This window comes from Nipponia nippon, unplaced genomic scaffold (assembly GCF_047370975.1).
Source record: "Nipponia nippon isolate SJK-2023a ecotype South Korea unplaced genomic scaffold, ASM4737097v1 scaffold_3, whole genome shotgun sequence".
NCBI lineage: Eukaryota > Metazoa > Chordata > Aves > Pelecaniformes > Threskiornithidae > Nipponia > Nipponia nippon.
Genome location: NW_028262347.1, coordinates 8,008,985 through 8,556,311, shown reverse-complemented (window position 1 = coordinate 8,556,311; position 547,327 = coordinate 8,008,985). Strand labels below are relative to the sequence as shown.

General features: G+C 45.2%; 3 protein-coding genes across 19 annotated transcripts; 2 read left to right on the top strand and 1 right to left on the bottom strand.

Moving 5' to 3' along the window:
- Window positions 1-77,737: 77,737 nt before the first annotated feature.
- On the top strand, window positions 77,738-464,217 carry FRMD4A (FERM domain containing 4A). Of its 5 annotated transcripts, XM_087764138.1 has the most exons (25): window positions 77,751-77,840; window positions 77,922-77,993; window positions 78,464-78,598; window positions 329,070-329,135; window positions 360,976-361,070; window positions 369,012-369,104; window positions 382,884-382,968; window positions 387,598-387,654; window positions 390,173-390,195; window positions 397,949-398,032; window positions 405,355-405,420; window positions 405,635-405,692; window positions 407,478-407,564; window positions 422,817-422,893; window positions 426,981-427,119; window positions 433,964-434,105; window positions 441,733-441,866; window positions 445,265-445,387; window positions 448,563-448,791; window positions 449,991-450,047; window positions 450,543-450,780; window positions 451,207-451,371; window positions 453,205-454,064; window positions 456,606-456,702; window positions 460,472-464,217. In XM_087764138.1, the coding sequence occupies exons 3-25, from the start codon at window positions 78,554-78,556 to the stop codon at window positions 460,572-460,574; spliced, it is 3,123 nt and encodes a 1,040-aa protein (XP_087620264.1). In that variant the 5' UTR covers window positions 77,751-77,840; window positions 77,922-77,993; window positions 78,464-78,553; the 3' UTR covers window positions 460,575-464,217. The 5 variants fall into 5 exon arrangements, with proteins under 5 accessions (XP_087620265.1, XP_087620264.1, XP_009465547.2 ...); XM_087764139.1 differs by lacking the exon at window positions 77,922-77,993 and having other exon boundaries at window positions 77,738-77,840; XM_009467272.2 differs by lacking the exons at window positions 77,751-77,840; window positions 77,922-77,993; window positions 78,464-78,598 and adding exons at window positions 240,275-240,500; window positions 458,477-458,548.
- A 4,165-nt stretch (window positions 464,218-468,382) lies between these two features.
- Window positions 468,383-485,724, bottom strand: PRPF18 (pre-mRNA processing factor 18). Of its 8 annotated transcripts, none has more exons than XM_087764141.1 (11): window positions 485,601-485,724; window positions 484,325-484,402; window positions 484,173-484,199; window positions 481,257-481,361; window positions 479,424-479,537; window positions 477,571-477,717; window positions 475,805-475,873; window positions 474,562-474,702; window positions 474,001-474,072; window positions 471,438-471,593; window positions 468,383-469,063 (listed from the first exon to the last, which is right to left on the bottom strand). In XM_087764141.1, the coding sequence occupies exons 1-11, from the start codon at window positions 485,664-485,666 to the stop codon at window positions 468,983-468,985; spliced, it is 1,056 nt and encodes a 351-aa protein (XP_087620267.1). In that variant the 5' UTR covers window positions 485,667-485,724; the 3' UTR covers window positions 468,383-468,982. The 8 variants fall into 8 exon arrangements, with proteins under 8 accessions (XP_087620267.1, XP_087620274.1, XP_087620269.1 ...); XM_087764148.1 differs by having other exon boundaries at window positions 484,325-484,418; window positions 485,601-485,672; XM_087764143.1 differs by lacking the exon at window positions 474,562-474,702.
- Window positions 485,725-497,792: 12,068 nt separating this feature from the next.
- On the top strand, window positions 497,793-546,107 carry BEND7 (BEN domain containing 7). Of its 6 annotated transcripts, none has more exons than XM_087766911.1 (9): window positions 497,796-498,171; window positions 502,026-502,109; window positions 512,152-512,451; window positions 518,395-518,517; window positions 520,890-521,155; window positions 525,997-526,222; window positions 531,287-531,406; window positions 539,328-539,378; window positions 544,133-546,107. In XM_087766911.1, the coding sequence occupies exons 1-9, from the start codon at window positions 498,111-498,113 to the stop codon at window positions 544,219-544,221; spliced, it is 1,320 nt and encodes a 439-aa protein (XP_087623037.1). In that variant the 5' UTR covers window positions 497,796-498,110; the 3' UTR covers window positions 544,222-546,107. The 6 variants fall into 6 exon arrangements, with proteins under 6 accessions (XP_087623041.1, XP_087623036.1, XP_087623037.1 ...); XM_087766912.1 differs by having other exon boundaries at window positions 497,797-498,171; window positions 544,160-546,107; XM_087766910.1 differs by lacking the exons at window positions 539,328-539,378; window positions 544,133-546,107 and adding an exon at window positions 534,220-534,453 and having other exon boundaries at window positions 497,795-498,171.
- The last annotated feature ends 1,220 nt before the right edge of the window (window positions 546,108-547,327 follow it).

Below are 547,327 nucleotides of genomic sequence, written 5' to 3'. Positions count from 1 at the left end.
GGTGGAAATCATTCCCTATCCTGCTAACTTCATCAAAGGGCACCAGGCAAAATTCAGCCTTGGAATAGTTGGCATTGCAACAGCTCCATCCTACAAAGGGAGTGAGGAAAGAGTAATGAGCCTGGTCGTGGGTTCAGTCCTGCAGAGGTCCTTCTAATTCAGCCACCGCTCACGCCTGTGGTTCTAGTAGGAAAAACTTGGACATGTGAAAGAAAGCGCATGGACAAACGATTTGCTGGGCTAGGGTCAGATTGCTCACTGCCATTGCTAAGAGCAAAATCCTGTGTCAACAGCAGACAGAGAAAATGAGCAGGGGGAGGAAGAGGGCTGGAAGAGGTGTGGGTCATCGATTCTCCACGAAGATCCTCAGCTCTTACCGGTGAGCCCTGGTCAGCCGGGGACAGGTGGTGATGGAGGGGGAGCTGGAGAGGAGCGCGGGGTGGAACGAGGTGGGGGAGGAGGAGAAGAGCGGTGAATTCAGAACAGATGTCAGGAAATGCTTTTTCCTTCAGAAACTGCTCAGCATGTGGAATGGGTCCTGGCAGTACTGCTGATGCAACGGCGCTGGACCCGCTCCAGGAGCTGTCAAATGTGGGGGAGGTGAGAAAGAACAGAGTTAATAGGGGTGGGTTTCTGTGGCCTGTGGGAGATACTGCCCTGTGCTCTCCTACCTCAAGCATATCCAAATGTGTTTTGAATTATCCTTTGATATTTTGCTTCAGCTCCAGAAAGAAAACAGTGAGGGCATGTGATCTGCTTTTGTAGCGTGTCCAGCGGAAAAGATGATCTTCCTTTTGTGTGCTTTTTTGGATTGCATTGAGCTAATACGTTTTGTTATGTGGCTTTGCCAGCGCTGGTCTGCTGGGGGCTTTGCTCGTGCTCCAGTGGCCATATGCAGATGGGTTGTGTCATGCCATAGCTGTGTGGAAAGAAGTACTTTGAGGTCCCTTGGCTGCTGTTACAGGGTCCATGGATGGCATTCGTAACCTGAAATGGCCGATGGCACTCGTGGTGACCAGTTGCACTTAAGAAAATAACTGGGCAGGACGGCTGGAGATACAACAGCTTCAGCAGCGCGGTGTCCGCAGGATCAGAACTGACATCTTTAGGGTGAAGAACGGGAGGGCAAGTTGGGTTCTCGAGACATCGCAATAGGAAGAGCGCAGGCACTCAGTGAGATCTGGAGGAGTGGAAATACAAGGTATCTTTCCCCCCACCCTGCCCCTTTAAACTGTGCTCTACTTGAAATCTTTCATCTGTCAGAGTAAAGGTTTGTGGTGCCCTTGTCAAAATTAAGGATGACTCTCCTCGATGGAGGCGGCAGAAACCACGGCCCGGGGAAATATTTAGTGGTGGTAATAGCGTGCAGGCATCCTGACTGCCACTCCAGTGCTTGTCTTCCACAGCCCGTCTTTTGGCATTGCTTTAGACCTGGTTAAAGGCCGCGTTGGCTCCATCGCACTGCCTGCGTTGCCTTTCCGTGGTTAGGCAGGGACTACTGTTCTTCTTTGGGTACCCAGGGCTCCATTTTGCTGAACCTCAGATAGGTGCATTTGAGCTAATCATCTGCTTTTCATTTATATCAGTGCAGAGAAATCAGCCCTGTGGAGCGCAGTCCCTTCCTTTCTTCAACTGTAAAGGAGCCTGCAACGCCTGACTGGGAGGGAGCATCACCTACGTTGCAAGGACTCCGAAGCTGGGCAATTCAAATGCCGCCTCTAAGCCACCCGTCCTTTTCATGGCGTTTTGCTCCCCAGGAAAGATGAGGCACCGGGATACCTTTAGTAAATTTGGCCCTTAATCTCTGTGTGGTTCATAAGCTGATAAAGAGCCCATCTCTCGGCTGTGCTGGCCAGCTCTGGTGCTTGGTGTCACAGAGTCTTCAGCTGAGCCCCCGAGGTGGTGGGGGGACGTGTGGGCTCTGCAGGGGGCTGGGGAGAAGGGACCTGGCCAGCGGGAGGGGAGCTGGCCCCTCCTCGGGGGTGACGAGGGAAGGAGGAGGACGTAAAGCACGTGAGAGGGGGCTCCAAGAGCCAGAATCACCCACTACCGCTGTAGTACTTAATTACTTGTGTAATCATTTTCAGAATTAACTTCTATTATGTACCCAAGTCTGATCTCTCCGGTGGATGGTATGAGCAATTTAACACAGATTGAGGCTGGCACGGGGAAACTTCAGCCTGATTAGGTGCGAAGAAGAAACGTACTTCTTTCCCCCTCTTCAGCTGTTCAGAAACAAATCTTTCATAATGCAATTGAAATACCAAGTCTGCTTCATTGTGCTTGAAAATTAAAGAGCACCCACCAAGCCTAAGCCCCTTAGCGGGGTTCATTTGAAGCGTGCGTTGCTCGGTATAGAAAGGCAAAGGGAGCTGCCCGCGGAGCGCTGAATCCCACCCGCTCTGGCGTCGAAGCCTGGCAGCCCAGCCCATCCGAAACGGTCTCCCTGCAAAAGGGGTGATATCCAACAGGATATCTGTCTTTGAACTCTCCTTCGGGAAAGGAAGCCTAAAAGATTCTCCGATGAAAAGCTGATCAGGAATTTGCTTTCATCACTAGCAGCAGGAAAAGAGACCCTTTAAATTTATGCTGTCAAACCTGGAAGGCCCTTCATCACTGCAGTCATGGACTATAAGGAGTGATAGTCCCTGGTGTACAATTTCAGCACTTGGCTTCAGCCAGCTTTATTTCTGTGCTAATCGTTCAGGTGAATTCTCTGTACGATTTCAGGGAACCACCTTCACGAGCTGAGCTCAGCAAAAAAGTGGCTTTTGGAAATTTGCGAAGCACAGCGGGCCCTGTACTTCACAACTGGTTTGTTAGGGAAATTTTCCTCTCATTTCTCATACAAATTGAATTAACTCATTAAATACCAAGGAGTAAATGCTCTTCAAAACACAGATCTTGCATTTTTTTGGACATTTCCTTATTGCAAGGGAGTTGCTTCTGTTTTGCAGCAAGAACTCTGTTCCCTGCGTATTAGGAAACGGTGCTGATAACCAGACCAGAGGTGAACTGCAAACTCCCTGCAGCTTTGCAAGGCCCCGCTGCGGGCAGACCCGCTCCATCCCGATGCTGAAGAGCAGGGATCGCTGTCAGGGGAGGAAAAAGAAGGTGCTAAAAAGGAGGAAGAAACAGTGGGAAGGTGAGTCCCTGACTGAGAAAGATTTCTAGCCCGTACCCAGGGTTAAACAGCAAGTCGGAGGGTGATGCACAGCCTGCGCACGGCAGAGTGTTCACATCTGATGTACCGTGTGTCTTCCCCCCCCCCCCCGAAGCCTCATTGTGCTTTTGATTCCTCTCCTATTGTCTCCTTTCACCCCAAGCTCTTGCTGCCTAATTCAGGCCTCCCTGCCCTTGGATTGTTTCCCAGGGCTGGTTTGTAATGAAAGGCATTTAATTAGCGAGGAATCCTTGGGATGGATCCTGAAATGGGCGTTTGAGGCTGACGACTGTGCGGAGTGAAGGGAAACCCAGCCCGAACCCTCGACGTGTGGGGAGTGGAAATGAGAAATACTCTGTATGCAGGGGGAAAGAGCGGATAGGAATAAAAATTCAGAGTGGATGTCTGACAGAGCATAAATGAGCAACCGATATAGCTGTATCGAAGTTTTTATCTCAGAGCCCCACTCAAACAGAAGGGCCATGATGATAAAAGCCCGACGGGGGTGAGGAGGAGGATGGAAGAGGTCCGTTCCGTGATTAGCAAGAAGCCTAAAATAAATGAGCGAGAAGCCGAAAACCCGGGGCCGGGTCCCGCAGCCCCACGCTGAACCCGCACACGCTGCTGCCATCTCCTGGGCACAGCGGTGCGGAGCGGGGCCCTCCGCCCCGCTGCAGGGCTTTACCCCGCGGCATGGCCCTGTGAAAGCTTCTCCTCCTTCCCACTCCAAAGCTTTCCTGGGAAAACACAGCGGTGCTGAGCTCTGGAGGTTTGCTGTGGTGTACACTGGTGCTTTCTTGGGGAAAATGCAAGATTATGTAGTGATTTTTGTTATGGAAATGTTGTTAAAACGGTTGTATTTCGCTGAGGCATCGTGCTAAAAAGCCTTGAGTGTGTTTCAAGATCTCAGTAATTCAGGAGCTGGATTCACACAGGGCTTTTTGGTGTCTCAGTTTCTGTGAAAACGCTCAGTCTGGTTTGCCGTGGAGAGGTCTCTGATGGCTGCCGTGGAGTCTCCAGGGCCGTTTTGCACTGGCAGATCATTGCAGAGATCCAAGGCATGATCAGGATGTTTTGGAGGTGCGATAAGCCCAAATGTGCCAGGGCTGTGGCTGGGACAGCCTTCTCCAGCTTCTGATCCTTTACCCTAAGTGACAATCGCAGCTGTTGCACTCTGTGGTTGTTGCGGCGGTTTTACGTACCGCCGCGCTTCCAGCAGCGAGCACAACGTCTCTGTGCTCCCTCCCCTCTGCCCCCTTCCCACTGGCGACCCCACCAGCAGCGGTGTTTGTCCTGCTGCCGCTGCCGAGAGCATTGCTGTGCTCTTCATGGCCTGGCAGACCTTCCCTTCCCGGCAGGACAGGGCCCTGGCCAGACCCTCGCTCTGCCCCGGGGAAGGGGCGCGATGGGACACCGTCTGAATGCAGGTGTGGAGGATCCTCCGCTCCTACGTATCCTGCCCATCCCTCTGCAGTTTCCATCCTGGTCTCTGGACTTTCAACTTCTCCCTCTCTTCACTGGTTCAAAATCCCCCCTTTGCTTTCTCAAAACTATTTCCCCGTTCCCCATCCTCCCGCTCCATCCTCTCGGCTGCCAGCAGAATCCTCCTGTTGCTATAACAACGAGCGGCAGCCCGGCCAAATCGGCCAGACCCTGCCGCACTTCCCTGCCTGCATCCAAATCACCTCCTTATGTGCGAACACACTCGCTTCCTCCTCAAGTCTTCGCCATCTGCCTACAAGGGGATGCTCCGTTCAGGGGCTGCCGGCCCTCTGCACCCCCATGTGCCTCCTACCCGCTCTGTGCACGCTCTTCAGCCCTCCAGGCAGGCCCATGTGCATGATGTGGACCACATTTACTGTCCCGCACACCCTCCAAGCCAAAAACCCACTGTTTCGGCCCATAGAACCCATGCAGATTAAATTATGAATACATGAAAATGGGAGAATTGCTTGAAATAAATACGGTGAAAAAGATGTGTTCAGGGCTGTATCCTGGCCTGCTCTGAAAGCTGGAAAGCATGTCTAGCACAAAAGTGTAGGGGAAAAAAAATAAAATTATAAAGCAAAGTCACTGGGTGTCCCTGCCCTGTGGTCTGAGCCTCAAGTCCAGCCCATGGAGTATCTGCTGGTGCTGGGTAAAGCCTCTCTGTTACTGCAGGCTGGGTGTAGGGTGCTGTGGGCTGAGCTTGCTGCTCCTGCAGAGAGTGCAAAAACCAGCCCTGCCACCCTTGAGCTGCTGGGGGCCCTGCTAAACCCAGCGGCAAGCAGGTATTTGTGGTGGCTTTTCCACCCTGTGAGCTCCACTTAAAAGTCCTTTCTCCAAGCCTTTCTGGGGGCTGACAGCAGCAGACTGGAAGCTGCAGGTGGGAAACGGCAAGTTCCCCTCCGGCAGGGAAAGCGTGGGACCAAGCTCTGCTTCCCTGCTGAGCTCCAGCTCTGCTGCCCTTTCCTTGGGCAGGCTGCTGCCCCGGGGGTTCATCACGAGGACTTCTGACCACCGTGCTGAAGAAGACCTAGGACAGCCTCCTGGGCTAATGCCAGACCGGCGGGACATCAGGAACCACACCATGTCCTCTGCCAACCTCATCACCTCAGGATATCAAAGTGTTCCAGCTGTCATTTTACCTGTAGCATTTTCCATGCCAGGCCTCCAGGTCAGGGGAAATCTGGGGGTTGCACAAAACAAACATTAAATCACGTATTTTCCTCTGGTGGGCTAGCGAGCCTCAGGAGCTGCTCTCCTCCAGCGCTGTCTGTGTTTGTAGGATGAGCAAGGTGCCTAGACACGTCCAAAGAGACCTGCTGAGAGTTTGTTCCCAAAAAGTACTCGTGTACATTTTTAAATTCTCCAGCCCCCTGACGTTTGTGTCTCATCTTCACTAAGTGGAGTGAAATCACTTCAAAACCAGCAAATTAAAAAGGAAGCTAGAATACTTACGGCAGTTTCTGCTCCTTGTAGCAAGGAATTGTTTTTGCAGTCCTGCCTGCAGCTGGAACTGCATTTCAGCTACTGACATTTTTGGTGGTTTTGTGGCCTCAACCACGATATGAATTTACTTCTTTATATACGTAGTTTTGGATTAAAGAACTGTTCCTTCAGTTCATCTTGGATTGCTGATTTCAAGAACTCCCTTATTCCAAAGGTACAGATCTTTTTTAAAACAACTTTTAGGTGCAAAATGCTTTTGCCTTAGCGTACAGACGGGCTTTTCACACAGCCTGGTTTTGATAATTGGGAAAAGGTTTGAGGCAAATTTGAGATGCTACTGCCACTCTTCCATCAGGAGGAAACATATGTTCTTCCCATGACCACAGTGCTGGGTTTTCAATCCTCCAAGGCTGAAGTGAGGATATCTTTAATGAAGCTGGTAAGTGCTATGGGTTCTCTTGCCAGACAGAGGTTTGCTCCCATAAATGGAGAACCTCAGCTGCTCTTTTTTGCTGCAGGCTCAGAGGTGTGCTCTGTGCCTCTCAGCAGGCTCAGCTGAAATCCTTGGCAGGTCCAGGCTGTGCCATCCTGACAGCAGCAAGCTGGCCCAGATGTTCTTGTCCTTACTTTGGCTGATCATCCAACCTGCTGCTTCCCAGTCGAATCTCCAGCTCCAGTTGTGCTGGCCTGCCTTCCCCAGCATTGGAATGCCCCAAGACAGGGGCAAGAGCAGCCGGCCAAGGATTGACTGGTCTGCTACGCAGAAGATATCCCTTGACCCAGGTTGACTTACCCAGTGAAATGGAAGAAAATCCAGCAGCAGATCACCTTGACACCAGCAATCCTGCATCACCTATTTTCTCTGGAGAAAGCATCGTTCTTTCTTTGAGCCCATCCAAATAGGTATGTAAATGGATCCTGGCTTTCCATCTGCCATTTCAAGGGCTTTTGGAGGAAGATGTCAAAATTTCATAAGAGCATCCTTGTTTTCCAGTAGCCTGAGTCTCTTTGTTCCTCACTAGTCTAAGGAGTGCCCATCTGATCTCACAACAAAGCATTTGAGAATCACCTGTCCATGTAGATGAAGCATTTGGACCCATTTTGTCCCATGCACTGTTTCCCATACAATCCCTCATAGACCCACACTACTGTTCTTGATTAGGGCAGTCTTGGGCTTCCTCTCCTACCAATCCATGATTTATTCCTCTGTCAGTCAATGATTCATTCCTCTATCAATCCATGATTTCTTCTGAAGCTTTCATTCCAACTCCAGTCAGATTAAACTGAAAAAACTACCGGTGCAGTATTTTACAATTTGGACATTAGCAGAGACTTCCAAATTTGAAAGAATCGAACAGAATCTGCCTCCATCCAGCGACTACTCAAATGAGTTTTATACTGTTTAATACCACAAATGACAAAACAAGGACCCTTCTGGTAATGCCGGGCTACATTAAGTTGTGGCTTTCTGAGGCCATGTATTTTTTCTGTTCCCAGTTTATAATTCGTCACGATACGTAGGGTTGCTACTAGGAACATGAGAGGGGGTTAAGCCTCAATAGCTCATAGCCTTTTCGTCCTTTTGCTGCAAGCTTTCAGACCTGAGAAATGTTTCAGAAGAGCCTTTTTATAGGCCCTTGACAACTAGCATGTGTCAGAGAAGTTCTCCCAAATCTGCTTGTTCTCACCTTGAGTTGGATTTGTGCAATCGTGCATTCAGGAAAAGATAAGGGTTTTTTATCAGCAGTTATTCTAATTCCTAAAGATTTTAGCAAACTCTACTGCGTTTCATTCTGGATTCTGGGCTGAGTTTGTAGTTGAATTTTGTTACCATTGAGTTCATATGCAGCAACGATGGCACCCCTATACTTGGGCTAATTTAAAATTGAAGATATTTGGAATATCTAAGCTTCCAAATAAGAGGAAAGCATCTAAGAAAATGCCTGCATAGTTAAGTGATGCTATTCAATGAAGGTGTTTTGTACATACAACTCCTTCAAAGCAGCTGTTTTCATAAAGGCCAGTATTCAGCCAAGGAACTTTTAAAAATCATTATTGTGTTGAAAATGTCAATAATTGTGTAGAATATTGTGTAGAAGACATGCATGATCCTTCTTCCAGCCATGACTGACTGATTATTGTGTTTCACCTCATGTGAGACAGGGGTTAGCTCACGGAAAAAGCACTGAATTCAGTTTAGAAATATCTCACCTGATATTAAAGTTCAGAAATATTTTCAATGCAGGCAGTGCAAACGTCAATGTTTTTCAGAAGTTGCTAGGAGCGGTGCTGGAGATGTTTGCCGATGGTGCCCTGCACCCATGTAGCTCCAGCGCTCTCCATTGTGTTTAAATGTGGCTTGAGTCCACAGTAGTACAAGCACGGCTGTGCAGCGTGAGGTTTTGTGTGTGCGCCAGGGGAAAACTGCCTCAAGATAATTCCTTAAGAAAAGCAAAGTAGAGGCCGGTTTGGATCATTTCGTATATGTAGTTTGTTCTTTTCCTTTGTGCTAAAATAATGCTTTAAGGAGTGGCTTTGTGTCATGAACGGCCACTTTGACAGTTTCTTCTGTTAAAAATTCAGTTTTCCTTTTTATGTATTTTAACATTTCTGTTTTGTAAGGAGGGTTGAGGAAACACGGCGTTAAGTCTCATAGAAAGTTGTTAATACTCCTGCAAATGTACAAATGTCACATTCCCAGAAGTTCATTGTTTTAATTGCATATTGCTGTACCAAATAATATTGTGACCTATGTATTTTATTATTTTTAGATCTTAGCTTTCAACCTAGTTCTTTGTGCAGCTCTGTTTTATTTCCTCTCAGTTAGATGTGTTCAGATTTGGTTACATCCCTCTCTTCAAATATTTTCTCCTGGAGCATCAGTCACTGTGAATGCAAAGATGCAAAATCCAACTCCAAATCATGTATGTAGCCTCCTAGTGTCATCCCTTATTGCTCTTACGTGAAATCAGTGGAGAGAGGAGCCTGCTCCCATGTCCTGAATGGGAAACAAGGAGCCAAGAAGCTCCTGGGTTTTGTTCTTGATGCTCTTTGTAGCTCACTGTGTGGTCCTGGCCCCCTCCTTGAGGCTCCAATTCAGCCAACCATTGCAGCTCTTTGCTCCTGTGGAGACTCTGAATAGCCCATTGAGTTCAGTGGGAAGCCAACAGACTAAATGCTTTTGCGTTTGGGTCTTAAGCTTCTGGTATCAAGTGTTCTGGTGCCTGTATGTTTTGCATATCACGTACCCAGAATGAAAAAAATATGAAGGTGCATGAAAAATGGAGGTGGATATACTTGCATCTGGGCTTCTCATTGCCATTTAGTAATAGTTGAGAAGGCAAAAATTAATGAGGCGTAATTAGAACAAAAACGCAATGTGAGAACGCAAGTCCAGAACACCAATTAAGCTGACATCTTGTCTGCAGCAACGAGTAGATAGATGCCATTTCGGCTGATGTATTGTTTATATAGGCGCGGACCTGCAGAGTTAACATCTGTTCTTTCACCCTACATTAGAAAACCCAAGAGACTCTGATGTTGTGTGGAGTGGGTACTTCAGGGAATGGGTAGCAAAAAACAGGTTACACAGGGGTCCTGCAGGACCCAGGTCCCAGCTGCTCCTGGGGTCCTTCCTAGACACGTGCAAAGAAAGTGGGTACCTCAAGAAAGAAAGCTTCAAATTTGTTCCTGCACCCGGAGCTTTTCCCTCGGCCTTGCTCTTTGCCTAGACAGAAAAATGAGCCACCTCCAGGTATGATTTAAAGCTGGTCATGGTGATTTAGGGATGGAAATCCCCTTACTTTTTAATGTGATTTGTCTGCCTCTGAATGCCACTTTGAAAATATATTCCCTGGTGATTAAAATTGATGATATAGTCTAGAGGAAGGAAAATTATGTTCAATATTCTCTGCTTTCTGAGTTTTGGAAGGTTGCCTGGGAATATTTCTGGATTTCAGAAGCTTTCTGAGAAAAATCTGTAAAACTGAAAAGCAAGAGGAGAGTTCAAGTGACATGGGTTATTTCTGTGCCTAGCTAATGAAAATCAAATAAATACACTTGGTTTTAAGCTGTGGCTTCTCTCTGGAAAATCAAACCATAACATGACACTAGGTGAGATGAATATCATTCCCTCCCCATCTTTTGGAGGGGCCAGAGCAAGACCTATCAGCAGCAGCTCCAATCTCATGGTCCTTCCTGTGGGCCTCATCTTGACTTATCCCATCTGTGATCATGGGTTTGTGGCCTAATTCAGATTGGAAGGGACCTCTGGGTGTCTCTGATGCACCCTAAAAGCAGGGCCAGCTTAGGGGAGGTCACTCACAGCCTCATCCAGCTGAATTTTTAATATCCCCAAGAGTGGAGATTTCACAACCGCTTGGAGCAGCCTGCTTCAGTGCCTCATCATGTTCCTTGCCCTTCAGTTTGGTGCCTGTCTTGCTTTTATGGATTCCCCTTTTGGGCTTGTTTAGGTAGGGACATTGGCAGATTTGAGTTGCCTAAACATTGGTATCTCATCCCATTTTAAGTGCCAGTGGGGAGTGTCACCTCAGGTAATACCTGCTCACAGGGTTGTGTGGGGGCTAGGGGTGGGGATGGCTGGAGGTTATACGGCAGCCCAGGTCAAGAAAATATTCCTGGCGGAGACCTCCATGCTGTTGGGCTGCACCTATGGAAAGCACCAGCAGTGCTCAGCACCGCTGCCGTCCTTGTAGTGCCATCCTTCTGCAACACTGCTGCCGCGGCAGGGCACCCCAGGCTCACCAGCGGAGGTACGGCTTGGGATACCATGGGGCTTTCTCTGGGGCAAGGCCTGAGGAGCAACAGCGGGAGGCTGCCCCTCTTCTCTGCTCTGGTGAGACCCCACCTGGAGCCCTGCGTCCAGCTCTGGGGTCCTCAGTACAAGAAGGACATGGACCTGTTGGAGCGGGGCCAGATAAGGGCCACAAAAATGGTCAGAGGGATGGAGCACCTCTGCTGTGAGGAAAGGCTGAGAGAGCTGGGGTTGTTCAGCCTGGGGAAGAGGAGGCTCCAGGGAGACCTTATTGCGGCCTTTCAGTACTTAAAGGGGGCCTACAAGAAAGATGGGGACAGACTTTTTAGCAGGGGCTGTTGCAATAGGACAAGGGGCAATGGTTTTAAACTAAAAGAGGGTAGATTCAGACTGGATATAAGGAAGAAATTTTTTACAATGAGGGTAGTGAAATACTGGAACAGGTTGCCCAGAGAGGTGGTAGATGCCCCATCCTTGGACACATCCAAGGCCAGGCTGGAGGGGGCTCTGAGCAACCTGATCTGGTTGTAGATGTCCCTGCCCATTGCAGGGGGGATGGACTAGATGGCCTTTAAAGGTCCCTTCCATCCCAAAGCATTCTGTGATTCTATGATTCTACGAGGTGGCACGATCTTCAAAGGAGAAAGCAACTCAAAAGTCTTGGCAGGTAGTGGATACTGGTGTCTTGGCATTGCACAGGTGCTTAAGGCACACAACAGGAGAGCACGGACACCCACTCCGGAGCACAGCTGTGGAGTCAGTGATATGGCATGTTCTCTGTCTGCAGTCAGGCCAAAGTATCTGTGGCCTCGCAGCTTCCTGGCCTCTCTGTGGCCAGCCAGGATCAAACTTCCTTCCCCTGGCTGATGAGCTGTGCCGTCTGAGGCACGCAGGTAATGCTGAGCTTGGGTTCAGCCTCTGGAGAGCTGGAGTAAGCTCGCAGTGCTGCTCGTATGGGATGAAGGGGAGGAAGATGCTGCCAGTCCATCACGCTGTGCATCGGCAGAGCTGCAGGAGTGGCGTTGCATTGATTTTGGCTTTTCAACCAGTTGAGGCTCTGCTCCGTTATGACAGGAATATCGTGTAATTACTGGAGCTACAACCTGAGCAGGATGTGACAGTCAGAATCTCTTTGCAAGGAGTTCTAGAGATTTAATATATATAAAATACCTTATGTCAGTATTATAATAATACAGATATTTAATGCATCATGTTAAATTTATAACATGACCAAGGGTTTATCCTCCGATAGGTGACATCCTTAGCCGTATGGAGGGCTGACAGTGTGGAGCATGATGAATAGTCAAATGAGCTGCAGGGGAAAACTACAGTCAGCCAAGCCATAAATTTAAGCTCTTTATTCTCTGCTGAGACCAACCTACAGTGATAAAAATGTGATATAGGTGCATATTCTACCTGAAAAGGAGGGGCTGACAACACTAAGATTTCCTTGCACAGAGCTTCTGTTTTTTCTGCCGGAGGTGCATTGCAACAGACACAAACATCAGCATTTTCTGCTTCACAAGGCAACTGCTGGATGGGGAATTTTTCACCCAATAATGTGGAAATAAAAAATGTTCGACAGAGGCAGAGTCTGAATGGCATGTATCAGTAATCAAAGGCACCAGCCTGCATCTGGGGTTTACAAAATGCTGTAGCACACTGAAGTTTTTCTAAATAACCTCCTTGAAGTTTGAATTCTTGAGCTTCCAGATTTCTCAAGGCCCAAAGGTACTAAAGAAAAAAAAAAGATGTACAAACAGAATTTTAAATAAAGCTCTCTCCAGAGAGGAAACTAAAAAAGAATATGACTTTGCTCCTGTAAGGGAGAAAAAGAGCTGTACACACAGGTCCTTTGTTGCATTAGACCCTTGAACTCATCTACATAGTGCTATCATTTCCAGTAGCTTTGACTCAGGGTGGCTAACACCAGGAAAAAACAATGCACAACTTTATCAGTCAGCTTTATTTTGAGGGAGGCTTCCAGAAACTAAAAATCCCACCTGAACTATAAACAGTTTTATTTTTGTGAAGCAACAAAACAAAGTCTGGAGGAAGGACCCCCTGTGGCGTTACTCAATGGAGCAGTTCCTTCCACACTAGCACAGCCTACGCATTTGGCACCGGGCAGAAGACCCAGCCCAAAGAGCTGGCAGTCTGTCTGAATTCAGAAACAATTAGAGAATTTGAAATGCTCTGTACAGTGGACACCAAAGCTCTTGCTTAGTTATGTAAATCTCGGTCCTGATGTGAATGACCAAATTGCAATCTGTTAGTGACCCAGGTCTGGGCCTTTAATTCCTATCGAAATACCTGGAACATGAGCGTGCATCTAACATCACCATCTAGAAGGACATTTAACCTTGGAAGAGACCGCCTGTGTCTGCCTCCAGAGAGATGCAGTCAAGTAAGGGTCCTCAGCTGGGTTTGATCCCTGGAAATCTTCCAAGACACCTTTCCCTTTCTGTTGACTACACAAGGGGTTTGGATACTTTAAGAGGACTTTTCATTAGAACCAAATCTGTAGTACCTAGTTTCATACATCTGGCACGGGCTGCTCGTTTCTGGATGGAGACTTAAAGGACATGTTTATGGCCAAGAGACTTCAACAGAAATGTAGCAGACATCTGAGGATAATCCTGCACCACTGAACCCAGGTGGGATGGAGCTCACTGCAAGAGATACTCTTGACTATATGCAAACTTTCAGTAGGGAAAATAAAAGTCCAAGGAGTCTATAATGGAAAAACTTGTCCACAACAAGAAGTTACAGGTAATCAGCTCGTGCTTAAGTGAATTTTTCAGAGAAACTGGCTTGTTTCAGCACACTGAGACATTGAACAACCATTTATAGATTTTTTTCTGAGTTTCTGGTTCAGTGGAGGTCTTGTGAATGGGTAAAAAGAATGAGAAAAAATTAAGGGAAGAGGAGAAAAAGCTGCTGCCATCTCAAAGTACTCTAGGTTTAAATAGCTTGTTATGCACCATCACCACATAAGCATTTTGATCCCCGACAAATAAAACAGCACATACCCTTGGGAAAAAATGTAAGGAATTGTTTTCCAGGAAAACCCTTTTAGGGGTGATTTGCATGCTAGAGGGAGGAAGTAATCTCAGCTGTGCAATTCCTGTGGTATTTCAAAAATGACTCGAGATGTACCTGTGCTCTAATGACTCCCAGGACTATCAAGCAGAATGAAAGGAATAAGGGATGAGCCTGAGAACATTCCTCATGGAAATTCATTGTCCTGTGTTGAGCAAGAAGCCTTTAACCCTTGGAAAATGCCTCCTACAGACTGCAGATGTGAAAAGTGTTCCTTGCACAGTAGTTCTCATGTGAAAGCTGACAATAAATGGGGTCATATTGCACCCCACATCATTACAGAAGACTGGTCTAATTGTTCCTGAATATAATTTTCTTCCAGTCTGGGATTAAAAAATCACTTAAATCTGAGCAGAGGATCCCACTGGGGATCCCCCGTTGTTGATAGGCAGGTGCCGGTGATTGTTCATACCTCTCTTCCTGCATCTAATGTCCAAGGGAGAAGAAAAGAACCGGCCACTGCCTTTCAGCTGCCCTTACCTGGGATTTGGTCCTGCCAGGTTGTTGCACGCTGTCTTGGGGTATTGCAGGCACCAGCAGCCAGCTCTTCTTAATTCTCCTGCCAGAAACGGCAAAATCAAGAACCTAAAGTTATTGGTCCCAAACATTTAAAAAATCAAATGAGAATTACAAAACTCATTAAACAAGCCTTAAAAAAAACAGCTTGAAAAACATTCAGTGGGATTGTTTTATTTTCTACCTACAATTTGTCTACAGCTTTGAGGGCCAGAAGCTTATGTTGTAAAGTTTTATGTTGTATGTTTGAGTACTGCGTCCAGCTCTGGGGTCCCCAACACAAGAGAGACATGGGCCTGTTGGAGCGGGTCCAGAGGAGGCCAGAAAAATGATCGGAGGGATGGAGCACCTCTGCTGTGAGAAAAGACTGAGAAGAGCTGGGGTTGTTCAGCCTGGAGAAGAGGAGGCTCCAGGGAGACCTTATTGCGGCCTTTCAGTACTTAAAGGGGGCCTACAAGAAAGATGGAGAGAGACTTTTTATCAGGGCCTGTTGCGATAGGACAAGGGGTAATGGTTTTAAACTAAAAGAGGGTGGATTTAAACTAGATATAAGGAAGAAATTTTTTACAATGAGGGTAGTGAAACACTGGAACGGGTTGCCCAGAGAGGTGGTAGATGCCCCATCCCTGGAAACATTCAAGGTCAGGTTGGACGGGGCTCTGAACAACCTGGTCTAGTGCAAGATGTCCCTGCCCATTGCAGGGGGGATGGACCAGATGGCCTTTAAAGGTCCCTTCCAACCCAAACCCTTCTGTGATTCTATGATTCTATGAAAGTGACAGATAAGCTGTCCACGCAGTCATGTAAGGTTAGGAGGCAGGACTATTAACAAATATGCCAAATCTTTCTAAATAGCAAAGTATTTACTGGTTATTTACCGACGGCCCTCAGTTTTGTAGTGCTGCTGCTGAAGAATAGGGAGAAGCATCTCTGGAGAGCCTTTCTCCATAGTGCTGCGTTTCTGGGGAGCTCCTGATATTTCATTCCTTTCTGCTTCACTATGGTGGTATCTGAACAACTTCTCATTGAGCCTAAAGCACATGAGTAAGATCTGTCAAAACTGATTACAGCTTTACTGCTGCCGAGACCCTGTAATGTCAATTCTTCTTACATTTAACTTCTCAATAGCCCCACTCTGAATTCAGATGTTTGCTGTAATTTAATAAAATACTCTAACAAATATATTTGTGTCAAACAGAAGTGTCCTCAGTGGTAAGTAATAAAACACTTAATCCAGCTGCAGAAGCATGAAGTGTCATATTTCCTGTAATCATTTCCTTTTCTGTGGAGCAAGATGACCTTAAAATCTCACCGAACGTGTCGAGCTCCAGTGCGGGAACAGTTCTGATTTACTCTTCATCACCTAATGAGCATTTTTTTCCTTCTCTGGTCTCCAGTCTGAAAGGAGAAGATATAAAAGAATAAGTACCCTGTCTATCACAGCACCGAATGATCTCAGCTACACATTGCTCAGTTTGTTTTAAGTAATTTAACACTTTCTTTTTCCTTGTGTTGATTTTTTTTAAATGCCAAAAATCTGGAAAGACAGTTTAAAAAATTGTTCTCATTTGAAGAGAATATATTTTGCTTTGATTTTTAATTCAGTTGGGAAACAAATACAATCTTGTGGAATAGAGCAAGAATCTCTTCCCTCCTACTGCTTTTTTCCCTGCTTCTTTTTCTTTTATCCCAAATTATTGCAGAATATCTATTAACTCCTGGGACGTCAGATCCTGGAGGAGCACTTTATGTTTCACCCTACAGCTTTTTTGAAAAACTGGAAGGGTTTTGGGTGGCTTCCCCCTGAACTTTGGATTGGTAGCAAGCAGGAGAGCTTTCCTTTCTTGGCGTTTCCTCCCTGGGGCTTTTAAGCATGAGAAAAATTTCAGTTAGGAGCTGCAAACAGTAAGTACACCAGGGTGCAGCGAAGTGCAGTGTGGAAAGGTGTGAACATCCAAACACCGCTGCTCCAGCTTCGTATTATTAATGACTGCTACCAAGAGAGGGGGCTGTGCAATGTACTCTCATGGCTTATTTCTTTGTCTGGTGCATAGAAATGTCTTTTTTTTCTATGCTGTGGCAGATCCTCTCCCAGGTCCTCATTTATTTACACAACCATTTAAAATATATATATTTAAAAAGAGAAAAATGAGTGTAAGAAAAAAAAAACAACAAAACAACAGAGGGACGCATTGACTAGCTAAACTTCAAAGCCATTCTTTCCCCGCTGCCTCCTGTGTCTACACATTTCTCAGTTATGAAACGCCAGTGTTTCATTTAACTTGCTGCCACGAGCACAGCATGACCTTCCTGTGTTTATTCTGGATGGAAAGAAGAAACTGCATCTCAAGGGAGCGCAACGGGCACCGCGGCTGCTAGGAGAGGAGGCTGAGGAGTCAAAGCTTGGCCACGGGTTTGCGGTGCACACTCCTGTCCCAGGCAATGCCCAGCACTTGGCTTTTCTCAGACTCCCTGCTTGCCCCTTCCAGGCACCCAGGTTCACCATCCACCATGGACAGGACTCACCAGCAGGCAGCAGAGACTTGGGAGGCCCACACTGAGTGGGAGGGTTTGCCGTGAGGAAGGTATCAGTCATTTCTCAATGGGCCCCTTCTCTTGCCACTGAGATGCTGGAGCTGTGAAGACGTAGTGAAGCTGATCAGAGGATTTCAGGCAAGCTGGAAAGAAGATAAAAATGGAAGTATAGTGGGAAATCAACCTCTCTACTGTTTTTATGGCTATTGCACATTGAATCGTATTCAGCAAGAGTTGGTACAGGGTGAAGGAGATGGCAGAGCCTTTGGTTTCTGCGAAAGCTGCATGTTGTGTGTTTTTGATATCCCCCGTCTCACTGAAGTTGGTTCCTATGGGGTCAGAATTTGGTTAGGGTCAGCACTTGGACAAGTGAGATCGAGGGAGCTCCTTGAGACTGGCAAGAAATTAAGGGGATGTGACCTGGGAATCTGGGGGCACTTCTTAGGAAGGCATCATGGCCTTGGAAAGCAGGAATCTAACTGTGAAACAGATGTTTGCAGTTCATGGAGCAGCAGTAACGCCTCTTCTGGATAACCGATCTAATTGCCAAAGCAGAATTTGATGTGCCCGAGGACTGGGACACAAAACCCTGGGGCTGTTGTGCCCAAACAAACGTAAGCTGGGTAGCTGTGCTTCAGGCATGCAACCGATATATGAGATAAAGGACAGAGTCAGATTTCCTCCCCTGACTATTGCTTACAGCCAGATATACAGCACCATTTAAGCATCTAATTCCAATTTCCAATGATTAGGTCCTGGGTTTAGATTTGGTAAGAGAAAAAGGCACTGGGCACAGCCAGATTTTTGAGTCATATAGAGAACGAACAGCCAGCAATTAGATCATTCTCTCGAGTGTGAAAGAGCCAGGTGCTGGTCCCTCCTCTGTTTTGCTTGAAATTTGCATTGACCTCGAGGCTCCTGCCTCCCCAGGGACTGACTTACCTCTTGGGCATTTAGAGATGTCGTAAGCTGTGTCTGTCTTTGCTGGCGTTTGTCCACTTTCTATGATAATTGAGATGATGGAGGAAGAGAAAATAAATAAGAAAGCTTGGGAGGGGCAGCAAATGTAAAGCATTATAAAATTATTATATATATTTTAAAAGGTGTAAATGATCTAAAGACCCAATACTTCCAGCTAATAATATGCCTTCATTTATTCTTAAAGAAATTTCAGGGTTAGATTTTCAACTTATATAGTCTATTTCATTACCAAATTTCTAAAAATTAATTATGTGGATCATCACTTTGTGAAGAACGGGTTGGCAGCATGACACCAGCTAGAGCTTTAAGACTGAGCTTATTGTTCAAGCCACTGTCTTCTGATAGCTGTAGAGGTTCAGCTTAAAACCTGATTTTGTGGCTCTTGCTTTGGGTTCCTGGTGGCTGGGTAGAGTGGCCAGCAAGAACAGCTGGTTTACCTTCAAGTAACTTCAGAGATTTTCTCTTAGCTGTACTGTTGTGTATCAGCAGAAGATCTCAGCTGTGGTATTCAGTTTTCTCTCATTTTCACCCGCTCCCATAAGATTTGGAGAGGTGTCAGTCCCCTGCACGTAGGGCACTTTTTCTTAAAATATTAGAATAATTCCTCAAGATTCAACAGAGTCTGGCATAATTTCAGTCGCAGCATCCAAGTAGAATTTGATCTATACAGACTCTGTGGATCTGTTCATGTCTCTGCCCTGATTAAACCGACACATCGGCGCGTCTCTGTTCTCAGTCACAGACTCCTTGGAGTTCATTCTTCAGAAACATTAATTACTCTGGTTCTCATTGCTGGGAAGCCCCTTTTTCACGTTCTCCAAATCACGCTTCCTCTTCGCGGTGCCCATCGATGGCTGGCAAGCCAGCACATCTCTGCCAGTGTGCTCAGGGCAAAGGTCTGGGGAGGGAGCCGTGTTCTTCTGCTGGTTCATTGCCCTTACTGCTTCTGGTGAGGAGCAGAGTGGGGGGAAAATCACGTATACAGACAAGGCGGCAGCCAGCAATATGCCCTTCACTCTTTGTACTGCAATATATTCTTTGAAAATGAAACACGCGTTTAATTGGTGTTGAGGCTTGTGAAATAATTTGCCTTTCCTGAATCTGACCACATTTTTTTATCAGCCAGGCTGACATATAACTACCCCCAGACATCTGATGCTGACAGCTGCTCCGATAAACCTATTTAGTTGTGCAAAGATGAGTATTATATGAAATACGATAGTACTTGGTCATTTCAGCATTTTTCCAGGTGAAAAATTGGTGAAGTATAAAGAGCGTGTGTGCTGCCTCCTTTCCTGCACACACAGCCGTGCACAGCCACCCGCCCTTGTGTGCCCCTTCTGGGCACAGCCCGGCAGTGAAATTCATGCAGATTTTCTTTATATAACATACAAAGCAACCTTTTAAGTCTAGTTTGTGACTCCACTGTATTTGGTTAAGAGAGGAGAGCTTTAGCTACAATAACTGTAATATAGCCCAGTTCTCTGGAAAATCAGTATCCTTTCATTTGGACAGTTGTGGAGGGTTTGGACCCTGCTGGATCCATAACTGCAAACACCTGGGTGTTAAGATGCATGGTCTGGAAGGGTCCTTGAGCAGCCGCTCTCTGGCTGCTCACGTCTGTCCCAAGTCACAAAAAATCAAAAGTTTTCAGCAGACTTCTGAACACCAGATCAAAAAGTACAAGCGGAGAGCAAGAGGAAGGAAGGGGTTTGTCAGCTTTCTGCAGCTGTATTTGTAACTGAAATTTTTGGATACACTGATGCTTAAGTAGCCCTTTTTGAAATTTGTTTTGCAGTTGCCAAGAAAAATGAAAAATACAAAAAAATTTTTTTTCAAATAACCTTTCCAATAAAAAAGAGGGGAAAAAAAAGATCATGTTAAGCAATGTGAAATTTGAAGTACTCTTCCAAGTTAATAGCTTTTACCTCGTTTTGGTTTAGGGGACAAAAATATCTTCAAATCCACTTCATGGAAAAAATTCTCCATGTTTTCCAGTTGTAACAGCGCGTGCAGAAGGGTGACTGAGCTGGTGACCGTGGTGGTGACTGCTGCAGCCAACACAGTGTCACCACCTCCAGCCTGGCAGCTGAGGTCCCCTGCCCTGAATTCCTCTTTGAAATGAGCTGCTGTTTGCGATGGGAGGTGAAAGCAATGAGCTTTTGTCCTGTTCAATGGGATGAGCTGTTCAAATTATTTGGCAGAATTTAAAATGTAGCCCTCACCTTTCTCACTGACTCTTGAACTGTTGAGTTTGACGTTTTCCCGCTAGGAGACACGTTCATGGAAAGAAGTCAGTGATTTTTAATAGGCTTGAGAAACATAAATAATAGCAAGAAATATGTTTTCTACCTGGCTTGTCTTTATAAGCCACTGGGTGGGTGGTTCCTACCTCCAGGCTGAATTACGGCAGGCTTCCCCTGGCTCTGGCAGGCAGGCTTGCCTGCTGCCTGCGGCCCCATGGCCCTGGGCATCGAGAGCTGGGGCCAGGGCTAGAGAAAATGTGCAGGGTCAAATCTAGGGGAGGTAACAAGTCATCCTCTGCAGAGACTTCTCTCTCAAAAGATGCTACCTATTTTAACCCCCTCTTTGACCACCAACGCAGGAGCAGGGGGCTTTGCTGTACCTAAGAGTAATCCCCCGTAAGCACACTGCTGGGAATAAACTTCATGTCTGGAAGTGGAAGTAGGAAAAAAACCTTGCCTTGTCTTTAAATATGTCATCACGTAGCACCCAGGCTGTTCTGGAGACAAGAAGAGAAAATAAGACCTCCACTTCCACGTACCCAGAGCTGTCATCTCTCTCTGGCAGAAATAGTTCTCCCTCTCCTGTCAAAGTAACTGTAGGATTTTCCAGTGGGCTCCCGTGATCTCATTCAAACCTACCTCTGCGCATTGCCCCGGTGCCAGCTACCCCAGGGCCACCCTTGTGATCAGCCGTTCAGACACTCACACTGTGCTCTGCGAAAGGAGGCACGCTGGGGCAGAAGAAAGAGAAAAAAAGCCCTAATTGACAGGAGTGGAAAAACCCAATTACAGAGATGAAAGAGGCAGGCCAGGCATATGTTTCTCGGCTTTGGATCATCAGACCTGCCAGTTCTCATTATTTTCTAGCAAGCCTCACTCTTTCCCAAGAAGGGGCTCTGGCAGTATATGGCCTTTTGGAGAAACGTCGTGCCTGCCTGACTCACCTGAGCCCATGTTAGCAAAGCACCTGGTGGGAGAAGCAGCAACGTAGGTGCATCGTTACTGCAAGAAAAAAAAAATGTATTAAAGGTAGACCAGAGAAAGGAGGGGGAAACAAGAAGACGAGGGGGGAAAATTGTCCCAGGAGAATAAACTAATCAAAACCATGGCATTAAATAAAACAAAGCATCTCCCATTAATAATTGAGGAAGCACGCCAGCGCGCTGCGTGCACCGTGGGTACCTCATTTGTCTGAAGAATGGAAGGAGCAAAAGGGAGCGAAGCAGGTATGAAAGGCATCATTTCCTTGCGTCTCTAATGAGCACTGCTGCTTTCTTTTTTTCCCAACAGCTCCTCCCCCATTACGCTCCCTTTTTCCCTCTCCTATTTGTCATCTGCAAACATCTTACTCTTAAGAGGACACTGGCGTGGTGTCAGGTCTGAAGCAGGCAGCAGAGTTGCTTTGTCCTTGGGTGCTATTCAGGACTCGTCCCTTGATTAGGAGATTTCTCTGAAAGGAGAGGAGGGCTCGGTGTGCTGCAGCTTTGTAATCCTGGACAGTGGTCCAAGCACGTGATACGCATGGAGACTGTATTTTCTTTAGGTGGAGAGACACAGGGATGGGTATGTATATACCTAGCTCCCGCACGCAGCATATAAAATGCAGCTTTGAAACATTAATTGGGAGAAATCGGGCATTTTAAATTAGGAGAGGGCAGGGTCAGCATTATAACCCAACCTGATCCCTGTCGTGAGTGCTGATATAATGCTTTCTTGTGTGATTGACTATCATTTTGATGCAGAGCAATGAGTGAGGCTGGGTTGGTAGCTCATGGTACCCTGCCTTGCTTGCTGCAGCCGTGGGTGATTGCAAAAACAGCAAATGGGGTTTAATCCTGTGGCTAAAGGGACCAAATAGAGCCCTTCAGAGCTGTATCCCACATCTCCCTAGGACAACTCCCCACATGAAGGGTTTCATGATGGATGGTAGCACACATGTCCCTCGTTCCCAGCATGCCCTCTTAGGAAACTGCTCCCTGCAGCTCTATTTAGTCTGTCTTGTTTGATACATCTGTGTTTTATTCATCATAGGAACTGCCAGAGCTTACACGAAGGAAAGGTTAATCTTCTTAGAGCTTGGCCTTTCAGTGCTGTCCTTTGCTTTGGCTCATCCCCAAATAGCAGCACCAGGCAGGGGCATGCAGAGGCAGCGGTGGGACCCCCACGTGGGAACACCATCCCTCTGGACAAGAGCACCTCTGCCAGAGGGGCAACCACGGGCTCTCCTCCCTGGGAGGAAAGCAGAGGACAAGACAGGATTCACCCAGGTCACCAAATATTTCCTCACAGCAACAGGCTTATCTTTTAGCTATGCACTATTACGTTTTTGGGAAAAGAGCCTTTTCATTCCTGGGAATAAGTGCTACACAGAGCAATCCTTTATTTGGCCAAAGCAAGCTCAGCCCAAGAAACATGTCTAAAGCTCTCTTCTCCATCAATATAGCAGCAAATGGTCTGCACTTCTGAACCAAGCCTGAATTTGAATGGCCTGATGATCTCTTATTGTTTTCTGAATGTCCCTGTGATGCTGTATGATCACTGTGACAACCTCTTCTCCCTGCTGTGCAAATCTCTGGATTTTGGTGGTGTCATTCTTGCAGGCAGATGTGTTGCTGTCTGCTACCCTTATGGCCATGCCATTCTGACACAACGTATATGTGCAGTGGTATCACCCCAGCTCAGCAAGTCCCTGGGATGCAAATCATGGCAGGCTGGGCGAGGTCAGGGAAGCACCTCTGTATGTCAGCCCCATCCTTACACTTACTGCCTTTGAAGAGGATGATTATTTCTGCTTCATAGTCTTACCTGAAAAATACCTTGTGAAGGATCTTAGGCTATGCAACAAAAGTGGTTTCTCCTCATACAGTAACAAGGAATAAGCTGCGAATGTATTTTAACTGAGCTTAGTGTGTTTTAGAGAGAGTTGCAGTAGACCTGACCCTAAACTCATTGAAGTCAGTGCAGATGCTCCTTGTCCTCCTCCTTCTGCAGAGTTTTGGCCAGACTCAGTACTCCCAAACTGTCCTTCCACTGATGCAGGTCAGGCGCACCCCAAAGGAAACTGCTGAGCAGGTACCGGTTTGCAGGAGCAGTCGGAGAATCAGCATCACTTGCTAGCTCAGTCACTCAGCTGATCTGCCCTATGACAGGGCTCTGGGGGAATTTATCCCTGCATCACTCCGTGTCCTCTCTGCTCGGGTCGATCTAGAGAGCCTAACCAAGAAGGGGAACTCAGCGCTGTCTATAAACATCCCCATCTGAAGGGATGAAAAAGATCCAAAAAAAGCCCATCTCCGTTCAGGCTCCTGTTTGGGTTTCCAGAGTCTGAAAGCTGATCTGTTGCCCCAGGCCTCCTGCCTGGTCAACAGAGAGGAATGGGAGTCTCCTGACATCTACCACCCAGGAGGACTCAGCCTGCCCCGTGGGGCGAGCCCACCTCTCCCGCCACAGCGCAGGAAGCCCAGGGCCACCCAAGATGCCTACAGCTGGCTGCAGAAACACAGATGGTGGTGAAGAACAAAGCTGAGAACGAAGCTGGGGCTTTTGACTCCTCCCAGTGCTGTTGACCAGGCTGTGCTGCTGCCCAGGAAGGCAGGACTGTGCCCTGTTTTCTCTCTGGCTTCCTTTCCGAAGCCATTTACAAAGGCGGTGACCATCGCCTTTCCCAACCAACAAGGAGCAGCCACACACCAGGATCAGCTTTCGGGTGGGGAGGACATGGGTAGATACAGGAATCCTGTGGACCCATACTGCTCTGGGCAAGATAAAGAAGCTATTGTGCAATGGCATGTTGAACAAGGGTGGGAGTCTTGGGAATGTTTCTACAAGCAGCTTAGAAATCCCCTAAACTTCCAGCCACACAGATGGGGATCTGATAGCCCTTTTTGGGCCCTAGAAATGGAGCTCTTCCTATTTCAGTTCACATAAATAGAAGCAAACCTATATCTGTACATTGCTCCCAAAGGACAGAGTGGCATTTTCAAGACGGTCATGTGTACCAAAGTAGCATGCAGAGACCCCAGCAAGGATCAAAGCCTTGCTTTGGTAAGATGCAGACTCTTCTTCAAAAAACCGTGTAGTCTAAAGCTGCATCCACATTAGCCATTACCTTCAGAGCCTTGGTGAGATTTTGGCGAGTAGTCCCCATGCCGGATTTGGTTTGGTTTTCAGATTGGGTTTGGTGTGCCTGGATTGGATTCCTTCTGGAGGACACACAAGCTCTGCTACCACGGCTAATGCTCTCCATCTCCTCATGAGGACATACAGGCCCAATGAGACCAATGATTGCCCTCCAGATATCCTGCAAACACCTGTGTGGTGGGGACATTCAGTGCAAGGCACCGGACTAAACTGAATCCCCCTGAACTGCTCATAGTAGAGTTGCAGGGGTTTCATCACCGACAGCTTCCATCTCCTAATATCCCACCACACCAAATTACTTGACAGTGAAGATGAAGCCTTCAGTGAAAAAGAATAGTAATTAGGACCTAAATGCCTGAATTGCTTCTGATAAGGGAATATAGGTGTTTTCTGATTACACCCTTCTGTACTGATCAGCAGCTGCCTAGGACCAGAGAGGACCCCGTGCTTAGCACGAGGGAAAAGAGCCCAAACTCTTCAGTGAGTCCCAAATTCTTGGTTTACAGTCCTTCTGAAGGGTATGTGGATGGAAGTGAGCCAAAGGAGGTTTTCAGTTCAAAGGAACTCTGATAGGAAATTGCTAAACTACCTGCAGCGGTGTGTAACCTATCACTGGAATCAATTGCACTAGCAGAGAAATTCTGTTAAAAATCAGTTCTGCATTAAAAAGGACTCTAGGTAGTCCAGGGAACTATTGCTTGGACTGCAATAGGTATTTACTATACCTGTGCAAGTATGTCTGTTTACTAGTGTATCTGATGAGTGTATTTGACTTCCACACCAGGAAAATCAGCTGAAACTGTAATATAAAATAATCAGTGGATACATGAATAAATATATTAGGGGAAGAGGCGTGACGTTTGTAGAGAGAAATCATGCATCACAGAGGTGCCAGAGCTCTTCAGGGGTCTCAGGGAGGGCGTGTTTAAGGTTCAGAGTAACTGAGCAGTCTTAGCTGGAACAGAGGTGTCTGGGGGCCAGGGGCTGAGCAAAACTGTGGCATCTTGGAGAGCAGAAGGTGTCTGAGGCCCAGCTGCTTTCTCATTCACTATGAAGAATTGCACAAAACCAGACCTACAGGTGCCAGGCTTTTGAAAACAAGCTAAAGGACATACAAACAGCCCTACAGTTAACAGTGCACAGCAGCAAGGGTGTACTGTAGGCACTAAGCTGTTTTTTCACACAACATAGACTTAAATTATGGCACTCCTCACCACAGGATGATCTGGAAAATTTACAAGGGTCCAAAGAGAAATTAGACAAGTAAATGGAAGAAAACCTGTTAAAAACTGATAAATACAAAGAAACTGATTTTGAGTCAGGAAGCCCTGGAGCCACAGATTTCTGCATCTGGGGAAAGTATTCAGGGATAGCTGAATACCCTTTTCCTCTTCCGTGGAAAACTCTTGGTCACTGTCAGGGATGGCACCAGGTTGGGCTCTCCTTTGGTCTTCACACGTGTATCCACCCTTATGCTTTTATTGCACAGTGCTGAGAGGTCATCTTCAAAATGACTGAGCAGTATGTTTTAAATAAGCAATGGAAATATGTATTCTCAAAACCCCAGTGAAACTGTGGCAGTCATAACAAGTTATCAAGAAATCCAAAGTTAAAATGGATTTGGAGGTGGGCTGGACAGGTTCATGGCAAATGCATCCATCCTGGACTATCAAACATGATGGCCCAGAAGCAGCATGAGACTTGGAAGTGCCTGTGCCGCTGGTGGTTAGAAGCTCTGTAGAGGTGCCAAAGGTAAGGATCACACAGTTTCTTATCTCCTCTCTTAATATCCAGTATTAGCTGTTGTAAAAAAACTACGTCAGCTGAACTTTGGTCCAAACTATTAGGGCCATTCAAATGCCTCGTGTCCCTTTCAGCAGACTACATTAGAGAATGTTATCTTAGCCCTCACTGCTGCAGGAGCCCATGAAGATAGTTGCTGTGATGGCCATCCCATGAAACACTACTTTTAGCAACTGCAAGCTTTTATCATGCAGGGGAATGACTCCAGCCCAAATATGCAGGCGGGGGAATGATGCGTTGACATAGGTGCAGCTATGCTAGTGGCTATTGACTCCCTGAACGCGGTAAGTCTGGGGTAAGTAGAAGCCTGAGTCTTCAGTTTAAGCTAAACTGCTAATCTATCAGCTTTCTAGCTACTACAGAGCCAGCCTCCTCCAGCCAGCTCGCCTCTGAAGCGCTCACTTAGTGCACAGCCTTCTCTAGGAAGGAAGGACCACACCACAAAGGAAATTTTGTTCCAACTGAGCCTGAAACACAGAAAAATTTTTCCCTTAGCAAACCATAGGCATTCCTGCAAGCTGCACAAAAATCTGTAATCACTAGACAGCAAGATCAAAACCAGATCTTGTTGCAAAGGAAGCCTATTTTAAAAATGCCGTGGCATTATGAAGATACTACTGTATTATAAAGCCAGAATATTCAGCATTTCTCTAAAGACATTTTTCCCCAGGCAATCACCTTTAAATCCAGCTTCCACCCCTGCATCGCCAGCCTCCCTAATCTGTGAGGGGGTGTTGATAGGGTATAGGTTTTTCAGTAGGAAATCTTTGATCCACAAAGTTGTAAGAAAAAGTCCTTTTATTTCCATGAAAAGCAGATAGCAAATTTGCTTTAAAATCTTTATTTCCCTAGGAAATGGATAGGAGGGAAGTCCATGGTCTGCCCAGAGGCTGGTTCTGGAGAAAGCGGTGGTATGAAAATGGAACGGAATGGAAACAAAAGATTTTATTATTTTAATATTTTCAGCACTGTAAACCTCATTACTATAGTAAACTAATACATTTTTCCAATCAAAAGGAGCATTATATGAGCTACTGGAACTGAGAGGAAATTAAATGTGTATTTAAGTGTTATTTTTAATATTTAGAAAGCTTGCTAGGTAATATATGGGGTTCTCTTTTCTTATGACTGACATTTCTAAAAAGGATGCTGGGATTCCTGTGAGAGTAAAATACCTTCAGTCTGTATAGCAAGTGTCAGAAGTGTATGCCTCAGTCCTGATATATTTTTGATTCCACAACCATGTATTCATAATATGTCAGACATGCTAAGAAGGTGTTGAAAAATGTGTTGACGGAAGAAATATGAGTTGAACTCCTGTAGAGCCCCTCCAGAATACCAATGAGTAGACTGATCCATCAGAAATATCCACAAAGACCTGATGTATTAAAAAAAACCCCTGTTGCTGCAAGTTGTATGATTAACATAGCTGTCAGATTCTTTTCTTTATCTCTCTCCCTTTCTAAAATCACAGTTTAAAACATAGATTTTCGCAGTCATCTGCCCCCAAAAGGCAATCCAATAATATTAGGCACTCCAGAAGTAGTTTCAGTCAGAGGAGCTCAAAGCACCTTACAAATAATCCCCAGATGTTGGATGAAATCAATAGACCTACTCTGAAACGGATGAGAACGATTTAGGATTGAAGTCCAAAGACACCCAGCAATTTCACTGCAAGGCTGTTGACTGCTGGGCTCTTGTCGTCTCCTACCTTCCCTGTTAACAGGGGAGCAGTAAGAAAACATTAACAGCAGCAAAGAGGACAAGATGTGATGCAGTTGTCACCTACGGCTCAGTGGTGACACTGCAGTAGTTAAAGGTAATTCACAAAGGAAGAAAGTAACTGGGATTTTTCCCCGTGGTTTGCTTCTCTCCATGCATAAAAAGAAATCTGGAAGTTCTTTTGCCTTGCTTGTCCTCAAAAACATGCCCTTTTTTTGGCACCTTAATACATTAAGAAAGTACTTCTGTTCTTTGATTTTGGAGAGTGTCTCAGCAATCTCTGATGCATATTATAAATTTTTTTCAACCTTTATTAAAAAGGTAGGGACATGATGACAGCCTATCAAAGGCTTTTTTTGAGCAATTTTTTCTCCAGGTGTATGAAAGACAATTAATGGAATCACACAGAAAAATAAGACAGAAATCCTGAGCCTGGTGGCAATATTTGTGTTCAGTATATTGGATTTCAGTAGTGGTTTAAAAAGCTAAAAATCATCTCTCCTCTTAGGCATTTCATTTGCTTGTTCTTTGATGTCAATTTTCCATTCTTTTAAAGACTTTTTAATAAAATGCAAGTTTTAAGAGTCTATAATTTCTAGCTAAAAAGACAAGACTTTGTTCTAAACTCTTCAGCTGTGGTTGGAAAAGGGCTCCTTGGCATCTTTTTAATTAATTCGCCTGGGAATGTCTATGGGCTTCTCTGGTTTCAGCACTGACCAAGAACATCCAATGCACCATTGTTTCTGTGCAGTCTCCAACTCAACACAAGTCATGACAAATCCCAGGTTTTTTTATAGTCCTTTTTGATTCCCAGACCAAGAATCTGAACTTCCATGCTGTCAGATCTGTGCCCTTACAAAAACATCAAAGAGGCCCAAGAATTAAGAGGATTTAAAAAAATAATTCATAAATAAGAAGGTAATATGTTTTTACTGTATATCTCCTGGATTTTACTTCTGTGCATTAACTCACTTCTCTGAGCTCTCCTCTTTGATCTGGAGAACTATGGAAACTCTTCCTTCTTTCTTTACATCAGGTGAAGTTCTCATCCAGGGCAAACTGTCTTAAACCTAACTGAAAAAATAATGCAAATTCCCAGGACTCCTACTTATTCATTCAAAGCAAACTGTTGGAACAAGAAGCAATGGTTCTTATCAGCACTTCTGGTCAATATTATCTCAATTCTTATTTGTGGAGCAAGCAAATTCTTGTCCAGGTAAAGTTATGATGCCAAGACCGATACCAGCCATCATGAACTGTTCCTGGGTTGATGCTCAGCATCAACCCAAATTTAAGATCTTAGCCATGGTGCTTCTGTCAGCATGAAGTCTTCCTTTCGTGAGGTGGCAATGAGGAGCTTCACAAAGAGCTGTGCTTTAAGCTAAGGTTTGAATTCAGCCAATACAGATCTTGTATACCAACAATGGGCAGACATCCCATCCATACAAGGTATGACAAGATGAATAAAAGAGAGAAACGAGGGATTAAAGCAGGTTACAACAGACAATAGGAAATGTTCTCGTGTTGTATATGTTTGACTGCTTCTGTCTTACCTGTAATTAGGTCATAAACTCTTCAGTATGGAGTGTTGGCAACAGAACAAAAAGGTCCCATTTTTTTACAATGAAGCCTTAAACTGCTGCAACCTCTGGAGATGTTGCAATATAACCAATAATATTAAAAGAAAGATTAATATGAGGGAATTTGAACAGTAATGGAGGTAAGAAAAAGCCATGCAGAATTTCAAAGGTGAGGTCTGAAAGCTGAGAAGGAAATTAATCATTATTACTGTTGTTATTATTCATTTATATTGGGCCATAAGTGCACGTGTCAAATCTGTGAAGCGGAAGTCAGAAGAATCAATATTTTCTTATTGCGTTTATGTATTTTTGTCAAAGCCTCATAAATTGCTATCATTTTTGGAATTAGATTTTGAACTTCATGCCAAATCCAGCTGTTGTGCATTTCTAATAGAAAGCATCGCTGCCATTTATTGTTACGCATAAAATTGAGAAACTAACCATAAAAGGATGCTCAGCACTGTAACTCTGACAAATCCATCTCAATGAAGGCTGTTATCTAGGGATACGTAAATATTGAATGGGGAGATACTTGTTTCCTTTCAACACGTTCTCCTGGATAATCCGTTTGGCATCACAATATCAAAAGCTTTATTTTATATATTGAATAGATTTGTTTCTTTAGTCCCTACTCACTCTGCCTGTGGTTTGCCTTCCCGTTAAACTAGTTGTGTTTCAATTGCAGGCGCCATGGGTAGGAGAGTTATTAATATACACCAGACCTGGAGCAGATCTCTCCCAGGCTGCCACTTGCTTGTACGAGCTGCCACTGTTTAAAACAGCTTTTCTAATTACTGCTGGGCTCCTCGTACGAGGGGGGAGGACAGTTAGTCACCAAGGCCCTCAGAGGATGTCCAGCGATTGCGATGGGTGGGACCCGTGTAAGGAGAACAAACGTCAGGAGACGTAGGGAAATCATTAACTCACATGCCTGAAACACCGGCAGACAATATGCATCCCAGTAGCCACCTGTATTTGAAGCCCTCCTCTGTATGGAAAAGCATGTACTTAGATTAAATATGTCAGACTTTCTCAGGGGATGAAGAGATTATATGAAGTGGGATGGGGGGACTACTGTGCTATAAATAGCAGACTCCTTGAATATGTCAAGGGATAACTAACTGATTTACCATGTAGACAGGCACAGGAGAAAGCTGCACAGAGAGTCCTGTTATTCACACCCAGTGATCCTGCACAAGGCTCTGGCGTAGGCAGTCGTCTTTCCTTCACCTAATTTGAATGACAAATACAGAGCTGAAAAAGGAAGAGGGAGAAAAATTTCAAACTTTTGAATGAGATTATATGACACCATTGCCCATCAGAACAAAGTCTGTCTTCAGCTGAAGAGTCAAGGGGTCCCTGCTGTCCTGTGTTCCTACAAGTAGTGCCAAACATCCATCTGATGGCTTTTGGTGCTAACACTTCCCTGCTGAATTCTCAAATCCCTTTCAGGCTCACAGTCTGCTTTGCCGAGAGGAAAGTTTCATTTTGAAGGTCATGGTGTTTAGCATCAGCCCTTGCACAAACACAGTGCCAGGAAGGAATGCACAACAGAAACATATATGATGCTGAGATGAAAAATAAGGGGTTTAATGGTTTAAGCCAGAAATGGCACTTCATGTTTCATAATTCTTGCAAAATCTGAAGACTTCAGAAGACTTTTGTAAGTACAGATGTCCCAGTAAACCCTAGAAGGTGGGCAAAAAGTAAAGAAGAGGCATATAGAAGAATGATCTGTGAGTCTGAAGACTCGAGTCTTATTTCTGGCTCCTCAGTTGAAAATTTCTGTGAATAAGATATTCCATTTCCCTTTTCTGTGTCTCTCCTTCCCCTCCTGCACTTTGTGTAGTCTGGTTTGCAAACTCCTTGGGCTGAGCTCTTTGAGACAACTTGGTTTGCTCCGGCAGGGAAGTGCAGCACCCAGAAAGCATCACCTCTGACTGTGTGGTGCCTTTGGAAGCTATTATAAATTAGGAATATTAGCAATAGGCTGCATATGCTATAAGTTTTAAGGAGACACTATTTTGCAAATGTTTAAACAGATGTACCAGGAATATTTTTATATTTTTACTGTCTGACCATCTGTAAAGCCAGGTGTCCAAATTACATGACTTAAGAAGATTAAAATAGAGACGTATATAGCTAATACATTTGGAAGCTGATGAACTCACTTAAACTCTCAAGCACACAATTGTATGGCAGTTCTGAAGTGTGATGTCTTGGATGGGTCTAGAAACCTTGTATTTCTATACCAAGGTAAGCATTTATTAGTAAATTGGAGAGAGCCAAATAGAGGGCCACTAAGATGGTTAGGGGGCTGGAGCACATGGTATAGAGAAGCAAAGGGAACTGGGCTTGGTTAGCTTAGAAGAGATAAACAAGGGTCTAACAGCAGATTTCTGATAGTTGGAGGGGCTTATACAGAAGACGAAGCCAGACTCTTCTCAGAGATGCAATTGTCACATGCTGGATGGAAGAAAGTTCTCGGAGACTTTCAAAACTCAACTGTCCACAGCCCTGAGCAACGTGATCTAATTAGGAAGTTACCCCACCTTTGTATAGGGGACCTAGAGACCTCTGAAGATCCATGCAACCTAAATTGTCCTGTAGGTCTGTGCTTATGTCATATGAAGCTCCTCTTTCTATTTCTGAAGGGGTATGTATGATGCTTATCTCTCACACACAAATGGCTCTGGCTGCCAGAATAACTAACTACCTTAAATGCTTATTATGCCTCACAGCTCCTGATGGGATGTGACAGTGTTATTATTTCATCAGGAAAATGAGGAACTCATGTCAACCTCTTTTCAAAAGGGGAATTCATTTCAACCACCTTTCGCCTTTAGTTAGGAGTCTGATTGAATTGCAGCTTCAGCAGTGACTCCACGCAAGCCTTCCCTACACAAAATCACCCCTTCACCCAGAATTGAGAGCAGAAGGTACTTTAGGGCTGGGAGAGGTACCTGAGTTATCTTTGCATCCCTTTGATGCAGGACAAAAATTTCTGAATGGGGAATAATGGACTTATTAATGGACTTGTCTCATTAACTGCTACCAGTTATCAGAAGATGGCTGGGGCTACTGCTTCTGCCCTGTAGCATTGGGGCGTGAATTCCACCTTATGTTATTGATGTATTTATGAAAGCATCTTCCAAGGTTATGCCAAATTCTGCACATTTTCCCACTTTTTGTAAAATTCTTGTGGTATTAAAACATTGGTATTGGTACTTGTTAGTGGGCAATTATCCATCCTCCGGAGCTCCTATGTGCTGGACATAGCGTCCCCATTTTAGAAGTAGGGTGTTAGTGGAGGGATTTTTTTTGTTGTTTTTTTCAGCCTGGCAGAAGCATCAGGAGATGATTACTTCCAGGCACATCTTTTGAGAACTGGCTCTTTAAATTTGGCAGACTTAAATTGCTGCAGCCCTAGATCTACCATAGTGTAATTAACTCTAGCTTCGCTGCATTTATCCGTCTTCGTTCTGGGAAGCAGCTGTTTCTCCTGTGCTAGTGTCAGGGAAATTGTAATTGTGTGAGAATGAGAACATGGTTAGACATCCTGCTTGTGTGTGTTGATAAAACACTTTAGCTCATGTCATGTAAAACTATGAAAAATATTTGTGGATTTTCTCTTTTCTTGAATGACGTTAAGAAAATTCCCTGGGAAGCTCTTGCTTACAATGAAATGTGGACAGTGTAGGGAAGGCACTGATGTGAGTCAGTCCTTACATGTGGCTCTAAGCAACTCATGTAGAGATGACTTTCAAAGGCATTTTATATATATTTATAGGAAGCAGACCATTCTCAGGAAGATATGAGATGAAAACAAAAGAGGAACAACAGATAGTGACTCAGGCGAGTGGAGACCCCAAATTTCCTCCTTCCACAGCAGAACCTCCGTAACTTGCTGTCCTATCTGTTCAGCCAACACCCACAGAAATTGCACAGGCTACATGATGCTCTGTGGTTGGTGAGAGATGACCCATCACTGTGAGGGCAGTACTTGGTAACCTCATGTGAGAGCTCACTGTAGCCTCACATATTTGTTGTGTGTGTTTTTCTTTCATACGCATTCTTTAAGCTTGCACTTGCTGATAATAATGAGGATGATAATTCCACCAGGGAAATTTACTGAACTGATAGAAATACAACTAGATTAAGACTGAATTTTATAAGAGATCTGTTAGAACAAAATAATGCAGGAAGAAAAGGACTGATGGAAAAATAACATTTTAATTTATTCTAGTGCCGTTAAAATCCTAGACAGTCTAATTTCCATTTCTCTTTGCATGCCCCCCGTATGCCAATAGGTGTATTTCTGTGCTAATTATGTCTATGGGCTGACATGGGGATGATAGAGTCAAGTACCTTCAGAGCAAAACAGCTGAGCTCTTTGAACTTGCGTGAAGGTTTCACAATGGGCAAGCCATCCATTTGGCCAAATATGAAGATGCTGTCGTACGCCTCTGCTCCAAGGAAGCTAGTTCGTGTGCTCTCATGGTGTAGGGGGAATGGCCAACAGCAAAATCCAGTTGGCCAGTGAAGTGGTGGTGTTTGTATCCAGCTGATGTTACTCTGAACAATTGTCCCTTTCTTGTGCAGACTTGGAAAATTTAGCTTCTGTTGTCCAGCAGATCAGATAAGTTTGGAGTAAGTCCGTCACTTGGGGCTATTTTCCCTTTCTGCTCTTGCTGCTCTCCTCTAATCCATGTGGTGGGCTGAGAGGGAGATTCAGCCAGCTGTAGAGGAAGAAAGGACAACCAGCTGGTCATATATACATAAATACATGAGCCCTTCTGATCAGATAGCAGGTGAAACCTATCTGGAAGGCTTTGCCAGAGAAGGCAGTTTGGCTTTTGCTGGAGTAACTTAATGGGAGATTCCTAACTTAACCCAGCTAAGGATCATACTTCTAATCAGGATGAAAAATATGCATAAGCAAGAGATATTTGTGCTGCCTGTGCATTGTGTTGTCTAGGGAGATAAGTCTATGCCATGGGTGTTTAGGCAATACCTCAAGGTACGGGAAAAGGGTCACTTTGGCCTCCATCGGCATTTGAGACTTACAAGTTCCCTGGTGATTCAGAGACCTTGGAGGGGTGAGATTTTCATTACTTTCAGGCAAAATCCAGCTTTCAATTAACAGTTTAGGTACAGAATTGGAGGAGACATATAGGACAAATGCCTGGGGTAGGAATTTGGCCAAGTGACTTAACGACCTCATTTAAACTAGCTCATTCTTTTTCCTGAACAGTGGAACTGTTTGGCAGCGAGTCCTTTCAGTTGCAGAGCAAGCCTCTCCGTCAGCAGAGAGCCCTTTAGCTGGAGCAGTAATTTGTACATCACAATTAATTGTGTACACCATGTGGTGATGTTTGGACAGTACCCTCAGAAACAGCCTTCCTGCATCCGCTTCCAGCCGAAGGACGCTTTACTGTCACACACACAAGCAAAAGGACAAGCACAGAGTTAGTCTATGCTCAGGCTCACCCAAACCTCCCAAGTGTACCTAATAGAAAAAAAATAACATCAAATCCCAAACCAGATTTTGAAGGAAAAAGCTCCAAAAGCAGACTCCTGGAGGTGCCTGCAGCTTTGGTGTAACACAGCTCCCAATCTGCTGATCCTTCCAAAACTGTGGTGTGCAACATGGTCTGAAGTGACATCTGCGTGCCAAACTATAGGTGCTCTTAGATACTAGAAAGTGCAGTTCCGCTCTGTAGATACAGGGCATGACTCATTCGCTAATTAGAAAGGACACCGAGAGTGTGTGAGATTTTATTGCACTGCATACTTCCATTTGTGGGTCAGGCATGATCAGCAGACCATGAGACTTAACAGCTTTGGAACATGTTACAATTAATAATGAAATACAGCTGCATTCATTTGTAATTTGTAATCTGTTATTATCTAGCAGGGGCAGAGGTTTTGTAAATACATGATAGGAATTTCATACAAAAGGCATTTTCAGCAATATGAACTTTAAACTGCTTGCAGTATTTTGCTTATGAATGTTTTTCAGGGCTGAACTCTTCTTCAGGGGAAATATCATCCTGGAGATGTGAATCCTGCTCTTAATCCTAAGAGCTTTGCTTCTGTTTCTCATCTTCTCTAGCAGATGACTCCTATGAAATGAGCATAAAACATCTTAGGAGAATGGCAATGTTTCCGTGGTTGTGCAGGGAGTGTACCAGCTGAAAGGCAAGGGAAAATCAGGGGCGCCAGGCTCTGTTTGCGCCAAGGGCAGTGTTTAAACACAGTTCAGTGGTTAAATTCCATGATGGAAAGTTAATATCTGAATACCAAAATTCCTTCCCCTTCTCTTTCCTTTTCCCTTACCCTTGCCCCTTCCCCTTCCTCTTCCCCTTCCCCTTCCCCTTCCCCTTCCCCTTCCTCATTTTTTTCCTGTATTTATTTAACTGAGTCCCATTAACATTGATAGGAGTTGCACATAAATAAAGAGGAAATAAACTGTGTTTCTTATTAATATTCCTGGCGAAACTCTTCCCCTTACCAGGGCAGACAAGCTTAACACTGAGCTCAGGAGTTAGTTAATCAATGATAAAATGAGGATAACTTTGTTAATCCTAACTCTGCCCCTTTTCACATATGCACTCTATCTTTTAAAAAATGTGCTCTCAGTGTGCAGTGTAGCTGTTTTGCATTTCTTCACATCTTTTTAATTCAGTGTATGAAGGTCAGTGTATTTATGTCTCAACTAAAAATAAAATCAACAATTTCCCTTCACTGAAAAGAGGGATCTTTCAATATAACCTTTGTGGAGCTTCTCAGCATGATATTTGAACATCCCACAAATATTACTTCTTCTGTCCTAAAACAATCCTCTGAGTTTGAGAAATATAATTCCTACTGTACTAGCAGGGAATTGAGGCACAGAAGGAATAAAAAAGACTTGCTGGAAGTCACACAATAAATGTGTTGGACAGATAAGAATTAAACATGCTTTGCCTTCGTGATGAATCTGGCTTCAGTCATCAGTGCAACAGAGCTCAGACCACTCATCACACAGCTTGATCCTGTTGGCCTAAGGAAAAACCTGCATGGGCTCAGAATCCTAAAAAAGAGGAGAGGCAGAGATCAAAGAGCCAAACAGGATTTTCTTTTGCATGCCTCTAGAGATCTTGATTTCCCTTCATCAACTGTATATGGACACTTAATTTAGAAGAACAGCTTCACTGACACCTGAAATCCGGATGCAACATAGATGCCTCCATTAGATAACATGGATTCCACCCTTTGCTGTCAAACCATAAACAGAAAACTCCTGTTCTTAGTCATTATTTACACCCCATGCTCCATGTTTGACTTTGAGGAAAGTGGCTCGGAGTCATCTCGCTTGATTAATGACATTTGCTTAACACCCTTGAGGTCTGCTGCCTCTTGAGACAATTCCAGGAGGAAATTAATCTTCCCTTACATCTGGATTGCCCTCTGGATATGTCTGTCCAGTGACTACAAAGTGAGCAAAGTTGCTGATTTAGGATCATGATGGGGCTCTCATCTCAGCTAAGAAGAGAAACTCTGAAGACTACCAGGATAGAAATAACATACACAATGTCTGCTCAACATGGGTTCAAACACAACTCCTTGCCCTCTTCCTGCATTGCAATCCCACTCTGGCCAGAATGGTTTTGCTCCACAAAATCATGTCAGACAAAAACGATCTCCTTGTAATAAGGGGCTGTCCACTATCACACACATTTTATGTGTGACTCACCTTTCCTTACCCAGTGCACGACGTTACTCAATGCACAGAGCAGCCTGCTGCAGAAATCAAGTTTGGTCACACCTTTACTCAATGCCAAGGAAATTGTGCCTCTTCTTGGCCATCACATCCAAGCCTGTGTTGCGGACTTGGTGACAGCAGTTCAGCACTTCATTGCACCTATTTTAACTGGTGTGACCTTGGTGGTGGTGTAACAATCTAAAACTGGGACAAGGTGATGGAAAACAAAGGGCTGCGATTTGAAAGGGTGTCCATGAGCCAATTAATTAGTCTTCTTAGAAAAGTTGTGCTAAGAAAATAGGTCAGTCGCTTCTCTCATTTATACCATTGTAGGCTCTTGACTCCAATGGACCAGAATTGATTTTTCAGCAGCAAAGTCTCAGGACTCCTGTCTGTCTGAAGTGCTGCTCCCACTATCAATGTGAAGTCTGCCTTTGCAATGGTTTACATCCCTTGAAATGATTTGAAAAAGGCTGTGTGAAGTCAATAAAGAACAGACCATTTTTTCTCTGCACATTTCCTGTTTTAGTACGAAAAGAAAAAAAATTACTCTGCAGACAATAGGAACATATATGGCCATTGAAAAGATAAAGTCTCGCCTTAAAGCAGGTATTATTGTTTCTTTCAGGGTAATGAGACCTCTCTGTGCACACTAATAAAAGCTGCAATATGTGAACCTAACTCTTTTTGTACCTGTAACAAAAACCATGTATATCTTAAAAGGTTATGTGGACATAAAAAACAATCTAGTATAGAAGCTACATGAAAGACAAGGTAACCTCATGAGAAATGTAACATAAAGTAGCAGAGGGCAACATTTTGTGATAGAATATATAGATCATATGGAGCACATAATGAAACACATAGATTTTACGGTGAAATTGCATTCTTTACTGATACATGTGTTATGTGTATGGGGTATTAAAGAAAATGGATGTGCTTTCCCAGCAATCGAGCGCAACACTCCACGGCACGTAGAGTTGAAAAACATGACATCGGTGAACTAAAACTACAGGGTCATGGAACTGGGAGAAAAACCAATTTCGGCTCATATGGTGGATGCGGGGTAACTACAGCTTCCCCAAGCAATTCCCCTGCCTGTGAGAGGTAGAAGCCTCTCACATTTTTGCTGCAAAAGATGTAGCTGGGAAACCTGAGACAAAATTACAGGTGGAAGCCTAGGGAATGATTTGAGCTGGGATATTTGGAGACACAGGCAGGACTTGGCAATTACACCTCATGCTCTGGATTCACTTTTCAACAGCTGATCCCCACTGTTGGGTTAACATATGTGCATTAGCATTGTTTAACGTTAATATGTTTTGCACTCTTGTAATAGCCCCTGGTGAATTCAGGGCAGGATGTGGGTTTGATGTAGGACTTCTCTTCCAGCAGAAGGTGTGAGGTCAGGGCACTCTTTCTAGGGTAATTTAGTCTGTCATGTGATGCTGAAAAACTAGGTCAATTAGTCCGTGCTGAGCAATGTGCTGCCATTTAAACAGTGACTAACACCCTCAGCCTTTTCATTTACTAATGTTTGTAGCATCCCCACCTTTTCTCTCTTTTATTGACTAGACATGCAATGTAGTTCCAGCTTTTGCTTGAGAGATAAGTCACATCCTCTAAATTAAAGAGTAATCAAAAGATAGGTTTGGGGACTAAACTGGGTTTAGTTGTGCCTAACCCAGTATGACCTCCAATTATTTTATTATCACTATGACTTGCTTTAAATGAGAAGCAGCAATAAACAGCGCAGGGTAATTCCTTGTTTGTATCTGGATTAAGTGCTGTTGTGTATTCACATCTCGGTATGAACTATCATGCATAGAAAAGGTTTGCACTGAGTTATTTACATCACTTCCTAAGAGAATGAGGGTGAGTCCTTAACAGGATTTTGTGAAGTCTGTAGGATCTAATCTGCCCAAAGGAGGACGGGCATTTCCTAAGTGAGGACAACCACAAACTTGGAGTGGGGAGTGCTGAACCTGCCTGCTGAGGAGGTTGAGGACTAAGATGGAAAAGTCTAAACTGAAACCCTAGGAAACTCCAAGAAAATGACTGAATATGAAGATCTACTGCCAATACATGATTCCTCACCTGTGATTGTACCCTGATATACTGTATGCATGGAGGCTGGGGTACCATACTCTCTCTGAGTTAGATCTTCATCTTCCTAGACAGACATGGAGAAGGAATGAATGAATTTAATCTTTGAATGAGAAGATAGTTTGGTTTTCCTTGTTTATTTTGAGTTTTAGATTTATGATTAAGCTTCATCTATCTGAAGTTTAGGGTTTTAAGAGACTAGGCTAACATCAAGATGTTCCATAATTCTGAACGTGTTGATACTGGTAGCCCAGTTTCTGAACCACCCATGGAGTCATAGGCTCGTCAAATAATATAGGTTGAAGGGACCTCAGAAGTCCATAGTCCAATCTCTTGCACAAAGCAGGTCTAACTTCCGAATTAGGTCAAGTTGTTTGGGGCTTTTTGTCCAACTGAATTCTGAAAATCTCCAGGGATGAAGATTACACAGCCTCTTTGGGCATCCTCCTCCAGTGCTTACCCACTCTTACGGTGAAGAATTTTCTTCTTGTGACTAGCTGGACCTTTCTTTGTTCCAGCTTTTGTTCAGTAACTTTTGTCCACCTTTCATCGTGCAACCCTGAGAACAGACTCTTTCTGTCTTATCTATATCCTCAGCATTACAAAGAACACTGAGCCCCAACCTCTCAACATCTTCCTCAAAGCATCTATGGAGGAATAGGATACAACCTCTTGTGGAGGTAGTCTGAGAGGTACCAACAAAGAGACCTGAGACAAAGGAGTGTCTTCACTGGCCCAGTGTTAGCCACACAGCCCTGAGGGATCCTGCAGCAGATGTGTTCTCCTGGGGCCTTAGTGCAGGTTTTGGCAGCTGGAGCCTGAAAATATTTCTGTTTCCTAATGCCAGAAAATACTGGTGTCTCTTCCAGTGGAAGGCTCTTAAAGAACACAGAAAACAGCCACAGGCACAACAGCAGCTAGATATGATGTCGGTGAAAAATTTCCAGCTATTTGTGACCCGCAGGGAATAGGGAGCAAATTTTCAAGGGAGACCTACTCAAGAGCCCAGTCCATTCTCTCTCTCTCGAGCCTCTGCATATAGCAGCCACTCAGTGTGATTTAAAAAGAGACCTTTTTCCTCCCATTGTGCCTCCTGGCATTGCCTGTCTGCTCCTAATGAGATGCTGGACATCACATTGTATACGATTTTCATATGCATCTGGAGTAGTATTGAAGCAAATAATAGAAATACTGCATGGACCTGGTCATGGAAAGATTTTAATTCTCCTCCCACCCATCTTTACTAAAAGCTTTGATGGCTGGAACCCTCTGCTTAGTTAAACTGTGGAAGGGAATTGAGTTCTTCATCTGCAGTCCTTCCTGATGTCAGGATAATCATACCTATGGGCAGAGGGACATGGGAAGGGGGAAAGGTGGAGCAGGACCACTCTTTCTGCAGGGCAGCAACGAGAAGTGGAATTAGGTCTCTGTCCATAAGTCAGGCACTAAATCCCCATTAGTGAAATGATGACAACTTATTAGGGCCATTCAGATGTGTCCCTTTGGAGCCATAGAGAGCTGTTTAGAAAAGATTAAAGCTTGCTACAAAAGCTGTAAATGAGAATTATCTGCACATGATGACTCCAGTCTGACTCCCCTGTCTGTAGCACTTCATGAAGCCACAGGCTGCACTGTGAAGCAGGTTGCCTGCTCCAAAAAAGCCAAATCCTGACAGCTCATATTTCCTATCTCCACCACGTGTGTGATCACCCAAGGGTTGGACAGGCTATAGGACAAGCACACGTCTGTGGAGAGCCACTACAGGCTTGAGACTTGTCAGGGCTGTGAAAGCAGATAAAGGGGCTCATGATTCCTGCCTTTTGGCAGCAGGGAGACTGCAAGGAGCAGTAACTGTGCCCTTTGTTACTGCTGGCTTTGCTAATGCCATCTCCACTGCTGTAAGCATTAGCAAGCGAACGCCAAGCACTGGTACAACCACTTGGTTTTGTGGGTTCAGTTTGGGTGTGTGTACGCTGATTCTCTACAGATTGTGTGATACTAGCCAGAAATTGCAAGCTAGCGGACTGAGAGATTGGAAGAAGAATTTTCTTGCATCTAAATTACTTGCCAAAGAACTCCAGAAATCTATGCAGAGCTAGGATTTTTCTGCTCGGTGGTTTTCCAAAGTGTCTTCCTTCATTTGATGCAGCAAAACTGGTAGTAATTCCTGGAGAGATGGAGCAAAGCAGAGTAGCAAGACCACATGCTCATCAAGGCACTTGATTGTTTTTACTGCTTTCATCCAACCGTGCAACTCCATTTCTCACTATGACTCAAATATCATTCTGTCGATCTGCTAGGACTGGAAAATTCATAATGCACTGTGGTTCAGGGGAAATTTCTTCCTTTGAAAAACAAACTACTTCCACCTGATTAAGTTTTGTGGGTTTTTCCCTGACATAGCTAGTGATGGATTACTGGAGGAATGGACCAAAGTGTAAAACCAGCAAGGAACTTTATTATAATATCTGTAACATTTTTAATAAAAGCACACTGAGCAAAGTAAGGGAAGTACCTTGCAAACCTTATGCCCCCAGCTGACTTTGGTATCTATAGATCTGCTTATGAATAAAAATACTCATCTATATGAGACTTACTAGGAGTAGAATACTGCCATGACTTACAATTATGAGCAGTGTAAATATGAATTAATGAACTTAGGGCATTCTGCATCTACTTAGGCCTCCAGTGCAGCATAGTTGCAGTTAGCCTTAAACTACTTTGAGATGCCTAGCTTGTGTGCTGGAAGCAGCCCAGTTGCAACAGCACTTTCTTCCAGAGAGCACTTGAGAGCCACACTGCAAAGCCTACAGAAATGAAAACACATGGGCTGATCTTACTATGTGACTGATGTAAGCAGTAACAGAGGGAGAGTTTCCTTCCATCCATCTAAATGTCTTGACTGCAGGGGACGACCTGCTGCTTCATGAGCAGGTCAGAAGAGTCAGCCTGGGGCTTGGGAATGAAAAGCCCTTGGCGAGAGAGCTGGTGCTACTCCACCTGCTTTGCCATATACCGCTTCTTGGTAGTGCAGGGCATGAGGTTGTTACCCTCCTGGGTGACAGTCCTGGGGATGGCTTATTTAAGAGTGCCATGGAGAGGACCATAACAGGGAGCAATTTCCTCTTACTGACCTCCAAAGAAAGGGTGAAGACCTGAAAAGAAGCGGATGATACTCTCAAATCATGTGGACCTAGGTCTCTCTGTAGGTATTTTGAAGCAGAGCTCATATGGACAGATAGGGTAGGTTGTTGGACGGAGCACTTCTTACTGTGCTTATTCCAACTCTGATTAATATGCCACGTTGATCAAAAAAGATCCTGTAAGTCACTTCCCAGATACCTCTCTCAACATTTTGATTACTACTCTGAAGTTTCTTAAAGGTCACCACTGATTTTTATTACTTATCCATATTTTGGATAGCTGCATCCCATCCAACTCAAACAAGCACAAACAGCTCGAGGCTGTCAGGTGATGATGTGCAGACATACCTATCATACTGCAAAAACAAACCATGTCTGCATTAATTTCCTTTTCCAGCATGATCAATAGCTATGAAGTTTATTGACTTCACACAGCACCCAGCTTGACAATAAAGTATATATCACTGTGTACAGACCAGTCATTGCATCTGTCCTTATCTTTGTAGTCAGACAGCTCCTGTCTGAATCACCCTAGCAATAGGGTTAGAAATTAAAGGACAGAGTTTTAAGGTAAGAAACAATAACATTCTTCTTCTATTTCAGTTGCAAACATGCTTTTCTTTAACCCTTCTTTTCTCTTGGTACAAAGTGTTGTGCAGGGGACTCATTTCCTTTCGCCTGCACTTGAACTCCTGAAATTTTATCTTTAGGCTGGGTACAGGATTTCATACACAGCGTCACCTCAACTGAACACTTGCTGAAGTTCATCAGCTGTGATCCAAAGGAAAGTAATTCAGCGTCTCTATTTGCTTAGGCTCTGAAAAAGCAATGTATCAAAATGCATTCATAAAAATTGAGCTTGGCGGTTAGCATATCTGTCTGAAAAAGGAAAGTTCTGGGATGACTGTCAGTGCTCAGCACCTTTTATATATTTTACATGAAACAAAACCCAGGAATACCCTTGACTTGTCAGTCCCAGGCCAATGCCCTGCTGCTGGGTCATGCTTGCTCCTTGTTAACCTTGAGTGCTTCTCTCTGCCCTTGAGACTGGTGTCCTTTGCTTGCACCAACTCTGCAGGAGGGTGGAGCACACATTGCTCTGCCCCTGTCTTTGGGGTCATTTCATGAAAGGCATGGGTTTGCCCTGGTTCATACATTGACTGCAAGGCTCCTACAGCCTAGGTTAGCTGGGGAGTGAAAGACAGGAGGATGGACTACCTCACAAGATGTGTTTTAAAAAGAGAAAATTGGGATGTGCTCAGTTCTTGCAAGAATAGAGACCTCCTAGGCTAAAAAAATGGTGCTAAACTGGTTCCAAAGATGGAGATTTCTGTTTGCAGGCCTGGAAACACTCACATGCTCACCACTTGCATTGTCTACCCATAAGGAGCTTTTTGCTCCAAATGCCATCTCCTTTTGAAATAGGTCTTCTGAGGAGCCTGACCCACCTAACACACTGCAGAGGGAACTACAGTGCCCAACAACTGTATCTGCAATGCAGCCCCTACAGTATCTAACTCCAGAATCAGAATCCAAATTAGCCCAAAATTAATATTCTCTTAACAAGTACATTACTTGCATCTATTTATTTTAAGAATTTCTAGAGAATCCATGATCACAACATCAAAGAGGCTGGGTCATTTCTGAACCGACATAAATGAGAAACGGGTCTGCATTCAGTCTCTAGAGAGTTGTGGAGTGAGAAGGCCAAGGAGTTCCATGCTGAAGGACAGCCAGAGCCCAGAAAAGCTTCATTTAGAGCTCAGTTTTGCAAAGCGTTGAGCCATCTGGCCTCTGTCCAGGAAAGCACTTTAGCTCATGTTTAACACTAAGCATGCAAGTAATGCTATTGACTGCAATGGGCATTTGGCAAAAAACAGCCTCCTTTGATAGAGGTCCCTTTATTGCCTCCCTTCAGGTGTTTCCTGGTCGTATTTCTGGGGGTATGACAAATGCTCAGCAATCTTCGCAAAGGGCATGGACAAAGTTGACCGCTAAATACACCTTCTAAAATGCAGCCAATACCTTTGCCACGCTCAAGGGACTGAGATGCTTCCACATGAGATACAGCTCTTTCCTCTACTCACAGTCCTTGTAATATTCTTGTTTTCCTACTGTTTCTGAGGCCAAGGTCTAAGTTCAGTGAATGTGCATAAAACAGCTTGAAACCCAGAGATCGGCCCCTTTTCCATGAGATTTTCCATTCTGCTCCATCAAATGCCTTCCCTCTGTACAGGAGAAACTAAATGAGGAAACTTAATTTTAACAACGATAATTTTAGAATGACTTCTCTCTTCTCATTAGCAAAATGCAGGAGAGAGATGCATCTTCTGGTGCCAACTGTAGTGGAGTTTAATTGGCTTCAGCTGAGCTACATCAATGTATATTCCAGCACAGTAGTTCCAGCCTTCATTTAGTAGCCATACACATTAGTGCATGCTTATAGAGCTAATGTTTCTTGAGGGGCTCATGTGCCGATTTGTTCATCCCTTTTTTATATCACAGGAGCAGAGATGTGTGATCATAGTTATACTGATATAATGAGAATAGTAAAAAATTACCACTGACTTCTAAATGTTTTATTGACATTGGTCATTTTACAGATGAACATTTTTTCTCGTGATATTTCATAGATCCTCCTCATTCAGACATTTCTCTCAGTACTGATAAAGAGCCTTATAAAATTCTTTTAGGTGTTTCCATTTCAGGTTAAATCTGGCAGTGCAGCTAAGTAATTACACTTCATCGAAGTATGTGTAATTTATCTGAAAAAGATTGCCTTCTGCCTCGTTATATTCCAGAAATTTGCAACACAATGTTAAAATGTAAACCATGAAAAAGGTTTTGTTTGATTAGCTCTGCAAAAATTTGTATTCTCAGAAGCTATGATTCCCTGTGTGTGTGCGCACACCTTGAGCAAGCCACCTCGCTCCTGAATTGCGAGAATGCCCAGATCAAAATCTCTCTGTTCAATTTCAGTTGATTTAGGAAAAACAACCAAACAGAAGGCTATGGGTTGTGAATGGGTAATTCTTCCCATTGATCTTTGCAAATAATTACTGATTCAAATTACCACGGAGAAGTGTATTTTCAGTTCCTCACCTCCTGCTTAGAAAAAAGGAAACCTAATCGTATTCAATTATTGTGTAGCATTGCTACATGTTACAAAGACTTGACTCTATTTTAGAGGCAGGAATAATTACATTAGCAATATTGTTACCATGGTGTCACCACTGCTTAGGAAATTTATTATATTGTAGTAAATAAAATTCAGGCTCCACAATAGCTTCCACAGACAAGTTTAATAAAAATTCCACCTCATTATGAATATATGTATAAAACATCTGTAACTCTCGTGGCTTAGAGGAAAGTGTCATGTGCTATTAGTAGAGGAGCAACAGATAGGTATGAGTGAAAAAAGGATAAGGAAAAAGCAGTGATTTTCCATGGTCCAAATCTTCTGCTCTTCCTTTTGGGATTGAGACATTTTTTGTTCTTTCCCACTCATCTGCCTTCATCTGCTGTGGAAGTCTGATCCAGCAGCATTAGGAGGCTTTTTCTATGTCACTTTGTCACCTTTAATTGTAAGTCTCAACCCTTGTCTCAAATCCTCAGCCCTTCCAGGAGCTAAGGCTGCAAGAGGTGAGGGATTTTAATGACAGAGGTGTGACTTCGTGGATGAGGAATGCTTGGGCTTCTTTCTGCAGAAAAGATTTCTGCAGTGGTTTCTTTGTGATGCAAAGTTGCATAACTGTTAATATTTTTGCAGTTTTTTTCCCCATTAGAGCAGTTGTTTCATATCAGTAAAACAGCACCTGCTACAAATTACTTCATGCTTTTGAAATAATTTAGCTGTTTTTTCTGCCCTTCAGTAAACAAGGAAACTGTTACGATAGAAAGGTTTTCTATCTTATAAAAATGCAAGCATAAATCAATGCCAAGATGCAGTCACTGCAGGATTATTGCTGAAATGGGACCCTGCAGGCCATCTAGGCAATGGTATTGTGTTAAGCAACAAAGAACAACGATGTTATTAAAAAAAATAAAAACAGGCAATGAAATTCGTGAAAATGACGGTTTTGAACAGGGGGATTCGCCTTTTACAACAGGTCTGTAAGCAGATTCACATCCCTGACCACGATGCTGTTAATTTCTGTGTGTGTTAATGTTGTGAACAGATTTCTAAAGAAATGGAAATAGTTATATTTGTATAAATTATTTTGGTAATGGAAGTGATTCATTTAGATGCAGGTTCAAAGGTAATTAACATTCTTGGTACAAAGATTTCTTGAGAAAGAGTCAAGGGGGGAAGAACTTCCCCTGTGTTTTTCTCATTTGGTGCCTTAAAATGAACTTTAAGAAATGGAGGTTGGAGTTTTCATTTCCAGTGTTTCTGCTACGCTCTCTGCGTCTTTGTGGATGCATTTTCAAATACTTGCTTATAAGCCTGTATTCCTGTAACTGGGAAAGATGTCAGAGAAAGTTAGGTCAGGATAAGTTAATACTCCTAGTAAATAAGCAAACTTAAACAAAACAAGACCAAACTCCTCAATTCCCAAATGCCAAAGATATTTAATTAATGTGGGCCTTGCTTGCGTGCTGATAACCGCTAATGAATATGAATGACGCTGAGTAATCCAGGAAAGGATTTCTGAGAATTTTGTTTGCACCTAAGGCATTTTTCAAGGCAGCCCGGCACAGCAGCAGTGAGCTGAGATACAACACACAGGACTGCTGAGAAAAGACTGATTTTGATTTCTCCCCTTCGGCCGCGTAAGGCAAGGGTCCCTCGCAGGGAAGTCTTGCACGGCCATGTCCCACCAGACCCTCGATGCTGCCAGTGGGTCCCTCAGGGTCCTCACAGCTCATCCCATGGGATGAAGCCTGGAGGAACCGTTCGTCAGGGATGCTCTGCCAGAAGGAGTGTGAACCAGCTTAGCAAATGTAAAGTAACGATACAGCTGTGAGTGGGGTGGTTGGGTGTTCCCCCTCAGTTCCTAGAGCGAGAGGACTCTTTTCAGTGTGCTTTGGCAAAATGAGTGGGACCACTCATTGCTTTCTCTTAAACATCCACTCCCCTGGTAGTAGAACTTGAGGAATGAGAGAGGATGAAAACAAGCCTCAAGTGGGGCTTGCTTTGTCTGACATTTGAGTATGGATTTACTTTTGTTGATTTTCCTCTTTCTCATGCTCTATCATCTTTCGGTTTTATAGTCTCAGGAGGGAGATTTCCAAAGCCAGACTGTGGACCCTGATTAACCCCCCCAATTTTTTTTTTAATTTCATCCTTCAGTAAATGTGGGAATAAATGTCTTTATTTCTTCTAGAGATGGATATCTCTAGAAGCCACTCTTATATGTCTCTCTCTTACTTTCAGTGGGCATTTGGTCAAAGGAAATCTCCCAATATCTCCTTGCAACCTCAGGATAAGGGGTGCTTTGATTAGGATTGCTTTCTTTAAGAGAATTCCTTTTATATTCCCCATAGAATTGAAAGGGTGTCCAATCAGTAAGAATTTCATTCTACAAATCTCCATCACTTACGAGAGAACATATTTTCAGTAGAAAATTTTCAATATCCTCTACCAGAGGATAGATTTTCAATAGAATTTTTAAAATCAGTTTGCAACCTTTTAGCAATTGTGACTATTTCTCAAAGGACATGCAAGATATGAAGCTATTATGGGATGACATGCAAGATTTGAAGCTAGCAGCAATTGCAAGAATAACTTGTTGGTGCTTATTTTCTCCTCCTCCTGGAACAGATGGGCACAGCACAGAGCCGACATTTAACTTGGGCTGTTCGGATACGCTCTCACATACCTGTCTGCAGGGGTTTGCTTTCTGCCTGCAGTACCTAAGCAATTCAGTACATCTATATCCTGCCATGGAAGGTATATAGACACCTGGGTCAGTTGTCACAGCTGTCAATCTGACTATGAAAGCTGGTCCTTGCATGCTTCCAACTCCAGCCCATGGCTCTCAGCTTTTGGCAAACTTGCATCTTCATCACATCTCCTTTTACCTCCTGCTTTTCAGCTCATACTAATGGCCCTGAGTATTTCACATGTTCTTCACCCAACATTTCCTTTTTGAGGTGTTTTCTCACTTGAAAGCATAACTTACGTGGGGGGATTCCTGTCACCTAACCTCAGATGTCTGCAGAATAGACGACTAAACCTGAGCCAGCTGGCTAGGCTGTTGGTAGTCTTTTCTATTCCAGTCCTCCCTTCCTACCACTGTTTGGCAGCTTGGAAAAATATGGAGTGATACAGCTTATAAGACCTACTTACCGGCTGGGTAAGAAAGACTTCAGAAAGACTGGATGAATTCCTTTCAAATTCCTGCAACTCTTCATTGACTATCAAGGAGACCAACCCACAGAGAGATGACTACATTTTTGAATTAAGATGCACAAACCCCACCCCAAATGCCTATCAATGGACTGGAAACATGCTCCAGCAGTAGGACTGAATAGAGCTATGTATCTGTGTATGAAATTGCAGCTGTATGGGAGCCACTGCTGCAAAAGAAAGAGAAAGAAACCCCAGTGACAGTGGAAGAAGGTGGCATAATTCAAGGCTATCGAACCCAAAGCTTGTAAAGAAATTTCCTTCCCTCTGAAAGGAATACACTCCACTTACAAGTAAAATCTGTCTTTATTAATGTTATTGCTTCTCCTATCAGCTTAAATAAGTGTGTCTTATCAGCTCAAGCACTCAGTGTTTTTCCTCAGTTGTCAGACAGTAGCAGAAGGGAAGGACAGTTTTGCAAAGAGATCATGGGCCACAAGGCAAAAGTGATGGGGGCTGAGGGTAAGCAGGGACTGCCTCGTCCAGAGTTTGCCCACTGTAAGGAGCCCTCAGCAGGTTTTTTAACTCAAACATTGTTACAATGGAAAATAAACAGAAGTGTTTGTCCACGTTGATAGCAGGCATTTGGCCATAGCAAATGCATCTATATGCAAAGGGCTTTCTTGGTGGATGTGTTCAGTGTAAGTCCAGTAATGAGATGCATATTGCTTCCTTGGCAATTCTCCACCAGGCAGCAGTTTAAATCTTTGCCCCCTATTTGTGCTGTATTTGGTCCATAATGTACTTATTTTTAAGTGTCATTTTTAATTTAATGCATGAGAGAACTTATTACCCTGGCAGAGTTAAATAGTTAAACTGCGATCTGTCAGTTCCTCCTGAACTGTTGACAAGTGGGATAATATTGCACTGTGATTAGTTTATATGAAGACTTGTGGACTAGTTGAAGCCCTGGGAGTCATGCAGTGATTTCTGCTCTGCATGCATCAAACAAAATAGGCATCTGGGTGTTTTCATTGTAACCTCCTATGGCAGAAAGAGATAACTTGGACTTAGCCAGGTCTGGGCCTCTGAGCATCCCAAAGTTTGAGGCTGTTTAGTTAGTGAGTTTTGCAACGTTTGGAAGATGTTCCCACCTTAACACCAACATTAACCACAGAAGCAACCCTGAAGATGGCAGATATGGATTTAGGTGTGGATAATGCTATTGAAAGACACTTCCATAGAGATTGTTACAACTTCAAGAGGTTTCTTGTTTGCATCTTTCATTATCTGAATGAGACCCCGTGAAACAATTTTTTGGGGACCTCTCCCCCCTTTGCTTTTCTTGCATGAGGGGTGTTGTGTGCTGCACCTTCTTTTCCTGGGAGGCAGCTGGTGAGTTGGAGGCAGCTGCCAGTTTTGCTCAGCTGCTGAGAGCTGCGACACACACTGTCCTGCTTGGTAGAGACTCCTCACTGGGTTTTATTTTGTTCTTCCTCTTATTAAATGAAAGGTCACTCTGGCTGAAGTAGCTGGTAGGTCATTATAGGGGAAAACATAACACCTTCTGCTGTGGTGAAGAACCCTTAAGCAGGAAATTAATGAGAAGGAAAACCACGTTCCTCAAAAAGACTCCAGTGCTTTGGATCACTCTGAAGAAAAGCTGTCGTGAACTGCTTTCATACAGATCTACACTCAGTGAACAAGATCATATTTTTTTTATTGCTAAGGATATTTGAAAAAAGCATCACAGCTTGTGTTTGGGTGGGCAATAATAATAGTACAAGTTCTTATGTAAGGTTTTTCACCAGATCTTACCTCAAATCAGTACCACTGGCCCCATTTCACAGGAGGAGAAATTGAGGCACAGAGCAGGAAAACAACCTGTTCCAGGTCACTCAGAGACCAGTGGCTCTGCCAGAAATCAAGGCCAGGTCTTCTGAAGCCTAATTCAGCTCAGCCTAACAGCTGAGACTTCTGATCTCTGTATGTACTCCAACTTAGTGTTTTCATTGATTTTTTTTTTTGTTTGAAGTGAGCAAATGTTTATTTCCCAAGAGCGAAGCTCTTCTGCTTCCCGCATAGCAATCACGATGGCAGATAATCCTACCACGCTGCTGGCTGAGAGCATAGTATCCTCTTGAGGTGATTTTCCAGTCTTCTGGTTTGCCTCATCCTTGCCACATTTACTGGCCTTGCCATCATAGTTAACTGCAGTGGTTGTTCCTGGAATGGAGATGTGGAGAAGTGGGAAATGGTCAAGTCCTTCAGGCATGTCCTGGGAGAAACCAGCCCTTCAGCTCTCTTTCACATCAATGCAATGCTCATGGCAAAGGTCTCCTTCCTGGGAAAGTGGCCTTGAGCAGAGGGCTTCTACATGTAGGTGTCTCTGCGTCGTGGGGAGATGCGACCCTGTAAGGCTTTCCCTCTAGCCATGCAGGATGGAGATGTAGCACTGTGTGCTCATCAGTAGCATGCCTGGCAGGCAGTTTGTATTCAGTCAGCTCACAAAACCTCTGCCCTTGTGATGAGCAGCATCAGGGAGGGATGAGGGAGCAAGGGAACAATGATTCTCCATAAACACCACCACCCTTGGGTATTTCTGCAGGCAAGGACCTTGCTTCGGTGGCTTCACTCTGCCTGGCAGTGAACCCATAGCTATAAAGAACAAAATGGCATCGGTAATAGCCTTGCATTACTGAGAATAGCTTTCCAACAGGCAGCCTGTGAGGAAGAATTCCCACATCAGGTGAGACTCTTGTTGGGTTCCTATTATTAAGGTGGAATATTTTTAGTAGGAGACTGGTTTGAAAAGAGGAATTATTTTGAGCTTTCCTGGTTTAGTTTTACCCATTTTAAATACAGCAGATTTCAAAGGTCTCTGTAATAGAAAGTGTGACACAGAAAGAGTGACTGCATAGTGAAAGCAGTAATTGATGATGGCTGAAACTGTCACATTTGCTAGGAGCACTGATCATCTAGTCAAGGGAAGCAAAATAAATTTCACTGAGACCATCATGTTTCATTGGATGTTACTGGAGTGAGCAAGCTTGCAGCAATGCAGCCACCATGGGCTGGCACAGGAGGCCCTGAGTTGCATTAGAGTGTGGTGCAGTGACAGATGAACGTTCTTGCACCCACATCTGTAAAATTTCAGGCTGAGGGTGTGGGGATGCAGTTGCATGCAGCAATATTTCAGCCTTGCTCCTCAGGTGGGTTTCCTGCCTGCTGTTTATGCTCTGCTTGCAACTTCAGGCGATCACCTTCCTCTAGGGATGAGATCAGAGCCTGGGTTCTTCTGGAGTAAGATTTGCAAACACAGCATCTGTTGAACTCCATGACGTTTGCTCACCTTGCCAGACGAAGTCAAAGCCCCCTCCTCATTTCCACTTTCCATGTTGTAATGCAGGGATTGTTGACCGCTCACCCAGTCCTAGAAGGATGTTTGTAGTCAGTCACCTTTGTCACTGCATTTAAATGTTGATACTCTGTTTGCTATTGTGCAGATGAATATAAAAAATAAGGTTTGGGCTGTGGATACACTTCATACTGAGAGGAGGAGGGGAAATTTTCCCCCTCAGTGACTCAAGGACTGTTAAGGATGCGACATTTGCACTAGCAAGGCTGTGCTTGCATCTGCAAGGAAGTGGAACAATGCTTGTTGTTATTAAAGCCACATCAGGGTTTTTTTTCTGAAGATGTTAGAAAGAAATATCTTTCAATAGGAAAGATTCAATCTGGCCAGACACTCCTGAGGGCTCCAAAAAGGAAATTATCTATAAAATCTAGTTCCATCCACCATGAACAGGTTGTCTGAAGGATGCAGCCCAGACTGGACCCCTGACAAAGGGTGTGTCAGGATGGCGTGTGCAGCAAGTCGTCGGGATGCTGTGAGAGAGAGAGAGACAGAGAGACTGGGCAGAATCAACCTCCCTATAACCAGATTGTTCAAGAGTGTTCTTTCATTTCTTCAAGCTATGTCTTTTATGATCATTGATAACAACAATGGGGTTTTTTTTAGGTGTGTAAATAAAGATATTTATTTTCACTTTACCTTAATGTAAGTTAAAGGAGATTTCTGGTTGTATGGGTAGTGACAAGACATCCCCCATACATGACCCCACCGGGGCCAGGAAGAGAAATAAGTGTCTTCTGATAACCAGGGCTGTCTAGAAGAGCATTTGGGATGGGGAAGAAGCCTGGACCCAGAGTGTCCCCAAGGTGTCTGCTATAACAAACTTTCCAGAATAGTGTGCTGGTCTGTATTTTTACAAACAAATTAGCAGCTAAACCTGCCAGTGGAAGCTCTGCAGGACTTGTAGGATGCTGTCGCTCAAAGACATTACTTTTGAGGATGCTGTTGAACGTGTATCTAGCTGAAGGTGTGACCCCAGGTTCAGACTGTAGAGGACCAGGACCAGGCATCTTTCTCTGTCACACACTTGTCAAGAGGCCGCATCTCACAGCCCCCAGCCCTGTGCTGTAAGTCACCAAAATCTGAGTCTGTGTCACCTTTGCTGAATCCTCTACATGCAGAGAAATGGGGAAAATGAGTGGCAATCCCAGGTACATCCCTGCTTTCTCCACAGACCTCTGTGGCGGCCACAGTGTTTCGGGGTGCCCCAAGTAGTGGCCAGGGGATTGTGCCTTCACTGCTCATCTGCAGGAACAGGGCGTTTTGAGCTCAGCAGGAGGGAAGGAAGAGAGTGCATCTATGTCCTCTTCAAGAACTGCTTTATTCTCCTTTTGTACTGCATTTTGCTCATAACCGGCGCTGCTGAGTGTCCCTGTGGAGCAAATAAGAGATTCAGCCTGTAGATACTACATATTTGATGTACAAGACTGATTTATAGGATTGGAAGTTAATCAGATTGCAACGATGGGGTGTAAGTGCCGTGTCACTCTTAATAATTGGGTGATTAATGTCAGTTAAAAATAAAGCTACCATGATAAAATACTGAAGACGGTTGCTTCTCATTAGCTATCAAGGATGGAGAACCTGATTTTGCAGAAGAGGATGTGTAGTCACATAGTAGAAAACTGTGGACATGATCCAGGGGAGAAGATGAGTCCTGGACGATGCATGCCCATCCCATCTGAACGTGAGGGGCCATTGCACTTCATACAGCATGCAGGAGATGGACGTAAATGGCAAAAGCTGTGCTCATTAGCTCCTTCTGTACAGGAGGTTGGCACTAGACATATTTACTCACAGAGGTCATCACATCAGCCTGAACAGTGCATTTCTCATGATTAAGGGTTTGCGAGATTTGATGTATACAGCCAGACATTATTTAACAGACTTTGGATCATCCCTGAACACCCGTACCAGCTGTATCTACCTGCTTTTCACCCTTCATTTGTCCTAAAGGAGTACAAACTGCTGATGTTGTGTGGCTTGTTTCTTGTTGTGGGATGCAGCCACTGCATGTTTTTGGCCCTTCTCCATACCACATCCATAAGCACACATGGTATACACATAAGCTCAGATCTATACTTCTTGTTTTTCCATTTCTATTTGCTGGTTGAGGAGCCCTGCCCCAAATGTAAAGACATTTGGCCCTGTGCTGTTGCGTAAATGTCAGTCTGTTAGAGAGGAGCCAGGACAGCGTCAGGGACACGTAAGAAGCAAGTGAGCCTGGAGAAATGTGAACCTGTTGTTTTCGAAGCCTGGTGAGTAGGAGTCTGATCCTCCGACTCCAACATTGGTTAATGGGATCTGAATGCTCGACTCCCACACACAGCTTTGAAAATTTACTCCATCTGCTCTGTTTCTTGCCTTATCTTGCCTTTTTTTTTTCTCCCAGCAGAGAAGCTAGGAGAGAAGCAGAAAAGCCCTCTCTTTTCCCGAGATAAGCATTGAGAACTGTTGAGTACAAATGTTTATTTTATCAAAGCCAGTTTTAATACCAATTGGGAATTTGGTTTCTTCTCTAGAGGCGCTATACCTACATTTAAAAATAGATCTGTGTGGCAAATGAATCCACAAGTTCACAGATGCAAGGTAGCAGTAATGGCCAGATTAAAACCTTATACTGTACTGATTTTATCACCTAACTCTGAAAAACAGATAGGGATCGTCTACAAGGTCAAAGGGTTACGTTTTATTGATCTCCTAGAGTTCATTTTATTTTTCTTCATGTCCCTCTTATTACGTCTCTGGCACACACAAACACATAAGTTGTTATAATTCCTTCAAAACCTTCTGACTAGTGTCAGCTGAGTCTAGAGCCGCTTACTGGTGCTGCTGATTTAAAAGGAAGCTTGTGGATGAAACAACAGCCAAAATCTATATTTTTTTTGCTAAAATATTTTTTCACCCTTTGTTCTTTCAATGCCTTTTTTCACTCTTTTGAAAAAGGGTTGTCAAACTTTTCCTTTATCTGTTTTTTATCTGATTTTTCTTTGTCTTTTCCCTTCTGCTTTTTTGGTTTTCTTTTGTTCTTGTGGGTTTTTTGTTGGCCTTATTAAATGGCTCTAGTAGCAATAGCAATGACATGACTCCCCATTTCACTTTTAGCATTTCACAGTCTGATAAAACAGAGCAGAAAATTTTAGCCTAGCTATTGATTTCCACAGAGTATCCTAGAAATGCCGTAGAAATTACATGCCGCTCTTTACAACTCAATAAGGGAAACTCAGGCACTCTTGTGCTAAGGAAATACATGACATCTCATGCTAAGTTAGAGCCCTGAACTAAACTTTGTATTAATTAGCAAAGCAATAAAGACATTCTGGCTCATTATTTGTTAAAAGGCGCAAGGCACTTACACTTGTGCAGCAATCACTCAGCCATTGGTAATATCGAGGCTACAAATTGCTTTCTAGATGTATTCCCAGAACAAAACAAATACATCACATTTTTGTTTAACAAACATCACTACCTAATATGAGCTATAAAGGCTTCTATTTATGCCATTTGCAGTAAACATAGCATTAAATATGTTGTCTGGATAAGAACTTGCCTAGGAACACTTGAGTCATAATGCAAGCTGGGAGCACTAAATTGATTTTAAGTTAATCTGACATTTTAAAGGGAATTGTCATTACCTAATTCACAAGGAGCTATTCGGAATGACTGTAAAGAAAACTGTTTTCATTTTGCTTAGATCCGGCACTGTAAAAGGTCACACGCTTCTAAGCAGACCTCCTCAAATTACAAAAAATACTTGGAAAGATTTGCATTAGTAGAGTTGGAGTATTTAACTCTATTTTAATGAAAACAGTCAGCGTTCTTTGTCTCTGAAGAAAGGGAGGATAGAAAGATAAATCTGAGAGGCTGAAGTTCAATTACCTGTTTCTCTGTATGTGTGTCACTCACAGGGCTTAGCATATAATTGACTTGCTTGATTTTCTGTTTGTTTGATTGAATTCAGAAGTAGAATGAACATTTTAGGTTGACCTCAAACAAAAGTAATCTTTTTCATTTTCGTTAATTTTTTTCAAATCAAATTAAACATTTATTTTTTCCCAAGCAAAACACATACATCTTTATTATGGGGGTATAATATTAGTTACATCTCTAAATATAACCTCATTATAAAGTATAGAAATTACTGAAATTAAACATTTTGTTTCAATTTTATTCTCTTCTCATTAATTTTCCCCTGGACACTGTGTGCCAAATGTGACTACAGTTTGTGAACAGCTTCAGTCACTCTGATTCTGTGGGGAGTTTGGTGTCTTTTGTTGATGTGGCTGCATTCCTCAATGCTTTCATTGGAACCCATCTAAATATTTTCAGAATTGTCCCTTGTTTTAAGCTCACTAGCTACAGAGCAGGGATATGGGAATTTTCTTGCCTCAAATAAAGTGTTCAGTGACTAAATGCATTCAGGAGTAGGTGTTGAGATGCTTTCACCATGGGAGGAAGGAGGCATGTGTGACCCCCACCGACTCGGTGCCATCCTTACTGAGGAGAGGTTAGAAGAGGCTTTGCAGAACACTGATTTTGGTGGTCTCCCAGCAGCCTTCACATGCAAAGACCCAGCCAGTGTAGACTGGCCATCAATTAATAAATAAGTGCACGGGTGCAGCACTCCACCAGGGTGCTGCATCCACCCAGCAGGTCGGGGCTGCTCTATGTACAGTCAGCCCAGAAGACGAGACCTTCTGCACCCATCTGTGTGCAAGGACCCTACCTGATGTTTGCACATGCTATAGGAAAATGCCTTAACATCGCCTAAAACCTCAAGGGAAAAAAGCATCTTGCCATCTATTTCTCACTCCCAGGAGATGTCTGGTGCCTTGGTAGTGTTTGGGCATAACTGCACCTGTGCTTGTTCAGGTGCCTCCCAGGTGAGACTGATCCAATGATTACAAAAGCCTTTGAAGATTTTACATGAAGGAATAAGGGGGTGGGGAGAGAGGTAATTGGGCTGGTTTCTGGGAAAGAAGGAAGAGTCATTATCAGAGATAACAGTAAGGTTTCTATCATCTCTTTAGCCTTGAAAATAGCTGCTCTTTTTTTTTTTTTTTTTTTTTAGTATAAGGTTGCAATGTTATATTTGCATAGAAAATCTAATGTCCTGAAGCAAGAACTTGAATGGTTTGCAGAATATCAGCATTTCCCTGGCCAGGAGAAGGGACATGTAGGTTTCATGGCTGAACTTCAGCTGCTTGATTCCCAGTTTCCAGATGCTGAGCTTGGCTCTTCCTTCCCAAGGACACCCAATTTACCAAAGGCAAGTAAAACTCACTAGCACAGGAAAGTGTAGTTGAGCCAGCTGAACTTGGTGTGTTGGGTTTTGGTTGTTTATTTGCTTGTTTTTTAAACAGGTTATGAAAAGCTGTTTGTTATACCCAAATGGGTCTCCCATGATGTCTTGTCTCTGTGGTGGTGGAGCCATAAGGAGTTCAAATAGGGGAAGACCAAATGTAGCTGTACATGGCTTGTGCACTGTCTACTCAGATTAATAAGCAATATTGGCCAAGAGAGTGACTCTCTCACTAAACCCAAGTGGGGTAATCAAGGTGCATCTGCCTTGAGGAGTTGGAGATGCACTCTGCTTAGGAGAGCGCTGGGTGAATCGGGCTGTTGCCCATGACCCTGGATTCTCACTGATGGTCTCTTGCATTATGTGAACCAGGAGGGGAGTGGAGCCTTCGGGGCCATGTTGAGCATGAGGACGGTGGTACAGACCCCCACTGAGAAGGGAGAGCACTCCCACCTCTGAGCACAGAGTCCAGCTGGGATCTCCTGAGCCATGTGCTGAGGTCCTTGTAGAGACTGTTGAAGCACTACATCTTGGGTTCTCAAAGAAATGCAAAGGCAAATATTCCTGTTCTCTTCTAAAAATCTCATGTATTAGTCATGCAAATGGAGTGTCATTCCCTAGTGGCACAGACCCAAGCTAACACCATATTTTTTTTAAGCTTTGACTATGTATTTTGTTAACGGCCACTCTAAAAGCACTGCTCTTCTGCACTCCTACCTGTGCCACTTCATGTTCTGCTGAGGACGCTGGGGAAATGAGAGCTGTCAAGTTGTGATAATGGTGCAAAATTCACGGTCTGAATATTGCATTTCAGCATGGCCTTTGCATATCTGAACACTTAGGCGTTGTAGCACTGGGACTGTGCGATGTCACGGAGATAACACTGCCCTCAGCTCAAGCATGTACTTCCCTGAGTGGCAACATCTTGCGGAAATTAACAGGCATTTGCTTATCCAAGGGAAGACACTCCAAATAAAATGCACATCTCTGAGCTACCAGCTGTTTGTGCGCGTGTGTAGAAGAGCTGAAATGTATTTTCTCAGTGAGAAGTTGATCTAAATCCTCCTTAATTTCAGTAGGACAATCTATTGAGTTCAGCAGACTCTAATTTAGACACCCAGTGTAGCTGAAGATACAGAATAAAATATTATTTTACATTTATTTGCTTTGAAAGGAACGAAGCATGGTTTTTCAGCTGCCTGTGTAACCAAAGTGGCATGCTTAAACTGCTGGTGCAAGGTTTACAATAGTTTGCAAATCAAATGGCTGTGTCTGAGGTGGGGAGAACTTGGTGTATTAATGTCATGTTTGAATCTGGAAAATTAAGGGAAGAAAAATACAACAGAATAGCACTACAAAGCATCAAGGTTAGATGTGTGGGGGGGGTGAAGTGGTGTGCCATCAGCATCCATTGAAGTGTGTGTTTTGCCATACTTGCTTTAGGATGGTGAAGTGCAGGTCTCCTATCTCCACCCTGTTGCTGCTGTTAAATGTTTGCTAGAAACTCAGTGGGAGATACCACCCAGAACATACTATAATAATGTACAAGATGTCATTTCCTAAAGGAGTCCCACACTGTTTTGGGGTGTCCCAGCCTCCTGATGGTTGACTAAGGCAATTGCCCTTTGAGTATCTCTCATCTGTACCTTCCTGCATTTTTTGGGTTTCTGAAAGAGCAGCTGGGATGCCTGAGCCCAGCAGGGGCTTTTGGGTTGCAGACTCCTCTGATACCACATCAGCTTGGTTGGATGCCAAAATCTCTGAGGACAGGGAAATGGAAGAGCTTTCTGTCTCCTCACTGCTCAGCACTGTAGGGCGTGCTGGACCTCCATTCGACAGTCGCAGGCTCTTGGGGGAGAGCTTAAACTCATCCTGATGTCCCTTGTGCTTATGTGATTTGAGACGTCGAGCCCTCTGTCATCCCTGAGCTACACTAGCACCCAAGAGCTATCACCTCTCTGGCCTGCATCTGAGGTAGGAGCCAGTAGCTAGTGGTTGAGAGATGGTGAGGAAGAGGAGCTTGATAAGCTGCTTCGTTGGTCTTTGCCATTATGGGGATGGAGAAAAGCCAGTATTTTTTCTGTAATAAGCTATAACTGCAGGAAGCAGCCTTCCCAGTTGCAGCCAGACACCAGTAACAGTTTCTCCAATAGTTTGAACTTGATCTATTTGGCTCTCTCCTAAAATGGACGTTAATTTCTTCACGTGTGTGTCAGGTACCACACTCATGGCTGCAGTAAAGATAAGGGCTGGTGACCAGAAGATCACGTGCTGTACGGAAAGACTTAAGGGTCGACCCTCCCTTGTCTCCGCCCTTATAACATGACACGCCTACTGCTGGGAGTATAAAGCCCGGGTCGGCTGGAGATCTGGTGGGATAACCTTGATGTGTAGTGTTTGCTACACAGTGGTGACCCCGACGTGATTAGGCAACAGCGATGGAGCTCGCGGAACTCATAAAGGTACTAAAGTCGGTAATGACAAGGGTGCTCAAGAGGGGGTTTGCAGCAAGGCGGCGCCGGCCTGCCGCACGTGGTGCACTGATGGGCATGAATCTCCTGGGAACGAAAAGCCAACAAGTTTAGTCTCGGAGGGGACACAGGCTGGCGGGAAGGAGTGGCCTGTGGGATACAGACGGAACCGTTGTTACTGGGGGCTGAGCCAACGGAGGAAGGGGAGGTGCAGGGAGACTATGGCGCAGCGGGAACAAAGGAGTCGGGAAAGGTGTTCCCGATACAAGTGGGGAGTTTAGAGCGGCCGCCCACGGAACCTTCGGCACCTCCTGCACCGGCGGATCTGCCACTTCCTCAATACCCCTGGGGCGAGTTGCAACAATGTGTGGAAAGGGAGCTGACTGATAGGTTGCTGGATTGGGTCCCGGGGGCCGATGTGGGATCCCAGCGGTATCGTGAACTACGTGAAGGAAGATGGCGGGAAGGAGAAAAGGAAGGCAAAACACCTGAGGACGCCCCGTTGTATCCCAGTGATTGACGAGTGCTGGACACAGAGAGCGGAGCGCAGGACATCGGGGGGGGGGGGTGGTGGTGGTAGGGCTCCCTCAGCGCTGCCAGTGATACCTGAGCCACCAGAGGGAACCCCTATCCCTGGGGCAATGGGAAATCAAACTGGTATTCCCTCACAGTGGAGGGAGCCTGTACACGATTACCTCATGAGCTCTGATAGCAGTGAGGGCGAAGGGGGTGACGAGGGATCCTCGATTATTGCTCATCCGCCCTGCTTCCGAGATGGACTAACGAGGTTTCAAGGGAACTCGAGGCATTGATCAGCTGATTGACAGGGGTGGTGGCACATGCAGAAAGTCTTATGCCAGCGGGAATGCCGAAAGACAGGGCAAACAGGACGGATTGGCGGATGATTGCAAAAAATTGTGTCTTGGAAGGAGTGCAATTCCAGGCCCCTCCGATTCAAGCATTTCCTATCCGAGCAGCCCCAGGTGGAGGATATGAGTGGCAACCGTTAGATGCGAAGTTGGTGAAAGAATTGGTCACAACGGTGAAAAGTCATGGATTAAATTCCCCAGAAACCCAAGTCCTACTAGACTGTGTTTTTGCAACGCCGCTTGCACCTTTTGATATCATTCAGTTGATGCGGGCCGTATTTACCCCCTCGATGATGGTATTGTTTAGGGAGGAGTGGAGGAATCGGTGCACCCAAGTTGTTATCGAGGCGCGACAGGCCAACCATCCCATGGCAGGAGTGACTTTAGAGCAGTTGATGGGTGAAGGGCAGTTCACAACTCCTCAGGCACAGGCTCAGCGAATGCGGGGGCGCGATTTTGCTGCATCTTCGAAAGCTGCCCAGGAAGTGATACACATCATCGTGGCTCTTGATAAAAGGGAGCCTCCATGGGTCCAAATATGGCAATCGTTAAGTGAACCCTTCACAAAGTATTTAGACCGGCTGCAATCGGCGCTCCAGGTTGCTCGACTTCCTGAGCAGGTTAAGGAGGCGATACTGCTTGACTGTGCACGTACACAAGCAAACCCACAAACTGCAGTGTTGCTAAGACAGTTACCCATAGGGACCACGCTTTCACAGATGATTCGTTACGTGCTGGAACAGGAACAGGTGCAAAGTATGCAACCGGTAGTGGCTGCGGTCCATGCGGCCTGCCGCGGTGCACGACTTACGTGCCATAAGTGTGGGGGGCAAGGACACATGGCACAACAATGCCCTTCAAAAATAAACACCCCTGGAACAGGGGAAGGAGAGAGAGACCTACGATGCTGGCGCTGCGGCCGACTAGGCCACAGAGCTCGACAGTGCAAAGCGGGGAATCAGCCAAGGAGACCGGGCTGGGGAAACGAGAGGAGGGGATGGCTGAGGGCTGTGCCATCCCCACCTGCCCCAGCAATCAGCTCAACAGGCCCGACAACAGCAGCGTAATGTATGGCACAGGGAGTCTCTCCTTCCCCGGGACCAGCACAGTCGCCTGCGGTTCCAATGATGCAATATCCAACTCAGCTGCCTTGGGGAGATGGGAGCGCGCAATAGAGGAGGCTGGGGATAGAGCCTCGCCGTATTGTGGCACTCACCCTAAACATGACCATGCGACCAGAAGTAGATATTATAGTTACCCCATGGCTCCCAGAGTTGGGGGGAACACGACGCCTCGTATTGAGAGCCATTTTCGATACAGGAGCGGACGTTGCAGTAATCCCATCACATCTATGGCCAGATGATTGGCCACTCGAACCGAGAGGTTCACTGCAAGGCGTGGGAGGCATGCAGACCTCGCATCAAAGCAGGAACCCAATGCAAATTATGTTGAAGGATCCGGAATCCGGACAAGCTAGGGTAGCATGGTGTAACCCCGTCATTGCTGAGTTACCCATTGTCATCTTGGGACAATGTTGCTTGCAGAAGATGAATATAGTGCTGCATACAAATTTATCATAGTGGCCACTGCCTGTGTCCGCCCATTAAAACTCACCTGGTTGACAGATAAACCAGTGTGGGTAGAGCAGTGGCCATTGACAGAGGAAAAGAGGGCAGCTGTTCGACAATTGGTACAACAAGAACTTGACGCAGGACACATCAAACCCTCTACAAGTCCCTGGAACACCCCCATTTTCATGATAAAGAAAAAATTGGGAGCATGGCGACTGCTACATGATCTACGCACAGTTAATGCATGTATACAAGACATGGGCCCGCTACAAGCGGGCCTCCCTTCTCCGGCCATGATTCTACCTATCAAATAGTGGTTATAGATATTAGAGATTGCTTTTTTAGTGTTCCCTTGCATGAAGAAGATAGAGTACGCTTTGCCTTTACTGTTCCTGAGCCTAACAATCAACACCCGTGCGCCAGATATCAATGGAAGGTGTTACCCCAGGGCATGAAAAACTCACCAGTCTTGTGTCAAATTGCTGTAGCCGCTGCGATACGCCCTATTCGAGAAAATTTCCCTACAGTCATCATTTTCCATTACACGGATGACGTGTTATTGGCGTCCAACCAAGAGGAGTTACTGGAAAAGGCACGCGTGCAGCTGATAGTCAGTTTGGAGCGACATGGGTTACACATTGAGCCTCGGAAAACGCAGGTAGGACGTGCAGTAAAGTATTTAGGTACTCAACTGAGACCACGAAGTGTGACTGCACAATCATTTGAAATTCGGACTACAGTGACAACACTCCATGAGGCGCAAAAATTAATTGGACAACTATTGTGGCTTAGAAACTTTATTCCAATATCTGAGGCAGAAATGACTACCTTATATCAACTCCTGAAAGGAGGAGATTCCCCCCTAGCTTCAAGGACTCTTTCAAGAAACCATCAGGAGATTCTTAGGACAATTATGGAGCGGGCCCAGCATTGGGGTCTTGCTCGATTTGCACCCGAACAACCAGTCACTGCCCTGATTTACATGACCGATACCACTGGCCATGGTTTACTAATTCAAAATAATGGTGAAAAAGGCTGGCCTTTTGCTTGGTTGTATCAAGGCAAACCAAAGACAGCTTTAATTTCTTGGCCAACATTATTATCCCAGCTTATTCTCCGCTGTCGGAGGCAAACGCAACACTTAACAGGGAAGGACCCGGAGGTCATCGCATTGCCCTGTTCTTTGGCACAGTGGGAGTTGGTACTTCCACAAGTGGGGCTCCTGCAAGCGGCAATAGCTGAATTTACGGATTGTATTGAGGGTCTAAGACCACACCCCTGTGGGGAGATAATCCAGGTACTCCATTTTTTGCCAGGTAGTGCCATAGTTAACAACCCACCGGAGGCCGCATGGTTTTTGCCGACGCGTCATCGATTACTGGGAAAGCTGTCGTTACGTGGCAGGAGGATGGTCAGTGGACCCACATTAGTTATCAAGATCAAGGGCAATCCGTGCAGTATCTTGAGGCCAAGGCGGTATGGATGGCTCTCACTTAATGGCCCAAAGAGGCCTTGGATCTAATCACAGACTCTTGCTATGTATATAAGTTACTGAAGAAGTGCCGATGGGCACTTGGGGCAACGTTGGAGATTGCCGGAATGTTGCTCACCACACTGCAAATGAGAACCGCTCCTGTCTGTCCTATCCATGTTAATAGTCATAGTTCCATACCGAGTTTTCTTTCTGCCGGGAATGAAGTAGCGGACAGCTTAGCAAAGAGCGTACTGGTGGTTGAAGAAACTTCTAACCTAAGGCGAGCTTTCCACCTGCATGAGCTGCTCCACTGTGGAGCTCGCGGTTTAGCTAGGCTCGCTGGCATTACGTTGCAAGATGCTCGCTCTGTGATTGCTGCTTGTCCTGTGTGTTCCAAAGGTCCCCTCTGGGAGGCAGGGGTAAACCCTCGAGGGTTGCAGCCCAACCAAATATGGCAGTCTGATGTTACGATTTATGAACCCTTTAATCCACGTAAGTATCTGCATGTCACAGTTGATACCTGCAGTGGAGTTATTTTAGCAACTATGCATGCTAAATAAAATGCTCTCGCAGTTATTTTACATTGGCAAGACTGTATGGCGCAACTTGGCATCCCACAAAAAATTAAAACAGATAATGGAGCGGCATATGTCAGCAAGAAGACAAAGGACTTTTGCGCGCGCTGGGATATTCAGTTGAGTCATGGCATTCCCTATAACAGTACGGGCCAAAGCATTGTAGAACGCACGCACCGCACATTAAAAGAGTTACTCGACCGACTTAGGGAGGCGGAAAAGATAAGCCCAGGAACAGGGGTTCCCCCTCCTCTTGACCCTCCCTTATTTCGGGCACAGCGTCTGTTGACGACGGCACTAATTACCTTAAATCATACCATTCGAGGGAACACCTATAAAACCCAGACTGCAACCCAGGCACATTTCCGGCTCGATGAGAACGAAGGGCCTTACCCTTTGGTTCAAGTACGGGACCTGCAAACCCGTGAATGGGGGGGCCCTTATTCCCTCCGTTGCCTGGGACGTGGGTATGCGTGTGTGCAAACCGAGAAAGGGATGCTAGAATGGGTACCAAGTCAAAATATTCAACCGTATAGACATTAATCAGTCTATTGAGTCTTATCTTGACAGGTTACCATTTCCCTATGCATCCTGATGGTGTGGGGGAGTAATGAGGGAGCCGCGACGAACTACTGGCTGGATTGGGCAAAATCCATGAACGTAACGGATACGTGTCTGTATAAGTCTCACCATATATCGATTATTTTACGCGCAGCTTCCCCAGCAAGATCCAGAACTACTGGAGCTAAGGGAGGGGGAAATGTAGTAAAGATAAGGGCTGGTGACCGGAAGATCACGTGCTGTACGGAAAGAGTTAAGGGTCGACCCTCCCTTGTCTCCGCCCCTTATAACATGACACGCCTACTGCTGGGAGTATAAAGCCCGGGGTGGGCTGGAGATCTGGCGGGATAACCATGACGTGTAGTGTTTGCTACAATGGCCAACAAATGAGAAGCAGTGAGGAACAGCTCTGTACGCAGGCCTGTGTCACTGCCTTTGCACCCGCAGCAGATCTGAAGGGGTGGTCACTCTATGGACCTAGTTGCTAATTGCTGTGGTCTAGAAAGGCATTTCAATACTTTTAACTCTTCCTTTCCCCAGAATGTGAAAGTTACTGTGAGTAATGTGCACTATGTCACCCCTGATTTCTAGGTCTAGACCATCCCAGCCAGAGCTATTATCTGTCTACATCACTTGTCAGACACCAGATGTCCAGAAATCCCTGGCTGATGTGGTAGCTTCTCAATATTCCACCAGTTTATGTTCCTGACAAGGAGAAAAAAGTATATCTTGGGAAAACTGGACATATGATGTCCCTACACAGGCCTGGAGCCCCAGATCCTGGCTGCCCAGAGGTGTTGTAGGGAGGACTTCATTAGATAAAGTGGAGACCAGAAGTATCTTTCAAAATTGAGTTATACGGGCAACCATAAACATGTAACGACTAGACTTAGGATTCATAAAAACAATATTCATTATGAAGCTGCTTTACTGTGAAATCGCTGTTGGCTCTTTAATACTGTTAAGCATAAAATACAGTAACTGTTTCGCAAACTAATTGCTGCGAAAGCAGAGGCAATCTATCATAGCATTTGTTTATATGTAATGAGGTTTTATAATCTAATTTGCAGATTACCAGCCATGATATTTAGGGCAATTAATGGACTGAGCTGAATTGCTCACTCCCTTATGTGAGGTTTTCACAGAACATATTTCTGGACTAAGGAAGGGTACTTAAAATTCTGCACTCACTTCTGTTTATTAATGGCCATGCTCTTCCAGAACTGTAGATGTTACCTAGTGAACACAGTTCTGGTTTTATTACTATTCCTATAAATTAGTTACTTGTAACAGTAATTCATAAGTGAATAAAACTAATTTTCCTTTTTATTTTAAAATTGACTTCTGTTAAATATGACACTGTTACTCTGACTACATTATAAAATAGCAGCTGAATGATAAACTCTTAACGCTTTGGTAACTTGCTCTGGCAAGCATCAATATACGGATTGCTGTAAATATTCTAAATGCAGAAAGCCTTTACATCTTACTGCTGCGAGAGCAATTTTTTTCCCCTTCTTAAACCACTGTTAGTCTCTCCATCTCACTGTGGATTGTCAACTCTTCAGTGTGAGCAATGCATCTTACTTAGGTCATGTCACAGCAATCACTGCTGAAATAGCCATGATAGTGTAAGAGGTTACAGTACCGTGCTGGAAGCCAGGTGTATAGATTGTGAAAGTATTCATCACTTTCCTCTTATTTAAGCCCAGACTTTGCTCTGAAGTGGATGAGCACTCATGATTTGATCTGCTCTGAGAGTGGTAACAAATAGTTGATAACAACATCCCTGGTCTAGTAAGGTATACATACCATGCCTAACACCAAAAGGTCATCTAAGTCTCTGATGCATATCCAAAATGCAACTGCGGTATAAACAAATAATTTTTACAAAGAGAGCAAGAGTGGATGCTCATGCTGACTTTCATATGTGGGCCTGTGCTGGTTTTATTCCTCAGCCCAAGGCAGATGACCTACCTCTTTGGGTACACAGCTCTCGATATGGTTTTCTTGTTTTCCTAAGGGAACCTTCCTAAGAATCACTTTTGTCTCTTTCTGGGCTTACCTCAAGTTGTGGCAGAAGGAGAGGGTAAACCTAAGGGAGGGCAGGTGACCTCTGGAAGATAAGACTGATGTTGGGAGCATCCTGAGTGGTCAGCAGCCTCCAGGACCTGGAACGCACCCTCAGCCTGTGGATTTCGTGCATCCTCGAATACACACCCAGCACTGGAGTGGTGCTTCCTGGCTCAGGCTGGAAGAACTCATCTGAGATGCTCTCAGCACACACAGCCAGCAACACTGGTAGTTGAGGGTAGCGCCCAAGGCTGATGGTCAAGCTGAGATTTGCTGACAATGTTAAAATAGTCATTTAGGATTCTGTAGTAGCCAATGGAGAGAGTCCAGGCTCTCCAGAGAGCACTCATCCCATTTGAAGATTAATGGGGTGTGTAACCTACCCTCTGGAGCTGCATGTATTAGTCCAATGATTGGTGAAGGAGCCTTAATTGGCTATCTTTGGCTAGACATCTTACTCATAAATTGTTTTTACTAGGTTAGGTGACTCCTGGTCTAAGGACAGAAGCTGAGAACAGACTGCTCTCAGTAACACTTGCATTCAGGTAGGTATTATTTGCTTTGACTTGTCTGACTATCTGCCCTAAGGCATTATCTAACAGAAGTCACTTGACTTAATATCCAGCCAAACAACATCTGTATGGAGTCTACACTGTGCAGAAGCTGTTCTGGGGCTGAAAGGCAGAAGCTCAGTGAGGAGAAGAAAGGTATTTCACAGGGGGGGCATAGATGGGACTGAAGAAATGGGCATCCAGTCCCTGGTTGCATTACAGACTCTCTTTGAGAAAATAGGCAACTCTTATACTGCTGCCCTAAAAGGACCCGTGGGGCTTGAGTTCAAAGTATAGAGCCTTCAAACCTTCGCTTTCCAGGCATTGAAAATTGGTCTACTTGATGTGCTAAGGTTTTTGTTAGAGAAGTTTCAAAAGGTCGAATGCACCTTTCAGACCCAAGGACAGTGCATGGGGCAAAGATTGGAAGTTCCAGGCCCTCCATAACCCCTAGCCACTTACATGTAGTCTTGTACACATATACTTATTGCTGTTTGTGTTGCGATTTTTTTTAATGGGACTTGGGTGGGCCTAAAGATGGATGCAATGCATTAACCTGAACATATTTATGAGGTGAATGAGTGCATAATGAGATGCACTGAGAAGAAAAGGATTCAAACGTTCAAGCCTTGCCCAGAGGAAAAGGCAATTGCATGATATGCACAAATATGTGGCATAGTGTAACAAAGGTGTCAGGTCTCATCTGAAATAATGTAGATGGTGTGGTCAATGCTGTTCAGGGAAGATAAATCCTAGCTGGTGTGGGCAGCAAAAGGTTTCTCATGGAAAGAGACAGTCTTTTCCTTGTCAGACTGCTAGAAAACCCATACAGGGCAAAACAAAAGCTCAGAAGAAATTTGATTATCTCAAATACATCTAGAGATAAATTGTTAGGAGCTAGAGCTGCTTCAGTTGAAATATAGTGTCAGCACAAAGATTAAGAACTAGTTATGAATAAATGTAAATGGGAAGTTAAAGTGTGCAGTAAAACAAAACCTGATAAGTTTTTCAGCACAACTATGCAGAGGTTTACTACAGAAGAGGAACTAGCCTTGTTGATGAGAGATCACTCCCCCCCCCCCCCACAGGCTCTTTTAAATGAATACTAGAAAAAAAAAAAGTTTTTTAAAAATTGAAAATTGAATCAGTTGAAAAGTGCTGCTTTATTTCACTAAGATTGCCCTTGCACAGGTGCAAATTAGGTCAAGTAGCACAAGTATAGCCCGAAAGATCATCCAACAGCACTGGGGAATGCTTTTTCAGAAAAAAAACCAATGTAACTGCAGCAGCGATGCACATTTGCAGACTCCACACCCTGTACTGGGCCTCTGTTCAGCTGGACTCATGACATCTGGGTCTGCTGAGGCCAGTGACTTATAAATGTCAAATTAATATTAAACAATCATAATATGAAACCCAGGGCTTTCAAATTGAGTAAGATGGTTATTGAATGTTAATTATTATGCCACTATTAAGTCATACTTTGAGTTATGACATATTTATTTTCTAGTTATTAACCTTTAGGTTTTTTAAATTAGGGTTTTCCCAGTGCACCATTAGTGTTATATTCTCACATGCTAAATTAAACAGAACATAAGCTGGAAGAACATGGGCGGTCAGCTTTTGGAATACTTTTATGTTAGGCATTTCTTTTTTATGTCAGGTATTTCTTTTAATCTACATCTTTTCTTGCAACAGGTTTAAATGCCACAGGCTGTTTCATGAAGTAGAAGTTGTTCAGAGTTTTGCTAGGAACTGGGCTCTTCTTCTGGGTTGCTTGGTGTGGGCTATGACAACTGAGTGGGGATATACTGGGGAATGGGAGCTCAGACAAAAGTTGTAGATAGCTCTGAGATGTATGAGTGTCAAGCAGTTACAGAGGTCAGCCCAGCTGTGGGCTGAAACAGCCACTCATGGAAGACGGGAGATACTATGTCTGGTTAAACCTGCCCTGTTCAGGACAGCAGTAATTCATGTCCAAGGCTGCCCAGCACCTCCTGAGTTCAGAACAGAAAGGTGGTACTGACAGATGGGAGATGCAGGAGGTCCAGAGCTCAGCAGGAGATGCTTTGTCTCCCAGATATTATGTGCAGACTACCGGGATTCCCGAAGTCTTGCACAGCACAGACTGAAGGGGGACCTGGAAGACAGAATTCTTTCTCACATTGAGAGGAAGAAAAAAGTGGACCAACCTCATCTCAAAATTGGGAGAGGCAGTAGCACCTGAGGCAGCTGGCCTTGTGCAAGAGCAGTAGGTCTGGTCATATGTCAGAGTCCATTCACTGCTTCTGATGGGAAGCTACTCCACTTCCAACACATATTTCTTGTATGTGACTATGGCATACTTCTGTAAGCCTGTTACTTTGAACTCTTACTACTGGCATAACTCTTTCTAAACACTCCAGCTCTCATACTTACATACAAGAGATTTTTTCTGGCCTGCTTAGGTCTCTTGAAACTGGTCTAAGGCAGGGCACTGCCTCGTGGTTGGCACAGAGGCCACAAGAAGCCTCAGTTCTCTTCCTGGCCCAGGCAGCTGTCTGCTAGGGGACTCTGGACTAGTCTTCTTGCTTTGCCAGGTCTCACCCTCACACTTGTGCAAGAGGTGTGCAAAGACCTTTTCTTGCAAGGATCTTTGTTCTCCAGTGATAGTCACTGTCATGAAGAAGTGTCTTCAGAGGGTCCAAGAAATATCTCTGCCTTTAGATATGGTGGTATATCAGGAAAGTTCTGTGCTATCTTGCCCTTGTCCTTACAATAAGAAGATATTTTTAGGACTCTTATTATTCCAAAGCAGTGCCTATCAAAGCTAATTAGTGTTCAGACATAAGTCATCTTGGGAGTCAGACTGCTTAACAATGAGCAGCCTGTGGGTTGCTTGCACAGTTCTGAAGACAAATGATCCAGAGATGTTCAATCAGGGAAGCACTTGGACGGAGGCAGAGCCTCTGGTTTATACCACTCATGAACAGCACTATTTTCTTAGTGAACAGTTGCCAAAAAAAGCAAGGCAAGGGAAATGTGCCAATCAACAGCTGAAGTGGAAATGAGAGAAGAGTTTGATATTAATCCTTCTCTCAGCCTGTGTCATAATCTAGGTGTCCACCTAACCTGGATAATTTCCTAGCAATATTTATTGTAATACCTCGTCAATAAGGAAGGCAAGGAAATATTTTCCCAAAGACTTGGTAGGCAACCCTTCACTAACTTTCCCTTCCAGAGAGAGTGGTAGTGGAGGAAGAGGCTGACCAAAGACCCTTTCCCTCATATATCCACATGCGGTGGCTTCATTTGACAGTCTGCTGGCTCCAGGAACAATGTTTCTCTTCCTGTACAGTATTTCTTTGGCAGCTTGGAGAATCATCCTTATGACCATCTACAAGAAGGGTCGGAAGGAGGATTCAGGGAACTACAGGCCTGTCAGCCTGACCTTGGTGCCAGGGAAGGTCATGGAGCAGGTCATCTTAAGTGCCATTACGCGGCACGTGCGGGAGAACCAGGGGATCAGGCTCAGCCAGCATGGGTTTATGAAAGGGAGGTCCTGTTTCACTAACCTGGTCTCCTTCTATGACAAGGTGACCCACTTAGTGGATGAGGGGAAGGCTGGACTTGGACTTTAGTGAGGCGTTAGACACTGTCTCCCACAGCATTCTCCCAGAGAAACTGGCTGCTCATGACTTGTATAAGTGCACTCTGCACTGGGTTAAAAACTGGCTAGACGGCTGAGCCCAGAGAGTGGTGGTGAATGGAGTCAAATCCAGTTGGCAGCCGGTCACAAGTGGTGTTCCCCAGGGCTCAGTACTGGGGCCGGTCCTGTTCAATATCTTCATTGATGATCTGGATGAGGGGATTGAGTGCAGCCTTAGTAAGTTTGCAGATGACACCAAGTTGGGTGGAAGTGTTGATCTGCTGGAGGGTAGGAAGGCCCTACAGAGGGACCTGGACAGGCTGGATCGTTGGGCTGGGGCCAACTGTATGAGATTCAACAAGGCTCAAGTGCCGGGTCCTGCACTTGTGTCACAACAACCCCATGCAACGCTATAGGCTAGGGGAGGAGTGGCTGGAGAGCTGCCTGGCAGAAAAGGACCTGGGGGTGTTGGTCAACAGCCGCCTGAACATGAGCCAGCAGTGTGCTGAGGTGGCCAAGAGGGCCAATGGCATCCTGGCCTGTGTCAGGAATAGTGTGGCCAGCAGGACCAGGGAGGTGATAGTGCCCCTGTATTTGGCATTGGTGAGGCCGCACCTCGAGTACTGTGTTCAGTTTTGGGCCCCTCACTACAAGAAGGACATGGAGGTGCTGGAGCGTGTCCAGAGAAGGGCAATGAAGCTGGTGAAGGGTCTGGAGCACAAGTCTTATGAGGGGCAGCTGAGGGAGCTGGGGTTGTTTAGTCTGGAGAAGAGGAGGCTGAGGGGAGGCCTGATTGCTCTCTACAACTCCCTGACAGGAGGCTGTAGCGAGGTGGGGGTTGGTCTCTTCTCCCAAGTAACAAGTGATAGAACGAGAGGAAAAGGCCTCAAGCTGCACCAGGGGAGGTTTAGGTTGGATATTAGAAAAAACTTCACTGAAAGGGTAGTCAGGCACTGGCACAGGCTGCCCAGGGAAGTGGTTGAGTCTCCATCCCTGGAGGTATTTAAAAGCCGGGCAGACGTGGTGCTTGAAGACGTGGTTTAGTGGTGGACTTGGCAGTGCTGGGTTAATGGTTGGCATCGATGATCTTAAGGGTCTTTTCCAACCTTAATGATTCTATGATTCTATGACTGCAATTATAATTATCAAAAGCTTCTAAGAAAGTTTTCAAAAGAAACAGTCCAAGCCCTGCTGGGATCTTTGTGGGAAATGACAAGTGATTTTTAGAGTAATTGGGTTGATGGAAGGGGGCACAGGAAGGTAAGGGGAAGAGCTAATGCAATAAGTTTCTTCCAGGTCTTTTTTAAAGCTAAGTGAATGATTCACAATGAATAATTTACTTGTTGGCATCAGGCTTTTATGTTCTTTGGGGATGTGCTACAAGCAAAATGTAGGTCCTCGTATTTGTCTGTTTGAATTATGTGAATATTTATTTTTGTGTAATTCTCTATAGCTTGGTTAGGCATCTTAGGCATCCCAGCTGTGTTGCTCTGTTGCAGTTTGTTGTATGAAGTGGTTCCTCCTTTGTGGATTAAAGCAGAAGCACTTCTGCCATGGCCATTCATAATGCAAATTTGATTCCTGTGAATAACACGTACTTGAAACTAATCACCTAAGTTCCAGCAAACAATTGAGATGCATGAGGAACACGTGAATGGCTGAAGGAAATTCAATAAACTCAGACAGCTTTTCATACTCTCACATCATCTATTCTTTTCACACCATTGAAAGCTCATAGTCCTTTAAATTTAAGGTTAAACATTTACAAGCGTGGCGTAAACTTTGTTATATCCCAAGTTCCAAAGATGCTTGTTGAGTTCTCCATTGGTTTCTTGGATGGCTCTTGTAAATGGGTGTGATTCTGGTCACATCATTGCTTATGGTAGTACCATCAACTTTAATTGACTATTTTCCTGCCAAAACAATAGTAGGACTTGTTTTATTGCATCCTTTTAAATTGAGGTAGAGGCTTGTGATGGGTTGACCTTGGCTGGATGCCAGGGTCCCACCAGATGCTCTATCACTCCCCTTCCTCAGCTGGACAGGGGAGAGAAAAAATACAGTGAAAATCTCATGGGTTGAGATAAGGACAGGGAGAGGTCATTCACCAATTACCATCACAGGCAAAACAGACTTGACTTGGGGAAAAAAAAAAAAAATTATTACCAATCAAATCAGAGTAGGATAAAGAGAAAGAAAACCAAATCCTAAAAACTCCTTCCCCCCCCCCCTCCCCCCCCCCCCCCAGCTTTCTTCCTGGGCTTAACTTCACTCACAAGTTCTCTACCTTGTTCCTCCCAGCGGCACAAGGGGATGGGGAATGGGGGTTGTGGTCAGTTCATCACACGTTTCTGCTGCTCCTTCCTCCTCAGGGAGAGGTCTCCTCACACTCTTCCTCTGCTCCAGCGTGGGGTCCCTTCCACGGCAGACAGTCCTCCACGAACTTCACCATCATGAGTCCTTCCCATGGGCTGCAGTTCTTCATGAACTACTCCAGCGTGGGTCCCTCCCACGGGGTGCAGTCCTTCAGGATCAGACTGCTCCAGCATGGGTCCCCTGTGGGGTCATAAGTCCTGAGCAAACCTGCTCCAGTGTGGGCTCCTCTCCATGGGTCCACAGGTCCTGCCAGGAGCCTGCTCCAGCCTGGGCTTCCCACAAGGTCACAGCCTCCTTCAGGCACCCACCTGCTCTGGCATGGGGTCCTCCACAGGCTGCAGGTGGATATCTGCTCCACTGTGAACCTCCATGGGCTGCAGGGGGACAGCCTGCCTCACCATGGTCTTCACCAGAGGCTGCAGGGGAATCTCTGCTCCGGCAACTGAAGCACCTCCTCTCTCTCCTTCTTCACTGCCCTTGGTGTCTGCAGAGTTGTTCGTCTCACATATCCTCACTCCTCTCTCCAGCTGCAGTTGCACAGGTTTCTTTTCTCCCTTCTTAAATACATTATTCCAGAGGCGCTACCACCGTCACTGATGGGCTCAGCCTTGGCCAGCAGCGGGTCCGTCTTGGAGCCATCTGGCATCGGCTCTGTCAGACACAGTGGAAGCTTCTAGCACCTTCTCACAGAAGCCACCCTCGCAGCCCCCCCACTACCAAAACCTTGCCATGCAAACCCAATACAAGGCTTTAACTCCTCTTCATGAAACAATTTTCTTTATACACACCTTCGCTTAAATAAGTGACCTCCTGGCAGTCATCATATCACTTCACAACATTTCACTCAAACACACATCTGTGATGCCAGAAGGCAAATCAAAATTCATATCAGGATTTTGATCTTTCATAAATGTCACAGGTGACTGGAGGAAGGGCTTTCATTTTTAGTGGTTAAAATATATATGGTAGCAATACATGGGAAATCTACTTTCACTTCACTGAAAACTAGAGCTCCTGTTTGCTCATTGAGGAAAAAACCAGGAAATAAATTTAATAAGAAATATAAGCTCTGTAGCAGCTGAAATCAAGTCTTGCAATGAACCCTGAGCTCTGTATTGCCTTTGTTCATACCATTAACGATGCCGCCTTCTTCTCAGCCTCCAAAGCCTATCAGGTAGGTGCTATCAGGTTCTGTATGTCTGTGAACAGATAACATGATGTGCTTTTAGCAGAGGGTTTTCCTACCACATTGCATTACCAGAACCTCAAATCATGGCCCCACCAACCACCAGCCCTAAGGATGGTGACCCACCAAGGCATGGCATATCTATGCTTATATTATTCCTGTCAAAGTAATGCCAGTGATAACACTGGAATTGGAGGATCCCCCTATATGTACCAGACTGCAAGTGCTTTATGTCTTCTTACTGGTATCAGTTTTTCTATTAATCCAGAGTTTGTCGTAATAGGTTTTCTTTGAATGATTGTAAGCAGTTATTTTATTAATCAATTATAGCACCTATTTCTCATAAAGAGGAGGAGGGGAAAGACAGCTAATAAAGTCTTTTCCTTTGCTAATATCATAGCTTTAAGCCTTAAAACAAAACCACAAGTCTGTAGTTTTAACTGTCTATCCAATAAGTTCCTTTTTAAAATTGTTCTTCTTATCTCTTGATGACCTGCAGTGAATAATGATCTAATTTTTTGCATCTTGCACTTTGAAATTTATTCACTTAAATAGTAGAAAGTGGCAAACCTGTAGGTGAGTTTGCAAGTGTACCTTGAAGCCATAGATCATATGCTTGTGCACAGATGGCTCCCTACATATGATCATTACCCTGAGACTTGCAGAGCTCAGGAAAAAACTAGATTTTTTTTCAAGGACACCACAAATCATAACTAGCTCCTAGTGTTTGACTGGGATTTTCACCCTGCTCAATTGTAGAGTGAATTCAGGAGCTAGAGGTGGAAGAGAGATCCACACTTCCAGATTCTTCATTTTAGCCACATCCAAAAATGTAGGGATAGCCTGGTTCCTTAAAAGCACTTGGCAAAGGAGAAACCTTGCTTGTCAGACTTGAGAGTTACCGAATGTATTGTTTCTGTAGCCACCTCATTATGGTACTTCAGATTGGGTTAGTGTAGGGAAAAGTGTAATAGCCTTGGGATATTTGTCATGGTACTGTTGAAAAAGATTTAGTTACATATTTTATAATTTGGTGCCTTAAGATGTTTTTTTAAAACTTACCTTCATCTTTTATTCTGCATATTTTCCCCTTTCAAGAGACATTTAAGTAGCCTGCTTCTCCACTCCTTATAGCAGCCAACAACCTGTTCATATTCAGGGATGAAGACAAATCTCTTTGGAGGGAAGGGAGCCGATCACATTGTATGATAGCTCATAGCTTCAGATGACTGTGAGGTGAAGAATAACCCACTGCAGACAGACAAGATGGGCCCTAAGGTTAGAAAACACTGTGAAACTCTGCCTCAGCTCTCTGGTCTGACTGAAGCAAATCATAGAATCATTTAGGTTGGAAAAGACCTTTAAGATCATCAAGTCCAATCGTTAACCTAGTACTGCCAAGTCCACCACTAAACCATGTCCCTAAGCACCACATCTACACATCTTTTAAATACCTCCAGGGATGGAGGGCTGAAGCCCAGAGCTCTTTGGTGCTCGGGTACTTTAATGCATTTGAGAAGCTGGGCCCCCATTCTCCATCCATGGAGATGACTTATGTCCAAGGGTGGAGATAAACGCGGCTGCTGGCGTAAGCGTGCTTTCACAGGAGCTACGCTTGCTGCAGTGAAGGAGGTCAGGTCTCAGAAACAATGCAGTAAATGCCACCCCCAGATGTGACACAAGGGACTCTCCTTGGGTGTTGATCTCTGTAACCCAAAACCAAGGAGGGGGGACCCCAGAAAATGCCTTCCTGTGTGCCCATGAGTGAGTCTACACTTTGTCTTGAATGGTGTCCCCTCTGTGTGCAAGTGGCTTCCCTCTCCCACACCTCTTGGTGGAGCACCTCCTGGGGGAATGAAGGCCCTGCCATCACCACGCAACACCCGGGCTTGGTGCTGCAGCCTGAGAGGGATTTCACTGGTCTATGTATTTACATGAAAAAAACAGGTTTCTCTATATGCCACATGCTGTACACCCCTTACAAGAAGGGCTGTCCCCTGGCTCAAGAGTAGTATGATGGGAGGTATGGGTCTGCCACAGATGTCCTGAATGACCTTCCCAGGGCAATGTCTGCAGTCTCCCATGTCTTTGTGCCCCCTTTGCTAAAATATGATGATAGCTGAGGAACAAGATGTGGGGCAAATAAGTGCTCCAGTGTGGTACGTGCCATAGCTGGCCTGCCAGATGTACCTTGCAGAGCACAAGGGCTGGATTATTGCTGCCCGCCTTCGTGGAGACAGTAATTTGATTCTCTTTTTTCTATCTTGGTGCCAATTTCTATAAAAGTTGTAGGAATAACATGTGTCAGAGAATTCAACTCTGGTTGAATTTTTCTGAAACTTTTAATTGGGTTCCAAAATCATGGCGGGGGTGGGGGTGGGGAATGTGCAGGTGGGAGCTTGAAGATGAACAGATATTGTCATTACATGAAGCCTATCATTTTAGGAAATGAAGCCAAAATGCTGCTTGTTCAGAGGGGAGATGCGAGAGTTGATATACTGAAGTTCAGGAGGTTTTTGAGCCCTACAAAATAGGGGTCCTACAGGTCTGGCAGGTCATATCGGCATGAGAGTACTGGCCTTCCTACCAGGATGCTCTGTTTATTTTTAAAGGCTTTCAGAAAGCCATCTTCCATTTACAGCTAATATTTAAACAAGGGGCTTATTTTCAAGGCTAATTTGTCTTTGTGTCTTAACCGGCTACATTTTCACAATTAGCCATCTCCGGCCCCCCAAGCCGCAGGAGCTCGGCGGGGGATTGCAGCATGTCGCCTTACGAAGGGAGGGAGGGGGGGCTGCCTGGCTGCCGTTTCCATGCGGTACAGGCAGCGTGATCAGAGCGCTAACACAACAGCCTGTGTAATTACATATTTCTAGGAAGTGTGTTAGCTCCACAGGGAGCTGAGTCCATTTGGAGAGGAGGAGGAGGAGGAAGAGACTTTCTTTTGGGGGGGCGTAAGGTGAAAAGGGTCAGTGCGTAACCCAGCTCTCGCTCGAATACAATAAAGGTAATTGTTGCTCTCAAGTGAACACCAGGTGCTTCCTGGTTCTGGCTCCTCTCACTCGTTGCTCATGTCTGTATTATGCAGGCGTCTGCTTTCCAAACCAGGCAAAGCAGGGCTTTGCAAGAAGAGAGAAGAGATTTGACCTTGTTGGAAGCGGTATGTTGCGATATTTGACATTGTTTCTGTGCTAGCATCGCCAGGGCAGGGAGGAAGATGCAAAGTCAGGGGCATGGCAGTTTTACACTACCCAGGCATTTATTTAGGTGGAGGAAGGAGAGTGGCAATTAAAAGCAATTAATTATAGTCCGTGTGCTGGGGCAGGGGGAGGATGGCTTGGACCTAACCTGTCATGTAGGTGTTTGATGCATGTCCTGTGCTGCTGCTGCTTGCTGTGGCGGCGTGCGCCTGAGCTTTAAATATCCTGCAGTTCCCGATATCTTCTTTCTCCAGCAGGCTCTCCATTTCATTTTCCTCCTCTCTCTAGTGTAAAATTTGGCCTAGCTTAAGCTTCTTTCCCTGGCTGAGAAGGTTATTTCCTTCCCTCCTCTCCTCCCCACCCCCTCATCCATCCTCTCCTCCTCTTGCAAATGCTCTCTGACCCTGATTTGGGGTTTCTCTCCCTGCAGTTAGCTGTGGGCTCTGTGGATGCTTTGCCGTGACAGAGGGCCGAGGGCTGACCGAGTCGTGGGGAGGATTTGTATGTAAGAAGAGAGGAGATGGCTGTGCAGCGTGCTCCCGAATCTGCTCTGAGCTTGCTGATGGTAAGTGCTTGCTGAAATCCGTTTGGGAAGGGGGGGGGTGGGCGAGGGGAGCCACACCGCACGGATTCAGGGCACCAAATCCACGGGAGGATTTTGCGTGAGCCGCCGCTTGGCTTTTACAGGTCCTGGGGAACTTTGCAGAGGGCTCATCTGGTGCTCGCACGGAGACGGTCCTCCCGAAATGGGGTTTAATGCATCCAGACGAATGTTCAAAGCAGGATTTTGAAGTCACCTTTCTGGCAGAGCTGACGCTTGCATGCAGGGTTTATCCTCAGCTGTAGTTTTTCATTTTATTCATTATATCAGTGTCTTGAATTCTCACGTCCTTCTGCTTTCTCCTGCTTTTGCCCTTGCTGATTGTGAGACAACTTAAGTGATGAGAGGGAGAGCTTGATTTCTCTGTTGGTTGAGAGGCATGTTGTTAGCTGTGACCAGGTACTCAGATGTTGTATCATTTGGGGAATGGTCCTCTAATGCAGTGAATCGCCATTCGACTAGCTGCAGAGTGTGGCAGACCTGCTACTGACTGCAGACCACAGGGTAATGACCAGCATTTATCTGAGCTATTTGCTACAACATGTTGAGCCACTGACCTACTTCTCAAAGTTCTGCATATTTATAATATTTTTAAAGAAGATTATTTAACAAAGCACGTGGCTGAGTCCAGAAACATGCCGCTGTCCTGCTGCAATTAAAGTAAACCCTTTTGGTGGGGTATTAGAGAATTGTTTAGCTTTACTGATTTTTTTTTTTTTTTCCTCTCTTCTACTCTTATTGCCATTTTCTATGCAGCAGCATCAAGGATGGTTTTAGTGTAAAATCTCTGCTGGATGTTTTTCTGACTAAATGTCAGTGTAATGTTTTCACTGGAGAGTTGTTACAAGCAAAGAGCATGTGTGTGTGCACGTGTGTGTGTGTGGAAATGCACAGATACGTATGCATTATATATATATATTTATATAATTACCGTTACAGATCTCTCTTCTGATTGTATTAGGAAATGGTCCCTAGCACTCAGAGACATGATGCGTTTAGTGAAGGGAATGCTGCAGGGTAATAGCCCTGTAGTGCCTAAGGTTGTTAACAAAGGTCAAGTTGAGAAAAGCAAATCTTATGTCCATTACTCAAAATGCTAAACATGTTATTAAGCGTCTGCATGGTTTGTTTTATATTTGCCAGTGACTGACTTGCTGTGTAAGCTCATTTTATTTCCTCTTGCTTACCTCCGGCCTTCCTGGCTTTTTAAATGGCCTCTTTCTATTTCTGTTTTAAAGATAAATTGATGGGTGCCTGTCACCCCTGTGTCATTGGTTGGGCTGTATATGCTTTTAGTTTCACTACCCTCTTAATTCTCAAGTTAAACCTCTCCTTCCCCCACCTCTGTACTCCTTGAACAGACCTTGTCAAACTCTGGTACGGTGCCAAGCTGCCCACAAATTTCCTCTCTTAAAACATGGCTTAACTGTGGCTACATGGCCTTGCCCCAGTTGTCATTTTGAGGTGGGTCGGGTGTTTCTACAGCTCTGGCCTGTAACCTGGACCCCTCAGGCCTCCTCACACTGGGCACAGCCCTGGGCAGGGCTGTTGTGGTCTCCCAGCCCCATGTGGATGGGCTGGGTTGGGTTGGGGGTCCTCAGCCAAAGAGGTTCCTGCCTTTGACCCTGTGGATGGCTGCAGGGGTGGTGGCGGGGATGTATTTCTGGGTTGCAAGCGGATTCATGCAACTCTTTGGGCTCTGCTCCATGATGGTCTGGTACTAGGGGCTGGTTGTGGGTGTGGAAAATGTGATTTGGTATGTAAAATGCTCCACTTTTTGCAAACTGCTTCTTTTGCCTTAGATTTTTCTTGGGTCGTGAAACAGCTTAGTTAACTATAGAAACCTCATCCTTTCCCCTCTGCTCTGCCTTGGCTTTGATTGCATGCTTGAGCAGGCTCCCCTTGAATCAATAATAAATTCTTGCATAATTCATCCTACAATGAGCAGCTATAATGGCATTTCTTCTAAAACTGCTACCCTCCAGAGATTAAAGGATTAGATGTCTTCGGGAAGTCCACAGAAGTAGCTTTTAATACTTTGATGGGCTTTCTCCATTGAGAGAGTTTTCTTTTAGCAATGAGGCGTATTTCAGTACTGCATTTCCTCTGCAATAGGATGCAGAATGTGCATCCAGCCATTCACTTTTTATGAGACCTAGTCGGCAGCAGCATTTGGCAGTGCTGCATCACGCTCAGTCTGAAAAGAACTTCTCAGTGGGGTACCTCAAAGCACAAAATGTTGCAGGTAAAGGAACCAAGGTACAGGGGCATTAATTGACTTGCCTGGAATTTGGTGCACTGAATTGAGTGACCCAAATTAGGAGTTGTCTCATCCCAAACTCCTTTCTGGTAAATTAAGAAAGATGGGCATCTCCAGGGTACAGGTTTTCCTTCCTATAGAAGGACCATCTATAGGACATGGGTATCTAGCATCAGTATGCCGCAGCAGAGAGAGCTGTACATGGGACTGCGTGGCATTTCTGGGTGCCAGCCATGATGATAGCTTACAATAACTTGCCTGTGCCTGGTAAATGCTACCCAGGACATGGAGTTGACATGGCCCAAAGCAGCTCCCAGACAGCAGGTCAGCAGGCAGTTGCACGTTGCTTGTGCAGCCATTAGAACACCGAAGAATCTCACTAAACTTGCAGCCTTAGGTGGACAGGTCCTACTTCAGTTTAGTGAAATAAATATTGACCACACAATGAATTAATCTAAGTTGAATCTGTTCTTATTTTGATCTTGTTTTCTAGCCAGTTTAGTACTTGCGTGGCTTTTTTTCTATTTTTAGTGACATTTTTTTTTTTTTTTTTTCTGCCAGGCAGAGGAAAGGCTCAATGAAGGAGAATTTCAATCTTAAATGTGTGTTTTCCTAACATAGAGATATTGGATGGTGCCTCGTCTTGTAGGGCTCCTGCCTCTACCTTGCTCCAGAGATCACAGCAGATGAGGGACATTGCCTGGTTCAGCGTGGAGGAAAGTGGGCTGAACTGTACCCAAAGTGGCTCTGCCTGTAGCATTATCAAATCATTAAAACAGAGCTTCCTCAGCCCCTGTGAACCAAAAGGAGGGAGCATTTAAGCATGAAATAGCAAATACCATGTCTTGTTAGGAATGATAACACCTGCTGTGTTAAGATCATTAATGCTGATGGGAGTAAGTGCAATATCAGTAGGATTTAATGTCTATCTTATTAGTATATTGTAAAATTTTAAAGCTGCAGACATATTGATTGTACAGATTTTAACAGCACAATAAGTTATGATACCTGGTCTCTCTTGAGACAGCATTACTGCATCTCATGAAAATAGATCTTAGGGACTTGACCTTCAAACTACTGTAGGTCATAACACTAGCACTAATTAATCTGCGTTAAATGGCAATGGAGGTTCAGATGAACAAGGTATACAGCTCAGTGTATACCAATTAATCCAAAATGATCTTAAAATGGTAGGGAATAGAAGCACAGTTTTCTGTTTCCAGAAAAGCTAGCTCCAGCTACCTACTCTCACACCCTCCATCAAATTGAAAATTTACTGTATTTATAATCCAGCTTTGCTCTCTCTGGTCTGTATATATAAATGCTTTCCTTGAAGAAAGAACAATGTACCATTTAGAAAACAAGTACACTTGTAAATTAATGGTAACTGCTTGTGTTTGTAGGAGCATCTTTCACACTCCAAAATTCATTATTTTGTGTCTGAGTTGCATTCAAAGCTGAGCCTGGAACAGAGGCAGATATGACATATCCTAGGTGACCCTCACCACATTGGACTCAGTTACCTCTATAGTTCAAGGGGAAAAAGGCTGCCGGCAGGGAATTTGGAGCATTAACTCGGGCAGTGGTGTTCACAATGCCCAGGAAGAAGAGTGAGAAATTGGCTGGCCAGCCCACCATCGGGGCTGCCGGCCTCGGTGTTTCCTTGTCCTACTGGGTTGAAGGCGTTGCAATGGAAGTCTAAGGCAGACACCTGCAACAGGAGAACATGTGAAAACTGCTCCATTTCTAAACCTTAGCATAAATAATTGACATCTGAGTGTCATTCTCCACTGAAAATCCCAGTTTGATGTTGTGCTTCCAGTCCTCCTTTAAAGAGCGTTCTCCTGAATCATCCTTTCATCCCTCAAACAAAGCTATACTAGAGTCCTGAAAACAATGTGAATTTCCTTGATCTCATCATTCTGAAATGTAACACTGAACTCTGTAGGATCACCCTTAAAACACACTCAGAGATTTAACTATCCTTACTAAATGCTCTGAGGGCCATGCACTGCTTGGTTGGTTTCTGAGGTGTTGGACTTGACGATGTTCTGGATATTTCGTAAATTATTTCATGTTTGCTAAGTTTTTATGGCTGAAGTCTGCTCTTGTAAAGGAAAATTCGGTAGCTAACTAAAAAGATATAGGGCTTCTAAGCCCCATTTAGACCAAGGACTGACCCCCCACCACCATAAAGCTATGTTCTGTCCCACTCAAACCTCTAGACAGATTGCAGCAGCACAGCTCAGCTTGGAGGATCATATTAAAGCCTTTGGGAGCAGCAAGGTTACAGTGGAAGGATGAGGCCATTTTCTGCCTCTCTCATCTCAGCCTTAAATTATCTCTCTGTTGACAATATGCAAAAACCCTTGGCATTCAAATCTCCTTGCTGTGACCTCATCTACAGACCATGTTGACTTGGAAGGCAAGCTATGCTTGGCACGCTCCTTCCGTAGAAACAAAACCCACCCATTTCTTGCCGTTGCACGGCGTAGGGGTTAATGCAGCTCCCATCTGATATTGAAGCAGTGTGACGTGTCAGCAGTGCGTGACCCATACATGGGTCTGGGTGTAAGCAGTATTGCTTGGGAATGAATAACACTTTCCCCCAGGAATCGGCTGCACCGCTGACATCTGGCCCTCTTCAGCTTCATGCCCAAAATGAGGTCTGTGGGGATACTTGAACAGCAAGGGGAGGTGATTATGCAGCCCTCTCCATGCTCCTTTTGCAGATATTTCCACCATGCAGGTGTGTGGGCTTCATCCGCAGCCTTCACAGAAGGTCTGGGTGGGAGACGATAATGCGCCACGGCACCTGGAGGTCACTGGGGAGGAGTCATGCTGGCAGGAATCTCCCTTCCTCCCCAGCTCCTTCCTTGCTCCAGCCAGGCAGTAATTCGCTAATGGGCTTCACGAGCAGCAAATAGCTGAGCTGTGCTGGTTGCTCTTTTGGAGGATGGGATGAGAGCAGCAAATTCCTGCTTGGTGCTTTGTGGCTGCTTGCTACCATGGACTGAGAATTTAGCTATTTCTTGTTGGTAAGTTCCCCTGTAGCACTGAATTGTATCTGAACTTTACTATATACTTCCTTAAACTTGCAGTAATACTTCAAACACGGTGATTTAATTCAGCTGAATGAGATTAAACACTCCCTGGGATTATTCTTGGCTTCCCTGTGGTGGATGCCACCTTCTACCCATCTGAGCTGCAGGACTACAAAATCATTATGCCTTCGATTCCACTGTAATGCATGCCATCAATTTTCTGTTCCTTGTCCCTCTGCATGAACATACTGTAGAAGAAGCAGACCATAATGTTTGCACATCTGAATTCTCCCATTTATTACTGTGCTTTAAAACAGGAGTAAGTGGGATTACTGGTTTATTATCTTTTTTTATTATGAATATGGCTTGTGCCTTTTATTCCAGCTGCTCATTCTGAATGACTGATAAAATTATCTCATCAGAGATGTGGCCATTGATTTTTTTTTTTTTTTTTTATGGTGCTATAGAGCATCGCTATTTGTAGAAGAGAATTAGTGGGCACTTGAGTAAATGATCATTATGATTAATTGGAGTCTTTCTACAATTAGGAGGAAAGTAACATATTAACAGATTGAAAAGATCACTAAATATGACAACTCCTTTTGACAATATATAAAAGAATAATGTCACTCTGACTTTTTAAAAATAAAATGTATTGGAAAACTTGACTGATATCCCTAAACCAAAATAAAATGTTAAAAATGCTGTAATTGCCACAATTAAAAGGCAAGGCTATGAATAGCTACTAATACATAGGCAGGACTTGTAACATTGGATGATTGCAATTTTTCAATTCTTTGCCTTCTGGTTACAAATGTCATACTTCATAATTATTGTACTTGTAATTTCTCAGCATGGCAATGATCCAGCCCTCTGACAGGCTAATGTGGTTAGCACATCAGGGCTTGGAGATGTACAAAAGTCCTGCGTGGATCCTTCCTCAGTATGTCCCATGAAAATGCAGTTTTTTGTGATTTGGCACCTACAGCTGTTGTGCTTAGGTAGCTGGTCCGGTGGGCGCTCCTGGAGTCTGCCAGCACCAGTGACAGCCACTTCGTTTCATGTGTCTCGCCGAAAACAGAAGGCACCAGCTGGATGTGGGGTCAGTCAGAGGGAATGCACTGAGTTTTGGGGTCTCCCCAGCTGGCATGCTGTCCCCGGCTCTCCACGGTCACCGTAAATGCTGCCGAGGAATGGGTGTTTCCACCCCTGTCATCACTGGCAAACCTTGGGTAAACGTCTTCCCTGTGCCCCTCCAGGCAGATGCATCCATTTTGCCCCCACGTGTCTTAATTCTCTCTGCTTTTAAATATCAACAAGCACAGAAACTTGCAAAAGTGAGTTGAAATCAGTCATTTCACAAACATGTTTTAATGGCGCTGAGTATCACACTAACCTGAGCCTATCATCACCTTCAACTGATATGAATTTTCTTGTTTAAATGAATTCTTGCGTTGGCCTGAAGCTGAAACTCTCAAAGCATGTGAAGCGAGGCTCCTGCTTACCTTTTTGAAGGGTCATATTGTATCAGGTAGTCCTACTGAGAGCTCTGTTAGCACACGTTCGTGCAGCAGCAATGCCTGAGACCAAGTGGCATTTCCAAAGCCTTGCTGGAAGGCAGCGCAATACCAGATCTTTCTCAAGAAGCCTCCCAGACTTGAAGAGACCCACAGAAGTGTCTGTCTGTATTTCATGGAAACAAAAGCCATAGTGAATGCCAGAAACCTATTTAAAGGAATAGATCTACCCACAAAATCTTGTCAGCTTTTTACATCCTTCATGAGATTAAAGCTGGTAATCCCCAAATTAAAGCCAGCACCTACTAGTGCTAGTTCTAGTGCCTGGCCTTAGCTTTTCAGGTCTCCAAAAAGCTAGTGATCATGCTGAAATACCAACAACTGACCAGGAATGATGAGACTTGAGCCCAAGGTGCTTTGTTTTCAGGGCAAGTTGCAAAAGCCTGGCTGAGATAATAAAATGTAATGAATGGAAGTAAACTGGGAGAGCATAAAGCTGGGTGCAAAAGTTATCTACCCTAATATTCTTTGTAAATCAGTTACAGAGTTACTGGGGTACCACACAATTTGGTAAAAACAGAATATCCCTTCCCCTTCCTGTCCTTACCCCAGCACACACTGCCCACTCCTTGCCAATGAACGGTTGCTCTCTGCAGCGCGTCCTTCACTGTCCTCCCTTCTCTCAATCCATTTGCAGCCACCAGAGAGCTGAAAATTATTTTTAGGGAGGTTTTGCTAGTGCAGAAACAGAATTCACACAGAGCCTTGCTCCACAATATTTTTCTATCTGTGGGCAGACTGTGATGATCCTCATATTGCAAGGCACTCGGCTTTGGCTCCCTATAATTTGTGTGAAATTAATGAAGGAGTGTTGTAGAACATATGTTTGGTTTAATATAGGTTCAAGCTTTTTTTTAGTCTAATATACTAAAGTAAAATCCTGGACAGCTTCACAGTAAATAAGATTGAAATGTTTTTCATTTTTTAATAATATGAGGCCAATTGAGCCATAGTGGTCAAAGCACATTGTATTTCCTGGTAATTAATTGCTGGCTGTGATAGTTGACTGCATAAAACTATGCCTTGGGCCATTAACACCAGGTCATTAGTACTCAAGGAAATGTCTAGTGAAGGTCATTATCACTGCTGTTATAAAAGCTATTGTAATGGAAAGAAGTTGGCATGAGCTTTTCAAAAACCCATTTTCCCTGTTCCGGTCTCATTTCAGAGGTCTGGAAGCAAGGACTGTTCTCAGTTATTCCGCATTGACATTGATTTTCAGGGGATTAGAGTTTGCCTGCTTCCTTGAAAACAGAGACCAATTCATTGAAGTGTTTGAGAGGATGATTATCTAGCTTTACATGGCCAAAAATTTTGGCCTTCCCAAAGGATTGGCACAGGTTGTGTTCTTACTGGCAATCTCAGGGGACTGGACAACGAACAGTCTTTAATAGTCAAGCTAGTCATCCTCGGGTTTTTCAGGCCCCTGAGCTGGGAGATGGAGATAGGATGCAGAGTGAAGTCCCAGTTGTTGAAGAGGTGGCAGTCACTGACCTGCTCCTCCACCTGGATGCGCACAAGTCCATGGGGCCAGATGGGATCCACCCGAGGATACTGAGGGAGCTGGCAGAGGAGCTGGGCAAGCCACTCTCCATCATTTATCAGCAGTCCTGGTCAACCGGGGAGGTCCCAGATGACTGGAAGCTGGCAAATGTGACGCCCTTCTACAAGAAGGGTCCGAAAGAGGTTCCGGGGAACTACAAGCCTGTCAGCATGACCCTGGTGCCAGGGAAGGTCATGGAACAAATCATCTTAAGTGCCATTATGCAGCAAGCGAGGGAGAACCAGGGGATCAGGCTCAGCCAGCATGGGTTTATGAAAGGGAGGTCCTGTTTCACTAACCTGGTCTCCTTCTATGACAAGGTGACCCACTTAGTGGATGAGGGGAAGGCTGTGGATGTTGTCTACTTGGACTTTAGTAAGGCCTTTGACACTGTCTCCCACAGCATTCTCCCAGAGAAACTGGCTGCTCATGACTTGTATAAGTGCACTCTGCACTGGGTTAAAAACTGGCTGGATGGCCAGGCCCAGAGAGTGGTGGTGAATGGAGTCAAATCCAGTTGGCAGCCGGTCACAAGTGGTGTTCCCCAGGGCTCAGTACTGGGGCCGGTCCTGTTCAATATCTTCATTGATGATCTGGATGAGGGGATTGAGTGCAGCCTTAGTAAGTTTGCAGACAACACCAGGTTGGGTGGGAGTGTTGATCTGCTGGAGGGTAGGAAGGCCCTACAGAGGGACCTGGACAGGCTGGATCGTTGGGCTGGGGCCAACTGTATGAGATTCAACAAGGCTCAAGTGCCGGGTCCTGCACTTGTGTCACAACAACCCCATGCAACGCTACAGGCTAGGGGAGGAGTGGCTGGAGAGCTGCCTGGCAGAAAAGGACCTGGGGGTGTTGGCTAACAGCCGGCTGAACATGAGCCAGCAGTGTGCTGAGGTGGCCAAGAGGGCCAATGGCATCCTGGCCTGTGTCAGGAATAGTGTGGCCAGCAGGACCAGGGAGGTGATAGTGCCCCTGTACTCGGCACTGGTGAGGCCGCACCTCGAGTACTGGGTTCAGTTTTGGGCCCCTCACTACAAGAAGGACATGGAGGTGCTGGAGCGTGTCCAGAGAAGTGCAATGAAGCTGGTGAAGGGTCTGGAGCACAAGTCATACGAGGAGCGGCTGAGGGAGCTGGGGTTGTTTAGTCTGGAGAAGAGGAGGCTGAGGGGAGGCCTGATTGCTCTCTACAACTCCCTGACAGGAGGCTGTAGCGAGGTGGGGGTTGGTCTCTTCTCCCAAGTAACAAGTGATAGGACGAGAGGAAAAGGCCTCAAGCTGCACCAGGGGAGGTTTAGGTTAGACATTAGGAAAAACTTCTTCACCAAAAGGGTAGTCAGGCACTGGCACAGGCTGCCCAGGGAAGTGGTTGAGTCTCCATCCCTGGAGGTATTTAAAGAACAGATAGATGTGGTGCTCGAGGATATGGTATAGTGAAGACTTGGCAGTGCTGGGTTAACAGTTGGACTCAACGATCTTAAGGGTCTTTTCCAACCTTAACGATTCTATGATTCTATGAATGAGCAAAAACCCAACAGATCCCTTGTGTTGGCTTCTTTAGCAGCAAGGCATGGACACTGGGTAGGTGGCTGCGGGGCAAATGGGGTGGTTGTTGCTACATATTGGACCCATGGTGTTTGTGTCCTGGTATTTCAGGCTTGGATTGAGTTTCCAAGATTTTGGTGATGTACCAAAATCAGCCTTCTCATGAAAACCAGCCTTTCTTCTGGCTATCCTACTGCCTCCAGAGGGACTTCTAACTTCCAGCTGAAGCAGGAGCTGTACGGAGATTTGCTTTTGTGCTGTCCCTCAAACTACTCTGTAGGTCACAGTCCCCAGAGCAGCAGGGTGATACTTCTACTGAAATCTAAATTAAAAAATGACACTTCTAAGAAGTGTCCCCTGGCAGACTGGTGTGGTTAAGAATTCCTTGTTTTCTAGTTAAAGAAAGTGCTAATGAAACCAAAAGAATAATGAAAAACATTTTTTAGTACCTTCCTTTAACAAGATATTAATAATAGCACTTATTTCCAATATTAAATACAGCTTTACGTTGAATGCAGTTTTCTCTAATCATGTGTTTAAAATAGGGTGAGTATTTCACATGGACAAAAGTCCTTGAATCAGTATTCTGAGTATGCTGCCTTTAATGAGATTATGAGGAAGCATTTCAGCTCTAAATAGATAAAATTACAGACAGGAGAAGATACAGTGATGGCACAAGAAAAATGATGGGGATGTTCTGTAACTTACTGAAGTTCCTAGCAGTGGGTTTTTTTCCCCACTTTGAAATTTTGTTTTGGAGTCAGGAGTCAAATAATTCCATATGAAGAGACCTGTATTGCCCTCTTGATCAATATAAAAACTCATTTTGTTGCCATCCTTACTGCAGTATATAAGGAAAGGCTTATTTGTTCAGTCCTCTCCTGAAGGATTGCTCCTCTTGAATTCTCTTCCTCCTCTGTGTGGAATACCAGATGCAGTCTCTGCTGTCCACTGCCTTGCAAGAATTAAAAAACTAAACATGCTTTTTACATTGATTCCAACACAAGTGTTTTTGTATTGTGGGAATATTTTGACCCATTCTTTCATCAAAGCTTTACTACTAGACTTCTTTGGTCAGGTAGTGTTTAGGTCATTTTAGGGAGTTTCTCATTTTTGGATGCACCATTTAAATTTGAAGAGCTAAAGGAAGGATCATCCATGTGAAATTTCCCTGAGCACTTTGGTTCACCAGTAGGAATTAAACCTTAGCTGCAAAGTCCAGAGGTGCCTGGTGTCTTGGTCATGGATCCCGTTTTGAATGTTCCTCTTTGGTTTGTCTCTGTTTAGTGATTTACCTGAGGTACCACTTCCAAATAGAGGTTTCAGTCATTAACTTCCTACATTTCTCCCAAGAAAATGCATCTGTGATCACATTGCAAATAAAATGTGCCTGTTGTGGCTAGTCCCAAATATCTTTGAGGAGGAAATGAGTGCTATCCATTTGCATGATGACATGTAAACTGATGTCAGAGAGTTAGTGGACACTTTAAGACTGTATGACCATGCGGACAAATGAAAAACTCAGCAGTTTGGTACATAATGTGAGTAACGAACAAATCCTGTTTGAAATCTGCATTATTGGCCATGTATAATAAAGCAGGGGTGGCTTAATTGCCAAAGCCTATGCAAACAGAATAATATATAGTTGTCTCTGAATAAGAGAGTAGTCAGTTTTAGTTTTTAATAATGTTTAATTAAGTAAACATTCACGACAGTTCTGGTATTTGTGTATTAACACAACTGTCTCTGGGTAGCCAGAGTCATTCTTTCATGCATAGGCTCGTGTCAATTGATTTGTCCGTGGTCAGTAGCTGTTGTTTAGTCTGCTTAAGTTCCATAAAACCATTCCTGTCCAAGGGAGAAGGATTTGATCTTTCTTCTCTTAGGATCAAGCTGGGAGAAGAGTGTAAATCCATATTATTCTACTTATCTCCATGACATTTCCAGTTTCTACAGATGCAATCAAAAGAATTTGGCTCATTGATCTTCAAACTCTTTGAAAATTTCACACTCTGAGCTGAGTGGTGTGAGCCGTATCGCCGCCCTATTGCTTTTCATCAATAAAAGTTTTTACCTAGGTCAAGATAGCGTGGTTGCTGCATATGAGCTATGAATCCTGGAGATTATTATTGGTTTACTGGTAGAATATTTTTTTTCAAACCAAAATGAATTCTTAGATGAGTCATTGCACACATACCCTGCCTTGATATTTTTAGGTGCTAAAGCCACTATTTCAATGAGGCTGGGGTGGAGAAAATTGTCCATAATGTTTCAGATGTACAATTAAAGTGCCATCTGCCTCTGCGATGCAGCAGATGTATAATTGATATTCACTGCTGATTTGCCACTTGATTTTCTGCAGACATTGAATGCTGTAATTGTTTATACAGTATGATCCTAAATACCCATGTGAGAATTTTTCTCCTCACGTGTTCCCTACCAGAAGTATCACTACCATCCCCAATACTCAGAAGGTGGATTCATTAAAAGGTAATTTACAGTTAGCTAAGACAGAATCTTACAGGAATCCAGTGAGTAAGTAAGAAACAAGTTTTCAAAAAAAGTGGCTTATTCCTGTAGAATCATGGTTTAATATAGGAAAGGTTGTTGGGAAAACTTAAAATGCTGATCCCAAATCTGGTTACTTTTGTGCACTGATTTAAATGTAGGATGTAGTTAGGATTAAAGGAAAACAGTTGGATTTATTTTTCCCTCCTTTTTTGTAGAGATGGGAACCTTCTTCAGCAGAAAATTTTTACGTAGAGTAAACCCAAAAGGTCAGCTGTAACATCAAAAGAACTGTTTTCTCTAGGGTAAAGACTATTTAAATAAAAAACAGAGACAGAAACCACAGCAGTGAATTCTGAACATATGGGGAAAAAAAAAGAGGTGTGCTACTTTTTTTTTTTTTTTTTTTCACTGTCATTACTTTTAGGAAATCCAATCACTAAAATCTTGATCAGTCAGCAGATGTTAATATTACCCTATCACTGACTTCTAAGATTCTCCTTCTGAGAATACTCTAGACCTGAAACTGCTCATGCTGAAATAAAAGCAAATGTGACCAGTAACTTCAATGGCGGAAGGTTAGTGGCTCTATTTTATATTGCTGCCCTTCTTTTTGACAGCAGTGGCTTTTTAGCACATTAGTTAAACTCACAATGAAGCGGCAATGATTGTCCAGGGTTTTGCATTCGGCTGCAAAGGAAAGAAAAATTGGTGATACAGAATCTGAGTATGGCTTCGTTGCAAGTGACATTTTGAGTAATCATTTCTTAGGCCAGCACCTGGCTCGCAGGAAAAGTCAGCTCTCTGGGCGCTCAGAGAAACCAAGGTCCATTTTGTTGCAACTTGTTCCTTTTTCGCAAGTCATTGCCTGTATGTGGCACCCAGCGTAATCTAAAAGGATCCTCTCTGTCTTCCCGAGGCTGAACACTTGCTCTCATATTTCAGGGTATCTAATGGTAATAGTCTAATCATACCTGAAGGACATTTATGGCTGAAGGTTATGGCATGTAACTCAGCCGGTAGCATAAGCAAAGACCAAGTGAGGGGCTAAGGATGGTGGAGAAGGAAAGCACAGGGGATGTAGGGGATGATTTGGGGAGGGCTGATGGAGTCAGATCTAAGGAAATGGGGCTGCATTGATCAGTCTGGTTCTGTCTAGGTTTTCTTTCGGATTTCTATCGCTGTCTGAAGAAACCCACCAAGTTAAAGAGAAACAGAGAGACAACCCAGGAGAAACCATAAATCTGACTATGTTAATGCTGTTAAACATTTGAAGTAGGGAGAGGAACTGTTTTTCTCCATGAGACATTTAGTCACAGCCACGCTGGGTGCTCTGTGATAAATGCAAACAGAAATCAAGCTACAGCACAATGTATGGTTAATTTTACCCATGTAACTTCTTGTTGAGGTCTCGTTGGGCTCTTTAACATGGAGAGACGACAACATCTGAAGGAAAGAAACACTGTTGCTTGTGTGTTCTTGTGTTTTTTGTTTTTATTGTATTTTATTTTATTTTTGTTATTTCTAGTATCTTTGATTCATGTAACAAATGTTTAGATATGTTTTTTGCATAAAGATTCATCTTCAGGTTTAATTTATACTTACTGAGAAGTTGACCCGCAGAGGGGAAGGTTGCAGTCTCACAGCACGTGTAATGCAGTGCTCAAGCTGAGCCTGGCTCATGTTGGGAAGCACACAAGAAATTAGGAGACTGCCTGATAGAGAGGGATATGCAGAGGGGACTGAACTGTGATTAAAGGGAGCTGGAAACTTGCACGGATATGGAGGCAGCATAAAGGTGGGATCCCAGATCTTGTGAGGAGCTGGTTGAGCACCTCCCTGTGACGTACATCTGCTAACTCAGCACCATCACTGTCTTGCTGCTACCCCCTTGGCTGAAATGTGGCTTGTTCTCTTAATTGCACTGTCCTACAGATAAATAAATCAGTCAGAGAGAAAATTGTCTTGGATATTAGTCACTGCCTGTCTGAAGTGTTCAGTTCCTGTTAACACAAAGTGTCAACAAAATGAGATTTCTACCACTGTTTAACTCACACGCTTAAAAATGAAACTCCAATGACAAATTTAAACTTTTATTCAAATAAAAAGGGTCAAAATTAATCTTCATTGGATACTTACTACCTCTGCAGTTCCTAAAAATTACTTGAATATGTGGAACTGCTTTCCTTCCAGTAGCACATAGTATTAAGAGACCATAGAAGTGGAAGCGAGAGGCTGCAGTACCTGTGTGGGAGTGGGAATGCAGCAGGATTCTGGTCACAGCTCCTGCAGTCCAATTCAGTTTATATAAAAAAGATGCTAGGAAAAGTGGAGAACCCATTCAGTGGGCAGGGACATGGACCACAGGACTCCTGTCACCCAGCCGACAGCTTCCCAAACTGGGAGACTTAGGGACAAGTTCAGTGGATAGATTTGCCTTCTGGTTCATTCCTTTCCTTGTGGTCTTGGCAGGAGAGGGGAATGTGCTCCAGGACACTTGGACACGGACCCCTCCTGAGAGCTCGTGTCTCCACAGGCTTAGGAGAGCCAGTGATGGAGATTTCCTACTTCAGGGCCAAAATCTCACCATGGGAAACAAAGTAATATGTTTGGGAATGTTTGGCTGGTTAATAGCACCTACTAGCCATTCAGATGGCAGCTGCCTAGTAGCGGCTCTGGTGACACCTCATTCCTCTGAAGACATCACCTGCAGGTGACAATATACATTCGTCAGAAGCCTTTAAAGTTGTTTTGGCCCTCTGCAGCACTGCTCTGTTTATTTTGTGTGTTAACAAACTGCAGCTTGTGATTCCCATTGGATCTCCAAAAATATGTGAGCAATCCTAGGGGACTAGTCCCTCGTTCCTCCAGGCCTGGAAGGACCTCCTTGTGGGAAGAAACAAGTTTTCTCTCCTCCATGTCTCTTCCACTACAGCTTTATTAGATTCAATTCTGGTTCTGCCAGTCTAAATAAGAAGGCAGCTTCCCCTCAGAGAAGCATTTGAAGCTTCACATAAAGTGTCTTAATTTTTATCATGTAGTGCTGTAAGTGGCAGCTATGAGCTGCAGCCTTTACAAAGGCACCACAGCGTGAGAAACCACAGCGAGGGCTTCCAGAGCACAACATCTGGTGGGGGAGTCTGCCGTGATTGGAAAAAGTGTTATGTTATTGCCAGAATCAAATTATCTGAAGGTGTCCTGCTGGTAAGCAGCAAGTACGAGCTGTACTGAGTCCTAAATTGGTGCGTACAAGAGAGGTAGTATTAGATCTTTAAATCCCTCTTTGGGTTAAGCTGGGTTTTGTCAATATTCTCATCTAAAACCTAACACAAAGTGTCTCAAGATAGAGGTCACTGCTGAAACAAATTTTATTTTTGCTGCTACACATTAATATTATGTTTCCCAGTTTGGGGGAATGTTTCCCATCAGAGGTTTCCCTTAGGAGCATGAAGGGCTTTGCTGGGAAGCAGAAATTGATGGCCCTCTTGTCCTAGGAGGTCTCTGTCTTTCTTAAAAATAATCTCTTCTAGCTGTGGGGAAAGAAGCCTGCACAAGAAAGAAGTTGAGGTAACTGCAGCTGAAAATTAAGCTTGCAGGGAATGTGGCATGGCATCCTGTGGGGCGATCTTTGCCATCCAGGGGATCAGGCCAGTGTAGGTGGTACCTGCATCCCAGCTGAGATGCAGTAGCTGGCCATGTGGATGCTCCCCTTCTGCTCTTTGTACTCTTCCTTGACAGTGTGGGTGAATTGATTTTCCTTTGCTTTGCAGCAGATAAAATTTAACTCCTAGGTATCAGCTGAGGAACAGTAACCTCAGCTGCTTCAACTCTAACGGCTAAGGTGGTCTTTTCATTCCCTATTGCTCTATTCATGCAGCCATCTAAGAAAACAGAAATGTCATGTTTTGAATGTGTGCCGAAGTTTTTAGCACAGGATGGGATATCACTGGCAGTGGTAGATGGATTTGCTTTCTTTTCCCCTTATAAACAGGAGTCAGCCTCCTGCTAGGAATTCACTGCTATCTCTCTTCCCACATCCCAAAAATCAGCTGGGATCATCTAAAACTGATTCCCTAGCTCACAGTCATACATCAGCAGGAGCTTTATTGCAACAGAAACTTTGCAAACGTGGTGAAAAAATTAATATTTCCTTTTCATCCTGGAGTCCAAATCTTTCAGATCATTGTAAATTGGACATTTGTCTCCCTTGGCTGGTAAGGATGACTGCATCCTTTACAGGTTTTCCTCCAGGGAAATTAATAGTAAGATTTAAATATGAAGTGAATGGTCCCCTTTAAAGTTACACATGCTAAAGGAATGTGACTTATAAATCCTGTTAGCAGCAATGGCTGCATGAGACTATCAAACACTTAGTCAAATCAAGATTTTGCTGTGATGCATCTTGCACTAAAAGGGTTGCTATAAATTTTGTACTGTGCCAAACGTTTTTATGTACCTCAAGTATGTGGGCTGTGTTTGATGCTTATAGAAGTTGAGCCTTTTTTGCTCTTGTTGCTGACTACTGGAGGAACATGTGCATGTTTGTGTAGCTGAACAGGATTAAAACTCATCTGGATTGCAGTGTCAACCACAGAGAATGCTGCTGCCTGCAGTAAAAACAGGAGATAATATTAAACTGCAAATAAGCCACCCACCTTGTGTTGGGAAGACCAGTGTTATTTTCATAATTTCTAGTGGCCAACACAGGTGGCAGATTCAGTGGAGAGTAGCAATTTACTTAAAAATTGCCTGTATGAAATATTCATGTAAAAATTTGCTTCATGCAGTGAATATTTGAACAATTAAGAGTCTGTTCGCTGTCACTTTCTGGCCTCGGGCTAAGCTAGGGGGCTGGCTTGAGGATGGTGGTGTTCGTAGCCTGCCAGCTGACTGGTATCTATGGGATCATACTGGAACAGATGGGAAGACCAGCAAGCCTAGAGGACAAAGTAGCAGCTGAGTAGTCCCCTGCATCCAGGCACTGAGGAGTTTCTAGCATTTCGGTGTAGCTTACACAATGGACTGCCCAAGTCTGAGCTCCACCAGGAATCCTGGCTCTTCTCTGCTGTCCTGCTCCACGATGGCAAGGGAGGGTTATGGGGACCAAAGAGCCACCAATGCCTGAGCAATGGCCAGGAAAGGTGATCTGTGTGCCTAAAGTGATCTGAATAGCAGGGCTCAAACATGGGCATGGGTCCAAACATCATAGCAATATTCAGAGCCTCTTGCATGAGGATGGGTTGTCACAGCTTCCCAAGTCCCTCTTGAGAGGGGACATGATACTTCCATGTCTGGGGGCAGGCATGTCTTCAGAACTCATATTTGATCACATTGTCTTGTTTTTAAGCAATATGGGCAATTTTAAATGAAAAAACAAACAAACAAACAAAAAACAAAAAAAAGGTTTGGGGATTCCTTGGGGGCAGTCCCTCAAAATACCCACCCACTCTTTCTCCTGAAATGAAAATAAAGGAAAACCAATACAATTTCAACTTTGCCTGCTTCACCAGCAAAATTCTGCCTGTGCAAATTCCTGGAGCTCTTAGTTCTTTTGTGAGTTTATTCTCCTTGAAGAAATGTCTTTTTCTTGATGTCATAATAATTGCTTGACCACAGCAGGGATTTTAGGGCTTCTGCAAGGTGTGGGAGCACCAGAGTGATCAGGCTCAGCCTGTCCCTGGACACCTTTCTGAGCTGGGGCATAAGTGTGCGCGGAAGTTGTCCACTGGCAGGTTTTTTTGGATGTTGTCTCAACCTGCCTCTCTAACGATGAGGCTATTTCACAGTGAATCACTGAGGTGGCTACTCTTGTAGCTAGATCTGAAAGAGGTTTTAAAACCAACTCTCCAACACGACATTAAAAAATTATGAGGGGAAGCAGGGGGCTGTGATTTCACCTTTTTATTCATTTTTCTAGGCAGGGCTAAAGAGTTTCGTTTCTTTTGGGTTGCCCGCTTGAATCCTGCTGAATCAGGACAGAAAATTACTGAACGCATGAGAGGAGTGCAGTAACCATTTGGGGTCAGTGAACTATAGATTGCAATATTCGGCAGAGTTATTGCGCTTGCCTGAGAGCCGCAGCCGTGTCCCCGCTCCGCCCGCCGGCAGCCGCGGGAGAGGAGGGGAAGGCTGCTCTGTGTTTCGCTCACTTGGCCTTTTCCATTGTGTCCCCTGAGTCATCAGCCCTTCCTACCTGCTGAAGCCTTTCACGCTGCATTATTGATTATTTTTAATCAAAGGGGTCAGAGTTATTTTCCCCAGTTGTCGGTTTGGTTCATGTCACTTTGCTGATTGTTGCGACTCACTGAGGTGATGAAAATAACTATCCAGATCATGAAGTTTAGAGGTAGAAAATAGGGAAAACCTGACTAGTCAAGGCAACTAGTTTTGTTTAACTTGATGTTTGATGGTTTTGCCTCTCTGGCTCTGTCTCTATTGTACAAGGTATTTTACTTTTGTTTCCCCAAGGCAATCTACCAATAATTCAGTGTCAGCTGCCTGTTCTTACTCCTTGGTTTCTAAGCCTCCGGATACTAGACTTGAATTTTGAGGATCTGTTTCCAAGCACTGGCATACATTTTCTGCATGCCCTTGGGCAGTCTCCTTCACCTCTTGGTATCTTATGGTTTTGTAAACGGGCTCAAAGTCCTTTTTGCAGGACGGCTTTGCGCATCTCCAGTGCACTAGGTATTTTGGCAGTCCACTAATCCAATAATGAGAGAGAGGAGAAATTAAATGGGTAGCTGACCTATGCACAAAGACGAACATATAGCGAAAAAGGGAGATATTGCTGGAGTGGATTCAAACTAGATTCAGACTAGATATAAGGAAGAAATTTTTTACAACGAGGGTAGTGAAACACTGGAACGGGTTGCCCAGAGAGGTGGTAGATGCCCCATCCTTGGAAACATTCAAGGCCAGGCTGGATGGGGCTCTGAGCAACCTGATCTGGTTGTAGATGTCCATGCCTATTGCAGGAGGAATGGACTAGATGGCCTTTAAAGGTCCCTTCCATCCCAAACCACTCTATGATTCTATTCTATGAAACTCTGCCTCCTCACCAAGGGACACTTGTGTGAGCAGGGGTTCATGCTGCAATGGGCCAGCTCCAGGCTGCCGTTCACCATGCTAGACTATTCATTAGTTGAAATCGAGAATCTCACCGTTGCTACCATGACTCAAGCTGTAACAGCAATGGGAACTTTCAAAGTAAACTTTATGACTGAACTCTGCCAGCCTGCTTACTAATGACATGCAAATTATAGAAGTTCAAACATTTGCATTCAATGCTCATAGCTGTTTCTTTGATTGCTAATGATGTTGACTGGCAAAGAAAAAGCTTTCTAAAATAAAGAGACTATTTCATGTACCACACCAAAAGCAAATGAAAGGATGTTGCGTATAGCTCTTTTTTTGCTCATGTTAAGCCCTGTCCAAACACCTCAGGACTCATAAATTAGGTGGAAATAAAATATGATTTACCAGCTAATGAGCTAGTCTTTAAATTTTAAACAGAATTATAACTTAGAGTAAACAATAAACACGTACATTTAGTCATGAACTTCTGTCCTGAATTTTACTACATAGTTGTCACAGATCTTTATTATTTATTTATGTGACAAGATCAGCACAATCGTTGTACACCTCCTAAAATACTCATACCCAGAGCAAGTTGTCCACCTGTAAACTTATGGTATGAACTACTTTTGCTACCCATCCTTGCAACCAGAGATAGTTTGGGGTGAAAGACAAGATGCCAAGCCCCTAACATAGAAAAAGGTCCTCGTAGCCTGTTACAGAAAAAAAGTGAATTTTTTTCTGTTGAATTGCATTTTCAAACAGGCTTACATCAAATCTTGCAGCAGCCATTTTCTGTTTGTTTTTCTGCTCAGTGTGAAGGTGCTGAGTACTGTTTAAAAGAAACATATAAATAAATTCCTTTTTGCTGTGTGCTTAAGTAGGAGCCTAATTCTTTGGAAAAATCTAATCTTCAGTGCCCCAGCTGGTCTACAACTGTGAATGAAATTGCCTGGCTGGTTCAGAGTTTGGGCTGTGAACATCACTTGACATGTGTAGGGAAATTGTACACAGGGTTGAATGCAGCTGATCTGATCATCTGCTTTCCCGTGAAAGCCAAAGAAGGAAAATGGATATGTGTAAGGCACCGACCTGTTTTGGAGAAAGTAGATGTCTGAAACTGGACAGATTGTGACTTGGAAGTATTCATTTTCCTTTCATTTACCATAAAGGGAATGTAAGGGACTGAGTTAAAGCTAAAGGAGATGACTCCATCCTTGGTGATTTCTAGGTGCATTCCCTGGCCTCTTCCTGACATACTTTTGTAGAGGTATTATCCTATAAAAGCAGCAAACTGCATCACTTGTAGCACTATCTCGGTTCTAACATTTATTCCTGGCGTACAAGGCTCAACATCAGTATAGCAATGCAGTTTGACCTTATGAATAATTTAGGCAATAGAGTTTTAACTGGTAATTCCAGTATTTACTGGTCATAAAGACGTTATCTGTCCAAAATATGTCCTCAGCCTTCAGCATGTCTCTGGTTTACAAGGAACCTGGCTAGCCTGGTGTATAGGTACATGCATACAAAGGTGATGGCCCAATGAATAATTAGGAAGAGAAGAAAATTCATTGAGATAAATATTTTAAATTTTAAAATGTGAATTTTAAAAACTAGGGAAAAATACCTGATCTCGAAGCCTAATAAGAAGACTGATCAGCAAATCTTGATGATTCAGCTAGGTCTTGTTTGCCAACCTATTTGAAGTTTATATTATCAGAAAAACAGAAGAAAGGTTTATCCCCAGAGGTGATTCTTTAGAGTCTCTACAAACAATATTCTACAGCTGAAATAAAATGATGACACTTGGGACTGATGCTATTACTTGAGAAATGCAACTGCATCAGTTTTTTGCTATGTACCATATAGAATTTTGCTTGGAAATTTAAAGCCATTTTGCTCTTCATAATGTTGCCTTTGTCTCTTATGACACTTTCAATCTCTTTATAACACTATATTTTGCTGTGAAGAGGCTAAAAAACTGCAACAATAAATATTAATAAACAGAAACTGGACCAGGAAAGTTGTCATGGCAGACGGCCAAGTTATAAAAGATTGTCTGCTTTGACTCTTAGACAAAGCTACTGAGAAAGGTACTGTATAAACTATTTTCTGGCTAAAATTAAACAGTAATCTGGGTGTCTGCTGATAGAAAATACCTTCAGGATTGACTTGATTCTTGGCAGCTTTTTTTTTTTTTTTTAAATCTACCTTAACAAATATGAAACAGAGTAATAATACCAGAAATATAAACAAGAAATGCAGAATAACATTTTTTTTCAGTGGTTTTAAGCAAGATTCTCATATATAAACTCCCAAAGGAGGCAAGATTCACAGGCACCCTCAGTAAGATGCATATTCTAGTGAGAGTCAGCAAGAGGCTCCATGTGCCATAGGAAAGTTGCTGCTGTTGTGGCAAATTGCAGCTTTTCTGTAGTGGAATAAAAGGTTTACCCCATTTTGGAGCAATTGGCTTGACATGCTGAGATACTGAGGACTTCACCCTTCTGTTCCTCCTGAGATCTCCTTGGCAGAAGGGCCTGGTTCAGATTTGTAAGTTGACATGCCCGTGGCTCTCAATGTGCATGGTGAGGTTAGCTGCCAGCCTACTAAGGATGCACTTGAGATGCAGCAACTATAAAGCATGGATTGATTTAAACACTTTGGTTCTGTATGCAAAAACTTCTTGGGCCACCTGGACGCTCCTCTGGTTTGCACTGAATTTAATGTTGTTTAAAGAGAGTGTAAACAACTGGGGAAAAATAAATGACTGCATGTTAGGCCAACCTTAAAAAATCTGTATCTGCAGAATACTAAAATCTAAAGAAAACTGAAAAATCAGTTGTCAGAGATCATTTTAAGTCACTGAGGCTGGGATCCGTGTCCCCTAAGATGCAGTTTGTAGATTCAGACACTCTGTTAGGATACCTATATATGCAGTACAACTTCATGTTACTACCATTAGTGGATATCTACACAGTGGAGCTGAGAGATGGTCCAAACAGGAGGCATCTGCTTTAGGAAGAACTGAATCCCCTCTGATGGTATTGACTAATGTGCAGTGGGTGAGATTCGGTGACCTAGTCATAGGCATCCAGCTCCACTTGAGATGCCTTAAGATATCCAAGGTATCCATCCACTTGTGTCTCGTGGATGTGGCTCAGGACCAGAAGGACACCTCAAGACTTCTGGAGTAGCCCTGGTGGCAGGACAAAATCCCAAAGGTCAGCTCAAATGGACCTACACTCCTGTGTGTGGGCACCTGGGCTGTGTTCAGAGGGTTATTGTGTGGTGAAAGGGGAGTCAAGAAACCTCAGGCTTGCTCTTAACCATAAAACCATAGGCTGTGAGGACATCTTCTGAGGTGTGAGTTTGCTGACTCTAATTTGCATCTGCCTAGGCACTGATGGTTCTGCAGGTGCATTTCTGTGTCAGCCTTTCCTTTCAGTTTGGGCTGAGGCTCAGGTCTGCATCCTGGGGACCAGCACAAGATACTAAAGCCGTTCTGCCAGATCAATGTTGATGCACATCTCTGAATCCCTATAATAACTCAGGGCAAGATTGCATCCTGCTTCTCTGCAACTGCATAGGGCAGATCTGCCACAGGTTAGACTTAGGGAATAAAAAGACAGCTTTGCTGATATTTTCTCATTCTACTATATATAGGAGTGAGCAGAATGGGGAAATTATGGACTGTGGGGACAAAGGATGCAGTTTACACCTAAGGGAAAAAACAGTGGATAAAGTGATGTTTCTAAGGCTTAGTCCCCCACTGGAGCAGGGCAGCTGAATGCTAATCCTTCCTTGGGGAGGATGGAAAGAGATTGTACCCAACAACACAACCCAGCCTTTGTGAACAAGTACAAGTGACCCTCACTGCTCTCTTTCCTGGCATTACTAACATTTTTGTATGTGCGTGTTTATTAGCTTTGAAAACAGAGACTATTAGTAACAAGAAAATATGTGGCAGGAAAATGGTAGCACCAGACACATGCTTTAAAAATTGTGCTGAGATGTTCCAACTTCATTGTACTTTTTAATTCATTTTTTCCTGCCATCTCTACCAACGCTACAAGTAGGACGTAGCCGCAACATTGCACCTCCAAGACACAGAATTTGTATTGCGTTGGTGTTAGCCACTAATAGGATTCCAGCACAAAGCACTTTAATCCATTGCTAAGTAAGTGACAGTGTAGTAATATGGTCTGGGGAAAGGAGATGGCTAACATGCTACTTCTGCTCTTCAAAGACTTAGTTTTATAATCCTCTGCAAAAGTCTTTGTTCAGGTTTCTGGAAGTATTTTGTAACTGCCCACACATGCCTTTAATATTGTCTCAAGCCCTACCAATGTATTTGCTGCAAAATTCAGTCTGTAATTAGTTATGCTTTCAGTCTCTGAATCACCATATAATGGTATGTTGTGTTGGAGCTGTAACTATTGTCTTTAATATTTCAGTAGGCTAATTGCTAATGCAGTTTTAAGAACCAGTAGAGTTGTCACCAGCAGATCAGTAATTTTATCATCACCGTTAGATAAAGCTTCTGAGCTTGAATGTGACATCTGGTCAAGTATAGTGTGTCAGCCTCGTATCTGAGTTAGGGGTAATGGATACTTCCAGTCTCATTTTAACCTCACAGGTTTCAGTGCTTGTGTGGGGATATATTGGCATGCTGTCTGCTGATCATGCTGGTGCTTGTCTGCTGGTGAATTTTTCTAGGTTTAAAGCCATATGTGTTTCTGTCGTTGAGGTCTATTGTGGTTGAGGACTTAACACTTTCCTCACCTTGATCTTATAATGGGTCATTCAAGCTGGATAAGTTTAATCCTTTTCTGTACACAATAAATCAGACTTTAGTTGTTTGGAACACTTAGTCGGGATTAATCTGAAATATTGCAGTGCCTATAGGATATAAATCTAAGTGAGCCTAGGATCCCTTTATAATAGAAATAGAGCTATTCAAATACAGACTCTTGTCAGTGCAGCCTAGGTTTGGCTAGATGAGTTGCACCCTAAGCTCTGTTGACTAGACTTCAAATGCTATGATGGGAGTCAGACAATTTGCTCAGATGCTCAGACCTACACTGTGGACATGTAATCTTAGGTGACATAGATCCTATCATTGATAAGATTACCAGACTGGAAGCTCTTTCTCCACCATTAACTCATTAAAACTACACATTGTTACAGCACTGCTTAATATAGTAGTCCTTGTGGTCTGTTGAAAGAGGTCCTGCGCCTTTCTGTCTTTCCATAATGGTGTCCATATGACCTGTCTGGTTGCCAAAGTCTCAGCCTAAAGAAGACTGAATTCTGCCCAAAAGCATATTAAAAACTGAGGTCTTACACAGTGCTGCTGAAAGGGATGATGCTCAGCATCCTTACTGCAGCCAGGTGAGACTTACCCAAGGGTCTCACACATGTTGAATCAAAGCTGGGAAATGAAGATCTGGAGAAGCCACTTTGCTGAGGTGTTGCCTTCATTTTCTGATCTGTATGAACTGTTAAGCTGCGGGAAAGGTGTGTATGGCAAATAGGCAAAGAATCTGATATTGTTGTATGAAAAATGCATGTGCTAAGGCAGGCTGGAATTGCACCTGTTTTATTACTCTGCCTCCAACACAATGGGAAATGGGGATACACTGCATTGAGTAAAACACAGCTTCATCTTGTCCCTTGTTCAGATACCCTGGCAGAGCCACTGAGGGCATGATGACGAACATCTCTTCTAATGCTCACAGCTGTGTCTTTTCATGGCCAGATCATGGACTGCCAACTCTTGCTTCTTTTCTGCAGTATAAATAATGAACTAAAAAGGCTGATGCTTTCACAAATGATTTAGAAACCTTATTCCCTTGACACTCAAAGAAAATCAGGCTATTAAATTGCTGTATAGCTCATGAAAGTGTTGTCCCTTTAATATTAGTGGGTTGTATTAAGTAAATATCCTGGAGGTGTTAGCCTTACAGTCAATGGGACTTTGGCTTTTAAATGTCTTTGCGAGTCCATTGAGACAGGCTTTGCAGGAAGAGTTAGTATCTTCTATTAAAGCAAATGATATCTGAGGAAAAGAGAAGAAGCTTTGGGGCATATAAGCCATTCTTCAGGTCATCTGTATTGTGAGTCTAGACCTTAGCTTCAAAGTGATGTACGAGACCTTCAAAATGTCACTCAGTGAAAAGATTTACGATGTCTGACTTCTTTCTCCCCCTCCCCTTTCTAGTGCTGGTGTAAATCAGCAGTGGTTCAGTGGAGCTAGACAGTGTCAAACTGTCCAACAGACACAGGCGGTACAGTGTATTACTGGTACTTGCTGGGAGAGAAAAAGTAACTCTTACCTTTTCAGCACATCTTGAAAGATGTTGGACAACTCTTAGCTCCCTGTCATTTTCTTTTCTCCAGTGGTCTCAAAATAGAGAAAAGTCAATAACTTTGGCAGAAAAAAAATGCGCCCTTTGACTGGAAGACAGAAAATAAAACATTTCTTTAAAAATACTATACGCTCCTAAATAAGGCCATGGTTATTTTTGCCAAATACTGGCTTTTTGGAAGCTTAATTGTATTCGTTCTGTTCATACAAACCAAAATGATACTTGTTGGCAGGATGGACCTAAAATAAAATCTACTTGCTGTACTGAGAGCTGTGAAAGTTTTAGATGAACCAACTTTTTTCTTTTTCTCCCCCCCTGCCCCCAAAGCAATTATAGATATGTTACGTGACCTGCCCTTATCTTGTCTGCATACTGTAAGGCTTGCCACAGGCTGCGTGGGTCTCTCTGCTAGCCGTCCATGCAAAGGCTGCAAGGCTAAATGCGAGCTCTGAAGCTGTGTCCTATCTTGTTGCCAGGGAACGGTGACAAAGAAGCGCTTGAGCTAAACTCGATTTAGGAACCGTCTTTGCAATGAGCTGCTTATGTGACCTTGGGCAAGCAATTTGTGTGGGGTGGGATTCCTCTCTTCCAGTGTCAGGCTCTCAGTAGTTAAGACTCCGACTTCAGTTTGATGAAGGACTCTGCCTATCAGAGGGGAGAGCAAGAGAGGGAGACTGGTTCCCTGTTTTAGACATTTGTCTAAAAATAGGACAAACCTCCACTGGGGATATCTGCTTCTCTCCAACTATAGTGTGAGCCCAGACGGCTACCTTAGACCGATACCTAACACCTGGACTTCTGTAGGACTGCAAAAGTGTTTGAACCCTGTGTTAATCCCCATATGACCCAGCTACAATCTCTGAAGTCTCCACAGTTGTCACAAAGGTTTTGGTTTGTGTCTGGTGCTATGTGACATGTAGCTGCAACATCAACAAGATGTTTTTTGCACATCCTTAGATTTCTGAGAGTTGCTGGAGGTTAACTTTGAAGGGATGAAGAATTCCTCTCTCTTCCTCACTGTATATCTGAAGTTTGAGTTATGCTGTTCAAAGTGCTTCATGGTCATGGTCAGTCCTTATCTCCAAGACTTACTGACCTGACCCACTCTCTGAGGATCCTTTTCTTTGAAGGTGTCAAGAAGGGAACTTTATCCAGCAGCAGTGATAGGGTGTTAGCAGATGGCTCATGGCGCCCATCACCCAACAGTGTCAGGAGTCGAATAAATCAAGATGAGTAACAATGAGTACACGACCAGTCTGTGGCAGAAAGTTTATTCTGGAATAAACATGGTGAAAAACTACCTTGAGGAGCCTGGAAGGTGGGACCTGCAGCAGAATAACTTCTTTCCAAAATCATTTGATCCTGGTGGGATAATTCTGCAGCTGTAAGTGCATGTTCTTCATGTAAGTGTGTGCATCTTGGTCTAAAGGATTTCACATGTCCTCTTTCTTCAGTGGTGAAGGCAATTGGATACGTTTTGGGTGAGAAAGTGAATGATCAGTTCACAACTTTTGATTTCAGATCAAGCAAGTTTTCCCCAGTAGGAGAAGAATTAAGAGACTTCTTTCCTTATAGACATTTCATTTCAAATTCTCTTCTATTCGATTTAAACCCATCTCATTCCACCAAAGGGGAAATGCTTTTCTGGTCTCTTCTTATGAACTAAAGCTGAACGATTTCTTCTGTCGATGCTTTGACAGTTTGCTGAAACATCTACCTTAGCTTTGATCTCCTTCTCCCCTCTCCCTATTAATTTTTAACACTCGTTAAAAGATTTGTTCTATTTGTGAGTCATGAGAAGGTGTCTTAATTTATAGACAGCTCAAGTATATCTTGCTGTAATTTCAAAGTGTAATTTTTTTCCCATTCAAGAATTTAATTCATGTCCTCAGCTACCATACAGTAGCATAACTACTTCGAATCTTATGAAACTTTCTTTATATGCACCTGACAAGAGTTCTGACCTTGTTAGTTATAAAATTTAGAGCTGATTTCTCACCAAGAACTTAGCACCTGAAAGAGTCCTCTGTCAACCACAGCAAAAACTCTTGGGTTTCATTAGAGAAGAAGAATCCACTTTTGTTTATCAGGAATGGCGATTGCAGGAAATACCAAAAGTATCAATATTCAAACAGGCAAATGAGTAATTTTTATGAAAAAAATATATGAAAATCCAATTTTCCTTTTGGAAAACAGCGAAGTTTTCTGCCAGCCTCTCATACTATACTTTTGAAACCTTTTTGTAAGTGTTTTACTCTCCTTTACTTACCTATTTTTCCATACTGAGAGTGTACAAGCTTGCCTAGGATACCAGTAGTAAACATGAAAATGAAATGAATCCACAATCCAGTCTTGATTCTGACCTATGGGAAAGATTAATAGCATTAGTAATATCATTTCTTGGGAGAGTCCTGATTTTGTTTTTATCTTTCTGTACATAAAATGACCAGATTTTTGTCTCATGTCCATATCCTTCAGTAAAGATGAGAAATTTGGGGTTTTTTCATGTTTTTTTGGCTGAAAAACACAGGACAACACGCAGCCACTTTTGACCATGTTAACTGTGATAAAGCCAGGACAGGGATAAAGGGATAAATGGGATGCAGTTTCAGGCTGTTGTCTGAAGGGTAGTGTACTGCAGTTTTAGTGCCAAATCAGTCTATTTTTTCTAGAGAAAATATTTTTTTGATCTGTGCAATGGACAAAATGTATCTAAGGTTCATCAGCTCAATGAAGGGCTGTGCTGCTGCTGTGATATCTTCTTGTGAAGCAGCGAGGATGAAATAGACGGGCCATGGTACAAGAGACTGTGCGTCAGATCCCGTGGGAGGAGGATCACAGTCCCTCTGAGAGGGTCTGGACTGGGTCTGTGCTGCCGATATTCTCTTGAAACCCACTGGCCTCTCTCAAAGGGGAATTTAGCATTTACGGGTAACCTTTGACATGAGGTGCATTCCCCGGGCAGTGGGTGTAGGTTAAAACAGCAGGAGCAGACTCTGTCGTCCTGCCACGTGCTCTCTAATAAATGGCAGATCAGAGAGATTCTTTAAAGATGCTTTTCAGCTGTAGAATTCACATCAAGACTCCACCTGTTCCCCTGCTTTCTTCTGCCCTCCCTCCCATTTTCTTTTCTCTCTCTCTCTTCCCCCCTCTGGTCTGTGATATTTGATATCAAAGAGCTTTGGTTGAAATGAAGCTTTCATTCACACCCTCAGCCTTTGCTTTTTTCCTCTCCAAAATCAGAACATTGAATTCCCAAGCCCTGCTCTGCAGCCAAGGCACTTGCTGGTGTTTTGTTACTGGAGCATCACAAACACACAATTCACCCATCCAGGGCTCTGCTTTCTTTGGTCCATCTCCAGAGACGGACCTGTCTGGCAGCCCATTAACCCTCTCCATTGACTCCAAGACTCTGATGGGCGCTGCGTGGGTGAAAAGAAAGAGCTTTAACTACCCCAACATAGTGCCTCAACTGTTTCCCTCGTTTGGGATGCTAAGACCTTCTTTTTTGCGGCAGAAATCCTCTATCAGCATCTGTTCATAAAAGGTGGCATTAAGAACTAGTTGTGTTGCGCTCTGTGTTAATCTGGGTTGCAAATTAATTCCTCCAGAACATGCTACAAGTGTTCATGCAAATACCCATGTAATACACTTGTCATTGCTTCCGCAGGACTCTGCAACCACCTCTCTTTTCTACTCAAACAGATAGAGGTGCTGGAGAGTCTGGATCTAGAGAAAGAAGCCTTCCACACATTTCATTGACTTCCTCTCCTTCCTTCCTCAGGCATATTTTGGCAGTTTGTGTTGGATCCTCTTTTTTTTTGTGCACCTCTTAGTTTGTCCTCTTGAACCCCCAAGTCCATTCAGCTTAGTTCTGCCCCTCCAATCTACCATTTAGCTACAAAACCATACGGTTTCTTCCTTCTTCTGCTCAAAGCTTTGTGTGTCTCTGCTTTTCCTTTCTTCTTTTAGGAGTCCTTTCTAAATCTTCTGCCTTCTCTATTCTTTTGCTCTGTGTAATGAATTTCTACTCCCCGAATTTCTTCATAGGGCAAGGGAGAAAGGAGGGAAGACAACAACTACTTCCACATCCAGATCCTTCCAAAAATGCTTGTTGTTGGTCTGTTCTCAGCACAGCTATGGAAGTTAAGTGCTCTGCTAATTTGAGTTTAGAAGTACACAAGATCTTGTCAATAGAAGTGTGTAAAGGCTGAAACAGAGGCATTTCATAAAACTTCAGTTTTCCTAGAAACAAGATTTTCATGTTTCCTTGAATTTATCCATTTTTAATTGATCCATTTTCCAAATCCTCACATTTAAGAACATAAAACTTTTGTTCTTCTCATCCCAAGCACATTAATGCTCCAAGGAAATCACAATGATTAGACACTGTTGCAGTGAGCACATGTATACTTATTGACATTTGCTAATTAAATTTGTTCAAACAATTGAGGTATACCCTGAAGAAGGTGCAGAGTAAATGTGGGCTTGAGAGGGAAGAAGTGTTGGGAGGAAAAATAGTCAGAAATATGATAATTATTTGCTTCTTGTGATCTATTTAAAAGGCAACAAAAAAAAACTTTACAGAAGGCTTTGAAATGCAAAATGTCTCTGTATCATTGGCCTAAGCTCTGCCCTAAACAAACAGGAGAATCCCAGCTTTGTGTATCATGAAAAGTTAAAACCACGGGATGTCTAAATTTCAGCCTGGGTGCAGATGTAAGGTATATATTGACAAAAGCAAGCTGAATCAGTTTATAACGTCTTTCACAGTGAGCACCAGTAGGAAAGATCCTGTTTCCTATGATGTTATTATTGATCAGGGATTTCATATCAAAGCAGTTTACAGTAAAGCTGTAAAAATCAAAACTTGGTTTTCTTCCTTGTTCAGGAAAGGGGCAGTTTTGTTTGCATTTGTTGCTTTTTTATATATATATTGTTTTAAAAGCACTGAAACATCCCTTTTCAGTGTTTCCATAAGGGATGAAAAATTCTTTCTCCGGTATGACACTCAACTGGGGGGTATGCAATAGCACTTGCAGATGCACAATCCTTCTCCAGCTTACTTTCAAGTACCGTATCTTTTCCTTCTTTTCTCTCCTTTTGCTCTTCACATTTAGATATGAGCCTCTGAGTCACCGTCAGACTCAACTCGAAATCCGTGTTCTTTTTTCCCCATGTCTAAGGACTGTAGGTTGTAGTCCTGTGGCATCACCTCAGCATGTCTGAGTTCAATTCATTACCTTCATCTCTGGTTTTTGAGGGGCAGCAGGTGGTCTGTCATCTGTCCCAAAGCAAAGTGCCATTCATTAGCAAAGAAATTTCATAGAAAGTGTATTTTAAAATGATAATGCCGTTATCTAAATTGCTGTCTTAACAAGGTGTCAGTCATGCTGCACCAGAGCCATTGTGTGTTTAACAGTTCTTGGAGAAGTCTCAGCCTTTCTATTCTGTCCAGTCTTAGTTTTTTCCAGTGTAAGTCTCCACCTGAGCTAGCTGCTCTGGCCTCCCTTTACAGACAGCACAGAGAAAGAGGTAGCTTTGGAGCATGGTTCAGCCACTTTATGTGCCTTTTTAGAATGAAATTAATTTGAGGTCATATTTCTAACTAAAAGGGAAGCTAGGTAACAGCCATTTACATGTGGGGGTGTGTGAGTGGTCTGATGGATATCATGCAAGTTGTCTTTATCTCCCTACCATCTAGGACATGTCCAATATAGTTCAATATGTAATTTCTCTTGAACTAGGCACTGCTGGTTGGTGCTTTCTCAAGTCTCTTGTTACCTCCTGTCAATATGGAGAGGCAATATTATTTATGTCCCAGAGCAATATTTCCCATGTGAAACAATCTGTATCTGACTTAGTCTATGAAGACTGCTCTCTCTAAACTAGGACAAAAGACACGTCAGTTTTAACACTGACCTATTGTTAGAACATTCCCTACATCTCTAGTGTTTGTCACATTTTACTAGCATAATCTGAGTACTTCAGGTTCATGAAATTGCTGCCACATGCTGTTTAAATTGGCCTTGCCCACTTTAAAGATGCAAAATACATCAGATAGATAGACATCTCTGCTTCCTACTTTGGGGCTAGTGAGGTTTCAAAGTGATGTTCAAAATGAGACGATACAAAACTGGGAGGAGTGGTTGATACCCGAGGTGGGTTGTCCTGCCATTGGGAAGGAGCTCAACAGCCTGGAGAGATGGGCTGACAGGAACCTCATGACACTCAGCCAGGTGAAATGTAAAGTCCTGCACATGGGGAGGAATAACCCCATGTGCCAGTACAGGTTAGGGCCGACTGGCTGGAAAGCAGCTTTGCAGAAAAGGACCCACCCAGGGCAGGTCCTGGTGGACACCAAGATGACCATGCACCAGCAGTGTGCCCCTGTGGCAAAGCAGGCCAGCAGCCTCCTGGGCTGCATTAGGCAGAGCTTTATCAGCAGGTTGAGGGAGATGATCCTTCCCCCTCTGCTCGGCAGTGGTGAGGCCACACCTGGAGTACTGTGTCCCATTCTGGGCTCCCCAGTACAAGAGAGACATGGACATACTGGAAAGACCATGAGTATGATAAAGGGACTGGAGCACCCGTCCTACAAGGAGAGGCTGAGAGAGATGGGAATGTTCAGCCTGGAGAAGAGAAGGCTCAGAGGAGTCTTATCAGTGTGTATAAATAATTGAAGGGAGAGACTAAAGAAAAGCAAGCCAGGCTCTTCTCAATGATTCTCAGTGACAGAACAAGGCAATGGGCACAAACTGAAACACAGGGAATTCCGTTTAGGTATAAGAAAAGATGTTTTTGCTGTGGGGGTGACTGAGCACTGGCACAGGTTGCCCAGAGAAGTTGTAGAGTCTCCATTCTTGGAGATATTCAAAACCCAACAGGATATGGCCCTGAACAACTTGCTGTGGGTAACCCTGCTTTGAGCAGGAGGTTGGACGAGATCATCTTCAGAGGTACCTTCCCACCTCAAGCATCCTGTGATGTGATGAGCAAAGCTCAAGGTGACATGCTGAGGCCAACCAAGCTTGTGCTTCAAATGCAGAGTGCAAGTCCTGCCTTTGGCAGCCTGCTGAGAGCATATGCTGATCCTGTGGTTCCCTTCCGATGGCATCCTTCTGGGGCTTGCACTGGCAGTTCTGCCACTCTGAGATGTAGGACATGAAGTCAGGTGATCTGATTCCTTCTGGGCTTCCAGCTATGGGTGAAACTCTCAGTGCATGTCAAATGTGACATATCTGTGTTCAGGATCAAGTTTTGCAGACTGCAGATGCCTTTGCTGCATCAAAAGACTGAATGGAATACTCTTTCCATTAGCCTAAAAATAACAATTTTTGAGAATCCCTTTGGAAATATGTTTAATGCAACTATTGCCTAGAAAAAACAGAATTTCATCATGTGGCACAGGCTGATTTATACATTCCACAAAGCGCTGTACTACCTGTAACTTACTTCATTGTTTAACTCCTCTGCAACATGCCTTCAGCCGGTCCTGCTGAATGTGCACTGCATAGCAAATCAGTCTATACAAAGCTTTACATTTCCATAGGGACAGAGGCTGTAGACATTCCAATGCATAAAAGAATACAAACTTAAACTTTTCCCTCCACATATTAGATACTCTCCATTTACTCACTAGAGTCCAGAGTGCAGCAGGTAGTACAGGGAGAACTCCAGCAATTCTCATTGCCATATTATTTTATGAAGATTAATGAACAGAGAAGTGAACAGGAGAGCTCAGCAATCTGTTAAATCAGGGTGTTCAGGCCTGTTTGTAACAAGCAAATAGGTCCAGGGACAAAGTGATACAGATGAGAGGTGTTCACTGATTTCAGAGATCTGCAAACAAAAATCCTGCTGTGTGATCTGTCATTCATTTTGATTATGGATTACAACCAGCAGTGGAAGACATCTTTGGGGGGGTACTGCAAGGAACTGTTTTCTTTTACTGACAGAGTGAAATGTGGACTCTGTGGACTGAAATAAACTGTTTTTAAATGTGGAGTGAGCAAAGGAGAGAAATCTGTTGGAAGCTTCAAGGTTTTGGGTTATTTTTTTTTATTTTATTTTTGCAGGCATCTTTAATTTTAAAAGATTGAAACTATGTGAAAAGTAAGCCCTTTTTTAAAAAAGACCTGTTCATGTAAAATATCTAAACTGTTTCTTCATGCTGCAAACCAAACTGCTTGCTGTAACATTTGCAAGACCAATACCTGACATTTTTGGAGAGTTCAAAAGGTTGCAATTAAAATAATGTATTTAGTGTCTCTGACACTAAGTATTTCTTGCTTAGCTGTTTGCAAGATTTATGCTTAATAGTTAACTGAACCAAGTTATAGCTATATATGCTGGAATAATGCCATGCCTGCTTAAATGTGAAGTCCATGGGGTTTTGCAGATCAGTGACTAGCATTGCAGGATGCAGTGCTGGAGCTGGGCAGACAGCCCTTCTCCCTCCCCTCCATCTCACTAGCTTCCAGCCCTGATAGAGACCCACGGTGACACTGTCCATATATGAACCCCCATTCAGCTCTCTCAGGTACCAGGGCAGGGCGTTTTCACTAGCTCAAAGCTCTCCATGTCTGACGAACGCCTCAGTTGATGCAGTGAAGTCACACTGTGATGTGGACAGCGAGAAGTCCCATTAGAATCAATGGCCAGTAAAGGGCCATTCCCTGATTGCACCATATGAATGGAAGGGGTCTGTTTCTTCACTCCAGGTGTAGGCTAGGAAGGGGTAGGACAGTCTGTTCTTTAAAGACTATTCCATAGCAGAAGGAATAAGACTCCTACCACGTGCATGTGCACAAGGCAATTTGTTCCTTTCATGACATCATAATCTTATTTTGGGTAGAATCACATTCTGAATTCCAAATGATTTAATTCATTAGTTCAGAGAGGGAAGGTGTATTAACTGACGCCTGGGAATGTGAAGGTTTCTTGTTCGTTAACATCATCCTATAAACAATTTCAAAGGACACACAGCAGTATCTGTATCTCCTTTCACTGGTGAATAGATGCCCCTTTCTTGTGAATTTATCAGACTGGTTTTGTTCTCCATCTTTCAGATGAGGACATGGTACTAGGGCTGCTGTGGGCCAGTGTTAGCTCACATGCTGCTTTTCAGCAATGTGGTACAGATATAACTGACTATTTTCTGCTTCCCTTTTTCTGCACAGTGAGCAGAGTTATTTTGACAGCCATCTGATTTTTTTATCATTCAGCATTTATAATGTTCATAGTAGAACTTGTAGACAAATTCAGACATACATGGCTTATGACTGTTATAGATACTTGCTTTCAAAAACCACCTCTTGAAATAAAATCATTTATATGGTCAAAGAAACATTAATTTCATGAGGTGGATGATGGAAATCTTCCTTTATGGCACTTTAGTTCAATGGTGCAAATATATAGACTAATATATTTGTGTATGTGCAGATGCTTATTTCAAAATGAAGAATTTTTACCGTCAGCTGTACCAAAGTGATAAGTTAAGGTTGTAAAATATGGAATTATTCCCATGTAATTAATTTTTCATTGTCTGTATGTGCATATATGTGCTTTATTGCCTCTTCAGTAGGCAGAACGAAAAATATATACAGTTTTACCTATGAGCAATTCAACACAGTAATGAGACTCTTCAGGTATGAAAATGCATCTCTCTTCTTTCTCACTCCCTGTCACACAAATGGGAACTGACTTCTGCTGAGGTATTGACCCAAAGTTGGTTCTTCATGAGGGGAGAATGAAAACCAGGGTATTTGTCTGCAATTAGTTCTGTATTGTTACGTGTGTTGAATGAGACAGTTGTGGCAGACAAAAATCAAAGCACCCCTTTACACCTGCTTGAACCCTGGGCTCCTCTAGATTCAAGCATCTCTATATTTGTTGACATATATGCTATATAAATATGATGCTACATAAATATGATAAATTTTTTCTTCCTTTGAGTTCACATCTAATGATATCTTTCTGGTTTTTTACTTGTAGCAAGTAATGAAAGGAGGGAACTGTGAATACCTGAGTTACTTGCTGAAGAGAAGCATTGTTCCAACCCATTTTATAAGAGATGTATTGAAATATGGTCATAGCAGGCTTGAGTGACCCGTGGGAGTCCCTGTAGATTGGGCTGTCTTTGCTGGCTGCTTTGAACTCATACTTTATTGATTTGAATGCCATCTTCAGATTTAACATAATCTTCAGGAGATAATTTAACTTCTTCAATAATATTTTTGTGCTGGGAGCAATGCTTAGTTTCACAGAGGAATCATCTTGCAGAGAGATATGGCAAATGTTAACCTTTAAAAGGATGATGATTTATTCTCCTAATTCATTGCAGACTTCTACTGATTAGCATCAAGGGCTGATGGAGCTGTTTTATTCATAAGTTATTGCTGTTACTGTATACACTGATGTTTCTAGGCATATACTCTCGGGAATTGGGCACGAATATAAGTTTGGCAGAGGCATATTATAGAACTGCCCGTGCACGGTCATTCCTACCTTTCTCTGATGTGTCTGGTACTGTGTACGCTGAACACAGTAGGTTTGCAGTATGATCGATGATTGATTTTACCGAGCAAAGCGCTTCCTGTTTCCTTTGTTATTCATTTCTTTTGCTGAAGAAAGGAAATAATGCTGTATCTACTCTAAAATAGATCAACATGGTTTTCAGGAATAGCTTCCCAGAGAAATTATATAAATTTCTTGGTGTATCTAGTTGTTGCTTATAGGAAATCTTTAAAGTAGGTCTAACACTGCTTTAGCATCTTCCTCCCCCTGAAATTCTCCATCCCTTGCTGCAGACCTCAGATGCGTGTTCCCCAGGTGAACGGGGCTGATTCCAAACCCTGGTCATGTTTGCATTTGCACTTATAAGGGGTGGCAGTTCATCTATCAGTCACCCCCTGCCACCTTGTCTCTCTTCAGAAGTCAAGCCTTTGATAGTTCTTTCCAAGTAAGCCCAAGGGAACTCTGAAAACCCTTCTTTGAGTATACCCAAAGGATACTTGAGGTTTTTTTTTTTATTGCGCTTCATAGCCCAAATGAAAAAACTCTCTAACAGATGATCATACAGCTTAGACAGATTACTGACTCTGATCTGCCATTCTCCATTTTTCTATGACCTTTTCAAGAAAAATCAGAATGTCAGGAACTGTAATGGTAATAGCTAGGGGTCTTCCAGCAATTGGGCTCAACGTAATAAGCTATTAGGTAAAGTACTTATTGCAATAACTTTTAGCTGGTCAGTGACAATGATTTAAATGGCTGCTTCTCTCCTCATCATATTCCTCCCATTTGGATGTCCTAAATCAAGAGAACAAGTTCATTAGAGAAAAAAGAGGCAGAAATCCAGGCTCCATCGACTATGAACAAAGTCTGCATAGTAAATTGGAGCGTCAGGAGGAAGAGAATTCCAATTTGATTTGCAAATTGACTCTCTTCCACTCCCATTTGCAGAAATAAGGCCCATATGCCCAGTAAGCAATTGCTGCTCAAGGTAAAGCTCTGCACCACAGAGGGTTTCTTGGCAGCAAATGAAAGGAGCATTGCCACTCTGTTACGTATGCCAGCTCTAATAAATCTGCAGATTAGTTTCCTGGCTGCCATAATCGAGCCAACTCAAAACCATATGGTTCTCCTTTCTTAAACATTGCCATTCAAAAGAAGCACGGCCGCCTCCCTTCCAGACTCATTTTTGTTCTGAGGAGAGCTCCGCAACAATAAGGAATCATAAATATAGGAGAACTCTGTGACTTTATTTATCCCTGTTGCCTAGTCCAGCTGATGGTATGAGATCAGAATTGCATTTTATTGTCCTTCTTGCAATTTCCTTCTGTTTACAGCCTGCCCTCTGGTTCTCTTTATGAATTGGAGTGTGGCACAGCATGTTCATCTGGCTTGCTTATTCACAAGGAAGAGTCCCTGGGACGTATTCTGAATCATACTTGTTATAATCCTAGAGAGTCTTATGAAACAGTTTAGCGGTTCTTGGGCTGAAAAAGAGATTTTAGTTCAGGGATATATTATTTATTCTATTTTTCCCAAGGCTCAAAGATACACTCCTAACCATTAAGCACTAATCTCCTTCTGTAAATATGCTGGGGCCTGACCCAGCTGCTGTTCTCTTACAGATAGCTCTCACTTCTGCAAATAGTCTTCATCTGCTGATGGGACAACCCCTTGTGTGAGTGAGAGATACACGACAAAGCCAGAGGAAAAGACTGATTTACAATGTGGGATGCTTAATCTGTTCATCTGCAAGGCAAGGTATATCCTTCCTCTTGAAATCAATCTTTTCATTCTCTTCTAAATTACTATGCTAAAATGAAGGGTCCCATTCTCACGTGCAAGTGGATGCAGCTCGGATGGTTGGTGGGTGGTGGCTGCATCAGCAGAGCCTTTTGTCAGGAGTTGTGAACCTCCCACTGGGACACCTAAACAGAAGATATATTCACTCCTGAACTACCATAGCTGAAAACCTTTTCTGTTAACATTAGTAGAATTGACATTTCAAGAAAGAGAAAAAAAGTCTGTATTTAGTCCTAGTTCTGTAGCGGTTTAACTTTTTTGGGTAGTGTTTTAACCACTTTAGTTCTTTAGTTCAGGCTTTTTTTTTTTTTTTTAAGTAAGAAAAGCTTAACCTAAATCTTGATGCCAAGATAATCTCCAGACTGGATATAGCTATACAGGAAAGTTACTACTCTCCTTTCCAGATTCCTGCATTTGAAATAAAGCCTCTTTATGGCAACATAAGTGTCTCCACATTGGAGGGCTTGTACACTTTGACCTAAATCAATACCGTTAAAGTACTTCAATGCTTTTATGGAGACAAAGGCATTCTTTAGAGGGGCAGTGACAGATTTCATTAAACTTCCCGTGTTTTCACCAGGTAGGCACTGTAAGAACTATTTTCTGTTTTGCCTGGGTTGCATGTCTCCTTTCACCTCTCATTTTGTTGTTGTTGATTCCTCTTTTCAGGGCAATAGAGGTGCATCACTCTAAAAAAAGTTTTTTCTCCTTAATACAGTAGGGACATACAGTAGAGTAATTTTTTTCCCTTCTCTCACCTGTGGTTTTGTATATGAGATAAGTAACGAGTTACCCTCTTTCCAAGCACTGTAATAGAGCCTGAGGAGTCTTAGAAGGTGAAGTGGAAAAAGACACCCTGTCCTTGAGTGTTGTGGCAGCTAATTTTACTCATCCAGAGCCTAGGCTTGGTACCCAAATCCTCCTTCTGATGTACAGTAGATTTGTATTTGTCGAAAGCACTTGGTCTAAATTTTTTTTTTTTTTCAGCAAGAAACAGCTTTTTCCTTCTTTTGTCTGGTATCATCTAATGAACCTGAGACCAAGACTCACCAGAAGATTACCTTCTACTGTACAGTTGTTTCCATTTCTGCGGTTCGTCACCGGACTCGCAGTTTTGGACTGCTACAAAATCACTGATGCGCTATCTAAGGATGCCGCTGGCAAAGGGATGATGTGCTAAGGATGCTGGTATGGGGCATGAATTCCCATTTCTACCACTGGATGTTTGTATGGTCTTTGTCAAATTTACATCAGCTATTTCCTTTTTCTTAGCATTTGTTAGTATTAATTGACCTTTTTCTGCTTATATTGTAAGTCTATTGGAGAAACAGTTGCTTACTCCTCTGTGAGTACCTTGTACACACAAGTCTCAGCTGTGGCTTCTGTATGCTACAAAATACAGGCAATAGATTCAGATTTGCCTTTACTATTTCCCCTAAAATACCTTGGTCACTTATAGCTAAAGCTCCCAGAAAATCATTAAACTGCAAGGACTGAAACTGAAGGCCAAGATGACCTGAACTTCTGTGTCTTGGACACCTCAAAAGGGAAAAAAGAAACACAAATAAGGGGAGCTTTGATAAACTGAAATAACAGCAGAAAAAGCTGAGCATGTGAAAGATGGGAGACAACACAGAGAAAGTGGGAGAGATTGGTCAAATTGCTCTGGAAAAAGACTGGAAATTTGGCTTTGCTGGGTGCCCTTGCCAGCCCCATGGTCCCACTGGGGTCTCACCCTCCCACCAGGACCAGCCCTGGGGCACATGTAGGAATCACTTGAGCTCCAAACTCAGTTTTGCAGACTGTTCAACTTTAGTTGTCTGCGTCATCTCCAGGTGCAGGGGGAATAGCGAGACAGGCAACATGTGTAGCTCGTGGCTGCTGTTGAATGCAAATTGCTCCTATAATATGGACCATCCCTCTGCAAACCTGCCTCCTCCGGAGTCCTCTCCTGCACCACTAATGCATCATGTTACTTGGTTAATTCAGACAGCAAGGTACCAGCCCTCCCCCATATCAGAGCTGTTTTCGCTTCCTCAGGGACAGCCTATTGCTTTGGAGCAGATAAACTCTTTAAGGCAAATATATGGGACCGAATCCATCCCTGGTGCAATTCCACTGAAGTCACCAGGGTTTTACACCTGAGAGAGATGTGAAGGTTATTGCATAAAGGCAGATTTTTTTTCCTTCTTCCTTTCATTTGCCTCTCTATGAATTTGAAATGAGCTCCTCTGCTCATGACTTATTTATGTTAAGCCATATATTTAAACTCTGGGGCTTCTTTTTTTACACGATGTCCTTTTACACTATCATTCCTAGTGGAAGCGCTCAAATGATTAGTCAGCAAAAAGAAAATGTTGTAGGACAGCATCAGCTGACACCCTCTTTTCTCCCACTGAAGTACAAAGAAGGGACTGCACAGTTTGGATTTCTTTTTATTCCTTTGCTCTCCAAGGAGGAAACTTTCATCGTTAATGGGGAGGCTGTTGTACGTTAAAGGGGAACAGTATCCTGCAAAGCTATCCTCAAAACTCTAAACACAGATTCGTCCCAGCATCATTGAAATGCTCTCAGCTGATCTCAGAATATATTTTTCTTACTATAGTGGATTTTGCAGGTAAAGGCACAGTTGCGGAGACACAGATACAGGTTCAAAAGCAACCTTTAGGCTCCTTTTATCTATGGACTTGGAAAGTGGGAGTCTTTCATCCCCTTTTCCTTCCATCTGATCTCATATAGATATTGGCTTACAGAGGAATATTTCTCTTCAACAGAAGGAGCCAAATAAATATCGAACAGGAGTGAAGATTGGGGGATATGTATGAATATAAAGAAAGGCTCTTGGATACAAGTGCATGGCTTTGCATGGATGTGATCTGCTTGATCTGCATGCAAAGTCCATTTTCAGTGCACTTCTCCAGCCAAGCAGAATCCTATAATCCATCCTGCCAACACTCCTCTCTCAGGAGCCAGTTCATTTTGAAGTAATATTTTTACTCCATTTTTACAATTTGGGCAGAGCTATTTCAGAAGATGAAAAGAAACCTCAGCATTTAACTATGCTTCAGAGCCATAAGAAATGTAGTGTCTTTGCTTCTCTGGGAGTGCCCCAAAAGTACCATTTGACTTAATGTCTTCTTCTGAAGAGGTATGTCCCAAAAAGCGTAAGAGCAAAACTCTCAGGCCAGGTGTCTGTACTACCTTCTATGATCCGGCCCAGATTCGTCAGCCTTACAGTAAACCTTGGTCTGGTTGTTAACATATGTTACTTGTGCGTTATAGGGATGTTGAAGTCTTCCAGGTGTCTCTTAAAGGGTAGCGTGTGCCCTAGGAATTTCGTACCATAGGACCACAACTTACCTGCTGCTTGGCAGTTGTCAAGAAATAGAAACAACAACAAAAAAGGTTTTTTTCTGAACAAATCAACAAGCGTTACTATGGACAGCATGGTGGGAATGTGTTCTCAAGAGGTATAAATCAGGATGAAGGCTTACCAAATAGATTGAGGCGTTTAGCATGGAGGTGATGCTTTTTAGCAGAAAGGTGGGATAGACAAGAACAGAAACTTAGACGAGTAGGTGGAATGAGACTTGGGAAATAAGTCAGGTATGAAGATTTGTATAGAACTTCAGTATTTTGATCAAAGCTGGAGGCTTGATAACTTCTCTGTTAAGTTTTTATTACCAGTGCTTAGCGAGGCTCATTTGGATGCTGAGCAGGGAAATCTTCTGACCTAATGTAGTTTCTACTGTATATATCCTTACTTGTGTGTTATTTCTCTCAACACCTTGTATTATCAGAGGAGAGAAACAGATGTTTCGAGGACCTGACTCATCTCCTCCCAATTTAGCGAAAATAGGACGAGTTGGTTCATGACCTAAACATGCCTGTTTCCATTAAGAGAACAGGGAGCCCGGGCAGCCGGCTCAGATCAGGTGTCTCAGCTGGGAACATCCCTTTCCAGACTTGTGTTACAAAATTTTCTTTTCTTTATGCAATGAAATTTGCAGAGAAAATTGGGTTATGAGTATCCTGGCTTATGCCATTGGCCACAGTGGTGAGTTTAAATGTGTGCAATGCGTACTTTAAATAATGACGTTTGTATTTACACATGGCACTGGGAAATAGCTTTATCTCATCCTTTAAACATCTCTCTCTATAAGAAGCTGCATCTTTGCTGACAAAGGGAAGATTTAGTGGGTGTTTAGTGTAACTGATTATCTGCTGATTCAATCAATTATGTGAACCTGGAGCTGAAGAGAACATTATGTGGCTTTATGCTGGTATTGCAGCTGCTCTGTTGCTCGACCCCATGACATGTTTGCTATCTGGTGTAAATATTTGCATCTGTCAGAGAAACCTGGCCTGTCCCCTACTGCCAAATTGCTCTGCTACAGAGACTGAAATCTTCCTTATTAGTTTGCATAAAGGCAAGCACAGCCTGTTCACAATTCAGGTGGACTAAATTGACTGGACGGGAAAAGAAATATTTGAAAAAATAAACGCCGGGTCAGCCTGCAATACAGCTGAAAATGTTTCCAAGGTGGAGCCTATTCAAAGCCTGTTCTTGGCTTTAGTGGCCTTTCTGTTCTGTCTTCACACAGCTACCTTTTGTACTGAAGTTGCTTTCCCAGTTGCATGGATGTAAAAGCAAAGAAAATGAGGCTGACAGTGATCCTGTGTGGAGTAAATTGCAAAGGCAGATATCGATGAGGAAAACGCTGAGCAATTCTGCATCAGCAAGGCCTTGGAAAGTGAAATTCCTTCTCTGCGGCAGATAATTCTCTCCATGCAGAATGAACAGCACAACCACGCAGGGGATCCAACCAACTGCTTCAGTTACGGAGACCTTTTGCAAGCGATGACTGACACCGAGACTTTAGCACAGCAATTCTTAGTGTGTTTTGCTTCAGCTGCCTGGAGAGCAGGGGACAAATATTCATATATAAGCTACTGGATATGCTTGCTTCAGGCTCACTATCACCCACCAAACAAGAGCACGACCAAATGCACTTCCTTCTGGAGACTTGCTAATGTCTGAAAGCTGGTTTGGAAGGACCACATCTTGGCTGTCCCTTCCAGCTTAACCTAGGTAGTTGAGGTTAAGGATGAGCCTGACCTCATCCTCCCTGCCTGACCTCATCCTCCCCACTGTCTGAAGAGCAAGGCAGATCACAGGAGTCGCTGCTCTGTCCCTGATGTCCTTTCCAGCACTGCTGGGCCTCTCTGATGCTCAGGTGGTTGCTCCATAGCCCTTGCTCCTGACAGCAGAGAGGAGGTGGCACTGGCACAGTCCATGGCAGGAGGTGAAGAGCAGCCCTCACATCATCCAGCCTCAGGAGGACCTCTTCATGCCCGCAGTCACACTGGAGGCACAGCCCTTAGGAAGCAATGTCCCTGCTTTTCCTAATCAGAAACAACTGCCTCCAGGGCTGACATTTTCAAAGCTCTGATTTCACTGGCAAAAATCACAGCAGTTCATCAAACTAGTTTGGAAGACGTGGCTGTGCCTGATAGAGATGTAATGCATGGACTCGACGTACCTTAGGGTCTGACCAGGCAGTGCTGGGTGAAACAGGACTTGGGCTGTGGGCTGACATGGGACAGCTGGTGTTTTTGGCAGCTCGCTGCTGGAAAATGGCTTATCTGTTTGTCTCTCGGTTCCTCCATTTTATCTGTCTGTCTGCCCTCGTAGCATCTCAGGCTGTAAATCCTTTAAGTGAGGAAGCGCTTTAAAAAAAAAAACACTTTCTAGTGCTGTAGCAGCATGGCAGCTGCTCCATGCCAGCTGCTCCTAAATACTGCAATAACACAGATAAATAATTGAAGCATGGGGTCACTCTGATATAAATGAGGGCCAAAATCAGCATCTATCTTAGCCCTGTGTCTTAACTGGCTTCCCTTCTCAATTACCCTGAGGAGACTGAGAGAGAGAAAAAGACAAAACCACAATACAATTGTTATAATAAAGCTGTTTTACTGTAAGGACATAATGTATTTGTTGTCCTAGACTGGGAAGAAGGGGTCACTCTGTGTTTAGAATTGAACTTTTAATGCTTACAAGCTGACAAGCATAGGTAAACGCTGAAGAAAGTCACATGCAGCACAGCCTGGAAACAGACTCCTTTTGGGGGATGTGAGAAAGCATCGGAAAAAACTTAGCACATTGGTTTTGAATTTCTAAGTACTAGGGGGTACAAAATAGGAAAATACAGACAAAAGAGACATCTTGGGCTACAATACTTTGAAAGCTCCCTTGAAATAGTCCTTTGTTTTCTTTTTTTTTTTTTTTTTTGAAAGGCCTTTTCTATGGGGCCAAATTATTGCTCCAAAAATTTTTTCCTGGGGACAAATTGTTCTAAGAGAGTTTGAGCTCTTTGGGTGAAGAGAGGTGACATTCTTGAAGGCTTTGGGTTGAGAGCCTGCGATATTTGCCTGGAGCCCCATGTCATCAGGAGGACCCTGTAGAGGCTAATAATGCAAATTATTAATTCTGTCAGTTGAAAGAAGGGGCCTAAGGTCCACCCAAGAAGCAAACTCAGCGGTCTTACAAACGTGATGTTGTTTCTGGTTTCTCAGCAGCCACTGCTGGACTGCAGAGACTGCTGGGATCACACAGAACATAACAGCTGGGTGATACATGCCATGGGCTAAAAACAGAGCAGCATGTCTGGAAATATGGCTGAGATAGACGTGTGCTTTCAGCACTTGGAAGAAAGGCTTGGTCATTTTTTCTCAGAAGCTCTCGATCGAGAAGGGATGATGCCTTCTCTCCTTTCTGTCATGAGATCTGGCTGGATGATCAAGCTTGCTCCTTTCTGGCCTTAAAATCCTCAAATGTACATGGACCCCTGATGGGACAGATGTTTCTCTATTCTTCCACAGATGCGAGGAGGCTCTGAGTGCAGCCTCTCATTTGCATTGCTAAGCCATTGCTTGTGAGACTAGCATGCAATTAATTTAAAAGTGTCCATTGAAATTCTCCGCCACAGCCAGACTTGGAATCCGGGTGGTCCTGATCTAACCTGATGGAAAATGAAAGGGAAGGTTTTTAGATATGACTCCCTTTTAACCAATGAACCCATGCTGATATGTCGATTAGTTGGAATTGTCTTAAATATCTGAGTGCATAAATAGATAAACTCAGGTTTACCTGTGAAGTCAGGTCTGTCTGTAGGTTTTTCTACAAAGCTGCCAGTTCTAGTTTAATTATGTAGCCATTGACCCTCTCTGAGGTCTTTTTGCCTCCAGGTTGGTCTAACAGTCCTGTAATCTGTCTGAAAGGGGTTTTGCTGGGATGTCCAAAGGGGTCACTGACCCAGTTGCCCTCCCTGCTCCTCTCCAAGCAGCCGTGGTCTCTGTAGCTGGTTTGGTTGGATGGGAGAGGCAAGGAAAGCTGAAACTGCTGCCACAGAGCAAACACCCACCATGGGAAGCTAAACAAGTGGAAACAACATGAAAGAGCCCGGGCGAGCAATTAAAGTCCATCTGCAGATGTTTGGCACTCGATTTCTTAAGTGCAGAAGTAATGACAGAGGATCACTTAAGGAAATGTAATGTTCCTATATGATAAGAGCTCTCTTGTTGTCCAGTTTTTCAGGGAAAATGTTGCCTTGACAACATAATCCACTCGGCACGGGTCTGCTGTCTTTTAATGGAGGTTGATCTGGAAGCACCTGAGTGAAATGTTTTACCATAACATCAGCTGCAGCACATGCCCCTGTAAAACCCTTCAGGACTGCCAAGAGAAGGATGGCAGAGAAAAGGGATGGGAATGGGAGGGAACAAGACTGTGGGATCCCTCTCATAGGAGATGGGTGCTGTATGCAGGACCTGGTACAGACCACAGCTCCAGGCTGGGGATGCATGATGCTGGTTTCAACTCCCCTGACTCAAAAAACCCAAGGGTGTAATCTCATGTTCCCCTGCTATCAACATGGTGCAGATGGTGAACCTCATGCTGCTGTGTGAGGCTATTTTCTATTGCTTTTAACCTGGCAGTATGAAAGCATGCTAAGTACAGATGCATTCATCTGTCTCCCATTTCAGATTTTGCTTGTTTCCCATGCATCTTAAACTCTGATTGCATCCCTTCACTTGTGTTTCAAGGGTCTTCACAGAATAAATTCTGGTATTTAAATATTTTTACAACTTCCATATCAGGGCAGTGCAGCCTTTGCAGAAAAACCTATATTGTAGTGAGGAGATAAACAGTGAGTTACAAGCTGCCCAGAGAGGAGGGAGTATGTGGCATTTATTTGGCTGTAATGCACTATCTGACTAATTACCTCATATCCTAGGACATTCTTAATGTTTTACAAGAGAAGCACAAAGACATGACGGTATAAAGCATGCTCCTACAGCTTATGTTTTCTTGCTAATAAACACCTAATCTTCTCTTTGAGTTGATTTATGCAGCTGTGAATATTTTGTATGAAGTGTTTCTCCAAGTTTCCCTTTAATTTAAGACACGATAAATGCAGCTTTGTTTGCAAAGTTAAGAGAATGACATACAGAGTCTGGTAAATGGGGCTATAAAAACTACAAAAACCATGGGGAAAATCCCGTCTTCAGTGAAAAGACTCGTAGGTCATAGGAAATTACTCCAGCATAACCCATACACATTAGCTCTTAGCTCCTGTCTTCACTCCAAACATTGGACATTGAAGTGTTCAATCCTTCAGAAAAATCTAGTATTATTTAAAGGCCATAGCTGATGGAGAAGCCACTGCATCCTTGGGTAAATTGTTCCAATAATTAATTATTCCTGCTAAAAATATGCATCTCAGTTTATAGTTCAAGCCTCAGCTTTCAGCCACTGGATATTGTTACAGCATTTTCTGCTAAATTAAAAAGGCTCTTGAATAAAATGATTTATGTTAAGTGAATTCTTCAGGATGATCAAAGAGATAAATCATGTTCTGTTGGTGATTAAAAGTCTACAAAGAGCAGAAAAGAGCAAATAACATGTTTGAAGTTCAGTTTGGTTGAAGTTTTCTGAGCTACTTTACACAGGGCTGTATACTCCATGCAGTTCCTATTGGATGTATGTTCATGACATTATATACCCTAAGCCTCAGCAACAGACTTCTCTAAAGAAGAATTTTAGATTAAGTAAATTCAGGATCAATTTCAGCCCTGCCCTTTGCAATTCTGTTCATTAAGCAGAGGTTACTCATCATCTGAAATCGGAACAGTGGCTTTCATTTGTTTTGGCAAAGGACCCCTGTTGCTTTGCTATGTAACAAAATGATTAAGTCACCAGTATTTGCCAATGGCTACAACAGTCTTGGAGAGATGCTGCAATTCCCTCCTCCTTGTAATGGATATTACCTGTGCCACCTCTGTCCCAGAGAGCAGTGATGGCAAATGCTGACGCTGCAAAAGCAGACTGTGATCCCATCATGAGTCACAGTCCACAGGTAGAAGATAAACCAACATGGATGTAAAAATGTCATATTGCAGACCATTCTTTGGTTTATTTAATTTTTTTTTCTTTTGTGAGGTTAGCAGTCAGAATGAAATTGCTTTTTATAGCTGCAGTTAATCACATTTATTACTGTAATAGCTGGAGACCAACATGACCCTACAACCCAACAGGGTTTTGCTATGACTGATGCTATGTATATGGAGAAGACACATTCAGTAAAGGTCATCTGTATTTCATGACAGAATTTACAACCTAAGCCAAGGAGCCAGATGTGGCTGTGAGCTGGGGGCTCCTCTGACACCAGGAGCTGCCTGCATCCCCATCCAGGTTCCCACCGTACAATAAGGCAACCCGCTGAAGTGACCGACGGCATGAAGCGCTTCAGCACAGCCCCGGTGCTCGGTCAGTGCTGTTGGCATGGAGACTACAGCTGTATGTGAAAGAGAAAAGGTTTTGTTTCTTTCCTTGGGTATGAAGACTTCCAGTTCGGCAACTGGAACCCAAATCAGTAGCTGCCACCATCTTCAGTCTGCAGTTTTAGCTTTGTAAATGGATTTACTTAAAATATTGTTACTGTGGCTGTGGCCACTAAAGGACATCTATATCGGCTTGCTCCCATATCTGTTTGCCTATTGAGCTTGAGGTTTTGATCTGCTTTAGTGCACCTGCTTGTCTTCCTCATGGGTAAGAACTAAAATCAGTTCTTTTTACATTTCATATAAAACCAGGTGCTGCTGGTTGGAGGTTATGGCCTCTCTGCTGCGGAAGGTGTAACTATAGATCAAGTTCACAGCTTGGCTGGCTTGATGCTAACCAGTTTTGTAGTGATAATAATGAAACTGTGGGATGTCATGGGAGCCATAAATCCCTCCCAGTAGAGACCTGGTAGATATTTACGCAACCTGCCTTGCTGATATCATCTTTCATCTGTATCTAGTTTAAAGTTTTGTCAGATAATTCTGTGAGAGTAAATTTATCCTGTTTGGGATTCAAATCAGACTCTGGCATTTCTGCACTCCCAAGTAAATCTGTACTGCTTAGCTGATGCTCCCAAAATTGAAATCTATATCCAGCAATGAATAATCTTTGCCTAGGTTTCAAATCCTTTTTGAGGCGCTAGCATGCCCTCGACATGTCACTATTGGTCATGCTTGCTGCCCAAACCCAGAAAGACTCCAGAAGGTATCTGCATGCAGACTGCTCACCTGCACTTGTACCAAGCCTGAGCGGGTGCTGAGCTGATAGTGAACCTGCTCTGTAGTGTCTATAAACCATATATCCTGGAGCAGGCTGCCCAGGTGAGGTCTGATGGACCTCAGTTCTTCTCCTATTTTACCTTAGAAATTGCTTATTCAACTGCTATTTCCAACTGGAGAAAAAAAATACTTTTTTTTTTTTTAGTGTGCTATTACAGTGTTCAAAGTCAGCTTCATCTTCACTGTGTTTCTTGGAACTGCTGTGGGGAATCGATCAGCCTGTCACGTTCTGCTCTTATGGGATAAGGGCTCCTCTGCTCAGCACCTTGGTAGCAGGCACCACAGAGGATAAGGGGGATCGGGTTTCTGGGATAGCCTTCTCTTGTGCTTTGTACAAATCTTAGCAAATATTTCTCCACTTGCACTGTTGAAGAAACTTCCCATGCCTTGTGTTTCCAAGAAATCCAACCAGACCCATCACTCTGTGCTATAGGGACTTGACTGTTGAGGACCTGGTGTGGGATCCCTTTTGAACAGCCTGTGTTATTGTGGCTTTGTCTCACCAAGCAAACGAGCTTTGGGTTTGGTGGATACTGTGATACATCCACATTTCCAAAAATCTGCTTATGAGTCTGCTGTCATTAGCTGTCCTAGATACGAAACGTGCTGCACTGGCATATGGTAGCAAGCCCTCCATGCCATACCCCATGTGCGCTGATTCTTGCCCTGCTGTTGACCCATCATCTCACATCAGTAATCACAGTATTAAAAACAGCTTCCTGCAACAAATCCTGGGAGATTTCTGTGAGAGATTTTGCTGTTGCCTCAAGAAACTCTCTTGTTCTTCAGCTTTTAATACAGTAATTAGGAAAAAATGGAATGAGTAATATTAAGTGGCACGGTCATGCACTTGAAAGTTAGGAAATGCTTCGAGCTTCCTTGGGCAACTGCAGCAGCTACGCTATGCAGTTGTGTCCTGCTGTCACCCTGCCCTGCCAGTGTATGCTGCTGCTCCCGCTCCTCCTGTCTCTCCTGCCCTCATTTTCAGCCATGTCCCACTGATGGTCATTCCCCATTCCCCCTAACTCTCCCTCAGCAATTGTCTTAGCAGATCTCAGGTTTCTTCTCTTGTTTGGGTCCTTTTTTGAAATTCTTTGTCCAGCTAGACACATTTCTGTCCTCTATACTTTTTCCTTGGTGGCTCCAGGCTTTCCCCAAATCCTCAGCTAAGCCCAATTCCCCATGCCTTCTCCCAGTCCCCATGCATCTCTTCTTCCCACCACCTCCAAGTTGTCCTCTCCCCCTAGGCTTTGTTTCCTTCTCCGTTTCTTGCCCTGGCCTTTGCTATCATTAAATCCCAGTTACTAGTAGCACATGAGAGCAATCACTACAAGAAGAACCTTTCCAAGAAGGAAGAAACATGGTCTCTTGCTCAAAGATGACAATATGTGTTCAATCTGGTGAACTTTAAGAGATATTACAAGTTCAAGCATGCTATTTGGGGCCAAAGAATTAGATAATCATACCTTGTCTTTACCAAACAAATGCAAACTTTCATGTTTTTGCAAAGATTCACAGTTTAACTGAGTGGGCAGATTTCCATGGAACAGCAAAACTCTGCAGAGGAATTATGGTGCATAGACCATGTTTAACAACTTTCAAGTGGTTGCTGCATGGCCTGAGGTTGCTACAACTTTGCAGATTACTGAGAATATTGAAAAGTGCCTTCACTACACCCCCTTCACTGCCCTCCCATCTTACTCTCATAGACAACTCTAACTTTTGCCTGACTTCAGGAGGAGGAGGGAATAATCAGCCTGAAGCAGACATCCAGAATGAAAATTTCCGCCTGAATTAATAAACCTGAGAAAATCATTAGCAAGTTGGAAAGGGTTTTCCAGCTCAGGAGGGGTACACATCCTTAATAATGTATATCTCCATGGCGGTCCAAGGTAAAAATTATTTCTGACCTGCAAATATCTATTTATACCAAATGTTTGCTGTGGCTTCTTCATTCACCAAATATAGCAGCAGACTTTTACATGTTGTGTTTTACAGACTAGCGCAGATATAAACATTTTGATATAAGCAGTGATGTATTTTCTGCTTCTGGGCTTTTCACACCAACAGTCATGTGGCCCCATAGGCGAAGGGAATCCATTTGTGTCAGCTATACTCTTTTTTCCTGAATACTATCAAGCTTCCTCTCTGTGCATTGCTCTTTTTTTTTTTTCATCTTTCCAGCACTATGTTTGGCTCTGCATGAATTGCACCATTTGTTTTCATGTTCTTTTTATCCTCTTCTGGGACATGGGCATTTCTTCCAGCATTGCCCTGATGATTTAGGACCAGCTACTTTTTCCTCCTTCCATACAAATTTGGCATCGTAAGGGGTGATTACTTTAGAGCCTTTTTAAACTAAAAAAAAACCCAACCCAATATTGCATTTGAAATGAGCATAAAAAGAAGCTCTAGGACTCACACACAAATGCCAAGCCTGAAAGAAGTTCTGATTTGCAGATAGGAAGAGATGCTTTAATGCATCTTTGAACAGAGGTGTGGAGTAATTAGAGCCAGCACCTTTGTAAAAGAGAAAAAAGAAAACCAGCTTAAAATAATTAGTCTCTAGTCCTGCCAGTATGTTTTTCACATTGATAATCCAAGTGAAGGGGGAGAATACTCACTTCTGGATCCAGCACTGAATAATCAGATCAGTCTTCATAATGCAAACACCAGAGCAGACAGTAAAAATGAGTGCAAGGTTGATATGTTTGGAAGCTGTGTGATGCACTCCTGATAGTCTGGAAGGCTTGACTGTAATATGAAGGAAGCAAGATCAAAAGCATGGCTATTGAGCATTTTTCAGTGTTAGCAGACCATGTCTCTGTTAGACTGCAGTGCGCTCTCAGAACTGTCTGGTTATTTCCCTGTGAACCTGCATTGATTTTCTTGCAGATTGCATTAGTTCCAGTCACAAAAGAAATTGTATCTGTTCTACAGCTAATGCAAACCTACAGCTAGCGTTTTCCTGAAGGCTGCTTTTTCATGTCAAATGCAAGAAGTCAAATACATCTGGGAGCGTGCATGGCCTTATAGAAAGAACTTCCACATCAAAGGTACCAGAGAGGTGGTACCAGTTAGCACTGAGAGTACTAGTAAGTCTAAGGTGTACTATATTAATTATTGTTGTCTCAAACTTATTTGTATCTAGAAACTTCAGAAAAAGCATCCTTAAAGTCTAATTCAATCTGTAGGTGAGTTTAATTACCAAGTGTAATTAATTAATAAATAAATAAATGAAAACCCCAAACTCCTGTGGATCCTGTTGACACCTAGAGACAAGGTTCTGCAGCTGCTACACTGGGATGAAGCAGCCTCATCCAGCTGAGACAGGGCATCTCTTTGCAAAGCTGGTCAAATAATTTTTTCAGCCCTGGGCTCCTTTGCCATATCTGGTTTCCACCATGTGTCCTGGTTTCAGCTGGGATAGAGTTAATTTTCTTCTTAGTAGCTGGTATAGTGCTGTGTTTTGGATTTAGTATGAGAATAATGTTGATAACACACTGATGTTTTAGTTGTTGCTAAGTAGTGGTTACACCAGTCAAGGACTTTTCAGCTTCCCATGCTCTGCATGGCGTACAAGAAGTTGGGAGGGGGCACAGCCAGGGGGCCTGACCCACATTGGCCACAGGGCTATTCCACACCATATGACGTCATGCTCAGTATATAACTGGGGCGAGTTGGCTGGGGGGAAGGGATTGCTGCTCAGGAACAGGCTGGGCATCAGTCAGGGGGTGGTGAGCAATTGTGTCGTATATCACTTGCTTGGTACATTATTATTGTATTATATTATTATTATTATTATTACTACCACTACTACTATCATTCTATTTTATTTTACTTCAATTATTAAACTGTTCTTATCTCAACCCAGGAGTTGTCTGACTTTCACCCTTCCAATTCTCTCCCCCACCCCACTGGGGGGGAGTGAGTGAGGGGCTGTGTGGTTCATAGTTGCTGGCTGGGGTTAAACCACGACACCATGTCATTGTGTTTCATAGTTTTTCTTCCTACTACTTTTTAGTTTTTGGTTTTGTCCCTCCTTTTTCTCTTCTTGATCTTTTTTTTTCTTTTTCTTCTTCTTTCCATTCCATTCTTTCCCCAATACTTGAATTGCTTTGAAATTAAGGCTGAACAAATCTGTGATCGTCCTATAAATAACCAGGCAACTCTGATCTCTCAGAAGTGAAGACCATGCCTTACTCTGTTCCCTTCAGTTGCTCATGATGTTCAGGGGAAAAGGGGTTAATACGCTGCCTCTGCTGTTCCCATCACCTCCACACTTTGATGTTTTTTAGTATCCTGCTGAAGCAAGATGTTGTTTGTTCTCAGATAATTCCTCACCCTGCTTTGCAGAGGGATCAACATTATTGAGAGGGGCTGAGCTCGGCCCGAGGGTCTGTCGGAGCAGCATGCAGAAATCCTTCCCAGGGGAAGCCTGTACAGGGCTGGGGGCTGTACAAACACACCCAAGGCATGGTCCCCTCCCAAAGAGCCGGGATTCTTAAAGGCAAGACAAACACTGGGAGAAAAGAAGGACTTTCCCATTTTCCAGATGGGAAGGGCTGTGGCTAACCCTAAATTGCTTGTGTCACAGTACAGCTGAGATTTAAAGTTTTCTTCTGCTTCATAGTCCTGCTCTCCCTCTCAGCAGTAAAGGTGGATAGTTGCATCTAAATGTTGACACCTGAATGTCAAAAGGCCTCCTCATCTCCCTTTACATCCAACTCATCCCAAGGGTGAGTTGCTGAGTCTCATTCCTTCCATCAACTCTGAGAAGGGCTCAAGTGGCTGGCTCAGGGTTAGGTTATAATATCTATGTTACAGGGGTCTAAAATTAGTTGAGAAAATTCCTTGCCTAAAAGTCTCTGAAAGCTGTGAAGAGGGGATTTTAGGCTCATTGCGGTATCCTGGAGGTCTGAGAAAGACTGAAAGCTGAGAGATACAGAAGGATATTTAATCAACTGAGGTTTAAAAAGTGATGCTAATTCCAAGCAGAGCAGAATAATTCCTTGTCCGGCAAATATAAGCTTGAAATATCTGACTATCTCTCGTGGGAGGGAGCAACAAGACAATCGTGATTCAACTTTAGGGTAAACAAGGAAATTCAAATCTAGGTCTGACATAAGATCCATAAATCAACCAGCGAAGCCAAAGTATTATGGCGAATAATATTTCATCTCCTGTACTGATCTGACAGCTGTGCAACTGCTTACAATGAAGAGAGTGTCACCCACAATTTTGACACGTCTTGCTCTTTTTTGTTTGAATCTAAATACTGCTTCAACATGGAGCTTGGGTTAAACTTGCAAAATTTGCAAGTTTAAAAGAGAGAGGGAAGAAATTGTTCCTAGAAGACAAATACAACACAAGGAAAATGGCATACCACCTAATGAAGTAATTTAAATGCAAATGAGGAAAAAGGTATGGAAAATTTTCAGGGATTTTTTTAAAGAAGAAAAGTTTGCCATTCATCAAAACATTGTGGTGTGATTTCAGGGTAAGGCCTTTTGATGCCAAATTTCAGATCAGAGAAGGGTTTGTGTGTTTGGTTTTGGAGGTTTTCTTAAAGGTTGAGACGCCAACTGCCTCAGAACAGGGGTTTTAGAGTGAGTTGGCTGACAGCCTTAAGGACAGCAGTGGGAATAACAGCTCAGTAATTGATTTGAGATGAAATATTCATATATTCCCCAGGGAACAGGCAGCCCAATACCCTTCTCAGCCCATATCACAGATGTCATCATTAACGCTGGCATTGCTCAATACACATTTTGGTTTGATTGGCAGAGTATGCCCATCACTTTTTTTGGTTGGATTTTACCAAATTTTATTTTTTCTCCTTTAATCCAGAAGACCCTTCAGTATTGTGGTATGATCTGGAGAGTCCTGGTTCAGAAGGACTGACTGTGCTCCCACTGAAAAAAAATGGCATCCTGTAAAAACAGATTAATTGTAGTAACTCCTATTCTGGGTGATGGTCAGCAATTAGGAGATGGTATTGGCTACAGTCATGTTGTGGGTTAACCTGGCAGGCAGCTAAACACCACAGAGCCATTCGCACACTCCCTCCCAGTGGGATGGGGTAGGGAATCAGAAAAAAGGTAAAACTTGTGGGTTGAGATAAAGACAATTTAATACGACAGAAGACGAAGGGAGAATAATAATAATGATAAAAGAATATACAAAAAAAAGTGATGCACAATGCAATTGCTCACCACCCGCTGACTGTGCCCTGCCAGTTCCCGAGCAGTGGCCATGACCCCTGGCCAACTCCCCCCAGTTTTTTGTTCAGTGTGATGTCATATGTAATGGAATATCCCTTTGGCCAGTTTGGGTCAGCTGTCCTGGCTGTGTTGCCTCCCAGCTTCTTGTGCACCTCCAGCCTCCTCGCTGGCAGGGCAGTATGAGAAGCTGAAAAGTCCTTGACTTAGCTAAGCACTGCTCAGCAACAACTAAAACATCAGTGTGTTATCAACATTATTCTCATCCTAAATCCAAAACACAGTACTATACCAGCTACTAGGAAGAAAATTAACTCTATTCCAGCCAAAACCAGGACAATATCCACCCCTTATTCTATACCATCTGCATCGTGCCCAGGTCCTACACTTTCCAACACATCCCAGTTAATCACCACCACCTTTCCTGTCCTTTGATACATACACACAGATATCATTCCCTAAGTCTATGGGCCATCCCTCTAAAATGTTCGTTGAGTTCATTTAGTCCATGACTTTGGGCTCCATCTGTCTTAACAGTCCTTCAGGGCAGGAGAGGTGGTGTGTGGTATTGGATTGTTGTATGCTGAAGCCAGTTCTGGTTCCATCGCCGCTGTGCTTGTCTGGTTCTATCATCACTGCATTTTGCTTGGTTTCATCAAAGTTCATTCTTCATTAATTTGGGTGATTCTTACTGTAATACCATTGATACGGCATATAGTGACCATAGTAGTGATGACATACAGTATTATATAGCAATTAACATCATATAATTCAAATTATTGGCAATTCTCACCCAAAATCCAATCTCCTTGAGGTATACATTGGGCTTCCCCATTCTTCCGCATTATCCACCAAGTGCACCCAGGTCCTTGAGCAAAAGCAATCCCACGGATGGGTTTGCCTTTGCCTGTGGCAGGAATAACCCAGACTGTCTTCCTGAGCATTTTGTATGTGCTGCAGGGACTTTATCCCCTTCTACAGTATGTAAAAGTTTTGATTGGGCAGGGCTGGCTCGACTGGCAGATCCTCTAGTGTTGACTAACCAGGTGGCCTTTGCTAAATGTGTATCCCAATGTTTGAATGTCCCACCACCCATTGGTCTCAGTGTAGTCTTTAACAGTCCATTGTATCGTTTGATTTTCCCAGAGGCTGGTGCATGATAGGGGATGTGGTGTACCCACTCAATGCCATGCTCTTTGGCCCAGGTATCTATGAGATTGTTTCAGAAGTGAGTCCTGTTATCTGTCTCAGTTCTTTCTGGGGTGCCATGTCACCATAAGACTTGCTTTTCAAGGCCCAGGATAGTGTTCCGGGCAGTGGCATGGGGCATGGGATGTTTCCAGCCATCCGGTGGTTGCTTCCACCATGGTGATTACATAGTACTTGCCTTGGTTGGGTTTGTGGGAGTGTAATATAATCAATCTGCCAGGCCTCCCCATATTTATATTTCAGCCCTCGCCCTCCATACCAGAGATGCTTTAATCACTTGGCTTGCTTGATTGCAGCCCATGTTTCACATTCATGGATAACCTGTGCAATAGTGTCCATGGTCAAGTCCACCCCTTGATCATGAGCCCATCTATATGTTGCATCTCTTCCTTGATGGCCTGAGGTGTCATGGGCCCACCAAGCTATAAATAATTCACCCTTATGTTGCCAGTCCAGATCCACCTGCGCCACTTCGATCTTAGCAGCCTGGTCCACCTGCTCGTTGTTTTGATGTTCTTCAGTGGCCCGACTATTGGGTACATGAACATCTACGTGATGTACTTTTACAACCGGGTTCTCTACCTGGACAGCAATATCTTGCCACAATGCAGCAGCCGAGATGGGTTTGCCTCTGCACTGCCAGTTGCTCTGCTTCCATTGCTGCAACCACCCCCACGGGACATTTGTCACCATCCATGAGTCAGTATAGAGATAGAGCACTGGCTACTTTTCCCGGTCAGCAATGTCTAAAGCCACCTGGATGGCCTTCACTTCTGCAAACTGACTCGATTCACCTTCCCCTTCAGCAGTTTCTGCAACTCGTCGTATAGGACTCTATACAGCAGCCTTCCACCTCCAGTGCTTTCCCAAAAGACAGCAGGACCCATCAGTGAACAGGGCATATTGCTTCTCATTTCCTGGCAGTTTATTATACAGTGGGGTCTCTTCAGCACGCACGACCTCCTCCTCCGGCAATATTCCAAAATCTTTGCCTTCTGGCCAGTCCATGATCACTTCCAAGATCCCTGGGAGACTGGGATTTCCTGCTTGAGCCCGTTGTGTGATCAGTGCAACCCATTTACTCCACGTAGCATCCATTGCATGATGTGTAGAGGGGACCCTCCCTTTGAACATCCAGCCCAGCACTGGCAGTCGGGGTGCCAGGAGGAGCTGTGCTTCAGTACTAACCACTTCCAACATGGCTCGAACACCTTCATATGCTGCCAATATCTCTTTTTCAGCTGGAGTATAGCAGGCCTCAGATCTTCTGTATCCCCCGATTCCAAAACCCTAAATGTCGACATCAGGTCTCCTCTGGTGCTTTCTGCCAGAGGCTCCAGGTAGGGCCATTCTCCCTGGTTGTGGTGTAGACCATATTTTTTACATCTTGCCCTGCCCAGACTGGCCCAAGGGCTACTGCATGAACTATTTCCCATTTAATTTGTTCAAAGGCTTGTCGTTGCTCAGGCCCCCATTTGAAATCATTCTTCTTCCAGGTCACTTGATAGAGAAGGCTTACAATCAGACTGTAATTTGGAATATGCATTCTCCAAAAACCTGCAATGCCTAAGAAAGGTTGTGTTTCCTTTTTGCTAGTTGGTGGAGACATGCCTGTTATTTTGTTGATCATATCCATTGAGACCTGACGACATCCATCTTGCCATTATATTCCTAAAAACTGGATCTCCTGTGCAGGTCCCTTGACCTTACTTTGTTTTATGGCAAAACCAGCCTCCAGAAGGATTTGGACTATTTTCTTCCCTTTCTCAAAAACTTCTACTGCTGTGTTGTCCCATACGATGAGGTCATCAATGTATTCCAGGTGTTCCGGAGTTTCACCCTGTTCCAGTGCAGTCTGGATCAGTCCATGGCAAATGGTGGGGCTGTGTTTCCACCCCTGGGGCAATCGATTCCAGGTGTACTGGATGCCCCTCCACGTGAAAGCAAACTGTGGCCTGCATTCTGCTGCCAAAGGGATTGAGAAAAATGCATTAGTGAAATCAGTTGTGGCATACCACTTGGCTGCCTTTGACTCCATATTAAAGTTCTGGCATGTCTACCAGAGCAGCACTCAACAGCGGTATGACTTCATTCAGGCTGTGATAGCCTATTGTTAGTCTCCACTCTCCATTAGACTTTCACACTGGCCATATGGGACTGTTAAAGGGTGAGTGAGTCTTGCTGATCACTCCTTGGCTCTCCAGTCAACAAATCAGCTTATGGATGGGAATCAGGGAGCCTCTGTTGGTGCAATATTGTCACCCATGCACCATTGTGGTGGTGATCAGCACCTATTGTTCTTTGACCCTTAGCAATCCCACAACAGAAGGGTCCTTCGAGAGACCAGGCAAGGTGGACAACTGTTTAATTTCCTCTGTCTCCAAGGCAGCTATACCAAAAGCCCACCGGTACCCTTTTGGGTCCTTGAAATACCCTCTCCTGAGGTAGTCTATACCAAGGATGCATGGAGCCTCTGGGCCAGTCACAATGGGGTGCTTCTGCCACTCATTCTCGGTTAAGCTCACTTCAGCCTCCAAAACAGTTAGTTGTTGGGATCCCCTTGTTACTCCAGAAATACAGATGGGTTCTGCCCCTTCATAGCTTGATGGCATTAGGGTACACTGTGCCCCAGTGTCCACTAGAGCCTTGTACTCCTGTGGGTCTGATGTGCCAGGCCATTGAATCCACACAGTCCAGTAAACTCGGTTGTCCCTTTCCTCCACCTGGCTGGAGGCAGGGCCCCTCTAGTCCTGGTCATAGTATTCGTTACTCACTTCTTGTAAATACGAATCAGAAGTCCCTTTATTAAGATTGGAAGTAGGATCAGCCCTTCTACTCTGTCTGAGGAATTGCCCACTGTCCTAGGTACTTGCCCATGCTCTCCCACACACCCTGCCACTCATAACTATCCAGCCTCAGGGCAGATCTCTGGGTGGTATTCTTAAATAGCTGTTTAACCTTAAACAAAACCTGAAATGCATTCAGGAGACATAGCAATAGGAACATGCTGGTTTGAACATCTCAAGGATATTCAAAATTCTCAAGAGCTATTGTAACTAGCCTGGAGGAGAAAGGGAAGGTGAAGGAGCAGGGGAAAGTGTCCCGCCTTGTCTCCCCCATAAATTGGCTGTCCAAGGAGAAAAGGTAAAGAGTGTAATTATTAATAGTTTCTAAGGGAGGGTTCCCAAAGTACGGAGATGATGGCAATGCTGAGTACCAATACCAGATCAGTCTCACGATCAGTAATTTTATCATATCATAAACCAGTGTTACCCAGTTCACTCCCCCGCAGTGGGCTCTATCCCAGCTGAAACCAGGACAAGTCAGAATAAAAAATTAAAGGAGCATTAAGATCATGGCTGTACTGTACAGGCACACACATTGTGCCATGGCTCTGGAAGTGCATTGTTGACACATCTCAACAGGGGACTACTAAAGGGATTTCTTTGTACCACGTTTCAGAGGTTCCCTATCCCAGTTTAAAGACAGTGTCATGAATTTTAAGCAGGTTGGGGAGAGGATAAGGCTGTTGTGATCTTGCAAAACAAGCTAATAGCCTTCTAGTGCGATAGGAGACGGGATACGTGTCATGCCCAGAATGGCCGCTTGGATCGTGCAAAATTGATAATTTTTAATAATTGCTGAGCCTTACGCACTGTGTAGTGAGTCTCTCTCAGTAGCGTGGATTTGTGGAAGGGGGAAGGGAGGCTCTGTTTTCTCTGAGGTATAGCTGGAGCCTCCATCGTAAGCTGGTGGAAGCTCGGTGGCCGCTGACTTCTACAAAAGATGCTGGATGCTGGTGTTGCCCCTAACAACCGTTGCTAAGAGACTTCTGCTGGCATACAGAAGGATTGAAATCGCTGCAGATTATGGCCCTATTTATCATAGCTGTATGAATAGTCTTGTTAAGAGAATGCATGACATATAAATTTAGCGTGCGCATGATAGAAATGTAATGCACACGTCGCAAGAGGAGACTGTGTTATAGTAGGATATTTGCGGCTTATAAATAGTCATCTCAGCCCGTACTTCCCTCTTACTGCTTTCATGGTTTCTCATTAAAACTTTCAGGAGAGTCTATGAATTATAAAGTAGTGACTAACTGCTTAACAAATTGGCTTTTTATAGGAGAGTCTAGCAGGACCAGGGGGATGAAAAATACTGACAGTGTCAGTGTAACATTATTATTAGGTAGCAGCGAGTGACGTATCAGGTTGCCCAAGTCTACTGCCAATTGCTGCAGCTTGGGAGAGGAGCGAGTCCCTCAGCATCAGCATCTGATCTGAAGGATCCAGCCTCCGCCAGCCTGAATCTTAACTGGCCACAAAATGAATGGCTTCTTTTCATCATTAGATCACTTTATTAGTAAATTACTGTAGCTCTCCTGATATAATTCACTTCCTGGGGTGAAAAGGGTTTATGCCAATACTTGTTTTGTGTTTAATGGATTCATTATGCTTTTCATCATAAAATTCATCAATGTTAATTGAACGGATTAGCTAAATGTAATTAGAAGAAGGATATGTAAGGGGGAGGGAGTGTGTCTCTATGGCTCTACTTTCTCCTACAGCTCTTTGCTTTAACTACTGCCTGAATGTTAATTCCTCTCTTCCTATTACCCTTTCCAATTTGGCTAATCAATATAATCTCTGCATTCATGTCAGGGCTCGTATGGTGTGTTAGATTGCAGGTTAATTCAGGACAAAGAGAAACATTATTGATCTTTTAGGGACAGTCAGGATTTTTTCATGGTGGTGCTGAGGCAGGATTTTCCCAGATGCTTTACATTGCGGCAGAGTTTCTTGGTTAGAAAATTATGCTGGCTTGTCAGAAATGACCATGCAACCCAATTATTCCCTTTTTAGTTGTGCAATGGTTGTTAGCACACCTGATAATCACTTCCAGCCCTTGCTGGGGGTGTTCAGGGACAGATTGCCAAGTACAGCTGCTGAGTGGTCTGGTTTTGGCCGGCTATAAGTAAATTAAGCAGTGATTAGGTTTCTGTAGCCACTTTTCCTGCAGATAAGATAATTGAAGCTGTGGTAGCTGCCGCGGGGAGAAATGTCATACCTGCCTCACCATTTTCTTCATGTCAAGGATGCATTTATGTGTCATCTTTATAGGTCAATAAACAGCTACAAGGGAATTTCAGCTGTGGGATGTTAAAGTAATGGAGTAATCCTCACAGAACATTAATGCTTCTAAATAGGCTAAACCCGGTTGTTTCAAATCTCAATTACATTTACTCGAAGATAGGAAGGTAGATCTCGATCAATTCTTGCAAGGCAGCAAACACAGAAGAGAAGACCCTTGGGCTAGGTTCAGTAATGAAATTAAGTGCTTTAAATGTAAGTGTTGCAACTGCCAAAACGGTGAGACCTTTGCAATAGGGGTGTTAAGGTGCCTCCGAACTTAAAGTCTTTAAAGCTTAACTGTGCAGGGTTTTCACTATCATATGTAGACTAAGCTTTGAAGGAAGCCCTGTGTCAGGTCAGCATGTGTCGCAGCAGGACGTGGCAGCCAGGAGAGGCTGAGCCAGCATCCGTGTCCTTGGGAGACCCAACATCCTTGCATCAGGTGAGGGTGCCTGGGGCATAAGGCTGTCCTAGGGGAATGCCAAATCCCTTATGACTGTTGAGTTGGCTGGGGAGCTGGCATGTGTCACAGGAGTGGGGTTACAGGCAGTGGCAGAGCTGTCAGTGCCATGGGAGGCTGCAGAGCATGTCTACACAGCAAGTGTCTCTGCACCAGTGGGATCTAAAGAGGAGAATGGGACCAGGCTGGATTCCTCTGATGCACACAAAATACTGCTTGAATAAAGAAGCTGTAGCTGTTGCAGTAGAGAGATGACATCCTAGCCCTGGTGGCTTTAGCTTGGCAATGTATCCTGTCCTTCTCCCATCCCTTCAAGCGAACATGAAGGGATGGCTGTGGAATATGAGGTGGAGCTTGTCTACAAGGAAGTGTTAATGTGCACACCTGTATTTGATTTCAAATACATATTTATAACTGCTTCCATTTTCCACCTTTACAATAGTTATTCATGTTCTTTTCTATAGGAAGCGTGAGAGTGATGTTTTGTGTAAGAACAACTCCACTGTGAGCTATCAGGAGTGCTTTTATTGTCAGAGCCAAGCAATAATCTCATGGAAAAAGAGATCTGGTGCCATAATCTTCCTTCCAACATCCAGACAGTTCTGGTGAGAAACTCTTTTTGCAGCCATCCATGTTGCTCGGCCTCTGAAAACACCTCAAAGTGTGTTTGGGGAGACTCTCCCAGCTGGGAGCTGGAGCAGGCATCTGTCCTCTACAAAAGAGGGGCTTAGCTCAAACTCACCTTAGAGCCACAAAGATGGTGAAGGGTTTAGAGGGGAAGCTGTACGAGGAGTGGCTGAAGTCACTTGGTCTGTTCATCCTGGAGAAGAGGAGGCTGAGGGGAGACCTCATCGCGGTCTACAGCTTCCTCACAAGGGAAGGAGGAGGGGCAGGTGCTGATCTCTTCTCCCTGGTGACCAATGATAGGACCTGAGGGAACGGCAGGAAGATATGCCAGGGGAGGTTTAGGCTGGATATTAGGAAAAGGTTCTTCACCCAGAGGGTGGTGGAGCACTGGAACAGGCTCCCTAGGGAGGTAGTCATGGCGCCAAGCCTGACAACATCCAAGAAGCAATTGGACAACACCCTCAGACATATGGTATGATTTTGGGGTTGTCCTATGCAGGGATAGGAGTTGGACCTGATGATCCTTGTGGGTCCCTTCCAACTCAGGATATTCTATGATTCTATGATTCACCTTTGCAAGTGAGAGCAGGAGATGGTCAAGGCACAGAGAGGGACGTAGTACGATAATATATTTACTTAGGTTTGCTGGGGAGCCCACAGGTGTGCTGTGCAGTACCGATTCCCATGTGTACAGCATGTTTCGAAAGTGTGCCAAATTCATCCCAACTCTTCCTGTGCTGAGATGTGTCCGCTCCCTCCCCAGCTGATCAGGAGGGATGAAACTGGTCCAGCAAGGAGAAAGATGACATTGATTTGTGGGATTAGTCCAGTGGAAGGGTTAAACATTTTTCCAAGTCACCTTTCTGTGCTCCCTATAAACATGGGCTCTGTCCTGAAAGGGGACTGCCTCCTCCTCACCAAGTGACAAATCCTAAAACCTCACAGGAGCAAATGTTATCGTCCTACAACCTCACTTGTTATCCCAGGGACATCGCAGGGGTCTGCACGCATAGGTCTGCCTATGAATCCCCATGTTCCCTCTCCGCATGTCTCAGGCAGGGTTGGCATCATCCTCTCCGCCCCTGCTCAGCCTCTGCTTTTGGACAGTGGAGGGTGTGAACGGAGGATGCTTTCAACCATCCGGAGGAAGAGCCCGCAGAGGGAGCTGCGGCACTTTCCCAGAGGGTTGCCCGGCTCTCTGAGCCAGGAGCACACCCAGGTTCTCCCTTTACTGTTCCTGCAGAAGCCATGTGTGCCCTGCACTTGCAGTGTTGCCTTCCCAGGGCAGCAAAGCTCCAGTTTGCAAAGTCCCCTTCAGATCCTGGCTTTGGGGGGACAGCTTGCCTTGGGGGGACAAAGGGACTCGGGTGGGACACCCAGGAAGGCAACAGGGACTCTCCCTTCTCAAAAGCAGGAGCAAGATTTGGCCTTGGGTTGAGGGTGCCACATCGGCTGCACTGCTTTTTGGGGACTCTTGCTCGTCTATGAAATGAGTGACTAATTATAAAAAGTTAGGAGGGGATCTGGGATTAAAACACAGAGGCTTCTGCCTGATGCCTCGCTGTGTGCATCCATAGATAGTCTGTGGGACCAGCTCTTGCTGTGCCTCCCAGCACTGATGGGCACTTGTATTGCACAGGGTAAATGTGGAGAGCACTGTGAGTCATCCCAGAAAGTGGATTATGGCCAGCACATGCAAATGGAGATGTACGGCAGCGAGGGAGCTTTCTGACCAAGCTGGGGCAGGTGGCTTCACCCCCAAGCACTTGTTTCGCCAAGCGTAAAATCAGGAGAAGGTTATTTACCTTCTTTGAAAAGTGTGGTAAGGTTCTCTGTTGAAAAGAGCTGTGCAAGAGGTCGTTATTTATCTTCTGAATCTGTTTATGGGAACTTTTAATTTAACATTTCATTGCTGATGTCAGTAATAGACTTTTTTCAGCCTGTCTTGCAAGATCTATTATCGGTGTTCACTGGACCAGATCGAAGAGAGAAATTGATGTCTTTTATCGCTTGATCTATACAGGGTTTGCTACTTGGGAAGATAAAATATTCCATGCTTATTGAGAATTTGCATTATTGAGAATTGTATCAATGCTTGTTTTATGCTTATTGACATTACATTTAGACTGGCTATTTGACTGCTGTGTTGCATTTGACCAAGCTTAACTTTGTTTCTAGGTCACAGCAATCTCTTGCGCTGATAAAAGGTAAAGGGGGGAGTTCCTATTTCAAACACAAAATAATTATAATTTAATTTTTTTGAGATATGCACATTGATGCATACAAGCCTTGATATCTGCCCAGTCCACTGGGGAGTCATTTTGACTTTGAAGTGCAGAATTGTGTTCATATTTAATAACGAGTTCTTTTTAAAGTGAGGCTTAATGGAGGTTTGTTGATAATTATTCTGCCTCATTGATAAAGATCCCAAACACACAAGAGTTTCAGATGATTTCACAGCTGATTTATATGCACAAAGCATAATTAGAATCATGTAATTTCCTTACCAGTTTCGTTCTCATTTGAATATAGAAAAATGTCATTTAGAAAAACTTTTATACTTTGTTGTTTGACTGACACTGAAAAATCAAATACGAATTGCAACCAAAAACCATGTATAAAGTGCCGCACACTATTACTGAGTACTATTGAAATGCTGCTTTGAAGGCAGAATTATAAATTGCCTCACAGGTGCTTTTAATGTGCTCCCTACTATATATTATCAGAGACCTTCACAAACGTTAGTTTTATAAACACTGCTATGAGAAGGGACGATGTTATTACCACCGTTTTACAGATGAGGAGCTGCAGTACAAGAGACTTTAAGGTCAAAAGTGTCCACTGAATTTAGCTACATTATTGGAAACACCTAGAACTTGATTTTTCAAAGCATTAAACAACGTAATATATGCTTGAAGCACTACTAAGATGGACTTCAGTACTCAGTATTATGCCAGATCAAATTCCAGTATTTCCTCTTGATTTCAGCCTGGAGAAAGAGGAAAGGACAGGCTGTGTGGGAGCTGCAGATTAAGTGAGGTGCCCGGTGCCATGTGGGAAGCCAGTGGCAGAGGAAGGGGCAGAGTCCAGGTCTCCCCCAGAGTGTTCAACAAGACCTAGTCAGGAACACTTAACAGCAGTGAGATGGTGTGTCATGATCAGGAAAATGATGGTTAGCTAAAATGGACTTTTTTGTAGAAAAAGGACGATGTTAACAGATTTTCACATTTGGGAAAAAAAAATGTAAATGATTGAAACAGCCACTTGTGAAATTTTCAGATGCACAGTTTCTTTTCCATTGTGAACGGATTTTTTTGCTTGGAAATTTTTCTTCATTTCTAGAAAAGTTAAAATCCAAGCTTATACTGAAATAGTGATTGCTGCATCTGGAGGAAGGAAGGATTGTTTGAATTACCAGACAGCAGCACTTTTCAGGAACTTCTCTCACCATCCTGGCATGGGATGGGAAAAAAAAATCCAAATTTTGAACTCGTGTAAGACAGCAGCCCTTGTTCAGCTCTCTATATAACTGTCTGCACTTGTGTTAAGCCTAAACCACGGTTTTTTCTTCCCATACCTCTCTGCCACGCTCTTTGCACACTATCCAGACTCAGTAGGTCTACGGGCATCACCCACCTAAGTTACTCAGCCATGATTCATCCTCAGTGATAGACCATCCTGCATCCTAAATGAAGCAACAGTCCTCCAGGGAGAAAAAAAAGAAAATACGTGATCATGTAATGAAAGGCTGTTTCATAATATATAAGTACCAGGTGTGGGATTGAGCCTGCCTAATTTAAGCTCCCAATTTTTATCTATAATTTAAGTACCTAGCAACCCTGTTCTGGGAGGGAGGGCTGAAAATCCCTGCGTGATCGGCAGAGAGAGGTAGGTGCCTTTGGGTGTCTCCAGAGGGAGATACAGGCTGCTGCAATCGGGTGCCTGTGGTGGGGTGGCGATGGAGCCAGCTCAGCCTCCTTTCCCTGCATTTAATGTTTGATTTCCCTTCGAGTAGTTTTCTCTTTGGGGTCCCTGGCTGGGGTTCTGGTTTGGACATGGGTACAACGCTTCTGGAGATGCAGATGTCCAGAGCTGGGCTGAGGCTGCTGCTGATGTGCTGCTCGAAGGCACTCCAAAATCCCACATGCGTTATGCTCTCCCCATGAAAGCACATCTCTCGTTTCCCAGTTCTTGGGTGGAGGGAGTCAACCAACCTGCTGCAGCCACTCAGCTTGGGAGAGGGCGTCCAAGCAGTTTACATAAGACATCATTAAAAGCCACAAGAAAGTAGGGGTTTACGATAAGAAAACAGACAGGATCTAAATTAAACAGTATATGGAAGGAGCTGTGCATTTGTTTATAAAATATGTTCTTACTCAGAGAAAAGGAAAGGTCTTGATGCATCTCTATCTGTGATTCTTGTCCTAATGTGCATGGGTTAGACCGTGTACAGAGAGACCTCAGTAATGACCCCTTCTCTGTCATTCCTAACTCAGTGACATTTGCCTCTTTCTTAGAGGCGGATGGAATTAATTTTTCAATCTATCTCTCTCCACTGTGGACCTCTTCTGGCTATAGAGGGTCTGTTGAATTGTTGTGGGTTTTTTTACACAGCCTGTTTGACACCTCGGGTCAGATCTGAACCACGGACAGAGTGAAAATGTATTTTTCTTCCTGAACTTCCCCCTTATTTTTCTGCAGGTCTTGACTGTGTTCAAGTCGTGCTTCTACCAAGTGTCATACAGAGTCTAACACTGCATGTACATTAACCGTACTTCCCCTCGCAGACAGATGAACCATCATAGGAGAAAGGGCTCATTTAAATTCTGCGCTATAATGGAGTGCCAGATCCATACACTCAAAATCATGAGTCATTTTCCTTCCCTAATGGTATTGGCTTAAAAATTATATTAGCAGAAAGGTTGTGTTTTGTTGTGTTTGGTTTTTTTGTTTTATTTTTTTCATCTACATTTTGGAATTCACATTCGAAGGCTTATTCCTCAAGAACAAAGGTTGGGAACTTTAATCCCAGGTCTCCCAGAGCTCAGATTTAAAAAAAAAGACGAGGCACAAAGCTGAAGGGCCCAGATGATGCGTTGAAAATACAGGCAATTCCATACTGCTGTACATTTCACCAGATAAAATGCCCGATATATGCTGTGTGTAGTCCGTGCTCTGTTTATGCAACTGTGTTCCATAACAGACTGTATGCAGTTATCACAGTTGTGTCAGGGACAGGAGGGCTCTCAGCTCCATAATGAACTTTCATCTATCACATATTTTAGCTCAAGCCCTTATTCACCAGCCCATCCTTCCCCTAGTTCTTCAGTTACTGAAAGCAGCATTTGCTATCATGTTCATCAGTCAAGAGCACTTCAGTCTGTTGATGTCCAGACCTGATTGTCTAATGTGACCTCTGCAACCTTTGGAAAGTCCTTGAGAACTTCAAATGTTGTATAAAGCAAAAAAAGGGGGCAATTATGCACCACTTCTGTAATAAGTGGGGTAAAAAAGAGCAGAGAAGATGCAGTAACAAATGGTTTAGCCTTTGCCAGCATATGAATCAGAGGTCCTTGCCATGCTATGCTCATGAGCATCTCTCATGTGCCACTTAGGCTGAGCCTAGTACATTGTCCTATATTTTTGCATCCATGTTTTGACTTGGAAGAGCTGGATTCCTCTTCTCTGTACAAGAGGAAAATTGTCTTGTAATCAGACCGTTTCATAATGTCACCCTATCATACAAATAATGAGTTTTATGGTAGAGTCACTGTGTTTGAAGCCTTTGGCCATGATTCCTTAGCAAGTAGTGTGACCCAACAGCAGCAAGTCTATAAAATGAAACGGCTGGTGCTGAGGACCCCTTTTGTACAGTAGAGTCATTTTAAGGCATTTACTCCAGACTGGCCCTAGCCATGTCCCGTGAACCATCTGGTCCGTCAATGTTTGGAGCATATTAGGCATATTCCTTCAATGCTTCTGCAGCATCTTTCAGTTGAGGTTCACCTGGAAGGAAACCAGGTCATGTGCTCCAAGACCACTCTGTGAGGTGAACCATACAGCAGTAAGTGGAGACAACCAGAAGATTCACTCCAAAAGAGCATTCCTCATGTAAAATAACATATGACTTTACACACACTCCTTGTTGTCAAGGTGCAATGGTTGGTCTGGACAGAAAGGGCTGGCTCCACGCTTGTGCTTTGTAACAGAGCTGCAAGGGTTGTGCTCCTTTCATTTGGCAATACCTGTGTTGCTGGTCCTCAGGTTGGTTAGAGAAGCTGCTGTTTCCTCCTCAAGATCTGTCACGAGTTGGGTGGTTCATGGCTTCACAGATGAGAGTTGCTAGAGCAAGGTGTCATTAATCAACAGGGATTGTCCCACAAATCTTACTGAGAATGAAGTTACTCAGGTATTTAGAAACAGCCCAGAATGGGCTAGAAAAGGGAAGAGAGTCAAACCAAAGGTAGGAGAAACCACCTTGGTCAGTTGTCCTAATTGAGAAAAGCCCACGAGCTCCATCCTCTGCTCTGGCTGTGACATTGGCCATGTAGTCAGTCAAGGGGCATAAAACAGGATAAAGTTCATGTAGACTGATAAAGACCAGGGTCACCCAGGATGACTTGACTTGGTAAAATCTTCAGGCTGCTGTGAAACTTCAGCTGACCTGAGCATGGAGGAGCATCCTTTCTGCATCCACTCCAGATGTTGGTATATGTCTTAGAACCACCATATAGTTTTTAGTAGCCACTGTGGCTCTTTGAGAGGTATGATTTCAAGAGATTTCTTAGGCTTTTTGCTTTCCTGAGTCAAATTTACTGACTGGAGGAAATAGGTTTTGTTGTAATCTAGTTTGCAAATATGTTGCTTCCACTGATCATACTGTAAACATGAATGGACCTTTTTCAGTGTTTTATAGGAGTATGGATCTTAAAGTTATGGACATCAAAGACTGTTAAAGACATAGGGTTTGCAAGGTAAACCCTACAAGATACAGCACTGGGACAAACTAATAGTCATATGAAATGGACATTCAGAGTTTGGCACTGATTATCCAAATCAGACTTCTGTTGTGATTTTCCAGAAGAAAAAGAGAAGACTGATCATTGCATGGCTGTTTTGCTAATTCAAAGGTGGATGTACTCTCACGGATGTAATCCGAGAAATTTTAAGATGCCCCTGCCATTGTTAGGCCCTACCCCCCACCTCAGTTGCCTTAACAGATCATGTGAATGCCCCTAGACCATCTCAGTACAAACTCAGTCAGGTTTAATAACCCTTTGCCCCACAGCAATCCTGAGTTAGCCAAGAGTTATTTTTAATTACACGTGGTGCCTCTCGCTACAAGTGATCCATGCAGCCCCAAAGATCAGCAGGCATCAGTCATCCGCAAACCACTCACATACCATATGAAAAATGTAGCTCATGACCTCCTGCTCCCTGAAGAACAGTCGATATTAAAAGCAATCCCACAATATTCAATGGTACAGGCAGAGGTCAGATCAGACTGGCCCTTGCTAATGCATTGTGTCAGTATTTCTTTAGTGACCTCATCAGTCCTCTCAGAATTATATTTCTTTAAAAGATGTCATGTGTGTCTCCTTATGAAGAAAACCTTCTGGATGAGATTTGGTCTTCCGTGTTCCCTCATCTAGAGAGAAGCAGTATCATGGAAGAGGCAGTCTGACCCCTTTAACTCAAGGGGATTTTAACTCTGAAGCTTAATGACATTTTAATTGCTACCTGTCATTTAAGAGAGAGAAATACAGCCATTCTGGGACTGTGGGTTTCCGAGTGGTGTGTAAGGGAAGTACCAGGAGATGTACATGTTAAAAAATGTTAAAAATGCATCTGCAAGCATCCGAGCATTCGGATGCCATTCAAGAGCAGATGGTCTTCTATGAGAATGAGGGATTGGCAACTGCGTCACCAAGTCAACGAGTTCAGTCTTTGTTGTAGCGAGAGTAAGTGATTTTTCACTCAGCTTACATTATTCATCAGAGAGTGTGTATGTGTGTGTTTTTAAATAAAACATGATTATGTTTCCTTAGTTTTGGTTTTGCATACTTTAAAGCTGAATATCTTTCATCAGTTTGTTTGGCTTTCAGACTTTGGCATTTTAACCAAACTCAATAAACATTCTCAAACTTTCTTAAATTCATATGCAAAAATGCTCAAAAGGTTTAATTTGCCATAAATCTCATCTTTCCACAGAGTTTCAAGCTACCATTTTAATTTTGCTATCACATATTTCAAACTGCCAAACTCCACACATAAATCCTGAGGGAAGAGGATAGCAGGTAGGAAATAAGTTTGGAGAGGGTTAGGTCTGTTTGTTTGCTGCCCTCTATTTGTTTGGGGTTTAGATTTGTGCAGTTATTTTCATTGTCTTCCTTGCGACGAGACATTTATGTCTATAAAAGTAAGCCTTGTATTCTCTGGGGATTTCAGAAAAAAAAATGAAATGCTGTAAGATTTGCAGTACAATGATGGAAGCTGGCAGTTCTCAAATAGTATGAAATGATTTTAGTTTAGTCTCATTCTTCTGTATCTCCTACTCATCTACCGCCCTCCTTTAGAGTCAAGCATTATCTGTGGTTTTTTTTAGTGTTCCTGTGACACTTTTGCTCTCCACTTGACAAATGCAATCAAACTATAGAGCAGAGCAGAGCTGGTAAATTAAGGTACTTAAGACAAGAGCTGATTTCAGAAAACAGCCAGGATTTTGTGTGATTTTCAGACAAAACCCACTGAAGTTCATACATGACTTTGCAGTCAGCATTGCCAGATCATTAGAGAAAAGCTGTGGTTGTGGGAGAGGAAGCAAATTGTTACGCTCATATTCGTGTCATTGTACGATTTTGATTTCCCCCCCCCAAGAAACAGTCTGGAATTATTAATTACTGCCGATTTCCTATTCACAAGAGAGGTTCTTGATGGAAATGCACGCTTTCACGCCCTGTCCTACAATACATACATTGTGAAGAAATAATTGCACAAAACAGCTGCTTCCTATTTCCTCCAGGCTGGCTGCTCTTGGGAACGACAGCCCTTGAGAAGCCACAAAGTGCAGCCTCCCCTCAGTATGTCACCCCCCTGGATCCAAGCACAGCTCTGCCCCTCATCACCCTGAAGACCAGGATATTTTGCAACCCTCATGTCCAGATCAGCTTCCTCTCCACCAGTGGTCAACAATATATTCTTGCAAATCTTCCAAGGATGGCCTCTGAGGTCCATGGACCTTAGATGTGCTCAGCAGGGACCCAGTGGGTTGCTGGCTGCTCCTTCAGACCCTGAAGGGGTGGCATTGCTCTTCAGGGCTGACTTGGAGGCAAACTTTAGAGCAAGGGGTTCATAGGAAGATCCCAGGTTTTGTTTCATGCCATTGGAAGTGACTCTGAGCTTTTTGCCCATATTACACAAGGACACCGCAGTCATGGTCCCTACTATAAGGAGGTGGGACAACAGCCTTGAGCAAGTTTTGAAGACCTCAGAGATGAAAAATCCCCACATGGGCAGCTTTAAGGGCAAGGCAGCTCAAGGCACCTGTAATGAGGTGCTGTGCCCATGTTCAGGGTGGAAACTGCCGAGTAAATAGAGCAGTTGGCATCAGGCATTGTGAGCCACGGGGAGGTCCAATGCAGACCCGTCATATCGTCTCTTTAAGCAGGCTTGTTCATGGAACGATGGTTTGGGGGAATGTTTTGTACACTGTGAATGTTAAGTGACCCCTGATAAACAACAAAAGCCTATTAACAGGCTGCTCTGAAAGCAATCAGGCTTAATTATCTCAAAATACTGGGCTTTGCCAGACTATAAAAACCTGTTATTTATTTTAAAAGTTTTGAAAACATCTGTAAGCTAAATATATTTGAATATGTATTTGTATACTTACATACCCATGTATGCGGTGATTATTCAATAAGAATGGACTTGCTACTCATTTCTGCTACTTTTTTTTGGGCTCTGGTTGTATTTTCTGACGGCGGCAGTTAAATGCTTGGTGTCAGCGAAATGCATATTCTTTCCCTACATTTTTTGGCTTTTGAAGGAAGATTTGTTCTCATCCTCCCAAAACAAAATCACCACTCACAGCCTACTTGAGAAGTCCTTTGATGTCCACTTACTCAGTATAAAGATACAGGGCTCTAGATCTCAACCCTCCCCTGTTTGCCAGCCCAGGCACCAAGCCTCCCATCTAATAAAACTTTGTAAGAGGGCAGAGTCGAATGCCACATCTAATCATTGATCAGACTGTAATGAATCGCATATATTGTATTAACACATTCATGCTTTTATTTCACTGTGAGCATTTTTTTTTTCTTAGAAAGGAGGATAAAATGTAGCACACTTTTTGTTGGTGTTACCAAGGGTAAGGAGTGGAATTATTTCAATGTTTTAAAAAAACAACCCAAACGCTGCCTTTTCCAGCTGCAGGATTTGCATATAAAAAATGAAAATGCTTATCTGATGGTTCACGCTGAGTGCAGCATTGCACGCAGTCATTAATGATCTAAATCTTTCTAATTCAGGTGTTAAATTTTAATTAAGGCACTGTGCTGATTAATACCAAATAACACAAGGCAGGAACGACTGTATTTTGCTCACGAGGGACTGGCTGCTGTGCAGATCTAGTGGTGTCAGAGCACCCTCATTAAATGTAGCTCAGCTGTGCTGCATTACCCTCTGAAATCCAGTAGCGCAATTACTGTTTCCAGCATTATATATCAATTTGCCCTGTATTCAAAGCACTCTCCTCTGTCTTACACAGGAGTAGCTAAACAGGTTGTCAAGCTTCATCTTTCTTTCTCATTGTTGTTGTTGTTTTTGTGAATGAGAAATATTTTACTTGTTCCTAAAGGTGCACAAGGTAAGGAAGAAATAGCTACCACTACCTTTTCCATCCTCTGGCCTTCTGATGGCAAATACTTTGCCTGAAATTACACATCTTTTGTTCACTTGCATGTATTTTGTTAGCAATGTCAATCCCAAGAAGCAGGTCAAGACCAGCATTGAAAGCTGCCACCTTGACTGGCTGCTGCTCCGGGTCAGTAGAGGCCATCAGACTCCCGGCTTCCCTTATTTACCCATCTGCTTGAGCTGCCATCTAACTGGATTAAGTGATCTGATCCATCATGTTTGCGATAATCTTGCTGAAGCAATTGATTGGGAAAGAGTAGATGAATGTAGTCCCGTGAGCCCCCGTTTGCTTTGGCTCATGATATAGCCACTTGCTCCATGGCTGTGGCCAAGCCCTTTTGAGACAGTGGATGTTAAGGCTTGTTTCCTATTCTTCTCTCACATTCTGGAGAGTTTGCCAGGCTGACAGTGCTCGCTGGAAGACACTACTCTTAATACAACTGCTGTTGCTAGCCACCAAGGTGCTGACCATGAGGTTGAAATATATGTATTTATTTTATATATAAACCACAATATGCTAAAGAGAAGGCTAGTCATGGCTCAATCCAGACCCAGAATATCATTATGCTCCTCCAACATAATGAAATCCTCCATGTTTACCTATTTTCCCTAAAATGCCTTTAACACATTCTTTGTTAAGCTGTAAATAGAAAAAACCATTTACTTACAAAACCCAAAGTAGACAACACAGGTGCAAAGCTGGAAAAAACAGGTGAAAAGAAATAAAAGATCATGACCCTGCACTTAGATTATCCCTAGTGCCTTCTCTTCTGCTTCATTATCCACTCTCAGTGCTCTATCATCTTGAGATTGCATTCATTGGATAGATCCCCAAACTAGTGCACCCCATTTGGTTGTCAGGATCCATCACCAGAGGTCATTCAGGGTTGACTCCCCTTCATCTCGTTCATGGCACAGGGCACTTTCCTCCTTCCCTTCATCCAGTCGCCCGTTCCCACCACCCACTTTGGTTGTGCTCATGTCCCTTGAGAATTGGCCTAAGCAGTTCAGCCCTGCCCATAAAGGCAGGAGGTGATTTTTCTGACCTAGTTTAGGACATCTAAAAATTAGACATCTAATTCCGGGCTATTCACCCTACTGTCTCCCTATGGTCAATGGAAAGTAGTAGGTGCCTCCAACAGGTCATTCATCTCATCCTAAAATTGGCATCTAAGATCAGATGAGTGGCCTCTGGACATCTGTGGCTAGGAGGAAGCATAGTGTGGGGTGACTAACTTAAAATTAGGCTTCTAGTTTTGACATGTCTGAGTTCAAATGAGAGAAATCCTTCTCTTAATTACTATTTTTACTCAGAGTAAGCCTAACTCACACCTTCAGGCTGGACTTGGGAAAGCTCTGTCTTGGATGTCTGAAGTCCTTCTGGAGTATATTAGGTTTTTTCAGAGCTAAATGTTGACTGTCCCTTTTTTTAGATGGAGTAAAGGGAAGAGAAAGTTTGGGGACCTGTCCCTTTGCCCTGCTGTATTAGAGTTTCTACCAAGAGCCATGATTTGTGACATTGCTTTGTCCCCCTCTGCATGGGGACAGAGGTAGCGGAGCAGCTCTTCCCACCACTGGTGGTGGTGAGTCGTAGAGGTGAGGGTCTGGGAGGCTGGTCAGGGTCCCATGAGAAAGGCAGGTCCCTCCCACAGATAAACTGCAAGGTGCTGTGAGGGGCTCCTTTCTACTCCGCTGCATCTGTAGAGCTAGACGGCTTAATGTCGCTCTGTGTTGGCACTGTAGATCAACTTCACCATCACTGAAACAACAGTTTGCTGGGAGCCCCTGGACCGTCACGAGAGGCCGTGAACTTCCTACCTGATAAGCAGTGATGACAACCTCAGTGATGTGCCAGCTGTACCTGACTGCTGAGTCTAAGCACACGTGACTGCAAGAGAATTAATCCCAGACAGTGAGCACACGTTGCAGAGCTGATTATTCACTGCGTGTAGCAGAACAGGTGGTCTGCTGTCAAGCAGAAGGACAAGTGCTTTACCCCTTGGAGTCTGGAATCCAAAAAATGACATTTTTTTTTATTTGGCCGCTCTGGCAGAGTGAAAAGTTTTCTGAGGTCCCTTGGGGGTTCAAAATCGAGGAACATGGAGGCCCTTTGCACCCCTGATGCTTCATCCAGTGCAGAATACAACCAATGCTCAATGTTGTCCCAGGGTAGCAATGGCAGCGCTGCCATCCATGCAGGCAGCAGCAGAGGTGGAAGAGGTGTTGCCTGTCCTGCCTCCTCCCCTCTCTGTACCGCAAGCGCTGCACAGCATCCAAGTATACTTGGATATATCCAAAGTATACTTTTATCAAGTATAAGAGGTAATGTAGGTGAAAATGTTATGATTGTTGGCTGGTAGGTTTGCAGAAAAAAAAAAAAAAAGAAAAAAAAAAAGAAAGCATGCCAGGATTTAAAGTTGCAATGGTTTTTAATGTATTTCTTGTCCCAGTATTTAACTTTCATGTGTTGAAAGCAGCCAGGAGAAACTGTTAAAGGTGCAGTTAGTGGCAATTGTTAAATTGTAAATCAAATGGGAAAAGCAGAGTGGGTCAATAAAAATAAATAAGAGGGATGGTCCCCTGGGTGGGATGGAAAAGCCAGTGCTTTTGTTAGTCTGAAAATAACCTACTTCTCCCCCAATAATCAAGGGTGTTTCATTATATAGAAAAACACAGGTGAAGTAGTAGTGAAGTGACTTAGCCTGAGATTGCTCACTGTCCAGTGCACCACAGTAACTGCATAAAACCAAACTGCTACAAAGCAAACAGCAAAAGAGGCTCTCCCGATTGCAGTTCGGAGTGCTGCTCTCCACTATCCCTCAACTGAAACATGCCACACACAGGAGCAACTTTTCCCCACAAGCCTCTTATTAGTCCTATAGGACTCCTCCCAGATATTCAAATTTCTTAATAGTACTTACCTTCTTCCTGATCAGGTAGTCTGGTAACACCACTGGAATTACTCTTCTCTAACTAGACCTCCTTCAATCCCAGTGCAAAACTCCACATGCAACCCAGGTGTTACCTCTACAAACCCTGCACCCCTCCCAAGAAGAGATGCTGGTTCATAGCTCCCTACATACCAGGGTGAACTCCTCAAGTCGTCTTTACTCCTCGGTGCAAACAGATATGACCTCTGGCCTTTAAAGATCAAAGGCTACTGTCTGACACCATTGTACCGTCTAACCTCCACTTCATTTGATCTGTTTATATGGCCACTATTTTCCACATCATTGACAAGGCACTGGGTGGGTGATTTGTCACAAGGTTGACAGTTATAGACCGTAATGTGTATAAATAGCGCCTGTTTTTTAAGGTAATCAATGGAAAAATGAGTATCAGAGTCTGAAATGTTATGAATATATGTATTTATTCCTGTCTTTTGCGGACACAAGGGGCAGGGGTCTTCACTGGAAACTTCCACACAAAACATTTATTTCATGGGCCGCCCATGAGTCAAGTCCTCAGCTGATGTAGGGGAACAGCAGCTCTGCTGGTGACACAAGGGGTGTCTTTTTATGCCAGACTTTATTTTGCTGTCACAGAGAACTATGCTTTGCAGTTGTGCTACCTTCATAGGATAGGGTCTGTAATGTGTGCAGGTGTATGAGGCATCCCACAACTGTGGGGCAAATAGCCATCAAGCCCAGTGTACAGTGTCCACTGATGGGTGCTTACAGAGAGGAATAAGGATGTATATTATACTACTTCCCAGCAATGAATAGATTTTCTTCCTAAACTAAAAGTTGCAGCTGGACCCTTGTGTTTAACAGCCATGAAAGGACTTAACCACTCTAAAATTATCTATTTCCTTTATCTATTTCCTTTTGAATCACTTACACCTTGGGCTCCACAGTATCTTTTGGCAATAGATTTCAGTTTAATGACATACCATACGAAAAATGCTCTCTTAGGTTCATTTTATACTAATGCTAGATGATATTGCTACATGCCTACTAGTTCCTATATTATGAGAAACAAATCAGTACTATTTTTCTGTTCCTCTTTGCTGCACTATTTGTGATTTTACAGACCTTTATCTTTAGCTCCTCTTTATCACTTTTCTGAGCTCAAAAGTTCTGTTCAGTTTCCTCCGTTTTCTGAAAGCCATTCTACACCTTTGATCATCTCTGCCTCTCGTCTCTGTCTCTCTTCTCTAGTTTTTCAAGATGAACTCATCAGAACAACACAGAGTCTTCAAAATACAGGTGTACAGAGATTTCTACAGTGGTATAATGAAGTCTGCATTTTATTTTCATCCCCTTCCCTTAGATTTCCTAAAGTTCACTTTGCCTTTTGCATCACCACTCAATATGAGCCAATGTTTTCAGAAAATTACCCACAGTCTCTCCAACATCTCCCTCATGACTGATATCAGCACTTCAAAATCATCATTGCATACGTGTAGGTAGGTTTATTTTTTTCCCCATGAGTCTCTTTGCACTAATTAACACTGAATTTCATCTGCCATTTTAATGCTATATAATTCAGAGCCCCGAGATCCTCCTGTAGCCCCTCACAGTTGGCTCTGGAGTTGACAACCTGCAAGTTGTAGCACTCGTGTGCCTCTCCCACCTGGCGTTGGCTAGGAGCAGGGGGGATAGCAGAGGTGCCAGCACAGACCCTGCTGTTGCTGTGAATTTGGCCTCCGCTCTTCTCCAGCTCTACAGAGAGGAGGCTGGGTTTCCGCAGGGGGTCGGTGGAGGCTTGCTCAGTCAATGTAGACAACAAAAGGGAAAGCAGCACTCGCGGCGTGTGGGCTGCAAGAGGAGCTGTTACATATTGCATGCACACAACAGGCTTTTTATGGCCTCATTAAAGTCAATGGGAGCTTGCCATCTGCTTCAGCAGGGGCAGCATCAAGGTATAAAAATATTATGCACTGTTTAGACGATGCTTTTTCCTGAGCACTGGCTGATCCTTGCTGTGACCCTGAACTAGGTATGAGTTAACTTTTGTTTTTCAGGAGGAAAAGCAGAAACTGAGAGTAACGCAGAGATTTCAAGGTTCAGGACTGTCTCTCATCTGGCCATATGTGTCTGAGTGGAAGCAATGAGAAGCAGACGAGGGAATTCTTGGCAACTTCTCTTATGTGACATCCCCCATCAGCAAGTCTCTATTTCTGTCTGACTTTATGATCCTTTTTCTCAATCTTGCAACTCCAACACTTCACAGCAAGCTAGGAGTCTGCCAGAAAGGTTGTGAGCTAACTAGGTGACAGTGATAGTGAGACACAATTGCAGAAGCTGTAATAAGCAGTATTGATTTTGAATAAACACGTGAGTAATATTGACTTGGAGAAGCCATCTCTTAACAAGTGGATGGACTGACTGGCTCCAAAGGATGGAGAAGTGGAAGTCCCTTTCTGGAACTGGGTAAGGCAGGTTTCAGACACAGATATGAAAGCACCATCTGTTTTCAGCATCTTTTTTCTCAGTCCTGTGGCAGATAAAGGCATAAGAACCGCAAGGTTTTGTAACTGAATGAAGAATAAAGAAAGTGTTTTAGATGGATTGGTAGAAGAAGGGGGCAATGAACAGAGCAGAGTAAGCAAGTGGTGAGAGAGCCATGGTCCAGTGGTTGAGAAGAGGTTGACATCTGAATGATACAAAAATGCTAAAGGGAAAGAGAAGAAAGGTTTTGGTGAAGCATAGCTGTGAGAAGCTGGGAAAGACAATCAGTGAAAACTTGGGACTGTGATTTTCCATCCATGGTTGACAAAGAGTTCCTTGTAGATCTATGGCTCATGGATGGATCCCCAGGTATGAGTCATACCTGCATAGAGCAGACTGGATGCCCTCTCCCAAAATTTCTACAGCAGATTCCCTTCCTTCCCATTTACACTGCAGTAATCTTCTCTCTTTTATTCACAATGGCACATGCCATCATTTCCCACAATCAGTTGCACAAGATTCCCATGGTGATGCGATTTCTGTAAAAGGGACATGGAGGCAATGTTTGTAGATCTCTTTAAATAACATTAACTGGCAGAAAACATGGGGGTAAACCTGCTGCCTGTGATCAGGCAGCTCTCAGCAACCTACTCGAGAACGAGAGCAGGAAAAACTTGGCTAACACATGGAGACCAGCAAGATCTTACCCACAGGTGTAACTCTGCCTTTGGCTGCAGCAAAAAAGCTCACATTGGGGTCAGTAATGTTCATAAGTAATAAAAAAAAACAAAAACAAAAACAAAAAAACTCCCACCCTTTCCCCCACTGTTTCAGATCCACACCAGCACTTCTCTGAGGTCCCTTCAGGATCAACAGAGAGGTGCCATGGACTCAGTGGACTTCGAACTGGGCTCACAAGTTGTGAGAGATTAGCCCTGAGCCTGACCAGGTAGCACTGAAATTAGTCAAACGATACTCAATGGAAAATGGTCGTGTTGACAGCTTATGCCTTTAATGAAGGCAGAAGTGCCTTAACACTTCCCACTTCTTGATGAGCAGCTTCCAGATCTTTGGGTCAAGGATCCAGCTCTCACCTCTGAGCCTTGCTTGGGGTACCTCTCTGTCCTGGCAGACAGCCATAGAAATGTTTCTGTCCTGGGTGGTGCTGTAAAATAACTTCAGACCACTCTCCCAAGCCCCAGAGATCACCAGTGGCCCATGGATCTCAACATGGGATGCAGTCACCCTGATATCCCATGGATATGTGGATTATAATATGTGCAGTAATGCTGTGGATGCCTTGCACGGAAATAAGGAGATTGAGCTCCTTTGCATAAAATCACACAGAAAGGAAAAGTAGGGCATCTAGGAGGCAAAACCCCCCATTTCTTACAACTCCCTAGTTGTTCTTTCTGTATGGCAGCAAGAAGGCTGCTGTATGCAACAGGGGTCTGCTGAAATGAGGGCATTCCTTCCAAACATGCATATTCAAAGATTAAAGAGAAAGCTTTGAAATATTTTCAGAAAAGGGGTCAATTATGTAGATTTTACATGGCTTGTTATTAAGGCCAAAACTCACATTGTTTTCACAAAGGCTGGAGGATACCAAGACAAAGATGTAAAGGCCTGAGTCCAGATTTGCCAGGAAGAAGGGAGGGAAAATGAAAACATTGTTAATTATATCCCCAAGAAAGGACTCGTGGTGCTAGGAATTCATCCCAAGAGGGTAATTTCAGGGCTACAAGTTGTAATATATATTATTGCTGGTCTAAGCAGGAGCAGGGAAGAACTCCGACTGTGGCACCTCCAGTAGCTATTTGCAAGGGACTCTACTTGTAACTTAAACAGCCTATTCTGGGGAATATGATATCCTTCCCCCAACCTATCTGGAGTCTTCAACACCAATACGATAATGAGTTAAAATAAAACTGGTCAAAAATTATTTCCTTGGACTTTGCAAACTCTTCGACAAAGTTTCTTACAAAGGTTGTTAAGGAAACCAGAGGCATTTGGTGAAAGGTAAAGTATTGGTCATTGATTAAAAAACTGGCCAGGACAAAAAAACAGAACAGAAATAACTAGTTAGTTATTACAATGCCAAAAGCCTAACAAAAGGCTATTAGGGGGAACACATTAGCCATCTTTTCATGCATTAATAAAAGGCTTCATTTAGAGGAATTGACTATTATATTTCTTTGATATCCAACTAAAATTCCAGAAGTGTTACTTTTCTCAATTAATATCTTACACATACATAGGTTATTAGAAGGTTAGTGAAAATAAAGTACTGAAGTAAAGAAAAAGGCAGGTTTTGTAATTCCCTGTCCAGGGTTTGATGTATTCCTTGAGTCTGGGAAGGAAGGCTGGGTCTTGGTGTTGGAAAAGTGCTTTTGTGTTCATAGTTTCCACAGTGCAACAAAGAGAATGGGTGGGAATGATCAACACTTTACACCTGGGCCAAAAATTCACTGTAGGTGAAGTGTTATATTTGGATGGTAACTGGATGCTAATGAAAATTTAAAATCCTGATAAAGCAGCTTGCTGTTCCACACCTGATCACAAAATGATCACATAAAATCATTTTTCAATGGAAAAGCAGCTTTCAACTAAAGATTTAAAGATCATAAACAAGTATCACTTTCCAGGAGAAAATAGCCAGTTTTCTCAAAAAGCTAAAACATTTGGGCCCAAATAGTGTTTTCCAGAGAAAATTGTGGCATCTTATGATGTACACAGCTTACATCAGGGGGGAAAACATTTTCTGATCAGCTTTGTAGATCCTATTATTCCTGACTTCTTATCATGAATTAGCTAGGAGTACAGAAATGATGGGGTAGTGGTATAGCACTTTTCTTCTAGAGATGTCAAAACATTTTACAAAGGCGTTGATGTCTCTTTAGCATAGGAAGACTGATGAGATGGAGAGCTGAAGGAGGTACCTAAAGACAGCATGAGACCCTGGAAAGGAACCTGCACGTCCCCATGCAAGTGCCCTTTCCAGTAAATTGTAGGGTATGTTATCATCAAATGAAAATCTCTGAGCTGATCTTTCAGAGTTGGCAAAAAGAGGCAATGAATAGTCACAATTAGAAAGCTAACTTTGACTTCTCTAAAAAGGAAAAATATAGGACTGCTCATTTATCTCCAAATTGAATCGAAGACTATACAACTCTGTGTGAGCATTGTTATTTTCCTTTATCAGCAAGGCATTGTTTTGTTGCATGAAATCTGTATGTTCAATAGATTTGATTTTCCAAGCAGCTGGGTTATCTTGCACTGTGAAGGCTCTCTCTTAATCTCAATTGCTGTGCTTTTCTCAGCGCTGTTCCCAGCTGCTCAGAAATGAGCATGGCGCTTTCATCTTTCTTTTCGTGCTCTTATTAGGTGTGACAGTTTCAACAATACCCGTATGTAGAAAAATATGCAGGTTTTAATTTGGTTTGTAAAAATGTGATTGTCAAAAAAATATAGGCAGAAAGATGTTGCTTTTAAATAATAAAAGTCCTGCCATGATCACACAATAATGATGTATTTCCTTAGAAAGATGGGGTTTTTTTTCAGTTTGCTCTAACACATAATTGCAGCCAAACCTTATTTATCCTCAGGAGACAAGGGAACAGAAAAGAAATGAAATGCAGAGCTAGGCCATAGGTGCTTTTCAAGTGATGGTGACACACAATTAGGATTAATGTATGTATCTGATCATTTGGTTTCTGGTAAATGTCTTTTGAGAGACTAGACTGTTGATTATCTACTTTTTTTCCCCTGTCCTGATAAGCCTTTTTTGTGTAAAGAAACCCTCCCCTGGCTTGATGGAGCCATGATTTTAGGGAGCACTGATCGGCATGACTGAAGTATCAAAACAACAGGAGAGAAAGGAGGAGCAAAACTACTTGGGAGGATGGGGTGCTTCAGTGGAAGACTCTTTGCTCTGAAACCAAACAGTGTTCAATGTTACAAACAACTGCTTAGAAAACCAAGCTGGAAATGCCTGAAAATTAGTGTCACCCTCACAGCTATCCTGGAGGCTAAGCATCTGCAATGGGAGAGACAGATCTCTCCGGCTGCTTTCAGCACTCAGTATGTTGTCATTTCTGCTGGAGTTTGCTCTCTTTCAGTGCAAGGAAGCGTTTCACAGACTGGCCCCTGTGAAGGCAGGACCGACGGTTTCTTTGTGCAGAGAGGGCCAAGCATGCTAAATCATGAGATACGATAAAGTGGTGGCCGTACGCAGCCTTGGTCCAGATATTTTTCTGCTTGCAGCCCTGGGGAAGAGCGCAAAGGGAAAAGGGATATGCCAAGAAGCAGGAAGCAATGTGTCCAGGAGGGAGGATTAGATTTGCAAAGGTACCCACATTTGCATTTCCTACAAAGCATTACAGCATGCAAACCAAGTTCCCTTTTGCAAAGTTGCCTGGGCTGCAGTGTTGTTGATGGCTTAAGTTAACAGGCTGCACTTAAACCAGGGTGAGTGGGAAGTCATCACAGACCCAGCTCAGCCAGTCCTGCTATAGAAGTGCTAACCTGGGGGCCAGAAAGTCCTGGGACCACAGCTCTATATCCAGCAGATCCCAGACAGAGCTCTGATAAACTGAGCATCGCTCTATCAGGAAAACAAGAGGATGGTCTCTTCTCTGGACCACAGTCGCTCTCCCGTCTTTGTAACAAAATGGATTTGACAAGGAAATAGTGATATTTATGCAGAAGGAATGCACATTTGCTCTGGAAATGTCATCACCAGGTCTAAGCTAATGTCATTTGGATAAGAGGGGGCTATTCACATCAGCTGGAAATGCTGCTAACAAACTAAGAAAGACAAGTAGGTATGAAGCCAGCATGCAGATTGTTCACTTTGGAGTATTTTCCTATTACAAACATGTTTATAGGATATCCACTGAGAGAATACAGAACCACTGTGGGCTCTGTCAACATCTAATCAACCAAGTATTTGACCCTTGCATTTTAGAAAATGTAGTGATGCTGAAATTTTAGATACCTGAGGCTACTCTAAGGACTGTAAAATTTTTTTTTCTCTATGAAACTCAGGAAAGCAACTGATCTGCACAATAGCCTATTCTGTATTATTAAAGGCTTATTGGCAACTGTTTGATCTACAGCCCAACTCTCCTGGGCTGGGCAGCCCAGGGCAAAGGAGGTCTTTGTCTGATGAAGTTTACTGGAGTTTTCTAACAAAATAGATTACCAGCAAAAGCATTATTTTGCTAGTGCAAGTGTGCCTAAGGACTTCACCTATATAAAAAAACCCCGATTTAAAAAAAAAAAAAACAACCAACCAAACAACAAAATACAGTAAGCTACTTCTCACCAACAATCTGAAAAATGACAACTTTTCAAGCAGAAACACGGGTCCTGTGTTAGACTTTCTCTAGCAGCAGATGAAAGCCTTCCCCTCCTCATGGCTGTTCGCTCCTTCTGCTGTAATTTACTGCTCTTCGCAGGGCAGATAATATAAACCTCATTTATTCACTTTTTTTTTCCTTGCATGTTTTTCCTTTTAGCTGGGATTGTTTTTCTAATCCAATATCTCCTGGATAAAGAGGCACACCAGCTCTAAGGACTGGCAGATGGATTTGGGTTCAGCGAGTTTGTGGAAGGACAGGAGCCCCTTCACTTACTACTGCTAGATATATCATCACATGAAACCATAGTCTGCATGTCTGACACTAGTGCTTACAGGCTGCAGTACTACAGGATGAGCTTTCCTTGGGTGAGATAATTTTACCTCCCAGGTGGTTATCACTAGTGGGTAATAAATCCAGTGATGTTTCTAAGTGACCTTTTAAAATGAGGACCACTTAATTATCTATGAAACACTGATTTAGAGTAAATCTATATAGTCTGTACAGTTTTTTTCAAAATCCCATATGTTAAAGATGTTCTTAAACTGCATTAAAATAAAAAAATAAAATAAATCCTTTAATAGATTTCCAGATTACCTATGTGAGGCCCTGCAGGAATAAAAAGCACCTCGAGGAGAAACTATAGCAATTCAGCAGTGGTCAGCTCTGGCAGATAAAAGCACCCTGACGATGAGGATGAAAGCCATGGTCCAGTACCCTCAAGGGGGTGTCCCCGAGCCCAGCCACAGCATGGTCCTGGAGACCCTCTGAGGAACACACCAGCAAGGTTGCTTCAAAGGATCGTGGATGGAGGAAGACCAGTTCCAAGGGAACAAATAGAGAGATTCATTATAAGGAAAAGGGAGGCCAAGGCCAGGAATGTACCCCAAGTTCTGGCTTAGTAAGAGCAATGGGACAGCATGAGGCTGGAGTCAATGCCACAATATCAGTGCTGGTCTTGCTGGAGACAACTGCCATGCAAGAGAGAATGGAGTCTGCAACCATCTGAAGAAAATGCTTTCAGTGATTACGGGCAAGAAGTGGCTCAGTAGCTTCTCCTGAAATTAGACCCATTGCTATTCCTATTTCATTGCCATTAAGAACTTATCGCTGACAATACTTCCTACAGTTTATGGGCTCAGGTGACTTAACCCATAAGCAGCATCTGTCTTAGCAAGACCTTGCCCATACTTGATCTTAAGCTGGGCCCCAAGAGCCAGGGACTTACACAAAGCCCAAAATGTGGGGTCCCCTTCAGCTCATCACACCTTCGAACCCCAGCAGCAAGCTTTCTGCATCCTGATATGGTTTTCTGCCTGTTTTAGGTCCAGAACTGCAACACAGACAAGGAGAGGTTGCTGTTCTCTTGGACACGCAGTATTTGACAGGCAAAGGCAACAGAGCGGTGGGCTTCACAGCCCACTGGTGACCTTGTGCCAGGACACGCTGGGCTGCCCAGGTAAGGGTGCTGAGCCCAGGTGGCTTCACTCCCACTTTTCCATGGTCAGCTACCGATGCAGCTGGTATTGGTACGGATGGCCCATGAACAGGTTAAGCAGGACTATAAGGAGCGTCTTGCTAGTGATTTTCAGTTAGGGGGAAAATAAAAATAAAAGGATCTAAAAATGTACTTGTGCCTGGCAGGGTTGTTCTGCAGAACTAATCCTTTGCATTTCTTTTGCATCTTCCATCTGTGATTTCATGGTTAATTGACTTATCCATGCAATGTTCCTCTGAGGTATAGATTATCTCCACTTTCTGAGTGATAAAACAGTGTGCGTAGGGGTTTGCAACGTAACTTGCCCTAAACCCTCAAGGGATTACAAGGCAGGGGACAGAGTAGACCTGGGTCCCTGCTCCACACCGCCAAGGTGGGCTCCCTCTCCCCACGGAGATGCACAAGAAATCATGCTCCATGTGGGTAAGAGCCACCACGTGCTGCACCCAGTGGATCGCTGCATAGCCCAAAGGATTTGCTGGCCCCGGCCAGGGCATGAAGCGTGGAGCTGCTCTTGTCCCACGTGTGAGCCCTGAGGCACGAGTCAGGCCAGCGCTCATGGAGAAATGCCATAGCCACCGTCACGCGGTTGGCTTTTATTTTCAGTCATCCCAGCATCAATAACTGCACCACAGCACAGGCCGTATTGATCGCACTGATGCTTTGAAGATCAATATTTGTAACAGCTCTGGCTACAGCTCTTCGGGGGGATCAAAGCTCAGTCCTCCAGTCATAAGGCTGAACTTCATCCCTCTGGAAGCTGTGGGAGACTTTTACCTGTTATGGGTTAGAGGGAGACACATAATACATACTTTGGGTTATGTCCACACAACTCCTTTAAGCACTAATAGAAGACAAACATCAGCCTCCTTTGAATCAATAGCGGAAAACCCCCACCCAACAGATTTCTTTTCCTAAATTGAATCCTTCCCAAGACCTTCAATTGTGTGTTTGCAGAATGATGCTGAACTGCCTTTTAAATTGTTTTTAATAAGCAAAGTAAGGTAAAGAGGGGAGGATAGTTAAGAAGTGGTGATGACCTTGCAAATGTAGTAGCAGATAAAAAGTGGGTGAGGAAACACTTAGAAATATTGGGTTTCCAGGAGTCATTACATCCAGGTGATGCCAAGACTTTAGGGTAAAGTGAATTAGCTGATTAGCTTATTGAACTGCTGTGCATTACTTTTGAAAATATCATGCGTGACAGGCAGGTTTCCGGCAACTGGTACAATTGGACCCCATCTCCTCAAACCACAGTTTCTGGCTGTTGCCCCATATTGTATATCATCTACCATTATTTTTAAAAGTTTGGCTCCACCAGCACGATGACTGCCCTTCTTATTGCATGCAAGATAACTCAGACAGGCAATCACAGTGTTAAGATAATGAGCAGAAACCTTAACGAGGTATTTTCATCCTTATTTTTGCCAGGATTGTGGCACGGGAAACACAAAAAACACATTTCAGTTTGGCAACTAGGACACACATCACCTTATCCTAACACAGGTCAAGGGGATTAAGCTTTAAAAGTGCCAGTTCACTCCACGTACTATAAAGAAATTATAATGAACCAGCTGAGCTGGAGCCAGCCACACTGTAGACATTTGAAGTCAGCTGAGATGAATCCCACCTCTGAAGATTGCCCCGGCTCAGTGAATTTTGTTGTTGTTTCCAGCTGAAAAAAGATTGGGGTCCCTGAATTTTAACAGCGTCTAATAGTGGCATGAATTCCAGCATCAAATATTAATTCAGATGAGGCTTTGATGTAAGTGGAGATTGTTGCTTAGGCTGAAAACAGGCTGATGATATGTATTCATTATATGTACAAGCTCTCCTGTGCCTTGCTGGGGATGCTGTGCTGGCATCATTATTTTACATCTTTATTGACATTCTGGGAGATGGATAAATGTCCCATTAGCCCTGTAAAGATGGAGAAATGAGACAACAGGGAGACCTAGAATCGGAAATATTCTAAGAAGAATATCTATATGACTGTGGCTCGTGCAGTGAGAGGAGTACCCGAAAAGGACTAGCACCTCTGCAGACACTTAGAGCCCCTGCCTCAAAGAGCTGAATCCAGGGGGTAAAGGGTTTGAGAGGACCAAGAGTTTAAATGAGCTGAATGGGCTCCAAAAAGTAGATGGGCAAGATAACAAGAGGCGATCTCTGACCTCTGAGTCTCTTTAGTCCTTATCTTCTTTCCAAAGCCAATGAAACCTTGCTCAGAAACCGTCACAGCTGGGACGTAGTGACCAATAGCTGGTCAGCCAAAGGGCATCCCCAGGGAGGCTTGGAGCTCACAGGGGATGGTAACCCAAGGAGGGGTTCACAGGCAGCTGTTCAAGCGGGCGCATGTGTGTAGCTAGAAATATCCATTACAGCATAAGGCAGCAACACTCTGCTGGCATCAGCTGAATACAGCTTTTATCTGGGGAGGTGGCGAAGGGCCTCAATTGAGCTGTAAGGGGAGGAGTGCCTCTTCCCTATGCCAGAAGGTAAATTTAACAGCGATAGTGATGACTTTGAGTTTACAAACAGTGCATAGGTGCAAGAGGGTGGGATTCACTAGGGGTTGAACAAACCAAGATAAAAAAGATGTAAAAGGAAAAAAATGTAGGATCATCACAGGGAAAAAAAGATATCCTTTGTTTCCCCGGTCCTGTTTTCAGGCATCTGATCAAGTCCTGTGAGGCAGCCCGTCTCCATCAAATAAGGGGTGTGCAGGATCTACCTTGGACTCTGTCATTCAGGTGATCCTCCTGCCCACAGGGTGTTTTTTCATGTAGATGTATCTTCTGAGAGCTGAGCATCTGCAAAATTTTCCCCCAGCCTTCACTCTCAGAGGCACCAAAACTGTATGGATGTTTTGGAGAGGAGGTAGGCTTTGGTTGCTCTTTTCATTCAGGGTTCTGATTTGCTTCACAAATAACCCAGCCTTTAAAGATGGTTAAAGAATCTCAGCATGAAATAGTATTTTACAGGACTGTTTTTGGGCAACCCCAGGTTATTATTATTCTTCTGTACTTTGTCAACCCCTTCCTTCCCCTTGTCTCTGTCTTCTATTTCTACTTCATCCCAAGCACTTCTATTCATTGCCTCCCTGTCTCCTCTTCCCCAGGCCAAAACGACCACAGTCCAGGATTTGCACAGTTGTAATGACATCACACTTCAGAGAAATGGCTATTTCTCACCTAATGCCTTGTCTGCCCTGCGAGAGCTGGGCCACCTCTCCCAATACACAGACAGATGTGTCTATAGAGCATCAAGTGCATTTATGAGCATTTGCAGAGTATCTGGGAGGCACCTTGCATCAGAGATTGTGTTTTTACAGACATAAAATGGCTATAATCAGGTTTCTAACTGAGACCCTAATAGCTGTGTTTTAGAGGAGTTGTAGCTTTGGGAAACAGTGTTTAATTTGACAGAGATATTAACAGGGATGGCAGCGGAGTTCTTTACATTGGGAAAAAAAGCTTCTCTTATCTTGTTCTGTTGATTTGTTCTTGCAAACCAAACACACTCAGTGTTTGCTGCTTTCTACGCTGTAGTGAACGTCGTGCCCTGTTTGAATGGTTACTGAAGTGGATGAATAAATCATCTATCTGACTGTTGAAAACGCATACATAGACCTAATGCTCTAGTAAAAAGCTTTGTATGTGTTTTGACTGTTAACATCCACAACAGCAAATATACTTAGTAGCGAAAGGAAAATATAGCTCCAGTTAATGCTTAAGGAAGGAAGCCCCTTTGTATTTCCAGCACATGCTTTGTCAGGAGACTAAGCAGGATTCTCAGCCTCGTGGTTGCACCCTCTGGGAGCCAGGACAGCCAGAGGCCATTTTCTCTGCAGGGGCAGAGACTCCGGACAGAAGCTATTATTTTGAGTCTATAAGCCTCATCTCTACAGATCTCATTTTTCATATATAGATCCTCAAAGCACTGGTGAGCTGAGATGGAGGCGAGAAGAAACAAGGTAGTCAGCACCTTGCTGAGGTCACCAAGCCAGAGCTTGGTGCTGGGGAGCTTGCTGATTTGAATGATCTCTTCTTCAAACACAACGGTCCCCATCTCTGCTGGGGTGGTCTACTTGCATAGTTGAGAGGCAGCTTTTCCTTCCTAAACTACCACGTTGACTTAACAGAAATCAAGATAATAATAGCTGAGATCATTGGTGTGTTGTAGAGATAGATGTCTTCCAGTTTTTGGAGTAGGATGGACAGACCCTGATGGCTGTGCTAAGCAGGACAGGACGCTAAACTGGCTTTGCTCTCAGTCTCTCTCAGCCTTGTACAGAGACCTACGGTCTTCAGATATGACTTTTTTATGTCTGCCTTCCAAATCTGGAAGGCAGCTAAATCAATCTTTATTAATACCTTGAGACTTTAATATTCATCATATTGCTTTGCTTTTGTAAAAAAAAGCATAACTGTTCGGGAAAAAGCAGGTCATTAGAGCCTTAAAGGTGAACTCCAGAAAAGTAACTGGTGTTTCCAGCCCTCACTAGAATTGGTGCCATATAAGGGTAAGCTGGCAAATGATTTTGAAAACACTTACTCATGCAAATGCTGGATTGGTGGAACAGCTTGCAAGGAGCATGGGTCTGCCCCTTCTTTACTTGCCCAGAGGCAGGTTCCTCTCCCTCTGAAGCCACGGGGCAGATCTCACAGGACTGCATCGGCAATCTTGGAGAGGAAAACCTCCTTTCTCAGTTTTGAAAATACACCCTATAACTGGCAACAAATAAACACAGCTCCAGTTTCTCAGTGCTGCCAAAGCAACACACCCAGTACAGCACAGTTCCTCCTTTTGCATCACTCACAAAGCTGCCAGCTGAATTGCGCCTGTATCCTTGGTGCCTTGGAGTGGTACCAAGCAGGAAGCACATAGATAAGCTTTCAGGAACTCAGCAGCTTTTGCAGCACTGCTAGGCTCAAAGAAGACCCCAATGCTTTGCCACTGGCTAGCTCATTTCGCTCTAAAAATCATCACTGAGAATCTGGCCTTTTCTGAGAACAAAGCTTTATATATGCCAGCAGATGACTTTGGAACGAGTCACTTTTTTTAACCCTGTTTATAACTTAATCTATAGCTGAAAAAGAGACTGGAGAGGTAGTGCCATCCCAGAGAGGATGCACCCAGCCATCAGCACAACCTGCAGTCTGTGGTGTGCCGTGTCCTCCCCGCACCTCTTGGAGACAGGAGTCCCCAGGCAGGCAGTGCTACGAGCTGCACCCAAATGGGTGGGCACCTACGCCCCATGCCACCCCAGCCAGTGTTGGTCTTGCTTCCCCATGCCATCCTCAAAAAAAAATCAGCTTGCTCATCACCAGGAGGTGCTCAGTCTGCCCCCCCTGCACAGCCCTGGGAGTAGTGGGTGCAACTCCCTGCCATGCACACCACTTTTGCCTTTTTTAAAAGTGTGTCATATAAAAAAGCACATAAAAATATTCATAGTTTGGGCTTCTGGGTGGTTTGACCCTCTTTTTTTCACTGTTCACCCTTTAGGGAAACAATACAGAAGAAGACAGGAGTTACAGGACATTTCCAGTTGTGTGTTTTTCCTGGATGAATGAAACAAAGTTAGATATTTTTTTTTCCACAACACAGAGAATTAATTGTTGAAAGCAGCTATTTTTAATGAGGAAAAAAAAAGCCCTAAAAGGGGCTGGTTCTTGTAGGACATAAGCAAATCTTACCCATTTTTAGCTAATCTGTGAAGAGTTTGCCTTTGTTATCATATCAGTAGACTTGTAGTAAAAGTCATAATCTAAACACAAGAGAGAGAGGCTGGGAAACCGGATCACAAGAACGTCCCAGTTCCCTCCTCAACCCCCTGACCTGCTGCAGGCATCGGTCCTGATTTGCAAATTCTACTTTTGTAAGAGCTGTGTGCTGGTTTCGACTTTTATTCACAAAAAGAAATGAAAACCAGGGGAAAACTGGAGAAGAGGTGACGAGAGAAGCACAGTAGCAATAATATTCATACCATTTGGAGGCAAATGTTGCGCTTATGGAAAATATGCAACAAAAATAAAAAAGTGAGCACGGAAGGCGCTCCGAGTGTTAAATATTCATTAGTATTCCCCACGCCGCCTGTTCTAAATATAAGATACGTTTCAGCGCAGCTCCGGTATGTGACTGGGATGTTTCCCCCTCCTTCATATGATGCCATAGCCATTCGGATGGCGGGATGTCACCATGGCAACACCGTGATGCTACCTTTTGTTCGCTGGATGAAATGACCAGTTGCGAGGTCGGCCAGCGGCATGCATGCAAGCTACAGCTGGGCTGTGGCAGTGCCTATTGTCCTGGCCACCAGCAGGTCTGGGGGGGGTGGCAGGCAGGAGGCGATGGCAGCTCTTTGCATCAGAGAGCAATGGAGACTGGGTCCAAATCCAAACTCCCTCTGCTCTTCAGAACTGTTACAGGCAGCACAACTTGGCTTTGTATCGGGATCCCCACCCCAAAGGTTAGGAAGGGTTTCAGTTTACAGAAGTTTTATACAGGCTTGGACACACCCACAGCGGGTAAACAAAAGGAAAGCTGAGGGGTCAGATATATACCACAGAGTTTGGCTTTTCATAGGACCCTCAGCCTATAACCTAACAGTGAATATAAAGCTTTTTTTGGCCATTTTCCCCACTCCTGAGTACCTGGGGCAAGACTCAGCTCCACAGTCAAACACCTAAATTCAGCCTTTTATGACTACTTGGCTAAATGACAGCAGATATCTCCGCTCTCATTCTGGTCCATGGAGGTCTGTCAATGCAGTCAGCAGAGCCTAGAAAGAGATTCAGCTCCAAAGCAAACATTTACCTTGGTCTGCTGTCTAGATTCCTGCAGAAGTTTAGATTATGATAATATAAAGGGGTTTCTAGTTATCTGTCTCACTCCCATGATTAGCTAAGGAGCCAAGAGAAACTATATCCCCAGCTTAAACGCTTCTTCTAGGATGACGTGGGATGAATCCAGGACAGGATGAACCTCTGCAACATCTGTGCAAACCAGACAGGTGGGTCCCCTCTTCTGCAAATGGAGAACCTGAGATATGCTGGGTGTAGCTGACCAGGCTCTGAGTCAAATGCGGCTCCCCTCCCCAGAAAAAGGATGAGAAAGCAAGTGTTCACATGCTCCTTCTGCCTCTGTAGTGCCTTTGATCTGAAAATCGCAGGAGCGGAGGCTGTCGAACGAGTCTGTGGTAACTTGAGCATTGCCATGAGTCGCAGCCCAGGGGAGGAACAAAGTGTCAGACCATGGTACACACTATCATGGCACTGTGCTCCTGGCTATGGTAACTAAAGCTTTCATTTTAAAGTGAGCATAAACTTTTCTGGCTCTCACAGTTGTAAAGTTATTGCTCTGAATGTGAAAGGGATTTGCAAACAGGCTGGATGCATGCAGAGGGTGGTCGTCCCGCTCCTGTAGCACGCAAAGGAGAGGTTGGTGGCTGCATAGGCTAAAGCAGAGTATCTGACCAGATACTAGTAGAGCTCAAGTCCTACCTAGTGCCTGGAGATTGAGAGGAGGATGAAATATGATGCACAATCCCCATCCATCCACTACCGCTCCAGCTCTTACATTTGCTGGAAATTGCCAGCCTCAATGCTTTCTGAGGAGCCATGCCAAAATTTGCCCAGACAGAGCCAGTTGGGTTTCCTGGCCACACTGGTGAAGGTGGATGTGGACAGACCTTGCTGTCACACACCACTTCAGCTGCAGCTCACGGTAATGCCATGCGGGGGCTCGTAACTCTCCTGGGGGCCCAGAGCATCCTCGAGGATGCAGCTGGGGGTCGCAGCCCCAGACGGGCAGGCTCGCTGCCACAGGTGCTGCTCAAACAGCACCGTCCTCTTTTCTGTTCCTGCTCATCCTGCTGAGCTGGGCTCTGCTCTGACTCATGCAGTATCAGCACAATTCCCGAATCCGTTCAGATCAGAGAGGCTTTGAGTGCTGCTGAACCAGAAAGGCTCCGGCTTGCTTTTCTGGTCCCAGACTGAATTGGTCTTTTGGCCTTTAGGAAAACTACCTTCGGTTTTTTGCTTGTAAACAGAGATAACACAGGAAACCTCATGAGGCACTGCAGTTTAGCCTAGTTCAAAGCAGAACCGAGCTTTAAAAGAGAACTGGGCGTTCATATGCTGCCATGGGTTCACTATCCACATTATCATATTGCGTTAGAGCTTGACCATGTGGCCTGAGATCTCCAAAATTCCCAAACGCTACTCTCTCTTTACATTCCTCTTGACACTTTGGAGAGTCAAATTACCCTGATGATTTGGAGGAGACAATGTTTCGCAGATGCACAGACTTGTAAACCTCACATCAGAGTCTGACGTGACATTGTACAGCAGAAAAATCACAATGGTCATGTTTTACTGGAGCCTGGAATTCTTACTGCCATTTACTCAAAGTCTTATTAAAGTCTTGCAAATACAAATAGCAAAACATATTTATATACATCCAGCAAGAAATAGATGAGCCTGCCAGCATTGTACAGTGTCTCTTTAGCTCTGGAAAACTTATCTCTGCCTTCAATATGATATGATCAGATTTGTTCACATTTAATAAGGAGCTGAGTTTGGCTGAGAACAGTTAATTATCTTTGAAATTAATATTAATCACTGTAGGGGGCACCTCCCCTCCCTGTTTTTACCCCATAAGGAATAATAAGAAAAAATGCCCTAATACTGCAAGATCTACAGGGTTGAAAGGATTGGGAGAGATAGAGAGGAAAAGGGACGTGTGGGGCTGAACACCCTCATCTGTGTCACTGCCTGGGTGCACTTCTGCTGGGGCTTGCCGAGGCAGGGGTCGTGTCTACTTCTGGGTTCATCCCAGGCTTTGCACCCTGTGTCCTCATACACCACCATGAACATATTCCCTCGCATCTTCTCCATGCCGGTGTAGACCCCAGGAGCCTCCGTCGAGGATGAAGGATGCCTGTGGGCAGAGATGGTCCCTGCCTCGAGCAGCCAAAGCATAAAACCACGGCAAGAGGAGAGGTTTATGGAGCAGTGAGGAGCCACAGACGATCTGAGGACAGGATTCTCCTTGGCTTTGGACATTTGGGGCAAATCACTTTGGGAAGGAGTCTCTCTTGTTGGCCTTGCAGGAGCCTCGGTGACTGGCTTGGACCAGAGGGCAGAGTTTTAGATGACAAAAGCTAAATGAGGTGAATCCCTGTGGACATCCAGGAATATGTGACAATATCACGAGTTTAACCAGATCTGCCGAATCCCAGCTCAGTGCATTAATCAGACAGTGACCCTCCCTAAGCGTGTAGCTTTGGGGCCTCAAAGAAGAGCCAATGTTAAAGGGCGTTAGAAATTTCCATCTGTGGTCTGCTCCAACCAGCCTGACAGTGATTTTTTAATACTGTAAATCAGATTCTAGTGGTGTAACAGGGTTTTTAATTTCATTTTTGGACAGCAGTTGGGTACTGGTATGTGGAAGGTTATCCCCTGGGCTGGGGAAGGGGAACCTTATTTGTGTCTGTAGTAGGAAGTGGGGTGGCCCCGGGGGAAGCTGACCTTTGGAGCAGTGATGGGCAGCTGGTGCTCATCTGATGACGTTTCAGAGGGGTTTTACTTTGACCTGGTCTGGTCTGGCCCTGTGGAGTGAATGCCGGTGTGTTTGCAGGTCTGAAGCCCATTTTCCAGTCAGATTTTTCTCCAAAAAAGATTCAGTCCCAGCATCACTCCGTGATGGAAGCAAAAATGCGGGAAGTGGGGGCAATTAGAGAATTTTCCACAAAGACGCACTCTGATCCAAATTAAAATGCTAACAGAAATGCATTCAGTGAGTATCTTTTGCTGAACAACTTTGCAGGACTATATTCCTTTTGTTTCGCTCTTTCTTTCTTTCTCTCAATTCCCGGCTGACAATTGATGGGAACTCCCTTTCAGCGTGGGTTTGGTCACTTGCTGACAGCAAACGCACCCAGCAGAAAATGCTCCAACTGTCAGCGTTTCCCAAGCGGGTAAAACCATTTTGGCTAAAGCTTGGGATCAGGATTACACCCTTTTAAGTCAATCCCAGGGAATCCACAATCTTTCCACGGTGACGAAGTTTTCTCGGTGCTTTCCTAGCTGGCGCAGAGAGCCGACGAGCGTCAGCCTCGCACGGGGACGTTGCCAGATTAAACCCAGAGGCACAATAGGCAGGGCAAAGTCCCACACCTTCCCATCGCTGCCGCCGACCGGATCCCCGCGGCTGGGCTGGGATCGCTTGTCCTGTGCTGAATGCATTACGTAAGGCAGGGATCGTTTGTCAGCCGTGATGGTACAAACATAGCTGCAGGCAGATTATGCAGAGAGAGAGAGAGGAGGGAGAGGGAGGAAGGTCTCTCCAGGAACGGTGCTCCACGCAACTGAGGATTGCAAGTTGGCAGGTTGGCGGCTGGCCGAGCTGCCGTGAGGGTGTCACTGGCGGACCCTGACATGCTCTTGTTCGTGTGGGATGCTTGAGACAGGAACGAGAGACTAAGTTGGGGAACGAGGATTGGCATGAGGATCGGACCAAAATGGAAGGGCTTCTGTCTCCGATGAGAACGAAGGTAGGGGAAGATGTTAATGTCTTTTGAAGCTGCTTTTACCCAAGGAGGGGAAGGGGAGGTGCGGGGCTAGCTCTGTGAATAGGGGGCTTGCCGAGCTTTTGTCTCTTTTCTTTTCTCTCCCTCTCTTTTTTTTTCCCCCTTCTTTTTCAAAACTACTCTTGTGAATGTAACTCGGCAGAGGAGTGACAGCAGTTGCCTCCAAGAGGGGAGTAACCTATCACTCTTCCTCGACAGAGATGACCTTTGTAAATGAGTTTGCCTTTTGGAGTAGACAGCCATATTTTTGTTTGAATTTCCAGTCGGAGGCTCTCATTGTGTCTGTGTGTCTGTGCGTGCTCCCCAGGGAGCCGTTCAGGGAAAGCGTACCTGCAGCGCGGGCAGGGATGGATGGTGCTGGTGGGCTACCCCAGTATGGTATTTTCAGCAGCAAGGGATTCACGGACAAGCAAAGAGGGTGATTTTTGTGCCCAAATACCCTGTCAGGGTGGGAGACCTCTTGGTGTGGACCCAGACCAGAAAGCTGTAAAAGAGAAAGTGAGCATGCAGACCTAAGGAATTGCTGCACTTGTCTGCTGCCTTCTCACGCTCCCAACTCTTTTTAAAGGTTTGCCATTAATCCTCGTTATTAAAGAAACTTGAATTCCAGCAGGGAAAAGCCAGAGACAAATACAGTGATGGTTTAGTTTGTAAAAATCTCCTTCTGTGCTATTATTTCTGCGTGGTACTGGGGGATAGACTGAATCCTGATTGTGTTTTATTTAGTCGCTGCCTCCATCCCATGTGGTAACTGTCTTGGGTAAATCTTTTTGATTTTGGTCCATCACCACATGCAATCCAACCCTATTGTATTGTATCTCAGGACTGGGAGAACTGGAATTCAATGACAATTCTTGTTGGCTACAGGGTGTCTTCATATGTCTTAAATGCAAACAGTTTTGAAGGTGTAGTCAGACCAGAGCTGTTTCATATAAACGCCAGACTAGAAAAAATTCTGAGAAATTGTCTGGTCCAGCCTCTGTGCTGAGGCAGATCAGCTAGTCTGGTCTCCTCGATTACATCCCTGCCATCCACTATCTTAAATTAAAGGCTCTTCAATGATTGAACGTATTTTTAATATTAAAAGCTAGAAAAGTGATTTAAATAATAATAATTTGCCAACAAGTGGCTGTACTATAATTCTCTGGGGGAGAATTTTTTTTTCCACTTCCATTCAGTTCTTTTTTGTCTTGCCCAGTAAGTTAGGGATTAAAAAAAGGACATACCAACTTCACATATCTCTCCATTACCAAGAATAATGCTAACGGGCAGTTTATAGAATGAAAGATTTATATGGGACTATAGACCCAGCCATTCATACCTCTCATTACTGAGGAATACATACATTAGTGATAGTCTTTGTAAGGCATTTCTCAGCATTACTTTTTTTTTTTAAAACCAGAGAATAGGAAACAAAAAAATCTGCCCAACAGATCTCATTTCCATTATTAGAAAACGTAACTTTCAACATTTTAGTTGGTGTTTCCGTTCTGCTCCTTTAACCAGGCTTGAAATGATTGCTGGAGGCAGTCTCTCCCAGAATTGGTGCGCTATCAGGTTAGCGCGTGGATTACAGTCAGACGTGTGTACTATCAGCACCTGCAGCACGCGTGCAGCTATAAAAATGACAGAGTAAGGGAAGTGGACCGGGACTGGGTATTATGTTTGTTCATCTGACTTGCTTGGTAGCTGCAGCTGGAATGTAAATCCTAATAATGCCATTCATAAAGTGTAATCTCAATTACCAGTATCAGGTTATTTATTGATCCTACAGAAGAATATAGACATGATCCTTTGGATCCCAATCTGCTCTAATATCAGAGAACGGGACAGATCCTTGTGTATGGGAAAAGCTTCTCGAGCCAAAGCAATGCAATTTTAAACCATCGATTGCAATGATGTAAAACTGACGTGATGCTCTTGAAGATCCAGATCCTGACGTTGGTGTTACGTTGCTGTTAATCTAGAGTAGCTCCATGGCAGCTGATGGAGATATTAAAATAGACTCTGTGTAATAAAGATCTGGATTTGGCCCTTACATCTTTACCTTTCAGAGAAACAACAAGATCACTTGAATAGATTTGAAAACTAATTTCATTTCCAAGATGCTTCACAGCTGGCAGTGGCTCACTGCTCTCTTGCCAGAAAATCGAGTGTAAAATGTATAACTCTCCAAATACAATTTTAATATGTGATGCCTACAAAAAAACTTGACAACAGCAAGGCTGCCGATGTGCCGAGACCCCTGCCTGTCGCACTCCCTAATATTACCTCATTTTTTCCCCTCTACTCCCCCGTCTGTCTGATCCCATCTGTTGTTGCTTGTTTTACACTTGGACTGCAACTATTGGAGGCTAGTTGTAAGGGTTTTTTTGTCCTTTGGTTTGTATGGTGACACGAAGGACAGTGGGGTCCCAGTCATCTCTGGCAGTGCTGCCTGGAGCGAGCCTGGAGTGTCTGCAAGCTCCAAGACTTCAACCTGCATGAAAACATCTCCATGTTACAGTGAAATGCAAATAAATGCTCTATTTTCTCCTTAGTGTCCCAGGCAGCTATATTCAATCTGCTCAAATCTAGACAGAAAATAATAAAAAAAAAAAAAACCCAACAGTTTGCTTTGTTTCCATGGGTAGGTAGGAGTAAGGGCTGACTCTTGCAGGTACCTCTCTCAGTCTGTCACCAGGGGGTCAGGACAACGTGCATCTGCCTCTCATAGCCAAACATGCAAAGGTCTCTGTAATTAAAATGAGATCCAAATTCCTGCAGGTGGGTTTGGGTGAATCTCGTGGTGGTGACTGAAAATACTATTGCTGTCAGCTCTTTTGTCCCCTTTGCTCATAGAGGTTCCCAGCCAACGTCAGAGCTGGCAGAGGGAAAGGAGGGCACATCTTGACTTCAAAAGCCCAATTTATCGTGCAGGAGGGCTGGAGCTAAGATGCTGGACACAGCGTGCAGAGCAGAGACATGGGCACATGTCCTTGCCTCTCCATCCAACTCCATGACAGGGTTTGCCAGCAGAGGGCTGGGAATACCCAACCAAGAGCATATTTCATAGGGGATTTTTTTCCCATTCCACAAAGTGATAACCTATTCAGTTACTGGGTCAGGCTGGGTAATCATAGAGTGAGGTGTTTAATAACTTAGAAGCTCTTTAAAATAATTGTTGAGGTAAATTGGATATCAGACATTAAGTGCATTACACCATGTAATGGACTCCACTGCAGTAAGTCATGGGTGATTAATACATTTCTACTTTTGTATAACTGGGATGCTCAAATGTAGGAATTTAAGGGAAAGTGGAGGAATACATGGTAAAATGGGCTGGTATATCAAAATTGAAGCAGATAAGTGGAATGCATTGAAAAGAACACATTGCATTTTTGGTGTTGATGATTACATTTCACATGACTAGAAGTAATAGTGGGACGTAAATATTTGGTGGTTTAATGATGATACTGATAAATATTGCAAGAATCAGTTGAATTCTGTAGCCTAGTATGTCTGAGCCCCTTTTTTAAGAGCAAATGAATGTACACAACAGCAATGTCCCCATGCCACCTTAAGAGACTGTGAAGTTGATTGAGTACCACAGAGTGAAAAGAATGAAGAAATGCATAAATATTGCACTGCTTTTGTTAGCCTCCATTTTAATTTGTTTTATAATCCTCAACACATGCACAATATGCCTTAACCCTCTGTGCATTGCCTTCAGCAAATTACACTGGCATAAGAATTTCAGTAATTTCAGTTTCTCTGCCGCTGACACTTGCCAGTGCATGCTACTGAATTTGCAATGAGCACCTGGCTTGAACCATGCAGAACTGGCTAGCTGCTCTGTTTTCCTTCGAGAAGCCTGTGTTTGGCAGTTTTTTGTTTATCAAAGCACTGCTTTTCTTTCAGACTGGTTGAAAGGACTTTTTCAATGAACTTTTCGTCTGTTCAGAAACACACACAGAGGGTAAATGGAGATTAATTACCGTTGAATTTACTAAGCTTTGTGTCCAAAGATAATGAATTTTGAGTGTTCCTGTGTACAGAGAATTCAGCTAGGGAACTCGGTAAATAATGTGTGTAATGTTTAGATAGTGCTCTTAAAATGTTAATGGGGCTGTTCTCTCATTGAATCTTATTAACTTTATCTGTTTATTATAGATTTGGGGGATTAGCAAACTCCCATGGTGTTACTGTTTATCCGTTATACCCCGTTGGCTCTACTTTCAAAGAAATCTAGTTTTTGACCACTAGATCTCTCAAAAAGAATGGTTAAGTTGTCCTTTGTGCCTTAAAAAAGTTCACAGCAGCTCGCAGCAGAGAAACTTTGGGAGGTACCACATCCCCCATGAGTCCTGAAGAGCAGAGGGCTGTCACAGCTGGCCTTGGAGATTGCCAGAGGAAATTGGAAGGGAAAATTGCCCCAGAGAAAGGGAAGTCTGGAGTCTGAGTTACACTTACGGATGGGATTGCTGTAGTCTTTAACTGCCTTGGATAATAACTGTAAAGAGGCTTACATAAGCAGATTTTTTTATTATAGTATGAGGCTGCACCCAGCAAAGCATCTGAGCAGATTCTTAACTTTAACTCACAAGCTGTCCTGTGGAAGTTAAAGTTAGGATCCTGCACTGTATGGAGAGCTACGCATCTTAAAATCACCTTACGGCACTCTTGGACAAGCCAAGATGCGGAGTAAGTCCTTTGCATATGTTGTGAAACTATTCCCAGTATTTTTAATAATGGCAAAAGACCAAGTGGCAAAAGGGGGCAGATGTCCGCCCAAAAGCACACACATTCCTCCTCTGGAGTCTCAGATCGCCATTTTGATATCACTGTGTATTTAACTCCCATTTTGAACATCCCATTGAGATAGCCACATACAGGTGCTAATGACACTCAGAGACTGTGATTTCCAAAGTCATTTGGGGGATTCAGACCTCCTGCCTGGAGTAACTTCACATGGACATTGAGCACCCAAACCTTTTGGGTTCCCATGCAATCACCCACGAGCTGACATGGCCACATGAAGTCCGAAGTATGGACTGGGAAGCGCCAATGCCCCCTCAGCAGCCCTTCCACAGCGCACTCGCACCGTCTGCCAAGCAGCTCAGGGGGTACCTCCTTCCCAGCCTTATTATTAGCAGTTTGACTCAAAGGTTAACCAGGCCATATGTAATTCTCTGAGCTTGTAGATGGTTAAAAAGAAAAGCAATTCAAGAAATAATGAAGTCCTGTGTCTGCTACTGTTAATCATAATTTTATAAATAACTGGGAAAGAGGATGTAGGGGCATAACTTAGAGCAGAGTTTGGCTTTGGAATAACTCTACCATAACGTTATGCCTCTGGAAAAGCAGAGCCCTTTCATTTCCTAAACGCAACCAGATTTAAAAACAATATATCACTGAACATAAAACTGAAAGGTTATTTTTCCTCCCCGGCTGTGCTTTGTATCAGTGCAGTGAGATACCATGCCTGACTGGGCCCTGCCCTGAAATGCAGTCGCAGCAGGGGCGGGTTATTTACTGTATGGGGGAAAGCGTCCTTGCATGTCCTGGGCAGGATCTGGACACTGCAGTGTTAATGAAAATTGCATTGAGGTAGCACTAGGAGGTCCAAGTCCAGCATGGGGCCTCATATGCTTAGTGCTGGCCAAACATATGATGAGAAGACAATCCTTGTCCCCAAATGCTCCCCACTGAAGGGCTGGGGGGAAATGGGGGCATTTTGCCTCTGTTTTTTAAGGAAGAAGAGTTGCCGTGCAGATTCTGATATCTCACCCATGATTCAATGTTTGGGTGATGCTGTCCTTTCTCAGCAGTCCCAGCAGCACAACTGAGTTGAGGCTACATTGTCCTAGCACGGGGCACCCTTGGGTGCTCTGGTTCAGTTCTTGCTGAGCACTCCCATGATGACCATCAGACAGCCCTTGAGATGGACCAGGATGACCACAATGCTGGAACTGCTTTGCCTTTCACAGTCACCTGGTTGGGGTCTTCCCTCTGCCATCACCAGCAAAGCATCAGGACATCGCTGGGAGATGCAAATCATCTTGGTACCTTGTCATGTCAGAGCCTGGGATGAACATAGCATGCCTTTGTAGCCAAAACTCTCATATTGTATATAAAGCGCCACTGGGTCCTTTCAGGGGATGGAAAAAGAAACTGCTCCAAAGTGCCCTGCTCACCTCCCACTGTTCAGACACCATGTCCCAGCTCAAGCCAGCTTGCACCCTGCCCTTGATTCTCTATGTCTTGCTAAGCCTGTGTAAAGCCAAGGCTGTAGCAGAGGTGTCCAGGAACATCTCATGTTCCCAAAACCTTCCTGCAGCTGATGTTGCCTGGAAGTGCCCAAGGACCTTCTCTTGGCTCCCACAGGACCTCACAGAAAAGCACACTGGGGTGTTATGTAAAGACCACAATGATACCAAATTGGGATTAATAATAGCAACAATAGCAATAATAACATAATAAGAATTAATAATAATAAGCTTTAAAATGCAGCAGGACAAAGGATGGACTGGAGGAATCAAAAACAGTGACAATGACACCATTAAGAGCATAAAGTCCACTAGCTCAGTGTGAGGGTTACAGGCTTCAGGGTTTTTTTAAGTGCAGAGAAAATATACTGGTGAGCACCCATCTTCCCAGTCATTTCATTAAGCAGTTTGCTTAATGGGCAGCTGTTGGTGAGGCAGTTGGCCATTCTTTTCAAAAGCAGAACTCAGACTGAGCCATCCGCTGGGTTGTATCCACTGGGGAAGGTCATAATGTCTTAACTGCTGTAAAAATGGGAAAGCTGAAAAAATGGGAAAGTTGCGAGGATGATTATGAAACAAAAATGATGGTTGTCCCAAAATGTTAGCATAGTAGTTATCTATGGAGGAAAACAGCTCTCCTTCATGGCTGTCTGATATATTAGATCATTTTGAAGGCAGTTATTGGTAGAGACTGTGTGCATTTAATGTTTGGAACTATATGGAATGCAATAAAGCACTTGCACAATGTGCATTTCACGTACAAAACATCTGATCCATGACCAGTGCATACCAGCATAGCTCTAAGCACCTCAGCACACACTTCAGTAGTGGGCAGCTATTATAAGATTTTACTGGTTTTAGATGAACGTAAAAATATGTGTACAGCTGGGCATGTGGGCTTTCTTCCTGAGAATGCACACCTAATGTACTTCAACTTTCCCTGCATTCCTCTTTCATCTACATTGCAATATAAACCCCATCAAATCTACGAGACCAAAAGTCTGACCCCATTTAGAATTCAACCAGCAAGACAAAAATCCCAGGCCCTGCAGGTTGTTCCAGTTCAGAGGAGACCTGAGGACAGATACAGGTGCCTTTTTGATGTAATTTATAAACATATAATAATGTCAACAAACATACAAAGTCCTGTTTCCCTGAGCACAGCAGGTATCAAACAAATGAGAGGGCAGTTTTCCTGCTCAAGGTGCCTTCTTTCATGCAACACCCACCACACCTGTATTTTTCCTTAGTGCCGTGGTCCTTAGCTTGGTTATACTATGAGGGAGGGTTTTTTCCCCTCCCTAATGCAGTCACAGGGTATCACAACACATGGCAGACCAGCTAAGGGAGTCAATCCCTTCTTCTCTTCAAGCTCCAGGTCCCCATTTGGGTTTTTTAGGGAAAGCGCTTGTCCCTTTTGTGCAGGAGTTCAGCTTTCGTGGAAGTGCTGTGTTGCAGCTTCCCAGCACCCAGCCTCTCCCTATGTTCAGAACAGCAAAATCTCCCAAAATGCAGCAATCCCCAGGCCCAGCCATTGACTCGGGTCACATATCACAGGCTGAACACTGCTATTAAAGTCTGATTTAATAGTAAATGCAGTATAAATAACAGTAATAAAGATGCACCACTCCTCTTACAAAATCTTGTTCATGGATCTCCCATGCAACAAAACCCAGAGAAGAGTGGTGACTCTCGTGGCATGTCACAGGGTCCCCTGGGCTGCAGCACTGATGGGGCACAGCCCAAAGCAGCAGCCAAACCCATTCCAGTCTCTCTGAAAACATGCAGATATTGTTGCACTTCTGCTCATCCAGGGCTTGGTAGCACAAACGCTTGCAAAGCTTGACTCTGCTGAAGGAACATTAAAGGTAGAAGCAACCTCCTGGGTAGACAGCACTCAAACCACTTGGGGCTTTGAAGACAGGAGGTCAAAAACAATATATCAAGTCGGTTATCAGCCAGTCTCGTCTTCCCTTCCTCCCCTCCCTCTGGCTTAGAGCTGCGGGAGCTCGGGTCCTTTGATGTAAACCTGTCAGACACTTTGGTCTCTTCCCTGCTCTTCCCTGCCCTATTCTTCCACAAACACATTTGTGTGAGATTTTAATTATAGACATGATCATATTGGTAAGAAAACCCTTCCTTAATTACACGGTCAATTAATTCTAGTAGCTTAGGAGCTGAAAGATGAAGTTAGGTGAAATCATTACTGCTTCATCTAAAGCTGGATGTCTCCATGGCCAGGTTTGGACTAATACTGTGGAAGTAATTTTTCTTTAGAAAAATGGATTTGGTTTAGAAGAGATTAAATTATTTTGGACAGAGGGAATTAGAGTATTATCTAGTGCCACTGAAACTCTTTTGCAGCAAGACTAATTACTTACAGGACTAATCTTTTCAGTAAATATTCCGTGATCAGGCCCAAGAAATATATTGTACAAATAAGGCAATATTCAGCCTCATTACAGCTGGCACAACCCCTCCCATAATGTAGTGGGGTCTTTAGAGAGAGAGATCAGGTGAGATGAGAGATTAAATGTGTCTTCGTAAGATCAGATCTCTCTCCAGTGCACCAGTGCCTCAATGTTTATCCTCACACCCTCTCTGGTAGTTGGGTAGCACATGTATGGGCACTGATGGGACCAGGGTAGGGATGCCTAAGAAACATCCAGGCTGAAGCCAGCTCATATGAGCTTTAAGCCAGGACCTGTCCCTGTCTCTACTAGACCGGTGGCTCCCAAGATCTGGGGCAGGAAGCTTGTGTTGCATCCCCAGGATCCCTGCTGACACCCATGACAGCGTGGAAAATAAGGCACAAGTGCAGAATAAACAAAACCCAAGCTGGAATAAACAGTCTAGGAAGCAGGGGAGGATGCAGACAGAGGGTTAGGACTGGAGTAAGGAGTTTGAGAAGTGGCAAGCAGGACTAAATAGAAGAGGTCGGGAGAGGATGAATGAGGGGTGGAGGGGCAAAGACGAGGCAGAGGACTTGTGTCCTGGTGTGGAAAACTCCTTCTGCCCAGACCCTGTGTCCCAGATGTATGTGGGTGGTAAAATGCAGATGTGCAAAGCTGCTTAGTAAAGAGTGAACACCATCAAGATGCAAAGCTGGGAAATACCAGAGCAAGGGACATCCCTGAAGCTCTGTCCCATCTAATTATGCAGTCCCACACTGTTTTTCCACAGGTTTCTTCTCATCTTGTGCAAAGATGGACAGTAGTCAGATAATGAGTAGCTCTTCCTTATTTTGTATTCTCCTTATTTCTCAGTGAATAACCCTAGGTCTTATTTACTGGATACTGCCCTGAAAACAGAATTATTCATTTTCTCCTGTATTTTTTTCTGTAGCACTAATTGCAACAGTATCAAAGCTCATCAAAACCTGTAATCAGTCTCTGGGTTTGTACCCATTTAACTGATGCAGAACTGAGCCATGAAGGAATTGCTAAAGGTCTCCTCCAGTTTTGGGCCATTTTTTACTTTTCCACATCCTTAACAATATACAGCACTTTCTGTGTTCATTGTGCCCCTTACCACTTGCCCCTGGCAGAGCCCAGGCTTTCTTCAAGTCATGTGCCAAGGGTGTCACTCACAAACCCGAAAATAAAGCTCAGATGTCAGGGATCATTAGTAAAAGTTTGGGATATATGAATCACCCATCACCAACAGTCTTCATCCAAAGACCATTTCATCTTCTGCAGTGCTCCTCAGCCTCATTCCCTGTGCACCTTCTGTCTGCCACAAATGCCAAAGAGCCCTTTAGAAAGCAGAGGCCTTCACTGATTCATCCTTACAACAGCTCCACCCTACACAAGGAACAAGAAAACCATGGGGGCAGAGGTTAGGGTGAAGGGAGCGTATGATGATGCCATTAAAAATTGCATCATAAAACATCCACTTATGCCTGGCATTTTCTAACTTTTCACCCTGATATTCACCCAATGCAGTTTCCACATGTATAATACCAACATGCATGTGACTATTGTCATATGGCTATTTTTTACTTAACCTCCTGTTATTAATTCCCTCTAAGAGTTCAAGATAAATTGAGTGCAGTTAATCATTCCTCCTTGCACGTTTTCAGAGTAACCCAGACTGACAAAACAGATAGTCGTGGGAGTAGATGTGAGCAGAGCTGAACTGACTGTATGAAAAGGCCAGACAGCTTTTGAATGCATAAATAAAAATATGGCACTGTGGCAAAACCATATGTTGAGTGTGGGGCGTGAATTTGTGTCCTTCCATTTGCATCTCTCTGTACGCCATCTTTGCCCAGAATAAATGTCTTTGTCCACATGGAAAGCTTCATCTGATTATTTGCCCTCATTTGATAGGGTAGTAAAGAAAGCTTTATAAAATGGGTGTGACTTTTACAATATGTTGCAACTCATTTTTAGAAATATGTGTCTGCATATGCCAGTAGTTGCTCTACTTTAAATCACTCGTGCTGATGGTATTTGCATTCTTGTTGAGTGTAGATTTTCTAATTAGTAAACACAATATTATAATTCAGGTAGATTGTCAGATAGATTAAGAATTAAAAATTAAGCAAAAACTTTTTTTGGCATTTAACCGCCAACCAGCTCTTTTCAGGTTCTAAATACATTTTTTTTTATTAGACCACAGTTTTGTCACATATGCCTGGGTTTCAGATTTTTTTGAAGATCCTCTTAAAGGGGTGATAACAGCGCTCTGGTGCTTCAGCAAGTGCAAGGGGAAATGTCAGCCAAATGTTTCAAACCTCTCCCACAGACATCACAAACCTCTTTCACCAAGTGAGCCGGCATTTCTCCTAGATGCAGCAAAAAGAAATAGGAAAGGTGGCAGAACGAGAGGTGACTGAGATTATATTGCGTAGGGTCAGAGTCTCTGCTGGCATAACTCCTGAAGCTCAATAGAGATAAACTGTAGTTTCTCATACATGCAACTGAGTCCCAGGCTTATTTGTGAGAATGACTCACGTTAATATGGGAACATCACAGATGCACAGAAAGATGGTAAAGTTGTTTGGGAGGCCATCAAAGGCTGGAAAAAAACAAATACCAAAGAAAAAAATACGAAAAGATAACATTTTTCAATCTGGACAGAAAAAGAGAAAAGATTTCTGTATTTTTCTTTTTTTCCCTGTGAAAAGTATGTACACCATTAAATCAGCTTAAGCCATTAATCTTCCCCGGGAAATATCACCCACAGTACAAACAGGAAGACGAAATAAAGCTATGTTGCCTGTTACATATGTTGCAAAAGAATTAGTGTCGGTGAAGAAAAGACCAAACCCAAAGGGAATGAAATGTAGAGCAGAGCCTCAGCAATGCAAACTTGTGTTATACCACCAACATTGAAGGAACTGTGCCAGTTCGTATTCAGTCAGGAATGTGGCCACTCCTTTGTCTGTGTGATGCTCCAGACAGTACAGAATAAGGACCAAAAATTAGGAATTCTTTAAAACTTTCACTTCTAGAGATTAACTGGTAAATTCTTACCAGAGATGATGCCTTTGTAGACAAGCCATGGAAATTTTTAGCAAAGAATCAGAAATATTTGCACTGGTGTCAATAAACAAAACCAAAATCAAACCAAACTGAAACTCAGAACCAAGGAGAGATTCATGACGATTCACAAAATGAGAAATCTTAGAAATATTTCCAAAAACCTAAGGAAACAGTTAAAGACTCTCAGAAGCAAAAATGAATGCTGAGCATTTACATTCATTTGACAGAATTTATCTACTCTTCTGCTCCATAAAACCTAAGCACAGTACTTAACCTGCAACCCGCAGTGATGTCTGGTGTGTGTTACTCCCCAGCCCCAGTGATGCTCAGAGACATGCTCTGGAATGCAGAATGAAGTATATGGTGGAGTCTGTGGGCTGAAGGGAAATCATTATTACACAGTAATCAATACTGTGCATCTTGCAAGGCTTCTTGGCTTCTCTGACATCCTACCATAGCTGTCAGAGGTTGGGATTGTTTTTTTTTCTGATTTGAATAAGGTCATAGTTTGTTTGTGGGCTTTTGATTTGAATTGATTTTCTTCCTTTTATGATGATGACAACACTCCTAAATTAGCCAGTACCTAAATGAATTAGCCACTCCTAAATGAAGCCGCAGTATACATCATTTTAGCACCTGGGAAAAAATGCACTCATGATGGGGGTGAATTCTATTCTCTGAAAATCAGTGCAGCTGAAAGTACAGTATTGTGAATGAATTTATTCCATATGTTTTGTGGGTTTTTAAATGTAGGAGTGAGACAGGGAGAAGGGAGCAGGATCAAGTGCTTTCCTCCCTATAATATATGGATAAAGAGGATAGACACAGTCCTGCCGATGCCAGACTTGCAAAGGCAAATACTTTTACCATTCCCAGGTTGTCCTAGAAATGGACCGTCTGGACACAGCTTGGGATGGACCATGATGCCAAGATCCTTCTGCCAGAGAGTAATGGGGATTCACCGAGTCTCTAAGAGCTACACAGGGTGGAAATTTGGCTTAAAATTTTCCTGTCAAACTTTTCCGGATTGCCTGCTTCCACAATGTCTTGATCAAAACATGTTAGCCTCGGACTTTCTCCCAGTCTCCATCAAGGTTTCAGGAGCATCCCAGAGCACTCAGTGGATTCCCCAGGACCAGGGGCTCTGCAATTGCCCAAGAAAACCCACAGGCTCCCTGCACCCCAGCGGTTCTCCAGGGGAAAGGATCTAGCATGGCTAAGTCTTGCCCCTGGTCCTTTGGAGCTTGCAGGTTGTTTGGTTTGGTACTGAGGCCCTGAAACACACTAGTGTCCTTGCTGTTAAGTATCTCAGTTCCTCCCCAGGAGGGGTGAAGACCTTGATACCCTTTCTGTAGTTAGGGCTTCACAGGGATCTGGCTGATGAGCCTTTTGCTGGGACTAGGGGTTACAAACATCCTGAAGAATGTGGGTAAGGTCCTGGTGTCCAGGTCCCAGAGGGAACAGACCAGTAGGGAAATACAAGTTTTCCAGTCCAGCATCATCAGTGCCCCATCCTGCTTCATCTTCTTCTTCCACCAAACAGGGACTTAAGAGATTTCCACTGTGGCCTCAGAAACCTTTTTATGTTGGCTCCCTGCCCAGCTCTGAGTCGTCCTCACAGATTCATAGAAATACTGTTGAAATAACACACTCCCATGGATAACACCCTATAAATTTCTGCTGTGTTCTCCCACTGCACTTACTGAGAGACGAGAAATGTTAATGCCTCGAGGGCGTCCTCTTAATTGCATGGCTTCTGTCCAATGGAAGCATATGGACAAATTAGCTGTGATTGCCGGTGTGCACAGTGGTAGTGCTGCTCAGGAAGATCTCTGCTGGTATTAACGCAAATACAAGAGGTAATTCCATAGAGGAGTCAGCCATGGTTTGGTATTAATCCTCAGGCACAAGGCATAAAGATTTTCTGGCTTGACTCTAATGCAAAAGATACCACAGTAATAATAGGGTTCTCCAGCCAGCCCATTATGAGAGATTAATTAATACCTAGCACAACGTGAGTATATTCCATACCTTATGTAGAAAGGCAGAAGAAGGTGGAAAGATATTTTGGTGAATGAGCAAGTAAGTGTCAGTGAGGAACGGATGAAAAGTATTGAAGTACGTCTGTGTTATTCTTAATGTGATTGTTCCTAGTCCCCCAAGGCCGTGGATGCCTTATAAATGAATTGAAAAAATAATGAGGGGAATAAAGAAAAAAAGCAATGGCTGTAAATCTGAAGTGATGCCACTGTTGTGCTTGCTGCTTTGATGGGCAGAGCTCTCATCTTTAAATGCATTTGTGGCATGCTCAGAGCAAGCAACCTCCTTCACCAGCAAATTCACAAAGCATCAGCCCTCACCTTATCCCAACACTGTATGAAAGTTGATTAAGTCCTAAAGATTGTTTATTCCCCTATGAAACTGGTATTCTGAGCTGGCCAGGAGGGGTTTTTCTGGGGATGTGTTTAAAGGAACAGGTCAGGCAAGCAATGAGCACTGATACACGTTCTTGCTATGTGCTGGCCAGACCATCTTCCAGGCAAGAAAGCAACCTCTTCTCCAGTCCCAGCCAGGTCATGGTCTGAGGCTCTTGGTACCAAAGGTTTGGTGGTGTCATCGGTGGCAGCCTTTTGCCCACTGGGGCAAAAACATGGGTCACTCCTATGCTTTATGCAGCTCAGCAGAGTTTTGATAATAGGGTTTGAAGGCTGGTTAGCAGCTGTATTCATCTGTACTAAGGCAGCTACAGAGTCAAGGTATGCAATTAGTAATGTGGTCACTAGCAAAGTGCTCAAGAGGAAAAAACAAGGAAGCTGCCAGGCAATTGCATGAAAATAGAGCCAGATGAAAAGTAAGCCCTGAAAGATAGATGCTCTGAGAAGGAAAGGGTGAATGTGAGCTCCTGAGGATTGCTGGATTCAGAAACGCCTGTAGTTAAACCTCTCCTGACATGCTTGTTGCTTCCCTGGCCTTAGGGAAAGTACTTAAATTTCTGTTTTTATCTCCCCCAGTTTTCTAAATTGAAGTTGTAATACCTGCCCACCTACTCACCTTTCAAAAGAATATTCTGAAGCTCTGTTTGTTTGTAAACTGCTCAGGAAATAGCATATGCCAAACTCTCTCAGTATATAGTGACATTTATAAAAAAATTAGGGCGGGAAGGCACTCAGGCTCGGAGGCAAAATATGCACATCTGCACTGTTCACAGTAGGAGTTTGTCCAAACTGTTCTCAATACTTCCAGCATGGGAGATTTGACCCCCAGGTAACCAACTCCTCTCCCAGTGCTTAACTAGTCTTATGGTTAAAGAGGGTTTCCTAATGCCCACTTCATTTCTCTCTGCAGTGTAAGCCAGATTGTCCCCTTGCAATTAGTCCCAGCCCTATCTACCACCTTTTTATGACAAACTTCTTCACAACCCTTCAGGCTTCTCTTTTCTGGACCTAATTTAACCTTTCTTCAACAGTCACATTTTCTAAACCATAATCATTCCCATTGGCCTCTTCCAGAAATTGTCCAATAATTTCTCAGAAGGTGGTGTGCACATGTGGACACAATCTCCAGGTCATAGAGAAGTCTGCTACTTTGAACAAGTCCTCAGATGAGATCTGCCTTTTTAGTTTTATTATTTTTTTGCAATATAGCATCATGCTTTTGATTCATGTGCAGTTTGGGATTCAAAACACTACAATCTAAATCATATTCTACATAGCATGGAGATTTACCCTACCGGTAAGTTGCTGCCCTTTATTGTTGTGAAACCTTTCACATCATTTCTAATTTGCCAACCTCCGATATTTTTCTCTCTGCATATATCCACATGTCAATTTTTATTGGCAAAATGTTGTAAAATTTAACAGAAAATGCTACTATTGCTACAGGTTTACTTTAACCATCTTATAAAAATTAATATTAAGAAAAAAAGCCCTGCCATAAAACACTTTAAAACCCCATGAGCAGAATATTCATCTCTGTTACATTTTATAGGGTTTTAGAGTGACTCCAACAAACCCCGATGAATTTAGGGCTAAATCTTTAGCTTGTGTAGCTTGCCATATCTGCTTTGACTGCATTATAGCCATACCAATTCACAGCAAGCAAGAAGCCAGCCTTTAATCTCTACTGCAAGCCATAGGAACTGTGCTTCTCAGGGCTGACTGAGACACCGTACACTTTGGACCAGATCTTCTCACACCTTGCAAGCCTTATGTGTGCAAGGAGGGAGCAGCATAAGTGATGGGAAGACATGGCATAAGTGATGGGAAGACATGGCCTCTTTGCATCTCTGAAGTGTGCCCTGGATTTTGCTTTTCCAGGACAAGTAATAAAAAGTTGCCACAAAAGTGCAGCTAAAATTCCCTCTTCTTTCAAGTGTGAAATAACAGAGGTATCTTCCAACTCCTCAGTGCTATAAGTAGTTACATGAGGTGCTGATATTAGTGCTGATCATCAGATGCAGGTCTAGCTTGTGGCCAAAGAGCAACCTCAAATCCCACACTGAGGTTGGTTGCAAACCTTCACATTATGCTTCCAATGGCTCCATCGCACCCAAAAACAGCAGGAGCCAACATTCAGTCTTTGATCCAAGCCCAAACTGCTTCTTGGCTCGTGGCAAAGCATTGCATGCTGGGACGTACAGTCCTTGCTGGATAATTAAGGGAAAAGATGGACACAATTGGGTAAATCACCCATAAATTGAGCCCAACACAATGGCTCTTGGCAGGTTGCTAGCACAACACTTACTTGAGGAAAATTTGGCCCTCACAATTGTTCCATGTGAATCTACCAAATAGCTTGTATATTGATTATTTACTAATCAGGAAATGTACTTTAGCAAGTTTATTCCTGTATAAACTTCTCAGGCATGCAGATGCCTTAAAGCAGGCTACATTGCTACCAATTGTATTTTTAATTGCTGTGTTTAGAGAGTCTCATTGATCTAATCAGAGCTAAATAAGCCCCATGGTACTTCCCATAGTAAAGTTTAGTGAGGATGTGTTTCTTTAATTTGTTGTAATGAAACCTTCTGCTGTGCTGTCAGTGGTCAAATGCAATGCCAGCGAGCAGAGGGGGACGCTCCACGCTTTAATAAATTTGTTGTTATTTCTACAGTTCAGAAATCCCATCACCCAGGCAGTAGGAAAGCAGCTGGATGACATTATCAGTAATTGCTTAATATTGTCATTGCATTTGCTTACAAGGAAAAAAAGCCACAGACTATCAATCAGCTGACAGAATATTCATAGTCCATGATAATAGTAAGTGCTTTTTGAATGTCATGGCAACAGTCACACAAGCAACGTGATCTTGTACTTGATTACTTCCTGCTGCATTCCTGATAGTGTCCATATTGCTCCATTAATTTTGCTCTCTCTTTTTTTTAAATCTCATTTGTGTTTGGCAAGTACACAAAATACACAGCACCTTTTCCCAGAGGATCCCAGCGAGCAAGACCTTTTGGGGTATCTGTAGCTCTGATGTAGCCTAGATATGTCCTATATTGGACCCAGCATTCCTGAGTGTATTTTAGGAATTATGTCTGGATTATTACAGCAGGTAATCTCTGAAATCAGATTTGAGACAGACTTTTGTGAAAAAGATTTAGAATAATCTTATTAAACAATTTGTTGGAAGGGCTTTTCAGACACGGGGAAATAAATTGATTTGTCTAAGACACATCTGGACCCAACTCATTCTCTGCTTCTCCTAGTGGCCTGTGTTTTTCAATTGCTTTATCTCAGTCAAATTTGTGTGTTCGTGGCTCTTAAAGGCCAGAGAACATTATGAGCCTTTAGTCTTCTGTGTTAGAAACCCATCCAGTAATTTCTGTATCAAGTCCATAACTTTTGAATGGGCAGTGGCATATATTTTTAGAAAGAACATCTTGGAGGGCTGCAGCTTGTCAGTAAGCTACTACATCCCCTAGTAAGTTGTTCTAGATATTAGCAACCATTCTTCTTAAACAATAAAAAAACCCAACAAAATGAAATTAAGAAAAAACTGAAATCCTTATTTGCAGTTTGGATTTGCTCAACCTCAACTGTTCTTCCCTTAGAGCTCATTACGACTTTTACTTCAGCTTGTGCAAAATCTCCTCATGCAAGTGCTAATAGGTCAGAATCGAGTTATCTCTTAACCTTCCCAAGGATAAACTACTTTAGATAAATTGGTTTAACAAAAGTGAAAAGTTCTGCTGGGACCCAGGTGTCTGAACTTGTGTTAGACAGCCTCTAGACTACCGTTTAGCCTCTGCTGTGTTTCACCTAAGGACCATTTCTAGTCCCATGGGGACCTGAACTGCAGGGTCCCAAATGAGTATACTCTGATAAGAAGGTGCAAAGGGGTGGAGGGACCACCAGGAACGGACTTAGAAGCATTTCTTTAGAACACTTGAATGCATAGCCCAGTTCAGCCATCACCCACCACAAATGATCCCTGCCCATGCAAATTTTCTAGCTCAATCTGCCTTCTAAATGTATCAAAAATATTTTAACTACCCTGAGAATTTTGTTGTAATACCTTGGCTATTTTCCTCTTTCTTTTTTAAAAAAAGAAGAAAAGGGAAATGCAATGTTTGACCAGGAAAGTAAAGGGAATAAGTAGCCTGGCCTACCCTGAAGAAAGGCAACTCCGACTTCCAGTTTTACCTTTTCTTTTAACTCCCAGCTCTATTAGATCCTCCTTATGTCATTTCTTATTTAGTCCTCACATGCTTGAGTTTCTTGATGATCATAGTGGAAATAATGGCAATGTTGTGAGCATTTGGTCCATCCCTGTAGGCATGACCACCTCTGGGGCAAGTGACCACTTGCATGATGATGCCCAAGGACTTGGCTGCTCCTCTGCCAATGGATTATTTGGTTGTATTATTTATAAAGTGCTTTGATAGGCTCGTTTACTGGGAGCTAAGTAATGGCAAGGCCTTTGAGTGCTGGATGCTTGTCAGACGCTACTACATTAAGTCTACAAGTGAAAATCAAACCGCCTGACTTCAAAGAGGTTTGGCTGGTGTAAATTAACCTGTATTTTAGAAGTTCTGGAGCAGATGTCATACTTTGCCCTGGAGATCTCATTACTGCCTAAATGTATGCGCAGATTTTGCCACGCTAACGAAGCAGCGGGCCCCCCCTCCCTCACAAAGGAAGACTAGCTGCTGGTGTCTGTAGATATTTTTGTCAAAAACCTTTTGAAAGCCTGTGTGAGGAGAGGAGGAGCTAAAGTTCAGAAAAAAACAGTATCTGTCTTCATTAATTACAGGATGATTAATTATTTAATCTGCCCAGATATCTATATGCACAACTCAGCTGATTCTCATTTATCAGGCTTTCAGCACCATTAATCAAGGGAAGTTTTAAATGTGAAAGAAGACAGGTTGATTTAAGGTGCTGCGTGGCGGTGACCCCTCCAGTGTGCACACTGCCTGGCCCCAGCGCTGGGGCCATTGCTCATGGCAAGGGCTGGCCCTGTCTCCCGCCAACAAGCACCCGGTGTTTGGGCCACTCCATGATTTGCTTCAGGCTCCTCCAGGGCTACTTCTCCAAATTTCATCATGAAGTTTGAAACCCACCACGGGCTCAAGCGAAAGCACAAGCTAGATAGCAAGGGAGGATCTGGAAACGGCATTGACTTAGGGCTGCTGAAGAGAGGTTGCCCCATTTCAGCCAAGACTATGATGGTCCCTCTTCTGGGGCCATCTTCTGGGATGGTGCACACTCCTCGGGAGCACTGGATGATGCCTTACCTTAACCCTCCTCCATCGTGTTTCATTACCTCAGGAAGTGCATGCAAGTTTCCAGCATGCACGCAGTTGCTCAGAAGATGCTTGGTAACTTGTCATGCTGCCACAAGTCTGATCGTATCTACTCAGCTCCTGGAGTACACATCCAAGCAGAAGTCATTTCCCTACCTTCTTTAAACTCCTAGGCAAGACCCAGGTCTAGGGTTCAGGAGGGAGACGAATAAGCATGCATGGACAATAAAGCATCCTACTTTGCTGGAGTGCTCTTCTCCAGGTGAATGAGGGTGCGAGGAAGAGGTAGGTAGATGTTAGCTCCAACTTGGGTGCAGACTGGATGCAGACTGGTTTTTCCTTTTTTTTTTCTCCCCACCTTCTGCTTAGGACTTGGAAAGTGCCAGTTTATCAGACTGCAGTTGCCAACTCTCATAATTTAAAAACAATTTTAGAATGAACCTTATGTTATTGGAATTGTTTTTAGATCCTTAGCTCCTGGAGTCAAGTTATATCAGAAGTTGGCTGCCAGATTTGATTTTAAAGCACAATTTAACTTCGTGATTGCTAGGAGAAGCTTAACAGTAAAACCCAAAGGATTATTACAGGCTTAAAAGTCAGATGGCATATACAAACTTTAATTTTTATTTTTCATGTATACTACTTTTTCCTGATTTATGATGAATATCAATGACTTAGGGTATGCAGAAATATTCATAGCCAAGGTATCTGGAGCACTTGCACACTCCTTTTTCCTGGCAGAAGCTTCCCATTGTTGAGGTTGTATCCTCATGCTGCATAATTGGTTTGCTTGCCACTGTGTGGCCATACCTGGCATTGGCTTTGTCTACCTCTGCTAACCATTCTCGTTCAGCCATTTCAAGAGCTGGTTAGAAAAAAAAAAAAAAAAATCAGTGTCCAAATTTGCCTGTGCTGCACCGGAGGTAAATGTATACCTTGCATTTATAATGAAATCTTTATTCAAAAAATGTAGTTGAATAGCAAGGAAGTCTTACAGATCTATTTATTTTTTTATTTTAGAATAAGGAAATTGGTGGCTGATTAGAGTTGCAAACCTTGTTCCAACCCTGGGTGACAGAACATGGATGTACCTACAGTTTCAAATACACTGTCTCCGCTTTCTCACACAGTTTCTGTTATTGGAGAAAAGACAAGAGCCTCAGACTCATTAGCCGTAGCAGTATCCTGCATGTTAAACATACCCATAAGGCCAAATTCCAGGCATGATGCTAGCAGCAGAAGGATGTGTGTCCTGTCTGTCAGGAGGAGCAAGGATGATTTTGCCTTCTAAGGAGGGTTAAAGATCACCTTTCATTAGTTTACTGACAGCGAGTAAGGTGTCCTCCTATCATAATGATCAGGGAAGGGTGACTCATGTCAGCCAAGGACACTGTAGATCACAGGACCCCATTACAAACGATTCCTGGGGCTTTACTACACCTCATTTTATTTTAGACTTTTCCTTTCTAAGGAGAATCTTCCTCTTTCTCCTGCACACATCTCATTTTCAGGAATGACTGAGCATTAGTCATTATTGCAGCGTTATTTCACTGAAGTTACCCAAGTATCGCTTCAGTACCCAAAATGCATAGAGCTCTTTATACGCCATGCAGGCAACGGTATGGCTACTATGGGTATGGACAGACAAGAGTTGGTCTCCAGCAGATACCTGAATACAGGCTCTCACCCCCCCATTCCTCCAGTACATCACAGTAAATGGCCATGGACTATTCTTGCAGATTAACTGCCATCCTGTGAATTCAAACCCTCGCCTAGCCCACAGTGATTTATTTAGGACCATAGGAGAAAGAACATAAAGTCAGGATTTATCTTATAATGAGACACCAAGCTAGGAGCCAAGTGATAGGAGTTCTCTTCCTATTTCTACTGCAATTTTTGGCAAACCATCTAATCTCCCAGTTTCCTATTTCTGTCAAGGGATGATAACACTTTTTCTCCTAATCTCTATTTTATGTAGGTAAATTTTCATCTTCTCTCTGCAGAGTCCACTTCTGATGTGCATGCTTAGTGCCTCGTTAATAGGACCTAATTTGAGCTGGGAACTGCCAACCAATGGGCAAGCATCAGAACATGTCTGTGGAGTATTTTTTGACCTCCATTTCCTTTTTGTGTCTCACTGATGGACTTGTGAGTCATAGGACTCACCAACAGAGCCTCTTCCCAGCATAAAGCTCTAATTGTAAATTAACCTTTGTTTGATTCCTTGTAAAAACGTTATTCTCCCTGTAATTGAAAAAGAAAGGAGCACAGTAACAAAGCACCTGTTTATTGCTCAGCTTTCTCTGAAATGTTAAATGTTATGTTATCAACTACTGCCTAACTTGTGAACTAATTAAAATAGTTATTTGAATAACATAAGTATGTAGGATTCTCAGGGATTCTATAAGTAATAATTGGACTGTCAAGATACTTTGACATCTTAGAAATGCTGCTTTTGCATGGAGCTAGAACAATGTGGTTTGCATTTTTGGCATGAATACATGTTCATACTAATGAGAAAAAAAATTTAACAGTGCATGTAGCTAAATTATCTTTTGCTATTAATCATTTCTTTACACTGGCATCAATTCAGTTGTCCTAAAAGCATTTAAATACTGAGGACTGATTTTGCAATTTCTTTGCATGCAAAACTCCCACTGAAATCATTTGAGATTTTTATGTACCATCCACTTGCAGGACATTAATAACTGGATTCAAAGCCTTGTGTAATAGTGGGAAGCCTCCTATTCCTATCAACTAGTTTTTCATTCAGCCATAATTGAAGAGCAGAGATATTTTTTCTGTTGAAATTCTTTCGTATGAAAGTCCCAATAGATGCCAATAAACTGAGCGTGTCAGTTGTTATGGAAAGATCAGAAAAAAGGCTTTTAGTTAGTAGGGAATGATACCAGTATTTTCCTGCCCCTTTTTGTAGACTTAAGTCAACATGATTGATGATTAAAAACATCTGTGGGAGCAACTTTTGAGTCTAGTGAGGAGAAAAGAAATATTTCGACTCTAAGTTCTCACTGTAATAAACAACTCTTTTCTGAGTCTATAATGGACTAGATCAATAAAACAATTGACGGTAACCATGGGAGAAGAAGAATAACAGCCTCGTTTAGCATTTATAGACTGCCGCTCCTGAAAGACTTTCTAAATGCTTTAATTAAGCATCACAACAACCCTATGATGTACAGTACAAGAAGAGTTATTATCTGTATTTTACAGGTGGAGATCAGCACAAAAAGGCACCCTCTCCAAGGTCACATAACGAGACTTTAGCAAAGCCAATAGTGGCAGTCATATTACTTCACTCCCAGTCATTTACCCCAAACTTTGGAGGGCATACCCTCCCCTCTATGTAATGTCATTTATAGGCCAACCTTGAGAGATCCCTGTGGGTAGAAGTCTGGGTGAACCCACCAGGAGTTAAGTGAACAAAGCATTCATAGGACAACAGTAGACTATAGCCAGCTTTTCATTAAAGGAGGGGTGAACAAGTTCTGGAGGTGTTTTGGAGGACCCAGCTCCTACCATATCTCTGCAAAGTGGTTGGGAAGGTTCAGCTCCCGTATATCTTTCTATCTCTCTTTTTTTTCTGATTGCTGGTTTTGTCTGAATGTGAAGGAAGTTACTAAAGACATGGATAACAGAAAAGTCTCTGTTGGTTGCATTTTCGGGAGAGTTTCTAGTCAGGATTGCTGCAGATAAGCTCCCTGGTGAGCCAGTTTCCATACACTCCACCTTGGCATTGCACGCTTGGGTGTTCTAGATGACTCTCAATGGCTTTAGGGGGAATATCCATGTTTTTGGAGTAGCATTTCAGTGTTCTAAAGGCTTACCAGCCACGGACTACAGAGCAACAATGTCATTGATAAATCAGTGCCAGAAAACTCTGGAAAAAGCTATCCAAATGAAAGAAACCCTAATATCAGCCAAAGGTTGTTCCTTCCCTATGCAAAGCTTGCAGCTTAACTCTCGAAATCACTGTCTGACAATTGATACTGAAAGCCATTATATTTTCACTGTATATTCCCAGAATAAATGGTCTTGTGCCTAAGACTCAGATCTGAGAAAGGACTTAGATGTCTTGAGCAGAACATGATTGCTTTGGGCACTGAGACTCTCTATGTTGTGTGAGGGGAGATTGGGGAAAATCAGAACAGAAACTATGAGCAGGCTGAGTGGGGAACCACCTGAAGTAACACTTTCAGAGTCATATTCGGGCATCACAAATCCCACCTATGTGTTCCTAGTATTTTTTAGTGTTTGGCTCCAGGTTATCAAAACACCTGGCTCATAAGAGCCAGTAGGGATGCTGACTGATCCCCAACATGTGATCTGCACCTAGCCAAGAGACAATGCAGAAGACAGGGAGCTTACACCCTGAAATCTGATAAATAAATAGTTATCTGCAACCTTCCCTTCGAAAATTAAGCAGGGATTATTTAAAGAGAAATATTACAGAGGTGAAAGAATCTCTCCTCTTGTCCTACACAGTTGTGCTCTCCTAATAAAGGAGGGAGCAAGGCTCAGTTTTCACATTTGTCAGGAGGTGTCACACCTTCACTGTTCATCTCCCAGTAGCGTGGTCTGACCTGGCCAGAGGTGTCCTCAGACAACACCCACTCTCCATTGTCCCTTGTGAGGCCCTCCCACCACATTTGCCTGGAGAGAAAAGGAGCATTCAAGAGCAGCAGAGGTCTTCTCCCAGGAGCTCCCCACTATTTTATCTAATGATGCTCAGTGCAGAGTGCATCTACTCTGGGGATTTTGAAGTATGACTGTGAGACTTATAATCCTAGATGCTAGACTGGTACATAGCAAAAGTGGGCTCCGTCCCCAATGGGAGATTTTCTGTGTCTTTGATTTTCTTTATCCCTTGTCCTTCCATACCCCATCTGTGAAACATGACCAGTACTCTTTCTGTCCCCTCTGTCTTACTGAACTAACTAGTAGCTTCTTCCTTGCTTTAGTCTTGGCACATTTTTGTTGAGCTGGATAATGGACAACTTTGAGGAACTGATGTGTTATGAAAATAAATAAGAACGAAGCACTTGCAAATGCAGCATATCAAGTCTACCAAGGACTGGAGTCTACTTTCTGCACTGGCTTTTCCCAGGCTGCCTTCATTTACAACTTCAGGCCCTTGAGCTTAGTTGGCAGTGGAAGGTGTGGGGGAAACAGTTATGAATGTACTTCTGCATATGCAAAGATGGTCTTCCAGGCAGAGATCCTGGAGCTCCCTCGTCAGGTGCAGCGTGAGCCATAAGATATTTATTTGTTCAAGTATATCTTCCATTACAAGCACACATGTACCCAGAGAACTGAAACATGGCTGCTTTTCTACATCACAGCCTCATCTCTGGGACATCCAAAATGAGCTTCTCTTGGAACCATGAAATAACTACATGTCAAAAACCATGGCTGTGCCGATGCATTCCCTGCACAGTGGGAGAGACACTTGGGTCTTCTGGAGTTGAATTTGGCCTTTCTGGCATAAGATATGAAAAGAAACATTGTCCCTCTACTATGGCTAAGCATGGGTCCTTCTCAGTGCTTCAGAGGGGTCATCTGTTTGGCTTGTCTTGAAAACCTTTACCGACTAAAGGCAATCTCTTCCACAACATTATGCCGTAGAACCAGCCTCTGGTTCAGGAAACTGTTGATCAAATTTACGCTAAGTTTTGGTACTGAGTTTGGCAGACATCTTTCTTCTTCTCTCATCTCAATTAAAAACTGCTCAGACCCATCATGCATTTATTATCTTCCATGATATTCTGCCTCTTGTAACAGCATATGCATCTTCAGACTATATCCAAACCCCTTCATTATGGCATATAGCCACCACCTGGGCTATGAGCCTTATAGTTCCCCGTCCCTGGCCAGACCACAGAGTACCTCACATGGCAGCTGTGTCCAAACAGTTGAAGTCCCATTTGTGCTGTTGAATCAATGAGAATTTCTTTTGTACTGATCCTTTTTTTCTGCTAGGAGGCATGGCAGTCTATATTTAGAGAGAGAGAAGCTGACGGGGGATTTCTATTTCCCATGTATTTTTTATGCAAGCAGTGTTTGGAGTAAATTGCATTTACAAGTATCATAATTGTCTGGAGTGCTTTTACCAAAGTGTGCCTAGTAAAAATGGCCTTTTGCTTTACCCTCCACAGCATTTTGAAATATCTCAGTGCAGAGTGCATCTTTTATCTTCAGGAAAACCAACCAAGGGATGGAATTTTAAGCATGGATTTTTTCTGTTTGTTTTTTTCTTACTGTTGTTGTTGTTTGGTTGTTTTTTTAATTTATAAGCTAGTCTTTAGGGTTGGAGAAATGTTTTGACAGAGAGGAAAGAGATGATAATAGATAATGGAGTAATCCATTTGTTGTGGCTGCTTTACCATTGAAATTTGTATACATTGGAGACCGCTGATAAAAATTGAGCCATTTACACATAATTTAGTTGATTGAGTTAGTTCTAACTCTTTCACAGCTGCCTCTGAAGTGCATAGTTACTTAAGGTTATCATTTTGAGAAGGTTTTTAATTTAGATGGATGCCAGAGATGCAGGCTACTCTTATTAGGAGACATTCTGTGCTGTCCTTGTACTGTGCTTTATATAATTAGTGCATACTTAAACAGTACAGCTATTTAATAACCCCTCTGTGTGTTCCACATAATGATTATAATTATGCCAGTGACTGAATGCAGAACTGGAGCATCCAACAGGATGTCCTTGTGATGCAGAACAGCATGAATTGTAACCAGTTCCTCACCCAGATTTGGCCAGGAGATTCCAGGTGCAGGCTGCCGGGCTGCCTGTGCAAACCACACAATGCTCAACCACACCTGGAAACAAAGGTCCTCATGAGGTCCTTCCAAGGACTGATTCGTCCCCCAACACACAAGCCACTCCAGTACTGGGAATATTCACCCTGACTGCAGAAAGCCTTGGACCGGGTACGTGGACAATAGGAACTGTGAGCAAAGTTATATTCTGGCTGAGTCAGCGGTGGCTAAAATCTAATGCTTTCTCCCCAAAATGAATGTTTAGTTTATTTTTTTTTTCCCTCTTATTAACTGTTCACATATCACCAACACACTGTACATACTTCTTGGCAGAGAGAGCTCTGCAAAGGATTACAGATAAGAGTAAAAGCCTAGAGTGCACAGGTTTCCACAGGCATTAAAAATTATCCCGCAGTCCCTCCAATTCATTACGCACTTCTCTACAAGCTACATTTCAGCAGCTGTCTCAGTGGCATTTGAGCTAAAGAAGGACAAGACAGAAGTGTATTTAATAAAAAGATTATTTCTTATCAAGATTATTTTCCTATTAGGAAAATCCAGAAAAGCAAGCTCACACCCTTTAGAAGTAATGCTCTGCAAATTTGCGTGAAAATTACACTTCTTCCAAGTCCACAGGTTGTTCATAAACTGATCTGCACATTCCTAATGCATGGTACTGAAATATTTTTCAGGCAGGAATCATATCTTAATAGCAAAATGGTCCATCAGGCCCCCTCAATTCCCTTTCTGAGTTTTGTGCTTCCTGGTGCTGGTGACAATACTTGGCCAGTTGAAAAGTCACATCAGGAGGAAGAGGTGTCCAAAGTGCTCAGGGGTGCTCAGTGCCATTGCTTTGAAGTCATTACTAAGGATAAGCCTTTATATTGAAAAAACAAAGCAGATGTACCCTTCTTCACAGCTTTGCCCATTATCAGAGGCAGCAGCATCTCATCACTGAGGTGCTCTACTCGACCTTAGTGTAAGGGGTTAAGTCAAGGAGGCCACTGACCAAATCCTAATGCTGTCCCTCACTTTCTATGCTGTTCCTGGTGCCAGACCTCACAGAGAGATCTCGGTTCAACCTTCTGCCAGGTGGATGCTGGCCATGGCCAGGGCTCCATAATCTGTTCTTCCCTACAGTAATGCATTACTTACGTCCAATTATTCAGCAAAGAGTTGATGCTAACAAACTTCAGTTGGTCGGTTGTGTCTAAGTTGCCTCACTCCCAGCACAGAGCGCACTGCGGCCAGAGGAGACACAGCTATTTTACACCAGTGGAGGACCTACCCTAAAAATGTTGACATCCCTGATTTGCTGCAATGATCTTTTTATTTTCTCCTTTTCAAAAGGAGAGTAGCAAAAAGCAAGTAACATGCAGAATTATTCATGCTAAAATTCTTCAAAGCTCTTAGATATTCAGCACATTCACAAAGAGTTCTTAGCTCTTGGAATACTTTTGCACAAAGAGTAAGCTGATGACAAATCCTTCAGTTTACCCTCCTGCAATCCAGTCTGCTCCATGAGTTACTCCCTTTGGCATCAAAATCCTCTCAGCCAAAAGGTCTTTTATGTTCTTCATTGACAATCCTTTACTTGTTACAGCTTGGGTTGTCTAATTTCATTAACTTGCTGGTAAGAAGGACAACATTGGCACAGTAATATTGATTTCTTTGGAATGATAAAATAGAGGTCTAGGTTGATTTCTGGACCAGGTGGTTGAGCTGAAAGAAAATCATACCTGCAGGAAGATGTACTGAGCTCTATGTATTTTGGAGTAGTACACTGACAAAAATCAGACCTTTTCCTGCTTCATACGAATGTAGAGCTGTTTGAGATCAGGCTCCTCTACAGCTAACAGAGAGACACAGCCCAGCATTTAGTGGTTTCTTTTCTTCTGTGGATACAGCCATACCCTGGGGTGGGGAGGGTGGGATAAATTTCTGTGCACAGCACATGAAGATCATCAGAAAGTTGTATTCTGGATCAATCACAGCTATTACTATCTGAAATACCTAACTGAGAAGTGCAGTCTGCTCTAGGCTCCCTGTATACTCCGTGGAGAGAGACAGGCACACTAGGGAGGGGAGCAGAAGTTAGACTGAATGTCACAAGTCCTTCTTTTTTCAATATATTTCTGCTCAACTTGAGATTGAGATCTGGCGTGAAACTCTGATGTAGGTCCTTGGCATCTTTCAAACCTACAACATTATGACTACCTATCCACTGTGAGTACCTTGAGAGTCAGACCTCAACACCCCACTCAACGAAGATGACTTTTACTCTAGGAATGACAATAATGTTGAGGGAATAATAGAAGGAAGATTTGCTAAAATGCACTATCCTGGCGAAAAGAGAAAATGTGTTTCATAGGTTAGCATGTTGCCCATAAGCAGATCTGACAGCTTAATTTTCTAACATGGTACGTGGGAAACTTGAAACGAGCTTTTCAGTTAAGTGCAGGACACAGAGTATGTCTCCACAGTGTGTTTAATGAAGGCTTTCAGCCATATCTCTCCTTTCACTGCTCTTCAGCTTCCTTATTCTCTCTCTTTCCTTCCACGAAATGCATTTCCAGATATGACTGCTAAAGAGAGTGTTTCTGTCTATGTCTATTGGCTTGACAATGGCATAGTGTGGACAGGGATACCCTTAGATGCTTCTTTTACAACAAAAACCTTCAGGACCTGAATTCTGGCTTTCAGTGTTGCACTTGTGACTGTTTCTAGCTGGGAGAAATGATGCAAAAAGGCTTCAGCACACATGCAAGTAAGATGCTATAATGGAGTTACCTTAGCATCAAAAATCCAGCTAATTTTCATATCCAGGATGTACAAGACTAGTCAGCATTGACATCCTTGTTCCTGTAAGGTAAGGAATAAATGGGACATCTCTTCCTGGCCCTGGGAGAGGAAGAGGTCTGAGGATCACATCGGCTAGTGTAGGGCACGTATGGCTCAAGGCACAAGGTAGACACCCAACTGCTGTAAATTGTCTCAGGACAGCAAAGTCGCACAGTTCCTAGAGGAACAAAACCCAGAGACCTGGACATTTTTAACAACACAACTTACACTGATTACAGCAGTTGACATTTCAGCACTTAAAATTTTACCTACTACGATAATGACATGAACTGTACATCCCATCTGAGGATCCCAGTGAGTAAGCCATGACAGCAGATGGTGTTGCAGAAAAATGTAGCTGCTGTGATCCAGGGCATTCAAAGGAAAAAAAAGGAAATTCAAGCAGAGGTCTCCAGACTCAGCAGACCAAGGGCAGGCATTGGCACAAACGTTTTCCAAAGTTCTTGAGAGGTGTTAAAGAAAGTCTTTTGCATAAGCCAGATGCTCAGAAAGTAATTCTGAAAGCGGGTGTCTTTTTTTTCCACCTAAGCCATGTGTGTACAAACATTTGCCAGTGAGAAGGTTGCTGATGCATTTAAGTTTCTAGCCTAAGGCAGCCATGGGCTGCAGGTATGGACCTCATATTCTGTGTGTGTGAGGGGGTGTCTGCAGCAAAATGAAAAAGACCACAGCTCACTCCGTTCTTGTTTTGGCATGTTTTTGGTGACCTGCATGTGATAACGGCCAGGACATCATGCCTGAGTGCCACTGCTGTGTGTGAAGCCACATGAAGCTGTCGCAGGTACGACAGCAGATGTTTCATCCAGCCCTTCCCTTTGCTGCTGTCTCTCCCACCACAGAGGCACAGACTTTTTAAGGCTGAAAGGTCTGTTTTGAAAATCAAGCTGAGTGGCCCCTTGGTTTGCCGGTAGCAGGCAGTAGGCATTGCTGTGGCCTGGGTTAATGGGGAAAGAGAAAAGTGTATTTCCCCAATGTGTTACTCACTCATTAAGATCAGATTTCAGCCAGTGAAGACTTTCATCTGAGTCCGTGCGTAGCTGAGGAACAAGCATTTCCATCCTGAGATCATGCTCTTTTCTCTAGGAGAAGCTGCGGTGATCTCTGAAAAAAATAAAAATAAAAAATTAAGCCTCAAGTGCTGCCAAATCCACGATATGACTGTGGGAGATCCATTCCCACAGCCAGCATCCCTCCCAGTCAGAAATGAGTGCCACGTTCCCAGCCCGACGCTTCTGCCTGCAATGCCCAGCTGTTGGATCTCTTCTCTCAGCCCTCTCCTACCCTGAACCTTTCCTCCCTGCAGACAGTGGTGGGTCGTGGCGGTGCTGGGTCCTGACGCAGACACTGTGTTCCTCAACTCCCCGTGCCTGCTATGTAGCTTAGAAAGTTGCCACTGCGAAGTGTTACAGAAGCGAAAAGAATTATCGCTCTATATTGGAGGCCTGAGAAAATTATAGCTGAGTTTCTGGTTTTTTTTAAAGCTGGTAGCTCTACCTCGCTGCCCAGAGTAATTTAACTTTGTGGACTATGAAGGGAGAATGCTAAAGTGGTTTTGACTGGGAGTTAATCCATTAATTCCTCCAAAGTACCCAAATGTGTCAATCTTTGGCTGCAGCTTTCAGCTTCTAATAAATTGTCCAGGGACCCAATTTGGGTGTTACTTCAAATGTGAGATGACAAAATGAGGAAAACAACCAAGCAGCTTATTACAGAAAATACAGGATTTAATCTTCATTATCAGCTTCCCCATCTGCAGAATTTGGGGTGCACACAGTAGCTGATCAGGAAGGGAGCTGGTCTGGCGAAGGCTTACCTCTGCTTTCCCAGCCTTGGTGACCGGTGTGGGTAAGCTTTGCAGCAAGCAGAGCAAAGCGAACTTTCCCAGCATACAGCACAGCTGGAAATCCTAATTCTCATTTGGCGAATCTTCTCATTATCTCAATGACTTTATCAGTCAGTGCTGGAGTAGCCAGAAAACAGAGTTGCTTCAAACAGCTTTGATTGTGTTAAGGTCCTTTAGAAGGAAAGGGAAATCATCCAGGGATGTCTTCGTTGGTTCTGCCTCCCTAGCCAGGGTGCTCAGGGCTTAACAGGACACTAAAATTAAGCAAAAAAAAAAAAAAGAGAGAGAAAAAGACAAAGCAGAAATGAGAGGGTGGCCCCACCACTCTGCATTTCGGTTGTTCCAGTGCCCTCCAGGATCACAGCTTGTAGACCAGTACGCAACACCAGAAGTGCTTAGAGACACCTTTGCACGGAAATGAATGAAGCAAGAATCAGGACTTAATTTTGTACATCAAGTCAGCCACGTGAGCTCTCTCGTTTCATTTCTGAAGGTTTTGGACTCCTCTAGTCCAAGAGGCAGTAAGATGAAACCAGGCTGGGATAAGCTTGTGTGTAAATTACACTTTCAGGTACAAGTTGGCTCTTGTATATGTGGAAGAAATGGATGTAATGCGGTATGTGTGGAGGGGTGTGTGTGTTTATAGCTCATAATTGTTGTTTTTTTTAATAGATGCCTATTGCTCTTTAAGCAGACTGTGATTCCAAGTGTCATCATGGTTTTCATGCAGCGTGAACGCTGCAAAGTTATTAAGAACGTTGTTCTTGCAGATGAAATGATTAACGTAAAAATGGATCATACAGCTAAAGAAACCCAAAGCTAAACTTTGCTCAGACAAACATGATATGCATGTGAGCCATTAGTGTTTAGTTAGAATTACACATTACACAGATCTCACTTATGACCACTGCTTTTGCCCACAGCAGCATGAAGATGTAAAGCTTTTTATTTTCTTGCTGATATCTGTCCCAAGGGGACACCATTTCTTACAGGAATCCTTCCCAGTACAGTTTAGCTCCTGTAAACGTGTGTCTCGCCTTTACATTAGATTGACAGTAAGCATCTTAGTTCTGTTTTGTGCTGTTACCACTGCTTTGGAGTCTGATCCTGCCGATTGCTGAGCACCTTCTCCTTCCGTGAACATCAGGGCACATTAAAAGGCACAGTGGGAACTCAGGACCAAGTAGAATAAGACTGTGATGCATCAGTGTTAAGGTCAGACTTACAATGCATTAATATCGCTCAACAGAAATATTAGCTGTCAAGAAGCTTAGAATTGTTCTTTTTATGGCTTAGGGAACAATATTATAGCAAGAATGACGGGAATATAAATTCAGAGGGTGTTTACAAGGTGGGAAAACAAGAGTCAACATAAATGGGCTATTATCTGTATTTGGTATTGCCTGATTCTCAGTGAAATGAACGTGGAAAATTTGTGCTGAGTAGGTTTTTTCAAGGTTAGCAGAGACAAGGAGTTGTTCCAAGGGGAGGATGAAGAACAGACGGTGATGGAGATGAGCTGCAATACAAGATGTCAGGTTTTGCACCCCACAGCAGTGTTTCCAAAAGCCAATGATGGAAGACGACTACAGCACTGATGAAGCCGTTTGCTTCATCATGATCTATGAAATAGTGTCTTTCCCCCCTACCCCAAACCCCCAGCAGATCTGCAGAGGTTAGTGGGGTCAGCTCCTTCTGTCAAAAATGCTGTGGCTTGACAAAAAGAAGTTGAGACAATGCAGAGAACAGAGATGAAATGTCTTCAGACTATTTAAAAAAAAAAAAAAAAAAAAAGCTTTTAGAACTCTAACACCAGCACAAAAATACCCATCAAGAAATCCAGAGGTGAAACTGCAAGAGGCAAAGATATGAAGACAGCCACTATTTCTTAATAAATGTATTTATTAAAAATATTTTGCTCTTCAGCACCATTAAGTCCACTGATGACATCAGCCCTTAAAGTATGTCACACAAAGGTCTGGTCAGGTCAAAGGAAACATACTGGGCTGGCCTTAAAAGGGAATATTTTTTAAAACTTTTGTCAGATTGGAAAACACAATGGCCTTCAATTTAAATAAAGATGGTGATTCCAAATATTATAATATCTTTCATGTAATAGAACACCATGAAGTTACTAAAATATTTGTTTGGCAGAGGCAGCAATGAGCTGAAAAAATAAATATTGTGTATAAAAAAAACCTGAAGTAATATTTGGCTTTGGGGCTGTGCTGGGCATGCATATGGGTTGTGCATAATTGCAGTCTGATATCAGCTTCTAGTTCAAAAATGGTTCGATTGGAAACATTTTCCAATTATTACCAAAATTCAAATTGAAATGGCAAAACATTTTAGCATATTTACCAATTTTGCTCCTTTTTTGGAGATAAACCTACTCATTCAACTCTATCCAAAATTGCAAATAGTTTCGGTTATTTTTCAGAGATGTTTAATCAATATGTGCTGTTATTTTACTTCCAGGATAGAGTTTTACAAAAAGGTCATAAGTTGAGTGCTTCTGGAATACAAAATGTCTTGGAAAGCTTCTAGAAAGTATTTCCTACAGAAGACTTCAAAACGATTCTGTGGGAATAGGAAAATCATGTTATCTGTGGTTCTGCCACTGAATTAATGTAAAAATGGAAATAGTCTTTGAAAGCAAGAATGATGAGGCAAAATTCTATGACCTGGTGTGTACAGGTCAGACTAAATAATCAAAATTTTAAATTGTAGCCTTAATAACCTATGAAAAATATCCTTAAGGTATTCCAGGAATGCAACCATTCTTCCTCTCTCAAAAGCAATTTTACCATGCTGGGTTTTTCCCCCCTCTCTTCTTCATGATGAAATGCTCCACCTTCCCAATACATCACGATATTGCTATTGTCTCCAATTTAATCCACCAGTAATCATATTATCCTTCCCCTCTATATTGATCTGGATAAAGCACTGGCTCCAGCAGCTCCCTTTGGTGCTTTTAGGCCTCACCGAAGGGCAATATCTTCAACCACTGGAATAAAGTCTGGTGTAATTGAGGACCTGATGTACGAGTCAGCATGCTCGAGACTGCATTACATGTACTTAATTGGATACTGCGCTCGGTATGCACACACGCCGAATGGTTAGTCTTTATACAAAATGGGACTGTAAATGTCACGAGTCACACTTCCCGTCACGAGTGGTGCTCCCCAGGGCTCAGTGTTGGGGCCGGTCCTGTTCAATATCTTCACTGATGATCTGGATGAGGGGATTGAGTGCAGCCTCAGTAAGTTTGCAGACGACACCAAGTTGGGTGGGAGTGTTGATCTGCTGGAGGGTAGGAAGGCCCTACAGAGGGACCTGGACAGGCTGGATCGTTGGGCTGGGGCCAACTGTACGAGATTCAACAAGGCTCAGTGCCGGGTCCTGCACTTGGGTCACAACAACCCCATGCAACGCTACAGGCTGGGGGAGGAGTGGCTGGAGAGCTGCCTGGCAGAAATGGACCTGGGGGTGCTGGTTGACAGCTGGCTGAACATGAGCCAGCGGTGTGCTCAGGTGGCCAAGAGGGCCAATGGCATCCTGGCCTGTATCAGGAATAGTGTGGCCAGCAGGACCAGGGAGGTGATAGTGCCCCTGTACTCGGCACTGGTGAGGCCACACCTCGAGTACTGTGTTCAGTTTTGGGCCCCTCACTACAAGAAGGACATGGAGGTGCTGGTGCGTGTCCAGAGAAGGGCAATGAAGTTGATGAAGGGTCTAGAGCACAAGTCTTATGAGGAGCGGCTGAGGGAGCTGGGGTTGTTTAGTCTGGAGAAGAGGAGGCTGAGGGGAGACCTTATTGCTCTCTACAGCTACCAGAAAGGAGGTTGTAGTGAGGTGGGGGTTGGTCTCTTCTCCCTAGTAACAAGTGATAGGATTAGAGGAATTGGCCTCAAGCTGCACCAGGGGAGGTTTAGGTTGGATATTAGGAAAAACTTCTTCACTGAAAGGTCAGTCAGGCATTGGAACAGGCTGCCCAGGGAAGTGGTTGAGTCTCCACCCTTGGAGGTATTTAAAAGAAGGGTAGACGTGGTGCTTGAGGACATGGTTTAGTGGTGGACTTGGCAGTGATAGGTTAATGGTTGGACTTGATGATCTTAAGGGTTTTTCCAATCTTAATGATTCTACGATTCTATGTTTGGGCTGCTACTAAAACAAAGCTCCACGACTGAAGAATTAATTTTCTTCGCCCAGACTCTCTGGTGGTGCCTAGCACTGTGATCAGTGCTCGATCCTGAGTGATTCTGCAACATGCAAAGTACCCCCCGGTGAGAGCATCGTCCTATCTTTCTGTCTCTCGTGCTGCTGCACGCTGACTTGCCTGGGACAACTGTTGTCTAAAAGGAAATCCTTCTCCTTCTAATGTTTTTTGGGGATAAGGGGGTGGGGGGGCTTAATCGTCTTCCCAGCAAGCTTCACTAGATGGCAGTAAGCAGAGGCAAATGAGTTAGAAACCACGTTTTAGAAGGCCTCCATAAACCTCAATGACCAGCTGCTTACTCCAGCATTACACCCCAAAACAAGAGGCTGTTCCTCTGAAGGAGCAGCTCCCTAAATAAGTTCACGATTTATTTACCGTCAATGTCTCTTCAGCCCTGTGAAGGCTGTGACTGTCAGGAGACTAAGTCTGAGGTGGAACACTCCTGCCTTCACAGGGACACAGAAGCTTGCCCCACAGCCTCTCCCTCTGCAGGGTTTGTCAGGTCATTGCTCTGCTGTTTTTTTTCTTTGGGGGTCCAGCTTGTCATAACCCCAAAACAGCCTCAAAGGGACTCCAAAGTGCAGGGATATTTCATGCCCAGTACCCTGGGAGACCCCCCTGCTGTCCCCAGGGCATGGGGGCATGAGACTTGTAGCAGCTTTTCCAGTGCCAGCAGAGTAGTTTGGCTTCCCTGCTGCACATCAGATGCTTAGCATCTGCCATTTGATTTGGGCAGGAGGTCTTCAGCTTGGTAGTGGCTGTAACCCTCTGATTTGAAGCTGGGCACCTGGCTTGCCCCTCTCCTCTCCTTCCTTGGTGGCGCGATGGCTGGCAGCAGTGCCATGCTCAACACCATGTGTGCCATCTGAGGGCTGCAGTACTGTGTCAGACGGCGTGCGGGGATATCTGAGATTAATCTGACCACTCGCTGTGTTGGACTAGGAGGTGCTAATTGCTGCCAGGAGACTTTTCCCTGCAGGTTCCCCGTGAACATTGTCAAAGCAGGCTGAAGAGACCTGGGGAGAAGTCACTGTGGGATGTGCTGTCAGAAATGACAGATTGTCAAAAACAGAATTTGTCAAAATAGGATTGTTTTAACAAAACTCTCCACAGGAGGCTTCCCAGGCCAGCTGTGAGAAGGAGTGTGGCAGGATGAATAGTCCCTGAGTAAGACACCATCCTCAAGCCCCTGTCCCTGGCAGGTCTTGCAGTGCTGGCCAAGGGACACCTCCTCTCCAAGCTCCTGCGGGAAGGGCCAGAGGTCTCTCACATTTTGTTTTCTGTAGAAATGCAACAAACCTCAAATTTAAAATCTCATCTTTGTACTCGGATGAGAATTTTTTGGGGTTTTTTGTTTGGTTTTTTGGGTTTTTTTTTTTTCTGGCCAGCTCTCATCCCAGGTCCCACAAAGGAGCAAATCAACCAACCCCTCTGTGCCATGAAGACACAAAGCACCCAGCTCCATGGCAGACCCAGGGAATACAGCACAGTGTCCCTGGTGCAAACACAAAGCTTGAATGTCATTTCACATTTTAGCATTGAGGTGAAAAATCCAGAGAACTGGTTGTAATGAGCTAAGACTATGTCAACACAGAGCTCACTGGAGCAGTGGACAAGGAGGACTTCTGAGCTACAGAGAAACATCTGCTGTCATTTACATCCAATTTAAATATAACCTAACACAGACTCAAAGGACCAAGGTCTGGAATACAACAGTGGTCTGGTCTGTCCCCAGCATTTCCAAATTAAAGGCAAGAGTCCCTCTTACTATCTCTCTTGCTGGATCTGTGGCTCTTTCCTCATGGCCAAGTGGAGGACCATCTTCCATAGGAGTGGAGAGGGTGTCTGCATCCAGAAAGCCCAGGAGCCTGGTGGTGAGAGTGTTCCTCATGGGCATCAGCTGCAACACCCCCTGAAGAAGCCCTGGAAGCCCAATCTCCCAGCTTCACAGCCTGTATCTCTAATAGATGGCAGGTGGTTAAAATCAGGAGATGGGTTAGTTTAGATGGAGGGTGTTACCTATGAAGGTCTCTGGAGGGGTCTCCCTCTCTCTGTTGGCTTTTGGGGGAACTTAGACCCTTATTTTAGGAGGACTAGATGACCTGCTTAGGGCTAATCATTTCACATTTAGGTGATGTACTGTACTGCCTGAGTGAGACAGAATGGACCCAAAGCCCAAGGCTATATGTCTCATACCAATTTCTCTTACAAACATAAATAGCCTTGCAAGGCTCAATTCTCCCTGGTTTCATTATAGCCCTCAGAAGTTATCTTGAATTGAAAGTCCTTTCTAAAACATGGTTTCAAATTAAATGTTTGCTGCTTGGATGGATTTACAAGTTAGGTAACACTATGCAGAGATTTTCTCACCTTTTGATGTCCTTCCTTTCCTGTGGGACATTGAAGTGTCATATAGATGAATAACACAATGTCATTTTCAGTCACGTAAAATCAACCTTAGTTTAATGGGCGGTAACAGCTCCCAAATGCATCTTGGCTATCCCTGAGGGTTGGCCGTGCAAAATCCATACGGCCTCGCTGATATTGAGGATGCCACTCCCATGACTTTCCAGGGCAAGTACTGGGAACAGGAAATTACTCCCTTTTGTTCCTTATGCCCACTTCGAATGAAGTTGCTATCATTAAATAAATATATTAAATCCAACTATTCCTTATACATACTTGTTGTGAAACCATGAGATGTTTTCCCAGGAAGCCTCAGCAATCTTTCAATCTCATTGCTATTAAGCCTCTGAAAATATCTACAATGAAGCAACATCAGTGCTTCTATTTGTTTAAAGTAAGAGACAAAAATGAACTTTCAGCAATAACACTGACGTTGATAGTATCAGACTTGCAGCCCTGGACGTGAACAGCCATCTTCTGCCATAACCCAGCAGGGACTCCAAATCTGTATCAGTTACTTTGAATGTGAAGCTTTTGAAAGCACCAGCTGTGCTGTGTTAATTTGCTACTACAGAGCTTAGCAAGACCAGAGCACTGAATTGCCTGTAATGCTCGTGTTATTGATGTGGCTGATCAGGAGCTTTCAAGGTTGGTTTGAGGTGATGTAACCTACACCTCACTAAGATTAAATATGTAAAAGTGAGGTTACTGCAAGTGGTGGACTGTTGCATCTTCTGCAAGACTCTGCTGTTAATTATTGCAAAGCCACTGGTCTCTGCCACAAGAATTGTTTCAGCTTTTGATTGCACTGGTTTAGGAAGCAAAGAGACATGAGGTACATTTTAATATCCCAGTTAAAAAGGAGTCCATGGAAAACTAGCAGAGAACTGAGAATACCACCCAGAAAAGGACAGCATCAGCATTTTCCTTTCACTCACAGATGCCATCCTTACGAACAGCTGTTTTCTAAAAGCTTTTAGGTTGCCATGTAGGAAGATGGAAACACAGCTTGCTACTTGCTAATGAGATTATGGACTCTAATGCCCCCCAGAGACACCAAAAATCCCCACTCGGTAGAGGACTTAGAAAACAGAGGGAGGATGATTAAAGATGAGCACAGCAGTGCCTATCCCCCATCATGGACAACCTACAGCACACACCGAGGGATACCTGCAAACTCCTCCATCCCACTGTGGTCAGCTTCTGAATTACTGGTAAACGCTCTCAAGAATATATTGATCTCCATTGCTTTCGTGGAATGACGTCATTCAGCGGAGGAGGGGAGTATATGGCCCATGGCACTAAGCTGGATTTCAGGTAGAGCGGGTCTAGATTTTGGGCAAATCAAAACCAGAAGTCCCTGCTCTCAGATCCCTCTCAAAAAAAACAAGAAAATCTCTCTTAAAAACCCTCAAAGAAGCAAGTTTATGACAAAAATGGCAGAGGCTCTCCAGCCTCTATATTCCCTTCTGTATCCCATGTGTCACATGCTTTAGGCCACAACTGCTTTAGGACCGCATGTTCCTACATTTTGGCAGCCCAGATCCAAGCCTTGCATGACACAGAACAAATAACGATAGATATCCCACCCAATTAATGCCAGAAATGGCACTGTTTAGTGAAAGAGTCATTTCAACCTTGATTCGGCAGTGGGATTCACTGCAAGTCAATTGTTGAAGCTCTTATTTATCCCTGCTGTGATACTAAGGGAATGTGTGGGAGCATCTCTCTAGCCCTCAGCAACTGGCACTGGAAAGCTGCTTCTCCTGGGCCTGATCTGCAGATGAGTTCAACACACACCTCCCCTGAGCATCACTGAAGAGACAGGTCTATTTGTCCTGGTGCAAGAGCTGCCAGTGTTTACAAAGGGAGCATCTTCAGGGTCCATGCTGATTTAGCTGTATTTATTTCACACGTTTCCAACCTAAATGATTCTATGATTCTACGCAGGTGGTCAAGCCAAATGTGATCCAGTGTAAGATCATGATTTCTACAATACCGTGAACCCAAGGAGTTATAGCAGCTTGCTTAAATTACTGTGACATCTATACATCTATACGTGGGGGGAGGAAGATACTGTTGTTATCTTTTATACTGAAAGTCTCTGACAGCATAAGCAAGAAGACAGGGCACAGACTTATTAAAAGAACAGCCTATGGTGAATTGAATGGCTTATGGCAGCTATAACAATGGGAAATTGAAGGAGAGGGTTTATCACTCAGGGATGAGACCTGAAGACTCAATCATTCCAGCTTTCAGGAACAGGTAGTTGCAAATGTGAAGCTGGGTCTCCACCTGGATTGGACCTGAAACAGTGTAAGTCAGTGTTTTTGGTAAGTTACTCCTGCTTTTTACTGCTGTAAATTTGAGATCAGCCAGGTCCTTTGTAGCCATAGTGGCTACACTAAATTCATCGTTGTTTGAACTCAGAAGCAGGTGGCTGTCCCATGGAGAAAGAAGAGCTAGGGTATGACAGACCCAATTCCTGTTACTGTCTCTGACCTCCTCAGTTACCCTGGGCAAAGCTCTCCCCATCTCTTAGCTTCAGTTACCCCACAATAAAATGAGGGGAACCATCCTGCTCGTCCAAAGGAGAATGACTGTATTACTCAGACTATACACCCGCAACCTGTTGGATCCATTGACATCACAATGCGGAAGAATTCCACGCAACAAGAAGAAGTAGGTAGACTGGTGATATTTAGTATTCCACTATCATCAGAAGAGAGGATACTTCCAGCAATGAAGCCCTGGGGTCTTGTTCTTGGAATCACTTCTCCTGTTCCCATAGCTTCTGTCAGAAGAGGACATTTGCAGCTGAATCACTGCAGACCAGAACTTGGCTGCAAACAACCAGGGCTGAGCTCTGTTTCTAAAGTGCTGGGTAAAACTTGCCCTGAACATAATTGTGCTCTTAATCTTCTCTCCATAACATTTTCCTCTCTCTCTTAGTATCACTTTATTTTGCTGAAGTCAATATTTCAGGTGTTGTTTGCTTTTAATTTGACATTTATTCCCAGAGTTCAGATTTTATTAATTCAATCTCTTTTTATTATTGTTTGTCAGCATTAATTCAGGAGTGTATATCATTTGTAGGTGGAGTAGTATGACTACTAAAAGGCTCCCTGACATAATTTGCTGCCCTGTTAACAGTAGCAATAATTTGAGCAATTAGCGAGGCCTTGACATGGGCTTTAGGTTCTCTATCACATAGGAATACCTCCTCAGTGCAGCTGCCCTGATATTTATACTCCCCTGTCAAGTCCCAGACTGAAATGGTGCCTCAGGAGCGCAGCCTGTAATCAGGCCTTTTGCAATGACTGGATGACCACTAAATAAGCCCTGGCCTTGATTATATTAATGAAGCTACGTGGGGCATGCCCATCGAGAAATCTCCAGATGCTGTGCTGATAGAGCAGTCTGTGTGCTCACAACACCCATTCCCCCTTTCCCTGCCCCAAGGAAAACCCCGACAGTCCCTTTGCCAGTGACCATGGCTTTGACAACAGAAGGGTCACTTCAGCTCTTGGGGACTGAACCTGCTGGGAGCCTCCCCCAGAGATGCTGAAGTAACCTCCCAACTGTTCATCTTGGTCTTCTCTGGTGGGTCACGGTAGCAATGGCTTTGTCTCTGAGGTTAAACATCTCTCTGTGGCCCCTTGTATAAAGTGCAGAGTGGCAATGTTAATGGAAGTCTCCTACACCAGTAAATACTGGGCAAATTCCTGCAGACTGGCAGGGCATCACTGGTACAGCCAAGTGGCACGTGACATCTCAGTCCTGTGTTTTACCATCTCACACTCTGGATGGGGAACTGAGGCAAGGATGTCTCATGTATAGGAACATGAAAACTCATGATGGAGCTGTAATTGCCTCACACCCTGAAGGTACCTCTGCACCCTGAGACCATCCCTTTCCCTAGCAATGCAGGATTAGGGCCTGAATCAGAGGAGCCATGAAGAGCAACTCAAGTCCTTGACTGGACTGTCAGGCAGGGTTCAGCCCACGGGTCCCTTTGGTGCACTGCGACACAAAATGAGTTCCTTTATCTCTAGGAAAGAACAGCTTCACTAAACACCCTGGAAAATTTCACATGGAAAAAACCCCTGTGCAACGTCAGAGCTTAAAGCCACCACGTTAAAGCTCTATTTTTGGATCTCATTAAAATAGATACAATCTGCGCATAAAATAAATTACTTGCCTTATAATTTTCAGTTCAGTTAGAGATTTACCAGTAAAAGCAGTAATTAACAAACTTGTTCTGCTTTCTGCTATCCAGACCCTGATTCAGCACAGAGTTTTGGTGAGGTTTGTGCTTGGCTGAGCTTCCCTCCCATGGCAGAGGGCAGGTCAAAAGCATCCTCCTAACCCGGCGGGGTGCTCCCCTCTGCCTCTGCTCTGCAGGCTTGGAGGGCTTCACACCAGGCAGTGCCCCATGAGCTCAATCACCCACACCTCAGCCTTTCCTCCGCACATCAAGACCCACACTGGAGGGTTTGAAGGCACAGTCTCACCTCAGCAGTGGCTGCGATGTAGTGGGCACACGATGGCAATATTTGCAGGTCCCCATCCCTGAAGGATGTGGTTGTATGGAAGATGGCCGAGATCCATGCTTGTTAGCAGTTTGGGCTGGAGGCAAGTTTGAGCTGGCTTATAGATATCTAATATACCATTGATTAACTATAGATTATGTGTTCAGGAGGGATCATTATGATCAGTTAATCTGCCCTGCAACGTGACACAGACCCACAGCCTCACTCCTGCATCGCCAGCGTGAGGAAAGATCCGCTCCTGCAAATCTCTCCTGCAGGAGGGCTGCTTGGAGCCAGGCTCAAGTTGCCTCCTAGAATTACCCTTTTCTTTCACTGAAGTTCATCAGCAGGATTTTTGTATGAGCTTAAAGCTAAGCCAGGTCAGATCTGGTGAACTCACAGCTAAAATAGCTTAAAGTCTGTATTTCACAGAAATAGACCTTCAAGACTGACAGGTTGAAAGACCGCATAAAATAAGGACGGAGTAGACAAAAGACTGCAGTCTGCTGTTGCTTTAGCGAGCAACTGGCATCTGCAACTAGGAACAATTTCATTCTTTTCCTGTGAGTTGCTGCATGACGTGATCAAACAGTAGTAAGTATATGAAATTAAAGGCCAAAAAAATTGCGCAATTGAATTGCTGATATCTCTGTAAGGCTCCATGAGATAAAGGAATTGTCCTCAGGGAAAAGAGAGACTGGGGGAGAGCATGAAAGGCACGGTTGATGTCTTTTCTGCTTTGCATATAATCCCCTGAAAATTGGAATGTCCAAACGCTTGCGACGACACAAGCGGGACTAATACTCTGGGATCACATGAGCAATTATCTGATTCACAGGTGAAGATGGTAATAAAGTGGTTGAAAATCCAACTTCCACTGAGAGGGCAAGAAACAGCAGGCTTGTTTCGTTATGGGTCATGCCACAAACACCTCTTGAGATCAAGCAGTAAAAATAATTAGGGTTGGGAAGGCAAGGAGTGAGGTTCCCAGATGGTACGGGTGATAGATAAGGAGTCATCCTTTTTATCTTTTGCCAGGCCATCCGTTCATCCAGTTTTGTGGCTGACTCAGATCTCCGTCGACATGCGGGGCTCTGTGCCAGTGGAGCTGTCAGGACAGCCTTGCTTCCAGCTTGGATTAAAGGTTAGGCAAGTTGTGTCTTGCTTTGAGGTCTGGTTATTTCCTTTTGTGTTTATACAACAGAGAAGAGAGAAACTCTTGCCAGGGTGGAGATGGGTTGACACCCCTTTCTAGAGGAGTAGCGGCTGGGAGTAGCGGCTATGGGAGCATCACACGTGACTCCCATACCACGCTGTGTATGCCGGGTGCAGCAGGGATGACCTTCACCGAGCCTCTGGCCCTGTAGAGTGCTTGTGGGAGCCCTGGCCAAAGAATAGCTCCATCCTTGTTTGCTCCTTTGTCAAATAACAAACACGGTGGTCATCCCACCATAACTATGATGATCTGCAAACCAATCTGCCTTTCCTTTCCAGGTCTGCCAGTGTCCACACACTAGCTGCAATTTGCCCAGAGCGAAAGTCAAAAATGGTCTTTTATAGCTCCCTACGTATCTGATTTTGTGCAGGAGAGAGATCTGGCTTCAGTCTAATGGTGCATTCAATCAAGATCTTTGTTGAGGAGCATGTGGAAGGGACGTCCTCTGTTGTTGCAGTTACCAGAATAGCAGTAACATTTGAAACTACACGGGCTGCAACAAAAATCTCTCAGGCATCTTCAGCCTCCAGGGAATAAGGTGATCAACCCTGAGGCCAGGAAGAAACACTGTTCCTTAGGGCAGCATTGCACAGCTAGGGCTGCTTTACAATTCCAGGGCCTTTTAAAGCACACAATCCTAAGCCTCTGGCAGATAGAGTGGCAGGCTTTTCCAGCGTGGACATGCATCCTGAGAAGGACCAATTTTTGCATAAGGTCTGTCTGCAAAGCAGACAGCAGTCAGCAGCTGCCCATTAAGCTACCCAGACTTTTTCTGGTGATGTATTGGTGATGGCAGAGCAGAGCAGACCCAGACTGTCTTGCACGTTCACATGAGGGTGCTTGTGGTGGAGCCTTTCTCTATGGGTCATGCTGATAGCAGGAAAGTGTGTGGACAGCCCTGCCATTACAGAAATGTATGGCCACACCAGCAGTGTAGAAGTTGTTGATGGGCTTTAGTTGAAAGGATGCCAAGCTAAACTGGCTTGCTCGAGAAGGCATTTTATGGACCCATTTTATATGCTGTGCAGTGACATGCCTGGTGCTATGTTTCAGGTCAGTATGGGTAATCTCAAAATGCATGGCCTGCACGAATAAGGTGCAGAGAGGACAGCCAGTGCCAGCACCTTCCCATTCCCTGTACCTCCTGCAGTCGGTGATGGTCATGGACATCTCCTGCTACGTGCTCATAGAGGGAAAGGAAAATCTACCCAAATCACTTGCAGTGTGACTGCAAAACAGACTCCTTCCCAAGCTCATGCTGCTTTTGAACCCATTCATGCTGTACAGGATTGTGTAAGATCCTTCTTCTTTGGACAAAGAGGCAAGATGTGCCAAAGGTAGAGATATAAACCTCTAGAGGGAGATATTCAGTGGGGAGAAGAAAAGAAAATGGGATTACAGAAGGAAATCCTGTTTTCCTGGGAGCTTGGTAGGGGTAGCGTTCTCAATAACGTGCCCCATGAACCATCGTCTTCGAGAGGCAGTGAGAAGCAGAGGGAACACTAGGTCGTGCTGTTTCCCCAAATTCTTGCGCAGCGATGCTGGGGCTGGATTGCACATTTCTCACAGGGACTGAGGGATTTTTTCTGCCATGGGTTAGCAGAGAACTTTGATCACACTGTTTGGGTGTTCTTGCAAGGAAATTAATTGCATTTGCTGCATGAAATGGTTTGAGCACAGAGGCAAAGGCGCAGGGCAGGTCTTTAGAGGGAACCCTAGCTCCTGCACTCAAACATGAGATAACCCTGCTTATATTATAGGGAAAGAATGATGAATAACAGCAACACTTTGGAGGGTTTAATTAACCTTCCTGCTATTCCCATTAAGAGGGGAAAAGTAAAGTGGGAATTCTCTTAGGATACAAACTCGACTGTGTGCTGACGTGAAGCACAAATGAATGCCATCTGGGCACGGGAAGGAGGCGGCTTTATCTGAATCTATTGTACTACTTTAAGTGCGTTGAACACTTGAATTCGCTCTACCTTAAGGCTGAGCATTTAGCAAACTGCTGCAAAGTAATCCTGTGTCTCAGTAGGGAAAGAGCTCAAATGAATGCTGTATTGCCTTTGTTTCCCTCGCACAGTAAAGAAAACTCTCTGCTCCCAAAGAAGAGTTTCTTTGTGTTCCCGCTGTTAAACCATGACTTGTGCCCCCTAAGGCTTTCAAATGAACACATGAAATCAGTGTGGGGATTTTGAGCTCTGCAAAATTCATTGCTGTGTGCACACTTCAGCAACACACAGGAGCTTTAAGTATTTTCCTTTAATTTAGCAGGGAGCTGTTGCAGCTGCTGTGGCACTTCAAAGACCATTCTGTGTATTGCTCCTGCACCTGACAAACACAAGGCCACGGCGTTGTTAAACTGCCAGTTTGGAGAGAAATGGCTTTGCAAGCAGCAGCCAGTGCCACCTCATGCTCTTAAGCCTGGCTATAGGCGCACCATGTCTGTGTGTGCTACTCCATCACTCCAGTCTGGTCCAGTTAATGCAGCTGGGACCATCCTGAGCCTCTTGTCCAGTCTCTTGCCTAAACATAGATCACCTGAGCTGGTTTCTGTCTGCTCGTGGAGTCTCTGCAGCACTTCCTATTTGAGGAAGGTTTGGATATTTTCAGTGACAATGTTTTTTTCTGCAAATCGCGGGATGAGGACTCTTCACTTACTAGCAAGCGTGTTGCAGAACCATGTTCTCGGACAGAACCAAACCACTAGCTGCCCTTAACCACAGGCTACAAACCTCACATGGCTTCAGAGCCACAGGACATGTTTTGTGGATCTCAGAGAGCTGAAAAAAGATGAGCTCCATAAATAATTTGCAGGTGATAAATGGTGGTAGCTCCCCAAGACACAGTGCAGGCAGGGCTGGACCAGCTCACCTACTACTCCCACAGCCGGGGAGTCAGACTGACCAGCAGCCCTTTCCCCATCACAACTAACCAAATAATTTATGGGCAAACATAATATTTACAAATTTGTCCTCTTGTGCCTGCCTTTGTAACCCCATTCCTGAGTTGATGGCTGGAAAATAGCCATGAGATGTAGCAGATTGGTAAGGAAATGAGAGGTTTCTGCTGTTTAGGTAACCAGGCTGTGTCCTGAGTCAGTAGCAGCCAACAGATGCAGATGAGAAGGCCAGTTTTGGTCACCCAGGGGCACGAGGCAGCTGTGAACCTGGTCCATCTGCCTAGCTGGGCAAAGCAAAAGCAGCAATTCAGTAAAACTGGCCAATGCATTTTTTGTCTGCTTGGTGAAATAAATATAAAATGAGTGGATGGATTCAGCCTGCTGCCTGTGAAATGAAAGCTGTCGAGCCTGTGAGAGTAAGTGCAGGTCTATAAGCAGGCATGTGTTAAGGGACCTGCACACCCTGCCCAGTAACTGTCCTGGAGGGAGCGTGCTCACAGAGCACACTGCCAGAAAGAGCCATGCTCAGGACCTATGCTCGTATCACAAAATCATAGGAGGCTGGAAGAGACCTCTGGAGATCCTCTCATCTAACCACCTGCTCAAAGCAGGGCCACCTACATACAGCAGGTTGCTTGGGGCCATGTCTGGCTGGGTTTTGAATATCTCCAAGGATGGAGACTCCACAACTTGTCTGGGCAACCTGTGCCAACGTTCAGTCACCGTCACAGTAAAAAGTGCATCTCCAGCCTGCTTCCATCAGCCTCATCCCAAAGGGCACATTGCAGAGATTTCTTGCCTCCTGCAACAGAAGGCCCAGACACCTTGGCAAGACAGGTGTGATTCATTTTATCTGAGCTATACCTATTCCAGAAAGAGAGAGAAAACTTCAAATGCCAAAGCAAGCAATCAGGCTTTTAGAAGATCCTCAAAATAATGTAAAGCATCACTGTTACAAGCAGCAGCTTTTAATGCTTTTTTTCCATTCTTCATTTTTCTTTTTTCTCTTTTTTTGGCTGTCTAATGAAAAGTTCGAAAAGGACATGTTTCCCCATGCTTCAACCCAGAAGCCATCTCCTACCAACAGGGGTTAGGAACAATGCATTTATTTTACCACCTGGCAGGGCTTTTAGGGAGCTTTTGGTACAGGCAGTTGACAGAGACCTGGATACAGGATGCTTCATTGGTCTCAGCTGTTCCTGCCTTCCTAAGCTGTGTTGTGACCATTTATATCCCAAAGCTACTGAAAACAGGGTATTTGCTTATAAGAAGTGCAGTCATATCTGTCAAAGACTATAAGACTGTAGTCCCTTATATGACATAATAACTGCACAAACAGGCACCGAGGCTCCAAAATAGAATAGCTTAATTGGTTTGCTTTCCCAAGGAGATGCTGTGCCAGACAATGAAGTACAACAGCTTAAATCTACACTTAACAATAGCTTCGTCTGTAAATAGGATACATTTAAGCAATGGGAAGAACATTTGGGGTAGAACTGGATAACATTTTTCAGATGAATAGTTTATTTGTTAAAAAACGCAGTTTCAGGCTGACTGAAACTATCCACAGACTCAGGTTGAATTCAACTAATGTTTTCTGCTACAAAAAGGGGGACCTTTTTTTTCTTGACAAACCAGAAAACCTCCAATTTAACATTTCAACATGAGACATTTAACTTGCTCACTTAAGAAAACTCTTCATTTTAGAAGTCAGCTTGATTTTATTTCTTTATTTTGAAAAACATACCCCCAAATTAAATTAATTATAAAATTCTTTCAGCTTTATAGCAAGGAAAGCAAAAGATTTAGAAGGGACTTTCTTAGTCTGTTCCCATAGGTCTGCTCTGGGGCTTTGCTTGCTTTTTCCAGTGGCTTTGGAGTGTGAACATAATGTAGAGCTGGTGAGCTTGTCTTTACAGCTGATAAAGCGAGTTGCACCAGGGTCATGTTGAAATGAACCCTGGATACAGGTCAAGTACATAAAATAGAGTTCTCCTCCAGCGGCCTCACGTTACAGACCTGATTTATGTTTCTAGCACTTGTGGTTCTGTTTGGAGCCTGGCATGGTTACATGCAATCTGCCCAGCCAAGCTTGAAAGCTCCTCTTTTCTCAACTTGTTCGTATAAGATGGGGAAGGTAAGAGGCATAAGAATCAGCTTTAAAAGCCAGAGATTGATGGAGGCAACACCAGTGGGCCTTGCTGCACCGAATGCATTTGCTGTCTGTAATCTGTGGGAAGAAAACGTGCTGAAATACTTCTTGCAAACAGACAAAATATGCCTTTTCCAGGCAATCTAATGTTTGAAAAGCCTCATTAATAACGCTTGCAAAGTGTGAAGAAACTATAGCTTCTATCTATGGGTCACAAGACATTTTGCAAGTATTATCTGAGCGTCAGAAGATAAAAGGGAAGAGATCATTCTAGGCCTGATTTTCATAGAGGTTTCGTGGAGGTGCCTGGAGAGATTATTAAAAACATCTAAGCAGATTAAGTGCACGTAAGTCCTCTTAAAAGCAGTGGGGTTTAGACACTGAACTCGCTATTGCTTTCTGCAAATCATAGTCAGAAAAGGGGACATTTAAACTAAGTAACTTCAGGTGTCTAATGAACATGCTTAAATAGACTACGATGTCCCTGCATCACTCTGCAGTCCGTGCAGGGCGTGGGAGGGAAGGCAAAGCTGCATCACACTCCTACTCTGAATCACACTTGGGAGGGCTCTCTCTCTGAGGTAACATGAAGCATGACGTGACCTAACAGCTCTGCTGGGTCAAACCAAGGTTCATACACCCCAATACCCAGCCTCCAACAGCGGCCAGCTACAAACACTTAGGAGAAGGGTAAAACAAGGCAAGTCTCGAGAGACGCTTACCTAGTGCATCCTTCCACTGCCCAAGAGTTGCTCGTTCAGCCACTTCCTCAATTCATCATGTTTAACAACCCTTTATGGACATTTCCTATGTTAATTTGCCTAATTATATTTCCAAAGCACTTACGCTATTGGCCTCCCCTGCATCTGCTGGTGATACTTTCCCTACTTTCACCATGTGCTGTGCAAAAAAGAGCTTTTTCTCATTCTAAATCTGCAGCCACATCATGTCATTGCATAGCCCTTAGTCCTGGTGTTATAGCATAAAGTAATTTTAAAAAAGAATAATCCTTTATTCACAGTCTCTGTGTCCTTCATGATTTTATACACTTTGATCATATCTTCCCTCTGTCATCTTTCCCAGTCTGAACACACCTTATCTATTTAGTCCCTCTGCATAAGAAATTGTTTCCTACCTATATAGGGAGCCTGTGGTTAAAGCTTAATGTGGATTGCTACATCAGTCAGTGAGGATACATTCCTCTTGCCCACTACTGAAGTACAGACACCTTTGAGATGGCACACAGCAGGCGTTGGACTGTGCCCAGTGCCAGGACTCTGCAGAGAAGGGAATGGAAAGAGTTGCGTTGAGCTGGCTCTGTGGAGGAAATGTATGAGGCAAAAAAATAATAAGCCAGTTCAAATATACTGTCTTCTGGATACACATATCTGGATACAAAAATGCTGCTTGTCTTGGATTGACAGATCAAAAAAGTCTGCAAATCTTTTAGGAGAAGCCACAGATCTTGTTTTTTCTTAGAAGCCATGTAGACCAGAAGTTACTCTAACACATTCAGACCTCAGCCCATGATGTGCTTAGCGGTCACAGCTCCCAAGGAGGCCCCTAGGAAATATAGATTCTCAGCATTTATAATCATCAGTCCAAATATACATGACAGAGTCAAAGTAACTCAGGGCTGGTAACTACATCCACAGTTTGGGTGTATTTCTCATTCATTTCCCTGTGCTCAGGAGTTGTTCTCAGAAGCTGAATTTCTAAAACTGCCTGAGAAAGGCTTTCTTCAGCAACCCTGCATGCTGCCTTTTCCCATCCCTCTTCATTTTTCAAAGTTGTCTTTCACACTAGAAGGAAAAAAAAAAAAAAAGACTTTTCCAATTTGGGGAGACAACAGCTGAAACGGGGAGACAGAACAAGAAAAAGCAATGGGTTGCAATAGGTTAGAAGCGAGTAGCAAAGTGTGACCCAGAGAAGTGGGAGAACTGCGCTTAAGGTTTCCTCTTCTGTCCTCCTCCATCTGCTCAGCACTCTGCCCACTTGGCTGCTGAGGCACAGATTTCTCTCCTGTTTTGACAAAAAAGTCCTGTGCTGGTCATAGAAATCATCCCACCACAAGTTTGTCAAAATTGGCCTGTTCATCCTAACACTACGAGTCTCCTTTCTGTTCAGTAGATGTATTTAAGAACATCATAAAGATATTTTTCTAGGTAGTCTACAAAGGGAAATGCTCCTTGTATGTGAATCTCTCCTCATTCCCTCAACCCAGTGAGAGTGGTCACATAAGCCAAGGGGTATGCAGAGATGCTTGCAAGTGACTGAATTATCACAGATTAGCAAGATATTACTTTTAATTTAAATTAATATGTTTTATAGAATCATAGAATCATAGAATCATCAAGGTTGGAAAAGACCCTTAAGATCATCAAGTCCAACCATTAACCTATCACTGCCAAGTCCATCTATACCATGTCTTCGAGCACCACATCTATCTGTTCTTTAAATACCTCCAGGGATGGGGACTCAACCCCTGCCCTGGGCAGCCTGTTCCAATGCCTGACTACCCTTTCGGTGAAGAAGTTTTTCCTAATATCCAACCTAAACTTCCCCTGGCGCAGCTTGAGGCCGTTTCTTCTTGTCCTATCACTCGTTACTAGGGAGAAGAGACCAACCCCCACCTCGCTACAACCTCCTTTCAGGTAGCTTTTATGTTATATTATAATGTGCTGGAAGCATGCAAACATCTTCACTTCAAGCTGATGACTAGTAATCTGTTAAGGCACAATAACTTCAGCTCTTGGAGTACATCTCCCTTCTTGAGGGAAAAGCTGTAATGTTTAATGCTGTTTTAGCCGGTGACAGGTGAGTGCTGCAGTGACACAAATAAAATTCAAACACCAAGCATGTCCTTGGTGCTTGAGTCAGAGCACACCAAAACACCCTTTTGAAATTAAGCAGACTATATATTTTAATGGCCGCAGACATCAGAAATGTCTGGAAGAACAAACGGGTGATTTTCTTTCCTGGGGGTTGAATTCCCCTTGTGCCTCCCACCATTCGCATCCAGGGCCAGTCCAGTAGAGATGAAAATGTTAAACCCAGACCAGATCCTGTCCTTGGAAGGTCTCATGTGCCTTCCAGAAAGGCTGAGTGGTTTTACCAGGGCCGCAACCATCCGCTGCAGATGTTAAGTGGGATTTTCACACACTTCAGCTGATTGCTCAAGTGGCATTGAAGGTTTTTGCCATACAATCCCAGAGCAGCAGGGATCTCCAGGGATACGGCCCCAGGCATTAGGCTGCTTCTTTGAGTGTTTTCCTCTCACTTTTTAGTGCATGGAACATCTCTGTGCTCTATGCTTTTTAATTTTTAGAGTTCTCTCACCGCCCCATGCCGCCAACCTTCCCCTCTGCCTCTCCAAGCCCTTTGTACCCATCAGTATCAGTGGAGACATGGCCATGTATAAGCACTGGGGATTTGCCCTGCTGACAGTGCTAAGTGGCTTGATTTTTCCTCCCATATCTGTACTGCCCTTCCCCTCGTGCTGCTGCCCCTTGCTTTCACCTGGGGGATGAAGCATGTCCCAGAGCAAAGGTGGTCTCAAGGGCTCAGAGCTGAGCCAGTGAGACAGTCTTCCTCGGGACACCCTCTCCCTCCTGACCTCCAGGCAGGTGAGAAAATGATATAGCGAAATATAAACACCAAGGGAGGTGGCCAGGATGGTGAAAAGAATAGGGATTTTTTCATTTAGTTTTGGTTGCTTTCCTTAAAGTGATGAAAAAAGACAAATATCCCATCTCATACCTCTACACCTGCTTGTTTTCCTCTGCAAAACAAGAATAGTCTGCAAGCGTTGTCTGTCCATATGTTAGAGCTGATTGCTGTAGGAGGACGGATGTACCAGCGAGCAATGTATGAGTTTATTCAGATCCAAAATTGGCCTTCTCCATTGCTTCAGATTAGCCAGCAGGACATTTGGGGCTTGGTACTTATTTTACAGTATAGAAAGTGTGCAAGACAGCAAGAAAACCCTTCTGTAAGTGTTTGCGTGACACCTTGCACCTGCTGAGCTCAGTGGGGTCCCTGATGTGAGTGACTTCTTAGGTATGGAAAAAGGAAAGAGAAGGATGATATGAGTGAACATCGCTGGGAGAGGAGCCTCAGGAGAGGCTATGCTTCAGCAGAGAGCATAAGCACCTTCACCTTATTAATAATCTCTTTTTTAAGGAGGAAGAGGGTCATCTTGATGCTGTCTGGTGTCTGGGCTTTGCTAGAGTGCAGCTCTCTAACGAAGGGCATACCACTGTTAGAAGCATTTCAGGGCTGAAAGAATCAAGGGTACTGGCTTGTACCTAGAGTTGAAACAAAAATTGCTGTGAAGCTTAAACCTGTTTTTAACAAGAATGCATAGCCTGCCAGGTCTGGTGAGAGATTAGCAATTTAATTATACAGGCCTTGGCTTCCTGCTTTCCACTAAGTGCCTAAAACCCCTCCAAAAAAGCCCATTACCTTGCCTTTTTTTGCTCTTACATTAAACTAGGCTGTTCAGAGCAACATAAACACAGAAACAGGACAGGGGTTCCCTTCCAGAGGTCTCAGGGTTTTATAGCTAAGTGCCTCCTGATGGATCTGTCAGAGCAACCCGTGAGAGCAAAACCTGTCACTCCCCGGAGCGACCATTAGCTTTATTTCCAGAGTCCCTGCAAGCGCTTTCCATTTGTCCCCTGTTGAACTCACTGAGGAGAGTACGGGCTCTTATCGGGTAGCTGGCTGACTTTGAGAGGCAAAGAGAGCAGCCAGGCTGCAGGCACACAGATTTGGGGCAGAAAGCCTCGGCAGGAGCCTTCAGGGATGTCATAGCGGATGGCTGACTGCTGCTTCACGTGGGAAACATGGGAAGGGCAGGCCGAAAGCTGCTGAGAAACATGTGACGTCCAGCCTCCTGAACCCTGCAAGGCTGTTTGAAATGGGGAGCCAGGAGGAAGAAGTGGCAGCTGGGACCTTTTTTGTTTTCCATTCACAGGAAGCAAATTTATTAAGGATTGTGAGGTCCCATAGCATAAGCAATGAACTCTGTGCAACTGTTTTGCTTTCCAGCACTGGCTGTGGAGCATTTTCAGACTGTCCTGCTTCACAGATGCTCTTCAGAGGTGGGAACTGACTTGTGTTACTTGTGCAAGTCCATCCATGCTCATAGCCATTGCAGTCCCCATGATTTGCTAAGACTGCACTGGCATCTCTGGATTCAGCCCTGCTCTATTTGCCCAGCGTTACTTACATCCCCACCAGGTACCCACCAATCAACAGGGTTTGGGTCCCACTGTACTAGAGCCTGTTTTTGCAGTAAGATTCCTACTAAAGAGTTTAGAGAGCAGATACCATGTGCTTTTAATAGGTATTTTCCTGCTAAATGCCCTTATGACTCAGAAAAGTAGGGATTTCTGCATCCCCTGCACCTTTGTACATCCACAAGGCAGAGCTGGGAAAGGATCAAACCCTGGAACACCAGGCTGCTGCCGCCAGAGATGTTGGCTGTCTGTTTTACCTGAAATCCTTTAGAAATCAAAGCAAGAACATCTACTCTGCAGGCAGCCCAGGAAATCTTGCGAGGATGTAATGGAGCGTAATCAGTGACAGATTTATCATCTCTATTCCATCGCTGTGGCATGGGGAGGAATCGCCGCTGACTGTTACAGCAAAGCACTGCAATAGAGGAGATCGCTGCCTGTTCAAGCTATTTTTATGTCATGTTAAGCCAGGCTTCAGTTTCTGGGACAGGATGAGAGAAATGTGTTTCTCTTTGGTCAGTCATTTGGCTCAGAGGGTCAGCCTGCTTTGGGGGTTGTGCTGGGGTAGGAAGAGAGTAAGACAGGGTGCAGTGGTACTGCTCAAAGTGTTATGGTGTCCCAGTGTCTGATTTGTGTGATCTGATCATGCCTTCAGACGTAAGCCATGCTCCAGATTTGGGATCAGAAAGTCATTTCCCCAGATCATATTGTCAGGGGTGTTGTTCGTGTCTTTACCTCCAGTCTGCTCCCTGAACCATCCAGGAAATTTGGCTAATGCATCTTATGGTTGTGTAGGAGCATTGGCAATGCTTTGGTGCCTCCTGCCACGGCTTCCAGCATTATTTGCAATAGAGTGTTGGTGGGTTTTGTGATGATGGGGACACAGGAAGAAGATTTCCTCTCGCTCTTCCTAAACTGAATGTCATTCATAGGACTACCTGCAGTGGCAGGAGAGTGCAGTGGCTGAGCCAACCAAGGTGGCCCTTCTCATCTCCCTCTTGCTGATGGCCCTTGCTGAGGCTTTGAGGAGGCCCATGGCATGAATGGCCTTTTTTTGGAAGTGCTTGGTGGTCTCCGTTGACCATGGACAGCCAGGTGAGGCCCACATTAGCCAAGACACCCACCCTGCAGGGAGCTCACCGAGGGTGAGATGAATGTGGGGGAAACAAACATCAGGTCATGGAGAAGGGCACCCCCCGGGAGTCTCACACTCTCTGAACCCTTCCTAAAACCTCAACTCCTCCAACCAAGTGATTATCTGGCTATGCCAGACTTAGTCAGAAAACAGATTTTTTACCCTTCACCATCCCAGGGAAGAGCACTAAAGTCCAGTGAACTATAACAAAACTAGGAGGCAGTAAAAACGAGAAAGAATCCAAACAGTATTTTCCATTTTGAGTTCCATAGTTGGAGGCTTTTTTTTTTAGAAAATAAAATCATGCTGAGGTCTGATTCATGTTTTTTTTAATGCCTCAGAAGTCTGCAGTGTCATTCTCCTGATTTGGCATCCTAATTCAAAGTGAAATGCGTAAAGCCAGAAGGAGTGTGTCAAGGAGTTTCTCTAGCTTTCATCATCTTTTTTTCCATGAGCAGGCACTGTCCTTTTTTAACTGACTAGCAATGTGTAAAAAGGAATAGAGGGAAGGGCTTGGTAATAAAATGTTAAAGAGATTTTTATTATTATTTTCACTGGTATCAGGATAGAGCCTTTATGCATATAATGTCAGCTAAACATTCAACAACTGAAACTTGTTCTTACCAAGCTTATAACAACTCACTGCAGCATACTTGCAATGTCTGGCTGTTAGGACAAATTAACAGCTATTAATAGATGCTGTCAGCAACTGGATACATACTGTAAGAGGAGCTTTGTCTTTACACAAAATAAGGATATGAAAAAATACGCGAGGATGAAGCGCAAACTCCCACGGTTCTGCAGACCCTCGCGGGTGCCAGCCGAGCTCAGGGTCTGTGGACCCCTGCCGAAGGTGAGCTGCTCGCGCCGGGGCAGAGGTGGATGCCGGGGGATGCGGAGGACTGGGATGGGGCAGTGGTGATGGGAGAAAATTTAATTATGGACTTCTGTGGGAGTTTCCCAAAACCTAAACCTTTGGAAGATGGAAGAGGGAGAGGGATAGAGTGGGATGGGGAGGTGGGGACCTCTTCCCTGAGAGACAGAGACCTCTAGGACATCCTCTGGCCAGGTTAAATGAGAGATTGCTTCACTACATTAAGTCTCTTCAAATTCAGGCTAAAAGAACAAGCAGGAGCCCCCAGGGGCTGCTAAGAGTGGTCAATTAGGAGCAGGTTGGAAAAATGTCCTCCCTAATCACCATCTGCGGTCAGGAGAGGCACAAGTTTCTGTTCCCGTCTCCCTCTGGAGAAACCTCTCCTTCTTGCTGGCTATGTACAGAGCAGCTGCCTAAATAGGGAGTTTAAAATCACCGAAAATCTCCCTGCTCCCCTCCATCCCCTGTCACCTCTACAACATTTTATCATGTGCATATTTTAAAGTTTCAGGACATATTGCTTCTTCTTGAGTCATCAAGCTCTGCGAGATAAAAGCCCATGCGTCACATAATAGGAAACATTGCAAATATTTCTAAATGGCCAGCCTTACAGGACATGCCAGGGAAATACCCAGTCATTGCCTGAGGATAGTTTCTGTGAGCTGTGTTAGACATGAGCTAGAGGAGGAAGGAGGCAAGAGGACGTGAAGTCTGGTGGGTTGAGCATGGGACATTGTTTCGGTTCTTGTAGGTGTATTAAATTCCTCTGTGCCTCCATGTATCTCATTATGAGTAAGTGATAACACAAACAGAGCATCATACCTGCCACATCAGGCAGGTTAATTCACTTCTGCTTGCAAAATACCTGGGAATCTCAGAGCGAGGTGGAGGGGGTGTCCCATGTTCACTGCAGAAGACCCAGGCAATAAAACCTTTCAGCAAACACTGTGATGGAGAGAGGCTTGGCTGCCTAAAGCCCCTCTTGTGTGGACTCCAGCCACATGGGTAGCATCGAGGACGAGGGCTGCTGTTTGCATTGCCGGGCCCCCAGCCCTCTAGCTGTGCCAGACTTTGTAGAAATACTAATAGCAAAGTTACAGGCATGCATCACCAGGGGACCGTAAATATCATTTTTAATTAACTGCCTATTCTACAGAGGAGACTTTGTGCAGTGCTGCGAGACATGGGAACAAAGTTCAGCCTGTCCCTGTGACAGAGCTCCAAATTTCCCCTGCTCTTTCCCGACCCAATGCCAGCAAACAGATGTGCTCTGTGCCTCCTATTTATGTGCTCCCAAGAAATTAGCACCCCGTTAAGCTACACAATGCAGTGCATTTATTTTTATTTCACTGTGCTGCAGCCTTTCAATGTTAACTCTGCACTCTTACTGGAATCAAATCCAGGCTAGCACCAAGAGCTGCTTAAATCAATGGCCTACAGGGTATGAATTTCGTGCAGCAGAACTAGTGCCTATAGCTTAAGATAAAGCAGCCCCCAAGCTGCAAAGTCCAGTGTTTGATCCAGGTCCAAAAAGGAAAGGACAGAGGAGGAAGATTTAATTTCCAAATACCTGAAGCTGGGACTGTGATTTGTCTGCAGACCCATTTTAAGGCAATAAACAGATATATTTATATCTCCTGAATGTGCCTATTATTTCAAGATCTTGCCCAAATGAGTGAAAGTGACATGACAAAGCAGCACTGTAGGGAGCCAAAAATGTATAAAAAGCAATTGATCCATTATAGATGCAGTCTTGGGCAAGCTCAGTCTATTTTTAATCATTTTAATAATGCAGCTGATTTGCTACATCAAGGGGAGAAGCTGAAGAGGGATCCCTCCCAGCAAGCTAAATAATAGGCTCATGTGGCTCAGTGGCATCTGGACATCTCCAAGAGCATGCACAGCACAGCGATCTCCCAGGAAAACGGTATCACTGCAGAAGCCCTGCCCAGCAGGTCACCTTGAGGCTTGGGAGACCCCAAAGGCAAACAGATGATGCTTTAAGAAAGTGAGGGGAGAAGGCAGTGGGATGTTGAATTGTGGCAAATGGGATTAGAAAAGGGGAAGATTTGTTGATAATTTTAAAAAAGCACATTTCTATTGCTGTGATTTGGGTAGGTGAATTTTGTTGCAGAGATTGCTGCCATGGGAGGCAGATTTGGGTATGCATAGACTAACCAGATAAGAGAACTATTGATTTTTCCATGTTCTCTATGTTCTCCATGTTCTCCATAACCACTACCCTCTCTCTCCATCGAAAAAAACCAAGACCCATCTGAGCACAGTTTGCCTGTGCCGAAGACAAAATGGCTCCTTCATCCCTGGGTAGCTTGTTTGGCCCTGGGGGAAGTCTGGAAAAAAGAAAACTTGAGGTTTCCCCTCCCTTTTCCAGAGTGGCCTTTAAATGAGAGTGCATGTGAGAAGGACAGGAGACAGATGCCTTCTAGCCAAAGGATGGCTTTCAGGGCACTCAGTTAAACCATGAAAATAAAACAATGTCTTAGTTACAGAGAGTGGTGTGAGGCCATCAAGGAAAGAGGGACCACCCATGAGGAGAGGGTAATGCAATGGGGACAGTGAAAAAGTCAGACAGCGGCCACTATGCCTAGGAAGATGAGATGTTGGTTGAATATAGGGACAATAAAACAGAAATTATAGCCACGATTTTTAAACTTGAAAGCCGAGTGCACTGCGACACCTGGGACTCTTCAGAGGCAGAATGATCTGGGACTCCATTTTGCTGATGCTAAGTTTGCTTCATAAAACAATCAGAAAATGTTCCTGTTAAAGGCTGAAAAAAGGCTGGGGTGAGCCTTGATGCTAAACCTGCCAGGGCAGAGAGACTCTGGTCCTTGCTTTCCTTCTTTGTAATACCTCAGGGCTGCTGGCGCTTCCCATCTGGGGACTTTCTTATAAAAACGTTTGTCTTGTTGTCGTGTGGAAGCAGCATTTTTTCTCCGTTATGGAGCTATGTCAATCCTACTGCGGGCGAGAGGTCAGGAATGGGACTCCCACGCTCATTCTTCATCTGGCGGCATGGGCGAGCCCCAGCCTGGCAAGCCTGTCAGCTGCAAGGAATGACTTCTCCGTCCCATTGCCAGCAAGGAGATGGACAGACACGTGGGATCTCGGCTGGCCCGTTGAGCAGCCCTCTGACATGTTGTTGCCTTGCCTGGCAGTGCATTATGTACCTGCAGGCTTGGCCCACACAGTTTAGGACAGGGACCTGCTCTCGAAGGAAAGGCATGTCTGTTATTGAGGTTGCCATTGGCCATGCTCAGCCCCTTTCTCCACGGATGGTCTTGCATGTCAGCTTTGCCAGCAGTAATACAGTTACAGGTCAAAGTAGCTGCCCTTCCATGGGGTGTCATCACTATGGGACAAAGGCAAGACTCATAAATAAAGGGAAATAAACATACATAAATCCCTCTTATAAATAAACTTTTAAAAAGCATACCTGCTGTGAGAGAGACAGGTAGCTCCTGTTCAGTAGATTGGAGCTACAGGTTGCTTAGGCCATTGATCAGCAACTGGTGTCACACCACTTCCACAGCTTCAACATGCACATACCTTCCATGCAAACCTAGCAGTAATATCTAAAGCTCTGAAGTCTCTGAAATTTCTGTCTTTTGGGGGTCAAAGGACTTCATGGAGAACTTTGTTTTGCAGAGTCTGGAAATGGCTTAGGCATTTAGGAAAATTCATTACAAATTTGGTGCAGCTTTCTCATACAGGACTGAAACTTAAGAGCAGTCATACTGGGTCAAAGCAAAGGTCCATGCAGTGTCATGTCTCCAGCAGTGGCTATGAGTGATACAGAGAGGAGAGTGGAAAACATACATGATACTTTCCCTGGATATTCTCCCACCTTCCACATGTTTTCAATTCAGGGACCTCCTGTGTTGGGTGTGGCTTCTAGATGTCCAGTGTCCCTCTATGGATTTATCATCCTTTAATTTGTCCGGTAAAACCTTCTGAACCCAGGTAAAACTTTTCATCCTTACCATCCTTTGGCAAAGAATGCCACAGATCAACTATCAGCTGTGCTTGAATCACTCTCATTTCTTCTGAGCACGGCCCCTGCCAGCTTCATTTGATGCACCCTTATTCTTGTATTGGGCAAAACAGTGAACAGTCAATCCCTTTTCTCCCTCTTCTTGTCACTCACTGTCATTCCATAGATCTCCTTAATTTCTCCTTCAAACAACTTTTTTTTTTTTCCACACCAAAGAGACCACTTTGCTTACTTAGTCATTTCTTTATAGGAGCCATTTTTCACATTTAATCACCTTTACTGCCTTTCCTTGAATCCTCTCCATCATCTCTGTGTCTTTTCTGGAGATAAAGGGATCAGAAGATAGTATTCAAGATGTAAGTAAACCCTGTTTTTATTCAGTGGCATAATAATACTCTCTTTTGCTTGCTCCTTGGTAATTGTTAATATTTAATTTGCTTATTCCACCACTACTGAGCAATAAACTGACATTTCATAGAACTATTATAATCCAAATATCCTACTCCTGAGCGAGCCCAGAGCCCGTAATTTTATACGTGAAGTTCAGAACATTTTTCCTGCCATGAACATTATTTCACATTTGGCTACATTAAATTTAATTTGCTCTTTTATTGCTCATTCACTTAGTCTCTTCATATCTTTCTGCAGGCCCTTGTTCTCACTACCCTGAATACCATGGTGTCACCTGCAAACTGTGCACCCTCACTGTTCACCCCTTTTCTCAGGTTGTCTATGAATAGGTAGAGCAGCACATGTCCTCACGCAGATGCCTGGAGAAAACCAAAAGGTCATCTCCTTGTTGCCTTGATTGCATAGACTCAAGGTTTGCAGGACTCCTTTTCCAGAGATATTATGTCATAGCTAAATCCCTTCATCAGAAGAAGTTGTTGCATTTCACCCTGAAGCATAGCTTTGAGGTTGGGCCACAGGCTGGTCTTCAACCTTTGATACAGCATTAAGTTAATTCATTCATTGGAAAATTATCACTAAGGCCTTCAGCTGACATTGAAAGCTACTGCAGGATGGGGCTGACTTTGTAGCATCCTGAACCAAGGTGAAGGCAGATGGCTGTGCCCTGGGCCAGCTGGAGCCTGCACAGATTCACACTTAGCTCCAGATTCAGTGAATTACTGCAATCCAACCTGGAGGTGTCAGGTTGACGAGTTCCTACGTCCAGGATTTTGTGTGGGAAGGAAAGCTGGAGGTGGAAGGAGGGTTTTGGAAGCTGATGCTTCCCTGTCATCCAAGTTTACCAAGATGAATGGGACTTCTCTCTTCACCTTCCCCAAAGGAAACATCTTCACGCTTTGTTGCAGCAGATCTATTATTTGCTCTCAAGAGGAGAAAACATAGAAAAACCTGTGTAGGAGATCAGAAAGACTCATCTTCAAATCCTCACTTTGGTTATTTAAAGCAGCGAAGTTCATAAAAGTTCTCCAATAGCTGGGTAAAAGCACATCCTGGCTTGCCACAGCTGAGTTGCCATCCCATCCCACACTTGTGGGCTGGCAAAGGCACTGCCCCAAATGGACTTTCACCCATGTTTGTCATATATGTTCATAATCCACAATTACTGAGGACTTGGCCCCTTGGCTAAATCAGTGGAGGTGACCCAGGCTTCCTTCTCTGGTGGACTCCATGACCCAGGCATGCTTTTTGCCTCATACAAGAATCATCTTCCTGTTCTTCTCCCCAGACTCCTCAGCTCCCATCTTTGCAAGCTGGCCCGGCCCAAACATAGCATCCTGGGATAATTAGTCTCAGACCTACTCTCTAACCCTTTCTTGTCAGCTTTTGGCTTTACTCACTAAACTTTGTGTTCTGTTTTTACACCCTTGTCTTTGTAAGCCAGCCCTTGCAGGGTCACTTTTTCTTACCATCGCCAACCACCTTCACCCCTGAAACTCCCCTAAGAAAACACTTCTGAAACCCCGTGTGTCCCCACATAACATTTCACCTTTTAAAAAACAGTGTATTTTGCTGAAATCTCATTTTGGCAAAAACGTTCCAACAGTCTCCACTTTTCAGCTCTCTTCTGATATCTTATTCCCAAATGGTAGAAGAAAACTAGGAAGGAAGTGAGGGGAAAATGTGGGTGTAGAAGAACATCCTGTTCTGCACAAATACCCTGGTGTGTTGTCAGATGGATGCTCTGCTTTAAATAGAAGAGGTCTCATGCTTGCAAAGGCCAAAATAATAAATTCTCAGGAATTAGAAAAGATGGAAATAATGATTTAATAAAGAAAGTGTTTGGACTTACTGCATTAAAGAATCAACCAAGTTAGAGCTTCTCATTATCACATGCGATCTCATTTTTGTGTGTACCTATAATGCACATGCACAGAGGGTTTAGGAATAGTCCCTGGGGAACTCAGTGAAATTTTGTTTCTTGTTTATTGCATTTGAGAGGCTGTTTCCATAAAAGAGGTCATCTGGGGTAAGCGATGTTAAAGAGAGAATTAGAAGAGAGCCAGTGGGATAGATTCAGAGGTCCCTACGCTTTGATGCGTTTGAAGTTCTGCTTAGATCTGATTTTGTGACTCTGATTTCTGCTATCCACTTTTTGCAAGGGGTTGAGTGAAACAACTTTCTGCACTCTGATGACCTTTTTTTCTTCATCATCAGTATTTTTTTTACCACAGGCACACCAGCTGCTTCAGTTAGTTATCACTAGAACAAGGAGACAATTTTTTTTCTCATCTTCTGCACATTTTCTATATTTTAGAACTTTTCCCATTGTGCTTTGCTTTAAATCTGAAATTTTTAGTGCAATTTGAAGGAAATATGGAAAGAGAGATACCCTTGGGTACAAAATACCCTGCAGTCTAGGAGTTAGGAAAATTCCACAAGACTTACTTCAGCAAAGCAACTTTTGACATCAACAGCATTTTCCCCAAACTGACCATCTCTAAAGACAGTTAATATTGATCAGTAGGAGAATTGCTAAGCTGAATATTGCAACTGCAAGAGTCTAAGAGCTGGTATATCTCATATCTCTGCTATTTATTGTTGTGATAACGGAAGCCCAGGCCATGTAAAGCTGAGCCTGGGTGAGAACCTGTGAATGCATTCATCCTCCTTGCCGTCGCCAGTGGAGCACGCAGTATTTTTAGTGCCTGGCATTTCTTGAGCAGGAATCAGGGAAGCCATTATGTGTTCCCTTAAGCCATTTTCTTGTGCCTGACACTATTTTCTCCATTAGTTTTGAAATAATCTTGAAATTCATCTTTGTGAAGACAAAAATGAGCCTGTGTTTGAGTCAAAGAGTCTGTCACACAGACACTGCGTTCTGACCCTGGAAGATGTCTCCTGTTGTTTTTGCTGGGGCCAATACAATGCAGCTACAGGGACAGTCAAGGGGCACAAGTGATGTAGTTGCCCTGCACTATTGCTCAGAGGGATCCTGCAGAAAAGGAACTTTAATTTCATATTTCAGTATGTAACACATAGCCTTTGTGCAATAAATGGGGTGGGGAGGGAAGAAATGATCACATGTTTCGTTCCAGTAAAGTTCTTGTTGTGGTCAGACTGGTTAGACAGTTGTATCAGTTAGAGGCAGACAAATGCATGATTCAATCCTGGTGGACCTCTGCTGGCTCGTACTGATGCAGCCTGAGCACTGCTTGCTGTGGACTAGAGATGGGGACCTGCAAAAGGAGAGTGATGCGCCCTTGTACCCAGCCTGCTCTTGTAGAAACTGTACCTTCCTGGGATCTCTGAATTTCCACGCGTGCCAGAGGAGATGAAGGTTTAGCAACAGTCAGGTCATCTTCTGCAAATACTTTCTAGAGAGCAGAGCACGTGAAAGCCTGTCTGCAGTGAAACCCACGTGGCCCCTTGCAGCGGTGAGCAATGCATGCTAGCTCACTCATCAGCATACTGCATTATGGTTCCTTGAGTTTCGACCGCCTCCAGTATAATACCCTCCAAATATATTTCTTTGTGGTTTGATCCATGCTCATTAAAACACCCCTCCACTCAGACTGGTGAAGATAGACACTTTGTCAAAACTCTAATGAAAGGGCAGCATGTGGATGATGAACAGGCTTTCTCTGCAGTAGACAAGCTTCCCATGCTGGGTTTATTTCTGGAGCAGCTAGCCTATTATCTATTGCAGGGCCTTGTGCGAATGAGAGTTGGTCCATCTGGAAAATGAATTACATGCCCTTCTTTGCTATTGAAACTATCCATCATACCGTGTCCCAAATGGTCTATCATGTTGTTGTCTAGTAAAACTCGGCCATCAGAGGCAGCTCCTGTTTGGATGCTGATGCTAGATGTCTGAAAATGTGATTTCAGCTATAACTCTGAGGACATTTAGTTGGAATTTATGACAAGAGGTCCCTCTAAGCTCCATCAACTCTATCCATCTCACACCTTTATAAATAATACTCATCTTCAGTTTCTGAATCCTTTAGGACAGCCTTGTGGTTTTTTTCCAGTGTCTGGAATACATCACATGCAAGATTTCACTCTGAGATTTCGAACTGTGTGGGCACATATTAAATAAATAAAAAAGAGTTTGGCATAGTAATGTGGCCATCATGGAAGGCAGTTTGGTGAACTTGGCACTGTCTAGGATGCAGGAGACTTCGGCACTGCTCCTGGCCATACCAAGACTTTCAGTATTTCTCCTTTTTGTGCCTCAGTTTCCTTTCTATTTGGTTCCCAGCCAGAAATAACCAAAATCCTTGAAGTCTCCCTATTGGGTTTAGCTTCAGTTGGATCAGGTCCACCAGTACCTTACTGCTACATGCGGTCTTGTGAGAGCTACAGGCAAAAAGTGCTAAGCAAGCAGAAATGTCACCTTTTCTCCATTGACTTAAGTAGGAGCAGATGTGCGGAGGAAGAGCAAGCACTTAGGATCATGCTTTAAACTTTCCATAAATACAGTAAAAGGAAAGGTCTGGCCCTGAGAAGGGCTTAGCATCCTGAATGGGGATGCCGCAGAGCTGAAGGGGTTGAGAGGTGGGAGGACATTTCAGAGGGGGTGCCAGGGTGTTTGCAGAATCAAAGCCTGCAGGATTATTTGAGGTTATTCCCCTTTGTACACAACCTCAGCAGTCACCACAGCACTCACTGTAGTCCAATGCCTTGGGGAGTGGGTAAGGGAATCTATTAATACTCTTAGGAAAAAATTAGTATCCAAACAACTTTTGTTTCCTTGTTTTTTACACGTCTGTGCTCTCCTCTGTCAGTAGCTACAGCGCAGAGCCTGATATGCTCTGACAAAGAGCTATTGATGGTGTGCTTGTGTGAATTGGCCCAGCACTGGTCACAGCCAACTTCTGTGGGACCTGCTGCCCCCGTTTTACAATACGCTCCAGTGTGCTGAGCCATTTGTGAAAGGTCAGAAATGAACAGAGAAATGGACTGGAGTCAAAAACAAGTAGTCCTATAAATATCAGTCATAGTCAAAGGCGGTTTATTCCATTCCTTCCCTCTCTCTCCCTCTGTGTGTGTCTCTCCCTCCCTCTGTTGTGGTTTCCCAGATATAACTCCATGTTTCTGACTGGGGAGCTCTGAAAGGAAAGCAGCACACACATTGCAGCTTCTGCTCCCATCTTGCACACATGGAATAATCCTCAGTCCCGCCAGCAGGACTGACAGCCAGCACAGAGTCCAGGCATCATCTGGACTCAGATGTTAAGTTTTGATTTCTTGGATTTTCTTTATCTGTGAGAAACTCATTTGCTACAGTTTGAGAACTAGCTTTGGCCACAGACGGTTTGGATTGGGACTCCTGGGGGCTCTTCTCCGTCCGGAGCTAACGTTTGAATTCACAATGACTTTAGCAGCCAAATTAGAGGATATTGAAGTGACGCTGGAGCACCTACTAATGGATGTGTTCGTAAGTAAGCTACAATTTCCTGTTTAAAGTGAGATGTTAATAATCCAGAAGGCATCATACAAATTTAATGGCATATCCAAGTGTTGCATTGACTTAATTCCTTTACATTTCACGATAAACTGTGTGTCCAACACTACCAATGTGTTGTGGTATAGCTAAAGCATCTACTATGAGTGGTGACATGCAAAACTGGAACAGTGTGACTCCAGGGCAGGATATATTCTGCATTGGGTCTGTGTATCGTCTACAGTTTTGATGAAGCACATGCAGAGGAGAGATTCGGTCAGAACAGTTTGAGGAATATGTCTGTAAAAGAAGTGTATTGACAGAACATTTAAAGTGGGTATTGTTTAGCATCAAGTGTTCTTGGCTTTAGGATTTTGACAGCTCTTAGATTACAGTCTTTTACTACTTTGACTTTTGGGTTAGTTTTGTGAGAGATGGAGGAAAAAGCAAAAGTAGCCAAGATTTTTCAAGAAAATGAAGTTTATTCCTCCTGGATATTTCAAACACTTTAAACCAGTGTTAATCTGGAATTGCTTTCTTGAAGTCATCAAAACTCAGTGAAGCAATGTGTGATTTGCTTCTGCACATCTGAGATAAGAATCTGTCTGTATAATCTCTTTTTAAAAGTTTCTTTAAAAAAATCAGAATATTTCAAAACAGATTCCTGCTTTTTCCAACACAGCTTGATGGTTTTTGCCTAAAGGGCAGAGATGGCCATGTTTTAGAAGTTTTTTGCGGGATGGGGGGAAAACAATGATGAAGGATTGCCAGATCATTTATCTTCTTTAAAAAACAAGTCATACCAAGGTGATCCATAGTCTCTGAATTCAGGCTGTAAGATGGTAAGTAACATTCTGAATTTTCAGAAGAGTTTTTTGGCATCTCTTAAATGAAATGCTTCAGATTTCAGGGTCTAGTGATGAGGAATCTTAGGCATCAAACACAAAAGTGAAAAACAGGAGAGCTTGCCAGCTTTCTAGCCTGTGGTCCAGTTACTAAGGTGTCCATCTGTGCTGTGAAATGGATTCAAGTCTCTCTGGGCTGGCATCTCCACTCAGAGCTTTGGAGAATGCCCTGTCCCCTTTCCCACAGGTTGCTGAGATAGGGGCTAGAGGAAAATACTTGGAGACTGCCCTGTCCAAGCCTCTACGTAGGGTATGAAATACTGAAATACTCCTTGGGCTGTAAGATTTGAATCAACCTAATGATTATTTGCCACTCTGGGTTCAACTCCCTTCCCCAACTCTGAGTACCGTGCATCCCAGAGAAAATCCCTAAGGATTTAAGTCCCCATGACAAGCAAAGATGCAACATCCACATCTCATGACCACAACATGCTGTGAAAGTTAGTCTGCATGGGAAGGGGCCGGTGTTTTCTTTGGACTATTTTCAGTTGCTGTAGAAATAAACTTGGCTCCATGATCCCTCTTGGTCTGTTTGTAGCTCACCATCACTTCATCGAGCTGTGTGCTTGACACCTGGGAGACTGAGAGCCTCCATGGGGCAGGTGTCATTGAACAGTGGGGTGTTTAAAGGCATTTTGTCATGGGGTAGCTCCAAGCAATATCTGAGAGACTGCCAAGATCTAGAAAGCCAGGGCTGACTGAGTTGGTTGAGACTGAGAGAGCCAAAGCTACCACCCTACATGTGTCTGGTCATGTTTGAAGGGCATGAAAAGGCTCTTGCCCTGCTGGGAACTACCCAGCCCTGTGAGAGAGGTCATAGGGAATCATTTCTTCTATGGCTCTTCATGCCATCATAAGCACTATTTTGGAGCCTTGTCTAGGCTTTGTCTAGCCTTGTGTTCACCTCTTGCCTCCGTCCAATTGTTCTTCCTCATGGGTTTTGGGGTTTGGGTTCTTTTGTAATGGAGCTGACAGTAGACCAAATAAAATATGGACCAAATTCTCCAGAGGTGCAGGTGGCCTCAGTCTGTGAAACCGATGTATCTCTTCTCAGGTTGTGTTTTGAACTGGTCCCTCAAATGTGTAATTCCAGAAACCCAGTAAAACATTCCCAGCTGGGACATTGCAGTCACAGCTGAAATTGTGATGCAGGGACATGTCTATGTGGTGCCACGCTGCGCCACACCGGAGCACCAGCTGGCTCTGGAAGAGCTGGTGTGTCTGTGCAGCATTGTGCACGGGCACACTGCAGTAGTGTTGCTGCTTTGCCCCCCTTGTCCCTCTGCAGAGCCTGGTGCTGGAAGACTCGGGGGTAGCATGTCCAGACTTCACGTCTCACTTTGACTATCAGGGCTGTGAATCTAATCTAATCTAGCTTCTATGCAAATCAAGGAAATAAGTTTTCCCTGATGAGCAAACATGTTTTCAGCTAACTGGGCTCTTCTAAAAACTACCTAGGAATTATGGTAGGAAGAATTTCAGATAATCTACACCAAATAGTCCAAATGCAGAATTATTTTGTCTGACAAGATCAGGCACAATTTTCAGGCTTTACTCATACATCGCCTTTCCTTGCAGCTATGTTTGATCTTAAACCACCTGTCCATTGAGCAGTGGTAAAAATAATTTCTACTATTGGTTACAGAAAAGTAAATATGAAACTCAATATGAAGGAAGGACAAAAACATAAAGGTCTGGCCATTATAGATCATTCTAGGAGCCAAGTTCGTCAGAGATCATTAATCCTTTATCAAGTGTTTTGCCATTACCAGCAAGACTAGTACTTGGGTGAGGAGCACGGGGACAGACCAGGGGGCTGAATGGGCTGCAGGTGGATGGGCTGCCAGGTAACAGGACTCTCTTGGGAATGATCTTGAAGCCTGCTCCATGCCATGCATCTTCATCCATGTCAGGTTTATTGCTTAAAGAGTGAAGCCATCTGTCACCGTAATGCTCCTCTTCCAATTCTCCGGTGCCCTCCGCTGCTCCAAACCAGGCAATTACTTACAAAATTGGGAAACTGTGGTCTGTGGAGCCTTAAGTTGTCTTTTTTTCCTTTGAAGAAACCTAGTTTTAATGTTTGTTGGACCACAGGGGCAGTAACCCATTCCCAGATCAGTGGACCCTGACAAAGCCCACTTTAACAGCTCGTACCAAGCTAGCAAACCCATTTTATCACAGTGTAGAGAGAAAGGTTGTAGCAGACAGCAAATGAGAAGTAACCACCAGTTTCTAAAGAAAACTGAGCCCTAGCGCAGCTCAGACTAACCCACCTTGATGTAATTTGACTTCTGCAGGACTACAGACTGAAGAAATACTATAGGATCGGGCCAGTTTTTCTCTGGACAAGGTTTTTAGCTTAGTTGTCTTGCAGGAACTCACCTGGAGTGAGTTCAGCAGAGTTTCACAGAGACGATGGTAAGCCTTGGCAGCAGATACATTTAACACTTCTTCTGGAAAGCTAATAATACATAGGAACACTTTTTAATTCTTTTTTTTTTTTTTTTTTCCCCGGAGACTAGAGATTTGCATCCACATGGCACGAGCTGCCACTTCCTTCCAGGACATGGTGTACTCGCCGCGTTGTCATCCTGCTATCAGAAAAGCGGCTGTTGCTGCACTGACACTTCCTTTCCCCTGTTACCAAAGGGCTTTGGAGAGCTTTGCTGGGCTCTACAAGGCGAGATAAAAGGGAAGCCTCCGACATGACATTTCATAATTAGCTGTCAGCACTGGTGGGCTGCCGCCGAGTTGCTTGATGAGCTGGGACTTGGCTGCCTGGAGAAACCCAGACGGGGAGGCAGGGGCCAAAGTAGGAAGGCAGTGCAGGGACAAGCTCAGCAGGTCCCTCGGGTGTGCTAAGGGGAAAAGGGAGTCTGGGTAAGAAATACAGGCTCTGAATCCTTTTTTCCCTGCTTGCAAAAGGCATCCCTGAGCCAAACCCTCCTTGCCTCTGGATACGCTAATTATTCTTGTGCAGTCTGTGAAAGGAGACCTTTGAGGTACACCCCAGGATCAACCCTGGTGACTTCCACGCCTTGCCTTAGGCACAGCTAGGGTGAGCTGCCATGATACCCTATGCCTAGCATGCCTGGGGAACTTTGCATGGGTTGTCTGGGAGGGTTCGGGAGTGAGGTGGGCTGTGGAGCCTGCCCCGCTGAGGGATGCTCATTATGGATGTGGCTTTAGACCTGGAAGAAACAGACTCTTAAGCAAACAGGCAAAGGGATAATAATCCTGGTGGAAAAGTGAGCCTGAAATAGTCAAACATCAGCTGGCCTCCAAAAGGAGACTGATTTCTGCAGGCAGGCATGATGGAGCTGCAGGGGATAACCCAGGAGAGAAAGAGAGCCTTAGATGAAGTCCTTAAACCATGAACACTGTATCCCTGGCCCACTGCAAATACAACGATAGTCAATTTATCTCCAATAGTTCATGGGGTCTTAGACACTATCCAAACACAACCAAGCCTGCCAAATCCACAGTACACTCCATAGCTCCATCTACATTCCTGCACAGATCTACTTCCACAGCTGGCTCCTCAGCCTTCCTCCCACCACACTCCACAGATAAATACATACATATGCATATATGTGCATATATATAAAAAATATATCTTTTTTTATAGAGATATATATAAAAATATCTGTGTCTATAAATATAGTAGACTCTCTGATGAAAGTGACATTCATAAGGGCTTCCTGGCATGGAGAGGGGCTATGGTTGCTTTGCCCTGGGTGGACGTAGCAATCAGGATTTGCTATGCCCCAGCCTGAGAAACAGCTGCTCTTCTCCCTCCTCACGTTGTCAAGTCTTGGCAGAGTTAACACTAAAATAGAAAGGATATGAAACTAAATCTCTGTTTCTAATACCATAACTTAGTCAGAGGAAGTCAGAGGAAATTACCTGGGATGCTGCAAGTATTCTGGCTCATTCTTCTGCCAGCTGGCGATGAACGGGTATTAAGTTCTGAGTCAAACTCCTGTATCCAGCCAGACCTAAAGCTGGATATTTGAAGGAGAAGAAATCAAACCCTGACACTGAAGGGTCCAAAAGGATGGTCACGTCCCTTGGCCAGAGGGTGCTAAGAGGAGGCAGGGCTCCCTGGGAGACCTTGGCAATGGGGATGGCACCATGAGGTGGACAAGGCCACCACGTCCCAGTAAGGATCTGGAGCGGTCACTACCAATGCCCCCATATTCCAGCTCTTAAAACCAAGCTGCCAAGAGAGGGGCATTTAAGTGGCTCAGCTCTTTATTAATAATAGAGAAGTAGCAACAAAAGCAGCTGTGGTAAGTGCCAGCTCTTCTCCTCATCATTTTACAGATAAGGGAACCGAGGCAGAGACATATGAAACAATTTGAGCAGCACCCTCCTCTGTCCTCCTGCTTAAAAAGAAGTAGAAATCTGACTTCCAGAATCACAGTTTGGTGATTTTTTCCCTCCAGAGTATAGCACTCCACCGCAACTGCAGAATAATCCAACCATCAATGTCGGGTACACAGATCTCCAGCACCAAGAATGAAGTGTGCCTTTGTGTCTAGTCCTAGCACGCTCTGGCATAGATAGGTGTTATTCTTTGTCCATTCTTGGGGCAATTACACCATTAACCTTCATTTTTTCTCATGCCATCAACACTTGTAAACAGTAACCGTTCTCATAGCTGGTACTGAGGACAATCGGAGAAAGGAGGGGTGCAGAAAGATAGTTGTGACAAACCTGCTTCAACCACCATTTGCACGGTGAACCCTCCACACAGCAGTCTCCATCCCTGCTGTAATCAACCATTCTTGCAGTTACTATCGACTCCTGGTGTCTGTGTTACATTTTTCTTAATAACCATTGCAATAATAAGACATTATCAACGTGTAAAGTGATCCATTAACCTCTATAGCGGCAATAAATTGTATGGCTTTGCCAGGCTGCCAGGACTTGCTAATCGAAGAGCAAGCAGCAAGTTCATACTTGGAGCAGTCACAAATCATGCATAATGCAAAAGCATGTGTGCTAACCTCACCCTCTGCAATATAATGGGCATTTCCATGTATTTATTTATCAGAGAAATCAGTTCTTTGAGGCAGCTCCTAATGTGTTTCTCTCTGGCAACAGTAGCATCCTCCGGTTTATCCTCAGGATTCGATTTGCAGGAGATTTAAAGCCTCATCTTCTACTGCTGGAGCCAGCCTGAGTTTTGCCAGTGTGGTGGGTAGGAGCAGAATCAGGCCCCTTGACCTGCACTAAAAGCTGAGGTTGCTCAGCATGAATGTGAAGTTAAAGAGATCCAATTAGGTAGCTGTTTGTCAGGTTTTGTTTAGACACTTCTGAAAATAAGAACATAAAAATGATCCTGCCAGGTCTTTCCAATGAATGATCTAGTCCAGCATCATGTCTCAAGCAGCAACCAACATCAGGTGTCTACAGACAAATGTTAAGAACCAGGCAAGTATATAGCCACAGTCTCCACCATCATCTTCCAGCCACCAGCTGTTTGCACTTGAGGGGTTTCAGGACACCACCAGAAGTGGCATCTTCAAATTTAGCAGCTCACAGTAGATGTTCTTTCATTAATTTGTTGAGTCATTTTTTGAATCCAGCCCAGGGACCCGAGTTACTAGGCACAGCTGCCATGAAGAGCCCTGGAGCAGAAGAAAAGCTGTAGTGTTGTGCTACAGCCCTGTGCACAATGCTGTTAACCACAGATAACCCCTAACCTCGCTCCCATGAGAGTCAGGCCAAGCTGTTGACCTTCAGAAAGCCTCTGTGGTACAGAAGAGCTTTGTGGAGCAGTCTAGGCTTGCTCCTCCATGCCAAACAATGCATAAAAAGATGACGGTGAGAATGAAGAGCTGGGAGCGCAAATGCCAACCAGGGATGTTAGCAAAGGCAAGGTAACTAGATACAGCTACCAAGGGACACAGCAGAACTTCTGATAGCTAGAGAGGCAGACCAAGAGCGGACAGATATCAAGCTTATTTTATAATCAGTGGGGAGACATTGACACTTTTGGGTATCATTCACCCCCCAGTAAAGCAGCAGCTGAAGTACCTTGCAAGTGCCCATTTTTTTTCACTGATGACAAAAGGAGTCTAGATGACAAGCTCAGAGGAAAACAACCAAAGTTAGGAGAGGTAAATGCCACTCCAGATGTCTCCTACAGCTGAGGTAGAGTGTTGTTACAGCTTGGCCAACACAGGAGAGCTGAAGCAATAAAATATAAACTGATAGGAATTACAGATAGGGACTCCAAGGCTGAAGATCCAGAAAGTCAGAACAACTTTTCACATTTCTTCATCTGTCCATATAAATCTACAAAGCTCAGAACGTAACCGAATTGGTTTAGTATTTTGCCAGTGTTAGCAATTTCTCTTTCAATTGTGCAAACCCAGTGTTCTCCTCATTCAGAGAAAAGACATCATTATTCCATGCCTGTGAGACCTCAACTACAAAGCAAAATTTGCCTGAGAGGCTGTTTACCAGGTCTGGCAAGGCTTAAATAAGCCTCTCCTAATGTCTCTCATGAGTCTTCTGCTTCCCTCCTTTCTTTAGGGACATGTTGGCCTCTCTGCTATCCATGTGGCTTTCTCTTGGGGCAACATAACTCTCTCTCCTTCCATCACATAGACACATATGCTTTCCCGCAATATATTAAGATTAATCAAAGCAGCGTAACAAGGATGAAGTTTTAAAAGAGGGAAAATTACACAGAACAAAGAAGCATTTATCTTCACAGTGTTTGACATAGTCCATATGTCACATATCCTGTTTAAACCTTAAATCTAGCTCAAGGCTGAGTACCTTCCATGCTGTGCTGTGCAAACCCCTGTTTCTTCAGGAATTGAAGCAAATCGGCAGTGCTAAGCACTACACAGGAATAGCTCGCTCACATTTTAAGACTTGATACTGAGATGCACCAAGTATTTGCACATTCCTTGCTGCTGCCGGGATTTGCAGACTTTAGACCCAATCCCTGATAGAAATATTGCACAGTCATAGCACAGTTGAGTGCATGACTGTTATTGTATGCATCACATCCAGCCTCTGCTACGCATCCATGATGTGGGAATGTGGTGTTGTTGCCAAATATCTCCTCTTTTGTTTATATAAGCCCTGGAAGTCAGAGGTGGCCTCTGCGATCCCTTCGTGATGTTTACAGGGGCGTGTCTCCAGGGCAATGGGGTCAGGCAAGTTCCCTCCCTAATTAATTACTGTCTCTCTGAGTTATGTGGGAAAAGAGCCGACCTACCGGCACACTAAAACACAAGGGAAATCTCCTTCCATCTAGCAGAGGCCCCACTTGCTATTTGCTGCTGTTCTTCTGGCCAGGGTTTTCCAGGAGCTCCTCTGCCTGGATGCATGGAGCCTGGCACCGCTTTCCCCAGCAAGGACCATACATGGGATGGTGGGTGGGGAGGAGAACTTGAGGTGAGATGGAGGCTGCTCCTGGAGAGTCTGCTTGGTGGCAGTAAGAGAAGAGGAAGGGGGCAGGTTGCTCTGCCCCCTTTCCTGAAGACATTTTCTGGGGTGTCTGCATCTGTGCCATGATTTTCACTAGAGGCTGTGCAAAGAACTTGCTGGCTTGGCAGACACACCAATTGATGGGTCTAAGCGCTTGGCTAGGTGCAGGCTCAGCAGGTGATACCCTGGGTTTCACACTCTGCTCTGCCAGCCATTCCCCATGACACCCAAGGCTGAGGTGCAAAAAGCAACAGATGAACAGCCATGTAGATATTTCTGCTGGAATATCAATGAATGAGGAAATTTAGGAACATCTAACATTACATTCTGAGTTAACCTACAGCAATGTGCATCAGATGTGAATTTCTCTGACTCCAGAAGTGCTTGATTCTGGGTTTCTGTTTAGGTTCATGCTAGTCAGACCTACTAACATGTCTAAGAACTGCAGATAGTTAAACAACCTCACTGTAGTACAATGCAGAGCTGTCACAGGAACCTAAATTCCCAATCTCTGTTGGTACAAGTGATGGACATGCTGCACACGCAGTCCAACACCATGCTGATCAGTGCATAACCCAGAGCACCAAAACAGAGTAAAACACAGCAAGAATCTCTGTTCAAGTGTGGGGGAGACCCTCCTATTGTGGAGGACTCAACTAAGTGGTTGAGTCTCCATCCCTGGAGGTATTTAAAGAACGGATAGAAACGGTGCTCGAGGACATGGTATAGATGGACTTGGCAGTGATAGGTTAACGGTTGGACTCGATGATCTTAAGGGTCTTTTCCAACCTTGATGATTCTATGATTCTATGATTCTATTCAGCCTGGATTGCTGCACCCAGCAAAGGCACTCACGTGCACCGAAGCAGCAGCTGCCGCAAACAGCAGCACTGCTTGCCCAGAGGAGACAGGGATGTGTGACGGTCTGTGTGGCCCCCAGATGTGACACAGCCTTGCCGCACACAGAGGAAGCCCCAAGGCTTTCCATGGTTGGGGACCATGAATGTCCTTTCTCACCCTAGCAGGCTGCTGGGTTATTGCCAGCTCTGATGGAAAAGGCTCATACGGGAACGGAGCTCCACCCGGTGTGTTTTCCCACATCCCTCCCCAGGCTAGAGCGATCATAACATTTGTCTCTAAAACACCATGTAAGACTGGAAAATTGTTGTTGTTTTTTTTACTTTAAGGCAAGCTGGATTTGCAATGACAACCTGTGCTTATCTTTCACTCCCAACGAGGAAGTTTCCTTTACAGTCTGATTCTGGGTGCAATAAAACATAAGCTAAGTCACTGTAGGGACTGTAACCTCAAAGCATCGCCCTGTTCTCCTTGTCTTCCTATTGCTTTGCCATGCCTTAACAAATCAGCTAGGGAGGATTTCTTACAGTGGGAAGTAAGAAATTCCACCAAGATTAATAGGAGCTGCTACAGAGCTCAAGTACAACTGTTTTCTCTATCAGGACTCCAGGGAAGAATTTGGCTTTGCTATTGATAGAAACCATAGATATCATCCAGGATGGAAAATACTGTCAGGAGCTGCAAGCTATCCTTGTTCTCCTCTTATTCTATTGCCATACTCATGGCTTCATGGAATACAGAACTTAAGTGGGTTTTTCTGTACTGAGTGACTTTTCAGTTTTACAAAACAGTGTCTTATTGATAGATCTGATAGATACCGCATACTGCATTTCAGTCTGTGCCACTGGTTTCCATTCACTGACTCCACTGGGCATACACTGACTTGAAACTTGAGTCCTCCATTGCAAATATAAGGCACACTTTACAGCAGTAAATGATTTCTCTTTCCTTTTCATTAAAGACCAAAAAAAAAAAAAAATCTAGTCTAAACAGCAATCTATTGGAATGTACTTTCCTCTGATGCATTGTTACTGCAAACCACTGTTCCTGGCAGCCTGCAATTAGTACTGAAAAGCATCCACTGCTTTAAAGAGTTTCGTCTTTCAGCAGTTAGTAAATACGGCCTGTCTCTTTTGAGGGTCTATGGTGGCAAGGCCAGGATGTTCCCTTACAATAGTTTGGCTTTTGTTTCCTACTGTGCTGTGCAGTCGGAGATTGTGTCTGCAGACAATGCAGCTGAATGAAGCCTCAGTGATGAGTCTGGCCATCTTTATCTGCCTCTGCAGTCAACTACAAGAGAGAGGGGGATCTCCAGAGAGAAATTCAGAATTTGATGGGCTCAAGTGCCCATCATCTGCCACAAACACCTAAACTCCCTCTCTGGGAACAACTAGAAAGACCATCATGAGAGCATGTTTTACATTACCTATCCTATAGGGAATCTATCAAAGTAATCCTAACAGACTACCCTATACACTTGCCTACCAATGTACCTTAAACAGCTCTAAAAATAGAAAGCCAAAATCTCATGCTTCTAGATAATTTCCACAGCCCTGGTGATTCTGGTTTGGCTTCCTGTCTCCAGGTTCATACCAAGCAGGAAACGAGGAATGAGACAGAAGAAAGAGAAAGTGTCATAGTGGGTCCAGGTCTCCAGTTTTACGTGGTTTCTGTGGAGGATACCTGTAGAGTTGTGCCTGGGGTGCAGCACAGTGAGGGAGGAGTGAAGCCCATTGGGATATGCAGGGATCTTGTTGGAACTGGTTCCAATACCATGTAAATGGATGGATTTCTTCTACTTTTCACATGTGCAAGAGGTTTCCTGCAAAGAATGTTTGTATTATTATTCAGCTGCCTTGAGCAATATGCAGATTTGCATTTCATTTGCAAGACCTAAAAACCTATGCAAAGAACTTATGGTTCATGGAAATGACTGAATGAATGCTCCCCTTTCCCCTGTGGAGAAAATGAGTCTATGTGGTGCTTCGTGCTGGTACCACTAGACTGTCTGCCTCTGGTCCCGGAGCTTGGTTGCTCATAGACACCGGTGGAGATGTGTGTTACGGCTCTTTGTCCCCTCTAGTGGATAAACTTCTATCTACAAGGCTGGTCTTTCCATGAGTTGGACCTGAGGGGGACCTTGATTGCAGGAGTATGAGAGCTTCCAGGGAAGGGGGCTGGCGTGAGCAGGACGCCCCCCAGCCCAGGGATTCAGGTGAGCAGGGAGATCTTTACTACTCTGCTCTCGTATGAGGCACTCACCACCGAGGTCCTGACTCAGACATGACTCAGTTTTTATTCAGGCAAAGCTCCCAGTGAAGCAGATCGCAGTTGCCTTTGCCCTCCTTCTCCACCGGTAGATGCCCAGTGGCTCTGCTGATGCAGGCAAGGGTTTCCTGTGGGCAGCTGGGAAATGCCAGGCAACTCGTGCTTAAACAAACAGACAGGCATCCTGTGAGATAGCAGGGGGGCATTAAAAATCATAAAAAAAGACCTGTAAGAAGCAAAGACCCTAACTCTGCACCTATTCCACATAAAGAACCTATATAAGTCAGTCATGCTTAAGATATTTCCATCTTTTCCTGTCTCTCACTCTCTTTGGCAAGAGACATATGGAACTAATTATGAACAAAGGCCGATTGTTTTAATATTTAGAGTTTCCCACATCAAGCTGCTGGGTTTTTTCTTTGACTGGTTTTAATGCATGTGCATATGTTGAGCAGATACAGAGTTTCTCTTCTTTATTTTAAACGGTTGCTTTAATGTCATGTCCCTAACACCTTCATCCTGGCTTTTGGACTTCAATCAAAACAAAGTATTTTTAGTTTTGCATTAAAATGAGAACAATACATGGAGGAAGGGGTTGGCTCCACAGCTCAGCAGATTTTGCTCTCCCAGCTAGACTGCTCCAAGGAAAAGAGCGTGAGCTAAAGTCTTTTCCGTTTTACTAAGCAAATTCAGAATACCACTATGGAGTTGGTGCATTGAGAAGCTCCCACTTTGCACACATTAACTCTAAACTGCATCTGGACCAGTACCTGTAACTGAGTCTGGAAATGAGCACAAGATCCAAAACACATTTCTGCAAAAACATAGAATCATACCCGGCTGCTTTGGGACAACTCCTGGTGTTGCAGAAAGTCTGTGGGAAGGGAAAGAATCTTTCCCATCTCCAAAACACTTGTCTACAATTTAAAGTGCAAATATAGTTTCAAACTTTTCTTCCAGAGGAAGGAAATATCTTTGTCTACTAGTCTCTAATGTGGTTTTATAAGGGAAAAAAAAAAGTAGACATTGAGACTGACTTTGTGAAGACAACACTTCACAGCTATAGACAGCTCTAATGTAATAACTTAGAAGCTGTAGGCATCACCAAGCAGGCTTTCATTGATACATATGTGTACAGACATGAGTGTGAGGGGTAATATCTGTTTTTTGTGCGTATGCACGCACTGCACTACGCCATAGAGACCACATAGCCTGAACCGGTGAGTGCTTGTGTTCAGCTGAGCAGCCCAGAGGATCTGTTCGAGCCCTGTGCTCTGGGTATGTGCTTTCCAACATCTAGGAGAGAGGAATATCTGAACGTAGGATTTAACATTAATCTCTGCACCAGATGGTGATACACCAGATATTCTTTTTAAGGTGAACATGTGATCTACTGTACAGCAAACCAGAGGGGTCTGCAGTCACATGGCAAAATGTATAATAACTCTGATAGAGGTTTGATTAGACAACTGACCTGGTTACCATCTGTAGCAACAAGAAGCAAGCTTGACATTTTTGGAACATTCTCCCCAGAAGCTTAATTCTTCCACTTCTGTGGCACAGCAATCCTGCTGAGCAAACTACACCGAGAAACAGAAGGAAGCTAAAGATACGCTGCTTGAAGCATGTTGTTAAGGTTACAAGGCTTGGGTTTTCCTTTTTTTTTTTTTTTTTTTTTCCCTTTTCCCCCCTCCTTCTTTCAAACAAGCCACATCTTGACTCATATGGTCTGATGTGAAAACCCACTCAGCTATTTGATAGTTGGGAAATCTAGATGAGACTGTAAGTTATTTCAAAGGAACCCTGTGTGTGCTGTGAGCTCTCTCTCTCTCACACACACACGCACACGAGTTAGCTCTGCACTATGGTAGTGCAGACAGCTGTGACTCCGGGTAGGACCCGAAGACTTTTATTCAAAATACCATATGGATCACTGAGGAGACGCAGTGTGGAAAGGGTAAGCCATGATTTCTTTGTCCTGAATGCATGCCCAGAGGATGAGGAGGGTACCATTTGATAGCAGTTGTCTGCCCTGTTAGTAGTCAGAGCTAATAGGGGTTATGTCATGGTGTGTGGAAATTACTATTGGTGTATGCCATGGTGTGTAGAAATTACTGTTGGTGGGACATGTACGGTGATGAATGGGAATTAGTACTAGTCAGAGGCTGTGTGATAATTTGGGGTAGTAATCGGTGCCAGCAGGAACAGTAAGATAACATGCAGCAATTAGAACTAGTTAAAGGCTCTGTGATAATACTTGGAGGTAATAATTGCTGAAAAGGATCATTTCTAATAATCAATACTCATTAAGACAGTGTGATGGCATATAGCAGCACCGACCGGTAGCAGTAGGGAGTAAATAATAATAATGTCAAATAACGAATAGCAGCTCAGGCTGATGTGGAAGGACTCTGTGTAAGTGAACATAGATGCAGATGCCCACTGGTGTCTATCCCAGCAGAGATGTATAGCGAGCAGTGGTTGCGCAGCGCAATATGGGCTATATGGTTCGCGACATGTCGCTCTGGTTGGTGCCAGCCAACGTGACACGGCAGGGCTGGCAGTCCCTGGCTAGCCAAGGCGACGCTGTCACTTTCTTGCTCCTGCGGGTGTAGCTGTGGGTGCCAGGGAAGCTGTAATTATGTCATTAATTTCCTGAAAGTGCATCACCTTAGCAGCAGTGCTCAGGGACCAGAAGGGGTCCCATCGCTTTCAAGGACTGACAGGCTGGCAAAGAGGTGATGGCTGGGACATGGGTCTCACCTCAGAGTGATGTGCACCTGCAGAGCACACACCGAGTGCACACCAAGCGTGCATCAGGCGTTTCAGGCTGCCTTTGCTTGCAAGCTGCCTCTGCCAGAGTTGGCAGGAGCGGCAGGGGACAGGGACACCTTGCACACCCCCTCTGCTTGTCACTGCTGATATCCCCAGAAACGGTGCTCGGCTGGAGGGAATGGACACGGTCTGCATGCTCCCTGCCACAGGGGGTTTGGGCAGGGTGCCGCGGGGGTGGGTGAGGGGTGCTGCACCCACTGGTCCGTGGCTGGTGGCACATGTAGAAGCTCTGCAAGCCCAGAGTGGCTCGGAGTTGCTTTGCACAGGACTGAGGGAAACCTTTGCTCGAGGCATCTGTTTTGCTGAAAAGCAGTTTTGCGGCAGCTGAAGCCACCTGTGAGTTTACTTCAAGTCTGTTGCATGCATCACTCAAAACAAACAAAAAACTGGTTTTGGACATTTCAAACCAAATTTTTTTCCAATTTTTCTTTCAAACACAGTGTAATTTCATTTGGGTGAATGCCTTGATTTTTTTCAAGGAATACGAAAACAATCTCAAAAATTAAATGCAGGTCAAAAACTGTTTCAGTTCAACACAAAGCCTTTTTTTGCTTGGTTTCTTTTTCTTCTCCATTTGGCAGAAGGGAAAGCAGAATAACTTTGTGTCAACCTGAAACATATTTTCTTTGCCTTTCCAGTCCGGCAAGCAAACCAAAGATAATCAATTATTCACACAGCTTTGGTCTGCTATTGTGTGATTGTTGTTTGTTGCTTTGGAGCACGTTCAGAAATGTCCCTCCTGGTAAATTTGGGCTTTGCGGTTCAAGATGCTGGTTCTGAGAGGAGCCCAGGGCAGGCAGCCCTGCCTGCAGTCTTAACCTGCCTTGGGGACAGGGATTTTATTTGTGTCCCTTCTACAGTGCCCAGCTCTGCTGTAACAAGTCTTACGAGGAGCAGCTGAGGGAGCTGGGGTTGTTTAGTCTGGAGAAGAGGAGGCTGAGGGGAGACCTTATTGCTCTCTATAACTCCCTGAAAGGAGATTGTAGTGAGGTGGGGGTCGGTCTCTTCTCCCAAGTAACAAGTGATAGGATGAGAGGAAATGGCTTCAAGTTGCACCAGGGCAGGTTTGATTGGATATTAGGAAAATTTCTTCACTGAAAGGGTAGTCAGGCATTGGAACAGGCTGCCCAGGGAAGTGGTTGAGTCTCCATCCCTGAAGGTATTTAAAAGACGGGTAGATGTGGTGCTTGAGGACATGGTTTAGTGGTGGACTTGGCAGTGATAGGTTAATGGTTGGACTTGATGATCTTAAAGGTCTTTTCCAACCTAAATGATTCTATGATTCTATGATTCTGTCAGCCAAGGTTCACAGGTGGGGCATTGCTGTTGCTGACCCAGGTCACAGGAGATGGGTCGGTGTCTGGTGGCTTTGCAGCTGCTCTTGCAAGCGTGGGGAGGCAGAGAAGCTAGTGTCTCTTTCAAAGGCAGCTTCCCACAAGGTGGCAGATGACTTTTCAGCTGGGGCAAGCTCTCAGCTGCTGCAGCATCCTCCACCACTGCCAGCCATGGCGGGTCCCTCCCTGGCTGGAAGGGCTCATGCCCTTCACGCAGAACATACCTGAGACCAATGAGACAAGTCATATAACAGTGTGGAAAAGGGGAGATATACAGGAGACAGTGAGAGCAAGAGAGACAGACCACTTTCCTCCATGCACACACTTTGGAAACACACTGCCCATACTGACCTGCCTGAGCAAGAGACATGTGAGTCCTCTGGCTTTGCTTTGTGCATTAGTCCACGTGATGGAGAGGTGTAAAAGACAGCAGTGCTCTCACAGCGTGTTTCCAGGAGGTAACCCTATGGTGGGGAGCAAGGGAGAGCATGGAAATACCTGCAGGAGAAGGTGTCAGAGAAGGTCAGTATTTATACAGGAGGCAAGAATGGCTGTGTAAGGATGACCAGCATTGCAAGGGACTTGGCAGTGTGTACACACTTAACACCTCCATGCACAGCCCAAGTGACCGGTCGCTGTCAGGGGGGTTTGTGTTGTTTTATTTTCACTCACATCCACAGTTTATTTCTCTCCTTCCCACTCCTTGACCTAAGGTTGGGGTGGTTTAGACTTCTTGTCAGGCAAATACTGGAGCCTTGCTGTAAGGGTTGCCAGAGGATTTGGTAGGGTCGTTTTTGCAACCGGCTCTTTTTTGTCCTAACTCTCTGTCCTTGCCATTATTCTCTCCATCTCATCACAGAGCTGCCCCATCAGGCACCTGGACCATGAAGTTGTGGTCAACCTGGCTGAAGCATGCATCATGCTCTCTCTCCCTGGAGCCCCCCACCAGCTAGAGGTGGCAAGGCAAATCCCCTGCACTTGGGGTCCTGAAACCACACAGAAACTGTGTTTCTAAGCTCAGAGTCCACGAAACCCTGCTATGACAGTGAGAGAGCCCGAAATACAGTCCCAAGTGAGCAAGTGGCACATGTAAAGCCTGAGATGTGAGAGATCTATGCAATGCGTGGCACATACCCAGCAGAAGAGATGGCTTTGCAAAGGCTTTTACAAGTCCAAATACAAAAAGGCAGTGCTAAATACTAGTAGGTATGGCACAGAGGTCACCAAACATGTCCGCTGAGGCAGAATCAAGTTTTGTGCCATGGGGCACACCAGCAGCCAGTGTCAGGACTGAGACATGACTTGGGTTCATCTAAGTCAATGCTGATGTCTATGAGACAACTCCATCCTGGCCAGCACCTCGGGCTACCTTTGGGATCACTGCAGAGCCAAAATACTCTGTGGGGGTTGCAGAGGTGGTCCCCTGAACGCCCGTGTTTGGCTGAATTAATAACTCCTTAAACGCCAGCCAGGTCTCCTTTAGCCAGTGTATACAGGGGCATCTTGGTCAGAAGACAACCCCACCAAACCAGGCAAGATAAATCCCATCCCTAATACAGTATTTCTCAACACAGACACCCCCCCCCCCCCCCCAGCTCTTCCTTCTCCGGGTCTCCTTCCCCCACCAGTAAACATGCGCGTTAAATATGCAGTCCTTTCTCCCTCTGCATTATTAATGTGAGACAGTTTATGCCTGCGAGCTATCTTTATTATATCCATGTGCTGCGGATGTATGTGAGAGGAAGATGAATAGAGTCCTGCTAATGTCTAACAAATGCCTAGCACCATTCAGAGATCTCTTTCTGCTGTTGCAAGGCACTGGTAAAGAAGAACACATATTTACTCCTTCTCTCAAGACCTCACTGGCTATTTTCCAGCCACGGGAATGTTTCTCACCACAAACCCAAGGCATTGTTTTCTGAATTAGAAAGCCTAGAGAAAACACGCAGCTTTCTTGTATTAAAAAAAGAACAAGCCTGTCCTCTCTTCTGCCTTCAAGGCTCAAAGGACAGCACTACAGATGCTGTGTAAAAAGGAAGGCCATCTCCAGACTAAATGAAGTGCTGTAAGAAACAAATCAAGCTGGGAGAGATATGGCTGGAAAAGCCATTTTAAATTAGGTCTTGCAGTTTGCACCCCAGCTTTAGGTCCCAGCCCTCAGCTATAGTAAATTAAAGCCCTGTGCCCAGTTGTGTCCATGGACGCTTGCAGCTCAGCAGGATTTTAGTCTAGAATGCTTTTTTATTTCTTGTGCCTCTGAAGAAGATAAGCTAAGATTAAAAATGCAGCCAGAGCCCCAAGCCAGAACTCCACTGTCCATTACACAAGTGTAAATCTACACCAGTGCAGAACTGGGACTGGTATTTACCTATGACACTTCCTCTCTCAATGGATATCCATGAACACTCATTCATATCATGACTTTAAAACACACCAGGCAGAGATAAATCCGTAAATGGATATTTATTGCCATAGAAAACAGATGGCAGAAGACAAAGCTCCCATGTTCTTATCCCAAGCTGCAAGCACGTTAAGAATGCGGCAGGAAACGTCATTCCTCCTATAAATAAATTTCTCTTGAGAAGAGAGAACCCAGGGCTGAAAAAAAAATCAGTCTTTCTGCTCTGCAGGCCAAGTCTGAGGCAGGTTTTCCCACGCTATTCTGCAGCTTCTGGTGACCTCTGCTTTTGGCAAGAGAGGAGGTTGCCTTCAAGCAAACCCAGCAAAAGAGTTCGGGTATGTCCTGCTGCTGTACAAATCTACCCGTGCTTTTACTACTCTGAGTTACTGATTTTCTTTTTCTACTAGACAAAGCACAATTCAGCATTTGGCTTGTTATTAATCATTTTTCCAGCAAGGATTCAAGAGCAAAGTGGTCGGACACCTCTCACACCACGGGCTGTAGCGCAGGGTCTAACGGGGTGGAACAAGGCAGGTCTTGCGGCGTTCACGGTGGAGTGGTCCTCATTTGTTAAACCCTCTCGTGCAAGCCTCTGTGAGTGATGCTGCGAGCACTTGCTCTGACACCACGACTAAGCAAGTGCTTCAAGGGAAGTTAATCTTTCCAGTTCACACTACTTACTTGCAAACTCTTACTCTGCCATGCAGGTCCTGCAGACCTTTGCTTAGCACCTTCAGGGACATTTTTTGGACAGGCCTCTTACCTTGGCAGCATCACTACCGATCTGATAGACTGCCAAGGTGACAGCAGAGTTACTCAGATACCATGGATAACAAAAGAACAGTAGATATTTGAGTGTGTAATTTGCCCAAGAGAGAAGAGAGACCTTGAAGCAAGGAATTCCTGTTGTCTTAGCTTTTTTCTGGAAGTCAATCAAGTCTCAAGGTGATGAAACCAACACACAAACATAGAGCAGTGAAAAAAAGAAAGCAGCATTTTGCAACACACTTTATTTGCAATGAATTATTCACCAGCCCAATAGACAAGTAATTGTAACAAAAAAAAAATTAATAAGAGGATAAGCTTAAGTAGCAAAACTGTCATCTGTATAATGCTCTGATATAATTACTTGTGACTGCCAAAACATCAATTTTATCTGCTTCATCGGAGCTTTATCTTTTCTGACCTGTTCGCAAGTATTTTGGAGGAATTGGTTTAATTTGAACTCTACCTAGACAGATAAATGCTTGGCGCACCCTCTCAGGTGTCTGGAAGTTGTAATATTCTGTGACACTTCTAAAAACTGTAACAAATCAGAACAGACTTTCCTGTGAAACGGATCAGGAGCTGTGCCAGACTCCATCCCCCCAAAATGCATGCAGGTTAACAGTGCAAGAGGTGAGAGCATGGCAGAGGCTAATGGATAGTGACTGGTGAACTCTGCAGAGTTCGGAGCCACAATACCGCTCAAATTGGCTTTCAAACGGTTGGAGCTTAAATGAATTATTGGAAGCTTTCAAGGCCTGGAGACCTCATGAGCAGAGGCTCTGCAGTGAAATTTCCACTGCTTTAGATTCTTATTTTGATCAGAAAATGAAAAGCTTTTCTCATTACAGTTTGGCACTTGTTGCCTTTGCGTTGGCCAGACCCTGGGACAGCAAGGGTATGTCAGGGGACAGAGCAAGGGCAATCCAGGGGACAAAGATTGGGAGCCAGAAATGAGACAAATGTTTTGTATTTGGGTGAAGGGAAGGGGGAGCGGGGATCATGTGAATCCAGTTATAAAGCTTTGGAGCGGGTGGAGAGGCTCCTGTAGTTCATGGACCCTTTTGGTCTTCCAGCTTATAAGCCTGCTCAAAGGGCTTTCTCAGGAAGCTAGTACCATGCCCAATCATACCCAGGAGCCCAAAGCTCAGGAGCTATGATGATTCAGCACCAGAGAAGTTTGTCTCAAGGTAGTGCTCTACAGCCCAAAAAGCAAGAACTTACCACCCCTACAAGGAGCTTCCTGGAAGGGCTTTTCCATACAGAGACTGTGTTTCATGCAAGGTTGGGAAGTGATGGATAACACAAAGTGTAGGTTGTGTATTTGAAATATCTTCCAACCTGAAGACCTAGTCCTAACTCAGCTTCTAGCCAGGACTTATCCCTGGAAGGGCTTAGACATGCCTTCAGCTGGGTTTTAAAGTCCAGGCATAGAAAGCCTCTAGTCTTTGTCAATTCATGATCCGTACAAAGGATTGCTGAAATGTTCCTTCAACAATTTCCTGAACTAACAGCACTTTCAGACATCAAGTGCAAAGTACAATATATGCCTTTTTCCAGTTCTTAATTTCTTGATCAATCTTTTCATCCATTTAGATCAGGATAATGTAAGTGTATGGAAAGAAAAAAAGAAAAAAAAAAAAAAAAGAGTGGATGAAGCCTTCATAGACCTTTTCCATTTTCACTCTTGAGACATCTTTGGTCCGGACCAGGTACCAACACAAGTCTGGTTAAACACCAACAGTGACTTTAGTGAAGCTCACAAGGACCAGGGCCCCCCTAACGAGCCTGACTGATTGATAGAAATCATGAAAGAAGCTGTTCTGACCAAAAGGAAATCTGTTCTGTAGGTAGGTGCACAGTTTCTATTTTCCTGATTCAAGAAGTTCAGAAAGTTGGATTTAGATTTCAAGCATGCTTCCAAACTTCTGGTTAAACTTTCTGTCTGAGCTTAGCTTATTTCCTGATGAAGTATATATTCTGCTCGTTGTCTCAGTCATTTCTAATGGCTTCAAAGAAACGGTGACTTTTCATTCGACCAGCAGATGGATATGAGTGATTCTTACGCTTTAATTTTTCTTGTTGGGACCAAAGTATGAAACTCTCCAAATTGCACAGGCAAGGAACGCAATTAGTCTCCACTTCCCAAAGATACCACATGAAAAGCTTTTGAAAAGATAATGGGCTGCAAATGATGCCATTTAGTCACCCGCACACACTCTACAATCCAGCTGTACTTCTGGAATATATTTAGAAGGTGTAATTAGGGTTGTGCATGCTTTGAAATAAGTGAGCAAATTTCTTAACTGAGGTTGAAATTCATTTTAGTTTCCAGCACTCCCTCTATAGAAGCCACAAAGTCTTGATGGAGTGGGACCATGGATATCTATTTTCTCTCCAGGTTTTGCATCATCATAGATTAGGTAAACTCCATGTGAAACGATAGCTAAGGACCAATAACCTGCAATTAATGTTGATGCACTAAGCATCTGCCCTTTGGAGATCTACGTGCAGAACAAGTACCATTTTGCTGGTTTACCATTTTAGCTCAGAATAGAAATCATTGCAAGAGTAAACCAAAGTGGCCTTAACTTAAAAGTTTCTGCCACAGGGAGTTTCCCCCCTGCCAGCTCCCAACAGATGAGTGATGGGATGAGATGTGTTTTGGAGAAACTCATCTAAGAGAGATTAAAGGTAGGGGTTTATGTTCTTGCTAGTGTCATTTCCCATGTCAGCTGCCTTCCACTTGTACCTTCAGCCAGCCTACATTTACAAGTTTGTCATGCAACTGTAATAATTTTTGCTACCTTTTCAGGCCTTTTCTGTAGTCAAAGAACGGAGAGTAATGTGTGTCTTCTCATGACAACTCAACCTAATATCTTCAAAGACAATTTAGGATGGGATGAATTGCCCTCTGTGTTGACATCCATCTTCCATTAACTGTAGAGGGAACAAAAGCCTTTCCAGTTAGAGGAGATAAACACAGACTGCCATGTCTGCTCTGCATGCTTACTCCTGGAGACCAGATCCAGATGGGGCATCCAGGCTAGCTCAACTCAGATGTGAACATTCCCACAACAGAAATCTGACCCCACAACTGTGTGTTCACTAGCTCTGCACATGGCCCTGTGAATCTTTGGTTTATCAGCCCAGGGTTTGTCCAGGGAAGCCCTGCACTACCCCCTCTGATAGCTGTGGGACTTGTGGGAGAAATTGCCTGTCCTTGGAGGGAATTTCTGGGGGTGCATGTGCACTGCAAAACAGATGGGCTGCACCCCACTTTAAAGAAGATATAAATCTATTTCACAGCCAGGAAAGCAAGCCAGCTCATTTATGTTGGAACTACTGTATGCTTCTCACAGCTTTTCCTCTGTGGAACATCAGATGAGCAAAGGTTGGCTCTGTGTAGTTGTTCCTTTAGTCAAGGCTTGCAAGTACAGTGCAAGCCTGCATGCTAATAAAAAGTGTGTCTCTTGCAATACAGTTTATTGATTTTGCAGCAAAGTAGGTGGCTACCATTGGCTTTACAGAAAGGTGTCAATGGTGCCATTCTACTGGTGGCCCTGCCCTCATAGCCCTGGTGGTGGTCCACTGCTCCTCTAGATCAGGCTGGAAAACTGTAGCATGACATGATGACTATGTGGTCTTTGGAGTCAGAGCCAGGCAGAAGGCTCTGCTTCCTTATTGCTGTGGATCGCTAGATCATCACCTAAGTCCCAGCAAAGCTAAATTTGTGTCATAAGGGTGGCAATTCATGCTCTTGTCCACCATACGGATGACTCCACCAGATGTACGGCAGGTGCCAAGCTGCAGGGTTCTGGGCTTCAGCCCTCCCTCTGTGTCCTTGAGACCGTGTTTGCAGAAGCACTCGTTCAATTTTAGGAGCCTCTGTGTTTGAGTCTGTTTTGGGGAGATCATGGTGTTCGCTGTTTCTTTTGGAGACATGTATGTTCAGAGAGCCTGAGGGAACATTTGAACCTGCTCTGAAGGCCAGCCTCATGGCCATCGTCTGGGTTAGTCTTCCGTGCTTACGTGCTTGCAGGCTGGAGGTAAGGGCACCAGAAGTAGATCATTGAAAATGCACAGTGTAGCTTTATGACCTTGATAAAATTCCAGATACCTCACCTGAGTACAGGGCAGCTGGGGAGATAGGAAAGGGACTGGATCCTGTATTTGCACCCCCTCCAAATGCCTCTCTTTCATTGCAGGATAGATATAATCTGACATTCAAAGCAATATGTATCTCATATCAGTTTCTCTGCATAAATGCTTGTTTTTACTGCATCTGATGCTAAGATCTGTCTGGGTATCAGCACTGTGAGATGCTCGGGGGAAGAGCAGAGGATCAGTGCACTTCCCTGATCAGTGTGATCCATGAGAAATTACCACTCTTCAGAGAGGAGAATGCCAAAGTCCTTTTCCTCCTCCACAGCACTCCAAAAAATCTCTCCAACATCGTGTTTTTATTAATCCTTTTGCTGTACATTCAGTAGCCACCGTTTGTCTCCAACCACAAGGCTTGTCCTGCATGGGTTGTAATATTATCCATGATGGTTTGGAGCATCTTAGGAAGCTGAATGAGGACAGTAACAAGTGACTTTCTGTCTTTCAGTGTTCCCTTAATCAATCTTAATGTATCAGCAGACAGCGAGGAGGAGGAGGAGCAAGGTTAAAACCCCACAGGTAGTTTGTCCTCATTAAAGGTCCAGATTTTCACAGAAAACCAGGAAAAGTGAGTTGCAAATGTTTCACAGGCTCTCTTTTCCTCAGAGCTGAGCTCAAAGCTGTTACTGTTGCCTGAAGGCAGAGCCTGGAGTTCCCAATTTTTGAAAATACCATCCAAGAAAATTTGTCAAGGCTAATACGATGGATGGGCTATTGCAAGAGGGAAGCTTGGCAATCCTAGGTTACAATTTAAAATGATTCCTTATAATACATCGGGCTTTACATATTACAAAGGCTCCGCAGACACTGATCCTCTCCAGACTTCTGCAAGACCCAGCCAGTGCTGTCGTTCCCACTTGGCAGCCAGCATGCTTTCAGGGTAAAAGCCAAGGTGAACAGCCGACACTGTGCAAATCTGGGTGTGTTTGAAGCAGGATCAAACTTCAGGGCTCTCGTTAGCTGGAAGTGCACATCCACATCCCCTTCCTCCCTCTCCAGCATCTCTCCACCCAACCCATGCCTGCAAACCACACCAGGGACCGGGAGGAGGCTTTCTAATTTTCATAATTTCCACTCTGAAATGTTGGAAAGCTTCCTTTTTCCATCCTGGAATTTGCTGTAATGCAGCCATCATGTATCCTCCTGTAAACTTTCAAATGCACCAATAGTGGCAGTTTCCTGCAGATGAAAAAGGGTTTGCTTCAGTTACAGCAAGTGGGAACGTGGCCAGGAAGAGTCATAAAACCAGAGGACGCTGATTTTTAAAAGCACAGTTATGTTAGTGCATTCCAATGCATCCAATCAGTCACCGGAGAGCGGTTAAAGCGGCCTTGGGGCCAAGATCCAGCTTCTGGAGGATGGTGTCAGGGGAGAGATAAGCAGGCTGATGCCAGCTGATGATCTAGCCCCTTTTCCTTACAATCAGTCACAGCAGACTGTGTGGTGCTGGCCAGACTCTGTGTTGCAGCAGCATTCTGAAAACTTTTCATTCCTGAGCTTTGTTTTATACTAATCCACAGATGCTGTTATCCACCCTAGACTGGAAGGGAAATTGCTGAAAGATTCAGGACAAGGGTGTAGGCAGCATGAATGTTTTCCTGCAAAGGCCAAGACATGCTGTGAGGTCTCTGAACATCCCTTATAGAGCCCAGCACTGGTGTTTTCTCTGAAGTCAGCACCTTCCCTCCCCCAGAGTCTTCTATTTAAGGGGCTCAAGGTAAAAAAAAACAAAACATTTTGGAGGGAAGGGAGGAAAACATTTCTGAAAGTTAGCACCTTTTAGAGAAATTCCAGGTGGAAACCCACAAATCCAGATACCCTGAATAACTTGAAGATGGATTAAGCATCTTCTGCAGCCCAGGGTATGTACCACCACGCTCCTGCCCGCAGCCCCTCTCCCATGAGGTCAGTGCTTTGCAAGGAGAGACTGCAGGACTGGCCTCAAATTCCCTGGGCACCGACCTCCGAGAAACCCTCCGTTGTTTGTGTTTTGTAACAATTACCCATCAGGGAGGCACTGGCCATCTCATCCTCCCAGTTCCTAGCTTGCAAAGCCAAGAAATACCAGCATGAAAAGGTCCATGTTCTCCTATCCTGGAATTAACTGACCACATCCGGTCAGACGGGGACAGAGCCCAGGATACCATCTACATGGGCTTTTCTTTCCCATGACAGTTTCCCAATCAGAGCTTGAGTAAACATGAGGTCCTCACCAATTTATAATTGCTGAGATTTATGTCTCTCCCAATCACATTTTTATAGAAGCAGCAATATGCTTTCATTCTTGCTATTCTGCCCATATCTTAATCACTCTTCTGATAAAACCAAACACCCTATTTTGAAATCAAACAGATTCACAGAGGGTGTTCCCTGTCAAGGCAGTGATTCTTGTCTGACTGGACCACTGCCCTGTACAGTGTTGATTTTGGTGGCCTTCAGACATAAATCTTCCCAAAGACCATTTCTGTCACTGCACAGAATAAGGGCCCTATGGTTACAGCTACAACACATTTGGGACATGTCTCCATTGCTCTTTAGACCAAGGCAGGCACTTAATGGGGCTGTTCTCATAGCTGAGTACCCTGTTTCATCTCCTTTTCATGATGGAGCAGAGCGGTCCCAGGCACCGTACCTGGGAAAAGTGATGGTGGTGGGGTTGTTGCTCTCTGTCCCCTCTTTTTTGGCTGAGCAATGGCTTGGAGGAGTGTTTATGCCAAAGCCTAGGCAAAAGAACCATGATGGAAATGTGCAGTCATTTATGCTTCTCCTGAATCCTGCAATAACCCAAATGAGGTCAGTCAGGATGAACTTTGTCTTAAAGTGCCTGGACTGACACCTTGGCTCTATGAAGGAAGTTTTTCCTGGCTTTGCAAGGTTGTGGCATGGCTTTGTCAATAGATGCCTGTCAAGGCTGAACCCCAGTTCCTACCCATACTGTCAGGGCCCTTCAGATGTTGTTCTTCAACCCATGTGTGCATGGCTCATCAAGGGCGATGGACCAGACTTGTCTGTGGGCTGGACAGTCATGCAGGGACCAAGAACAGCTCGTCGTCCTAAACAGAGATAAAGTGGGAGCCAAATCAGGGCAACATAGCACCAAGAGCCATGAGTGCAGATCAAAAGACCTTCAGCCCTGTGGGAGCTTCATGTCTGGGTAGAGATCGTGCTGTGACTGAGTTGCAACTGGATTTGCACAGGGTGTGTGCTGTGGGGGACCTACAGGAGAGGGTATAGCATGGCATTTCAGGCTGACACGGAGGGCCTGGTGGGAACAGCCCAGAAGAAATGAGAGCAATCTTGCATGTGGTTCAAAGAGAATTGCATGGATAGAATATATGGCCCTAAGCAATGAAGAAGTGAGTTTATTTCAACCACATGAAGCTATTCAACTTGTGAACAACATTAGTTGGGTTTTGATCACTCTTTTTTTCGGAGCTACTGTGGTGCTTGGGCAGAACTTCCAAGTTCATCATTCTCTTAAAAGTTCCTATATTTGTTTTCCTTAGACTTGAGACTTCTTTAAAAAAAAAAAGAAAATCTGCCATATCCTTCAGCTGCAAATGATTTAATCGTTCTTGGCTTTGTGTGATCTGAATATTTTCTTGTTCTCTTGCTTTGCAGCTGTGACCTACTTAATTACAAGCAGGAAACAAACTCCAGAATCATTAGACATTCTGCCTGGCTTGAAGAAGGGGAAAAAAATAAAAATCTCATGTTGTTAAATACTAGGATGTCCTTCTTAATAACAGGAAGTCAAGCTCCAGATAGCAACAGTGAACATTTAAATTCTTTGTGCATCAAGATAAGGACAGTAAAGAGCTTACAGGTTTTATTTTTTATGGCATGGATGTTTTGGGGGCAGGCGAAATGAAAGCCACTTCTAACAGCCAAAATGGGAATGAGTCATAAATTTCTAAATCAAGAGCGTAAATCCTCTTTGTTTTAACTTCTGAACAGCTTCAGTCTGCTGTCCATAGAGACAATGAAGTGACTGGCTTGCCACTTCGATCCGGCAGCTTTCGATCCATTTTCTCCTCTTTTCAGGAGGTATGAGCAAACAAGCTAGACAGCGAGTTTGGATTCCACATTGCAAATCATCAGGTTGGAAGGCAGAGCGTGGGGAGTTTGATTAACTGCTCTCCACCTCTGCAGGTGTAGTCTGGGCTACTATTTATACCTCCTGAAACTCAGCACCCCATTCTGGATACACTGGTGGGTATGTGAGTGTAATAGTAGCTATAGAAAACAGCCAGAGAAAGGGAAAGCCAGGACTGCCAGCCTCTGTGACTGCCTGTCCCACACAGGCACTTCAGTCCTCTTGTCCCTGTTTATCCACAGCTCTGGTAGCAGCTCAATAACACAAATCTCTCAATGCATCGTGAGGCAATAGAAGCTGATGTTTGTACAGGGTTTTAAGCTGAGCAGCAACAGAAGTGCAAGTTATCATCTTCTGTCAACTGTGCATGCATTATCACTGAAGATGGCATGGATCCAGCGCTGTCCTACAACGCAAATGGAGATTTTCCATTAGCACAAGCCACAGGGGCCTGTGTTTCGGGAGCAAACGGGGTAGAGGTCAACTCTTATGCTCTACTGAGAAGGTCTAACTGGTCCCAGCTGGGGAGATGTTCCCAGCGTGAAGATCTGCTGCAGTACAGTAAACCCCCTACGCTGACTCCTGAGTTTCCCATCTGTAGATTAATTGTGCTGTGTCAACAGAAACAAATAAACCGCCCCGTGTCAGTCAGCCCCAGTGCAGATGCCATGAATGAGCGTGCAAGTGTCTGCATGCACTGCGTTTTGTGGTGTTAACAGCTCAGCATGGCTCACTCTGGGACCTATCTACCCCAGAGCCAACAGAGCCATCACCCTCCTCCACAGCACCCTCCCTACATGCATTTAGCACCGCTGGGATGTATACTCCCACAGGGAGCATATATGTACATAACCAGTCTTCACCTCAGGGAACATTTATTCACCCATAGTTATGCTCATTTTGATAATCAGTGTAGGTGCTTTCAACACAGAGGGTACCCTATCAATACAAGATATCTTATGTATTTCTGCTTTTTGCTGTGTAACTCTTGTGGAATATGACCAATTGGCTTTCTAGCAGGCTGAACACATATTTACTTTTTAATGTAAAACAGTTCCCCTGAGATTTCATAGCACCTGACAAAAGTCAGTGAATTAATCATCCTGAGGAAATGGAGACCCATAAAATTATGTGACTTGTCTAATGTTGCTCAGGAAACTGATGACTTTTCTGGAATAGGACCAAATCCCTCCTCATTTCTACTCTGAAGGTTATATTTCACCTGCTTATATTATATCTTTCCTCTCTGTCCAGTGACAATTACATCATAACCAGCAAGACCAGTATTTATTTGTAATTTATAAGGAGCTTCAGAATAAATTAAATATATGCACTTTAACTTAGGCACGAGCAGGCTTTCCAACCCATAAGCAAGATCCAATGTGAGAAATCTGGACCACTGATTTTCTAAAATATGTTCCCTTTGCCCTCCTCCTTTTTAATGAAATGCTCAGCTCTTGTCTATGAACAGAAAGGACTTTGTATTAGTCATTGAATGCACTGAGTGTTACCACTGGGTCTGAATCAGACAGACTACTTAAATATATCTGCAGGATAAGTTGTAAGAAAACGTTCTGCTGAAATGGGCTATTTGTGCTGTATGTAGGCTTGTTTTGCATAGACAGCAAGGCTGCCCTTCATTAAATTATCCATCTTGCCATAGGGCATAACTGCAGTCTGGCTTTTTATGAGCCACCAGATTTGTCCTCTCTCCCAAGCAAATAGTGCCAGTTAAGAGACACCTGCGATGTGAAGCAATGTGTCCTCCAAACCACAGCCCACAACCAAGGCCGTTTTGACAGCTTGGCCGTCATCTTCTGATAAGGAGTGGGAAGCACGAGCTAAATGCATAATTCAAAATGATACGAACAGAGGGGTACAGGGAACCTCTCATAAAGGCAAATACTTGCTCCAGTTGCCAAAGGAATAAGCAAAAGCTTGAAACAAGAGAAGTGTAACTGAACAAGTGCGTGACTCCTCCTGTGAACAGTCAGGTGTGTTCAATCCGCAGTCTAAAATTCAGTGCCCACCTGATGGGCACAAACACAGGTTTGTCTCAGGGTCGTATTGTGTCACCCCTAAACCTTGCCAGAGGCTATTTTACACACAGGCAAATAACATGGAAGGAAAATAGCTCAGCTGCTGGATGAGCTTTAGGTTGCCCTCTGTTCGTACCTGCCTCCTAAGCAGGCTGTGATTTTTTCCTGTTTTCTGCTGGCCAAAAATAATTCTCCCGAGCATTTCTGCACTTAATAGCAGAGAGCAGCACGATGATAAACCTTGTGATGATGGGCATGTGCCAGTGTGTACTGCGTTGATTGGACACCCTGGTCACAGGACGTCACAGGCCCCAGCGGAATCAGAGTTAATCATAAGCTTGGGTTTCCAAAGTGAATAATCGTATTTAAGATCTCGCCATTCACTTTCTGCGGCTGTTCTGCACTATTTACTTAATAAGTTGTCCTGACCTACATCCCCTCCTGCAGACTCATTCACTGCAGTGTTCGCAGAGAAAGAGGATTGAATAGCAAATCTCTGCACAATCTCTTTCACGTTTCTGCATAGTAGAAGTGAAATCACTTTAGCTGGTGGAATATTAGAGACAAGTATGAGCCCAGCTTTATAGGATTCACCTACTTTTAAACCTTGTTAAATCACTAACGCAGCTTACTTTAGGAAATGAAATGCGTATGATTTGAGGATATGACACACTCTTCTCTGTCAGTCAATAAAAACCTCTCTAAAGCGAGGACACGTACAGCCCGACACAGAAGGAGCTGCTGTTCACATAATGATAATACTTAGCACTACCAGAGCACTTTACATTTTCAAAGAGCTTTAGAAATGTTATGATCAAGGTGGATGACTGGAATAGTAAATTTTCATTCATTTATTACTGTGAAGCAGCAGTTCATTTCATTATGGAACATTTTAGGCCATACGGACTCGTGAGAACATCTTGAGGAAATTGGCCAGGATTTCTGACTCCTAAAATGTATCCAACAGAGAAGTCTTCAGTTTCTTGAATTTTCTCTGCGGGGGGGGTGTAGGGCTGTCAGTAGTGGCAGAGCAGGAGGTGAGGGATGGAGGCTATTTATATCCCTGGTTTTGGTAGCATGTGATGGGTGAGAGTTAGAAGGCAACTGAAGAGGTGCAGGCACAGCCATCACATGTGCATGGGGCAGCAGATCTTTGCGGAGATACATCCAAGTACAGCTTCTCGACCTACCGCTCCAGAGAGGTGAGCTAGGGGTGCTGGTGCCTCCTCTACAAGTCTGCGAAGGTTCAGGCATGATCGTTGTCCAGGTCTTGTGGCCCAGCCAGACTGAGGTAATGATCTTTAGCAATCCAAAATGATTACAGGGTCAGCAGACCCTTAGTTGATCAAAGCTCTCAGGAGACCCAGTATGGACATCCATACTTTATTTTCACTCGTTTTAAATTCAGGTGAGTTTCCTTTGCTTAGAACATATATGTTGTATAATATAGCCCTCAAAGTCTGAGGATTTGCTGCTTCAACTCTAATGCCATTCCCAGCTCCTTTTAAAACCCCTCCCTCAAACTTTTCCTTATACAAACAAAGTACAAAACCTGGCAAAGGTACAAGAAATAAAGCCAATAGTATCCGGTCCTTGCAGTCTGGAAAGCTCCCACTGGACACACAGAAACCCTCCATGGTCCATTCTTGGGTGGCAGCGAGGCCACTTGTCAGGGGAAAGACAGAGAAGCCGAAACGGGTTGGCATGAGGGACGAGACCACCTTGGCTGGGGTGGAAATAGGGCACTCAGAGGCTCAGGTTCTCAAGTGGGTTTGGTGCCCAGTGTCCATTTGGAAATCTGCAGAGTTTGTGGTTCAGTGCAGTTACAGGAGGGAGGTCACTTCTGTAAGTCCCCACTGAGGGCCCTGGCTCTATGTGGGCACACGTGAAGGAAGGGGGGTGGCTCCTTCTCCGTGTGTTTGATCACTTGGCAGTGGGTCATCTCTAACTGTTCCCACCAGCCATGAAAATGATGTGCCATTAAGGCACAAGGAGGAAAATGCAATTAGTTAAACAACTCAAAAAAACATCTCCAACATAAGAAAGCGTGAAGCTGCAACATGAAAGGGAACTTCAGACACGAAGATCTAACAACATTAATCCTCTTAACATTATAGAGAATTAAAAATCAAAAAGGGTAATGGATTTGAAATAAGACCAAAAGACCACATTGGGCTGGAGCTGCAGGGACCGTTGGGGCCATATGTTGAGCAGAAGCAGGATGTTTCTGGTATGTCTACAGCAAGCTCAAAGGAAACCACCCTCCACCCGGCACGTCTGTCTTTCAATGTGCCCAAATGCATCCACACCCATCAGAAAGTTGTGGGTAGAGATTTACTCTAGAGCACGCTGGAAAGAGATGTTCAACTCCTCCTTCAGAGGCCAGAATATACAATCTGCCTAAAGGCAAAGCACAGACCCGTCTCCCGAGCTCCCGGTGCAGGCAGTGTCTACCTACATCAGTGCACGGCAGCGATTTGCAGGGTCTGTGATGAGGGGGAGCTGTCTGCTGGGGTTGGGTTGGGAATTCCACCCACAGCCTTCAAGCCTCGGTGACAGTCCCATGAAACAACACAGCAGCCCAAAGGGATTTGGTTGGGTTTTTTTTTTCATGGGAAGTAAGGAGCTATTTTTATACCCTAGTAACAGCCTTTGGACTGTCAGTAAAACGTGGGAGGTTTCATAGTAAATGTTTTGCCTGACATTTTCTCAGAAACAGCGGGAAATAACCAGTGCATAATTAGAGAGGCTGTGTTGAAAAGACCTGCAAATGTCTATAGATCTATGTAGAGTGCAAAGGGCTTTATTTTTTTTCCTAATTGACCTTAGTGAAGGTGGAGCTCAGTGTGTTTTATAGAAATGTAAGAAGATTTTACAGACATGACTCAAAATGTACACCAGCAGAAGAGCCAAGCTGCTGATTCTTGGTAATTTTTTCTCATCTCTTCTGCCATTCCCTGTAGCAATGAACTCTTCTGACTTTTTTGGATAAGTAAGAGCACCTTCTGTGGTGTCTCTCTGGAAAAGAGCACCTTTGGTGGTGTATCCCTTGGCTCTGGAGGGGATGGGCTGCCTTTGCTTGAGAAACGTTTGCGGTTGCAGTTCCCTTGGAAGCTGCGAGGTGGGACGGATAATCTGTATTCAGGCAGCTTTTACCTCCTCAAAAAATAGTATGTGTCTAATCAGCAGGAAAACCTCCACAGGAAACCAAACAATCTGCTCTAATCATGAAGGTAAATCTACACATTGAAATGCTCACTGGGCCTCCTATACACTCAAGTGACTCCTAAGGAGACTTCTTCAGTCTATCAGTTAAATAAATACATAGGGGAACTGTTTTCAGAAAGTCTGATTATGTCATCAGCTGAGTGAAAAGTCTCCTTCAGAGCTGCCCTCATCTGTTGAGTAATTACCAAGTTGGGACGGGGGGCCAAAAGTCTCCTTTTGAGCATACGGAAAGACTAGATGCACATGTGGAGTAGCTAATTTTAAAACTGCGGCATATCCTCCATTTCCCCTTCTCTCCCCCTTGCAGAATACCAAAGGGGTTAGGTCACATCCCAGAGCAATCACTTGCTATGGCTTCTTTTCCCCCCTCTGTTTTCCTTTATCAAACACATTTCTTTCTTTTCCTCTCTTGTGCTCCCAGGCAGAGATCTTATACTCCAGGCTGTAGCCTGGAGCAAATATTGTCTAGTCAAGTTATATAAAAAAAAAATACCTTTCTTCCAAATGAGGCTTTATAATGGAGATGTTCCTGGTCCCTTGTCTACATCACTGCTAAGGGAGGCAGTGTGTTACCTAGTTTACAGGCAGGCAAAGAAATAACCAAGAGATGATGAGCATAGGGAGACCAGCAGCAAAGGCTGGACACCAAGAAAACAGATAGGCAGGGACAGAGAGAGGAGGAAAGAAAACTACACTTTGCAAAATGAACAGCTTCTAACATGTTTGAAGGAAATGTTATTATGATTTTATTACCATATTTTATGATGCCACTCAAAAAACGATGTCCTGAAGAAGCAATTAGGCTGAGAACATGAATTTTGCAGCTGCATTTTCCTGGCCCTCCACCTGCCCTGTCAATGAGCTGATGAGCATCCTTGTGCCATTATTGTGACGCACTGTTCACTTAGTGCCCTCCAGTCCTCAAAGATCAAATTATGGATGGGGTCAGGGTGGGACAGACCTCCAGAAAATCAACCAGAGCTTAATATTCCTGCCCATTCCCCATCCAGGGAATTTAATCAGAGAAGACATCAAGGTTTTTGGGAATGATGGCTCCTCAGCTCTGCTAAACCAGCAGCTTTAGGGGCTCAGTGCATGCAGGTCCCTTGTGATTTCAGCTCAAAGTGGTGTTGTCCTGTCTACCCCTCTAAAAAGTGCCTCCTAGGAAGTACCTCCATGTAGGCACTCCCCGGCTGACTCCCCTCTGCTCCCTCCAAGTCCTGCTGCCTTTTTTTGCACATTCCTCTGAAGGGAGAGTGAAATGAGTGAAAAATATTTGATAGGCAGCTGTCTCCAAGGGCGCTGGTTTGCACTGTGCCTTTGGTAAAAATACTTCCACCTCAGTTTCCCTGCCTGGTTATTAACCTTTAGCCCACAGAGAGAAGGAGCACTTATGGGAAAAGCTGTTGCAATTTAACTGCATGATTTTGTGGTGATTTAACTGAACTGCAAAATCCTTGTGTTGATAGTGTATTTTCACCCTCACTGGACCAGTTCCCTCAGCCCACCTCATCACAGATGTTGACAGCATTGAAGTCTCCACCCAGACAAGCTGCTCCTGGGGGGAAATGGACAGGGAACTCTCTTCTCAACACCTATTTTAGGAAGGAATGCCAGAAGTGGATCTTTGCATCCATAGACTAAAAAGGGTGTTTTGGCATCCAGCTCAGACAGAGAAAACTGCATTGCATTCTCCTTGGCTTGCTCAGATGAGACCCACCCTTATGAAGGCAAGCTCAGCAAGGGTTAAAAATATGAACACACCAGCTGAATCAGACTGATTTTAAATGGGCATTGTTTAATCCGTGCAACTTTCCAGGATATCACCCCTTGGGTAAATAAGGTGCTTTGCAGACTGTTGCATAAGTCTCACATAAAGATTAAGTCCCCTTCTGAGTCCAGAATATATAAAGGCTCCAGAACAGACAGTTGCGTGGAAAAAAGACTGGAGTGTAACAGTGCAATGGCTTGTCAACACGCGAAACAAAAGGATGAAATGTTGCATGTGGCAAAGCTGTCTTCTCAGCTGTTCTTTGTGAGTGTTTGAAAGAGTTAAGCCCAATACTGGAATGTCTTGGGAATGTTGGCAGAGGGAGAGCAAGCGGCTTTTTTCCTCCCTCTGGATGAAGTCCCAGGACTGAGCTTGCAAAGTGATGACTTTGGATCCGAGTTTGCTTCTTGGTTCTGCAGCAGCGAGCTGGGAAGTGATGCAGTGTAACCAAGAAGCCCTTTGCGAGGGATGTGCAATTGCCTTCCTAAGTCAGGAGAGGTATTTTTACCTCTTCCCTGCTCATCCCTGGGTGCAGCAGAACTCGCTTTGAGAAGATACACGGAGGGAGAAACCACATCCTGAAGGGCGTGTGCGAAGGGAGAAAGACACATCCCCAAACAGTTTATTTTGGCTGCTGGTTTTTGTTGTCGCATTTGGTTTGGTGGTTTGTTGTGTTTTTTTGTGTTGGTTTTTTTTTTTTTTTTCCTTTCTTTTCCTTCTTCTTCTTTGATGGAAATTGCAGTGACTTTTTAACCTTGCAGTTCATAAGGCGCCTTGGGATTAGCTGATTGCCTCCGAGCAGGGAGTCCGGGGTGTTTCACACAGGGAGCTGGCATGGCTGCTGTGCTCTTTGGCTTTGAGGATCTGCTCTACAGCTGGGACAGCCTGGTGTGGAGCCTGACGTCCCGGGCTCTGAGGACTTGCCGCTTTGGAAACCTGAGGGTCCTGCAGCTCATGCTGAAGCCATGGTGCATTTCCAGAGCCGTTTATCAGGTAGGGTTAAAAACCACCAGATCAGACCCTCAAATCCCAGTGCTGCAGATGGGAAACGCCCCAGGCAGTCACACAGGGTCCTGTCCTGTTCCTACCAACCACTTCGGGACCTACCACAGGTGGTGGGACAGAGGAGACACCATGGGCAGGGGAGGTGTGGAAGGAGAAACAGGTTTTGAGGATGGTGGTGGGGTCTCCCGTGGCTGAACACAGGTCCAAACTCTCCTTCCCACAGAGCAAAGGGGAATAAGTGAATGCATAAGGAGGGGAATAAGTGAATGAATAAGGGCCACTCTGCTATATTCCCTTCCCTTGAGCTTTATACTCATAAATACAGCCAGCCTTAGCTGTGCTGCATCCTCAAGCTGTCCCTGCAGCTGCACAAGAGTAATTTGTAACTTACCAGGAGGAAAGGACGCTTAAAGACGCCTAACTTGTGGAAAATGGGCAAACGCGGTGGGTTTTAAACTACAGTAGCACTAGTTATCCCTGCTTGACTTGTGCAATGCCTTCTGACTGCTTAGTCTTGCAAAGTCCCAGGCATCTGATTGTCTAAAACTTTTGTTTTACTTCGCGTGTGTTTTATGTGGTATAGAGAGGTTTGGAGCTTGGTCGACTGGCTTCTCTGTAGAGTTACGCAAACTGCTTGCAGCTTGAGGTATAACATAAACTGTGTGCGTTTCTGAGACTGGCTAAACTGGGTTAAATAAACTGAACATCACAGTGAAGGCACTAGAACTGGATGCCACTTTGAATAGCAACTCATTCCAGTCCATAGGTGAGTCCAGGTTGAAATGACACTGTAAACCAACCAGTATCCAGCTCATCTGCTTTTTTAATCAGCCTTAGACAACTGAGGCTAGACATTTATTCTGCTGCAGGGACAAACCCATTACAGTATTTATCAACTTCACAGATTTGGCTAATGCTGGATGCTGGATCGACTGATTGGTGTTTGCATTTGGAAAATGCATTTTCTGCTACTCCCATTTGCTTGGTATTTTGCTTTTCCTGTGCTTTGGAAGTCTCCATGTGTGAAGCCAAGTTATATAGAAGAAGCCAGATTAAAAGCGTGGAGAAATTCTGTGTGTTGCTTAGAGGGAGACCAGGGCAAGGCTCTTAGTAATTTCAGCTAACTTTGAACCAGCTTCAAATCATGCTCTGGTTTCAGCAGACTTCAGGAATAGATTTTATGGCCTTCTTTGGAGTTCAGCAGGCACAGGCATTGTGTTTATTTTAAGTATTTGTTTGTTCTAGAAGATGCCTGCAGCCAATAACAGAAACCCATTACCCAGAAGGACCCCTCATCCCACTGATTGCCCTGGTGGCCCCAGAGCACAGCTTTGAAACCCTCACGGGAGGTACCACAGTGGTGGCTCCAAGTGAACCAAGCTGCCCTCCCTGGGCTGCGCTTGGTCTTGGCTGGTGTGAACCTGCAGGTTAGTCTGTGCAGAGGCTGCCTATGGTGTGGGGTTGCCCCATCCACCCTCTGCAGCTTGTTTTAGGAGCCTGAACCTGAAGCCAATTAGCTGACATGGGCCTGGGAAAGGGGAGGGGGGAAGCAAGAGGGCTCACTGCTGAACCCCCTTTTTACCCTCCACCCATGTAAAACCATACTCAAAAACTAAGGAGTTCATTTTCAGATGTGTCCAGATTCCAATTATGAATAACCTATCCCAACCTCCATGCATCAGGGGATGCTACTGCCTGTGATAACTCCGAGGACTGGTAGCCCTTGAACAGATTTACTCTGTTGCAAGCACTGAGCACATGCACAAGCGCACTTTTTCCATTACAACATGCACACGTCCTCAGCCATCCCCCATGGCATTATATCACATTCCTGGCACATTATCCCGCTTTGCTAGAGTCACCAGGGAAATGGGACCAGCAAAGGTGCCTCCCTTCCCATCCCAACAAGCATCGATGCAGCATGACACTCACAGGGCAGGGTGAACTTGAATAGTTGTCTGTTTCTCAGACAGAATCAGTGAACATCTGCAAAATCTCAGTAAAACGACATCACTTTATTTGTCAATGCCCCTGAGCTTCCAGGTCTTTGGAGAGGACCTGAAATGTTGTTGGGTCAGGTACCAGGATTGTTGCTGCTGAGTGGAGGTTTGCTTGGGAAAGGCATCTCGTAGCTCATCATCGCAGAGAGCCAGCAGCAACAGTATTATTAGTGGCCACATGAGCTGATAGATAACTCTACACTTATATATATTAATCTTTACAGCATTTTTTCCAGTAGCCAGTATCCTCCATTTTAAACATTGGCAGAGTATTTTAGTAGAATATTGCTTGGACAGAAAGCCTGATGGTTTAATCACTTCCCAGACACAGAGACTTATTCCACTGTTTATTATTTAGATGAGCAAATAAGCTCTTGACCATGCTAGTTGTTGTTGTTGCTGCTATATATTAATCCCTGTTGCTACTGCATCTTGAGAGCAAAGCAGATCAGCTGTAGGACCTCTGTATGGTACCAGAACCAAAACAGCCCTAAAAAGAAACATCAGTCAACTTTGTAAAATGAAGCAAAACTTTGTCATACTCCAAAGAGTATTCTTTATGCTTTTTTTCTTGAGTTAATCACATCCCAGTGCATCTGTGGTTCTGGAGCCATTTGCTGGCTCACCCTTGGTGAGACTGACTTGGGGGTACCGCAGCGGCGTACCACCCAGCCAGGTTCCTGGCTGAGCAGGACCCCTGCTGCCGTGCAGACGTCACTGGGGAGGAATCAGGTCCTCCTTTGCACCACCAACCAAGACCATGGCTGCTCGGGTATGACACTAACTTGGAGAATTTTTTGGTATCCTTTCCCTAGACTGTTGTCTCCACCACACACACCCTGAAAAACATCCATGGGTTTGGTAATTCCCTTCTACCGTCCCATCTACAAAATATATTAAAAAAAAGCTAATACTGTACAGAGGGTACGGTCCAGATTTACTGCTAATGCAACAGGCAATGGGTCCTTGAAAAGAAAAGGAGCTCAAGGCAGTGTAATTCCCCTTATTTCTGACAAGTGAGACTTTGCTTTCTTGGCTCTAGGGAAATCAGCGGCAATGCATTAGCGGAGATAGATGGAATAGCAATTTTGGGTTGATGCTGGCTGTGGTGGTCAGGATCCCATCCTGACTTGAGATTTCAGTCTTCAAATCCAAACTGACACAGCAATCAGAAGTCTGGACTTGCTCAGGCTGCACTCTGAGCAGTAGTTGTTATAAAATAGGTTAAAACAACCACAATTTTTTCCTTCATTCTTGGTCTCCAAACTGGGTTTGATTTTCAGAGATGCGGAGTAACTCCATTTCGCATTGTCTTTAAGTGATGCTGTGGTATTCATGACATCCAAGAACTAGAGGTTTTTGGTACCCTGAAGCAAGGTACCATCATGTGCCTCAGACTGCATTTCTCTTCCTGGCAAGTAAATCCTCCTGCAAGTCTGCTGTGATTCCCAGGGATACATTTGTCTGCACAGTCTGAACAAACGACTTGCCTTGCTGTTTTCAGTGGGCTAATATTCACCAGTTGCTATATTTTAGTTGTGAAGAACGCTTGCTATGTTTTGTGTTTTGTGATCCACCATGTGGCTTTCTGACTGCATGATCGAAACAGATTTGAAAAAGGAGATTAACAAATAATAAACTTCCAGTCGAGGTTTGCAGACAGTCAGTTGTGCGAGATGCCACAGAGCTGTCGGGTGTATTTGTACCAATGCCCAGAAGATGTCTGACTGCTCTGACCTACTGAAAAAATGACCCTGTGAACCAACACAGGGCCTGCTTTTGCGGAAATACTCACATTTCAAGAAGTGCTGGGGGAGGGCTGGTTTATTACTGCATAGGCAGTCAGTTCTGCATTTTAACATCCTGAAGATATTTCACTATTTATTTAATCTCCAAATCCATCAACAAATGTTTTAGTTTTCTGGCTATGTCTGTGCAGTGTCAAAGAACATTAGGCAGGCCAGGACCTACACCTTCAGTAAAAATGTGTTTATGTGTCTGTCTGTTTAAAATCCCACCAACTGCTCCTACCAAGCCGGAGGCAGATCGCTGGGCGCAGAGCAGTCTCTTGAGGAGCTGTAATACTAATCACAGACATTTAATTCCTCGCACACTGTACACAGTAGTGCCGTGTACTTTTTACACACTGCTTCTTATCCATCAAGTACTTGGAAAGGTGGTTAAGTAATATCATGCCTATTTTACTGCTGTAGAAACCAAGGCAGAGATGGACGAAATTACTTCAGGCTATCGACACAAGAGCAGAATTGTCTTCAGTACCTCATTGCTTGCAGTTATAGGTAATGGGATTAAGGAAGGTGAGCTGTAGCATTCAGGGGCTGGATGTTAACCTAAAATGAGGAAGAGAAGAGAGCTTTCGCCATGCTGGCAGGAGGATAAAGGCCCAAGGAGCAATGGCAGGAACAAATGCAGAAGCCAAGGTCCTGTGATGGGGGAAGGATATCTGGGGGCTCTGGGCACCCCTAGCCCCAGGAGGGAGGTTGCTGCTGCTGTGGAAACCCCCTGCTCCTGCAAGGCAGAATCAAGTCACAGATCTCAGCTCACTAACTGTTTTCCAGCTGTGAAAATCACTCGTGAATCCTGGCCCCTGAGTATTGAGGGTGTTTTTGCAGTGCTTTAACTCCCTGTCACTCCTGTCAGATCAGAGCTGGCAGGTATTGCAGCCCAGGAGCTGTTTTTTCACCTACGTACACACAGATGTACTCAGGCACGTGAGCCCCCAAACCACGTCCTCCTTGGGCCTGATGTTCAGCTACTTCATTCCCCTTATTTTCCAGATCCTGCCATTTTATTTTCCCTGGGGAGAATGCATCTCAGGTGTGTTTCCCACATGGTGCCCGCTGCTGACCAGGTGCTAATGGGGATTTCACCCAGCTGCCAGCGACATTGGGGAGTTGGGCTTTGGGTCTTCTCCTCCATTCACTTGGAGGATTGCTAGCACCCTGCTGGGTATTGCATCGATAAAGGGACAGGCTGTTATCTACCTCACAATGGCCTCTGAGACATCCCTACAAACTCTGTACCCTATTGGGAATGTGGTCTTCCCCCTCATAAAGGAGTAATTTGGGAAATCCATTCTTGTTTCAGCATCATTCCTCACCCTGCTTGCCTTGAAGACATCTTATTATGTCTGAGCACAATTAGGGATTCAGGAGCAAAAGCAGCATTTTGCAAGCCTGCCTTGTTGCTGTAAAAGGCTGTGCAAATCAATGTCGGGCAAGAGGGAGGAAGGAAAGGGCTGAAATGTTAAACACATCATTTCAGATTGGTTAAAACTTCCAGGTTTTGATTTATAGCTTCATCACCAAGTAGATTAATGTGGAATTCAAACACAACCAGCTCTTTGCTTTCCTTTCAGGCCTGATATATTAGCATTTCCCATTAATCTAGCAAGATGAAGGCTGAGGAAACGGGGGATTAGGTGTGTGGGAGTGTTGGGTGGGCAGGAGAAAAGAGCCAACAAAATTCACTTTAGCTAACGAGCTCAAGTAGAGAGCATGGGACCTTATTCAGGTCTCAGGTTGTAGCTGAAGCTGTTTCTGACTCCCTCGAGGTCAGCAAACCCAGATCCTTTCTCTCCTGATTTTGGACAGAGGGTTTTTCAGTGGGGTTGTTGATTTTCTACTCATAAGCCCAATGGTGGACATGGGTAACTGTGCCACCTGTAGAGCTGTGCTCGCAGGGCTCTTTGCTGGTGGCTGCTCTGTTCTTGAGGCACCATGACACTCCAGGGCAGCTGGCTTTCAAGAAGCTTTGGGATCCCCTAAAGCCATCCCATGGGGTATCATAAATGGATCTGGCCCCTCCGAGTTTGCAGCCTGCCTAATTCCCGCTTTTAGTGGGAGGTAACTGTGATTTTTTTCCCTGGCACTCTTTGCTGAGCTAGTCTGCAGGCTCTGGAGCTGCCCTGGAGACTTCTCAAACTTTATTGCTACATATTTAAGCATTTATGAGACTTGAACTGCTTCCCTTAAAAAAAAAAAACAAAAACAAAAAAAACCACCAACAACAGCAACTGACACAAATCACACAAAAAGAGGAAAATAACCCTCCACCCAAAAGCCCCAGAGTTGCAGAAAGGCCTAATGAGCCTCACATGTTTCTGAAAGCCGCTTGGGAGCTTTTGGCTTGCAGAGTTTCTCACCCCATCTTTGTTACAGGCAGAAGCAAAAAGGGTTAGACAGGCAGCGGAGGGGAGGGAGAACACAAACATTAAAAATTCATCTTTTCCAGAAAATGTATCCAAACAGACAGAAAAAAAAATCAGCCTATGGAGGAATCCCAAGCCGTTTCTACTCGAGGCATCTATGGAGAAATCACAAGAGGTGTTCAAAAAGTTCCTGTCCCCAAGTATTTTTACAACACATTGTAAAATTGCCCTCAGCATTTGATACAGGCTTCCCCTGACTTTCTAGAGCTGGCAAGGGCCAGGGCAGTCTGGTAGGATCCATGCCGCTGTCACCATCCCCACTGCAGCCCCACAGAGCATTGATGTCAGTGGAGAGGGGGTCAAAATGTTAACACTGCAAAATATCCAGCTAGATATAGAATCATAGAATCATAGAATCATTAAGGTTGGAAAAGACCCTTAAGATCATCGAGTCCAACCATTAACCTATCACTGCCAAGTCCATCTATACCATGTCCTCGAGTACCACGTCTACCCGTCTTTTAAATACCTCCAGGGATGGAGACTCAGCCACTTCCCTGGGCAGCCTGTTCCAATGCTTGACCACCCTTTCGGTGAAGAAGTTTTTCCTAATATCCAACCTAAACCTCCCCTGGTGCAGCTTGAGGCTGTTTCCTCTCGTCCTATCACTCGTTACTTGGGAGAAGAGACCGACCCTCACCTTGCTACAACCTCCTTTCAGGGAGTTATAGAGAGCAATAAGGTCTCCCCTCAGCCTCCTCTTCTCCAGACTAAACAACCCCAGCTCCCTCAGCCGCTCCTCATAAGACTTCTGCTCTAGACCCTTCACCAACTTCATTGCCCTCCTCTGGACACGCTCCAGCACCTCGATGTCCTTCTTGTAGTGAGTGCTTATCCCCACTCTGGGGCATGCCAAATCAGCCTGCTCAGGGCTGGTCTCCATTCCACACTGCGTCATGCAAGAAGGCGATAGTAGTCTGGTCCAGGTAAAGCTAGAGGGCTACTTGGGATGTCTTGCCCCGGTCCAAGGATTCAAGGTAAAATCTCATGGTGGAGGTCACCAGAGGAGCACAAAGGGCTTACAAACCTGAGAATTCTGGGGCAATAACCCTTTTGCCTCCTGGACAGTCACAAACGCCTTCTCCCCTCAGCAGCTTGTGGGGTCTCAGCTCTCCTTCCACTGCCCCAAGGCAGCTGTGGGTCAAGACAAGAGGCCCAGGGGTTTCCTGGAGGGCAAGGACAGGCACCAGAGGTTTGCTGAGCAGTGGTTGAACCTGAACCATTAAATCATCTCGGGGGTTGCTGTGCCACTGAGCACAAAAGCTAACGTAGAGCTGCACCAGGCTGGGGCTTGCACTCACTAATTATTTGCAAACACAACACTTCAGTGCTTTCCATGCACTGTAGCAAATTGTCCAGTTCTGCTAGAAAATGAGGTAGACTTTAAACCCACATTGACCCTCCTATCTGTCTTTACAAGAACTTTTAGGGATGGTAGGAGGAGACTGAGTGGTCAAGTCTCATGACTGAGCTTTCTTTCACTGAAGAAATACAGCAGCCTCTTAAAAGGGGAGGTGTACTTGGCGTTGTTTTACTCCTACATGGACTTTTCCAACCTATCTCCTCATGAGAAACATTCAATCTCCAGTACTAGTCTGTTCATGAGAGAGGAGTCTGGCTGCCCCGATTATGAACATGGGCAAAGTCTTTCATGGTGTTAATTTTAGCCCACTAATAAATGGGTTAGGATTGCCAATGCAGCTTATATAGGCCACCGGCCAAGGAGCAAACACAAGCGATGCTGAATTGTTTCTAGCCCAGGATGGATTTGAATCTGTCCCACAGCTGAGCTCTTTTGAAGTTCACCACCAGTGACTTGGGCATTCCTGCCCCTGTCTTTGCTTTTGGCCGCAAGGAGTGAAAACTGTGCTCTCCACAAGGAACATAAACTGTCTCAACTGAAACGATCCCTAGCAGCTCACCCTGCTTATGACAGAAATTGATCTACCAGCAAGGCACGGGAAATACTGTTTGATCCCCTGGGTTTGCAGAAGCCAGGTCTGAACTGCTTCTTCCTAGGCTTAGCTATTTTCTGCTCAGTGTCTTGAAACGTGAGATGGGATGCATCTCATGTTCCTTTAGTTATCAAAAATTAGGCATTTCATCTGTGATGGTTCCTTTCAAGATGGGTGTCTTGGTACAAGCCACTCTCTGGAGATGCCTACCCCTTTGTGCTGAAACCAGAAAGAGCTAAGACCACTAAACCCAAGCAGATGCTAAAGTATTAAACACCCACAGTCCTGTGAGGTAGAGCCCAGTCACATTGTCTTGATTAAATATATGTCATCCAAGGCCTGGGTCCTAAAGTGAAAAATGCTGGAAGCCCTCGGGAAGATAGGCAGCCATCAGGACAGAGTGCCCAGCAACCTTGCAGCTCAAGTCATCCAGCTTCAGCTGTTGCAGTTGGTACAACATGCTCTGTAATGGGACAGGCCCCCAGGAACCTGCTTTTGGTAAAGAGCTTTGCCTTTCCCAGAGAGCCATTTGTGAACAGTTCAATCCTCTAAAGTAATTGAAACCAGCAGGGAGTTTTGCCTGAAGAATATTTGTTCAATTCAACCCCTTCTCCCTCAAAGAGAAATCCATCATGAATACATGGCTCAGAGTAGCCCCAGAACAGGTCCACTCCTGTCGGGCTTCCATGTGTTTCTTCTCTTGCATAAAATAAGACGATCATGGGAAAAAACTGCTTTTTCCTTCTTTGTTTGCAACACGCCTTTGTTGCTCATCCAAAGGCTTTGTGCAATGGATGCCATTTCTTTCGGATGTTCTCCTGGAGCAAAGGTGGAGCTGACTAGCATCATTGATATGATCCTGCCCTAACTGTTTTTGCAGCTGCATCCAAGATGCTGCCGTGAATCATCTGCACTCTTGCAGAAACTCTCTTCACATCCGACCAACAGCATCCAATTGTTTAGAGAAAAACAGTCACTCTTGGGCATGGGAGCTTTGGGGAAAAATAAACCCAAATTACATACTTGAAAGATGACTCTCATGTGATAGCAAAAAAGAGCTGAACAAAGGCTTTTAATGCCATCGAGGTCGCAGTACCAGAAGGCACTGAAGTCAGGGTATATCGCGCCTCTCTTTCCTTCCCTCTGTCCCTCCCAGGTTGGATTGAGGAGGATATTAACTCCACACGCCTTTGACACAGGTGAGTGGCTACAGCAAGTCTTTTATCAACATTTGCACATGAATTACTTCTGAAGTTTAAATATAAAGAGCCATTTTTAGTGTCCACTCGTTTTGATATACCTGTAACACTCTTAATTTAAACCTCCTATGCACAGCATGTCTTCATGTGTGCTCACGGAAGGTAGTTTTCCTAACTTGGAAGCTTATGGGGCCAAGCTGGAGGGAAATTGTTATGGGATTTCAAACCCTGCCTTTTTTCCTTCTTTTCATTTCAGTTGGGGAGGTATTTTTTTAAAACCACGTGAGTCCACCGGGGACTCCAAAACAGCTGATGAAGCATAGTTTCAGGCTCGTCCTATCCCTCGCTCCTGGAGAGGAGCTCCACATAGCAGCCAGTGCTAAGTCTCAAATCCAGAAAGTTATCCAAGGTCAAATTCCTCTGCACTGTGAACTTCCATCTGGCACCCCAACGGGGGATTAGTGTCTGTCCGGCACCTGGCAGGAGTCACCCAATGCCTGCAGCATTGCATAACTTCCAAACCCCATTGCATGCAATTACTCACTAACTTCACTGGTCACTGTGCTGTTGGAGCTGCTGGCCACTGGGACACAAGGGGCTCTTGTAAAGCTCCGGGAGGGTAGGAATGTGGGTTTCAGAGCCATTGCAAATCTGATTTGCTCCACTTCCATGGGGCCCAATCTCAGCCTCTGTGTGCTTAAGGGCTTAATGCGTTTGTACAGTCACTTCCATGCTGGTAAAGAGGCAGCTCATGATGAAGAGAGACCTGTTTGAGGGTGGGGGATTTTTATGTTACTGTAAGTTGCTGTACTTGGGTTGACCTCTGCTTTTTCCTTTTTTTTTTATGTTTTTTTAGTACTCTTTAGAGCCCCACAGCTACAGGAGCCTAGAGTCAGGTGGGTCCTCATGTATGTAGCCACAGCTGAGACAACAACTTTGACTCTCAGCAGGGCTAGTGGCTGAGCTGGGCTTTGCAAAACCTCAGGTGATCAATCAGGGCTTTTGCAAAACCAGACTGCAAATGAAGAACAGTTTGTGCCAGACAAATTATATCAGAGCAGCCACCAGGATGAGGAGGTAGGGAAGAAGGAAGGGGAATAGGCAGCACAGGGGTTGGATAATTTCTAATTAAAGTGAGAATAGAGTCACTGTTCATCTTAGAAAAGAGAGGTTCTGGGAAGTTCGCTGCGTTGCATACTCTCAGGCATTCATCATCTGAAATGTCTCTTAATTGCCGCTATTATATCATATCACAAACATTCCCGTAATTTATCAGTCATAACCTCCTACAAAGGGATTCTTTCATTCAAGCTGTTTTCACAGAAATCTTTTCCCCTTGGATCCCGGTCCTGTAACACACTCAGACCAGGAATCTGGAAGTGGGACTTTTTTTTCTTCTTTTTTCTAAATGCCAGATGTTGCTTTGCAGACAAATGTTTCAGTAAAGGACTGTGTCCCGTTTTCAACCTCTTTCCTCTTTCTCCCAAGACAATCAGCTCCTAACAGCTCTTCTTCCTCTTATGGTAAAAGCTGAAATGTAAATATTCAGGATGTCCTAAGTGTCAGGAGCCAGCCTGCTAACCCAGACGAAGGGTCCCTGACACAGGGCTGCCTTAAACATTTGGCTCAGCCAACAGACTGTATTTATAATGCAAACTCCCCTTGTCGGTTCCTAACTCCTGGCTCCAGTTTTAGAAAATTTAACATTTCTGGGGGTTGTATTTTCCCACCCCTTAGTCAAGAGCTGAAATTTTTCCTCTCAGAAAATACTCTTGTGTGTCAAAGGCCAGTGACCTAAAAAATATCAGTAGTTTTGCAGCCTAAATATAGCACAGGACTGAAATCCTGAATTCCTGCGAAGGAGCCAGTGTAAACAGCCATCGTCTGTGCGACCAGGCAGGGTGGGCTGCAGTCGGGGCTTTTTTTTTTAACGTTATCGCACGTTGCAGCGCCTGGATGTCCCGGCACGGGTGAGGAGCCCTTTGTGCAGGGACTTCCCAGCCAAAGCCCTTCCCATCTATGGTCTTCGTTATCCAGCTTCAGCAAAGGGTACAGAGCTTCAGAGTCACCCCAACCTGAAGGTGTTGTTCTTCTGCTGGCTTACACCCACTTGTCGTAACGGGTTAGTTGTGCGGTCTTGATGTGGAAAGCCCCAGGTTCAAGCGCTGCCGTTGACTTTGCCAAGCAGTCGTGTCGCAGTGATAAGCCATGAGGACAATCCCTCTTGTGAGCACCAAACCAGCCAGAGGTGATTAAGCCTTGACCCATCATTGTGTGGTGGTGATAAACACTGGCTCCAAGGAGAAGTAATCCACCGCCACCCCCTGAGTGGGAGACTGTGATTCCCAGCCACACCACTTTATAACAGCGAAACTAATCACGTATTTATCTGTGGATGCTTGAACAAGCACAAATTCATTCCTGTGATTCATCTCATCTTACAGTTAATACATAAAGCAGATCAGAAGTGTGTCCTGCCAGTGCTGGTGATAGCTGCAGGTGACCAGGAAAGACAGACCCATCTGCCCTGCAAAGGTCTGGGATTGCCCAGGACCATCTCCCACCCACTTCACCTTCAGCCTGGGCCAGCATCTATCATTTATTAATACAGATGGGTAATGTCTTAAACCATTAGCTGCAGATGTGGAAGGCATGATAGCCATTAGAGCTTCCTCTCCCTCTCACGTCAGACTTGGGAAGGCTGGAAGTAAATGAAACCCAGGCAAGAAAATGCAGCAGGGAATATGATATTCCCAGTGTTGAAATGGTTTGTGAATGCTCAAGGGTGGGCAGAGCTAATTTTTGTCGAAGCTGATAACGGTTGGTTTACCTCACCCCTTTTCATTTCACTAACCAGACTCTCGGTGGATCTCATTATCCTGGAAGCCGTTCAAGAGCCTCCCCCTCCTCTAATAGGGCTCCAGACACCTTGCAGGTCTCCAGAGATTAATTGCTATAAATATAGGCCAGCCATAAGATTTCTCAGTGGGGCATTTGCTCCCATATCTCACAAGTTTGTTGCGTTTTACGGATGAGCGTATCTGGATGGCCTCTTGGGATTTTCTCCAAAGGTTTTTTCAAAGGAAAGGTCTTCTCCAAAGCTTTCTGTTCACATGCATCTTTTCCCAGGACAGGCTGTCCACACTCTTAGCCACTATTTGCTCTGGTCATGTAAAGAGAGTGCCTGGTACAGCCAGGATCCTGTCTGAGTGGCTGGTATGAGAACTCGGCAGGGTGATAGATCCAAAGTAATGACTAGCCTGTGGCCTTGAAGAGCTGCACTGCCCTTGAAATACGATGTATCTGCCCTCTTACAAATTCAGGCAGACCTGTTTCCCTCCCATCTGCTGTTGCTCCCCTTGCTTTTCAGTATTTTTTGCTCTGGCTGTTCTTGCCAGGAATTGCACGCCCATTTCTACCCTATCTTCTGTTCATAAACAAATTAAAGTGCTTGCAGATGACACTGCTTCTAGCTCATCTGAGGCAAAACCCAAATGCCGCTTAGGATGCCAAGCACTGCTTCACATGTCCATGGTACACCCCAGGAGCGAGTGATTGAGCATTGTACTGCAGCAGCTGTGGAGCGCAGGACCAGTTATTTGAAGATGACTCTTATCTTAGTCATCACTGAACTCATTTTCATCACCCATCAGTATGGTCTTCCTTTTTATGTCAAACTACCCAGAAGGTCTTAATGCAAAATGAAACACACAGAAAAAATACTCTGAAAGGATTTTGCTGGGCCATTTGGCAGTTGGGGAAATCTGCAGAATCACTAATCATTTGACGGTTTTGTAGCTATGAAAATAAAGGGAGTTTTGAAGTAGTACTATTGCAGCGGTGTGAAGTCTAGAGACAGACTGGGACAAGGATGGACCCAAGATCAGCAGTTCTTCTGATTTTGTTTTGGACTGGAGGAGGCTTTTGCAGTGTAGTTGAATGCTGGGAAGTGCTGGATAAGCTGCTTCATTTTGGAGGGAGGAGGGAACAGACACAAACTGGCAATGCTAATTTAACAGGTGAAATGTGCCTTGGGTCTGTGGTCCTGGCCTGAGGCAAGGACACTGGCCTCTGCACCCAGCTTTTCCAGGGGGATTGTAAGATCTTGGGATCTTGCGTGACCTTTGTCTCCTGGGTGTCAGTGTTTCCTCCTCCCGTTGTTCAGACCTGCTTTGGGACGATCCGAGTTTATAACAGTGCACTTCACAAGAGGCTTCAGCCAGGTTTTATATACATGCTGCAATATACATAATAAATAGATATCTTAATGAGAGAGTGCAGTCGTTCAGCACAGAGTTCATATGGGCAATACAGTCTGCATCATAGAATCATAGAATCATAGAATGGTTTGGGATGGAAGGGACCTTTAAAGATCATCTAGTCAAACCCCCCTGCCATGGGCAGGGACATCTTCAACCAGATCAGGTTGCTCAGAGCCCTGTCCAACCTGACCTTGAATGTTTCCAGGGATGGGGCATCTACCACCTCTCTGGGCAACCCGTTCCAGTGTTTCACCACCCTCATCGTAAAAAATTTCTTCCTTCTATCTAGTCTGAATCTATCCTCTTTTAGTTTAAAAATATTACCCCTTGTCCTATCGCAACAGGCCCTGCTAAAAAGTCTTTCTTATAAGTCTTCCTTATAAGTCCCCTTTAAGTATTGAATGCAAAGGCATTCAGCACTGAGTTCATACAGGCAGTCTGAATCATGGGCTCTCGTCTCACAAATGGCTTCCACACCATGGGCTGGTAGAAGTGAAAGTCGCTGTACAGGGTTGAGACCGTACATCGGGAGGCAGAGCTGGATGAACAGCCTTTTTCTCTGCACAAAACATGTACAGCAGGACCTGGTGTGAAAGCAGGGGTAGGTGTGCAATGTGGCACTGCCGCAGAGGCAGGGCAGCCCACTGCAACCGGCCAATGGCCTGGGCTGCTCAGGCTTTCTTGCACAAGCAAGCAAAATCCCCCTTTCCAGGTTCTTTTAAATCTCGTGAACTTGGATTTTTGCCAGAAATCTGAGAAGAGCAGTGAAAATCCAACAAACCTCTTTGTTGCCTGTTCTCAGGCAGTGGTAGGACTGATAAAGATCTTTCAAATAGCCAAAGGTTTCATTACAAAAAGAATCAAAGATCTTATTTCTTTCCCCATTTTTATAGAACTGTCCCTGGTTTGTTTGGATTTTCCTTTCCTTTCATGAACCTGAGCATCTGGAGATGAAAAGTGCCATAACCTATCACCAAATGGCTCAGCGAGGCAGCATTAAACATGTGCTGTTTGACAGTAGAAACCCAAATCAGGCACCAGCACTGAATGTTAGCTGAGTCAGAAGCCTTTAATTGCCTTCAGCAATAAAAGTGTGTGAAGTCAGGAGTACATGACAGGACTTGGACAACAGGTTCCCTCTCTCAAAAACGGTATTTACCAGCAAAACATCTAAATCTAAGGGGATGGACAAGCACAGGAGTGAGGAATTAGGGGAAGGCACGAAGCTGTGATGCACAGTACCACCTAGTGACAGAGCCCAGCTACATAAGAAGGGCAACCCCGCATTTGCAAAATTCAGGGTCCGTTTCCCCATCTGATCTTTAATCTTATTTCCCAGCTGCACCACGTGTGCTACCGTCTCCGCGGGTGGAGGGAGAGCACCATTCAAGCAACCCTGAATTTTTTTTTCCTCCTTTTTGTGGTTTCATTTTTGCAAAGCAGACTGGGGTTGCGGTAGACAGGGTTTCTTGTGTCCGGCGAGAGGCGGCCAGCGGATGCCGATTTGTTTGCTACGTGGGGTGTGCAGGTTGGGCTCAGCACGAATCGCCTGCTGAATCACCCACGAGGAATTCCTCAGTGCATTGTGCAAACGGGGAAAGGAAAAATACAAGGTCCAGTGAGTAATCCAGCCTTTCAGGGCATCTGAAATGAAAAGAAATGCCACGGACTTGTTCCATTTGTAGTAACGATGTGAAAGAGCAGTGTGACGTGCTCTGCTCAAGAGAATGCTTGTAACCTTTTCCATTAATTTCTTTTCAAAGAATTGCTTATTGAAGGCTAAGCTGCTTTTTATAAGCCTTAGAGGCTGAGTGTGTCTTTGTCCTTTTTTATTATTATTCCTGCTCCTCTCCCTTTCTCTCTCTTTTAAGAGAAAGCAGTTACTGTATATGGGCAGTGTTTCTCTCTCTGTGGCTATCTGAGACAAGCCCAGCATCGAGATGGGAATTTTGTCACCTTTTGATAATGGTGAGATTGCACAGAGCAAAGTGAATTAGAAGAAATCCAGATCTGTAAGAATTTCCCCATACTCCAGCCCACAGATTTACCCACGATCCAAACAGCTGGGCTTAAAAGGATTTGATTTCTTCTCCTCATTACAGTCCCTTTACACATATTCTTGAGCAGGAGCTAAAAGGCTCCGCTCAGTCTCCATGTGTGGGTGAGCAAGCAGAGGCGACTCGGTGTCTGGGTACCGTCCTGCAGCTTGTGGGAGGCAGCAAAAGAGCACTGCACCTCCCTGTGAGGCCCCATGCACATTTAAGGCTTCCGCACACAGCCTTAAATGTTTGCATGAATTACAGTTGGGCTGGAAGGGGCTGGGGCCACCACTATGCTCTGTGCTTTGCGTGAACAGAAGGGGATGTATGCATAAGGTTAGGGTTAGGGTTAGGGTTAGGGTTAGGGTTAAGGTTAAGGTTAGAGCATCCTTTTCCTCCTCTCACCCAGGAAAAGGCTCCCCAGGGAAGTATATTCAGACCCTCTCCTGGACCTTGGCTAGAAGCTGCACTAGTTGATAGCCTGTCCCTTGCCTGTACACCAGGCAAGCTGAGATGGTTCTTAGACGGTTTCAATCAATATCCCTTCCCTGACTTTAGTGGAGGTCTTCCTCTAAACACTGGCTGGGAACCTAAACCCCAATGCTGTGCTTCCTTCAGTCGCTAAAATTTACTAAATCACCTGAGTGCAAAAAATAGCCTATTTGTTGTAGCCAGTAGCATGATTCTGTCCTGAAAAGGTAATGCACAGCCACTGAGCACGCTGCTTCCAACAGGAGTGCCTGCTCGCTGCCAGCCAAAGGACGAGGCCATCGCATGCACGCAGCTATCGCATGGTAAATACATCATTTCGAGAGGGATTTCTTCCTATGCTTAGCCTCTTTGAGCTTATTGCTTTTTTTCTTTCCCACAATCCACGGTGCTACATCTGGCTCCTAAGTGTGGCAGTGCCGGAGAAGCTCCCACAGCTGGGTAAACACGCCTGAGTGAATAGGGCCCTTCACAATGGAGTCACCAGGAAATCCAAACACTGCAAAGGCCAACAAATCAGCAGGGACGTAATCATGTCATTACGAGACATGCTCCTCCCAAGCACAAGGAAAACACAGCCTCAATGCTGCCAAGCAGAGTTGCTCCTCAAACAATAGGTTTTGCACCCCACAGGTCTCCAGGAGCAGCTTTCTCTCTTGTCTTCCTTCAGCCACTCATGTTGGTGAGGAGGAAGATGATTTTCTGCAGAGAGGTGTTAGGATCTTCCCTCCCACCCGGGATGTTTCAGCTGCAACGGACTGCACCAACCTCAGTCCCTTTGCAGGGCTAAAGTCAGTCTGGGGAAACAATGGAGGGATGATAAATGGGGAAATATTAACAGGCCAAATCCTGTCCATGGTTATGCAAGGGTAAATGCGAATTACGACAGTGAGTTTACTGCTGATTTACACCAGACTGAGAGAGAGAGATGGGTCAGCTCAGCTGCTTCCACAGGCATGGGGTTATATTGGCTTTTAGGCACCAGGGTGAGGAGCAGAGGCAGAGGAGTCTCCATTCCCTTACACTTTCCCTGGCATGTTGCAATGGTATTGGAAATACAATGTCCTTTACTTCAGCCTGCACATTTGTCTAGTGGCTTTGCCCGCTGTGGTCTCTTCTGGCTCTTGGATTTGTTGCTTGGACCCATCCAAGCTCCCTTTTCCCTGGATCTACTAATCTTATGTGTTTTCCTGAAATGCAATGGTTAGCATGCAAAGCGACTCATATTAATCTCCATCCATTGCTGCAAGGCAAACTTTTCCTTGCTGTACATTGCAAATTTTACCAGGATCTGACCTTGAACACAGAAGCCAATGTAATATATGCTGATATGGGCAAACCGGCTATGAGTCTCAAGTGAGCGTATACCAAGCCAAATCCTGAAGTCAAGAATTAGGTAGTTTTATACTAAGAGAGGAGCTGGCTCACTGTGTTATTGGCATACGTGAAAATTAATCATATCCTGCAACAACGTTCACAGGATGCATTTGATTTATTACTAATCCTGTACACTCTTGCAGCTGCTGATCTGCTGCCAGAGGGTATTGTAATGATGCAGCTGGCACCCCTGTTGCGATGGCCATCAACATAGCCAACGGCATGCATTGGATTGGTCGTCCTCAACAATACTACTGAATTTGCTACCTAGGCTGAAAAAGCGAGTCCTATAGCTGTGGTTTTAAGTTTGTCTCCTACATAGAGAATAAGAATATATTATTCTTATATATTCTTATACAAGGATAAGAATGTATAATGTGCACAGACCAGGGGAGCATGTATAAAATCTAAAATATTTCAAAATATTCAAATCTGCAGAACAAAACTGAGTTTGGGTCAGACTACGGGAGTTTCTGTCACCCAGTTGCCCCGTGCTAGGCCGTCAGTGGCAGAGGTGTGTGGGGAAGGTGTGCAACACCCTGAGGCCGAGACAGTTTGTGATCAAGAATGGAAAGACACAGCTACTGCAGTGCTGTCTTCCCAAAACACAGCTGACCCTCCCGAGATTAGGCCACAGAAAGAGGAGATGGAAGAAATTACATTCTCGTTCTCGGAGGGCTTATTGCCTTGTTTGTATCCTGGGCCTTGCCTGGTCTAAGGCATTTCAGATTTTAAAATTCATCACCAAATATTTGGAACAATTGAAGCACATTGCCTTTACTGTGACAGTATTTATATTATATGACCCTCTTAAGCTTTAAAAAAAATTGAAAATTAAATATTTTTTTATTTTATTTTTAAGGAAAGTCAAAATAGATTGTTAGGAATTTTCCCACTTTTTCGCCACCAAGTATGACTTTTAGCAAAACATGAGTTTGCAGGGCATTTTGGCATGAGTGCTTTCTCTGCCAAAAAACTACTTTCATCAACATTTTTCCAGTTTATCCAAACAGCACCTTTGCCCGGGATCTGACCATGAAGACAGCATTAAATTTGTCTGCTGACCAGGAAAGGGCTGTGTCCATCCTCACATCAACAGGCTCATTAGAGGTGCCTGTGGTGAAGGAGATGAGATTTATGCAGTTCAGCTCGTTCCCCAAGGAAGAGCCTGCTTTGTGCAGGCCAGAAGAGTCTCATTTTCAGAGCAAGAGTGATGTATTTCCAAAGGTGAAGATGAAATGAGAGGTAAAGATAGCTGCTCAAGAGGGTCCCACTGAGCTCAAGGCTGAATCAGACGACTTTACTCCACTAGGATGTACAGTCATGTCATGAGTTGGGCCTTGCTTTAATTCCCCCAAAATCAGGGATTTAGTCATAGGGCCAGTTGAAATGCACATAACCCGTAGCCTTGGACATCAAGATATAAGCCTTTACCTGTGTTTTTAACACTGAGATAGCATTTTCGCTTGACCTCCCCATCTCCTTCCACCCTGACCAATAAAGCAGGGGAAAGGTGGTCCACAGCAGAAGACCCTTGCATCATCTGGGGACCCTTCCCCAGGGCAGGGTCCTCCTCGGGTACAGGCAGGACATCTGTCACCCAATGTGGGTGACCCTGGGTCAGACATCGCCCAGCCTGGCTGCTAATTATCCCGCAAGGAAAGGGAATTGGCTGTGCAAATTGTGAAACATGAGGGCTGTCAGCATCAGAGGGGATTCGCACTGGGGATGACAGGCATGACCTGCTTTTCTTGCTTTGTTTATTTATTTGGTGACATGCTGTCATTCGGTGAATAATCTGGAGTCTTCCTCTTGGGGGTTTCTCCCTTGTTCCTTCAGTACTGAGGATAAGCAAGTGGGAATGGGGACAGACACCCCGCTCCCTGACTCTGGCAGGACTTCAGTGATGTCCCAGTTATACTGGGGGGAACCACATGAAAAGGGTGCAGCACGTGGTCCCCAAAATCCTGGGAGGAGACTAGGGATCCCCCATCCACCTCAGGGGAGAGCAACGAAGGTGATGGGACTAGAGGAATCCCATCCCAGTCTCCTGCTTTGTTGTCTCTTGAACTAACTTCCAGCAGAGTGGCCGCTGCATCCCATTCATCCTTGTGTAGCTGGCGGTGTGCGCTCCACATGGCGCTCACCAGGAAGGGCTTCTTCCACATCGCCACCTGCTTTTCATGACTCACCTCCATTTAATGAGGTAGAGGGCAGGGAAAGAGCAGTCCCACAACTTCAAATGCCCCAAATGCAATCTGTTGCAGCTGGGCAATCCTAGTCGTCTCAGATGCATAAGGTCTGATTAAATTGTGATGGCACATAATGCGCGGCACCTTCAGGATTGCCTTCAAAACTGCTTCAGTGCAGCCATCCACTAGCTCTGGTTCTCGCTGAAATACATCCATCATTAGAGCAACAACTACACATTAAATTTGCACATAAGCATATGCTTATGTATGGGAAAGAGTCTGTAAAACGAGCAAACTGCCAGCCACCTTGCAGCAAAATTTTGGTTTTATTCTGTGTGCATGTTCAAGGAGGGGAAGGTGGGTTCTGAGTTAGGATATTTCTTGTTGTGCCAAGAATGAAGATACCAGTCCAAGTGGAAAAAAAGCCAATTCAAACACTTCAAAAAAGTGGTCGGTCTCTCAGCAGCTGGGCTTTGTAATCTACTGGCACATCACCCCCGAATGAGTTTCCTCAAGGTCACTGCAGCCCTGAGGCTCTATTTGGACTGAACCAAGACCTGACCTCTGTGCACCTAATGGTGTATGACGTTCAGCCACAAACTCTCTCAGCAGTGCACTGGGGCAGCATTAGGCACCAAGCATTTTGCATGAGATGTGACAGCATGTTTAGACATGGGGACATTCAGGCCTTCCTTAACTGATTTCCCAACCAAAACCTACCAACTTCAGTAGGAGTCTTGCTTTCACCCCTTCTTGCTCCTCACGCTGTCTGTTGATAATTATAAATCATAATTATAGAATTATAATGACAAACCAATTACTAGAGCAAGGCATCTTTTCAAAATCACATAATAGAAAGAGAAGTGCAAACGTTCTCTAAATTCATGCTTTTGCAAACTGATTTTGACAGCTTATCCTCTGCTGACAGCACCTTGCGTCCACCTTACTGAGCACAACAGCAACCTCAGTACGGGTCACTACCTACATGATGCTTGTATTTTTCTTTTACTACATTGAATATCTTACAGTGGGGTCCAGAAAACTGCAAAGGCACCAGACATTGATCCCATCTTCCATGACTGTGGAGCTGGATCTGCTCTGAGCATTTTGCCGGTGCAGGACAACAGAGCCACCTCTATCAAAGCTCCTGACAGGCAAGCAATGAGCTGGGCAATGCTCTTATGCCCGTCAGACTCTTGTTTTCCTCAGCATGCATGCCTGAAGTGTTCTGCTTTTTTCTTATTTGCATGAGAAGTTGTGCAGTCCTTCAAGTGGAGGTGGCATCCTGAAGCTGCCTTTGTTCCTAAAAGGTGCATTTGAATAACCAATTGCTCCTCTTTGCTCCCCTGAAGCTTGTCCTGGCAGGGCTTGGCAGGCAGCCTGCACATGGCCAGGGGCACCTGTGTGCTCAGACAGGGTGCGCGGGGACAGCCATGGCTACCAGGTTTCTCCATGGAGGAAGCCCAATGGCCTGGCCACCAGCTGGGTGCTCCACAGGGAGCCGATGTGGCCCCATGCCTCCTGTGCTCTGCTGTGCTTGGCAGGGAGGACACTGCTGAGCACATCTCCTCACCTTGCCCGGATCCCTCCCTGGCCATCTCTTCCTTGTAATGGGGATTTTTTGCAGCCAGGGTGGATGAGCAGAGAGGAGTAGGAGAAAACCTGGAGTCAGGGCCCCTGGCTGTGCCCATGCCTTCACAGGGCTGTGCCTGCAGCTCCTGTAGCTTCATCGACCACTGTAACACAGGAGCAAATGTGCCTTTTCACAAGCATCTTCTGTGCCCACATAGCACCCAAAATGCAGGGTCAGCTCCTCCAGCCTGACCAATGCTGGATGCAAAGCAGTCTCAACTGCTTTTTGGAGGGATTTGAGGCGTAGCCATCCTAGGAGGTATCATCTCTCCAGGAAACCTTAGGTGGCTTCAGGTACCATGAATTCAGGAAAGAGCAAGAGCATCACAGTTGCTCAAAAAAGGCAAAGCCCAGGGAAAGCTAGGTTATGTTTATGCCTGGGGAGCAGGCTGGCATCCTTAAACATATCTTAGAGATGCTGTAGCCATAATTCGGGTCCTTAAGCTGCTGCCAGTAGAGCCAGGGCATTTGGCTGAAGAAGGGAACAGCAGGACACAAGCCACCTCCTCCCACCCCATCACCTGAGCTGCTGGTGAGGCACAAGGAGCGGTGCTGGAGAAACAGCCCCATCTGCATGAACGCCCATCCGCAGAGCGTTGTGCAGCGGGGGCTAGGTTTGTCATAGTTATGTCACTTTAGGCTCCACTGGCTTCAGATGAAGAAGGGGTTTCGGGTAGTCCGGCTCACCCGTGCTGCTCTGTAATTAAGTCTAAATGCCAGTTTTCACTCGGAGGCAACCAGAGGCCACTGCAAATTGCACTGGGGGTTAGCCACGACCTTCAGAAAACTATGGAAAAATACACTGCGTTCGCTGTCCTTTGTCAAAATGCTAAATAACAGCCCTGCCAAAGTTGGTAAATATTCCATCAAAGGCACAGGAGGCCACAAAGAGCGTGTTTTAACAGTCGCCAGTACAAAATTTGCATCTGGCAAAGATCCTGCTCTGTACCGAGAGCCACGTGAGCTTTCAGAGTCAGCGTTGCAACTTGAATGCATTTTTCACCCAACCTCCTCGTTTCTAGGGATGCCATTATGAACAGAGGACCCAGTTTTATTATTAAGTAGCAAATCAGTCTGACTATGCTGAGTGCAATCCAATTATTGCTTGTAGTTACTGTAGGCTGAAGAAGTCATAAATAAATTAGCATACTGGAGGTATTTAACATTTCAGTCCTGCCGTGAGCACCCAGCCCCTCGTTCGCGCCGCATGTGCTGGCTCGGCATTGATCCTGCCATGAATTGCTCAGTTTTGGGGGGATTTTTGGTCAGTGTGGCAGGGCAGGGCGGTCAGAGAGCAGGTCGCGGTCCTCTGTGCAGGCCCAGACAATTGCGGGATAATTGGGGATAAATGCAGACTCCTTTTTTCTTTTGTTTCCCAAGGCTGAGGCAGGGCAGGGGCCTCTTCCTGCTCCTCTCGCTCGCCCGGCGGGAGCAAAGCAAACGCAGGCTCATGTGTCGGTCCGTGGGCGCAGGAAAGGCGAGAAAAGGCACTTTGCAAAACCCCAGCCAGTTCCCGAGGGGACAGGGCTGAACCCAGTGCTCGCTTTCCTTCTCTTACCGCTAGTCCCAAAGCACCCCAGCTGTTTGGTTTTGGGTTTCAAACCTTATTTTTAGAGGGTTTGGGTCGTTCAGTGGAAATAAAGCATCTTGTAGTATACAGGCACCTAGTTACTCATTACCTCGTTAGCACAATGATGTATGGCTGCACAAGTAAAATGATGCTCCACTGCAATATAAACACAGTCGCTGCTAAATGGACTCATTTAAAAAAGTATTCCTTACATCTGGCTTTCTTTTGGTGGGATTTTTTTTCCCCCTCTTCTTTCTCTTCCTTTCCTCCAGGCCGTTTTTCTACTTCTGCTCATTAAGATCATTTTGAAGCGTCCACCCTCAGTTATCACAGTTTGGGGGGCAAGTGCTGCGAGGAGGGACGGTGTCTCCGTGCAGGCAGCCTGCAGGCAGCTACCACGGGGAGCCCGCGCTGGTGTCCATCCCCAGCTGAAGCACTGTGCACGATGAGCTCTGCCCGTGCGGCACTAACGGCAATGAGGATGCTGGTGTTTAACTTGCACGCTCGTTATTATTCAACTGTAGGGTTGAATGAATAATTTTTTCTAAGTTATTGTTATTGTTATTATTATTATTATTTGCTTTTTTCTGCCAGGGAGTGTATAAAAATGACATTTACAATCCCGCACCATCATTTATGTGATTTTGTCCCTGGTCACTTGGTAATGCAGAAATCTGTTGTCTTCACTAGTTTGGCAAAAAAAAAGAGCTGATTTTGCGTTAAAGCAGGTGGCAGCTTCTCATTTCTGTTTGTTGCAAGCAGCAAGCTGTCTTCAGCCATCCAGCAGTTTAAGGAGTTTGTTTTGAGGGAATAAAAGGATGAGAGGGAAATGGGGTATTTCCTATGGATTGCCTTGTTTATTTGCTTGGGCTTGCTTGTTTCTCTGCAAGGGGAAATCAGCAGGAAAAAGAACTTCTAGTGAAAGCCATGTCAGAGGATGTCTTCCAGATTTCCCTCCAGATATTTTGTACAACCCTACATAAAATATTTGGAAAGCTGCTATTGAAATCAGCTCCTCTCAAGGCTTGTCCTTTCCTTCCCTGACAGGAGCAGAATGGACAGTTATGGGGTTTCCACTCTCCAGTTCTAGGTGCTATCTGAATTTTACCTGAAATAACTATCTGAAACCTTGAGATTTGCCATTCTTCTTCTCAGGGGGAGCCTTATAGTCTTCTCCTCATTCCCATGGATGTGGTGCCATGGAAAGCCACCAGGGCAGAGACCAGCCATGTCCTGATCTCCAGAGCTTCTGCGCGGTTGAAGAGCAAAGCAGAGGCTGCTGCACGCTGCCCCAGTTGCTCTAAAGAATCAAAGGCTAGAGCACGCTTCACACATATCCAACGTATCATCCTTGAAAGTTAAAAATCTAGTGACGTGACTTGAAAAACCTTCATATTTTTAGGTAGGCTCCAGCCAAGAGGCCTGAATTCAGAGGTCATAAGATTTCTCACTTGACTTGGGAAGTGGAAGTGGAAGAGGGCAGGTTTCTGTGGGGTGTATCGGCACAATCCTCGGACTTTGTTGAAGGTCTGCACCAGCTCAAAATCTGAGTCTGTGTGCTCTTCCTAGAGGGTCTATTTATTTTGGCCACATGCAGGTGGAAGTACCGAGCCCAGCGCTGGTGGCTGCAGGAATGGTGATGTTGTAAGGGCTCTGGCAGTAAGTGTGCAGAGACACAACCTATGTGATCACCACTGGAAAAACCCACCATTCACCACCAATTATGACACTCAAGGTCTCAAGGGAGGTTACAATTATTCCCTGCTACAAGTCTAGAGCAAATCAGCATTTTCCCAGTAATTGCAGTGTAGTAACTATTGTAGATGTTGACTTTTTAATAGCAAACTGCTCAAGCATTAGATTTACAGTCATGTTACTTAGCTTTAGTGACTTGGGAATCAATTACCTTGCCGTACAACATGACCAAAGATTATAGGGTAGCCCATGTAATAATTTATACTGCCATCTAGGAGTGAAACTGTAACTTCATTGTTTCGCATAGAAAGACACTCTGTTTGCAGAGCAATAATTCCAGTAATAATAATAATAATAATAATAATAATAATAATAATAATAATAATAATAATAATAATAACAACTATACAAAGGGAAAAGGAGGAAAACAGTGATTACAAAATAGGGGAAGACCTGTGTACAAATAGGGCACTGGGAGGTGTTGGGAGCTTTGCCATTATCAATTATTATTATTCAGAGTGACAATAGCAGTAGCATTTTGTTAATGAATGTGTTTTACCAGTTCAATTCACTTGGGTTGGCAAGTGAGGCTGCATGGCTCTGCCCTGGCCACAGGGTTGTCCCAGCCCAGTCGTTGGGACATGCAGCCAGTGTGCCATGTCATCAGCGACACAAAACCCGCTACCGGCCCCTGTTAACCACTTGCCCTCTTAATTGGTGTCAGCACTGATGATCTCTAGGATCAGTTTTATAGGCAGCATTTTTCCCTTTTTCTGCCCACCTCTCTGCCTCCCAGCACTTGTTCCCACACTTGACTCCTTTCTCCCTCTTGGGACAGAAAAAACTTGTGCCTGTTTCTCCAGGCTCCTCTGCACAAAGCAAACACTTTTCCTTTAACTCCTTTGAAACAAGACCACCCAGGTCAGCTTTTCAGTCTGTGTTTCCAAGCAAATTATGGAGAAAGAGCATTAATTAATTTTTTTTTCCTCCTGCAGAGGAGTTGCCACTGTAGCCCTTTAACTATTGGCTTCTCCATTTTTCTCTCATTTATTTCAGCCCTCACTTTATATGAAGTTGGCAGCTGAGCTTTTTGAACCCACCAAGCAGTGGTCGCTTATGAAACAAGGACCAGTGAAACTATATGAAAACTGGTTACTGGCACTATAAAATGGGCTAGGACAGGGTCTTCCATATGCAAGTGTTCATCACCGAACACTAAAAAGTTTAAACCAATATATGAGACTACTGCCTTGACCCTAACCAGAAAAGTACACTCTATTTTTAAAAGTGCTAAGGCTCAAAAATATTAAGGCTGCCTTAAAATAATGAAATTAAAAAAATGTATAGAGTTGGGCTCCCTTCTCCTTCACTTTCTGGAATCAGGCCAGAAGAGCAGGTTTTCAGAAAAACGTCATCTATCATGAGATTTGGCAACCTTGCGCTCTCAGATCGTAAGGTCACTGTCCCTGCAGAAAGGCAGCTGCCTCTGGAATGAGGAGGAGGGGGAGAAGCGTCTGCCTGCGAGCCAGGGGACAGGAAAATTAGCATTGCTCTAAATGAGGAGCCTGAGCTTCAGTGGGGAAATAGCACCACTGCCCCTATGAGATGGTCCGAACCAGCTGGGAATGTGCAGCCCCCACTCTGCCCATGCACCCATCGGATGGGTGCATCCAAGCCGTGGTCTTTGGAGAGCAGCACAGCCCTGCCACCCCCGGTGCGGTGGGACATTGGTGAGGATGCGCTCCCCATCCACAGCGGTGGCTCCCAAGCAATTTGCAAAGGCACAGCTTTCTCATTAGTTTCCTTCGTTACAGCTTGAATGTGCAAAGGATAATGTATGAATGCAGTCAACTCCTTGCAGATGTTTGTACGTATTTTGGAAGCACAGTTTAGTTGCATCCTGCACCTTAGCAGTGATATTGCAAACATCAGGGACCGTGAGGCATTTGGGTTTTATTTCCTCTCTTTCTCTCATGCAGCCTCCCATGAGAACTGCTGCAGAAACTCTTGTTTTGCCTGAAAATATGCATTTGACCAACCATGATTCTATTTAAGCCCATTCAATTGCTTTAATAACAACCCTTCCAACACACTTAATCTGAAAATGTTTTCCATGTACTCAAAATCTTATAAACAAAGATTGCAGTCACCATCATAGTGTTCCTGCAAAGCCAAAATCCAAACATTAGTCGGTTTGTTGTATAGCTTGATTGCCATGTATCCTGTCTGACTGGTGGCATATGCTGCTATAGCTAATCTGAATATACTTTCTCCCCCTTTTTTAAATAAAACAAGCCCAAGGAGTCATTGTAAAAAGTATCACCTTAGCAAGAGTTGACGTAGATGTTACGTCCAAAGTCTATATTCACTTCTCAGAGTTTAATGAGTTACACTTCACAGTCCTCCCAGAGAGAGGGGAGTGTGTTATGACCAAACTCAGGTTATAGGTGAGGATAGAGGGATAGCACAAGGCAAAATGTCACTGAGAAATTGGTGGGAGAGAACAGATCCTAGCATAAACCCATCCTTCCCCATCCTAAAAACAGGCACCTGGTTTTCTGTAGCCCAAAGATGGCAACAACAATACAGAGCTGCAGAAACTAGATTATAATAGCCAACAAGTGCTCTTTTTGCTGGTAGTTGAGCAGTTGATAAGGTTGATCAGTCTTCAGAGACAAAACATCTCCTGCTTCCCACTTCCAGGAGTCAAGGTGGTGATGGGGAAAAGGTGCTACAGTGCAAGTCCCATGTCTTGCCTGCAAATCCTAGCTCTGAGGTAGTGTCAGCCAAGTTAGAGCTATACCCAAAGTGAGGACTGGATGTTTAATGCTGACTTCTTTGGAATCAGCATGCTGCCTGGAGGCAGGCACCTCCATCCTTTCCTGCAAAACTGGAGAAGGGGATGAAAAGTTGAGCAAGGGGAGCATTTTTGAAGCCACAACTAGTAGGTGAAACTTTTGCCCTTTTCATGCAGGGGCTCTGTGGTTTGAGACCTCCCTCAGGATGTATGAATTTGAGTTTCTCACTTCTTTTTTTGGGGGGGAAGTATCATCAATGCTACTTATCCTACAGCCTCACATACATCTGCAAGGCATGTTACAGCCATTAGGTGAAAGACATAAAGAGTCCTCAAAGCAGGCATCAATACCCAAGACTCTCCCTTCCCAAATAGCAGCCAGCAAGGACTGCTAAGACCCATCGATGGGCCATTTCCAGGCTCTCTTGCCCTTATGGGGGCTGGTCACGAGCGGCTCTGGGTCTGTGTGGCCCCATGCAAAAACAGCTGGACTTCGCAGAGACGTTGCTTGGAGCAAACCACGCAGACCACGGGGTGCTCAGAAACCAGGCCACCACCGTGTACGGAGGGGAAATGAGCAACCTTTATGGAGTGAATTAATCAAGCACTTCAATCTTCTTAGCTGAGGGTTAATAGTCTTGTGGTGACCACCCCGGACAGGGTATCAGGAGAGCTGGGTTTTATTCCTGGTGTGCTTCAGCAATGAAAAGGAAATTGTGTTCAGACAAGCAATAGAAGCCCATGCTCCAAGAGACATCAGATACGCAGCAATTAGACTCAAGTTAAACAATAAATCAATTAACACTGAGCCTTTGGCTCTAGCAGAGCACCATTATGACTAGTGCTATGTTTATTTAGAAGATGCTGAGCCCATTTTAAATGTTTTCATATTAAATGTAATTTGTGTGTTTGTTATTAAAGCAATTGACTGGGCCTAAATGCAAACATTATTGGTCAGATAAATATTTTCTGGCAAATAAGATCTGTTCATTGCACTTTCATGACATGAGGTCTTACTTGCTCCAAGATTTATTTTCTGTTTGCTTCCTCTCTTTGCAAGGATTGCCTCATAAAGATTAAAAAAGCCAAAGCGAACGAAAGTGTAAAGTAGAAATCGCCGATTAAACTGTCAGAAACGGAGCAGCCTTTGTTAATCACCGATTCATTAGCTGGGGGAGGAAGAGGGGGTCTCGAGTTAGCACAAAGGCTTTGGTGCCGCAAGGTTTGTGATTTATTCCCAGGTCTCTCTCTCTCTCCAATTTGGTACGGGATCTTACCCAGGTAAACTGATCTCTCTATGACTCCATTTTCCCATCTGTTCAACTTAGGTAATGATCTTCCCTCACAGAGATAGTGAAAACTTTCAATAAGAAGAAAAGGTTACCTTAAAAACCGCACATGCATCCGAAATTGGGCTATCCCCTACCAACACCTACAGAGCTTTGGCTAGAACAGCTATTTCCTACTACAGCCAGGAAGTTTCCTTGATTTTGTTTTGTGGGCAAGCAACAGAGGAGCAAAAAGCATTTTAAGAAATAGAAAAGTATGACCAAAAAGTAACAGAAATTGGAAAGCAACCTAACAGTGCTTTTTTTTCAGTTGCTAAAATTGTCATTTGGCTGTGTCACTTTAGTATCTCATGAGCCCTTTTTTTAATGTTGCAGTGATGTATTGAAAGCATTGTCTAATTGGCTTTTGATTTTGTAAAATTTATTTAACAAAAGCTGTTAACAATTATTTTGATGCCATTTTGGAACATTCTCTGGATTTTCTGCAAAATGTGGCACCCTTTGAAACAGAAAGCTTTTCCAACTGGTGTAAGTTTTGCAATCCTCAGTAGAAGGCAGTGTAAAACTACAAAAAATGTCTTCATATCTGACATCATGCACAGTACAAAGACTACTTCAGTACAAAAAGCCAGACAAATGAGAATTAGTTTGTTTTATTCCTCTATACAAAAGAAAGTACTTCATTATGTAGCTCCATGCAAGAGGTACATGCAGACTTTGCTTAACAGGAGGCACGTTTCTGGGCTTGGATCTCTCAGCTGACTCATTTGATGTCCTTCACAATTACCTGTGCTGCCTTTTGCCATCCAAGAAGGCTTTTGGGTAGCTTTCACGAGCACCGGTCAACTGCAACATCGGAGGATAGGGTGGGGAGAATAATCTCACCTTTCTTCAGCCTTGTTCTCAGGTTCTTGCCATTTACTCATTTGCTATTTACTCTGCAGTTCCCTTGCATCAATGAGGTTGGCCCACTTGCCTTTGTAGGAATGAGATTTCCATTTATTAGTTGCATTTTTTTCCTCTCTGCACTGTGGTTATGTTGGTGGTCTGCAAGCATCTCTCCAGGTCTCCCCCAGCCAAACAGTGCCCTTCACCAACAGCATGAGTGTTTTCTGGTTTTCTTCCATGCCCCCACCACCCACCTCCTCCACCAGCCCCTGCTCCTCCCCTCCTCTGCGACAAGGCCTCCCTGTCTACCACCACCACCCAGCCCATTTTATGGATGGAAGAGGCCCCGGCCATGTCCACTCCTTCCTGCACTGTTCTGTTTTCAGGCCATTTCAGGTGAAAATGGCAATATTCTGGGAAAAGCAAGAAGTTCCTGAGCCAGAGCTTTCCTCAGCTTTGAAGAAAAGAGCAGCAGGGTCCCACGTGTTCCCTCTGCCCCATGGGAGGGTAGAAGGGATTGGTGAGCACCTGACCTCCAGCAGAGAGGGGAACCCTCACCCCTCCTATTCCTCCTGCAAGGACAGGGATGGCTCCCAGCACTTTCCATCGGGAAGACTTCCTTCTCTCTTCCCCTTGCCCCCAGCCCCCAGTGGGTGAAAAGGGGGGGACTGCAAGAACAGCCCTTTTCCCCACCGTCACCCCATCGAGGCATAGGTCAGCCAGGGAGGGCTGGTGGCACACCCAGCTCATCTTTATTCCCTTATGCCCACTTCAGCTGTTCGCTTTGTTTGGCCTCTTGGATGCCGGAATTACCCGGAGATAACTGGGACATGGGTGACTTACTCGTGAGTCCTGTCCCTCTCCGCACCAGCCCCAGGCTGGAGCTGGAGGCAGCAGGCAGGATTTACCAGCCCACGGGTCACAGCACCAACCAGCTGGAGTTGGCTTGTCCCCACCACCCGTTTCAGCTGCTGCATGAAGACTGAGCTTCGTTTGCCTGCATAATAATCCTGCTCGCATGCATTTTCTTCGCTTAATGAAGGGAGGATTTATTGCACCAGCTCTTTGGGAACGTCAAGGTCTGCTTACTTCCCTCTTCAGCTCTCAGAGATCCTTTAAGTAGAGTCTGTGTGAAAATTAATCAGATGCTCTGGAGGCTTATTTTGTCCAAAGCTAAAGTCCTGCTTCTCCCATTCCCCCTCCTTTTGTGCCCCAATTAATTCAGGGATTGTCCTGGAAGTTAATGAAAGCACAGCATGGGAAATAACACCCATGGTTCATCTCAGAAGTGAAGCATTTCTGTGGAAGGCTTAACTAGAAACATCTCGTGGTTCACTCAGCAAACTTGGAGATCTTCCCAGTTTGAAGTGCACTGCACCATGACAATTGGTACTGCATGTGCTCTATCCCCTAAATTGTTTGCAGGTCAAGATCCAGTTATATGAGTCAGGTCCTGCTTCTAAGTAATTGCATTTTATTTTTCTGAATGAGATCCCTATGGTTTCCACCTGGCTTCCAAAGTTCTCAGCATGAATTAGCTCAAGGACACAGTTTATCCCAATCTGTTATAAAGCAAAAATGAGGTGATGGGCACAGGTTTGGTAGTGGTACACACAACCCTTCCTCTTTCTTTTGCTGGCCCTGGTCCATGGAGCGGGTGAGAGCAGCCTGGTGGTCTGGGTGACCAGCTGGGTCACATCAGTCCCTTTTCTACTTCCCAGCATTGAGGCATATTTGTTGCATGGAGGATACAGATTGTCTCAACCGAACAAAGGTGAGGACACTTGCTTCTTCTCCAGCCAACCTATGTCAGAGCTCATGAGCAGACAAGACAGTGCTATACCATGAATTCCAGAGGAACTGCATGAATTAACCCATAGGCTAACCTGACACTTCATTTTCTAGGGCTGGTCATGGTTAGAATAAGTCAACTGCATGGTCTAACCTTGTCATGGTTAGAATAAGTCAGCTGCATTGATTTACAGTGAGATTCATGTGCCTAACAGATCATATCATCTCTGAAAATGGATTTCAGTTCAACAAGTTACTTAGGTCTGTGTTGCTTTTTAAATTTTGGAGCTTTTTAATCTTTTACTGCCACTCAAATATTTTTGAGTTGAGAGTTGTGCAATCAATGAGATTGAGGCCCTTAAACACCTCCCACAGGGAGGTAGGCAGTTCAGCAAATCCTGAATATTCTTTGAAAGCATTTCCCTCACCTTCCATGGGTTTCAGATATACCATACGGGAGAATGACATTGACTTGTGTAAAGCACTGCACCGCTTATGGATGCAAATCATTGTGTAAGTGTGAACACTACTTCGTGACATGACATCTCCTCCAACCCGTTAGTGCTAATTAATGCAGTTCTGGGATAGACAATATTCATTAAGCTTTTCTGAAAATACTAGAAATGTTCATGTAACAGCTCACACATTTTGATGGCACTCACAGTCCTATCACCACGTTCCCTGTAAAGTATTTTGATACTTTAATCTTTGCTAACAAGAGTGAAAATGAATTGTCAACAATAGTTCTCCAGCACAAGGCCATGGTGTTTCTTCCTTGATTTGTTATCAGGAACCAATAAAAAGGAATTGTTGTTTTGGCGCAGAGGCAACTGGTTGCTGGAGGCTTCCCTCTGTGTATGTCAAAGTTAAATATTTGGGTTACTGTTCTCTTTTTGGGCCTTGCCATGATACGAACCAGCTTGGAAGAGATGCAGCTATCGCCTGCTTCTAATCACCGCAATGACAGCAGCTCTGCTGCCTCCAGACTAAATGTTTGCTGTTGGGCCATATTGTTTGGATATTGACAGCTCCAGAGACCTTGTGAAATTACAGAAGCTCCTTGAAGAAAAGGCCTCTTGCTACTACTAGATGGGAAATTTAGAGAGGAACGTGCATGAGGTGAATGGTGGGGTTTTTTTCCTGAAAGGATGCTGTTGAGGAAATCTGAATTGCAGCATGTACATCTGGGAGAGGAAGAAGGGGAGAGCAAAGTCTGGGTGGCACAAGGCGTTGCCTCTGCACAGCAATGCAGCCATCCTTCTGCAGGCTTTAATGGACCTGGTGGGGGCTTCGGCAGCTGTTTCACTGAGCCAGCAGCAAGCCCTGCGTGCATTACGATGCTCCATCAGGCTTTGGTGTCTTCCTTGGACTAGTGGTCCCAGCCTTGGTGGCCTCATAGCTACCAGCATCTAAGCAGCCATCCAAAGCTGTCCCAGGTATGGACACACCAGGCTGCACTCCCAGCAGGGTACACCTACCCCACGGGGTGGTGCCCCCCAGTTTATTAGCTCCATTTCCCACACATCGAACAGCCCTGAGTGCCATTCTGCACTCATGTGTGGTTGCCCATCTGTGAAACGAGGCTGGCAGGTCTCCCCGACGTCATGGGAGTGCTGCAGGGCTCGGTTAACTGTGGCTGTAGAGCTTTGCAAGCGATGCTACGTAACTGCAGACAACAGTTACTCTTCATCCAGGAGGCTCTTTAACATCCTCTGCTGCCCCAGCTCACTGATTTACCTGAATTGGACAAGGCTGGAAGGAAGGATAAGGATCCCAAAAGCATGATTTTCCCCTCAGAGGCTTTGGTAGGGATGGCATTTCTCACTTTTCCACCCTGGATAGGTTTTCTTATTGTTAAGGTCTGCAGCCACTCTGAGAGCTTCTGTTCCTCTCTGTTTATAGATCCCAAATTAAAGGTTCTGCAAACGTTGGTCTATACCCTCCGCAAACCCTCTCTTCCACCCCACTGTGCTTATAGCTCAGGGTACCACCCTGTTACCAGGGAATCAACCCAGATCTGGCCGGGGTGTTTTGAGGAAGGAGGTGTGCAATGAACCAGGGAGAAGACCTGGACCAAGTTACTTGTCTAGTTCTGGGGGAGAACAACTCTTTCTGGTTGAGCTTTCATGATCAACTCTTGGCAAGGACAATGCTCCACTGTCTTTCCATGTTAAAGAAACAGTCTCCATTTCTAAGTTCTTTGTTAGCTCCATCAGGTACCTAGAGGATGTTATCTTCACTCAGACCAGTAGTTTATTTTTTTTACAAATGTTGCATCTCAAATTAGAGGATTAAGGAAATGTAGCAGAAATATCTCCCACTATTGCAGAAAATGTTAAGCCTTTGTACCAAAGCATATTGCACTTTCTTTTGGGGGAGTGTTGTGCGTGTGGTCCTGGATGGACAGGAAAGGTCATGTCCTTACAAGAGATCTGAGGCAGATGCAGCTTGTGGTTTTGCAAGTATGGTGATCCAGCCTCTCCTTCTGCATGGTGGGGCTCAAAGGCTGCAGAGGTGGTGAGCTGTTGCACCTGGGAAACCAAGGAGCTCCCCATCCATTTCTACCCGAGACAGTTTCCTGACATGACACCTGTCAGTCAATTGGTCTGTGACTCAGGTCCTTCCCTGTGACATAAAGCAGCTGATGGCCCAAAGATGTTGGAGGACACCATTAGGATCACACAGTGATGGGATGCTCTTTGGGCACCTCTGGTAGACAACCCTGCCGTGACATGGGGCATGAGAAAGGATGCTTTCTTCCTGTCTCCAGAGTAGTCCAAAACCCATGCCTGTTTATCCAAGCTTTGTGCCAAAGGAAGAGACTGAACTGTTGTGGGGAATCTGTAATTTCAAGCTAAGTCTAATGGAACTCCTCACACCTGCACTTGAAAGCTGAAAATTGCAATTCTGGGCAAAGTGAGCTTTGCTTTCCAGTTTTTGCTGCTATGCATGAAACAAATCACTTTCCAATTAGAGGCTTCCAGTCTCTGTTGCTGCTTCTTTAACCCACCGGGCGAGCTCTTTTATCACCGGCTGAATAATGCTGCACCACACCCTGGCTCTGCTCTGGGTTTGGAGGCAGATCCTGCCAGGAGAGGATGAGTTACCTTGAAGGGCAACATGTGCCATAGAGCAATGGGTGGGGAAATTGCCCTGAGGCTTTGCTAGTTGAAGGATCATCCTACCCCAAGGGCAAAGTCCGTTGCCTTGGCATATTCTTATAGAGCAACAAGCACAAGCAGGCACCTGCATGGTGAATGCACCTTTGAAGCAGCTTCACCTCCTGTTTTTGTGAAAGTCAGCCTGGGAAGGTGATTTTTCATTGCTAGTTCTGAGCAGGGTTCGGGAGCAGGGCTGAACCACTGCTGAGGTTCAGGCTTACATGATCTTCTTTGCCACCACCACTGAAGATGGCAGAACCTGCTTGAGATATGTTGTGACCTCCATTGAAGGAAAAGGGCAAAACAGAATTTAGGAGGCAACTTGAAGTTTTGCCCCTCTCTGAAACTATGGGTTTAAAATTCCAGGAGGTTTTGCAGTTTGTGTTTTGGTGGTTTGCCCCTTGGGGGTACTTCAGTGGCCGGATCTAGAAGAGGATTAGATGAACCCAGGAAACCCCAGTCTTCACCCTTGCAATGTAGCCGTGGTCCCCCTGCTTTTCCTGGAGCAGAGATGGGTACCTTCGCTGCTTCTTGCCACTGTGTCCTGACCTTGGGATTGTCTCCAGAGCAGAGTTGGGCCACCTCAGCCACGTGCCCTTAACCCTTGGCAGCCAGAGGCCAGAACTGCCTCTATATTTATCTCCTTAATCAAAGCCAGCCCCTTGGGTGAAGCGAGCTGAACGGGTGAGCCTGCCTGTGGCTGCATGCGCAGCTCCGTTATTATAATATCTGTGCCCTTAAAGACAGGAGAGGGAACTATGCTCGTGCTCTAGTTTTTGCCTGTTGCACCCAAAAGCACTTTGCATCCCACTGTCCTCCCAAGCCTGTTGCAGAGGAGAGGACATCAAGGCTCATGGCATCTCCATGCTGGCATGGTCTTGGCTTTCAGTCTGACAGCAGATCAAACCCGGGAGCACCCCCAGCTAAAATCAGTTATCCAGCTCCTCACCACCACCATGCTGGGAGAGCAACTTTGTCATCTTCCTACAGGGCAAAGAGGAAATTTCCTATTTCCCATGTAAGCCCCAGCTCCATCCTCGCGGTGAGCATCCTAGCGGTGGCATAAATGCCAACTGAAAACAAATGAAGAAAAGGGGTCTCCTCCACACCTCCCCTCCCAAAGCAGACCTCTTCCCGGCCAGCCTGTGCCAGAGCATGGCACAACGGCAGCCTCAGGGTTTTACCTGGTGGGAATAAGCCCAGTCCCAGAAAGAAAATGCTGATGGGGAGGCAAAGCAGCGGCAGTAAGTCAGAGCTCTAACTGCGGGCGTTGTAGTGTGGGTGCTTCGCACTGTGCTTGTTTAAACCAAAAAATCAGCACTTTTTGGAGGCTCACACACATTGTCCTTCTTGACTGATGTAATTATTTAATAGCAATACCCTTGCACCAGGGCCACAGCTAGTGCAGTCTGTAAAGACACTTTATTCCCGGGCAGCATCCTCTGCTGGTGGGTGCACTTTTACACCATCACAAGTTGCACCCTTCTCCCAGTTGGGGGAAATGAAGGTGCCCCCAGCAGGAGCTGCCTTTCCTGCCCAGCCCCATGGGTGCCCAGGGCCCTCGCTGCCCTCCTCTTCCTCCCCGCCGGAGCACTCCGAGCAAGCATCCCCGCTGCCCTCACCCCTCTCCATTACCATTTCAAGGTGTGCACGCGTGGGGCGGGGGCGGGGATGAATGCCCCCATCCTTGCACCCTTCCTCCCTCCGTCCTTCCATCCCTTCATCCTCCTCCCAGAGGCGAGGGGGAGCCCAGATGTTGGCAGGGCCGAGCCGGGTTCATCTGTTTCACATGACCCAGCGCCAACTGCTACTCGCTGCCCTCCTCCCTCCTCCTCCTTCCTCCCCCTCCTCCTCCTCCTCCTCCTCCCTCCCCGGCTCCAGCCTCCAGCCTCGCAGCGCGGCGGCGGCCGCGCAGGAGCCGGGCGCCGGGGGCCGGCAGGCGGGGAAAGGGAAGAAGAAGGGGGAAAAGGAGGGTTACGGAACCGGCACGGAGCATGGGACCGCCCTAGGACCGCCCGGGGAGCCCGCCGGGAGCGGAGGGGACCGGAGGGAAGGGCCGGGCCGGCCCCGCGCATCCCACCGCGGAGAGGCGGCGATGGATGCGGTGCGGTAGAGCCGCGGCCTGCCGACGCTGGTGCAGCGGGGATGCTCTGGCCCCGGGCTCGGAGCTGAGGGACCGCCGGAGCCGCCGGGGGAGCGGGAGAAGGTAACGGGGTCTTTGTCTGAGGAGGGGAGGCGAGGCGGGCCGGGGCTCCCCTTCCAGCCCCGGCCCCGCGGGGAAAGCCCAGCCGCAGTCTGAGGGTTGCTCCACGCCCCCCTCCCTCCATTTATCTCAAACAGAGAGAAATGTGGGCAGCATCTGCTTTCTCCATCCTTTCCCCCCCCCAAAAAAAGAAACCCACCCCAAAATCCTGAATTTGGTGGGCGAGTAAGGGAGACGAGCTCGGCGGCTGGGTTTTTTTGCACTAGAAGGAAGGAGAGGGTGTGGGGGAGAGAAGCTGGTGCTGTGATTTCTTCCCCCCCCCTCCCCAGCAATCTGGATGCCTGTCCCCACTGACTGCTAAGATGGACTGCTCCTTCCCTTTCCAAATGGCTGCAGCAAGTTTAATGCAGAGCTGGGGGCTTTGCAAGGGGTAAAGCCCCTGATCTCTTCTTCCTTTCCCCTATCGCACCTTTTCCTAAATTAGGGGCAGAAAAGTTGCTCCAGATCCAGGGCTAGAAAAGACAAATAAATAGCTCTGTTTCCAAACTGTGCCTGTCTGGGTGTATCTGCATGCCTTGCAGACATGCTCCGCGTAAGGAGGGTTTCTCGGCCGCATTGTTAGCCCGCTCGCTGCTGGGGAGGGCATGAGAAAAGTTGTTTCAAGCCTCTATATAAAATTTCCAGGAGAGACAATTGTTTCTAATAATAGCCCTGGCAGCGGTTTAGCAATACAACACACAGATGCGGGAGTGAGCTAGCAAATCTCCTCTTCCAGGCAAGCCAGGTCGCGGGGAAAGCTGAACTCCCAGCTTGTTGGTTTGGTTTGGGATTTTAAAACATTGTCCTGAACAAGAACCCCGGCACCGCTCGCCCTTTCTGCCGGGAAGGGGGTGTGGTGCCTGTGCCTGCGCGCCGCACTTCACGGCACGGCTGAGCTGGGCTTTCCTGGTGCCTCGGGTATCCAGGGAGGCTGAATCCCAGCCTGGCCCAGCGCCAGCTGGACGTTGGGGTGTCTTGGACTTGGCTCCCTCTAGATTTGTCCCCGGGGTCTTATAAGCATCCCCCATCCATGCATGGAGGGGCGCCATCACCGGCGTGGGTGTCTGTGCCATTTTCCCTGCCTAGAGTTGCCTGCCAGGCACCAGGCAGATCTCGATGGAGCTAAAACTATCGGCTTGATCCCCTTTCTCCTTGCGGCGATGGCAGAGGGCCCGGCAGGAGGGCTGCTGCCTGCATGGCTGCCTGCACACTACTTGAACCCATGATGCTAACCCTGGCCGGGCGATGGTGCACCAGCTCGGCTTGGTGGCTCAGACCTGCTTGTCTTGACCTTCCTGGCACAAGTGACCGGTAGCTTGTCCTCTTCCAAATATTAATCTTTTTAAGGAGGTTTTAAGTACTGGTGTCAGGCAGGGATGTGCCACGTGCTGCAGGAGGGAGAGCTGCTCGTGGGGCGATTTCCGCAGCCCAGCCGTGCCGCTGAGCGAGGGGGTCTGTGGCAGAAGCCGTGGGGAGCTAAGGAGACGTCTCTTCTTTTAATGAGAGGGGATAATTTGAAGGGTCTGCAGCTCAGCACCACCTCGCGCAGCTGCTTAGGTCAGCGGTGTTTCTCTGAGGACCAAGCAGGCTGAAGGGGATGACAGGAGTCAGCGTTGGTCATCCCTCGCGCTGTGAGTGGCCCCGTCCAAATCAGTTCCCACAGTGGGGCTAACTGCGCCAGTGGGGCATAGCATGTGGATTTATGCAAATGTCAAATAAACATTTTGTTCTTAGGCGTATTTTTTGTTTTAAACATCCATGCTGGAAGTATGGGATCTTTGCCGTTATTTGAGTATAGTTACACTAGTGAGCCACTCGCAACCCTTTGGGGCAAGCTACCCATTTCTCCTGGTAGATGGTTTCTAGTGGTCCTGGTGCCATGCATCTGAACTGATTATTGCATTAAAAATGCAAGTCGGTATTTGATGATACCTGTGGGCACAGCATTGGGTCACTCAGGGCCATACAGCAATGCAGCATCACTTGGTGCAGAGAGCATCTTCTGTAGAAATTGTGTCAAGTTGTTTAGCAAAGTCAAGAGCTTCGGTTAGTGGGTTCTGTGTTGTTAGTAGGGACATAAGACTGGGAAAGACTTCCCAAGTCACGCAGTCTAGTTCCGTGTATCACAGGTAATTACAGTCATGCATATCCCCTTTGTTGCTACCGTTGCTTGCTGTATGAATAACAGCAGAAGGTTTGAATGCAGCTTAACAGACAGCAAAGGCAAAGTAAAACTGCATGGTATGGATGAGGGAGAAAAAGCTGTATTAGGGAGAATTTGAAAGGGGCTTGGGAGTGAATGAAATCTCAAGTCCCAATCTGATAGGACTGTGAAGAAGAAGGAAGGGTCATGCATTGCAAGAAGGGTGAGACACACAGGGAAGGTATAAAAGGAGTGTGTTGATCCAACACCAACCAAATTTGGGGTCAGGGCTAAGTGTTATCCCCTGAAGATTCACTAAGGCATTGTGTGACCCACTTCTCATGAGCTAAGCAGGAGCAGGCTGGATCGCGGGGACAAGAAAAGGCTGCTGTCAGGTATAGGGCCACGCTCACGCTCAGCTCTCAGGGACCTTGGGTGTCTTTCATTCAAAACACTCTAGGTTTGAGGCAGTCAGTGTTCCTGTGCCTCTGAGCTGCACCCAAAATCTCCATCTAGCTGGGAGGCATCCCACAAATGCCCCATGTCTTGGGGAGCTGGGGGAGGCAGTGCTGCCGGGTGAGCTGTAAGAGTAGGTGATGGTGGCTCCCCAGGGTCCCCATGCTTCATCGCAGGATGAGGTGTGCTTGGGTTTACAAGCTGAATCCCAAGGTCACTCGGCAGTGCCAATCTCCAGGCATCCTTGCTGGCTCGCTCCTTCCAGTGCCTGGAGGTACAGATAGCCCTGCAGCCCCAGTGCAAGCAGAGCACAGCAGCCCAGCAGCCAGCAAGGTCTGACAAGGTTAAGCTGAGGTTGAATTGCTTGCAAGCCTCCTCCAGCTCCAAATCCCAGTTGTCCCAGCCTCTCTCAGGTCATACAGGTCCCTAAGCCAGCAATGGATTGCCCAGCGTGGCCTTGGGAGCCACTGCAGCTGATGGCATCCCCTGATCTTTCTCGTTTTCCCAGACTTTTAACAACTTTATCCCCATCTCTCCTGTAAATCTTAATATGTGCCATTTCCTAGAAAGCCACAAACTATTTTCTGAGGCTGCACAATGATTTGGAGCTCCTGTCTTCTGCTCCGGAGATGAATCCCATTAAGGACCAAAAAAGACTTTGACTGGTTTTCTCTCTGATCTGACACTGAGAAGAGGCCCCAGACAGACGTTTGATCAGCTTTGAGTTTCTGGGAACACTTTCATGTTGATGAATCACGAACACATAGGGCTTGATAGTGCCTCCCGCTGCTCCAGGTCACCTTTGCACCCCACCTACTTGCAGGTCGATGGGAGCCTGGAGGTTTATTCCTTGCCTACATCTGGCTCTAGTAGGCTGCCTGCCAAAATAAGTAGAAGAAAAGAGCCTGATGTACCTCCACCTCCCAATGTGTCCCTGCTTCGCGGTTGTGTTATACCTCTCTGCAGCTCCATGCATGGGTCAGATACCCTGGGTGCTTCTCCGTGGGGTGGGGTGGGACTTCAGCCTTTGCCAAGCCTTAAAGCACAAAGGAGGCCAGAGGAGCAGGGACCATCTGGTTTCCAGTGCAGTTAATGATGTTCTTGTTCACAACCCTTCTGGCTCCTTTCCTAGCAGATACACCATCCTTCTGCTCTTGTCCTGAGCTGCTGTGTGATATTTTCACATGGTGTTAGACAGCTGCTGGGTCCCACCCTCAAGAAAAGATCAGTAGTGGGTAGCAAAATGCCCTTTTCACCCTCTATCTGCACTGATGGGCTGTGGTGTGGTGACCTAGTGTGGTAATCTTTGGGAAAAGTCCTTGAGAGCAGAAAAAAAGGGAGGCAAGTTGACCCTTTTTTACTTCAGTTGACTGTAAAAGGGTCCACTGAAAATCTCCCAGAAAGCTGCAAACCAAAAAGAAGTTGATATTCCCATTTTGGCTACAGAAATCCTTTGTGCGTACACTTCCACGTGTAACACATAACATTTTGACAATGGCTGTTGGGCTTGCCAACCCACAAGGGTCAGGCTCTGTGTTTAGGTTATATTTTTTTTCTTCTTAGAAGTTCCCAGATCTCCCAACCAAAATAAATCCACCTTTGTTTGGGTTTCCTGACCGCGTGGGATCGAACGTGGCTGCAGCTGTACCACACACGCTGCAAGCGCTGTTGGCATCCCGTCCATCTGAGCTGAAATATTTTGTGCTGGGAAGCATTTTGCAGATAGCAGAGCAGTCACAGGCTGACCCTGCTGCTTTCCCGGCGGGTTTATGCAGGACAAACCAGGGGTGGAAAGCTGCTGCATCAAGTGAGCAGCTTGGAAAGACAGCACAAAATCTGAAGCTGAAACATGGCACCTGTCCTAAAGAGGGGAGTGTGGACTGAGCTCTTTCCACCTTTAAAAATCAGTTTTGTCCTTGCTCTGCACGGACGGTATCTCTCCTGGCTATCCCCAGCTAGGGTTTTGTGAAGATGCCCATCATCTCAACACGTGGCTGCCACGTGTGTGCTTGTCCCACCAGACACTCATTTCCCAGTGAAATGGGGCACTCAAGGGGACACGGATGATTTAGGGAATGTATACTCAGATACAAAGCTTGCTTTTTGCACACCCCGCAGTGTGGAAGCAAGCTGAAAAATAAATTTGGAAGGTAACTTCCACTGCCTTCTGCAATTCTGATCTGGAAAGACCAAAAAACTGGAACAAAAAGCACTGTCTGAAGTGGCCTGGGCTCCCTGGGGTGCTTTGCAGCCCTGTTGGGGGTGGTGATACAGCCACCAAAGGTGTCACCTGGGCTTGCGCTGCAGGAGGTGGTGGGGATGGGAGGAAGGAGACTTGTTCCTCACCAAGATCAGGGAGAGCTGGAGGGAAGCACTGAGTCTGCTTTGCCTCTGCATTGCACTGTGGAAGATGCTTTCTGAGATGCTCTGGGAATGCCGATGGCAATTCTGGGAGAATCTGCAAATGTAAAGGTGAAGGGCTGTGTCCTTGCTTTCTCAGTCCTCTCTTGCAGGCACAGCCAATTGCGTATGTGGCAGAAGGCTGCTCCAAAATGAGTATTGAATCCTGGGAGCGTAGGGCTCAGGGGTATCAGATCCAGCCGCTGAGTTTGCAGACATTGCATCAGGCTGTTCCCTCTTTGCTTCCCATCCTTAACTCTTCTGCATCGATTCTGCACGGTATTAGAGAGCTGCTGTGTTTTCTTCCAGAAAGGAACATCCTTCCCTGGCTCTTAAGAGACAGAGGCGGCTGGTACAAAGATAGGCTCAAGCCAAGGCATTTATTCCAGGTTCCTCCTGTGCAGAGGTTACAGGACGTCCATATTTATTATGTTGTGAGGTGTCTTGATGCGGTCTTGCTGCACCAATAGCCAAAGCATTCTCAGTACAGGCGATGCAAAATCCTGGCATTACTCAGAAGATGAATGGGAGTATAAAAGTGCAGGCTATGTGTCCTGGAGGCAGCTTTCCCTGCTTGAGCTCAGGGTGGGGCTAGTCTTAGCTCTAGTCCTCACCAGACACGCAGGTGCTCAGCATCAGAAGCTATCAGGACAAGGGAAGGCAGGTAGGATGCCTTCGTGCTCCTCACCCATCTAGGTGTGCAGGCAGAGCCCATGGGAGATGTCCCAGTCCTGTAGTCCCAGCTCTGCCCTGCTCAGCATGGGGTGTGCTCCCGAACAAAGCAGGAACAGAAATGGTCAAACCAGACTTTTGCAGGACCTGTTTCTAAAAACACCTGCATCTCTGAGGATGAGTCAGCTGCTCGTCATCCGAATGTGCTCTGCATCTCGTCCTGTCCTTCCTGTGAAACCCTGTTGGGGGATGATGTCCACCCAGCACCGAGCCCGTCAGCTGCTGCAGCTCAGGCAGAACCGCTGGCGGCTGCCCAGCCTGGGCACCAGCCACAGTCCTGGCTCTCGACATCAAATTTATGTCAAACTCACTGATTAGCAGTGGCTGGAAACAACCCAGTGACATATTTTTCCGCTGGAAGCATATCAGTTCTTAGAGTGTTATTCAAAACAAGAAAAAATCAACACTTCTGTGTACAGATGAACATTTTACTTTTTTTTTCACATCTGGAATGACTTTTGCAAGTCATTTGTTGTTTTCTATTATGTGTTATATATTACACTGCTCAGTGCTATCTATTGACCCGCTCTGTTGCAGAATATCTGAGTGATGCACTGCCCAGTGCCTTGGCTCCATTGATCAGGGCGATCACCGCTCACACCTCTGAATCCTTAGTGATACAGTAGGTACAAAACACTCAACAAGTGCTAAAAGGACACTTTGAGCCTTAAATCTTAATTTGTCCTTTAAAAATATTTCACACATATTACTGCTTCCACTGCCTTGGGTCACTTTGGTCATCTTCCTATGAACCTACATTGATTTTTTTTTCTCCAGCAAATCACACTAGTTTCAGTAGCAAATAAATCGTCCTGTTCTCCTCTATAACTAAACCAAACCTCCTGTAAATGTTTTCCCAGAAGACTTGGATGCTCTCATGTAATTACCACCTGGTCTGCATGCCCAAACGAGTGATATCTGGAACAGTTTGCTGAAAATATGCCATGTGAAACTGTACAAAAAATTACATTTTTATGTATGTTTACAAGGAATTAAAAGTCAGATGTAGGAAAGATTAACAGACATTCTAAAATCTTTGGAAAAAATAGTAATAATAAGCTATTACTATGTACTTTAGTGCCACACGGTCGTTGTCATGATGATGACTCACGGTGCTTGCCGCAGTTCACAGTAGGGAATGAACCAGAAGGTGACCAAGTGTCCCCAAAGAGAGGTTCATGTGAGTTATAAAAGGCTGTGGAGTCCATTACTGGTAAAGGATTGTCCTGGTAGATAATTTAGATCCTTTTCCCTTAGACCATGCTCTGTCCTTTGTGCACAGTGAACAGAGTGAATACGGAGCTCTTCCAGGGGAAGCAAGACTTCTCCCAGGACATATCATGGTTTTCTTGAAGCACAGCTATGCTCAAAAGCTGATGAAGCAGCTGTCCCAGGATGACACTGCTTGTCCTTGTGCAAAGATGCCAGAGATCCTTCATCCTCTTTCCCTCTGAGCATCCTGTTTTAGTTCTGCCATTGGTATTTATTCTTTGGGCTGCATTAGAGACAAATGTTGGGTCACGGCCCTTGTATATAATGTGCAAACATGGGATAAAACTACAGAACTTGCCTTAAAGTGATTATTATCCTGGGTGGGGGGAAGAAAAGCTCACAAAATAAAGATGTTCTTCATACAGTTTACCTGAGCTGAGTTAGGTCAAGAGAAGTTATCTTGGGTGTTAACTGGGGGGCCTGCAGCAAGGAAGATTGTCTACCTTTCTTATTAACATAGGCGTGAGGGGTCTTAATTTTTGCTCTGCTTTTTGGTGATAGTGGCACTTTTTCAGCCTTTGGGCATTACTTTGGCATACAGATGAATAGCATAGTATGGATGAATAGTCCCAAGGTCCGTAAGGTGGGATGAGGCCGTAGGCTGCCCTAGCCACTCACCTTCCACTTCCCGTAGGATGCGACCCTCCAGTTGCAATGGTTTCACATGGATCAAGCAGTTTCATCACACCTAAAGATGCTCCTTAATGCTCAGTGCAAACAGCTTGGTGTCTGCTCCATGAGGAGTCACGAACGGCTGAGCAGCACTGCGGCTCTCCTCTCTCACTGGGACTTGTGGTCGGCTCTAGGCAGGAGCTGGTCTACCAGGTCTATGAGGTTGCGCAGGAAAGTCCAGCAGGAGAGGATGGAAATCCCGTCCCCTGACTCATTTAAAACTCATCTGCATGAAAGCGCTGGCCGCAGGGAAGAGACCTGAGCTGGCGGGAGGAGGAGCAGCTGGGCTGCCTCGATTGCACAATTATTTACTTATTATTTATTCCCCACGCAGCCCTTTTACCCATCGCTGGGCGCAGCCAGGATGCTGCACGTGCAGGAAGGTTGTAGGAGCAACACAGGCTTCCCAGGTAAAAGAGGAGGAGGTAGCTACAGGAATTCGGTTTGAAGCAAGGTTTTAAGAGCCCTGCTTGTTCTTGACCCAAAAACATTGACCCAAAGCAGGTGTCCACGTTGAACCACCTGCACAACTGACCAGCTGAGTCAAGGTCTATCAAGACACACTTTTCCTGACTGCAGAAGGGGTTGCAAATCTGTACGGTTTAAGACATCTGTGGCCAGTGAATCCTCTAGACTAAAAATAATAAATAATACTGAAAACTGTGCCAACTCCCTGCGGTCAGCCTCAGCTTCAGAGCTCAGAGGATGTTCTGACCAACCATCTCAAAGCTCCTACACTCTCCAATCCTGCCTTGTAAATAGTGGGGATAATGCCTGGATGCTGATATGTTTTTAAGCCGGCAACTGTTTTTTTTTCTAGGCAGGGAAGGGAATGGAAAAAGTTATGAGGGCAAAAGAGTCAAAAGGTAGTAAAAAGTATGTATTGGGATTGCCCTCTCCTCCTGCATCAACTTCAGAAAGCAGGGAGGGCCTGAGATGTTCTGCTTCCCTTTGTATTTGAAAAGATTTAGATCTGTATTATTTTTAAGAAAGAAAACAATACGTGACATAAACCAGCACAACCTCCATTCTAGTGAGGAAGCCAGCCTGTCCAGGAAAGGACTTTCTTATCTCAGGATATAACTGAAATCAGGCCTCTGAGGCTGGCTGCTCTCAGAGCGGTGATTTAGGCGTCTGCCAGGTAATACACTGGTTGGTTTAAAATGCGGCATCAGAATTAGATTTAATTCTAACTACGTGGCTCAGGCACCAAGTGTTTTGAGGTTACGGTGCAGCATTGCTGGCTTTAAAGTTCGCCTGAGAGTTATTGCTTGATGTTGTAAATGGACTTAAGGACCGTAGGAGACGGTTTTTCATTTCAGCCCTGATACAGTAAGCCACTTAAACACTTGCTTATGTCACAGTGAAATAAAAGGGATTTATGGACACGGCTATGTGCTTTGCTGAATCAGAGCATTTTTGCTGAGTGCTGTTTAGAGGAAGCGTGAGAAATAACCTGTGCAGATGTCCCCGGGTGATGCAGGAGCCCGAGCAAGGCTGAAAAGCACTGCGCGGAGGAAGCGAGGAGTCCCTGGGCAGGCCAGGAATTCTTTTGTCAGCTCTCAAGACAAAACAGGGAAGTCACCAGGTCACTCAGCCTTTAGCTCGCCTTAATTTTTCTCCCATCGCTCCCTGTCGGCATCCACACAATGGCTGGGTCACGCCTTTCGCGGCGTGTTTCCACCGGGGTGACACTGTGGCCGACACCATCCCACCTCCTTTCCCAAGGAGGACTCTTGCTTTATAATTACTGAAGCTGGTTTTTTCCTCTTCTTCTGGCAAATGAGCGTTTGCAGAAATGAACGCAACACTTGACAAAACCCCTCTTAAACACATCCCCTGTGCAGATCCCCTATGCCATGGGTAATGTCAAGCTCCTCCAAGGCACAGCAGCACTCCTTTCCTGCAGGATAGGAGCGGTTTTTAAGAACTGTATCTGTAACCATGGTTTCAGCAATTTCATCTCCATTCCCTAGTCCCTGGTAAGGACATTGATTTTTCAAGGGGTGGGATAAAGAGGCTTTCAGGGAAAGCCAAAGGCCTGGCACATGATACCTTCCTCTGGTCCTACCAAACCTGTAGGAGATGCTGCATCATCGTCGGCGTATATTTTCTGGCCATTCAATCCAAGTATGGACCATGCATGTATTTCACAGAGCCTCAGAGCACTTCTGTACCAAGGAAGCTCACGCTGCATTAGAAGCTGGTGTCTGGTTACGAATCAGCCATCGGCTACTTTTCTTCACATCGCCATTATCCTCATCTACAGGATCTTTCCCGGGCCCATGCTTTTGGCTCCAAAGCTCCATTTGCCACCAAGTTGCCTTCCTAAAAAGGATGCTCCTGTTTCTTTGAATATGCGACATCTTAGTTTTCCTACAGAAGTAGAAGATGGCAGATGCCTGAGGATATGGCTGGGATACCCTTCCTAGGGAAAAAAAACTGACTTACAACTAATGTCTCCTGCTCCAGAGCACCAAACAGCCTTTTTAACTAAAAAAATTATCACGTGAACAAATTTGAATGGCAGAAGTGTTGTGTAATGGGTTCCTACACATTGTAGTGAGAAACATTTCTACTTCTGTATTGGATTTTTTCAGAAAGTTCAGCCCATGTAATGTACTGTGTTGCTGACCTTTACAGGCTGGGCAGGCTATATAGACTTCCTATGCCAGGAGCCTTGTGCCAAATTAAAATCATTTTTCTCCCTCTTGAAAAAATAATTACAAACCAGACTTTCCACTACCAATTCAGAAAAGGCTCATGGAAATAAATGGTAGAAATGAAGACCATATTCAGAAATAAGTTTCTCCTGACTGTCTCCCCATCCTCAGAACTTCGAGGCACCGAGGCTCAGGTGGAAGCCAACCTGCCTGAATACGGCCCTTTCTGGGGAAGGGGAAGGGCAGGAGAAGTGAGTGTGCATGAGGGCATTGAACCTGGAATATTATATATATTAGATGCTGCTGCAGACCAGCAACTGGGGAGGATGCTCTGCAAACACATGGCATAGAAAAGAAAGATAGTCCTTCCTCCAGGATCTTGAAGTGTGAGTGTAGGACAGGAGATGACAGATGGATGCAGGCAAGCCAAGAGACAGTGCTGGTCAGCGTGACAGACAGCCGTTTGCGAGACCGGCCCCGATTCAGCAAAGTGAAGTGCTGCCACATGCACAAAATAAACCACGCAGACATCAAAAACACACTGCTTTTCCTCCGTCTCTCTCCCTACAAGCTTAGGAGTTGCCAGGATGAGAAGGCAGTAAGAAGTGGTCAAGTGGGAGCAGGACGTTTAATCTAACAGTTTATTGTAATCAGTGGGCTGTCATCTCTTCCTGTCTCCTTTCAGCGGGTCTGTCCAAACAGCGGGCAAAGCGACACAGATTTTTGTGTATTCAGCACAGTAATTGCCTCCCATACAGGCAGTGAGCGTTTAGGAAATATTCTGCCTCCTATTATAATTTCTGATTTGAGTCATGGAAGAATACACCGTATTCCTCTTTATTTCTGCAGTCACTGGCTAATGAAATGTGCCACGGATATTTATAGAACTGCCATTGTAAATAGCATTTGCATTTGGTGCCTTTGAGTTATTTAGTGTGACGGCGCTTTCACCAGAAGGGTTTTTTTCATTTTTGAAAGGGAAAGGTTCCCTTTGGAGCTGTTTCCTCCCATCGCTGTTTGTGTTGGATGGAGCAGTTCTGTGGGCAGTTGCTGATAATTTAGCGACGAAGGGATGGGCACATGGGGATTAGCTGAGCGTGGTGGGTTTTCGGGCTGTGTCACAGACAGTTTATAGGATGCTCCGCGACAATATTTGGAGTTACAGCGAAGATGAATAGAGAGGAGGGCAGTCGCCAGAGCAGTTCATGCCGCAGAGCAAAACAACCGCCAGCCTGCCTTCCCTAGGAAAACCGTTGTGTAAATATTTGGGTAGGAGCCTCCAAAGGAGATTTCAAGTCTTGTGATAAAGGTAACTAAAACGTCCTTTCCTTGAGAAAAACAGCTACGATCCGGAAGATCCCATGAGTAACCACGAGAGATATTTCCTTTCTGTAGCATCCCTTTACTGGAGTGAACAAGCGTGTATGTCAGGTCTTGTTGTCACTGATGGAATCTCAAAGAGGTCAGCATCAATTTTCCCATCCTCAAGGTGCAAAAGCCAAGGAGCAGAGAAAGCACACATGCCTCCTGTATGATCAGCTCTCCTGCACACTAATCCAGCACCTCACCCACACAAACACATCGCTTCAGACATTCATGTGCCTTACAAGCACCATCTGTGTTTGTGTGTTGGAGATATATTATCCCTAGTCTTTGCACACTCATGTACATAAATGACAGCGCTTTTCAAAAGCGCTCATGTTTAGCTCTTCAAGTGCTCAGGGGTCATGCCGCATGTGCAGGCACTAAAAGAAGTGGCAGATTTTCAGAAAAATGTGATGTACTGAGCTGTTTTGAAAAAAAAAATCTGTTCTGTATTTTGGCACATAATTTCCATCTGAGTTTGTGATAAGTCTGGCCCATGAAATTCATGTGGCCCATATTCACACCCAGCGTGTGCAGCTCGCTGCCATATGGATGAACTGTGAGCACTCAGGAGTGTGTAACATGGTCCCATCTCTTCGCACGTCTTGAGAAGCATCGGAAATTTGGGGGTTGATGTGGATACAGCACCCTTGGCTGTTGGAAGGCTCTCCTGGGCTGAGCACTAGAGCTGAGCTCCAGGTATGGGACAAACCATGTGCAAGCAGCCAGCACAACCGTGGAGCTCACCTGGGAATTGTCTCACCTAACTTGAAATGTCTGAAAGTTCTCTCTGCTTTGAGCATCAAGGGCATCTTGACTGTCAGGCTGAACTAGACACTCGACTTTTTACTTTCTGGAGTTAGGGTAGAGGGCTCTTGCCCTCCAGAAGGAAAACTCACTCCCTGAGCTCACAGTGAAATGCAGGATTTGACCAGGAGCAAACTCCCCCACTTCCCTGCCACATCAAGTGTCCTTCTCTTCTGTCCACAGCTCTGCTCAACCATTGCTTCTTGTCTCTTTGCTGGGATTTCGCTTTTCCATGGTGAAGAGAAAGCTGTGCCTTTGTGCCTTTAGCCCATCCTTCTCTGGGTGAGAGCCTTGGGAGTGGAGAATCTCGATTCACTCCCTGTAGTCTTCCTCCATCCAAACTCTGGTGCTGCTCAGCTCATGCTTAGTGACCTCCTGCTCCTACATTCCCATCTACAGGGCTTTGATGTTGATTTCCCTTCTCTGGTTACACAGAGAAGCAGAAGGGGTTCCTTGACTTGTCCCCCTAGAGCCAGCCACAGCTCCATCCATCGCAGCGCAGCGGATAGCGCAGATCAGCCAATTTGCAAAGCGTCAGAAGTGGCATCTTTCATGCAGACAGACTGTGCTAAATCAGTTCCTTCTTGCTGTGCTTTGAAACGTTGTCGTTTCTTGCTCTGACAAACTAGCAGAGTTTCTATTGATCTGATGCAAAAAAGCACATAGTGTGGGCTTCAGACACCTGGCGGAATAATAAAACAGAAAGGAGGGAAAGACCAGCACAGTTTATCTTATATCAAGGAGGAAGTCTGTCTTCCACCTTCTCTTCTTTTGTCTTGGAAAGCATCATTTCTTTCAAAGGGAAGTGAAAAGCCCCATGGCTGGGCATCCTGGCTACAGAAGGACATACTGTGGCAGATCTCCAGCCAGTCCTTCTGAGCTTCAAGGTATCAGCCAAGACAAAAACAGAAGCTCCTTCACTGTCTGTGTTGGTACCTGTGCTGGGTGTCTTTCTCGCCCCGAGGCTGTGCAGTGGCTGGTGCATCCTCTTCAGCTCCTGGAGCAGCTCTTCACCCTTTCTTGTGCAGAAATGCCTTGGTGGAAACAGCCTGCAGGCCACCAGCTGGGGTCATTAGCCTGTAGCATGAACCTTCAAACCACTGAGAAGCACAGAAACAAGGTGGCACTGAAGAAATAAAGCCTCTGCCTTGCTGTGTGCTCACACACTGTGTGACCAAACTATAAAAACGATCATGGTCTTTGACAGCCACTTTGCTGATGGACAGAACTGCTGGGGACAAGCTGATCTGAAAGCAATGTGCTTTCCCTCCTTTCGCTCCTCCTCCCTCCTCTCCTGCAAGCGATGGTCATGAAGTGCCTTGCAATTAGACCAGATGTGCTGCATTTCAGAGCTTCGCTTTATTCAGATACTTCATGTTACCAGCTGTTTGCATTTGGGATTTCTTTAAGCCATGAAAGCCCTAAGGAGATACGAAACTCCGGGTTAGAAAAGTGTGGAGAGCTAAAGAAGCTCCACACAGAAAGCAAGCACTTTGCTGAAACACTAGAGCACAAAGTCAAACATCTCCGCAAGTTTTCCCTCTGCCCCCTTTCACGTTCTTTTATTCTCGTTTCAACTTTGATATAACCAATGGAGCATAACACGCAAGAGCTGGACTGATTTTCCATCCCTGCCATCGCACGTTACTGCCATGATAAACTCACTGCTTTATCTCCTGCCTTGGGTAAACTCATATTAAAACTGGAATCTCAGTGCATACTCACCATCTTGGGGATGCAACAGATATGTGACAGTAAGAGGATGAGAGAGATGGCGAAGCAGAGCTCAGGCATTCGGAGCTTCATCTGCAGGGGAAGCCCAGCAAAGAAAGCTGGTGGTTCCCTGCACCCATGTGAACACGACTCACACCAAGCAGGGCAAACGATTGCAAAGCCCTTCTGCAGGCCTCTGGCATAGCTTCAGAACTGAGCTGAAAGCTGTTTAATACAGACTTCATAGAGAAAAATCTCATTCACCAAGTAATATAAGAAGCCATATTTTGCATAACATTACTTACCAGAGGAAACTCTTGTAAGAAGACAATTTATAATTTATTGCCATGGTAGTAACTGGCTGACATTTATGAGAAGCCTTGTTTTACAAGGCTTTCCTTTGACTGCAATGCCAGGGCTCCAGTTGTGCTCATGGAAAATGAGAAGGAAAGCGATGTTATTTAGCGTGCACGATACTCCAGAGGCATGCTGGTGTGAGTAACAACGGGGGTGAAGTCTGCTTGGGCTGCATGGGATTGTGCATGCCAGGATTGTAAATCTGGGATGAGTTGAAGGGAAAAGCTCATTTTGACTGAAGTTGTCTCATAATAAACTCCATATCTTGCATGGCCAGCTTGAGGCTCAATAGAGCTGTTAGCATATCTGAATTTTTGCTATGGGGAAGAGGCTGGGGCCAGGGTAAGACTCGGTCTGTCCTGGCTCCAGGAAAGGAGGAGATGGATGTGGGACAGAGCTGGCAAGAGGGAGGACAGGAGCACCCAGGAGAGCCTGGTGGGCTCACGCACCAAGAGCTGGCAACCGGCAGGGCGAGGGCAACGCTGCTGGAGATGGCCAAGGGTGCAGACCCCATGGCAAGGGCCACACATTGCCTGGGCTCTCAAACGGGCAAAGCCGATGGTGGGGCATCCACCACCACCTCCTAGATGCCAGCGCATCTGGCCTCATCAAGCCACGGGAGCAGGTGTTTTTTAACCCACAGAGCTAAAGAAGAAAGCTGAGCTGTCCTCAGTTAACCCCGAGCCCACACCTCCCTGCTCTCTGCAAGGCAGCTTTGCATCGGGGGCTCAGCTCAGCTGGCGCTGCTGGGCAGAAGTGATGGGTGAGGGCAGAAATGCCCAGGGTGCTGTGGCAGCCGCATCCCTGACAGCCTGTACCCCCCCTGCCAAGCTCCTGTGGACCCTCTGCTCCCTTCTGGCAATGCTTTAGGACTCACCAAGGCAAGAAATATCATTAAATTGAGCTGGGGATCCATGCAGTGCTTAGAAAGGTGCCTTGGCTGGAGGATGGTGGGTCCCTGCGGCACTGAGCCATGCTGCGGGGCTGAGCTGGGTCCGTGCCACCATGGGTCCAGGCACGCATGAGTGCTGTGGGGCGAGCCCCTCCGGGGAGGCTGCCTGCGTGCTGCCTAAGTTGTGCTGAGGAAGGGATTTCCAAGAGCCAAAGAGGCTTAGGCAGTCCATATCCCATTAGCAGATAGTGGGATTGTGCCTGTGCCTGTGCACGCTGAAGGGCTTTGCAGGGCTGAGTCCAGATCTGTAACTCTGCAAAGCAAAGTTGCTCCTCTCTTACGGTGCTCTGCGCAAGAGCAGAGTCAGGAAAGGGCTTGACCAGCTGTAGAGGAATTTCCTCAAGCTGTGGCTTATTTATTTCTTAGCATCCCAATCTACGGGACCTTGGAAGAAATAGTTTTCTATACCTAAAAGTTTTATGGATATTATTTGTTAACAGTTGTAATAAACTATATTGGTATGGAAGCACCTTTGGACCAGTATGATAATATCACAAGTGGCTCCTGTGGTACATCTTAAATAGGACACCCCAAGTAGGACAAGCCCATTTTGGGATTCGGGCCCAAACGAGCAGCTGGTGCAACCCCAGGGAGCACCGTCAGCACGGCCCAGGGAGGAGTCTTGCTTGCTCTGTGCTGCCTCTGGGATGGTTGAATCCTTGCTGTGGAGGGGTTTGAGGGAAACTTGTCTGGACGTCTCCTCCGCCGGCCAACCTGGCTGCGAAGCCGGAGGCTGCGGTATAAAATGTCGGGGCCCCTGTGCTGCAAACCGTCCCCCTGGCCCCATTTTTCACACTGGAACGACCTCCTCCTGGCAGCTGCGTCCAAGCAGACGCCACACGCTGCTCCGTGACAGCTACTGGGGTGGCTTTTCTTTTTCTCCTTCCAGCCTTTTCTTTCCCCCAGTGCCAAAAGAAGGGGGATTAATTAAAAAAAAAAAAAAAACAAAACAAAAAACCAAATAAAACCACAAAACCACAAACTGAAAGCACCGCAGCGAATGAATGAAAGCCTCCAGCTTGCGCCGGGGGAGCCGGCAGCCGCGTGCCGAGCTGGAAAGCCGAGTGCCCTGACACACGTGCCTCTTCTCTCTTGCAGATGACGGAGGGTCGCAGATGCCAAGTGCACCTCCTTGATGACAGGAAGCTGGAGCTCCTCGTTCAGGTAGGAACTGCACGTTTCACCATGCAATAGTTTGCTACGGCTGTGGATTTTTGCCGGGGTGGGGAGAGAAAAGGGTTTTCAACTGGTTTTCTCAGCAACTTCACGCCACAATTGCTCAGGGAAGCTGTATTAATGCTGGGTGGGGAGGATCTGCAAAGACATATTGGTGAGGAGGACTAATTCAGGATGTATTTTGATTTATTCTGTGCCAAACCCCTCCCAGTCACTGCCAGTGAGAAGGAAAGCAGTTCTGGTCATTTTCGACACTCTTACTAAATCACTTAGCTATTTTTTCAGGCGTTGCTTAGCTTTGAGAAATGTATTGCATCTGCTTAAAATACCTCCAGCATTTATTTTTATCTTCTTTACTTGCCATCCTAAGTTGCTGGGGTACGATGCCAGGCTCCGCACCGGAGGTGGCTGTGCCCCAGGCACCCGCCTGCGCCGGGAGTGCAGCCAGCAGCAGAAGATGCTGCGGCAGTGGTGCCACGGGCAGGCATTGCTTGAGATATTACAGAGGTTGTAAATCATGTGTCAAATAGAAAGATGCATTAAAATAAGTCTGTGCTCCATCTGTCTTATTTTTTATTTAAAAAAAAAATGGAAAATTAGGAAAAATGAGAGTCTGGTGCTGGCTGTGTAATGATGGGCTGATGGAAGCTGTAGTATCCTGAGCTTTTCTGACAATTTTGGCTCGTGTCTCAGAGATCACCAACGGGTTAATAACAAGAATTAGAAGAATGTCTTTCCTTTTACAAAGGCTGCCGGCCACAGGCAGCCCAAGAAGCAGGAAATGAAACTTCCCATAGCGCCCAAATCCGCCGGCCGCAGCTGATAAGCTGGGAGGGAGCAGGAACCTACCCAGCACAAGCAGACCTGAATGGGGATTTCTGAAGGCGACCTGAATCGCCGGAAGCACATTCAGCCTCGCTTTCTGGAAAGTTGCTTAAAAATACCATTAACAAAATGTTAACGGGTAATGTTTTTTCAAGTACTTAGTCACTGAGGAGGTGAAATCCCTCAGCTCTCCGAGACATTTGTCGAGTGCCTGGATAACCATGAATGAGCCAGGCCAGGGCTGAAATGAGAACAGCTGAATCAGGATGACTAATTAAACCAAAACACCATACCAATGGTCCCCGCACGGCGAGCATCCCTGCACCAGGCTGCACTGGGCTCGCTGATGCTTAGCAGCCACCTTCATCACAAGGATGCAGCACTTGCCTTCCTATTTCATATAAATGCCTTTTTAAATATTCCTTAGTTCAATGAAAAATGAATGGGCTATTGGAGAACAGCTCAGCTGAAGCACTGCTCACAATATTGATAATCAGAGTTTAAAATACACTGCGGGAAATCTATATGAGCTGCCCTGGCCAACCTGCTTATTTGGGGTTTTTTATCAATAACACAAAAAACCCCACAGTGAAGATCACAGTCAAGGATGTTGGTTTGGGAAGCTCTGTGTCCATTTCTGAGTAAGCAGAAACAGTATCACATGATACTATTTTTTTAAGTGTTTGATCACACCTTCAATGGGAATTTCTCATGATCAATATGGGAAGCTAATTGCTCTGTAAATCACACTAACTAGTTTGCAAGTGACCTATGGCTGAATTTTATTTGTGCAATAAATCGTTTCACTGTTTTCAACTAATGTATGAATAGGGAAAGCCAGGAGGTGCAATTACGAAAAATTCATACCCAGAAAAAGCAGTAACCTCTGTTGCATGCAGGTTGACCCAGCTCTCTGAGCAGCCCTGTGCCCGTATGTGTACAGGATTGTCCACTGAGACATCTCGGGTGCTTTTCTGGTTAAATGAGGTTTCAATGCGGTTAGGTAGCCTCTACTCAGGGCGACAGCAAGTAAATCGCTTTTGGGGGAGCAGACGGCAGAGGAAGAGGATGTTTGGATTCAAGTGTGTCTCCAATACTGATACTCTTTGCAGACATGGGCACAACAGTTTGGTTTGCCTGCCTGTAAAGCATGGAGTTATTGTTTTTAACTTGTGCTGAGATTTCAGATAAAAGTTGCTTTGTAAGTTCTGAGCACCATTATTTTTATTATTTTACCTTATCTCATAGCTGAACTGAATAAGAAGCTGTAAATAAAATGTTCATCCAACTCCAAGCTTCTGGCTGTCTCTTCAAAGCTGTATTTTTTGCGAGTATCTTGCCATGAGCTGAAATGGAGGGCTGATCTGCTGGTTTATGCCATGAAAGAGATTCTTCCATAGCTGTGTTGGGCCATAACATCTAGATCTGCGTTGACTTGAATCACTCGGGAGCCAGACTCTCAAATTCTCATGTGAAATTTCCTCCTTCCCACCAGCCTCAACCTTTCCTGGAAGCTTCTCCATAGCTAATTTCACACTCCTAGGGCAAATTTAGGAGAGATCGCTGGGAATCAGTAAAACCGGTTTCTCTGCCATGGGCAAGATCAAAATACCATTCTGATCTGGATCTGGCTTTACGCAGTTTTGCAGTGCTTGCATGTGCGATATCAAGTGCTTCGCTTAGCGAAGGGTTCGAGGATCCTGCTGCTGTATTTTAGTGTGGAAAAAACCAGCAGAAGAAGCTGGGTCTGACTGAAGGAGGGAGGTGGGTACAGCTCCCTCGAATGGATGCAGGAGGGCTCTTGGAGCATCTTGAAACTGCTTAGGTCAGTGACTCTCGGGAGCTGAAATTATTTCCTCTCCTGCTGCCTCGAGTGCTGCTGGGCAGAAACAGATGCATCTGGGAACGATCAGGGTGTTTACAAAAAGCAGTGTATTAAGCAAATGTACTCCCTTTTTTGTCTGCAAATTAGCTGTGATCAGACTCAGGGGTTTATGAATATGTCATTCGAAACATATCAATTGCTGGTTAATGAGGACCATACCTCAGGCTGCAGGAGGACGGCAAGTGGGAACTGTGCTCCTGCGGTTGCTCGCAAGAGTCAGCCTTGGCTCGGCGCGACAGCTCCACCAGACCAGATTGAAATGTTTCGCCACCACAAATTCTCTCCCAAAACTACAAAGACCCCTCCGACTGGCCACACAGCTATTGCCAGTGGGACCCCCCACGCGCAGATGTTATATTTGCATTACTGAGCCCCAAAAGTAAGATTTTGGCTCAGAGGCAGCATTTATAACCCCTTCTGCAAACGCTGGCTTGCTTTGGTGTTGGCACGTAACGCAAGGGCTTGGGGTTACCACCATCAGGAAAGTGATCCTGAGTTTAGTCAACCAAAGGGTCTTGACTGAAGTCTTTTCCTCCCAAGTTGAGCGGCTGCAGAGTGGTACAGCAGCAGCTAAGGAAAAGCAGAAACACAGGCTTTGCGGATAAAAGAAAGCCCTCCCCAACATGTTTTGTCAGATAAATGCTAAAATTTAGAAGGGCTAATCATAAACGGAGACAGAGGAGGATCATATGGAAATCTCTTCCTGAGGGTCTGAAACTCAAAGCCTGTTTGACTTGGGATTAGGAAGAAGAGTTGCATTTGGTTTGTGTTTCATTTGATAAATGCCTGTTGATGGTCTGGTGTGTGTGGCAAGTTTACATAGGATATTTTTTTGACAGCGTTTTCTTTCTGAGCAGGAGCAGAGCATAGCTTCTTGGATCTTCTTACAATCTGGGTTTTTTCCTGTTTCTGTTTGACGCATGTTTAGTTTCTAATACAGTTTTTTTTTTAAAAGTGTTTGGCTTTATCCAGCTAATCCTTTTCAGCGAGTGAGTCCCCTTTCTTGCTTCTGGAAAACGGATTTGCTCACGTTCCCTGCTCTCAGCCTCCCTATCTGTTATATTATTTCCCTGTGACCGTGTATCATTTGTCTCCTGCACATGAAAGGTTTGCGTTGCTTTATTTAAAGACTTTTGCGTAATTGGCAATTTGTTCCTTTTCATGTGGGTTTTTATAAACACGGCTTTTTTCCAGGCTGGCTGAATCAGACAGCCTGCCTCGCTCCCGGCTCCTGTGCCGGCTGCCGGTACCTGTTATCTGACGGTGGCTCCGGCAACTGTCATCCGAAAGTGTTAAGCCTCCTAATTCTTTCTCTCTGGAAGAGTTATTGCAGAAATGGAGCTCATCCGAGGCTCGTAGCAGAGCCGTCTGTGGGGTCTGGAGGGCTCTGAAATTCGATCGTAGGAAATAACTGGGCATTTTGTTTCTAACCTTCTTCCCAAGGAGCACTGAGTCCGAGTTGGAAAAGCCAGGGGGAGACGTGGAGGTCAGCACCACGCTTGTCCATAGGTATTTGGGTGGTTAACCCCCCTGGATGTCCATGTTACCGCTTCTTAAGTAACTCTTGCTACCCAAAGAGCTCAGGGTAAGCTAGATAAGCTTGCAGCACTTCTATCTCCCAGCTGCAATGCAAGTGCATACAAAAACATGATAACAGCGATATGTGTATACGTACAGCCAAAATTAATGGGATGCACAGAACATCCCTTTCCAACCTTTTTGCCTTGCACACCGACTCTGCTTTGAGCAGGTCAAGAGTCCTTCAGGAGCCCAGGACTTGTCTCCAGTGTGCCTGCCGTGTTTCAGCATCTCATCCCCAGGAAACGCCTCCAAGCCAGACTGGGAGACGCTGGTAGCTGTGAGCCAGTGCCGGGCTGGTGAGGTGCCTCGTGGGCTGGTGACTCACTGCCGCACGGATGGCTGTCACCAGCGTGGCTGTCCGCATGGAAATGCTCAGTTCAGCGCACACCGGTGTCCCTTGCTCCTCCAGGCTCAGCCTCGCTGGGGCCAGGCTGAGGCATGCTGTCCTGGGGAAGATATAGCATCTTTTGAGAGCAATAACTCCACTAATAATGGTTAGAGGGAGAAATAAAATGTTCCCCTCTCCTCCCAGGATGCTGTAAGAGTTTTTGCAATATTTTCACTATTGCTCATGGTTAGGAAATTGCAATCAGTGCCGGTTTACCCGTGTTTTCTTGCTGCCTCGCTTTTGTATGCCAATAAGTTACCTGGGCTGGCATGGTGGAAAAACTGCAAAGGTTTCCCTTTAGGTGGTACTGAGGATGGCACCTGCCTGCCATTGGGGAGAAGCTGTGTAACTTGGGATACAGGTTTTGCATGAGGACCACAGCAATATATCCCATCCTCAGAGCAGGATAAACAAGACCCAGGATGGGCTAAATCTCCCCTGGGAAGCCACAAAAATTGCAGAAAAATGGGATCCAACCCTACTCCACTGCCGAAACTGGGGATCCCTTTAAAAGCACCAGCTCCCGGGCTGATGCAGAAATGCAGCCCCACGGCCCTGACCGTAAATGGAGACGTTTGGGTGCCAGTAGCCGTCCTCGCCGTGCAGGAGAGGCAGCACGGTTCCCTGCAGTGCTCGCAGGCTCTGCTCCAGAAGTGCTTTTAACCATCACTGTGGAAGGCAGCAGCAGCCAGCGCTAGCCTGGGAGCCAGGAAGCAGGAGAGGGCGAGGGTGAGTACGGCCCTGCAAGCCCCGCTGCCCTCCCTTACACCCTTGCAGGAGCAGCACGGTGAATATATTACTGGGGTTGCTTATAGGGCATGTTCTATAGGGCATGGAGAGCTGGGATGGGCTGGCAATGATGCCCTCGGTGAGTGTCCAAGGGAGGCTCCCTGCATCCACTCTTCCCACCCAGCCTCTCCATACCTGCAACGAAGCAACTGGAAAGTGGCCCTTCGTCTTAATGCAAGGGCTCAGCATTGGCTTGACAACTGTCTTCTGAGTGGCTTTATAGGTTGAGGGTTGCTGTGTTGCTCCTCTCCAAAAAAAAATGCATGTTTTCTGTAGGGCAGACAAATAATTGGAGAGCAGGCTGAGCTCAAGTGGAGTTTTCTGCTATGAATCTGGCAGGATCCAGATCCTTGCACTGAGAAAAATGTGCAAAAATCGGATTTAGATTATAATTTAAAATGGATTGGAGCTGAAGGGGTGCTCAGATCTGTGTTCTGCGAAGGAGGCTTTATTTTCCCTAACCACAATGTTAGGACTCTGGTCTAGGTCTGATTTCAAAAACAAATCCTGATTTACTACAGCAAGAGTGAGACTGTAGTCCAGCTCAGGAAGTGTTTGGAAAATTGCAAAATAGATTTCTTAACATCTTTGGCATTAAAAAATATTGAGATCCACAGCTTTGGATCAACTTGGAAGCCATAGAAGGACCCTGCCAAGCAGTGTCTGAGGTGGAATTTACATCACCAGGACAAACCACGCAATTCCCCCTCCACAGCCTGTGGCTCCTGGCAGATGAACGGTGTGGAGCCATCTCTCTCCTGCAGGAAAGACTCCTCCTGGCCTTTCACTGCCTCTCGGGTCCCCCTTTGAGAGTTTTTATCGTTTTGAGCATGGCTGCAAATGGGGCAAATGTGCGGCTGGGTTTGGTCACCATGGGATGGGGAAGGATGGAGCAGAGATTGCTCTGCAGAAAGGGAGCCCAGATGGGCAATTCGTGTCTGTGCTCTCGCTGAGCAACCAGTGAGCTATGAGTTAAGAGCTTTTCTGCTGAAAAGTTGGCTGTTTACCAAAAAATAACGTTAGGAAAATATGTTTAGTATTGCTCCAAGGGGAATGTGGTGCTGGGAGCACTGTTGGCTTTCCCAGTCAGCTCACCTCCTGGAGACAAGGTTGCTGCACGATACCTAGATGTTGTCTTAGACTGGCTAAATGGATAAATGAAAAATGGACCAGGAGAGCCAGGTCTGCTCCCAAACCCAGCCTTTCAGCCTGCAAGGTGTGACTCAGTTGAGCTGCTCTGCGGACTCTCAATAAATGCCCTTCAAAAAGCATCCACCACTGCCATCCGTGGCCTACAGAGCATCTGGTGTCATGCTGGAGGGCTGTATCTCTGGGGTTCCTTTCTCAGCTTAGGCTCCAGTGAACCCAGAAGTCCACAGAAATCAAGCCTGGAGGGGAGAATGTTTGCTGGGAAATAGAAATGGAAGAGCACAGAGGCAGAAAAGAAAGAAATTTCATGTGCAGAGGTGGGGAGTGAACAATTCAGCCTAAGAGCCGAGAGGGTTCTCAGGCAGGGTGAAGGTGATTACAAGGGCAAAACGGAAAGGATTTGGGTCAGGAGGTGGAATGAGCAACTCAGAGGGAAATCCTGAGCAGGGCTCAGAAACTAGGGGCGGAAGAGCCTCTGCAGTGCACCCTGGCTTGGCTTCACCAAGGCCAACACAGTGATGTTGGCCCCAAGAGGCTGGTCCAAGCTCACCAGCTCCCAGGTGTGCTGGGTGCTCCAGGCTCCCCTGAGCTCACCGTGGGTTACCACAATGTTCAGTGAGAATGGACATGGCCCCTGTGCTATGGACAGCACTCAAGGGATGGACCTGCTGGAAGAGAACATGCTCTAAGGTCAGACACCAGCAAAGCAGGCTGTGCGGAGCAAGCTGGCGGGTCATGCTAGTTGGTGAGGTTCACCAGGAGCAGGATTTGAAGAGGGCAAGTAGGGTGCACAGCTCCAGGGCAGGGATCAGCAGTGAGCTCAAATGGACAGGGAGCATGGAGAGCCTCTGAGGAGATCTGCCGTGCAGCAAAGGTCAATCTGGTCAAGCAGCTCTAGAGAAAGCAAAGCTGCGTCTAGGAAAGGCAAGACTGGAAATTAATGAAACCCAGCAGGGATAGCTCAGTCCCTCCAGATTTGTTCCTCAACCGCCTGCAGATTGGCATAGGCATGGGAGGAGCATTAGCAGAAGATGGGACAAGTGGAGGCAGGGGGCAATAGCCGCTGGGAGCAAAGTGACCCTGGAGAACGAGTCAGGTCAGGGCGACCTTGCCTATGGCAGAGGTACTTCTGTGTCTTGAGGAGGTTAACTGCAGGGGATGATGCTTCTCTGGCACAGTAATGCTGCGCATTCCCCACTTTCTGAGCTGTGTGCTGGTTTCTGAACAGAGCTGAGAGCAGGTTTCGTCCTTTCACGCCCTAAGACCGCTGTAACCCAGCCCTGCACATCTATCAGGTGCCACATTAGGAGCCTCAGGGAGCAGACTCCCACAGCAAAGCGCTTATGGCCTCGTAAGGACATAAACAGGGAATGGCAATCATGCTCATCCGTGGAGTGAAATGAGGGTGTGATTTCCAAGGGCCTGCATAATCAATATCCCTATTATCAGTCTTCCAGAATAAATTGCATTTAAACTAATACAGGCTGGGGAGCTATCCGTGAGCTGTCAGGAGAGAGATAAGCTGAAGACATATGTTTATTCATACGGCATATGCTGAAAGCTGGATATTCTTTACAGCTGGCCAAATGTGGGTGAAGATATTCAGTATTTTTTTTTCAGTTGTTCTGCTAAAATTTGTCAAATATCCTTATTTTTGAGCACACACAGAGCTTTTCAGACTTATGGGGGGGGGGGGGGGGAGGGCAGCTAGTGACAATCCCAATGAAACATCTAGTGAAAGGAGAAAGCTCTTTCTAAAGTTTTGTAGAGCATGAGCAATTTAAATTGTCCTGGTGACCTCCCACCACATACTCCAGTACAGGAATAGCACATCCAGCATCTAATGGCTCCATTACAGAGAAAACATCTCACTCACAATTACTTGGGAGAAATTTGAAAATTCACTATTGTTTCTGCCCGGCTCAGCTGCTCCATGGCTTCAGTGGAGCTTTTGTTTGTGCCTGGGCCAACCTGTGAGTGTCCGACAGTAGCTGTGAAACACATCATTGTAGGCCATGGACAACCCAACGTCCCCCAGCCTCGCTTCCCCCTCCCCGGGGCGACTGCAGGGCTGAGCCACGGGGCACCACCAAGCACAAAGGTGGAAATAAATTGGGTTTAGCAGCAGGATGATGAGGCTGGAACGCATAGAGCTCCTTCTGCTCTCTGCTTCTGCTCCTTTGTGGTAGACCAGCCCTGTGTCCTGTCCCTTGCCCCCATCCCCATCTTGCCTGAGCACCTGCCTGATTCGGTCCATGGCGGTCACTGGTGAGGTTCATCTCGTTTAACTTGGGGCAGGTACAGCGTGGGCATCTGTGCCTGAGCTAGGTTTTTACAGGCAGTGAAGAGAGGAGGGCACTTGTAGGGCATGGCTGAGCTCATCCTAAAATAGATCGTCTGAAATGAATCATGCCCCTTTCTCTCCTTGACTGCAGAAGGACTCTGCAATTAGGTCTTGGGTAGGTGTTCACGCTGTGGATGGTTATGTGCGACCAGGTCAGTCCTGCTTTGGCTCTGACTCCTGCTTTCACATTCCCCAGCTTGGACAAGGAAACCCAAATAGTAAATCCAGGTAAGAAAGTGCTAAATGTGGCACAGAACAAAAGCTGACTCCAGGAAGGCAATGGAAATGGAAATAGAAAATTATTTTTTTATAGCATGGTCTGAGCGAGCAATTTTGAAAAATAATAACGTATGTACCAGATGATTTCAGGAGATATTGAACAGTCTAAAAGAGCGTAGCTCAGAAGAAATGATGAGCAAGGCACCAGAGCAGATTTGCTTTCAAGCCAAGGTAAAAAAATGTGCATTTCCAATCTGAGCTAGCATTTCAGGATGGAGCCTTTCCCCTTATTGCTGCCATTGGACTGCGCAGTACAAATACTAGGTTGATAGCGGATGAGAGATGCCAGGCTTGATTGTCGAAGCTACATTACTCGACTTTTACAGAAAATCGTTTTCTATTCCCTTTCCCTTTCCTTTTCAGCCACAAGCGAATGCAGCTTAGACAAAAGCTCTCAACTTTCAGCCAAAAGGCTCTTCCTTTGGCACGGCACCGTTAGAGCCTCGGCCACGAGTGAGGCTCCTGGGCTCAGGGGTATTGCACGTCATGAGCAAAATGGGTCTTAAGCTGTTACCATCTCACTAGGAAATGGTTTCCTTTCCCTTTACCTTGCTGCAGGTAACCACAAGCAGCAGCTGGCCATGGCTGCGTGGTGTCAGGTTGGAACGGTTTGCCAGCAGCGATGTTCTTGGGCTGGTCAGTTTAGGGCAGGCCGCGTGTGCTCGCACAGACAGGGGTTTCAGCATCACACCTGGCAATGGCACTGGGCGAAGCAAAAAGGAGCCGGATCTGGCACCGTGGTGCTACCAGCAAAGGTTGCTGGGGCTGGTTTGCCCCGCTGCCCATGGCGTGCGAGGGAAAGGAGACATCTCCGACCATGCAGAGGGGGCAGGAGGCTGGGGACGGGCAGTGTGGGGATGCAAGGAGACCACGCTGCCCTTTCCGAAGGAGACCTGGGTGCTCTCCAAGCCCTGCCCACCCCACCTCTCCCTCTCCAAACCCCAACTGTACCCCCTGCCTTTGCCCAGGAGTGTTTTTTTTAGGCCCAGTCTCTTTGGAAATTACACAAAATGCCATCCTAAGTCATTGAGCAAACCTCCATCCCCCAGCCTTCGCCGTATTTCCAGTGTGTGGCTTGACGGTCCTTTCTGTCTTTATTTCAGGGATGCGCCTACTCATGAGGAAGCTTTGGGCGATCTGATGTCAAAATGGATTTGGCTCTCTCTTTGGTGGTTCATTTTCCCGAATTCCCCTCCTCCCCCAGGGATGAGCTAGCTTGCTGATGGCAGCATACCCATGAGTTCAGTGCCCGGAGGAGCGAGGCAGGCACAGCGTCTGCAAGCACAGAAAGGCTGCCTGTGGCATTCGTGTCGGCCGCGATACGGGATGTCATCAGAAAAACCATCAGCTTTTCTAATTTTCAGGACAGAGGAGATGGCTTTCAGCTTATAATTGGGTCATGCTTTAAAAAAAACTGCATGACCTCATCGTAAGCAACAAGACATGTGCTTGTTCTCCCCTTACGTTCCTCTCCCGACCTCTCCCAGAGAAGCAATCCTTTCGGATGAGAGGCTGTTAATACAGATAGGATGTCTTTTACTTTCCCATCTATCTGCGCTCAGAGACAGCTCATCACCATTATGTTTGAACGAAAATTCTTCTGTTATTACCTTTGCTGGGAAAGTGCCCATATTTGGGGAGGAAAAAGCACAAATCTAAACCCGCCTTGGGAGGAAGCTTCAGCCTCTGTCCCAACTTTGAAGATGATGCTAGCTTGGTGGCGGGTCAAACCAGACGCTTGGAGGTAGAGCCAGCAAACGCGCCAAATCTGGAAGGTGTTTATCTTTAGGAAAATTGATTAATAGTATAGATTTTGGTTTAGTCATTCATCCCCATTTTTGGAGAGGACTCTGCCCTCCACTGTGCTGCCTGTCTCTGGCATTCCTGTTAGCTGAAGAACAATCCCCCCTGTGCAAGCAGACGGCAGGCTAGCGGTGCAGCCTGGCCCTCTCACGTCTGCCTTCAGGAGCCGCCATCCCCTTCACCCCCTGGAATAACATGGGGTGAGCAGTACAGGCATCCCCTCGTCCTCACACAGGCACAGGCACATTTTGGTCCTCTGGGATAAAAAGGCTGCCAAGCTGCAGAGGTACCTCTGGCTCATTGCTGTGGTTACGGTGGAGGACGGAGAAACGGAGGGGGGGTTGGAGGTGCAGCAGTGACTAGATGCGACCTGACGAGATCATGAACAGGCCAGCAACTTTCAGCTCATCCCTGCCCTCCTGGTTTGGCAGCCCAGACAGTGGTAGAGAGTTCGGCTTGTCAGAGTGGATCTTATAATGTCTCTAAGTTACACTCCTCTCCTGGAAAAGAAATGAATTAAAGAGATTTGCCTTTGCCCTTTTTAAGAATAAAATAAAATAAACCAGCCAAGCCATTTACACTTCATTTCCCCTCCTCATTTTGAAGCCAGGATGAGCATTTCATGCGTAGAGTCGTTCTGACCCACATGGCGATGTGGGCAATGCCGTTCATTGCTCATGCTTCCCCAGTCTCTCTGACGTTTATTGAAGGAGACCATCCTGGCATCCCTGCATCAGCCCCAGGTAGCAGCCAGGCCATTGCATGGGACGAGCCTCCAGCTGCTCAGCAGCTCAAAGGCAAAAACATTGAGGGTTTTGGCTGTGGCATTGGGCTTCCCTTGGGTAGTAGGAAGACTGGTTTTTGTATTAATTTAGTTCTCTCTTTTGAGGATGTTTCAGCAGTAGATGCCTAATGTGAATTCCTTTCCACTTAGACTCTGCCTTCTCCATCCCTATCACTAGTGGGCAGGGAACGAACAAGCCCATTTCTTGCAGTTCGGTTCAGGCTTATCTTCTCTAGTTCTTTGATTTTTCTTGTCTTTTGAGCAACCAGAGAGTTTATTCAGATAGGTTGTATGTACTATTGTGCTTTAAAGAGGAGGAAGCACCATCCATGCCCCTGACCTGGTCCACCTCATGGGGACTGGGCGCCCATTTCTCACGGCTCCCCGCTGTTTCCCTCCGCTCCTCTCATGGGCAGAGCCAAACCGGGACCACAGGCAGCAGCTGGGATAACCCTCAAGCCCCAGTGACTCCAGTGTCCTATCTCTCTGCACCCATGTCCCATTCACTGGCCTCCTGCCCCCCCTTCGGCAACCACAGCTCCATCAGTACAAACATCTGCGTGCTCCGGCACGGCTTTGGGTCCAGGTTTTGGGAGCAGGCGGTGAGATTTGCCCCCCAGCAGGACACAATATATCCCTGAAGATGGAGACTCCAGAGCGAAATGTTTCCAGAAACTGAGGTGGTCACCTTTATATGTATCCAGGATTTTCTCAAATTATTCGGCAAATGTCCCTGAGATACAGAGACACTGATGGTCAGGCACGTTCAGTATGATTCAGAGCTTGTCACAAGCATTTTGCCCAGCTCTAGCTCTTGTGCTTTAGCGAAGGGTTTTAAGGCAGTTCTTTCCCTGAAAAACACTATGGAGGCAGACAGCATGAATTATTATTTATTTTCACTGTGTGGACAGTTGATCAGTGACAGATGTTTCTAATTGCATTAAGCAAGTGGAAATAATGAGAATTAGATAGCAGATTCTCCAGGAATTTACATTTAGATTGATTTACAATTTGCTATTAAAAAAGTAAATTCAATGTAGACACATTGGTTCTTCAGCAGAAATGGGAGTCGATTATTTTTAATTATTATTTGATTATTTAAAAATGAGCTGTGTTACTGTACTTAAAAATATTTGACTCAAGGGGATGATTTAATATGTGCGTTTTATGTCTCCCGAAAAAGGCACAGAACAATGAAATTGTTCATCAGCAAACATCTCCCCCACCTCCCCATTAGGGTCATATTGAAAGGCAAATGAAAAATAGGGGCTGCCACAACCCCATCCCACAGCGCTTGTGCAAAATTTGGCCGATGGCGTGATGGCGGTGACCAGATCGGGCTCACCCAAACCGTCTGCATCCCTGACAAATTGAATTAAGTTGCACCGATGGAAGACAAGCTGCATGCCCCCCCTCAGGCACCACGCTACGCTGAGCTTGGCAGGAATTTCAGGTTGATTCTCTCCACGCCGTGTGTTGCGTGCAGCTGATGTAAAGCCAGCCGAGGCAGAGCAGAGGTGGGTGCGCGGGCTGGGGGTACCAGCAGAGCTTCGGCGCGCAGAGAGAGGCAGCGTCTGCTGCCTCCAAATGACACATATGTGACGGTTATCTCCCAGTTCATGCCAAGAGGAAATGAGATGTGGTTCAAACCACTGGAGGTTTTCCTTTTGGGACTCTCTCGCAGCTTTTTTTTATTTTATCTCCTAGATTTCAAGTTCAGCTTCAGGCACAGAAATGTGTGAGTCCCTTGTCAGCAGAGAGGGGATTTATGTGCAGTGCAGATTATTGTATGTCTCTGTTAAGCACAGAATCCAAACTATAATGTTTTTTAACTAACTAGCTGGCTCAGCTTTTAATTTTTTTTCCTTTTGCCTAATGAGAGCCTTATCCAGAATTCCTTGAAGTCAGAGAGTCTGTCTATCAGCTTCAGTAGGCTTTGGATCAGATTTCAAATCACTGATTCATTATTAATTACACATCTGGGACTCCCTTTTCAAAGAGTTCATTGTTAAATAAATTCACTTTTAGACATTACAGACTTGGCATTCTTGTGCATTTAATAAAAGTCTGGCAAACCAGCAAAGAGCCATAGGCCAGCTTCTCTTCTGGTATTGATGGATGAATCTCTACTGAACAGCAGTGGTTTACACTAGAAGGATATAACATATCTCTTTGCTCTCATATAACCACTTTCTGTCTGAGCCTGAGTCTGTGTTTGAAACTTTTGCCTTTTTTGTGATTTCTCCTCACTTTTTCTTAACTTTTCCCTACCAGCAAGAGTTCCTTTGTGGATTCAGGCATTGCAGGACAAAATATCTTTGCCATCTATTTTCCTTTCTCTTCAAAGAGATATTGGCATCTTCCTCCTAGGACAAACTGCAGCCACGTCTTCAGAGCCTCCTGAGACAGTAGACAGGCAGGCAAATGTTTTCCTGATCCCTATGGCAAGTGGAATGGAAAATGTCTTTCTAAAGATATATGGTCTTTCCTGTAGCCCTCAATAATCTATTTCGAGTCCAGCCATTGAGACATTAAAGTGACCAAGGAGCTGGTCTGGAAGCTCCATTTACAGAGAGGGATAGTGTGGGGGGGGGGCAGGATATGTAGAAATACAGATTTTCCTACTGAAGTCCACTCAATAGGAGGCTAGGCCCTACATGAAAAAGCAGGGCATATTACTGTGTGATTTAATGGCACAGGGTATTCCCACTTTGCAGCCTAAGGCACAGGGACCAGCAACCCACACGGGTCTTTCCTGCGCTGCAAGCAAGGACCTCCTAAGCTGCAGTCAGCCACCCTTTGCTTCTGCAGGGCTACCTAGACACTATGGGAATGGGGAATGGTGCAAGTCCTTTTTTCTTCTCCTCATGCCAAATCAGATTTTAAAATGGCTGAATGGTCCCGGTTAATACCAATGTCCAAAGAGATTGTGGAGATAGATTCAGATGACAGCTACTCGGTTTCTAAAACTTTCACTTAATCTACAACTGTTTAAGTTATTTGGAAAGGAAAATCAATAGAAACGCAGTTCCCACCATTTAAATAATGAAGCTCTGAATGTTTATCAGAGGCAGGCACCCACTGAGTCTGTGGCACGCTTTCAGTGCAAGGGATAAAAATCACCACACAGTTGTGGAAGGGACTATGAAGCAAGAGAGGACTGCAACACTGGGGCACTCGAACCCCTCAGCAGTCAAAGCTAATTCCCCACTGCAAGTCAGATCTCTCTCCTGTTTTATCACAGAGAAGGACAAAACCTTCCCTCTGCCCAAATTCACCCTCCTCAGTTTTTCAGAAATCACATTAAATACGATTATTCTCTTCACCCTCACATATGAAGTGCAGTTCTTCCCAAAACTGCAGCCCTTCAGCATTAGAAATGATAAAGGCATTTACTTCTTGTGGTAGGAGCAAGTTTTGGGGTGAGTCCGCAACCATCTGGTAGACCATCAGGAGGGAGAGAGAGATCTGTCATGCAGGCAGTGTGACCGTTGGCCGGTCAGCAGAGATGCCTTCAGTTCCCAGAGGGCCATCAAGATCTCCAGCATTGTTTTCTGGAAGTCTTTCGGCTTCCAGCAGCAGCATCTGCCAGCAGCATGACTGACCTCCAGGCTGGCCCAGCTTATGAGACTTTGGTTCTGTCACTTGAAGAAATGGACTGGGAACAGCCTCTCTGATTTCCTTGCCAGCACTGCTGTCTTAGGATCTGCTCCTGCCCATCTTTCACTTTGGGTTTAATAAAAGCATGAACAGATAAAGTTACTTAGTCACTTCGATCTCACTTTGCAGTGAGGAGGTGTCTGGGTGAGATGCACAAAGAGACTTTCTAGGCTCTGTCAGGGAGGTTCGACTTCCTGGGGGAAGAGGAAGGGCTCCAGCGTCCCTCGAGGTCAGGCAGCAGCTATCCTGTCCATGAGGGAAGCATGGTCTCAACGCCAGTCATGGTGAAGGACATAGGTCCCTGGGTCTGCTCACAGAGAGATGTGCTTGGGTTGGTGGCAGTGGGTGAGTCCTTATGCAAGGAGAGAGTGTTAGCTGCAGTGTAGGGTTTCGGTTGATGTCACACCAAGCCATCTTCCCATTCCTGGCAGTGCTGAGCAAGCTTTTAGATATTTTGAGGGACAAAGAGCTGTGCTGTCCTTGGGTTAAAGATGATTGTGCATTTTGGTAGCATATCTCAGACCCCATAACTCCAGCTGGCTCAGCACATGGCTAGCAGCTCTCTGTGCCATGCCACTACATGGCATGCTTGGTCTGCTCTTGGCTCCTCTGCGGTGTTCCTGAACAGAAAATGCCCCAAATCCCATCTCTGGGACACCAAGCCTGTGGGCAGATAGATACACAACATTTCAGTTCAGAAACAGGATCATCTTGGGAAGTCAGTCCCAGTCCCAAACCGATGGGTAAAGACCACTAGGGCCAATTACAAGCCCTGTCCTCAACCTTCATTCTGCAAAAAGAAAATGAGACAGCCAAGGATTCCCTCTACATGAATCGAAAGCTCATGGGGAGAGAATCAGGTATGACCATTTCTGACCATTGCCCCTTCCTCCAGGCTTGGAGGCACTCTTGCCTTCAAGCGTGGGAAGCAGTGGAGCTGGCATCAACATCTCTTCCTACATCCCTTTCTTCAGCCGATCTTGTGTGCTCACCCTCCCTTTCCACCTTCCTGCAGACAGTACACCAGCCATGGGCAAAGGATCGCTCCTTTTCAGAAACCAGGCTGCCTGTGTTTGCTTTCTACCCCTCCTGCTTAGAAAAATCTTCCCCAATTCTCCATAAAGTCTCCAGGCTTCTCCTTCCATGGTTCATTACATTTATTGGCTAATTCTGCTATCGCCCCAGTACACGGGTCATCACCCACATTTGTATGCGTTTACACTTTCCAATTATTTCCTTAGTAGCTGTTTATCACTAACAGTTTTTGCCCTGCCTGAGTTCTCTCCTAATCGCCCGGTCTTATTTCTTCTTTATTGTTTCTTTGCAGAAAAAAGATTTTTTGTTTTTTAATAAAAGACACTCACTATCTCATCCGGTCATTCATTTCACCCTCCTCCTTTTTAATGGACCTGGTTTATCACGAGCACTTCTTTTGCCAAATATCGGGGGAAATAAATAAGCTTTTCTTATCCCCCCATTAATTCCTATGGTGAGCAAGTATTATTTTGCTTTCTTTTCTTTCGAGCTGTGGCCAATTATCAGTACTCTCCATTGCCTCCTCCTTTATTTATGGGGGTCGCTGTGTGCCGACGGTGAGCCTGCAGTCAGGAAATGAGGCCCAGCATCCTCGTCCCCTTCTCATCCACCAGCAGATTGTGCCTTCAAGGGTGTTGGGAGCAGAGGTGTTTGGAGGGGGGAGTGGTAGGACCCATTTGGGCACCAGGACGGTCCATGTGCTCCAGCTGCACTGGGTTTCAGTGTTCCCTGTGTTAGTTCAGCAGGTATCACAGGAGAAATCACTGAACATCTAGAAGTGGAGGCAGGACTTGCCTGTGCCCAGGGTTTCTCCATTGCAACTCAATCTGCTCCTTGAAGTGCCCCATCCCTGTCCCTCTTCTGTTGACATGGGCGACTGCCGGATGTGGTGACTGCCATGACTGACAGAGGGGACCAGTCCAGGGGACCCAGGCAGATTCCTTGCTGTGTCCCAAGTCATGCTGGACACGGAAACCATTGCTTCTTAGGGACACACACAGTCACTTGGTTGGCTTTATATATAGGCTCTGAATGTATAGACTCATTAGGGAAGACTGCAGATAGTACTTAATATGAGGAGCTGAAGGCAGGGGGAGTTTCTATCCTTTTGTAGATGATAAGTTGTTGACTTTCTCCATTCCTTGTGAAATAACCATGGTTTTATCACAAGCCTAATCCTTGAATATATTCAGCACCTTCTGCTGACTCAAGAAGCAAAGACTCCCTTGGGGTGCAAACCAAGAGAGAAGGGGACCCTCTCTCTTGCAGGGCAAGGTGTGGTAGACCCTGTCCCACGGCCCAGGAGTCACAGGCAGGGCCCAGCCATCACTCTGGTGAACGTGAGGGCCACACTCACGCACAGGAGATTAGAGACTATCAGTGGGTGCGTAAGTGGAGTAACACTGATTTACTGTGCCTTGGGAGCTGGACCTATGCAATACATCATTCTTTTATTCAGCTTCAAGGTTAAAGCAGTTTGCTTAGCCATCCCATTTCTTGCGGTCTCTGACCACTCGCCTCCCCGTAGCGTCTGAGCTTTACCACCAGGCATTAAGCAATGTAACCAACATCTGGCAAGTGAGGCTCAGCCTCTCTCTCTCGACCTTCCCAGGGGAAGAACTGTCTGTCTGATGTGTAGTATTTTCATAGTGTGCTTTACATTTGAGTGTGTTAAGCCAGAAGCTTCAAAACATTGTGGTATGTTCTTAATATAGCGACTGTATATGTACAGATAATTAAACTGATGAGAGCATCCAGGGAGACCAATATGCTTCAACTCCAAGCTCTTTAGGGGAGGGAGTATCTAATATTGCTGTATGTATGGAGAGTCTAACAGTGGAGTCAGCTCTCTTGGCTACATCCCTAGGTGTAAGTACGGATCAAAAAGATGAATGCACAAAAGCCTATGCACCCATTACGCTTCTGAAGGCGTCCCCCTTCCCCAGTCTCAGCATATGAGGATGTAGCTCTCGTTAAGTTTAATTATTTTCTCTGCACTCACAAATGGCATGCATGATCAAACAGGAAGATCTAATTCTATGCATCAGACCTAGCACTATTACTGATTTTATTTACTTTTATTGCTGTTAGATTTGCTAAAATCTGAACTAGCTTATCATGATTCATAAGATGGTCATGTAGGTTTTGCATAGGGTTTTTTTTTATACATGATTTTAATGTGTTTAGAAAATGTGCTACAAAAATAAGCATTCACTTAGCTTATTAAATATTTTCAGCAATGAAGAAGTGACTTCGAGTCAGGATGGAAATAAACATCCTTATTCAGGAGAGATTTTTAAAAAGCAAACAGAACATAAGAATGCAGCTAAGCTAGTATGTCCTGGGAAATTATTTTTCCTTTTCCACATCAGCAATAAGAGATCAAGAGCATTTTCAAGCACCAATTTCTGTAGGCTGGATGAAGGGAGATGGACATTTCTACAGTTGATTTGAAACTGGATGAACTAGAGCGCTTCAGAGGTTTACAGTCGAAAAGATAAATGGATTGTGTGAGCTGTCCAATTTCATTATGTGCCCTAGCCAAACTCTTTCTTTAATGTTTGATAGAATTATGATCAAATATTTCAAAATAAAAATGCTGACCTCTGTAGAAATTGTTGTTGACCTTGTCAAGGTAGCTTTAATGCTTAAAAAGAATACCAACAATCTCTCAGTGATATAAAACTTCAACAGATGCTACCAAATCAAAATATATATAGAAGGCAGCTGGTTATTCACACTGGCCGAGCTCTTATCAAACCCTGTTGTCGGCTGAGTGTGAAATGGATTCCTGCCACAGAAAGTTGGCTCTGAAGCTCGCTTCATGTTCAAAGTTTGATTTGCCACATGTGATAGAGTCGGATGATTTAAAACACAATTGACTTTCTTGCAGCAGTTGACTACCCTTTTTCAAAATTATACAGATCTCCAGAAACTGAAAGGCAAGTACACACAAAGACCCAAAATACTTTAAGCCAAACATTTATGATACAGATTATCTGCATAAATTTGTCATGTTGGAAGCGCTTTCTTAAACTAGGCCGTATAACTTTCAACCCAGCAGGCTGCAAAGAATGCCATATCCGTGTCTTTTTTCCTTTGCATTAAGACAAGGGTTTGAACCAAAACCCTGTATACAAACCCTCTTATCTCCACAGCATGTGCAATTTGCATCTTGAGCTGCTTCAGTTTGTATTCATTTAGCATCAATCTCCAATTGGAGAGCTGCATCTAATCTGGTCTCTGTATCCATCACTGCTGTATATTACGTGCAAAGGAAGGTGAAAAATCCTCTGCAGACTCCAGTTCTATGATAAAAGCATGAGATATGCTTAGTCTCACTAATATCTTTGCTTGCTTAAATTGATTACAGACAATGGCAATGAAATCCAAAATTCAGCACACAGCTCTCTTGCTCGGCCAGGCTGCAGCGTCCTTCACCGTGGGACCAAACCCAGGGGAGGAGACAAAGCCTCGTACTCTGCCTTTTGGATTAAGACAGCATTGCGTGGAGCTGGCTGGCTGTGACTGCAGCTAGGTGACAGGCAGAAAGGATGGGACATGCCACGCACTGCTGAGCTCTGTCTTGTAATATGTGCAAAACGTTGCTACAGAACCTGCTACCACATGAGCTAATTCTTCTGATTTAGGAATATGTGAAATGTGGGTTTGTTTACCTGATTGTGGCTACTGATGGCCAATTTGGGACCATCCTTTCTCTGACTTGGCTCATGGGGAGGAGAATCAATGACTTTGTCTGTGCTAGCAGAAGCAACAAGTCAGAACTTGCTCACTGGCTCATGGACTTTGCTGGTATCCAGCTGGATAAACTCTCTTCCCCTTGACTGAGGTGGACAGATCCATACTGGCATCTAGAAGTAGTTCCTGGCCCAAGCTATCCCTCAAATTGTGCCTGGGCATTGTCTGGGAGAAAGTTAGCTCCCACAGGCCAGCACTGTGCAAATGGTGCTGCAGTCTGGAGACCATTCACGTCCATGCTATGGCCCTCTTCAGGTTACTAGTACTGACATAGCCAGTGCTGCTAAACCATAGACTCATAGAATCATAGAATCATTAAGGTTGGAAAAGACCCTTAAGATCATCGAGTCCATGGGGATCCAAGTGCCAAATATGCCCAGTCCCAGTTATCTGGAGATTAGGTGAACTGGGAGATGCTTAAGCCACTGTGACCTCGAAAATAGTGTTTTGCTTTGAAGCACAGATGCTCTGTCTTCTGCTTATATGAAACCAATGGTCTTCAACTAGGGCAAAGTCCTGCTGTGTGTGGGTATCTTCCTTCTGCTCTGCTGATCTATTGTCCATATGCTTCTCATTTATACGTAGAAGTCTCATAGATTTTTCATGCAAAAGGAGATGGGAGGCTACTGAATAGATCATTAATAGGTTCAAGACTTTGAGAATGATTTGAAGGGCTAGTGAATCTAGCCATCATAGCTGAGAATTTTTTTTTTCTGCTTTGAGGGAACTGAATTTGCTTGAAAGTTGATTGTTTGGGTCCACATAAGTGGGTACCGTTTTTGTACTGGTCTTTCTGAGTTTGCACCTCATAAATTTGCTATCAATTCCCTGAAAGCTCAAAGAAAATCTCAGTCAAAACTGTCAAATTTGGGATGTATTTTCATTAAAGCTGTATTAATCCACAGAATGCAGCTCCTGACAATACTATAAAACCTCCCATGGAGTTCAGAGTAGTCTTCTGAAAACATAGTGTTTGCTAGAGTAAACACATAGCAAAGCAAGCAGCCAGCCAGGCTTGTCTTCTAGGAGTGTCTTGTAAAGGACAAAACAGATTTGATGTTGTGTTATATTTTGGAAGAAACCCAAAGAAAGATAATAGAGGAAGGATCTGTTTCCTCCAACCGTCCAAAAACAAACCTAGAAAGTTTAAATAAAGAATAATAAAAGTTGCATGCACAAATTGACTCAGGGCAACTTTTTAATTTGCTTCAGTGATGTTTTCATGGCTGATTAGGTGAGCCGGCAGTGACCTTGGCAGTGCTACAAAAGCAATTTTTACATCAATCAGCATAAGGAATTCCACACTTTCCATCAAATCCCTCCTAAAAAGATGCCTGCTTGCCCTTGCAATCTGGGTTCACTTCTGCGGTTGGCCAGATCTTCTCACTCGGTTCATGCTCCTAGACACTATTCAGTTGGAAAGGACTCGAGGGTGGCTGCATATGAGGTTACCCTGCACAACCTCTTTTACTGCCCAGAAGGATTACTCAGGGGGAATGTCAGGATTTTGACCACTTGCCTTTGATTCTCAGGCCTCTGGAAATCCCATGCAAAGAGCTGCTTGTGCCTGCACAGATCAGCGCTCTGGGGTATGGGAGGTAGACGGGGAGACAGTGGACCTAGCACAGATGATCCATGAAGGCGATGTGCATGTAGCCAGCATGTCCAGACTGCACAGCACAGAGATGCAGACTCCTGGGGGATCCCAAGCAGAAATACCTTACAATGTGTTGCTCCTGCTGGCACCCCAAGCAGCTGGGGCATGGCATCAGTCTTGAATGCCAGGCACAGCATCCTCTCCCTCTCCCCAGCCCTGCGGGAGACAGCGATGCAGATTCCCACATGGGCCGTGGTCTAAGCAACCACCAAATCATAGAACCATAGAACGGTTTGGGTTGGAAGGGACCTTTAAAGTTCATCTTGTCCGACCGCCTGCCATGGGCAGGGACACCTTCTACTAGACCAGGTTGCTCAAAGCCCTGTCCCACCTGGCCTTGAACACTTCCAGGGCTGGGGCATCCACAACTTCTCTGGGCAACCTGTGCCAGTGCCTCACCACCCTCATAGTGAAGAATTTCTTCCTTATATCTAATCTAAATCTACCCTCTTTCAGTTTAAAGCCATTACCCCTTGTCCTATCACTATGCTCCCTTGTAAAAACCCCTCTCCAGCATTCTTGTAGGCCCCCTTCAGGTACTGGAAGGCTGCTCTCCAGGAGAGAAGAATCTCCTTGTGCTTCAAGTCTATGGATGAAAAAACACATGTACACAAAGCAGGGGCCAGCCACAAAACTCAGCTCATCCTTCTTCCATCTTCAGCCCATCAGCTGGCTCTCTCAGCTGTACATGGGGACATTAGCTGCTTCCAGCAGAGACAGAGAAGAGATGAAGCAGGCAGAGGGCTAAGGGAGGAAAGAGGGAAGCAGTGAGGCTTTTGTCCTGCATGAGAGAAAGGTCTGAGCGTGGAGCAGTGCAGACAGGCAGATTTCCCATCCCAGCACCAGTAGCAGCTGGCAAAATGCTGTTGGAGTCACGGGATGATACAGAAGACAACAGAGAGGAATGGGGTCACTGAGCATCAATGCAGACCCCATCTGAATGGGGGAAGCGTGCAGGTGCCTCTGCGTCGGGCAAGAAGGGGAGGAGGGATGCTACAGACCCCAAAGTGTCTTTCTCCTCCCACCAAGTGCTTCTCATTTTGGCTTTGATATGAATTTGCCATGCAGACTGGGCTGGCTCATGCTCTCTGCTTTCTCTGACTACAAAAATATTTAAGCAGATTCACATTGCTAATATGCAGGGGAATTAGAGAGTGTCACCAATGGCTTCTGACTTAAGATATTGAGTGTCAGGTATTAGCTGAACCCAGAAATGCAGCTATCTGTGAATATTTCGAAGGCAACTTGTCAGTAGGGTGTTTCTAATCCTTTTACCAAACAGACTTTTTAAAAAACTTGGGGATTTTTTTGTCTTTGTCTCTCTGACCCTAATAAATCTTAATTCCCACAACTTGCGGGTGTTGACTTTCCAAGAAAAATGTCAATGGCACTCTGTCACCACCCTCCACGTTCCCGAGGAGGCTGCTGGAGGCAAGTTGTCTCATTTTCCTATGTAAATGAAGAAAAGAGATCTTAGAGCCAACCGCTGACGCTGGGAAAGAGGTGCTGTGTGTGCCAGCGTGAGCAACGCTCCCACCGTCGGTCCCCGACACTGACGGAGTTCAGCTGTTTTGTGATAAAAAATAAGGCGTTCCCTTGCCAGGCATCTTGCATTTCAATGAATAATTTTTCACTCAACTACATCCCAGCCTGCTTTGATTACGTGCACTCCATATATTGACACAGTAACGCGGAGCTGAAGTTGAGGAATGGTGGATCTATCCCATAAGGGGAATTGCAAAGCTGAAACCCCTAAGGCCCCAAGCCTTCAGCCTGAGCAGTTTTGTATAATGTTATTATGCTGCATTCGGATGAGACAATAGCTGAAAGGGCCATTATTTGGTATTTACATAACATTACTATGGAGCAACTTTGGATTTTTCTTTTCTTTGAAGTGCGTAAGATGAGTTAAACAACCGGGTGATGGAGCTGTTGGCAGAGCCAATTTGACAAGAAGAGAATTGCGAGTGAGTGACAGTTCAATGGCCCCTGGATGAGAGATTTCGGTCTTTCATGCACAAGGAAGCAGGGGCGGGAGGGAGTTACGGTCCGTAACTATCACGGGGTAATGTACTGCCTAATGAATACGGGTATACACGTGCTGCTGGCCTTCAGCAGATAAGGCTGCTGGCCACTGAATAACCAACGCCTGGAGAAACAAAGTGGGAACACAAAGGGTCTACACGGGCATCTTTACTGCCCTTATCACTGTGGTGCTGGAGCATAGCTTGGTGGCTGGTTTTAGCAGATGATCTAATTCAGCGAGGGCACCTGGAGTTTGCTTCATTAGCAAACAATAATAGTTGGTGGAGGGGAAGAATTGTGTGCGAATCGGCATTTTGCACTTTTATTTCCTCCTGATTACACCGCCCAAGGCTCAAGACGGGCGAGAGCCACTGCCGGCTGATGAAGATGTGTTGTACCCTGCCTGGCGGTACCGCGCTGGGCACAGCCAAGGCAGGAATTACTCTGTATTCATGCAAACCACTCCTTTTTCCACCTCACCTCTCCTGCTGATGGACTGGCCGCACCGCACACCGCCCCCAGCCTACATTTCAACTCAAGCCACCAAAGAGATGTTTTTCAAATGTCCAACCTTTGAATGTTTAGCAAAATTGGACCAAGCCAGCAAGATCCGAGAGGCTAGTGTGAACTGGACACACTTCACAGTCCACGTTGCAGAAACCAAACCTGCTTGGGAACTCGCTGGACAGCACCTGCTATGTCTGCACTCATAAATAAAATAGCTTATGGCTCTCTGGCTGGGCTGGAAGCCACATGGCACAGCCCGGCTTTTGTTCCTAGGGGTAAACTCCCTCTCTCCCGCAAACAGGGTGACCACCCTGGGACTGTGTCTGGTCTGGGCTATGCCCTGGTGCCTTTGGCTTGGAGGGTGCCAATGGACCAGCCTGCACCAGCACATGCTCACAGTTAAATAGCAATGATTCGAGACAGCCCTGGAGCCTGTGCCTGCCCACAGCTGGGTTATCAGCACAAAATTGGTGCAGGCTGAGCGCTGGTACTGCAAACAGTCTTTAGCATTGCAGCACTTGGCGTAGCAGTGTCTCATCTCTGTATTCTCCTGATATATCTCGCTGCAAGTCCCTCCAGCAAGGAGACAGTGGATGGTGGTCTTTCTAATCTAATGAAACGAGGCATTACTAAGTGTGATCTAGTTACCTGGTTCCCACAGTTCAGTGTGTCTCTGTGCTGGATGGATTCAGGTGGCATGCGTCTGTCCATATGTTGAAACTATGCATTTCCCAGAGACCTTCTGCCACAGAGAATTAGGGAAAAGCTATGAAATGGGGGAGGGGGGATAGACAGGCTTGTTTGACATTTAATAAAACAATAGAATATACTTTGTGTGTGCCTGCGTTTCTAGGGACGTACCAGCAGCTGCTAATACCATGTCATCTGTTTTTTATTCATGGCACTGCTGGACTGTGGATAGATAATCTCTCTCTATAACTCACTCATTTCTAAGCGTAATGGGGAAGCTGTCACAGAGAAACATGCTTCTCTGCCAAAAGTGGGCAGCCTGTCTTTCCACTGGGGAAACACATGACTGGAGTTCCTCGGGCTGCTCAAATCCCAGTAACATTGTATTTTAATTATATTGAATATTTAATACTGGAATGCTTGTTTTTCTGCTGTATATTCCATGATGACCGACAGAATGATCTGCTCAAGCTACAGAGAAATCCTTGCACTTCTCTGATTTTTCTGGTTGAGACAGGCAGATGTTTACTCCCCAGGCGCTGAGCCAGCTGAGGCACCCGTGGCTCGGTGAGACGAGCTCCCAGTTGTACCATGGTGGTACTTGGGCTACCTGGCTTGCAGCCCCCAAGGAGAGCCTCCTCGGACGGCAGCACTGCCCTCTCAGGACAGGATTTGGCTTGAATCAGGTTAGATATTTACAGTGTTGATCCTCAGCTGAGGCAATCACTGAGCCCTCTTGGAGAGAAACAAGTATTTGTAAGACTTTGGGCTTGTTTTAGGATAAGATGAGTTGCCCTAGAAGCTTCCCCCAGGCTACAAGGGGATTCTTCTCCCCAGAAGCCCTCTTCATCCTCCTCCCATCCTGTGGCAAACACATCCCCATAACGCAGCAGTATCATCGCTAAACCTGTGTGACAGTGACGATGTCTAGTGTTAGGAGGCACCGAAAGGGCTTTTGCAGGTCACCTTCTGTAGCAAAACCTTGCTCTGCATCACCTGCATCTCACCTCCTCCTTTTCCTCTCTCCAGCACTGGAGAGGTCTCCTGTGAGCGGATCCCAGCCTGCTCCCCCAGCGGGGCCAGCAGCCCATGTTAGTGGGATCACGCTAATGAGAACTCATCCAATAAATACATGAAAGAGCTGTGATAGTCGGGGGGTTTTGACATTGAATCAGTATGACCCATCCCTCATGCAGCCTCCATCCCCCCTTCCCAAGGCGCTCTCAGGGCTGCCCTTCCCCTCCCCGCTTGCCTTTAGTGCTTGCTGTGCTCTGCCGTTATTCAGGGAAGTTGCCTTCATGTCTAATTGGGAAGAGACACCTGCACAGAGTGCACCTGTATATCTCTTTATAGAGATAAGCACAGTACATGGAAGAGGGACTCATCCCCTGTGGTTAATTTGTCAGTGCTGAATGCTCCTTAAAATAGAGCCAAGGAGGTAAAGACAGAGCCCAGGCGTTGCATGCACTGAGGTTGCCTTGGTGTGGTTCTCTCTAGCGCAGGCTGTGCCTGCAGTCCGGGGTGTGGGAGGCTTTTCTTTAAGGAAGGGGGAAAGGCAGGGAGGCAGCCCTGGGAGCGTCAGCCGGCTGTGATCCCATACGTACCTTCTTGCACTGTCTTCAGTGCCTTTGCAGAGGCTTCCTTGGTGCAGGTTCAAGTCACAGAGGTGCTACTGAGGCTCAGTTCTTTCCGTGCCACCTCCTGACACCACTAATAAAGCTCTCTCTTTCCTCCAAGTCATTATTTGAACAAACTTCAGTTGTTTTGGAGGGGAGGGAGGAAATGAGTTCATTGCTTCAAGGCTGCAGGAGCCGGGGTTGCAGAAGAGCCCTGGCCATGTGCTCGCTGTGCTCCTCGCTGCTGAGGCAGAAGCCCTTTGCGGTTGCAGAGCATGATGGAGCATTTCATACAAACCTCTCAGGCACGGCCCAGGGCACAGTGAAGGGTGTCTGGGTCATTCTGCTAATAAAGAGGCAGCGCCTAATGAGTCCATCTCTGCTCTCCTGCCTCTCCAAGTAGGAAGGGAGAAACCTCAGAGTGCTCCCAAGGCAGGTTTGACTTCACAGAAGAGTTGCCCACTCTACAGATGACCAGGAATCCCCGGGATGATGCATTGATGCCATCATGCCTGGCAGGTGGATCCATTGACCCAGTACTGAGGTATTAATTTTTGTGGAAAGTGTTGTGTTTGCAAGTCCGGAGAGCCCAGGCTGCAAAGTGTCGCTTGTCCCAGGCTGGAGGAGGAATTGAGGAGTACAGGTAGGGGTCCAGAGCTGGGAAAGCCCTTGGCTCACTGCCATGCAGAAAAGCCTCAGGGACAGTGTATTTGAGTATGAAATGGCTGCTGTGTGTGCCAGAGACTCCACTATATGGGAGCATGGGTCCCTCAGCCCTTCCTCCTGGCAGGGGGAGAGCGCTCACCAGGAGCCACAGCTCCAGTGTGCTGGGACAACTGGGGGCCTGCTGACTTCTCTAGTACAAATAACAGCTGATTTAAAGTGCATTCTTCTTCACGTACATCTTTGCAAAGAGGGTCCTGTAGCTGGAGGGAGCAGCAGGGGAAACCCTGGCTGAATAACGTTGCTCTGACAACCCACCCCCACCAGCAAAGCATGCTCAGGTCTCCCTGCTCCAGCTGAAGGATTCTGCTGGGGTACCCTGTCACGAGCTCAGGCCAGCCAGCTGCAGCTCTGACATGCTCCCCCAGGCTGCTTTCTCTGATGCTGGTTACATGGAGGGTACCAGGAAGGTACGGGTAGAAAGAAGATGAAGAGCAGCAGATGCAGAGGGCTCTCAGCATCTGCCTGGGCAGCTCACAGTGCACCACAGTCCAGCTCTGCAGCTCTGCAGCTCTGCAGCATTGAGGACACGGTTCGGTTTCTGGCTTGAATGCCACCTGTTATTCCTGATTTATGCCTGTGAGATTCACAAGCTATCTTACTGACCGTCCCGCTATATTGGATGTAGAAGGTCCTGGGCCTGCTTTCTATTGATTTCCGTGCTCTCCATCTTCTTCAATGTGTCTGTGATGGAAGTTTTATTAATGCAAAATGAATATCCCTCTGGAAAATGAAGTCCAGAAATTAATAATGAATTAAAACAACTTGCCACAGGCATTGCTAATGAGCTCTTTGTCTGTGCAGCTCATATGAAAGGAGGTCATTGCTCAGCCGTTCCCATTGCGAACGGCAAGCAGATTAACTGTTACCATTGAGCGCGTGGGTCTCTCCTGAGACAGTGGGACGGGCTGCAGCCCGGCTTGTGCCTGGCAGGGTTTTCCTGCCCTTATCCCTGCTGTGCAGGTTTGTCTTGAAGAGTCTTTGCTACCTGGAGAAGACCCCTTCCTCCTCTCCCCTCCGAGGACTCAGGTTGCCCATCTGTGTTGGGAGGACAGAGGACTCATCCCACTGGAAAGGACAATAACCTTGCAGAGCTTAAGAGGAGAGTGGAAAGTAATCTTGGAGGGGACTAGCAGGGCTTAACTTCACTGCTGTAAGCCTCTTCAGGGATGCTGGCCCAGTAACTAACCTGGCACCACTCCAGCGCTGGGTCTGCATCTATTGTTCTTTTCCCTTATCTTGCAAGGCAAAGGGTTATCCTCCCTTATCTGCTACGGCAGGCTTTGGAGGAGGCCCCACAGCGAGGGCAGTGGAGATCGTGCCCCTGCCGAGCCCCAGGGGCAGGAGGGGGGCTGTGCTGGGAGGGAAGCAGCCGCCACCAGGCAGTAGAGAAGGGAAGGCTGTCACACCACGCTGACCACCTCTCCATGGCTTTTTCAGCAGCCAGGTCTCTCTCAGCAGAGATAAGGCGGCAACACGTTGCATTCACCTCCCATCTTGCCTGGGGAGGGTGGCTGGAGGCGAGTGCTTTCATGTGCTGCTCCTCACTCGATGTCGGGGCTGGATGCAGAAGTGCGTGGGGCAAGGAATGCTGGGCATCGCTTCTCCATGATGTGGCTGGACATCAGAAGGGGATTTTACCCCTTGTCAAGTGACCCTTGTGGCAGCGCTGGCTGGCTGAAGCTGAGGGACCCATCACCTCCCTGTGGCCACAGCCAGCCTGTTTCACATCAGCCATTTATTGCTCTGTTCTGCTTTCTTGCGAAATACGAAAGCTCAACCTATCCCCTCCAAGTGCTTAACTGAGGCTTGGGAAAATGCTGCTGTGTTTGAGGCATGCTTTTTTGCCACCCTTCCCCACCCTTGCCCTCTCAGGTGGGACACCCAGCAAGGCTGGCTGATGTCTCGCTTCCTTGCTTGGCAGCACAATTGCCCATTTATCAAATAACTGAGTCACCCCAGAGCACTGGGAGCCAGGCAGTGCCAGCCACGCAGCACCGCCCCTGCAATGCGTGCTGTCGTGGGGATGCCCAGATTCACCTCCACCAACTGTCCCCACCAGTGGCCCTGGCCACAAAGGGGTCAGTCCTGCCCTCCCCTACACCCATTGCTGGCCGTGCATTCCCATCCCTCCTCCTGCGGTAGCACTGGGCTGGGAAGAAATCCCTTTCTGGTGCAGAGAGAGTTTGGCCCGATTGGGAGGGAAAGGAGACAGGAGGCTTGGGCAGGAGTGGGGGAAAAGCAAGACTTGGTCTCTCAGACTGCACACTGGCAGGCACAAACCCCCTTCCTCTCTCTCCTTCACAAGTTTGTGTTTGTTTGTCTGTTGTTAAACTGAAAACTCATCCAGTGCCCCCAGTAAGCACATGCACAGAGCCTACGTCTCTCTGAATTCACATGGCAGTCTTACCATCCTCTGCATCACAGTATCTGGGTACCTCATAAGCCAGACCGTAGCTTGTCCTTAAAAAGCTCTGGCAAAAGGAGGTTCATCTTACAGGAGACAGGGATGCTGGGAATGTCCATCCCACCCAGCCCAATGCCAGGAGAGAAGTTTCTGAGGAGTCTCCAAAGAGACTGGCGTAGCTGGTGTGCTCTTTGCTAGGGTCCCTGAAGGGACTCAAGGGGACAAAGGACAGGACCACAGCCCCACGTCTGGTCCGCTCAGCTCTGAGTGACGTTCGGGAGCTGGTTCAGGAGTCTGGGAAAGGCAATGCAGCAGGTAGCGTAGGCATAGCAGAGACTCCAACGGTTGTGCCTGAGAAGTCTGATTTGGGAATTAAAATTAAAATTGTTGCATCCCACCTATTCGTTATCCGCCAGGCTGTTCTTCCCACACAGCAACTTGCCTCATGTTTGGAGGCTGCTTTAAGCTACTGCTGCATTTAGGCATGGCTATTGCTTCTTTCTTTGCTGGCATGACCTAGAAACCACCCTTGCATTGGGTGCACAGACAAGGAGCAGTATGGATGGTGCTGGTAACTGCATTGGGACGTGGCAGGCAGACGGGTGGGTGGAGGACGGTGTAACGCTCACATGAATGCCAGAGAAGTATTTCAGGCTTGGCTCAGCTGTGTCAGGTACTAGGACAGTGTTGGATTTAGGACCATTTTTAGAGAGTGGTTGAAAGTTTTATGAATCTATTTGGAAATTAAGTACAAATCAAGGTTTTTTTAAACACAAGCTGTGTTTGTATTTACAGGACAGGACAGTCAATTAGGACAGCAGGGTTCTCAGGTCCCTTCCACCTATTTTCTGCACATCATCATCATTTCATCTCCATTTAACAACAGGTTCACGTCTGGGGTAACTCTTACTCAGCTGCTTGGCAGACTCATTGGGGCAGTCAAGCCTGCAGACAGCTTTATTTTCACCGAGGCTTGCAGCACAGAGATTTGTAGACCAAATCCTTATGAGCAGTCACCAGGGAACATTGTTGGGATCTCTGACCCCAGCTGTGCCAGTGCTGCTGTAACCATTGCAGCTCTGGGATCTGGGGCTATTAGAGGCTGTGGGATCACAGGCTGCAGCTGCCTGGATCCTTTCTACCTCTGTTTCCTACCGGTGACAGTCAGGACAAGAGCTCTGTTATGGCCAAGACTTCAGTAGGAAACACAGGAGCTCAGCAGAGCTGGTGAAAATTCATAGAGGCAGGAGGACGCATTAGACTTAAATAAGTTTTTTGCAGAAAAGGTAGTAATGCACCATCCTCTGTATGGAGTGAATAGTTTCTCTGAGCTTGGCTTTTATGCTCTTACAAAGGCTATTTTGAAAGTGTGTGTTACTTTCCTCTCTTTCTTTCCAAATGCCTAAATTTGAGCATATATCCTTATTTCTAAATGACAAGCAATACTGAATGGAAAACTATTTTGTTCTGTCATTTACTTCTCATTTGGTCCTGTCACATCCTACCTTTTGGCACTATGTATTTTCTTAGTGTTATGAGCATGTATCTGTGCTGTGTGTGGGAGAGTGGGTGTCTGAAATGTGTTTGCAAAGGTCCTTGATAAAAAGCTTTAACAACTAAAATTATCAGAGAGGCCTGAGTGTGCTGGTCATGGTCTGAACACTGGCAGGCGGCAGGTCATCTGTCTGCAGAGACATTAAGCACTGAAGGGGTCAGAATCACCAGGTTTTTAGTATTTACCTAGAAGGGAAATTACTATTTCAAGGAGCTAATGTTGCTTGCAGATTTAGCTTGAACACCGGAGGGAACATAAAAGCAATAGCAGTGCAGTACCTTCAAGGGCAGCGTTTCCCTCCAGAAGCACAGTGCAGTTCTATCCAAGTTCTCCTTGTTAATCACTGTCTTTCATTCTTCTTTTCCAGCCAAAGCTTTTGGCCAAGGAGTTGCTTGACTTGGTGGCATCTCATTTCAACCTGAAGGAGAAGGAGTACTTTGGAATTGCATTCACAGATGAAACGTAAGTGCGAGAAATCAAAGACCCAAGGGGAACTCTTAGATCACAGGAAATCTTGGTGGTTTTGTCCTACGCAAAATGACCAGCGTAGAAGACCTGTGTACCCCAAGGTTCTAGACCAAGGTCTAGGGAGGCATGGATCTCACATCGGAGTCTGTCCTACCTCTTCTGCAGAGGGCTGGAGGCCTCTCATGGCGAGTTAAGCACGGCCTGAGGTGTACAGGCAGTAACAATCCCTTCCTAATCCCGTGTTCAAAGAGTTGGTGTCATTTGGCATTGTTAAAAGGTTAACTTAAGCTCTCATGGACTTAAGATCCACTTGTTAGTTCAAAATTATTACCAGATTGGCAGAACTGTTCAATTAAAGTGTTAATCGCTTTATTCACTCAAGCAGGCTGAAAAGTAATGCTAAGTTATTTCAAGAAAAGAAAAAAAAACCTCACAAAATTACTCTATTATTTCTGATGTTTTAGATCCCAGATTAGAGTTTCTTAAAAAATGGAAAGAAGAAAGTATAAGAAAGGAAGAGAGTGCCAAATTTAACGTGAACGAAAAGCATTTTTAAATATAAAATTTCCGTTGTGGAAAGGATTTCACCTTACTAGGAATCACACAACAGCCTTATGGCTGAGCTAAACCAAAGGATTGGACCCTGAATCTGCAGTCACCTCAGGCAATGCTGGTTGTTTGCCTTGAACCCCAGCTCCCAGAGTCCTAGTATGACCACAAAATTTGAAGTTTTGCCTCAAGACAGGCCATTTCTACCCCCTGTTTAAAATTCAAGTATAAAATTAGCACTGGAGAAATGCTAAAGGTCTGCCAAATGCTATGATTAGTCCTAGACTTTGACCTCCCTACTTTGACCTGCACAGTCTCAGCTATTTTTTTCCAGCTGCCTGTTTTCTCTCTGTAGTTAGACTATCCTTGGCATACAGACTGTCTCTTGTATGCGCGCCCACCATACTCCACCTTGATTTGCAACAGGGTATTTTTTGTATATTAATCAGGAAGAGGCTTCCAGCACCTATATTGTTTTAAAAAAACCAAGATTTTCAAGCCAATGCTGTGTTCCCAGAACAGCTGAGTCAGCAGTATTGCTGTCAAGAGCCAGCTCCACTCTCCTGCTGAAGTGGCAGGGAAATGTAAATTATCTGCTGGAATAATGATTCAGGATCGGGTAATCAGAGGCTGCTGGGTAATTGCACAAACATATCCACATTCATCTCAGCAGCAATCACCCCTCTAGAGCCAGTTCCTTTGGCAAGTGCCTGCCTTGGGCAGCCTGAGGCCATCTCAAGACACAGCTCCCAGGATGGATGAAGGCTCGGCATCAGGCACGTGCAGAAGCAGGACCTGAACCAGAAGAGATCCCAGAGTCCATCCCATCTCACTGACATGAGCAGCTCAGCACTATAAGAGATCTCCAACCCAACACAGATTAATGACACTGGTCCTTAAAGGAGGAACAGCAGGTAGCACTGGCATTTTATAAAGAAGGAGGAGGAAATTGCTCCTCACCAATATTACTTGTTGGAGAGAGCAAGTTACTCAGTGGGTGCTCCCTGAGGGGTGCAGGAAAGCCATGCAGGGAAGCCAAAGCAGACTGAGAGATTAAAATGTTCCCTTAACCGTCCTAACAGCACAGGTTAAAAACAAGAAACACATGTCAGACTGCAACCAGATAGTAGCTGAGCAAGTCCCAGCTCTCAGCTCAGCTGTGTGGGCAAAGGGCTCCCCTGGGAGTGCAAGGGAAGCTAATGAGGAGGTGTCAGCAATTAGAGAGAGCCCAGCCTTCCCTGGGGCTTCCAGGTTTAGCACGGAGCGGCGTGAGGAAAGATCTGGGTTAGTGATGGGAGGAAGCGCGAGAGGCTGGCAGAGGCTGTCGAGGCAGCGCTCAAAGATGCGCAGCGGATGCAGATGGATGCACACGGGCTGGACGGGATTTCAAAGAGTGAGGTGATGGCATCCACTCGGTCACCTTCTTGACCTGCAGTCAAGGTGGAGCAGGGTGCATTTTAGGAGATGCTCACCCAGCCCAGATGAAAGATTTGGGGACACCCTCATTAAATCTGGTAAACGCAATCCAGAAATATGCCAGTAAGTCCTAGCTGATATGAAGCTTGGTCTGCAGCCCTTCTGCTGCCCCACCGTGGGTCTGACCTTTGCACTGAGGCTTCTTCGGTGCTGTGAAAACAACCTTGACAAAAATATTTCCTCTTAAGATGTAAAAATCTTTGAATAGAGTTGGTACAAACAGCAATTGTTTTATTTGACTGAACACAGCCAAAAAAATATACTTGGGGGGTTGGACTCGGTCTTGGAAATAGATGTCCTATGTCACCTTCAGAAAATAAACTGGGCTGTCTGTATCACAGATGTTAACCTGCAACGTGAAATGGAAGTTTAAAAAAAAAACCTTTCTTCAAAAAGTAGGAAAAATAGTCTCTTAATGTGTGTTTGCACAGCACCTAACACAGCCCTATAGCTGATACAGACCAGGCACACAAAAAGAAACCCTTTAATTCTGTGATGCAGGCCCTCAGGGATTTCCTTCTCTTCACTCTTTGCTGAGTTTCCATGTGCCTTACTTGAAGAGAACTCATAACCAGCTAAAACAGAACAAGCCTGGTTCATAAATGTAGTCTGGGGTTGGCTAAATTGCAAGTTTAGAAAGAAGAAAAGCCACTAAAGTATTAAATCAATTCTTCTATTTAAGAGTAAAAGCTCTATGAGAGTAATTTATTTAGAAATGATTTGGACTGGGGATTTCCATTCATTAGTTGTGCTCTATCATGACAACCTAAGAAGAAAATCAATAGGAACAACCTTTGCGTTGGCGACTTAATAGTTTCTTGTGATAATATAGGGTCATTACTGCATTCAGCGTGACTAAAATTAGATTGTCAGACTATTATGGAGGAGAGAATAACGCCTCCTATTTTAATGATCATAGGAATGCTTTATGGTGTGAGCCATTAACTGCAGGAGAGCACAGGTCAAAAGGGTGTCCCTGTACAGCACGTGGGGCCAAGCTTCACATGAAGCCAGAAGAGCTGTATGCTGGTTTATTCAGAGTGAAAAGGAATGGCGAAAGGGCTTTTTATTTTTTTTAGGTCAGCTGATTATGAATCTCCGCTAACCACCCTTTCCCTTGGCATCAGCTCTTCCAGCATTCACTGAGAGCAAGTGGTCAGGATTACCCTTCTGTTTGCAGCAGATGCCCCGTCTGGGCCACGGGCAGGTTTTCCACGTCATTTACTTGTCCTTAGATGTGATTCACCTGCTCCATGGAGAACTACCAACTTTTGCATCCCCAAAAGCTGATCCAAACCCTTTTGCTCCCTTGCCAGAGGAGAACCCGCAGAGCAGCTTCTTCAGCTAGGTAATACATAGGATAAAAACTGCAAGGCATTGAGGCCCCCATTATTTGTGTTACACTTGCGCTAGAGACTGCACCAACGTGATGAGGTAATGACAGAGAGTGCCCTTGCTCAGCCCAGGACCCTATGGCCAAGGGGGTGGCAAAGGAAGAGCAGGGTACCACTCTTCCCGGGAATACTCTCTCATCTCTGGGAACTGGGAGGAAGCCTGTTTCCACCCTGCAGCCATGTGGCAGAGCCAAAATGAGGGACCAGGTGTCCCATGTCCTGGTTGAACAGCCAGTCCAATAGAGGGTGCAGCTCTCAGAATAATGTCCTGCTCTGGTGTTAGACCAGTTCTTTTGTCACCAAGTCCACCGTTTTGCAAAATCTGTATAGTTAAACTCATATAGCACCTTGAGCTTTGCAGCCCCTTCAAAAGTATTTCTGTTGAAGGATTAAAAGACCTTAAATGAGAAAATCTGTGAGCTTAAAGGTTTTTTTGTTTCTGTCATGATTGATGGAAATGTAGAATAGTCTATATGGTTTCTATTATGTGAATTGGTGTTTCTCGATGTCCATTCAATTCAACATGAGTTTGACACTGAAGGGGCGTGAATTGGTTTATTGGTCTGAATACCTTTATAACACAAATCAGTGTGGATCCACTTTACAGAAAACTGGACACTAACCAGTTAAACTGTATAAACAGACCTACCTGGAGGCAAAGTATTCATTGATGTACCACTCTTTACTGAGAGCCTTGATAAAAGAAAACAGAACTACTGCATGCAATCGACAATATGAACCCTGGGCACCAAAATCCATACTCAGCCTGTAACATAAATGGACCCAGTTTGTTTTTCTAAGAGCTATTATGTATTTGTTATTGACGCACCAGTTTAACTGCCAACATGAGTACAACCAACAGAGAAAAATGATCTGGCTTCCAATATTCAACCTCCCTATAGGCCACCCAAAACTGTTTGCAGCATTATTTGTGAATACACTGATATAAATACCCAAATGAACAAATCAATGGCGATAATGAAACAAAAGGTACTTTGTGTCTCTAAATTGAACCATGAAAGAAATCCAGCTAGACATAAGCGTGTATGAATGGGATCCCAGAGCAAGCTGCCATGAAAACTGTCAGGATTACTACATGCCTAGGGTTATATGCCCATACTTTTCTCTCTCTTACATGGGATTGTGCTCCATGAATAGTTCTGCTGAAGACAGGACGACACATTCCAGAGCAAAGCCTTTGTGGTGTAACGGCATTGGAGTTTGGCTCCCCAATAGACCACATTCACAGGGGGACGCCGGTGACTGCTCACTGCTGCTGTTCTCTACATGCCACACATGCACGCTTGAAAACAAGGAGTTAGGTGACAATCTGCAGTGCAGAAGCCCTCAGCGATGAAAGATTGTAAGTGGTAATTGAGTACAGTGAGCAGTTAGCTCCTGGCAGTGATTTAAGTGACCTTCCTCCTCTGAAGGAACTTCGGATTTAAGCTCCATGCAGATGAGAGTAACGAAACTCTTCAACCCAAAAACTTGGTGGCAATTGAATGTATTATTCAGTACGCACAACCGTGCACGTGTGCAACATGAATGTGTAACCCGGTATGCATACGCATATGCATATATTCTTTTTGTACTGATTATATCGACCAGTTTCTCAAGTTAAAATGCAGTGAGAATGAAAAGAGTAAGTCTTTTCAAAACAAGAAATACCTTGAAGTGAATTATTGTTCTGTGCACCATGGTTTCTCAACCCTTTGTTGTACTTGTTAGGCAAACCCAGACATTTCTGTTGAATAAACACAGAGGTAGACAGTAAGTCCATTGTCAGCAAATCGGTCTTGGTGGGAACCGGTGTGTAATGCCATCAGCTGCTGGTGGCCGCTACTTTGGTGATACAAATGCAGCTGGACAGGTTCAGGATAGGATGTCAGGCTTAGCGTGGCTTTTCCTTGCTCTGACAGTGTTTTGTTCCTTGGCCTACATGGTTAAATGCTCGTTTTGTACTTCGGCTAGGAATGGGTAATCCTGTCTAGTTTCAATCCCCATGCATACTGTGGCCCTCGCAGTTAATTTCAGCTTTCCTGAGTCCTGTTAAAAGAAACATAACAGCACTTTGGGACAAAAAAAATAGGAAAAAGGACAGATTTCAAGAAGAGGGATGCAGCAGGAAATGTGGACACCTCTAATTTTTGGGTGCCCGGGCTGAGAATCTTGCCATGGGGCTTATTTTCTGACATCCTGGAGCATCTGTCTTCTAAAAACCAAGCCTTGTTAAAGTAGGTACCTGTGCTGAACAACAGGGCACGATGCAGGGATCCCACACTAGCGCTGGGCGACTGCATCCCTGCAGCAGAAATGACAGAAAGAGACCCCATCGTGCTGTGTGCCCAGAACAAGACCAGTTAGCCCCATACACCCTGTCCCGTTACCATGGCCATCCTCACCACTGATCCCAGGCAGTATCACTGCACAGCACTGTCCCAGGCTGGGCAGACTTGTTCTCAGTCCATGTGCTGCAATAGAGACATATGAAATGACTAGTTGGCTTGAAAATCTGCATTCTGTCACCCCTTTCCAGTAGCCACGCTGCTAGTAAGTCTGTGCCCCGAATACACAGTTCAGACTGCCCTTTACCTAGAGAAAAACAATAGAGAAAAAACTTATTTAAAAACTTTATCTAGAGAAAGAACTGACTAAGATTTAAAATATCTTGGAGAGAAACACACAGGTGTCTAGAGCAGGGGATAAAAAAGGGCTTGATCCTTTTTGCACACCAAAAGATGTCCAGGATGCATCTGAAAAGTCCCCAACTCCACATGTATCTCTTGTACCTAGTTGGGACTTGGTACTCTTGCAAAATAGATGCAAAGGCTGCTTAAACTGAACGCCTGACTTCTACGTGGCAAAATTTGAGGTGAGATAGCTTCTTTATAAATATCTGATCTTGAACCCATTGGTGTGACGAGTGGAGCTCACAAGTAATTTTGAACCCTTTAGACAGCGCAAAGCAGCGTGCTGCGCTGAGGTGAGCACGCACGATGTCCCGGCTGGTCTCCAGGGCAGCCCGGAGCTGCCTGGGCTTGAAGGTCCCTGAGCTGCCCATCCTCTTCTGCATCTACGTAAGCCAGGGCAGCTGTACAGAGATTCAAATTGAACCCAGGTGATTCAAAGCTTCCTGAAACTGCTACTTCCCCCTTTATTTATTTTTCTAGAAAAGATGGAGTGTGGGAGCTACAAATCGGGTTAAATTGCTAAATAGGTGGTGTTGCTTACTTTCCAAAGGGGTTTCTCAGTTGCCCAAAGCACAGGCGCTGCTAAGCAGTAACGGGCAGACCCTTATGAAAGCTGAATGTGTTTGCTGACAGGGTACATTGCTAAGGCTTGTGGCAACCCTGGAAGTTAGTTTAATGCTTTTTTTTTAAACCAAGATTTTTTTTTTGCCTTTTTTTTTTTTTCATTTTCAGTAGAATGAAGAATTATTCTTGAGGATTAGCACGAGCTGGTGAATAGGCACTGGAATACAGCTCAGGACATCTGAGTTCCCTTTCCCGCTTTATTTGCTGCAAGATTCTCCCCAAAATCACTTCAATTCTGTCTCGCCTTGCTTGTCTAGACAGCAGAGTGCTGAAGGCCAGGGCTGCCTCTCCCTCTGGGTGAAATCTGGTCTGACTGAAATCAATAGCAAAACGCTCAGAATATGCAGCCCTAGCATCACTGAAGGCAATGGCAAAATTCCCACTGACTTCAGCGGGGCTGAATTTTACCCTATGTATTTCCACAGTGCCGAATTTAACGGGGCCTTTGTCTCAGCTGGGGAGTGAGATGCCCCTGTAATACAAATAACGGTATTTATAAAATACCTCTCACGTGCAGACAGTGCTCTACAATGTAGGGAACGTGACAAAGAACAGAGCTCCTGCCCAGGAAAGCTTCCAGCAGCAAGGCACGAATGGATAAATTATAGGAGAAAATAATAGCGACAGGTACCATCTAGGCAAAAGAAAAGCAGCATGTGGTAACTGGAGCTGGAACGCTTCATGGAGCAGCTGTTTTTCAGGAGCTCTCTGAAGGAGGAAAAACGAAGGCTGAGCAAACCTAGAGAGACTATTGCAGGCATGTGGGTGGTAAATAAACTGTCTGAGGCTGTAGAGTCAGGTTTAGCCTTGAGTGAAATATTGCAGGCATTGTGGAAACTCTTAACAACAAGGATTTCTAATGAAAATCTTGACAGACTTTTAATGATAGGACTGCTCCAGGGGGCAGTAATAAAAAGGTGAAGCTCATAACATTTGGGGCTATCCTGCCTGCTCGGCGCTGCCAGCTTTCACCCTGACAGATTGAACTTTAGCAGTTCGATTCCCAGACTGAATTGTTGCCAGGATGATATCACCTCCGCTCCTCAAACATTTACTGTGTGTTTTTCAAATATCATGCAATAGCCGAGGGCAAATAGCATGTGCTTCCGTTCATCTTTTGTAACACCCCAGACCTCGTTGCAATGAGTAGCGAGAAACCTCTTCGGTGCCAGGCTCAAAACTGTCTCTTCTTTTGCCAGGGGACACTTGAACTGGCTTCAGCTGGACCGCCGGGTGCTGGAACATGACTTCCCCAAAAAGTCAGGACCGGTTGTTTTGTACTTTTGTGTCAGGTAAGTGTGTGATGGCAAGCCCTTCCCATGGGATACAGCTACGGACAACCTGTTCCCTAGAGGCCAGGAAATGAGGCTGTTGGTTTCTCATGCTGTAGAAACACCTGTGGACAAACAAACACTTTTACAGAGGTTTCTTTTGAGGTCTTTGGCTTTGAAAATTCTTCTCACACAAGCGTAAATAAGTAGTAGCCATACTAACGCCCACAGCTGCCCACAGAGAAACCTTGTATGAGGGCAAGATCAGACGTTATGTCTTTACATTTTTATTTGTGGGTTTTCAACTCCTGGAAAGTCCAAGCTGGGTCGGGCTGCAGAACAAAGACCTCTTTCTGCCAGGATAACCAACCTGAGCCAGCCACCTGGAGGGAAAACACTCGCTTCCTCGCCGGCGAGCCATCCGTTTCCTCTGGATTGTGCCCAGGGTGTGCGTTATGTCAGGGACCAAATGAATCCGGGTATAGCTCTGTCGTATTTGCCTTCTGGACTCAACCACGTAATGGTATAATGGATTACCCACAAATAGCAAATGATGGCATTTTATGGCAACCAGTTGGCTGCTGCATGGGCATAGAACATATTCATAGGCTGGACTGGACCAGACTAGAAAGGTTTTAATGAAGATTATGGCAGTTTGGGAGAATTTCTCTTCATCTGGGAATTTTGCAAGGAACTGTTAGTGTTTGGAAGCCGCTAGCAGCTGCCGGTGCTCTTGTGTACACAGCGTCTTTGCCTCCAAGGAAGATATCTTCTGAGAAGACTAATTTGCTCTTGCAGCTTTAAAACACCCAGAGAGAGGCCGGGGGTTGGGATGGCATATGTACAAAATTAAGTTGAGGGTTTTGACTTACTTTTAATGGATAGCTCATGTCTAGAACTAGCCAGCGCAGTGTTACTGTGTCTTTTTCTGTTATCCTTTCCACTCCAGTGTTATATTACATCTGACATCACTCTCATTCATTCCATAGTACCCACAAAAAATGAAGACCTACTTTGGAATTTCTTCCCAAGTGAAGCTTTTTTCCCCTACATAGTGATTGTCATTCATTTAACTTCAATTACAAGGCAGGCTTCTCAAGAGAAGAGACTCTTTGTTCTGTTATGTCCCCATATTTAGTGGTGGATATATCTTAGGACAAATCAAGGCTGCGCAAAGCCCCGTGACTCCAGAACTGGCCTGTTGTCTCTCCCAAGAGAAAAGCTTAGTCTACATTTTGGGTGCTTCAAACCACAAGGGTAGATCCAGAGCTGAAGATTTCCAGTGTATACAATCCAGATCCACCTGTGCTTAGAACTACACAAAACTATTGGTGCTCTTCTGCAAAAATGTTAGACTTTTAGGCAAATTTAAAAAAAAAAAAAAAGACTCATTAAGAACATACCAGCTCTGTTATCAAGCATCTTGCCTAGGGGCCAAATTGAGGAGTCTGTGCTAGGGCAGGGATCCCACAGAATGCAGATTTTACGAGTGGAACTGCTAAATGTGTGAAAGCTGGTGGTACCGAGCCACTCTCATATTCATTTCAAAGACCACTCAATGAGCATGAATATTGCCATCTGTATTGTTTTATGAAAGTTGGCAGCACAGCAGAGACAAGTCATTCTAGCAGGATCTTAGCCAAGAGACATCTTAGAACTATGGATCCATACAACAGTTGTTAGTAAATGAGTGACCTCTCCTGTTCTGGAATCGTAATCCATAGGGGAAATTCATAGGGAAAAAGTCAGCATTCAGTGTCTGAAAAGTGAGTGTGTGAAAACCAGAGTGACTATGGGCTTTTTTGTGGTAGTAATGAGAGCATTGTCACACTGAGTTACAATTTGAAGTGGACGGAAGGCCAGCTGCCTCAAGAGTTAGGAATGGGCATTAACTTAGCATGGCTTTTCTACCGGTTTTCTTCCCCTGTGGATGTCAGACGTTGGCAAGAAGTTGAAAAAGTTTCCCAGCACTTAAAGAATTCCCATGTCCATCCCCAAATCTGATCTGGGCAGAAGGCATTTGGAGAAGAAACCGACTCCAGCCAGCTGGCTGAAGTTGGAAAGGCCCCATGTATCTGTTACCAGAGGTTTCAGTTCTGGCTTGGGAACTAAAGCAAGGGCTGAAGGAATGGTTGCGAAGAGACCCACCCACAGACAGGGTTGTATTTTGATAATCTGGGGGTGCACAGTGGCTTGCAGACCCATCCATACCATAAACAGAATGCTCCCTTCTCCCCTGCTGCCATGAGGTGGAAAGCAGAGATAACTAATGCTGTACCATACCTAATGACAGATGTGTTAATTTTTAAGGGTCTGGGTGCCCGTGACACCTGCTATATCATTGGTAAAGGATTGCCTGGTTTTGCAGATACCTTTCTTGCATTACCTCTCCTAAGCATTGCAGCTGAGAAAGCTTAGGTTGGTGCTGGAGGTCCTAACTGGGGGGATAGTAATACAAGTAACGGGATGTGCCAGATGTTCATTACAGGGAAATATGTTTACTGTGTCAGGATTTAGTAATCATGTGGGGTTTTCCCTCTAGTCGAAATAAATGTACGATTCGACCACACTGGGTAACTACTGAAGACATGAAGCTTCAGGCAAGAACAGTAAATGGTAGTTTGTGAAGAGGAGACGCTACAGAGGAACCATTTTCACCTTTTATGTGACCATCAAATTGTTTTTACCCTTAACATGCCTGCAGCAATGTCGATAGGCAGCATGCCCACCAAAGATGCCGTAGTTTTTATATTGCTGTAAAAGTACATTTAAAGGAAGCATGCCTTTTTAAGCAAAGGTTTCTTGGAAGGACCGTGCTGAAAATAGGAAGTTTCACAAGCTTTGCAGCGTGAAATTTTCCTCCTTTATTCAAATCTCTGCAGTACTGTTCAAGGTTCATCTTTTGACACACATTTCCTTGGGGTTTGCCATTGTTGAACATTGATGTCCAGTGTCTTTACTCTCTTCTATAATCAAAGACTAAAAATTTCACAGCACTGTGTCAAAGAAGGAGGATTTTATAAGGATGTTCTTCACATTAGTTCAGAAGAAATTATGTCTGCCCTTGTACACTTGCCCAGCTAACTGAAGTCTCTCTGTCTTCAGGTTGTCATCTAGTGCTTCTCTGGAAGCTTTCCACCGAGAACAACATAGGAATCTAGGAAGCAATCAGAACTGCTTGGGCAGCTGTGAACTGCCCCGTGGCTCTTCTTGTGCAATATTATTTTATGAGACTCTGCTAAATATCCATTTCTATAGTTTTAAAGCCATACATGAAAGCAAGAGGGAGTGCCATGTGTCTTGCAGGGGAAGTGGGATGTCTGGCACCAGGATGGGAGTGATATTAGTTCTCATCTTAGAATTAGCTTCCCCAGGTGGCTTTCTAAAGCCCTGGTCACTTGGTTGTTGTTGAAAATCATTCCCTGCCTCAGGGTTTACAGTGGAGGTAAACAAAGTCAGATGAGAGTCACAGCTAAAGTCCGGGAGAAGCGAAGGATGGAGATGAAGGAAGGAGGGATTGCTTGACTAGTTGATTTTACAGAGGTGTTTTGAGACCAGAAGAGGACAGTGAAATCGTACCTCACAACAGGAGCTGCATGGCAAAGGGCAGGAACCTAAGTAAAGTGTGGAGACCCAGGCAGCAAGGAGGTCAGAGGAAAACAGAGCTAGCAGGGGTTCAGATAAAGGTTGTTATATTTTTGTCAGGGAAGGAAGCATTTTGCTCTGGCTCACACAGGCAGGAGCAGGAAGGTAAAGTTACTCCCTTTGAGTAAATCTTTGAGGTGAGAGAGGACCAGAACACAGACACACTGTTTGTTCATGGAAAGCAAAGCTGGACAGGGTTTGCAGTGAATTCTCATCCTCAAACAATGGCCTTGTGGGATTAGCAATCCTTAGCTAGGCTGCCACCAGCATGGGTCTGATCTCTTTCTCTTCTGGATGTTTGTCATGCTGTTAATTTATATGAACAAGCTCAGCAAATAAAATCCACTTCACTGGTGGATCTTTTCCCAGGAATGAATATATGTGTTCTCAGGGTAGCTCCACCAGCTAAACAGTGACAACTCACTGCAGAAGTCGTCACGCTAAATCAGAACATCTCTCACGTGGAAAGGCTTTTCTTTCAGAAAGGCATGGAAAAAAATGTGCAATAAATCCTCAATACTCAAATACACTGTGGGGCAGAGTGTGTATCTATGGCCCGGCAGTATTCCCACAGAGGAATGCCTGTGTCCAGCCACGTCTGGCATCTGTTCATACATACTGGCTAGGCTGAAGTCAGCAGGGGAGCCGTGGGGGCTCAGGACTTTCAATATTGAGGCCAGGCGTTTTGCTAGGTTACCAGTTACTACAGAACAAAGTGGCCTTAAATAAGGGACCAGCACTGAAACACAGAGTGCAAAGCTCACGTGTATCGTTGCTTCCTTTAACCTGAAGGAACATAGCTCTGTGTGCGCCGGCGGTGGTCCAGGCCCAAGGCAGGTGGGACAGATGTCTGAGATGGGACTCACCACACCAAACCCGAGATGTTTACCTGTAGATGGCTCTGTGTCAGGACTAATTAGCACAGCCTCCCTGTATAACCACTGGAAAGAAATAGGCACTTTTCAGGAACAATTCATCTGACTTATTTTAGATGACTGCTTTGGAATTCAGCAAGTTGCAGTCTAAAATACCTATGTCTCTTCTCTGACCTCAGACCCCTGCTCAGATGTAGGCATCTACATTGTAGCTACCTCTTCTCACCTGATGAATCCCCTCCGTGTGCATCAAGGGCAGCCTATAAATTCAGATTATTATTTCAAACAGGGTTGGCGCAGCCAGGGTTGAGGAGGCATTTCCCATCTGCAAGGCTTTACCTGACTATCTGAAGGGAATTAGACCAGATTTCGGCTGCTAATGAGGACTCAGGCTATTTTAGTTTTTCAGCCTTCCTTTATACCCAGTCTTTAAAGCCATATTCCATTAGAAAAGGACTAATGTTAAATATAAAAGGATCAGGAGTCCATTTGGAAACAGTTGACCCTGGAAGGAAGAGAAACAGTGGTTGCTAATATGGATTGTTCGTAGGGCTAGGGGGACCTTACGACTTGCTGCTGAAATACCTTGCTGCCTCCCACGTTGGCCAGAAGACACACATGGGTTGCGGATTCATGGCATGCTGCTCCCAGCTTGCCCGACTCGCTCACACGGCGATCCCAGCACACCATGGTTGTGTGCGCCATTCATTTCCACTCAGCTTTGCATCTCTCCGAGAAATTAGATTAGGGGGTGGTGATGACAGCAGCCTGCTGTGGCAGGAAGAGCGGAATAGAACCACACTAAATTAACCAGAGCAATTTATTTGTCTCACATGTAATGGGCTGTGTTTCTCCACCCACAGTTTTCCCCACCAGAGAGAGGTATGTGGTGTGGTGCTCCACCGCTTTGCTCCAGGCAGGGAATGAGGGGGGTGGACGAGCTGCAGTGGCTTCTGAGTACATCCCTGAGCAAGGTGGGTGGGATGAGGGAAAGCCAGCGGGAAGCTGATGCCAAGGTGAAGGAAGAGAGATGGTAGCAGAAGTATCCTTCCCCCACATCGCCAGCTACTGTCTCTCCCCACCGAGGAAGGAGAAGGAGCAGCCCTCTCTCTGCCCCACGGCGTGAGACAGGGGCTTACAGGAACTGGGGAGAGATGCCCGAGGAGATTATCAAATACATCAATTTTGCAGCCAGGGGAGAGGGAGAGAAGTGGCAGGGTTTGCTCTCATCCATGGAAATGTTTCATCTCACCTGCTAGCACCCAGGAGAAGATGCGGGGGAAAAAATCACATATACACAAATTGCTCTGCTCCTCTGCTCTTCCCTGGTCAGCTGCAGACCCCGCTGCAAGGGGAGCTGCAAGGAGGGCGGCGCTGGGCCCCACTTTGCCATGGAGCTTGATCATCCCAGGAGAGTTCAGGTAAATACCCTGAGATGTTTCAGCACCGTCCTCATCCTCGTGGCTAGCCGTCTCTGAGCTCCTTCCAACTGTGCTGTCTCCCTCACCCGCTCTCGCTCCCAGCACTGAGCTGGTAACTCCCCGCACCAAGCTCCCAGGCAGTTTATGCTACATATAAGGGAGACAAAGAGACATCTCCCACTCACCTTGTATCTCTACAGCTCCATGCATTGCTGGGGTGCTGTAGAAACCATAGCAAAAATCAGAATATTAAACCCGCATAACCAACCCAGCCCAACCAAGCTGCTTTCAGGGGTTCCCGTGAGCTGCTTTGTCTATGAAGTCCGGCCAATCTGTGCCATAACCCAGATCTCTTTGTACCGCATGTGTTTTGCTGGTTGGTGTGCATCAGCTGTGTGTACGCTAAGGGGGAAGAGCTCAAAAGCCAGCAGCCCTGCAAACTCCCTCCTCCCACCCAGCCGCGGTGTATAAATACAGCCGCTCAGACCTTGTTTGTGCTGGAAGACAAGGCTCCCCGCAGACAATTTATTGCAGCCTTCTCAGGGTGGCCCCCTGCTCTGTTCACCAGGGGGAAGGTGTAATAAATTGCCTGCGGGGAGGCTTTGCTCCTCAGAGTCTCTTTAGAGATATGAGAAACTTCTGTCCAGTCAGAAGATTTACTTGTGTGAAAACTGACCTTTGCTTGAGGAAGGGAACTAATGGGGCTCTGCTACTTAGCACACAGCTCTGAGCTAAGCCATCCATTACACACACGTTTTAATAGCAGTCTGGCTCTTGAGTCCCATAACATCATTTCTGTTTTCTGCTTAACTGGGCATATATTTGTATAAGTGAGCTGTGTTTAGAGAAGGGGATAAGTTGTTTTTCCTTTCCATTCAGCCACCTGAGGGGGAAGAAAAAACAGCATTCTAAAAATTTGTTGTTTTGAGCCACATTTTGAATGTGTTGATGCTGGCAGCATTGTCTTGTCTAATTTTGGGAAGCATTTAGACAGCATGATAGGTACCATGCAGAAATGATGGATGCTGTCAGTGTAGGATTTGTACCTAATTTGGATCAAGCAGCAATAGCTATGTCAGTGCCTACACACAGATTCTCTGACTGGGTCAAAGTCACGCAGACACTGTTTCCATTTTCATTGCGATTTGTGCATTTCTACCTTACACCAGTGGGTGTGATTTGCTGTCACCAGTGAAGCAAGCAGAAAGGTCTGCTATGAGGGGTCCCATCACCATGGCATTGAACAAAGGGGTAGAGCCGGTGAGTAAGTAAACGCCACGCCAGCTTTCATGGCCAAATCATACGTTTCTGTGCTGCTGACAACACGGTGGAATGGCTGGAGGGATTTCTATTCCTAAAATGGTTCAAGATCCTCAGATGGAAGATGCTCTACAACTACCAAGGGATGGTGTTATGCAGGACTGTGCACCCAGCAAGGTGCCTCTAACAGCCAAGATGTCACTCTTGGTAAGGATCAAAGAGAAGGAAAGAGCTGGGCTGGAGCTCAGGAGAGTGTGGGGAAATTCCCCTGGTGACTGAGGGAGAGGAGGGGAGGAAGGCAGTGTGCTGCTGTGATCCGGTCGCTGCTCTTGCCTCACGCATGGGACAGATCACCACATCACTCCAAGCCAACTGGAGCTGCAACAGCCTTTTTGTACAAAGCTGCACTTCTCTTGCAAGCTAGGCTCCACAGCACATTTCAGGGGTGGAGTGATTTGCAGAATATATTGAGCTGGCTGCTGCTTTTATGGCTTGGTCAGGCCTGATACCCCTCCTGGTGAGAGGGCAGAGGCCCCACTGTCCTGCGGGCAGTGCCCTTCCACATGATACTTGATGCTGTAACCAGACAACAGGGAGGAACGTGCCTGCATTACCGCCTCAATTCCTTTCCTTCTCTATGTTAACACTGGAGCACTTCATGGTTTGCAAAGACTCCCAGGACGTACAGCCTGGAGGAGAGGAAGAGAGCTGGTCTCTATATATTCCAAAGCAGATCACCTAGTATTTTGTACATGGAGAAGATGAGGCATAGGAATGAGCAAATATCCCCAAAACACATGGTTTTCCAGGAGTTCAATGGGTCAGCCCCTTACAAACACCAAGAAAAATGGATTGGGCAGTGGGTAAAGGTGCAAACAGCTTCATAGTACAGTACAGCCAGTGGGAAAGAGAGAGGGAGCAGGCTCAGGTTAAACAGTAACCACAGGGGGTTTTTTGTTGGCTGCAGTTCCCTGTATTCCTGGAATCACATTCACCTCCAGTTTTGTGGCTTCCTTGCAATGAGGTAGAAGCTGACATAGGTCTCTTGCTGCGTCCTGTCCCCCGTATACCAACCCCTGGTGCTGAGCAAGGGGGGCTTGAGCAGGGCACAAGCACAGGGGACAGGACATGGGACAAGAATCAAAACGAATGCAGAAGGGGAGGTAAATGGAGCTTTTTAGCGCCTCTGATTTTCGTTCCTGGCTGATTACTTAACAGGCCAACTATTTAGCATGACCATTGTCTGCTTTAAGTGTCAGCACATAAAAGTGCGCACCCATGACTATTAGCAAACAGGGCTGGAACATAAAAGGAGCTCTGCAGCCTGAGCTGCTCAGAATACTCATTGAGCACGAGACACGGGACATAATGACATCTGCATTTAAGTCCATTATACCGATGCATGTGATTTTTCTTCTCCTGGTTAGCAAATGGCCTCATATTTTTCAAATTATCCTCTGAGGTTTTAAATGACATGGTGAGGGATAATGAGCCAGACCCCAGGATGGATGAGGCAGAAAAGGGGTCTCCTCCTTTATCCATTGCTTTGGAATAATGAAATAAGAGGCAGTCCGCCGAGCTCTGCTGACAGCTCTGTCCTGCGTCCCAACCAGAACGGAGTCAGCCAGCTGGGAAGGACACGGGAGACTCCTCTGCCCATTTCAATCCTTTCTCTCGGGTCTGAGTGTATTTCCCATCCAGGGCAGAAGGAAACACCTGGGAAGGCGACTGCACATCAAAACCAAAATCCTTTTGCTTCATTTTGACTTCTTCCATGAAATCTGGTTTTACCCTTTATTTTCCTTTTTCATGGGAAAAATCATGTTTTCACCAGGGGAGAGAAGAACCACATGGATTGTTACTATGTTATTTTTCCCCTTTCCTTTTCTTAATAGGCCCAAGAGGGGTGTTTGGCCTCCTTGCACAGAAACAGTATCACAAGGCTGGAGGGAAGGTACCCCCCTTGCCAATACTAAGTCGCCAGCTCCTGCCCTTTGGAAAAGGCAGGAACTCACCCAAAAATCCACATGCATTGTCATGTCCCATATAGGACAGTAACAAGAGAGTGCTTTGCTATGCCCTTGCCTGGTCTGGGCTCTCCAGATGGCAGAGGGACCTTTTGTCCTAGTCAGGGCTCCAGTTTCGATGACAGTTTTTTCTGGTAGGGCCACTCCTCAAGAAGATGCCATTCCTCAGTGAAACCAAATGTTGAAACTTTTTTGAGGTCTTCCAAAGTCCTTTCAATATTTTCTTTGAATTTTCTTGGAAGAAAACAGCATGGCATCAGAATGGGAGTTTTGGAGTGTTACTTTTTGTTGAAAAAATGGTTTTGTTGTTGGATAAAAGCCTTTTGGACCAGCTGGCTCCCACCAGAGTCAAACATCACAAGAACTAGGATGATATCACTGCCCCAGGACAGACCTACACCTGAGGCAGACAAGACATCCATTTGCTGTGGTCAAGCTTTGAAATATCATTGTATTGAAGACTACAGTGAAATACGTTTACTGTTCGGCAGGTTCTCCTTGGAAATAAACACAGGAGCGTGTGATCTCAAATGCTATGACAGTACATTTGCACAGTCAGGGACTCGATTGCTCAGAGCTCGGTCATCGCTAGGTGATAGATGGCCAAGTTCAGGCTGATGGGATACGTCCGGGGCTGTGTGTTAGAGGCAATGCTAAATATATTTTATTTGACACTTTCTTTTGGTGTGTGGAAATTGGGAGTGCTGCTCATTTCGGCTCTCGCTGGCCACACAAGCACACCACCAGCTCAGGGGCTTTGGGAGGCCGTTTCCCTGATGGTCCCGAGGCTTCCTACCCCCACTGCAAGGACAAGGCACTAGTTATCAAGCACCTTCCCAACACTGCTAAATTTGCCCATCTGCACACGCACAACTAGGTTCGCACATGAGGCCGGCAGCAGCGGCCAGGGATTCTCCATCTCCTGAAGGACCAGTAACCAAACCAGTGAGTCCAATGCTCAGTCAGGCATTTCTCCTTGCTGCAAGTCGGAGGTGGGCATGTGTGTAATGCAAGGGAGAAATTATAGTAGTGCCAGTTTCCCATCACCCAAGGATCAGGAGTTTCCACAGCTGCTTCTCACAGGCACTGCTATATAAATGCCTGTGCTTGGCTGGTTACGATGGGAATTGCCATTCATCACGGCGTGAGGGGGCTTAAGCTGTCTCCGAGCAAGTTGTCAGCTAACCAACGCTTAATATAGAGCAATCTGATCAGTACGAGGCATGTCCTTGCAGCTAAAAAGCCTTAAACGTTTCAGATGCGGCAGCTTCTGCAGTCTTCCAAGATACCTTCTGCAGCACTCATTATCGTCCTGCCGCTGAGAGGGAGCAGGCAAGATAGGCACTGTGTTTTCATTACCCAGCGTAATATCCACTCGTCTATTTAATTAATGCTTAGAACGTGTACTTGATGAATTATAAGTTACTGGGGTTGGGGAGGGATGGGGAACGCAGAAACAGATTAACATTGGCTGATCTTTTAAACTTTTTCAAAAATGATTTCTCTGGTTTTTACACTCACAAAGTCTTGTGGGGTGTTCTCCCTTCTTGCTGGCACCTAATTTCTCACAGCAACAGTTGCTGGCTATCAAGGAATCTCCTGCAGGAGCTGCTTGAGGCAAAGCTGTGCGTTGGCTGTATTGCAAGAGGTGTAGGTAGCGGAGCAGAGGTGTCGGACACATCGTACTGCCTGTTTCTCTGCCCGGCCCCTTCATTATTTCCTGGATATATCAGCTTCACAGCACACGGAGGAATGCTGCTCTCCGGGGAGCCCTCAACAGAAATCTGAGAGTTGCCCCTTAAAACTGATGAAAACACACTGTAAGAAAGGGCTTATAAGCTTAACAGGCAAAACAGACAGAGGGGGGCAGAGGAGGGAGGAGTATTTTCTAAACACAGCACAACAGCCCCAAGCAGCTAAACGATTTTCTGAAGGTCATGAAGGAAACCTGTGTCCGAGTCAGGAATTTAACCCAGATTTTTTGCTTGGTTCATTGCCTTAGCAGCTGGATACTTCTTCCTGCCTCCTTAGTCACTGACATTGGTCATTGTAAAGTGCCGTTTCCTTCACCGTATTTGGAAAAAGTGGTAACAGGAGGAGGTCTGACAGAAATTCACGATCAGTGCAAAAACCGTGTCTTTCCCCCCCCCCTTTCTGTTGTTGCAACACCAACTGTGAATTCAGGGGAGTCTGCTCCAGTTCGGGTTTTCTGAGCTTGCCACACAGAAAATCCCATAAGAGTTCTCTCTGCAAATCTGTTTTCTTTTAAGTAGCACTGATTTCCTGGTGCACATGCTTTGCATTTGTCTGGGTGCGTGTGTGAGAGCCAGTAGCTCCCCAGCACACTCTCCACTCTGGAGATCACTTGAGAATTGGGTTTTCTTTGTGAAGATGAAATATCATGTGCAGGCTCTGGGCTCTGAGAGACCCAATTTCGTACAGAAAATGTTCGGTGTATGTGTCTGTGTGGAAAGCCTTGGGAAAGATCCTTGCATCCTTAAGAAATGCAATATTGCCCTCTAGTGATGATGAGGATGGTCTCGGTTGATCTGATGAAACAAAAAACATTTTGGCTAACCTTCACCGGATTCAGAAATAGAATAAATGTTTCTGTTTTCTTCTGACCCTGGAATTAAAGATCCTACCGTCACAACTCGGAGAGCACTGGTAGTGGTGATAAGCAGAGGAGGTTCTTCAAGAATCACAGAATGTGTAAAATTACAATTTTTCTCCATGAATTCAGCAGATGGAAAGCCAGCTGCACTCAGAGAGCAGATCTAGTAGGAAGGTTCCTTTTTTAATGCAGCATCTTTTTTGCATTTCTAAAGCCAAGTGTATTCTTATTTGCCGAGAAAAAAAAAAAAAAAAAAAGAGGCAGTTGCAAGGGCAGGGGGTGAAACCCAGTGGAAACCAGAAAAAAAAATAAGAAAAAGTTTAATTTTTGTGCTTCATGATCCCTACATTCAAATGTTTTTTTTTGATTTGGCTTTTATTTTCATTTCTCATTTGAAGTCTTCTGGAGGGGGAGAAGGAGGGGTAATAGCAGGAGCACTTCAGCAGATGAACAAGAAGAGCTGAAAATGTTTCTCTCACTCTAGTAAGCAAGCAGTCCGTCGTATCTGTCAGGAAATAAACTGTTTTGAAGGGTCTTCAGAAGACACTTAGGAGCACTACAAAGCTTTGACCTTTACCCCTAAGAAGGTTACATTTAAGGCCCTCGATTCTGCAAATAGCTCCAGATGGACAACCCCTCCAGTGCTTGTGTGGAGCCCCAGCAGTGCCAGCAGGTCTGGCAGCCCCACTCCCCGACAGCGGGGTCAGGGAGTAAGGTTTCTCTGTAACTGGACCCTGCATCTCAACCCAGATTTCTAAGGTATCTCATTTTTTTTAAGTTCCTGATGCAGACAGCATTTCCCTGGCACCTTCCCTATTCTAATTGCCTCTGACAAGGCACGATGGTACTGGAATTTATGTAAGGAACATTGCTGACACTGTACTGCAACTTAAAGATCGCTATAAAATAGAGTGGGCAGATGGATGTATTTTTTTTTCTATACTTAAAACACAAAATAAATGCAAAATTCACCTTAATCATTCACTGAACCTATCCAGGCTTTCTCTGTTACTACAGGAACACACAACATGCTTACACGTAACCACCAGTCATTAACTTTGACAGTATCCTGCGCTTTTTTCCCCAAAAGGTCACAAGGCAGACTTAAGGGCTGGAGTCGATTCAAGCCAGTGGAAAAACTCTCATGGACTTCACTGCCAAAGGATCAAACCTTCAAAGTAGGCAGGACATGGAGTACTGAGTTGATGCATACATATTTTGGGCTTTCAACATAATTGCAAATATTTGGGATAATTAGCCAGTGCAAGAGAGTGGGGTTTTCTGACACTGAGGGTTTGGGCTGGTCAGCTTTCTACTGAGTTCTGCAAAGTCATCTCAGCTCAAAAAAAAAAAAATTAGATTATTGGCATTCCCAGTCATCCCCAGCATCGCTCCTCACAGTACTGGTAAATTGTAGAAGGTCCTTAACTATGGCTGGTTGCTTACTCTGCGACCATAGCTGCTACGTGCTAGCTGCTAAAATATGTAAAGAAGCCTTTATAAATAAATTTGCCTTATGCAGAGCTGAAGTGGACAGGGAAGGAACCCAGGAGGGGATTTCTGTCAGTGAACATTGTACAAGACGCAGGTGAACAGCACAGAAATGGGCAGGTTAGGTAAAGAAGTAAAGAAGAGATCCCAAGATGTGATGGAGAAGGAAGGGGAGTTTACAAGCAAACAGAATAAAGGATTATCTGAAGTTTAAAAACAAAACAAAGGATTATTTAGAAACAAAATCATCCACTTTATGATCCAGCTCCTTTGGTATGGCTGCGGTGGTGGTGACTGATCACGTCCTGGAGCAGGCACAAGCCTCTTTCATCACCCCAGTGCAAAAAAACTTCATTTTTAGTGTACTCATCATGACTCCATTGACCACATTTTTCATTTAATGAGTGCATTTTCATGTTTTGCCCTAGTTCCCCCTTGTGTCTCACCTCTCTTGCTGTCCCTTTCAGGTTCTACATTGAAAGCATCTCCTATCTAAAGGACAACGCCACCATCGAGTTGTTTTTCTTGAATGCCAAGTCCTGCATCTACAAGGTAAGGACTCGGGGAGCTCTGGGTGGCACTGGCGTGGGCTGAGACACCTGGGTCTGCATCCCCCGACCCAAAATTTACATCAGTCACACTCGGACTTTGAGATACGACCTCCTCCCACCCTCCCTCAGCTTCCCTGTCGGAGGGAGGCTCTGAGGTGAAACACTCCTGGAAGTAACTCTTGTGGTTGGTAGGAGGGAATCTGCAGCTGCTAAAATGATAAACTGGCTTGTATTTAGAAGGCAATGCCTCGTTTTGTGTTAAAAAACCGCCGGTGGAGAAGCTGTTCCGCTCCGGGATGAGTGGATCTCGTGAGCGGCTCCCGCCCGAAGAGGGCGGCAGTGGCCGCGCGGGCTGCGGTGCGGGCGTCATCTTCTGGGCCAGGCGGCGGGGGAGCGGGAGGGTGCGGGGGGGGCGAGTCTGTGAGAGAGTGGGGTGTGTGTCTGTGAGGTTGTACCTGTCTGAGAGAGTGGGGGGGTGTCTGTGAGGTTGTACCTGTGTGAGGGGGGAGGTGTCTGTGAGGTTGTATCTGGGGGGGGGGGGGTGTCTGTGAGGTTGTACCTGTGTGAGAGAGTGGGGGTGTCTGTGAGGTTGTACCTGTCTGAGAGAGTGGGGGGAGTGTGTGTCTGTGAGGTTGTACCTGTGTGAGAGAGTGGGGGGTGTCTGTGAGGTTGTACCTGTGTGAGAGGGGGGAGGTGTCTGTGAGGTTGTATCTGGGGGGGGGGGGGGGGGGGGTGTCTGTGAGGTTGTACCTGTCTGAGAGAGTGGGGGGTGTGTGTGTCTGTGAGGTTGTACCTGTGTGAGAGAGTGGGGGGGGGGGGGTGTCTGTGAGGTTGTACCTGTGTGAGAGAGTGGGGGGGGGGTGTCTGTGAGGTTGTACCTGTCTGAGAGAGTTGGGGGGGGGTGTGTCTGTGAGGTTGTACCTGTGTGAGGGGGGGGGTGTGTCTGTGAGGTTGTACCTGTGTGAGAAAGTGTGCAAGGGAAGTGTGAGAGTGGGTGAGGCTGTGCAAGTGTGAGAGCGGGGGTAGGCATGGGGAACTGAGCGTGTGAGGAGGGTGTGACTGCATGCGTGTGTGACTGTAACTGTGGGAGTTTGTGCGTCTGTGTGTGTTAGGGATGCATATGACTACATGTTTGTGACAGTGTGACAGTTTGTGGGTCAGGGGGAGCGAGCACGTGGGTGTGTACTGAAGACCACCTTGTACAGGAACAAGTCATGCACAGAGAAATGTTTTTTGTACCAGAAATCGCCCGGTAGGCTATTGAAAACACCAGCCTGTTGTCACCGGCGCTGTAACTCAGAGCTGCCCCTTGCAAGGCACTCTGTCTGCCAGAGGTAAGGGCGTCCTGGCAGGGCCCCCGCTCCCCGCCGCAGTGCCCGCTGCGAAGCTGGTCCCTGCGATGCGCAAGCCGACCGTACCAGTGACAGGGCAGGGCCCAGAAAATGAAGCGAGCCCAGAAGGCGCTGAGGTGGAGGCTGGCTGCCTGCGGACTCGGCCAGGGGTCTGGAGGGGTGGCGGGATGTGCGGGACTGGGAGAGGTTTTTCAGCAGCTGGGATTCCCTGGGAGGATCCCTCCTACCTCCCGCTGTGCTGGCAGAGGCCATTCCCGGTGACTCACCTCCATCTGCCAGGGAGGAAGTGGTAGGAAAAGACAGCTGTAGTTGGGGAGTGATTGTACCGCCATCCCACAACCCTCAGCAGGTTTGTGACCTGCTGAGCCAACTAGCTTACGCTGAATCTGGAGCCTCGCATCCTGACATCTGCATGTCCTAAAACGCAGGGACTAACTTTGCATCTCCTAAAGTGCAGGGTAGAAGCCAGAAAAATGCCTTTTTTCCAGTGCCCAGGAAAGAGGCAGGGCTGCTGAGCTGAGCTGGGCAGAGCTTTGCTCTCTGGCAAGGCTGCAATTAGATGTGCTTAGTCAGCCCCCTCCAGCAACAAGCTCAGCGAGCATCACATTTTGGTTCCTGGGGAAAAGTTCCTTTTTGGAGTATTGCCAGGAAAAGCTTACACTGTTGTTCTTTTTTTGGAGAAAGCTTAATAAGAAGAAGAGGGGGAAAAAAAGAAAAAGAGTGCCTACGGATCTAGGTTGGTCTATTTTAGTCTGACCTCTCCTGAAACCATTACTTTGCACATTTGAGCTGACTGTCATCTTCATCCAAAAATAGCCCTGCTGGATTCCCATTCTCCCATGCGGGTCCTTTCCCATTTGACTTCCAGCCACAGTAAGCCGTGCTGTGCTATTAAAAAAGGCGCTGAATTTGAAAGTTGGGTGCAAAGTCTCTGCTAAGACACAGGGCGAGCACCCAGCCGGCACGCCGGGAGGATTCCTCCAGGTGTAGAAAGGAGGATTCCTTGTCTAAGCACAGCCAGTGCTTGTCGTCCCTGCAGCTAGCAGGGGGTGTTGCATGCTCCCAAACCTCGAAAGCTTCCTTGTTGCACCAGAAGTTTCCTCACTGGACTTCCCAAGCTCCCCTGCAGGAAAGACCGTACTGTGTATGATATAAGTGTAGTTCGTAACGCTATGCTAGCACCTCAGCCCTTGCCCTGTTGATTCTCCAGACACACACCCTCCCATGTCTCCAGGCACAGGGCTGCTCAAGTTGGGAAAGAAGACGAGTGTGGCCTGTTTGGTTTGGGGCCACTGGTCCCCTGGGTTGCCAGCTGGCTCTGCGTTGGGTGCTGTTCTCCTCTGGCTGTGCCCACGGCTCCTCCTCACCCACCCTGTCGTATAATGAGACATTCACGGACCCACACACTCGCACAGGACCAGCAAGGCAGAAAGGCCAAGCCACATGTGTACTACCAAATGAGACCGGGCTTGGCATGGGGCACTGTCCCTCGATCAGTCGGGCTGTTTAATTACCAGCATGTTCTGGCACGGGGTTTGGCCTGTGCCACCCAGCCCTGTCCCAGGCACCGTTCAGGGATGAGCACCTGTTCCCGAGAGGCAAGACAGCTGAGGTAACCCCATCTGGGACCGGGGGAGGGAAGAGTAGTGTTTAGTCATGAGCTATACTGTGCCATGCACCCCTAGGGCCAGAGAACGGGCTCTGGCTCACTTCACCTACTAGTATAGACTTGCCTTGACATCGACATGTGGTTGCAGAGGCTGGTTTGTCCGTGTGATGCCTGGTGCTTCAAAATGGAAGACCAGGCGCTCTGGTTCCACTCCGCTTCGCCCCTTGCTATCGGATAGGCCTGACTGCCCCAGCCCTGCCTGCAGCTGAATCGACGTCTTGCACCAGCCGCTTCCCTTGGCATATGCACATCGTTAGTGCAGGTGCCTGCGTGAATCAGGCAGTTTAGCCAAACTGAAGGTGTGTTTATTGCCCATAGCAGAGCTGGTCTTCACTCCCCAAGGAGTTGTAATGAAGGAGGTGAAGGAAGTGCTTATTTTAAAAAGCTGGCACTGGTGAAAGCCAAGGACACCTGGATCTTATCCTCTGTTTTGTTCCCTTTGTTTTTGATTTTGCCAGAGACAAGCCAACGCAGCAATTGTGGCTTGTAAATGAGGTGTGGCCATGACTTGGCTGGAGCATGGATCACAGCAGTGATCTATATTTAGATCACTCGTTTCTTGCCAGATGAAATAAAATATTAAAAGCAGCAGCTTAAATAAATACAACAGAAAAGCCACAACAGGAGTGAGCTGAACAGTGACCCAGTTTACATGGCCACGTACATAGGAGACAACGAAGGAGTTCTACTTGCAGAACTAAACCTTATCTCAGTAAAAGCCCACTGTCTTCCCAAAAGCAGGGACCAGAGGCTCAGGGAGAACACACTTGGCCACAAGATTAATGCTCGTGCCTCCCATCCCAAGCATCTTTAATGCCGGGTCTGCATCCCAGACATTCAGACAGAGCAGTGCCTGGACCCCTGGGAGGATCTCACGGGACCATCAGTGTCCTTTGTGTGACCATGGTGTCCAAGCAAAATGCTCACGATTTCACCTGACCCTCCAACATTGCTTTCGCTGGGAGCTGGATCCTATAGAATGAAGCAGTGAAGATCTACCCAAAGACTTGCTGTCACAGCTCATTCTCAAAGCACCCCCGGGCCCAGTGCTCATGGGGATGAAGGGGCCGAAACCAGAGCTCCCATCCTGCAAGAGGGAATTTGGCTCTTTTTCCTGTGAGTTTACCCTGGGCAAGGGCCAGAGGAGTTCTGCGGGGGCTGACACAACCTCAGTGAAGACAAATTTTCTCATTTCCTTGCTTCTGTGAGACAAGGACAAGGCTGTGTTCCCCTGAAGCACGGGTGACATTTGGGGGAGAAAAAATGTATTTCCCAGGCTACCTTTCACTAAATCACACAAGAAAATAAAAATGACCCTGATCCTCCCCCTTTCATCTCCCTTCTCCTCCCTCCTCCTTCCCTTCATGCCACGTCCAGTTATGCTTCATTTACCAAGCCATTACGCTGAATATTTGGCTTTCTCCACATCTGAGTGGGCAGGTTCTCCCTCGCTTTGGTCTCCAGGAGCAGAGGGAATGCTTTGAAGCCTAGCCAGGGGAGAAAACTGGCACCACACGCTTCACCGTGCAGTAGCCAGGAGATGCACGTCCTCCTTGCAGGAGCTCAGACTGACTCAACTCTCTTTTTCTTGTTTTCTTCACCTTTCAAGGAACTCATTGAGGTTGACAGTGAAGTGGTGTTTGAACTGGCTGCATACATCTTGCAGGTAAGCACCTGCCTTCTCTCGCTTCATGCTTCCTCGTGTTGCATTAAATCTCCTGACTTGCCAAATCCAAAATGGCTGTACAGAAGTGCAGGGGTTCACCCGCGTGCAGGAGAAAGATGTCTTTACACAGTTTTCATCATTTACACCAATACAAAATAGATACAGAAGACTCTCAAACCAGACCTCTCCATGCATGGAGCAGATTCCACTGCCCAGTGTTTTGCATACATAAATGCATGTTATGTTTGCACTGACACAGATATCCAAGACCCTGGGATGATGTAAAGCCAGAGAAAATATCAGCAATGAATGCAATTTCCTAGGTGAAATCCATATACAATGGGTTCTTCTCCAGTGACTTTACTTGCATTTGTTTTCCCCATGGAGCTTGGCTCTCTGATGATCTCCATATGCCTCTATATATGCAACTGTCTGTATTCGCCAAGGTGGGCAGAAGGGCTTAAAGACTTTCCAAAAAAGTTCTCCAGAAAAAAAATTGTCCTTTAAAGTCCTGCTCTTCAGGAAGAGGGAAAGGGTCAGAGAGCAAATTACCAGCAGCATTGGGTAAATCTCTTGTTCCCAAAAAGGAATCGTTTCAGGGCAGCAGAGGTTTTTTTTGTGAAAGATCTCTTTTTAGGAGCATGACTGTGGGAGCAGATCAGAGATAATTGTCAGATGATTCTTGTTCCCCTTTTGTACAGTGTAATTTTCATTTTTTTTCCCATCAGCCATAAAGCTATGAGGAGCCATGTGAGCAGAGAAGCCATCTCATCAGACTGCACTAATAAATAACAATGCATTGCACTTCTATAGCACTTTCCATGTTAAAGAAGCAATTAATGCGTAGGGATTTGAATCTTCATTAGAATCGTTTTATGTAACAAAAATGGAGCGAGGGAGTCAGGATGGGGGACTCAATTAAAAGCACATTATAGAAATTGCGTATTGGCTGTTGGGGGAATACACATCAAACAACAGGCTCATTGTGAGAAGCAGCAATAGGGTTATGAATCTATTGTCTGCTCATCCTAATGAATAACTTGAGTGCTTAGTAACTGTGCAGCCAGATCCAGACCTGCCAGCGTAACCCTCTTTGCTGTGATTGTTTTCATCACAGACAAACACAGGATGTTACGTGTATTGCTGTAGTAGTTTGATGTGCGACTTCATGAAAACAGTCAAAACAAGCCACACCTCTGCTGTCTGCAACCAGAAATTACTACAACCCATGTTTGTGACAGGTTCCAAGCAAAACAAGAGAGCTCGTACTGCATTTTGTTCTACTTCTCATTGCAGCATTCAGGTCAAAGAACTGAAGTGTGGCGAATCTACCCTACAAAATTTTTTTTAAAATTCTGTACGCTCATCCCTGTGCAGGCCAGGGCATATCCTTTGGGTTTTGCTCTGTGTTGAATTATAATCATGATATGCTCAAGGACTCCTTCCTGTGAACCAGAAGAGAGCTTGTCTGCCCTTCAGTTCACTCAGAGGGGAATAGGAAGATAGTAAAGGACTGTCAGAACTCAAGTGATTTAGTCTGCAGCCATATTTCAAATTGTTGTGTTACCAGAACAAATTAATGTACCACCAAAGCTCTGAACTTTACCCCAGCCTCAGGACTGAAGCACCACTGGACGTGGGCTGACAGGTTTTGTGGGTGGATGGATGGATGGATGTAAAGACAAAAGACTTGAATGCAAAACTCGGTCCTCTTGGCAGTGGAAACTTCCTCACTGCACAAATTACATTATTGCACTGTGCTTTCTCTGTAGCTGACAGCAAATGAGGTGCTTTAGCAGGCGTCACATGAAATGCATATTGCCTACGGAAAATGCAAAATGTGTGTTACATCTATTGAGGAGGGGACTCACCAGATTGTGAGGGTTCGCCAGATATGCTGTTAGACTCAGGTACTAATCTAACTACTGGAGTGGAACGTTACCCAGCCCTTTAACATCAGGCTGTGATGGTAATAAATAGAATTATCTAGATATATAAGTAAGGGAGCTAAATACTCCCCCAAACACCCAGCAAGGAGTTAGAGAAACCTCTGTCTTGCATCCCCTTGAAAGCTGACAGTGAGCTAGTTTTTTAAAGTCTAGTTACTAGAAAATAATGAGAGTACTTGTAAAAAGAGCCCGGGGAGTTGCAGTCTCAGAGGCTGCAAAGTCACTGAGACTTCAGAGATCTTCTAATAATGTAGCATCCACATTGACCCAAAAAATTACTTATTTACTAGCATTATTTCCTGCAGCTTCTTGGGTATCCACTAGCAGAATGAGGAATCATCTGGCCCTGTATTAGGCAAACCTTTTGTTTGTTAATCTGCCCAGCTCACTGCATGTAGCATGGCACTTGGCATTAGATACTGGTTCCAAAAAATACATGAGGAATCAATTACAACAGGAAATTGCTGCTAAATGAATTTTGCAAATGGAAAATCTTGAACAGCTGTTTTCTTAATTTTTTTTTTCTATTTTTAATGATACATTTTTAATTTTTCTTCCTCATTTTACAGGAAGCAAAGGGAGATTTTTCAAGGTAGGTGAACTTAAAAGTTTTCGCTGTTGTGTGCTGTGAGAATGAATCTGGTAAAATCACTATGTGAGCGATGCAACTCAAGTTGTAGCTGTGCAGCAACAGGAGTGCATTGCTAACGTAGACATCGTGTTTCCTGAAATCATTTCTTCACAAAACACAGCCTTTGACCAGAACATGCCTTGCAAACAGCATTGTTTGTGACTTTGTTGTTGACAAATCTCTTTATATGCCCATGAAGTTCAGGAAATAGACTAGTCTTCGGAAGGAAATTACTAAGGAAATGACTTGACAATCACTGTTATGTCACAGATCCAGCCAGAGGCAACATTAAAATTCCATCACTAATTGATATTTCAGCTTGAATTTGGACAGAGTTCTTGTAATCATACTGATTAGGAGAATGGTTGGTTTTGTTGAATTTCCGCTATCCCTTGAGCCAAATCTTCAGACTTGCTGTAAGAAATTCAAAGGGGTGACTGTGCTCGGTGTTTCAGGAGGCTGTTAATGAAATGCCCAAGAATTTTCATTTGACAGTCTCTGTCAGTTACGCGTTAGTAGCAACCAAAGGTCAGATGGCTGTTTGATTCCTCATGTGAGAAACATGAAAGTTCTTAATCTGAAGCCCAGGAGAATGTCTATGCTAAAAAATTCACATATTCCATATATTACTTTTGCTGACCTGAACGTGAGTTCAGCTGGAGGACCACAATATCCACTGAAGTTAGTTTCAGAGAAGAAAACAAAGTGTGAATGGGCAGTGAGGCTGAATTGCCAGATGAGCCTAAAGAGGTGTCTTAATTTTGTCAGCACTGAGATACACTGAGAGGAGACAGTAATGGTACTCTGTGCACCCATAGGAGGCTGTGAACAGCAGGCAGGTTCTGCCTTCTGGTGGATTGGGACTTCTAGCCAGCTAAAAATGAGGCAAATCAGTGAAAAGGAACAATGCATTGCAAATATTGCCTACCCGTCATGGAATCTGAGATGACATAAGGTAACCCTGCTAAAAGGAAGTTTAAGTTCTGCCTTATCATTTCTCAAAACCTTAATCAACTTGCAAAATCCTGACATGCATCTGACGACAGAAACGCAAGCCCAGTCTTGTTTCATTTTTTCAGTTCCACCCAATTTGGAATAACTCCGCTATCAGCAGTATTTATTTAGGGGGCACTGGAGTACAGGTGGTTCTTCTACTTTTCAGTCTGGTTTTCCACGCACTGCCAAATGCTCAGCCCAGAAGAGCTGGACCAAGCAGAGTTTTGCCATTCAAACCTGTGATAAACCACATCTTCCACTGGTTTTGCTATGAAGAACAATATTTAATGTTTCTCAGAATATCTTGGACATGACAAAAACACACTCAGAAAGTGTACATTCAGACTATGAAACACAGAATAGGAAGGAATCAGATTGCTCACGGTAATAGGACTGAAAGCATTTTATCTTCAAGTATCTGTTTCCAGATCAGAAGTGGAAACAGCCGGTGGAAAGCATCCATCTGCTAAAAGCCGTTTGATGTCCCTTGTGAAAGGAATAGTTGAGTTTATCACAGTGCATTTCTCTAGGCCACAGACAAATGAGGAATCTTCTCTGAGAGCACAGAAGATACCTCAACACATGGTGTTAACTGCTTCCTCCGCATCGATGTGGCAGTCATCGCCATCCCTATTAAAACAGTTAGCTCTTAGTCCTTTCCACCTGTGGATCACCATGGTTTGAAGTGGAAGGGCGAATCCTTACATCCAAGTCAGGCAGAGAAGTGGTGTCCTAATAACAACTTGCTGACACTGCCAGGGATCTTAATTTATAAATGGGCTTTGGTGGCAAAGCATCTGCCAAATTACTGGAGTTTAAAGCCTATTCTTGGAGGAAGGTAGAAGAATCCTACCCTGACCCTCTGTGGTCTAGGAGAAGACTTAGCATCTCCAGGAATGTCTGTCCAGCAGCTCCCCTCTAATGTGCACTGACATGGGTTTATGTGCTGGGTGAGCTCCAGGTGCTACTGAAGTCAAAATGAGGTCATTGTGGTCAAGATTTTGCCTGCTGAGATTTGTGGTTATTCGTATCAGCAGTGTAAAATCTGGGAGGCAAATCAAGCCTGGGGCCAGCCCAAGGAACTGCAGATGGAGACAAATGTTCTGACTTCTCTTAGGGCTGAAGTTAGCTTCAGTGTCTGAAGTTAGTCGATGTTGAAATGCTGTTTAAAATAGAAGTGGCTACTCTTTGAAAGAGAGAAGTTCTGCAGTTGTGAATGTCTTGCTGCTGAGATTTAAAGATAATGTGTTGTGCATGGTAGCATACATTGCGTGAAGGCTGAACTCTTGAACTCCTGCTTTTTTTTTTGAAGAAATAAGTTAATTCTAAAGGGTTGCGTGCTTGGAACGCAGACTCCAGATTTCCCACACCTGTCCTGTCTACTGCCACCATCAGATTTATAGCCTGTGAGACTACAAGTTTCTCTTTGGCCCTGATCCAGAAAAGTGCATAAGCACTGGCTCATTTGCAGCGATGAGAGAATTGCTGTTCCCCATGGGAGCCTTCCTATGAGGCGCTGCTGATCACCTCAGGTGCTGGGACAGCCAATGCCAAATTGTCACAATTTCACCTATGAGCTTACCTGCCCACGGTGACCAGAGCGTGATTACCTTCAAACCCCACTGCGCCCAGGAGGTGGATCACAAGGGTCTGGTTCAGGACTCCCAAATGCAGTTGCAAATCTGTTTTTTGGGCCTTATGGGAGCTCAAAAAACAGAACTGATCTTACAAACTCTAGCAGTCAGTTGTCTACCTCTGTGAACTGCTGCATCTACAATGACAGCAGCTCCCACTGCTGCTTTTGAGGAAATAATCCCATGCCTCAGAATAATAACTGTGCTCATAGTACTACTCTTTCCTTTCCCCAGAAGGGGCTTATGTGCCATTCCAAGCACATGTCCTATGTCCTTTGGTAGGGCATCACCATGTATGAGTCTCTTAGCGCTGTTTCTTGCCACCTTGGAGCACTGCTGAACTCAGGCATCGCAATGACTGCTCAGTGTTTGGCAAGCCTGGAGAGTACATAGTCTGAATCGCCCTTATCTGTCATGAACTAAGATGCCACAATAGCCCTGATAGATCAGTTTGGCATCTATAGTGAACAATTTGACTAAGGCCTTTTCCATTTCTAATGTGTGTTTCATCTCAAAAACAAGCCCATCAGAAACCCTGAGCTCCTGAACCCGTTTAGATCAACTACAAAAAATATTTCTCAGTGTTTGCGGTAAGTGGCCTGGTCCAACTCAGTGTTTTGCAAGCAGACTTGTACAAAGGGCACATCTCTTAGTTGATACAGACTTAGGCAGAGCGAGGTTTAAAATAAAAAGTTATTCTCCTTAAGAAGTTCCTAGTCCTCTGCATTAAAGGAGAATGGTTTTCACATCATTTAAAAGAATCCCCAAACGTTTCAGCTAACAAGACTGAAAAAAGTTTACATTTAGACTAGGACATACCACTGAATTTAGGACAATTGAGTATCCCTGTTCATCTAATTCTCAGGTTGAATAGGACACTTAAGATTTGAGCTGTGCTTTTTCATATTAGTTACAAAAGCTTTGACTTCAAAGGCACAGAATCATGTGTATAAAGCTCCTAAACTAGTATCCTGCAGACAGATGTAAAGGTTATTAACTCAAGCTAATCTTATTACTAGTAGGAAGCTCAGTCACACTTGGTTGGCAGAGCATGGGCAGGACAAATTTCAGTTCCTTAGGTGAACACAAGTCCTAGAGGTGTGACCCTCTTTAGGCCTACATAGAGGAAGGAACCAGAGTGCCCTGGCTTATTTTGGAGGAGCATCACATATTGTTAAAATAGTTGAGATTTTTCCCTCTAAACTTATCCGACTGGGTTTAGAGTCCAGTCTGACATTGACCAAAATCTTTGGGAAACTCACACCAACCTCGGTTTTAAATGTTCAGAATCCAGCTCTTCAACCTTAAACAGCATCTATGTCAAAGCAGCTGGAAACAACATATACTGATCATTTCTCCCTCAGTTTGGGGAGGGGAAGGAAAAAACCCTAAGGAAAACAAAATCCTGAACCGTTGCAGCTAGTTCCTCAGACAGGCTCTCATTGCTAGATTTCTTCCAGTTAAGCAATATGAGACATTTCGAGTGAACTCCAAGTATCTCCCAGCAACATATGAAAGAATAACAAGGGAGGAAAGCAAACGGCCAGTTTCCTGTTAAGCAGAATTTCACAATAATTTCAACGTTTGAGCAGATGGTAATCTAACATAGTTTCAGGCTTACTCTTCTTTCTGTGTAACCAAGTGACATTTAACCAATTAGAATTTATTAAGGGGTTACAAAACCCAGGCTGCATTCTTGCAACCTTATGGAGAAAATCCTAAACACTGTATGTACCGTTCTGAGAATCCGAGAATCTCAGACTCTGCATTTCCTCTTGCGTTCAACAGAATGAATTACGACGCTGAGAAGAGTTGGTAACTTTAACCTGCACTTTAGTTTCATGACTGATCATTGTTATTACACATGCTGGAAAATGTATGGATTTCCTGAAACAACTGCATATGTAATCTTGCTCAAAATTATTGCAGCCAGTTTGCAAAAACTTGGTTTTCACAAAATGCTTGTGAAGTGGTTAGCTAGGCCTTTCACCCCCATGTGTAGACAGAAATACTGAGATGTGGTGACTAATTTATTTGGCCAAGACTCATTAAACACGCAGGACCAGAACTAAGACCAGAACTCAGGAGTTCTGTTGTCTAGGTCCATTCTCCAGTCATTCGACTTTATTTCTAACCAGCTTGCAAGATGCCATGCAGGTGGCTTTTCCAGTTCAGTTTTCATACTGTTATTCAAGTCTTAAATACTGTAATTTCCACCATAGTGCAGGAATGAAGTGGTCTGGAGGACACAGAGAAAGTGTGGAGCCCTTGCCCTATATATTAATAAATCTATATCAAAAGCACCCTTCCATATATAACAACACTGGAAGTTGGACACTTTTGAATATAAAATAAATGTAGCAGAAGTGACCGGATTAAACAAACACTTTCTAAACACAGTAATAAAATAAACACTCTGAGATATTTCACTAGAAAGAGTGGGAAAGGCAGTAAGTACAAAACCACTTGTGATCCTGCTGGAAACATTTTAAAAATTAAGGGTTTTGGTGTTTTAAAAGGAGCCAAGAGGAAAGTGACCTCATGGCCACTAGTTCAAATGGAACCTGAGTCATTATTTTTTTTCCTTTTTCTTGATTTGACGTCCTTTTGGGAGTCTAAATTCATTTGTCTTGAGACGAGTCTTGCCAGAAGACTTAGGGAATGTATGGGCCACGGAATGAAATACCTTTTTGGTCCTGGAAGTGATTACCTGAAATACATTTGGCACTTTGAAGTTGTGAGGCACTACCTTTATGGTGTTTTCTAGGTATTGAGCAGAAATGCTAATCCCATCCAACAGCATCACTAAGAATGTCTTTTTCTCTGATTCTTAGAAGACCTTTTATCGCAGTGCAAGCAAGCTTTGCTCCTTACTGACAGAAAAGACAGAGCTGACTGGTGTTAGCCCTTTCTTTTATGGGAGCCATTACTGATTCAGGCTTTTTCCCAGACTCTCAAAGATAGTTAGTCACCACTGATCTTGCCCTATCTGAAAGTTTTCTGGGCTCAGAAAGTCCCTGTTTGGAAATTACTCCCTGTCTTCCCAGAAAAGTTTTGGAAATCTCTCAGCTTTCTTCTATGAACAGTCAGCATCGAAAAATCTTCACTTGAGGGCAGTGACTGCTGCTTGTGCTCCGATTGTGTTGGGTTCTATTTTTTTTTTCCTAGTTTCTTTCAAGATGTCAAAAAACTCAGTAAGAGCAGAGTATGCACATGCTGTGGAAGAGGCATCTCCAGGCAGACCCAGTAAACTCCGTAAACAGCAACAGCTCGTTTTCTAGGCTGTCAGTCGCAGAGCAGGGCGGCCAGATCAGCAGATAACACGGAACAGAGCAGTTTCTTGTTCAGACTTGTTCAGATATTTACCTGCCATGGAAGAAAAAATCTGAATAGTTTTTGAGCATTTGCACTTACAAAGGCAGATCTATCTGATGGTGAAATGACCATGAGATTTAGGCAGGAGCGGGTGTTCAAACACTGTTTGTCAGGAGTCATTTTACTTGGCATATGAGGTGCTACTGAGTGGTTTTCTATGTGCTTAGCATCAAGTGGTTGCCTTAGTCATTTCTCAAAAGCGCTGTTCTACGCATCTTCACTCTGCAAAATTTGAACCTAATTGAGACGTGGGCATCTCTGTCACAGATTTGTCTTGACTAGAAGTTGTGGTCCTGTTTTAAAACTACTTAATTGATTGTCAGCGAACTACCATGATAATAAATGCCTGTAGACATACCCAAAATGCCTGCTCCAGGATTTATGTTAGTGGTTTACCCTATGGCTCAACCTAGCAATTAACCCGCAAGCTCCAATTAAGACAAACCCACCTAGGTCTCAGGCAGAGCCTGCTGCTGGGATGTGCAAACGGAGAAATGCTGTGGCAAGATTTTTATGACAACTGAAGCGGTATCATGTCTCTACAAGCCACCATACAGACTGTCGCAGAGACAAGACCAAAACTCAGGGTGACCTGGCACATCCAAGGGCTCCTTGGGCCTTTAGCAAATGTTAGGATGGCTGGTCTACAGCTGGGGATGCCAAGACTACCTGTCTGCCTGGTTAATGGCCCTGCTGCCCTACAGGAGAAGCCAGTGGGCTGGGAAATCTGGAGCTCTGGAAGAGGTATCTCTCTCCACAGCTCCAGGACAGCCACACTTCTTGGCAGGATAAAGGGCAGGGTACAAGAAGGCAGGAAAAAACTGCTATTAGGAAGTAAACCAATAAACGTTAATGTTTTGGCATGCTTCGGTGTCTTGTCTGGCCCTCTTGGCTGTATATTTCTACTATTTTAAAAGTAACAGCAACACTGTCTTCTTTCCCAAGCCTTTGAGGGATTTTTTTTTTCATGTGCACACAATTCCTTGTGTGTTTAAAAGTGGGAAGAGAGGCATTTTGGGTTTGTAGGAGAAAATCCCATGGTATAATTTTACCTGCGAGAATCTGTCTTCTGTTTCATGAGCTCTCCTTGCTCTCTGGTGTGCAGTGATGCTGCACCAGATGGCCAGTGTGGCCACTAGAGGTTGCAGGGAGGAGAATGTTATCCAAGTGCTTGGGCCTGGTCCTACGGAGGGTTTTGTGTAGCAGGACATAAAGTCAAGCTGGAGTCTTTTCAGTGAAGATGTTGTGCAAAGGCCAGGTCTTTGGGACAAGAGGCTAAGAACAACCTGTGATGCTAAGAAAGCAAATCATTACTTCTTGCAGCAGGTTGTAAGGCATTAAATAAAGGTTCTTTATTGCAGCTGAAAGCGTCACTTTTTCTTCTCTTCCCCTTGTTTTTTTCTCTGTATGAACATGTCCGTGGGACCCTGCTCAATGAAATGTGACATGATGGCTTTTGTGTCCAGTCACTGGTAGGAAGTGCTTCAACATAACCATCTGGGAGAGCTTCTCTCCAATTTTGATAATAGAGGGAAAAGTTAACTGGGCTGCCATAAAACAAATAAAGAGAGAAGAAAAAGGAAACCCCTGTGCCTTTTGTTAAGGAGGAACAGATGTAGAGCCGTAGCAGCCTGCCAGCTAGGTCAGGTCATATCAAATATTGTGATTGTTTTCTTGTAGCCTGATCCTCCTTTTGAACTCTCTTTCAGCAATGAAGTTGTAAGGAATGAATTAAAGAAGCTGCCAGCCCTTCCAACACCAGCGCTGAAGGAGCATCCTTCCCTCGCTTACTGGTAACGTATCATTCTGCTGAGCAGCTTTGCAGTATCTTATGCAGGACCTGGTGATCAGAGAGCAGAACTGGGATGCAGAGATTCCTGCCTTGTAGCTCTGGGTCTGCCACTGACTCATTGCATGATTCAGCACAAGTAGAGCTACCACCCAGGGCCTCAGTTTCCACGGCTGCAGTAATATCTGGCCAGAAAATTCACTGTAAATGTGCAAGCCTCCTGATGAAATCAAGAAGCCTAATGGGCCATTTCCTTTCCCAGTACTTTGCATCTGTGCAAAGTTTTCCCAGTCTGAAATGTCAATGTTTTGCACTGCTCTGTGTTATTTTTGAGTGATTGATCTTCATCTTGTAAGTCCTCCCTGTACGGCATAGCTGAACTAAAAGGGATGTATTTCTCCTTTTATATGAACTAGGTGATGTTCAGAGGTGGAGGCTTGTGAGCTCTGTCTTTATTGCACTGAAAATTAAATCCAGGGTAGGAGCAGGGTCAGAAATAAATTTTGTATGCCCCACACATAGATTCCTTGTGCCACCCTGCCTATCCCTTTTATCTGCACAAATAGGAAAGAATTTGGGGAAAGGCTGTTCATTAATGGGGAGATGCTTTCACTTGATTTTTGTTTGTTCGTCTTTCATGTTTATAAAGCATTAGGCTTTTTAAAGTCTTTAAAGCATTAGGCTGTAAGCCTGGGGGTGGGAGTGAACTTCTTTATCTGCTACTTTTTTAATTTCGGCATCTTGGTAATCTGAGGATGGCACGGGGAAACAAATCAGTTTGTGGTTTATGATCTCAGTTCTTCCCTTTGCCAGGAAGGCCATCCACTTTTCCTAGCATGGCTACAACACCAGAATTAGTTGTAGCTAGCGTCAAGCCATAGGCACGCTAGTCTGTGAGGTCTCCTAATCACTTTCTGAATGCATCAGGAGAGACTCAAAGTCCCAGGCTGAGGTTAGGAACACTTACACAAAAGCTGTGGATCATCACAGTCTCCTGATCTTTCTGTCTAAAAATCAAACCAAATCTTTGTGAAAATTTGATAAATGTAGGCTGCCATTTCACTGGAAGCAGAATGGTCTCCCTGTTTGGAGCATCTCCTTCCTTTTTGCACAAATTCATCCACACATTTAAAAAAAGTCCATTTCCAGCCAGGTCGGTGGCCTGGTCTGACAGACAAACTTGTAGCTCAAGCTAAAAGCCACCACGAGAGGAGTGGTGGGAACAAGTCGCCACGGGCAGGGAAGGCAAATCTGACCCTTCGTCAGCAACATGGACTGAGGTTTATTAAAGTGCTCACATGGCCTTTGCTTCAGTTGCCTGTGATGGTATCCATACACAGGAAAGCAGAGAGAACCCAGGCTGCCTGTCAGGCCCCTTCTGCCCACCAGGATCTGTCTGCCCCCACGGTCGGCAAGTGTTAGTCAACATGCCTATGCTAAGGGCTTCTGCTGGGAAATCTCAGTGAGGTCTGGGACCACCTCTGTCCGTAAGACACTCTCCCTGGGTTTGGGCTCTGGGCAGTCACCTGAAGCAAGAAGAGCCATGTACAAACCTCATGCTCAGAACACAAGTATTTACAGTTGTACACAAGGTACAACACTTTTTGCAGCTGTACTCACTTTGTGGGAGTTCTCATGTGACTGAGAACAGGTTGCACGTTGGGAAGCTGGTTGTTTCCAGTGGGGTAATAAAACCAGTGGCTACAGTCCTGTGACTCCCTTGTGATTTCACTTCAGTAAGGAGGTCTCAGAGACCTCTTACACATCAGTAGTTCATTATTTTTTAATGGTGGCTTTTTCATAAACACCCCCTGAAACGCTGAATGCTCTCAAGAAGAGGCTCCTGGTGAATCAGATGAAAAGCCTCTGAAGTACAGACCAAACTTCAGTGATCTAAGAGGGCAGATTTTTAAAACTGTGGTTTTTGACACTTCTGCATCTCATGCAGATTACATACTGGATATAAATTTCATCCTGTTCTTCTCTGTGTGCAATCAGTTTTATGCTGCAGTTCTTCAGCACTAGCACGCAGCAATAACAAGTGAATTTCCAGCTCTGGAAAGAAACATTTAAAACATTAGGGGTAGGATGGGTAATTGCTCTAGTTAGTTTAAATCAAACAAACAAAAGAAACCTATACTACATTCGTATAAGCTGAAATGGACTAAGAGGCAATAGAATGGATAATCAAGCAAATACTATGATGACTTCAGCAAGATATCATGATAGATCTGCATGAAATAATATAACATTTCCATCACACACCACGAAAAAGCATTACCTGTTGCTCCTGTCAAACGTAGTAAGATGACTGGGATGAGTCCTGGATTCTCAGATACAGCGAGGGCTGAATTAGCACAGTTTGGTGCCTCCGGCTCCACCTTCATGGAGTCTCCTGGTTGCATACCCTTGCTGCAGGCCTTTCCCTTCACTGTAACCTCTTCTTGGAGGTTTGTAGACATCACAACAAAGATGAAGGTTGTAGTTTTTATATCATCAAGTTTTTGTTTTCAGCTCTCTACAGATTAAGAAGAATCAGTTGCACATGTTGTTCTCAAGCATCTCTTAGCATCACTGATTACTGGTGAAGCAAGAAGGAGTTTTGGGGGTTTTTTTGGTTTTGTTTTAAATGAAAGCTGAGCTTCTGGTCCTCCCACACAGTCCAGGAACTGGGGCCCTGAGTTTTGATTTCTCTTGCCCATGCATGGAAACAACTGACAGTATTTATTATTTTAGACACAAAACTAATCACAATGAGACAGGAGACAACCTGTGTTAGTTCACAGCACTCCTTTCCAGCCATTGTCATTGCATTTTATCTCAATTCAGATCCTTCCCAGCAAGCCAGCCCAGTACTAGGTTGTCAGTAAGAAGGCAAGGAGATATAACAGCACAAAAGTGAGTGTTAGAATGGGATTTTGAACTGACCGGGTTCCAACAGACTTTAAATGCAAGCTTGTTTTTAGCAACCTAAAGCATCAGCATTGCCAGAAAATTCACCTCTGAAAATATCAGCTGAAAATCACTATTTAGTTTCTCTAATACAACACAGACCTGAGGCTCTGATCCTGTTCTTGGTCCCTTTGGCCCAAGAGATGCTCTGCTGGCTTCAGTGGGACAGCATATGACTGCAAATAAAGATGTTAGTATGTTTGACAATATAATCAAGATAGACAAAGGTTAGAAACAGAACAACAGAAAGGCACAGCAATGCGTGGACAGCTATTTGAAACAGCTCAGCGTGCTGGGAAGAGAAGGGGGAAACAATTACCTTTGAAAATCTGGATGTGATGATGAGAAACTCTGGCCCTACATTTGCTTGCAAGTTGTCTGCCATCCAGTTCTGTAAGCTGCTGGGACAGGGGGGATTTCTTGGTAGTTCTAAAGATCTTTATCAGAGTTGTCTGCTGCAGGATATCATCCATGTACTAATCTTTGCAGCTTCGGGGGGAATGTTTTATGAGCTGGCAAACAGACGGTAGTGCTTCGGCAGCCTCCGTGTCTCCACATTAGTTAAGCATCCTCTGTTGGCCCTGCGTTATGAATGAGTTTCTATGTCACTGACACAGCAACAAGCCAGAGGAGGGGGAGAGGAGACGTCAGCTGGTGGTCCAGGCAGTGTCCCAGCACTCTCCCAGCTGTCAATAGCAGCATGGCAGCCGCTCAGAGATGAACAGCTGAAATGATAGGGGAGAACGTTTATAAGCTCTGCTAATGCTCCTTCTGACCCCTGAATGATTTCGCTTGTTTTCCCTGGCACATGCTGGACTTACCCCTCTGTCCCAGAGCTGGAGGCAGAAAGTGACCTCTGTGCTGAATGATACTTCTTGCGCAGGGAATGAAAAGGAAGTTCAAAGAACTGTTAGAGAAGCGACTGTCACACAGCTGGGGTGGGATTCACCCCACCATGAACATCTCTTCAGCGTAGACCTCTCCATCTGAGCTAGGTGCCCTCAGCTCCCTTTGCTGTCAGGATGAATTGTGCTCCAGAGTATCTGTTTCTTTCCCCAAAGTGTGACTAGCTCAGTGTTGTAGAAAGGTGAAAGGCAGCAAATCCTACTCTTAAATATTCATGGCTCAACTGATAATTCAGTCTTTGTTTTTTTTGTCCAAAAGTAGAAACAAGGATGATACTTACCTGGCACTTAACATCTGTAGACCTCAAAACATTATACAATGGAAAGGAAGATCATCAGTGTCCTAATGAGGCAAAGGAGGTACAGAGAGTGCTGTCTGCATTTGTTTAGGAGAACTGGGTAGAGCCTGGACTATCCCACATCTTTTAGTACAGGTTGAGAACATAACTTTATTCATCCCACTGTTCAGGAAGGCTCCCTGACATCTAATCTGTCCTTTTGAAAGAAATGGGCCATCGATTGGCTTCACTACCCAAGGGGTATGGTCTAGGAACATATCCATTATTTTATAATAATCATTTGTAAGAAAACAGAGCACATCCAGAATCACATTAGGTAATCATCCTGTAGGTACAGCTATCCTTTCCTTGAATTCATCAATATGAGAGCTTGATCTGTACAATAAACTGCACAGAGTGGATACCAAAGCTAAGAGCATTTTCCACTGGAGAAACTCCATTGTTTTCTGAGAAGTCACTCCTGGTTTGTTCCTATCTGAGACCGAGAGGAATTGCATCCACATGTAATCGTTGTTTTAAGAGGTAATTTCAAAGGGCTGTAAGCCTTCTCTGCCTATCTTTTTTATTAAGAATGATGGGTTTTGGAGATCTTCCAGTACTGAACACTCATGTAATTCAGTTATTGCTCCAAAAGTAACCCTGTTTATGATAATCACGGCAGGAGACCCGGGCTCTGCCTTCATGTGCACACCCATAACATCTGTGGTACTTGCTTGGATCAGTGGGCTGGATATGGTTTCATAGCTGTTGAATTTCTATCTTACAGATCATTTTCTAAGCATTAAAATTATTCTGAGGGATTTGATGGCAAAGCTGGACCATTCCTTTACCCACGTAATTTGTCACTGACTCGGCACCCTGTACCCGTGGTGGTGTGCTGGTGGGACATCACTTCACCTTGCCCCAGTAAGAGCCCTTTTATTTTCGCAAGTGACTTTCAGGGGAAGTCACTTGGCGAGTGAGTAAGGATAGCAGTTACTCTCAGACAAATGACAGGCTTGTGGGGGAACAGCTGACCCTGCTGACGGTCCAACAGACTGCACTTTGAATTGTTCTGTGCTGTCTACACTGGTGTTTCTGGTCCTCTCCCTTCCTCCCTGCATTACCAGGGATGCATGTACAGTCCTCAGCTCCCCTGTGCCAGGCCCCACGCCCCATCTGTGCACAGCACGTCTTGTTTGTCATGCCACAGTGCAGTTTGTCCTCCTTGTGATGTCACAGAGCAGAACGTCCTGTGTGTGATGTCACAGCAGGCTCTGTGGCCTCTACCTGTGACATCACCGAGGCCATTATGAAGGCTGTGCCCAGCAGGGACAGGGGAACTTCTTTCTAAAAGAGATTCTGGCTCACGCAGATCTCTCTGGCACAAGGATGCGTACGGGGAAGGCAGCAATGAGAAGACACAGTCGTGTTAGCAGGGCTAGTGAAATGCTTTGCAGTTTTCCACAGAAGTCCCTGTGGGCATCTCTGAGCAGTTGCGGTGAGGTCATCTATGAGACCATCCCACACTGCTGTGCTCCTTCACGCTGTCTAGCAATAAAAATAGCTTCAGTTCTGCCTGGGGAAGGATTACTGCATGGTGGACAACTCTGTGGCTGCCTTTAAAGGCCCCATTAGGGGCCCCAGCTGGACCTAAGAAATGCAGGGAGGGAGAAATGCCAGTTCACACTGCCCTAAACCGCATGCAGCATGATGGCATTAGATTAGATAGACACTTGGTACTACTGGAAGCTTATGCAGTGCCAGGTGGGGAGGGCACAAAGGTGGCATAAAGGTAGTTTAGGTTTCCTTCCTCTTCGCCTGGCAAGGTCTGTACGGTATCTCGAGGGGACTCAATAGATTCCTTATCCTTGGTGTTGCAACATGAAGAGCAAGAAATGGGGTTTAAACCTGAGGACTTGAGTATTCTGTCATGCCAATGTAACAGAGCTGGTCCTGTGGGCATTACATTGCTGGAAGTTAGAGAAGAACCAAAGTCAGACCAGTCTGAAAGTACCAGGCTTGGAGGCTGTGATGACTTGCATGGCTGTAGATTGAGAGGAATGCTATTGAAATCAAAGGAGAGCACTGTGAACCTTTGAAAGGAGATCATTGGCTTCTACTTTGCCATGCTGCGACCTTGCTAGCACAGTTGATGATTGTATGCATCAAATAGCTCTGGTTTTGTGCTCTCCTGCTACCCATTCACTGGAGAAAAAGGAATGAGATTCTTTAAAAGTGAACTTATACATGTCTCTCAGTCTGTCATTTGGGTCATGCTGATCTGCTCTTGGATGCTACCTCTCTACCATGGATAGATGAATGTCTCAACATGCATTTATCAACTACACCCAGAACTGTTCTCTGATACAGAGGTCCACTGGTGTGGAACAAAGTCCGTCTATACCATGAAACTGTCTTAGTCTCCAGAGCAGTGTTGGGAATGGGCCCTGGCCCATGCTAACTCCCAGCGCATAGCCAGGAGTTGCCTGGGGGAATGCAAGTTAGCGTAACCCAAAAGTATGCAAAGGCACATCAGTACTTTAGCAGTAAAGGGACCCAAGTTTGAGTGCCTTGGAAACATTCTCTGCCACTGTTTAACCTGCTGTTAGAGACATCGCCTCTGTGTACACTAGGAATTTAACTCCTTGCTGAGAGAAATTTCTCCAGAGTACTGTACTTCCACTAGTGCTGCTGTACATGGTTTTGTGCAGTTGCAGTGAGGAGTAACCTGTGAGGCTTAAGGCTATTACTGGCCACCAATTTCTGAAAGCTTTGCTAGCTTTCAGAGAACTCAGTGGGCTTGGAAAGAAGTTGCACCAGCTAGGGCAAAGCAGAGCTTGAGCAGCTCCAACACACATCTGTGTGCCACACGATGTAATACCGTGGGCATCATTTGTAGATAAGGAAAGTAATGCAGAGAGGGGAACGTCTGTACACATAGATACCACGTTAGTGAGTAAAAAAGGTTATTCCAGAAAGCCAGCTCCCAGAAAACTATTTTTATTCTCAGTCTGTGAGTCCCCTTGTTCACCCTGGGCTGCATCAAATTCCCTCATCTAACACTTTTGCTTGGCATCTCTTGATTCCCTCAGTCGGTAGCTGTGTTAACAGAAGTATCTCCACCTTTTGGCAGGATTCTTAGTCATGATGTTGCCATTATATAAAACATCTAATTTCTTCCTTTCCAGTGAGGATCGAGTCATTGAACATTACAAGAAACTAAATGGTCAGACAAGAGGTCAAGCAATTGTGAAGTAAGTGGAATAAGAGAGACTTCTTGTGACCTTTGTTTTATCAATAAATATTTATACTGAACTGTAAATACAATATGTAACTATGTCTCCCATCTCATCTAATGCTTTATTTTTAAGTATTTCTGTACTTAATTAATTATTTATTTAAGCATTTTCCCCCAGATAATCTTCTCAGCTTCTCAGACTTGTTATTCTCTTATGTATTGTTTTGCAGTTACATGAGCATTGTAGAATCCCTCCCAACATACGGAGTACATTATTACGCAGTAAAGGTACGTGCTATAAAAAAGGGGCATTTATTGAATTCAACTGTTGTTGGAGAGGGAAGGAGAGAGGTACAAATAACCATCCTGCTTTCAGAATACAATACACTGCTACTAAAGTCTTGTTTCACTTCCTGTGGTAGGATAAACTTATTTCAACTGTATAGCAAATGTTTTGTAAATACAGCTCCGAAGAGGAAAATCCTGTTCTTGGAGATAAAACTCTTCAAGTCCTATTGTGCTGGAGATGTTCAGCCCACAAGCAGCAGCAAGCTCTGGTGATGCCAGTGAACCAGCACCAAAGGGACAAGCCAGCCACATCGCTGGCGGACTCAATGCTTCACTCCTTTTTGTAATTCCAGGAGGTCAGACTTTTCCCAGCCAGCAGATCCATGAGCAACTAACTAGGGCCATGACCTGCAGACTGCAACTCCCTTCATTTGAGATATAGGTAGATGGATACAGATATAGTACATCTTTTCAATGCCAAATCATTGTCCCATACTCTAGAGATAACACATCCCCCTCCCCAAACAGCTCTCCACTTCTGACTATGTGGATTTCATTCAAGTATTCATGAAATCCCTCATTTCTTTTGTCTAACGATTTATCACCAGATCTTCCAGTCTCATATTATGATTATTACTTCCCTGCCTGACCAGCTGTGTAGGGTTGTTATTTTTTTTAAGTCGAGAAATCAATAAACATATAAGGAAAGCTAGATTCACACTCCCCAGAGCATATTCCCTCATTTATCACCCCTGAAGTTTTGATGTGTTTCATCATTATCTCTCTGCACAGATCATATGGTTTTTCATACATCTATAATGTCTTGTACACATGGGGTACCATAAAAACACAAATACCTGACAGTACCTGTCTCAGGGAGATGCGTTTCTAGTCTATTCCTGCTAATGTGCATGGCATTTTGCAAAAAACATTAGCCGCATCCTTTGCCAGAGGGCAGGATCCCTTCAGCACCCTTTGCATCCAGATCTCTTGGACTGCTCTTGACCAAGAGTCTAGAGGGATTGGGCTGGGCGTTCAAACCTGCAAACACTTGAGAGCTATTCCAGTGCACTCCCCATGATCAATAAGTACCAGTGAGCAGCAACGAGGCAGCAAACATTGCACATAATAGGTTTTGCTTCTGCCTGATGTGGGGGTTTGGGTTTTGCTGCATTTTACCCTGCCGTTCTCTATCACATTAACAGAACAGATGTAATTTCATTGAGGACTCCAGTTCAGTAAATTGCAAAGAGACTGGTATCAGATATCAGCCATTACTCCATAAGGCCATTTTATTGCACACTCAGACACAAAGCAGTTGGGTCCGAGCCTGTCAGACCTTATCACTTGGTAGCTCTCAGATCCCATTACCGCTGCATTTTCAAGATTAATGCTAAAATCCCTCCACATAATTCAAGTCAGCTGAGTGATTCGCTTTCCTTCCTCTCCAGTCTCTGAGTGTTCAGACTGAATAACTTGCAGGGAAGAGAAAGGGGATGCACCACTGCACAAGGGACCCATGTCAAACCTCCCCACCTCCCTTGGCAGCATTTTGAGTAACTTGATCACAGGTGATGCGTTTGAAATGGTTTTATATGTCATAGCTAAAAGCGAAACAGATCTCTCCTAAACACCACGTGGCTTTGTGACTTGAGGAAATTTAACAGCACCCATGACATTCAGAGATATTGCTTAGAAACAAATCTGCACCTTGAATAACAAGCTAGGAAATCTCCAGCATTTCCCCATCCCATTCAATATAACTCCCTCTCTTTTTTCTTCCAGGACAAGCAGGGAATTCCTTGGTGGTTAGGACTTAGCTACAAGGGGATTTTTCAATATGACTACCATGACAAAGTGAAACCAAGAAAGGTAAGTGTTTACTTTTCTACCAAGGTCTGGACTTGCCACACATGTTATAGCTTGATTTGAGGGTGTGATGTATGCCAAATGCTGGCATTGATTCATGTGATTTTGAAGGATGTTGTTTCTCCCAAACTTGTCTGAATATCTGCAAGGAATTAATGGACAAAAGTAGCTCTTCATTTATTAAATGTTGTGGTACGGGGGGGAAATAAGCGCCACTTAATCTTGTAACTTACACTTCTGTTTTGCATGGTTCATAAGACATAAATGGGAACTGAAGGGCTGATCCTCTCAGGTGCTGGAGATCTTCCATCCCCACTGACTATGGCGGGATTGAGGGTGCTCAGCCAACCCTTGATACTGTATTGTCAAGCCACAAATGATCTGAGAGAGAGAGGAAAGAAGGGACAGGGAAGCTTCTTCCATTTATTACAAAATGAAAAGATTGCATGGTTTTCCCAGGAGCAGCATTACATTTGATAAGCAATGATTTTACTGACTGAAGAGTTCATGTCAAGCTAACAAGAAAAGAAGACTTTCATCACATGCCAGAAAAAAAAAAAGGCATTAAAAAGTTTGTGCCCAGTATCTGATTTGTTTAGGAACTTTACTTTGAAACAGTTCACAAATCAAGGCATGGCATGCATAGATCTGATCACAAAACTAGAGCTCGGTCAGTGATGACTAGCCATTCTGGTCTCTTTATTACTATTTTTAGTGAGGCTTTCAGTGCATCTGAAAACTGGGATTTGTCTCAGCCCTTCCAAATTGCCTTTGAGAAATGCAGCTAAGGAATGTTCTGTTTGTTTGGGAGGAGGAAGGTTCTGATCCCCTGAGCTCATCCTACGAGGCAGACCCATGTGTTCTGATTTTCCTACCTAGGGTGCCATCTAATACAAAAAAGCTCATCTCTGAGCACATGCCCTGCAGGTGGGCACACACAGTCTGTTAGCAACAGTATTTGTTGTACTGCAAACCCATGGAGACACCAGGAGGCAAGGTTTCAGGCTTGCGTGCAGGCTGCAGAACTGGATGATTTGGAGCAACTAGGCAGCTCTTCTATGGATGCAAATACTTCCACGCTAAATTAACATACTGCATTTCTCTTCACATTTTCTTTTTCTCATTTTGTCTCTGTGCCAAGCCCCCCCCCACTCCCTTTCGTTCACCTCCTCTGATCACATTCAAGTTGGACACTGTCGGGTGCTCACAGATAGCATCTTCTCTTAAACTAGAATCAAGGTTTTGATAGAAAACAGAACTGCTAAGGAGGCAGCAGGAGATAATAGGTGCATCAATTAGCCTTTTATTCACTGAAGGCTATTAATGGGGCTTTTTATTCATTGAAGAAATGGATGAGGGGAGTAGGGGGGTCTTCACATAGCATCTGTGCTCTAAAAGATGTATCTGTTTGGGATCAATCATTACCTGCAGGGCAAGCCATACTCACATGTGATAGTTTAAAACATGCCTAGGCTAGGTGTTTGCACCCACATACCTCCATTAGTGCCAACCCCCCAGGGAAGACATGTCCTTAAAACATGCCTTCAGAAGTCAGCCTTAGTGATAGCAACATTTCTTTGGAGGAAAACAGTGCCCTGCCATGACAAGGACTCAGCCATTCACAAGCTATCGCAATTTTTATCAACCCTGATGGGATGAGAGTGTTGGTGGAGAGCATCAGAAGAAAGAAAAAAGAGGTCGGGTAATCTGACTGCGTGAGAGGAGACAGCCGTTTCCGCTAGAAGAGTCAAGCCTCCTTTCTTAGCTTCTCTACTTTTCTTCTCAGCCGCTCAGGGTGATCCGGTCTGTAGCATTCATTCTAGAGCTTGATAACATCTTGGCACGCCTCTCCGTGTCCCCACTAACCTACCTCTAGCTCTCACGTAGCCCCTAGACTCAGGGACTGTAAGCATATCCCACCCTTTTTCTGCAAATGTAACTCTAAAAAATAGGGTGCTGGTTTTCTCTTTATTAGGAATTACTATTTTTTTCTCTCAGCAAGTTATGTACAAAATCCCGAAGACCCAAAACAATGGTGCCGCCTTATGTATAAACCACTGAGGACTTCTGTGGCTTAGCAGAGGCGGTCATAAATCTGGGAGGGAAGGTTGGGTGGGAAGGGAGAGCAGGAATTTCCGGGCTAGAATTTGTCCATTGCCATAATCCAGAGACCACAGCAGTGAAAAGACAGCCTAGATGAGCATTTCTCTGTTACATGATGCTTGCAAACCCCATCTGTTGGCAAGGCTATTCCAAAATGCACAACCTCAATCAGGGACAGGACTTGGATAGAGTGGCTGAGGCTTCATTATTTCGCCATCGTGTGCTTTTATGCTCTGTAGAGCAAGTAAAAAGGCTTCTTACCCTACACAGGTGGTAAAACCCCTCTGGCAAGAGCAGCCCAACACCCTCAGCGAGGTGCAATATTTAATCCTCTGCTAATTAGATTGTAAAATTGCACTTGATAACCCTGGTATCTGGGAGCTTACCATAGTATCTGATTCATTTCACTATACCAGCATTGGCTGGTTCAAGTCCTTGCTGTGCAAAGGGGAGGGGTAAACCTTACTGAACTTTCTGCAAGGTAAAATTGGAGGGGGGCGGGGGGGGGTGTGTGGAGATTATGTCTTCTCTGATCTTTATTATTTTGTTCCTGCACATTGCCAATGCCAGAAACAAATTGAAAAATTACAATGGAAAAATAAATCTCCCTGGAAGAAACACAAGCAGAAAATTGTAGCAAGAAACCAGCTGAAACCAAGACATTTATATTAAATGCATATAAAAACCTTGCTTGTCTTATAAGAGAGATTGTAATGTTTTCCTATTATGTCATCCTAGATAGATTTCCATGCTTATTGTGTTTGCAAGTAAAACTGTAACCCACACTAAGCAGCTGAGCCTATCTCAGGCGATCCCATTAGCAGTCAGTCAAAACCATGTTTTTATTAAATTGCTGGAGTAAATCAGCCATGTGTCTCTAGAAAACTAACTAGGTTTGTCAGCAAATTGGATGAGTCCAGAGAGGAGAATTGAGGCTGACGCAGGGCCAGAACCTGATCTTGCTTGCGCTGTTCTCACTCAGGCATAAGTCCTCCAGCATTACTGGGGATGCAACCGAGATGGGTATCTGGCACCTAGTCCGAGGTGGTCAGGCGGGAATGCAGGGCTATTAAACTGGAATGCAGCTTGCACTGGGCTGCGGAGCCTAATGTGACTCCACGCTTCTATTTTTATGGTCCCTCCTGCCAATGCTTGAATTCTGTGGAAGCCCTGAAGCTACCCAAAGCCATCACTTTGAAGCTTATCGTTCTTCTTTCTGTTTTTTTCTCCTGTATGTTCAGGGGCTAGCTCACAGACGCAGCAAGCCCTGCCAAAGGCTTCCTCTTGAATGTTGCCTGTTCAAACACAGATTTGGTCTGTATCAGTTACAATCTGACAGCTGTTCATTCTCAGGTATTAAATAAATGCAAAAGGCTAGGTATACCTCACAAAATCCATCACTGCAGCTGGACAAAAAGAAGGGAGTATCAAGTGTGGAAAGATGGCTGCTGTCCACATGTTGAGGCATTCTGGAAGTTTAGTAGTGGCTTGCAGAACCAGTGCCATTTTTTGTAGCAGCAGCAGACAGCATCCAGGATGGGCAGAATCCATCTCCCTCTGTGTTAGACTTAGCTTCTACAAACTCTTCCCTGTGAAGACAAAAGGCCCTTCGAGGCTCCGGTGCCTTGAAAAAGCACCTCAAAAAGGAGTCGTCGTCCTGCTGGGCTCTGCCCATCTTGGGTCAGCACCATCCAATATCCATGATAAACCAAAGCAAATTCTCTGGGGCCAGGTCTTCAGATGGGCTGTGCTAGCACCACTCTCCCACAAGCCGCTGAGGCTGTAGTGACCAAAACCATTGTTTTCAGAGAAGGGTCATTAAGGGTTATTTTGCTTGCGTTGCAGAGCAATTGGAAAGAGCAAGGCACTGCAGCCCCCCTGTGTGACTATAATGTCTGTGAGTGGTGTTCCTTCATTTTAACCAGCAGGTAGGGATGTAACTCCTCTCCATCCCAAGAGACCTGTACATGAAGCAGAAGCGGCGCAGCCTGGAGCTGTGAGACCTGCATGCTCAAGCAGTTGTAGTAGCACTAGGCATGTCTCTGTTGTTCTGGTGAGGTATTCCCACTGATTTAAGAGCCCAAAGGCATCTTTTAGTGCACACAGCTTAACAGTTAGTAAACAATTAACTCCAAGCTGAAGAGTGAATGATTAACGAAGTCAGCCAAAGGACTTCCATATAGCCAATAAACAGACAGAGAAATTGTTTAACTTATCACCAAAAATAAAATGACCTTAAAGGAGCGCCTGGTAGTGTTTGGTTGCTCTGCAAGAAATACCTCTATATAGTGTTATCCCATTTTCTTCCACAGAAGGCTAGTGGCAACGAAACTTAAGGTGAGCCTTTTTTCTCAGGCTCATAAACATTATCAGTGTTTGCATTCTCTGGTTGACTGAAGAGAACCCAAGGGGAATAAAGAGTTTTGGAAACAAGATAAAATGTGAGGCATCCCGAAATTCAGCTGTGAATGTAGCTTGACAAAGATTTTCCCTGTGACAGCCAAATATCAGTTTCTGCCATTTCTTCCCAGTGTTATCCTTTCTCTGAGACGAAATGAAGCATGCTATGAAAATACTCTCTCCCATGCCATAAGGTCTCCACAACGCTCTATGGATTCTCATTACAGAAGGATTTAATTTGTAGTATTGTTGTAAATCCAAAGCATCGGTAGTGGATTGACTTCCCATTTAAACATGTAAAAACAAGAGCTGAGTTGGACCCATCCTACCAAGCAATACAAAACACAAGTAAAATCGGTAGCTTTAAGTGTCTGATCAGAGAGAAATCACCTGCTTGTTGAAAGCGTGAGCAAAGTAATCAGCACGTTAACTGTGTCCAGACAGTGGAAGATTGCTGTGTAATGTCACTTGGCCTTTTCCAAACAGCAAGAGATAGAGTGAACTTTCCCAACTCCAGAAGCAAAATGAGGTATTTACACAGGAGAAGCAATACCCTAATTAAGGGCTGCTTTATTGCAGAACAAATAGAGATCCTCTCTGCTTTAGGGCATAATGAAGCATTGTCAAGTCAGTAATTGCATTGATGGAGTGGTTAAACTTGTGCTTCCTGTGGTGAAGGAATGACAGACCAGTAACTTAAAAAAACATAAAGTAGGGATTGATGTGAAATGTATAGAAACTAGTGAACGATGGGGAGGAGGAAGCTGACAAATTGGTCTCTATCCTGACTGATCATAGAACATCAGGACAGTCAAAAAGGCAACAGAAACATGAAATTCAGATCAGTTAAAGGGAGTCCAATTCACTTCCATAACTCCTTGCTGCATGATACAATAAAGGGCAAGAGCTTAGAAGGGTTTAAGATAGGAGTAAAAGTGTGTATGGGTGACCCCTGCATCCAGAGTTATAACATTGAATCGGTTGTTTTCGAACAGGATTTTGGGAGGGGTTATAAACCCTCATGTTCAAGGAAGGTGTTTGATTTGGCAGCAAGTTGGTTTCTGCTGTCAGAGGTATGGAGCATGTGTAACGCTCCTCTCACTAGCATGCCACAGGGTGTATTCAGAAAGGGCTGGCCTTTCTCTGGAGCATCCTGAATCAAATGGGGTCAGAGACAATGTATTGGACTCATGTATTGACAATATACTCAATGTATTGGACTCATTGGGCTCTTCTTGGTACAGCATCATTTCCTAAGACCTTTGCAAACATCTTTGCATTGCAGACAGGGATAAAAGATTTCAAATTTACAAATCATACAAGAGGAGCGGAAAACATTTCCAGGAAATACTGGTTTAAAAGCTAGTGGAGTCTCAGTGGCATTGCTGTAATAAATTATTCACTGTGATTAGCTGACTGTTAAGGACTACCTGCTGACTCCTTCTGCTCAGCGCTTTTATTTCTCTTCCCATTGCTGATCCTTCATGCTTTTTGGATTACGGACTTGGCTATAAACTGAACCAGTCTTCAGGTCACGGTGGGTTCAACTCATTTTATAGTGCAGTAATTCAGTCTTGGTTTAGTATTTGGAAATGTGGAGCACTGGAGGAGGGAGGCATATACAAAGCGAAGTTCCCTACCATGCTGTTTCTTCCCATGGAGAGAGGTTGCTTGCCCCATTTCCTTCCATATCGAAATGTAAGACCCAGACCTGTGACTGTTGAAGAGCAGCCACAGTTTAAGATCTTCCCCTGCTGAAATGTCTTATTCCATCCCTGTTACACAGGAGACCATGTTCTCACTAGCACCTTTTTTCCTGCTGCTTGCCCTCAGTTTGGGTTGCCTACCATCCAGCGCTAGGCTCTTCCCCTTGCAACACCCACTACTCCATGCCTTACCACTGCACTTCATTGTGCCAAAAAGCTGCCGAGAGCGCTGGGAGATGAATAAATCAGACCAGAGCACATAGGGCTGGAAAGCAGGATTTTGCCCCTGACACTGAGGATTTCCACGGGATTTGGCCGGACATGCCACTGGGCTGTCATTCAGCGAACATTTCTTTTGGCAGCAGCACCGGCTGAAGTGGCCTTCACCACCCTCCTCCCCCATCACAATCCTGCCACCACCACTCGTTTCCTCCCCTGGGCCCCTTCCTCAGTCCCGCTGGTATGACTGTGTGGCCGGGAAGGAAACTGCTCCAGAGAAGGGATCAGAGCTCAGCATAACCCAGCCAAAAAAAAGTGGTCACTTTTAACCTCGATCAGTTCCCAGTCCCATTCACCATCTGGCCCACAATCAGTATCCTACAGCACAGCTATAGGAGCTGGGTATGGGTGCAGGCTGCATAAATCACAGCAGCCAAAGAAAGAAACTGCCATTAACCTACACAATAACTTTGTGGAGCAAGACAAGGGCTCCATAGCTCGGAACAAGGCGGAAGGAGTCTGGCTGTGTGGAATTTGCCATGGTTGAACCAGGATGAATTGTTAGGTACCACCTAACGTCATCATCACCACTTTTTATCTTTCTTGGATCAGCTGGAAAACGTTTGCTTCAGTGTCTCTTCCAAACAGGGCTGATCTGAGAGATTGTCTCACTAAGTAGATTGTCCAGGGAAAGCAATTTCTTAAAATCATAGAATAGTCATGCTCAGTTTCCATTATCTAGGTAAATAAGTAGCTTGATCAACTATAATGCTTGTAAACACTAATACATAGTCTAAGGCACTGCTGTTTTATAAAGAAACCAGCACTATTTTGGTGGTTTAGTGTACGTGTACTGTGGTGATACCACCAGGCATGCAGTCCCCAGGGTTTTCTGTAAGAATTTACATTCACAAAGGCTACAGCATGACATCCCATCCCTTGATCCAGCCAAGTCAAGCCCATGGCTACCATTAAATACAGGAGTAGTCCCATCAAAGTAAAACTCCCTTGCTCTAAGTGCTTTGTCGTATTCAGGTCTTAAAGGGTAATTCTCTATAAAAGCAGCAGCCAAGTCTTAAATGATTCTGCAGTGCACAGCAGGAACTTCAACAAGAGGCAAAGACAAATCACTCCGACAGCACAAAGTGAAACAAATTGGACCTCAGCACCCTGGAGTTAGGGTGGAGATCTGGAGCGAGACTGAAACCTCCTCGAGCACTTGTGCTTGGCTCTGAAGTGGTAGCAGGCTCCCCGCATTCTCCACCCTTCTCAAACGCTGTCTCTTAGCTCACCAGGACTCACTACTCCAAAGGTCTGGGCATTTTTATCCCCAGATGAAACCAGGCAGGGCCCAGTTCTTCAGTGGCTATGCATATGAGGCATCTTTAAGTCAGCGGCCTCGGCAGGAGGCTCGCAAGGTCAGGCACTGCAGCCCATTACTGCGTACACGAGATTGCTGCCGCTGTGGCACCCCATGTGCAGACACCCTGCATCACAGGAGTATTTTTAGTCACGCAACCTAATATGTATGTGCATCGTCATAGCAGTGTGGGATGGGGATGGCGGTTGCTGTATTTTGGTTGTAGATGTATAGATGTACTGTAGACATGCCACTAGAGAAGACAAAAGGATCCGTAGGAAAGAGAGTAGCAGGAATGGTTTGTGGGCGGCATAAATCATTCTAGGGTGCCACAGCTGATTCATAGGCTATAGGCTGGGCATCCTTTACCTAATACATAGTATATTACGTCAGAAAGGAGAGCTCTTTAATGCAGGAAGATCTAGTCACTTTGATTTGCCCGCAGAGGATAAGAGGGAGAAAATTAACTTGCAAGAATCAGGAAAAAAAAGTTCTTTGTAGATGTATTGATTTAGAGACACCCAGCATGGTGACAGCAATGCAATATCTAGCAGCATCTAACAGATATATATGTGCAGCGAAGGTGGACCTGGTTGTATATAAAGTCAAAGTCTGATCTCCCAGTCTGTATACAGTTATAGACACAAATATCAAGTTGCATTATGTAGACAAATAATGCTTTGTCCAAATAGTGGCTCTTCCCTTTGTGATCTGATGCTTTGCTGTCTCTCTGAGCCACTTTTTGAAATTTAATAGGGAATTGTCTCTCTGCAATGGAAATGAATGCAGAGTGATTATATAGATCTAGATGCAATTTCTGTTTGGTCAAGCCAGAAATGTTTGTTGGGGTGGTGTGGTCCCATGAGAAGAGCACACAGCAAAAAGGATCTCAAATTGGACCAGAAATTGTTTGTCTGTTTGGCAAAAAAAGAGTCCTGAAGCCTGAGGGGAAGCAGTAATTAGATAGTGAGCTGGGATTGCTGACAGACCACTGAAAGTCTCGCTTAGCCAAGCCACTCTCTCATTCCATGGGGGAAGGGAGGACAGCAAGCCTCTGGGAAGATCATTGCTGGGGTTGTTTCCCACATCAAATCACACAGGAAACCTTTTATTTTTTTGTTTTGGGAAGTGAAAGAAAAAAAAAATACCCCAAACTAATAGAAATACAGGAATGAATGGAAGTGTGGCAGGATGGAAGGCTAAGTTGTACTGCAGCAGCATCCCCATCTCATGACCTGGGGGCACCCTCAGCAATGGGTCACACTAATTCACAGGTGACAGCCCACGGAAATCTCTTGGTAAATCTGCCCCTGAAACAGGACTCCATTTGTTTGAGCTGAGATGGTGCTGTTCTGCCTGGACCAGATCCTTCCTCATTCACTCTAACTAGTTTGACAGAGGTATGATGGATGGGCGCAGGGTTGGCTTGAGGCAGAACACAAATCCATGCCCGGAAACCATGGCCCCACTGAAATCACTGGGACAAAACTGCCATTGACTTCACTGGAGCTGTGATTTTCATAGAGTTTAAGGCCAAAAAGGGACCGCTCATAACCTCCACCCTGACCTCCTGCATAACTCAGCCCCTAGAATTTTGCTTGCTGGTTTGTTCAGTGGAGGGAATTACATTTCCAAGGAGGAATTTTTTTGTTATGTTTGTTTTGTCTTCAAACTGCAGAACAAAAGACTTGGGAGTTTGTAGCTGCACTCATGCAATCTGTGTGAAAATACTGTCCTTGTTTAGTTCCATTGTTTAGTACCAGTTTTCGTATTGGGACGTCATCCAGGGTTGGCTCTTGCCCATAGCGTAGGCGAGGGAAGGGGTTGCATTTGGGCTGTTAGAAATGTGCCACGTTATTTCCCTGCCTTTCCTAGAAGCCTTTCAGAGCATCCAGTCTGGGTGGTAGTGCGTGCACTTGGAGGGATGATTGTTCCTTCTGCATAGTATGATTTAACAAGGCATTAATCATCTGAGATGCTGCAAGTCTTGAAGGACTGGGAGACGCCATATAGGTCAGTAAGTCCAACAGCAATTACAGTTGGTCATTTACAATCTTACAATCTTACAATCAAAGAAAAATATAGGTCAAAAGGGCCTCTGGAGGTCTCTAGCCCAACCTCCTGCTCAAAGTCAGGCCAACTTCAGAGTTCGATCAGGTTACTCACAGCCCTGGTGTTTGACCACCTTCACTGATTGTTTTGGGTTTGTTTGGGTTTTTTTCATATATATCTCATCAGAATTTCACTTGCTGCAATCCTGCAACCTGTGTCCATTGCCTCTTATACTTTCACTGGGCACCTCTGAGAAAAGTCTGTCTCCACCTCCTTTGTAAATCCCCTTTAGGTCACCGAAGAGAGCAGACAAACAGCAGGTATATCCTCTGTAGGCTTCTGCAAACGGTTGGATTCTCAACAGCCACCGAGCGTGATACCTGAGACCCCGAGAGCATATTTATCACTGAGTAACCACATTCTGCCTGTGCCCCACCTCAGGTGCTTCAGAGGAAGACATACACGCAGAGAAGGGAAAGAAAAAAAGGCACCAAATACCTGGGCCTTTCCATCTGGTTCTTAATAGACCCAATGCAAAACGGTTCACGCTGTGTCCCCACAGGGTCGTCCAGCCACAGTGCCCAGATCAGTGCCAAGTCCAGCTCTTCTGGGCACAGCAGGCAGAAGACAGTATTAGGGACCCAGCACCCCAACCCCAGGACAGAAAAGCCTGAGAATTATTCCAGAAGGTACTATTTGGGCATGTTTCTCTAGGTACCATAATCCAGAGAGCCCTGTGCACCAACCACCAGTGCTGCCCTTCAGCAACCCTCTCTGTCCAGTCCCTGAGCTGCAGGGCAACAGAGGAGCCAGCAACAGCCTCATTACTGCCAGAGGTTCCCAAATGTATGGCACGGTCCCTCCACTGGATACTCAGGCAAGGCTTCCTGAGCACAAAGGGACAGAGCACGGCTCAGTGCCTAGCACAGATTAACTCAGCTCCCCGCACCTCAGCAAAGTCCAGGTCACCCAGGACATGAGCGACCAAGCCAGAAATGCTCCCCTATGTTTCGTTCACAAAACACCTTCCCTCCCTTATCAGGAACCTCTGGTATTTTTCAAATGCTCTCACACTCACCCTACCTCCTGCTGCGTGCAAACTCCACGGCACTGGCCCCACGGTCAATAAAAATGGTAAAAACCTTCTTCAGACTTGCATGGCTGAAACGGATGCGGATCCCTGGGCCTCCTCTCCTCCAGGCTCAGCTTAATTAGGGAGCAGTCAGCAAACCACAAGTGTGCTCACAAAAGAAGCCTGCGTCTGAAGGGCTTTGACTGCAGCTCTTTGTAACTAGTCACAAACATCTGGTGCCTGGCAAGCTTGCCTGCTTCTTGGAAGGGGTTTCCAATGAGAAAATTCCTGTAGCTCGCACCTGAATTCTCCGCAGCGCTCTGTGCAGCACTCGGATCTCTCCCCTGGCTCCTCTTCTAAGCTGCCAGCTTTGCAGAAAAGCCATTTCTGGCACTGGCTTCCCCACCATACCCTCCCCACCCACCCCAACGCATCTGAAGCAGTACACATGGTCCAACAGGGAACAATTATTCCCTTGAATGTTTACGGGTTGATAAGCAGTTTTGCAAATTCAAGTGATAGTATCGGTTCCAGTTTTATCGGCACGATGAAACAGAGCCCACGGTGGGGATGGTCCCCCCAGAGGAGAAGGGAATAAGGGTAATTCTTTTCTCCTCTTTTAGTAGCCCCTTTCCCTTTCACGCGCACGTGTGAGTGTGCAGCTGTGCTCAAAATCCAATCTCAGGGAGACTTCCTTCAGTATCTATTGAAGATTAAATGATCTCATGTGCAGCCTGTAATGATGGCCACTACCAAAAATTGTTCCCATCTGAAAGCTGCCCAGTGCTGCATGATCCAAAATGGGCTGCTGACCTCAGAAGAGATCCCAGCGGGCAAACCACCACATCACAGAAACTCAGCCCAGCGCAAGCACCACTAATTGTCCCCTTGTCTGCGGGCTCCGAGTGAAGGCAGCTACTAAAGGGCAGGGGAGCTGTGCTCTCAGCTTGTGTTACCAAGTGACTTTCTCCTAAGCCTGATTTCCAGCGTGTTTGGGGAGATGCTGTCCCAGTCCTGCTGTGAGGCACCTTTTGCCTGGCAAAAGTCACTACGCCCCTAATACAACTCCAGTAAAGCCAATCCGAATTGTCCCACCCACAAGGGCAGGCGTTGGATTCGGCCCTGCAAATCAACCAAAGACAAATAACCCAACCAAATAAGCCAAATAACCCAAAATCAGACCCGGACTTGGTGTAGGAAGAGGCAAACCTGCCATGAACATGGATGCTTTGACTCAAGCTAGCCCCCGAACCAGCACGCATCTGTTGCCGCTGCATTTCCGCAAGACTCCGTTGAAATTACAACCAGCTCCCTGCTGTGGCTCGTATTCCCCAGCGCAGGTTGCAAGCACCAGCGTGGTAAAAGGATCTTGATGGGTAAAAATTATGCTTCCATTTAAGAAGACCCACTAATGGCACCTTGTGCATCTGTCACTGAATTAACAACATCAATCTGAAACCGTACGTAAGCTGGACAACTGGTGAAGGGAACAGCTTGCTTGCATTAGGAGGTCTGGCTGAAGGGAGACCTTAGGCTTTGTTTCTCCTGAGGGGTTGTGATCTGCTAACGCGAAAGCAGATACTTTCTTGTGGGTATTCACATTTTTGCAGATGGGATTCCTTATGTATAGGAAGGGCGAGACCTCTCAGATCAATGTGGGCGAAAGGAGCGGGAGGCTGCAGAGGAATATTTGGGGAGCAAAGGGAGTGCAATTACAGCAGCGGTAAAATGCACGTGCACGTTCTGGAGAGCAGGGCTATGGAAAAAAGACACAAACTGAGGTTGTGGGGTCACTTTCACCCCCTCCCTCCCAAAAGTCTGGATTTGCCTCCTTCCACACCCTGCCAAGAAAAACAAAGAAACTAAATATAAAAATGCAGCAATCTGGAGAGCCGCTCCGGTGCCCAAAGCGTAGGTGTCTAACGCCACTGTAGGCACTGCTGGGGATCCAAGCCATCTGCGTGGCGCTGGCAGGCAGAGCACCTGCCCTAGGGCAGGCTCCCTCCCTCCGGGGGCCGGGCAGGGTACCCTGGGGCATGGAAAATGGCACTCGACGCCTACCTTCAGGCGTCTGAACAGCTCCCCCAGAGCCCTGTGTGTTTGGACAGTTGGAGTTAATCATCGAAGGGAAACGGAGCTGCAGTTAACGCACTGAGCACTGTAAGGTTTGGTAGCGGAGAGGATAAAATAGGAAAGGGTTGGAGCACAGGGGACGGTCCGGCAGAGTCCGAGGGAGGAGGATGGGGAGGAGAGCGGCTGCCAACAGCTCGGAAAAGGGTTTCAAAATCCTTCTGCGCCACGCCAAAGCTTAGTCATAAATGACAACAGGTGACCTGGGGACACAGGGATGTTTTCTGAAGGGTGTGATCTGCCGGTTTTTTAGACTCTTATGTGTTCCGCCTGTCTGAGCGCCTCCCAAACACATCCCCTGCACGGCCGCGTTATCCTCCCTGCCTTGCGGACGGGCAGCTGGAAGCACGGAGGGACGTTTTCGGCAGCCCACACAGCAGTCTCAGGCTTGACCCCGGTTGTTGTCAGTGGGAGTTTAGGCCCCAGACTTCCTTTTCGTGCCTTTGAAGCTCGGCTAGAGCTCGCTGGGGGCTTGCAGGGGAGGCAGACTTCACGTTCAGACCTCGGCTCCGGGTTTAACCCTTTCACCCCACGTCTGTCCTCCCTCGGTGGGTAAAAGAGAGGGTATTTCTGCGCTCTGTTTGGTGACTACAACTTTCATGCACCAGTTAATTTTTCCAATGGAGGAATTAAATAATCCTCTAAGGGCAGTGTAACCCAGCCCTTCAAGCTTCCCATCCCTCCTGGCCCCCTTCCTCCCCTACTCTCCTGCGAAGCGGACGGCCCCAGAGTACGGGGCAGCTCAGTGCCCTCCTTACCCCACTCTGCCTTCCAAACACCCCCTTACAGAAAGATAAAAAGAAAAGAAAAAAAAAATCCACAAGTCCCAGTTGGAAACTTTTACAAACACAAATGTTTTCAGTTTTGCTGTCCCTGAAGTGAGGAGCAAATGTTTGGGTCCTCACTGTGGCTTGTTTTATTTGCTAGATTTCACCTCCACCAGCAGCTTAATCAGTGCAAATCAAATTACGCCTCCTGTTTCCTTATCTCCAGAGCGCTGACACGGGCAAGCGGCTTATCTCGGTGTGGCAGGAGCCAGCGCCTTCCTTGGGGGTAGGACAGGAACTCCACCGAAGCTGCTTGTAGTGGGAGAGGGAGCATAAATCAGGGAAAGCTCTGCTCCCCAGCAGCGAGGTTACTTGCTAGGGGCAGCGTGGGGAAGCCGAAGTGCGAGATGCCCAGGGGGTGGATTAGCAGCCTGGAAGCCAGGGTTTGGATTTTGGCTTACTCATCTGTAAAGAGGAGGCGGTGGCGGACCCGGCGGTGGCGGTGACGATGCGGTGGTTTGCAGAGCTGACACGGTGTGTTGCAGTCACCGCGTCCTTCGTGCTGCTTCTGCGGTCAGTCCTCCCTCCTGCCTGGGAGACACGGCTTGCTTCCAGCAGAGGTGTGGGTACAGGGACGGCGTGAGCACGTCCCGCTGCCCAGGAGCATGGGCTCAGGGGCGAGGGCACGCGGCCAGCACCCCGGAGACCTGCATTTTACTCCTGTGACTGCTTCATGCCTCAGTTTCCCCCCTCGGTGACACTGCTGGCTTTCTTTGCGTGCTGCTTTGAGATGCCCCAGCGGGGCAGCCTGTAAAATGGAGGCAGCAATAAGACTTGCTTATTGCTGCGTTTCGCACCGCCGGCAGCACGCTGGAGCCCTGGGCATCACCAACACCTGGGACAGATAAACTGACTCCGCTCGCCTGATGCTGATGCGAGTTTTGCACTGATTGCGGGGGTAAAAGCAGCGCTGGGTACCGCAGCTCAGCGGAGCGGTGCCAGTCGCCTCCGCGGGGGTCTCACCGACCCAGCCAGGCCACTTGGCCCCGCCGAGGTCCGCGCCGCACGCCTTGCCCGAGGGCCAGGCTGCTGTGCCCGGGGCCAGCCCTCGAAGGACAAAGTAGCCCAGTCCCGGTTTTTAAACCGTATTTCGCCCTGCAAAGTGAAACCGGCCGCCTTCCCCGCCTCCCCCGGCACCCAGCCCGCCGCAGGCAGCGGGGGCCGGGCGGGAGGGCACCGCCCGCCCCCGGCGCTGCCCCCAGGCTCCGGGGCGGGGGGCGCGGGCGGGACGCGGGGCCGAGCCCAGCCGGGGCGGAGCGGAGCGGAGCGGAGCGGGGCAGCCCCGCCGCAGCGCCGGGAGGAAGCGGCGCGGCGGGCAGGGCTGGGCTGGGCTGGGCTGGGCGAGGGTTCGCTCCGAGGCGCCTCACCCCCTTCTTCTCCCCGCAGATCTTCCAATGGAGGCAGCTGGAGAACCTCTATTTCCGCGAGAAGAAGTTCTCGGTGGAGGTGCACGACCCGCGCAGGTGAGAGCCGAGCCGAGCCGAGCCGGGCTTTGCAGCGCCCAGCCGGGCTTTGCAGCGCCGAGCCGGGCTTTGCAGCGCCCAGCCGGGTGGTGGCGAGCCGCGCTGCCCCCGCCGCTGTGCGGGGCTTGCTGCGCTTGGTAGCTGGGAGGCCCGTAAGCAAGGGGCAACGGGTACCGAGCCGGCTGCTGCTTCCTTCCAGCGGGACATTTTGGGTTCGGGTGGGTGTTTTTGAGGATGTGTTTCCCCTCGGCTCCTAGCGGTATTCTTTTTTCCTTCCCTCTGTTTTGGCACCTTCTGACCCCCGGGGCTGTGCAGCTCCGGTGCCCCAGCTGCGGTGCCGGCAGCCCCCGTGCGTGGAAGGGGGGGTTGCCTCGTCCCCGGGTTGCACTTGCAGCCTGGAGATGGGCGCCAGATTTTGTACTCACATGCTTCCTTGTAAATAAATATTCAGTAGTGCAACTGAAAGGAATGGCACGGTACCAGAGGTTTACCGGCACTCTGGATGAAAGCCCATCAGTCTTTTTGGCACAAGAGTCTTTTTTCCTTACTTGGGAGACTTAATGTGGGACAGAGTGAGTTCAAGGGCTGTGCTGCATCTAATCAGTGCATTCTGCACCCCTTGCTCATTTGCGTTAGTGGATGGTTACTGCAGACGGTGACTAGTGTGTATATTGTTCTGTAAGTTGTTCTTGCTAAAAGCGCTGTCCCGCTTGCAAAGTAAGTATGAATACGGCTGATGGAAACCAGCCCTCTTCCCAGGCTGATTTGATGTGCTGCTGGTAGTAGCGTGTTTTGCTGATTGCTCAGCTGTGATCCTGTTTCACCTGTTTCCCGTGCCTATCTGTGTACTAATATAATGTATTTTTATTAGGGGAATTTTGCATGCAGTTTCTGTGCTTATTTGCCCCGATACGAACATGGTCGCACCAATACAACGGTGCCTGTCTCCATAGGTGCATTTTGTTAAAGCAAAAACTGAGTAGAGCAGCTCGTACCATTCTGCAGCTCCAAGTCAGCAGAGCCTTGAAGCATCTGCTTAATATTAAGCATGTAAATAGTCGCGTGAAATCTAGCAGAGCAAATTCCCAAAGTTGAGAATACTCTGGGAGATCTTCCAGCAGCGGGAGCTGGGGGCGGCATACTCCTTCCCCCACCGAGCCTCCGGCAGCGGGCGAGGAGTCTGAAACGCGTGCTGCAAGCAACCAGCAGCGAGGAGCCCCTAAACGCCCGGGCTGGCCGTTTCCTGTAAGCAGCAATTGCAAGGAAAAGAAAGCAGATAGCTCTGTTAAAATCATGATGATATTTGCAACTCAATGTCACACGTGAAATGTGACCACACAGAGGAACCTCTTCTGTCTCATTTGTATTTAGATGATAGGAATTACTGACACAGAAGAGCTTCCGTTTTTTATTCCATTGCGCTGTTTTTCTGAATCAACACCAGAGGGACAAAACCCTGTCCCAGGTTGTCAGCCTGGTACTTTCCCATTACGAGGGAATTCAGTTGGTTGATTTTCATATCCAGAGAGTGCCACCGTCCAGGTCAAAATGGTACGCTGGCTGTAAAGCAGCAAGGCACGTTGCAGTGGCGTGGTGGGAACACGGCTCGGGTTGTGGTCGTCTGCCCAAGTGGGATGGACTCCTGTGAGGAGCTGTTGGTGTGCGGAGGCGGAGGAGTAGCCAACACAGTGCTCCCTCCGCATTCCTCTCCGTGTAGCCAAACCAGAGCCTGAGTCAGCGAAGCCACGCTCGCAGGAGAGCAAGCACGGCTCCGTGGTTGTGGACAGGGCTGGGCAGCACAATGTATGTTTTTAAGCCCTGCCTCTGCCTGTGGCTTCCAGTCCTGAACAAACCATTTAACCTCTCTTCATCATGGTTATTTACCCCGTAAAGGAAGGAAATTATACATTTTAGGGGGTATCAACAGAATTAATTCCATAGCACACGTGGCATGCGTGGAGGGAAATCATGGAAAAAACACCCGTGGGCCATCTCTCACAGGTCCCCAAAAGACAGCTGTGAAAAGCAAGTCCACAGTTCTGACCAGCTAAGTCTGCAGACTCCCTAACGGGGTCTGCAGTTTTGATGGGAAACATGTACAGATCCCCAAAAGAGAAAAAATTGGAAATTGCTGCTTTTAAGATGAGATGAATGGTTTGCAGAGTATGTTTCTGAGAGTTCAAAATGAGTAACTGCGTTTGAACTGAATAGGATGACACCAGAATTAAGGCTTTAGCCCATGTTTGAGTGCCTTAATGCCTTAGAGCCTTATAGGTCAATGTGCTGCAGTGCTTTTTGTCCCTTAAACCCACATAAAGCATCCAGCCTCTCCAGCCTCAACTTCAAGAGCACCAGCCAGCACAGCCTTCCTTCCCTGTCCAGGGAGACAGGGATGAGGCAGCCCAGCACCCATCCTCATCAGGACCATCAGCCACCATCCTGTTGCATCCGTGGAGAGTGTTCTCACAGGAACAGTACTCATAACGGGACAAGGTCTTCTGCTCCAGTCGCATGGAAAGGACTCAGCACAGGGCAGCACAGAAACATGAGATCCCAGTTGCCTCAGACCTTGTTTGTATTGGCCGCAGCTGTTTTCTCAGAGAAATTTCACTCCAATTTGTAGCCTCACAATTTGACTTTAACATGTTTTGCAGCACTGGAAAGGCCCTGACACAAGAGCTATCAGCCCTCTCCCAGGCTGAACCTGGCCAGCAGTTCCCATTTCGCTGCGGAGTTTTGCTTTTCTTTCATTCTTGGCTCTATAGCAACTTTCTTTGACCATGTGCCTCCCCTCCCCACGTTCACCTCCGATTTTGGACAGGCACCAGAGGAAAGGTGGCCAGTGCAGGTGCAGGAGGGGAGCCTTAGCAGGCTTGAGGACTTCCGAGTGCTGGGAAAAGAGTTGACCACCCCTTGCACTGCACAGTATAGCTCCTGGGCTGTCCTGCAGTGTCACCTACATATCTGCATCGCACAGAGTGCCTGCTGGCTGTGGACTGTGGCAGCCCCTCCGCAGCATGCCCTGCTCCCCGGGCTGTCTCTTGCACTGGCCGCTCTTCACCATCCACGTCCTTGCGTGAAAGGCTGTAACAAAAGTGTGACGTTTCTGAGCTAGCCTGTGTACCGGTGCTCGCATTCATTTCACAATCGTCCTCCACCACAAGACTCCTCTTAACAGACGGGAGAGGAGAACCTCATTGATTTGGGGCTCTCTAGATCGGTGGCTTGGTTTCCTCCAGCCAGTGCTACACCCCTGCAAGCAGGAGGGTTTCTGCAGACCAGGGCGCTGCAAGCCTGTGTGTGCCGGTGTCAGGGGCTCTGCTGGTGGGGTTAGAGTTGAGGGGTGGGGAGGAGTAATCAAGCCATTTTGTACAGCTGTGAAAGCATGAGGAAACCTAACCTGTGGTTTTTGCTAATATTTGAGGACAATTGGGAGTCCCAGAGAGGAAACATTTCGCTCTTATTTTTCCTGTTTTTATATTCACTCAGCTAATCGCTGAGTAACATTTTTCTCTCTAGGGTACTAGGCAGCCCTCTCCGAATCTCACAGCTCCCCTTTCCCATACCATATGGCAAGTCCTCCTATGTCTGTTTACAAGTGGGGAAATCAAGGTACCTGAAGGGTCTCTCCCACATTCCTTAAAGCAGCCATTGATCCTGTGGATCTTTAGTTGCCACCTGAGTCCTAATATTTGAGAGCCACCATCCAAAGCCAGAGGCAGTGGAAGGTGTGAGGACTTGGCCTTAGGTATTTCAGCATGTGATGAGACACAGAGGATTCACGCATGCTTTGGCATTAGTGACTCCCCTGGGACACGCAGCAGGTCGGCATCAGCTCAGTCATGAGCTGATGGTCTTTACTGTTAGTCCTCTAGAGGTTGCTAACTTGAGGAGTTATTTAAAGTAAATGCTCTCTTGGCTTGAGCAGCTATTTATTGCTGTTCTCTAAGCATTTTTTCCCAGTAGCACAAGGGTGTGTGCAGTAAAGACAGCAGCTTTTACCATGAAGTCTGTGATAGGTTCTGCCACAGAAAACTACCTGAGGAAGCCTTGGTGTAACCCCAGTTCATTCTTTTCTCCTCTCCAGGGCATCTGTGACCAGGAGGACTTTTGGGCATAGTGGCATCGCTGTGCATACGTGGTACGCCTGTCCAGCACTAATAAAGTCTATCTGGGCTATGGCCATTAGTCAACATCAGTTCTACCTGGACAGAAAGCAAAGCAAGGTAAGCACGTTGGAGGTGGGAAGTGCGTGTTGCAGTGGGTGACTCCTTTTCACTCCCCACGGTCCGAGCAAGGTCAAGTCCAGATGGTGGCTCCTTTCCTATCCTCCCTTTCCACTTGAGATCAAAAAAAGGCAAATTGACTCAAAATATCTGCTGGCTTTGGCCAGGTTGAGGGAATTTGTATTGAATTCATGTCTGTGGGAGTGAGGATTGAGGGAAAGGTTGTACTGAACTGTGGACAAATTGGAGGAGCCAAAGTTTGCGCGCAGATAGGGTCGTCTCCCTGTCTGGATGGTTTCCACATGTCTTCTGGTTCTTGAACTCTGTCATAAAGTTAGGGCATCTTCCAATAACTGAGTTTAAAGTAGCTTCACGCTCTACACCTGTTTCTGAATCCTTCTTGCTGTCCCTTGCTTTTTACTATCTATCGTATTTTCCTAGACATAAGGGGTAGGGATATTATTTCTCTCTCCACACAGAATCTCACAGCAGCAGGAGAGGGGCAGGATGCTGACAGCCTGGCCTTACAAGGAACTGTCTTGATCTGGTGCTGCACAAAGGACTGCTCAATACACAAAAGAAACCATCTTGAAACCAGAGGAGTGTGTGTTTTCCCTCTAATTCCTTTCATCAACAGTAATTTTAGGCATACCCAGAGCAGCAGGAGATTGCTTTGATCACTTTGAGATCGTTTTGAGACAGAAGAGAGACTTCCCATACAGACACCCCTCTCCATACAAGCATGCTAGTGTAAGACTTTACAAAGATAAAAAGTGTTTTGAGCGGGTACCTGCTTATACAGCTGCCTGCATTGACCCCCATCTCTGGTGAGATGGCGGGAGTCTGCAGGGTGATACTCCTTAAAATGTCTGAAACAAGCTTAACATCTTAGTATTGCTGAAAGCACAGCCCACATTTTCAGGCAGGGGCTGCTCCCTCCCATGTGCAGGCCCTGGCCCTGGCCCTGTCAGGTCCCTTCATGAGCCAGGTTAGCTCACTAAACTGACAGAAAAATCTTCCTTTTTCCTGTTTTACTTTGCTGCGTTATTTTTCTTCCAGTTCAATGAATTGAATTGACTTGCTGAAATTATGTGAAGGGCCATCAGTGTGCTGTTAGCCCAGCTCACTCTAAACCCTTCTGACATTGCTTTCCCCATCATGATCTCTGTGACTTCGTTGTAGAGTGGGTAGGACTTTGGGATGCCTTGGGTAGAACACATGGTTACACCCACTTTGGCCGTGTCCCATCTAAAAAAAAAACAGGATTCATCTTAGTTGCTGTGAGCTGTATTGAATTTAGGGATGTAGCTAACTTCCCACCCCTGCCTAAGTGCTAGCTGTGAATATGGACAAAATTGCACACTCACCCGATACCAGGTAATGCTTTCCTGTCCCCCTCCTCTTAGCACCATCAGGACAATGCATACCTCTCTCTGGTTTGCTCTCAACAAAAACAACTCGCCAAACAAACAGTTTATTTTTTTTTACTTTTAGCCAGATGGGTTTGCTGATCTAGCTGCAAGGTATTTAGGTCACAAGCAACCAACAAACAAAAGGAGATTCCCTCCTCCTCCCATTTCTTTGGTAAGAAACTGGGTCTCTTAAATGCCCAGGACTTCCCTTCAGTGACTTCTTTTGTTGCTGGCAGATTGTGTTTCAGTCTGATCTCCCCTCTCTCACACTCCTACAGACAGCACCACCCACCAGCCCTCGTTTGTCAACCTGTCACGTCTGTGACCATGTCAGTGTGCTTTGTCACAATAATCCCAGTGGTCACACTGAGGCTTTGAAGTTAAGGCATACAAATATTTTTGTCCCTTTCTCTTAAGGGAGCTGGTGTTTTAGTCTGTTGTCCTCATCTTTGACGTGACACTGTCAAGATTGATAGATCCATCAATTTTAATTGATCTGTTCAATTCATCCCGCTGGTCACTTCAGGACACCGTACCCATGTGTGCTTCGCTTTTGAAAACCAGTAAAACATACTCCAGAGTGGGGTAATGTGAAATGTCTTCGTTTCGGCTCTCAAGGGCTTAGACAAACATTTATTTGAGTTTCAGGTCGCATGGGTTCGCATCCCCTTAAATCTCAGTCCCCACTTCAGCTAAATCCCCAACTTCAAAGCAAAACTTAGAGATTCCCTCCTTTCATGTCCAAACTTGGCATTTCATATCGTTTTGACAAAAGAAAGAAAAATAAAAACAAACTTAGAAGAAAAAGCCTGCTGGAGGTCACTGCAACTGAGCCTTCACTCCAGTGATGTAGACTAGATGGCAGGAGATATGACATAGTGATAAAGCAAGCTTGAACTCCATGCTCCTCACATAACTGGGCACCAGTTGGATTTGGACCTTATGCCGCAGCTCCACTGGAAAAGCCCCTTCACTTGATTTTACAAAGAAATAAAATCAGCTTTGCCTGGATTTTGACCCTTTTGCAAGGCAGTGAGGTCCCAGCCTTCTTTGCAGCCTCACTCTGCGTTGAACTCCTGCCAGCTTGCTGAGTTCCCAGCATCTTGCTCCCCGCTGATCTGTCTCTCTCTCCCTGCAATCGAAGCGTAACATGGAGACTGAAAAGATCCTCAGCTTTCCAAGTGAAAATGTCAGCATGCAGAACTCCTGTCAGCTTCCCTTTTTTTCAGGAAGCAGATGCAGCAGGACTTCAAGGCAAGTCTTTGCTCTGTTGACTGCACCGAGTCAATCAAACATTTGACCTAGAAGCCTTGAGAAGTCTCTTTTTGTGGGAATTTCCAACAGCACGTTCCTCCAAGCGCAAGGCTTTTTGGCTGAATGAACTGGTAGAAAATAGGCCAAGGGTTTCAGAAAATCACCTGCAGCAAAGCCCCATCACTGCAAGGAAGAGGGATAAATTCATCCCTAGTGTCCATCTACTCTTCATTTCACTGATGGATTTTTCCTCACCCTCTGACCCTGTCAGAACAACACTGGGGATCAGTTTGGCCCCATTCTTTGAAATGCCTCATGAATGAGCCAGTCTCCTTCCATGTAAATGAGACTTGGCAGGTCTGCACTAAGTGCTTTAAAATTTTTGAGCCTGGAGGGACTGCAGGGCCCGAGGGAGCGCTAATGGGATGTAATGTAGCTTTCCACTATTGTGCTGTCAGTACAAAGTCTAGCCCAGGCCTCGCGCTGGCTTCTGCTCAGTGGCCTGTATGAAATGAGCTGTTGGTCTGATTCCTGCCGCCGATGAGTGGCTGTCCAAAGCACAAGACCACCCGATGCTGACTGGCATTGCTGTAGGCAGCAGAGGCAGCAGGGATTGAGCAGCATGGAAAATTAACCCCATTCCTTTCAGGAGATGCTCCATCCCAACTGTTTAGTGAAGGGTACCATTAGCACGACTGTGGTCGGATCCAAAACCTTCACCGCCGGCTTCAGCAGGTTTGGATTGCACCCTCTGCGGAGGAAGATCACTCTGCCCTGCCGATCCCCTATCTGCTCTCTTCTGGTTTGCTTTTCCTCTATTCTGGCTCCAGGGATGCCAGGCTTTGGTCTTAGACTATTTTTTCATTTGCCCTCTGTAGGGCACACTTCCAGCTGCCGCTGGCTTGGCGTGCTGGCCTGGACCACAGCCTCCAGTTGCATTGCCTTCACTCAGCGTTTTAGTTAGTGCCTAGTCAAACAGGTAGGGCCAGAGCGTGCTCTAATTTGCAGTCTGAATATGAGTGGAAATAAACTACAGGGCTTCTCGCTGTAACTATCCTACAAATACAGGAAAACCACTGCCTCGCAGAGCGGGAGGGCAGGATCTGTCTGTGCAGGCTTGGGGTTTGTACCTTTCCTAGACATCCGCTGCAAGGACTCAGTGTATTGGGTTAGGCAGATACCGGGTTTGATCAGCGTGGCTGTTCCTGGGGTTACACAAGGTATACGTAACCCTACATATATGTAGGGTTATACAGCGTGTATGCGCCTGCAGGGGATAAATCACCAGGACAGCAGCAGCCTGAAGACTTGTTACCTCCAAAGATCTGACATTGCAGCAAGACAGCATTTTGTGCTCACGCTCCTTATCAAAACTCAGGTAGAAGGCAATCTCTTTAGATAAAAGCAGGGACCTTCCTCTCCACCTAGAACTAACCTTCCAGAGCTATTTGGAGAACATCTTTCACAAACCTTGTTTCTGACCACGAACCTCAGATCCAAGAAGTTAAGAGTGCTGTCCTTTTCCTGGGGCTGAGTTTGGGGAGGAACGGATGGAAATGAGGGGTGTCTAACTGGTTGTATCATTAGTTTAAGAGGGTCAGTACTGGTTGCCTGATCTGCTCTGACATCTTGGCAGGTAGTTCAGCCTCTGCACTCAAATAAATGAGTGCACACGCCCTGTTCTTGGGGTTGTTGTGGAAATAAGCTTGTGAGGCATTTGGGTACCTCTGAATGGTAATGATAGAGGCTATAAATACCCAAGAATATTAAATTATGGTAGTACTTCTGAGAGTGTTTTCAGTGTGAGGCTCTCCCAGTGCTGTCTTCATTTGAAGTCTTAAATTAATCTTAAAAATATAGTGTGCAAAAGGGAGACATTTTACTTCCCTTATTATTTCATTGATGTGCAAACAGGCAGGGGATCACTAAGATTTAACCTTAAGTGTCTTACCCAAAGCCCCATAGTAAATCAGTAACAGAACTAAGAGTGAAGCTCAGCGTGCTGAGCATTCAGCCATCAGTTCAGCCTTCGCTCTTGTTAAAATGATTGTTGCTTCCTGAGGATGTGAAATAACACTGAAAATCCCATCATGGCAAGCATTCCTTGTAGTCCCATCTCGTGTTAGTTCCCGTGGGAACAGATCACACCCTGGTACGTGGATGTCAATAAGCTTCTGATTTGTCAGCACTGTAATGATGTGCCCGTCACCTCAACTGTATGACTCGGGCTGAGAGTCTCTTCTGGCCTTGAGGAGGTGCGGAGGTGAATGCTCAGGTGAACTGTGGCTTCACCATCCTGTTGAACAGAAGTCTTTGTGCGGCTGGAGAGCCTCAGCACAACGTCCCAACAACTTTCTGGGTTCTGGGTAATAGAAATTGCAGGTCTGTGGCCCTGCGAGGCCAGGCTAATTGAAGCTCAGCAGCACAAGACCTGTGAGATTTGGGCGATGGGCTGAGCTCCAAGCTCCCTTCATCCATGACTGAGGAGCTCACATGAGGGTCAGCGAGCAAGAAGCTGATTTCCAGGTTGGAGATGAAATAGCGGTCATCTTTGCATGCCATGTTACAGACAGCAGGCTTCTTCCTGGTTGGCAGTTTCCTCCTTGTTAGCATGGTTTGTTACCTGAAGTGAATTCAACAACCAATACATAGAATAGAGCTCAGAGCATAAGCATTAGTTCAGAAGAAGCAGGAGGAAATTTTCCATGTGGACAGATTATGCCACAATGGCTTAATGAAAAGTTTCCTTATATTTTTTTCTGAAGTGCTTGGAGATGACCCCAGTCAGAAATGAGACAGAAGACTAGAGGGGCTTTGGGGTTGTTCTGATGTGGCAGTTGCTATTTTAAGGTGATCCTAAGGCTGTACTGGTCACAAAAAGGACTGAAAAATTCTTGTGGCCACCCAAGACACCCTCATATGTAGGGTTCTTTTTCCTGGTAGTGCTAGGGATATAACTGAAGGGCCATCCCTAGGAACTTTGATCAATGTTTTTGATCCTCTTGTTCACGTTAAGCACCTGCTAGAGGCTGCCAGGAGAATGGACTGGAGATAGACAGTGAGCTGCTAACAGTGGGGTTTGTATTGCAGAGGCAAGGCAGCCACTCAGACTGAGTGAGCCCAACCCTGCAAGCAGCCACCATGCTCATTTCATTGCTCGGTGCTGCTAACCCCCTTGCTCTGAACATTTTCTGCCTTTGTTGGCTCTGTGGGCATAACCACAACTGAGCTCACTGCTCAACGAAGAGAAGGTTCTGGAGTTCTGTCACCTGAACTTCCTGGGCATCTTGTTGTCTCAAATCCTTCCGTCGCCCATGGAGAAGGGATGACGTCTTAGGAAGTCAACTCATTCTCCCCTAAGATAGGAGGAGGACTAGATGATCGTTGGTCCCTTCCAACTGAAATATAATACAATATTCTATTCTATTCTATTCTATTCTATTCTATTCTATTCTGTTCTGTTCTGTTCTGTTCTGTTCTGTTCTATTCTGTAGGTTTACACAGCATGCACGTTTACTTTCCTCTGGAGGTGCCTAGATTGTTGACATTTGGTGGTGTACAATGGCTGACTCCTTGCCGTGGTGTGGCTAGTTACTGAGCTGGGGCCAGCTCTTGTTTCTTACTGGAGTAACGTTAATGCTTTGAAGAGGTCCCTCACAGTAGGGGCATTGCCCGTGGCTTATTAGTCTGGACCATAACCTGCACATGTTTTCCTGCCAGTATTTTCTTCCAGTTTCTCATGACAGCGCATTTAAGCCATGTCCTCACTGTGTCTTGGTCCAAAGCTCATTGCAGATTTGGAAAGGCCCCTCCTGGCTTCCTTCAGATGCTAGAGATGGTCTTTAGCCTTTGGGCTTTGTATTTTATTATGTTGGCATTTCTGAAGGTTTCTTATTGTATGTGGTAGCACAGTGACTCCATACATAGTTTGTTTAAGGGGGAAAAATGTGCATGGCAAAGCAAGGAAAATAGCAAACAACAGGAAGCGATGCCAGAATTGTACCCACGTAAGGATGTAAAAAGTGCAGCAGTGAATACCGTGCCAGATTGCTTCTATTCTTGTAAAATAATTCAGGTTTGCTGCGGAGGCCTGTTTCCTGCCACAGCAAAAGGACTTTTTCCTTCTGTGAGCTTTAAAGAAGTGCTAGATCATTACTAACTCCTGTGTCCATGTCCAGTCCAAGATTCATGCTGCAAGAAGCCTGAGTGAGATTGCGATTGACCTGACCGAAACTGGAACGCTCAAGACCTCAAAGCTGGCCAACATGGGGAGTAAAGGCAAAATTATCAGCGGCAGCAGCGGGAGTCTTCTGTCATCAGGTAGGTCCTTTATCCTGTAACTGGAGAGAATACGGTGGGAAGGGCCGTGGCTGTGGTATAATGGGGAGCAGCCAGAAGTTGCACTGCAGCAATGAAAGTCACTTCCCTTTAGCCTTTCTGTCTGTCCAGGTGTCAGTCTGTCTCTCAGCACGTTGCCCCACAAACAGCACAGGCAGCAGCCTCCTCCTCTCTCATTACCGCTGCTCGTTTCCTCTTTGGCCCCGGGATGTCATCTCCAGCCTCTCACTTTCCAGCTGAGACCTGGTCTGTCTTCGCAGTTTCTACCATAATCACTCCTTGGCACCCAGCAAATCCCTAGGCAAATGCATTTGTGAAGGAGCCCTCAACCAGCAGTGAGGAAGCAGTCAGCCAGTGCAGCTCACTGGGGAAACTGAGGCTGGGAATTGGTGATGTCCTTCAGCAGTGTTGAGGCAGGGTGGCTTCTTCACAGAGCACACATCTGCTTTACCTCTCTGTTGCTGGAATTTGTCTGGTGTCCCAGGCTCAAAAGAGCTGTTCCCTGGCACTCTCCACCATACTAGTGTGGGGACCTAGAGGTTTCTTTTTGCGGCTTAGAGCACATTCCTGTTATGAGGAAGACATAATCTGTGAAAGAAACCCAAGAGACGTTGATATGGAGGAGAGCTAGAGCATCAGAAGAGAAGGACCAGGGAAGAGGAGTCAGGAACTTGTCTGTATTTCTTTGAAAGTCTTCTGTCAGTCTGAACGGGGCAAGCTGTGTGTAAAACAGTGCTAAGCGTCACTCCAGGAGCAAAGCGAGGTTTGATAGTTTGCGAAGAGCTTGAAGCTGCTCAGGTAAGAAGCTCTTCAGGAGGGCAAAGTTGCTGGTATCACTATAATTAACAGTTCCAGTCAATTAAATGCCCTCTGTTAAGTGTCATGTCAAGTCATCGAAAACCGTTGTTCTGAGATAACACCAGAGAATAACCTCCTCATGCTTGACAAGGGAAGAGTCCATCTAAGAACACACATGCTTTAAAACTGAACGTACGCTGGTGTAGTAGATCAGCTTTGCATCACTGTATCCTTCATCTCTCTTAAAAGCCACCCTCTCCTGCCTGGAAAATGTCCAGCAAGGGGTTAAAATAAGCAGTGCTTACAGAGCTGCAGAGCAGCCTGCTGTGCAATTCCTTGCCTTGCCTGCAAACAGAGATGCCTTTCTGCTCCTTAGATCCTCCTGAGGAAGTGTACAATCCACCGTCTGTGCCTCCCATCGCTTAGGGAGTTGCAGTAGCTGAGCAGCTCCCAGACTGGTGTCGGGTTGTTGGAGCTCTTTGTTTGTTTGGCATTTTTTCCAGCTCCCCTGCTGGAAGGTAAATAACATTAAGTACCCCAAGGAAGTTCTTAAGGTCTTTCCAAGATCTCAGCCTCCTGGGCACCATTCCTAAGTTTGTGAGAGCTACTTGGTAGTAATCCTGTTTTCATATTAATACACTGACTTTTCCCCTTCCAGGAAAAAAACATGGGGGTCTGCTTCTGCTCTCACACTGGGAGAGCAGTAGCCAGGTGAAAGCCAGAAGAAAATCAGGCCCAGAAAAGCTTCTGTAGGGCCAGCACCTATCAGGGTTACGGGGATGGAAATACCAAACTGGGAGCTGCCCATGCTCTTATTTCTATATTTTTTTGCTCCCTGCTCAAATCCCTTCTGGCTGAGCATGGGGTTTGCAGACTCAGCAGAACTGCACTAGTGACTAGACCTGTGCAAAGTTCATTGACCAGGTGAGTCATTTCTTCAGGCCTGGGTAGGTGGATCGGTCTACCTGGACGCCTACGTAGGACTCTGTGAACCTCAGTTCCAGTCGAGGTGCTGCTGGTGGGCCAGGCGAGCATGGCTCCCTCCAGGTTCCTGTGTTCAGAGCTGCCTTTAGGTCCTACCAGCTGTGAGGACGGGGCTCTCCTCAAAATGTTAAGGAGAGCTGTGGGGTTTGCTGCTGCTGTGTGCCTTCCAGCAGCTACAAGGAAGCATAGAGAGAAGTTGTCTGGCAGAGGAGGACAGATACCAGGGAACTGGAGACCCTGAATTGCTTCCACACAGTCACCCAGACCCCTCTACTCCAAGAGCCCCTTCCCTCGAGCCCGGCTGGCAGAGGTGACCCAGCCCTGTCCCACTGGACGGGAGAGGGCATTCGCTGCCTGCCCCGCTGGGCACAGCCACTGGCTCCGTCCCGGCCTTTGCATTTCCTCCCATTGTGCCAAAGATTATCGGCACCCAGTCACAACAATGATGGGTTATCGCGGCACAGCCTGCGCGCTGGAGAGAATAAGTGCAAATGATTAAGTGGCCGCAGTAGGTTTCCAGGCTATAAATACCCAGAGTGACTCAAAATCACAAGGGCAGGACTGAATCTCTGTTTGCCCCCACTTCCCTACTGTTCTCAGTCCTTCTGTCCTGGAAATTACTTGTAGCCATTTCCTCTCTCCATCCCACTCCTCCTCACTGAAGGGGCTATCAGTGCCACGAGGAGCAGGCCAAAGCTGACATGTCTCCCCTGGGATTGCAGCAAGGCTGCAAGGAAATATTTGTTGTTGCTTCCAGCTGTCACACTGTCTGGCCAAGATCCTGCTGTGCAGTGCAAGACAGTCGCTGCCCCACATCATTTACAGTCTCAAGACACAGCAGAGGGGAGATGTGACTGGGGCAGTGACTCTTCCCCATGGTCACAGCAATTCAGGGCCAAAGCCTAAGCTCCTCCATGTTTCCCAAGCCCTCGATCTCAGTCTGTGTCCACTGCAGAGTTGTAACTTTGATACTTGAGGCTCCCAGGTGCCTTTCTGACAAGCTTGCTCTTTAACTTTTTTCCTCATTTTGGCTCTGAAGGCAGCCCCCAAAACAGTGGGCTGCTGGGATTTAGCTCAAGGATCTTCTGCTCAGGATCTCTGGGCCATCCCTGGACATCTGGGGCAAGATTTGCCCAGGAATAAAAGCTCCACTTTCACACTGGCATGAACTCTAATCAAAGCCAGCAGAGATAATTATTGGAGCGAAATCAGGTTAGGTCTAAGGTGGATTTTTTCTTCAGTCTGTCCCCTAAGAGCTCTGAAGGACTCCTGGCTAGTGAGGAGCCCTGTTATTGCTGGGTTATTGTTGGACTGAACACCAGACCACCTTCTTCATCTCAGTGGGCAGAGGAGAGACCACAGAGGAGCGCCTCTGCCTTAGCTCTGCAGACACGTTCGAGGAGCCTCCGGCCCCCCAGGCCCCGTTCCTTCATTAGCGGTGGAGGTTTCCTGTGCAGGGGCCTGTTTACGTTTGAAAATGCCACGACAGAGCCCAGCCAGCCGGTTCCCTGGCCCCCGCCGCTCCATCCGGCAGGGCCATCTCCCAGCTGGACCTCCCCAGCGGGCGTTGGAGCGGATAAACAGCACCCGCACAGCCTCCAGCACGACCTGCGAAGCCGAGTCGCCCACAGGATAACTGAGCGCATCCTGTGCGGAGCAGCTCCAGCTGGGCTCCCGCGCGCCGCGGAGGATATCCTATTTGTCTGGCAGAGACAAGAGATAGCGGCCGTCGGAGGTTGCTGGCTGTTGTGCGCTGACATCCTGGTGCAGTGAGTCATCCCGAGCTCTGGCATGGAGCAAGCCTGGGGGGACCTCCCCTCCCGGTTCGGGGGACAGCCTTCCACGGGGACCTCAACCAAACGCCGGCGAGCTGGAGCCGGCAGATGGATGTAGCGTGGAGGGTTCACCGTATTTAGAGGTGCTTCAAAAGCTATCCAAGGAGATTACATATTTAAGCAACATTTCCCTGGTTTACCGCATTAGGAATTAGCCCTAATTGTGGGAGATAAAATACCTGAGCAAGCCTCCCAGTCAACCATTTCTGTCGCAGCAGGAGTCTGTCATGTTAGGACTGATGTTTCAGGACTGATTTTTCTCTGTTGATGATTCCCTTTGGAAGGCGCTGGGCAGCCATGACTCAGTGAGCATCATATTTAATAAGGCTGATTTAAGGTAGTATCTGCTTGATTGGTTTGGTTTGTGCTGGTCTTTGGTTATTTCTTTGGTTGTTTTTATGGTCTTTTGATTTGTTCTGACATTTTTGGGTCAGTCAGCACTGGGTTTAGAAGTGGGTCTGTGGTCACAGCCTTGCTTAAGGCTGGATTAATACATATTTATAAATAAAGAGCTTCTAATGGAAGCTGTAGGCACCCCAGCAATACAAAGCACTGTTCTCTGCTCCTTTACAAGCATCTTGCATGGGCGTGATTCTCTTGACTGATCAAGTTTCCGTTTGCTTTTCACCTGTGAGAAAAAGCAGAGAATCCAACCCATAAAAATCTAATAATACACCCCAAAATAGTTAAGCTTTTTTTAAAAAAAGCTAGAACAGAACAGTTTCTGAAGGAGAAGCTTCAGGAAGGTCTGAAGAAATAAGTAAGTCCTGCAGGATGCCCAAGGGATCATCCAAGTCAGGTATGGTCAAGATAAAAAAATTCAGCATCACAAGCCATGAACTGAGCACCCTGTCCCCTGGCCTTTGAACCCTCGCAATGCTAGAAGAGTTTGTGACGAAAAGACACACTTGAACCAGTTCAAATCAACCTTTTCCATCAGTGCCAAGGAGTGGTTGCCTTTGGTTTCAGCAGTAATCCCATTCCTTAACTCAGAATGTGACAACGCGCTTCCAGATCTCCCCCAATTCCTTTGCTTTCTGGGAGGGGTGAAAAAGATGGCAAAATGTGCACTCACTGGACGCTGTCACCGGCCGCATCAGGGTTGAGACCAGCATGGTTCTCACACAGGGTGAGCAAAGCTGGAGCAAACGCCGTGAACTGTCTGTGCTTGATTTGGGTCCGTACCAGCTCAGCCAGAAGCCATTCGTTTCCTTCTTGTCGGCACACCCCGAATCAGCTCAGGCATCTGGCCAGGGCTGAGGCTATTCATCTGCTTTTAAATGTTTCAGCATCTATGTAGCTGCTGTGGCAACCCGCAGTGCAAAAACGAATAGCTTTTAAAAATAAATCTGAGGCTGGTGTGGAGGTAGGGAGCAGAGAGAGGAAGGAAAGGGGAAGAGCAGTTGAAAGGAAAACGTAGGTCATTAAAGTTGTCCTAAAAGGAAAAAAAAAAAAAGGTTGAAACATCTGCTGGAATCATGAGCAACTTTTTACCAGGACTCAGCAGTTTGTTGACAATTTAGTGAAGAAATTCGGCAGTTGAGTTTTTGCTAGTAACTGCTCACCAGGTTGCTATTAAGAATTACTAAATGCTAGAGAGGGCTTTCCCTAACAGTGCAAATACAAGGCTCCTCTAGAAGATCCTGTCGAGTTCTCGCAGCACAGATGTGTTTGCAGAATTGAGTTTTGTTGCTCTATGAGGGCAAACCCCAATGAAATGAGGATGACTACAGCAACTAAACAAACATCTTACCATGAAGCTGTCCTCCTTTATCTGATGATGCTCAACCTGGCTGACCTTTAGAGAGCCCTTTTTCCACCTCCCCCACTCCAGGACAGCCCAAGAAAAGGTGTAACAAAGGGGGGTGGCGTTTCACAGAATTAGTGCCAGTTGTCTTCCTGTAGGAAAGCTGCAGAAAATAGTGATGGAAAAGATCTGTGAGATTCTCTGCTCCCCCTGGGCCAGTGCAGAGCTGTTTCATGGCATGTGTTGCCTCAGTCCTCTTTCAGTTTAGCTTTAATAGTCTGGTGGAATAGTAGCAATGAAAGATGAAGCTGAAAGCACAAATTTCACTCTGTTTTGCTGCCAAAACAAAGAGTTGTTCCCAGGTTCCTTCCAGAGCTCTGTGAAATGGCGGCAACGTTTTCAACCTCCTTGGGCTGAACATCTTCACTGTAGGCTTGGAGGCCAAGCTGCAAATGCATCTGGAAACCCCCTCTCACCCCTGTCCTACAGGTGCACAGAAAACTCTATGTGGCGTCCTGTTGTATCTGACTCCTACAGATAATAAAGGCCTGCTTTCTCTGTGCCATTGCTTTAGAGGGGCAGGGGAGCCTCTCATAGTCACCCTGGGACAGTGGGTGCTGAGACCACTGAGGAACCACTGAGGACTAGGAGGAACCCCCTTGAAAGCATTGCCAAGTCAAAGGCTTTTCTGCAGGCATAAACCTACGGTACCCCACAAGAAGTCCCCACAAAGCACTGGGCACAATCTGGCTGTCTAAACGTAGGTGTGTGGTGCCGGTTTAGGTGGGTTAGAGTATCCCACTGCCAGTCCAAAGGAGCGTGGGTCTCACAGGGTCTTGGATCATATCTGCCACCCCATGGAAGACATCTCAGATACTTACATCACCTAGACACTTCTGTTGAGGCAACAGCAACCCCTTAGCCACAGCAGCCCTGTCCGTTCAGCCCAGCTCAAGACCCACTATCCCATTAAAAACGGATCAGATGCAGACTGAGGCTGAGCTCCAGAGCTGTGTGTGGGGCAGAGCTTTAGAGTGTGTGGAGCTGTAGCTCCCATGTCGTCTGTGGACAGACATGGGACGCTCCTGCTGAATCCACCTCAGATACCAGAACTCAGCTTCCTGTAAACCTAAGGTGGATGCTTTGAACTACAGCTGTAGCTAAACAACAGCCAGTAATACAAGTGAAAAGTGTGTAGAGATGGCATTTACCCCTTCTTGAGCTTGCTTTTTGTCTCACAGTACGGCCATAACCTTCGTGTCCTTACTCTGTGATGAAAGGATGCACTCGGCTTATGCAAACGCGGGGTTTAGAGGGAAGTAGTGGCTTTGCTATAAACTCATCCCTGAGCCCAGAGGTGCATTAAAGAGGTTAAATGCTAAGCACATCCTGAAAAATCAGCTACTCAAGTTGGGGACCCCAAAATGGATGCAACCAACATCGCTCCTTCTTTGAGATGCTAGATCTTGGATAGCAATTGATGCACCACCCCAAACTAAAATAAAATCAGGAACGCCATCAGTAAGTTCCCCTAAAGAGCTGAAGTTACAAATGCTGTCATGACATCTGAGCAACAAAGTCTGAATTAATGCATGGACTCACTTCAGTGGAAGTTGCCGGGTACTTGCCACTTGAAAAGTCAAGCCATTTGGACATCCAGTTTAAATATTTTGACCTACTTCTTCACAAGAAACAGCTACTGTCCCAGAAGGACCTATGGGTTATTGTTGTTTTGGTGTATTTTACAGGAATCGTGGTAGGTAATTTTGTTCCATTACATTTCTTCATAAAACAGGCACTGTAAGTGGATTGAATTAAATGTTGGCCACTAGGATAATAGCAGTTCTTAAGAAGTAGGCCGTATTGTCAAATGGTTTCTCCTAGGCTTAATTTCCCAAAAATGCACCTCCAGGGCTTCATAAACTGTACTGTTATTTGCCATTGGGAACTTTCATGGGAACGGTATGTCTTTTTTTTTCTAGGATCTTTACATGAATAATTTTGTTGCTTTTATTTTTCTGGATAATGATTACAAATGTCTTTGTGTGTGCCCCACTGTCCAATCTCTCTGTTAGCTTAAACATTAAGAATTTGCTGTAAACAAACATGACTGGGTAACACCTGCTTCATGTCATAGTCTGATTTCGTTTTGGAAGGACTGCATCCAGGCCTTGGTAAAATTACAAGCACTCCAGATGTGTATTCTGCTGTCAGCTGGCCTAGTGAAATCATTGTTTATTGATAGGTTCCCAAGAGTCAGATAGTTCTCAGTCTGCCAAGAAAGACATGCTGGCTGCACTGAAATCCAGGCAAGAAGCTTTGGAAGAGACACTGCGCCAACGCTTGGAAGAGCTAAAGAAACTGTGTCTCCGAGAAGCGGTAGGCAATGGACATTTTATAACCTGTAACACTTTGTTGCTTGCATTGTTATAGCGTGCTCGTTGTTTGGAGGTGGTGTGGAGTGAGGAGAAGAGATTTCTTCCACAGTCACCTCTTGCAAAGCCCATTGAACAAAGGCCTCAGGAAGGTCCAGCTGTTTCAACTCCAGATTGCAATGTCACAGGACATTTTCCTCCCAGAGAAGGGGACCCCATGTCAGTTGGGTACCCGGTTGGCTTGGGGCTAGGAGGGTGCTCAGCATCCATGTCTGCTGTTTGAAATTGTGTTTAAGATGCATTCAGCCAGGCGTCTTATTGACTTTGGTGGGAATATGCAGCTACCTAAATGGCATAAGAAGGCTGTCCTGTGTACTGGTAATCACTTCTCAAATGCTTTTGACTTCATTAGCAAAAAAAAAAAACCCAGGTTCACACACTTTTATCTTGGAGCAGGCCTGACCTTACATGCTTTTCTTCTCCCAGCACATTCTTGCATACAGCACACAAGGTCTTATCTGCTCCATGTAGACTCCCTTCATGCAATAAGCTCTGGCACTCCTGGAGAGGAATGGCAGTGTGGTGGCAGACCTTGCGAAGAGGAACCACTATGGTCATCACAAGACAGGCAGGACAGCTCAGGAACTCATCTCATAACCTTCCCACTCACTTTCCAGTTCATTCTTGGAGTACACAGGAGGCCAGTTTAGAGAGCAATTTAATGTTTGGGGAAATCACAGTCCTGCTGCAGATGTGCGCGGAGATTAGCAGCAGCGTACACTTGGGTCATTCAGCAATTTTCCTTTGTTTACCAGCCCTGAAAATCTGAATTTAACAACAAATCGTGATGTGTAACACAACAGGAAGCTGGCTGCAGACAGTGGCACTGAGATCTTCCAGTTGTTGTTTAATATTCGATGTGTATCTCGCCTTTGACAAAAATGGGGGAAATAGGTCACTGATTCAGCTCTCATTGCACTTTGTTTCAATTAGTCTATACTTTTAACACCAACAAGAATAAGTGGTGGAAAATACCTCTCAACAAAGCAAGTCAAGAGAAATCTCTGCTGCCCCAGTTCCCATCCTTCACTCCACATGAGCAATCCTTTCCCTCCTGGGAAGTCCTGGTTGACTTCAGCAAACAACTTGTGCTGATAAAGGTCGCGGTACCAGATCCAGTCTCGTAAGTCCATTGAGTACAGAGCTAAGATCATCTGCAGGAAGCAGTCACACGCTCTTCAGGGGCGGATGGACAGGGTCTGCAGGGCTCTACTGGCCCTGGAGGAATTTAACACCCTAAGCTAACGCCTGACGGCCGATGACTAATGCCCTGCAGCAGCACCCGTGCAGGGGAAGATGCGCCTGTGCCACAGTTGCAGGAGCTCACAGCCCAGTGCCTTCACTTTAACTCCAGCCCCATCTGCAGTGCAGCCTCAGGCACTTTGCAAGCAACTGGGATGCAGGCAAAAGCTCCCGCTGGGGCATGGAGCCAGTGGTAAGGAACAGTATCTCCTTAACGTGCTGCAGCAAGGCTGGCCAGAGCCCATCTGTCAGCACCTTAAGAGCTGGTAGAAAGTGTTCGTGCTTTCTGTAGATGATCCAAGAGAGGCAATTGATGGACACTTGGAATCTGACCCTGTCTTGCAACCCTACATCTCATCCATCAGCAGCCTCCAGTTGGAAGTATTTCCTCCCAGCCTGCCCTTCGTCCTTTCTGCTTTGGCATGGGAATGGCCAAAACAGAGGGAGAAGGCTGCAAACGGGGAGATAAAAAAGGGTTAAAAGTGGGGGCATAATCAAATAAGCATGGCCAGAGCCATTCATAACAGTGGCATCAGGTTACTTCGGGCCATCACTACTCCAGTTACTTATTAATTTAGATTACGTTTCAGGACCGTGCCTATGAATACTTTTCAGTTTATGGAGGCAGCATGGTAGCCCACATTAATTTTGTTCTGCTCCAGTGTTGGGCATTTTACAGAAGATATTAACTCTTTCCCCACTGCCCTGCTTCATATAAAGTTAGGGGTTATAAAGAAAATATCCTTGTTCCCCTCGGGAAAGGATACAGGAATCTGTTTCTTGATGCAGTGCTTAGAGCCACATCACACTAGAAGGAACGCATTGCAGAAGAAAAGCTGACATAACTCCACAGGGCTGGAGGGGCAAGGCGGAACGGGACTCATGAGACATTGCAACAGTGCCTCTCGCAAAAGGGGGTTGTGTGCGTCGGCAGAGAGCTGTGCTGCAAACCCATTTTGCTGGGAACTGCTTAAAGGAAGGATTTGAAAAGGCCAGGTCCTTGTTTCCTAGTGACCTGAAAAGAGGAGAAAGAAAAACCCCATTAGGGAGCGGGGGAGAGGCCAGGGCAGGCAGGGGCCTGAGCTGCACACTTGCATTAAGGTCAGCTGCTGTTCTTTGGGATTCAGATGATTTAGGTTACTCTGCCAGCTGGATCCTCTCAAGGCTGATGCTAAGGAACACAAAAGCCTTTTGTCCTTCGTGGGCAGACTTCTGAGTACAAGGAGTCGGGCTGTGCTCGTAGTGAGGCTCCTGCCTTTTTCTGTAGGCATTTGAATGCCTTCAATTCAGATATGTGTGGCTGTATTGTGTAGTCCAGGGAAAAAAAAAAAAACAAACCCAGAGCATTAACATCAATATTGGCGCTTGCTGCTTCCTGTGTTCCAGATATTCTGCAGTTCTGTGGGGTTTGCTTCAGATTTTGAATAAATCTTTGCAAATGACCCCATGACTCTGACAAAGCATCATCTGCTATCGCTCCAAAGCTGCCCATGACATCACCAGGGTTTGCAAGGGGCTCTGATACATGAAGTGTTAGCAGACAGGTAATGAGGTACCAGGCACTGCTTTTAGTGGCCATTTTCAGTGCATTCCTCTCAGACACATCATGAATCAGGTGGGAATGTTTTTCTGTGCGGGTCATAACCTGCATGGCTGTTGCCAGTGGGGCTTTCTGACTCAGCAGACCTGCATCCTGCGTGAAGGCTCTTGGATCTGCTCACCCCCTTCTCAGAAGTAGCTCAGCAGATAGAAGCTCCTCTTTCCTGCTCACCCTGCAGCAGAGATGAAAGCCATGTGTGCTGCAGTCTGTTCAGCCCCAGGCCCCAACGCCCTAGGGATGGGCACCACCTACAGACCTACCCTGGGCAGGCCACAAAAATCTGTATTCATGCACAGGTTAAAGAAAAGTTACCCACCCTCAGTGTCAGGTCCTGGGACGCGTTTGCGGGGCTGGGTGCTCTCCTGTACATTTATCAGCTGGCTGAACTGGGTATGTTGTTAATGAACGCCTGTCATTTTATGGTCACAGTTCAAGAGCAGTGTTGCGCTTTGCTCTGCTGCAGGATTTCCCAGATCACTAACAGCATTTTCTGCTTACAGGAGCTCACAGGAAAGCTGCCACGAGAATACCCCCTAGATCCTGGGGAGGAGCCGCCTATTGTAAGGAGAAGAATAGGAACTGCCTTTAAACTGGATGAGCAGAAAATCCTGCCTAAGGGAGAGGTGAGGCTGTGCCCTTCCCTTCCAGCCCCATGTCCCCACCTCGGGTCGCTTAAGACATCCAGCATGCATCACATAGGAACCATCAGTCTTACAGTTATTTTTGCTTTAAATGACTGTAGTTGGTCACAATGCCTTTTTTTTTAATATCCATCAGGACAGGGAAGCAGCAAGAGAGTTGGTGCTCTTAGTTCAGACTCGGAGTAAAGGTTAAACCCTCAGAGTTCAGCCCTGGCTTTGCTAGAGGTAACAGAAATAGCCTGGGTGACCAACAGGACCATGACAGTCCAAGCGCTCTGGTGACCAAGTGCAGTGACTTGTGTGAGTAGGGAGCACATCAGGAGCCCCTTGAGCCATCTGAGCCCTGCTGCTGCCCTGTGTCGTTATTGCAAACAGCCACTTGCTTTCCTTTTCAGTAGGAATCCAAATTCAGATCTCTCCTAATGAAGAGAAAAGCATCACAATTATCCATCTTAGCCCTGCAATAACAAGATGAAAGCATTTTGCTCCCCAGTCCTTAAACAAAAGAGCCTTCGTCCCTACCTATGGGGAGCTGGAATTATGTTTTTCTAAGTTTGCCAGGGAGTGTTTGTTCTCTTCCCTTGCTCCCACAATGTGCTGGGTCAGTGCCCTGAACTGTGGCTGTGAAAACAGGCCTGCAGCAGCTGTAAGGCGGGACTGGACTCACAGAAAAGCTATTGTCTGCAGAGACGCATTTGTCTCAAGACACTTGTGTATATTCCAGTCTTGAGTTCCCTTTTTATTTTTGTAAGAGGAGAGACTGAAGCTGGTGTGACTGTGCGGTTTAAGGCTCTGTTCAGCCAGGGAATTAACTGTTTGTCGTTTTGTTGGCATTTTCCTTCTGCTGAAAAAATAAACAGCTGGAGTTCTTTAGTTTTGTTCTCAATGGAGCCTGGGAGAGGAATTCCACCAAAGTCAAATATTCATGAACTAGCACATTTAATTAAGCTTTTCAAAGGGAAGCATGGCTTAGCTGAGTTACTCCTAAAACCCCTGCAGTCTGTTGGCTGCTCAGTTATAACCTGATCTCCAGCTTCCCGGATCTTACTGCTACAAGGCAGCTTTTGGGGCCAGCGGGTGAAGAATCTCCTTACTCCAGTGGCAGGGTTAGGTGGGGAGAGCGTGAAGGTAAAGCAGCTCCTCCCCATCACAGGCACTCTGCCTTTTGGCATCGGCAATCCAAACACGCTGACTCAGCTTTTCTCTGCCTCCCTTTTCATCTGTCAGACTTTAAGACTGTGTTGAAAACCATAAATTTTGGTTCTCGAAGAATGATGTTGAGCTTTGTTTATTTGGCTGCCAGTTTGAGAGCATTTAGAGAGGCCAGCGATGATTTTCATGCGCTTTTCAGCAAGTGCAAACACTAGAAACTCGATTTAAAACAAAAGGTGAAATACTCCCTCAGTCACGTAAATCCAGGACTGATATTACCAACTGTGACAAGGACCTGAAGCAAGACACTTCCATCCGAAGGCATATGATAGCCCTCAGTTTCTGAGGCTTTATTTATAGTGGCCTCACTGGAAGAAAATAGACAATTATTGCCAGAAGGAGAATGAGTATGTTTTTTCTAAGATATACTGAATGATTTAGAACTGAATCTGGCAAGGTCTGAAATGACAGCTCACATCAAACTCTCCGTACCTCTAGTAAGAGCTTTGTCAGAGCAAGACTTGCAGGGAAGGGTCCTATTGTATTTTTTGGTAATCACCTCTACCGGGTCTGTAATTCCTGACTCTGGGAAGGATTTTGCCAGAAGGCAGTGAACCAGGTTCCAGGCCTTAAAACTCCATGGTGTCAAATTCACTTTTAATAACTTTGGCGCTGATAGAGCTTATAAACCCTTCAAAGCAAAAAGGGATCTGTTAAAAAGATGGGGGGTGGGCTCAGTCTTCAGTGAAGTGAGGGAAATGATAATTATAGATTTAAGGCAATGCTGACTCACCACTGACAGCAAAGGGATTTTTTTTAAGCCGGAAGCCCAGAATAAGAGCTTCAGAGAACGACTTCAGTCTGATTAATTCCCACAGCATCAGCTATTGCAGCATACACCACTGCTAAATGAAGAGAAAGGATTTGAATTTGCGTAATGAGGATCTCCATGAATATATGGCTGTCAGTGCTTGCAATCTGAACTCCCACCATTCACTAGGAGTAAAAAACCTCATCATTTTTTCCTCTTAATTTGCAAGGTACTGTGTTCCCCTTTCTAGCAGAGTAACACCAAAAACTCCATCAAGCTGGGGAAGGTAGCCAGATCCGTTGCAGATCAGCAAGTACCTCACAGCTTGGCATCCTGGTGCAGACCAGGAAGCTCTATATCAGCTTCTGCATTGGCATCAATTGGCCTAAATCCCTTGGCTTTGGAGGATAACTAAAAATCAGTAGGTAGCTTCCAGGGTACACCTGGTTGCATTTAAGAACTCAGCTGAGACCCTGCAAGGGCTAATGTTGGAGACGCTAGTCCTTTTTGGCACACAGAAAGGTTTCTGTTACACACTGCTCGCTCTGAAATCACCCTCCTGGCTTGTAACTCGAGGAGACAATTTTCTGGTGCAATCAGTTGCAGCAGCCCATAATTACTTCAGCACATACACTCTCCACTTGATTTTGACAGCCGTACACCAAGGAAGAATTAGCCCATCTTTGGCTTTTTTACTCCAAAGAGTTTGGTGGGTGCCAAGCAAACCTGTCAAGAAGGTTAAAGCTGTAGCTTTGCATCAGTACATAGCACTGATATCAAATGGGGCTCAAATATGGAGATAGGAAACAGGGAGAAGGAGCGGGTGGGAGGCAGGTGTTACCCATAAGATGGGTGTAAAAGGATGAACGTGTCAGCAGTAGAGCACTGTTGAACGAGGCCATATTGAACTGCATGAAAAGCCAAACAGCACAGCAGGGTTAGGGCTGGAGCACACATGTCATCCTTGTATGGGCCATCCCTTCCACCAGCTTTGCTCCCAGGCACTCGTGTGAGCAGATGAAGGTGAGGTGGGTATGCTCAGGGAGGCCCTGAGATGGAAGGAGCATCATGATCAGGGATGCTTTGCTGATGGCAAGCCTTGGTTGGAGGCCACTGGCCACGTTCAGGGGGAGCTTCCCCATAGCTGGGCCAGGAGAGTTTGGTGGTAGCCAGAATCCACTTGCCTTTCCCCAGGAGGCAGAGCTGGAGCGCCTGGAGAGGGAGTTTGCCATTCAGTCCCAGATCACGGAGGCTGCCCGGCGCCTGGCGAGCGACCCGAACGTCAGCAAAAAGCTGAAGAAACAGAGGAAGACATCCTACCTGAACGCCCTGAAGAAACTGCAGGAGATCGAAAACGCCATCAATGAGTATCGCATCAAATCTGGAAAGAAGCCAACCCAGAGAGCCTCCCTGATCATAGAGGGTAAGCGGGGCTCAGTGCCCACGGCATTGCTGAAGGGTCTGTGGAGGGCAAGGAGCAAAATTCTTGCCTTGAACTCGTGTCTTGAGGCACAGATTTCCCCTCCCTCCTCTTCCCTCTCCTGACTCCACGGGTGCTGGCAGTTGGGTTGTCCTCTCCTGTACCAGCGTGCTGTCAGATGGGTGTCTGGGCTGTGTGCCGTGCGTTAGGGATGTGCTGGTTCACAGCACAAGAAGCAGTGTCACGCTGTAGATTATAAGCGTGTCAGGAAAGCAGACTGTGACTCCTTTGTTCACCTATAAAATCACTCTGTTAACGTCTCCTCCAGAGTGGTGCTGTACAAATGTAATTAATGTTAGCAGATTGGGGTGAGCTCCCTAGCTGAAAGGCATCTGTAAAATCAAAGCGTTAGAAGTGTCGCTGCTGTGTTCAAATTTTTCTTTTTTTTTTACAATGTAATTCTCAGGGCACTTTATGGTTTACTGGGTTGTTGATTGGTTTTTCATGAAATCCATTAACTTTCTGCTGTGGTTCTTTCTCCCGTGCTGATTTTGCCCTTTCCCTTTGACTTGCAGAGCTTTTCTCTGTGCCTTTGTAGCAGGAACTGAGATTAGAGCTGCTGTATTTGTGACCTGGGTACCAAGCTGCACTGCAGTCAGGGATAACAGACAGCCGTGAGGACACGGGATAGGGGAGGCAGCTCAGACGTGTGCATGCCAAGGACGTGAGAGCGTCTCCTGCTGCTACAGAGGATGCTCAGACAGCGTTTCCCTGAATTACACAAAACTGGTACCTAGTATGGGCTTTTAGTTAGCAACAGGATGATCATTTTAAGAAGGCAGAGATCAAACCCTGAGTCCTTAAGGCCCGAGATATAAATCTGGCTAATGGCACCGTGCCGTTTTCCATCCTCTGGGGATCCCAGCGTTCCGTTGTGACTCAGTCTTAATCCCCATTAATTGAAAAGAGTTAGCAGCTCCTGGAAAGGCAGCCTGCTGGTGACAGACCTGGCCTGCAGCTCTGCCCTCGAGACTGAGAGTGGGCTGAGTCAGTTGTTTATAGGAATCTTGCCTCTCGGCTATGTGAGGAGGAAGACGTGGGTGACTGCTTAAGGCTAAGACTCAGTGGACGAAGGTCACAGAGCAGTTCAGCACTGTGATTCTTGGGACCATCTGACCATCTTTATATTTTCTTCCCCTCAGAAGGAAACATTGCCAGTGAAGACAGCTCCCTCTCGGATGCCCTTGTTCTCGAGGATGGTATGTTGGCTGCTGTATGTTCTAGGGGGCAGGAAGGAAACGTGGGAAGGATGTGTGAACTCCTGATTTACACTCAAAATGGAGGAACTGTTCTGTGTAATAATCCACCCAAAATTCCCAGTACCAAAAACGCTCCGGACTGAGAGCGGTTTCCCCTGACTCTAACTTGTAGTCAGACATCAGGCCTGGAGCAGGGAGCATTGCCATGGTTACTGCTCTGAATTCTTTCAAAAGACAGTCTCACAATGCCCCCTTATTTTCTCTTAAGGTTTCAGTTGTTTTAATGCATCACACACTCTGGCTTGCCATTCCCTCCCAAAATGGGAATGTCAGCCGATGCACTTCTGAAAGTCGGGTCTTCAGGTTGCTCCTGAAGGCAACCAGGGGACGCGGGGTAAGGAAGCAGGCTTTGGAGGTGTGATGGTGTCCCCCGGGGTTGTGCTGCCATTGGAGGTATCACACAGCCATCACCTCTCTCCCTTCTTCTCTTTACAGAGGATTCTCAGGTCACCAGCACAATATCCCCTCTCCAGTCCCCACACAAAGGACTCCCTCCCCGGCCACCCTTGCACAACAGGCCTCCTCCTCCACAGTCACTGGAAGGGCTCCGCCAAATGCATTACCACCGCAATGACTATGACAAGTCCCCCATCAAACCCAAGATGTGGAGCGAGTCATCCTTGGACGAACCTTATGAGAAGGTCAAGAAACGCTCCTCACACAGTCATTCCAGGTGAGCCAGCTATCTTGAAGCTCCATCACAGAGATAACCTCTGCTTTCAGAAGGGATAGGTGTGAGCCCTTTCAAAATTTACAAAGCTGTCCCTTAACAAAAGGAGACTTTTAGGTGTTTTGGCCAATAGGCATGTCATAAAAATAGGCTGCAGCCACATGACTGCTGCTTGGTATCTCAATGTTATTTTAAAATACATTTAGAAAGGAAGGATGGTGAATCATCTGAGGGCTTTGACAGGGCTTGGCCTTGACCTCCAGCTACTGCAGAAGCACAAGCTCTGGGACACAGCTCAGAGCAGCGGCTAACCCAACTCCCACTCACCCCTGTAAGATCACAGGCACATGCCTGAGATCTGGAAAGAGGTGTGGGAGCCCCTTCCCCAAACTCCTGCCCGGGAACTGAAGCGGGGTGTTTGCTCTGCAGCAGTCACAAGCGGTTCCCCAGCACCGGGAGCTGTGCTGAGGCGGGAGGGAGCAGCTCGCTGCAGAACAGCCCCATCCGGAGCCTTCCCCACTGGAACTCCCAGTCCAGCATGCCGTCAACGCCGGATCTACGGGTACGCAGTCCGCACTACGTCCACTCCACACGGTAAGTCTTCCTGGCTCTGGTCTTACCTTGCTTACCCTGAAATAAACATTCTTTGCTTTATCCTTCCCCCAGGATACTAATTAATTCCCAGTTCGGGAAAGGACACAAACCAGTCCTGTTCACATCAGAGGCTCAAGTACTGTTGCCAGTAGGGAATCTCTCCTGAACTGAGATCCCGAAATCACTTCAGATAAATGTGATCCTGCCCCTCATCTCCCTCTCAAAGTAATCAAGCTTTTCTTCCACTGCGACCTTTCATCTCAGGGACTGTTTATAGGCGGTACAAACCCCATGGCACTTTTAAAAGGGATGTGGTGCGACTGCTAAATTCTGCAGTAAATTCCTTTGTGGATCCAGCTGGAGATGACATGTTTCCTGTCTGATACAAAATGTTGGGTAGTCTTAATTCCCTCTTAATAGATAAAATGTTTGCACGTGTGTGATCGTATGTGGAGAGAGAGCCTGTATAAAGCAATCCACCCAAGGATCCAGGTGGCAGTGGAATAAGCCCAGGGTTGACAGAGGAAAGAGCTGAAGTGTGTAAGGGAGGTGATTTGATGTGGCCCAATTTGACTCCAGTTTCCAGCAGGATTTCTACAAACTGTTCAGCTTCATTGCTCTTTTGCTCTCGTGGCAAACTCCATGGATACTGGAGGAAGCAGAGCTGAGCCAAAGCTGTGTGCTGTTAGGTATCCTGCCCTAAGGGGCAGTGCTAACATCATTTAGCTCGGCATAAATCAAGAGTCATGCCAACACATCAGACTCAGGCAGAGACGATACAAGGCTTTAAGGCCCTGGGTTGAGTTTGTTATAAGTTTTTGGCTGAGAGTGCCTTTCAGGAGTGCAATGTTCATTAACACTGGAGCCAAGCTGCGTGAGAAACAAGCCTGGCACAGGGCTTGAGAAGTGGCCTTGACCGGGTAGGGGCCATTTGGGTGTTTGAAACACGTCTGTGGCTCATTCATGAGCTGCGTGCCCTGGCCTTGGCCATCCGTCATGCGGGTGTGTGACTCATCGCGGGTTGTTCCTGCTCTGTGAACGGACGGCTGAAGCTCTCCAAACAGCCAGGGTGAATAGAGACCACCCAGACTTGGCCGTGAATCGAGCCTTGAAAACTTGTGATTCGAGGTGGTTGCCTGAAGGGCTGTCATCTGCCGACAGTCCTACACGTGCTGCCCATGGCTGGGCCCTGGTAAAACCTAGCTGCTTGACAGAGGTGACTTTTTCAAAGGCCAGTGGAGAAATCACTGCATTCTGGGCTAAGCATGGGCAGTCTGTCTGTCTGTGTCACGCCAGGTGGATTGTACATGTGCAGGGCATTCATTCACAAGCCACTTGCAAGGGAATCCCAGCACCTTTAAGGCTAAGGTCTCGGGATTTGCAGAGCTGGAGCGAGGTGAACCTGGTAGCACAGGGATGGTGCTGATTCAAACAGCTTTGCCACGAGGCCGCACCACCAAAGCCAGGGCTTGACGTCCCCAGGTTTTGCCCTTCAGATTGGGTCTTTCCCAGGGTGCCAAGCCACAGAGGAATCGGGCTGGGCAAGGGTTTGCGTCCCCATGTGGTGCTGCAGACTGAATGCCACCACCAAGGAGACTGGAGAGGAACAGGAGTAGGACCTAATCACTCCAAACCTGCAGCGGGGAAGCAGGTTGCTTTGCAGCCGGCAGCCCCACGCAGTGCTGGAGGGGCCCAGGTTTTCGGTGCCTTCCTAGTCCCTTGCCTTTGAAGCTGGCCTTGTGTGCAGAAGCGGATGGGGAGTGCTGTTGCTGTTCCTAAATCAACAAATCCTGTTGATTTACCAGCCTGGATTTTTTTTCCTGGTACCTGCAGGTCAGTAGACATCAGCCCGACCAGACTGCACAGCTTAGCTCAGCACTTTAGACACCGGAGCTCCAGCCTGGAGTCGCAAGGCAAGCTCCTCGGCTCAGAAAATGAGACAGGGAGCCCCGATTTCTACACCCCAAGGACTCGTAGCAGTAACGGCTCTGACCCCATGGACGACTGCTCTTCCTGCACCAGCCATTCCAGCTCTGAGCACTACTACCCGGCTCAGATGAACCCCAACTACTCCACCCTAGCAGAGGATTCTCCGTCGAAAGCCAGAGAGCGGCAGAGGCAAAGGCACAAATCAGCGGGCAACCTGGTCTCTTCCAATTCAGGGAGTATGCCCAACCTGGCTGCGAGGAACGGGACGGGGCACCACCGCGTCTACCTGCACAGCCAGAGCCAACCCTCCTCCCAGTACAGGATCAAAGAGTATCCCCTGTACATCGAGGGCAGCTCCACACCCGTGGTGGTGCGGAGCCTGGAGAACGACCAGGAGGGACACTACAGCGTGAAAGCACAATTCAAAACCTCCAACTCCTACACAGCGGGGGGGATGTTTAAGGAGAACTGGCACGGGGATGAAGTGGACTCTGTCAGGCTCACCCCCTCCCGCTCCCAAATCATAAGGACTCCATCTCTGGGCAGGGAGGGCCACGAGAAAGGCTCGGGTAGGACTGCCGTGTCGGACGAGCTGCGGCTCTGGTACCAGCGGTCCACGGCCTCCCACAAGGAGCACAGCCGCCTCTCGCACACGAGCTCCACTTCCTCGGACAGCAGCTCCCAGTACAGCACATCTTCGCAAAGCACCTTTGTGGCGCACAGCCGGGTCACGAGAATGCCTCAGATGTGTAAAGCAACATCAGGTGAGAGACGGTCCGGGACAAAGGGGCGGGAGGGACGGGGGCTTCATGCAGCCCGGTTTCGTGCCAGGCATTACACCCCGGCTGGAGAGCCGTGCCAGACCGTAGCACGTTCTCTGGCCTTCACATGCTGCTCACCAAGCCTGTAGGCGTAACGCTGGGGGGCAAGCCTTGTCTGAGACTCATCGGGTGAGAATTTTTTTCCATGGAAATCATCAGTTTGCAATGATGGGCTCAAAAGACAGGGAGGGACTGAAGCCCTGTTGTTGCCAGGTCTTTCCTCAGAGTGCAGTTGGGTTTTGGGTGATGGCACTGGGGACCGAACGTGGAGAAACCATGGGGAGGGTCACTCTTAGTAATCACAGCGAGGGGAGCGATGAAGCAAGCCGGGGCTCAGCACAGACTAGGAGAATGCATGTCCTCTGTGAACCACCAAAAGCATGAGAAAGGTTAAGTGGGGAGCATCCCAGCCCCTCCGCCCCCCCCCAAATGTTTGAGCGATGACATCTTTGTGCTCTGCTGAGACTTGGTTTTCCCATGCAGCTCCAGTAGCTGTGCTGATAATATCCTGAAATTCAGAGCGCTTAAGTTTGTACAGTATGATGCCTCTCTCTCAGGTACAGAGCTTTGCATTCCTCTGTGCTGTTAATATTAAATGGTAAGAAAACAGTCAAATTCATTAAACTGAGGGGGCCACTATGTGTTATGAAACAGGCCAAGGTTAAATATTTACTGGCCATCAGTCACCGCTGGACAAGCCAGTTTGGATAGATCAAGGACTTGCTAAAAGCCTGAGTCCAGCCTCACGTGGATGGGATTGCTGGTTAATCAGTTTGCACCGTGCCCATCCCCACCCTTCCACATGCCTCAGGCTTGGCTTGGCATGGGAGACACCACTGGTCTGGCCTCACTTGCCGCAGGTCCTCGTGGCCTCCCCAAGCAGACCAGTGCATCGTCCACCCGTGCTGGCTGTTGGCCTTCTGACATCCCAGCATCGCACCCGGTCCACGGTGACCACCACGCTGACACGAGTGGGGCTTTGTATTCACTGCTGACTCCAGCATGGTCTGACACCAGGCTCCTCATGGGCCACCAACAGCTGCCCGAGAAGGGGCTGATTTATGCGTGATGCCAACACTCACAGGAGGCCCAGATGTGGACCAAGACACAACTGAGTAGCTGCTGGAACCATCGTGTGTTCCCATATGAAAATCTGTCTTCCCCCCTTTGATTAAGCAGCATTTCTGTTCCACCCGGCAACACGAAATGCTGGAAGACTGGAAAGCTTTGCCTTGCTTAGCTTTGGAAACCGTACCCGTTCAGTTAGGTGATCTAGAAAGGAAAATGGTGGGGTTGGGGGAAGAGCACATAAAAACTGCTGTCAATCAGTCTTTTCCCCCACCCAGCTGGTCTTTACATCTAAACGCGATATCTGGGCAGCACAGTGGCAAGCATGCTCAGTAATCACAGCTTGTCATAACCAGTTGGCAGCACAGATTGGTTTTGCATTCAGAGTCAGCTCCCAGTTACAGCTGTGGGAAGATACCGACCTCGGCGGCTGTTGGCTCCAAGGAGCAGATTAAAATTTGTTTTTCTCTTGAAGCGTCATTTGGCAGCAGCTAAAGAATTTAACAGCACAGAAGGGGATGCCAGGTAGAAACATCCATCATTTTAGCTGATTAGCCCTAGCTGATAGGTCTACTGGACTTCACGTTGTCCTTCAAAGAGGATCATGCTCCTAGGCCTATATTAAATTGGGAGGGTCAGCTCTGGATGGACTTGAGGAGGAGGAGAGATCAGTCAGGTAGGTATCTTAGCTAGACTCGTACCAGGGAAGCTTCCCCAAGAACCACTGACAAAGGTACATTTTTAGTTCAGCTTGCTTCTGCCTTCATTGAAGTAAGAGTAAGCCTTCCTCGGGTCCCGTAGTAGTAGGGTCAGCAAAGCCCAACTTCAGTTTATGGCAGATGCACAGTGAAAGGTAGTCGTAGCTTTTGAAATCTTCGGAGGTGTCTTCCTCCTTTGCACCTGAAGCAGTGTACTTGTCCGGACTCTCGCCAGAGCCAGCTCTGGCTCCCAGGGACACAGAGCATCTCCTGCCAGCCCTGGAAGCAGGAGGCTGAGCCTGACGGGCTGGGCTCCTCCGGTTCGGGTCCCGCGGAGATGCACAGCCGGGCCCTGCCCGTCCAGGCAGCAGCAAAACCGATGAGCTTTCCTGACGGGAGTGGTGCGGTGTTTCCCAGGCAGGGCTTGAGAGAGTCCGGGTTGTATGCAGCTGGAGGCCGGGCTGAAACAAAGCATTCCTGCAGAGCTGAGGACGGATCCGGCCCGCGAGACGCAGCAGCGTCAGCACCAGGCTGGCTGCTCCCGTGCTGCATTTGGGCACAGCCATCCAGGAACAGGATGAGGCCTGACTCCTGGGCTGTGTTTACTCACAGCAGGACATGTTTCTGCTGGTTTGACCAGCTGATGCTTCTGAACCACCCTGACCCTCGCGCCCTCACCTCACCGGTTATTGTTCTCCACCCGTTGGTTGTTTTTCAGCTGCCTTACCTCACAGCCAGAGGAGTTCAACGCCATCGAGTGAACTAGCAGCCACGCCGCCGGGCAGTCCTCACCACATTCTCGCATGGCAGACTGGGTGAGTGTCTGTGGGACCGGGTTAGAGAATTCACCTCACGCTGCCGGTGAGAAAAACCTCCCCGCACACAAGCGAAGGGAGAGCACAGCTACGGGGAACGTTTTCCAGGTGCTCAATAGCCTACGCCACTTCCAGCCTCCCACCCGTGCTCTTGTAGCGGTGGAGCTCTAGTTTAGGCTGACCAAGACATGGCAGTGCCACCCGCACCCAGCAGCGCTGCTCCAAGCAGTGCCGGATCCACAGGGAAAGAAGCCTTGCAGGTTCTTCCTGCTTGGACAGTCTCCTGCCTCCAATTTTCCATGTGTCGAAATAGCTGATTTTTTTTTACCAGCCATCATGCTGGCTGTCCAGACCAGGGAGATCTTTGTTGTAAAGGCAAGGTTAGGTGCCTACCATATTTGTGTGTGCAGCAACCACATTTTTCTGCTAGGTTTTCCCTAGCCATGTGTCTTAATGACTATTAAGTGCATGTTTTTCAGCTACCACTAACTTAAGGTGCTTCACCAAAGCGTGAGTGAGTCATTACATGCAGGTAGCCATTACTCATGTAAATACAGTAATTGGGTTCTTTGGCACCTCTTTGTGAAGCAGGGAGTTCCAGGAGTAAACAAAAAGCCTTTTGCAAGCTCCTATGGGTATTCTCTAGCAATCTCCTGTAATTCTGTCCTGCCACATGAAATAAAGATAATTTCCAGATCCCGTCTAACTCAGCACGTCCCGGATTTTTGCATCGAAATTGAGTTTGGTGAGATCAGCTAGAAAGTTTCAGACTACAGTCCTCATAATACTGCAGGCCCAAAGTAGGAAAACAGATACGGTCCCCCGAGTTGTGAATCGGGACTAGTAACTTTGCAAACATTTCACTGTGCAGCCACTGGAAAATCTCATGCTCTTTAATTTCTTCTGGTCACCTGTGACCAAATTTGACCCCTGGTTTTACTCCAGCACTGCTCGTGACTGCACTTTAAAATGGAGATGAGGAGAACCATAACCACAACCCCCTTAGGCCTGCCTTGGATTTTAAATTCACACATTTGACATACAGCCTCACATGGTCTTTGCATGTGCTTCCAGCTTTAGAACAGGAGAATTTTCCTGGTCCCGTTCCACAAAAATTCAAGGGATCGCAAGACAGGCAAAATGGCAGCTTTCTTTACTGTACACTGAAATTTCCACTATTAAGGGTTTGAGTCTAGACTCACATCTTAGTCTCAGTCTCCATCCCAATCCTAATTCATCTAAATATCTCCATGATGATCAGAAGTAAAACTGGTGAGCAGCCAACTGAGAAATCTGTTTGGAAAATCCCAACTTTTATTATTTTTCCATGCAAGAAAACTCCTGCACCCTTTCTCTCATAGCAAAAATGCATCAAGCCAAATTCTCAGCTGGTGGAAGTGAAGTTATCCAGATTTATAGCTTAGGCCCCGCACCAACAACCAGTGCAAAAAGAACTGGAGACAAACCAGCACTTATTTCATGCCTGAGCATAACACCGAGGCGTACGTATAAATACAGCAGGAGCGGATAAAGTTTGCCATGAGATGCACGACACAAATTCCCCCACTGCAGGGGCAGGCTGCGCCCTCCCAGCACGACTCAAAAGATTGACAGTTCTCCCCAACGTGTTTTTGTGTCACTAACTTTTTCTAAAGATGATTCATCAACTTGTTTCCCCACTGGATTAATAAGCTCGTAACAATGTCTGTGTCACTTCTTTTCTTTAACATTTCCTCTCTCCTCTTTCCTCCTTTTTTTGCTCTCCTTTGTTCAGAGAAGCAACAGACAACTCACCCACTATGGATGAGTCTCAGTCTCCAACCCACCAAAGTACTGATGAATAGAGGTATAGTAAGGGCACCTTTTGTTCTTTCATCCTTCTGCCTTACAGTCCCTGAACACAGTGCGAATAACCGGCATCCCGCTGTCCCGGAGGAGCAGCCCTTTTAATTGTGTGCCTGTTCGTTTGGCAACAAGGCTTCCCTCAGCTCTTGGAAGAACAGCTTGAAAGCATCTCCAAGCCCTCTCTGTGCCTTTTCAGCCAGTTTGCGGGTGCGGTGCGTTCCCCTGTGAAAGAGGACGTGAATGCAGCCCGCTCTGCGTTCATGCGGAGGTTGAACGGGCACAGAGAGCAGGCGGCAGCCACAAATTGGTGGCTGGGGACATTTCAGAGCAGCGTGGGCAAAGTGCTGCGGGCAGAGCCGGGGAGCAGCGTGGCGGGGGGGACGAGCTCGGGTCAACGGGGGCCGCAGGGGAGCTGGACTGAGCTCCCAGCAGCGCTCCAGCCCTGGCACCGAGCATCCCTTCCTCCTCCTTCCCTACCGCAGAGCAGAGCTGTGAAGCAGAGGCTGGTGGCAGCAGCCAGGTTTCATGGAAGGAGGAGCTACCCTGGCCCCGTTCCTGTGGGAAGGCAGAGGGGGAAGGGTGGAGGGAACAAAAAACCCGTGGAGTATTTCTATTTTAATTAAACTGCCGTCGCTGTCTGACACTCTCATTTGAATCTACAACCGTTCACAGCTGGCATCTGTCAAGTATTTCAAGCCCAGCTTTCTAGACATAACCCATAAACCTCCGTATTCCAGCACAGAGCTGGGAAACAAAAGGCTCTTTAACACGCAGACGGTGATGCCCTTGCTCAGGTTCCTCCCAGACACTGGTCCCAGGACAGAGGAAGCAGGAACTGCCGGCCTGCATCCCATGTGGATCAGTCCTGCCCAGCGGGGAGGGAGCTGAGGAAGGAGTGGGAATCCCAGAGCAAACAGAGAAAATGCACCTCCCACTTTTGGCCCCAAACCAATCTCTAGTTTGGAAGTTGGTTAAAAGGGAGAGACATCAATTCTAAATATTACTACGCAGATACAGCGGTCACTTTTCAAAATGCCAACAAGATTTTGACCTCAGTGTTTTCCTGTGGCAAGGAGCTCCGCAAGCTAGGCCAGGAGCCAACCCTGATCGGAGCTTTAAGATAAATAGCAAAGAAAATTCCCATAAATTCTCTCGTCTGCTCTGTGCAAGCAAACAAAAAGCCATGCAGCAAAAGCAGCAACGGCTTGTCAAGGGAGGTGCCACAAGATGAGGACTAGGCTCCCTGTGACAAAACTCGGTCCTTTCCACGTTGGACCTGGCGCCCTCTCACGAGTGGCTTCCTGGCTCATCCCTGGAAAGCCACGTAACGCTGGGATTGCCGGGTGATGCGCGAGCCTCTGCCCAGAGCAGAAGCGCTACGGGAAAGCACCACCACCCTTCTCCTTCCACGCTCCTGCTCGGTACTACAGCCAGGAGGGCCGCTCTGCAGACCTGCTCCCTGGAGAGCACCCTACTAAAAATCCCTTTACCCCAGCTTACTGCCGGGCAGGAAAGCAAGACAGAGCCCTTCAGGCTCTCGCCCTCCAGCAGCCGCTCTGCTCTCTTGTAGCGCAACCGCTTCACAAAGCCCCTGCCGCTGGCCAGCAGCGGGCTGAAAACACAACGGCTCTGCCTGTTGTTGTTCAGGCATCATCCAAAACTCTGGAGAGGCTGCCGGAGCTCGGCTTTCTCCTGCCTCCTGGCACCCGGCGGGTTGCTGGGGAGGACGGGACTGCCAGGCAAGAGCAAACTGGGTGAAGGCAGGGCCCCGCGTGTTGAGCCCACCCCCGATGTCAGCACCTGCAGCGTGCGAATGTGAATATCCTGCATTCCTCCCCACCCGTACGTAATACGATGTTTTATGCCCATGGCTGGACTTCCCAGGAGCCCTCGTTGTCCTAACGAAGTTTCCTTTCTCCTGCAGGAGCTACAACGATAGCTGTTTCCTGGATTCTCCCCTCTATCCAGAATTAGCAGATGTCCAGTGGTATGGGCAGGAAAAAGCCAAGCCTGGGACTCTAGTGTGAACCCCTGACCTCAAGTTAATCACATCAATGCCATTCGGAGATCACCTCACTGCCTCTCATTTGCCTTACCCAGACGCACTGTCACCCAGCACCAGCTTCAACTCTAAGCACTTTTCTCCCAATGCAATTCGAGACGACATTTACAGAACACTGGCCCCGAGGCATCCACCACGACAGCAACAGCGATGGACCGCAGCACATCCCTGTGCCAGACTGGTGCACGTCCCTCCCGCGGCCCCCAGGGCGGCGGGTGCAGATGAGCAGCCATCTTAATAGTCAGCAATTTAAAAATTGATTTTCCTTTGAAAGGATGGAAGCCTTTCAAGGCTTACATCAAACCTTATTGTTCTGCGGCATGTAACGGCAGTAAGATTTCCATGACCTGCGATCTGAAGCCAACAGAGCGTTTGTTTAAAGGGGAGGAGGGGGGGCAAAATGGGACAGAGGCTGAGAAATGGATATCCTAGTTCTGAAAGCGCATCTGTTACGAAACAGTAAAATCCCGTCACTTCAGAGATGTATCAGAGTCTCGCAATCAGATCCGCACTGCCAAAGATCGCCCCACCAACGTCGGCAGGATGAGTTTGCTCAGCAAGTTCTTGTGACAGGAGCATCCCTCTCGCTTAGCTCAGTGGCAGACACGGCCACCTCCCGTAAAACGGCATTTCCTTCTTCGCTTTGAGCCCACCTACGCGCAAGTGAAATCACCCAACGTGCTGAAGACACGCTGGAGGTCTGGGCTGGTATCACGGCATCGCTGTCTACAAGCTACTATGAAACTGGACAAACAAGGTTTACAAAGGCATTATCTGAAGCAGAGGCAAGTACTGCTACTGACGGCATCTCCGTGGCTGGCACAGGCTGCACACCAGTACACAGAGAGGCTGGGGTTGTGCTGGCTTGGTTTGGTTCTTTTTAATGCTCAGATGAAGATAAAAATTGCCAAAAAACCTTTCTACAAACATACAGCCAATAAATGCTAATCTACTTCTGCACGAAGCGTGAACATGAAATCAAAAGGAAAGCACATCGCAATCTGATTGACACGGTAAGGTAAAGCTGCATTAACATATCTGCTCCTCTCATCTTCCCTTCGTTAGCACCAGTGTAGCAAAGGGCTCGTCACCGGCGCAGGGCTGCGTGGGAGAACCGGTCTGTCGGGAAACGGAACGGCTCCGCAGCGGGGTTTAACAACCAGCAGAGTAGGCAAATCTTCCCCTTGCAAGAAGCGACCACAAGAAAGAGAAGCGACTCAATGAGGCGTTGGACGCAAGCGAGAGCTGCCTGCTGATACCAAAAGGAATCGCACGAGCGCGTCACGGAAGGAGCTGCAAGTTTACACGTACTTTTGAGCAATGCTTTATACACGTCAAGCCATGGAACTTTAAAAAGGCCTCAAAGACACTTTTGTAACGAACAAGTGCACAATCTAGGTGGATGTTGAAGCTGGCACGTCTAGCCTTCACTGCGGTGCTATGCTGTTTTTATTGCCACTAGATGGGGGGAGGCACCCGGCCTTCCCCCGTTCGTGCGTGCAAACGATGATTTCCTATGGGAAAGGCATTAAAAAAAACGGCTGGAGGGGGTTACTTTGTGAAAAGCAGAAACTGAAGTTAGCTTTAGTTTAAGGAAAAAAGACAAAAAAAAAAAAAAAAGTGCGAGTGTGTGTGCGTGTGTGTGTTCCAAGAATAACAATAGCGTCTACCAGACAAAGTAGGACGAAACGTTGAAAATTAAACACCGCGACTTGGGGGGCTGCCACACCTTTCGGTATTCAGATTGCTGGAAAACTGCATTCCAGGCTTTAAAAGAGAATGGGTTCTTCGCAATTAGGCTTGGAAAGATGACGGGGTTTCTAAAAATGAACGCAAGCGGCTCAGGTGAATGCCTTTCTGCAGTACACACTAGAAATGTTTGCTCCGGTTCTCCGCGCTTGCCCGCTGCGCTGCTGCCCGCGTCGCCGCTGAGGCGGCCTTGCGGAGAGGAGGACAGCGGCGGGCAGCAACGGCTCTTACTTGTCCGGGGAAACCCACGGCAGAGCCAGGAAGGAAACTTTTCATGTTCACACGTGAAGCGTAAACGAATTATCCCTCTGGAAAAAAAAAAAAAAAAAAAAAAAGCGCATACTTTTTTATAGTGGCGAGGGTTTCAAGCGAGCCTCGTGCTCCCGGAGCTCCGCAAAGCATCGCCGCAGGAACAGCCCCGGTGACGGTGACGGAAGCCTCGTCACCGAGCGCTGGAAGAACGGGCAGCGGTGAGATTGCACCCTTTCTCTGGGCGTGCAAAATGCCGTTCTCCCCATCTCTCTGTGCTGTGGGGTCTTTAGCAGGGGAATTATTTCAAGCTCCTAATTGGATTTTTAGCTGGAGAAGAGATAGTACCAATTAGCGATATTTACTGATAAGATTCAGTAGCTAAAGTGAAAGGATTAAATCGGACCAAATTAAGCAGCAGCAAGTAATTTAGCCCACGGATTTTTAGGGGCTCTGAGCAACTGTCTGTTTTCTTTTTAATTTCCCTGGTAAGTGGTTTTGGGTTGGGTTTTTTGTTGTTGGTTTTTTGTTGTTTTTTTTTTTCTCTCTCTCTGTGTACCTTCTTTTAATTAAAAAGAATTCAACAACAGCGGCACTATGAGGCCTCTGGGCACGACAGGAAGAAACATTAATTCCTCCAAGACCAGATCTGCAGTTTTGCAGCAAAGGTTAAAAGGTGGCAGCCCTGAAATTAGGGGAAAATAAAAATAAAAACGGTTAGCCTGCATTGCAAACAGGCTCGAGTAGAGAAAAAGCTTTCTAGAAACGGATTGAGTCTTGCTTTGTGTTCTGCTTTTCTGTTTTGCAATCAAGGCACACGTGAGCAGCCAGTCTGGTAGTAAAGACAGATTAAGTAAAACAGGTTTTACTGTTTAGCTCAATTCAATTAAACACAAATGTACATAAAATGTTAATCATATGAGATTAACATATTTAAGTATAACACGGAGGGGTATATACATAGCTATTATATACGAGCACTTGACTACCAACTTAACCCCTCCTTTACTTTTTTATTTTTCAAGGCTCCATCTGACATAAAGCCACGATCGCGTTCTTAGTCTACGTCCGACGCTCCCTCCGTTCAGCCGGGAGCCGGGGCCCGGTCGCCGCGCCGGGCCGCGCGGGGAGGCAGGGTTTATTTTTAAACGATATTATATGCAGTCGAGTGTTGAAAATGTTGAACCAGTCCAATTTGTTTTCACTCTGTATTAGTTTTAGTTTCAGGCATAGCCGATCCCCATTCAGGTGCTATCAGATGACCAGTTACTGCTTAGTTAACTAGATGTAAAGTTTTACATATATATTAATGTCAATAGTTTTATTACAAGTTGTGTAAAATGGACTCTCTAGTTTAAAAAAAAGAAAAAAAAAAAAGGAAGAAAAAAATTAGGTCTCTCCTAAAATTGACTTTAGAGCATGGAAAATGATTTTACTGGATTCTGTTCAACTGTAATCAAGGAAAAATATGTATGTTGTAGAAAAAGTTGCAGAATTAAAAAAGATCTGCTTTTAATTTATTCTTTTTGTATTAAGAATTTGTATAGTTACCTTTACATTTTGCAAAACGGTGTTGTCAACACTTCCTTATTAAAGCATTTTCAAATTGAGACCTTGCAGTCGTCTTTTCGGGAGGGCACAGCGCCCCGGGAACCCCGACCGACCGCACCGCCACCTCTGCGAAACGCTCACTCCAGATGTGCGCACAGCTGGCCGGGGCTCCCGGGAGGCACCCGCGCGCTCGCTGTCAGCGGGCCTGATGGCAGGAGACGCTGGGCATTGCCCCGAAAAGCCCGTCCGTCGGAGATCCCTTGGGATTCAGGAGATCCCTCGGGATTCAGCTGATCCCTGCGCGCTCCCTCGGGGGCTCAGGAGGGGTCGCGGGCAGTACGAAACCACGCAACCGATTTCCCACCGCAGCAGGAAACAAAGTCACAAAAACCATAGTTACTTCTAACGTACGTAACTTGAAATAACTCCAGTTAACGCTCGCTCACACAAATCAGATGCTAAGGAGCTGTTGGCAGCAATGCCAAGGGCCGTAGGGCAGGCCTGAGCGCCGGCGCGCTCACCCCTCGCGCTCCGAGGAACCGCCTGCTCGCTGCCTTAAATTCCTGAAGGAATTTAATTAACCAGGTTCATTCCCTGGTTCAGCCTCCACTGCTGAGGCAGCAGCATGGAGAACCCACCCTGACTCTGCTGCTCTGCTCCACCTGGGACCTGCCCGCGCCCCTCGGCGCCCGGCACGGTTGCTTCCCGTTCTTTCCGTTATTCCCACTCTCCAGGGAGCTCCTTTCCACCCAAGCACCTCCGGCGTCACCCACCCGATCCGCCCCCACGCCGCGGGAAGCCACCGGTGGCACCGACCTGGAGCCAGGAGGCCACCGCGAGCCTCCCCCAGCATCGCCGCACAGGGGACAATCACAGCAGCACAGAGTCGTTAAGGTTGGAAAAGACCCTTAAGACCATCGAGTCCAACCGTTGCCCTAACTGCCTGGTCCACCCCTGAACCATGGCCCTAAGCACCGCACCCACACGTTTTCTGAACACTTCCAGGGACTGTGACTGTACCACTTCCCTGGGCAGCCTGTGCCAGTGCCTGGCCACTCTCTCCGTGAAGAAGTTTTTCCTAATATCCAACCTAAACCTCCCCTGGCGCAGCTTGAGGCCGTTTCCTCTTGTCCTATCACTTGTTACTTGGGAGAAGAGACTGACCCCCACCTCACTACAGCCTCCTTGCAGGTAGCTGTAGAGAGCAATAAGGTCTCCCCTCAGCCTCCTCTTCTCCAGACTAAACAACCCCAGCTCCCTCAGCCGCTCCTCATAAGACTTGTACTCCAGACCCTTCACCAGCTTCGTTGCCCTTCTCTGGACACGCTCCAGCACCTCCATGTCCTTCTTGTAGTGAGGGGCCCAAAACTGAACACAGTACTCGAGGCGCGGCCTCACCAGTGCCGAGTACAGGGGCACTATCACCTCCCTGGTCCTGCTGGCCATTTCTGATGCAAGCCAGGATGCCATTGGCCCTCTTGGCCACCTGAGCACACTGCTGGCTCATGTTCAGGCAGCTGTTAGCCAACACCCCCAGGTCCTTTTCCGCCAGGCAGCTCTCCAGCCACTCCTCCCCCAGCCTGTAGCATTGCATGGGGTTGTTGTGACCCAAGTGCAGGACCCGGCACTGAGCCTTGTTGAATCTCATACAGTTGGCCCCAGCCCATCGATCCAGCCTGGCCAGGTCCCTCTGCAGGGCCTTCCTACGCTCCAGCAGATCAACACTTCCACCCAACTTGGTGTCATCTGCAAACTTACTGAGGGTGCACTCGATCCCCTCGTCCAGATCATCGATAAAGATACGGAACAGAACCAGCCCCAGTACTGAGCCCCAGGGAGCACCACTCGTGACCAGAATACGATCTTGTGCGGTAAATCCCCAAAGGGGTTTGGGATGGGACAAAAATGGCGACGATGACATTTTTCAGACCCCCCCTAATTCAGATTGATTGCCAGCAGCTCCAATCCTGCCGCAGGCACCTCAAGCCCTACGCCGCAGCGGGTCTGCGGCAACCAACCAGGGGCACCAAAGTCCCCAAAACCACTCCAGACACATCGCTACGGTGAACGCATGACTTCATCCCGAGGCTGCAAGTCTTTGGATTCAGCAGAGTTATTTCTGCCTAATGCAGGAACTATCAGAAATAAACATCTGGAGAAGCCCAGAGGGAAAAGTCTAAATCACTAAACTGAAACATACCCTCCCCACAAAAACCGTCAAGCGGTGTGACAGCCGCGCCACACCCGCTCCTCCCTAAACTAGACTCGGGTGGGTTTGGGATTTTTTTGGCTCAAAGGCATTATTAACTATTTGATTACGGTCTGGTAGCTGTAATTTGGGGCCATCCAGCTGCAAGGAGCCTCCAACCGATGATGAAAAGCAGCTGCCGTAACAGTGTGTCCCCCCTCACCATCCCCCGAGGACCGAAGCTGGCTCTCACGTGCCGGACAGCTGGAAACTCTTACACAGATATGCCGTGAGAAAGTACTTCTCAGTTCCTCGGTTCCCCGTGCAGCGCCATTCCACGGATTGCAAGGGGATAAAGTTCTTCCGTCATGGGATTCATTCAAGCAAGGCAGCTGTATTTCAGGGACTGTCAGCAAGCAGCCACATTGCTTAAATTACATTCTTGAAAACCTGACCAGACCGAGACATTCCAACCCCAAATTCAGTCCCCACAGGAGGCACATCCCCATTCAAACCGGTGCTCAGGGTACCATTCAAACCCTCCTCAATGACCAGCTCTAAAGCGGGAGGGAAAAATGTAGCTAATACTATTACAGACACCCTAAGGAATCCAGCTCCCTCTAAAGCAGACGTTACAACGCTCCCAAAACCATCCCCTGGCTACTCACTGGCCGCACCTTCCAGGGAAATTACAGCTCTTCGAAATGAGGGACAATATTGTCCCTCCGTTATTTAAAGAGTTCAAAACTAAGGTCAGGATGAAGATTTAGGAAATCATCTGGGTGGGGAGAGGGATAAAGTTGCGGTGTTATAAACGTTTCCTGTTGTAATAATGCCTCCGAAGAATATCTGTGTAGAGCGCTGCAAAAAAGTCACCGGACACCACTGTTAATGAAACTCTTCCATGCTCTTGGCATCTGCCCACCTTCTCCCCAGAATCCCCGTCTGCTCCCCGCAGGCCCCTCTCCACGCGCCGGTTAGGTCTCGTCAGCCGCATTTTTATTACTTCTAAACTGTTGAAGCTTTTGACGTTTTCTCTGGAGTCAGGCGCTCCAGACCGAAAAGCTCCTGTGTCCAAAGAGGCACTTCAGAATACGGCGAGTCTCCAGAGGAACCTGAAGTTCCTCAAGATACTCCTCCAAACTCACCGCCAGCACGAATCCCCCAGCGCCACGGGACGCTGCGAATACCCACGGGAGAGGGGTAACCCCTTCAGAGGAGGGCACCGGTTCCTGCTCCACGCTTCCAGCCGAGGCGAGGACTGGGACAAACCAATACACTGAATATCGACACGTTTCTTCAGGAAGCGTTTCTGCTCACATCATAGCGGGCCCACCCCTGCGGCAGCAAAATGCTTACAAGTCCGTGGCCGGCGGGTGCCAGACACTCCAGCAGACCTGCTGCCTGACAGGAGCGGCAGCAGGATACCAGATTCAAACGCCTGCTGGGATCCAACCCCGGGCAGCCAGGACAGACCTACCGCGCTGGAAAGGCTTCTCCAGAGGCAGAGGAGCGGGCTCTGTATCGGCGCTACTGGATCTGCGGGGCCAGGCAGACGTGAGGTCTGGGTTCCCTCGAGCGCAGGCAGTGGAGGTTATTAGCAGCCACTGCAACGACCAAGGGTTTGTTGGGAGCCTCGCTGTAGGTCCTAGAAAGGCCTCCTTAAGAGAAGGACGTGTTAATACTGCTGCAGAGCTACTGCTGCTCTTGTAATTAAAAAAGCGCATGATTTCAGCCTAAGGTTTTCAACCAGCACCACTAACAAGGTTTCAGTATTTCACTGTTTATGCAGAATTAGACATCATCGTTTCTGCGAGTTTCCTCGCCATTCCCAGTCAAGATGCACAATGGTAAAGAGTTGTGGCTGCTAGAAATACTGTGCGTGGTCATGGGAGGTCCTAATTATTTTCTCTGCAATGCCCAGCAGACTGAAATTTTCTCCAGATGTATAAAAATGGGATTTGAAAGCCTCAGGAGCCATAAGATTACTTCCCCCAAGCCCAGAAGGTTTATATTAAAAATGTCGTTACAAAAAAAAAAGTCAAATCAGATGTATTCAAGATCAAAAACTCTTTGCACCAAGACTGGCTGTATTTTTCAGCTGAGAAATATATAAACCTTTTCTTTTTTTCTCCTGATAAATACCACATGAAAGATTAGCCATTAAAGTCTTTATATTTACAGAAATAACCACGATTCAGATTTGACTGCTTCACTCTAATCATCTCCCCACATCAGTCTCCAACGGGAAAGCAGCCAAAAAACTCCACACGCGCTCCTTGCAGGGCTGAGTCTCACCTAAACCTCTAAGATACGGGGAACAGTTCAGTCTGCATGGCTCCCTGAATAACAAACTGAAATAAAAGCAAGGGTCGTGTTCATCGTCCCCTGGTCATTGTCCTGCTCATACCCCCCTCTTCTGTATATTGGATGTGTTCAGCGTAAAGCATAGATTTAAAAAGAAATCTAAATAAATGGGGCTCATAAAAATGAAGCTGGAGAAATCTGCTGCTTTATGCTTTTTCGCAAAGCCCACCCTAGGTTCCTGCCGGTGTTAAAGCACAAACTCTGTCCCTGCAATCCTCTCGGGGTCTCGGAGATTGAAATATGAGTCAGGCCTCGGACACCGCAGAGCCTCATAAAGCATTGTACTCCACACATTTCGATGGGTCTGTCGGGAAGTGCTTCTGGCAAATGGTCATGAGCCTCTTCAGCCCCTAGGAATTAACAAAACAAGGACAATTCTGTAATAAAACTGCAGCTGTCAAACAAACTTAACCATCGACAGTATTTTCAAGCTTAACAAGAAGAATTCAAAACAAACAGTTGCTATTTTGGGGCTTTTTTTTTTTTATTTGGTTGTTTTTCCAGTTTTTAAGTTTTATGAACCTTTCTGCCTGCAAAGTGCCAAGTTATCTCCAATATTAGAGGAGTCTGTGGCATAATCGAAGAGACTACAGATGCATAGCAAAGGATCACCATAAGGCTTTAATCCCTCTTCCCCACCAAGGGAGAAAACAATACTATCACAATAAAAGATATTTAAAAGAAACCTGAACATTAAAAGTAATTCTATAGTGCAAAAAGCAATTTGTGACACCAAAACAAGCTGCACAGCTACGAAAAGAACCGAACAATTTCCCGCTGTCATTCCTCCCCATGGTGGCACCACACCTGACCTACAGCGCGGAGGCAAACTGAAGAAGGAATCGAGAAGAAAGGCACAATGTCGACTTTTCTCTTCAGCTCTTTCAAGGCATCGATTGCCAAAAAACAACGTGACAGAAACCCTGTGATTATTTTCTTTCAAGTCTCGCATAAAAGTCTAACAAAGAAGAAAGAAGACTGCTGTGGCAGGAATGTAATTTAGCAGTGACATTGTACTCCAAAATGGCCGAATCGTGTGGCTGTCATTAGACACTGACAATAGAAGATGGCTCCTCACTGAAGGGAAAAATGATTCAACAGAGGATGCGTTGGCCTTTTCAGTGCAGGCAAGTCTGGAAAACGTGTCCCAGCACCATAATGACTCCTTGTTTGGGACGTTACGATCCCAGGTTCGTTGTAAATCAGAAACACATTATTAGCTTCACGTAACTGCTGGGAGCACAGATAATATCCCATGCTCCAGTTTGAGCCAGACTAGCTAAACAAGACCTGGTATTTAAAACCAGCATGGAGAACATACGCGTTTAAAGCCAACTCTGTCTTGGCGCTTCAGTAACTTGTGTAATTCAGAAGCACAGATGTGAAATTCACAGTGGGAAGATGAACACAGAGGTTTCCTTGACCAACAGATGTAACCCCAAAAGCAGATAAGGGCCAAACTGAGGAATTCCCATACGTTGTACCTTCCAAAGGGCATGCTAGGAGAAATCAAGCAACACTACAGAGCAGAGATCTTTCTGCTGGAAGAGTGGCAAATGGACACAGATGGCCAATTGTTCACCAAAGTTGGAGAAGCAGCATTATGGCCACATTGAGGCCCACAATGATCTTCCTTCAGAGTCCAAACTCCTTTTTTAACACAGACTAACAACAAAACTGTTTGGTCTAACATAAGCTATTTCATTCATTAAATACTTCCAAGCAAGTATTACGTTAACTGCAGGCTGTCTGTGAAGCTGCATAATCCACATGCCGATTTTCACCTTACAAAAGAATTGGTCAAATTTAATCTGTTGGCTCTGCAAGTGTCTGCAGCTTCCTCTGACTTGACAATATTTTCACAGGTTATCATATTAAAAACTATAGTTGAAGGGAAACCAAAGGCTATACTTGTAGCCCCAATACAAAGAGACCCTAGGCAGAAGGAGAAGTTGCATTTTACAAGCAATCCGCTTGCAGACACCTGCAGAAGTTGAAAAGCAATGGGAATCAATCCTTCTGCCACAGCAGCAAGATCCTGCCAGAAGCTCTGAGCTCCACCATGCTGCTCCGGAGGCTTCAGAGTTAAGGCAGAAGGTCTTTATCTCAATGAAACTGCAACTGGCAAGAGGCAAAGACATTTAACAATACAAGGAGAGAAGACTTGTTTCCTCAGACCCATCCACCCATTACACTGAAACATCAGAGAAGAAAAACACCACTGCTATTAATTCCACAAACAACAGAAGTTCATGACATGAGTATGAATATGCATAGGAGAAGCTGAACCTGAAATTTTGAGCCCACACTGTTAAAAGAAACGTTTGAAAAATGTTTTCATTTCATTTATCTAGTTGCAGAAATAGTCAGAAGGACTGTATTCCATGGTATTAAATTCCACACATGATGTTAAAACCATGAGTTAAGCAGTGAAGGAACTCGGAAGAATAAAGCATGTCTTCACAGCTACTTTGGTGTTCATACAGGATTGCAACAGTCAAGACGTAGAAAAATCCATTAGACTCCATTCCTAGCCCAGGCCTGAAGAGCCTTCAGGTCCAGGATGAGCTATCTGTTAAATGGATGTTATGCTTGACCCAAACTGAGGCAACTGTCCATTTCTAGGACCTTTTTACCACATCACCTCTAACTACGAAACCAGTATTTCTCAAAGATCCCCTAACTTCAAAAGCAAATCTGTTGGATTTCCAAAGCTAACGTTACCTGAATATACTTCCTTTGAGTTTCATCGTTGAGAACGTGGGCTACGTGCTTGGAGAAAATCTTTTCACGACCTGTTCGAGCGTGGATGCCAACCATAGTGACACCAATAGGCCAGGGAGCATTTCCAATAGCCATCTGAAGATAGGCATCGTTTGCCTGAAGGAATACAGCGCAGGCACACTTAGCAAAAGAGGAAGGGCATCAGAAAGCATTTTTGCATTACCTGATACAGTAACAACGCATATTCCAGTCTCTCTGAATCAGGTTTCATTGCACAACATTAACCAATTTTACAACGCACCTTCCTAACACGATTCATGTTTATGCTGAACTCTGAGGGAACCAAGGACTATGGACTTTACCTGATGAAAAAAAGCACTGGATAAGGCAGCCTAATATTGATTAAAACTGAAGTTTACTGGGACTATTTTCAGCTCAGCCTTCTCAGGTTCCCATAAGCTTTTCTGCTGTAATCACCTTTACAACCCCTGCCGGGTTGGCCGCAGACTAGACCGGGGAGCCTGTCTGTAAGCGCAACCCACCGCAGACCCACGTCACGCGTGCAGAACTGCGGTCACCCTGTACACGGGAGTGCACAGGAGCCTGACAGCTCTTGGGGAGAGGAGCGGGCTTCCAATGAGGCTGAGATCCAGCTCTCTGCAAAACTGGGTTAAATAAGCACATTTGTAACAATGTTTACGAACAGAGCAGTAGCAGCAGTAAACGAATCTGAAATTTCCTGATCAAGATAGCAGATCCCGTTTCTTAACATAAAGCTGTAGCAGACAACATCCCTGGGGAAAAACAGTGATAAAACTTGAATGGAAAATGGAATAGAAAGGGAGAAAGGAAGAGAAGTGCAGAGCTTAAAAAACCCATGACAACTGAGAACCAGAAAGTGAGGGGGACAGACACATACACGCAATTACAGAAACACAGCTTCAAGAAGGACTTGGAGCAGGACGTTCCTCCACTGTTAGTGAGCAGCTACAAGACTCGCTGATAAAGAGTTCATTTATCACCTCCCATTTAGAGACTAATCAACAAGAAGTAGCCATCATGACCAGTGGGTGCACTTTCTGCCCATTTGGCAGCGAGCAAACTGGGAGGTAATTAATGCACAAGGCAGGGGGTTGCAGACAGAGCTGAGAGTAAACCTGAAGAAGGGTCTTCACCTACACGAGGCAGGATCCCAACAGTCTTAGTCAAATACCTACTTACTGACTTAAATATTGGTTTGTGATGAAATATTGTATGTGAGCATGCAATTAAAGACCCTTCCGGGACTGTCACAACAGGGTTAATGAAGGTTGAGCGGACAACTTGCATTCTGGCATTTGCCTACTGTTACATGCGGATGCCAAAATTCAAATCTTTCGAGCATTTCATCTAACAAACAGTAAGAATTTGTGGCTGACAGTATTCACTAGGCTGCACAAAGCAAAAAAGCACAGAAGACAACAGCAGGCAAAAAGAGTCAAGTCTCTTAGGAAGCAAAATGCAAAAGGATATAAGCCTTTAAAAGCAAAAGGCTCATTAGCCTAATTAAAAAAAAAAAAAAAAAACCAAAAACCAAAAAAAACCCCTTCCAAATGTGTACTCAACTCCTCCAAAATAACTCTGTGAAGTCTGCACAAAGCCAAGCACCTCCAGGAGAGAGGAGCACAGCGGATTAACCCACAAGACAGACCACATTCCTGCACACTCACCACTTTGTTTGAGAAGGCACTGGAAAGGGAATTTCAATGTGATGATAACCAAAAGAAAAAAAAATGCCCCCAAACAAAACCCCACTATCATACATCCCACACTTTCAGTTCTACTTTCAAATGATTTGGATTAAACTTGCCTTAGGCCATCTAAAGTTTTTTCAATAACAAAAGCAGGTTTGCCTGCTTACTTGACAAATTATCCCAAGTCCTCACAAGAATAGTAAGAAATACTAGAAGTTAAGGCAAAACATGGCTCAATTTCCTCTGCATACACAAGCTGCTTAAGCAAATGCTATCAGTATTTGAGTTCCACTTCTGAAGGCAGCTACAAACAAAACCTAACACCGCCTTTGATCTTGTGTGCCAAAGTACTTCTGCCTCCTCCAGTAAGCACGCTTTGTCCAAAAAATTTTTCATTAACTTACCTCAACCTTACCAGGCCAGCTAACGTGAGCATAGCCAAAGAAAGGGTCAGTGTCTCATATTCAATAACTCAGCTCACCTCAATTAATTCCTAATTAATTAACACCCTATTACTATTAATTCAATACCTTCGTTTAACCTTACAATATCAGGTTTCTCATACAGGATTCCTCTGCAACTTAATATAACCATCTCTGAGCAAAATTCTATTCGTGCTTGCAAAGCTCTGCTCTTTCACCAGCCTCAGAAGACCTTCTGACAGGCTGTGGATCAAACCTTTAAGAGCCATTTTTCATTTCGTTTGAATAGATGTTGTATTTCCAGCTTTGTACTTTCAATATGCAAAAAAATGGGAACGTTGAAGTAATAAACTCAATCTATTAGAACCAGACAGCCTGAGCATGACGGAAGAGTGCAAATAAACATACCTTCACATATTCTCTTTGCAACATGAATTTAATAATATCTGTTATTGATTCTTTGATGTCTGCAGGAAGTGTCTACAGAAGAAAAAAAAAAAAAAAGACGACATCTTTACTTCAGAATAGCAGCTCAGGAAAATCATCCTACTCAGCATTTATACAAAGTTTAGCACCTACCCTAGCTTGAGGACTTTAACAAAGGAAAACATCTTCGTTATTTAGATGAAGGATCTGAAGCAAGAGAGGTTAAGTGGTTACACCTAGTAGCCAGTGGCAAAGTGCAAAACACAATCCCAATTGTCTATCACGTTTGCAACCCAATAAACAGGTGATACATAAAGCAACACCTGGAAAAGCAGTGGGTAGGCAGAAAAATTCACTGGTCAAGATAAAAAAGTCAGAACGGGGAGTCATGGCCTCTGGACACAGAAACCCTGACCAACTCACTTCTCCTCTCTTCTTCAGTGAACATAACATTACCTTAGGAAAGGGCACTAACCACCGGGTACTTTGAAAGCAGAAGTTAAAATAAGTCTCACAGGATAGTGACATTTCAAAGTGATTCACCCTTTTCCGAAGTTTTCTGAAGAGTGGCCTCAGGTATGATTCTGTCTGCTTTTGAGTGGCACTGTTCAGCTTCCCCTGTACTCCCCGTTTCACATAGTCTTCTCTGGCATTCAGCTCCTTAGCCCAAACTCCAAGAAGAAACTGTATGAGGAACAAGCAAATTTATGTCATAGTGCCATCTAGTGACTTCCTTGGCAAAAAAGATGGGAACAGTGGTTTAAGCCACCGTGGCAAAATGAGTTTTTCGGAGAAATCTGAATTAAAAAGGCAAGAAGCCTCTTTCAGAAGGATAGGCAAGGTGGGACAGGAACAACCCTCCTATCATAAAAACATGTGGGTGAGGGCGGAACATGTATAAAAAGGCACGTACAAAAAAACCCCAAGGAAACAACAGTGTAGGTATCAGTGCTGGGAGGGAGAAGGGGTACACAAAAAGAGCAGACATCTAAGTAGAAGACGCTGATGCTTCAGGGCAATTTCTGCAAAGGAGCCTAAGGAACGGTGAAAATCACAGTGAAAATTCAACACACCAGAAGGCAAACGTGTCCAATGTACCTTCTCTCCACCTGGGAAACAATTTTTGAGCTTTCTTTGCCTGACTGCCCAGCCCAAACTATATTAAAACGCCAGCGTATCTTACAAACACAAATAAAAGCTTCGATTCTTGCCGTGACTTCTGATCATCACAACAGTTACACAGGGACCGCCTGACTCAAATGAGAGGCGATACAGGCTTCTTGCCAGGAAACAAGGAAACAATTTTCTACTATCCACTTGAACCTGTTTTCTTAGCAAAGCCAGCGGACTTCCTTTAAAATTCTCTTATTTCACATAACAGTACCAGGTGACATTTCATTTCAGCTCGCACTGTGCCCAGAGAAGGGAGGCAGGGACTCCTCGGAAGCCTTTAATGCCATAGTAGTACACAGAAGCAACTCCATACAACTGCCTCAATTATCATACAGAAATCAAAACCATATACATTCTGTCTGGAAAAGTAGGACCAGATTTTGAAGAACGCTGCTCGTCCAACAGCTCTTTCCCAGGTCTAGCAGAAGTCACTGTTGTGACTAACAAGGCTGTAGAGTGCCAAGCATTTAAATAAACACACATCTTAAGCATAATGTGTGAGTTTCTCTCTCCAAGCAGCTGAAACCGCCCCTTCTATTCACAAAATGTATCTGCATCACAGTAAAAAAATATGACACAGCTGCAGAATAATTAATCTATTAGAGTTTGTTACCTTCAAGAACTTCGTTATGATGTCCATATCATAGTGATCATCACCCCGTCCTAAGGATTCTCCCAAAGCCTAGAACAGGAAAAAACAGGCAATTATTTCCAGGTTGTCTAGAAGTTTACCACCACCACTACAGCAGAGAACGATTGACTGCATCGTGAACGGTAATAAACTCCACCAGTAATCCAAAACACTAGTTAGGAAATGGAATGAAACAGCTATATATGCTACTGAGATTCATTAATCTATTAAAAACATTTAAGTCAAAAAGCCAATATGATTATTTCTGAAAAGTCAATGCAACAGTAATTTTTCATTCATTAACTACTAAATTATTGGCTAATTAGCAGCTGTCTGACAGCACTGTATTCAGGGGAACTGTGGGTGCACTTCATTTTTTGAGATCCCCAAAGCCACGAATTAACCTAATTATTTTGTTAAGATATTTCAATTCTCTGATATACTGGAGCTTTTTACCATTTCATTTAATTGTAACTGTGAAATTGAGGGAACAAATCTAAAAAAAAAAAAAGAAAACCACCAAAAAACCCCAGTAGTATGCTCCAGTACTCTAGCCTCCTGCCAAAACTTTGAAACTATTAATATTAACAGCAATTTTTAGAAACATTTTCCAGTAGGTATAGTTGGATTTATAATCTATTTCCATTGCCCTCACATTTCTAAAGTGAATTTTATTTAAAAAATCTCCTAGATTTGGAACCCAATTCAGTGCAAGCCTTTATGCTCAAGGGAATGCAGTTAAAGTAGCATAAAATTAAGACTGCAGTGTTTTCAAACTTTTCAGAAAGAAGATGACTTTCATGGCTCAAACCAAGCCTGCCCTACTACCCCAAAAAGGGGGTATTTTGAGAACTAACAGCAGTCCCATTACAATCAGTACCCATTCTGGTACTAGAGTTATTTTAAACCAGAACCCCTGGTACCCTAAGAAAAAAGCCAAAGACTATCTCCTAATAATAACGTATTTGTTTAAGCTTTCAGTTATAAATCAGATTATTTCTTAAACACACTTTTGGAGGGATGTTATGAAGATTAACTCCCGCAAAGAGTTTTGAAGATTAAGGCTAAAAGTCTTCAGCTCAAGTTAATGTGCTTTTCAAACCATTACCCTAAAATACTGGGTGCTGAATGCACTCATTCTCCGCTCACTTACACAAACACCATGGTACTCTTTCAGAACGTAACAGTCATTTGCACTGAAGTTTCTGGGACACATCGTCTCTGCACTTCTTATATTTCCTGTGATCTGCCTGCTTCTGATGTCCACTTCTTTTTTTATCCTGGATGTTTTTATTTCAAACATTCCTTCTGTGTGTCTATTTTTCAGAGTCCATCTTTCTTATATAGAGAAAATTCATTGGTACTAAGCTTATTACCCTCCAAATACTCATTGGAAAGGCTTTAGAGTTTATGACCAGGTAATGTATTTTTATTAAATTCTCTACTTCCAATCCCCCGGCAGAGGGAATCCTAACTGTATCACCTTCCTCGCAGTCAACTCCTGCCCCCTTTTTGATGAGGTCTGGTAAACAAAGACCACTTGAGTTTTCACACGTCTACCGTAGGCACCTATGGTGCAACTCCAGGCTTAAAAATCTGAATTTCCTAATAGAGTGTATTTAAAGATACTTCAGAATGCCTAAGCTAGATGTTGAAAACAAGATAACTTTGTCTAAACAATCCTGAAGCTTTCTCACAACAATACAGTGCATCTAAAATCCCTTCATTAAAATCTATCCATCACTCACTTCTAGTTCTTCAATAGTAGTATTCTCCTCATGGACTTTCAAGTCATTCTGTGAGTCATCGTCTCCTGCTTCTTGGCCGCCTACAATTTCGTTCAGATACTGCTGGTCAATCTTATCCAAAGCAGCCTTCAGGTCATTTCTCAGGCCCTGGAAAAGATAAGAAATGACTAATTTACCAAAAAAACTCAAGTAAATAAAAGCAGTTCAGTACTGACACTGTGAGCATCCAACTTCTGTTTAAGAAAAGCCAAATTCTGTAAAAACATGCATAAGGGTTTAGCCTTGTTGTCTGAATTTAAACTGAATTCAAAGAAGAGTTTCTGGATTGCTTCAGCACTTAACAAAAAACAGGTGCATGAACTTCTGCAACGTTCGTTCCTACGAAAAAGACTTTTTACCATATTTTCACCAGAAAAGCATGGAGGACTAAATCAACTTCTAGGACTTTCTTCAAGACATTTTCTCCAAGCAATGCACTGAACCACCCAAAAACAAACAGAAAACAGACCACAACCATCATCAGCTCTACAAGTCTTCACATTTGCCCTGAAAAAAGCTGTAAATAAGGTAAGTAATGCTCCTTTGGTACTATCACATAAAACATTTATGTAGTTTCCCTTTATTACCAATGACTTAAACATAGCAGAATGTTTTATATAGATTAAGTGTTTAAAATCCCCTACTCTAGAATAGGTGACTATAAAAAAAATCAGAATCAGTTTGAGACCACCTACATAAACTTAAGAGCTGCTTTCAAACAGAACAAGAAACTCTGCTTAGTCACAGTTAGAGGACTTGCGTTCTGATCTTGAGACATAAAATATAAAGCTCTGTAAAGGAGTATGACATTTCTTACCCTAAGATAAATTCAGCCACTCCACTGGGAACAGACATGCACAGTTATTTCCCCTCTTCCAACATCATACTTGACTGTCTGGAACATTTCTATTAATCATTTAGTAGTCTAAAAATGTCTGAACCACAAACTGGTTATAGTGACTATCTACATTTTAAGCAACACATAGCAACAGGAGCGACTGAAACACATAACACAAAAGTCCAACACAATCCTATTTATGAGCTCACTATTTCCTAATACTCCTACTACTGTCATCACTGCCACTGGAGGGGAAGCTTTCATTAGCAGAATTATTTTTTTTAAACGTTTAGATCTGTTCATCTTTTTTTTAAACGACTTGAACAGGAAAAGGCTTTCCTTTTCTGGGCAGCCCCAGCAAAGACATTTCAAACAATTCAGTTTGCCACAAATTAGGGAAGAAAATCCAAACCTGGATTGCATCTCCTCACTTAACTGATCAATTCTTAAGACAAAAGGAATAAATCAGTAACTATTATATATCTTTTAGGTTTTTTTGGAATCAACGGCTACTTTAAAGGCAAGGGGGGAAAATCAAGTTTCCCTAACAAGTTATAGCTCTGGAATCAAATGATTTGAAAAATCATTTACATACCAGAAAGACAGGACGCAATCCTCCTCTGTCTTACCCATACCTTCTCAGAGATGCATATAATTGCAAACGTAGGTTAGTTTTAACAGTAAATAACTGTCTTCCCTGCTGGTTAAAAAGCAGGTAACAGCACAGGCTGGGGAATTACTGCCACCTGGAGGCCCCTTTTTCAACTGAAAAGGCCTAGAAGGCTTCTAGGGTTGAACTGTCTAAGATGAGGAATTGTAATTGTGCACGGAACTATGACACTTAACATACTTTCTCAGACAATAAATGAGACAGAGCAGGTATTTCTCTTTGCTCTGTACTACCCCTCCCTACTAAAAAATTAACAGTTAGTGTATTCCCACTACAAATAAGTAACTAGTTACTATCCACTCTTACCTTGTTCACTTCAGGTGCAAGAATTTCTATCTTCCTCAGACGTTGAAATGCATCATAATCTGTTTCTCCAAACAGTCTGATTGGCTCACCTCTCTCTCGTAACCTCCTGATAACCTGCAAAGAATCAAAGCATTGCCTTACGCAAACTCCTAAAGGAAGCAAAATGAAATCCAGAAAGACGGATTTATTTACTTTGCTTAGAATAACAAGCTGAGCTAGACTGGAGAGGAAATGGCAATATTTTAAGCAGTAGAAAAATGTTCCAGACACTTCACAATCTAAATATAAAACTTCCACGGTATTTCAGTGAAAGGTCATTCCAAATATTACCAATCTAAATTTTGCATAAAATCCCAAGCTGTTAGGTATAGCCAAACTTATTCCTGCTCTGACTTGTTTAAACAAATACACAAAAATCATCCCTCTGGCAGAGCTTAAAAACCGTTTTCAAAATCACAAAGGAACTTTACAATAATCTCACTCACCTACTTGTCTAGGGCAATAAAAATACTCTCTAACGAGGCTGCAGGTTGTCCTAGCACATCTGCAAGACGATTTGCTGAAAATTCTCATCCTTAAGCATTTGGCAAATACCAAGTCCCATAATCTAATGAGATAGTTACTTTAAAAGTAGATATAACAGAGGCGAAAAAGCCTCCCTCAATTGATTAGCAAAGTCATGGGCAGAGCCAAAAACTGAACTTTATTCTCCCAACTCCTTATCTCATGCATTGCTTGCTAAATCTCTTTCTACTTACCATTATTCATGTAGTGTACCAAGCAACAGGCTTATTGATACACGAATCACCCCGCAATACTTCGGTGACCAAGAGAAGGGCTTACACTTCATTTCGTGCTACCACTTTGTGATACCAATAGACTGGCTGGACAACAAGAAACTAAATTAACTGAGGCCTTAATTCGTTTATCCAGTTCAAGTGTCTTGCTGTATGTTGGCAACCATTTGACTTGCGAATGTATCACAAAACCAGGGGTGGACAGAGTGCTGGCACAGCAATGCCTAAACCTCGACCAAAGCATGCACCCGAGTAGATCAACAGCAGCGAGACACTGCGCATTACACCCGACATACAGACCAAACCTCAAACCAAACGTGAATCCAACAGCCCACATTACAAGTCCTGTGATATACTCCCACAAAAAACAGTAAGTATCTTGCAAAATTAAGGGGACATGTGACATCCTTGGATGATCTCAGCTGTGAATTTCAGTATTTCCAAGATTAGAATTTATTCTGTACTTCTGAACTTCCTGTTTCTCTTCTGCTTTGGGGTATAGATCTGTTTGTGAACTCATATTCACATAGGTATTTTTATCCTTCGAAAGGACAAAGAACACACCAGCTGCTCTGGCTTCAGGACTTTTTTCTTCTAGAAATCAAGGTGAACTTCCCAAACTTAGTTTCTAAATTTGGGTTCAGACCAATGAGCTACAAAGAAAAGAAGCTGGGGGAAAAAAATCTTGGAAAAAAAATCAGCATGCCATCTTCAGTATTATCCAAGGATAATACTGATATTCAGGGTACTATTCTAGAAGTCATCTGAAAGAGCTGTCAAATGTTATAGCGCATCTGTGCAAATCCGTATGACAAAGAGGCTCTACCCATCTGTACCTCCCTATGCATCCAATTGGACAGCAAATCTTTGATGAGTGAAGACGATCATTAATTGCTGACCATAAAAATGAAGGCTTATTATTTAATACAAACCGTCATAAAAAGAACAGTTCACTAGAAAAAAAACAGCCCTAACAAGAAATTTCAGAGGCATTTGCTGTAAACTCAAGCAGTCTGTTTATGATGATTGATTTTACCTCCTGTCTGGAAAGGGTCATTGGTAACTTTTCTTCTGCCAGTTCAAGTTCCAGCACTGGATTTGATGAAGTCAGTGGTTTCTCCTCCTCTTCCTCCTGCTGCACCTACATTCAACAGACGTAGTTACTAATGTGCTGATGGAAATAAACCCATATATTGAGAGCAATGTAAAGATACAGAACTCTGGAACACAGATTTTAATACGACAATATAAGCCTTTAGTTTGATAGTTTTTATTGTCTATAATTGAATTTCACAGAACAATAAAAGCTTTTAAAACTATCAGTATTTAACTAACACTTCTGCAGGTTGCAGGAAGCAGTCTCTACAGCAAATGGAAAAGACAATTGTTAAAGTCTGGCAATCACTTTAGCAGGCAGGTGTCAGCACTGCTGCCAAAAATAGCAAATCCACCCTCTGCCTGTTGATTCCTGCCCCTGCTCTATCCTCCTCACCCACATAAAAGCATTTGCATCGCTATGTGATGAACCAGATGGGGGAAATGATTCAAACAGAAAATAATCTGGCAAACACAAAGAAAGGTACCCTTCCCAGCCCAATTAACCTCCTCATCCAGCTCACCAGGCGTAGCACATGCATGGACACAAGGGCAGAAACAAAAACCCAAAGGCAGGGACACAGCGGGGCTGCTTCTTTCGGTGGCAGTGTAAGCTTAAAATGTTTATTACCTACAGCTTCAGTGACCTGAGTACAATTAGCAGTGATCCATGGTTCCTGCTGGGTTTTGAGAGGTGCTCATTTAAGATAATGCATCTTTCTCACAAGCTTGCCATAGTTTCTTGCAGGTTGAAAAAAACCTACAAAAACCTACAACTCCTCATAAGGATGGGATCTCATTAACTACTCCTCTTAATCTACAAGAAGGTCCCGGAATCAAACAGAGCTTCCCTTCTTCATTACTCAGTATTTTAATAATGCAAAACAACTCTTTGATCAAGGTAACTTTGAGATGGCAGTCATGTAACTACAGTTCCCTTTATAAGCTCAAATTTGACACTTCTGACAGCACGAGCAGATTGCTGTTGGTAATATTCCTATAATAAGGAAGCATTTCCAGTACTTACATCCTGTTTTTTTCCCCTAGATTCCTTATTAGAATTCATTTCCTTTCCATTCTTGCTGAAAGGGAAATGCTCCACTTAATCCTACAGCACCCTGTAGCATTCTCCATGCGTGGGCAGTACATTGTCATTTCCAGTCTGTGTTCGGGTTGATCAGTTTGATGAATGTACTGGACAGATATTTTAAAGAAGCTTTTCTATTCTTTCAAGTCAATGTGCCAGTCTCGCATTCCAGTATCAGTCTGACTCCATGTGGATGTAAGGATCCACCTCTGTGGCTCGAGCTAGAGGATTCAGCCACAAATCTATATTCAGTGCTATACTAGCAAACACAGAAATCAATCCTGTAACCACAGGTGTTTGGAACGAGCAAGGGAAGGACAACCATATCAATGCTTAACACATAAAGGGAGGGGAAAAATAAAACTTCCATCGATGCAGGAAAGGGGGAATTGACAGGGGACAGAAAATACGGAAGAACTATGTAAATATATATATATATATATATATATATATATATATATATAAAGAAATACACTCCCATGGCAGAAGGATACGTACAAATTTTAACTTACAAACATTCTTGAAATCATAAACAGACAGCAGCATTGGGGGAAAAGATTTGATCCGTTCTGTCAGCTGGACTCCAAGTTACAAGCAATATCTTTACCACAGTTATTTTGGTTTCAGTGCTTTCTTTTTCAAGCAAGTCAAATTATTACAACTTATTAAGTCTAAGCAAAGCAAAACGCACCTGAATTTAAAAAGAAATCAGTCTATATTCTACATCTTATTAACATAGTAAAGATCAAATGCAGAAATCTGGGAGGCTCTAAAAAGGTACTAAATTTAAAGAAGCAACTTATTTTAAAACCGTTTTCAGGGTCACATTTCAAACCAAAACTGGTGCTGCAGCAACACAGATAACGGCATTTTAACCGCCACGTAAGGTTCTGAAGAACTCAAGCTCATGCTCAAAAAGCACCACGTAGTCATTGCCACTTGGAAGAGCGACTGGATTCACAGAACACTTTCTCATGACTATATGCTGCATGTGCCAAGAATCGTCTTGGCACTGACGTTCAAATATTCTACAAACAGATCAAGGTTTCAGAATAAGTCACTAACTGGGTAAAGTTCAATTGAAAACAAAGCTCCTATTTGTGCCCAGTAACAGCAAACAAGAGTAGGAGCCTCTACCTTCCACAAGGGAACGCAGACCCCCTCCTATACACGTATCATCAGGCAGGCAGGCAGACGCACACACTTGTAAAAGAAAACAACGTTCTTTCCATTTCAGTAAACTATTTCCCCGACACTGTTACAAGGCAGATAAAGCCTTCCAGATCACTCATTTGTTCCAAAATGCACCCAGGGTTACCAATTGTTTTCTAATACTTTGCCAGCAAGAAAATAAATGCTGTTGTTGCACTCTTTCAATGCTGGATGGTTGATGGCCAAAAACCAAATACAAATATATATAGTATGAAAGTCGGCAGATCTTTTTAATATGCACCCACATTATACTGATTTCTTTTGGACATTTTGACAAGATTGTGAAAATTATCTGAATGGATAAAATTATCCAAATGTATCCATTTTTTTCCAGTAAGGGGGGGGGGGGGGGGGGGAAGGGAAGGTGACTATATTAGATCCAGTGTTCATGCCTAACAGCACAATTTAAAAAGAAAGGAAAACAAGCTTTGATCCCAAGCCACTTCATGCTTTCCACAAAAAAAAAAATAAACAAAAGCCAAACCATAACACAAACTTAAGTAGCTGTATATCATGCATATCTTTTCCTGCATTGAAAATGGTTTTGGAAACTCATACCTCTCCAGGTGGCTTCTCATTTACAGGCTAATGTATAACATTAACAGATTGAACAAAGAACAACAATTATCATTAACAACATTTATACTGTTGATAATAAAATGTAGACTTCAAAGTAAACATACAAATTCCTGGAAGAACAATTACCATACCTTGTAGCCACATCTCTGAAAGTAGGCCTCCTCTTCTTTTTTAGCTAATTCACTGCGTTTGAAATATTTCTTATTTCCCTAGAAGAGAGGAAAACTATTAACAGTTTACAGTTTTGCATACTTGGGCAAAAATGGCTCAAACTTCCTTACTTGATTTGGTGAATTCAGCTACATCCTTTCATAGAGATGGCTACACTGTCATGCAAAGGGGACAAGTTGGAAGCACCTCTGAAAATCAGCAATATAGAGTGACTTCACAGCACATATGTATAAGCAGGCTTAAAAGTACAATGTGTTCACCAGCGCTTCAAAAAAACCCACGTTCTTTGTCATGTAAGGCCACGGTCCTCATTAGCGGAAAGCTTCACTTCAGAAGTGCACAACAAGGCCCAGGCTGGAGTACAGGAAAGTTGTTTAAATAAACCACACAAAACGTGATTTTACACTAAACCAAGGAGATGGGGGACATCACCTTCATACGGAGCATTCTGTAAGCTTGTTTGGGGCACCTATGTAGAAATGTGTTTGATAAGACCTTCCAGAGAGACAACAGCTGGCAACTGTGGTCACCTGGAAGCATTTCCCTTGATTAACATGAAATATTACTTCTTTCTTCATACTTTGCCTGCCTGACCTACAACAGCCTCTGACCACAGCTCCCGACTTCAACCGCTACCACCAAAACCTAAACTCGGGCGTCCACAAGAGCCCTCGGCTTTACTGCGGGCGTCGTTAAGCTGACACACTCGGCACACGCACACACACACACACACCCCTCTCTGTGACCCTACTGTTGCTATGACCGTCCTGCAGCAGCGGTGAGGGAAGGGATCCACACATCCTTCACCGATTTTTTGCTACCTCTCAGTGCCTGAAATAAATAACTCAACCAGCTCCAAAAGGCAAAGGCACACAGCGAGGCCCTGAAGCCAGGCTGCCTCTGTGCCCCCAGCCCTAAACACCTCCTGACTCCTTCCCCTGACCCCGTCCCGGGCCGCTCCTGCTCCTCTTCCCCAAGCCCCGAGCCCCCTCCTGGCGGCTCTCCCAAACCTCATCCCGGGCCGTTCCCGACCCTCCCAAACCCCACCCCGGGCAGCTCCGGACCCCCCTACCCCAGCCCCGGTCCCAGGCCGCCTCCTCTCCCCTTTCCCCGGCCCCATCGCGGGCCGCTCCCGCCTCACGCCCGCCCCGAGCCTCCGCCTCAGAGCCGTTCCCGCCGCCCTCCCCCGGCCCCCCGCCCCGGACGGCTCCCGGGCCCTGTCCCGACCGCCCTCACCCCGACGAGCTCCTTCTCCTCCAGCTGCTGCCGCTTCCGGCTGATCTCCCGCTTCAGGACGTCCATGGCCGCCCCGGCCGCCGCCGCCGCCGGAAATGGCGGAGCAAAACAACAGCGTCGCTTCCGGACGGCCGCGCCGCGAGCCGGGCCGCAAGGCCACGCACACGCACGGCGCCCCCTGGTGGCTGGGAGGAGCGCTGGGGGGGTGGTGATGGCGTGCGGTAGCGCGAGACTGTGGCTAAGCGCAGGGTGGGCTGTGAGGGCTCAGCTGCCCCGGGGAGGGCGTGGGGCTGGTGACTGGGCCCAGGGAGCACGACGGGCTGGTCGCCGGCCCCAGGGATGGCATGGTGGGTGCCGGTCTCTTCTCCCAAGTAACAAGCGATAGGACAAGAGGAAACGGCCTCAAGCTGCGCCAGGGGAGGTTTAGGTTGGATATTAGGAAAAACGTCTGCACCGAAAGGTCAGTCAGGCCCTGGCACAGGCTGCCCAGGGAGGCGGTTCAGTCCCCATCCCTGGAGGTATTTAGAAGACGGGCAGACGTGGTGCTCGAGGACATGGTTTAGGGGTGGGCTTGGCAGTGCTGGGTTAGCGGTTGGACTCGATGATCTTAAGGGTCTTTCCCAACCTAAACAGCTCTATGATTCTGTGGGGCTGGCCACTGGCCCACGGGGCACGCCGGCCCGGTCATACCAGGCTGCGGCTGCCACCCCAGGGGGGCGGGAAGCCTTCTCAGCTGCTGCCGGCACCGGTGGGCCCCTGCCACCAGCCGGTTTCCTCCGGGAGGCTTAACAACACCCCAAGGGAAATCAGAACTGTTTCGCTGACTCCAGGATGCCCTCAGATGAAACTACACCAGTGAACGGTGTAGGGTTTAATTGCAGGGCGCTGGCAAGTACCCCGCTCCTTCCCCAGGTGCTGGTATTAAAAATCACCCAAGAGATGGGAAACGTTGTGTGCTGGCCCTGCACCTGAGACGGCACGTTGGGATTTAAGTGTGGTGCCTGGTTTCTGCTTCCTTCAGGCTTAGAGGGCTGAGGCAGCTGGTAGGGACTGAGCTCCTTAGTGTGTGTATCCTGGAAGTAAAAACTACTGCCTTTGTTAGCTTGAGTCCTTGTCACCAGGCATACAGCATTTGTGACACAGGTAATAACGTGAAGAAATCTTGTTTTGCTTATTTGCCTGTTTTTGTCCAGCGATTTCCATCCTGTGGCTTGTAAAGTCTAAGAGGTCCAGAAAAAGCTTTGAAGAATGGGTAAGAACGGCCGATTCTCACTATGCTTAAATTCATCAGGACTGCACCTTTGCTGGAAACAAAGGCCACCAAACAGGGAAGGGTGAAAGCCACTATAACTTTAGCTCCTCTCTTCTGCTTAGGAGCAGCCTGGCTGGTGGCAGCACTTCTGTCTCCTCCAGCCTCATGCTATGGCACATGGCAGCGTCTGCCTCCCTAGCTCTGCCAGGCTTTTTTCACCTTTAGGTCCTCCCAGATTGGTTTTTTTGCCTTTCCCTGTTGTAAGCTCCATCGCTCCGGTAGCTGTTTTGGAGGGCTGTAACCGCAACTGGCTTTTCGCCTAGGTTAGATAATCTGAGCCGTGCGCCATGGCTCTTTCTTGCAGAAAACAGCCCATCAGTTTAAGGGTGTTGTTTAAACCCAGGCTGGAGGGGTATCGATTTAGAAATCATGCCCTGCTTTACCTCAGGCTTGAATGCAATCGCTTTGCAATGAGGAAACAGAAACGGTCCTCTTACACTTTTTCATAGTTCTTCTAAAAGGAAATTATTTCACATCTGGCGGTGAAAGGATCCAAGAAGGTCTCAGTAGAGAGGCCTGGGGGGATGTGCCCACGCTTGGGTAGGGGCATAAATCCAGAGGCTGTAGGAATACTCTGTAGCGGACCTTATGGCAAATGAATCCAGATGCTTGTGTCCGAGTGCCAGCTGCCCCCCTCAATTAACTGTAGTGTAGACATAACCTTAGACCTTGCTTCATTTCCTGCTCCGGTTTGACATTATATCTCAATTAGAGACAGTACAAAATGAAGGAGGAAAGCCAACTCACACGCAGTAGTCACAGGAATTATGCAGTTACTGTGAGGTGACACTTGGACCAAAGATCTCCCGGTTTATAAAAATCAAAACAAACCAACAAGGTGGCAGGGAGGGGCATAGCGGACAAGGAAAGCAGCTGAACACTTTATGTTGGTAAAACAGCTTTGGCTACGTTTGAAATTAATGCTGTACCTCTAAAAGGTGTCTAAAAGTTCGCTGATGATGACACAACCTGCCACCACTGATTTGGTGCCCTTCTTCCAGTACTCCTGGTTCTGTGCTCTCTTGCCTCCAAATCAAAGCATCCTTTAATGTAAATCCCCTCTGTGATCAAGACAGTTATCTTGTCCTGTGGAAGAGAAGTGACAATCTACAAAGCACAACGTCTCCCAAAAGAGTTGCTGTATATATGCAAATATGTTGGCTCTGTTTTTCTGAGGGCATTCACTAATATCTCCCTGAAGAAGAAAATGGGGAAAAAAAATATTTGGTGTCATCCATCTCCTCGAGATTTCTCTTTTTGAAGAGATTAGAAAATCCTCTGATGTATAAGAAGTTGTGGTACCTTCTTTTTCTTTCACTGACAGCTCATGAGCCACTCTGGCTTGCTCTCTGACTTCCAGGATGGCAAATCTGTTTGACTCCTCTTTGCCTTGGGCTCAGAGCAACATTTTCTGAGGGACATGAATTGTTGAGATGGTTGGGTCAGGTCTTGGCTGGACTCTGTTCAAAGCTTCTCTGTTCTTCAGAACACATTCCCAAGGGTATATCTATGCTGGCAATTTGTAACGGCTCCTGCCTGCTTCGTTATGGATCTCTGGTCCTTTGACTGTCTCCATTCACAGACGCTACTTGGTTGTAGGGTGGATATCTGGAGCACCCCTTGCCAGGCAAACTCATGGCACACATGAAAGCTCACACTGTGAGCTCTGCTCCTTGGACCACGCAATGGAAACTGTTCTTCCACACCGCAAGAGGGTTTCTCCACGTCTCCCTTGCTCCGAGGAGCCCTTATACTGTGGAAACTGCTTAGCAGTGTGTTATGAAAGTGGACAGTTCCTCCCCTGTGCTGGTCCCTCATCCACGCAATGATCCTGTTGATGACATCTGTGCATAAGATATTTTTAACATGTGAAATGGATGCTTTTCCAAGCTGTATTTCAAACTATCAAGTTATCATATACGGCATTACTCTCCTCATTAGAGTCAATTAGATCACTCCTATAAATCCTTAGCTTGACTATTTGTTTTCTACTGCTCCTGTTTTGCTTTTTCGGGGCAAAACTGCTGGTTTGGTACCATGATGGCTGCGTATTTCTGTCTCACATGTGATTAATAAATGTTGTATTTGCTGTCAGGGCTCTAGCCAGGCTGTTAAGCTCTCCCAAAACCACTTGCAGAGTCTTGAGAGCTCACTGCAACTGAGCTTGGGTCTGGAAGCAATAGTGTTACCCATGTTTTTCCTAGATCCAGGTTTCCGCAGACCTCTGGAACAACCCCACAGAGTTAACCACAAAGCTACTTTGAAGTAATTCCCTTCACAACATTCCATATGAAATCAAGACTGAAAAGGGAAATCTAGAAGTTACTCAAAATCTTGGAACATTCATAAGAGCCTTGTAAGTAATAGAAATACAAGCTTAAAACATACACAAGGTGTTTCATTCCAATTTCTTGATGATTAAGTGATTGCTCAGCCTTATCTGCTGCAAGCCAACTGTCAACTTACAGGAAGATTATTGAAGGCAGCTCAGAAATACGTCGTTTCGCTCAAACAACCCATATGTCATCTATTTGCCAAAGCGGTAAAGCTGATCAGAATGATTTTGGTTGCGCTCAGTCGTTGTATTCAGTTTATATTTAGCTGTTTTCAGGTTGTATTCAATACTTTATGGGTATCCAGTTTCACTTTTCTATTTGATATTAAAACAGGGGAAAACCTCAGCTCGGCAAGCATATGCTTTCACTTGCACACAGGAGGCAGAACTGATGCCTTACAGCTGACCGAGATTGCAGAACTCATTTCAAGTAACACAGGGCACAGATCACTCTTGGAAACCTTTTTCAGATAGGTACATGGTTCCTTTTATTCACCTTCAAAATACTAAAACAAAAAAGACATTCAATAAAATTGCCTTTGTACCATGACTAAATATGTCACTTCTGGCAAAGGTTGCTCCACATCCAGTCTCACTCTTTCCTTCATTTATTAAAGCAGTCCTTTAACATTTTGGAAGGGATTAACCCATCCAGTTCCCCATTCTCTGCCCCCACATTTACTTAGCTTGTTTACAGGTATCTCCAGCTTGTCACATCCACAGATCACCTCCGTACGCGCGACAATTTGTTCTAAGCAGCCCTGGTAGCACCTCTGCCAAGGTCTGCAAATTGCACTTCCCTACAATTCTTGCATTGGGGATGTGCCCATCCCCTCCATTTAGTGAATTTAAGCCACTCATACTAGGCTTGCTATTTCCTATTTACCTTTCAGAACTGCCTGAACAGTAGTGCCCAATCTCCAGGAGGTCACAGACTGGGAAACACTCAGCCAGAGGGAAGATCAAGGAAGGAGTTAGGGAGTAGCGCTCCACCACACGTGTCCAAAAGCCACCAGCAAAGACAAGAAAAGCTCAGAGGTGAGATAACGGCAGAAAAAAGTTGCCGGCATTTCTGACAAGCAGAAGTCTTCAAAAGGGTATGACATCCATGCATCGTTAGGAGTAGAAGAAGCAGGTGGCATTTTAATTTGATTTGTTTTGCTTTTTAAAGTATCGCTTGATTAGTTCTCATGGTAAGTCAACCCCTACAGTTCCTGTCTGCCAGGACAGACCTCTGTAACGCACCATTAAAATGCTTAGGGAAGTAGTGGCTCCATATGGATGTTACTGGTTAGTAAGGCTAGTGTGGCTTTTAGAAACATGCTTGAAATAACTGTTTGAATGATAATTATCCTCTGGTTTTGATAAAGGAATATTTAGGTGAATTGTTTAGGTTGTCTAAAGGATGCATAGGTCAATTCCTATCCCAGCAGCTTTATTATCTGTAAAATTGAGGTGGTGTAAAAACTCATTATTGCTTCTAAAAAGCTTTACATTTAAGAACAGCTAATTATTGCCAAACTGGCTGGTACGGGAGATATCGGAGGAAAATTTTGTTGATTCAGGAAACAGTATTGGTAACTCAGCTTATGGCACTGTGTCTTCAGAGCCCCTAATGAATCAGTCCCAAGGTGTCACTAGGGAGACCGTGCTCTTTTCACAGCAGTGGCCATCTGTGACTGTTAAAGAATTCAAAACACCTTGCAGGAAAATGATCAGGCTTTGTTTTGTTTCGTTTTGTTTTTTATATTTCTGTAGATGTTCTTTCTAGCTCTTCAGCAGTACGGGGCAAACCACGGTAAGCGGGGAACATACTCTCAGCATCAGCCTGCACTACAGATACCCAAGCAGCAAACTCTTTCCAGGAAAGACGCAGTAACAGGACTAATCCCTGCAAATGCAGACTGGTTTGTCAAATTCCATGCACTCAGTTTTAGATCCATACAAATGTCTCTCTCCTCAACCTTCCCCAAAGCAAGGTCTATACTTCACAACCCTCGTTTTTGAGACATTTTAGCTGTATTCAAATTATAGGTGAATAAACAAGACAGAGACCCCCCCAAACGCCAAACAGATCTCGCTGGATGGTAGAAAAGCTCATAAAACCATCTATTTTTCTTCTATTTTTATGTGTACAGGAGATAAATGGTTGAGTGTAAAGTATTGTACTTCTGAGTTCATTAGCTTCTATTCAACCCAGGCAAGAAATCTCTCAAAGTTGTTCCTAAATGATCATCCTTCTGTGTTGTCAGTTTGATCCCTGCAGGATGCGTCCATCTCAGAGAAAATACCCATTCAGGTGCATTGGCTGCCTCAGCGGAGAGGTCGAGGATTGAATGGGTGATGGAGACTTCAATATCTACACATCTCTGAAGGTAAATCCAGGGGGGGACCACATTAATGAAAATGCTGCTGCATATTCTTACTGCTGAATAAAAGCATCATTTGCAGATGTTGTCAGTCTCCAGCCTGACACAGATATTAAATTCACATAATCTGTCTTTAAAAAGTGCATGTGTGAGTAGATTTTGAACCACATCGTACTTTGCAATGAAATTTCATTTGTTAGAACCGAAAAGCAGCCAGGTGGTTATGAACGTGTCTTAAGCTATTTCTCCAGCCTGAAATGTAAGTACTGTTTGAAAACATTTAGGGAAATAGAACATCTTAGTAGGAGTCACAGCACCTTTTCATGAATCTATTTTAGCTTGCATCAGTATTCTGAGCTACAAGCTCTATAATTTAGTAGAGAGACTCTCGTTGGGAGGGGGGGATTGAAGGCGTGGAGGCAGCAGCCCTGTGAGCTGACAGGGATTCTAATATAGCCACAGCAGAAGTTTAGAGAGCAGATCAGAGCAGCTGGGTGGGCTGATAGAGAGGATCAGGGCAGCCCAGAGGAGCAGTAAGAGGATCCAAATAAGTGGATTAGTAGCATACCAAAGCACACATTACTTTTAGTTTTCAAACTCCCATTGATTTCAGTGCAAGTGCATTTACTAATGTGTGGCGGGAGAAACGGAAGAGGATCAAGGCAGAATCGAGAGCAGCTCCCTGTGGCAAGCTGGAAACGGCGAGAAGGCTGGGCTGGGGAGGCGCAGCATAACGTCGCCGCATCAGTCTCAGTCAGGACTTAAAGGAGGATGGCTGTTGTCTGGGCTTCTTCATCCCGCAGCCTCAAGGAGCTGTCTAACATTGCTAAATGCTATTGTTCCTGCAGCTGATTCTGCATTCATTTTCCGTCCGTAGCTCCAGCGATTGACTCTTTCCATGGCTGCAGTCTTACATCTGCCTTCAGCTGCTGTGACTGAAGCAAACTGACAAAAAAATGTAGGTGCGATTGGTAGCATAGATTGGTAGCATAGATTGGTAGCATAGATTGGTAGCATAGATTGGTAGACTCTTTGAACTCTTCCTAGCAGGGGACTCACTGGGCTGCTGGACCCTGAGCTGAGCTTGCCACAATGTGCGCCTGTAGCATTCATCAGAAATGGGACCGCTTACCCGAGCTGCGCTCGGGCTCTCATGATTAACATCGACTCCTGAGCCACCCGAACCTCAAACGTGCCCTTTCTTAGAATGCCCGCCTGGCGCTACACTTCATCCCTTCAGACAGAGGTGGTGGCAATGCAAAGACACATCCAGACTAAGATTTCTAAGCACTGTTACTCTTTATATAGCACAAAAAAACCAAAGTTCTAGACAAAATAAGGAGCCCTACTGACATTGCCCTCACTTCCCTTGAAGCATCTTGGGTTGTAAGTGGGAGGCAGAGCAACATTTGTGCAGCTCATGATTTCTCCATGTTGCAGAGAAGCACAGGACATGCGTGTATGTGGGCAGACTCTTTTTACTCTTCCACGTTAGCTTTCGTAAGAGCATTGTTGAGACCTTTTCTTCTTTATCCTCCAACCACATCTGTTGCTTAGACACCTTGGTCTCCCCACCCACTCCTCCCAGAATTCAAATCCAAAAACTGGTTTGTCCTAGGGGAGAGTTAATACCTTAATATCCAGTTATCCTACAAGTATTTGATCAGAGAGGATGACCATCAAACTTTGACTCTTAGACTACACTGCCCTTCCTTGCAGTCTTAGTCCAAGCTACACATAAAATGACAGAGGGGAGGAAAAGCCCAGCCTTACAGTCAAAATGGGTTTGCATTCCGATACAGAAATATACAGAGGGTTTGTAACCGCACGCACAAAGAACACTTTGTACATAGATTCAGTTATATTCTTTATTGTTGAAACAGTTCTGGAATGTTTTGGTCTCCCTGAGCTGGCAAACTGATGAAAACATTGGTCCGTCCTGTAGTTTTTTCTTGTAAATTTATATGAGGAAGATGAACAAGCAGCAGACGGGACAAGAAGCTATTTGAGAATAGTGTCCCAAAGTAAAGAGAGAGTAAGGATAGAGACAGAAGATGTCAAGTACTGTGACTAAAATGATACAGGAAGAACTTAAGGTGGAATCAGAAAACAAGTTAAACTGCACTCCTATGCTTCGGACTTCTTCAGGACATCCAGAAACCTGCCTTTGTAATGACCCGGTCCTCAGATATGCCAACATGAAAGCCCCCTGAAAGGGAAGGTTTGTAGTAAGACAGCACGACATCGACGCGACCTGTTGTCAAGTTGGGAGCTGAGAATAAGTACTGCCTACGTATTTTGTATGACCACAAAAACATCGCTGGAAACCTGCAAGGGAAAAACGCTCCCACAGTTCATAAAATCCTCAGCGACATTCATTACACGTAACTAACCAAAATAGCTAACCTATTAACCTGTCACCTATGCAGCTCCTGATCTCTAATTTACCTCTTCACCCTTCTCTTGCTTCCTAATACCGCGCTGAACTTCTCCACGCTCCACAACGAGTAGTAATCATGGCGCTATTAATGTGACAGTCGGCAGCCTCCTCCTACTTCACCTGGCCTCACATGGATTCCTTGACATTAGACTTAAAGCTTCAGATCAAATCGTCGAGTTTGCGAGACTTTTTCCAGTATAATTTTTCCAACTAAACAGCTGAAGGAGTTCTTAGTACACCCACATAATTCTCCTCAGCTCTAGGATTCTTCAGTCTTTGTCCTACACCATTCTACTTTCTGAATAATAATCAAAATCCTGTAATTAACTGGACACACCTGTGAGCCTGGAAGCAAAGAAAGAGTCTGGGACACCCTGATCTGAAGAGCACTGCCGCTGTTAATACTGAAGTATTACTAGATTAATTATATTTAATTGGTTAACTCATGATCTAGCATGTGAAATGAAAAAAAAAAAGCATTTTACACACCAGAAAATTGTTGGGAATATTAATATCAGTTAGAATGGGCAGGGGCTATTTTAGTAACTTGCAGCATAATAAAATGGTAACTAGGAAATAGTCGGGGATAATCATACTGACTGTGAATATGTTGCAAGATAAAGCCCTTATTTAGCTGGCTAATTTCATGGCATTTTGAAAAACACATTACTCAATTAATGGTTTAAGGAAATACTTTGCGACTATTCATGAATATATATAAAATGCTCTGCGTCTTCCATGTTTTCACCAGAAAAAAAGGAAGTATGGGTTCTTAATGTGTAATCATAACAATCCCATACTGAGACATTAACTGAAATAAAAGATGAAATTAAGAGCTGACTGCCCCTCTGAAGTCACTCGGCTGCCACAGCGATGCAGCCAGCGACGATCCAGGGTGACACAAGGCAGCCATTCTAACGGAATAAAGACGACTTTCATCTCCGGGTTTCTCCAGCTTAGAACAACGCGATGGTGGCCCACGACACATGAGCAGATGGTCCGAGTCCAGTTGCAGGATATGCACCCCAAAATGCCCCACAACAGGCTCACAACTTACTGTACACGGGAGCCCTTGAGTTCTTGAAGTCGTTTTTTCTAAGTCATGGCTGAGAAACATCAGCAGTACAGGACGGAAAGCTTGGTTTTCAGCTACCGGATCCTCCTACGTGGATAACTAGAAGACTTTGACCTAAAGTCCCCTTGTCCTAGTTTCTAATTCACTTTTATGCAGATGAGATGACAGGATATCCAAACCGGCTAATACTTTCATAAATGAAAATCGCAAGATTTACTCATCTGAGTAACAGTAATGAGGTTTGCTTGCAGGATCAGGTTTATTCTGCATATAGAAAAGAGTGAATCTCTAATTCACAAGAAGCAAAATGAGAAATACTAATAAAAAGGGGATGTGCTAACTCTCATAAAACGTTATTTGAAACTGCAGTGTGCAGCGTTCAGACTGAAATGTCATTTCCAATCATGAGTGTCCTTTAAGCAAAAAAAATCCAACACGGAAGAACTAAAAGGAGAAAAAGACCAGTTGGTGAAACACTGCCGTCACTTTTTCGTTAATTATACCCCAAAACGTTTCACAAAATTGAGTAACGGAGGAAAACAGAAAAGATCTTTTTAGTTTTGTAGCACATTCCTTTGGCAAATGCAGGATAAAGCCCATCATGTGAGTTGAACAGTAAATGAAGGCCTTATGCTTTATAAAAATTCTCCTATTGTCCCGGGAAGGATGAGAGTCAAACGCAACAGTTTCAGCAGTGCTCTAAGTCTTGTAAATAAAGTTAGCAGACAGGAATCAGCAGACTCTTTGGGGAGGGGGGGGGGGGGGAAAAAGAGAAAATACTCTTTTTGTACACAAACTTTAGGCACACAGCTGCTGCATTTCAGACCTGACTTCACTGCGCTGTACCAGAGATTAATTGGACCCACACAATTTAGCGAACAGCATATGACATCCATCCACCTTTGCTGCTTCAGCATCCTCCCAAAAATATATAATGCAGGATTTTAAATAGTACGTTAGCCCAGTTTCCTTTCACAAAGTCTTACAGCGAAGTTTAGGAAAATTCCAAAAGTAGCATATTGATTGCCTCTGGGATTTTCCACTTAGCAATTTAATAGAAAATTACACCCTTACCCAATCTGTGAGGTTTCCACAACCTCCCTCATGAATTTAATTTTCCAGAGTCTAATAAATTTTACCATTAGGCGTATTTTCTGATATTGCTTCGCCATTAAGCCTATTTCCTGATTTTGTTTTTTTGGAACGGGGCATACCGTCTGCACAATTTTTGGACAGCACGTTGCACAGGATAAATCAGGTCTGACTTTGTCTACGCTCACAGTTAGGATACAAATCACTATTGTTAATATTCAATTTGCTTTCCTCTTGCTAATCTTACTTCGTTATTCCAAGTGATAGGGTCAGTCAATATTACTGGAGCCAATGGGATTCTCCTGGGTACTCTGACGAGCCCAAGGGAAGATCTGCATTTGCATCTGTTTGAGTAGGCGTATGCAAGTATCACATACTCTTCTTGTCATAACACAGCCTGACTACACTTAAAACACAAGATGATGATCGGGAGCTGTGTTTTCAGTTATTGGTAGTCATAACTGTAAAAGCCTGGGTCCTTCCTCTACAGGCAACAGGCAAAAGCACTCTTGACTGTAAAAAAAAGGTACACCACAAACTAATTTAGGCAAAAGCATTCTTGACTGTAAGAAAAACGCTACAGCAGAAACAAATCGTGCGCAGTAAGCGAACTGGAAGTATGGCTGAAGGCGTCAAGCGGTGAAGAAATCCAAGCACTAATTTCAGCGGGGTCTGGGCCACCCGCATGGCTACGGTGACCTCCTGGTGACCAGCGGAGGGTCGCCAGGCGCGCCAAATCTCACTCCTCCGGAGCACCGAGACTCTCCTCCTCTTACTACAGCGATCCGCGTTTAACCAACGCGGGCGAAACTCGGCGTCCTTCGGCACGCTCCTCCAGGCCTCGGTCGGTCCACGACGCAAGCGGGCACATCGTTGCGATAATTACTGTAAAACACGGTAATGAGCAGCTGTTAGCGTCCGCCAAGCCCCGTTTCTGGGTTTTGCCTACTTTCCGCACGCCGCGGCCCCGCCACCGCCAAGTTCGACCCCATCGCCGCCGGACCTCGGCCCGGGAACGCCGCCGGTCCCGCTAAACGCGACGAGTTCCCCCCCACCCCGGCCCCTCAGGGAGCCCCGCGCCGCCGACGGGGCCCGCGGGCGGCCGAGCGGCCCCGAGCGGCCCCGAGCGCCCGGCGGCGGCGCCAAGGCCGCGCCGAGAGGCCGCCGCTCCCTCACGGCCGGGCACCCCCTGCCCGCCGGCGAACGGCGGGGCCGCAGCGCCTTGCCGGGGGCGGGAAGCGGGGACCGGCGGCGGCGGGGCACGGCGCGGCAGGGGGAGCGCGGCGGTGCCCGTGAGGGGGGTGCCCGTGGGGGGGGGGGGGGGGCGGAGGCGGCGGGAGGGGGGACACAAAATGGCGCTGCCCTCTCAGCCCCTCTCCCTCCAGCCCCCCTCTCCGCCACCCCCGCGGCGGGGCCCGGCGGCGCCGGCCGCTTTCCCCGGCGTGTCGTGTGGCGACGGGCCGGCCTCGGGGTGGCGGCTCACGGCCGGGGCTGGCGGAACGGCCGCGGGGCGCGCCGGGCTGCGCGCCGCCTTCCCCCAGCAGGTGGCACCGGGGTCCCGGAGCCGGCGGCGAGCCATTGCGGGCCGCCCTTCGCCGCCGGGCCGCGGCCGCGCAGCCGGCGGGGGGGAAGGCGGCGGCGGCGCTGCCCGGCATCGCCCCCGCGGGGCTCCCCCCGCCGCACCCCGCTTTCCCTCAAACTTTGGGGCGGGAGGTACGGGGAAGGGGAGGGGGGGAAGACCGGAGCCAACTTGTCCCGGATCCCTTTATTCACCGCCGGAGCCGCCGTCTCCCAACCCCCGCGTGTTTTTGCTGATTAAAGAGACGGACCTTGGTCCTGCCACCGCCGGGTGGCCGCCCGGCCGCCCCGCTCCTTCCTGCCCGCACCATGGAGTTCACCCAGAGGAAGAGAAGCAGGAAATCCCAAAGCTTTAAACTGATCAACGAAGGTAAAGGCGGCGGCCGGGGGGCGGCGGGGGCGGCCCGGGCTTTGTTCCCTCGCCGGGGGCAGCCCCGACTTTTGCACCGGGGGGAGCGGGGGGTTACGAAACGGCACCGCTGCCGCTGCCCCCGGCGCCTCTCCCTCCCCGTATCTGTTATTTAACTCCCCAATCCTGTGCTTGAACTCCCCGAAACCATTGCACGCCTTTTATTATTTTTTAAACCCCCCCCTTTTTTTTTAAAAAATTATTTTTTTGCATGTGTGTTACGTGTTGTTTCAACCCCCCCCCCCCCCAACCACCCCAGAAAGGTGGACGTGTTGGGTTTTGTTTTTTTTTTTCCAGGCAGATCTTGCACAAAATAAAGTTGGATCGTGTTTCGTGGTAAATCCTCCTTTGGGGGGGGAGAAAACGTAAAATCGGGAAGCGAGCAAAAAATAATGACACTTGAGCAGCAACGGACCTTCTTAGTATTCAACTCTTGCGGATTTATTGTGTTTTGGGTGGGTTTTTTCCTCCCCTTGACTGCGTACATCCGCGTATTTCAAAGAAAAGCCAAATAGAGGTTGCTTTATTAAAAATCCACGCAGCTAATTAATTGTACGTGGGCAGGGGAGAGCCGCTGGCGTGTAACTTGTTCGCTCGGGGTGTGTTTGCTTTTGGAAAAGAGGATATTTTAAAAGGGATCGCGGGGGGGAATATTTGGATTCGTGTTGGGGAGGGAGCACAGCTCTGTGTTTCAGTCTTGTGGTTGTTTTTTTTTTTTTTTCAATAATAAATATTAAAAAGCTACAGGCGCTGGTAGGCATTTTAACAGGTGGACTTCCCAGCCGTAGGGATTTATTTGGGTTGGGGCTTTATCCTTTCTCCGGCCAATGAGATCTTTTTGCCCTGATGGATTTGACTTGAGATCTTTTTTTCCTTTTGTGTTTCCAAGTATTGGATGGGAATATCTCCATGAACAGCCGTGTGTGTCCTGCATGCCAAGTTCAGGGCAGGTGACTGCTTGGGTGTAATGTCACGCTTGGGAAAGGGGACACACACACGCGAGTATCAAGACTTGCTGGCTGAAGAGCAATGTCTTCGCAGGCGCTCGGCAAAATCACGTTCAATACGAAGAAATTTAAAGATGGAAATAAACTCACTTGGTAGGAATAGTAAATAATGACTGCTGTATCGTCATAGGGGAGCCTGGAGCACCGCACATACTCCCTCCCTGTTAAAAACTAGAGGGGCAGTGACCCGTCAGACTTGTCTGAAATGTATTGGAGGTCTGTATGCATTAGCACACCTATCAAGGGTTTAATTTCTAGGGAGAACAGGTTTGGTTTGTGGGGTTTTGATATCGAACATGCTCCCGACTCAGAGGCAGAGTTAGTGCAGGTCTGGGCTGCAGCCTGGGGGGGAGAAAGTGAAACATGTGGAAAAGCAAAACTGAAATTGAAGATACGTTTTTATTTCTGTCCTAATGGAGCTGTAAAAAGAATATGTGCGCCGTCAGAAATAGATGACTGTTTTGCCAAGTCTCAGTTGCCACTCATTGAAGGTTTAGATATGCCTCGGTGTGTAAGACAATCTATTTAACCTTGTTTTAATAGGTAAATTCAGTTATGATGGTACATTATTAGTAATTCTTATTTTAGCTGGGGTCTCTTTTTGGACATGGAAAGGCAAATAGAGAGCTACGCTGAAAACACATTCTAGAGAGAAAATTATATCTTTGTACTTTGAGAATGGAGGAGATAAAAATCACATTTTGCATGTGAGTCTGCACTCACATACTCTTTTGCTATCACAGTTGATTAGAAAGATAATTATGTATAAATAGTTGTCTCTTGTAATTGGCCTTTGCCTCTTGCTGGAGTCATTCCGTAATGTCACAGTTTAGTGTTTACTGTTGTGAAATTGATATGGATTTCACAGCGGACTGTGACATCTGAGGCAGAAGAAGGAAGCCAAAGAGAAAAGGGTATGCTGTGTCGATTCGTTGGTAACACACCATCTGTTAACGATGTGTGCCCGTACAGTGCTTGTTCTGTCCCAAAAAAAACTTCAGAGCACCTTATCGAGTCGATCAATAATGACCAGATCGAGAGGAAATCCATTCCTGCACTAAAACACAGCTGCCTCTGGGGTGAAATGTGGTGACTTTAAGGCAGCAGCTGTAGATCAGAAGAATATTGTGACCAGCTGGATGTACAGAGGGAAGTGCTAGAGAAGAAACCATGTGTAATCTATATATCTAAGGACCATGAGTCTGTAAGTCATTTAATTCCTAGTTTCCACATACTCACTCCTAGCAGATCCTGGACACCCTTGAGAGGATGAAAATGCAGAGTGTGGTGGGTTGACCTTGGCTGGCCACCAGGTGCCCACCAAGCCGCTCCATCACTCCCCCTCCTCAACAGGACAGCTAATGACCGTGGAAGGCAGTTGGCATAAATCCCATCATTTTCGCCCTGTGAAAGGAGCCTTTACTTCCTTGACGTTGTACCTCAAACTTCACCTTTACCCGTTTCACTCGCTGGGCGTGCTCGGTAGGCAGAGGAACCCTTTGCGTAGCACCTCGTCGCTGACCTCTCCAACTCCCTGTTGTGTTTTTTTTTCTCCCTCATTTTCTTTCCAGGCCCTTTTCTTTCTTTCGCGTCGCTGTGTTCAGCTTGATTCTAGTTTACTTATTGGGTTGTTCCTCCTCTCGTGCCCTCGAGACAGTCGTGCTGTACAAATAAACAGCATATAACAAAAAAAAGTTTGGCTTCCAGCAGACCTTTCTGATCCCGTAGCTGTTTTGTCAGAGGCGCAGGTGTGCTGCTTGCGGGAGGAGGAGCTGCTTGTGCCGCCCTCCGTTTCTGTTGTGCCTTTTAAGTGAATCCCCCAAAGTGCTCTTCCATGAGTTAATCTCTACCTCGCTTTTTGTGAGGCGGGTAAACATAAAAACCAGTTTATGGAGGGAGTAGCTGAGAGCGTTGGGAACTGGGAGGGTGTTAAAGGAGTTAGGTGGGGAGGTGGCTGTTTCAAGACACTGAATATATTGTTCAGTCTTGTGCGATTTGCTGAAGGACAAAGCGTGTGCCAGTAGCAGAGTCAGAAATAGCATCCAGGAGAGCTGCCTTTAGAGTTCTTTTTTTTTTTTCCTTCGACTTACTATTCCCTCTGTACACACATGTAAACAAAGCTCTGGTTTTACTGAACACCTGCCTGGGATTACTGAAGAGACCTTCACAGGAAAAATATTCTTTTATCTGAAATAGAAATTCAATGGTGAATTTTTTTTATTTTTTTTATCCTGTAACATCTCTGAATATGAGATGCTAATGTTTATTCTTAGGGTCATCACAGGCGTTAGTTTCTATAGGTGAGTATCCTAAGGTGTCCCTGATCCTCCTTTCTTGGGAATTCAGAGGCCAATGACACCAAGATGAGTCAGTATAGCTGAACGATGCAGCTCTAATGTACATTGCTGATTTTCTGATTGAGGTGAAGTTTGAAAGTTTCCCTTGGTCTCTGGGAAGGTAAAGTTTTCATTATAAATCTGCTTTCCATCTGTAAAGCAAAAAGCCAGATAATTGGCATCTGGTGGGATAATTTGCTGTGAAAATGAACACAGTAATTTAGGGCAGGCGTAACTGTTCCCTAAAATCTGTGAAATATTTGAGCTGAGTCTCTCCAGTGTGAGCAAAGTTGTTTTTTTTTTTTTTTAGGAGGTGCTGATACAGAGCACATTTTCTGTGGTTAATTTGATGTACATGAAATAAACTGCAGATATATTGATAAATTATGTAGTAAAACTCTAGCAATGTGTTCAGTGTTCATTTTTTCCAGATCACTTGAGTTCTAATTTTTTTTATCGTTTTTCATTCCAGATTACCATCATGAGATATATAAGATCTCTGACTACAGCAATGATGTTAATGGGGAGACCAAAGAAACACAACCAGTTTTTTTAGGTATGTGCTTGTGTTGATTAATTTCCGAGCAACATAGCGTGGCCATTTGCAATTAGGGAGGAAAAAAAATCTCTGTGCAAGCACAGGAAGCGCCTGCCATTGTTTAATATGACGTTCTTTTCAAGACCCTTTTATTCTACGAATTGCCAATATATCCTTTATTAACACTGCTAAAAGTTGTAATTTCAGACATAAATGTTTATTAGTGTCTACACACAGTGCTAATTATCACTCACTCAGAGAGCCAGATGCTGACTCTGCAGTTTTGCAGCTCTGTGCTCACCCCATTTACATTGCATATTCGCTGGCATGCTTCACTGGCAATAGTTTGTGTAATTGGGGTATTACATCTTTGACATCTGGATAACAGAAATTCAATTTCCAGGAAGCTGCTATTTGTTTGGTTTTGCTTCTGCCTTGGGTGGGATAGAGGATTAATGTGCTGTCTTAATGTAATGTCCTTTCACCTCTGTAGCCTGCCTGCTAATCCTGCCATGGCAAAATTAAATTAAATCAACAGTTAAAAATGTGTAAAGAAAACAGAGAAGTAATACAGAGTCTGCAGCATGATATATACTACAGCATGATAGGACTGATTATCAGTGAACCTTTATCTTTTCCCATCTGTGTGCTTTCTGTCCCGTATAAGTCCTCAGCTGCAGAGTGCTTCTTCCTTTCCTCCTTCCAGCCCCCTCCCGTCGTATCTAGGACCTCACCTGGGTGCTGCACCTCTTGGCAAAAATTTGGCGGGCCAAATTCAGAGGAGTAACGGCCAGATTTTTGAGCTACAAGAATGACTCTTGCTGTATAAAGCAAGCTCTTGGACACCTTGCTCAGGCTTTCGAGAAAGCAGGTGCCTCTGCAGTGAGAAATTTGGAGGTGCCTGCCTCTTCTTAACTGAACCAGGAGCCTGAACATTTTTGTAGGGTGATTTACGGTTTCTGTACCCTGTGCGTGTTGCCCCCTGGAGCCAGCGAGAAGCATTGGTACCGAGTGTGTGAATCAGCACCTGAAGTCAGTCTGCACGCAAAATGCCTTTGTCTCCTTAGTTCGTAGTGCCACATCCTCTTCTAGAGGTCAGCAGCAAATGGCAGAGAAAAGGAGGACCTCTTGGGCAGTGTGGAATCTTCTGACGGTTGGAATATTTACACGGGGGTGAGAGCTGCGTTAAATTCCCTTCTCAGCTTCTGGCCATTAGGATTTTGAGCAAATATTTCTTCCCTACACCCATTTCCAGGGAGAAGCGAAGGTGGCTGCTGTGCTTTGTGTTTGGATTTCGTGTTCTGTAAGCACTTTTGGTGAAGTCTGATACACCTGATGGAGTGAGCTCCACCAGAGGTTTACTTCGAATGCCTTCTCTTCCAACCCTAAATCATGATGAAGCTTTGGCAGGAGTTAGGCATCTAGTTGCTTAAGCCAGGATGCTTCTAAGAATGTGCAGGAGTCTGTGCTTTGACATGTGTGCCGCGAGTCAGACCAATTGATTTTGATTTTGGTTTGGCTGTGTTGTCTTTGGGTTTGTTTGTGGGTTTTTTGGTTTTTTTTTTTGTTTGTGCCCAGCTTTTCATTGTGACTGGATGTGCTCTGGCATTTAAGTGCCTAAAGTTCACCTTTTCAAGAGCCAGTCAGAATTTAACCTTTAAGAATGTGAGTCCTATCAAGGATCTTCCTTATCAGGTACTGAAGCACAGAGTTGCCGTCCTGGCAGCCCACCTTCAGTTGCTGTGAAAAGAAAAAGGTGCTATTTCCTGGTGAGGTCCTGAGTGTCCAACTTTCAGATTTCCTTAACGCGTGTTGGTTTTGACAAGACTGAATGATGTATGACCATGCACGATTTGTAGGCTAGGCTGTTTTTTTTTTTTCTTCCCTTGGGGGCTGGGTTCAATTCAGTAAGTTACTCGGAGCTCACGTAACCTTCTCCACTTTATTTGCGATAGGTTACTTTGGTGTCCCCTTTTATCCAGATTCCTGGTGACAAAGGCACTAATCTGAGATGTAGGGAAAGCAGCATCAGGGACTGAACTCAACTGAAAGCACTTGAAATCTGAGCTCCCACCTTTTGGCAGGGATCTAGGATGAGTGGCGGTTGGCATTCCAGCTTTCCTTTAAAAAATTTCACGTTGTGTGGAGTAACTTTTCCTTGTACTTCAGGGATGGTGGGATCACAACACTCTCCCCAGCTCGGTGTTCTGTCCACTAATAAAGAGTCTCAGGGTATAATGGCTGCTTCACTCGATTTCACTGTTGTATGCCAAAATTGATCCCAGAAGGATGTTCACTCCAGCTTGTTGGTTTAGTGTCAAGTTTGTTCTCCAGTTTAGGTGTTTTAACTGATCCATGGGATCAGCTGTTGAAACCTCAACGTGATGCAGCCTTTAGTATGTGAATGGATGTTGAGATACATCGCTGAAACTATTACCTTTGGAAAAGGTGAAATGTTAGTGCCATTTTATGAACGAGTGAGGCTTTATCTGGAATAGCATGTGCGTATGTTTTGGTTGCACACTTGAGAACGATGAACTCAAACTGAAGAGATGGCACTGTCAAGAAGAGGGGAGCTTCTAGGGTAAATGAGTAAATCAGAAGAATCCAGTTTGTTTAACGTGCAGATGAATTAAGAATCAAATGTCCGGAAAGACCTGTTGAACCTAGAGCGTCTTTTTTGCACCAGCACAGATGGGCAAGACGTGGCTTTGTGTAAACACAGGCTGCAAATTGGAGGAAGCTTCAGCACAGTTAGAGGAACATGGTACTGGACGTGATGGTTGCAATGGTATAAAGCCCAACTGCTTTTTGAATGGATCTTGGTAAGCTTAGGAAGGTTGCTTATGTGATGCAGGGGAGGAGTTTGCAGAATTCGGGGGGGAAATATCACCACTGAATTTTGCAGGTGAGGACTAGCATCTCTTTTGTTTTGAAGGAAAGGGCTTAGTTACCTGATATAGGAGAGAATGCTCGAGCTGAAAAGGAGGAGGCAGCCTGAAGTGTTTAAACCTTGAATATGGACAAGATTTAAGACAGACGTGACTTCAGCTTTTGCCAGTTGCCAGCATAAACCTTCCTGTCACAGGGCTTCTAGCCCAGACTTGGACAAGCCCATGAGGGGACTATACAACGATATCTTGTGGACAGCACTGGTTAAACCTAGCTTGTCTATAAAAAAATATCTTTTGCATACACCACATCGAGTTTTTTCAGTCTTAATATTTTATTATGATCACAAAAAAAGCGGAAATATCATATACCTCCAGACTGAGTGTTTTTACAATGCTTTCAACTTGAAATTCAGGCTCTATGTTTGAAAGGTTAATGTAGAAAACTAATTATATTATCCTGGTAACCAAATGTGTGATGAGACATTTGTCTGTGTAATTAACAGTGAAGAACTTTTATAGTTTCATAAAATCGAATGCTACGCACAGTGTGCTTGGAGCATTTGTTTTGAAGAGATGTCCAAAACAGAGATGTTTATGACTGATATAAAGTGGAACTGAAATGTACTGTAATGCAGGTGTCTGTGCATTTTACAGCATTTCGCATTGTTGAAATGGAAGGCAGCAGATTAATAGCTTTGCTATGTCATGGTAAAAATAAATAATGTGTTCTTGGAGCAGGGGAGCAATGCATAAGTTACTCACTAATTTCAAGAATTTATTCTGTCCCAGAAATAATATCTTTTGCAATTTATTCACAGAGCAAAAGTTGACTTAACACAAGTCTGTGAAGTTACTTGTTACTTTTAATAGAATTATATTGATTGTAACAATAGTAGCTTCTGTAATTAAGACTGCATAAAAGTTTATTTTATATATCTATGTTCTCCAGTGATCTAACTTCATAAAACATTTCACTTTGGGGCTGAAGCATGATCTTGACCTGGGATATTTCCAAGAACTGGGGGAAGTTGTTGCGTCCAAAGAAGCGCAACGAAGTTGGTGAAGGGTCTGGAGCACAAGTCTTACAAGGAGTGGCTGAAGGAGCTGGGGTCATTTAGCCTGGAGAAGAGGAGGCTGAGGGGAGACCTTATTGCTCTCTACAACTCCCTGCAAGGAGGCTGTAGTGAGGTGGGGTCTCTTCTCCCAAGTAATAAGCAATAGGACAAGAGGAAATGGCCTCAAGTTGTGCCAGGGCAGATTTAGGTTGGATATTAGGAAAAACGTCTTCACCAAAAGGTCAGTCAGGCACTGGCACAGGCTGCCCAGGGAAGTGGTTGAGTCCCCATCCCTGGAGGTATTTAAAAGCCGGGCAGACGTGGTGCTTAGGGACATGGTTTAGGGGTGGGCTTGGCAGTGCTGGGTTAACGGTCGGACTTGATGATCTTAAGGGTCTTTTCCAACCTAAACGATTCTATGATTCTATATGTATCATTATTTTTTTAATTATGTGACCTCGTTAATATATACATTTATTGTGGTTGCTTACTTGTCCTTTCCTGAGTGATTTAGCTGTTGCATTGTGGCATGGAAGTGTGTAACTTGTGCTTCTGTATCTGCTCCTGTTGGGTGTTTCAAAACTGTTTCACCAAGCTCTTCAAAAGAGTTATTTTCTGGTGGTGGTGGCCGGGCCACCTAGGCTGATCCAGCTTCCAGAGAAATAACCCCCCAAATCCTGAATGGTCCCAGGGTCTGATTCTCGTTTTGATTCTGCAAATTGCATTGCTTATGTTAGTGTTTGTGATGCTTATTAACTTTCTGTGTCTCATGGTAGGCAGGGGTGTCAATCAAGCTGTGTACTTCCCTGCTTGGTTTGGGAGTAGGGGGTCTACTCTGAGGGCGTTCCAGTTTTCCTGCAGGTATAATCTTAGTACTTTGTGTGGTGATATGAAGATAAGTAAGTGCTTTTAAATGATGTTTTAGAGCACTGCTAAGATGCCTCAACTAAGACAGCTTAAATATCCCTGTATGTTAGCTTCGGGTAGTCAAAGTCCCCGGCTCATAACTCATGTTGCTTGTGTGACCCTCTGACATTGTTCGTGACCACTGCTCTCCCTGCTGACTTGGGGTTTAGGTTTTTAATTTGCAAAGCGTGTTGTTGCCTGTGTTACTTGTTCAATATACGCTCGTATAGGCCAGCAAAGACTGGGGATCACTTATTTGAGAAATGCTTGCTTACCCCATCAATTTAGCTACAGAGATGCCCAGTTCAAATTATCCACGGAGCAGTCACAACAACTTTCCATGTGATTTAGGAAACCTTTGATCCGATAAGGAATCATGTGCATGGCTCCTCTATTTTCCCCACGCTGACTTTCACGATTTGCTGTTTCAGGACCACTTGCGGTGCAAGATGACAGTGGCAAAAATATCTTGAGATTTGAAAGTTACAGTTTGATGCGGGTATAGTTTTTGCTACGAAGGGATGCTTAGCTCCCTTCTAGGATAAGTGGCCTTTAAGGAAATCCTTGAATACCGTGTAGCATTCAAAAAGGTGTTTTGGTGAGTTCAGCCTGGCTGTGCATCGGAGACGTGTGCTGTGTGTGCACGTGCCTCCCGATTCCTTCAGCTGCTCTCAATTCACCCTTACAAAATCTTCAAACACAGCAGCCGAGTTTTGCTGGCCCTCTTCCAGGAAGGGCAGCATTCAAGTGGTGTCTAATAAACTGGCGTTTAAGATGTTTGGTTATATAACCCATTGCAATTATTTCTTATTTTTTATTGAGCTTTCAAGCCGTATGCATCGACTTCCACTTTTTCTCACCTCTGAAGACTTGTTTCCTTACAAACCAGGCTAGTGTTGTCAGCTCACATGTGCTTGTCTAGCTGTCTGTCGCTGCCGTCCCTGCCCTCCCGATAGCTTCTGAACTCATCCACCAATTTCAGCCTAGTTTGACACAACGGTGGAAATCTGTGAGATACAAAGTACGTTCAGCAGGCAGCCTGACGGAGGAAAAAGCCCTGGTTGTATAGCAAAGAAAGGAAGGGTTTCTGTAGGAGTTTCATCTGCCAAAACACAACACAACATAAAATTAGACATTAATTCATAGAAAAACCAAACTGTATTAAAAAAGTTAGCTACTCATGAATATATGAGAAACAGAAATGTTAAAAATAAAGAAATTAATTTCAAAATATTGGGCCAAGAGAACATTATGGTTATTTGTTTATATAAGTCAAAGGAAGAAGACATGAAATACACATGCTTGTCCAACCTTTATTCACTCATTTATACACTTTAAAACACATACATTGATTACAGATGTGGTTACCACTTCTCTAATGCCAGAATAAAATTAATATGTTAACATATGGGTGTGGTTGCATATCATTTTATCATTCTTTGTAACACTACGATAATATTTGACAAATTATTCAGAAAAGTGTAATAACTTCTTTGTAGGCAGTGTGCTATATTTATATTAAGTTTAATAAGCATAACAGTGAAAAGACGGTCAGGCATATAGCGGCAAAGAATGGAATTAATGAATTATCGATGATATTTTGTTAACTGGAGTTGTTTACGGGTCTGTTGCTTCAGACAGGTGCACGCTTAGCATATGGATGCTACTTCATCCTAGGACAGTTCTGGTTTCCATTTGGGCATTTGTAATTTTTCACATGTTTACCGCTTTCTTCGAGAGTGCACACTTTCAGTAAGGAAAGAGATTGAAATGAATTTTGGGGAAATTACTTTTTATGAATATTTGATGAAAGGGATTTGTTTTGCCTTTTTTTGTTTTCTAAGATTACAGTCAGGCCATGTGGAAAAAATAGGTTGTATATAAGGGGCAATCATAGCAACAACTATAATAGTAATTTTAAAAAATTGTTGATATGTTTTTTGTTATGACTATTATCATCTGTACGTATAAGTTCCTACACAGGGCTGTAATTTGCCATGCTTCTCTATTTTGAGTAGTGTTTTGTAAGTATTTTAGTGTTTTGCAAATGAATTAATTGGTTTTAGATAAAACCAAAGGGATTACATGGGGAATCCAAGTGGCAAAACCTGTAGCCTGCCGGTCGGGGGCATCCCTGTCTCCTTGGAGAGGTGGGGACTCCTGGTACCTGTACAGCGGTACAGGGAGAGGCTGAAATATGCACTGCTCCTCTCAGGCCTCAATATCTTTCTCAGGAGGCTTTTCACAGATAGGTAATGCAGATTTTTATGTAATAAACTGGGTTTTTTTGGTGCTTGATTATCCCATTCAGCATTTAAAAAGGAAGGCTGGCTTTTGCGTAGGACATAGTACCTTGAGCTGTTTGGTTTTCTCTCTGTGCCCCATCTTCTTTTTTTTTTTTTTTTTTTTTTTCATTTTTAAATTACATGGTTATTATCTGTGAAAATCATCAGCAGTGGAATAGCCAAGAACAAAACGCTCTCACTGGGCTCTAGAGCTAATAGCCAAATGAGATAACCAGGGAGCAAGAAGTTAAATCTGTTACCGTTCTTGCGCCTGCCTACAGATTCGGACGGTGTAACATCAGCTACCCTCCGCTCCTGTCGGGAAGGATGCCGCTGTGGCTGGCCAGTTACAAAGTAAAAGCTGTAAAAAGCCATAATTGGGAGAGGGAGAATGTAAACTTGCACTGAAGACTAAGTCAGGCTTATAGCCTGTATGTTTTTAATACCCCTCCTTACAAAACAGAAGACATATTTTGAAAAAAGACTCGACAAAAAAATGCCAAACAAAAAACTATCAATGGCAAAGAATCCAAATTAAAAAAAAAAAACTAAAAGAAACAAAAAAACAACAACAAACAAGTTCACAAAGGGGGAATCTCCCAGTTTTAAGTAGGGAGTTCCCAAAACACAAAGACATGTTTATGTAGGATGCAAGTTCTGGGTTTGCTGTAACATAAATACAGGGGTTTTTTCTATTTGGAAGTAAGTATGCTCATGTCACTGTATAAGAAGGCCTCTATATGAAGGAACAAGAGACCAGAATCAAGGCTGAATAAGCTCAATTAACATTAATATTTTATGTAATTGGGTAAGGGAAATTTAATCTTCCCAACAATGTGTCACCTGACAAGCATGCAGTCACTGCACCCAACAAGAGGAGGTGGGTGGGAAGCTTTTTTTTGATATTCAGATACATTTTGCTATTGAATACAAATCCGAATTGCCAACATGAAACTCTTGAGAGCCCGTTGTACTGCTGAATGGTACGACAGTAAGGGATTGCTTCACACTCCGGTGTCGTGGGAGTGTTTGGAGCTTGGATATGGGCAGATACAGCCACGTACAGGAGAAGGGCAGTCTTCAGTGTACAAGTCTGAGTATCTCAGTATTTGGAGTCCGGTGGTATGCTGCAGCCTCTCGAGGTTGGGAACCGCCAACAGTCAACCCCTGGTTGGGTTGGGGCCAAAAAGAGTCATTTTAAAGGAATTGGTGCTGTGATTTGTTGATTAAATCACACCCACGTGTATAAATCCGCAGGCAAACCAACAAAATAAATACAAAGCAGAGCTTTCTTGCAAAGGGCTTTTCTCGTCGCTTTAGCTGGAATGGAAACGGTGCTAGAGTATCGCTGTATGGGGTTGACAAATATTTTTCTAAGTTTGGACTAGGAGCTTTCTTGCAAACCACCCACTCTCCTCGCTGGATCGGGGTGGGCTGGAGCCAGCTGGCGCTGGCCCAGGGAACTGGTGCGCCAGGTCAAGCGGGAGATGCTCTGATTCAGCAGAGGCTGGAGCAGATCGTACAGCTCGTCTCCCCTTCCGCTTATTCACCTCCTGGAGTAAAAAAAATCCCTCTTTCGGGTACTGCACATCCCTGAGTATAACGGGTTTGCAGCATATCCCGGCCACGTTGAGCTTGGCCTGTGTTGGGGAGGGGATTGCTGCTCTCTTAGCTGTCCGGTTTAGCCAGCTATCTAAGCGTGTGCCTAAGTTTAGGCACCTGAATAGTGCTGTTGAGTTGATAAAATCGTTCACATGCCTGGTATTAGCACACTTTCAAATACCTTGTTGAACCAGAGAGGACGCACGTTGCATCTTGGTTTTTGGAGGGTTGGTTTTTTTCTTCTGAAGTTTCCTTCGCACTATCGCTTTGCCAAAAATAGGTTTATTTTGGGAAGCACAAAGGTAAATTGAAGAGAGGATACCAAGTATTACTGTATTAAGTATACTATAAAGGAAGGTTGTTTCATCAATTTCTTGATCTTCATTATTCCATTTGCTTAAGATGTTTGATTTTTCTATTACCAGTAAAAAAATAGAAGCTTCTTATTTCAGAAGGGGCTATGAACACTTCCTTATCACTAGTGAAATGTCATGTATGCTTTAACGAGCAAAATAGCTACTATCTGCCCAAAACACATATATTCATTGTGCAATCAGCAGTTTCATACATAAAATTAATACTTAAATGGTGCCAGGAGTATTAAAGTATGTAATTGTTATTATTTAAATGCCTTGAATTTATTTGGAACAGTCACATTTTTCTTGTATACATTCTCATTTTGTTTTCATAATCTACATTTTTAAGACATCCAGCAGTTAGGCTCTATACGGTTATACATGTATTAGCTGCTTTTTAATTTATTCCTGTATAATCCAGTATTATTAAATTCTGTGGACTAAGGAACTGATCCTGTTCATTAAAGTCAATAGATGCAGTGTTGCTCTGTGTGTGTGTGGTGTGGTGCTTTTTGTGGTTTATTTTTCCTTTGTAGGATCAATTCTTCAGCATGTAACAAACTGATACATAAATGGTCTGATCCTTTAGGCTTTACTTGGGGAAAATATCCACTGATGTCAATGCCTGAATGGGATCAGTCTCTTAAAAGGATAGTTTATTTGAAACTGCTGTAGCTATTATTATTTCCTTCTGGAGAAAAATAATCTTAGTCATCAAAGCTTTAGAAACGGCATCAAGAGAGCCAAGTTCAGCAGGTCTTTCATCCATGAAAGATGTCAACCATGGCTGTGTTGAAGTGTAGCCTGGTACATACCAATGACCGCTCAACCATCTCTTTTCTTTCTCGTCTTTATTTATTTATTTTTGTACTCCAACTCTCATTGGCATCTAAAATCACTAATCTCTGCCCATTACCGTTTTTGCTAATTTACAGTGATAACTGTGGCTCTGTTTTCATTAGGAGATGAAAGCCGGGAAATTAAAAAACAAATTACAGGGATGAGAAGATTACTGAATGACAGCACTGGAAGAATCTATCAACGAGTTGGCAAAGAAGGAGAAAAACTGAAGGAGGAGCCCCAAGATTTAGACTTAGCCTGGGCCCAGCGCCTGAATCCCTCTGCCGAGTCACAGGCGAGCCTTCATCCTTCACAGAGCGGTGCATGGAATGAATTATCACCCCAAGCTAGCCATTTTTCAGGGCAATACGGAACTCGATCCAAAACGTTCCAAAATCAAACACGAACCGTGGCATCCAATGGTATGATCTGCATTAGATACTGAGAATAGTACTTTTTTTTTTTTCCCTCTCCTTGTACTGTACTAAATTTCTGCCTTTGTTGTGATGATTTATTGTACCGCTGCACTGAAATCAGTTATAGTTCAGAGTCTACAAAATGAGCACATAGTTATCACTTTGAAAAGGTGCGAAAGTGGGCACGGTGCATTCTGCTACCATCTGTCTTAGCTTTTAAAATGGATTCCTGGTGATAGGACAGAATTACTCAATGCTGTTACAGGCTTAATTTCTATACAGTACTTATTAAAACAGCTTTTGCCATTGTTATTAAATTCGTAGCTAATTAAATGTCAACCTCTACCACTCCTCTTTGCAATGAGTAATGTAACACTGTTGTGACACCACTTGTGGAGCAGGATTCTACTGACTTTCACAAGAGGATGGCATCAGCCTTATAACTGGCTGCTGTACTTCAGGTACAAAATCCCATCGCAGCCTTAGGCTTTTATTGCGATGGGACCATTGGAGAAAAGAGATGATGGAATCTACCTATGAACAGCATGTACTAGAGCATGGTCTATCAGAGAATTCTGCCCTAAAGCAGATGGCAGTGTCTCCTTAAAATGCTTTTCTTCTGTAGTTTTAAGTCCCAGAGGATGGAGGTTTTACTGCCAGATTCCTGAAGGTCTTCTTGAATGACGTAAATTCAATTCAGAAAGTTTTTCTCCTGATATGCAACCCTAAATTTAGCGGGGGGGGGTGTGTAAAAATTTTAGAGGGGGGTTTAAATTTAAAGGAGTGCCTCCATTCTAAATTCTGGAAAATAAAAAATTGTGAGATTGCACTGAAAACATCAATTTCCAGTAGATTCTGAAGGTATTCATACTTCCCAATCGGAGCATCTGCTGTGTATCCTTCTCTAAAGGCATACAAGTTCTCATTGCTTGTAACAGTTAAAAAGAAAAATACTATTATTATTCTCAGTACTGTCCTTTAGGAAGTACTGTCACTGCACTAAAAAACATACAGCTGTACCTTTCACCAGATTGACTGTTTCTCTGTTGAGACAATGATTCACACAGAGGTACCAGTTGACCTGGAGAAAGATGTTGCAGTAAGTCATGCTAGTTTTATTTATTTTATAATACAAAAAAATAGGTTTTTTTTTAAAGGTGCAGATCCAGGGGAGAGAGGAAAACACTTGATGGGATTTAGCATCAAAGTCTAAAACTGTGCTCTTAAAATCCCACCGTAACAACCTTCTAAATGTGGAAGCACCCAAAATTCATCGCACATCTCCCTCTTTGCCCTGAGAGTCCCTGGGCACCGGCAGGACAGTTCTCTGCATGCACAGAAGTGCCCAAGCCTGCACAGCTTAGGTGCCTAGTTCCCAGATCCAGAAAGTAGGTGGAGCAGCACCTCTATCCCCTCGGGGGCCTGATTCAGCATGTGAGCTAAAACATGTTGACAGGATTTGGCCCCATATGCAAGAAAATGTCAGCTTTTTAATTTTTCATACGAGGAGGAAGGGTTCGGCTGATTTATGATCTCCTGCAGGTTAGAACGGTCTGTGAGACCGTAGAAGGGTTGGGTTGAGCGACCTCTGGGCTGGTCAGGAGGAATGTCCAAGCTGCTGGCTCTTGGGGCAGTGGACCAGGAGGCACCTTCCACCCCTCCCTCTGCAGCTGTCCTGCTGCAGAAAGGAATGCAGTCTTTTAGGTTATTACATAAAGATGGGTGTGAGCCCTCTCCTCTGGCCGCCTTTGAAAAGACGACATGCGTAGCTCTTTGAGAGCAAGATTTTAGGTGTCTGCCTCCAGTGGAGCGTTGTGATCCTGCCGGACAGTTTTGCTGCTTTGGCTCCAAAGCCCAGTCTCTAGGAAAGGAAAACTTTTGATGCATTTCTGGGCTGTGAGCAAGCCCTGAAACTGCTCCTCACCCAGCACCCAGTTCTTCTGGGCAGGCTGTTCTAACATGCCCAGTTCCCTCCATCCCTTGCATTGGGAGCCTGAGTATCTAACTCACTAATTTAGGTGTTATTTGGAGGGTGGACAAAGTCCTTAAAAGCTGGGTGTAGAAATGGAATCAAATGTCAAAGGAGATACTACTGCTTGGTACTTACCATGGTGTTTAAACTCATCTGAGCAAAACTGTTCAGGTAGGACATAAGCTTGTTACCTGGGGCTGTCAGGCCTAGGTCATCACTGGGGAGATGTCCAGGCATCTATAGCAGGCGGTCTGAGCCCCGAAACTGTTTCTGTCCATTGGAGAGATACTGTATAGGAAGCCAAAATATATGTTGTAGGCTGTGTGAATTACTCAAATTTGAATGTAATAGGGATTCAAGTCCATCTAACTAGCATAGTTATCTACTCGCGTGGTAAAGGTGGTTCAAGGAAAGGCTGGAATGGGTGTTTAATAGATGTCGGTATAGAAAGCAGTTGTGAAAAAAGTATTGGCAAAAATAGACAAAGAGAGCAAAGGAGGAATGGGGGGAGCCTAGGCATTGCTGCAGCAGGGGGAAGAGTAGGAACATACTTCAAAAGCAAAGTGATTTATTCCAAACCGGATTTAAGGTGATGGTTCCACAGGTCAGGAAGTTAGGAAGTCGTCCGTGACCCACTGCGTTTAGTGAAAGCCTCTTGGGGCTATGAACAGTGAGTAGCATGTCTGCCCTATTAGAGAGAACAAACTCACAGAGTCTGTCTGAAACATTTTAGTTTCGTTTCTTGTGTTGTGTAGCAAATCCGGCAGTGATGCAGCAGCTGAATCGCGCTTCAGTTATGTCAAGATCATTTTCAATGGATCGCACTTGCATGCTTTTCAAATATAAACTTGTGGTAGCAATGTTACGCCAGGTGAATTCACTCTCAGCAGATCCAGCTGCAGGAACCACTGTCCTGGGCTACTTGCTGCTCACACAGGGGAAGCAACTAATGTATTTGCGTCGTCTCCTTCTCTGAATCATACAAGCCGGTATCAAATTTGCGTGCTGGCTAGCTTCCAAAAGAGAGGGAGATGGCTCTTTAAAGACTCCTTCATAAAAATAAAAAGTCTGTTCTCCTTTTAAAATTAAAAATTGATTTATAGCAAGTTGAAAAGGGTTGCTTTTGTCCTCTAAAAATGATAAAGATAGTGCTTGGAACAATGACTGAGAACACTCTACAAGATGTTTCTTACAACACAGTAACTGATCAGAGGAGGGAGGATAGAAAGAAAATAAAAAACCCTCATGAATATGTATGAAGTCAGTAGAACCCTGCTTTGATTTGAAATATTGGTGGTCTCTTCCCATTTCCAGTACCTATGGTAGATTTACATGGGTAATTTCTATCAATGCTAATGGGGATTATAATGTAAATCCCCCATGCCTCAATGGGAAAATAGACCCTTTGGTTTTCCATCAGGACCCTGCGTGCCCGCGTGCCTTCATTAGGAACGTGTTATATTGCAGCAGGAAAGATGTACAGGTATTTACTGATACAGTTTGTCCAAGTTTTCACATGCAATTCACCGCGATGTAGAGTCTTTGTTAAGAAGGAGGCAAAAGCCACCAGCCCTGTCTCCCACTGTAGTCCTTCGGATACTGTTTCCAGAGGCCCACTACAATACTGGATTCTGATCAAGAGAGAGGATGGGCCTTTTCCCGAGCAGCTTATTAGTCTAAACCAACTGAGAAAGCACTGGAGGAAGGATAGTCTTACTATGTATTTGTCTTTTATTAATAAAACTCTGCTGATTTCCCGGGACTCCATTTCTGGGGTACCTGCTTGTCTTACTGAAAGGTACGGAGTTATGCTGATGCTATTAAATTATAAGTAGCCTTGAACCTCATCTACTTGAAAGTCTTCCTTTAACAAATAGTTAAAGGGTATTGGTGGAGCCAAGTTGAGGGATTCTGAGTAATCTGCTGCAAAGCTAAAGATAACATTATTTTTTTTCCCCCGCTGTACCTGTAACAATGGGCTAAACACTTTATGGACCATTGAAAAGATAAAATCCCATCCATGCCCCAAGGAACTTTCGGTCTGAATAGACAGCGTACAAAGGAAGGGTGAGATCAAACTAGGCAGTGCCCTGCTGAGTCAGTAACCTGTTTTTTGTTTTAATTTGAGACTCTCAGCCTGTTTTTTAGATCGCTTTTTACTTCTAAAAAGTTGTAGTTACAGCCGAAGAAGCCATCGCATTCATATTTGCTAGATTTGCAGAAATTTGTAAATTACTCTGTTTATCTTAATGCAGCATTAACAGTTTCTGTCCATGGGTGATATTTTAAAATACTGAAATTTGTAATTGCAGTAGAGTGGACAGTCTAAATATCCAAGGAAAGGAGGAGAGCCATCTTTAGTGACACATCAGTTTAGTTTCAGAAGTAACTCACTGCTGGGAGAACGACCACCAGTTTGCCCAAGTCTGATAGATGTTACATCAGAGCTGAAGGACTCAATGGAAGGAGGTAGAGGAGAAGTGCCTGGGAAGGGAGATTTGAGGATGGAGGGACACATTGGCAGAACTAGGAAAGGGTGGGAGCGATCTAGCGCTGGCCGGATTTTCAGCCATTGCAAATGAGGATTGAAGTCAGGGGATCTGTGTGGGTCTGACATCAGGGGAGCTCTGATGAAAGAACACAAACCAAACCTAAAAAGGTATTAATAAACTGCTTTGGCTTCAGAGGAAAGCAAAAGTAATAATGAAAAATGGGAGGATTTATGAGCGAAGATTAAATGAGTTGCTTATGTTCACTTTAGCTCGGTAATGATTAAAGGGCACCTGATAACTGTCAGGCTATGGAAGAAAAAGGGAAATACACTCTCTGAAGTCCACCACATGTGACACCAAGCGAGATGATTTTTGTTAGATCCATTTGTACCTATCTTCATAAAATGATCATCCCTCCTCTTGCACGCTTTGATGAGCAGTAAAATAGCCATCAATTTAAATGACTGTAAGCACATTTTGAAATGAAGGGAGGCGCATCCCATCTGGTCTCAGTTTCAAGCAGATACTGCTAGGTGTTTTGTTGAATTTTGAAATTTTTATTTGTATTGTTAAAGCATTTTAGACTAAGTGCAGGATACAACTATTCAGGTAAAGCTTGACATCTGAACTGTTACAGCCTGTCCTAATTCTGGACCTACGATGCAAAACTTCTGGAAAGCAAGGCAGTAATAAAAGCACTGCTAAGGGCTAGAACTAGAAGTGTGTAAATTCAGTTAAACGCTAGTAAGAATTGCTAGAAAAGAAGAATCAGTTGAACTACTATATTAATTTTCAAAGGGGAACTATGGACAGCCGATCTCGTAGGTCACAGTGCTGGAAAAGATGCCATAGAAAACAATCCCACCCTAGCAAGCAGAAGATCAAATTTGAAAGCTTTCCTTGCTGGTCGTTCTTTTCCATCCTGTTTTTTTTTTTTTCCCCCCTCCAAATAGGGGATTTTATTTTCATTCTCAATTCTTCACATAGTAAAGAATCACATGTAACATTCAAGCAGTTTAAAAATTCGTAGGCCCTCATTTAACGTGCAGTATAAACCTTTATTACGCAGACTGTCTTCATTCTTTGTAAGACTGTTCCAGGAGATGGGCTTTTTTGTGTGTGTGTGATAAAGTGAGTATGTTTATAATGAGGTTTGGTGCTATTGTTATTCAAGATGAACTAGCCTGACAAGAGAAAGCCCTGCTGTGAAGACTGCATTGTATTCACGCTCTGAGCAGTCTTCTCCAGCCCATGTAACGTTGCATCCCCTACTGTATATAATTGCACATACTAGTATTTGGATAAAACCTAGTCGTCTCTTCCACTTAAAAGGGACCATGTGGAAAATTATTTGCTTTCTTGCTTTGGATCTAATTTCACGATCAGGTATATTGATAATAGTTTCAAACGCCTGCTGGTAATTGTTGTTTGGGTGCTTTTGTGTGGGTTACATCATCTCTCCCCCATTTCATTCCTCTCTTTCAGGAGAAATCCCAATGGTGAATTCATCAGTTGGACCAAACTGCTGTACATGTAATTGCCAGTCAACCCTACAGGCTATTCTTCAAGAGCTCAAGACCATGCGAAAATTGATGCAAATTCAAGCAGGTACAATGACCAGTCCAATACGTGCGTATCCGTGACGAGCATCTTCTTGTTAGGAGGAATGGCCTAGTAAGACAGAAATGTATCTGGAGACTCAGGAAAACCTGGACCGTTTCCTGCTCACTTGACACGTCGTTCAAAGTAAAATTTTCACAGGCTTCTTGGAAATATAATTTTTATTTCTCAGATCCTTAGCTGTAACATGGGATATTATCTTGTAGGGATCTTTTAAGGCTAAATTTAAAAAAAAATCTATTGTGATTCTATACTCTAGTAATGGGAGCTGAGTGGGTAGGTCAGTATGCCATAACCACCCCCAGTTTGTTTTCACGGTGTATTCATTCAGAGGTGCAAAATGCTACTTTTCCTGTTACCTGTTTACCAGTTCACTAATCTTAGGAGGAAAAAGAAAATTGGAAGGCCACTTAAAATTATTGTATAACACTTCATTCAAAGATCTTTCAAGTTACAGCTCCGTGGTACCCTAAACTGAGCTAGCCGCTGCATGTTGTGGCCTCCACCCTTTTTCAGGCTGGTTTACCAGTTCTTTCTGCTGGCTGAACCAGCAGTAATCTGTTCATTGGGGAAAACTGTTGAGTCTAGTTTTCTGCTAGGTTAGGAGCTGAAACAGAACAGTGCAGAGCCAGAAGGGCACTAGGGCCAGCAAGATAACAAGACCATTGCAGCTAAGAGTTAGGTAGGTCATCGTAGGCTGCTGTGAAGCCGTAGCCTCCATGCTTCCTAAAAATTAGTGTTAATGCTAATGAGGAGTTGGAGACATTGGAGATTTTGTTGGTTGAGTTGCCCATCCATCATGAGTGATGGAGGTTTTTCTCTTAGAGTAGCTGGATAAGACCTCTGCAAGAAAAGGGAGTGTTGACTAATTAACTGAAATATGGGTGGAGCGAAGGGCTGACTACACTCCTTGTCTCCACAGTGTATAATGCTTGAGTGAGCGACAGGAAGGGTCACACGGGTTTTGTAATAATCAGTTGATACACATAAAAATGCTTTTCAAAAAGTCATCGATTTACAAAGAAGCACGTGAAGGCCCAGTTTTACAGTCTCTGCTGGGGCAGGGAATTCTTCACGCAGTTGCACCAATTTCACTGAAATTACGTGCATGATTAAAAATGGCTTGTGGGGTTTATGCCGGAAGAGCTGGCTCCTCAATAGCAGGAATATTTCTTATTTATTATGTATCTACAGTATAAATAGCTTGTTAATTAGTGACTCTCTTGATGAAAAGGCCTGGGAATAGTTCATATTTTCTGGTAGGCATGAAATGATGGTTTTGCAGAGAAAAAAAATCATTTGGTATTTTTGTTGCTAAAAGAAAAAAAAACTAAAATGCAAACATATACATGAAAGTGTAGTAACTTATTTTAGTATTCAAACACCCTTCTGTCTAAATGATAAACTACAAATGACAGTCTTGTAAATCCTCGCCAGAAATGAAATATCCCAGAAATCTTTTAATAAACGGTATTCTGAGGTTTGTTTTTTTTCCTCAAGCTTTGTAGATGAGGACTATTTGTAGTTCACTCGTAGCTCGAATGAGTTTGATTTCCATGTGTAGCACTTTCAGCTTTTTTTGTTTTGACCTTGATCTTACTGATTCATCCAGACATATAATTGTATCTGCATAGCATTCTGCTGGAGGACTCGCTCATGTTGATACAGGTTCAGGATTGGTGCCTTAATTTATACAAATGATTGTGGATACTGGAAAATGCAAAATACTTATAAGTGCAAAATGTGGTCTCTTAGATTTCAGAGGTAACACATGAACTGTTAGTTTCCGTGTATGAGCAAAACAAACTGATGCAACTTTGGGTTACTTTTTTCCCAGAAATTAAACTATTGAACAGTGTTTTCACTCATTCTTGACATAATGGTACTTGAAATGTTCTTGCTGAGCTAATTAACTTGGTGACTACATTCATAAAAATAACTGTAATTGCATTAGCACTTGTATTATCTTACTTTATCAGGAAAAGATGCTCAAAGACAATGAGATTCTCAGTCATTCAAGAGGGTATACAAATTAACCATTGCTTAAGTCCTTCATGTCACCAACCATCCAGTGGTCACTAGGAAAAAGAACCACGTATTCCTAATTTTCCTAAAATGCTATTCATCAGTATGTCTTGAAAAACCTCATAGTGGAGCTCAGTGTCATTATCTCCATTGTACAGATTGGAAAATTATGCGAAGGTGATAAAATGTAACTGTTTCACATGCACAAACAGCCCTGAAAACCATACCACTTATCCAGAAGATAAGTTCAGTATGTCGGTAGCTTAATGGTGCGTCCGTGTGGTTATACGTGTGCTTTTTTCTATAAATTTAATTCATTACTTTCTTTCATTCAGTTGGGACTCAAAACAGACAGCAGCCTCCTGTTCCTCTGATTTGCGCACAGAAGTCAACTATATCAAGAAAGAGGAATAAAAAGAAAAAACTGCCCCTCAAAACTGTTGAACCAATTACCATGAATAAGAAACTGAACATTGCGGAGAACGAAAAGAAGCTATCAGCAAACTCGGAACGATCGAGTCTGCAAGCAGTTGAACCCCCCCTAAAACCAGAAACCCCTGTTTCAGGATTTGGAATTATCCTTGAATCGGCTTCATCAGATGTAAGTTAATATTTTAATACGCAGGATCACAGGATTTTAAAGCCGTAACTCATCCAGGAGAATCAATACTCAAGTCAGCTTGAGTGTGTTCCCTCTTCTTATTAGATTAAACAAGCAAATCTTGAGTAGGGTTGAATGGAGACAGTAGGGTTAGACGTGGGGAGTTTGGGGTTTTTTTTTCAACTGAGTGCTGATTACAAAATTTTAGGGTTTTTTTTTTCAACTTTCATGAGCATGTAGTTCTCCCTTGAGTTCAGGGCTGCCTGTTGTTTGAGCTTGCAGTGGAAACTTGTTCTTCATCTCTCCTGCTGCCAAAAGCCACTGTGAGATCAGGAGCCGTGAAAAGTGCTGCGTGTATAAACCGTCACAACCCTGTCATTTGCTGATGAGTGCGCATAGTCCACACGTATGCCCTTATCCTGCCAAGATGTATTTATGTGCTGTGTTTCATGCCTGGCTGGTCCCACGGGCTTCAGGGGACTCCTCACCTCTATAAAGTTCATACTTTGGTCTTTGTTGAATCAGGTCATTTGGTCTTCATCACTGTGGTTGCTGGATGAGGGCCTTGACGCTGTTGATGATGTCAGTGTGACTAAAGGGGTCATAATTTGCCACTCTAAAAATACGTACTTTTTATGTGTAAAATTGCAATAAACGTGCCTTCTCGATTCATGTAACATGTACGCATTGATAGAAATTTCATGTATCTGGTGGCTGATTGGCTTTGGTTAATGACCAAATAGATGGCGTCTGAACCAGTTCACTGATGAGTAAACTGATCATTAATTTCTCTAATATATTTTTAATTTTGAGCAGGCAGTTTCCAATTTCCTAAGTACTATGAGCTAGAAAAACATAATTAAATTCAGTATCAATAAGCGTAAATGAAAACAATGCAGCAGATAATATTCTACCTTTCTGGAAGTAGGAACTAGTAATAAAAAAGAGCAGTCACGATAATTCAGTTATATAGATGCAAGCCACACCACTAATTAGATTGCAGTCTCATGCCACAGAGTCGGCGTAGTGATACAGAGTAACTAGTTTGATGCTTTTTCAGGGGTTTTCCTTTTGTAGTATTATGCTTAATAATGTTTGAGGGAATGGTTTGGGGAGGCACTGGTAATTTATCTCCAGTATGCAATTTGTGCTTATAGTTTTTCTTTCCTTGTGGCACTCTTTTCAGCTTGAAACACGGTTTTGAAAACAGTTTTGTACTCGTGATGGAATTTAATTTGGCTTTATGAATGTGTTCCATCGCTGGACACAGTTCTTCGCAGGTGCCAATTTAACCTAAGGAAAAAAAGAAGAGAAAACCTGTGGCTCATAAATCAGGTCCTCATCTGCCCTCCCATGCTTTGACCCCTGTTTGCCACAGTAGTTGTTTGACTAAATTTACAGAGTCGGAACCCTGAAAAAAACAAATTGATTTTGTTTTGTCTTTGGAAAGAAAAGAGTTGAGTTCTGAAAATAGTTATATTTAACAGTGAAAATAAAATGTGACCTTCAACATTTTGAGAAGGCTAAAGAAAGTAACTTCTTTCAGAATGAATGGCGGTATTATCTTTTTCTGTTTATTCATAAGCATCTCTAGCGTGTTCACGACCAGCGTGTCCGAGTGCCTGACAAAACTGAAAGACATTTTATGCAGCACCATAAATAAATGTTCCCTTGAGAATATTGCACGGGTTGTCTGTAGTGTGCGCTGTGTCATACGCCAGGACTGCCGCCGCTGTTATTTTGCCAACATTTGTTGAACTTCAAGAAAAATCTCAGTTTAATGTGTATAAAATTGGGGCTACCGAAACCGGTGCAATTAGTTCAGATTTGCTGAGAGGAAATACTGCTACTTATGGAGGTGGAAAAAGGCTTTGTGAGACCAGCTCTTAATCTGGCCCATGAATCAGAGAACCTGCTTTTTAAAATGTAATGATCTGTTACTCTTAGTTAATCTTTCTTCTGTTTGTTTTACTGTTACAATATTTCATTTATAACATAATCATTTCTAATCTACGTAGTACAACCTACTAAAATGTCTAGGACTAAATTTAATTCGCTGCCTGTTAAATTTAGCACAACAAAAGCCTTTGGCATTCAGGTCTTATTTATTGTATTGTACACAAATAGTTTACCCACCAGTTCCTTATGCCGTGATCATTATCTACTAACAAATGCTTTTCCTTTTGAGAAATCACATTCCAAGTGATCATAAAGTTCAATTAGCTACTGATTGTCTTTGATTGAAGAATAGTTTACTACTAAAGGAAAGCAAGAATAAATCAGCGTTCTGCCTTCAAATTGTGTCGCTGATATACAGATTGACTCCTATATTAAGAATAAAATAGTCAAAACTAAAATAATATTGACTCCTCCATGCTGGTACACTGGTAAATGTATTTAATGAAATGTATTTTACAGCTGTATTAGTGAAGATGATTTGTCTGCCCTAGGCGTCTTTTATCTTTGAGGTCATCTTAGATTGCTATCATAAGACCCAAGACCCAAGTAACGGAATACGACAGGATACCCTCATCACCATGACAACTACATTCTGGGGTTTGATTAACATGAAGTAGAATTTTTCCCAAGTTGTAAACTTGGCCCACGTTTATTTACTCTTGAAAATCTTTTCTGTCACCAGAAAGTTTAGAAGTAACATATTAAAAACTCACCTACCTCAGAAGATTGTCATATGTCAAATAGAATAATTCTGACTGTTTTGCTGGATCCAGCATTTTGAAAGTTCTCAAGGTAAAAAACAACGTTTCATCCAGAACAAGCTGAGAAACTTGTGTGCTTTTTAGATTTTTTTTTTTAAATACTTATCTGCATATTTTAAGATTCTTCGTCCTGGCTTCACAAAGCATTGTAATTTTCAGTTTTATCACACAATACACATGCATATCCAATGATAGTATATGCTTTGAAAATATTCTGCTTGCTGTAACTCTCTTGATATTGATTTTAAAAAATCCATGGGAAAAGAGTTACACAGCCAAATCCTTCTGAGATTGGCAGCCCTTTCTTCTGTGTAGACTCAAGATGTTTGCAGGTGATTTGATGGGAGATGGCATTTGCTCTTGCTCTGTAAACATCATGAAAATGCACCATCACTGGTGTATATATTTTCATATCGGGGAAAAAAAAGAGCAAGTTATTAGGAGCAAGGCTGTAAAGTTAGCTTATTTTCTCACATTGTGGCCACTGATTTTTTCCCCCCTTGCCAACTTCCAGATAATATCTTAAAAATTTTAGTTTATTCATGATGTATCATCATTCTAGATATATAATTATTGCATACAGACATAGAATCATGGAATCATTAAAGTTGGAAAAGACCTTTAAGATCATCGAGTCCAACCATTAACCTATCACTGCCAAGTCCACCACTAAACCATGTCCTCGAGCATCACGCCTACCCTTCTTTTAAATACCTCCAGGGATGGGGACTCAACCACTTCCCTGGGCAGCCTGTTCCAATGCCTGACTACCCTTTTGGTGAAGACGTTTTTCCTAATATCCAACCTAAACCTCCCCTGGTGCAGCTTGAGGCCGTTTCCTCTCGTCCTATCGCTTCTTACTTGGGAGAAGAGACCGACCCCCACCTCACTACAGCCTCCTTGCAGGGAGTTGTAGAGAGCAATAAGGTCTCCCCTCAGCCTCCTCTTCTCCAGACTAAACAACCCCAGCTCCCTCAGCCGCTCCTCGTATGACTTGTGCTCCAGACCCTTCACCAGCTTCATTGCCCTTCTCTGGACACGCTCCAGCACCTCGATGTCCTTCTTGTAGTGAGGGGCCCAAAACTGAACCCAGTACTCGAGGTGCGGCCTCACCAGTGCCGAGTACAGGGGCACCATCACCTCCCTGGTCCTGCTGGCCACACTATTCCTGATACAGGCCAGGATGCCATTGGCCCTCTTGGCCACCTGGGCACACATCTTGCATAAGCATTGTGTGGTAGTCATAGAAAAAGTACTGTAAATATTGTTCATGTAATTTCTGATATGTACAGACAGGGGCAGCAAAAAGACTGTTAGTAAGGGGGCTTCCTTGCAGGCCTTTGTCTGCTTTGGCCCACAATGCACTTGAGGCGAGACTTGTGAAATACAGGATAATTTTGTTCCCTCTTCCTCCTCTCCATCTCACTTTCTGGCAATGGCGTAAATCCCTGTGATTTGCCACTGAGGGTTTTTGTGCTGAAATAAGCTGTCTATCTAACATCATCCTCTTCTAAGGATGCATTTTGGGAATAGGAAAAGGAGGGATAAGTGGCTGATTAGCAAGTGCTGGCTCCAAGGGCAACCTCAAACTCATCAGCTGCTTCTACTCATATGGGCTGTATCTGTGCTGGAAGCCCTCTTGGGAAACCACATGGAACAGGCCGGTAGCCCTGCAGTTGCCCTTCTTGGAAATGCCTGGCTGCCCCACAGCATGCTTGTTCACATCATTTGGCAGTGAAACAAGTCCATAAAATGGTTAGATAAATGTCCAAAAAGCTTTGCATGGGAGTATTGCTCTGGGATGATCCTCTGGTTTGTCGTTATTATCCAATATTGAAAGGTACCTCTTTTCTTTTTGTTAGCTGTACGCCTAGAAATAATGTTAGTAATTGTTAAGTATTACAGTGGCTAGACACGAGTATGATTATTTGATTTGCCTTTTAAGGTGCTTATTCACTGATGGGGTTTGATTTCAATGAAGGAGGCTGCTGTGGTACTGAATAGCTGAGAAAAGATTCATGGTTTGATTAAGTGATTGTAAAGTCTCACCAGATGCATGATTGAAGTAAAATAATGTATTCGAATGCTCTTTTAATTAAAACATTTGTATTCTTTTGGTAGCCAGAAGTGCAACTTGCAGAAGGCTTTGACGTCTTTATGCCGAAATCTCAGCTGGACTCTATATTATCAAACTATACTCGCTCAGGAAGTCTGCTCTTTAGGAAGCTGGTCTGCGCATTTTTTGATGACAAGACTTTGGCTAACTCTTTACCAAACGGCAAAAGGAAAAGAGGGCTCAATGACAACCGGAAAGGACTAGACCAAAATATTGTGGGTGCAATAAAAGGTACCGTTTTTGTTTTCTTTCATATGTGTAATTAGAACATATTCTCAGCTAAGGAGAGTGTAAGGGGCTTAGAATTTCTGACGTGCATTAGGTCTACTAAAATATGCAGTCTTATTTTTATTCCCTTTCATTCACTTGTTAAAAATAGCTTCTACGGGGACAGCTTGTGTTAATTTTAAGCCAATGATCCCGGTTTCTGAAGTCAGGCTCTAAGGTTAGAATCTCAATGTTCTTATAAGATAATTATTTTTTTTTCCGGATATCAAAGATGCAAAGAAATCTTGAAAACACAATGACAGTGTAACTGATCCTCTTCAATCAAAATTCTGAGGCTTGCACTGCATCTGACTGTGTCTGCTCTGTAAATAGTTTAGTAGTTGGTGGCTGGACTGGGGAGAGATGGAGGAAGATAATACTGGGACTGAGATGAGTTTGATGCTCATAGGAACTGTGGTGGTCCTCCTCTTGTGGGAGCAAATTTCTTAGTCAGTGTGAGGATCCTGTGCTGCGTGGTTTTTCTTAGCGGTCACTGCTTTCTTGCTTCCAGAACACACGTACCTTCAAACTCTGTGATCGCAACGTATAAAGAGCTAGTATTAGGCCAGAGATTCTGAATGGGATTCTATTATGTTGAAATTTGATATAGTAGGAAAAATACCCAAGTTACCAAAAGACAGGCTGTGTTGCAAAGTAAAGCTTATTTTAGAGGCCATGACTTGTCCTGAGATGCAGATCACTAACCTAGGAGATATAAGGCAATGAGAAGAGCTTCTGTAAGTAGATTGGCAGCAAAAGGAGGCAGGGGAACCTTTTACAACCACCTCTGTGTCCACTTTTGGTCCCCCTCTCCCCATGCAAGAAAGACATTGACATACTGGAGTGAGTCCAGTGTAGGGCCACCAAGACTTACGGTACTGAAGCAGGTAATTGGTGAAGTATGTATGTGAAGTGACATATGAGGAGAGGCTGAGAGAACTGGAGAGAAGAAGATTCAGGAGAAACCTTATTGCTGTCCACAACTACCTAATGGGATGGTGTAGAGGAGATGGAGTCAGACTCTTCTCAGAGGCACAAGAGGCACGGGACACATGGAAAATTTCAACATGATATAAGGAAAAGCTTTTTCAACGTAAAGGTGGTTGAACAGTGGGATAGGAGCTCAGAGGGGTTGCAGGATCTCCATCCCTGGAAGTACTCAAAACTGGTCGCAGTCCCGAGCATCATGATCTAGTTGGCCATGCTTTGAGCAACAGGCTGGACATGGAGACCTCCAGAGGACCCTTTCAACCTGTGCAATTCTGCGATAAAGTACGTGTTGTGGCTATGTCATAGTCCTAATACATCTTACAGAGTTTCTGGCAGACTTTCTTATAGTTATGCTTATAATTAGATTTCAATCACAAACACTTTTTTATACCTTCTTTTCTTGAGCTCAGTAATCTGCAAAAATCCAAAGTTGAATTCACTCCATCTGTGTCTCGTTCTTCCTTAAAAGCTTTGATAAATAAGTTAAATGGAAGAAAAAAGGAGTTCAAAATTACTTTAAAAAAAAACAAACCTCTAATTTGAGCAGCACTGTGATAAAAGAAATGTTTTTCAGTAGATGCAGCAGCACTATTAAAATAGCAATCGTTACCCACTGCAGAGAGCAGTGTTTCTCAGTAGCTAAGCTCATATTACTGGAGCAAATTCTGAAGCTTGGTTTAACCTCTTCACTTGAGCTCTGGGGGAAGAAAGGAGGGAGTTGTAGTTCCGACAGATAAATTTCACCTGTGATGGTACTACTAGGTACTGCTGTAATAACAGTGATCTTTATTGGCATTTACTGTATTGCCCAAATGCCTGATCGCTGATAGGGGAGCCCATCCCTAAAAGCTGTGATGGAATAAGATGCCAAGGGCTGACGTCCTGTGGATCTTTACTCGGCCTGGCTCCAATAGCACCCTTCTTCCCTCCAAGAGCTGGGCTATCAGACACTGTGGTTTCATTTATTCCAAGAAATAACTGAGCCAGTATGAAATCTCCACAGGAACAACATCATGTTGTTTGCATTATTATCATTAGGACATTCCTCTACCACGTGCCCAGATATCCTTTAGTGGCACTTTTAGTCCTTTTCCATGACAGGGATACAAAAGTGGAGAAAAGGCTACATTCATGACAAAAACGAGCAGGAAACTTAAAGGAGGGACTGTTTGCTTGAAAATCACTCTTCCTGTCTGAAAACATTTTAACTGCCATCCTTGCAAGTAATTTAATGCTTCTGCAACAAAATGATTAGCCAGGGAGAAATTCTCTCTTTCAACTTTGGGTATTCAGTGGCACTTGGTGAATCAGTTGCAGTGTTTCTCCTGGGCAGCCAGTTTCCCTTGTGAGTCACATCAATCTTTCACTCAGGACTGGGGGGAAAAAGAAAAAAAGGGATCAGAAGTGGTTATTTTTCCTTTATGTCGTTGACTAGAAATCCAGTCAGTGAAGTCCTTCCCTGCAGAAGTCAAGGAACTGTGTTCAGATGTATGTGTGATGTGTCCCTCAGGGGTCCGTACCAGGACCAATACTATTTCATATCTTCATCAATGATATAGTGGGATTGAGTGCACCCTCAACAAGTTTGTGGATGACATCAAGCTGAGTGGTGCAGTAGATTTGCTAGAGGGAAGGGATGCCATCCAGAGGGACCTTGGCAGCTTTGAGGAGTGGGCGCGTTTGAACTTCATGCAGTTCAACAAGGCCAAGTGCAAGGTCCTGTACCTGGGTTGGGGCAATCAATGCAGACTGGGGGATGAATGGATTAAGAGCAGCCCCATGGAGAAGGACTTGGGGGTACTGGTGGATGAAGAGCTGGACATGAGCTGGCAATGTGCTCTCGCAGCCCAGAAAGCCAACCGTACCCTGGGCTGCATCCCCAGCAGCGTGGCCAGCAGGGCGAGGGAGGGGATCCTGCCCCTCTGCTCTGCTCTGGTGAGACCCCACCTGGAGCCCTGCGTCCAGCTCTGGGGTCCTCAGCACGGGAAGGACATGGAGCTGTTGGAGTGGGGCCAGAGGAGGCCACAGAAATGATCGGAGGGATGGAGCACCTCTGCTGTGAGGAAAGGCTGAGAGAGCTGGGGTTGTTCAGCCTGGGGAAGAGAAGGCTGCGGGGAGACCTTATTGCGGCCTTTCAGTACTTAAAGGGGGCTTATAAGAAAGACCGAGAGAGTGTTTTTACTAGGGCCTGTAGTGACAGGACAAAGGGGAACGGTTTTAAACTGAAAGAGGGTGGATTTAGATTGGACATAAGGAAGACTTTTTTTACAATGAGGGTGGTGCGACACAGGCACAGGTTGCCCAGAGGAGCTGTGGATGCCCCATCCCTGGCAGTGTTCAAGGCCAGGTTGGATGGGGCTTTGAGCAACCTCATCTAGTGCAAGATGTCTCTGCCCATGGCAGGGGCTTGGACTAGATGATCTTCAAAGGTCCCTTCCAACCCATTCTGTGATTCTATGATATAGGGAGTTGTTAGCACTGTACAGCTCAGGTGGACTAGAAAGAGGAGGTCCCACTTCTCCTGCCTCCTTCCTATTGCATTCCCATTCTTTTTTGCCCACGTTGATGTTTCCCTAACCACATGTTGAGCAATCAAAGCTATTTTGACTTTCATTCAAGAGAACAAGCAAGTTAGAGAAGAGAAGCAAGTTCAACGGTGGGCAGAAGTCGTAACTCCCACAGTAGGCACCTGCAGCGGGTGGCCTGGGTACAGCCTGGTGCCACAGATTGTCCCCAGGCCCAGGTCACAAGCAGGAACTGCAGTTGTGTGTTTGAAGTAAGCAGGAGTCTTAAGTCATTGATCAGGTTCCCGTTGTGTCAGGTACTGTATGGATTCAGAAGGGAGAGATTAGTTCTGCCTTCATAGAGACCATAATTGTTGCAAATCGGACATTGGCAATGTGTGGGGCTGTATTGACTTCTCTGGGAAGCCCTTGGTCTGACGTCCTTGCTGATCAGACTACAGAGGAAAGTATTGCTAATGCCTTTCATGCAATGGTTTTGTGAAGTTGTTAACATGGAAAGAAGGTGTGATTACTTTCGGTCCCTTTATACTTACCAGCTAGCGCTGTTTCAAAAGCATGTGTATAAAAATACTGAAATTGGCATTTTTTGTTGCATGCACCCCCATCCCATTCGTGTGACATTTATTCTCAAGGATTACAAATCCCTTGAGCTGGGACCAGTGTTCGTTCTTTGTTTGCCAGTCATAACAGGACACTGAGCTCTGAGACCTCTGACCAAGACTACAATAGCAAAACGTAACAGTGATAATATTTTTTCTGGTTTTGCTCTTGTTTATTTTTTGCACACCTCTCAGTTGCGTGATGAAAATCAATTGCATCAGTTTCAGCCCATTTATAATTTTGTATTTTTGGTATAACATTGCTAGGTTTGCTGTAAATATGGAATTAAAGGTAATGTTGACCCTCTATGTACCATTTTTGCAAAATATAAAATTGGACCTCTAAGATACTTTTTTTTTTTCAATAATGACTTTTTTTTTCTTTAGTAGCTTTATAAAAATTCTATTCCATCTGGTTTGGCAGTATGAGAACTGTAGAGATTTCCGCAGTGGTAAGACTTCTGTCTTTCATCAGTTTGCCTGCAGCTTTAGGAACCCGACCAAGAGGCCACCAAATGACCAGATCTTCAGCTCTCTATTTGTATCATATGGGAGGCAGCATTTATAAGTGCCTGCCACAGCTGGAGATTCAGTTCAAAGTACACTATTCTTTTTCTGTGATGTTTTTGTGCGAGATTCATGAATGGAAGACATCAGGTGTAGACTGTTTCTCTGGGATAGGCTTTTATAAGTGGTAACTATGGTATTACTGTGATATTTGTACACACAAATGACTTCTGAATGATAAAGTTGTGAAACACTGAGTTGGACTCTATTCTCACAATCCTAGATTTGGCTATTTAAATGCTTTTTGATAAGTGGATAATTTGATGTATTTTGTCTATAATCTTCTCCAGTCTCCTTTTCTCCATTCTGGTGGAACATTTCAAAAAGATGGTATCTTTTTATTTCAGTCTTTACAGAAAAATACTGCACTGCTAACCATGTGGATAAACTTCCTGGTCCTAGGGACTGGGTCCAGATTCTTCAGGATCAGATTAAACTTGCAAGAAGACGATTAAAAAGAGGCTCAGGTATGTATAAAACTATAAGGAACAACATGTGAGCATAAGATTAAAAGCTTAGAGCCTTTGTATCCACAGAAGTGTTTTTCTTGTTGACAGTAGAGTTGTACATGTTCACTCTATGAAAATTAGACCTGTAAGATTTTAGCAGGTTTCTGTGTGAAGTACAGTGTTTCCTTATGTTTGGTATGGTAGCAAGTTCAGGAGCTGTCTTTGCAGCCAAGTTAACTTTGAGTCTTTCTCAAATGTTGTCTCTAACGCCTTTCCATTAGCACCCAAACCCTTCTTCGCAGTGTTTGATGAAATCTGAGTCCTAAACTAGCTGATCCATCCAGGGTTGCAGGTAGAAGGTTTTTAATTCTTTGTTAGTGGTCTGACAAGCCACTCATTGTACTGTTAAGACATAACGCAAATGACCTTTCCCTCTAAAATATATGTTTCTGGAAGGAAGGATAGATGAGTTTTCTCACATTCTTTGTGAAAGAATCAGCATCCCTGTAGCAAAAAAAAAACACCACCCACCCTGGTTGTGCCAGGAAGGCTCTGCAATACATGGGAGGGAGCTTGCCAGCAGTGAGTAACAGGTAATGTAGGTAGGGTTTTGCAGCAAAGCTGCTCAACTTGGCCTGGGATAACCTGTGTGCTTGGGGCTGGGACCAGCCTGCAGTGAAGGCTCAGCGCTAAGCTTTCACCACGACAGCACGCAGCTGGTGAGCTCTCAGTTCCAGCGACGAACAGCAACGTGCAGTCTCGAAATCCCCGGTAGAATTCATGGGAAAGCAATATCACTGATTAAGAGACGTGTAATTACTTTATAAACCTTAACTAGTCTCCTTCCCATATTCATGCCTCCTATCCTACAAGGGGCTTTCTTCATACAAGGCTTCACCTACTCTTCCTCATCCTCATGTTTTCTTAAGGCTCTCGTGTGGTCGTATTTGTTGCCCGTCTCTCCCTTGGAGCAACTGATACCGTTGTCTGAGGCACATCACTTGTGCCAACGTCCTTAAACACGGTCCTTCACTGTTACCGTATTTAGCTGCCTGCCTTTTCCCCTCTTCCCTTCTGCCCATCACCACAATTAAGTGCCTGTTAGCATCCGCGGGTTGACAGGATGGGAAACCTGATGGCTCCACAGGGGATGCTGGTGGTCCCCGTGGCTACCGGGAGGTGAGCGAGACTGAAGGAAATGTCCTCTCCAGCTCCTCATCTCAGAGAGCCAACGTTTTCTGTCCAAAGCTGTGTCTCTGAAACACACACTTAGACTGGCATCTGAAATCATTCTCCACAACGTTACTAATGCCAGGAGGGAAAAGCATAAGACTGAGGAAAATGAGAAACACCCAGAGACAGAAATAACACAGGGGGAGGAAAAAAGTGCAGATTATTCAGTAGCATAAGCTTCCCTGAGTAGAGAAGCGAACGAGCACTAGCCTTAAAAAGGGTTTCTTGTGCTTGTTGGGGGAGGGAGGAGAGAGGGATACAAGATAATCTTGTTAAAGACAGTGTCAGATTACTGGTGGTGTACAACAGGACTGCTTTCTGCCCCTTCCCAGGCTGGCTGGCCTCCCCCCAGGACAGGAGGGTAGAAGCGGGATGCCAGGCTTCGGCAAGGTGAAGAGTGCAGTGAGGGATGCGGGGAGTGGAGGGTCCTTGGGCTGTCTGCAGAAGATCCCTCGGGGAAGAGGATTGACCTAATTTTGTTTTGATTTTTATTTTCTTTCATCCTTTTTTATTTGCTTTTCTTCGTGCCTCTGCAGGATATTAATTAAAATGACAATGACATTCAGCTTTTGCCTTTCAAATAGGGCCACCTCCATCTCTGGTCCTTTCTCAGGATGGGAGAATCTAAGCAGAGTATATTGTCTCTAAGCTAGCAAGACTATGAAGAAAAATAAGTGAAGCTGAGTATAGTTTGACTGAATAAGATAGGCTCCAATATCTGCCTCTGCCTGCAGAGGGAAGGTAACTCGCTAACTGGTATGTGGATGAGTAGTGAGCAGCAATGTACCTAGCAGCCCCTCAGCTTTATTTGTGAAAAAAAGTACACAATACCTAGATTGGTGGAAAAGTTCTTTTTTGTGTTGTTTAGTTCACTGGCCATTCCCTGAAGTGCACCGGTTTCTCTCTGACATGAGACCACAGGCAGACATTCTCTTTTCAGTCTAGCAGGAGTGATTGAATACACCACTGTGGCCATCTGCACCTTACCGTCCACTGCCATCTTTACCGGTGGCTTAAGCTAACTCAATCTGACCTTACACTGAAGGAAACGAGAAGTTTCCACAGCCTTGGTGACAGCAAAGCAGCAGATAGCTGCAGAGAGGCAGGAGCAGACAGCTGGTTGCAGTAACATCTTCATCTTGTTGAAACAAGATTTGTTAGTACTTGGGTGTTACAACCATGAGCTTCTGATATAAGGGACATAGAACTTAACAGGCGACAGATCCATCTAGTACCGTATTTTGTTTCCAACGATGGCTGTTAGCAGATGCCTGGGGAGGTCTATAGGACCGAGGGAAGGATGTTGCGATGCTTGCTAGCATAGTCTCACAGCCCTCAGCAGCTTTATCCTGATATAGAACTGGGTGTGTGGGAACTGTGCACATTTTAACTATTCATTATGAAGCGATACCAAAATCATTAGAGCTGTGTGTAACTTACAGAGACTGAAACAGGAGGGGAGGGCAGGCATGGAGGGAGGTTTGATCTGCTATGGGGAGAAGGTGTCCCAGGACTCCATGTTGCAAAACTTAGCTTTTAAGAATCTGAAGACTATGGGAATCACAGCCACTGAGACGTGGGACTCATCACTCTTGCAGCTGAGCTCCTGAGCTCTTCCAGTCCACGTGTGGCCGGTGGAGCAGAGGCTGAGCCCTTCCGAGTGAGTGTCCTCAACGTTCGTACTCCCAGGTCATTCTCTCTTAGTTTTGTCTTCACTTGCTCACTGAAACACGCTGGCTAAGTTTGTGGGTATAGACTAAGTTGCCCGAAGAACAAATCTGAGCCAGCGTTCAGCTAAATTCACCCGAGACTTTCTGAGCCAATGTGTCTCCCTGCTGCCTGATCACACTGATTTCTCTACATCGGTTTCTGGCTTGTCGTAATGCGCAGGGTTTATATGGAAAAAGCTTAAGATGATCCATTTATTTTACAGAAGCCACAAGACAACTTTTTAGTGACCACTGAGTTGGGCTAAATTTTAACAGCAGAAGTATTTAAGAGAGGAGGGGCAGGCTTTCCATCCTGCTTGCCTTCCCCTGAGCCATTCAGTACATCCTCCAATTAGTTTTTCATTTCAAACCAGGCAGCAAGACACTGCATTCACAAGCAGCCCTCTTCACTTCATCCTGTGAAATATTATTTCAGTCTGATAATGTAAATCCTGCTCTAGCTTTCAGTGATATTAATAATTTCAGAGAATTCTAGCAAACGAGTGGGGTGGATCTGCTTTTTGTACCTCTTTCTATAGGGTGTACTCTCCTGAGTGTTTCCAAATTAAATGAAATCATCATCACTGGATCATAGAAGCTGCCCAGCTTCAACCTTATTTATGATGTTTGGCTCATCTAGAATTAGGGACAGAAAAGCTCCCTACTTGGAAAGCTAATCAAAAAAACACTTAAAAAATCTGCTTTCTAGAAAATAGTTCCCCTGTGTAGATTTTGAAAGGTTGTTATCCTAAGCCAAATAAAAATTCAGTTAACTTCTGAATCAGTGACAATATTTTTCGTAGCTGGAAATATTCTTGTTTTAATTTATTTATTTTGCTTTGGCTTTTCCTTAGTTCTTTTAGATTATTGCCTGAGATCTGAGACTTGGGTAGGTTTTTTTTTTATTTGTTAGATCTGAGAATAAAGCTGTCACTGCCATTAAATTTTTATTGGCCTTGTTCAGTCTTTTCAAAATTTCAAAAGTCGGCTGTCACAAAGGGGAGAAGAGACTGCGAGGTTAATGTTACAAACAGATGTTATAATTAAAATTAGAGTGTGGTAATATTCTTCAGCCTTGACTACTGGTCCCATTTCATGCCAACAGCACAGCGTACTGGGGCATGGCTTCATAGTGCCAGAGCTGTCTTCTCCCAGCAGAGAAGCTGAACCTTTTTGGCTGCTGGGATGGGATGCAAAGTGGCCTTGGAAAGGAAGAAGACAAAGAAAAGGCACGTGCATAGGTTTCCTTTCTTAAAGCAGCGTGAATTACGATGCAAATTGCCGTGTAATTTACGGTGGCGGGTTTCCCACGGCGTGGTCTTTTCACCCTGCAAAAGAGAATGTGGGTAGGTGGCTGGTGGCCTTGCCAGTGGCAGCACAGAGGGAGACAGTCGGCCATTAGCACAGAGATCTTAAAACGGGTAAAATCAGAAGGAACTGACTCGCTGTTCATGTCACCTCTGTGCCAGACATAGCATCCAAGCCTTTTGATTACTGAACTCTCCATCCATTAATAAGCAGTAGGTCAGGGGCCACACATCTCTCGCAGTAAGTTCTTCCTCCCTTTTTATGTTTTGAAGAGCCTGTAAGCCATTATTCTGTAGCGGCTGTCCATTGCATAGACAGGGAAGCTGATACTGTATGAGTAATACTCCCGAAGTACGCAGGGCAAGAGCTGTTCATGCAAAATGATTACCTTGTGCATATCCTGGAAGCTTTTGATTGCCCTACTCCATAAAGGAAAATATGGCAATGTTAGAAAACATGCTGAAGTTTTTCAGGCAGGATTAATTTAAATAAATTACATGACATGACATGACGCTTCATCCTTGAATTGTTGTTTAAAATTAACATTACCTTGTTGCAGTGTAAAATAGTGGGAACAATGGAAGAAAAAATGCTTACCTTTCTTCTGGAAATACACCTTTTCTCCCACGTCCTTGTTCAAACTGCTGCTTCCGTTGTTTCGTATGCGGGGGTTTTTTTGCTGTCTGTTTCTCTTCATCCTTCTGATTTCCCTGGTTTGTGTTTTTGATACAGTATCTATGTGTTGTGAGCGATCAGGTTGATTTTTTGCTTAGCAATACACACAGGGCCAGGAAGGATGCAGGATGCGAGTCCAACATGTAAGGTACGATGCGTTTGTGGCCAGTATCTTAGGTAAAGACGGCAGTATTAAAATGAGTAACTGCTGCATTCATCTTCCCAGCCCGGAGCATACATGTACTTCTGCCCAAGGAGCAAACCAGCAGGTGTACACTTAACAGACAAACAGAAGCTGAACAATATTTTTAAAAAAAAAAACAAAAACAAAACATTCTAAGGAAACAACTACCAGGACTGTTTTGCAAGAGCTACTGAGCTCTGTCTAAGCAAGGGACAGAAAAAAGGCTCCAGATTCCCACAGTAGGATCTATTCCTGCTTGCCTTGTCTTGCAAGCTGGCTCAAGACAAGTAAAGTTTGGCTGGCAGTCTCTGGGTGTGGTTGTCGAAGGCAAACCACCTTTCCTGCTTGGAATGACATGTGAGAAGCTGGTGGTTTACATCCATGTTAGGAGGTCAAGATGTTTGTCGTGCCTTTGTGTCATACTTCACCTGGAGCTGCAGTTACGTATCCAGTTTCATAAAACAAATTCAGGCAGCTACTGAGAAGAGTGAGTAGGCTCTCCGGGCATCTGCCGTGCTCCCACTCCCTTTCTGGCGCTGGCACAAGCATTCATGTGGTGATGTTGTCAGTTTTTAACAAGATCTGATCTTGATGACCATATAAACGTTTGTGCTGGCGTGAGGAACAGGACTGGAACAATTGGTGGAGAGCTGGACCTCATCGATCAGTCTTGGGCCAGATTAAAATGGCCAGGTAGCTTTGCTACCAACAAAGCTGGTTCTGCAAAGTTGGAGACTCAGGTCTTTATCTTCTGAAAGCGAGGCACTTCCTAGCTTCCATTTGTTTCTTTCTGTATTATTGCTTTCCTCTGAGTTTTGGCTAGGTGTAAGAAGAGCAGTTAGGCAGAAAAGTAACCACATCTCTTGAGCTACTTCAAGAGTTGCTGCTGAGATTTCCAGAAAACCTGTGACTTCAGTGGACAGCCTCGTTGGCACCAGCCTTGGTACTGATGGAGGGAAGACTTTCCAGCCTATTGCCGACACTCATGTCTGGCTTCCCCCATTTTCACAGCTTGGGTCCCTTCAACCCAAAGGGCCAGTTACAGCTTCATCTCTTGTACACTGAGTAGCTGTGCCACAGAATCACTTGGTGCAGGTAGTTCATAACATAGCTAGAAGTTGGCCTCAGACTGTCACTCCAGATATTTTGAGCCGCGTATGTCCTGTTGGCTGCTTCCCAGCTGCTCATTTCACCGTGCTGTCTCCTCCCTTGTGCATCCAGTCCTTCCATGGCTGTGAGTTTGGTCCAGATTCAAACCAGCCTAGGTAACCTCTTCCCATTTATTGAGCCACTCGTTCCTTCCAAAATTCAGGATTTTCGCAGTAAGCTGTACCAAGCACTTAATTTGTTTCTGCTCAGTGTGCCACCTTCTCACAGAAAGCAGAAAAAGGTCTCGGTTCAAGGCACAGAGTCACGTGCAGGTCTGTGCCGTGTACTTGTCAGGGCTCTCCATTTAAACCTTCCATGGGAGGAAAGCTGCTTACTAGTCGGGTTTTTCATTTGTTTCTGTTTTCTTTACTTCAGTTAATTTTGCAGAACTGAGTAGAGAGCATATAGCTAAAAACTCATCTGACATCCATGCACGTGGGGGAGAGAGAGCAACCTCTTGGTCCAGGGATGGATAGCCAGGTGTTGCTGGAGGAAGGAAACTAATGTGGATCAGCAGCTGGGTTAGTTCTTAGGATATCTTCGTAAAGGCAGCAACTCAACGTCCTCCTGTATAGAGCCATGATAAAGATGCCCAGGACAGTTAGCGTAGTTTCAAGTGGGAACTGAACTAAGTTGCTCAGCGCATCCGTAGCCTTGGTCAGATTTGATCCCTATGGATATCACGCAATGAACGGATGTGCGTAGCTGTATATCCACCACACTGACTGTGTACAATGTAATGCGCTGGTCCTTTAGGACCACACCTAGTTTGCTTAAATGCTCTGAAAGATCTCATTGTGGTTTAAAGGCCTTAAATATCACACTGAAGTGCCGAAAGACAAAGGTAATAGGATTTCGGATAGGGCTTGTGAAGGTTAGGCACCGATTTCCTGCTACATGCCTATAACTTGCTCAGGGTTCACATGCACACTCCAGGGTACTACAGTCTAACAAGTCACTGCACATCTGCTGAGCCAAATTAACTATCTTTATGCATACCCTTGGCCTGTGGCAAATACGAGATGAACAAATTAGACTTTTAGCCTTCCTTCACCGTGGGCTAAATTAAGTCAAATAATCTTGCATAAGCTGTGGGTTGAAAGCACGTGTGTGTACATACACTGTAATTGCCTGTATACCTGCGAGGTTAGGTGCTGTTTTAACTACGCCGGGTGCCTACCTGCATCTTTGAAGACATTTTGCCCTAGTCGATCTGTCCCCTGCAAAATGAGCTTGCCCGTGGTCACGGGAAGTTTGGGTGCAGAAATGGGGGTATTCGCCCTTTCCTCGTGGGCATCAAATGATGGCAGCTGTCAGAGGGTGGAGTACCAGCCTGAGAGGCTCTTCCTCCAAGGGCTGCTGGGGACTTCTCCTACATGATTTTATCAAATGATCGCAGCTCCTTTTATCAGCTGGATATCCTGAAACCTTAAAAAGAGCAAGTGTTACTCCGTCCCATTGCTGGCACAACTGCTTCTTAATGCCCAACTCCCTCTTCTAAGTTTGCATTTTTATTATATGACCTTTTCCTTCAAGCAGTGAGTTTGTAACTGAGCAATAGCAAATTGCAGCTGAGGAAAGCAGATAGAAAATGCAAAATCACTCTACAGTTTGTAGCATGTTAATCGCATTCCCATATTCAGTAAAAGTAATGAGATTTCTTGTTTATATTTGTAATCAGCAGAGGCAACTGACTGTGATGAGAAGCCGGACATTTCTCTACTACAAACAGGTAAAATGCATTAAAATTTTTATCAGCTTCCAATGTGTGTTTGTTTATTTATGGCACAGAAGCAGTTTTCAATAACCCTGGCGTGCCATGTACAGTCAGGTAATTGCACACAGGACCCAGCTATCTTAAGTTTTGAATGGCCTGTATTAAAAACCAAATGCATCAGAATCTTACAATTTTCCCCTCAATTTCATATTCATAAAACCTCAAGGTTCATGGTAGCAGCTAAGCTAATAAGGCCAGTGAGTTACCCTTCTTATGCTAGATAGGGACTTGCGCTCATCCCTGGAATTTCTGGGAGTTTTTTTGAATTCTTAAGGGAGTTATTGGTAGGGACAAATACAATAATTTGCATTGTAGCCTCTGTTCAGTTGTCCAAGGTATTAGCAATAATATCTTGGGTTCACAGAAGGATTGCAAAGATATTGGTTTACTTTCTCTTGAAGCGCAACCACCCTGCCTTAAAAGCCTGACAGTTGCTAAAGAGCAGCTTAGCTACGCAGCTGCGTGGACTAGGAAATAAGATTTTTGCACGCTGTTGCACATGGTGTTGAAATAAAGACAGGCTGGGACTGAAATTCAAAGCATCCTCTCGTTAAGAGCCAGTCCATCAATAAGTGCCCTGATGGTAGGAGCTGAGCTGCCATCCTCTGAAAATCCAGGGGGGCCAGAGTCTGGGGAGATGGTCATTCCCCTGCATTACGGAGTCATTTCCCTGTAATTTCACCAAGATGCTGCCTGTTATCCCCAAAGCCAAATTAAAAGGAGGGAAGATCTCAAGCAGACAAATAGGGTCATGGATTATGGTGCATTTTTATCATATTCCTAAGGTGTAACAACAAAGGGTGGTTGGAGATCAGCAATGCTATTGCTGTGAAGAACAGGACAGGGCTGATACTGGGTTGCTGAGCGCACGGCATGGTACCTGGAAGCTATGGGGTGGATGGCAGAATACTAGTACCACCGCAGCATCTGTCTCTTGGGCAAGGGCTTCCTTATCTCTCTTGCGTAAGGGCTGGAGAAGGAGCTTTCACACACCCGCTGCTGTGTGCCGGAGCAGCAGCTGCCAGCCGTGGAGCGCTGTCGGTTGAAATCCTGCTGTCGGAGCACGTGCAGTTACTAAGGAATAGGACCAGCGAAGCAGTTGGGAGGACAAGCAGCTATAGTCTTGTTCTGGCATGGACCCAGTGGGGGCTGGGAGCACGGGCTGCCTGCGAGCCGCCGTGCCGCTTTCTTGGCTAGCCGCTGAGTATTTCAGGGTACGGTTGTGGTAATGGATGCAGGAAGCTTTGGTTTGAAAGGTCTTTTCCAAGTGACATCCCGTTCGTTTCTTTTATCAGGGAGGGAAGCAATTCCGTTGCAAGAGGACCCTCCTAAAGGTTGCTAATGTGACGTAGCGTTATCTTTTCATTGCTCTGGTAATCATATTAAGGAGCAGAATTATCGGATTGCTGTGCTTTTCTTTGAGCGCGGTTTCTGTAGTTCCTACTTGCATCGTACGTCATTGATGGAAATGAGCGTGCTGGGGTGGTTGTGGTGGAGAAGACGACTCCCTTTCCACTCCACAGCAGATCACCATTGCAGTCTGCTTGCTCCTACACCTTCAAGCATCCACGCATGCAGAGTTTTTGAGCTGAAATGCTTCCTTTGCGATGTATACCTCTCCGTGCTATCTGTGGAAGGACGCCTATATAAACCACACTGCAATTTGCATCGGTGGGGGAGGTGATGCTCACAGGCTGTAAGCCAAGCGTTTGACTCACACCCATTATTATATGTGTGCGAGTGCCTCTTTATAGTACGTATCCATGTAATATCATACTGTTCTTGGAAGCAAATGATTTAAAGTGATATACAGACATTATAATGACAGTAATTATGATAGAGAGCCAAAATACAGATGCTTTCTATCAAGGAGTGTAGCAAAAGAGGTGGAATATAACTTTTACAGAGGTCTTTCCCTGTCTTAGTACAGCTGGTTTTATAAAGGGGTGTTACTGACGGGTTCTTTAAAGAGAGCCTTCGTGTGATTTATTCAGCTGTCTTCTCTGTTTAGCTTGAAAAATCTTTGGGGAAGAGTCTCTGACTGTGTGCTTGTACAGTGTCTGGCGCAACGGGCCTCGGTTGCAGATGACAGCTAATATCAGATAAATCATGGCCTCAAGCTGCGCCACGGGAGGTTTAGATTGGATATTAGGAAAAATTTCTTCACCGAAAGGATTGTCAAGCAGTGGCACAGGCTGCCCAGGGAAGTGGTTCAGTCCCTGTCCCGGGAGGTATTTAAAAGACAGGTAGACGTGGTGCTTAGGGACATGGTTTAGTGGTGGACTTGGCAGTGCTGGGTTAACGGTTGGACCCAATGATCTTAAGGGTCTTTTCCGACCTAAACAATTCTATGATTCTGTGATCAGTGGTTAACCTGGTGTGTTGGTAGAATAAAACCAGACCAAACTGGATTGTGTGAGGTGGGTCTTGCAGGAGACTGGATGGGGAGAAAAGGTGGAGTACGGAAGCTATTTATGAAAGATAGTTGCTGTTCTGGTCTTCAAGAATTGAACAAACTTGTGAATCAAAAGCACCCAGAGTGAATGATTTGAATCAGTGGTAAGTGTTGGTGCAAAAAAAAAAAGGAAAACACAGATGCCTTGAATCTGCCTTTTCTGCTCAGTCAGTCCTGCCTGTGATGCCAGCCACGTTATGAACAAGGTCTGGGTATATACGGACTATCGATGCTGAAATGCCTCAACCTACGTGTTTGCGGATCGCAGCCTGTGGCTGCCACTTCATTTGAGACACCTCAGTCAGAAGTGCGGATGCTCTCAGCTCTCTTCGTTGGTGGCAAGACGGCTGCTTCCAGAGAGAAGGTCAGATCAGCTAAGGTCGTGTTTGGAGGTGTCTGTCCTTCGCTGCCGGCAGGACTGGGGTCTGTGCAGTTAATTGGTATAGATAGGTGCCTACGGCTGGTTTGAACCTGCTCCCTCTCTGCCCACAATCAGCGAAGTCCTGGACTTTGAGGAGAGCAGGGGGTGTTTTGTTTTCAAAACTATCTTTTGGAACTCAAAAGCCCTGTAAAAAAATGGAGCTGGTACATCCTCATAAAAGTAAGGAAGACATTTTTGCCCAATTATGTTTTGGCACTTCTGAGCAGAAATCATGCTCCCGTTTTAAAATCACCCTCAATGCTAAGAGGGCCTTTGCTTTAAAAGCTGTTGATTGAAGGGTGTTTAAAGTAAATTGGAAGAACTGTGGCAGTTAAACTTGCTGGGAACTTTTGTGCATTGACAGATACATCTCAAGAAAATACTAGAAGAATCGTCTCTAACAAATGTTACCAAAGTTCCAGCTTTTGCACCTACCAAAAGCTGAAGGCTGTGTCCAGACCTGAGCTGAGACAGATCAGACAGCTCCGGGGGTAATTACCGTGGACTAAGTGGAAAGACTGATGACTTTCTCGGTGATACAGGAGCCTGGAAGGTGTGAGATAGATCTTCATCAGGATGAAGATGTGGCAGCTTTTAGAGTCTTTCTGTATAAGTTGGTATTGAGAAAAGGCTCGTCTTATTTTGGTCTACGATTTACACAAGGCATCTGGATTCTGCGTTTAAAAAAAAAAAATAAAAAGCAAAAAAGGGAGGCATACGCCATAAGTTCTCCATGTGGGAACAGATGTAAGCCAGCCGCAACACCCTTTTCTTCAATCCTCATCTTGAAAATTGCATTGGAAAGATCTATGCAGCCCAGGATCACGAGAGCGCCCTCCTTACACCTGTGCTTTGGACCACTGCTGTGCTGAGAGTTTGTATCGTTTCTCCACACTGGGGTTAATTTCAAGATGAGAAACAATTTTGATACCCCTAAAAGAAGCCGAAACACTAACATCCCAGTCCTCAGGTCCAGGGGTGATACAGCTTTGTGAAAAGATGAGAGCGATCTCTTGGTAAAGAAACTGATGATAAGAAAACAGCAACGATCCAATTCTATATAGGTTGTCTCCTTTTCTCTTGAAATACAATATCAAGAAAACGAAACTTCAAAAAAAAAAAAACCCTTTTCGAAACCTTAAATACAAATCCTTTATTGTAATATAAATCTTTATCCTTTCAGTGCATGATTGTATGAGTCTTCCCTTTTCATTGGGTTGTATTTGCCTCTCAGGCTGATTGATGTCTGTCTCCTATTTGCCCTATGTTCTTAGTGCTCTCGTCGTAATTCTTCTGTCCGTCTTTCATTGTTCTGTTTAGAAAAAGCACATTCTTAAAGTGCTTTAAAAAAGATGGGATATAATCATACCTTTTTTTTTAATGTATATATTCTCCCATATGCATTTAGACTGCTGTGGAGTGGTGTGGGTTTTTTTCCAAAGAAGATCCCAAAGTACGTACTCTAGGTTTAAAATTCATGTGGTGCTTTTTTCACTTCTTCAGAGCCGTAACTTCAAAGGGGAGAGCCTCACAGCGCAGTTTGTGCCGAAGTCTAATGCAGCGCTTTACATCTCAAGTGGGGTGCACTATACGTTGTGTGAAAAACTTTGCTGACAAATTCTGTATTCAAAAAAATTTATTTAATTTGCTTTTCTTTAGCCGATCGAGGTCTACTCTAAATGAAATTCAGCAGCTGCTGCGTGCGTACACATCAGCAGTTCAGCCCCATCACAAATTAAAGTTAGAACTCAAACACATAATTACCATAATTTTAAAATTTTTCTTTTTTTTTTTGCAAATTACTGATCTCTTAACTTTGTATATTTTTAACAGATTTCTTCAAACTCCTTCTTCCTTCAGGTAACCTTTTCGACACCGCAACAGATCATCTGATAGATGCAAACCCGGATTTTTCAGCTTGAATCTCACATCCTGCACCAGTGTTCTTAGCGGATAGAAACATCCTCTCCTTTGAATAATGTTCCCGCAAGATCGGCGCGAGAACTTCAGCGTACCGGCAAGACGTAGACATCCATACCGTTTTCCCTTCAAGTTTGTGTTGTTTCATGCATTTTCCATTTAACCTCAAATAACAAAAACCTCCAGATTGCTTCACGATGATTTCCCTCCGTATCCACTGCATTATTTAATTAGCGGGGTATCCACTCTGCAGACATTCTCTTGCCTTTGTTTTTCCTCCACGATTGTACTTTTCCACGTGATTGTGTGCTTGCCAGCAGTGTTTCGTCTTAAGCCACGCAGAGGTGAATACACAGAGTCGGGTGACTCTTCCCATCCCTGGGGACGCCGGTGGCATCTCTCTCCATCACCAACCCCGGGAGCTCGATGAGCGTTTGACTCGGCGAAGCTCTTTGCTTCTGCAGACCCATTTTTCCGTTCCTGGCTGCTGTGGTACCAATGACCAGTTGTACGCAGCTGTGATTAAAAAGTCCTCGCTGGATTTAGCAGGAAATAAAGCGGGATTCCTCCCAGCAGTGCCCGGTTTCCTAATTATAGCAAGGAGAAGCTGTTCCTCAAACAATTTCCCTTACGTGGTCCTCGTGGGATGGCTCTCGAGCATCTTTGTAGTGCACGCGGCTGGAGATGGTCATTCTCCCCTCACGGTTCTCCCCCAGCTTGCCCTACCACCTCCGTCTCAAAACCTGTTAGTTTGCCGATTTCCAGGAGGAGGGTCTGCACACTGTGATCTTTCAACCACTGCCCTTGGCGACAATATTCACCTGTTTTTTTAAAAAAAAAAAAAGTCACCTTTGGACTGGCACTCTATTGATATCTCAGCAGTTGAGTGAATCGATCAAGAAATTGCACTACCCTCTTAGACACTGAAAGGGTCGGTCCTTTCAGGTCAGGGCAAAGGTAGAATCATATGCAGCCCTCCACGCAAACCTTCGCTTCTGCACCTTTCATCAGCACTAAATTCACTTTAAAAATGTTGGGAAAAAGTCTAGAAGGTCTTACCTGTAACATCTACCGATCACCAGGCAGTTTGAGCCTGTTTCCTGCAATTGGAGGGAGAGCTTGCTAGAGCCTTTACCATTGCCTTTCCTTTCCCTCTATATTTTAGGTGCATATTTTTTTCTTTGGTAACTAGCTGGCCTTTGAGTGTCTCAACAGAAGTGCTATTACAGAGTGGGATGGTTTTCAAAATGCTTAATCTCTTCTTCTAACAATCGTAAAGCCTGTTTTCTCAGGCGTCACCGAATGCCCACAAATAAGGCTGAAGCCAACGGGGAGCGGTTCGTTCTCTCGGCACCTGAGGAACCAGGCTCCCAGCCCTTCCCCACCCACCTACCGTCGACTTTTAGGAATGACCGTGTTCTCCCTGAAACTGTGGAAGAGATCGAATGTGCACTGCAAACCGTAAAATTTGAGTCTTTCCTTCCTTCATGGCTTGGAGTTGCCTGCATTGGGCAGGGAGCGCCGGCTCGTCGTGTCCGTATCGTAACCCTTCAGCAACGGAATCAGCGTTTTGTAAATTTGGAAGATTGCATTTGTGTTTACTTACTGTGACTACTGTTCAGACTTTCTTCAGAAATCTTTTTATAGGGTTTATTAGAGAGAAGAAAAAAAAAATCATTCCATATTTAGGTAAAAATGTCTCAATCTTCTGTATATATGTTTTATTAATATGTAAATATTTAGATATTTTTAAATTACTATGTTCTTAATAAAGCGACAAGGGACTAGTTGTGAAATGGTGTATAACATTGTGTCGTGTTATCGATCTCTGGGAAACCCTCTTTGTCAGTCCAGAAAAGAAAACCTACAATAAATAACTTCAATTGCACACGCGTTCCTGTGTTCTGTGCTGGATTCCCGTATTTCAGAGGAATTACCTAGCAATTAGTGGACTACATGGGGAAATGTATGGAAAACCCTACAAGTTACCACCACGATGCTGTTTTTCCAGCTGGCTCAAACAGAAATCATGCTGCCTGCCAATCACGACGACGTCTATATCCAATCGCACAATAACTCTTGAGTATTAAGTGCTGATATGCTTGAAGTCTAATTTTAATTGAATTAGGTGCCTTTATAATCTCCACTTAAAAGGTTAAGCTCTGCTTCTATGGAAACAACACATAGAAAGGACAAACCAATACTCATAATTTGGAGTAGCTGCAAAAATATATGCTTGGTAATTTATTATCACACCCTCATCAAATGTTGTTTAGCCTTAGAAAATATTTCCTGCGAAAACATGTTCCTGGTAATCTTCCATCAATTACAAGGAGCCAGCGAAGTGAAAGAGCGGCTTGCCACACCTTTTCTGCTTTATATAAGGAGCGCTCGGGATAACCCGCTGTAAAAAGTCCAGCGGGAGTTCCCTTTGTGCTTCGGTGGCTGCGCGGATCGACTGGAGGCCAGCGCGGCGCCGCGCATCCGCGTGGGATGGCGTGTGTCGGTGCGGTCCCTCTCCGCTGGGGAGCATTGCAAGAGCGGCTACGTCACAGATCGCAGAAGGGTTTGGGTTGGAAGGGACCTTGAAAGTTCATCTCGTCCGACCCCCTGCCATGGGCAGGGACACCTTCCCCTAGACCAGGTTGCTCAAAGCCCCGTCCAACCTGGCCTTGAACACTGCCAGGGATGGGGCACCCACAAATTCTCTGGGCAACCTGTGCCAGTGCCTCACCACCCTCAGCTTAAAAATCTTAGTGCTTGTGTCCAATCTAAACCTACCCTCTCAGTTTAAAACTGTTCCCCCTTGTCTTGTCACTACAGGCCATGGTAAAAACTCTCCCCGTCTTTCTTACAAGCCCCCTTTAAGTACTGAAAGGCCGCAATGAGGTCTCCCCGCAGCCTCCTCTTCCCCAGGCTGAACAACCCCAGCTCTCTCAGCCTTTCCTCACAGCAGAGGTGCTCCATCCCTCCGATCATTTCTGTGGCCTCCTCTGGCCCCGCTCCAACAGCTCCATGTCCTTCCCGTGCTGAGGACCCCAGAGCTGGACGCAGGGCTCCAGGTGGGGTCTCACCAGAGCAGAGCAGAGGGGCAGGATCCCCTCCCTC

Excerpts from the sequence above, each read along its gene's own strand:
- FRMD4A (XM_087764137.1), top strand. The coding sequence starts at position 240,435 with ATGACTTTAGCAGCCAAATTAGAGGATATTGAAGTGACGCTGGAGCAC. Across the intron at positions 445,388-448,562 it reads AAATCCTGCCTAAGGGAGAG|GAGGCAGAGCTGGAGCGCCT; the intron begins GTGAGGCTGTGC and ends GCCTTTCCCCAG. Across the intron at positions 456,703-460,471 it reads ATTCTCGCATGGCAGACTGG|GAGCTACAACGATAGCTGTT; the intron begins GTGAGTGTCTGT and ends TTTCTCCTGCAG.
- PRPF18 (XM_087764141.1), bottom strand. The coding sequence starts at position 485,666 with ATGGACGTCCTGAAGCGGGAGATCAGCCGGAAGCGGCAGCAGCTGGAG. Across the intron at positions 475,874-477,570 it reads CTACTATTGAAGAACTAGAA|GCTTTGGGAGAATCCTTAGG; the intron begins GTGAGTGATGGA and ends TTCCTGTTCTAG. Across the intron at positions 469,064-471,437 it reads CTCAAAGGAAGTATATTCAG|GGGCTGAAGAGGCTCATGAC; the intron begins GTAACGTTAGCT and ends GTTAATTCCTAG.
- BEND7 (XM_087766910.1), top strand. The coding sequence starts at position 498,111 with ATGGAGTTCACCCAGAGGAAGAGAAGCAGGAAATCCCAAAGCTTTAAA. Across the intron at positions 512,452-518,394 it reads ACGAACCGTGGCATCCAATG|GAGAAATCCCAATGGTGAAT; the intron begins GTATGATCTGCA and ends CCTCTCTTTCAG. Across the intron at positions 518,518-520,889 it reads ATTGATGCAAATTCAAGCAG|TTGGGACTCAAAACAGACAG; the intron begins GTACAATGACCA and ends TCTTTCATTCAG.